This window comes from Tetrahymena thermophila, assembly GCF_000189635.1.
Source record: "Tetrahymena thermophila SB210 genomic scaffold scf_8254446, whole genome shotgun sequence".
NCBI lineage: Eukaryota > Ciliophora > Oligohymenophorea > Hymenostomatida > Tetrahymenidae > Tetrahymena > Tetrahymena thermophila.
The window spans coordinates 1-518,583 of record NW_002476226.1 but is presented as its reverse complement, the minus strand read 5'-3'; the positions used below and the strand labels follow the sequence as shown (position 1 = coordinate 518,583).

At 22.9% G+C, this 518,583-nt stretch overlaps 162 protein-coding genes across 162 annotated transcripts; 85 read left to right on the top strand and 77 right to left on the bottom strand. All coding sequences in view use genetic code 6, as the record gives it.

Annotated features, from left to right (window-relative positions):
- Window positions 1-1,075: 1,075 nt before the first annotated feature.
- Window positions 1,076-1,792, top strand: TTHERM_000494900 (peptidyl-prolyl cis-trans isomerase, cyclophilin-type protein; the record flags this gene model as incomplete). Its single annotated transcript, XM_012799630.1, has 1 exon — window positions 1,076-1,792. A coding segment is annotated over one exon (717 nt), but the record flags the coding sequence as incomplete, so codon positions are not given.
- A 922-nt stretch (window positions 1,793-2,714) lies between these two features.
- Window positions 2,715-3,748, top strand: TTHERM_00494900 (transmembrane protein, putative; the record flags this gene model as incomplete). Its single annotated transcript, XM_001023273.3, has 6 exons — window positions 2,715-2,716; window positions 2,775-2,821; window positions 2,884-3,037; window positions 3,207-3,331; window positions 3,392-3,609; window positions 3,689-3,748. Coding segments are annotated over 6 exons (606 nt in total).
- Window positions 3,749-5,657: 1,909 nt separating this feature from the next.
- Window positions 5,658-5,933, bottom strand: TTHERM_00494890 (hypothetical protein; the record flags this gene model as incomplete). The annotated part of the gene is made up of 1 exon (XM_001023272.2): window positions 5,658-5,933. The coding sequence occupies one exon, from the start codon at window positions 5,931-5,933 to the stop codon at window positions 5,658-5,660; it is 276 nt and encodes a 91-aa protein (XP_001023272.2).
- A 1,424-nt stretch (window positions 5,934-7,357) lies between these two features.
- TTHERM_00494880 (hypothetical protein) lies at window positions 7,358-10,594 on the top strand (the record flags this gene model as incomplete). The annotated part of the gene is made up of 1 exon (XM_001023271.3): window positions 7,358-10,594. One exon carries the CDS (start codon window positions 7,358-7,360, stop codon window positions 10,592-10,594), a length of 3,237 nt encoding a protein of 1,078 aa, XP_001023271.2.
- Window positions 10,595-11,539: 945 nt separating this feature from the next.
- Window positions 11,540-13,637, top strand: TTHERM_00494870 (glycosyl hydrolase family 20 beta-N-acetylhexosaminidase family protein; the record flags this gene model as incomplete). The annotated part of the gene is made up of 3 exons (XM_001023270.1): window positions 11,540-12,286; window positions 12,406-12,578; window positions 12,917-13,637. 3 exons carry the CDS (start codon window positions 11,540-11,542, stop codon window positions 13,635-13,637), a joined length of 1,641 nt encoding a protein of 546 aa, XP_001023270.1.
- A 1,251-nt stretch (window positions 13,638-14,888) lies between these two features.
- Window positions 14,889-16,892, bottom strand: TTHERM_00494860 (hypothetical protein; the record flags this gene model as incomplete). Its single annotated transcript, XM_001023269.3, has 1 exon — window positions 14,889-16,892. The coding sequence occupies one exon, from the start codon at window positions 16,890-16,892 to the stop codon at window positions 14,889-14,891; it is 2,004 nt and encodes a 667-aa protein (XP_001023269.3).
- Window positions 16,893-17,295: 403 nt separating this feature from the next.
- Window positions 17,296-17,568, top strand: TTHERM_00494850 (hypothetical protein; the record flags this gene model as incomplete). Its single annotated transcript, XM_001023268.1, has 1 exon — window positions 17,296-17,568. One exon carries the CDS (start codon window positions 17,296-17,298, stop codon window positions 17,566-17,568), a length of 273 nt encoding a protein of 90 aa, XP_001023268.1.
- Window positions 17,569-18,279: 711 nt separating this feature from the next.
- TTHERM_00494849 (hypothetical protein) lies at window positions 18,280-19,248 on the bottom strand (the record flags this gene model as incomplete). The annotated part of the gene is made up of 1 exon (XM_001470935.2): window positions 18,280-19,248. The coding sequence occupies one exon, from the start codon at window positions 19,246-19,248 to the stop codon at window positions 18,280-18,282; it is 969 nt and encodes a 322-aa protein (XP_001470985.2).
- A 439-nt stretch (window positions 19,249-19,687) lies between these two features.
- TTHERM_00494848 (divergent CRAL/TRIO domain protein) lies at window positions 19,688-21,618 on the bottom strand (the record flags this gene model as incomplete). The annotated part of the gene is made up of 6 exons (XM_001470934.2): window positions 19,688-19,813; window positions 19,859-19,988; window positions 20,050-20,399; window positions 20,449-20,662; window positions 20,998-21,236; window positions 21,295-21,618. The coding sequence occupies 6 exons, from the start codon at window positions 21,616-21,618 to the stop codon at window positions 19,688-19,690; spliced, it is 1,383 nt and encodes a 460-aa protein (XP_001470984.2).
- Window positions 21,619-22,488: 870 nt separating this feature from the next.
- TTHERM_000494847 (transmembrane protein, putative) lies at window positions 22,489-23,310 on the top strand (the record flags this gene model as incomplete). Its single annotated transcript, XM_012799629.1, has 2 exons — window positions 22,489-23,181; window positions 23,257-23,310. The coding sequence occupies 2 exons, from the start codon at window positions 22,489-22,491 to the stop codon at window positions 23,308-23,310; spliced, it is 747 nt and encodes a 248-aa protein (XP_012655083.1).
- Window positions 23,311-27,027: 3,717 nt separating this feature from the next.
- On the bottom strand, window positions 27,028-28,843 carry TTHERM_00494830 (hypothetical protein; the record flags this gene model as incomplete). The annotated part of the gene is made up of 4 exons (XM_001023266.3): window positions 28,495-28,843; window positions 28,235-28,351; window positions 27,362-28,017; window positions 27,028-27,306 (listed from the first exon to the last, which is right to left on the bottom strand). The coding sequence occupies exons 1-4, from the start codon at window positions 28,649-28,651 to the stop codon at window positions 27,028-27,030; spliced, it is 1,209 nt and encodes a 402-aa protein (XP_001023266.1). The 5' UTR covers window positions 28,652-28,843.
- A 2,463-nt stretch (window positions 28,844-31,306) lies between these two features.
- On the top strand, window positions 31,307-34,819 carry TTHERM_00494820 (RhoGEF domain protein; the record flags this gene model as incomplete). Its single annotated transcript, XM_001023265.2, has 3 exons — window positions 31,307-32,181; window positions 32,236-32,818; window positions 32,951-34,819. The coding sequence occupies 3 exons, from the start codon at window positions 31,307-31,309 to the stop codon at window positions 34,817-34,819; spliced, it is 3,327 nt and encodes a 1,108-aa protein (XP_001023265.2).
- Window positions 34,820-35,430: 611 nt separating this feature from the next.
- Window positions 35,431-36,093, bottom strand: TTHERM_00494810 (breast carcinoma amplified sequence protein; the record flags this gene model as incomplete). The annotated part of the gene is made up of 1 exon (XM_001023264.3): window positions 35,431-36,093. The coding sequence occupies one exon, from the start codon at window positions 36,091-36,093 to the stop codon at window positions 35,431-35,433; it is 663 nt and encodes a 220-aa protein (XP_001023264.1).
- A 1,118-nt stretch (window positions 36,094-37,211) lies between these two features.
- TTHERM_00494800 (hypothetical protein) lies at window positions 37,212-39,933 on the top strand (the record flags this gene model as incomplete). Its single annotated transcript, XM_001023263.3, has 7 exons — window positions 37,212-37,533; window positions 37,618-38,237; window positions 38,306-38,452; window positions 38,505-38,707; window positions 38,766-39,072; window positions 39,127-39,500; window positions 39,555-39,933. 7 exons carry the CDS (start codon window positions 37,212-37,214, stop codon window positions 39,931-39,933), a joined length of 2,352 nt encoding a protein of 783 aa, XP_001023263.2.
- Window positions 39,934-40,398: 465 nt separating this feature from the next.
- Window positions 40,399-41,265, bottom strand: TTHERM_00494790 (DnaJ domain protein; the record flags this gene model as incomplete). Its single annotated transcript, XM_001023262.3, has 1 exon — window positions 40,399-41,265. One exon carries the CDS (start codon window positions 41,263-41,265, stop codon window positions 40,399-40,401), a length of 867 nt encoding a protein of 288 aa, XP_001023262.1.
- Window positions 41,266-41,629: 364 nt separating this feature from the next.
- TTHERM_00494780 (hypothetical protein) lies at window positions 41,630-42,922 on the bottom strand (the record flags this gene model as incomplete). Its single annotated transcript, XM_001023261.2, has 6 exons — window positions 41,630-41,723; window positions 41,784-42,049; window positions 42,106-42,171; window positions 42,232-42,309; window positions 42,361-42,430; window positions 42,486-42,922. 6 exons carry the CDS (start codon window positions 42,920-42,922, stop codon window positions 41,630-41,632), a joined length of 1,011 nt encoding a protein of 336 aa, XP_001023261.2.
- Window positions 42,923-42,962: 40 nt separating this feature from the next.
- TTHERM_000494779 (hypothetical protein) lies at window positions 42,963-43,289 on the bottom strand (the record flags this gene model as incomplete). The annotated part of the gene is made up of 1 exon (XM_012799628.1): window positions 42,963-43,289. One exon carries the CDS (start codon window positions 43,287-43,289, stop codon window positions 42,963-42,965), a length of 327 nt encoding a protein of 108 aa, XP_012655082.1.
- A 2,102-nt stretch (window positions 43,290-45,391) lies between these two features.
- Window positions 45,392-45,775, bottom strand: TTHERM_00494759 (hypothetical protein; the record flags this gene model as incomplete). Its single annotated transcript, XM_001470933.1, has 1 exon — window positions 45,392-45,775. The coding sequence occupies one exon, from the start codon at window positions 45,773-45,775 to the stop codon at window positions 45,392-45,394; it is 384 nt and encodes a 127-aa protein (XP_001470983.1).
- A 580-nt stretch (window positions 45,776-46,355) lies between these two features.
- Window positions 46,356-48,691, top strand: TTHERM_00494750 (hypothetical protein; the record flags this gene model as incomplete). Its single annotated transcript, XM_001023259.3, has 5 exons — window positions 46,356-46,559; window positions 46,679-47,362; window positions 47,587-47,888; window positions 47,943-48,412; window positions 48,465-48,691. 5 exons carry the CDS (start codon window positions 46,356-46,358, stop codon window positions 48,689-48,691), a joined length of 1,887 nt encoding a protein of 628 aa, XP_001023259.3.
- A 1,431-nt stretch (window positions 48,692-50,122) lies between these two features.
- On the top strand, window positions 50,123-50,623 carry TTHERM_000494749 (hypothetical protein; the record flags this gene model as incomplete). Its single annotated transcript, XM_012799627.1, has 2 exons — window positions 50,123-50,478; window positions 50,608-50,623. 2 exons carry the CDS (start codon window positions 50,123-50,125, stop codon window positions 50,621-50,623), a joined length of 372 nt encoding a protein of 123 aa, XP_012655081.1.
- A 1,001-nt stretch (window positions 50,624-51,624) lies between these two features.
- Window positions 51,625-52,038, bottom strand: TTHERM_000494748 (hypothetical protein; the record flags this gene model as incomplete). The annotated part of the gene is made up of 1 exon (XM_012799626.1): window positions 51,625-52,038. One exon carries the CDS (start codon window positions 52,036-52,038, stop codon window positions 51,625-51,627), a length of 414 nt encoding a protein of 137 aa, XP_012655080.1.
- Window positions 52,039-52,809: 771 nt separating this feature from the next.
- On the bottom strand, window positions 52,810-53,762 carry TTHERM_00494740 (hypothetical protein; the record flags this gene model as incomplete). Its single annotated transcript, XM_001023258.3, has 2 exons — window positions 52,810-53,214; window positions 53,601-53,762. The coding sequence occupies 2 exons, from the start codon at window positions 53,760-53,762 to the stop codon at window positions 52,810-52,812; spliced, it is 567 nt and encodes a 188-aa protein (XP_001023258.3).
- An 8,430-nt stretch (window positions 53,763-62,192) lies between these two features.
- On the bottom strand, window positions 62,193-63,234 carry TTHERM_00494730 (hypothetical protein; the record flags this gene model as incomplete). The annotated part of the gene is made up of 5 exons (XM_001023257.2): window positions 62,193-62,300; window positions 62,360-62,580; window positions 62,681-62,842; window positions 62,933-63,090; window positions 63,155-63,234. 5 exons carry the CDS (start codon window positions 63,232-63,234, stop codon window positions 62,193-62,195), a joined length of 729 nt encoding a protein of 242 aa, XP_001023257.2.
- A 973-nt stretch (window positions 63,235-64,207) lies between these two features.
- Window positions 64,208-66,080, top strand: TTHERM_00494720 (carrier protein; the record flags this gene model as incomplete). The annotated part of the gene is made up of 3 exons (XM_001023256.3): window positions 64,208-64,655; window positions 64,875-65,093; window positions 65,824-66,080. The coding sequence occupies 3 exons, from the start codon at window positions 64,208-64,210 to the stop codon at window positions 66,078-66,080; spliced, it is 924 nt and encodes a 307-aa protein (XP_001023256.2).
- An 862-nt stretch (window positions 66,081-66,942) lies between these two features.
- TTHERM_00494700 (transmembrane protein, putative) lies at window positions 66,943-68,385 on the top strand (the record flags this gene model as incomplete). The annotated part of the gene is made up of 1 exon (XM_001023254.3): window positions 66,943-68,385. Exon 1 carries the CDS (start codon window positions 66,991-66,993, stop codon window positions 68,383-68,385), a length of 1,395 nt encoding a protein of 464 aa, XP_001023254.1. The 5' UTR covers window positions 66,943-66,990.
- Window positions 68,386-69,118: 733 nt separating this feature from the next.
- On the top strand, window positions 69,119-72,230 carry TTHERM_00494690 (tetratricopeptide repeat protein; the record flags this gene model as incomplete). The annotated part of the gene is made up of 5 exons (XM_001023253.1): window positions 69,119-69,416; window positions 69,475-69,809; window positions 69,862-70,083; window positions 70,139-71,348; window positions 71,401-72,230. The coding sequence occupies 5 exons, from the start codon at window positions 69,119-69,121 to the stop codon at window positions 72,228-72,230; spliced, it is 2,895 nt and encodes a 964-aa protein (XP_001023253.1).
- An 894-nt stretch (window positions 72,231-73,124) lies between these two features.
- On the bottom strand, window positions 73,125-73,795 carry TTHERM_000494689 (hypothetical protein; the record flags this gene model as incomplete). Its single annotated transcript, XM_012799625.1, has 2 exons — window positions 73,566-73,795; window positions 73,125-73,479 (listed from the first exon to the last, which is right to left on the bottom strand). The coding sequence occupies exons 1-2, from the start codon at window positions 73,781-73,783 to the stop codon at window positions 73,125-73,127; spliced, it is 573 nt and encodes a 190-aa protein (XP_012655079.1). The 5' UTR covers window positions 73,784-73,795.
- A 2,092-nt stretch (window positions 73,796-75,887) lies between these two features.
- TTHERM_00494670 (hypothetical protein) lies at window positions 75,888-77,200 on the bottom strand (the record flags this gene model as incomplete). Its single annotated transcript, XM_001023251.4, has 2 exons — window positions 76,580-77,200; window positions 75,888-76,406 (listed from the first exon to the last, which is right to left on the bottom strand). Exons 1-2 carry the CDS (start codon window positions 77,132-77,134, stop codon window positions 75,888-75,890), a joined length of 1,074 nt encoding a protein of 357 aa, XP_001023251.3. The 5' UTR covers window positions 77,135-77,200.
- A 299-nt stretch (window positions 77,201-77,499) lies between these two features.
- On the top strand, window positions 77,500-79,113 carry TTHERM_00494660 (methylene-tetrahydrofolate dehydrogenase/cyclohydrolase NADP-binding domain protein; the record flags this gene model as incomplete). The annotated part of the gene is made up of 5 exons (XM_001023250.2): window positions 77,500-77,659; window positions 77,786-77,997; window positions 78,065-78,382; window positions 78,567-78,716; window positions 78,796-79,113. 5 exons carry the CDS (start codon window positions 77,500-77,502, stop codon window positions 79,111-79,113), a joined length of 1,158 nt encoding a protein of 385 aa, XP_001023250.2.
- Window positions 79,114-79,653: 540 nt separating this feature from the next.
- Window positions 79,654-81,774, top strand: TTHERM_000494659 (hypothetical protein; the record flags this gene model as incomplete). Its single annotated transcript, XM_012799624.1, has 10 exons — window positions 79,654-79,761; window positions 79,825-79,889; window positions 79,989-80,090; window positions 80,231-80,314; window positions 80,581-80,670; window positions 80,907-80,996; window positions 81,142-81,225; window positions 81,276-81,371; window positions 81,495-81,557; window positions 81,678-81,774. The coding sequence occupies 10 exons, from the start codon at window positions 79,654-79,656 to the stop codon at window positions 81,772-81,774; spliced, it is 879 nt and encodes a 292-aa protein (XP_012655078.1).
- An 867-nt stretch (window positions 81,775-82,641) lies between these two features.
- TTHERM_00494650 (cyclic nucleotide-binding domain protein) lies at window positions 82,642-87,516 on the bottom strand (the record flags this gene model as incomplete). Its single annotated transcript, XM_001023249.2, has 11 exons — window positions 82,642-82,773; window positions 82,818-82,892; window positions 82,951-83,082; window positions 83,128-83,480; window positions 83,532-83,760; window positions 83,895-84,017; window positions 84,077-84,492; window positions 84,544-84,830; window positions 84,885-85,015; window positions 85,071-85,422; window positions 85,484-87,516. 11 exons carry the CDS (start codon window positions 87,514-87,516, stop codon window positions 82,642-82,644), a joined length of 4,263 nt encoding a protein of 1,420 aa, XP_001023249.2.
- A 1,964-nt stretch (window positions 87,517-89,480) lies between these two features.
- On the top strand, window positions 89,481-91,130 carry TTHERM_00494630 (leishmanolysin family protein; the record flags this gene model as incomplete). The annotated part of the gene is made up of 1 exon (XM_001023247.3): window positions 89,481-91,130. One exon carries the CDS (start codon window positions 89,481-89,483, stop codon window positions 91,128-91,130), a length of 1,650 nt encoding a protein of 549 aa, XP_001023247.1.
- A 539-nt stretch (window positions 91,131-91,669) lies between these two features.
- TTHERM_00494620 (S54 family peptidase) lies at window positions 91,670-92,754 on the top strand (the record flags this gene model as incomplete). The annotated part of the gene is made up of 3 exons (XM_001023246.3): window positions 91,670-92,456; window positions 92,508-92,565; window positions 92,625-92,754. The coding sequence occupies 3 exons, from the start codon at window positions 91,670-91,672 to the stop codon at window positions 92,752-92,754; spliced, it is 975 nt and encodes a 324-aa protein (XP_001023246.2).
- A 1,111-nt stretch (window positions 92,755-93,865) lies between these two features.
- On the bottom strand, window positions 93,866-98,684 carry TTHERM_00494610 (cation channel family protein; the record flags this gene model as incomplete). Its single annotated transcript, XM_001023245.2, has 4 exons — window positions 93,866-96,402; window positions 96,639-97,129; window positions 97,317-97,614; window positions 97,808-98,684. The coding sequence occupies 4 exons, from the start codon at window positions 98,682-98,684 to the stop codon at window positions 93,866-93,868; spliced, it is 4,203 nt and encodes a 1,400-aa protein (XP_001023245.2).
- A 1,662-nt stretch (window positions 98,685-100,346) lies between these two features.
- TTHERM_00494600 (hypothetical protein) lies at window positions 100,347-103,181 on the top strand (the record flags this gene model as incomplete). Its single annotated transcript, XM_001023244.2, has 7 exons — window positions 100,347-101,628; window positions 101,679-101,858; window positions 101,910-102,043; window positions 102,090-102,477; window positions 102,535-102,630; window positions 102,686-102,801; window positions 102,864-103,181. The coding sequence occupies 7 exons, from the start codon at window positions 100,347-100,349 to the stop codon at window positions 103,179-103,181; spliced, it is 2,514 nt and encodes an 837-aa protein (XP_001023244.2).
- Window positions 103,182-103,353: 172 nt separating this feature from the next.
- TTHERM_00494590 (hypothetical protein) lies at window positions 103,354-104,080 on the bottom strand (the record flags this gene model as incomplete). Its single annotated transcript, XM_001023243.3, has 2 exons — window positions 103,354-103,667; window positions 103,726-104,080. The coding sequence occupies 2 exons, from the start codon at window positions 104,078-104,080 to the stop codon at window positions 103,354-103,356; spliced, it is 669 nt and encodes a 222-aa protein (XP_001023243.2).
- A 604-nt stretch (window positions 104,081-104,684) lies between these two features.
- Window positions 104,685-105,859, top strand: TTHERM_00494580 (RNA recognition motif protein; the record flags this gene model as incomplete). The annotated part of the gene is made up of 4 exons (XM_001023242.3): window positions 104,685-104,927; window positions 105,032-105,218; window positions 105,340-105,653; window positions 105,806-105,859. The coding sequence occupies 4 exons, from the start codon at window positions 104,685-104,687 to the stop codon at window positions 105,857-105,859; spliced, it is 798 nt and encodes a 265-aa protein (XP_001023242.2).
- Window positions 105,860-106,884: 1,025 nt separating this feature from the next.
- On the bottom strand, window positions 106,885-109,000 carry TTHERM_00494570 (WD domain, G-beta repeat protein; the record flags this gene model as incomplete). The annotated part of the gene is made up of 4 exons (XM_001023241.1): window positions 106,885-107,175; window positions 107,278-107,793; window positions 107,859-108,080; window positions 108,200-109,000. 4 exons carry the CDS (start codon window positions 108,998-109,000, stop codon window positions 106,885-106,887), a joined length of 1,830 nt encoding a protein of 609 aa, XP_001023241.1.
- Window positions 109,001-109,867: 867 nt separating this feature from the next.
- Window positions 109,868-111,907, bottom strand: TTHERM_00494560 (hypothetical protein; the record flags this gene model as incomplete). The annotated part of the gene is made up of 1 exon (XM_001023240.2): window positions 109,868-111,907. The coding sequence occupies exon 1, from the start codon at window positions 111,866-111,868 to the stop codon at window positions 109,868-109,870; it is 2,001 nt and encodes a 666-aa protein (XP_001023240.1). The 5' UTR covers window positions 111,869-111,907.
- A 516-nt stretch (window positions 111,908-112,423) lies between these two features.
- On the top strand, window positions 112,424-113,532 carry TTHERM_00494550 (hypothetical protein; the record flags this gene model as incomplete). The annotated part of the gene is made up of 3 exons (XM_001023239.4): window positions 112,424-113,080; window positions 113,160-113,264; window positions 113,332-113,532. The coding sequence occupies exons 1-3, from the start codon at window positions 112,535-112,537 to the stop codon at window positions 113,530-113,532; spliced, it is 852 nt and encodes a 283-aa protein (XP_001023239.4). The 5' UTR covers window positions 112,424-112,534.
- Window positions 113,533-114,218: 686 nt separating this feature from the next.
- TTHERM_00494540 (transmembrane protein, putative) lies at window positions 114,219-115,580 on the top strand (the record flags this gene model as incomplete). The annotated part of the gene is made up of 4 exons (XM_001023238.1): window positions 114,219-114,243; window positions 115,046-115,166; window positions 115,351-115,423; window positions 115,533-115,580. 4 exons carry the CDS (start codon window positions 114,219-114,221, stop codon window positions 115,578-115,580), a joined length of 267 nt encoding a protein of 88 aa, XP_001023238.1.
- Window positions 115,581-116,131: 551 nt separating this feature from the next.
- TTHERM_00494530 (papain family cysteine protease) lies at window positions 116,132-117,301 on the top strand (the record flags this gene model as incomplete). The annotated part of the gene is made up of 1 exon (XM_001023237.4): window positions 116,132-117,301. One exon carries the CDS (start codon window positions 116,132-116,134, stop codon window positions 117,299-117,301), a length of 1,170 nt encoding a protein of 389 aa, XP_001023237.4.
- A 1,031-nt stretch (window positions 117,302-118,332) lies between these two features.
- TTHERM_00494520 (transmembrane protein) lies at window positions 118,333-119,221 on the top strand (the record flags this gene model as incomplete). The annotated part of the gene is made up of 2 exons (XM_001023236.3): window positions 118,333-118,853; window positions 118,957-119,221. 2 exons carry the CDS (start codon window positions 118,333-118,335, stop codon window positions 119,219-119,221), a joined length of 786 nt encoding a protein of 261 aa, XP_001023236.1.
- Window positions 119,222-119,683: 462 nt separating this feature from the next.
- Window positions 119,684-121,148, top strand: TTHERM_00494510 (transmembrane protein, putative). Its single transcript, XM_001023235.3, has 6 exons — window positions 119,684-120,218; window positions 120,271-120,356; window positions 120,412-120,464; window positions 120,530-120,817; window positions 120,876-120,956; window positions 121,006-121,148. The coding sequence occupies exons 1-6, from the start codon at window positions 119,732-119,734 to the stop codon at window positions 121,022-121,024; spliced, it is 1,014 nt and encodes a 337-aa protein (XP_001023235.2). The 5' UTR covers window positions 119,684-119,731; the 3' UTR covers window positions 121,025-121,148.
- Window positions 121,134-122,522, bottom strand: TTHERM_00494500 (hypothetical protein; the record flags this gene model as incomplete). Its single annotated transcript, XM_001023234.3, has 5 exons — window positions 121,134-121,476; window positions 121,534-121,901; window positions 121,956-122,222; window positions 122,291-122,358; window positions 122,474-122,522. 5 exons carry the CDS (start codon window positions 122,520-122,522, stop codon window positions 121,134-121,136), a joined length of 1,095 nt encoding a protein of 364 aa, XP_001023234.2.
- Window positions 122,523-123,185: 663 nt separating this feature from the next.
- Window positions 123,186-124,886, bottom strand: TTHERM_00494490 (NLI interacting factor-like phosphatase; the record flags this gene model as incomplete). The annotated part of the gene is made up of 8 exons (XM_001023233.2): window positions 123,186-123,388; window positions 123,450-123,705; window positions 123,763-123,867; window positions 123,927-124,049; window positions 124,115-124,179; window positions 124,263-124,385; window positions 124,537-124,653; window positions 124,826-124,886. The coding sequence occupies 8 exons, from the start codon at window positions 124,884-124,886 to the stop codon at window positions 123,186-123,188; spliced, it is 1,053 nt and encodes a 350-aa protein (XP_001023233.2).
- A 632-nt stretch (window positions 124,887-125,518) lies between these two features.
- On the bottom strand, window positions 125,519-129,991 carry TTHERM_00494480 (hypothetical protein; the record flags this gene model as incomplete). The annotated part of the gene is made up of 1 exon (XM_001023232.2): window positions 125,519-129,991. One exon carries the CDS (start codon window positions 129,989-129,991, stop codon window positions 125,519-125,521), a length of 4,473 nt encoding a protein of 1,490 aa, XP_001023232.2.
- A 2,866-nt stretch (window positions 129,992-132,857) lies between these two features.
- Window positions 132,858-135,592, top strand: TTHERM_00494410 (hypothetical protein; the record flags this gene model as incomplete). Its single annotated transcript, XM_001023231.2, has 6 exons — window positions 132,858-133,176; window positions 133,236-133,523; window positions 133,624-133,722; window positions 133,789-134,439; window positions 134,506-135,385; window positions 135,442-135,592. The coding sequence occupies 6 exons, from the start codon at window positions 132,858-132,860 to the stop codon at window positions 135,590-135,592; spliced, it is 2,388 nt and encodes a 795-aa protein (XP_001023231.2).
- A 444-nt stretch (window positions 135,593-136,036) lies between these two features.
- Window positions 136,037-144,381, bottom strand: TTHERM_00494390 (hypothetical protein; the record flags this gene model as incomplete). The annotated part of the gene is made up of 15 exons (XM_001023229.2): window positions 136,037-136,715; window positions 136,771-137,202; window positions 137,262-137,395; window positions 137,666-137,708; window positions 137,762-138,057; window positions 138,110-138,126; window positions 138,187-139,209; window positions 139,259-139,713; window positions 139,772-140,106; window positions 140,162-140,459; window positions 140,546-140,764; window positions 140,823-141,308; window positions 141,423-141,640; window positions 141,719-141,779; window positions 141,884-144,381. The coding sequence occupies 15 exons, from the start codon at window positions 144,379-144,381 to the stop codon at window positions 136,037-136,039; spliced, it is 7,194 nt and encodes a 2,397-aa protein (XP_001023229.2).
- A 1,612-nt stretch (window positions 144,382-145,993) lies between these two features.
- Window positions 145,994-150,779, top strand: TTHERM_00494380 (kinesin motor catalytic domain protein; the record flags this gene model as incomplete). Its single annotated transcript, XM_001023228.2, has 6 exons — window positions 145,994-146,140; window positions 146,307-146,950; window positions 147,331-147,908; window positions 147,958-148,478; window positions 148,528-150,518; window positions 150,575-150,779. 6 exons carry the CDS (start codon window positions 145,994-145,996, stop codon window positions 150,777-150,779), a joined length of 4,086 nt encoding a protein of 1,361 aa, XP_001023228.2.
- Window positions 150,780-151,633: 854 nt separating this feature from the next.
- TTHERM_00494370 (hypothetical protein) lies at window positions 151,634-152,065 on the bottom strand (the record flags this gene model as incomplete). Its single annotated transcript, XM_001023227.3, has 1 exon — window positions 151,634-152,065. The coding sequence occupies one exon, from the start codon at window positions 152,063-152,065 to the stop codon at window positions 151,634-151,636; it is 432 nt and encodes a 143-aa protein (XP_001023227.1).
- A 326-nt stretch (window positions 152,066-152,391) lies between these two features.
- TTHERM_00494360 (UDP-glucose/GDP-mannose dehydrogenase) lies at window positions 152,392-154,239 on the bottom strand (the record flags this gene model as incomplete). Its single annotated transcript, XM_001023226.3, has 8 exons — window positions 152,392-152,722; window positions 152,783-152,880; window positions 152,936-153,052; window positions 153,106-153,163; window positions 153,210-153,538; window positions 153,666-153,941; window positions 153,995-154,090; window positions 154,147-154,239. The coding sequence occupies 8 exons, from the start codon at window positions 154,237-154,239 to the stop codon at window positions 152,392-152,394; spliced, it is 1,398 nt and encodes a 465-aa protein (XP_001023226.3).
- Window positions 154,240-155,030: 791 nt separating this feature from the next.
- TTHERM_000494359 (UDP-glucose/GDP-mannose dehydrogenase family, NAD-binding domain protein) lies at window positions 155,031-156,454 on the bottom strand (the record flags this gene model as incomplete). Its single annotated transcript, XM_012799623.1, has 3 exons — window positions 155,031-155,552; window positions 155,608-155,665; window positions 155,724-156,454. The coding sequence occupies 3 exons, from the start codon at window positions 156,452-156,454 to the stop codon at window positions 155,031-155,033; spliced, it is 1,311 nt and encodes a 436-aa protein (XP_012655077.1).
- Window positions 156,455-157,189: 735 nt separating this feature from the next.
- On the bottom strand, window positions 157,190-159,947 carry TTHERM_000494358 (UDP-glucose/GDP-mannose dehydrogenase family, NAD-binding domain protein; the record flags this gene model as incomplete). Its single annotated transcript, XM_012799622.1, has 6 exons — window positions 157,190-157,467; window positions 157,526-157,792; window positions 157,864-158,140; window positions 158,275-158,789; window positions 159,131-159,252; window positions 159,385-159,947. 6 exons carry the CDS (start codon window positions 159,945-159,947, stop codon window positions 157,190-157,192), a joined length of 2,022 nt encoding a protein of 673 aa, XP_012655076.1.
- A 1,318-nt stretch (window positions 159,948-161,265) lies between these two features.
- Window positions 161,266-164,092, top strand: TTHERM_00494350 (Serine/Threonine kinase domain protein; the record flags this gene model as incomplete). Its single annotated transcript, XM_001023225.2, has 5 exons — window positions 161,266-162,521; window positions 162,576-162,642; window positions 162,699-163,075; window positions 163,130-163,235; window positions 163,301-164,092. The coding sequence occupies 5 exons, from the start codon at window positions 161,266-161,268 to the stop codon at window positions 164,090-164,092; spliced, it is 2,598 nt and encodes an 865-aa protein (XP_001023225.2).
- Window positions 164,093-164,925: 833 nt separating this feature from the next.
- TTHERM_00494340 (IQ calmodulin-binding motif protein) lies at window positions 164,926-166,785 on the bottom strand. Its single transcript, XM_001023224.2, has 2 exons — window positions 166,075-166,785; window positions 164,926-165,988 (listed from the first exon to the last, which is right to left on the bottom strand). The coding sequence occupies exons 1-2, from the start codon at window positions 166,597-166,599 to the stop codon at window positions 165,413-165,415; spliced, it is 1,101 nt and encodes a 366-aa protein (XP_001023224.1). The 5' UTR covers window positions 166,600-166,785; the 3' UTR covers window positions 164,926-165,412.
- Window positions 166,786-169,787: 3,002 nt separating this feature from the next.
- TTHERM_00494300 (hypothetical protein) lies at window positions 169,788-172,534 on the bottom strand (the record flags this gene model as incomplete). The annotated part of the gene is made up of 7 exons (XM_001023223.2): window positions 169,788-169,865; window positions 169,925-170,154; window positions 170,224-170,511; window positions 170,572-170,659; window positions 170,727-170,959; window positions 171,018-171,252; window positions 171,386-172,534. 7 exons carry the CDS (start codon window positions 172,532-172,534, stop codon window positions 169,788-169,790), a joined length of 2,301 nt encoding a protein of 766 aa, XP_001023223.2.
- A 901-nt stretch (window positions 172,535-173,435) lies between these two features.
- Window positions 173,436-177,017, top strand: TTHERM_00494290 (cold-shock DNA-binding domain protein; the record flags this gene model as incomplete). The annotated part of the gene is made up of 6 exons (XM_001023222.1): window positions 173,436-173,501; window positions 173,634-173,747; window positions 173,995-174,084; window positions 174,764-174,976; window positions 175,143-175,211; window positions 175,392-177,017. 6 exons carry the CDS (start codon window positions 173,436-173,438, stop codon window positions 177,015-177,017), a joined length of 2,178 nt encoding a protein of 725 aa, XP_001023222.1.
- A 1,247-nt stretch (window positions 177,018-178,264) lies between these two features.
- Window positions 178,265-180,204, bottom strand: TTHERM_00494280 (hypothetical protein; the record flags this gene model as incomplete). The annotated part of the gene is made up of 11 exons (XM_001023221.3): window positions 178,265-178,339; window positions 178,398-178,478; window positions 178,552-178,656; window positions 178,710-178,891; window positions 178,942-179,102; window positions 179,159-179,476; window positions 179,567-179,655; window positions 179,754-179,831; window positions 179,894-179,962; window positions 180,019-180,084; window positions 180,160-180,204. 11 exons carry the CDS (start codon window positions 180,202-180,204, stop codon window positions 178,265-178,267), a joined length of 1,269 nt encoding a protein of 422 aa, XP_001023221.2.
- A 748-nt stretch (window positions 180,205-180,952) lies between these two features.
- TTHERM_00494270 (Erv1/Alr family protein) lies at window positions 180,953-182,797 on the top strand (the record flags this gene model as incomplete). The annotated part of the gene is made up of 4 exons (XM_001023220.2): window positions 180,953-181,150; window positions 181,195-181,443; window positions 181,714-181,962; window positions 182,012-182,797. The coding sequence occupies 4 exons, from the start codon at window positions 180,953-180,955 to the stop codon at window positions 182,795-182,797; spliced, it is 1,482 nt and encodes a 493-aa protein (XP_001023220.2).
- Window positions 182,798-183,441: 644 nt separating this feature from the next.
- On the top strand, window positions 183,442-184,323 carry TTHERM_000494269 (Erv1/Alr family protein; the record flags this gene model as incomplete). Its single annotated transcript, XM_012799621.1, has 3 exons — window positions 183,442-183,748; window positions 183,814-183,946; window positions 184,083-184,323. 3 exons carry the CDS (start codon window positions 183,442-183,444, stop codon window positions 184,321-184,323), a joined length of 681 nt encoding a protein of 226 aa, XP_012655075.1.
- A 155-nt stretch (window positions 184,324-184,478) lies between these two features.
- On the bottom strand, window positions 184,479-185,839 carry TTHERM_00494260 (Ras family protein; the record flags this gene model as incomplete). Its single annotated transcript, XM_001023219.2, has 5 exons — window positions 184,479-184,925; window positions 185,002-185,101; window positions 185,212-185,358; window positions 185,419-185,501; window positions 185,567-185,839. The coding sequence occupies 5 exons, from the start codon at window positions 185,837-185,839 to the stop codon at window positions 184,479-184,481; spliced, it is 1,050 nt and encodes a 349-aa protein (XP_001023219.2).
- Window positions 185,840-186,683: 844 nt separating this feature from the next.
- TTHERM_00494250 (DHHC zinc finger protein) lies at window positions 186,684-189,534 on the top strand (the record flags this gene model as incomplete). The annotated part of the gene is made up of 12 exons (XM_001023218.3): window positions 186,684-186,852; window positions 187,036-187,196; window positions 187,282-187,339; window positions 187,499-187,548; window positions 187,798-187,880; window positions 188,036-188,261; window positions 188,322-188,460; window positions 188,518-188,699; window positions 188,757-188,934; window positions 189,001-189,133; window positions 189,197-189,290; window positions 189,340-189,534. 12 exons carry the CDS (start codon window positions 186,684-186,686, stop codon window positions 189,532-189,534), a joined length of 1,668 nt encoding a protein of 555 aa, XP_001023218.2.
- Window positions 189,535-190,540: 1,006 nt separating this feature from the next.
- On the top strand, window positions 190,541-193,546 carry TTHERM_00494240 (hypothetical protein; the record flags this gene model as incomplete). The annotated part of the gene is made up of 14 exons (XM_001023217.2): window positions 190,541-190,576; window positions 190,634-190,773; window positions 190,845-191,009; window positions 191,062-191,149; window positions 191,213-191,308; window positions 191,372-191,455; window positions 191,518-191,726; window positions 191,793-191,922; window positions 191,974-192,167; window positions 192,233-192,630; window positions 192,706-192,835; window positions 192,903-193,110; window positions 193,163-193,403; window positions 193,470-193,546. The coding sequence occupies 14 exons, from the start codon at window positions 190,541-190,543 to the stop codon at window positions 193,544-193,546; spliced, it is 2,196 nt and encodes a 731-aa protein (XP_001023217.2).
- A 387-nt stretch (window positions 193,547-193,933) lies between these two features.
- On the top strand, window positions 193,934-194,854 carry TTHERM_00494230 (SNARE associated protein; the record flags this gene model as incomplete). The annotated part of the gene is made up of 1 exon (XM_001023216.1): window positions 193,934-194,854. One exon carries the CDS (start codon window positions 193,934-193,936, stop codon window positions 194,852-194,854), a length of 921 nt encoding a protein of 306 aa, XP_001023216.1.
- A 380-nt stretch (window positions 194,855-195,234) lies between these two features.
- On the bottom strand, window positions 195,235-196,024 carry TTHERM_00494220 (hypothetical protein; the record flags this gene model as incomplete). The annotated part of the gene is made up of 2 exons (XM_001023215.3): window positions 195,235-195,445; window positions 195,531-196,024. 2 exons carry the CDS (start codon window positions 196,022-196,024, stop codon window positions 195,235-195,237), a joined length of 705 nt encoding a protein of 234 aa, XP_001023215.2.
- Window positions 196,025-196,520: 496 nt separating this feature from the next.
- Window positions 196,521-197,108, top strand: TTHERM_00494210 (hypothetical protein; the record flags this gene model as incomplete). The annotated part of the gene is made up of 4 exons (XM_001023214.3): window positions 196,521-196,616; window positions 196,670-196,745; window positions 196,810-196,887; window positions 196,945-197,108. The coding sequence occupies 4 exons, from the start codon at window positions 196,521-196,523 to the stop codon at window positions 197,106-197,108; spliced, it is 414 nt and encodes a 137-aa protein (XP_001023214.2).
- A 985-nt stretch (window positions 197,109-198,093) lies between these two features.
- Window positions 198,094-200,271, bottom strand: TTHERM_00494200 (alpha/beta fold hydrolase; the record flags this gene model as incomplete). Its single annotated transcript, XM_001023213.2, has 12 exons — window positions 198,094-198,122; window positions 198,247-198,540; window positions 198,603-198,695; window positions 198,754-198,860; window positions 198,921-199,069; window positions 199,129-199,237; window positions 199,300-199,521; window positions 199,584-199,685; window positions 199,773-199,888; window positions 199,968-200,036; window positions 200,099-200,177; window positions 200,231-200,271. 12 exons carry the CDS (start codon window positions 200,269-200,271, stop codon window positions 198,094-198,096), a joined length of 1,410 nt encoding a protein of 469 aa, XP_001023213.2.
- Window positions 200,272-201,153: 882 nt separating this feature from the next.
- Window positions 201,154-206,918, top strand: TTHERM_00494190 (hypothetical protein; the record flags this gene model as incomplete). Its single annotated transcript, XM_001023212.2, has 16 exons — window positions 201,154-201,303; window positions 201,352-201,438; window positions 201,502-201,678; window positions 201,738-201,824; window positions 201,922-202,360; window positions 202,422-202,625; window positions 202,685-203,289; window positions 203,340-203,589; window positions 203,648-203,977; window positions 204,030-204,875; window positions 204,934-205,275; window positions 205,339-205,874; window positions 205,925-206,041; window positions 206,097-206,558; window positions 206,614-206,730; window positions 206,787-206,918. The coding sequence occupies 16 exons, from the start codon at window positions 201,154-201,156 to the stop codon at window positions 206,916-206,918; spliced, it is 4,881 nt and encodes a 1,626-aa protein (XP_001023212.2).
- Window positions 206,919-207,461: 543 nt separating this feature from the next.
- TTHERM_00494180 (Sec23/Sec24 trunk domain protein) lies at window positions 207,462-209,864 on the bottom strand (the record flags this gene model as incomplete). Its single annotated transcript, XM_001023211.3, has 3 exons — window positions 209,532-209,864; window positions 207,827-209,473; window positions 207,462-207,767 (listed from the first exon to the last, which is right to left on the bottom strand). The coding sequence occupies exons 1-3, from the start codon at window positions 209,778-209,780 to the stop codon at window positions 207,462-207,464; spliced, it is 2,202 nt and encodes a 733-aa protein (XP_001023211.1). The 5' UTR covers window positions 209,781-209,864.
- Window positions 209,865-210,428: 564 nt separating this feature from the next.
- Window positions 210,429-211,370, top strand: TTHERM_00494170 (hypothetical protein; the record flags this gene model as incomplete). Its single annotated transcript, XM_001023210.1, has 1 exon — window positions 210,429-211,370. The coding sequence occupies one exon, from the start codon at window positions 210,429-210,431 to the stop codon at window positions 211,368-211,370; it is 942 nt and encodes a 313-aa protein (XP_001023210.1).
- A 452-nt stretch (window positions 211,371-211,822) lies between these two features.
- TTHERM_00494160 (3',5'-cyclic-nucleotide phosphodiesterase) lies at window positions 211,823-216,923 on the bottom strand. Its single transcript, XM_001023209.2, has 14 exons — window positions 216,271-216,923; window positions 215,980-216,077; window positions 215,673-215,928; window positions 215,378-215,601; window positions 215,223-215,312; window positions 215,051-215,164; window positions 214,953-214,986; window positions 214,764-214,901; window positions 214,539-214,702; window positions 214,093-214,477; window positions 213,877-214,028; window positions 213,388-213,767; window positions 212,855-213,324; window positions 211,823-212,799 (listed from the first exon to the last, which is right to left on the bottom strand). Exons 1-14 carry the CDS (start codon window positions 216,802-216,804, stop codon window positions 212,200-212,202), a joined length of 3,639 nt encoding a protein of 1,212 aa, XP_001023209.2. The 5' UTR covers window positions 216,805-216,923; the 3' UTR covers window positions 211,823-212,199.
- Window positions 216,924-217,851: 928 nt separating this feature from the next.
- On the bottom strand, window positions 217,852-219,123 carry TTHERM_00494140 (60S ribosomal protein L18; the record flags this gene model as incomplete). The annotated part of the gene is made up of 4 exons (XM_001023207.2): window positions 217,852-217,918; window positions 217,990-218,366; window positions 218,961-219,053; window positions 219,121-219,123. The coding sequence occupies 4 exons, from the start codon at window positions 219,121-219,123 to the stop codon at window positions 217,852-217,854; spliced, it is 540 nt and encodes a 179-aa protein (XP_001023207.2).
- A 534-nt stretch (window positions 219,124-219,657) lies between these two features.
- On the top strand, window positions 219,658-221,875 carry TTHERM_00494130 (translation factor GUF1; the record flags this gene model as incomplete). Its single annotated transcript, XM_001023206.2, has 5 exons — window positions 219,658-219,841; window positions 220,022-220,198; window positions 220,271-220,689; window positions 220,740-221,171; window positions 221,228-221,875. 5 exons carry the CDS (start codon window positions 219,658-219,660, stop codon window positions 221,873-221,875), a joined length of 1,860 nt encoding a protein of 619 aa, XP_001023206.2.
- Window positions 221,876-222,400: 525 nt separating this feature from the next.
- TTHERM_00494120 (hypothetical protein) lies at window positions 222,401-222,817 on the bottom strand (the record flags this gene model as incomplete). The annotated part of the gene is made up of 1 exon (XM_001023205.1): window positions 222,401-222,817. One exon carries the CDS (start codon window positions 222,815-222,817, stop codon window positions 222,401-222,403), a length of 417 nt encoding a protein of 138 aa, XP_001023205.1.
- An 876-nt stretch (window positions 222,818-223,693) lies between these two features.
- On the top strand, window positions 223,694-225,716 carry TTHERM_00494110 (NLI interacting factor-like phosphatase; the record flags this gene model as incomplete). Its single annotated transcript, XM_001023204.2, has 7 exons — window positions 223,694-223,716; window positions 223,775-223,891; window positions 223,941-224,027; window positions 224,106-224,286; window positions 224,392-224,514; window positions 224,577-224,726; window positions 224,784-225,716. The coding sequence occupies 7 exons, from the start codon at window positions 223,694-223,696 to the stop codon at window positions 225,714-225,716; spliced, it is 1,614 nt and encodes a 537-aa protein (XP_001023204.2).
- Window positions 225,717-227,093: 1,377 nt separating this feature from the next.
- On the bottom strand, window positions 227,094-227,540 carry TTHERM_000494109 (Tim10/DDP family zinc finger protein; the record flags this gene model as incomplete). The annotated part of the gene is made up of 1 exon (XM_012799620.1): window positions 227,094-227,540. The coding sequence occupies exon 1, from the start codon at window positions 227,457-227,459 to the stop codon at window positions 227,094-227,096; it is 366 nt and encodes a 121-aa protein (XP_012655074.1). The 5' UTR covers window positions 227,460-227,540.
- Window positions 227,541-227,589: 49 nt separating this feature from the next.
- Window positions 227,590-229,732, top strand: TTHERM_00494100 (queuine tRNA-ribosyltransferase). The gene is made up of 7 exons (XM_001023203.2): window positions 227,590-227,813; window positions 227,924-227,982; window positions 228,052-228,131; window positions 228,209-228,677; window positions 228,913-229,237; window positions 229,302-229,459; window positions 229,516-229,732. Exons 1-7 carry the CDS (start codon window positions 227,595-227,597, stop codon window positions 229,619-229,621), a joined length of 1,416 nt encoding a protein of 471 aa, XP_001023203.2. The 5' UTR covers window positions 227,590-227,594; the 3' UTR covers window positions 229,622-229,732.
- Window positions 229,733-230,299: 567 nt separating this feature from the next.
- TTHERM_00494090 (hypothetical protein) lies at window positions 230,300-232,555 on the bottom strand (the record flags this gene model as incomplete). The annotated part of the gene is made up of 1 exon (XM_001023202.1): window positions 230,300-232,555. The coding sequence occupies one exon, from the start codon at window positions 232,553-232,555 to the stop codon at window positions 230,300-230,302; it is 2,256 nt and encodes a 751-aa protein (XP_001023202.1).
- An 884-nt stretch (window positions 232,556-233,439) lies between these two features.
- Window positions 233,440-235,383, top strand: TTHERM_00494080 (hypothetical protein; the record flags this gene model as incomplete). Its single annotated transcript, XM_001023201.2, has 6 exons — window positions 233,440-233,567; window positions 233,663-233,821; window positions 233,936-234,169; window positions 234,304-234,747; window positions 234,843-234,935; window positions 234,999-235,383. The coding sequence occupies 6 exons, from the start codon at window positions 233,440-233,442 to the stop codon at window positions 235,381-235,383; spliced, it is 1,443 nt and encodes a 480-aa protein (XP_001023201.2).
- Window positions 235,384-236,587: 1,204 nt separating this feature from the next.
- Window positions 236,588-238,570, top strand: TTHERM_00494070 (ZZ-type zinc finger protein; the record flags this gene model as incomplete). The annotated part of the gene is made up of 1 exon (XM_001023200.3): window positions 236,588-238,570. The coding sequence occupies one exon, from the start codon at window positions 236,588-236,590 to the stop codon at window positions 238,568-238,570; it is 1,983 nt and encodes a 660-aa protein (XP_001023200.2).
- An 851-nt stretch (window positions 238,571-239,421) lies between these two features.
- Window positions 239,422-240,141, top strand: TTHERM_00494060 (transmembrane protein, putative; the record flags this gene model as incomplete). The annotated part of the gene is made up of 1 exon (XM_001023199.3): window positions 239,422-240,141. The coding sequence occupies one exon, from the start codon at window positions 239,422-239,424 to the stop codon at window positions 240,139-240,141; it is 720 nt and encodes a 239-aa protein (XP_001023199.1).
- Window positions 240,142-240,513: 372 nt separating this feature from the next.
- On the bottom strand, window positions 240,514-244,277 carry TTHERM_00494050 (hypothetical protein; the record flags this gene model as incomplete). Its single annotated transcript, XM_001023198.2, has 3 exons — window positions 243,679-244,277; window positions 243,110-243,617; window positions 240,514-243,057 (listed from the first exon to the last, which is right to left on the bottom strand). The coding sequence occupies exons 1-3, from the start codon at window positions 244,212-244,214 to the stop codon at window positions 240,514-240,516; spliced, it is 3,588 nt and encodes a 1,195-aa protein (XP_001023198.2). The 5' UTR covers window positions 244,215-244,277.
- Window positions 244,278-245,347: 1,070 nt separating this feature from the next.
- TTHERM_00494040 (hypothetical protein) lies at window positions 245,348-246,113 on the top strand. Its single transcript, XM_001023197.2, has 2 exons — window positions 245,348-245,625; window positions 245,721-246,113. Exons 1-2 carry the CDS (start codon window positions 245,374-245,376, stop codon window positions 245,871-245,873), a joined length of 405 nt encoding a protein of 134 aa, XP_001023197.2. The 5' UTR covers window positions 245,348-245,373; the 3' UTR covers window positions 245,874-246,113.
- A 216-nt stretch (window positions 246,114-246,329) lies between these two features.
- TTHERM_00494030 (autophagy protein Apg5) lies at window positions 246,330-247,289 on the top strand (the record flags this gene model as incomplete). Its single annotated transcript, XM_001023196.1, has 1 exon — window positions 246,330-247,289. The coding sequence occupies one exon, from the start codon at window positions 246,330-246,332 to the stop codon at window positions 247,287-247,289; it is 960 nt and encodes a 319-aa protein (XP_001023196.1).
- A 1,380-nt stretch (window positions 247,290-248,669) lies between these two features.
- Window positions 248,670-251,886, top strand: TTHERM_00494020 (hypothetical protein; the record flags this gene model as incomplete). The annotated part of the gene is made up of 4 exons (XM_001023195.2): window positions 248,670-248,943; window positions 249,055-249,976; window positions 250,032-250,610; window positions 250,668-251,886. The coding sequence occupies 4 exons, from the start codon at window positions 248,670-248,672 to the stop codon at window positions 251,884-251,886; spliced, it is 2,994 nt and encodes a 997-aa protein (XP_001023195.2).
- Window positions 251,887-253,612: 1,726 nt separating this feature from the next.
- On the bottom strand, window positions 253,613-255,343 carry TTHERM_00494010 (hypothetical protein; the record flags this gene model as incomplete). The annotated part of the gene is made up of 5 exons (XM_001023194.3): window positions 253,613-254,104; window positions 254,152-254,211; window positions 254,267-254,731; window positions 254,838-255,084; window positions 255,177-255,343. 5 exons carry the CDS (start codon window positions 255,341-255,343, stop codon window positions 253,613-253,615), a joined length of 1,431 nt encoding a protein of 476 aa, XP_001023194.2.
- A 419-nt stretch (window positions 255,344-255,762) lies between these two features.
- Window positions 255,763-256,650, bottom strand: TTHERM_00493011 (transmembrane protein, putative; the record flags this gene model as incomplete). The annotated part of the gene is made up of 3 exons (XM_001470932.1): window positions 255,763-255,840; window positions 255,934-255,954; window positions 256,258-256,650. 3 exons carry the CDS (start codon window positions 256,648-256,650, stop codon window positions 255,763-255,765), a joined length of 492 nt encoding a protein of 163 aa, XP_001470982.1.
- Window positions 256,651-258,236: 1,586 nt separating this feature from the next.
- Window positions 258,237-259,667, top strand: TTHERM_00493000 (hypothetical protein; the record flags this gene model as incomplete). Its single annotated transcript, XM_001023192.1, has 3 exons — window positions 258,237-258,690; window positions 258,743-259,407; window positions 259,458-259,667. 3 exons carry the CDS (start codon window positions 258,237-258,239, stop codon window positions 259,665-259,667), a joined length of 1,329 nt encoding a protein of 442 aa, XP_001023192.1.
- Window positions 259,668-259,777: 110 nt separating this feature from the next.
- On the top strand, window positions 259,778-260,773 carry TTHERM_000492999 (ubiquitin carboxyl-terminal hydrolase; the record flags this gene model as incomplete). The annotated part of the gene is made up of 3 exons (XM_012799619.1): window positions 259,778-259,801; window positions 260,013-260,045; window positions 260,099-260,773. The coding sequence occupies 3 exons, from the start codon at window positions 259,778-259,780 to the stop codon at window positions 260,771-260,773; spliced, it is 732 nt and encodes a 243-aa protein (XP_012655073.1).
- A 279-nt stretch (window positions 260,774-261,052) lies between these two features.
- TTHERM_00492990 (ubiquitin carboxyl-terminal hydrolase) lies at window positions 261,053-264,345 on the top strand (the record flags this gene model as incomplete). The annotated part of the gene is made up of 4 exons (XM_001023191.3): window positions 261,053-261,580; window positions 261,641-262,159; window positions 262,216-262,599; window positions 262,660-264,345. The coding sequence occupies 4 exons, from the start codon at window positions 261,053-261,055 to the stop codon at window positions 264,343-264,345; spliced, it is 3,117 nt and encodes a 1,038-aa protein (XP_001023191.3).
- Window positions 264,346-265,099: 754 nt separating this feature from the next.
- TTHERM_000492989 (ubiquitin carboxyl-terminal hydrolase) lies at window positions 265,100-267,629 on the top strand (the record flags this gene model as incomplete). The annotated part of the gene is made up of 6 exons (XM_012799618.1): window positions 265,100-265,476; window positions 265,537-265,664; window positions 265,725-265,979; window positions 266,046-266,361; window positions 266,425-266,810; window positions 266,863-267,629. The coding sequence occupies exons 1-6, from the start codon at window positions 265,343-265,345 to the stop codon at window positions 267,627-267,629; spliced, it is 1,986 nt and encodes a 661-aa protein (XP_012655072.1). The 5' UTR covers window positions 265,100-265,342.
- A 647-nt stretch (window positions 267,630-268,276) lies between these two features.
- Window positions 268,277-272,131, top strand: TTHERM_00492980 (hypothetical protein; the record flags this gene model as incomplete). Its single annotated transcript, XM_001023190.2, has 3 exons — window positions 268,277-270,845; window positions 270,934-271,621; window positions 271,678-272,131. 3 exons carry the CDS (start codon window positions 268,277-268,279, stop codon window positions 272,129-272,131), a joined length of 3,711 nt encoding a protein of 1,236 aa, XP_001023190.2.
- Window positions 272,132-272,427: 296 nt separating this feature from the next.
- TTHERM_00492970 (importin subunit alpha, putative) lies at window positions 272,428-274,219 on the top strand (the record flags this gene model as incomplete). Its single annotated transcript, XM_001023189.2, has 5 exons — window positions 272,428-272,625; window positions 272,681-273,037; window positions 273,101-273,304; window positions 273,358-273,819; window positions 273,872-274,219. 5 exons carry the CDS (start codon window positions 272,428-272,430, stop codon window positions 274,217-274,219), a joined length of 1,569 nt encoding a protein of 522 aa, XP_001023189.2.
- Window positions 274,220-274,693: 474 nt separating this feature from the next.
- On the bottom strand, window positions 274,694-276,025 carry TTHERM_00492960 (hypothetical protein; the record flags this gene model as incomplete). Its single annotated transcript, XM_001023188.2, has 3 exons — window positions 275,246-276,025; window positions 275,071-275,196; window positions 274,694-275,011 (listed from the first exon to the last, which is right to left on the bottom strand). Exons 1-3 carry the CDS (start codon window positions 275,960-275,962, stop codon window positions 274,694-274,696), a joined length of 1,161 nt encoding a protein of 386 aa, XP_001023188.2. The 5' UTR covers window positions 275,963-276,025.
- A 1,899-nt stretch (window positions 276,026-277,924) lies between these two features.
- TTHERM_00492950 (transmembrane protein, putative) lies at window positions 277,925-279,532 on the top strand (the record flags this gene model as incomplete). The annotated part of the gene is made up of 1 exon (XM_001023187.2): window positions 277,925-279,532. One exon carries the CDS (start codon window positions 277,925-277,927, stop codon window positions 279,530-279,532), a length of 1,608 nt encoding a protein of 535 aa, XP_001023187.2.
- A 2,034-nt stretch (window positions 279,533-281,566) lies between these two features.
- On the top strand, window positions 281,567-282,533 carry TTHERM_00492940 (steroid 5-alpha reductase, carboxy-terminal domain protein; the record flags this gene model as incomplete). The annotated part of the gene is made up of 2 exons (XM_001023186.3): window positions 281,567-281,880; window positions 281,942-282,533. 2 exons carry the CDS (start codon window positions 281,567-281,569, stop codon window positions 282,531-282,533), a joined length of 906 nt encoding a protein of 301 aa, XP_001023186.1.
- A 493-nt stretch (window positions 282,534-283,026) lies between these two features.
- TTHERM_00492930 (hypothetical protein) lies at window positions 283,027-286,938 on the bottom strand (the record flags this gene model as incomplete). Its single annotated transcript, XM_001023185.2, has 1 exon — window positions 283,027-286,938. The coding sequence occupies exon 1, from the start codon at window positions 286,867-286,869 to the stop codon at window positions 283,027-283,029; it is 3,843 nt and encodes a 1,280-aa protein (XP_001023185.2). The 5' UTR covers window positions 286,870-286,938.
- Window positions 286,939-287,284: 346 nt separating this feature from the next.
- Window positions 287,285-289,649, bottom strand: TTHERM_00492920 (ankyrin domain protein; the record flags this gene model as incomplete). The annotated part of the gene is made up of 7 exons (XM_001023184.3): window positions 287,285-287,367; window positions 287,476-287,536; window positions 287,588-287,698; window positions 287,753-287,908; window positions 287,961-288,104; window positions 288,155-288,593; window positions 288,673-289,649. The coding sequence occupies 7 exons, from the start codon at window positions 289,647-289,649 to the stop codon at window positions 287,285-287,287; spliced, it is 1,971 nt and encodes a 656-aa protein (XP_001023184.2).
- Window positions 289,650-290,081: 432 nt separating this feature from the next.
- TTHERM_00492910 (hypothetical protein) lies at window positions 290,082-290,627 on the bottom strand (the record flags this gene model as incomplete). Its single annotated transcript, XM_001023183.1, has 1 exon — window positions 290,082-290,627. One exon carries the CDS (start codon window positions 290,625-290,627, stop codon window positions 290,082-290,084), a length of 546 nt encoding a protein of 181 aa, XP_001023183.1.
- Window positions 290,628-291,017: 390 nt separating this feature from the next.
- On the bottom strand, window positions 291,018-296,090 carry TTHERM_00492900 (transmembrane protein, putative; the record flags this gene model as incomplete). The annotated part of the gene is made up of 17 exons (XM_001023182.2): window positions 291,018-291,120; window positions 291,195-291,287; window positions 291,334-291,720; window positions 291,777-292,286; window positions 292,355-292,444; window positions 292,496-292,651; window positions 292,709-292,891; window positions 292,956-293,129; window positions 293,192-293,284; window positions 293,343-293,438; window positions 293,501-293,581; window positions 293,634-293,720; window positions 293,767-294,030; window positions 294,108-294,194; window positions 294,283-294,375; window positions 294,428-295,468; window positions 295,708-296,090. The coding sequence occupies 17 exons, from the start codon at window positions 296,088-296,090 to the stop codon at window positions 291,018-291,020; spliced, it is 3,921 nt and encodes a 1,306-aa protein (XP_001023182.2).
- Window positions 296,091-297,210: 1,120 nt separating this feature from the next.
- TTHERM_00492870 (transmembrane protein, putative) lies at window positions 297,211-297,582 on the bottom strand (the record flags this gene model as incomplete). Its single annotated transcript, XM_001023179.2, has 1 exon — window positions 297,211-297,582. The coding sequence occupies one exon, from the start codon at window positions 297,580-297,582 to the stop codon at window positions 297,211-297,213; it is 372 nt and encodes a 123-aa protein (XP_001023179.2).
- An 806-nt stretch (window positions 297,583-298,388) lies between these two features.
- On the top strand, window positions 298,389-301,034 carry TTHERM_00492860 (hypothetical protein; the record flags this gene model as incomplete). The annotated part of the gene is made up of 8 exons (XM_001023178.3): window positions 298,389-298,636; window positions 298,740-298,818; window positions 298,886-298,963; window positions 299,321-299,389; window positions 299,446-299,691; window positions 299,805-300,124; window positions 300,184-300,900; window positions 300,971-301,034. The coding sequence occupies 8 exons, from the start codon at window positions 298,389-298,391 to the stop codon at window positions 301,032-301,034; spliced, it is 1,821 nt and encodes a 606-aa protein (XP_001023178.3).
- Window positions 301,035-302,083: 1,049 nt separating this feature from the next.
- Window positions 302,084-306,699, bottom strand: TTHERM_00492850 (isoleucyl-tRNA synthetase protein). The gene is made up of 9 exons (XM_001023177.3): window positions 306,525-306,699; window positions 306,246-306,427; window positions 305,886-306,020; window positions 305,496-305,584; window positions 304,418-305,303; window positions 303,771-304,352; window positions 303,493-303,711; window positions 302,993-303,439; window positions 302,084-302,936 (listed from the first exon to the last, which is right to left on the bottom strand). Exons 1-9 carry the CDS (start codon window positions 306,610-306,612, stop codon window positions 302,259-302,261), a joined length of 3,306 nt encoding a protein of 1,101 aa, XP_001023177.2. The 5' UTR covers window positions 306,613-306,699; the 3' UTR covers window positions 302,084-302,258.
- Window positions 306,700-307,831: 1,132 nt separating this feature from the next.
- TTHERM_00492840 (EF hand protein) lies at window positions 307,832-310,118 on the bottom strand (the record flags this gene model as incomplete). The annotated part of the gene is made up of 9 exons (XM_001023176.2): window positions 307,832-308,062; window positions 308,112-308,198; window positions 308,260-308,382; window positions 308,453-308,740; window positions 308,791-309,100; window positions 309,152-309,393; window positions 309,498-309,587; window positions 309,661-309,841; window positions 309,997-310,118. 9 exons carry the CDS (start codon window positions 310,116-310,118, stop codon window positions 307,832-307,834), a joined length of 1,674 nt encoding a protein of 557 aa, XP_001023176.2.
- Window positions 310,119-310,723: 605 nt separating this feature from the next.
- Window positions 310,724-327,209, top strand: TTHERM_00492830 (dynein heavy chain 7, axonemal protein; the record flags this gene model as incomplete). The annotated part of the gene is made up of 37 exons (XM_001023175.3): window positions 310,724-310,804; window positions 310,901-310,993; window positions 311,062-311,175; window positions 311,241-311,381; window positions 311,486-311,605; window positions 311,657-312,023; window positions 312,126-312,864; window positions 312,936-313,479; window positions 313,535-314,015; window positions 314,067-314,524; window positions 314,580-314,670; window positions 314,726-315,282; window positions 315,333-316,070; window positions 316,134-316,332; window positions 316,389-317,150; window positions 317,224-317,653; window positions 317,710-318,226; window positions 318,297-318,388; window positions 318,451-319,023; window positions 319,078-319,570; window positions 319,621-320,011; window positions 320,081-320,397; window positions 320,459-320,934; window positions 320,990-321,569; window positions 321,622-322,062; window positions 322,118-322,273; window positions 322,333-322,911; window positions 322,974-323,458; window positions 323,524-323,650; window positions 323,705-324,373; window positions 324,492-325,077; window positions 325,129-325,353; window positions 325,406-326,156; window positions 326,208-326,749; window positions 326,807-326,880; window positions 326,943-327,068; window positions 327,123-327,209. The coding sequence occupies 37 exons, from the start codon at window positions 310,724-310,726 to the stop codon at window positions 327,207-327,209; spliced, it is 14,202 nt and encodes a 4,733-aa protein (XP_001023175.2).
- An 843-nt stretch (window positions 327,210-328,052) lies between these two features.
- On the bottom strand, window positions 328,053-332,243 carry TTHERM_00492820 (cyclic nucleotide-binding domain protein; the record flags this gene model as incomplete). Its single annotated transcript, XM_001023174.2, has 5 exons — window positions 328,053-328,733; window positions 328,793-329,058; window positions 329,192-329,587; window positions 329,656-331,948; window positions 332,040-332,243. The coding sequence occupies 5 exons, from the start codon at window positions 332,241-332,243 to the stop codon at window positions 328,053-328,055; spliced, it is 3,840 nt and encodes a 1,279-aa protein (XP_001023174.2).
- Window positions 332,244-333,080: 837 nt separating this feature from the next.
- Window positions 333,081-335,413, top strand: TTHERM_00492810 (hypothetical protein; the record flags this gene model as incomplete). Its single annotated transcript, XM_001023173.1, has 5 exons — window positions 333,081-333,380; window positions 333,461-334,356; window positions 334,561-334,929; window positions 334,994-335,092; window positions 335,341-335,413. The coding sequence occupies 5 exons, from the start codon at window positions 333,081-333,083 to the stop codon at window positions 335,411-335,413; spliced, it is 1,737 nt and encodes a 578-aa protein (XP_001023173.1).
- A 1,371-nt stretch (window positions 335,414-336,784) lies between these two features.
- Window positions 336,785-339,898, top strand: TTHERM_00492800 (hypothetical protein; the record flags this gene model as incomplete). The annotated part of the gene is made up of 2 exons (XM_001023172.1): window positions 336,785-337,494; window positions 337,882-339,898. 2 exons carry the CDS (start codon window positions 336,785-336,787, stop codon window positions 339,896-339,898), a joined length of 2,727 nt encoding a protein of 908 aa, XP_001023172.1.
- A 1,015-nt stretch (window positions 339,899-340,913) lies between these two features.
- On the bottom strand, window positions 340,914-341,231 carry TTHERM_000492799 (hypothetical protein; the record flags this gene model as incomplete). Its single annotated transcript, XM_012799617.1, has 1 exon — window positions 340,914-341,231. One exon carries the CDS (start codon window positions 341,229-341,231, stop codon window positions 340,914-340,916), a length of 318 nt encoding a protein of 105 aa, XP_012655071.1.
- Window positions 341,232-343,221: 1,990 nt separating this feature from the next.
- Window positions 343,222-343,782, bottom strand: TTHERM_00492789 (hypoxanthine guanine phosphoribosyltransferase; the record flags this gene model as incomplete). The annotated part of the gene is made up of 1 exon (XM_001470931.2): window positions 343,222-343,782. The coding sequence occupies one exon, from the start codon at window positions 343,780-343,782 to the stop codon at window positions 343,222-343,224; it is 561 nt and encodes a 186-aa protein (XP_001470981.1).
- Window positions 343,783-344,990: 1,208 nt separating this feature from the next.
- On the bottom strand, window positions 344,991-345,608 carry TTHERM_00492780 (hypoxanthine guanine phosphoribosyltransferase; the record flags this gene model as incomplete). Its single annotated transcript, XM_001023170.3, has 1 exon — window positions 344,991-345,608. One exon carries the CDS (start codon window positions 345,606-345,608, stop codon window positions 344,991-344,993), a length of 618 nt encoding a protein of 205 aa, XP_001023170.1.
- A 1,128-nt stretch (window positions 345,609-346,736) lies between these two features.
- On the top strand, window positions 346,737-347,123 carry TTHERM_00492770 (hypothetical protein; the record flags this gene model as incomplete). Its single annotated transcript, XM_001023169.3, has 1 exon — window positions 346,737-347,123. The coding sequence occupies one exon, from the start codon at window positions 346,737-346,739 to the stop codon at window positions 347,121-347,123; it is 387 nt and encodes a 128-aa protein (XP_001023169.1).
- A 1,138-nt stretch (window positions 347,124-348,261) lies between these two features.
- On the bottom strand, window positions 348,262-349,791 carry TTHERM_00492760 (hypothetical protein; the record flags this gene model as incomplete). The annotated part of the gene is made up of 2 exons (XM_001023168.3): window positions 348,262-348,885; window positions 349,405-349,791. 2 exons carry the CDS (start codon window positions 349,789-349,791, stop codon window positions 348,262-348,264), a joined length of 1,011 nt encoding a protein of 336 aa, XP_001023168.2.
- A 622-nt stretch (window positions 349,792-350,413) lies between these two features.
- Window positions 350,414-354,155, bottom strand: TTHERM_00492740 (hypothetical protein; the record flags this gene model as incomplete). Its single annotated transcript, XM_001023166.3, has 8 exons — window positions 354,038-354,155; window positions 353,924-353,980; window positions 353,607-353,849; window positions 353,347-353,555; window positions 353,140-353,203; window positions 353,022-353,080; window positions 350,572-352,968; window positions 350,414-350,461 (listed from the first exon to the last, which is right to left on the bottom strand). Exons 1-8 carry the CDS (start codon window positions 354,063-354,065, stop codon window positions 350,414-350,416), a joined length of 3,105 nt encoding a protein of 1,034 aa, XP_001023166.3. The 5' UTR covers window positions 354,066-354,155.
- Window positions 354,156-355,758: 1,603 nt separating this feature from the next.
- On the top strand, window positions 355,759-356,751 carry TTHERM_00492730 (ribulose-phosphate 3-epimerase; the record flags this gene model as incomplete). Its single annotated transcript, XM_001023165.2, has 5 exons — window positions 355,759-355,884; window positions 355,940-355,944; window positions 356,053-356,219; window positions 356,278-356,421; window positions 356,480-356,751. 5 exons carry the CDS (start codon window positions 355,759-355,761, stop codon window positions 356,749-356,751), a joined length of 714 nt encoding a protein of 237 aa, XP_001023165.2.
- Window positions 356,752-357,165: 414 nt separating this feature from the next.
- TTHERM_00492720 (peptidyl-prolyl cis-trans isomerase, cyclophilin-type protein) lies at window positions 357,166-359,129 on the top strand (the record flags this gene model as incomplete). The annotated part of the gene is made up of 5 exons (XM_001023164.2): window positions 357,166-357,468; window positions 357,532-358,160; window positions 358,217-358,528; window positions 358,590-358,686; window positions 358,737-359,129. The coding sequence occupies 5 exons, from the start codon at window positions 357,166-357,168 to the stop codon at window positions 359,127-359,129; spliced, it is 1,734 nt and encodes a 577-aa protein (XP_001023164.2).
- Window positions 359,130-359,500: 371 nt separating this feature from the next.
- Window positions 359,501-360,361, top strand: TTHERM_000492719 (hypothetical protein; the record flags this gene model as incomplete). Its single annotated transcript, XM_012799616.1, has 1 exon — window positions 359,501-360,361. The coding sequence occupies one exon, from the start codon at window positions 359,501-359,503 to the stop codon at window positions 360,359-360,361; it is 861 nt and encodes a 286-aa protein (XP_012655070.1).
- A 911-nt stretch (window positions 360,362-361,272) lies between these two features.
- TTHERM_00492710 (hypothetical protein) lies at window positions 361,273-364,181 on the top strand (the record flags this gene model as incomplete). Its single annotated transcript, XM_001023163.3, has 5 exons — window positions 361,273-361,672; window positions 361,773-362,070; window positions 362,377-362,989; window positions 363,049-363,246; window positions 363,309-364,181. The coding sequence occupies exons 1-5, from the start codon at window positions 361,360-361,362 to the stop codon at window positions 364,179-364,181; spliced, it is 2,295 nt and encodes a 764-aa protein (XP_001023163.2). The 5' UTR covers window positions 361,273-361,359.
- Window positions 364,182-364,970: 789 nt separating this feature from the next.
- Window positions 364,971-367,367, bottom strand: TTHERM_00492700 (MORN motif protein; the record flags this gene model as incomplete). The annotated part of the gene is made up of 2 exons (XM_001023162.2): window positions 364,971-367,153; window positions 367,247-367,367. The coding sequence occupies 2 exons, from the start codon at window positions 367,365-367,367 to the stop codon at window positions 364,971-364,973; spliced, it is 2,304 nt and encodes a 767-aa protein (XP_001023162.2).
- A 1,239-nt stretch (window positions 367,368-368,606) lies between these two features.
- TTHERM_00492690 (transmembrane protein, putative) lies at window positions 368,607-370,663 on the top strand (the record flags this gene model as incomplete). The annotated part of the gene is made up of 6 exons (XM_001023161.3): window positions 368,607-368,805; window positions 368,864-369,241; window positions 369,314-369,472; window positions 369,536-369,817; window positions 369,880-370,209; window positions 370,266-370,663. 6 exons carry the CDS (start codon window positions 368,607-368,609, stop codon window positions 370,661-370,663), a joined length of 1,746 nt encoding a protein of 581 aa, XP_001023161.2.
- A 597-nt stretch (window positions 370,664-371,260) lies between these two features.
- TTHERM_00492680 (hypothetical protein) lies at window positions 371,261-373,147 on the top strand (the record flags this gene model as incomplete). Its single annotated transcript, XM_001023160.3, has 5 exons — window positions 371,261-371,420; window positions 371,561-371,766; window positions 371,886-372,169; window positions 372,319-372,498; window positions 372,568-373,147. The coding sequence occupies 5 exons, from the start codon at window positions 371,261-371,263 to the stop codon at window positions 373,145-373,147; spliced, it is 1,410 nt and encodes a 469-aa protein (XP_001023160.1).
- Window positions 373,148-374,596: 1,449 nt separating this feature from the next.
- Window positions 374,597-376,392, top strand: TTHERM_00492670 (transmembrane protein, putative; the record flags this gene model as incomplete). Its single annotated transcript, XM_001023159.2, has 2 exons — window positions 374,597-375,457; window positions 375,628-376,392. 2 exons carry the CDS (start codon window positions 374,597-374,599, stop codon window positions 376,390-376,392), a joined length of 1,626 nt encoding a protein of 541 aa, XP_001023159.2.
- Window positions 376,393-380,552: 4,160 nt separating this feature from the next.
- On the top strand, window positions 380,553-381,053 carry TTHERM_00492660 (hypothetical protein; the record flags this gene model as incomplete). Its single annotated transcript, XM_001023158.3, has 1 exon — window positions 380,553-381,053. One exon carries the CDS (start codon window positions 380,553-380,555, stop codon window positions 381,051-381,053), a length of 501 nt encoding a protein of 166 aa, XP_001023158.1.
- A 1,366-nt stretch (window positions 381,054-382,419) lies between these two features.
- On the top strand, window positions 382,420-383,928 carry TTHERM_00492650 (hypothetical protein). Its single transcript, XM_001023157.3, has one exon. It carries the CDS (start codon window positions 382,469-382,471, stop codon window positions 383,705-383,707), a length of 1,239 nt encoding a protein of 412 aa, XP_001023157.2. The 5' UTR covers window positions 382,420-382,468; the 3' UTR covers window positions 383,708-383,928.
- Window positions 383,929-384,545: 617 nt separating this feature from the next.
- Window positions 384,546-385,082, bottom strand: TTHERM_00492640 (hypothetical protein; the record flags this gene model as incomplete). Its single annotated transcript, XM_001023156.1, has 1 exon — window positions 384,546-385,082. The coding sequence occupies one exon, from the start codon at window positions 385,080-385,082 to the stop codon at window positions 384,546-384,548; it is 537 nt and encodes a 178-aa protein (XP_001023156.1).
- A 2,109-nt stretch (window positions 385,083-387,191) lies between these two features.
- Window positions 387,192-388,643, top strand: TTHERM_00492630 (hypothetical protein; the record flags this gene model as incomplete). The annotated part of the gene is made up of 1 exon (XM_001023155.1): window positions 387,192-388,643. One exon carries the CDS (start codon window positions 387,192-387,194, stop codon window positions 388,641-388,643), a length of 1,452 nt encoding a protein of 483 aa, XP_001023155.1.
- A 1,640-nt stretch (window positions 388,644-390,283) lies between these two features.
- On the bottom strand, window positions 390,284-392,819 carry TTHERM_00492620 (transmembrane protein, putative; the record flags this gene model as incomplete). The annotated part of the gene is made up of 5 exons (XM_001023154.2): window positions 390,284-390,897; window positions 390,953-391,452; window positions 391,500-391,679; window positions 391,908-392,652; window positions 392,786-392,819. The coding sequence occupies 5 exons, from the start codon at window positions 392,817-392,819 to the stop codon at window positions 390,284-390,286; spliced, it is 2,073 nt and encodes a 690-aa protein (XP_001023154.2).
- A 1,086-nt stretch (window positions 392,820-393,905) lies between these two features.
- Window positions 393,906-395,440, bottom strand: TTHERM_00492610 (hypothetical protein; the record flags this gene model as incomplete). Its single annotated transcript, XM_001023153.2, has 2 exons — window positions 395,254-395,440; window positions 393,906-395,203 (listed from the first exon to the last, which is right to left on the bottom strand). Exons 1-2 carry the CDS (start codon window positions 395,378-395,380, stop codon window positions 393,906-393,908), a joined length of 1,425 nt encoding a protein of 474 aa, XP_001023153.2. The 5' UTR covers window positions 395,381-395,440.
- A 343-nt stretch (window positions 395,441-395,783) lies between these two features.
- TTHERM_00492600 (transmembrane protein, putative) lies at window positions 395,784-398,284 on the bottom strand (the record flags this gene model as incomplete). Its single annotated transcript, XM_001023152.1, has 5 exons — window positions 395,784-396,403; window positions 396,455-396,954; window positions 397,010-397,189; window positions 397,294-398,116; window positions 398,161-398,284. 5 exons carry the CDS (start codon window positions 398,282-398,284, stop codon window positions 395,784-395,786), a joined length of 2,247 nt encoding a protein of 748 aa, XP_001023152.1.
- A 631-nt stretch (window positions 398,285-398,915) lies between these two features.
- On the bottom strand, window positions 398,916-401,595 carry TTHERM_00492590 (transmembrane protein, putative; the record flags this gene model as incomplete). The annotated part of the gene is made up of 5 exons (XM_001023151.2): window positions 398,916-399,571; window positions 399,733-400,244; window positions 400,298-400,477; window positions 400,536-401,370; window positions 401,562-401,595. 5 exons carry the CDS (start codon window positions 401,593-401,595, stop codon window positions 398,916-398,918), a joined length of 2,217 nt encoding a protein of 738 aa, XP_001023151.2.
- Window positions 401,596-402,389: 794 nt separating this feature from the next.
- Window positions 402,390-403,663, bottom strand: TTHERM_000492589 (hypothetical protein; the record flags this gene model as incomplete). Its single annotated transcript, XM_012799615.1, has 2 exons — window positions 402,390-403,005; window positions 403,197-403,663. 2 exons carry the CDS (start codon window positions 403,661-403,663, stop codon window positions 402,390-402,392), a joined length of 1,083 nt encoding a protein of 360 aa, XP_012655069.1.
- A 1,348-nt stretch (window positions 403,664-405,011) lies between these two features.
- On the top strand, window positions 405,012-406,056 carry TTHERM_00492570 (hypothetical protein; the record flags this gene model as incomplete). Its single annotated transcript, XM_001023149.2, has 2 exons — window positions 405,012-405,540; window positions 405,599-406,056. The coding sequence occupies 2 exons, from the start codon at window positions 405,012-405,014 to the stop codon at window positions 406,054-406,056; spliced, it is 987 nt and encodes a 328-aa protein (XP_001023149.2).
- A 471-nt stretch (window positions 406,057-406,527) lies between these two features.
- On the top strand, window positions 406,528-408,955 carry TTHERM_00492560 (hypothetical protein; the record flags this gene model as incomplete). The annotated part of the gene is made up of 12 exons (XM_001023148.2): window positions 406,528-406,698; window positions 406,766-406,844; window positions 406,909-406,979; window positions 407,036-407,077; window positions 407,157-407,284; window positions 407,334-407,824; window positions 407,895-408,190; window positions 408,249-408,332; window positions 408,384-408,470; window positions 408,521-408,634; window positions 408,686-408,768; window positions 408,835-408,955. The coding sequence occupies 12 exons, from the start codon at window positions 406,528-406,530 to the stop codon at window positions 408,953-408,955; spliced, it is 1,767 nt and encodes a 588-aa protein (XP_001023148.2).
- A 505-nt stretch (window positions 408,956-409,460) lies between these two features.
- On the top strand, window positions 409,461-410,837 carry TTHERM_00492550 (hypothetical protein; the record flags this gene model as incomplete). The annotated part of the gene is made up of 1 exon (XM_001023147.2): window positions 409,461-410,837. The coding sequence occupies exon 1, from the start codon at window positions 409,566-409,568 to the stop codon at window positions 410,835-410,837; it is 1,272 nt and encodes a 423-aa protein (XP_001023147.2). The 5' UTR covers window positions 409,461-409,565.
- Window positions 410,838-413,750: 2,913 nt separating this feature from the next.
- TTHERM_00492540 (hypothetical protein) lies at window positions 413,751-414,588 on the bottom strand. Its single transcript, XM_001023146.2, has one exon. It carries the CDS (start codon window positions 414,499-414,501, stop codon window positions 414,109-414,111), a length of 393 nt encoding a protein of 130 aa, XP_001023146.2. The 5' UTR covers window positions 414,502-414,588; the 3' UTR covers window positions 413,751-414,108.
- A 1,199-nt stretch (window positions 414,589-415,787) lies between these two features.
- On the top strand, window positions 415,788-418,743 carry TTHERM_00492530 (WD domain, G-beta repeat protein; the record flags this gene model as incomplete). The annotated part of the gene is made up of 4 exons (XM_001023145.3): window positions 415,788-416,588; window positions 417,145-417,442; window positions 417,631-418,224; window positions 418,430-418,743. 4 exons carry the CDS (start codon window positions 415,788-415,790, stop codon window positions 418,741-418,743), a joined length of 2,007 nt encoding a protein of 668 aa, XP_001023145.1.
- Window positions 418,744-419,039: 296 nt separating this feature from the next.
- TTHERM_00492520 (transmembrane amino acid transporter protein) lies at window positions 419,040-421,392 on the bottom strand (the record flags this gene model as incomplete). Its single annotated transcript, XM_001023144.2, has 3 exons — window positions 419,040-419,125; window positions 420,375-420,761; window positions 420,963-421,392. The coding sequence occupies 3 exons, from the start codon at window positions 421,390-421,392 to the stop codon at window positions 419,040-419,042; spliced, it is 903 nt and encodes a 300-aa protein (XP_001023144.2).
- A 489-nt stretch (window positions 421,393-421,881) lies between these two features.
- On the bottom strand, window positions 421,882-422,738 carry TTHERM_00492510 (hypothetical protein; the record flags this gene model as incomplete). The annotated part of the gene is made up of 3 exons (XM_001023143.1): window positions 421,882-422,112; window positions 422,383-422,456; window positions 422,600-422,738. 3 exons carry the CDS (start codon window positions 422,736-422,738, stop codon window positions 421,882-421,884), a joined length of 444 nt encoding a protein of 147 aa, XP_001023143.1.
- An 831-nt stretch (window positions 422,739-423,569) lies between these two features.
- TTHERM_00492500 (serine carboxypeptidase family protein) lies at window positions 423,570-425,059 on the bottom strand (the record flags this gene model as incomplete). The annotated part of the gene is made up of 2 exons (XM_001023142.2): window positions 424,753-425,059; window positions 423,570-424,690 (listed from the first exon to the last, which is right to left on the bottom strand). Exons 1-2 carry the CDS (start codon window positions 424,991-424,993, stop codon window positions 423,570-423,572), a joined length of 1,362 nt encoding a protein of 453 aa, XP_001023142.1. The 5' UTR covers window positions 424,994-425,059.
- A 1,200-nt stretch (window positions 425,060-426,259) lies between these two features.
- TTHERM_00492490 (WD domain, G-beta repeat protein) lies at window positions 426,260-427,262 on the bottom strand (the record flags this gene model as incomplete). The annotated part of the gene is made up of 2 exons (XM_001023141.2): window positions 426,260-426,465; window positions 426,518-427,262. 2 exons carry the CDS (start codon window positions 427,260-427,262, stop codon window positions 426,260-426,262), a joined length of 951 nt encoding a protein of 316 aa, XP_001023141.2.
- A 1,132-nt stretch (window positions 427,263-428,394) lies between these two features.
- On the bottom strand, window positions 428,395-435,256 carry TTHERM_00492480 (latrophilin/CL-like GPS domain protein; the record flags this gene model as incomplete). The annotated part of the gene is made up of 6 exons (XM_001023140.2): window positions 428,395-430,930; window positions 430,986-431,112; window positions 431,230-433,364; window positions 433,424-434,081; window positions 434,404-434,639; window positions 434,859-435,256. 6 exons carry the CDS (start codon window positions 435,254-435,256, stop codon window positions 428,395-428,397), a joined length of 6,090 nt encoding a protein of 2,029 aa, XP_001023140.2.
- A 3,784-nt stretch (window positions 435,257-439,040) lies between these two features.
- Window positions 439,041-440,384, bottom strand: TTHERM_00492470 (hypothetical protein; the record flags this gene model as incomplete). Its single annotated transcript, XM_001023139.3, has 1 exon — window positions 439,041-440,384. One exon carries the CDS (start codon window positions 440,382-440,384, stop codon window positions 439,041-439,043), a length of 1,344 nt encoding a protein of 447 aa, XP_001023139.1.
- A 3,636-nt stretch (window positions 440,385-444,020) lies between these two features.
- On the top strand, window positions 444,021-446,811 carry TTHERM_00492460 (Ku70/Ku80 beta-barrel domain protein; the record flags this gene model as incomplete). Its single annotated transcript, XM_001023138.3, has 3 exons — window positions 444,021-444,479; window positions 444,876-446,600; window positions 446,722-446,811. 3 exons carry the CDS (start codon window positions 444,021-444,023, stop codon window positions 446,809-446,811), a joined length of 2,274 nt encoding a protein of 757 aa, XP_001023138.1.
- Window positions 446,812-448,234: 1,423 nt separating this feature from the next.
- On the bottom strand, window positions 448,235-449,365 carry TTHERM_00492450 (hypothetical protein; the record flags this gene model as incomplete). The annotated part of the gene is made up of 1 exon (XM_001023137.3): window positions 448,235-449,365. One exon carries the CDS (start codon window positions 449,363-449,365, stop codon window positions 448,235-448,237), a length of 1,131 nt encoding a protein of 376 aa, XP_001023137.2.
- Window positions 449,366-450,014: 649 nt separating this feature from the next.
- Window positions 450,015-451,478, bottom strand: TTHERM_00492440 (peptidase C65 otubain protein; the record flags this gene model as incomplete). Its single annotated transcript, XM_001023136.3, has 4 exons — window positions 450,015-450,194; window positions 450,420-450,597; window positions 450,812-451,074; window positions 451,251-451,478. 4 exons carry the CDS (start codon window positions 451,476-451,478, stop codon window positions 450,015-450,017), a joined length of 849 nt encoding a protein of 282 aa, XP_001023136.2.
- A 495-nt stretch (window positions 451,479-451,973) lies between these two features.
- TTHERM_00492430 (biogenesis AIM24 protein) lies at window positions 451,974-453,191 on the top strand (the record flags this gene model as incomplete). Its single annotated transcript, XM_001023135.2, has 5 exons — window positions 451,974-452,179; window positions 452,300-452,400; window positions 452,466-452,577; window positions 452,784-452,878; window positions 452,935-453,191. 5 exons carry the CDS (start codon window positions 451,974-451,976, stop codon window positions 453,189-453,191), a joined length of 771 nt encoding a protein of 256 aa, XP_001023135.2.
- Window positions 453,192-454,306: 1,115 nt separating this feature from the next.
- Window positions 454,307-467,902, top strand: TTHERM_00492410 (transmembrane protein, putative; the record flags this gene model as incomplete). The annotated part of the gene is made up of 29 exons (XM_001023133.3): window positions 454,307-454,802; window positions 454,850-454,978; window positions 455,037-455,238; window positions 455,362-455,468; window positions 455,527-455,657; window positions 455,708-455,930; window positions 455,988-456,068; window positions 456,497-456,866; window positions 456,924-457,187; window positions 457,238-457,731; window positions 458,057-458,185; window positions 458,238-458,572; window positions 458,626-458,794; window positions 458,894-459,260; window positions 459,333-460,060; window positions 460,107-460,297; window positions 460,488-461,504; window positions 461,576-463,351; window positions 463,408-464,023; window positions 464,095-464,185; window positions 464,246-464,780; window positions 464,843-465,323; window positions 465,378-465,779; window positions 466,264-466,479; window positions 466,735-466,861; window positions 466,926-467,139; window positions 467,192-467,377; window positions 467,439-467,588; window positions 467,657-467,902. The coding sequence occupies 29 exons, from the start codon at window positions 454,307-454,309 to the stop codon at window positions 467,900-467,902; spliced, it is 10,473 nt and encodes a 3,490-aa protein (XP_001023133.3).
- Window positions 467,903-468,465: 563 nt separating this feature from the next.
- Window positions 468,466-472,622, top strand: TTHERM_00492409 (hypothetical protein; the record flags this gene model as incomplete). The annotated part of the gene is made up of 4 exons (XM_001470930.2): window positions 468,466-468,531; window positions 468,727-468,791; window positions 468,982-469,198; window positions 469,485-472,622. 4 exons carry the CDS (start codon window positions 468,466-468,468, stop codon window positions 472,620-472,622), a joined length of 3,486 nt encoding a protein of 1,161 aa, XP_001470980.2.
- A 955-nt stretch (window positions 472,623-473,577) lies between these two features.
- Window positions 473,578-474,660, top strand: TTHERM_000492408 (QXW lectin repeat protein; the record flags this gene model as incomplete). The annotated part of the gene is made up of 1 exon (XM_012799614.1): window positions 473,578-474,660. The coding sequence occupies one exon, from the start codon at window positions 473,578-473,580 to the stop codon at window positions 474,658-474,660; it is 1,083 nt and encodes a 360-aa protein (XP_012655068.1).
- A 410-nt stretch (window positions 474,661-475,070) lies between these two features.
- On the top strand, window positions 475,071-476,776 carry TTHERM_00492400 (rab-GTPase-TBC domain protein; the record flags this gene model as incomplete). The annotated part of the gene is made up of 6 exons (XM_001023132.3): window positions 475,071-475,144; window positions 475,419-475,458; window positions 475,590-476,106; window positions 476,168-476,247; window positions 476,304-476,387; window positions 476,447-476,776. The coding sequence occupies 6 exons, from the start codon at window positions 475,071-475,073 to the stop codon at window positions 476,774-476,776; spliced, it is 1,125 nt and encodes a 374-aa protein (XP_001023132.3).
- Window positions 476,777-477,290: 514 nt separating this feature from the next.
- On the bottom strand, window positions 477,291-477,981 carry TTHERM_00492390 (hypothetical protein; the record flags this gene model as incomplete). The annotated part of the gene is made up of 3 exons (XM_001023131.3): window positions 477,291-477,506; window positions 477,587-477,807; window positions 477,912-477,981. 3 exons carry the CDS (start codon window positions 477,979-477,981, stop codon window positions 477,291-477,293), a joined length of 507 nt encoding a protein of 168 aa, XP_001023131.2.
- A 628-nt stretch (window positions 477,982-478,609) lies between these two features.
- Window positions 478,610-481,744, top strand: TTHERM_00492380 (kinase domain protein; the record flags this gene model as incomplete). Its single annotated transcript, XM_001023130.2, has 9 exons — window positions 478,610-478,930; window positions 479,011-479,100; window positions 479,157-479,582; window positions 479,696-479,904; window positions 479,983-480,228; window positions 480,300-480,742; window positions 480,804-480,981; window positions 481,037-481,184; window positions 481,367-481,744. 9 exons carry the CDS (start codon window positions 478,610-478,612, stop codon window positions 481,742-481,744), a joined length of 2,439 nt encoding a protein of 812 aa, XP_001023130.2.
- Window positions 481,745-482,339: 595 nt separating this feature from the next.
- Window positions 482,340-488,137, top strand: TTHERM_00492370 (kinase domain protein; the record flags this gene model as incomplete). Its single annotated transcript, XM_001023129.2, has 4 exons — window positions 482,340-482,519; window positions 482,575-482,610; window positions 482,750-487,616; window positions 487,773-488,137. 4 exons carry the CDS (start codon window positions 482,340-482,342, stop codon window positions 488,135-488,137), a joined length of 5,448 nt encoding a protein of 1,815 aa, XP_001023129.2.
- Window positions 488,138-489,189: 1,052 nt separating this feature from the next.
- On the top strand, window positions 489,190-491,372 carry TTHERM_000492363 (kinase domain protein; the record flags this gene model as incomplete). The annotated part of the gene is made up of 10 exons (XM_012799613.1): window positions 489,190-489,247; window positions 489,310-489,371; window positions 489,461-489,634; window positions 489,688-489,911; window positions 489,977-490,124; window positions 490,180-490,293; window positions 490,355-490,597; window positions 490,657-491,019; window positions 491,092-491,235; window positions 491,295-491,372. 10 exons carry the CDS (start codon window positions 489,190-489,192, stop codon window positions 491,370-491,372), a joined length of 1,608 nt encoding a protein of 535 aa, XP_012655067.1.
- Window positions 491,373-492,002: 630 nt separating this feature from the next.
- TTHERM_000492361 (cyclin-dependent kinase-like Serine/Threonine kinase family protein) lies at window positions 492,003-494,837 on the top strand (the record flags this gene model as incomplete). The annotated part of the gene is made up of 7 exons (XM_012799612.1): window positions 492,003-492,240; window positions 492,311-492,432; window positions 492,507-492,570; window positions 492,667-492,800; window positions 492,940-493,130; window positions 493,228-493,358; window positions 493,432-494,837. Exons 1-7 carry the CDS (start codon window positions 492,093-492,095, stop codon window positions 494,835-494,837), a joined length of 2,196 nt encoding a protein of 731 aa, XP_012655066.1. The 5' UTR covers window positions 492,003-492,092.
- Window positions 494,838-496,016: 1,179 nt separating this feature from the next.
- Window positions 496,017-497,595, bottom strand: TTHERM_00492360 (hypothetical protein; the record flags this gene model as incomplete). Its single annotated transcript, XM_001023128.2, has 4 exons — window positions 496,017-496,390; window positions 496,448-496,936; window positions 496,994-497,257; window positions 497,334-497,595. The coding sequence occupies 4 exons, from the start codon at window positions 497,593-497,595 to the stop codon at window positions 496,017-496,019; spliced, it is 1,389 nt and encodes a 462-aa protein (XP_001023128.2).
- A 2,807-nt stretch (window positions 497,596-500,402) lies between these two features.
- TTHERM_000492343 (transmembrane protein, putative) lies at window positions 500,403-501,789 on the top strand (the record flags this gene model as incomplete). The annotated part of the gene is made up of 3 exons (XM_012799611.1): window positions 500,403-500,424; window positions 500,469-501,622; window positions 501,709-501,789. The coding sequence occupies 3 exons, from the start codon at window positions 500,403-500,405 to the stop codon at window positions 501,787-501,789; spliced, it is 1,257 nt and encodes a 418-aa protein (XP_012655065.1).
- Window positions 501,790-503,474: 1,685 nt separating this feature from the next.
- Window positions 503,475-505,865, bottom strand: TTHERM_00492340 (hypothetical protein). The gene is made up of 6 exons (XM_001023126.2): window positions 505,485-505,865; window positions 505,306-505,393; window positions 505,167-505,250; window positions 505,019-505,096; window positions 504,141-504,958; window positions 503,475-504,088 (listed from the first exon to the last, which is right to left on the bottom strand). Exons 1-6 carry the CDS (start codon window positions 505,667-505,669, stop codon window positions 504,043-504,045), a joined length of 1,299 nt encoding a protein of 432 aa, XP_001023126.2. The 5' UTR covers window positions 505,670-505,865; the 3' UTR covers window positions 503,475-504,042.
- A 906-nt stretch (window positions 505,866-506,771) lies between these two features.
- On the bottom strand, window positions 506,772-509,664 carry TTHERM_00492320 (hypothetical protein; the record flags this gene model as incomplete). The annotated part of the gene is made up of 8 exons (XM_001023124.2): window positions 506,772-507,151; window positions 507,208-507,743; window positions 507,801-508,015; window positions 508,098-508,360; window positions 508,511-508,580; window positions 508,789-508,920; window positions 508,994-509,173; window positions 509,323-509,664. 8 exons carry the CDS (start codon window positions 509,662-509,664, stop codon window positions 506,772-506,774), a joined length of 2,118 nt encoding a protein of 705 aa, XP_001023124.2.
- Window positions 509,665-511,616: 1,952 nt separating this feature from the next.
- TTHERM_00492310 (CHORD protein) lies at window positions 511,617-514,948 on the top strand (the record flags this gene model as incomplete). Its single annotated transcript, XM_001023123.2, has 5 exons — window positions 511,617-513,067; window positions 513,124-513,368; window positions 513,428-513,513; window positions 514,081-514,683; window positions 514,871-514,948. The coding sequence occupies 5 exons, from the start codon at window positions 511,617-511,619 to the stop codon at window positions 514,946-514,948; spliced, it is 2,463 nt and encodes an 820-aa protein (XP_001023123.2).
- A 1,724-nt stretch (window positions 514,949-516,672) lies between these two features.
- TTHERM_00492300 (hypothetical protein) lies at window positions 516,673-517,369 on the top strand (the record flags this gene model as incomplete). The annotated part of the gene is made up of 3 exons (XM_001023122.2): window positions 516,673-516,930; window positions 516,988-517,035; window positions 517,223-517,369. The coding sequence occupies 3 exons, from the start codon at window positions 516,673-516,675 to the stop codon at window positions 517,367-517,369; spliced, it is 453 nt and encodes a 150-aa protein (XP_001023122.2).
- Window positions 517,370-518,583: the final 1,214 nt, after the last annotated feature.

Sequence of the window (518,583 nt, the reverse complement as noted above, 5' to 3'; positions counted from 1 at the left end):
ACCCCAACCCCAACCCCAACCCCAACCCCAACCCCAACCCCAACCCCAACCCCAACCCCAACCCCAACCCCAACCCCAACCCCAACCCCAACCCCAACCCCAACCCCAACCCCAACCCCAACCCCAACCCCAACCCCAACCCCAACCCCAACCCCAACCCCAACCCCAACCCCAACCCCAACCCCAACCCCAACCCCAACCCCGAGTTTCATTAAGCAAAATAAATGTTTATTACATTTAAATTATAATTTTTTTATTAATGTCAAATATTGGCTTATGAAAGTTTATAGCTTTCTCACTTTAATTTTGAAATTAAAAATTTTCAGAATACCATTACAATCATATTCTTATTAAAGAAAACAAAAGATGGTAAAGAGTTATTGCAAAAAACTTTCAATAAACTAAAAACAAATATTTATGCAAATTATTTTTACACATTTAAGCCAAAATATATTTTATTTTTTGTATTTCCAATATCAAATTGATATATTTAGAATTTTATTTCATAAATATTATTGAATATATGTTGGTATTATGAAAATTTAATAAATTTTTTAATTAAAATTAATAATAAAATTTATATTTTAGAATATAAAAAAAGAAGAATTAATTTATTGCAAGATTAAGAGTCAAATTTTTTATTTCAAAAATGATTCAAGTCATTTAAAAGCTATCAATATTTAAAATAAATTTATACCAAAAATATAATGACATAATCAATAAATTATATTAACCATTTTTTATTGAATTTTAAATATTATTGTGAGAAAAAAAAAATTTTTACCAATTTAGATAATATTATTAGATATCTTATTTAATGAAGGTATTCCCTTTAAAATATTTATTTCTGATTATTTTAATAGAGATACATAATTTTTCCTACCAAATACTATTTTAATCGATTTAATTAATTTAAATACAATTAACTTTTAAAAAAACTCTTTTATATTAAATAGTAAAACTATTTTTTTTATAAGTAAAATACAGCTTATTTTAATTGATTAATTTTGTTATAATTGTTTAAAAATTGATTATTTATTTATTTAACTAGCAAAAATCTACTAGACTCTTACTTTTAAGATTCTAATTTTCGAATTCATTTAAATAATAAGATATGTTTTAAAATTTAATTAATAAAATAAAAAATTTGATGATGTAGAAAATTATATTTTTGTTAGCAATAATTTTAAATCTATTTGAGGATATAAATGGATTACCGTATAATTTTACACACAGAGCTAATTTAACTGTTTATGTTGACGGGCAAAATAGAGGAGATTTAGCTATTGGATTATATGGGCATGAAGCACCAAAAGCAGTTATGAATTTTTTATCATAATGTGAATCTAGAAAGGAGCATAAAAACTTAGAGAATATTTTTAAATTGAATTTAACTGATATTGAGAATAAATTTTCATTTACAAACAAACCAATATATAAAATTTATGATACTCATATGTAGTTTGGAGATTATTTCTCAGAAAGGAATAACTGGAGAGGAAATATTACAATATTTGGAGGGTCTTATTATAGCGAAATAAATGATTATGAAACTGAAATTGGTGCTCTTGCTTAAGAGAGACTTGAAGAAAATGGGCACGTTGGTAGTGAATATACAATATTTTTAAAGAAAGCTTCTTTTGATGGAAGGCAATCACTATGGCATGTCTTTGGAGTTGTTTATTAGAATTTAGATCTTCTAAAATATTTATTTTACACTGCAAGTGAAAACGATGGAACTCCTTAAAGAAATATTAAGATTATGAATTGCAAAATAACTTAATACAAATGAAATTTTCAATTAATAATTTTGACTAAAAATAGTTAAAATATTTGTTTAAAAAAGAAATGATCTTATCATCAAACTAAATATGGAAAGCAAATTAAAAAGTTAAACCTAAAAGTTACTTTCGTAATTATGAGGAGTAGAATGATTTAAATTTTTAATAATGTACTGTAAGTTATTTATAGATTTTTTTATTAACTAAGTCAATAAAATAACAAATACTATCTACTTTATGTAGCATAATTAATTTATGTTTAAATTTTTTGCAAATAACCTCTATGTTATGTTTGAAGAGCATTTTATATTTTTAATACATCATTTATAATTAAAAAATTATAAATAGCATCACTTATAGTTAAAATTGAACAACTATCTCTTTTTTAATTTTGGAATGATAAAATTCTTTTATTCTTCAAAGCAAAATATGAAGAAGAATAAAGCAAAGGTTCCAAATATATCAATATAGTAGAGGGTTGCAATTTGCTTAAATATAAATTAAACAGGATACATATATCTTACAAGTTATGATAACATTTGTGAAAATGTAATGATTTTTTTTATGTTTAAGTTATTTACTCAGGTTTTTGTTAGATTAAGTCATTCCATTTAAATTATTAAACTAAATGACAGACTTTGGATAAATCATAGGCAAGTTTTGGAAATAGTTTTGTAGATTTCAGTTTAAGAAAGTTAGAAGAATATCTAATAGAAATTTTTATTCTTTTGGGTATACTGAAAATAATGTTTTGAATTAATTTCATCATTTATAAAAAAATTATATCCAAACAATAATTTAGTTGACTAACATAGATAGATTTAATTCAAGCGTAATTAAATTTCAATTAATTATTATCAATATTATCATCAAAATTTGTAAAAATTTACAAAGTTTATCTGCGAAGAAAATACTGTAGAAAAGCATTTGATAATGTATTTTGTTTCCTGATATCACAAATTAATAACTCAGTATTTTAAAATTATAAAATAGGGGAGGAAAAATTATTAGCGAAGAGCTATAGTAGTAAATTATTAATGGTAATTCGTTTTATCTCTACAGATCAATATTAAACAGCAAATATTTTTAATATCTATCATAGGTGGTTTTTTAGAATGCAAAGACTTTCATGAAGGAACCTGCCTCTAAGAAGCATTACTTAGATTTGTAACTGTCATCAAGAATTCATATAAATATTATATTCCTATTCATTTGATTCCTTTGCTCATATTTAAACGCAAGAAATTAATCAAGGAGTAATTCATTCTTCATTTGCTTATCATTAAATCATCTGTTTAACATCTAGCATTCTTTTTAAAGAGAAAAAAACACTTTTAAAATAGAAAATTTAAATTATTTTAAAAATAAAAAAATTGGTACAACCAATAAATTAATTTATTAATTTGTTTTCTATTAATATATTAGACCTATTGCCACTATTAGACATGCTTTGTATAACTATATAAAATCTTTATGTTTTATGGGAAGTTATGTAGCTGTGTTAAAATACTTCTTATGCAAGACTAAAAACTGGAGAAGACGTATTGATGGTAAACAATTTTTTTTTTATAATTTATACAAAAATTAAACATGCTTTTATATAAACAAAGGATGGAACCCTGCTATTTCAGCATTTATAGCTGGTTTCTCAGTAACATTGGAACCTGAAAACAGAAGATCTGAAATTGCCCTTTTCATTATGCCTCGTTTCTTCGAAACTCTTTGGAACTGGTTAAAGAGAAGAAGATTAGTTGCCCCTATCCCTGGTGGTGAACTTTTAGTATTTGCCTTTGCTATGGGAATTATTAATTATTTCTATCAAATGGAGGTAGTTATTTTTTTAGCATTTTTTTGTTATTATTTTTAAAATTTTTATTTACTTAAGTCATTTTTAAAATTACAAATAGGAAAACGCTATTAAGCCTACTTATTTAGCCTTATTCAAAAGATTCTGGGGAGTTAATTGATAAAACATATTTATATAAAATATTAGAACAATATTTATTAATAATTTTAGGAATTGTATAAATACTTATAAAATCTTCATTTGTAAACTTAATTAATACTTTCTCTTTAATGTTTTAATCTATTTTAAATTTATTTTTATTTTATAAAATCAATCAAATATCTAAAAAGCTTACAAAAAATTAATTTTTAACGAAAATCAAATCACTCTATTCTTCAAAAAAAACTAAAAATATACTTTTAAAGAAAATAAACAACTAATGATCTAAGTTAAACATATTTATATAAATATATATATTTGTTATGATACTTCAGCTCAAATTATCAAATACTCTGGAAAAAAAATTATTAAAAATCTAATTAAAAACTAATTAATTTACAAATAAAAATTAAATTTGGATTATATTAAATATAAAATAATCAATTTGATAAAACCAAATTAATAGCATGGTATATTTTTTTAAAACTTTAATTGAATTTAATAAAACCTTATAATTAAACTAAATATTAATTTAATTTCTATTGTTAAACTATTTTATTTATGTTAGCTATTTATGTATAATTTAACTAAACTTACTGAATTTGTAGTATTAATTTTATAACTTCTAAAATATTACATTTTTAGTTAATATAAAAGACATAAATTTCTTGCACTCATCCCTCCTTTACTGGTCATTTATAAACTAGAAAGATAAATGAAAGGTAATATATATAATTCCTCAGTAAAATACTCTTCATTTAAAAATGAGGAATTAGGATAAAAAGATATATTTATTACCTTTATTTACACAATTCAATATAATAATATTAAAATGTTTTTATTTTTAAATTAACAAAATTAAAAAGAAATGAAATTTTATAAAATTTTATTTATCATTTAAAAATTAAAATTTTTATTGATATGCATGAAATTAATACCTTTAAAACAAAAAATAGTAATAACTTAAAGCTATCTCCAACATTCATTAGTATATTTTTTTGAATTTCAAATTATTTTTTATTATTAATTTAATTTATTTATTATTAGCTTTTTGATATTTTTCTTCTTTTTTCTTTATTTATTTTCTTTCTGATCTTAATTTTTTCTATTCTGCTCTTCTTTATTTTACTTTTATGATTTTATAGGAATTTTAATTCTATTAATATGTTTAAATATTTTATTTTTAAAATTAATTTTTATTAAGCTCAACGATTTATCATCAATTTTTTAGATTTTTAAATTATATTAATTGTATTAGGAAGAAAAGGAATTAATTTAGTTTTTTTAATTTTATTGATAATGGCAATTCACCGATATATTTTTTATATCATTTTTAAGTGAAAATGGCTTGTCATAATTGAATTTTATAAATGTTTGAGTTTTATTTTTTTTAAAAAACTGTCCTGGATGAAGTGTGTGCATTTTTATTAAAAGTGAATATAAAAACTTTGATTTCTCCAACATTATAAAATTCAATTACGCAGCAGTTCTTTCTTTTTTATTTTTTGTTTTTTGTATTTTTAATAACTTTTAATTTTTTATACAAATTTATTAAATATGTTTTTTGTTTTATATCAACCTAATAATAAAAATTCATAAAGAAATTAACTTTATTGTATATCATATTATCATATTTTATGATAAATCTAACAAATAAAAGCAAGAATATTAAAAATTATTTTCTTTATTATATATAGTATATCAATAAAAATAATGTGAATTATCTATCTTTTTGAATTAAGAATATAAAATTAAATATTAATAAAAGAATTTTTTAGATAAGAAAATTAATTTTCAAAGATCCAAAGTAATTCAAAAAAAGAGGAAAAAATTATTTGAAATTTAAATAATTAATTAAAAAGAAAAATAAAAATAAAAAACAAAATAATTCAAAAAATTGAGATCAGACAAAGCTCTGTTAGGGAGGTGGTTCAAGTTTAGTTTTTGAGGTTAAAATCATAATGGATATCAAAGTTTTTCAACCAGCTAGCTGCAATTTTAATGTGATAAGATAGTATTTTGCATTAAAAAAGCAGCTAAAGAAGATAACCATTATGTAATTGAGATATTTTGATTAGAAAATGGCCAATTTTATTACAGGTGTTTTTGTTGGCAATTTCAAACATTTCTAGTTTTAAAATATTCTCATCGGAAATTCGATTGACCCACCGCATTTAAATAATGTCAAGCCTTAAAATTTAGCACATCTGATTCTCAAACAAATTTTCTTTCTAATAATTTATAAAAAGTATTTTTTAAAACAACAGCTGAAAAATATGGAGACTTTGAGACTTAAAAAAGAAAGAAAGAAAAAAAATATAAAATAAATAATAAAAAATAAAAATAACAACAATAAATAAATAAAGCAGTTTAAGAAAACTCAAACAAAAGCAAGATTAAATCTTTAACACATAAAAGATTAAAACTTAACTAAGCAAAGAGAAAACTTAAACTGAAATAAGAAAAAAACTAAATAAACAAATACCTAAAATAAGCAAGAAAAAAACTTAAAATCAAGCAAAAATAAAACTTAATCACATATAAGAATAAACCTAAAGCACATCAAAGAAAAAAACTTAAGCAAAAAATAAAATAAATCCTAATTAAAAATAAAATTATAATTATAAACAATATTATAAAAATAATTTCTTATAAAAAATTTGAAAAGCATACATTTATTTTTATTAAATTTTTTTTCATGAAAAATAATTTTTAGATAAGTTTATATTATATATTTTGTTTGTAAATATAAATTCTAAAAATTTTAGTTAAATTATATTTAGGTTATTTAGATATATTTTTTTAACAATTTAATAATAAAAATTTTAGAAAAATAATATTTTTTAGTATTTGCATAACACACTTTAATTTACTTTAAAAATGTGAATTTATATTTAATGAAATTTTTCGAATAATGAGTGACTGGTTGACTATAAAACAATTATTTGCAAACTAAAAGAGAGGAAAAAGTTAAGATTTCATTAAAGTATGATGAAAAAAAATAAAAAACAAACAAAGAAACAAAAAAAAAATAAATAAATAAAATTCTTAGCTTGAGATTCGATTAAAAGATTAAAAGAATAGTATATGAAGAAAAAGCATCTAGAAAAGTTTTTACTTATATTATTAATTTTAAATAATATGAGAGGAAAGAAATAAATTGCGATGAATTTTTGTATTTTGGAATCAAATAATCTTGAAGAGGAGGATGAAGAGAAGAGGGAAACAGAAAATATTTAAAGAGGTAATTATAAGTGGAAATGAATCGAGTGTTTTATAAAATTTGTATTGAGAAGTTTATTATATTAAAATAAGAAAGAAAAGAAAAGAGTCTTAATAAAATAATAGAAGAAAATAAAGAGAAGGTATTGAAAAATATACAAAAACATTGCAAAAAACTAATAGGAAACATTTAATTTACATTAGCAAGGCTTTAAGGCTAGTTTCATATATTTTAAGTCCTTTTTAGGGAAAGGAGAATAGTAGTTATTCAGAAAATTATTCTGACTCAAACATAAACACATAGTTATTGTGAAAACTCTAGGAGATTGTTTACGAATCTTTTTGAAAAATTTAAATTAACAAAGTAAAGAACGTAGATCTCCTTGCAAATTTAAAGATAAAGGATTTAATGAGCAACAAACAAGATAAAGGATTGAAAAAACCCAACCAGTAAATAGGAAATACTTAGAGTAACGGAACTGGTCCCTCTAGTAACTAAGGCAGATCAGAGTACAATAGCTAGCCTTATTCCAGTTATAAAGGTAGAGGAAATAACCCAACTAGTTATCTAAAGAAGGAAGAAGGAAGAAATAATGAAGAAGGATAGGGAATTCTAAGGAATATTGGAGGACCTCGCTCAGGAGGAGCTTTCAAAGATGACTTGAGCAATACCACAAGAAAGAAGGGACTTGGAAAGAACAAATTCATTTAAATTTACAACGATTATAGCCTCAGTCGTAGAAATGGATTTGAATTAAATTAGGATTGGCTTAAAGGCTTGCACACTCAATTCCCTTAGATATTTGTCCGTGAGCATTTGGCACCTATTTTTACTGATAAGTCTTACTGTGATAGCTTTAATGTTGCAGAGGCATTCGAAAAGGTTGTTAAAAAGCCAACTGATGCCTTGTAAACCTTTGCTTAACCTGCTGTAGAGCAACCTACTGTCTAAAATGAATAAAAGAATTAAAGCGATTCAGAAGAAGAACCTAATTGGGAAGTAGACGAATAACAGTTTAATTTCGAATTTAAATCATTTGATAAGGAAAAGTATGCACAAGAAATGAAAGATAAAAACAACAAAAGAAACAAAGATTAAGACAGCAACAATTCAAAGTAATTCCAAAGACAGTAATAACAATAGAAATAAAAATAACCTGAATAGGTTACAAATGGATTAGATTTATTTTTGTAATAATAACAACAATAACAATAATAGCAATAATAGAGCACAGAAAATTAAGGAGATGCTTTAAGTTTATTTATAGCTTCAATTTAAAGCAATAATAATAGCAATAATAATGACATGTTATCTGGTCTATTAAGTGGCTCTAATTAGCAAAATGACTAAGCATAAAAACAAGAAGCTGACTATGATTTAGAATACGAAGATATAGATATGAAACTAGAGAGATTAGCCAAAGAAAATGAGAAGAAGAAAGAGTTCGAAAGACAGCTCATCAAATTCGAAGAAGAGCAAAAAAACCAATAAGAAGAATTGTAAAATGGTGATGATGAAGATGAAGATGACGATGATAAAAATTTGGAGGCCTTTGGCGAAACCTCTGTATAACCTAAAGACAATACTACTTAAGCCCGTTAAATAAATAATAAAACTGTTATTGCTAATGCTTTTGAAGATGCAGATGATGATGAAGATGACCTCGAAGATGATGAAGATGAGGATAATGATGAAACTTTTAATACAAAGTAAGACGAGCCTTACTATCCTGATAACAGCAAGCAAATTCAACAAAAATAGGTAGAACAAAGCTAATAAGAAATAAGCAGCATCGGACCCAAGGCTACCTTCCTTCAAACCTTAAGAGATAATAACTAAAAAGCAGAAGAATTTAATAACAATTAGAAGTATGATATGGATTCAAATCATAATTAGAATGGTAACCAAAAACCCATTACATCAATTGGAGGGTTTGGAGGCTTTGATAATCAATTCTTAAATATGGATTATGAAGATGAAAACTTTACTAATATATTTGGTAAAATGCCAAAGTAAGATGTAAATAGTTACTTATACAAGAATTCAGATGATGAACAAGAATAAAATGAGCAAGAGGAAGAAGATGATGACAATTTCTAAGATAAAAATAAAGAAGAATCCGACGAAGAAAAGAGCCAACTTGAAAAGTTAATAGTTAATTAAGCAGATCCTGAAGACATAAAATAAAAGGTTTATGAAGCACTCTTTTAAGGAACTACAGACTAAGAACGCAGAGAATAAGAAGAAAAAAGAAAAGAAAAAGAGAGAAAAGAAATTGAAAAGATAGCTGAATTAATGTCTTACCAAGAAGAAGAAAAAGGAAATTACTTCTAAGCTTGTGCTTATCTATTACAAGTAAACCCCTAAGAACCTATTTGGGTTTATAAGGACATGAAAGGTGAAAAATAAGGTCCTTATAACTCGATATAGATGGACAGTTGGAAAGAACATTTTGCAGCTACAGAAGTAGCTCACAGTAGAAGTTTGTACTGGATTAAATACAAAGATTTAACACTCTACACTAAAATATATGTAAATCATGTAAAAGATTTGATTTAACAAGAACAAAGCAAAAATGAGTGGTAGTAAATGTATTTGTTGTAATAGCAACAATAACAATAACAAAACTAGCTTTTACAAGGGTAATAAGTAAACTAATAAGTTAGAATAGACCCAAAAGTATAGTAGCAACTCTTGGCTCTTTAAATGTAGTACGCATAACAAGGATAAGGAGGACAGAATGTTGCTAATACTTAGTAATAATAGCAATAATTGATGCAAAACATGTAAAATTTGCTTAAGAATCCTTAGATTGCTTCTTTTTACAGAAGCTAATAAATGATGCAACATCAACAACAATAGCAACAGTAATAATAATAACAATTCTAACAGTAGCAGTAATAATAGATAATTTAATAATAATAGCAGCAATAGCAATAGCAGAGTTTTAATTAAATAAATTTACTAATGCAATAACTACAATACTAGCAATAATAGTAAGGCAAATAAGGAAATTTAAATAATTAGTAATACCAGTAGTATAATCCTAATGACTCACATGCTAATAAATATATTTTATAATAGTTATAAAGATAGCAATAACAACAATAATTATAGCAATAGTAATTCTTACAAATTGAATAACTATCTTAATACCACTTAGGCAAAAAGCAAAACAAATAATAACTTAGTTAAGGTAATATGAATAACAATAATAGAAATTCTAATTAGTATGCTCAAGACGGTGTTTAAGGAATGGTTAACAATAATTAGTAAAATCATAGAAAAAATAATTCAACAAACGTGGGTCAGAATTATAAGGCTGGAGGTGCTCACGTTTACTAAAATTAAAATAATGGCTACAACGGTATGGCATAAAATAACAATAACTACAGAAATGACTACCAAAGAAATTAAAACTAAGGAGGATACAACAACCCAGATTATAATAATAATAGAACAAACCAAGCTAACAATCCTCAAAATAATAATAACTAAATGTACAACCATAGAAACTAATAAGGAAAGCACAACCCTAGCAACAGCATGAGTAACAACAGTAACGATAACTACATTAAAAATAACTAAAATAACAGAGGAGGCAAACCTTATTTAAATGACTAAGATTTCCCTAGTCTCTCTTGAAAATGATCCAAACCAGAATTTTCACTAAAAATAAATACAATAATTAAAATTTACTTGATAAAATTAAGCGAAAATATATTTATTGATTTGAATTATTACTTTAAACAAACTAACAAAAATCTTCTTCAATCCTTCTTCCATTCATTCATTAATTCATTCATTCATATATAAATCAAAAAAATACATTTTACGCTCAAAAATTTTATTGTATTTCAGTCAGTAAATTAATAAATTAATTAATTCACTCATTTATCCATTCTTTCAGAAAAAAAAAAGAAAAAAGAAAAAGAAAAGAAAAAAAACTATCATTAACTATATATCTATCTACCTATCTATATTTGAATCTATTACAATCTAAAGAAACGTTTCTATTACAAACTGATTTAATAATCATCAATTTGTTTATTTTTTTATATTTTTATTTAAAACTATCTATCTATCTATCTACCTACAAATCTACAAACCTACTCACAAATTTGAAACAAAAATTATTATTTTAATTAATTTTTTATTATTTTTCCCAAAGAAGCAAAATATTAATTTCAAATAAGCAATTTAATTTTCAATTATGAAGTAATTTTTTCTGATAAATTTATTTTAGATTTATTTTTATTTTTAAAAATTATTTAAAAATTGATTTGTTTTTGGAATAACAACTTTAAAATTTCTAAGATTGATTAAAGTATAAAAATAAATAAGGTTGGTTACAAATGATAAATTAATTAAATCATGAATAAATATTAACTTATATTACTTCTTTTACATTTGATAAATACTACTTGTGAAAAAATCTTATGAATAATTAATATTTAGCCATTTACTAATAAAAAAAACAATTATTTAATCAAAAAATTTTGTTAGTGATAGAAACTATAAATTGTTTGATTTTGTTTGGATTAAACAATTAATTTATAATAAAAAAATTAGTATTAAAAAAAGTATTTGATGTCTCGTAACACAGCAATTGTTTTAGTTTTAGCACTTGTGCTTGTTGCATAAGTTGAAGCTATTAAATTATGGCCTCTCCCTAAATAAATAATAAATGGTACTGATACATTACCTTTTTCAGTATGCGATTTCAACGCAGCTCTTACTTAAAATAATTTAACATCTGCTATGCGTACCAAGATATAATTCTATGCTCAAAAAATTTTCTAGACCAAAGACTCAGTCTAATGTAATCTTCGCGCTTCAGATTTCAGTTTTACTATTAAAGTAAATAACACTGATATTAAATTCGGAGAGTTTGGAACAGATGATGAAAGCTATAATTTAGAAGCCTCAGTCAATAAAACTATTTCTATTAGTGCTAACACCTATTTTGGATTCTTACGCGCTCTTGAAACCTTGTCTTAATTATTGAGATAAAACTCTGATGAAGTATCTTTATCTCATCTCCCTATTTAAATTTAAGATGCCCCTTCATATGGATACAGAGGTGTTATGATTGATTCTGCCAGAAATTACTTAAAAAAATCTTCTATTTTGAGAACTATAGATGCCATGATGTACAATAAAATGAACGTGCTCCACTGGCATATTACTGACGATGAGTCTTTCCCTATCGAACTTGAATCAATTCCCGAAATGTCAAACTTTGGATCATATGGCGCTAGATACAGATATTCTAAGTCTGATGTTCAAGAAATTATTGATTATGCTGCCTAAAGTGGTGTAAGAGTTATTCCTGAAGTAATTATTTTTTAATTTACATTCCAAATCAAGAAATAGAATTAAATTGCTTGGATTCTAAATCTAATTTGAATAAGTATGAATATAAAAAACTAATTTTTAATTGAAATCCTAAATAGGTTGACTCTCCTGGTCATGTCAGATCATGGGGTAGATCAGAAAAATACTCTAACATTACTATTGCTTGCCCAGGTGGTGAACATTATAATAACTAACTTGACCCAACCTTGGACTTGACTTATGAAGCTAATGATCTCATTTTCAAGGATATCTAAGAACTCTTCCAAGATTAGTAAGCTAAATCATATTTATTTTATTTATATATTTATTAATGAATAAATTTACAAGTATCGTAAAAAAATCATCTAAAAAAAATCAATTTTAGTCCTTTTTTAATATTTGGGAGAGTAAATTTTAATTAATTAATTCGCATTAGGCTTATCTATTTCATGAAAACTAATTGCTAGATAATACTTGTTAAATTTACACTTTTAATGCTCGAGATCAGATCATTAAAATTTTACAAAATATTAAGTTGTAAACTAAAAATGGATTCTATTAAAAATAAATATAATTAATTTATGTCTTTTATCTGCTTGATTATTGATCTTTTTTAATTTTCATATTTAGATATATTCATATGGGTGGAGATGAAGTTTTTGGATCATGTTGGGATTAAAGACCTTCAATTAAATAGTTCATGTCTTAGAATAATATTTCAGATTATAATCAACTTTAAGTCTACTACAGAAATAGATAAAAATAATCAATCTAGGCTAATAGAACTAAAATTTACTGGGCTAACGAAGTTTAACATATCCCTCCCGCTCCTGAAGATATCATTTAATTCTGGGGTTAATCCTACACTTACAATGTTATTCAAAATTTACCTAACAAAGTTATTTTGAGTCCTGAAGATTTCTTATACATAAACTCTGGCATTAACTTTATTTGGGGTAACTTCTTCGGAAATTTCACTACTTGGTTAAACATTTACCAAGTCAACATTTCTCCTGTTGAAATTGATCGTTCAAGAATTCTCGGTGCTGAAACCACTTTATGGGGTGAAGTTAACACTGATTCTACCTTAGATGTTTACCTTTGGGTTAGATCTAGTGCCCTTGCTGAAAGACTTTGGACTGGTAATCACAGTACCCCAAGTGATAGCAGTATCGACATGAGTGACTTAGCAAGAAGATTAAGTTTTATGGAAGACTTGATGATAGAAAGAGGTATCAATGCTGCCCCTGTAACCAACAAGTTCTGCAAGGAAAATATTGGAATATGCTTTGATTGGAGAAAAGCAAATGTTTATCAATCCACAACTTCAACACAAACAAATACTCAATGAAACTCTTTAAAAAATATCTTTATATGAAAAGTTGCTTATGGCACAAAACTTATTGAAAATATATTAAAAATATGGTAAAAAATTTATTACTATTATATAATCTAGTAAAATAAATAAATAGCTTAAATATTAACAAAATGTTAACTATCAAATATTTTTTATTTTAAATTCTTAATGAAAAATGTTATTTATTTTACGAAGCTTAATTTAAAATGTTAATATAATCAAATAAGACTTTTTTTAGAATGTTCATGGTTTGAATAAATTATTTAAATCTTTAAATGAAAACACAATTGGTGCAACATATTTAAGGTTTATCAGCAGGCAAATTTTCATTTGTTTGTTTATTCTATTTTTTGTAAAAATAAATCAATGTATAGATACAATACTTATTTATTTATTATTAAATTAAATTTAAAAAATAATAATCAAAGCTTTTTCTAAGCAAACTTGCAATATATCTATCAAGTTAAATAAATAAAGCAACATAACTAAAAATAAAATGAATTTTTGGTAATTTATATTAGTACAATTAAGGAAAGGATTCTTGTTTGGATTACAATTTGAATACTTTTAATACGTAAGATAAATTGGGTGGCTAGCCAGTAGATTGATTGGTTGGGATGTTAAATTTAGATTATTGGGACTCACATCATTAACTTTTGTCCTTTGAGGCTATATAGTATAAAGCTAGGAAAAGCTTAAGGAAGACTTATATTTGATTCTGAAACTTAAAAAATAATTTTTTTCATAAATAATTGTAAACTTTGTGTAATCTTTGTTATATGTTTGTACGAATAAAATATTTTGAATTACTTTAGTTTTATTTGCAGTTTATAAAAAATTTATTTTGAATAGCTAAAAAAAATTAATTCAATTCTATATATCATATGGAATATTCCTAAAATTTATGAAATAGCTTTTAAAATATGAAGTAAGAAATAAAATTATTTTGCTCAAAAGAGTAAAATATAATTACAATAATATATTTATTTGAATGGATATTAATTATGAAGTAAAATATATTTTTATTAGAATAATTAATTGAATAAATAATTGCAAAAAGGTAAAATGTAGTTCAATATTGATTGATTGATGCATTTACTTATTTAGTTTATTGGATAGTAACAAAATAAATTTATATAAATATTTTGATAAGTTAGTATTAATTTTTCAAACAAAATATATTTTTTTATTATAAATTAATTAAGTATTTTCTTTTTGTTCTCATACTTTTTTTGTTTTTTTGTTTCATAATTTTGTAGATTGCAAATAATTTGCAAAATGCTAAAATATGAATCCAATTTGTTATGAATATTGCTTCTATATATTTTCATTACTAAGTATAGCCTAAAGAAGAGGAATTAATTGAGGATGCTATTAGGCAAGCAAATTGCTTTATGGAAGCTAAATAAATAAATTTGAAAATATGTAGCATAGATCCACAAATAGCTATTCTTGTCCATTTTAAAATATTGAAATCAAAATATTTATTAGTGCAGGCAATTAAGCAACGTAAAGAGGAAATAGAACAACTAGATTAGAAATAAATACAAAAGTTTCTCTTTATATCTCAATTATATTTGTTTAGATACATTTATTGAGTGCAAGGAAAAGCACATTCTTTTAATTAGGATTATATTAAACACATTTACTAATTACAATATCAAGATTTACTTAATTATTTACTTGTATAACACTTTCAGTAACCAAGGTTGTAATGAATTCAGTTCTTTCTTATGGTAACATTGCCAAAGCATTAGAAAGTAAAGTTAGGCAAGCAATTGTATTTCCATTGTGGGTAGATATCAATAATACTGTTAATAAACGGATTATAACATTTTCATCAAAATAAAGCATATGAAATTAGCTATCACCATCTTAAGATAGAGTTATGAGATACCAAAGAAGCTCTTAAACAACCCTTGGATGAGACTTAAATCTATTCAAAAGAAAAGCAATATTTTTTGAAATATTTTCATTTTGATAGTAAAACTTCTATGTTTTATAAAAGATATTCAAAAGCCACATTGTTTCGGCAACTAATTGGCTGTTTGGGAGATATAATATAGTGTTCTGAATATTAGTCAGGAGCTAGTTTTATTAATACATTAAAATTCTTTAGCAAAACTCGTAAGACTCCAAAGAAATATTTCCAATGATTAATATAACTTTTGTAAGAAGGATACTAGCTTGCTATTGATCTACCATACGAACACAGTGATTAACAAAATTTAAGAGGACTTCTGCATTATTTTCGTAAATTAATAGTATCTCATTACGCATCTCTTCAGTAGAAGAATAATTTGAAAGAGTCCATATGCATTCATACACTACATCCATACTGAATTTCTCTTTATTTTAAACAATATAAATCATCCCTTAGAAAACTTAAATCATCTTTTCAATGTCGTTATTAAAGAGTTCTGCTTCTTTTATTTTTTTCTTTTATATTTCATTTTATTAATTTTGCTAAATGTTCTAAATTTCATCTCCATACTCCATAATATTAATATTTGATGAGCACATTTGATTATTGCTGTAGTCGCTATTATTCATTCCATTATTTATGCTCGCCAAATTTTTACGAAGCAAATTTAATTCTTATTTAAGCAATCTTGACTCTTTATAAGATAATTTAATCTCCCCTTTGTAGACAATCTGTATCAACTATATAATATCTTAAGGAGAGCATGTTGTTTTATTTTGGTTAAATATCATCCCGCCTTCACCCTCTTCAAATTTACCAGAATTATGATTTGAGTTATTGTTTATAATTACATCACTTATCATTCCATTTTAAGTCATTACAAAGTTAAAATCATTAGCGAGTGATTAGCTTGGGTCTTCTGGATTGCTTGCGGAGTACCCACTATTTGCAACATTAGATATATCATCCAATGAAATTAATTGTTATTCAGCAATTTACTAATTATTTTATGAAAATACCATTTATGAATTAACTTATTGTTATGATTATTCCATTCCTTGATAAGTAGAATGATCTTCCTCGTAGGCCTTTTTCCTCAAGTTTTATATTAGTGCTTTGCGCTTTGATTTTTATTGCTCTTACATACGTTTTTTTTTAAGCTCAGAGACACACATTGCTTCTTCTGATTACATATACTCCTCTTGTCCTTTACCTTTACTTGAAATAATATAGCTCTCTGTCATAGTAGTGAGAAAAAGGTTCTAGTTATTATTTTAATTTGCATTTAAATTCCATTAAATGTTATTGTTTGTAAAGATATTCATTCTAATTGATTGGTCTTCAGCTAATTATTAGTGTAAAATTAATTGCACTCTATTGAATATTTTTAATATTTTGAATTAATATAAAAAAGCAAATTACCTCTTCAAAGATATAAATATTAAAAAAGCAAAATTTTAACCAATTCGCGGTTAATAGGTTTTTAGAATACCTACAAAAAATACTAGCTATTTATCTATTTAATGAAAGCATTCGTTCACCTTATCAAATATTATATTATTTCTTTCGTATCCTGTTTTTTTATTTCATCTGTCAAAGTGCATAATTAAACTTTCAAAAATCAAGCGAAAGTTAAATATAAAAATAGAATAAATATTACTCGATCAGGAAAACTTTGGTAGCCTAGATATTAGCTGATAAGCATGTCATTATTAAAGTATTTTCAAAATGAAATTATTTGAAATTTTTAATCTTTACGAACAATAAATAAATAAATCCTTAAAAAAGAAAATTTAAATTTCAGAAGAAGAAAAAAATAATACTGGAAAAAATAAAATAAAAAAAATAGTTTATTCAAATAAAATGGTGCAACAAACAGAAAAAGCAAAAAGTCTTTGTGAATACAATACAATACAATCACAATAAATATAATTTTTAGATATTTATAATCCTTATAGGATAGACTTTAACTAAATTAGGATGAAGAAGATGAATGAATGAAAGAATGAGAGTGGTCTGCTTTTAGAATTTTATTTTACATTAAATTTAGCAAAAGCAGAAGAAATATTTGAAATATTTGTACAATAAATATTGATAATAGTTACTCACTCAATAAAAAATTTATTGAATAGATTCTCTAAAAATGTTAATAATAAATGAAGATAAACAGATCCGTTTTTCTACACTTATTTAATATTTTTAGGTCAGCAAATTTAAATTAACATTATCAATATCTTTAGCATTTAATAAATGCCACTTAAAGTTAAACTTTAATACTTAATTTTTTACTTTTTTGGAATATGGTTTCACACTTTAAATTCTTCATTTAATAATATGTGGGACACACAGTCCTTTATATATTTATTAATATAATTTAATATTTTTTAGAGGGAAAGGCATTCCTCAACTCCTAGATTGATTGATTAATAGACAGATAAATGATTAGAAGATCGGAATTATTAGAGGAGATTAATTGAAATTATTATGTATTTTATTATATTCCTTTTATTTAATTTTTAATGACAAATCAAGCCATTTATAAAAGTTAGTGATGTTGATTAAAGTACTTATTTACTAGATCATTTGTTGCCATTAAATTATTTATTTATTTATTATAATTTTGCTTATTGTTGTTCTATTATATATATGTAGAGATGATATAATTATTTCTAAAAGAGAGTAAAAAAAAAAGAAGCAAAGTTTTATTGATTATCATTCAGTTTTTTAGACGTATATATCTTAAGGTTTGCTATCTTCTTCATCAGAAGATTCTTCAGCACCCTCTTCTTCTTCTTCATCATCGTCATCATCTTAATTAGCTTCATTTTCTGATTCTGAGTCATAAAGACACTCATATCTGTGCTATTGACAATAAGAATAAATCTTTTCAGCGAGCTTTTCATCAAAGTCTTCAACAATAATATCTTTAATTTCTTCTTTTACTATCACAGGGAAAATTAAAACATCGTTGTTCTTTTCGTATTCCTTCAATAATTTTTCCAATTCATCAAAAGTATATGCTTTATTCTTCATACTTTCTTCATCATCTGTAAAATCAAACTTTGAAACAAAAATGCTAATTCTTTTGAAGTCAGTTTTTTCTTCATCAATCTAAGTATAATGTGTCTTCTTTGATGAAACTTAGCTTTTAGAAGATTTAGAAATTTTGCTTGAAATAGTATCTAAAATTTAATCACTTCCTTTTTTGCTACTGTAGATCATAATGAGTACGTAATCATACTTTTTGTAAAATTCTTGAAGCAACTTAATCATGTTTTGCTACTGAATAAGTTTGAAAAAGTCTTTTGCCTTACTTTAATCTAATTGTGGAATAACGTTGCCATTTGAGTTGAAGAGAACAATTTAATTATTGTTTTCTTCATCAATATGCCACCATTCGTTTTGTAAGTTGTAATTGTAGAATTACACAAGTTCTTTTTCTACTTAATTATCTTCGTTATCTTAATTTGCATCTTTTTCTTCATCTTCATCATCTTCCTAATCTTAATGAATATAGAAACCAGTTTTTAAGTCATTCTCGTAAAATTCCTAAAATTCCTTCTCATACTCTTCCTTCTGACTATCGTTAATCTCTTTGAATCTGTTTAAAGGATTTTCTAATCCTAATTACACATCAATTGCATAATTGAGATTAGTCTTTGACAAAAATTTTTTTGACATCAGCTTAACTAATTATTTTTATTTTCCTTTGTTGATTTATTTAGATTTTATTTTTGATTAAATTTTTATAATAATAATTTTTCCTCTTCCTCTAAGATTTTTCTATCACTAATAAAATGTGTTTTTAATGATGAGAAGAGATGTATTTTCACCAAAATAAAATTAGTGTACATTTATTTTTATTTCCTGATGTGGGTAAGCCAGCTAAACACTATTTTTATTGATTCCACATTAAAAATAAATACAAAGAGTTTAATTTAATAAAAGTGACTTTAAAAATTATTCTAAATTGAGTTTTTGGAACAAGTTTTACACATACTTAATATATAAAAAAGAAAAGTATTTTATTTCTGTATCAATTTTATAATGATTTGTCTATGAATAAATAAAATTAATGCACATTTAATTTATTCTTTTTTATCAATTAAATAAAAATATTTCAATTTGATTACAAGCTACATATCTTTTTAGATAAATACTTTTAATTTTTATCTATTTCCTTTTGTATCTAGACACAGTGTTAGCAAGATCCACCTAAAAACAAAGGAATGTTTTCTATTTTAATCTTAAAAAATTACAATCATTAATGAAGACTTATTACTAATTTTACCTTTCCATTTACAGATTTTAAAAATTAATTACTTAAAATCTCAACTTTGAGTCTTGTTTTTTCATTCAAAATATATTTGACACCTTTCCAAAGAAAAGAAAACAAAGAGCTTGTATTAACAATGTACATTCTTTATATTTATTTTTTTAAAATATATCTTATTTTTTTACTGGTTTAATATATTAATTTACTTATATAGTATTTCTGGATAGTTATTTTTTGTGATATTCGATGTCATATTCAAAAAACTTTTAAGATCATTCAAGCTTAAATTGTGATCTTTCATATCAAGTATTATGATATATTAGTAAATTGGCTTTTAAAACATTTTACTACAAGCAGGAAATACTTCATTTACTAGATACTCAAAATTTTAAATAAAGTATTTTTTCAACCTTTCTTCATTCGTTATTTTCATCAACTCTTTTAATTTTAACTTTCCTAAATTTTCAATCCAAATTGGTCTTCCTTCATTATCATACCCATGGAATCCGTGAGGGTAAACATTCTAAACTTAATCGTACTCCTAAAACTAAAATTCCTAATAAATAAATTTAATTAGTAAAATAAAATACTTTATTTTTAATTACGTTAATATTTTCAACTTAATTATCTATTCTCCATTATAAAAAATCTATAAACATCTAGCAACCATCCTTTATCGATCCATCTCTTGCATTCAAAAATTTTAAAATAGTAAAATTATCAAATTTTTTGAATATTTTCTGTTATAAAGTGTTTGTTTCTATTTTTTAAGCAATAATACTTTTTAATTCCATAACTTTTTTCTTTTAGGTTTCATTTCTATTTTTTAGATAAAAAAACTTTAAAATTATTTTTTTTGATTAATGTTTTTTCAAATTTATTTTTATCACTCCAAAATAAAAATAAAATCAACTTTTAAAAAAAATATATTAAATTTTCAACAAATTATTTAAAAGTAACCCAGCTTTTAGATAAATATTTATTATTTTTTAAATCACAATAAAACATTATCATAGCATAGCTATTAATTAAATCCTAAATCTATTAAATTATTGGTAAATTATGATTAATTATTATTTGTCATAGTTTAATAAAATTCAACTTAATTTAATTTCCATAAACTTTATGTGTAAAAAAAAGATAAGATAATTTACATATTGTAAAACTCTAAAGAATTGTCTTGAAATTCTAATTTATTATTATTGGTTGTACTAAATTTTTGTAAAACACTAAATTTTGATTCAGTAGATTTGTTGCTTGTACCATACACTTCTTATTCAAATCCTTATAGCTCTGAAGCAAGGTCTTCTGATTTTTTGGCTTCAGTTTATTTTTTATGGTAATTAGAAACATGTACAATACCTGTTTATTACTCTTTCTCATCGTTTTCTGCCTATTATTTTAAGGGTGTTGAATATTTTGTATAAATTTTTTATAATAGTTAGCAGAACCTCACAATTATTTAGATTATCAAACTCAGCCTTATGTTGTTCTTTATGTATAACTCTGCTGCCATATCTTAATTGAGAAAATTAGTTCATAGAAAAATTATTCTTACTTTCTTAATCAATTTTTAGCATTTTAATATTTGCAAATGCTGGATCTTCTATCTAATTTAATGATATCTAAGGTGATAAATCAGGAGAGTTTATAGGAGTAAGGCCAGGTAGAATTTTTTCCTTTAGATATTTATAATTATAGTGTTAGTTTGATGGCGCATTAATTGAATATTAATTTTTAGGAATATCAATTTGACAAAGCTAATTTGTTTTCATACTCTGTTTATAATAAAATGGAAAATAAGTTTTTCAAAATTTTTAAAAATAAAGTAGGCCTTGCTTAATTTTTTTTTTTTTTTTTTGAGTGGTTTTGGATTATTAAAATTTAATAAATAAACAAAAGAGTACTATTTAAGATTTCTATAAATAGAGATATTAATTTTTTAATTTAAAAGGTAAATTTATTAAAATATGGAATTTTAAACATATATTTCAACATTGAAATAACTAACTCATATTTAAAAAAATATATTTTGAATAAAAATCAAAAAAAAAAAAAATATTATTTTATGAAAATTTAAATTATTATTTTAATAAAACTAATCCAACAAACAAACAAACAAACAAACAAACAAACAAACAATAAACATTAAAAGTACTTTTAAAGTAAATTTAATTAACAGAATGGATTTAATTACTCTATAATATATAGCATTAAACATTTAAAAAGTATTTAGGAAGGATAATTTTTACTTATTATTTATAAAATGGATAAAAATTAATAAAATTTTTTATTTTACATAAAATATTAGCTTATTTATTATTAGTAATTTCAAAATGTTAAATTGTTTGTTGCTGAAATAAAATAAAAATTGAAGATTGAAAATATTTGGATATGTTTTTATAAGAATAAAATTATATTCATTTCATTCTAATTACTGAAATTCTTTCTTATTTTTCAATTATTAACTACATTTATTTTTGCAGATGTGCCACTTTTTCCTTTTAATTTATTTTAATCTTGAGTTAGCTGAGTGTTTTTTAATTTATTTGAATTTTCATCATTGCTAGATGAGTTTAAAATTGCTGCAGGATTACTGCCATTGCTATTACCACTGTTGGGATAAGCATTTTTAATCTTTGTATATGTTATTCCAGTATTTGGGTTTCCTATAATTATTTACTCCTTACCTATATTTCCTTGATAAAAATCATAAGTTCCTTTTTAATTATTGTTACTATTATTTATTTAGTTATTATTGTTATTATTTAATAGATTAATCTGATTCTTTGTTAAACTATTGGATCTCTTAGATTTTACAGAAGGAGCTCCTTAGCTAGGTACTCTTTTTTAGTTTTGGTCATTAGATTGTATTATAGGTGATTCATTTGTAAAATCTTAATATTAACTAGATATATTTGAAAGAGTATTTCTTCCAGTTGAGAGGAATTTATAATTCTCTTGTTAATTTGCTTAATTCTAAGGTTGTTAAAATTTAATCATTTATTGTTATTAAAGCTTATCTAAATTATGAAAATTTTGCTAATAGTAGGTATATCTTCCAAAATTAGTAGGTATCGAATCCATCCCTTACTTGTTAGTATATAAAGCTGCATTATTTACATCTAAGCTTGAATGTTGAGCATTTTAAGCTGCTGTTGTAGATGAAGGATGATTTGAATTGTTTATATTAAATTCTTACTATGTTCTATTTAAATAATTTACTCCTTTTGTGCCACTCAAGCTGCTTGTTGCTGTCATGGGTGTTGAGTGGAGAGTTTATGAAGGAGCGAAATCATCTTAGAGTTACATAGACAAGCTTTTGTTGTTAGATTTTGGTAATTATTATTAATTTTGAGAAGATCCTCTCTTCTTATTGCTACTATAAAAAACATAATTTTACTTACTATTAGGAGTCATTTATTACTAGTTTTTACCTGCACTATTTGAAGATATTCCAGAATTGACAATATTATTATTTCCTGCAGATATATTAGCTTGCCCTTATGAAGATTTTATTTAGTTTCTATCAGCATCATATGATTTTATTTTCTTTTCTAAAATCAACTAGTTATGACGAAGCTCTAGAATTTCTTGGATTAATTCATTTTTAGTTTAATTATGATAGCTATTGTTATTCTAAACATCATTATTGTTGTTTTTACCTCTTTATGATTGTTGTGTTTGTGTTTTATTTACATTTCTTTGAAGACTGCTTATGCTCATATCAGCTTATTAAGTATCTAAATTTTCTTCGTGGACCAGCTCCTATATGTCCTATATATCTTAATCGTCTGTGTATTAGTTATTGTCCGTTTTTTTCTTTTTAGGATATCTCGGAGGAATGCTGCCACCAATAGCATGCTTTTATTATTTCTATGCATCACTTTCTTAATTTTATAATTATAAATTTTATTAGACTTAATCGTTTTCACTAAGATCTTGATTATATTCTTTCTCTTCATCGTTTGCTGTATTTCTTCTTGTCAAATTTTTACGATTTTCTTTAGATGAAGAATTGTTTCTAGTTACCTTAATTCCTTTTTATGATGTAAATTATTCAAGCTACTCTCTAAGTTCTTAGTTTTCAGCTGTTAAATCAGATAATTCTCTTTCACAAGATTGTGCCTTTTATTTATAATCATCAGTTTATTAGCGAAGTTCTTTGTTACTTTCGAGGAGCTGTCTGACAAGAGTTATTGATTCAATTAGTCTGTCACTAAAGTTATCATAATCCATCTATGTGTAGTAAAGCTTGTTTTCATTGTTAGCTTAAGTTTATTACTAGCTAGTATTATATTATTGATTTTTAATAGCATTTGAATTTGTTGGAGTGTCTACAGAGTGTCTCACAAACCCAATACCTGTTTATTACTTTTAATATTATGTATTTGTAAAGGGTATGCTCTATCTGATAGATTCGTAATTGTGAGCTTAATTAAAAGCTGTCGAAGCATCGCTAGGATCTTATTCATTTTGCTTTTATCCATTTTAGGAGAATTTCATCATCATTTATTATTCAAATTGCTTTTATTGCTGAATTTAAGCTTGTTGCTATAGCTTAAATTATTCTTACTATTATTAAAAATGAATTTATTCTTTCATAAATTATTCTGATAACCCACCACCAACTTAAAATGAAGTTGCTGTTTGATTGAAATCTTTTACTTCTGAGTCTATTTTAGGTTAATTAGCACTTCCTGGTTTTTCTTCAAGCTATTTGAGTAATTCTGCATTCCTTTATTTTAGTATAGCATTATTCTTCTCAGACTTTTCTAGAGCTGCTGTTAAAAATGCAATGTGAGAGTTTGCTTTCTCTAACTCAGACCTTAAATTAATATTTTATTTGTTAACTTCAGCTAAGATCAACTTGTTTGGATCTTCATTTTTAACAGGTTAGTTTTTGATGTAAGTTGCTTTCGAAGCATAAAATAAAGTCGAAATATTTTCATCTGAAAAAGCATCATTAGGTACTATGCAAGCCATCATCAAACAATAGCAATTACCACCTATACTTTATTTGAGTAAACTAGTCAATTTGCTATCACGATATGGAATATGTTGGATTTTTGTATTTTAGTCTAATTGCTAAGTCTGCTGTAGCTATGTGCTTAATGTTTAGCCCTATGCAGTCTACCCTATAGGTTATGTGGAATTAAATGCATTATTGTTATTTGTGTTTTAATTTATCTCTGATAAAGCTGTTATAACTTAACGAAGTGTAAAGAGAGACTTATTTATATCAATTGATTCCTTAGCCATTTTTCCTTCAGTTCCAGTTAAAGAAATACGCTCACTACCTGCTAAATCAACCAACTGTAATTTTGATGTTGTTTCATGAGCTCCTTACTAGGAGTATGTTTACACAGTAATTGTAAAAATAGTATGAGAACGAGAAGAAGTCATATTTAGCTTATGTTGTGCTGTTATACGATTTTTAACTCCTTGCAAAAAATAATGTTAAGCTTCTTTAGGATTTTTAATATCAAACACAAATAAATTCTCTACTTAAAATTGTTCTCTAGCATTCCATCTTAGTTTTAATCCTTAAGGAGCAATACCTGCTGCTGCAGCAGCAGCTACTCCTTATTAATTAGCATTTACTGTATTGTTGACATCACTATTTTTTGCAAATTAAGAATGATGACTCAACAAATCGTAAATTTTTTCGTTGTAAATCTAAAGAAAGCTACAAGTAACATTATAATCCTTATTTGTTTATGATTTAAGTTTAGGTATCATAGTAAATAGATCCTCAAAGGCTCTAGCAACAATACCTTTCATCTCGTCAGATACATAATTTCCGCTTTCGTGCTTACCTTCCATTGTGTAAGTTTTACCAGATCCTGTTTATCCATATGCAAATATAGTTGAATGAAAACCATCTAAAACTCTAGCCACCATTTCAGTGACCTTACACTCTTCATAGACTTAATTCTAGGTAGTTTGTTAATCAAAGATGTGATCAAATTCAAAAACTCTATTATTGTTGCTGTGGTTATCGAAAACGCTAATCTTTCCCTAAGATTTATCTACTTTTATCTTTGAATTTTAATAACCTTTCCCAATTTCTGTATCAAGGAATGGACGCAAGCGTATTCCAACCTGAATTCTTGTATTCATAAACTATTTACTCTTTGCTTGAATAACCTTTAATTTATATTTGAATCTTCTTGTAAACAAATTTATACTTAATTTAAACTATAATATATATATTTATGTATATATATTTATTTATCTAATCTATAAAGCTTTTAGGTAGGTACTCTTTAATTTAAGTTGAAGTTATTCTTCTTTAATTTATTGATTTGGTTTAATAATTTTATAATGATTAGCCTTAATCATTCAATCTAACTCTTAAATTTATAAATTAAATATTTGAGTTGATTCTCTAGCATTTCCAATCAATCAATCATAAAGTATTAAATATTTTTTCAGAAAGATATATTGTAATGCATGCAAATATATTTCAGACCAATCTTAATTTTTTTTTTTTCTGAGTTTTTATCCAATTATTTCATTAAATCTGTTGAAATATTATAAACTGCTTTAATTAATTATCAATAAAACATTAATTAAATTAAAGATATAGGCTTACCATTAATTTTATTAAATGCAAACTACCAATTTTTAACGTTAAATTTTATTTTGTAAATAATCTATCTAAAATAAAATTTACAAGTTTTAAAATATTATATTAAAGAAGGTTAATAATAAAACTACTAATTTTTAAAACAAATCAAACAATATTTATTTTTTCTATTAATCCTTATCATTCGAATAAATTTTAAATAATTGTTTTATTGTAAAAGTTATTTATTGGCTTGAAATTAATTAATTTATTAAATGAATTATTTTGATTGTATTTTAATAAATACAGACTAGACTCTAAAAAAAATCGAGTTTTCTAAAATAGCAAAATATATTAATGAAATTAAACTAAATTAAATTTTTTTTCAATTTTAGACTTGAAAAATAAAAAAGAGAAGTGTCTGATTGTAATTTACATTAAAGCTTATTTAAAAAAATAGAAAGCAATTATAATTTATTTTAAAATAAATTAACAAAGTTAGAGTAAAAGGTAGAATTAATATACAAAAATAGACAAACAGAATACTTAATTGTAATTTGGTAGTTTTATTTCTTGATAAAAAAATATATTAAAGATATTTATTTTGGATGAATCATTTTTTCATAGGCTTATATATATTAGTTTAGCTAACATTATACTATGGCCCAGGAGTTTATGCACATGATTCTATACGATGCTTTTCATCAACGAAATTTGTCCTAATTGTATTACCAAATGAGGCTTTTGGTGATTATTTTCTTGTTAGTTTATCTGCCTTTTCAACACGATAATCAGAGGGTCCTGGAGATTAGCTTAATTCTTTATCAAGGAGTTTTCTTGGGGCTCTTGAGAAACTTGTTGAAAGTGGGTTTTTTTATTCTGGGAATTCAGACTAATTAAAATAACAAGGTTTAGTTTAAAAAATAATAATTTAATATTTATCTTACGAATGGAGGAGGCATTCCTAGCTTTGATTAGGATAGAGACTTTACGCTTGAAATAGAGAGATTTGTGCTATTAAGCTTTTTCTCAGCAGCTTTCTTTATATCTATAATTGAAGTGTTTGTTTTATTTTAAAAGGTAGAATTATTCATAGAGTTCATTCTTTTAGCATATTAGCTATCATTTACATTTCCAGTTTAAGATAACTTTAAATTTTCTTAGGAACGACTTGAATTTCTTTTTTTCATATTTGTTCTGACCCAATTTTCATTATGATTTTGTTGGGAATAACTTGTATTCATAGAATATGAACTATTGTTAATTAACTAGCTTTTGGCTAATCCAACTTTGTTAAGTATCTTTGAGTCATTATTAAGTGTATTGCTATTATTATTATTATTGCCGCTAGAAACTGCATGTTGCTATTCATATGACTGAGCAGTTTAATATATTTGGTGTTATTCATTTTCATTAGCAACACTTTCAACTGTTTAGTATTATTGTTGTTGTTAATGCTATTAATCTTCTGCTATGCTATATTGATGCTAAGCAGATGTTTAAGGGCGTCCTCTATCTTAAAATTCATCATCTTAGTAAACTTATTACTTTCCTTCATTAGGCTTACTGAAGGTAGCTGTGATATTATCCCATACTTCATTAACTATTTTTAAATATAATAATTAATAAATTATTGGAAGTGGATTATAAATAATTGAAATACTCTAAAAAAAGGTTTGCAAATATTAGTGATAAAAAAATAAACCAATAGTTAAACATAAAAATAAACAGTTTATCTAAAAGGTTTAGTTGTAATTTTTGCTTGAACTGAACTAAAATCAGGCTAATATAAATATTGCCATAAAAATAAAAATGCTTACTTAATATAGAGTTGATTGCTTCAAAATTAGCTTTAAAAAGCTAAGTATTTTGCTTAAATTGCTCATCCAAATCAAGGTACTTATTAGCTGGCTTACTACTCATAATCCTTTAAAGCTCTTTTAATAATTTATTTAAATAATATTTTAGAACTATTCATTATCATGAACTAGCTTTCATTAATAATATTTTGTTTTTTTTTGCTTTTAAAAACGAACTGGCTAATTAATTCATAAAATCGTTCAAATTGTTGATAGATTACCTGTGATTGTGAACTTTTGCTCTTCATAGAAAATCTCTTCAAAGATTTTAGAGAGACGTTCTATATATTTCTTTTCTTCTAATTTTTGGAGGACACTAACAATATCCTGTAAGCGGCCTGCTTTTTTTTTAATAGTTTTGAATAATTTAGTTGCCATTTCACTGATTTTATTATTGACTTGCTAAGCAATTTTTTCTTAATTTATTAATAATTTACAAAATTTTTTTAACTTTTAATATTATTTGTGAAAAGTTGTTTAATGTTAATTTATAAAACTCTTAATATTCTTTTAATTTTTTATTTTTATTTATTGCTTGCTTTACTTTTTATTAAATTTGCTGAATAAAATTTCAAACAATCCAGAAATCATTATTTGACCAATTATTTGATAGTAATAATAAAGCTAAACAAAAAGATAGATAGATACATAATCTATTATCTAAAAAAGATTTTTTATTGTATAAATTTGTGGTTTCCAACAATCAATATATACAAGCTAATAATTAAAAGAAAAATTATTTCTTCTAAAAAATTAGCAAAATTACAAAAAATGAATGCTATTGTTTCAAATTATATCTCATCTTATTATAATTTTTATATTAAAAAATATATTTATAGAATAATAAATATTTTGATTAATAAATTTATTAATCAGTAAAAACTAGTAAATCTTACAGTTTGAAAAAATTTTTATATAATTTAGTTGAGCTATTTTTATTAAAAGCTAAAAAAAAATAAATACTAATAATTCAAGAACTCAACTTATTACCAAAGGATAATTAGAAATAACATAAGCATATAGAAAAAAAGTTACTCAAAAGAAAGATTTAATAATTTAGAAATCATAAAATACTTTACTTTTAATTTTAGGATATGATAGAAATGTATATTTATTCCTACTTTTAACTGTAACTCTAACCAAAACATACTTGCATTAAAAAAAAGATCAAATATATTTAATTATTAAATATTTATTTTTTTTATATACTTTAATTATTAGCATCTTTAAAATATATCTTTTCATAAGTTATTTTAAAATAAATTTTATTTTATTAAAAATTTCAATTAAAATTAATAAATAAACTTATCTTTTAAAAAATAAGAATTGCCATTTATATTTTTATTATTTAATTTAAGGAATATGTATTTAATACTAATAGATATTTTATTATTGAAAAGCTATGATGAGTATAATTAAGTTAAAATAAACTTAGAAATTAATTAATCTAAAGGAAAATGAATGAATTATCTAAGTAAATATGGTTTAATACTTAAAAATTTTTAATTATTTATTAAAAAAGTTTAATTTAAATTAATTTAAAAATTATTAAATTTATAATTGAGAATATTTTTTTTAGTAATTTTAGAATATCCTTAAGATTAAAAAATTAAATAGGTTAGATAAAAGTGCCTAATAAACATTATAGAGCTTAAGAGTTCGATAATTATCAAATGCTTATGTGAATAGAAATTATTTCATATTTTAAGGATATTTGTAAGATTTCTATTAATTTCTAGCTTAGTTTGTACTTATTTTAAGATTATTTATTTTATCTTTCAATCTTAATGTTTTGATATCACAATCTAAAATATAAATATTCAAAATTATTTTTAAAATATCTTTCGTTTAATTAATTTAAAAAATTTTTTATTTAGAGATTAAAAGCTTCTATGTGAGATTTTGAGATATAGATGACATATTTACAGTTCTTAAGATTAATTTTTATTATGAAATAAAACTAAATTAATCTCCATTATTAGATACTTACCTTAAAATTATTTATTCTTGATATTAAATTAGCTTATTTTTCATAATTTTTTTGATGAAAAGAGGATTAATCAAAATTAAGACGGAAAGTGAAATATAAACTAGGAGAAATAAATTTACACTTCTATTAATAATTTTAAAGCTTTATAGATTCATAATTATTATATGGTAATCAGATTAAAAGTTTTATCTTATCTAATATTTTAAGGATACATGATATAATTCAATTAATTTCTAGCATTATTTGTACTAATTATAAGATCCATTATAAAATCATTCAATTTCATTATTTTAGCATCAAAATCAATAATATAAATATTTAGAATTATTTTATAGTATCTTTCGACTAGCTAAAATTTTTCATTATTAAACTTAGAAATTAGTAATTTAAATTTTATATTTTAAAAATATTATTGATATATTAAGATTATTTTTTATTATCAAAGAAATCTAATTTAATATTTAAAATTAAATACTTACCTTAAAATTTTATTATTCCTAATATTACATAAGCATATTTTTTATACTATTTTGAGGATAAGAATATTTAAAAAAGACAAAGTTGAAAATGGATAACAAATTATTAAAATAATCAAGCTTTAGCTTAAAATTAGATTAATATTCATATGTTTATATTACATTTATTTTGAAGTAAAAAATAAAAATATGAAATTGAGTTTATTTGCTTTAATTTTTGATCATAGTAATAAGTCAAAGATAAAATTTTTATTGAACTAATTTGTTATAATAATTACAAGAAAAGTAATTTTTGTCCATAGAAAAAGCTGTTTAAAATAGCTCTTACTCCTTCGAATTATTTTTTTAAACATTTGATGCAAATATCTAATTATCAATAGCTTTCATGATAAGTCATTTCTGATTTTTTTTGATAAGAAAAAATTTTTGGTCAAGATAGAAAAAAATTGAAATCTAATAGAGATAAAAAGATTAATTGAATTGACAAACAAATAATATCACAAAATCCAATTTGTTAAATTTGTTTTATAAAAGTTAATTTTAGAATAATCGATTGGTTTTAGTTTAATGGAAGATAATCCAAACAACTAAGGAAGTGACATATAATAAGTTGTTGATTCTTTTTCAGAAAAACCCGAGGGTGAAGAAAAAGAAGTTGTTAACATAGCTGATGCAAGAGAGAAGGCATTTGCTAAAATTGCAAAAGTTTTCATAATAAAGCATTACAAAAATAAATATCAAAAAAATCTTAAAAAAGCTAAAACAAGAATCAATATCATAAAAGAATTAGTAGCCACTGAAAAAACTTATACATCGAAATTATAGATCATTTAAAATACTCTTAAGAGTTAAATGATGAATATTTTAAATAATGAACAAGATATTTAAAAAATATTTAGTAATATTTAACAAATTTTAGAGCTTAACTAAGATTTTTTAGAATATATTAAAGTAAGATCGGATACTGTTTATAGCTTTTACACATTTAACAATAAAAAATATCCAGTTACTTTATATAATCAGGAAGTATTTGATAAATATATATAAGTAACGATTCCTTATTTCAAAATCTATGTAGATTACATGTAAAATTTTGAAGTTTCTATGTAATATTTGGAGAAACTTAAGGAAGGAAGAAAAGATATCAGAGATTATTTAAAGTAATTTGAAAGCGAAAATGATAATATAAGCAGTTTACTGATCCTGCCTGTATAAAGAATACCTAGATACGAGCTTTTATTCAAGACTTTATTGGAAAAAACACCAACAGATCATAAGGATTATATTTGGACTTAAAAATGCTTGCAATAATTCACTTAGGTTAACTAATAAATCAACTCATAAATTCAAAAGTATTTGGATAATCAGAAAATTTGCGAATTATCTCAAACTTTTAGAAATTTTTAGCTAAACATTATAGAGAATAAGAGAGAATTTAAATTGTAAATATTTATAATAATAAACAAAATTTAAATCTATTTTAAATAAAAAATTAGTGAAGAAAGATTATATTTGATCAAAGATGGAGAAAAAAGTTGTGTTGTTTCTTTCCTTAACGATTTAATATTGGTTTAAGAAGGAATCGATGAAGAGTCTACTAAACCATTAACATGGCTTTACCTAAATCACACTAGTAAAGTTAAACCCGTGGAAGATATGAAGTATTTCACTCATCTTTTTAAAATAAGTGGAACAAACAATACCTTAACATTTATGGCTGAAGATGAAAAGAAAAAGTAAACCCTGATTAGCTAGATAGATAAAATTATAAATAATCTACGTAAAGATAAAATGGATAATGACTTAGATAACATCGAAGTAAATATCTTAGGAACTGAAGAGTGGAACACAACTAAAATACAAAAATTTACAGTTTATGTGGCTGAAATAAAAATATTAAACATCACACTAAAAATATGGGTTAGATACAGATAACTTTCTAATTTAGAAAAAAAGATAAAGAATCATATAAAAGACATCTAAATTGATCATTTCAGCACAAGACTGACGTGGTTAAATAGTCATAGAACAAAAATAATTGAAGAAAGAAAGGTACACTTCGAGAGTTTTCTAAAGAAGGTGGATAGATTTCTTTGCTTTTTAGTTTTTTTTAGAATTAAATATTTTTTTGAATACATTTTTTATATTATTTTATTATTTATTTTGGTATATTTGCTGCTTTATCTAATTAAAAATAAAAATAATTTGTAGATTCTTACCATGAAAAAAATTAAAGAGTCATCTATAATGCCTGAAATACTGAATGATTTAGGTCTGCCTAGTGATTTTTATGACCTTCCTTACAAAACTAACATAGAAGAGGGAGACAAAAACATGTAAAAATTGCTTGACTTTGACTCTAATTCTGACTCTGATGAATAAAAAGAAAATGAAAATATGGAGGATAATGGCAAACTTTAAGAAGATGAAGAGATAAACAATTAAGAAGAATAAAAATTAGATCCAAACTAATAAAGTTCAGAAAAGAGAATAAGCACTTTAGGTTAAGAATTTTAAACTAGGCAAAAGTCAAAAAGTAATAGCTTAGCAGCTATTGGAACACTTTCGTCATCAGAAATGCTTAAACTTTTTAGGAAAAGCAAGAATTAAAGAGCCTCTATTATTACTTACTATAACTCTGAATCTCTGAGCTAAAATGAAAGATGTTTAATTGATGTTGAATTTTTAGATGGCTCCAAGTAAGAAGTGGAAATCAATTCTCAAAGTCGCTGCTTTTAGATTTGTGCTAGCATTGCAAAAAGAATCAAATTAAAATCCTATCTTGATTACAGAATATTTCTAAAAGATTCAAAAGGAAATTTTAGAGTTTTAGATGATGATGAATTATTATTTAAAATGCTATTTCCCCACTAAAATAGCTTAGAAAACAATGCAGTACTTGTTACTAATGGAAATAGAGCTAGTAGATAAGATATTATATTAGCAAATAACCAATAATTACTTTAAAGCTTATAAGCAAGTGGTTAGAATTAAATTTAAGATAATACACAAGAAAGTTAAAATGATGATACACCAAACCCTGAAGCTAATGATTCCTAAGCAGAAGGGAATACTCCTCTTTGGAAATATACATCAGAGATTTGTAAAAATGAAAATTTCATCATGAGAACTTTCAAGAGATTTGTTTCTAACTTTAGCGAGAGATATACAATTGTCTTTAAAAAATATTTGTGGCTCTCGCCTTAATAAGAAGAATATGATATTAGAAACGATCCTGTCAGGTTGAATTTAATTTGCTTTTAGATTTTTGAAAACATTCAACAGCAAAGATATAAACTCTCCTTCAAGAATTATGTTCTCTTTTCAGCTCTCTATATCTTAATAAAATACCCATAATAAGCAGAAAAAATTTTTAAAAACAAAGAAAGTTGCATTTCAGGAAACAGCTAGGAATTTCCTATAAATACCCTGAAAGAAATACTTCCTGATATCATTTTCAATTCAAAAGAAGAAACTTTTTGGATAATAGGAATATCTTAAACCCTTCTATAGATTAATGATGAAATTGATAAAATAAAAGAGAAAAATCAATCAATTTTAAATAAAGTCGACCTATTGAAAAGCAAACTACTAACATAAAGTAATCAAAAATCTCCAAAAATAGAAAGTTAGCCTAATCCTGAGTCTAATATAGTTGACATATCTAAATATACTTCCAGATAAATATTGGAATCAAAGTTAAAGCTAACATAGTTAGTAGTTATAAATGCAATTAAATAAAATAAGTTATTTGGAGTAACTCAATTTTATGTTAATACTTACAAGGATACACTTAGAGATAATTAGCATCTTAAAGAAAATGTATGGCTTGGAATTAAACATAATATGATTTATGTATTAGGGCCTGAATTTAAAGAGTAAATATTTTAATTTAAATATGAAGAACTAAAGGCAACAAAAGTATTTCCTAAGCTCATTCACTTAATATTTGAATCGCCTAGCAGAGAATATAAATTTAACACAACACAGAGCTTCGAAATAAAGCAATTAATTACAGAATATTAATAAATTAATTAGCTTTCTTTAAAGTAAGAAACTAATAAAAAGTAAGAATAATGAATCTATTATAACAAATCATAAAAAATAAACAGAACTAAAATTTTATAACTATTAAATTTAATTATAAAAATAATAAATAAATAAATATATAAATAAATAAATACATTTAATTTATATTTATAGATATTAAAGTAAAACAAAAATGATGTATTTTTTCATAAAAATATTTTGAAGTTTTTCTAAGTGCTTTCTAATCCATAGTATTTTTACACAACTCTTAAATTGTTTGTAACTTAGTAAATATTTAGTTTTTCAATCTACTTTAAACAAATTTGTTTTTGATAATACTGCTATAATTCATATCTATTCATCTCTAAAATATTTTTTAGCTTTCTTTTCAAAATTATAAATTTGATTTTTAAATAGTTTATTGAAAATAAAAAATGACTGATTATATAAATTAATTAAGAATACGATAAGTGTGTTTGTTTTTTAAATTAATTAATTTATTTATTTAATTGTTTAAATTATATAAAAATTATTTTTTTCGAACATTTTTAATTTCCAATCATAAATAAAATATACAAATGAGCAAACCATAATTTTAAAAGTATTTAAAAATGAACTTTAATAACTTTACAGTTAATCCTTTACTTAAAATATTCGGGTTATCAATTTAATTTAAGCTATTTTTTACGTAAAGTGAGAACTTCATGCTCAATTTTTTGGCATTCTATTTCAAGTTCTTCATTTCTTCTTAACAAATTTCCAATTTTATATTGATAGTTGCTTAATTTATCATTTGTATTACTTTAATCAAATTTTCTTTTTGAATTAACTTCTTCAATTTAGGCTTTTAACTTTTCGTTCATGCTACTTAATTCATTTTTAAAATTTTTTTAATATTCTATAAATATTTTGTGAGCTTCAGGACCATATTTAAGCATTAATTCTAAGTTAACTTATTTAATATTATTATATTAATTAATTTTGCTAGCAATATCATTGAATTCTTTTAACTAACTAGCTTCTGCAATATCTAAATCGAGGTTAGGAAGTTAAAGTAGTTAAGGTTCTTCTAAAAGCTACATATTTTTAACTCTTTAAAGTTCTTCTTAAATTAATGGTGAATCATATAAATGAGTTTTTGGCATTGGTAAATCTTATAAATAATCTTATTTTTCCATCAAAGCCATTTCTTATTTGATAAGTCTTTGAACTTTGATCTTAATATTATCATCTGCTTCTGCATCTACATAGGGAAGGCTTGTAACTAATTTTGCTAAACTATTTTTATAAACTAACGGTATATCCGATGAAGTGAGACTAAGCATTTTTAAAAATTCAATTTTTATTAACTTTTCTTTTTACAGAGATCTTTCTTAATAATTAATTAGACAATATTTTATTAATATTTATAAAATCTTCGTTTATTATAAAAAAGTTATTGTATTATTAATTAAATGAATTAAACAAACTTCATACAAAATATTATATTAACTAAAAATAATATTACAAAAAAATAAAGGAAAAATATTTTAAATAAACTTTATTTTCAATATTAAATATGCTTAAACTTATGATATATTTATTCATAACTATTTATGTTGAAATTTTGATTATAATTTATTTATACTTTATTATGTTTATTTACTATTTTTAAATCTTCAAAATAAAATTATTAGTAAACCTATTTTATATTTACTTTAAAGATTAAAACTATTCTTTAATAGATATTTATTGAAAATAAAATTTTTATAATTTACTAAAAATTCTAAACAAATTAAATTTAGTTTATAAATATATATATATTTTTCAACATTTATTCTAGTTTATTATGTTGATTGACATCTCGATTTAAAAACTCTATAGTATTCATTTATAATTTTTAAATCATTGAGTTTAAATTCTAAATGCTTCTTTTAAAGATACTCATAAGAAATAAAATTACTGGAAATATCTAAAAATAATTTATATAAAAAAAATATTTTAAATTTTTCTGCATTTTTTACTGTTCTTTATGCTTGTTTGCACCTCAATTTAAATAAATTTATTCTCTATAATAGTTATTAATATTTTATTAAATATTTGCAATAAAATTGCATGTAGATATAGTTTTATTTAGTTATATGTGGCCCTTCAAATTTAATAAATTCTGTTTAAGTAAGCTCAATGAAATAACCCAGGGAAGGAGTTAGATTTGACTGCCATGAAGAGCATTTTAACTTTTGAATTTCATGAAAAATATTTTTAAATAAAATATTTATTTATAAAAATAAAATTGTAAAGTAAAAAAATAATTTAATATTTTTAAAGTTTTGAAAAATATTTTTAATTATTTCTTAATTTTTTTTTGGCTAAATAGTGAAGCAAAAATATTATATCCATCAATATATTTTGTCTGATAAATTAATTAATTCAACTTAATTACAAAAAAAGTAAAAAAAACATTATGAAAACTTTTGACTCGAAAGAGGATTCGTTTTCCAATATTACGTTTAACTCTTCTCAAATAAATGTTAAAAATAAAAGAAGCTAGTCAAATTTGAGCAAATTATAAAATATTTCTCATAATAAAATAGATTAATAAAATCAAAATATTGATTTAGAGCTAAACCATGTAAATAATTTAGATATTTGGAAAATAAATACACAAAAAAAGCTAAGAGAAAACAATTATATAGAGAGAAAAAAATTAGTTTATCCATCAACTTTGATAGAAAAAACAGATCCGTTGATAAAAATAGACATTATCAACAATATTATGTAAAATGGTTATAAATTTGTTATAATTTTTGCTTTAATAATTCTTATTTTTATTAAAATTGTTTACTTATTTTTTTTTTGTAAACAATTAGATGGCAATAGGAGCTAAATATTCAATACCAGTGCTATAAATTTCAAAGTAGAAGATAAGAGTACTACAAGTCAATCAAAAATTTAATCTATGTAATCACTTGGTGGATCTTCTCCGAATGTTAGTAGGAGGAGCAGTCTGCTTAACAGATCAAACCAAATGTTATTCTCCTAAGCTCAGTCTATATAAAACTACTAGTTTTTTAAAAATGATAAAAACAAAGTGGTTATTGGTTAAATAGTGCTTAATAAATTTTAAAAAATCTATAATTAAGAAAAGTAGCTTGACTAAAATAGATTGATCTAAGAATAGCCTAGAATTGATAATACTTTAAAGAATTTTAAAAATCTTTAAATGACAATTACAAGCAGTGCTTTGAACATAAATGATATTAAAAAGAAAGTTATATCTGTTGAAAAAGAGCCCAAAAAAATATTTGATTTCTCAGAAGAGATGAAAAGAATTGAAACTGAAAAATTAGATTATGTTAATTGTGAGAGAAAGATTTTATAAAAAATGTATCAGCTGTAGTATAATACAAAAGTTATCAAAAAATCAAAGAAATAAGTAAGGGATTATATATATGATCTACAGCACAAGTTATCAATTTTCAATGTTAAGGTAAAAATAATTTAAAATAAAATCAATATAAATATTTAAAACCTAATTTGAATTGATAAAATCAATAGATAATTCTTTCTAAATACGAAAGGCTTGAGAGAAACCTAGTCGTTGGATATTTTTAGGAAAGAAAAAAAGGCGATGCAAGCAAATTTAATTTACATCAAATAAAAGATAAGCTAAAATTTGATGATGTTTTCATTGGTTATGTGGAGGTAATTTAAAAATTAAATTTTTTAAACAATATTGACTAATAAACATTCTTAGAAATTAAAAGATATGAAACAAAAGGAAGTGGATGAGTACAATGACACAATTTAATAGCTTTAAAATATTTTGTTAGTCCTCTAATAATAATACGAGTATTTAAAAAACAAATCATAAGAAATTAAAGAAAATTATGTGAAATGCAAAACTTAATTGAGAGATATGTTTATTGATTTATGCACAGTTCACCTTAAAACTTTTTTGTAAATAATGAATATTTTTGAGTTGTAATACAAAATAAATAAATTTATTTTTATCAAGAACAACTTAGAACTTGAGCTATATTGTGAGAGGATTTATAACAATAGATGAGCCAGTACCTACTTAGAAATTCCCTAAATGTTTAGATGATATATCTATAGATTATATTATTGAGACTGGGAAGATATTATTTGAAATTTAATAGATAGAAGAAAAAAAACCCTCAATTTTTACTAAGTATAATCAAGAAAGTGAAAATGTCAATTAAGTTTTAAGAGAATTAGCAGAATAGATATGCAGTATACCCCTGCTCAATGAAAAGATAGTATCCATGCAACAAATACCTCTATTCTAAGGCGAATCAGAAGTAATATTTCTCTTGTAAAATTATATTTAATAACATATACCATCTTTATCAAAGAGTAACTTAAATGGAAAAATATCGTTTCAGATACCTGACATTGATGAAGAAATATCAAATGAAGGATTAGGTGGAAATTTAAGTGAAATTAGCTCAAACAAGCAAAGTATTACTTACAATCATTATTATTAGATTAGAAAACCAACTCTTTTACAAAAAACTTTCATGTCTTAATCTAATAATATGCTTGGAACTGATAAACTTTTCTTTCAAGAAGAAATCTTAGACAAAAAATAAGACTTTTTTGCAATAGATAAGAAAATTAAAGAATTTAAATCTCAGTTAACAGTTCTTAAAAGATAAGAAATAAATCGCTTAATAGAACTGATTAACACAAAATAAATAAAAGAAGAGGTTTTTTAAGACATAATAAAGTAACTAAATTATTTATTTAAGTATTTTTATTAAAAAATTAATTATTTAATTAGAATACTATTTGGGCAAAATGATAACGATCGAGTTTTGAAAGAATTCCTTGCAAAAAAGCAAAGAAACGAATATATCTAGCAAGAAAAATAGATGTAAAATCCATTTTACTAAATGTAATAAAAGTAGCTACGTAATAAATAAAAATCATAAGAACGAATTTAGGATATTCAACCTCAATTAAGCAAAATATAAAATTAAAATACGGCTAATAAATTTGATTCTAATTACTTCCATAGGTCATAATCTATTCCTAATCTAAAAGAATCAGTTACTATCACTAATTCTTACAAATAAAAAATGGAAAACACTTTAATACACCATAATAAAGTTAAGTTTAATATTTCAACATATAACTTCTTAGATTAGATAAACAGATGATGATGATGATGATAATAAGGCTATACTAATTAATACCTTTTGATTGTTAATTTAATTAATATATACCAAAAACATTTTTTTTATTTTGCATCAGTTAAAGTAGATATCAAATATGTAAATTAATTTGCTAATATCTTCAAATTTTTATGGATAATTTTTTCTAAAAAATATTTTCTTTTGATTTTTTCGATTTTTAATAAAAAAATAAGCATACCCATTAACAGTAACGATTTTTAACAGCTTTAATTAATATATTATTTTTTTTAACAAAGCTATACTAATCTAATAGAAGGTTTAGTTAAATATGTTTTATATTTCTTATAGTCTTGTTGATGAATTCTATATTTATATACAATTATTCCTATACATAGTTTTAACGCAAGTTATTTGTGACAATAATTTATTTATTTTATTTATATAAAAATCTTCTATTAAATTTATTACATAGTTGTGCTTTTATCTTCTTCACCTCCAATTCTTTTTATAATCTTCATTTATTCCTATAGGTTTTCCTGATGTAGGATCTATTTTAGCAGCTGAAGCAGGTCTTTCTTCCATCTTAGTAGGAGGAGGTTTAATACTTTTATCACTTTTTTTAGATCCAATTACTGCTTTTTTGGAAGAAAAGTTTCTCCAATTGGATACTCTTGTTTCTCTAGTAGCTTCCCATTCTTCTTCATTTAAAACTCTATATTGCTCCATCATTTTTTTAGCTTCTATTTCCTCTTATTTTGCTATGATTTACGAAGCTTACAATTTTGCATGGTGAATTTTTCTCTCTTCTATTTCATCAAATATTTTTTTCAAGTTTTCTCTATACATTCCTTCAAAAGTATCTTCTGGTAATTCAGATAATCCACTTTTAAGACGCTTTTTATTTTCTTTTTCTCTTTCAAAAACAGTTCTTTCTTTGGCTTCCTTCATAATACGAGTATAAATTTTTCTCTTTTCAGGATCACAAAGAGTTTTATAAGCTTTATCTACAATAAAGAATGCATCTTTTGCTCTTGGATCTGAACATCTATCAGGATGCAATTTTACTGCAAATTATCTATGTTAATTTTTTATTTCTTCATCAGTGGCCTCCATATCTAACATTAAAACATCGAAAGGGTTTTAAAAGCGCTCATTAAGAAGTCTATCTAGCTATTCATTAACTTCAATTTTCTTTTTTTTAATATTTTTTGTTAAAACTTTTTGCATTTCCATTTTAAATGAATTCAATGCGCTTTCAGTTGTCTATTTAGACGAATCAGTAGCTGGAGTACTAATACCACTGCTACTAGCAGGAGTCGCAGGAGATTGAGCTTAAGTGCTAGGAGTTGTAGACATATGATTATAATACTTTAAGAGATTTAATTTTTAATAGACCTAATATCCTAAGTAATATAAATAACTTTATTAATCAATTTAAGTAATAAATAAATAATATTTCTTGAATCAATAGCATTAAATAAATAGATAATTTCAGAAAGAATAATCGCTAAAAAATTAATAATAGAAACAGTGTCTATCTAAAATTATATAAACTTAGGAAGTAATTGCATTAAAGTAGAAAATAAATACAACCAAAATAGATTTAAGAAAATTAAAATAATTTCATTTTAAAGAAAAACAATAGATAATTATTATTTTAATTTTTATTTTCAATTTTATAATCATATTAAGCTTTCATGTCATCTATCTAAATTTATTATCATTTAAATTTGCTTTTAACTAAAGTCTAAGCTTATTTTAAAATATTTTTAAATTATTTATTGAAAGTTGCTATCTATGAATTGATTTGATTCCTATAAATATAAAAGTAAGTATTAAAAAAAATTTTTTTTAATTTCATAAATATTAACTACCATTTTTGAATTTCTAAATATTTATCATCATCTATGATTCTAATTGTTTCATTTCCAAGCTGTTATTTATCATTTGCAAATTCATTTTTATCGAATAGCAAATTTTAATCATTTTAAACCACAATTTACTTGGAATCTGGTTGAATTGAAATATCATGTTATGTTTCATCATTTTCTTTAAAATAAATATGATCACCAAAATCAAGGATTTACTTATAAAATTCATTATTTATCAGCTTTTATCTATGTAAATCTTCTTCTATATGCTTACAATAATGGTATTAAATTTAAAAAAGTTAATAAGTTATTTAATATTATTTACTTAATAATAGTCCTCAAATTTAATTTTACAGATACAACAGTACTGAGACTTGGGAACCTAACTTTTCTATTAATTCAAAGTAAAATGTTAAAATTTAAATTAAGTTAACATCAATCATATAATTACAATAGTTTGATCTTAAGCTTGATTCAAAATTTATTCATATTCTTTTTTTCTGCTGATTTCATATATTTGATATAATTTCTTTATTTTACTTAAAATCAGCACGTTTTAAAAGATTTAAAAATTATTTACTTATTGTCCCTCTTTAATAAAAGTTGGATTATAGGGTTTTTAATCATTTAGTAAGATTAGTCTAGAGTCACTGATTAAAAAATAAAATTATTAAATTGTACTTTAATTCAAAATTTTAAAGCTACATTTATATTTAGATTTCTTTTGATTTTACCTGATTTGGAATTTTACATTTTTTTTTCATCCTAAACTCGTTCATTTTTTTTAGAAATTTAATATCTTCAAATTTATAAAATTTATTAAATTTACTTTTTATTGTAAAGATTTTATTGTAATTTGATGTTGAATTTATTTAACTAAATAATAGTAGAGAAAGGAAAAAAAAAAAAAAACGACAACTGCAGGATTCGAACCTGCGCGGGTAAACCCAAAAGATTTCTAGTCTTCCTCCTTAACCACTCGGACAAATTGTCTTATTGATAAATATAAATCCTTTTGGAATACTTTTTTTGAAAAATTCATTGAGAAATTAAATATTAGAAAAATATAGTTAAGACAATAATATATTTGCAATTTTGAAATAACATAATTAATAATGCTAAACATAAAAGTAAATTACCATATGATTACAAACAACAAAAGCAGTGAAGAAGTTATCGCTCTCATTGAGGGAGAAGAGACAAAGCTCCTTGCTTTCTATAAGTATGAATTTACTCAAGATATTATATAAAAAATGAAATCTGCAGCCTTAAACAATAGATAAATTGTATGGTCACTTAGTGAATGCTAAAATTTTAGCAAAAAAAATATTTATGAAATATTTGCTTAGCTTTCGAAAAATTTGAGGCTAGAAAAATTTCACTTTAATTTTTTATCTAATAATGATTTAGAGAGCAAAGATTATTCAGAGCTGTATTCTTAACTGCATAATAGTCCGAATCTTAAGTCACTGAACTGTCCTCACTATGGAATTATGTTGCAGAGTACATTAGATCTATTTCACAAGAACTAAAACATAAATCGCTTACAAGTCTCCATTTTAGATATGGTATACTATAAAGTCATACTTAGCTTCATGAGCTAAATTAGAAAGAATTTTGATGTGCTAAAGTTCAAATAAATATTATTGAACACAAACCTTATCAACTAATTTCAAAACCTTTTTAAAGCAATTAATAGCCTATCATTTAACACATTAAAGATAAAAAACCTGAAGTTTTCTTAGAAATTAAATGAAAATTTGATATAAAAACTATTTTTTTAGAGTAATATACGTAAATTAAAAATAAACTTATTGCAAATAGATAGCTTAGATTCTGCCAAATTATTAGTTTAAAGCATTAGTAAAAATTATAGTTTAAGTAAAATTACTATCAAAAATATTTATATTTAAAGTAAGGAAAATACCTTTTCATTTGATGAAATTTTACTTCACGATTAAGTATAGAAATTCAAAGTACGTTTTGATAGAGTCATTAATCCTTATTTTTTTTAAAATTTGATTTCACCAAATAGCTAATTAACTACTTTATCAATTAATTCCTTTCCTTTAACTAATGAAATTACTAACACCATAACATAAATACCTACCATTCAAAAAATTAGTGTTTGTCTAAACGAAGTTGATTAACTTAGTTATTTCATCAAAAATATTTAAAAAAATTTATAAAAGCTTCAATTTAATTTCACAAGCAATTTTTAAAAATAATTGTTGTAAAATAATAATACTTCAAATTTCTAAAGATTAGAAATTCAAGCTGAGGTCTGTAAGCTTTTCTTTGCAGCTAGCTTTTTGGAAGATCAATAGCAAATAAAACTAGCAAAATCATTCTTAGTATTAATTTAAAATAGTAAAAGTACATTTTTTAGCTTAAATTTTAAGGAAAATGCAAACATCATCTTCCAAAAATATATAGATTTTGAGAGTATTTAGTAACCAACAATAATAAATTTAAAATTCAAAAGTACTTACTAATCATAAATCGAATTAGAAAAGAAAAAGGCATTAGCAAATAAAGCAGCTTTTGATAAATTAATTTAAAAATACCTAGATTATTTTCCTAATCACATTTATTAAGATTTGTACTATTGAGTAAGATTTAATGTTATTTAATATGCTTTATTTTTAAATATTAGTATTTTATTCAAATTAGAAATTTAAAATTCTCCATTTAATTTTCGAAATAGTTGCTTATTTCTTAATTATGAATATTCAAAAATGCTGATTACTATAAATTATACTTAGAACAATTATTGATATATACTCAAAAAATGCTTTTAACATAATTAATTATAAGTATGAAACTAAAGGGTTAATATAGTATAATATATTATTAGTATAATTTTAGTATAAACTCTATTTAAATTAAGTATTAAAGAAAAAATTATTAGAAAGTCTTTTAAGTTAAAAGTGAAAAATATTTAATTTTATAACTATTTGTAAATTTAATTTTTTTCAGAATTTTAATCTAAATTATTTATTTTATTTTAGTAAAATTCTTATTATTTATTAATAATCGGTTAATTTTTATGAAATATTATTTTTTTATTATTTCAAAATAGTAAAAAATATATGAATTAATAAATACTCTACTTCTTTAATTAAGAAACCAGGATATTAATTGTTAAAATTTTAATTTTATCAACCATACAAACCAAAATAGCAATATCTTTATGAAAGGAGATGATCTTAATTATTAAGGAAATACATTGTTTAATGTTTTATTTATGTTTAAAATTGTTCATTTTTAATAATTTTATATTTTAGTATTTTATTCGTATTATTAGATATTTTGAGTGATTTTTAACAAATAAATAATACTAATTTAAATAATACTTAAGTAAAATTTTATATAATTTTAAAGACATTTTAAAATATGTAAATTTATTTAAATAAAAATTTATAACAATAATATTAGTTTTTTTCAATGATTTTTAAGAAAAATATGAAAATGAAAGTAGAATAAGATATTAATAATAATTAATTTTTGTGGCTATTTTTTTAAAAACAAAAAGTATAAAATTATTTACATTGATTTAAAATTATATTGATTAATTAAGATATATATTTGATTAGATATTAAGTTAGTTTTCAGATAAATTTGTAAAATATATTTTTTAAGAATGAAGGGCTGTTGATTATTTATTATTAGTTTTTGTTCAAAGATTATTAGTTTTAAGATTTTATTTTGAAGGTATCTTATGATTTTTAAATTGGCTTTAAGGTAATAGGAAATGCATTAATAATAAGATTAAGCTGATCAATAGAATCATAAATCAAACTAATGTACTAATATTCATTCTCTATTACTTTATTATTTTCTTACTTAATCTAAATCTAATGGAGTTCATTTGTTTTTAATATTTATTTATGGATTAGCTCAAACAAACATCCAAGTGATTTAGGAATCTAGGCTATTTAGTAAAGATTATTATTGTACGATATGTTGATTTTTTTAACGTTGATGCTGCTCATGATTTTGTCCTTTTAAAAGTGTTTAAATATTTAATTGAATACTTTTTGTTAAAGATTTAATTTAATTATATTTCTAAGACAAAGCTGCCTATCTTATATCCTAATTAAGATTTTAAAATATTAACCTATCAGAATAAATAGAATATAATTTGAATTGTCTATAACAAGATATCACGATTAATTTCTATGAGGCTTGATTCAAATAATAGTGATTTTTATTATATTTAATTAAATTCTTTTAACTTAGCATTTGATCAGAAATTAAGTCTATTTAATATGATTGAACAGACAATCCAAATAAATTAATTGGTTAAAAAAATTTATTATTTTTAATTTCTATTATAAAATCAAATTTGTAAATAAAATCTTCTTAATAGTTCGCAATCTAACTATATTTATTTATGATTGTTTTTTTTCAATACTACTAAAGTTATTCTTTAGAATTTTCTTAACATATCTTATTGACTCAAGAAAAAATAATTAATTCATAAAATATATCAAAAATTTATTGGGATATAAATAATTACATAAAATAAGGATAAAAAGTAGATTAAGTTTAGAATAAGATATAATCCAACAAATGCTAAAATATTTTAACTTATTTAACAAAAACATAACATCTGTGTAGCTGTTAAACTAAAAGTTTGCATTCACTTTTTGTTCAACTCAACAACCTTAGTAAGAAGAAACTTAGAATTAGTAAAAATAATAGCAATAGTAAAGAAAAGGATAAAATAAAAACCAAGGTAAATAGCATGGTGGTTCACAAAAAAATTCCATTTAGGTAATTTAAATAGCAATTAAATACTATATTACTTGAATATTCTTTTAAATAAATGGAGTTTTAAGCAAGTTACTTACTTACTTATTAATTGTTATTAATTATTTTCAATTTTAAATTAGCAAAAGGACCTCGATTAGTTCTTAAATACTTTATTATAAGATGCTGATGCCAGAAAAATCTCAGCTAGCCGTTATGATATTGACCTTTACCGCAGAGAAAGCATAAAGAATAGATTCAACATTATGAGTTTTGCTCTTGCTAAATGCTACATTTAGCATATGAAATTTTTCAACGAGTTTTTCTCCGAAAAAGATTTCGAAAATCTAATTATTAAATATGAAGTGAAAAATTTAGACTAGTTTGTATTTAACTTCTCATTAGCTACTGCTCTTACATTAAATGTTAACAACAAGTAAATTTAAAAGAAATATAAGTATTTGTATAGCTAATACTTGAAGTTTTATTAGAGCATAGATTAAAACGAATCAACTAGTTCATCTACTGCTATACAAAAATTAATGTTTGTATTGAATATTATTAATTTTGGCAATAACTAGAAATAATATTTGGACTATGTTAAGGAATTTATTCCAACATATTTTTAATAAGTGTTAGAATCTGTTTAGTTCTACTCTAAAGATTCTTATGACATAAATGATATATTGTTTGCTTCTAAATATTACAACTTTACATAGACTTTCAATAAGTAGGATGCTTTTGATAAATATTGTAAAGTTTTATCCTAAGTTAAGTTAGACTAAAACTAAACTATTTCAAAGTATGATGCTTTGAATTTGATATAGGTAAATTATTTTTTTATACATTTAATTGATATAGAAAAGTTAATATTTGATACTTATTTTATTTATTGTACATGATATTCTCATTAAAACTAATTTTGGAGATTTAATGTATAATTTTTTACTAATAAAAATAAATTTGAAAAGGAATTTGCAAAATTGTAAAAACTCCTTTTTTTTTAATATTTTAAAGTATATCTAAATAAATATTAAATTTATAAAAATAGGCAGCTTCACATGCAACATTTTAGCAAAAGAACTTTATAATTTAAAATCAATAAGTTTTAGATGAAATTGTAAAGATGTGCTTAGATGCTTTAGAAGGTGACCTTTAAAAAGAACTTAATTTAGAATTTGTATACTTTTACATAATGAGCAGTGAAACTTTCATCAAAAACAAAGAGGAAAATATGAAGTACTGCAAGCTTCTTGAAAAAAATTTAGAACGTGAGCATTCTAACTAAATAAAAACAAACATTTTATACTCTCTTGGTAAGAGTTCGATTGTAACCCCTAAGATAAAAGAATAGTAAAATTTTATAATTTTATATTAATTAAATTTTATCTTCTTTATTATTAAAAGCATTTAGTCTAGCATCAATAATATACAGACTGAAAAGATTCATTAATTTGACAAGTATGTTTCTTGCTTACTCTTATGTGCTGCAAATTTAGGCATCATTACTAAGGATAACATTAGCAAATATTTGATAGAGAGTATCTTCTCTAGTGACATAAAATTCCGTTATAAGTATATTGATTACCTAGCAATTGTGTTTTATAGAATTTAGTACTTTGAAAAAGATGTTTGGGAATAAATCTTTTAAAGAATAGACCATAATTAAGAATCCTTTTACTTAAATCTAATTAGATGCTCTTATAAGGCCTATTAGAATTTAATGAGCTAAGAAACATTAGCTCTCTTTGAACAAAACTTAGGAAAGCAATCTAAAAGCTTTACATTAAAAGAAAACCCCATACAAATTTAGGAAGAAATTTAACTTAAGAATTATTTAGAGTAAAAAAATATCAGCCACAAATAATCTCAATTCGGTAATTTATGATTAAAAATAAAAAATATATTTAACAGTTATTTTAAAAATAGTTGACGGATTTTACACCAATTTTATACTCAATGAGAAAGATGTTGTTTTCATCTTAAAATACAATAGCTATTTAGTAGAAGAAAATTCTACTGAAGTTAAATTCAATCTAAGTACCTAATCTAAGATTGATTACTTCTAAAAGTTAGGATACAATCTAATAATTTTGAATTCTTCTGAAGGTGATGTTTGCCAGCTATTTGAGCAAGCTTATAAGCCATCAAATTGATTTTATTTTATTTTTTAAAATGGAAATTTAAATACTCTAATTAGATTTAGTTTATTTATTTGATTGCATAATATATTTATCGCTTTTACAGTTTTTACAATTATCAACAATTAAATATCTTATAATCTTTGCTAAATATCTATTTAAATAAATTAATTTTAAAAAAACTAATCTTTATTTATTCAAATAAATATTGTTTTACAAAATTCTAATTACATAATATCATTTTTAATAAGTATTGACAACATAAATTTAGTATTTAAAATTATGTTTGAAAAAATAAAAAATAAACTAAAAATAAAATTTTAAAAAATAATATAGCAAGAAAAGTTCATTTAACTTAATGATTATTGCTTGAATATTTTATGATAAAATAATTTACATAATTTTTAAGAAATGTTTAAAAATGATTTTTGTTTTAGCACTTAATAAATTTATTATAGAAAAAAATTTTTTAAGAATAAAGTTTTTAATTTTTTTAATTTATTTGGCATCTTATTTATTTTTAAAACTTATATTATAGTAATTAAAATATTAAAACATAAATGATTATAAAATATTTTGTTTGTTTGTATTTAAAAGCTTAAAATCATACTTAACTCTTCTATTAATATTAAATAAATTTTTTTAAAAAAATTTATGAAAATAGATGCATCATCAAAATTAAATAAATTGTAACCTAAAAAAAATGAATTGAGGTTATAATCACTTATATTGCGAGTTTAATTGAAACATATAGTAATAGCTAATTAAATGATATTGCATTAATAGCCTGTGATTAGGTGTTGATGTTTTCATAAATGATATTTGAAGTTAAGCTATTCAATTTAGGTAAAATTTACCTCACGTTTTTAATTTATTATAATCTTTTTTAATTATGTTTGAAATCCATATTCAATTAATAAGAAAGTAAATGAACTCTAAATTCGCCTGTAACAAATTTGTGGAAAATTAATTGATGATCGAAATGACAAAAACAAACGAAACTATTAATTTACTTTGATGTTATTTCTTACAAGTGTAATTTTTTTTTTCTTTAAGTCAAATATTTGTTTACTGTTTAATTTCTTAAGATATTTTTTGATTGTTTCCTTCTTATTTTAGGATATCTAACATATTGGAATATCTTTGTACTTTGGGTAATACTTAAAAAAGCTTTTCATTTCTAAGCAATTTAAAATTTAACAATATGTTGAAAAGTTATAATTATATTTTTTAGTAAAGGTTTTTTAATAATATAATAAAACTGCATAAATTAAGGTAAAGAAGGTATTGATAAAGACAATATCAGAGAAGAAAAAGGAAATTATATTTTTTTCTTATAGTTAATGTATATTTATTAGAAACTTTTTATGGAAAAACCTCTTCAATTTAGAAAATTTTCATAAGAAAGATTAATATTAAATCTATTTAAAAAATTTAGATCTGATAATGTGCAATTAAAAATTATTGGATTCTAAAAAAAGAATAAAAGTAACAATTATTCTCAAATTGATATTTCAGAAAAAGAGATAGAAGGTTACAGAGTAAACCTTTATTTAATGTTGTAACTTAAAAAACTTTTAAGGTGTATTTATAAATAAATAATCATAGAAAGTAAAAAAGTCTTTTAATGAAAACAAGTAATCAATCATTTTAGAATAATTGCCTAATAATTACTTAATACCAAAATTTTTTATTACTTATTTGATTTTTTCCCATCATATTTTGGATTTAATTTATCATCAAAATCTCTTTGAAGATATTTTTGAAACAATAAAAGAAACTTAAATATCTTTTAAGTATAGGTAATAAATTGTTTGAAAATTTATAAATTTGAAATACCAATATCTATCTTATAGACGAATTATTTATTTCCACTGATTTCCTCCTCTTCTTTCTTAAAGAAGTAACACATCGAATTTAAAAAATAAAAGGTTTTAAAGCTATTGAATAATTTCTCATGCTTTTCTTAGATTGTTTGGAAGGCAAAATGGCAATGAAAGCACTAGTGAAATAGAAAAAATTTAAGGCAAATAAGCAAACATAGTCAAAATGACAACATTAGAAAAAAATTAAGTAATTGGTATGAGATTTTAACGGGAGAAAAGTTAGATCTATAATCTGTCCTTCCAATTAAAAATATAATTTATTGTATTATTGATTGATTCAGCACATTATGTGTTAATTAATAATCCCTATATTATGCAGGTTAGTGGAAATAAAGGATTTGAATCTTTCTAAATCAATCACTCAAAAATTAATTTTCAAAAATAACTATTAAGTATTTCCAATATTTTCTTCTATTTTATTAACTTCAAAATTTTAAAATCCCAACTTACTCAAATTAGAAATCAAAGTGTGTCATTTACCTACGTTCCATATTTTATGCAAGTTGTTTTCAGAATTTAATATATTTTATGGATAATCAGCACTTTAATAATTGGATGATAGGGAAAACCTTTAAAACTTTAGCAAAAATTTTAATTTGGCTGTTAGCCATAAAGTATTTTAATATGAAAAAGATGAAAACTAAAACCAAATACTTTTATCTAGATCCAAAATATTATTTATCTTAGGTTTTAAATTTTATTTAAATTGTATCTTGTTTGCGTAAACAACTAATAAGTATATTAAATTTTGTAATAGGAGTAGAAAAATATCTAAACTCACTCGAATTGAATCTTTATTTGAGAGGGAAATCTTTTTTTAAAGCAGTTTTGATGTATTTTTTTTTACACTTATTTAGATATTTAATGAAGAAATACTCAAAAATCTTTTAAATTTTTGTTTACCCTAAAACATAAAAAGTTTCTATTTTATAATTTAAATAAACTATTATTATGCATTTAAATTAAAATATATCGTTATTTTTAAATATAATATTCTTTTTTGCCAGTAGAATAACATGTTTAGAATAATTTATACTATCTATTAAAAGTCTAATTAATCATTCAAATAAGCTGGAGAGAGATAGAAGGAATTAGATGTTATACTTAACAAATATTAATTACTCTTTTAAACATTGTATCAGTCTAGTACTAATTTTTCTAAGGTTCTAATATGATATAGTGCGAAATTATAATTTCGCTTTATAAAAAATCTAAATTTTCTTAAAAATTAAGACACAATAAAAAGGGGATGATTTTAAAATTTTATCTGTTTAAATAAATATTTGTTAAAATTATCCTAATTATTTTAGCATCATGTTTAGTGTGATTTGAATCACACGTTTTCATCTAATACTGGAGATATACTGATTTTTAACAAACAGCTTGTTCGATTTCAAACAAATATTTTAAAATATTAGAAAGTTAGCAATAAATCTATTTATACTTTATTTTTTATTCATCATGCATAAATTTCATTTATTTAGATAGCAATTAATTAATTGAATGAAAATATTATATTACAATTGTTAATTATATGCAGAAAGCATGTTAAAATAAAAGATTTGATTTAATTTGATTTGATTTGATTGTAGAAACAATGAGAAATTGATACTGTATACAAAGAGAAGAAGAAGACAATAAAGATGTAGATATTTATAATTATATAAGAATTATTTTTGTTTTTTTATGTGTTTTTATCAAGGCAAATAATAAATGATTTAAAAGGAGGTTATTATATAAATTAATTGTTTTTATTATTTTTTATCCTTGTAAATTGTTATGAATTAAGAGAGTAAGTTCTGTATTTTAAAGCTGCTTTTTGAAGCCTTAAAGTCCATTATCCTACTCTCAATGAGGAAGGAATGAATGGTCAAAACGGAAGATCTCTTCAACTAATATCGTTCATCTACATTTTATTCATTATGCTTTAGAAACTGTTACATTTCTAAAGTTAGTTTGTACTTAAGTAAAGACAGTGACTTAATTGCAGTGTTGAGTATTTAAAAGCAAATTTAATCATAATACTTATTATTCTAAATGAGTTAAGAACGAATTAGAGGAAAGAAGATTATAGGTTTTGACTGTGTGTGTTTTATATTATGTTTAGAGGAATTTTTTATTATATAATTAAGAAATTTTATTGTTTGTTATGTTATATTTTTATGTATTTGTTGAATTGAAAAGTCGGAAATATAATCTAATTAATTAGCTGTTTTATTCTATAATTTCTAGAAGTTATCAACTTTCTCATAAGCTCATAGCGCTGTAATTGCTTTCGCTTGACAAATCGAAGAGAGCTTGTAATTATTAAACTTCAATTTGAGATTGAGGACAAATGCTTTGTAATTAGTAAGTGGATTAATCGAATTCACTTTCTTCTTATTACATTTCACTTTCAGTTTTCTTGGTAACTGCAACTACTTAGAAGCTGGAAGCCAAAGAGATGTTGCATGTAGTGCGACCACCTTATGAAATGACAATTTCCATTTAGTTAGAATTAGATCCATTTACTACTGGTAAGGGTCTGACTCCACATCTGGTGTTTTCACTAAGACGGGCAGCATTTTAGTTACCGATTTTCTTGGCCTTCTTTCTGTATAAGTGTAAAATAGTCTTGGCAGATGAGTAATTAATATTCAATTCTTAGGCAGCCTATTTATTTTAAAAGATATATTTAGATATTGAAAAGACAAATTTTTTGATTTAAGAGGTGTTTGTTAGTTTTTTTAGTGCTTTTTTTGAAAGTAAATATTCAAAAGATTGGTTTTTTGTTTGTTTGTTTGTTTTTTTTCTTAGCTTTTGATAATTAATTTTTTTACTTTTTATTTAAAGCTTACAACTTCATTAAATTTTGCTTATCTTCGCGTTATACGATATTTAATAAATTATCAAGTGAAGAATTAAAGGGATTTTTAAGCTGAATATTTTCTAAAAAAAGCAAAAAAATTAATTTTAACAAGAAACTCTTGCAAAGATTTTAACTAACAAAAGTATAAAGCTGAAATGAGCTTTTAATAAGGAAAGAAAGAAATAATTACGATTTTAATTTTTTTGTTTTCAAAGAAGATCTTTTCAAGGAGTTAGTTACGCTTGAAGGTAGAGATTCTCTTGTATCTTCTCTTAGCGTCAAGGGTATCAAGGCAGTCAGAATCGTTTCTGTCAAGATAACCAAATCTTTCCATGTCAGGGATGAGTCTCATTTTTAGTGAAGGGAGGTTAGTATTAGGTTTTTTTTGATTTTTGTATGTAGTATTAAGGTAAAGACCTTTTTTTGTGGGGATTGATTTTTATTTATTTTTTTTTGTTAATTAATTTTTATATTTATGTTGAAGATAAAGTTTGGTAATTTATAGGAAAGATAAAGTGAGGAATCTTGATTATATATTTTGAGTGTTAATTCAATATAATTTGATTGATCTAATATTAATAAAACATTAAAGTGACCAAAAACCAAACAATCTAAAAAAGAGGATTTAATTAAGAAAGCTACAAAAAAGTGTTGGCAAATAAAGTAGCATACAGCCAAATTTTCAATAATTTATAAATTATCCCCAATTAATTTTGGATGTCGTAAGTCTTATCAAAAGTCATTCTTGATGATGTATAAGTAAACTTCATAAGATGAAATGACGTATAATTCATTCTAAAATGTATTTAGCACATTAACAATTCAAAAAATAGTAAAATTTATAAAAGACTTCTTTAAATTGTATTATTAATATTCAAAGTAAGCCTAGATTTGTAATTTGATTCTGGTGTATTCAAATAATGCTTATTGGTATAACTATAATAACCACAAAAAAATTGTAAAGCACGAATTAATTAAGATCATGCTTTTTGTATATAAATACAAGCAAAACAAATGAACCAATTTTTGATTTCATCATTACTAAACAACTAAATCTCTCTCTGTTCTAGCAAACATATTTTTGTATTAGCCTAATTTTGATTAAAGCAAATATCATATTTTTGAGTACCTAAGGAATAAAAATTTAACAGAAAAGGTCTGCAAAATAAATCCAGTGCGACTTACGGCTGAATTTAGCCACATTAACTTATTAAACAAAAAATTGACTAAACAACATGAGAATAAACATGAATCGAAAGATAATGTGAAAATTTTTGGCGAAAATCACTATAGGGTATTTAAATTATCAATCTACTTATAGGCAGTTTTGCAATTAGTTGGGAATGGTTCAGTCAGTTTCTATTGAAATATGATATATGATAAATACTAATCATAACAGAAAAAAAAGAATCCTTTTTATTATGTACCATCAGAATAGCAATTAATCTCTGGATTTAAAAATAATCCTAGGGGTTCTTTTGCAGATTTTGATTAATAAATAGATTTTATTAAGTAGTCTTAATATCTCAGTTGATTAATTAATTAATTAATTAATCAATCAATCAATCGCTGTTTGGTTGTTTAAGAAGAAATTTAGTTTCAAACTAAAATAAATAAATAAATAAATAAATATACAAATACTTTTAAAGACTAACCATGCCTATTTATAATAATTATAATTTCATTAGCACATTTTATTTATTTTTGTGGGGGACCAATTCATCAACTAATCTTTCTATTTTCAATTTCGTCTAATAAATTACCATTTAAAATTATTTATTAAATGTTAATTGATATGTGTGAGTGAGTGAATGAATGAAGTATTTTCTATTTAGCAAATTTAATATTGAAACACAAAATTTGCTAAAAAGCCAAATTAATTCTATCTCCATGTTTTTGCAGTTTTGTCTTATTAGTAATTTAATAATGGGAAACCTCTTAGATTTTAATTTTTTATTTACTAAGCAAAGATCTTTATATTTTTTACTTTTCTCACCAGATGCATGATTATAATAATTACAATTTCTTGTTTATTTGGATGAATCTGCTTAATAGTCATCCAAATTAATTATAATAATCCTTATTTGGGAAAAAATATTCTGTGGTATTATAAATCTTTTATTGTAAGAAACTAGGAGATCGAAATTACATCATCATGAAATTTATTTAATCTTGTCTATTATCCGACTTGTTTCATGAGCGCAATCAACTTTCTGTAAATTAATATTTTTGTTTAAAGACTATCATCCATTTTATATTAATCACTTAAGTGATTTGTGTCTATATCTTTCTAAAGGGGGTTTAATAAAAATATTTTTTATATCAAACTAAATGGCTCTCAATTAAGCTCTTTTATTATTTTTTTGAGATTCTTTCTTTCGAACACACTACTTGAAACAAAAAATCAACCGTTATTTATTCAATCAGCGATAGATTGATTGTTTAATAAAAGTTTTCATTCATTTTTGTATCTAAAGAAATAAATAATTCAAATATGTTCAAATTTAAAACTAAAAGAATGAATTAAGATATTTTATCAAAAGAATATGATTTGTATTGGAATATATAAATAATTTTTCTTGCAAATGTTTTAACATATCTCCTCAAATGAAATTTGTTCATTTTGATTTAAACAAATTAAGAAAAAGAGAGCCAATATAAATAAAGAAAAGAATTTGTTTTTTTCTGATTTACTGATTTGTTTGTACTTGAAGATATACTTACTAAATAAGATTTAATACTTTGATATAACCAATACAATCTCGGACGTTTCTAGAACCATTCTTCTAGATTTTATCCAAAAGTACAGTAATTTATCATTTTAACTATACTTTTAATGAAAGTTAAATTATTGTATAAATTGTGGTAATAAAATTCGTACATTTTTCTATAAAATGAAAGCGTGAAATTAACTTTTAAGCGGTAAGTGTTTCTCCTCACTAGTACAAACTTCGTAATTGAAAAACTAAAAAGATATAATAACTTTATACAGTTTAGTTTTAAATCATATTTTACAAATACCTAAATATTATTGGATTAATTTCAAACATGGCAAAAGGAAAGTGTGCTAATTTTAAGTAAAATAAAGCATTCTTGAGGTTGATGTATTTATATAGATGAGGTATTTGGAATAATAATTGTTACTAAAAGATGAAATAATATTCGGTGAAATTTTTTCGCTGAATACATACTATAAAAAATTAACTAACATTTTGCTGCATGTTAGTTATATAAATTTGTGTAAGGAATTTTTTCCTAAATTTTAAAGTTGGCTAGGATGCTTTATTAGCAAAATAATAAATATGATAAAATGTACTTCTCCTGCTTTCGAATCACACATATAATATTAATTTTAACTTTTTTGTAAATTTGAAGCTAATTGCTAAGCAGTAGACTCTGATTGCTGGCAACGGCTGTATTAAATTTAGTTAGTTCAAAATTATTTGAGTTTTTTGTGTTTCTTAAAGGTTTTTCCCTTAAAATCGGACCAGTACAAAATTTATAATGTTTTTTATAAAATTATTTATAAATAGATAATTTTAGTTTTTACAAACGTCTTTATCTCTTCAAGGTTCTATACGTTGTTGCTTAGTACAAGTATAGCAATCAAAAGAAGGCGTTTATATGAATATTATTGAAACTTATTTACAAGAAACTTGTTTTTCCAATGTATAAAGTTATGACAGGCGTTAAAAGATAATTAAATAGTAAAATTATATATTTTTTTTTCGAAAAAACTATAAATTTAGTTAATTTTATCAATAATTTAATAAAGAAGTTAATACGCAAACTAATTTAATAGTTATTAACAAATTAGAGATCACTTGTGTAAAAAAAAAGTAAGATAATCAATCAATAATTAATTCTATCTATTTATTAATCTATCTATCTATCTATCTTCTATGCCTGTCATATCAAATAAATTATTTATAATAACATTTCTTAAAAGAATACATCTCTGTTTGTAAGAGAAATGCAATTAGTTTTAAAATAACAATTCATATAACTAACTCATTCTTACTTTACCAAGTCTATTTTTTATTGACGTCAATTTTCCTTTTATTTGACGACGCGCATTAATCAATATTTTTTCTAACAGTCTTAATGATTTTTTATTGGTATTTAGCTTTATGGCTAATAAATAATTCATATAATTTTTATGCTTTAATTTAAAAAAAGACTTTTCTCTAATCAAACAAATAATTAAAAATCTTAGCTGTGCTTTCTTTCTTTTGTCAGACTTTGATTATCAATAAAAAATTTTAAAATTCTTTTTATGCGCAAAACCAATCTTTTTTAACATTTAAACATATTTTATAAGCTAAATTTTCAACCACACAAATTTAGTGTACATTTACAGTTTTATCAAATTTATTGTTATATGTAAGATAAATTAACTAGCAAGGATTTCTAATTTGGGTAAAAACATGTAAGCATTTGGAGAAGAGAAAGGTTTGTTGTAAAGGAACATGAAATACCAAAAAATAGAGGATATTAAGCTCAGTTTGCTATAACAAATGTTGCTTTACTAATAGATGTATAATAAAAACTAATTACTTCAAAAGAAAGATATTAATTAGTACATTTAAAATATGTAAAGTAAAATATTCAATTAGTCTTTGAAAAAAAATTAATCTTCTTACGCCTTTATTGTTAAATTTTGTTAGATTTGATAATTTAATTAAAAAATCTGCTTGTATCGCAAATTTTTTCCCTCTGTTTTTATTATTTTTAATTATAATAAAAACATGAATTCACCATGAATACAATGTAAAATTTATCAATTAGATTAAATATATTTTCAGTTTGAATCCGCTTCTCGAAACAACCACAAAGTTAATTATTTGATAAAATCTTCATAATTCACAAAGTTATAAACCTATTATGTAAATAAAAAGCTGAAGAAAATAAATATTCTTAATGGTTTCTTTGGTGGGGGTTTGAATTAAAAACTATTCAAATTATTATAAACCATTTCAAAATATTAACAGAATACGATTCTTTTACATCTGGGCATTGCAATTTAAATAGTTCTGGCTATTTTGACATTTTTGCCATTTGTTAGTGTCTAAACTGTCACTTTTCATTCAAAAATTTTTATAAGAGTTTCTTTTAATCAGTACCTAGTACAATAATATGAGCTTTAATTTTTCTTTTTGAGAATAATAGAGAGGTAGAACAGCATTTTAGTTGATACAAAACAACGTTTCTTTATTAAATACACATTCATTACTAATGTTTATAAATATATTAACTATCAAATCAAAAGTTTCTTTAGAAATATTTCGCCTGGTATTACTAAATTCTTAATGGATGCATTTTATTGCCATCAACATATCTTAAGTCTAAAAGGCAAAGATGTGTCTAATGACTTTCACATCAAATATTAAAATATAAAATAGTTATAAAAATAGATTATAATATAAAAAATTAAGTCAAGGTGGGTTAATTCTTTTTTGTTGATATTACGGATGCAGCGTGCCAAGAATAATTATAAGAAATTTATAATGTAGGGTTAATTTCTGCACATAATTTATGAAAGAAAGTATTTGATTTGTTTTATTTATTAATACAAGAATTAATAAAAACCATCATAGAAAATTAAAATATTAATTATTTAATTAATTAATTGAATAAATAAATAAATTAGTGAAGTGGGGTAGGTATAGAGGTAGGTATTTTTCTTTATTTAATCTCAAAAGTTATTTATGACTAAAAAATATTGAATTAATCTCTAATCAACATCATTAATTTTTGTTGACTAAAGCCACCTCTCTCAAAGTAAATTAAAATACAATATTTTGGAATTAGATGATTTGTAATATCAAAGAATTGTAAGGGCTATCGGAATTGGACTGCAAAAAATATAATTACAAAAATTGAATAACATCAAAAATATCTTCTTACAAATCTTTCTATTAAAACAAATCTATAACAACAACTCCCCTTTATCCACTTTAGCAAAAAGTGAGCGCTTAATTTAACTAGAGCAGTGAAATATTTTTTTCAGTAACAAAATAAAATTTAAGTTTAAAATAAAACTTTCTCAAAAAGCAAACTAGTTTACATATTATTTATGTAATGTAATAAATTAGTTAATTATTTTCTGCTCAACTACATACATAGCTCTTGTAAAAAAAATACTTGTAACAATTAATTAATAATTAATTAATTTGCACATTTTATTAAAAATTAACTGTGCAACCTAAAATATTTATTTATAATAAATTTAATAAACACCAAAAGTTAATGAAATTCAATAAATTTTTAAAAAATGTTTATCTTTTTCAACCTACATATTAAATGTATATTATTTCATGGAAAGCCTAATCAACAATATAATATCCTTTCATAGTTAGTACTTTCCTAAATTGATATTATTGTTTTTAGTTTAAAAAGAGATTTAAAAAGCAACTATACATGTATGTGTTTTTGAAATAAAAAGTATAATTACAAATTATCTAATTGCATTAAATTAAAATTATCTATTTACTATTAACGATAGAAAAATTTACAATCTCTATTTAATGGCAAACAAATTTTAATTATAAATTTTATAGAGCAGCTTAAGTAAATAAAGACTTATGATGTAAGAAAAAATTTTATTAGAAATTACACTTTTACAGTTGATATATACAAAAAATAAATTTAGTATATAAAATTAAAATACTGAAGGAATAAAAATACTTGATTTCTTAGTTATAGTTGGAATCACTCTCAAAAAAATTTGTCTGTAAGGATTTTTATTTGATTAAATAGATATTTTATTCACTTTGATTAATTGGTTGGCTGATTAATTAAAATAGAAAGTAAGACGTAAAACAAAAGTACTGAAATACATGTATGATTACATATTATTACTTTTTTAATTCTGAAAATACTAAAATCTAACTTTTTGTTATAGACTCACTTTCTAAAAAAAGTTACTTAAAAAATAAATCTTACTACCTAAATGCTTAATAACTCTTGCTCTTTTTGATTTACATTTTTTTATTAAAAAAATGCTAAAGCAAATTAAAATGAAATAATATTTTCTGAAAGTAAAAAATCATTTAATGCTGCTTATGGTTTCTATAATTTGAAGTAAAAAAAGCACAGGTTTTGTTTTGTGCCTTTTTTTACTTATTTCATTTTGAGTTGTTGATAACTTATATAAAAGATCATATTTTCACCAATTTTAAAACAAAATCTAAAATTGCTTTTATGACATTCTTATTGCTTACCTCATTTGAATTCTTAATTACTTTGCATACATAGTCAATAAAGAGTGTTAATAGACTCGTATAAAGAAGCTTTATTACTAACTATATGGTTTACATATATAATCAAAACAATTTAATTTATGAGAAAAAATTTTTTTCACTTGTAATTAAATTTTTTAGCAACTCTTGATAATTTTTTTAATACATTCTGTTCAATTGATTTAGAAGAAAATATTACTGTGTTCATATTACATAAAATGAAAAATAAAATATATTGATAGATAGACAAAGGTTTCGTATTTTAGATTTCTCAAAATATAGCTTTTACACTAATTAAAAATTCTCTTTACTTAAATGATATAGCTTTATGACTTAAAAATACATAAAATATTTAGATCATAAATAAATAATTATATGTAAACAAAAAATATTATCTCATTAATATTTGATTAAAACTATTAAACTTATTAAAATGATTAGGCTCAAAAAAATTTTTATAAATGATTAGTCATTCAAACAGTGTAAATGTAACAAATAATTTTTTTAATTTGATTTTCCCCTCTCCACAAATTCAAATATCCAATTAAAAATAATGAGAAAATCAAATTAGAAGTGAAATTTTGATTGAATAAAAACATTCATTACATTTAATTTTTTTTGTTCAAAATTTATTTATTGTTGGTTGATTATAAACAGTGTAAATAAATGTTTTGAAGCAAAAACTTATTTAGAAATATTATATAACCTAAAATTTACTTACAAAACTTTTGTTATATTAAAAATGAGTATTTTAACTAAAGTGTTGTTAGCCTAATAAAACTAGTTAGATCTAGAAAATAAGTCAATAAATACTTTTTATCTATTCTTGGCAATGAAAATGGTAAGAGTGAATTGATTTTAGTTATTCTTAATTTATAGTACTATTTATTTATATATAAAAGTAATTGTTCCACAAATATTTTTGGGAAACAGATTTTAATAAATAAAAAAAAAATGATAGGCTTATATTATAAATTAATAGTTTTTATTTAGTTTTGTTTTTAATTAAAACTAATTTATCAAAAATAAAAATTTATTTTTATATTTTATCTCTGACAAATTATATAACCAATCAGAAATAAAGCAATTAATACCATTCTTATTGTTCGCTTACTTTAATTTTTCTGATAGATTAGTTTATTATAGACAGAAGGCAGATTTACACTAAATTTATATTAATTTAGCCTCTTGAAAAAAAAACAAAATTATATTTTTTGTATTAATTAAGTAGTTTTTTTTAAAATAATAACTTAAAGTTCTTTTCTCTTAAAAATTAAAATCAATTTAATAAAATTAAATTTTTATTTATATTTTTTAAGTAAAACATAGAATTAAAAATAAATAAATAAATAAATAAATAGAAGTAGATCTTTATATTATACTAATAAGGAAATCTTTTATACAAATCTTTTTTATTTTAATAAATATAATAGAATTAAATTTATTACAAACATTATTTAATTTTAAAATTAAATAGAAACATCATGTATCTATCTATTTGTCTATCTTGATTTGCTGAATTCAGCTTTATTTATTTTCTTTCAAAATCTATCTTCCATCTTCTAGTCCCATTTTACAAAATCTTTGTATCTTACATTGAAGTTAGATTGGCTAAGATTAGTAGTTGTTTATCTTCTCTCTGATACTTCCTAAATTAAGCAAAAAATATATATTTATATTCATTTTGTAATAAAATTGTTAAGCATACTGATATTAGAGAAACCTTTGATTTTATTTCTTCACCACCCGATTCAAACATTTAACAAAAGTCTTAAAAGTTTAGATCTTCGCAGTTTGCCAAACTCTTTTCAATCAGTTCTTCTATATCAATAGTCAATTCGAACTCGTTTTTGATCACATCGATTAACTTTTCCTTTTTAATAACTCCTGTTTTATCTGGGTTTCCACCCATAGCAACAAATGCGTCAACTTTTTTTCAATAAATTTTATAAAGCAAATTAATAAATAAACCAAATTCATTAATAAGTCAAGATTGCTTTTATATATTAAAATAGAAGTAATTAATTACTGTATTCTAAATCTTCTTATTCTTGCTCATCTTTTTCTTGTTTTTAGATTGTTAGAAAGATTTAGCAAAGCTGAGGAAAAGTGACTCTTTTCCATTTATTTTTATCACACTCTGCTCCAACTCTCTTTTTGATTTCTTTAGAATTAAATTTAAAGTCGAAGTCTTTATTTTATTTTATAAAAAAATTGTTATAAAATGCTAAACATAATCAAAGCAAAATAAAAAAGCGTAAAAAAAATGGTGTTTAGTTACTTGAAAATATGTCATCTATCTCATAATATTAAATTGCCCCTATATTTTTATCATCAAATTTCAGAAATTAAACTCTTAAAATTTCTATTTCATTCTTTTCTATTTTCATTTCTTTAAGAACGTTTATTACTTCTGGATCTGTCATAACTCCTGAATTCCTATTACAAAAAAACAAAATATTACCTTGCTTATCAATCTACTTTATTAGATATAAAATATTACCTTTTCTTAATTGAAACTACTGCAATACTTTATTTAGGTTGGTTATTTGATGGTGTAGTTACAGAAGTATTTTAAGGCATTGCTTACTGAAAAATTGTTTTTGTGTCAAAGTGAAAAAAAGCTAATTTATGACTCTTTACTTTTAATTATTTTTTTAGATAATTTATTATTCCTACAATTAATTAAGTAGAAGGAGAAGTAATAAAAATTAAAAATAAGGCCTTCCAAGCCAAATAAAAAATTTAAAATAAGTGATGTTGTTTTTCATTTATATTTTGAATAATAAAATTAAAATAGAAAAAAATGAGTTATTTTATTTATTTATTTATTATAATTTATTGTTGGTTTTGTGAGGTTTAAAAGACTTTTATTAATTTTAATTATTAATTGATTAAAAGAAATTTATTTGCTTCTGTTTCATGTTTAGGTTTCACATTTTCTAAATTAAAATAATTTAATTATAAAAAAATAGTTTAGAAAAATATCTAATTAATCAAAGAATTTAATAAAGTTTATTTTTTATTAATAATTTTATATTGACATCAACCAAAATTAAAAGTGTGAAGAATTTGAGTATTAAAATTTGATATTTGTAATTTGAAATTATAAAATGGAATTAAATGACTAATTATATGCAAGATATTTAGAATTTTCTTCAATTATTTTATTACAATACAATTCAGGTAAATTCTCCTAAGATAAAATTTACTCTATCACTTAAACTTTTAAAAATTATACATAATCTCACTTAGTAGACTGTTTTTTCAGCGCACATTTAATTATTACTTAGTCTTAACTCTCACAAAATAGTATATATTAATATATTATTAATAAAGCATATTGTTTATACGTTATATAGGGAATCAATACTGATTCATAACATAATATTAAAAAATCTAGAATTAAGGATCAAGTAATTTTAATGTTTCCTTTAAGAATATCTTTAGAGATTATTAGCAAGGCATAACATATTAAAGTTAAGTTATTTATTATTTTAAGAGACCAGCTCTTCACACAAAAGTATAGCAAAAAACATTATATAAACACAAAATTATGTCTTCCACACAAGTTTAGTAGAAAATCCCAACAATTTAAGATTATATACAAGCTTCTCCTTTACCTCTTCTAGGATTTCTAGGAGGTTTAGCAGCTTCAACTGCCGAAACTCTTACTTTTGCATTTGATAACATCAAGACACGTATGCAAATGAATGGAAAATAAGGAATGCCAACTTATACTGGATTTGGAGATTGCATCAAAAAGACTTTGAATACTTCAGGCTTTAGAGGATTCTATAAAGGTCTTTCAGCAGCACTCTTTAGACAAATCACTTATTCTAGCGTTAGAATGTGGGTTTACGAAAACATCAAAAGAGCTTACTTCTAATCTGACCCCTCATTCTTAACTAAATTAGCTGCTGGTGGCTTTGCTGGAGCTGTTGGATGCCTCGTTGGTACACCAGGGGATGTATTCAAAATCCGTCTTATCAATGATATGCAAGGTACTAATTTTCGAAATCTAATTAATTCTTTCGATTTCTTTATTTTGAAGTCCTTCTTTTTCACTATTTTTTTGATAACTCCTACAAGGGACTATCTATTTATATATCTTTAAATGTATGCTTGAAGTAAAAAGCATCAAAATATATTTTTACAAGTTTCCTATTTTTAAAACATTTTAAATTTGTATACTAATACAAAAATCAAACTAAAAATAAAAGGTTTAAAGTATAAAGGACTGATAGATTGCGCATAAAAAACTTTCTAAGCTGATGGCTATATGGGATTTTTAAAAGGGCTCAATGTTAACATCGCCAGAGCAATAGTAGTTAACGCTGCTGAATTAGCAAGTTACGATTAAGCTAAAGGATTTTTAGTTAATCAATGCTAATTAAGAAGCGATTCTCTCTGGACCCACTTCTTAGGTTCAACAGCTGCTGGTAATGAATTATATAATTATTTTATTTTTTGCCATACTTAAAAAAATATGCAAAATATTTTTAAACACGCTAAACATAATATCAAAAAAAATTGCACAAATACATTCCCATTTTGGAAGCTTTATAAACCATATTGCAAACTAAAAACTGCTTTTAGGAAAAAAATAAAAGAAGAGGGATATTGTTCGCTTAGTGATTCGCTAGTTTTTTTTATTTTTCTAAAGAAGATTCATATGAATATGTATTTTCTACTTTATCGATATTAAAAATTTAGTGTTTCACTACTATTAATATATCGCGCATTATCCCTAATAATTGTTTGCTTTTTTGAGAGAATCGACGTAACAATTAACTTTTTTAAAAGTTAAGGAGCTGATTATAAAATTAATAAAATCTTCACAAATTTTGTTGGATTAAGTTGAAAGATGTTTCTCTAATTTTATTTGGAAACCTAACCCCTTTATTCAAGGCAAAATTTTGTAATTCAATATTTATGTAAAGGTGACGAAGTAATTATTTTCAGCAATTATCAGATATAAGATTCGGAAATTTGATTAATTGTTTTAAATATTTTGATAAATTTTTTATTCTAATTTGTGAAGAATATGTAAAGATAAAAAATCTTTTATATTTCTATGCCTTCATCATTCTTAAATATTTATCATCATCTAAATCATCAAGAATTACACCTTATATTAAATCATTATTTGAAAATTAAATCTAAATTTAGGTTTTATGGGCGCAGTATGTAGTAGTCCGGTTGATGTCATTAAAACTAGATTTATGAATCAAGTCTCAACTGAAGGAGCGTTAGCATATAAATCTGCAACAGAATGCGGTTTAAAAGTATTAAAGACAGAAGGATTTGGAGCCTTCTATAAAGGATTCTTAAGTTATTTCTTAAGAATTGGACCCTGGAATGTATTTTTCTTTATGGCATACGAGTAATATAAAGCTTTCGCGCTTCCAAGACTTGTTAAATTTTGAATTTATAATTGATATTTATAAACAATTATGTTGTACACATTTTATTCTTTTATAAGTTTAGCTTACTTAAAGATCAATATCATAATTTATAATAAACGTTTCTTATTACCACCTTTGTCACATAAAAAGTGTAAATTCTTGTGTATTATTAATTCTATTAAATTATATTCGGGTTTATTTAGAAATATTCTTGAGTAAAATATTTATTACCTTTGAAATTCTATTTTTATATTGTTTTTACTATATAATAAAACAAACAAATTGTAATCTATTTATTTGTCTATACTCATTTAAAAATGCAATTCAAGCATATAATTTGAATTTTATTCATTTTTTAAGTTAAATTTTGTAAATAATAAAATTATTTTGAATTATTTAATTTGGTAGATTAGCATCATTTTGTTAAAAAATGCTAAAAATAACAAATAAATAATTATAGCAAATTTTTATGTTTTGATTTTTAAAGCAGAACGAAAATTAATTATTATGCAAATCATTCAATTTTATAAATATAAACAGAAAAAAGTTTAAATTATTTTAATTTAGTTTACTTTTTCAGAAGATAAAAAATATATTAAGATTAAAATACAATTTAAATTATAAAAATAGTCAATTTAAATATTTTGCTTTCTTAACAAATATACAATTGCAAAATAACATACAAACAAATTCAGTAAAAGATGTTTTAGATAATTTGCTTATTAAATTGCTTGTTTTTCTTAATTTTTTATAATTTTTTTTTAAACAATTTGATAAGTAAAAAAAATTAAAATTAAAAAACTACTTCTTCACTATTCGTTTTTCATTTAATTAAACATAGATTTGTTTCTCTTCATTAATTATTTTACTATTTTTCTTTTAACATCAAACTTTTCGCAAAAAAACAAAGTAAAAACACTTATCAAGTATAATGCAAAAAAAAATCTTTTTTAGTTTAATATTGTGTTTACTCTTAAATTCTTTGATAGCCATCAAAGTAAACTAATCTTAGTCTTAAATATCTGGTTAACAAGAAGACGAACAAGAATGGAATACTACCCAAGATTAAAGTTACAATAACAACGAAGTTGTGTAGGATAAAAATTAAGAGGATAATAATAATTACTAAAACTCAAATGATCAAAGAGGAAATTAACAAAACTCAAGCTAAAGTAGTTAAAAATAAAATGATTTTGACAACAGTATTTAGGATAGTGAAAATAAATAGGGTAATTAAGAATAAAATATGAGTACATCTTAAGAAGTTAATAGCAATACAGATAATTAAAATAATAATCAATCATAGTCTTAATAAGCAGGAGCTTCTAATTTAAGCAATTAACAAGACTATGATAATTATAGTAACTAAGGATATGAAGATACAAATGAAAATGAGCAATAATAGAACACATTAAATAATTAATAAGAAAATTAAAATTATAATTCTGATAGCTATAGCAATGAAAATTAATCACAAAACTAAAATCAATAAGCATAAAGCAATTAATAAAATTAATCTAATTAGAATTCAGCAAATGATATAGCTTAATATGCTCAAGACTAGTATCAGTAGAATTAAAATTAATCTACAAATTAGTAATAATAATAAGCAAATACTTAATAGTAAAAGTAGGTATAAGATAATTAATTAAACTAATATAAAAACACAGTAGCAAAATAAATTGATTCACAACAAGATTTAGATAGTTTAGATATTCTTCAAGCCTATTTAAATAAATTTGATGGATCTAAGGTTCCTTCTGCTATTTAAGATGTAGAGACAATTTTTGAGCTACCTCTGACAGATTCGGTATTAGATAATGATGAAACAGACTTAGAAGTTGAAGAAGTTTTTGGTAATGAAATTTTAAAAGCTGTAGAATTATCTGAAGAAGACCAAGAGTTAGAACATTAACTTGAGCTGGTAGAAGAAGATGCTTTGAAATATGAAGACCCTGAAAATGAATTACCTACTTAATAATCTGCTAATGTTAATAACCAACAAAATATCAGTTCAGTCGATAAAGTTAACCAAACCCAAAATAATTAAAACTAATAAGGATAAAATATATAAAACTCTTAAAACAACTCTAAATTTATGTAGAAACATTTCGAAGTAAGTTAACATACTGCTCAATAAGAAGCTATTGTAATAGTTTTGATATTTACTGTTTTGATTGCAATTATTGTGATTATTTCCATTAATTACTAAAAAATTAGCTAATGGAAAAATTATTTAATGTGGAAAAAAATCCCACTCTAAAGCAACTAAAATTAAGATCTCGAAAATGATGATGATAACGAAAATTAATAACTTTTAATATGATTTTTTATAGAATATTTCTAACGTTTTGAATTATTTTTAAATATATTTTGTAATTTTATTTCAAATTTTAATTTTGCAATTCTTGAGTTTTTTTTGCTTTAAAATACTTTATTATTATTGATATTTCATCATAAATTTTTTACTTTTATAGGTAAAAAATATTTCCTCATAACCAATATTATAGATTGATAAATTAATAAATTAGATAATTTATTTTATTAAATAAATATAATTAAAGTTTAAACAAATCGAATAGATATTTTAAAAATGAATCACTTTTTTAAACAAGAAAATAATATATGAACTTAACTTAAGCTCATTTAATTTAAAATTATTAAAATTTACTTTATTATATTATATCAAAACTTAGTAAAATTATAAATTTAAAATATTTAAATTTTGTCTATGAAAATAATAAAATTTATTCTTAATTTTTCACTAGGCTTTTTTAAATTTCATTTAAATAAAAAAATTTAATAAATATTGTATTCAGCTAAATTAAACAGAAAATGGCTGATGAATTGGTACACTTATTATCAATATTATAATTTTTTATTATTTGTACTTGAAATTAAGTTGCATTTAATCAGCATAGTTGTCAGACTATTTATTTTTAAATTATTTCAATTTTTTTGGATATTATGCAATTAAATTATATAAAAATTTTTAAATATTTGTTAAATTTTTAATCAAAAATTGAAAAATTAAATCAAAAAAATTTAGTTTTACTAAAATGAATATTTAAGATTAAGACGATTTAGACGCATGGCTTGTTGAAGTAGAATTAGCTAGCTAAAAAATTAAAGACTTAGCTTAAGGAAAGGTCAAAGTAGAAGATTTTGACCGTAAAGAGAAAGAAAGATTAAGGAAAAAAGAAGAAGAAAAGCGTAAGAAAGAATAGGAAGAGGAGAGATTAAGAATGGAAGAATACGAAAGAAAGAAATAAGGACGCAAAGGAAAAGGAGTTGAAAATAATTATTTGAGTTTTTGCAAATTTTGTTTTTGGGAGTATGAACTTCCCACACCTTAATGTAAAAATATATAAATATATTTTAGTTTCTTGTTGTTTTAAAAATAATTTTAATTTAGGTATAAGATGTAACAAGGACACAATTACTTATGATTAAAGAATGGAAGAATTAAAAGGTAAAGTTGATGATTATAAGAAGCACAAGGTAAAAAGAGATGAAAGAAAAAAGAAGTGGGAACTTTGGAAAAAGACATAGTCAATGCTTTGGAAAAAGACAAGCACAAATTACTCTAAATGGGATTATTATACATCAGAATCTGACTCTGAGCCTGAAAATTCTGAACCTGTTGTACCTAAAGATGATCCAAATTTTAAGGCCTTAGAGATGGATATTGAATAAAGAAAGAAAAAAAGAGCAAATGATAGAATTATTGCAGAGGGATATAAATAAAAGGTAATCATAAGAGTTTGTTTTAGAAATAATTTAACTTATTGTTATTAATAAGGGTAACGATGCTATGGCCAAAGAAGATTATAAGTAAGCAGTTGAAATGTACTCTTTAGGCTTAGATAGCATGAAAGATATAAAAGCTCTTTGGACTAATAGAGCTTTAGCATATATTAAGCTAAAAAAATACTCTAAAGCTATTGAAGATTGCACTCGTATTTTAGATTACTGCGAATGCTTCGAAGAAGGGTACACCAAATCAAGAGATAGTGCATTTAAAGTAATTCAATTTTTATCAACCTATTTTATATTGTTATATTTTAATTATCAAATAGGCTTTCTTAAGAAGAAGCTATGCAAGAAAAGAAAAAAAGGATTACAAATAAGCTTTAGATGATATTTTAGAAGCTCTAAAATTATACCCAAACGATAAGGCTGCACTTGATTTAAAGACTGAATTAGAGTTTATCTAAAAGCATAAAGAGTAAGCCTCAAAACTGTTACCAAAGCATGAATTTGAAGTCCTCAACCCTTAGTCAGAGAATCAATAAAAGAATCAAGCTGAAGTACAAAATGCTGAAAATAAAAAATAGGAAAATGAAGATGAAGATGAAGAAGACTAAGATCTAGAAGAAAGAAAGGTAGAAAACAGAACAGATTAAAAATAAGCAAAAGTACCTTTATCAGAAAAATAAACAAATTAGCATGAATTAAATGAAGTTGTTAAAGATTAAAAGGAAAGCGTAGAACTCTAATAAAAGCCAGTAGATGAACAAGATAAAACTTTAGATTAAAAAGCAAAATTATAAGAGTAAAATATAGACTAAACTCAATAAAATGGATGTTAGAGTGAGCAAAAGTAAGTAAAAACTGAATCTTAGCCTGAACAAAATAACAATAAAGAGAATATCTAAACTGAAAATTAAAATAAAGATGAAGGAGATATAAAAAAACGAGCATAGAAAGTTGATAGAAATAGAAATTATAAAAAATGTGTTGACTATTTTATGGCGAAAGATGCTTCTGAAATTGACGATGATGATTTAAAAGAAATTGTTGAACATATTGCACGTAATAATGAAGCAAAAATATACTTTTTCGAGAAAAAAGCTACAGCTAGAATTGAAAATTTACTTAAGCTAAAAAAACAGTGCTATCTCTTAGCTAACACATTAATAGATGATAACATTTTATATCAGACCTAATTTTTAAAAAATGAATGCCATTTGTTGATATAGTCTCGTGTTTAGGAATTATTGAGTGAAAACTAAAATTAGGCTTCTGGTAATTATAGCGAAATCGAAGATGCATTTGAAGTACTTAATACACTGTCTACTCTAGAGCAAACTAGGAATAAGCTATCATCTGACAAAAAGACAATTGAATTCGTCAAAAATATGTGGGAACCTTTAGTTAAAATTTATCAAAAGGAACCTTATATCACCTCAAATTACTTAATCTTTGTATCTAATATGTGCTATGGCTAGACAACTGTTAAAAAAAATTTAATCACAGACTTAAACAAGATTTTAAATGACTTGAATAGTAATCAAAATTTTTATACCATTTTTTAATTAAAATATTTTATAAATAAAAGATATTATGTAGAATGAAAAAAAGAAGTTTAGTTTTGAGTCTTTAAGAGAAAACTGTTACAATTTAATAGCAAATTTGTTGACTGAAGAATCTGTCAGATTATTATTTAGCTAAGATAAGTACACTCAAGTGCTTGAGACAGTCATTATGAGAATAACTTATTATGATTTAGCTTAAAACCCAAAATATCTTAAGTCTGCAGAAGCTGCCTTGGCTCTTTTAGTTAACATCAGCTTTTAAGCTACTCCTTAAATGCAAGTGATTCTTAAGAGACTCTGTACTGATTTAATAATTATAGGTAGGTTTTTCAAGCTTAATTGGAGAAACTAGCAATATTTTGAAGTTTACAATAGATCTCTGCAAATATTGGCAAAGCTCGATTACACAGACAGTAAACTAGCTGAAAGACTATTTGAACTATAGGATATGTTTGAAAATGAAAAGTTTGCAGGTCATCTCATCCGTTTGTATGCTAATATTACAACAAACCCCTCTCAAGTGGCTATTTTGAAGGACAGCAAAAAAGTTGATTTTAAAAATTTAAGTAAAATCCTCAAAAAATACATGAACCAAGATGAGGAGACAAAGTTTTGCAACTCTTGCAATTTGGCTTCATATATAAATGAATTCGTTCCAGATTTATTAATTGAATATAAGGAAACAATTCCTCGCCTAATAACAGTTTGCAAAGAAAAGACAGGAAATCTAAGAAAAAATGCCGCTATTTTCTTAGCAAAGTTAGCTAAAAATTAATAAAATTTAGAAGTTATTCGCTCCTTACATGGTATTGAAATTTTGCATTCTATTACTTCATTAGTCGTTTAAAAATGAATAAGTGTAAACAAATATGACCATATAATTAATTAAAATATTCAATGAAAATAATATCTATTTGTTAAAAAATTAAATGTTTATATGTTTGTGTTTGCTTGCTTAACTCACTTAACTTTAATATTACTAAGATTTATATTTATAAAAAATTATAACACTTAACATTCAAATAAATGTAATTTTACATTTTAAGATTTTTTTTATGCAAAAATAAAATATGTGCACACCTTTTAAAATGAAGTTAAGCCTTAAGATCATAAATATTATTCTACGTGATTATTACTCAAGTGAAAAAGAAAGGGTAGGGAGTATATAAAGAAGGAGTAAAGCATATTTTTAATTTACTTAAGACTTTGTATTTTTAATAATACTTACATCAATCCATACTATTTAGTTTTTCTATTTGCAGGATACTTACATTAATTAATCTGTGGATATGATGATTTCAAATCCTAACTTTGATTTTTAAAGTTTGTTTAATTTTATTTTGACTTAAAAAAATAAAATATAAATTGGTTTATGTGTATTCAAAATTGCGTTTGAATAGAAGGTTTCATACTAAAAAATTAATTTATTTTGAATTTTTTTATTAATAATTTTTTCTATATAAACATATAAAGTGAAATAAATAAATAAGTAAATAAATAAATACATAATATAAAAATAGAATAAAATAAATTCAACTAGCTTTATTCATTTAGTAAAAAATTAAGTTTTATTAACTATTTTATAGTTTTTTTAAAAAGTTAAATTTATTTTACAAATTATCATTAGAGTTAGTTATATGTAGAAATTGCTTATCAAATATTTTTATTATTTAGTTATTTATTTATTTATAATAAAGTTAATTATAATTTAAAGTAAAATATATCTCATATTAATTGCTTAAGGAGTTCAGTTATTTTTTAAGCTTTATTGATAGTTTTTACTTTATTAGCTATTGTTTGGTATAGTTTCTTATTAATTACAATTTGATAGGACTTTTAGATAGTTGATATATAGTTTGAGTTAATAAATAAATTACATTTTTTCCTTTTCAAATTGTTTATTTACATGTTGGACAACACTAGTTTATTTCTAACCAATAACCTATACAAGCTTTATGGAAAATGTGTCCTCCATTACAAGGTAGTTCTGCTAAATCTTCGTCTATTTAGTAGTCTGAATAGCAAATAATACACTAACCTTCACATTTTCCTAGCTAACTTTCATTCTTATATTTGAAAAACTTACAATTTCTTATATTACGCTATTATTTTTATAAATTAATTTGTTAAAAAATAGTCATGAATACTTTTTATCAAAACAAAATTTAAAAATATTTTAAAATTATACTAAATTTTATGCATCGTATTTTTTCTTCCAGGTAATACAAGCCCTTACTACATAAGCGAGAGAGTATAGTACCAAAATTATAAGATATTAAGCCAAATTTACAAGTAAAGCTGTTTAAAGAATTTAAAATGTTTGCAATTGGCCATCTAATTAATTATATTTTAAAAAAGCATTGTTATTTAAAAGTTTAATTTTTAGCTATTAATAATGAAAGGCATCAAAATAAATAAATCATTACTATCTTAGATTTAGTTGCAATCACCTTTTATTGAATCTTGATTAACAGAGTAATAAATAGAGGAGAATATTATCACAAAAAACTGCCCACTTATATTATAATAGATAATATTGTAAAATGGATGTTTTCAAGAAAAAATATTTTATAAATTACAATTTGAGGAAAAACTGAGGTACAATTATCGATGGATACTTAACATGAAGCGCTCTTAAAATATTGTTACAACTTTGTAGATCAGATACCTTTAATCTCATATCACTGAGTTACTTTTTTGACAGATTTTAATATTCTTTTTTGTGTAGAGTCAAAACACCAAAAAAATCAAGGAAACACACAAAGAAACTTAAAATACAAAGAGGAATTAAAGTTCCTTAAATAAACTTTTTGCCATCTTAGCAAAATGAAGAATCAAGCTAAGATGTCAATCCCGTTATAGATAGAATTAGGATGAAGAGATTTATACAGCCTGTAATTCCCATGCTAACCATTAATGCTTTTAAAATTTTTAGCATGTGTCTTAACTAAAAGTAACCTAACCCAAAGTCATTAATGTGCAGGTTATGAACTAAGCCAATATTATTATTGTCTTGTTATACATTGTTTTAAATCATTCCTAAGGGATGTATCGCATGAAGTTACTAATTTTGAGCTTATTGTATATTTTATCTATGAGAAAGAATTTAATTTTACTATACAGCAGGCTAATTTGGCATTTATACTACTGCGTTCATTTAGTAGACTATTTATCTAGGAATTGTGCTATTACTTTGATTTTAGTTGCTATCACTGCTATTTGAAAGAATATTTTAATTAGGAGCTAAACATGGACCAATGTTATTATTTAGGCTTATTATTTTACTGTTACATGGTTCTCTTTCTTGATCAACAAGATTTTCATTTCTGTTGTTTTAGCTTCCTTGTTAAAAAAAAGTCAGAACTCTAGATATCTCTTATTTTCTTAGCTTTTGAGAGTGACTTAAGCTTTAGTATTCCTAAGCGATATCCATGTTATTAGTACTCTCTGATCCATCTGCTTAACTTTTTGACTCTCCTTCCTTTTATTCAACTTGCGCAACCTTGAATAAGTTTATAATCTAAGGTTAATCTGATAAATTTTTTTTAAGACTGCTACTTTCACTATAATTTTTATGCTAAGTAGGAGATGTAGGTAAATTGCAGTCACAATCTCCCTAAATAATTTGCATACTTACTGAACCTTTCTTGCATTCATTATACAATGATTATACATTTGGGTTTTTGTTGGTATACATTACAGATTTACTTGTAGAGAATATTGGTATTTAGTTTGCATTTTGTCCTGAAGAATTTTCTTCTTCCATTACTTTCCTGTCCGAAACAGATTCAGATATCTATTCTTCTAATTACTATTAACTAACTTTTAGCATCTTAAATAAATAACTCAACGTAGTATATTCCTAAATGCAGATCTAAATCAATAGAGTTATTGCTGATTAACAAATGTTCTATATATGCACACAAAGATCGTTGTTGGCTATTTAGCTAAAGTAATATATATGTGTGTTAAACTTAAACTTGTTTACTTTATAAAATTCAATTATTTGTTTATATAGAAGTTTATATATTTTAGATTTAAATTTTTCTCTTAATTTTTAAATAGATATAGAAATCATTGTATTTGATGTATGTATGGATCAATTATCTAACTAAATAATTGGTTTATATATTATATTATAAAACCTTAAGAAAAGAATTTAATAAAATTGCAAAAAATTTGATTTGAAGAAAAAAAAAAATCACACTAATTAAATTACTCATTAATTATCAATGTATTTTTGATATTTTTAATTAAAGTAGAAAAGGATTTTTTAGATTGGAAAAAAAAAAAGAAAGAAATCGTTTATAAAACTAGATTGATTAATTGATTGAAATTATTACATTTGAAATTTACATCTTGATTTTGAATTAAGGTAATAATACTTTTTATATTATGTAATTAGTAATTTTATTTACTTTTCAGTTAAATTTCGGAAGTTAATTTATGTTAATTTTTTTGTTGAAACAAACAAACAAACAACTTCCTTCATTTTCTCTATCCTTTTTTATCAATCTTATAAGTTTTCTTATTTTATTTATTCTCCTTAGTTCTCTACTTTAATTTACAATGAATTGATTTAATTTTAATTTGGGTATTCTTATTTGCAAAGAACTTGATAATAATCTTCATTTTCTTTGAGGATATACTCAAATTATACTTACTTATTAGATCCTAACAGAAAAAATGAGTTTTATTTCATTTCTTCTAACTCTTATTTTTTAAATGAGAGTTAATCATAAAAGAAGCCAAAATGCACCTTAAAATAAAATTGCCTACCACATTTTCCAAACAATCTGTTGAATATCATCTCAAGTATAAATACTAGTCTAAGTAGTTTTTTATACATAGTCATCAATACTTTCATATAGATCATCGATTTATGGCAGTAAAGTTTCAAATCTAATGTTAAAATTTTATTGCCTTGAGGTATTAAATTTAAGCTTCCATTAAAGTCAGGATCAAAATAATTGATAATTCCTTTTTTGTGGCTATATTCTGTTTCAAATGATTTTTAGTATTTTTTATGCTTTTTTATATAAAATAAATAATTATTTAAATTAAGTTTGTTCATGCTAATTTTTAAATTAATTAAATAACTTAAGTTATTTATTTCTCTATTTTTCATAAATTTTAAGTCAAGTATTTGATTACACTTCTTGAATTTAATTTATAAAAAAATAAATAAAACCATTGTTTTACTTTTTTCAATTAATGATCAAATATTTGCTTTCCATATAACTTTAGAAGTGGAGTATTCATTGAGCGTTCTAATAAATATTTATATATTTCTTATCCACTAGTAAGTCCTTTAGAAAAGAACACTTTCTTTAATTATGAAGAAATTAATTAAACACTCTCTGATAGATACAACTTTCTTTTTTATGGAAATTGATCTGAAATTGGTAATAAAGAGAAGAATTCGGATTTAAATAATTTGTCAAGGTATTTCATTAAAGCAGAATAAGTTTAAAGAAAGTTCTCTCTTCTGATATAAATTTTTTATCTTTCTAGAGTAATTTAACTAATATATTCAATTTTTTCGTTTTCATTTCTTTATTTGCTGAATCTACTTTTAAATTGTTATTAATTGCTAAACAAAGAACTATCATCATTTTCCTCTTCTATTTCTGAAGGCTGTTTTTCTTATTCTTGAGCTTGCTATAGAAAAAATTGCGAAATTTCATAATCTTCTTTATTTTAAATTCTATCTTACAAATTTTCATATTAATTTTAGTACTCTACTTCCATCTGCATAAAAAAATTTACAATTTTTTTTGTTGCAAAATTTTTTAATATTTTTTAATAATAAAAATATTTATTCTAATTATTATTTCTAATTTCATTTAAATGCTTTTAGCCTATATTTAATTTATTTAGTGGAAAATATTAGCAGACTATATTTATATTTCTTCTATAATATAAACAAATTTTTATATAATTTTAAGACATTTTTATTTATTTTTTAACTCAAGCATTTTGAAGTAAAAAAATAATTTTATAAAAAATTACTAAATTAATTAGAATGGGTTTGTTATTTGTTTATAAACAATTTAATATTTTTAAGATAAATCTTTGATTAAAAAAAGAGTAATATCATTTAGTTTGTTTTAAGATTTTATATGTTTATGAAATTCACTGTAAAGACTACACAACATTTTTTAAATGTGATAAAGCGTTCTTTCTCAGTATAAGCTGAATAACCTATTTTAGTTAATGGAAATAAAATATCAAAAGATGTGCTTTAAAAAGTGAAGGAAAGGATACTAAGTATTCGTGAAAGTAGACTTTGTTATTTTTATTCTAGATTATTGTTTAATTTTTGATGCATGGAATTTCTTAAATGATGTATTAGCTATAATATTTTTCTATTGGTTTTTAGCATTAAATATATTAATAACTAAAAAGGAGTAAATATTAGAGAACCTAAGCTAGCTATAATATTAGTTGGTAATGCAGCTGATTCAATATCTTACGTTTCAGTCAAATAAAGAGCTTGCAAGCGTGTAGGAGTTCAATCTGAGTTGATTCATTTACCTGAAACAACAACTTAAAAAGAAGTTATTTAAATAGTTGAAGACTTGAATAAAAGAGAAGACGTTGATTCAATATTAACATAAGTAAATTTACTTTTTTTGCTTATTGCTGTAAAATCAATGATTGTTATTATTCATTACAATAAAATAGTTACCGTTTCCAGCACAAATTTCAAAGACTATTGTAATCAATTAAATTGAACCAAGTAAAGATGTGGATGGTTTGTAAAGATGTTTCCTCACTTAATAGTTAATTTGGGATGATCATAATAATAGAGCTCTCCCATGCACTCCATAATCTTGCTTGCACATTCTTGATACTCATAAGATCGATGTAAAAGGTAAATAAGTTGTTATGCTTGGTAAAGGCTTGCTAGTAGGATCTCCTTTAGGCGCAATTTTGCTTGGTAGAGGAGCTATAGTTAGTATGTGTGATAAGAAAAGTGATTTGAGTATTGCTTTAAAAGATGTAAGAAAAAAAATTTTTATTTTGATAGAATTTTCGATTTGTTCTAAAATATAAGTAGTTAAGCAAAATCTGTGTGCGTATCTATCTATATATGAATGCTCTGAACTAATTCAAATGATTTATATTACTAATTTAAGTCTAATATTTTAAATTAAAATATTTATTTATTGATTTTTATTATAAGGCTGATATTTTAGTATCTGCTACTGGTGTTAGAAAATTAGTTAAAGGGGAGCAACTTAAAAAAGGAGTTATTGTTATTGATGTTGGATGCAGTAGACCTCTTCCACACGAAGATTAGTCATCTATTGTTGGAGATGTTGAATTCGAATCAGTAATGTTAACTTAGATTAAAAATCATTATATTTAATTCTTTTAGTAAAATTTTGAATGTTTTTAATTAATATGAAAAGGTAATATTAAAGGCAAGTTTATTAACACCAGTACCTGGAGGAGTTGGGCCTGTTACAGTCAGTATGTTGATTCAAAATGTTGTAAAATAATGGGAGAGAAATAATAGTGTACTAATTTCTTAAGTTAAATTTGAAGATGTTAATCAATAGGATAGGGAAAGTCTAGATTCAATGGAAAAAGAATAATAAGTAGATAGCCATTAAAAATAAATAAATGACATAAATGAGGGTATTTATAAAGAAGAAATTGCTGATCAATAGCAAGAAAAATTAAAAAAGATAATTTAAAACCCTAAAAAGGATATTCTAATTTAATGATTTGAATAAAAATAGTACTAAGTAATAAATATAACTTTTATTCTAATAGAAAATGTTATACATATTTAAATTTTATTTTATCCCTTAAATAATAAATTTATTATTTCCAAAAATAACTATGTATTTTATTTTATAATCAATAAAAAATTATTATCTAACATTAATTTTGTTAAAAAAAATATGTAATTTTTACATCTGAAATTCTTTAAAAATTATTTTTATTATAAATTTAAATTAATATTTTTTAATTTTTTAATCAAATAAATTTTTTAAACAAACAATTATTAATATAATTTAAAATTAAAAATTAATTTAAAGAATTTATTTTTAAATTAAAATTAATTATTTTAGATTTCCTAATTATTTTTTATGATCAAAATAATGAATACCACTAATTCTGATTAATTAAGGTGTAAAATTATAGTTTTTAGAATAATCTAAACTTAAGGTATTTCATTTTAAAATTTTTGCTATTTTTTATTTTTTAGGAAATAATAAAAGTGAATTTACAGTATTTGCCAATTTTTTACTATTTTTCAAATGAATTTTAAATAAATTAAAAATTTTTCTGAAAAAATAGTAAGTATGGGTAATCAATAACAAAAATAAATTCAAAAAAAAAAACAAACTTTTAGAAATCCAAAGGAGGTAATCTATTATTAATCTTTCCAAATTTATAATTTTACATTTTAAAATACAATTTTTTAATAGCTTTTAAAATCTAGTCAATAAACGCTCTCTAACATTTGCATTAACCTTAATAAAATAAAATTCAAGTAAAATTTATAATACTTTTTACAAATATAAATATTATCAAACAAATATTTCTAACAGTAAATTTATGATTTTCTTAAAAAAATATTGTTTAAATATAGTTGGGTGAAGTTTAGATTTGAAGAAAAAAGCTTTTAAGAGTTACATTTCGACTTATCTAATTGTATTAATCTCTAAATTTTAGAGCTGAACTTCTTTTCATTGTACTGATTAACTTATTTTTGCTAATTTTATCAGATTGATACTTAAATTAATTTAACAAATAAATAAAATAAAAGATTTTCAATTTATGTTATTTAATCATATATTTAGCTTTAAATTTAATAAACAAACATAAAAATAGTCAATTTTAGAGAGATCCTGTAAAAATTCTATCCTCTACTTTAAAAACATGTTGTAATCTGTCAGCTTTAATAATAAATTTAAGGTAAATTTATTTAATTATTTCCTTATTTCGAATTTCTAAAACTTTCTTAAATAATTAGGAAAACTGTTATTATTTAAATATTAAAAAATTTTACTTTTTCATCATTATAAATCAATAAAGGATAAAATAATTTATAGTTTATAGAACTGATTTATTAGGTTTAACTAAAAAATAAACTGGTATATGCAGTGTTTTATTTTTTCTATAAAATAAGTTATTTAAATTATTGAGCTTATAGAATAAATTACAAATTTTAATTATAAAAGATAAAATTATGTTAGCAATTAAGGGATAAAAGAGCTTAATTCAGCATTAGTTGATTTTACTGTTCTTTAGACTTTGATACTTGATTTAAGGTAAATTTTATGTTTCCGAGATTTAAAATATTTATTTAAAAAGAAATAAAATTGATAAATTTAAATAGACAGAAAGATAACATTTACCCTTAAATTTTATTTACAATTACTAAATAACTTTCATAAAGCTTTTTTAAAATATAATACTTTTTCTATAATCCATCCATAATTTTGTAAATTGATGATAAAGAAGATTATAAAAAATACATATCTAATAATATCAAATAATTTAAAAGTAATAATTATATTTCTGACTAAGACTTCATAGAATTAAGCTCTGCCATACATAGCTGTTCAAATCTTTAAAATTTAATTCTTGATCTTAGGTAATAATACTAAGACTATTTAAAATAATTCTTTATTACTTACTTATTTATTTAGAAATTAAATATTCAAATTTAAATAAATCTTCAAATATGTTTAATTTTTATTATTTCTACTTTTCAAATAAAATTTAAAATTTATTAAAAGCGGAAATTATATTGTTAATATAGAACAAAGCATTTCATGTATAGCTAAGTGTTCGAATCTTATAAATTTGAAACTCAACTTCAGGTTTTAAATTTTACTTAATAAAACAAATCAATTGATATTTTATATTATAGTTATAATAAGGAAACAAATCTCATGTAATTAATAAATCTAGGGTCTCATTTTGTAAAAAATTCAAGTGACCTTCAAACTTTGAACCTAAAATACGAGTAAACAAAAATTAATACAAGTTTATTTACTAATATATTATCTTAAAATTTAATTAAATAAAAATCTATCATACTTACTTACTTACTTTATAAAAATCATTAAATTTTTATTTATATTATTAGGACTGTTAGCTCATTCCATCTTAATTTCCTTGATCATTTTCCCTTTTAATATACCTAGTCTGAGTAAATTTATTTTAATTTAATTTAATTTATCATTTTTATCATTTTGAAGTTTAGTTTTTCTTAATTGTTAAAATATTTTCTCTATTTTTTTTTGATTTTATAAATTAATTCAATTTAAAGAAATTCATATGGGCTCACTGAAAAATTTACACCTAGTTTTAAAAAAATAAAAAAGTTAATATAGTTAAAAGTAGTGATTAAAGTGTATCCAGATTGATTATCCTAAAAGAAAATCAATAAAGTTGATAAATAAATATTTTATTATCTAATGTAATAAAAAATTTAAATAATTTATATTCTTAATTTATTAAAAAAATATTTAATTAATAGCTTTTTTTCTATAAAAAAATGATTTTTGCTGTTAATTAATTGTTCATATTTTTATGTTTAATAAAAGCAAGATATTTATATAGTAATTTTGAAAATGTCTACTTTTTTAGAGTTTTTAACATTCCTTATTAATCATGTATGTTCAATCTCTCTATCCCTACCATATTTCACATAATATAATGGTGAAAACCAAAATTTTTTAAAAAACTTGTAATTTTTGATGAAAATCAATTTAAACTTTTTTCCAAAAAATCAAGTAAATTAACTAAATTAAATTAATAATTTACATTAAAATATAACAAAATTAATATAAAATTAAACTAGTTTTTGTATAAATAGATTATTTATATCAACAGTTTTATTGATCTCACTCACTTAAATTTTATTAATAAAAAGGATAGATTAAATTTTAAAGCATGATCTAGATAGTTTTTTTCAATTTTTAGTAAAAAATTGATATTTTTCTACGTAAAAGCTCAACTAAGAAAAAATATTTTACACTAAAGTTTTAGATATTCTAACATTAATTTTGTATAAAAAAAAGAAAATAGAAGATACTAAAAATCATGCTTTATTTGATTATTTAAATTCTTGCAATTAAAAATTGATTAATGCATAATTGAATAGATTAAATTGAAAATACTTATTTAGATTTATTATTAAATTTATTTTTTTTACAAAATAAAGTTCTGATTACTCTTTGTAAAAGTAGTTTTATTTATAACTATTTTTTTAAATTTTAATGATACAGTCGTCATTTATATTTTTTATGTTCTTTATATATTTTAACTTTCATGTTGTCCCATCTGTCAATCCATTCTCTAGTCTCTCTGTTAAATTAGTGATCAAAGTCTTTCATAGAAATTAAACCATCTATAAGTACCCTCTAAAAAAAAAATTGAGTAACATAGAAACATATTAGTAAATTACTTTTAAATTAGGAGCTATTAAATGCAAAAATTTTTTATCAATCATTCCTATTTCATTGTGATTACTTTCAGAAATCTAATTTTAAGTTAAAAATATTAAAATAAATTAATTATTATTTTTATTTATTTTTTACAATAGTTAATCTCGATTTTTCATTCGGATCATAATCTATTTACTCCAAGATTTACTAATCAACTTTACATTATTCCGAAATTAGAGATCTCAACATGAAGAAATCTCCTTCTTAGAGAGTGCCTATTTGATGCTGAATAAAATTAATTAATATAAATAATTTACTTTGAATAATTACAAAATAGCAATATGCTAATTCTTCACCATTTTCATACACTTTTTTGTATTGCCTAATATCTTTTTCGCTATATTGCTCTCTTATTGCCTATTATATTTCTTAATATTTTTATTATTATTCTTCATTACAAAAAAGGTTATTTCTTTTAAAAGTTGATCTTTCTTTAGGTAATTCTTATTAAGCTTCTCCCTCTAAACCTTTATAAAAATCTAATTCTAAGCTATCATTCAAGCTTTTATTATCAGTATCCTCCTATTATTAGTGAATCTCATCTTTTTAATTTATATAATTATCTTAAATCACTTCAGCAAAATCATGTTCATAAGATTTCCTCATTATTTAAATATGATTCCCTGTTTATTTTTAATGTAATTTAAAATTATTTTGTAGATAATTTTTTTTACAATTTTGTTGACTAAAGTCTAATCTTTTTTCATTATTTTTATTTTAATTAGCATTTGATGACTCTTTACTTCTTATAATAATCTCTTCTTTTACTATCTCAAATTTTCCTTTTTTAATGATGTAGAAATACTAAGGTTATTAGCCTTCTCTTACAACAATGTCTCCCAGGTTTGTTTTTTTTATTTCAATATAATTTGCTAACGTTATTAGTTGAGTATAGTCTAAATCCTTTTAAGATAAAATTCAATTTGTTCAATTATTAAATCTTCTAGTAAACAAATAAAAAATTTGTTCTATTTAAAGATAAAAATTGAGCAGAAAATATTTTTAAATATTATTATAAATAAATAAGCTAAGGTTACAGATAGAAAAGGGATATTTTTGAGTAAATTAAGCTTTTCTTCCATCTCGGAAAGTATTAAATTTAGCAAAATATTAGTAAAATCTTCTCTTGATATTTGTAATAAGTAGCATTTTTCAGCAGCCTGTTATTATTTTCAAAAAAACTTTTACGATATAAATAAAAAATTAAGTTTAAACTTACTTCGATAGTTGCACTCCTTCTGTTGTCTATTTTAGAAGCCTTTTAAAAAACGTTAAGCAGGTTTTATTTATTTTCAGCACTGTTTTACATTCTTTTTTAAACTAGATTTTAAAATTTTTTAATAATATCTTTTTAATGAGGAGTAAATTTAGTTTATGCGCTTGTTTGGAGCTACTTTTAATTAAATTCATATTAAGTGTTTTTATCTTAATTTTATTGATTCATTTTTATATAATCTCTCATCTCTCGGAGTGTTAATATTTAATTTGTTTCAATTATGTCTTTGCTTTACTTTATTTTTAGATTTATAAGAGCTAAGTCTCCAAACGAATATCCATCATATATGGTAGTAATAATAGGATCCTTTAATTATATATCAATATCTTCTTATCTTTTGATTCTCACATGAATACTCCCTATTTAAGTACATTTATGTATTTTAATCATCAAATTAAATAAAAATTTACCTTTAAGTATTATATACATATTGTCTGCTAAATCTCCTTGATGAAAAATGATGTCGTTTTTCTCAAACGTTTTCAACTTAGCGATATTAATAATTTAATTATTAACTTCAACAGAAAACTTTTTAAAAAATTAAAGTTTTGAAACAATCGTTAAAATTTTATTATAATTTTTTTAAAGTGAGTCAAGTTAAAATTATTAAATTAAGGTATCTAATTCTTCTATGTTTAATTTGTTGTCACAAACAGTAAACTGATTTAATCTATTTTACTCTCTTTCTTTATTATAACTAAAAAAGAAAATTTAATTATTTATTAAGTTAAATGGAAATAAAAATCTTTACACATTATTTTATTTCTCAATTAATACCATGTGTCTAGCAAATTTTCTAGTTAGATTTTTGTTACATATTTTCAAGAAATTATTAATTTCTTAAATTTTTGCAAACAATCCATTCTCTTCTCTGCAAATATTCTAGATTAAAACAAATTATTAAAAGATGCTTTGAATTAAAATATATATTAATTACTGTCTGATAAATAGTATAATTTTTCTCCTCATCATTATTAATATTATTCATACTGTCATATATTTGATAATTTGTTTTTTAAAGTAAAATTCCCCAGTCTTCATAAAATTTGTCTTCATCATTCCCATAATTCATTTTTAATATATCTAAATCTTATTTTAGGGGTTCAAAATATTTTTTTCTCTACTGTGCAAAATACAATATTTCTTTTTGGTTTAACTTATTTTTTGTTTACTTAAATTAAATGTATTATTGTTAATCTTTTAAATTTTTTTTCATTTAAATCTAATTTAAAAAACTCATTCTAACTGCTTCTGCGTGGTCTACTTTATTTTTTGGGTTTTATTACTTCCTAGATTAAAAATTTAAGATTTTATTTTGTTTTTTTATAATATTTAAAAAAATGAATATACTTGTTTTTTTATGTTGACTTTTCTTTTTCTTAAATGCTTTGCATGAAGTTATTATTATCTATATCAATTTTTGAGGTGCTTCTTAGTAATATGCTTGTAGGTCTTGATGATTCTTATGGTGATTTACAACCATTTTTTAACTCTGGTTAATTTTGTGATGAAAAGGACTGATTTAATGAGACTGGATCTGCATTATTTAGCTTTTTTATATTGTTTTATTTGTTTTACATTTAAGAGCTTTAAAATAAAAATTAATTAATATCCTTTTATAATTTTTCATTTTTGAAGCTTTGTTGTTTTTTATTGAAAATAATTTTATTTTAGTAAATTTTTGTTATTTCTTCTTAAATATTTTTTTATGGCTAGCTTTTAAAATATTCTTCTTGAAAAGAAATTCTTTTTCTGTTAACTAAACTATTAATACTACTAGATTGTGGTCTAATGTTGCTTTTAAAAGATATCTTTAGTCTTGGTGAAGATTCAGGAGATAATTAAGGTGTTAAATATTATTTTTTAGGCATATCAAATTTAGTTTAACCTGATAATCTCATATGTTCATCGATATTATCAATTTAATCATTTTGTTAATCCTTGTTATCATATATATAATTAAAGTTAGGAGAGCCTGCTGAAGTAGATATTAAGGTATTTTCTTGGCTCTTAAACTACAGTGTTAAATCATTTTGCTAATCAAGTAGATTATCATTTTTTAATTATACTTTACTTATTTAATTCTTTGCTTCATTTATCAACTAAGATAGGTTTAGATTTAATTTTTTAGAATTCTATGGAGAAAATACTTGTGAAATGTTTTAGTTAGAGACAAAAGAAATGCTCTTGCTTTTAGCTGAAGCAGTTCTATTGTAAATATTTTAGGAATTAGAATTCATACTTTTTAGATTTGAAGGTGATTATTGATAGTGATTTATATGGTCAATAGTTGATTTTGATTACCTCCATATTTTATATGTGTCGTCTTTGTAAGGATAATTCACTTCAATAAAATCTAAATTGGTTTATTCTACTACTTAATCGTATGATTATTTTTAATTCTATTTTTTATCGATTTAAAGTTACGATTAGTTACTCTCTTCTATCATTTATTGTTTATGCTCATTAGCTTCTTGAATAATTTATTTATCATTACCCTAACACTTTTCAATTTTTTTTTAGCTCTTTTATATGCTTATTTTGGCACTCTAAGCCCTTTAAAAACCATTTTTAATATTATTGAATTGATAAAATGAGTCGTTAAGGCTCTAATCATTAATTGCACTCTATTATTTTATTTTTTAAAATTTTTTGTCCAGCATTTCCTTGTAGTCTTTGACATCATGCTACATTATAAAGTTATTTCTCTTTAAAATTAAACTCTAAATTCTTTGCAAATTGTAGATTCTTGCCCCGTTTTCAATATTTTAACCACTTTTATTTGTCAGATTTTATTTCGATAAAGTAACTAAATTTTTGATAAATTTTCTACCATTATGTATCTAACCTTATTTACTTAGAGTTTATTTTTTAGATATGGACTCAGAAAAGTATTATTAAAAGCTCACACTTTTCGATTTATCCATTTAAGCTGAATTTACAGGACTACATAAGACTAATATGGATTTGCTACTAACAGGTAAAGATGGATTTTTATAATTTTGAGTTTCGTTATTTTATTTTTCATTAATACTTTAAGTTGCAGCAATTGTTTCACCATTCATTAAAGTTGAATCTGCTCTCAAGTCAAGAGTTTACATTTTTTTTTTGATTTATCTTTTGGTTTAGTGATTCTTATTTTTCATTTGGTTTTGAGTATTAAAGTCTATTAAAAATTATTATTTATTTTACTTTTCTCTATCATTATGAGAAAGGCTTTTCGATTGCTGCCTATTTATTAGATTAAGATTGGTATTTAGCTATTATTTTGAGTGAGTACTATATTTTGGAGAGATAAATCCATTGCTATAGCAAGTATTTCTGTAATATTATCTTTATTATTGTGTATCTTTTTCATCTTTAAAACTTAAAAGAGATAACATTTTATTTTAATATTCAAAAATGTATTTTTACAAAAATTGAAAACAAAAATAGTAAAATTAATCCTATTTCACTTATTTATGTATAGAAAAAATTCAGTAGAAGTTTTAATTAGGGTTTTGAGTTATTTTTTATAATTTATTTTTTTTAAGTAAATTAAAAATTTTTTAAATAATTTAAAATTAATATTACGGATAATAATTTTTATTTTCAGCCAAATATTGTTCATTTTATTAAAGATTATTAATTCATTTTTTTAAATTTCTAATTAATATTGATATTGATTTTTTATTCTAAATAACATGTAGTGAATTAGTATCACTCTTGTTTTATTTTTAGAAAATTATTTGAATTTTATAATTGTTTTATGTGAATAAAAATTTATTCTTTTTAAGAAAAATGGTTTTTTAAGATAATTTTTTTAAAGATAATATTTTATGATTTAATTTAAAAAAAAAGTAGCAAATTTGTATTGATAATAATTTTTTAATTATTTATTATATCACATTGCTAATATTAATATAGTAGATAATATTTGTTTATATTTAATACGATTTATGTTGCTAATTAATTTATTATAATTTTTTCAAATTTAAATAAATATGATTATTTTAAAATTAAATGTACTAAAATTGTGATCAATCATCTCAAAATTTTAAGAAATTTAAAGATATTATCAATAAAAATATTTTTTTTCACTTAAATAATTTTAATAATTTAAATAAGTGATTTTAACTAATTTGTTTTATAGCAATTAATATTATTAATAATAATTGTTAGAATATTACACTGTCTAGATATAATTAAAATAAAGAGTATTTAAATAAAATGATGCAGCTTATGCATTTAAATATCTTATTTGATTTAAATATTTATAAAATATAAATAAAAAAAATTATTAATTCTAATATAAATAAATATTTTTCTCCATTCAAAAATACTTTTTATTTTATATTCAATAAATCAGTAAAATTAGAAATATTTCTCCATTTTATTCATTATTAATGAACTATTAGAATTTTTTATGATCTGTTGGTTACTTTTATATTTTGGTTTGTTATTTAATATAAATAAATTTTTTAAAATTTATTATAACATTGATTATTTTGTTTATTTTTATTTTGAAATAAATTGATATCTTATTTATCTTATTAAACCTAAAGACATAAATAAATTATCCATAAAATATGGGCAATAAATAAGTTTCTATTATCAATTAAATATTTTATAAACTATATTTTTTGATAAATTAAAATTATAATTATTACTTCTAAACACCTAATTTTCTAAAAACAAAGAAATAATAAAAGAATTAAACTCTACTAGTTTATTTACCTATTTTTATTAAACTGTCTAACCATACCATTTGAAATTTACTTTGTAATTGTTTTAGTTAAATTTATGTATAAACTTTTAGTTTATTTTAGAAAAAAAAATATCTGAGTTAATTTGGATAAAAACGGATTGAAAAACGGTAATGTTAAAAAATTATTTAAAATATCTTCTTAATTGATTAAACAAGTGTTTATCTTTACAATTTAATAATCAATCTGATGTCATTTTATTTAAGTTTTATTTCTTATTATTTTAGTAAATAAATTCTAACAATATTAAAAGTAGAAGAAATGGAAAAGATATTTTTTCAAAAATTGTTTAGATACTATGTAATAAATTATTTTTCTTAGTTCTACTTAATGCCTCAAATCATAGTGTAAAAGAATGAATTTTAAGAATCATGAACTTTTTGATAAATCTTTGTTTTTATGTTAATATGTCTAAAAGTTTTAGCAACAAAAAGGGTCTACCGAATACTATTAATACTGTCTAAGTTTATTTTCAATGAATAACTCTCTTTGTTTATCATTTAAACTTTTTTTAAATATTATTTAAATGCAATAAAGTTTCAAAGTTTGTTTATATTATTTAATTATTTATTAAACCAAATCTTTTTGATTTTAAATAGAATATGAGAAAAGAAAACATCAAAAGAATATCTTCCATAGCTGGTCTTCTTATTTTGTTTGTAGTTATAATTGCTATTTATAATGAGAACGCTGAAGATGAGCTTACTAGAGGTGTGAACTTCTTTAAAAAGCACTCCTTCTCTTTCAACGACTCTTCCATTCACAAGCATATCCATAAGTATGATCACGAATGTGGTCATAATAAGATTATTGAGCAAGAAAAGCTTCTAGACTAACCAAAGTAGGCTTTTGATGAAAGTCTTTTTGAAGTTGATGACATTAGCAAGGTCCTTCCTATTGAAAAAGACTTCAAAAATATTAGAATTAGTATGGATTACAGTAACGTAGCTTCTTAACCAGCTAGCGTTTAGACCTTCCTCAAAACTCAAGTTGTTCCTCCTATTATGAACCATTTGTAAGAAATGATAAAGGTCCAAAGATTAACAGCTCCTATTAAAGTTGATCCTTATTACAAGTTAAAGAACTGTGGCTAAGCTAACATTAAGATTCCTGCAGAGCATATTAGCGTTGGTGTATCTAACACAGATCTTATATTTTATGTCTAAGCATATAGAGATTCAAGCAATTTACTTGCTTATGCAAGTTATTGTCCTCAATCTGAGCCTTATGGATTAGCCAGTGGAAGACCTACAGTTGCCTACATGAATATCAATTTGAATCAACTTGATAAAGATTTAGCCTCAAAAGATCCTATGTCTTTAGCAAAATGGATTTTCATTCTTACTCATGAAGTTGTACATTCTTTAGTTTTTTCACCTAACTATTTTGATAAGTTCTTAGGTGAAAAAAATCCAGTTAAAACTTTCGATGGTAAATCTTATGTTGTAGCTCCATCTATAGTTAAGCTAGCCCAAGATCATTTTGGATGCCCCACTCTTAATAAGGTTCCTCTTGAAGATGAAGGTGGTCCTGCTACTTTTGGTACTCATTGGGAAAGAAAAGCTTTTGGTAATGAACTTATGACTGGTTCTTAATTATACGATAGTGTCTTTTCCAAATTTACTGCTGCTATGTTTACTGCATCTGGTTGGTATTAAGTTGTTGATTACATGACAGCAACTTTGACATGGGGTGTTGGCGAAAAATGTGAGTTTGTTGAATATAGCTGTCCTAAATCTTCAAAGGAATTCTGTTCTGTAAAAGGAAGTGCATGTAGTTATGACTATGTAAGCCCTGGTACATGCAGTGACAGTGATTTTTTAGCAGATAAATGTACTTATTGGTAGGGATACTCAAATTAACATTGTAATTTCCCTGACGAAAACACAAAAAAAGTTTACTAAACATCAGGTGGTGCATGGGGTGCAAAATCCAGATGTTTTAACACTAATGTAGCAGATTCAGCACGTTGGGTAGGTGTAAAATCTCTTTGCTTTGAATCTTATTGCGACTATAGTGGATCTACTACTAAAGTTGTTTTTAAAGTCTTCAATAAGGAATATACTTGCACTGCAACTACCAAATAGGTAACTATTCCAGGCAAAGGTGTTGTTGATTGCCCAGATGTTCTTAGATTCTGTTTTTCTCCTTCAGCTTGTCCTTACTCTTGCTCTGGTAAAGGTGTTTGTAGACTCGGAAAGTGCAGTTGCTATAAGGGTTTTAAAGGAGAAGATTGTAGCCAGCTTGCATGAGCAAACATTAATTATTTTAATTATTATACTTTTATGTAAAATTGTATATAATTTTATATATCTACATGTATAATCAATCAACCAATCTTTTTTCAAAATTTAATAAAATCAATTAAAACAAAAAAAAAAATAATAATATAAAAAATAATAATTGTCTTCAATAGACAGAAATGATTAAAACTCGACTGACTGACAGACAATATTATTCATTATATTTATTTATAAACTGTATCTAAAAATAGTGATGTCACAAATCAACTGCTTGCTTTTTGTAGTTTTAATAGAAATTTTTAATTAAAAACTAACAAACAGACAAACAATCAAACAAGTTAATAAATAAAAAAATTAGTTAACTAAATACTGTTCTATTTAAATTATTAATTATTTATTTTAAATAAAATAGGTAGGTAAGCTTGTAGGTAGGATTTTTAATTAAATAAAAACAGTATTGAACAGTCTTCTCTAGCTAAATACTAAATAATTAACTAATTTAATATATATCAGAAAATTATTTAAAAAAGGAAAAGCTAATTTTCAGTATGTCAAACGTTCGCAATTTTAGAGATATTGAAACTAATAGTAATTCATCTAACAATGAAAGCCGAGGATCATTTGGAATGGGAGGATATAATGAAAACGGCAAATATAATCCATGGATGAAGCAGTAGCCACCTTAATAATAAAGAGCAGGATATTCTTAATTAGATGTAGCAAATTAATAATCTTCTTCCTCCAGCCTTCTAGGTGGTATGAATTTAACATGGAAGTGCTTTTCAGCTATAAATTTATTGCTTGTATGGGTTGTCTTTTTAGTTTTAAAAGCTATCGCATTTTTTACTGAAAACTCTTTCATTTGTTTACTATTCAACTCAGGTGCTTAATATCAACCATCGATAACATATAACTATGAATTTCACCGCTACTTTGTTCCAATCTATCTTCATGGTGGATTTCCACACATTATTTCAAATACATTTGGGTTATTTTTTTACGCCTTTACCCTTGAAAAATAGTTTGGATTCAAGAAATTTGTTCTTCTATACATTTTAAGTGGTTTAGGAGGTAATTTATTCTCTGGATATAACTAACCTGAATAAATGTCAGTAGGAGCCTCTTCATCTCTATTCGGTTTGTTCCCCTTAATGATTTTATTCCTAATAGAAAATCAAGACATGAATAAAAATCAAAAGTTATTCTATGTTGTTTATATTTTAATTATGATATTTGCAAATTTCTTTGGGTCATCTTCCTCTCCAGATCAGGGATAGAAAAAAGATAACTAAGACGAAAGCGATGTACGTATAATTGATACAGCAGCTCACTTAGGTAATAAATTTATTTTTATTGATATGTCTAATTTATTTTTCAACATAATAGGAGGATTTTTAACAGGATTATGTATAACAATAATATATTCTTAAATATAGCATCCAAAGTAATCTCATTTATACTTTTAAAAAAGATAAAAAATCAATTAATTATGTATTTAAATAGATCTAAATATTTCAAGATTGGAGCATTTGCATTACTTGTACTAGGATTAGGATTTTTATTAATTTATAATTAAATGAATTACAGCATAACAAAGCCTACTAGTATGGAACGTTACTGTGCATGGAAATGAGTGCTTAATATATTAAACTTAAGTTAAATCATTCACATTTATTAATCATTAAAAGCATTTTCTAACATTAATAAAATTAAAGTTATAAACTTCATAGTATTTATTAATATCTTTTATATGTTATTTATGAATGCAAAGCAAAATTTAAGTAAGTTTTAAAAATTAATTTTATGAGAGTTAAATTTTATATAAAAATAATCTAGAAAAACATAAAATTTAAGTTAAAAATTTTCATCTTTTTTATTGAACGAATTTTCTTAAAAAGTTTTTACTAATATTTAAAATAAATATTCAATAAATTTTAGTTTAGAATTGAAGCTGCTTAAAAATATAAAAAATTTTTATATTAATTTTAAAAATAAAATTATAACTAAAATCATTAAAACAAATAAAATAATCAAAATATTTATATTTTATTTAAAATTTGGAAATCAATAAATAAATAATACCATTTTTATTTGTTTAATTAAAAAAAATCTATTTATTTTTATTCGTTTGAAGATAAATTAATATCTGAAATACTAAAACAAAATAATAAATAAAATATTTACGTTTATTAAATTTGGAAATTTTTTACATGAGAAATTAAAAGATAGATAAATATATTTCAAATAATGTTAATTATTTTAGTTTTTACTAATATTTAAAATATTCAATAAATTTTAATTTAGAATTAAAACTGCTTATAAATATTATTAATAAAGTTATAATTTGAGTCATTAAAACAAATAAAATAATAAAATACTTATATTTTATTAAAAATTATGGAAATCAATAGATAGATAATACCATTTTTATTTATTTAATTTAAAAAATTCTTTTTATTTTTATTTGTTTGAAGATAAATTAATATCTGAAATACTAAAACAAAATAAATAAATAAATAAAATATTTATGTTTGTTAACTTTGGAAATTTTTTACATAAAATAAAAAGATAAATACATTTAAAATAATGTTAATTTTTTTACTTTTTAAAGCTTAATTACTTTAAACATTTTTTACTTAAGAACTTTTCTAAATAAATATTAATATTTTGTAATGAGAAACTATTTTATTTCTTAAATTAAATTCTCAGTAGAAATTTAGTAATATTTTTAGGTGCTATTTCATTCATTTAGTTTCAACATTTTCCTAATCTTATTTTGATGAGTAATTAGTTTACTATGCTAATTAAAAACTAGATTGTTAATGTGAGTTATTTCTCTTATGCAATATGGTATTTCTTATCCTGATTGAATCTTGATTTAAAAGAAGACTACCATTTTTCTTAGTTCCAGGAGTACCAGTTTTTATTAAGTTTGATTATTTTTTAAGAATCATATTTTGTAATTAGCATATTTAAATAACTTTATTGACTGATTTTTTGAATGCGCTTATATTTCTTCCATTCCTTTTTGTTTGTTTCTATAGAATGTTTTCAATTTTTTCAATAACTTTAGTATAATTACCTGAAGGATAATAAATATTATACTCTTTCATTTTATCAAACCCTAAAAGTACCATGAACTCAGTTTTTTATAATTAAGCTAATGCTTAACTTATTTGAATTGCTTGCATATTCTAATTATTGTTTAGGGAATGAGAGTAAATATACTGTTAATGCTATAGCATTTGATGTTAATTTCCTCCATTTTAATTTAGTTGAGTATTGCTTTAAGGTATTTATTGAATTGAAACTTAACGTGAGCTCGTAGAATTCCTTCTTGCTTGATTTTATACTCCATCTTATTCAAAACTATTTACATAATTTATGCTTGTAATTTTTTTTTCTGAATTTTTGATAATAGCTAATTTTCGATCAAGCCCTGCTTGATCATCTGATAATTATTGCTGTTAGTCATTTGATGAAAGAATTTTATGAAAAGACTTCTTTTTTTATTGGCTAATCACATTATTAATTAACTCTGCACTACATAGCTGTGCATCTTCAGAATTTCTATTTTCAGATTCTTCAATCGTCTTCCTTCTATTTCCAATATCAATGTAACAAAATTTAGAAGAATGTTATCTTGGAGATGCAGTAATTTGTAAGGGGAAAAAGTTATTTTAATTACTATTACTACTATGTTAATTTGATTGTAAATTTATTTGGTTTTATTTTAATAAAATATTTAAATCAATATTTCTTTTTTTAAGCTAAGGAGATTTTGCAATTACTATTGCTTTCTTTTTTATAGCACTAAAATTTATATTTGGGGTAGTCTAAATATTTAATAGACCATTATTTGCTTAGCATGAATCTGTAAGTTATTAATTATCTACAGAATTTTCAAGAATTTACTAGCCTGTCTAAGACTAAATAATTGGTGTAATAATTTACTGGTTTAGTATTTGAGATTATAAATTAACATTTTGTTATGCTTATAATGATTGCTGTTACTACATTATATTATCATGAACTGAGATCAAGCTATTCAAATTTGAATTATTTTTTTGTATTAAAGTTGGTTCGAAATTGCTATTAATTTCTCCTCCAAAGCCAGCAGCAACAAGTGAGGAGTCATGATTAGTATATCCTCTATTCATCTGAAAAACATTTGCATGTTAAATTTTATGAATAGGAGAGTTTAATTCTTGCTGTATTATAACACTATTTTGCTTTAAATAATCTTATTCACTATCATTAACATTATTTAAATATTATTCCTCTTAAATATAAGTGAGATTAGTTCTATTTGTTTAATTTTCATAATACATATATTACTCATAAAATTCCTATTCGCCAAAATTAACTAACTCGAGTCTTTCGATGAGTTCTTCTTCATTTTGGTAAGGGTTTCTTTCAATCAAGTATTATACAGCTCTCTCTTTTGTTTAACGAAGCTAGGATAATACTTTGTGAGAAAATTCCCTTCTTTCCTGCGGTTTACGAATTGATTCTACAGAAACTCTATATAAAATTAGAGTTTTTTCCCTGTAAGGAATATACTTAACATAAGGACAACAATCAAACGAGTGAGTGTATTTATCGCAAAAATTGCATTTTGTATTTATATTCCTTTAGCTTTTGTAAATGACTATATTATCTTTGATAAGTTAATACTTTTCTTAGTCCTAAGGAAAATTTTTTATTTCTTAATTAAAATCCTCTTTGTTAATGTAATAAAGCATACAAGATCCTACACTTCTGTATCCAGTTAAGCTAGGCAAATCTCCCATAAAAGATATTTGATCAAATATTGAATTAACTTTAATATTTTTAAGAATTGTGTAAGGCTGAAAATCATCTTTTTTAATATTAATATATGAGACAATTTAACCACTGGCTAAAAAATATAATTTGTCATTAATTTAGTTTTCATCTATCAAAATTTCTTCTGGTTTAGAGCGTTTTGTTTTTATATGATTTGCTATATTTTTGAGGAAACTTGGTGAAAAATTGTTTACTAAGATTGGAATTTTCAAGATTAGACGGTTGCGGATATCATTTAACACTTCTTTTTTAAGATTGTTGGATAAGCTTTCTATCATTTTATCACATTCTTCTCCATCATTTTCTTCATTACTTTGATGCCAATACTCAAAATATTTTCTTACTTGAATTTATAGGCTATTACATACTCCCCTATGTCTCAAATGGCGTGTAAGCATATTCATTCTTTATTTGAGTTAATTTGATGTCTTTGTTAAAGCTTAAATTAATAGACCTTTTTAATATTCAAAATAAATAATTTGAATGGTATTTATTTAAATATCAATTTTTAGAATAAGTAACCATAAATAACAGTTACTATAGATACTCTAATTCTATGAAAGTTAGCTAAGGTATTTCTTGAAAAATAAATTTTTAACACTGAAAAATAAACAAAATTAAAAAAAAATTTTTTAAATATTCATAAAAGAAAAATAGCGTTATATTTAGTGAATAATAAATTTATTTTACCTATCTAATTTAAAGAATAAGCAAAAACACCACAACTCATTAGTGTAACAAATATGACATAAATTCTCTCATAAATAGTTATTGGTGTAACGTCACCATATCCAATAGTTATCATAGTGATAACAGCCCAATATAGAGAAGTAACATATTATTCATACCACTACCTATCTTAAAGATTAGCTGCCTATATCCATGTCTTAGACGCCACATCATTCTACATTTCCATAGATCCTACAAAAAAAAACATGCAACCTGCAAAATGTGCCACAAATACAATTGTGAATATTAACTTAAATAAATTATAAAGAGCTGTCTGCTTAGGAGTAAAATTAACAAGTTATTCAAAATAATTAGCAAGTTTGAACATTTTATTTGTACGTAAGATAAGGACAGAATTCAAGAGAATAAGATTTAATCTCAAACTTATTATAAAAGGGACAACTACAAGCAAATCCCCAAGAAATTTTGTTTTTAAATAGTTTTTTATAATTCTAATTTATTAAAAAAAAAGAGTATAAATAAATACCTTATTATTAATTACTCCAGTAATACTTTATAGAAATAAATTTGATCTACAAAGAAATAGTAAAAAAAGAAGAAAAATAAAAATCAAATCTTAAGCAGTTCTTGTTTGAATTGAATAAAAATAAATAATTAATTAAAGTTGCCAATGCTTACTTGACTCTATTATATATAATTTAGCCTTTGCTAAAATAGGCAGTGTTAAAATTCAATATAATATCTGCTAAGAATGTCCATCCAGGTAAATCGTTAAGGAATATCTATACCCATGATGTTAGCTAAAAGCCTCCTAAACTTTATTCTTCCCATGTAATTTTGATTGGTATATAAAATATATTCAAACTGAGCAAAAATAATATGTACGAGTCCCAGATCTTTTTAGTTAAAGAATCTGGTAAAATAATTAAGTTATTCCAGTCTATTGCATTTAGTATCGTGTTGTAAAGATAATAAACTATATTTTATAAAATTCTTATTAGTAATAAATTAGAAGAATTACAAGTAAAAGCTATTTTATTTTTCTTAAAGAGTCACCTTTAATAATTAAAGATATTTAAATATTATTGGTAATATCCAAATTAAACTTCTTTGTTATTTAGGTCTTTAAGAAAAATTAAATGATATAATGTTATTTTGAAAATGATTACATATTTTCCAGTTATATAGTGATTTTTACATTCGAATAAAAATACTTCTTGCTCGTGATGGCTAGTTTCCAATAAAATATTTGTTGTCAAAATAAAACCTATAATTAGATGATTGGTCACCAATTATTTAAAACTATGTTTCTTTTAATCTTTTAAACTTGTATTATTAGCCGTATTTTCTAATCGAATCAAGGAAACTAGCAACAATTACAACCAAATTTAAAGCTTACAGCATAGAATTTATTTTAAAGAGCTTAATATCTGACCTGCTTTGAACAAATTTTTCATAATAGCTATTTTTGACAATGGCCTTTTATTCTGCTTTTATTGCTAGCTGCTTTTCATCTTCTGATAATCCTCTGAATCTATCGTCTAAGTCGTTAATATCACTTTTTTAGCAGTAAAAAATACTTGTTTCAGTAAAAAAATAGAGTGGAAAAATATTTAGTTATTTATTGTTTGTTACTTATAAAATAAATTGAATAAGAAGACAAAACAATAATAATTGATGTAAATTAAGTTTTAATGTATTAATAATCTATAGTTATGCAAAAGCAAGTTAATAAATTAGTAAGTAAGTAAAAAAATTAATAAATTAATTGATTTATAGCTACTTATGTAAGTCAATTTTAGAAGTAGAATTTAAACCTATGTGGATCTAACTGCTATAATTTTTTAAGTAAGCTCTTTTTTTAGGAAGAGAGTTTATTGTTAATTAACTTTCTTGTTTTTTGATATTCTTTGCAATTTCTTATTACTCTGTCTTTTGCTCTTCTATAATTATACTTGGATCGCTTTAAATTTATCTTAAGCTTAACGCCACTTATTCTTTCTAGAGAATTTAGTTGCAACAAGCTTTCCTTTTATTATCTCCCATTCTCATAATTTCAGAAGGATCATCTTTAAATTGGCTGAGCTCATTATTATTTAATATATTAATTTCACTTATATTTCCTTCTTTTATATAATTATAGATACTCATTTGCTTTATCTTGTAAAGTATTAATTGAATATATTATATCTATAAGAAAATTATTAGTTATTTGATTAAAAAGTTATTGTGTAAAAAAAAATCTGTTTTGTTGTAAAATTTTTTTGATATTTCTAACTCTTTAACTTACAAGGTGCATTCATAATTAAAAACTAACATTTATCAAAATTTTATTCATTTATCATTGTATTTTTTACATTTATTTTTGGATTTATTATCAAGCAAAACTATTGTAAAAAAAAAAAATCAGAATACGTTGAAATAACACACATATATTTAAACAAACTAAAAAACAAAAATTTCAAGCAAATACTAATTAAAAAAATCCATAAGATTACATTTTTCAACAAACATTAGTTTCAACCATAAAATAAAATATAAAAATGCCGCAATACATAAAATGAAATATAAAATTAATTGATAATTTGTTTGTTATTTAATGATATTATTTTTTTTAACATTTTTTAATTATTGAGAAATACTCAAATTCATATTTTTCTAGTAAATTGTCATATAATATTTTTATCAGATTAAATACTATAACAAGAAAATTAAATTTATAAATAAAAATATTAGAAGTTTCAATACGAAAAATGAAATAGAAGTATTTATTTAAATTTATTTGAGTATCAAATGAAATTATTTTTTTTTTAATTTTGAAAAAATTAAAATGAATCTATTTACATATTTTTAAGTAAATAAGAATAATATTTATCTATCTATCAAATTACATTCTTTAGTAAGCATCAATTTAATTCATAAATAAAAATATTAGAAATTTCATTATATGAAAAATGAAATACAAGTACTTATTAATAATAAAGTTGAGTATCCAATGAAATTATTTTTTTTAAATATTTAAATGTAATAAAATTCACGTTTTTCAAGTAAATTTAAAAAATTACTTTTTTAAAAGACAGACACCAGCATTAAAATTAAAAAAATAGATTAAAACATCAATCGATGTATATTTGAAAATTAGAAAATAATTTATCTGAAACTTGTCTGTCTTTTTTGATGATTTAATCTTTGAATGAATTTTTCCATTTTTAAAAAATATCATGCGAAATTAATTTATTTTAAAAAATATTATTTTAGTTATTTTATAAAATAATTTAAATTGTAAAAAATTTATTTTATTTTGACAGGGATTTTTTAAAAAAATTATTTATTTATATTTTATTTCTACTATCTGTTAATCAAGTATGAAAAAAATACTATTAATATAATCAATTTATATATTTTAGGAAATCATATAGATATATGTTGACATTTAAAACATTCTTTCTTATTTGGTTTGAATAATTTAAAAATTATTAATAATTTAATATTGTTTATTTGTAGAAATAAATAGTAGATATTTTCTTATCTTAATTATTAGATTTTGGAAAATAAGTTAAAAATAGTTATAATTTGTTTCATATATCTCAAGATAAGTTCAATAACCTCATATTTAGCTAAAAAGAACCTTTTTTAAGAGCATTCCATTTTAAATTTTTTGGTAGAATTAAAAAGAGAATTAATTGTTGGTAGAATATATATTTATAAATGTTGAGAAACTAAGACAATAAAACCTCTTAGAATTTTAAGCAGGTGCCTTACAATTAGCTTTTTAATATGAATCCTGATAATAAAGATAAAAACTATCCAATAAAATCTGCAACATTTTTTAAAAATATGTTCGTAAAACAAAATCAAGGAATTGAGCATATTTATAAAAGTGAAAAGTAAGATGAAATGTAAAAAAATGATAAATTTTCTATGAGTCAAGATCAAAACTTTTAACATAACAAAGTAAGTAAAATAAATACAAATGAATAAACTAATTATTTATCGCAATTCCATACAAGTCATTCTAGCTTAGCGCTACTTGCAAGGACCAAAGAAGATATATAGACAATTTATCAGGGTTTTAAACAAAAAACTCAAACATCGAGTGATGAAAATAGATTCTTTTTTCCATCTCGAAATAAGATGTTTAATGAAACTAAGAGTATCATAGAAAGGGGAAAAGAAAAACAAGATATTAATAGCGGATTTTAAATAAGTAGTAATAACTAATCTAAAGATTAAAATGTTAATGTAAATTAACAAAATTCAACTTTAAAAAAAAGTTCTATTCTCATCAGAACTTAATAACAAAATAATAGAAGTTAAAACTTGAGATAAGTAAAGTAAGATAACTCAGAAGATAAAGAAACAGAATTGAAAACTGAAATTAGTAATCAAAAGATAGATACTTATCAAATTAAATAAAAATTTAAGGAAGCAAGAGAGAAGAAAATATATTCTAAATCCTAAAATAAGTTAAATCCTGTGAATGAATTTAACTAAATAACAACTCCTTATGATAGCTTTTTTATTACACCTTAAAGTAATAAATTAATTGAATTGAAAAATTACAAAACAAACTAATCTTTTGCAAAAAACCACTCATTCAAAGACACTGTTTAGTCGTAAAGCACTTCTATATCTCAAAAAAGATCTTTCAATTTTAGTCACTTTGAAAGGTTTCCAAAACTAGATTAAAATATTTTCGATAGCGAGATTCCAAGCATATTAGAAAATGATAAACACATCAATCATTCTAGAAGTTCAAGTTAAATCAGAAAGAATACTCGTATATAGAGATAAATAGAAGATCCTTCCTTTTTATTTCCTTTAAAAGAGCATTCTAATAACAATAGCTTTTAAAAAATATTTAAGGGATTAAAGCCAATAAAATAAGTAAATAAGTAACTAGATAATGAAAATAGTTTAATAGAACATGACTTTGTTTTATCTATGAACAATGAATTATCACCCAAAGAAAATAATACCTCGTTCAATAGTATATTTTTGAATATTATTTGAGTTATATTTATCTTTATTAAAACTAAGATTAAGAAAATGGAAAGTCTATCACAGATCAAGCAAATGACTTTATCTAAAAATTCAAGAAACTAAATCCATTACTAACTATTCAAGAAGAGAAACTTAAAAAATTGCAAATTCTTAAGCAAAAAGAAATACAGTTATAGTAATTTATCCAAAAAAGAAACTTTGTAGAGGCAATCAATAGTAAAAATAACTACTAATAAAAATATATTTTTAAATTCATTCTTTTTAAAGTAATGAAAGAGTTTTTAGTTTAAGCATCATAAGAGAAGAATTTGGAGAATTTTGTTGATACGATAGCCTATTTAGGATAGCTTAATTACTTTAATCATGATTTAGACAATGCATTATATTCTTTCATTCAACTTGTAATCATAATTAAATTTTAATAATGTAATTTCATTCCTTATTTAGAAAAATTTAAGTGAAATTGTGGGAAGCCCATAGATAAAAATGAGATCTTTGATACTATTAGGATAACTTTTTTAAGACGAACAAGATTACAATTAAGCACTTTAGTTGTATAGAAGAGCTATTCATTACTGTTGGTATCTGAACGATTAAGATACTGAAATAGATTTATATGACAAATTAGGCTTTATTTACTTTATGAAAGGTGATATATAAAAGGCCAAGTATTTTCATGAAAGGTCTATATCCCATCAATTAGAGAATCCTAAATCAGAAAATATGCAACAAAGCATTTACACGGTTTCCTAATTATTTTCTAAAAATTAAAATTTTATACCAAATTTAAACCAAATGGTCCTTGCTAAATTAGGGTTATTAACTGATTAATAAGGTAAATTTATATTTAAAATATTTTATTTAAATCAAATTTTTTTTGTAAATTATTTAGATTAATTGAGATTTTCAACTAAGTTATCTGCACACCATCAAATAGTAATACTTAAAGAAGATAAAGAAATAAATTCAGCAAATCATGACCCTAGCTGTAAATATATTTTTAAAAATGCTAAATTTGTTTATACTTTTTAAACTTTCAATAGAAATTAATCCTGATGATAAATTAAAGTAAAAAGTAATACCAGAGGGTATGGAAAATGTGAAAGAATACTAAATTATTTAAAAGATTCTTGACCAAAAGAATTCATTTCAACCAATTGTAAATTTATTTATTTTTTTGGTAGTAAAACAAACAAACAAATATATTTTATATCAATTAAGGTATTAAAAAATATACAATATAAGGATCCTCACTCTTAAAAAATAGTTGACAAGTCTTTGTTGAAATTAACTATAGAAGAAAAAGTGCAAAAAGTTAAAATGGACATATATGATGATAAAAGATTGTAAAAAAAATTGAAAGAAGCATAAGTATCTGCGATGATAAATAGATAGACTTGCAATTAAAAATTCTTTTTTAATCACTGTACTCCAAATAGAAATCTTCTAGGATTTAAATACACATTTAAACCTAATTCTCTAAAATTTAAGAAGTATTTTTAAAAAATGGAAAATATGATAATTAATTAAGTTTATTGATTAATTCTTAGTTATTTAATTCAAATTTATGCAGAGATTTAAAATATTTTAATTTGTAAACTCTTCACATATTTTACATGTTTGTATAAATTTAAATAAATAAGTTATCACTAAAAAGGTTTATTTATTTTTTAATTAGCTAGTACAAGACAAAATATTTAAATAATTTATTTCATATTTGTTGAAATTATTGCTAGATATAATCTTAATATTTTTTAATTGCCTATTCATAATTACCATTTTCATCAATATATTTTTTTGAGGTAGGATAATCGCAACCAGTTTCTTTTGAAAATTTAACTATATCATTAACACTTTAGTTATTAAAATTATTAAAATAAGACGATGAAAGTGGTATATTTTATCTTTCCTCTTTAAAGTTCGAATACAAATTTGGTAAGTTATTTTCATTTGGATTAGACTTAATTTTAAGCAAATAAGGCTAATTAGCTTAATCTTTCTAATTTTAAAATTCCACATTCTCACCTTTTTATGTTAAAAAATATGATTACTAAAGTATCAAAAATTTATTAGTTGTTATTACTTGGTAAATTCTAAAGCGTTTAAGCTAAAATAATTTTTTCATCATAAGTCTTTTTCCTTTATTCCTATTTTTTAGCTATTTATTGTTCAATAGTAAGGTCAGTATCAGGAAATTTATTCACTTAATAGCTTAAAAGACATAAATTATAATCAATTTCAAACTTTGGGCGATTGTAGATAACTTTTACTTTATTGAGAATATTATCTCTAGATTACTCTTTCTACTATAAAAGAACAGACTTCTAATAGAAATTACTTTAATCTTAGACTTAAAACTATCTTAATTGATCTAAAGATGTCTCTGAAATAAGCTTATTCTATAAAAATCCTTGAATTCTAAAATTTTTTTGATTCATTCAGTATAATTAATTTAATTATTTAAGAAGTATTACTATTTTTATTTTTTAAGATAAAAAGTGATTTTTTTAATTGCATATTTTATCAAATATCATTTGAAGATATATGATAGAAGACTTTTCAAATAGAAAGATGACAAACCTATGATTTTTGATAAAAAATCAAATTCAAACATACATATTTAAAGCTCCTATATCAAAAATGATTAGGATGAGTACAATAACTTTATTAATAATAAACATGTCTATTTCTATTTTAAAAATAAAAAAATTATGTTCTATTAACAACAAAAAAAAAAATAAAATTAATTAATTAATTAGATTGATAAGATATTATAAAATAGTTTTTGATATATTTGATATATTCTAAAAGCAATACAAAATTTATTTATTTACTTATTATTTTTGATAGCTATATTTAAATTTCTAAATATCTAATCTTATTCAAAAAAAATATATATATGTAATATTGTCTAAGAACTATACTAAAGATTTTCAGAAAATAATTAAACTTATAAGCCAAGAAAATAATTAGAATAAATTATTTATTCATTCATAGTGAAATCTGATTCATAAAAAACTATATTTAGGCATATTTACTTTAATGAGTGGAAGAAGATAAAGTGATCATCATAGCCACAGTAGTTCACACCATAACAATCGCGAAAATAGCAGCCACGATAGCTCAAGAGATCGTAAATTTAAAAATACAGAAGATCAATGCAGTTTACAAATAGAAAATATCGCTGATCCCGAAACATACAAAGACTTTGAAAGATAAGTAAAATAGTATGGCATGACTACAAAGTTTTGGATTAACAAACGTAGTAGGACCTGTGTTGTTACTGTAAATATTTTTAGAATTAAATTTTTATAAACCTGCTTACAAATGCTTAGATAAAAATAAATGTGTAGAAAATATTTAAATAAAACAATTTAAAAATTAAAAAGTATTGTCAATAAGAAGATGCCATCTAGGCTTTTTCAAAGCTATCTAAAATTTACTGGCCTGATTAAGGAGGAGAAAAATTGAAAGTAAAACTCTTATAAAATATAGAGGTTTCAGAAATTATAACTAAGATTTAAGTCTCTTAGAATATAACAAGACCAGAACAAGAGGCTTTTAAGGATAAGAGTAGTAATATATTTTTTTCAATCAAAAAGTTAATCTTTATTAAATCGAATAATAATATTTAAAAATGAATGAGCAAAAAATTAGAAAGTGAACTTTATAAAAACATTAATTTGTAATAAAAAAGGTAGAAGAGAGGACTATGATAGGAAAGATAAAAAAAAATATAGTAGTGATAGGGATTCTAGAGAGCGTAGTAGAGATAATAAAGATCGCGAAAGAGATTAAAGAGATAAAAGAGATAGAGAAAGAGACAGAAGCGAGAAAGATAGAGAAAGAGATGAAAGATACGATGATAAGTATAGAAAAAGAAGCCCTAACAAATATTAAGATGATCGTTATGAATAAAAAGACAGATTTTAATATCAAAGAATCAGTTCTAATTTCTTAAAAACAAATTACTAGCCTTCAGTATATTATACAGTCTAATCTAAAGAAACAGTAAATAATTTGATTGAATTATATGTATTCATAACATAACATAAGGATATTTAGTTACCTAGCTAACTAGAAAAAATTTTAATTAGAAGTCTTTTGATGAAAGAAATATAAAGTAGTAAGTAATATTGTTAAAATTATTTTTATAAATAAAGGTTTAAAAGAGATAAGATATGATTGGAAAATTATATGAATCTAATAAAAAATGATTAACAAGAAACTAATCAATCTACTTAACTAAAATATTTATTTTGCAACACCTAGCCAGCCTAAATAAAATATTATTTTGAATCACTCCTTGGATTTTTCTAGCATTATTAAATACTCTATCTAAATGTTAAACAAAAAGTTAGTATTAAGTGTATTGTGTTAAGGTTAATGGTCTTTCTAACTAACTGATATTAACCCTAATATTTCTTAGTGAAATTTCGTAGAATATCTATCTATCTATCATTTCTTTAATTAATCTGTCTGTCCATCTTATAATATAATTTCAACATTTTACTGAATAAGTTTTCATTTCGTTAGTTTTACTTCACGCTATTAAGATAACCTATCATTAACAATTCAACTCTTCTTAAGTTTAAAAGTTTTATATAAATTTATGATATTTCCTGAGTTAATTAATCTAATTAAGTTTAAGTTTATGAAACATTTTTTCGTTAAGCTATCTAATTGGCCAATTAGTTTCTAAAAAAAAAGCCTATAGAAAATAGATTCCTACCTCTCTTAAATAAAATCGCTTTATCTCTCACCATTTACATATAACTAACAACTTAAATATATTAGAAATTCAAAAAAAATCAATTATTGCAAATTCAATTTTCTAATTAACCAAAAATATTTAATATATTATTTGAAATTTTGGGCTTTTTATTTTTATATTAATAAACACAGATTTCAAGCTAAAAAATAAATTAATTAAAATGATTGTCAACGAAATAAATAAAATAAATTATAGCTATTAAAACCAGCAAATCAATGAACGAATAAATAAGTAGCTTATTGAGTAATAAATATGGCTAACTATATTATAGTTTTTATTATTTAGATATAAACCTATTTCAGATCAAATATGATACTTATTATATCTAGCTTAATTAGTAATTTAGTAGAAACAAAAATATTCATTTATTAATTTTTTTATTTTATTTATAAACTTTTAATTATATCATTCATTATGTTCCTATTTTTATCATGTTTATTATTTATTATCATCACTATATATGCTGCTTCAATCCCAATATTTAATGAGACCATCCCATCCACATGTAGCTACTTTAGATGTTTCTATAGGATGCCATCTTATATCAATACAGACTTAGTCATGAGCCTATATTACTTTATAATTCTTTCCACTTTTCCAATCCCAGAAATATGCCCTACCTTCAGCATCTCCAGAACATAGGAATTACCCATCTGGAGAGAAATCTAAACCAATTGCATAACCAGAAGAAACGTGTTCTTTAAATAATTTTTTCTTGTTAAGTCTAAAGTTACCTCCTTTAGTATCATAAATTTAAATCTATTTGATAAAAACATTTAAAATTAGAACCTTGCTATAATTATAGTCAATTTAGTAAATTGTTCATTCAGATAAACTAAAAGATAAATAAATTAAAATTACTTTATTATCTGAGCATTGGCCTGCAAAGAACTTTTCTGTAGGATGAATGTTTGTGTTTGCAACAGCTGTCATATCTGGTTCTGCAATATGCTTTTCGACGACACCTATACCAAAGCCCCACAAGAATATTTTTTTATCATCAGAAGTAGAAACAAATTTTCTACCATAGTCAACAAAAGTAACTGTGTTAACTGCACCTAAATGCTCATCATAAACTTATGTTCTTGCTCCAGATCTAACATCGTATTGTAACACTTTTTTATTGGAAGAAGCAAGAATAAATGAGCTTTATTTACCCTCGTCTGGGTTAAATCTTGCCTGGTATGGGTACTTCTTAATATTGAAAGTTCTTACAATTTTACCAGTCTCAGTATCCCAATATAATACATTTTTATCATAAGAACAAGAGAGGAAATGTCTTCCATCATTAGTAAACTCAATATCTCTAACAGCTTATTTATGTCCCATATATGTTCTTACACATTTCTTATTACCCATTACATCCCATAATTTTACCTATAGAAAAAATATAAGTTTTAATAATCGAAATAAAATGCTTTTGCTAATAAATAATTAATTACTGTGGTATCAAGAGATGCTGATAACAAATAATGACCAAATTTAGGGAAAAATCTAATAGCTTAAACTCCCTTTTCATGACCTGACCAGCAGTGAACTTACTTTTTAGGTATGTAGCATACATGCTCTCTAGGTTTTAAATCAATAGGAGGTTATATGTAGCTTCTACCTTTATAATCAAAGTAAGGTACAGCATCGTGAAAAATAGACGTTGTTACTTCGCTCTAATTTTATAGATATAAATTGTTTTATTAACAATGAATAAATTTGTATGTATATGAGAGAATGTATGTTGCATACTTAATATTCTTTAAATAACCTAAAAAATAAATTATATATTTACTTTTTCTTTTTATTTTTTAGCTTCTTCAGGTTAACCTTCACCTTCTAATTATTTTTATTCTTACTCTTCGTTTCCTTCTTTATCTTTAGCTTTTTTTCCTTCATTTTCTTAATCTTCATCATCATCTATTTCAAAGCCCTTTTCTTTTAGTTTTTACTTTCTTTTCTTTTCTTTTTTAATCTTAGCTTCTTCCTATTCTTCAATTTTCTTTTTTTCTAGTTCTAATTTCTCTTCTTGAGTTAATTCTTTTGGTTTTATATTTTCTCCTTGATAATTTGCCCAAGGACCGGCATAAGTACCATCAGTAACAGCACCTGTTTTTTCTCTCAAGGCTTTTAATTACTTTTGTTTTTATTTTTCTTCATTACTTTGTGAGATAAATGCTCCCTATGTATCAAGCATATTAGGATCGACATTTCCTCCATAATGAATAACTTAAGCAAGCTCTGGGAATTTAGCATCATTTACAACTATTCTATTTTCATCTAACTAAGGATCATATGCATAGCCTCTATTCTTGAAATTATAAAATTGCTAGTCAAAACTAAAACTATGCATATTGTAGCTCTCTACTTTGCCAGTTAAATGATTGTTTTTTTTATTTTATTCACTATTTCCGCTATTGTAAATCTAATTTAACTACCTTAATCTATTCTCTTCCCTTTCTTACTCCAACTTTGAAGTATTTACATCAGGTTTAACATTTACTGCAATAGCAAAACTTTTGCTATTTGCGCTTTCTTCTACTCTTTTCTTTTAAAATTCTGGTTCTGGATCGCTATCACTATAATCGACAATCATGGGTTGAAAAAATATCTTTTTTATTTTATTAACAAATATATGATAAATAATTAATTAATTAATTATTAGTAAATTTTTTTTTGATTTATGATCATCAAAAGTTATTATATATTTAATACGCGTCTAAAATATATTTGGTAACTAAACTATCTATATATTAGGGAATATAGATATTTTTTAAAGCTAAATTTTACAATTATTACCAGCAGATATACTCAATTAAATTTGCACTGAAATGAATTTAATTTCAATAAAAATTTTATTTAACTAAAATAGAGTCGTTTATTTTTAAAAATATCCTCATTTGTTTATTCATAAATTACAATAAAATAATTAATTATTAAAATCATAATAATAACTATTTTTTTTAGTAAATAGTCAATTAATTTATTTATTTGTTTGCCTTCAATGCAAAGTATTTATAAGAAACAGTGAAGAATCTTAAAGATGCAATCACTGTTAAAAGTGAAAAGTTAAGATAGAAAAATATTTTTTGATATTCTCTTATGTCAAATTAAAACATTTTGAATAATTTATCATATAAAATTTATATTTACTCTAAAATATGGTTCTTATAAAATTTAATGATTGTAAATATGTCATTAAATCTATTAAAAAATGTTAAATCATCTTTAATGCAAAATAATTAAAATTAAATAGAAAAATTATTTAAAGATAGATAGATAATGCTATGAAAAAAAAGTATAAACCTTGAATTAAAAGTGAAATTAAAAATTTTTATTATTTATTCTGTAAAATATATAAATTGAAATTAAATACTAATTTTATTGTTATTTTTTAATTTACTAATTGCGTTTTTTACTAAAGAATACTTATAAATAAATACTTAAATTCATATTGAAATTATCATAAATTAAAATCTTCATCTATTATTTAATCATCTTCAATTTACTAGCTTTAATTTTAATAACGATTTTGAGATTTAGTTACATTTTATGTCTTCTATTAATCTTTGTCATAAAAGTTATAAGAATCTAAAGGTTTTTATTATTGTTATTTTTTATTTTACGAACTTTTATCTTCTTAAATGCATTCATCTTCTTCTATTTCATATTCTTAATGGTAGTCTTCTTCATTATAGCTTTGCTTCTAGGGAGTATAGCTTTAAGGTATATCTTCGTTTTCTACAACTTAAGCACTATTTCTTTTTTAATAGATTGTTTTTTCATCCTATATTATTGGTTTTTTTTGATTTTGTTTTATATTTATTTTTTCAGGCTCATCATCATATCTATCATCGTCATCATTATTATTAGCTGCTGTTGTAGAAATTCTTCTTTTGTCTTTATAAACTTTTTAATTAGATCCCAAATCTATTTTTTCACTTGAGCATCTTAGTTTATTTATTGGTATTTTATGTTGCTTACTAGAATTTGATTGTTGTAGTGTTGTATTTTTACTCTGATTTGCTTTGCTTTTGTTTTAAATTGAAGCTAAACTTAAGTTGTTTTAGTCCTTTATATTTTTTTGATTTTATTATATTGTATTCTGAAGTTTTACATTTTTATTTTGGTTAGTGTTTAATATTTTACCAATTTTTACAGAATTAGTATTATCTGTTTAAGATTTTTTAGGCTCAATGTCTTATAATGTATTTATTGAAGTATTATTTTTTGAAGAAGTATTTTCACTTCTGATTTTTTAAAAATTCATATTCTCTGAAGATTCATTTGTTTATATTACTTTAGAAGTATTTCCATCTTAATTCTTTACACTGACTACTTTTGACTAATCCATAGAACGAGAAGATTTTTACTGATCTGATTTAGTATAGCATTCTTATAGGATGTTGTTAAGTAGCTTTTTCTCTTTAGATTTTCCTTTTTAAGATGTATTGCTTTTTAAATTTTCAATTTAATTAATCATATTGTGATTTTCATATTGATACATGGCAGAATTTTACTCACTATATTCGTACTTTTAACTTGAATTGCTAGTATTCTTCCTATTTATTTAATTTGAACTAACATTACTATAATTGTGACTTCCATTATTTATTTCAGTATTGCCCTTGACTTGATAATTATATTTATTCCCACTTCCTGAATTCAAACTTATATTATTTGAATTAATTCCATGTGTTATACTATTTTTATGTGTTCCTTTTGATACAAGCTTACTGCTTTATGAGCGCTAGGATATATCATTTTCACTTACTAGTATATTCTTTTATTCTTACAAAGGTGGTAACTTTAATTCACCACTATGGGCTCCTGGGCTATTGTTTTAATCTCTTTCTTAACTAGGCAAGTTATTGCTACGTATATAACGACTATTTTCATTATGTTCTGTTGAAATATTATTTTCGTTAGAACTGATATTCATTTTAGATGGTTCAGCTTAGTAATTACTATATTTCTACATTAATTTACGCTGCTTGAGATATTCTGATATAGCTCTTTGTCTTTATTCTTTACTCAACTATTCATTTTTTTAAATACGCTCAATTAATCTTCTAACTATCTAAGTATTCTCTTCTTTCAACTTTTCTTCTTAAATTTTACGTTGTATTTCACTTACATCTGCTTTTTTCTATATAAATTTAAACATAGAATCCTCAACTTAATCACTATTAACAAACCTTTTTAGCTTTCCATTGTTGATATTAACTAATCTTCCAAGCAAAGCTTCATTTTCTTTATTTATCACGTTTAATTTATCAATTTATTATTTTAGAAATCTCATTTACTGTTTAGACTTCAAGTCTAAGGAACTCGAAGTGTTGCTGGAAAGAGTTTTAGATCTTTTAGTTTTTATTTCTTGTAGCCTTTTAACATGATTCTTATATTCATAATTTTGTTAATGCTAGTTAACTATACTTTTTTAAATGTACCTTGGAGCATTCATCTAGTTTTAAATGAAAGTTATTTTTTATAATTTTTTTTTTTGATAAAATAATAATAACAACTACTAATAGATGATTAATAATTCACTAATATTTTTTAACCTGAAGATATTCTTATAATTTAAATTTATAGGTTAATTGTAATATTCAATAGCTTATTTCAAAAGTTAATATAATATTTTTGCCATTAAAAATAAACCTCATTAGTATTTCGCTTAAATTTAATCAACAAAACTTATTTGATAGATGAAATTAATCATTATTTTGGTTATACATATAAATTAATAAATAACTCTCTTGAAATATTAAAAATTGATTACATTGGTAAAATGTTTATTGGTGTAAAAGACTTCTTCTATTTGATAAATATTTCAAAAGTAGCAATTCATCATTTAAAAATTTTGCTAAATTATTATTCTAATATTAAAAAATTTAAGAAAAAAAAATAAATGAGCATCTATCATATTTAAAATTCATTCAAATTAGAAATTTTTACTGTAATTAACAGAAAAAAAATTTAAGGCAATTTAATAATAAAAAAATAATTAGCTATCTGAAATCCCTTGTAATCTAATTATTTCAATATCAAAAATTCAATTATTTGTGAATATTAAAAATATAAATTTTGTTATTTTTGGTAATCTTAATCAAATATAAATATTCCACAAATGTCATTTAATCCTCACGAAATTCTTTTTAGATTAAGGAGCTAATAGCAAAACACAAATTCAAATACATCAAATTCATAGGAGCCACGCTAAGCTACAAATAATCAATCAAATAGAGCTAATTTTGGCAATACTTTCACAAATCAAGGAAATAATAACTAAAAATCTGATATAAACAACTTTGAATCAAGAGATAATTATGGGTAATAACAATAATTCTAATAATAACCATTCAATTAAGCCACATATAATAATTATTAGTTGAATAACCTATAGAGTTAGAAAAATTAATTCATTAGTATTGCTAATAATTTAAATAATAACCAAAAAAATAATTTTAAAGGAAGTGTTCCAAACTCAAATTCAGTAGACATGAAATAAAAATCACAAAATCAACATAGTACTTAATAAGGTATACTATTTAACACTAATATGTAAAATAATGAAGAAAATGTGTAAACATAAGGTGAAAGTAAAGCTGTAGATAGTAATGGTAATCCTCTAGTAGATTACCTATTAACTAAGGTTAATCTTTTAGAAAAAAATGTAATTTAATTTTTTATTGAAAAAGCTATAAATAACAATCAAAGTTATTAGATATCTGAAAGTATTTTAATTTGAATAGGTTATAGAGCTTTAATCAAAAAATAGCTAGGCTAAATAATAAGCATCATCCCCATAAAGAAGGGTAAAAACAGAAGTAATATATGATGAAGTTGCAGAAGTTATTGTAATTAAAAAAATATTTTATAATCAATTGCAAAATAATATTATTTTAATGCTTAAATATAAATTAGAGCAGAGAGCCAGTTGATAAAATCTTATAAAAAAAGGAAAAAAACTTTGTTCCTTTTGCTTCTAAAAATTCAAAACGCTTCAGCCAGCCTAAAGTAGCAGGTAAGCTTAACTTAGAGTAACTATAAAAAATTATGAATGAATATCCTTAGCTTTAGAAGCCAATTATCAACATAAAACTCACAGAAGAAGATTTAAATTGAAACCTTAATTCTTATTTGAAAAATATTTAATTAATTTTTAACTTTGTAAATATCTTTATAAATTTTATGTTAAAATGTTTTTTACTTTAATCACAAAAGTTTAAAATAAATTTAAATTTAAAACAAATTACTATTTATTCAAAAAAAAAAAAAAAAAAAAAATATTCATTCAGAAATTGAGAAGTGCTTTATAAAAAATTTTATTTATTTTTAAAAATTTGTGGTTGGAAATAAAAAATAATTAGCTTAATTATCAATTTTTAATTTTATCTGTGTATGTATGTATTAATTAATTATTTCATTTTTGTGTTTTTATTTTATTATTAATTTTTATTTATCGCTTTTGTTTTTTCTTCTTTGCTTGTTTGATTATTTAGTTCTTTTTTATTTTTTATTTTCTTATTATCTTTTTTAATTTTCTTTTTTTTCTTTTTTAATTATCTTTTTTATTGCCTGCTGCGAGAATCGATTGCGAGTCTTGAATATTTCTTCTTCTTTTTCCTATAAAAAAATACTAATTATATATCAAAAAAAAAAATGCAATAATCTCAATCAGAGAGATACAGAGTTGGATAAAAGAATAAAGTTTTTGATAATTCCATACAGACAATTAAGTGAACTTATCTTTCTTAATTTCTGATTTTAAATCTTATTCTAATAATTAAGAATTTTTATTTATAAAAACTATGGAGGTATATGTTTAGATAGAAGGTATTAAATCAGTATAGACTATATCCTATTCTTAGCATCCTGCTGGGGATGCTTGGCCTAAATCAAAATGATTTTTTTATTTAAGAATAGTTGAAAAATATAATCTAAGTACTAATTCGCTATCTAAATATCTTAGTGTTATTTAAAAACTTGATTATTTTTTTTCTTCTTGATTATTAGATCAGATTATTTTTAAATTTTTTATATTTTTATTTTAATAAATTAATTACATTTTTTTCCTTTGTAAAAGATAAATTAAACAACAATTGATCCTTAAAACAAAAAGTAAAATAAATACAATTAATTAAGAAAATATCTTCTAAATATAAATAATTTGGAATTATTTACAAGGAATTTTTAATATACATTGTCAAAAAAAATTAATGTTTTTAAAAAGATTTTTATATTTATAATTTTTAAATAAATTTCTTATTTTAATATCAAATTAGCTTAAATAGTTGATTTTTTACTAAAATAAAATTATATTTTATTTGATAAATTAAAATTGAAAAATTAATACAAATAAATATATTAAAATAATTTAATCTAAAATATTTCTTGCTTAAAATTAATAATAAAAATTAATTATTTTATTATCTCTTTTTTTATTAAAACAATAAATTTATTTATTTAAAATATAATTTTTTATAACTCTTTAAATGCTTTGATTTTTATTTACATTCATTTAATTAAATTACTTTTTTGAATTTTGAATTTGATTTGAAAAATTCAGATATAAATTTGTTTTTTCAATTCAATCTTTCATATAATTTTTAATTTTTCTAAACTTTTTTAAAGTTAGAAAAATTCCGAAGAAAACTATATTCTTCGTAATAATAACCAAATGCTTTAAACAACAACAAAACTACTACTACAACAACATCTAATGCTACTATTTGCTATAAAATCATCTAATCGCCAAGGTAAGAAGGTGAGCTTATTCATTTATTTATTTAAAATTTAATTTTATCATTGATTTATTAATTGTGATCAACTTTGATTGCAAATGCTCCACATCGAATATTCTAGCCACTTGATGAGAATTTCAATAATTATAAATCTCAAATATCAAGTAAGTTTTTAAAATGCTAGCCAAAATTTATGCAGGAAGGTCTTATGTATCGGACTAAGGGTACTCTGTGCCTCTTCTTGCATAAAATTATTATTAATCGGACTATACGTATACAATAACCTCCTTAATTGGAAAATTCTCTTTTAGTCACTGAAATATATAAAAAGTATTTTTTGAAATTAGATTTTTGAACAGATGCTTGAGCTGTCCTTCTTAGATGCGATGTGATCCTGTGCTATTTTTAAAATTTTTAAAAAATTTTTGAGATCTTTGGAAAAATAAAAAAGAAAAAAGAAAAAAGAAAAAAATAAATAAATTTTAAGAATAAAAAAATAAATAAACAAAAAGATTAAAAAGATACTAAAAATATTAAAATCAAGTAAGAAATTAAAAAAATTCAAATTTGAAATAAGAAATATAAAAACCAAATAAAAGTATTAAAACCAACTTAAAAAGCTAAATAACAAAACAAAGTAATATATATGAAGCACTTGCTTTACTTTACTTTAATATAAAATAAATAGCTATTTTAAAACTCACCATTGCATTTTTTTAATTTAAAATATTTTATATAGATGAATTTTTTTATGGATTTATTTTAAAATTGAAATGAGATAAATTATTTTTTTTTTAAATTAGAATTAAATAAATTTGGCCTTTTCCAAAAAAATGAAATAAAATTTATTTATTATTGGACAAAATAAATAAAATTATCTAATTGTAGTTTAATTGTTGTTTTGATAGACTAAATATTTCTTTAAACTAAAAAAATAGTGTAAGTATAGTCTTAAATTACTAATAGAAGCCTTATAATGAATGAGTTTATATTATTCAATTGAAATTTAGTTTCTAATATAGATATTTTATATTTTTTTGATTTGGTTTGATTTGGTTAATCTAATTAGATTGTGTTTTTGTTTATAAAATAAATACTTTCATAACTAAAATTGTTATTAAGAGATTAAAAGTTTTAACAAAAATAATTAAAAAAGCTCTAATATGAACAAAATTATTGCACTTTTTGCTTTGGTTTTCTGCACTGTGATATCAATTAATATGATATATCACACTAACACAAATAAGTTCTTACTTGAATTGGAGGATAATGAAGTTGATTTCTAGTAGGAATGGGAAAAATACTAAAAGACTTATAAAATACACTTTGATGATTCTGGAGAAGAAGAAGAAAAGCGCAGATTCTAAATTTTTACAAAGAATCTTGTCTATATCTTAAGCAGACCTGGCTTAAGCATTACTTAATATACTCACCTTACTAAAGAAGAATTTGCTTAAATGAGCTTTGGTGTTGTAGAGTAAGAACCAGATAACTTTTAATTATTATAATAGGTTAATGAACCTGTAAATTCGATTGATTGGATTTCAAAGAATGCTGTTTCAAATGTTAAAACTCAAGGCATGTGCTAGAGCAGTTGGGCCTTTGCAGCTGTAGCTGGTGTTGAAAGTGCTCTCTTTTTGAAAAACGGAAAGATTCCTGATGTTTCTGAATAAAATTTACTTGATTGTGATTAATCAAATTAAGACTGCAATGGAGGTGACAGAGAAAAGGCAATATAGTATATTTTAAATTAAGGCTTAACCTCTTAACTTACTAATCCTTATAGAGCTTACAAATAAAAAAAATGTAAATTTTAAGTAAAGTAACCTTATTCGATCTCTAGATATATGCAAATAAATAATTGCAAAGATCTTTTATCAGCCCTTGAAAATGGACCTGTAATAATTGCAATAGATGGAACTGATTTGCAATTCTACGAAGGAGGAATTCTTAATACAAATTATTCTTCTAGAAGTGTTGGTGGTCTGCTTGTAGAATACAACTATGAATAAGGATACTACAAAATAAAAACTTCACTTGGAAGTAACTTTGGAGAATAAGGGTATGTAAGACTTTCTGGTTAAGTAAAAGACGGGATGATTCAAAATACAGCTGGAATTTGTGACAAAGCCTTCTAAGTATTTGCCTGATTCAATAGCGAAAATGTTATATATACATCATGAAGCAAATGATAATAAAATCTCTAAAATATTACAAGACAAAAATTAAATAAATGATTGAATATATAATTTAAAAAAAAAAATAAATAAATAAATTACTATATCTCTATTAAAAGAAATAGCTTATGTTTCCATATGGTTTCTTAATAAATTTAATAAACAAAATAAAATAAAAAATTAATTAATTAATTAATTAATAGTAAAAAAGATGAAGTGTTGTTTTTTAAAATACCTAAATTTCGTTTATAGAAAACAATCTTTGATTTTTGAATTACATGAACTTAATTTATTAATTTTCTCATCAAAATAAATAAAATTGAAGACTTACTAACTTACTTACATACTTACTAAATAACTTTTTATTGATTGATTGATTGACTGATTTGATTTGAGGCAAAATAAATTTAGTAGATTTTTATATTAAAAAATAAATTAAAGTAGTTCATAAATAAATTCAATCATTGTTTGATTCCCATAATGAATGAATATTTTAAAGATAATATTTTATCAAGAAGAACAGAGATAATTAATTGATCTAAAGTAAATTGATAATTAATTTAAGATATATGTGATTAATTTTACTTTTAGAAATAAATATTTTTTAATTAATTAATTATGCAAATTAGATAAATGCCTTGATGAAATTAAGCATTAATTTTAGTTAGTTAGTGATAAATTAAATTATTTTATTATAAACTTTAAATTTTCTAAAAATTATTTGAGTTAACTTTCATGAATAGAATTTAATAGAATAATAGTAAACAAAATTAAATTTGATAATTTTTTTGATATGAGATAATATTATGATGATACAATATCATTAGTACCATAAAGTTTAAGTTTTTAGGAGTTATGGTTTGAAATAAGAATAATAACTACCTTTTCTCAAAAAGGCTAGATAAATCATTAGCCTTTATTAATATAGATTATAAAGTAAGAGCAATAATTACTAAATTTATAAATTAAATTCACTAATTAAAAATTGAAAGAAAATAGTTAACATGGGTTAAGATAATATTCAAGATACTGAAGTACAGAAACAAGAAAAGCCTTACGCTTATGAGAAATACTTAAGGTTATCTTAACTATTAAAAAAGCTAAATATTTAGGATTCATGCAGAACTTTAGACTGTGCTCATTAAGATGGGTGCTTATACAATATTTTTAATTAATTATTTAAAGGTTTAGCATTAGGTTACGCTGCTAAGACAACTTTAAATATTGTTAGTACAATACTTTAGTACAAAAAAGTAATAAAAAACCCATTAATGTTCATTAAAGCACTATTTAATGGAGAATCTTTACGCTTTGCTTTATTTCCAGCCGTTTATAATGTTGTGATGTAGACTTCTTTATGTCTTATGAGAAGAAAGGGAGTTAATAAACATATTTAAGGATTTGTAAGTGGGTTTTTAGGAGGTTATTTAGCTTTAGCCACTAGACAAAAATAAAATAGAAATATTTGGGGAGTTATGTTACTTGCAAGAGCTGTTGATTGTATTTATAAATCTATGTGTAATAGGTAAATATAATTTATAAAAAATGGATTATTTTATTTTACATTTAAACACCATACAGTCAATCTATATCAAAAATAATTCTAATTCTTTTATTAATTATAAAAGAAATATAATCAAAAAAAGAGGTACAGACTATACTTTGATGTTTTCCTCAATGTATCTAGTCTTTTCAATTTGTTATGCCTAAGAGCCAGAATGTCTTCCAGCTAGTTTTAACAAATTTTTGAGAGCTTTCTCTAACGAACATGACGCTGATTTGAAGTTTAGAGGTTGTTGGATAGCTAAATCAAATTTAGAATTGATTAAAAAAGGAATACCTCCACATAATGTTGAAAAAGGCCTCCTTTTAGATTTTAATAGAAAAAGATGAAAGCAAGCAAAAATAAGAATTTTACTTATAATAAATAAAAATATTAAACAAACTAACTAATTAAAAAGCAAATAATTTTATTGGGAATAATTTATATCAATCAATCAACTCTATACTAAAATACTTTGGAAAAAATTATAAAAATAAATTTAACCTTATTTTATCTATTTATTTAGTAGCAACAACATGAAAAAATTAACAATTAACATATTACAAATTATCTTTTTAATTTTATTAAAATTATAGAAGAAAAAAATAAATTTTTAAATTTAAATAAAAATATTTTTTCTATTTATTTTGTTTTTTTAAATTTTGAAAATATTTCAACAACTAAATTCTTAAAAGACAGCAAAATTGGTTTATTAAAATTTGAAACACTTTTTAAAAATTAAAAATTTTTAAGAGACACACTTATTTAATATGGAATATTAAATTTTATTTTCATTTATAAAAAAAATATAATAATTTATTTTAATAATTAAATTTAAAGTTAAAAAACACAAATCATCAATGAAAACACCCAAAAAATTGAAGAATAAATATATCACCAAATTTAAAAAGACTTTTAAAGATCTCCATAAAATAAAAAGATTTTTGTTCAGGTTTTTAGGGTGTCTTTTATTACCTTTGCTTTTTATTTCAATTCTAATCACTGACTATTTAAATATTTACCTCTTGGAATCTGAAAGATAATGGTAATCATATGAAATATAAGCCAAGAATTTTACAGATTCAGTCAATGATTAGTTAAATTTGAATCATATCATAAATGAGAAGCAAAATTAATTTATTTTAGAAAATAATTTAAATTAAGAAAAAGGATTACAATTAAATTATATGTATTATTATTAAATTTTAAACGATTAACTTTAAAATTGCTAAAGCCAAAAAGAAGAGTTGATTTATGCATTATAAGATTATTTTTATGATAAAAATTCGGATCTTCAAAAAGGATATACTTTTGAAGTAGATTAAAAACTCAGAAATATAGCTTCATGTAAGTTTAAAATTAAAAAATGAGTTTAGTTATTTTTTTTTACTAAAATTAGATTCTAAAATAAGAAAGCAACATCAATACACAACCTTTGTTTATGGAGTTTAAACAAAGAAGTTTTAATCTGTTTTTCTTTTCAATGTAAGCAAAAAAATAAAAATATAATGATATTATAATAATTTCTCTTTATTAAAAGGAGTAAGAAGAGTTTTATAAAAACATAGATTTCATTTTATCAGATTAGGATTGGTAAAATTTAATTATTATTTTATTTATCAGTTTAAAAATTTGGTTTAATACATTAATTAATATAGGAAAAGATAATATATAAAACTGAATGGGAATAAAGTATAGATTCATATTGATTTTTAAGAAGATTATGTGATCAGAGCTATTGGTATTTAAAACCTAATTAGTGACTATTCAGATGGTTGTGAAATAAATAAGCTCAAAATAATATCAGTAGCTAAAAATATAAATAAAATTGTGAATGCTAATGAGGATGAGCTGAGAGATTTAAGTGAGGTTTATTCACTTTCTGATAGACATTATTATAAAGTAGACGAATAGGTGATTGAGACCTACTATTTCTAAATTGATGAGTAATTTTATTTTTGTTTCCTAATCTTTAATTTTAAATTATTTTATTAATTTTTAAAGATTTTTACTGGACCAGCTTTCAAGTGGTCTAAAATTAGAGCTCGAAAACTCAGGAAACAGTTAATATACTTGTATTTTTAAGTAATTTAATTTAAATTATATACATATGCTTTAACTCATTTTAAAAAAGGATAAAGATTTTAGTATGAAAGACAATCAAAAAAAAATTAGTTAATTAATTAATTTATACAAAAATGAATTATATTATTTTAGTATTGAAACTTTATGTAAATTAGTTTATTTTGTTTTAACATTTTATCAATTCTATCCGCCTTATTCTTCGTTATCTTCATTATCTTCATCATCACTATAGTTTACTATTCCTCCAAGTTTATTTATTTACTTTTCTGTTTAACTCTTTTATGGAGGATTTTCTTAGGGAGGCTAAATATTATATCCTTAAAATTCACTTTGTTGCTATTAATTTTTACCTGCTCTTGACCAAGATATACTTAATTGTATACCTTTTACATTAAAATTTCCATATAAGTCTTTTATAGCTTCTTCTGCTGCCTTTCTTGCTATGAAGTTTACAAAAGCACAACTTTTTTAAGAAATAATCTTAATGCTTTATATTGGTCCGTATTTGACAAATATCTAACTATTTTATTTATAAAAAAACTTAAAAATTTATTTTTATTTATTTTAAAAATCTTACTGGAAATCTTATTCTGTGAAATCTGGTGTGATATTTCCTATATATAAAGAAGTTATTGTTGGATCAGCAGGAGGTTTTATATCGTTTTCTTTGTGATTCTAAATTTTATTCATGACTTTTTAAGCAAGAGGGTCATTTTTACCATGGAATCTATCTTTGAGATTTTATTTATTTAAGGGATCATCTTCATCTTAATTTTCTCTTTTTTCGTGGCTGTAAGGACATAAATCACCTCTAGTACAATTTCCCTTAACCCAAAAACTGCAAATTCTAGCTTTATTTCTTTCATAATATGGCTTCAATCTTGCAACTTTTTCAAGAATGGTATTTCCTACAGTTTAATCATATGGTAGAGAAAGCTAGTCCAACTTTACAGTAAAATAAAGAATTAATTGAGTCGTTAAAAAAATAAATTGCGTTACATTATTATTTGCTAAATGAGTGAAATAATCTTTATTTGATTATTGTGTTGGCATATGTACTGCTTATTCTGCTAAAAATTTATCACGAACTTCTACTGGAAGACCATATTGTAAATCAAAAATGCAAGTTTGACAAACGTTTTTAAGTTTTGCACAAGTTTAACATATTTCTGTTTTTTTAAATCTTCCCTTAGTACCTGCTTTCCATCTAAAAACTGTGAAAGGTCTAGTACATATTTTACATTCTTGACCATGCTTTTCCTTCATCTATTTAAGTAATTAAAAATATGGTTATTAGCCGATCTATAAATAAGTATTAAAATATTTCTTCATACCATTCTAACGTAAGGATTATCTCCTAAGCAGGTTTCACATAATATGGGAAACTCAGCATCTTCCCAACCTAATTTTATTTTTAAATGCTGAAATAAATATCATTAATTAATATTGATCAATTAAGTAGTTAATAAGGATTCTATTAAATATGAGCAAACAAATCAAAAAGAATTTGTTAATACCTTGTTTGTTAATTGCTGTACGAATCTAAAGACCTCTTTCAGTAGCCATTTTATTTGTGCTAATAACAAATTCTAATAAATGGATATTTGGTTTAACTATTTTATTAAATCTATATTATTTTATAATATTGGTAATTCTGTTCACAAATTTTCCAAAATAATTACAAAAATTATTATATTTAATTAAGCATCACTAATATATGCAAGATATAAATAACTAAAACTATATAGGCATAATTCTATTGAATTAATTAATTTGCATATTTATTTTGAAATTTTATCTTGTAGTAATTAATGTCTAGAAGCATTGTTATAAAGTTATTAGTTGTAATACAACTTTAGTGTATATCAAGAAGGAAAAATGAGAAAAAATAATTGAAAAAAAAGAGAAAATAATTACATTGAGACAGAAATGACATGTAATTAAATAATTTGCAATTTATTTGAATACTTCTTAATATCATAATTAAAATTATTGTTAATTTATATATATAATTTTAAAAGTTTTTAGATAGATATGTGCTATAGAACTATTTTGATTTAAGAAATAAATGCTTCCTAAATAGTTAAATAGTTAGTTATTTAGTTGTTTGGTTAACCTACTATTTTAAAGCTCGTCAACTCAAATCTTTAATTATGTTAAATAAATGTATTTTTTGTGTATTTTTATACATTTTCACACATTCATTCATTAGCTGAGTTAAAAAAGATTTCAATAGTTATCTTTCTTAGCGTATTAAGGATATGCTTATTAATTACTACCACCTAAAATAAATCCACCGAAACCTTTTTATTAACGTTGCTTCAAAGCATCAACCTTAGTTTACATTTCTGCAACAAATGCTTTTCCAGGGTTATGGTGACCATATTTGCTTAATTCTTGTCTAACATCCTTAATGTTAGGATTTGCTAAGCCTATAATTTAAATATTATTTTTTATTATTAGTTTTATTGAATTTTAAATATTTTTTTATACGCAATAGTAAAGGAAGAGTTTCTTTCAAAAGCTAGTCATCTTAGTTACCAGTGTACTTATCTAAAATAATAGCATTATCAATATGCTTTTTATAGTAATCTTCGTTCCAATCAACAACAACAATTCTTTTTAAATCTCTATTTAAGTAACTCAAATCTTTATAGTACTTTCCTTCAAAAACCATAGCTTCTTTACCAAATCCATTAAAAAATATTCTTTAATTTGGGTCTAAGTGTTATCTGACTTCATCAACAAACTTTAAATTTAATTTAAATATTGTGAATACATAATTTTGTAGTGAATTTATCCTTACAAATGAATCTTCGTCAGCAAGAATAACGATCTCATAATGTTCAGAAAGTCTGTTAAGAAATTCATTCAATCCAGGTCTCTTCTTAATTTGAGTACCTTTGCCAAACTATTTATTTTGCAAATAAAGATTAAATCATTCATTTATTTCTCATATTGAATCTTTACTTTGAATTCAGTATGGACAATAGTTCCTGTAAGATTAAGAACTAAAGTTTTAGGGGCAGGTCCAAAACCATAAACTAAATGCTAATCAACTAAAAGATTTTATGCTGGAGGTTTTGTGAAGAACTATTTATATAAAATTAACCGCATTATTTTTAAAAAGCTAATAAATTTTTTATAAAAAGATATACATCAATCACATCTTAAACTTTCTTTTGTACTTTTGTTGATAAAGCAAAAACAGGTGCTACATAACCTAAGTATTATATAATAAAATAATTAAAAAAGCTTAATTTATTTTTACTAAATCGTTTCACAAATAAAATAATTTTTATTTACCTGTTTCCTTCTCTGGATTTTAAGAAGTGGAAGCCAAGTAATAATTATATGAAAATAAACCAACAAAAGTCCACCAGCCTAATCTGAATACCTATCTAGCAAAACTAGTAGTCTTTTATGTTGCTAAATATTAAATATTAAATAAATTACTGCATTTATTTGAATTACAAGAAAATTTGAAATCAAATGTATCTTTAAATCAAATAAGAAAAACTTGTTTTTCTTTGTCTTCTAAATAATCATTAATGCTTGTTATTATTAATGTAAATATTACTTGTTTCTTGGTACTCGCTTTCACCTTCAGTTTATCTACCTCCATTTGTATTTTATTCACCTTCAGTATTTTATTGATTGTTGTTCTAAGATGAAAAAGCTCTGATATTCTTCATATCTTTTTATTTATTAATAAATATAACTTAATTAGGAAACTCAAGTCATAAATGTATAAATTCCAGAAATAAAGCTTTTGGATTAGTTTTCATAATTTTGAATTTGATCTGATTGAGTTTCAATGAGATCGATCGATCAACTGTATATTATATCTAAAAATAAGAAAAAAGTACATAAATTTTTATGAGCGTTCAAGTGATATCTTAAAACAGTTTAATTGATTTTGCTTAACATTTTATGCTACTATTAAATGGAACCTTTATTTTTAAGAATGATGTTATTCTACTTTTTTGGGTCTATTGTACTTACTTACAAAGTTTAAAACAATAATAATTTTTAATTTATTTAATTATTTATTTTAACTAAAAAATTTGTTTATATTTGCACTTTCTCTCTTTTTAATGCAATATTAAATAGACTACCTATCTATCTTAATATCTTTTTAGTTGTTAATAGTTTTTTTCTTAATTTTAAAATAGAGCTTTCTTCTTAATTAATCAATCAATCTATAAATCAATCATTTCTTATTTTCTTTAACATTCTATTTGTTTCTATTTTTTAATTAAAAATTTATAGAAAAAAAATATCTTAACAAAAATTTTATCTCCTAGAATACTTTCTATCTATTCATTTAACTAGTAATAAGATTTAATAGAAGATACAAAAAAAAAAAAAAATCTAAAATACATAAATATTTTTGATAGAATTTTCTCTGGTTAAAGCACACAGTTTAATTATTTAATTAAATTTAAAATTTTCAAAAAATTAAATACATAATTAATTAGCTAATTTCATTAAAAATATAATAAATTTAAATTAAATTAATATTAAATTTTAATTTTATTTGTAGAGTTGTTATAATTCTATCAATGTATAGAATACTTTATTATATCTTCCTCTAAATTAACTGAAGCATATTCCTTGATATGATCGTAAATGGTGAGAGATACACTTAAATCATCGTTTTAATCAATTACTTTCAATAGTATTGTAGATGCTTCTTTTAATTAGTTCAATTCCTCTTTTAAGAATTTTACTTTTTTGATTTGATTAAAATCAAACTAAACGCTTTTGAATTCGTCTTAGCCTTTAATTAAAAGCTCTTCAAAATTATCTTAATAATTACTTTCGTTTGGTTGATCTTATATATTTTATAATTTTGTGTCTTCAACTTTTGTTTTTGCAGTATTTGATTGGGTATTTTGCAAACTTTTAGATTTGTAGTTAAAAATTTATTATTCTGAGTCTTAGTAAGATTCTTCTTTTAAAACAGCTAAGTGTAAGTCAAGTTTATTATTTTTCCATAATTAGTAAATGTATAAGCTAAAAGATGATATAATTTAATAGTATTTATCTTTGATAAACTCAACCAAAATTTCATTAGAAAATAAAAGTGAGTGCACTTATGTAATCATTTATATTAAAAATTGCACAACAAGTTCTCCTAGTGATTTATTTGTATTATGTGTTTAGTGGAAAGAATACATATTACTTCCTATCTCAGTGAGAACATTTAACAGATGAGGAATTCTTTCGTTAAGAATTTTGATATCTTGTTATTGAAGTAAATTGTTATTTTACAGAGGTAAACTAATAGGATGATTAATTACATTTTTTAAAGCTTTTAGAGCATAAAATTGAGATTTTTAATTATTAATTGATTAAAGGACTACTTCTAAAGATTATATTAGACTAGAAATAGATTTAGATGAGAAAAAAAAGTGCAACTTATTTATTTTATTTGTTTCTGTTAGAATACAATTTATATTAGAAAAAATATTTTGTATAGCAACGCAAGCATTCCATACTACTTTAGAGCTTTTGTGAGATAGGTTTTCTGTTATTAACTTGCAAAGTACTTGATCTTCCTTGGAAGGTTCGCAAATTGATAAATATAAGTTTTTATTCATTTTCATTAAAAAAATACCCAAAGCTCTTAAGCCATGTGGTGACACCTTATCTTTTGGTGATGAAGAGATATCTTACAAAGCTACAAACAAATTTTATAAAGATTATTATGAAAGTATTGAAAAATCCTTTACATAATAGCACCAACTAGCCAAAGACTAAGAAAGTTTTGCATAAACTGAAAGATTTGCTTAAGTTTTTTTTTAGCCAATAAGCTACTTTTCTCTGAGTAGAATATCTAAAATCTATTTACAATTAGATTAATCTTAGTTAAAAATTGTCCTAGAAATCAAACTTCCCAGTGCCTTTAAAACGTAGAAACGAATTGAGGAAGTTATATTAAGATTGTAAATTTGATTCTTAAAGAAAGTATAAAAATCTTAATTTTATAGCCACAGCTCATTTTTAATATGGACAGACATATTTAATGAATTTACCATTAATGGCAGTTCACCGTCATCTTTAATCTTACCTTGCTCTTATTCTATGCTTTATTGCATTAGCTGTTTTACCTTATTTATCAAGTAAAAAGAAAATATTTTATCAAATTCCTCGGATTTTTTAACAAGATCAACATTTTATTCAAAAGATTATGTTAAATTTTTATCAATTTAGCTTTTGTTTTCTTGGTTTTCATCTTCTTCTTGAATATTTTCTTAGGCATCGTCTTAGTTATTTTCTAATTGAGTCTAGTCTAGAGCTTTTAAGGAAGAAATTTATTTATTAATTACTTATTTAGCTATTTAAACAGCACAATTATTTTTCTCTGCTATCATAATAACTAAATCGTATAGAAGAAATAATCTTTTTTTATCAGTAGCTAGCTTATTTCTGTGTTCTTCAAATGTTTTAATTTTCTCAGAAATCTTCTCCCATAATGGAAATGAGCTTTGTTATGTTTAAGATTACTATTAAACATATAATAATGTGCAATCAAAGTAATTTATTTATAAATTGGTTAATAGAGAAATTGATTCTAATGAAATCATCTCTCTTAAAGCATCTTCTTTCTAAAGTAGAGAAATATCATGCATGCACTATGATAGTTCGCTATTTAATTCTGACTAGCTATTTTTAATGAGGATATCTTCTATACATAAATCGAAGAGATTAATCTGTGAACCATTTTTCTGCTTCATACTCTAATTGCTCTCATCAGAAATAGCTTGAAGATATCTATTTGCAAAAAGGTCAAATCTAATATTACACTTAGCAATACAGTTCAATATTTACAGTGCATTATATTTTAAATGTAGAGCTTCAAGAGATGCATCTTAAGTTTTTACATGCCTTAAAACCTTCAAAACAAACTATCTGAGTATCAAATCTATGCCTTCTTTAAAAGGCATTTTCTCAAATTAAACTGTACTATTGAATAAACTTATGTAAACTTTTAAAATCTAATTGCACAGAGATAAAACTTCTTCATCACTATCATTCACAAATAAATCTTCAGCTTAGGGGTTTTCTTTTAAATCCTTTGAAAGTTGAAGTAAATTATCTGCCTGCTGATTAAGAATTTAATTGTTATTTTAATCATACTGTTAAATATGTTTAGTACAGAGAGTTTAAAGCATGTGAATTAGAGTGAAATGAATATTTTTGTAACTTTGATATATTAAATATGACTGTGGTTTGAAAGATGAAGTTGATTTTTCAAACTTTTAAATTTCTAAACCAGATACAAGCTATTTAGAAGGTAAGTTTTCTATTAAATTCTATATGGTTTATAAAGCATTACTCTTGATTTTATTATTTTCTTCGAAAATAAGACAACTTAGTAAACTTGCTTCCATATAATTTGGGTATAAAAGTGAGTAATCACGCATATTATTATTATTATTATTATTATTACTACTACAATCATTTATTATTTTAGCATGATCGTCTTTTTTGTTTTCTTCTACAGGAATAATATTTTGTTCATTTTGTTATTTTTATGAGTTTAGCTTCTGTTCTAAAGAAGAATGAGTTTTTAAAGAATGAATAAAATCTTTGGTCATGTTATTACTTTTAATTAAAGTTTACCATTAATTCTTAACTATTGCAGGAAATAAACGAATTATAGTTGAAAGAAGAGTGCATGTTTAGTTCCTTACTTTACCTTCGATAACTTCAATTTTTGTTTTGTCATTATTTCCTAAATATTCGTCATTTTCTGACCATTCGCTTTAACTACTTGCTGAAAAGCTATTATTCATTGACAAATTATTCCTACTTCCATTTGTATAATCGGTTAATTAAGAACTAGTACTTAGCCTATTACTAAAAATTCGGTTCTAATTTTACCCAAATATAACTTAGTGAAATGTTGGATTACCTAAAAAAACATATTTAAATATCCTTAGGAATACTTTTTCAGTCAACTTTTAATTATTAGCGTCTGAAAGAAATACTTTGTTTTCTTTTAATTCAGCCAGAACTATATGTCCAGTCCTTAACAATGTAACAAGGAACCTTAAGAAAGAGTAATAGTTACTTCTAGATGAAGAATCATTTACACTACTACCACTAGAAGCAGCTGCAGATAAAGGTAAAGATTAAGAATTTGATGTACTTTACTAATTATTTGTTAAATTAAAGAAGTGCATTATTAACTCTTATATTCTTTTAAAGATTAGTTGGAATTCAGTTTAAAATTTGGATGATATTTAGGGAATACAAAAGCTCTATATATTAAGAAGCACAAGACGCTGCACATGATTACTAATAGTATCTTCTTCTTCTGATTTTTGAGGAATTTGAAGCATCTTAGTAAATAAATCAATAATCTGATTCAATTACTTTTCCATTCCCGCATAATAATCATACTAATAAAGTAAAGTTATTTTGAGCAAATCTTAAATATTTGACAAGCTTCTCCTTTAAAGTGCCTTAGAAAAGTGAGGTAATATATTTGCAATCAAAGCTTAGCTACTTGTACTATTCTTGACTTTTAAGAGATCTTTCCAATTACTATTACTTCTAACAATGGTTTTTTAAAGAGAAGATAAACTAAAATCTTCTTCCAATACTAATTTATACACTCTTTCGAATAACCTAACTACCTATAAATCTCCTATGCTTTAAGCTTCATTCAATTTTTAAAGCAACTTATTAAAAAAATCTTTTTCTCCTTTGTATTCAAATAGTACAAAATCTTCCTATTCTACCTTATTTGCTTTTGAATTATAGAATTTACCTCCAGAACCAAGCACATTTTAAGAATTTATTTAAGTTTTTTAACCTTTTGGAGATTATAAAGGACTCATTTGAGTTTCATCTTTGAACTAATTTGTATTCTATGGATTTTATTGAGATTGTTGCTACATTTTAGAATTTCTAAATCGCGGTGACTATTAATGAAATTATATACCCTCTTACTAAGGCTTGTCTTCATCTCTAAAACTTTTAGGATTAACTAAAAACTATTTAGGCTTTTTATTGTCCATTTTAATATATAAATAAATATGCTTGTGTTTTAACTATGATGTTTTATAAATTTTAACTTGATGATTCCTACTTTTTTGATATAGTGTTAGAAGTTTGTAGATTGATAATAATAAATATAAAAATAAATAGATATTAAAGCTTTTAAAATTTTAAAAAAATAAATACACATCAATTAATTAGTTATTGATTATCAATAGTAAACTTTAAAAATATTATTCAATGCTAAAAAATAAATAAAGCTATTCCTAAACTATAAATAATATATTTTAAAACTACTACAGCATACAAAAATATTTATTTCTATGTCTTATAAAATCTGATAAACTCAATTATATCTATTTGTTTATTTTTTAAATTTTCTATATAAATAAAAACTACATATCCTATAAAATCTGATCCTTATTTTTCTATAAAATTTAAAAATAATTTATGTATTTACATATCTACAATAAATAAATACAATTTGTTAAAGCACAAATTTTTAAATAATAAAATTAATTAGTTAATTTTAATCAATATTTTTTAAATTAGTCAATATATTTAAGTAAATTTAATTTTTAATTTTTAAAATTATAACGAGAATTTAAAATTTATTTAAAAAAATTATCTTTATTCATTTATTCAATATCTTAAATGATTTTAATAAAGTTTATGTAAGTTAGAAGAGAATATTTTGTTCTCATTCATAGTTTTTACACAAAATAAAAAAGTACGACACCTGTGAGAATTGAACTCACGCTCCCAGAGGGAAACGGCTTAGCAGGCCGCCGCCTTAACCACTCGGCCAAAGTGTCTTTCATATTGTTTTAACTTCTAAAAAAAAAGACTTTTAATTTTAATTCTTAAAATAGAATAAATTAAAAATAAAATCTGCTAAAAGAAATAACATAATAAATTAATCATTAAATTATTAAGTTATTGTGATTATTAGTATTTGATGTTTAAATTTAATTAACATATCATACTTATTTTGTAATAAATAACTTTTAATATTGAACAAATAAATTAAAATCATATATTAAGTTTTTTAAATAAAAAAGATTCGACACCTGTGAGAATTGAACTCACGCTCCCAGAGGGAAACGGCTTAGCAGGCCGCCGCCTTAACCACTCGGCCAAAGTGTCTTTCATATTGTTTTAACTTCTAAATAAAAAGACTTTTAATTCTAAATTTTATAATAAATTAAAAATAAAATTAAAAAATTTCATAAAAATATATCATTAATATATAAAGATTTTGTGATTATAATTGTTGATTTTTAATTTAATTAAGATACCATAATTATTTTATATCACATATTTATGGTTGGGCAGGTCGCCACCTTAACCACTAATCCAAAATATCTTTCACATTGCCTTAACTTGTAAAAAAAAGGCTTTTAATTTTAATTCTTAAAACAGTATCTATTTTAAATAGTTTATTTAAGTTAATTTAATTTGAGATATTAAGCATTATTCACTTCAAATACTTTATTATTTTTTAATAAAATACTTCTGTTTATAAAAATTATTTAAATTAAAAAAGTACGACACCTGTGAGAATTGAACTCACGCTCCCAGAGGGAAACGGCTTAGCAGGCCGCCGCCTTAACCACTCGGCCAAAGTGTCTTTCATATAGTTTCAATTTCTAAAAAAATGACTTTTAATTTTAATTCTTCAATATAATTAATTTTAAAAATAAAATTTGCTAAAATGAAATATTATAATGGTATATAATTTATTTATTAAAAATTAATGCTTATAATTATTTTATGTTAATTGTATATTAGATATTATACTTATTTATTTCAAATAACATTATGAGGAAAATATAGTTCTCATAAAAAATATATTGATTTAAAAAGTTTCGACACCTGTGAGAATTGAACTCACGCTCCCAGAGGGAAACGGCTTAGCAGGCCGCCGCCTTAACCACTCGGCCAAAGTGTCTTTCATATAATTTCAAATAAAAGAAAAAAAGCATTTAATATAAATTTATATAAACTCACTCAGATTATCAAATGAAATCTATAAAATATTTTAAAATATTTAAAATAATTTAATTTTAATTTTCCTTTCTAAAAACAATAAATTATTTATTCTTCACTTAAAATAAAGCCTTATAGGTATAAAATTAAAAAGATTCGACACCTGTGAGAATTGAACTCACGCTCCCAGAGGGAAACGGCTTAGCAGGCCGCCGCCTTAACCACTCGGCCAAAGTGTCTTTCATATTATAAAAAGATTTTTTTGAAAAAAATTAAACTTAAATTAATTTCTGTAAGTCTATTTTTTAATTTAATCGAAATAGATTAAATTACAGTTTTTTTTAAGCTAAATGTCAAAATTAAAGGCTTGAGCACCTTTTCCAACTGTAAATCTTTAAAAACAAAAAGATTCGACACCTGTGAGAATTGAACTCACGCTCCCAGAGGGAAACGGCTTAGCAGGCCGCCGCCTTAACCACTCGGCCAAAGTGTCTTACTTATTAATAAGCTTCAAATAAAATTTTATTTGAATTGAAAATTAGATTTTATAAAACTAATTCCATTATATAAAATAAATGAAGTTATAAAAAAATAAGTAAATTAATTACAAAGGCATCATATAAAATTTAATAAGTATAAAATTTACCTACTTATTAAATTTTATAGATTTACTGAAAACAAATTAAATATGATTGATTAGTAAATGAAATTTATTTGTTTTTGATTGATTTAATAATGAATTTACTTGATAAATATAAAGTTTGATAATTAATCTATCATTTAATCATATTATTTTTTGATCAAAATTTTATTAAATCAAAAAGCATATTTATTAGTAGAAATTAGGACAATCAATCAATACTATAAAGAATAATTTAAAATTCAATTTATACTAAAATGAAAAGAAGCTCCCTGCTATAATTTGAAACTAGTGAAAAGTAGTTAAGATTATCATCGGCTAACATTCCACAAACCCTGAATGAAATAGGAAAGACTATTTTAAATTTTGATATAACAGATAATGTAAATAGGATTCAAAAAAGGAGAGTAGAGTAAAGGAGAGAAGATTAAACAAAATATTAAAAAGAATAAGAAGATATCTTAAAAAAAAAGCTTATAAAATAAAATGATGCACAAATTATTATAGAAAATATGAAAAAAAATGAAGAAATTAAGGAAGATTTTAAAGTGGATGTTTCTTCTCTCTATTCTTCGAGTAAATTTAATTTTAACTTCTACTAATGAAAAATATCAACTTAAATACATTAAAAATAGTGAAAGAACAATTCCCTTTGTTTAATTAGAATAACGATTAAAATCAATGGTAAAGCATTGCTAAAACTATAATATCTCCATAATCTGCATAAGTAAGTCCAGATAATTCACTATTTATTGAACTGAATAGTAAGCGAAGAAGTCTTTTTAGCAACTATAATGCAAACATTCTTGAAAAATCATTTGATTCAACCAATAATATTGCTTCTGTGAAATAAAGGGTCTCTTTTTTAGAAAATGTTAAAACAAAAGAAAAAGAAAATAAACCATCATTTGAGTTTGATTAAAGTATATTTTATTATACATACAAATAATTTATTTACCATTAAAATAACAACTAAAAAGTTAATTTCGTAGTTTTAATTATATTAATATAATTAATTTATAGAATAGTGGTTTTTCTCTCATGTGATATCTTCTAACTATATAGAAAGCGCTCTAAAGAATAAAACATAGAATTAAATTAAATTTCGAAGAATAAAATTAGGTATTTTTTCTATTATTTTAATTTTTACTGATGTAAGTAATATCTATTTTATTCAACTAAATTCAGGATCGCTAGAAAAAGAAGTTAAATTTGATATTATTGAAAATCAACAAGATAATCGTTAACTAATTTAAAGGAACAGATTTGTACCAAAAATATTTTTAGATAAATAGATAATATTATTTGAGAATAGCTAGTAAAAGATACCCTCTTATCACCCTCAAATATAGAAAAATAAAAAAGCTTTTAATTTAAATATATTAAATACTAAGGTTCCAACATCAAGACGTTAATCACTTATATTTTATTCTTCTAAAGATATTTAAAACCAAGCTTAAATTGAGAAATAATATAAAAAATTAATTCAGTTTAGATCTGAGAATACTTTAGAGTATTAAAGAGCTTAAAATACTCTGCTGTTTGATTTAATCTTTGATAATATATAGGCAAATAATGTTAAAAAGTCTAAACATGGTAAAAGTTAGCAAAGAACCCCAAAAGTAAATTAAGCAAAATAATCAGATGACAATGACTTCAAAACAATCTTGAAAAATGTAACTAGGGATAATATAAGAAGAAAAAGCTGTCATTGCTCCGAATGCGGGGATATTACATAAAAATAAAAGTTAAGTTAAATGGTTTTACTAGATAAAGAAAAAAAATCACCAGTAAAAATACATTCTCAATAAAGATAAAATAAAAAAAATTATACAGCAAGTAGATATTTTTAACCAACAAATTTAATGATTATATTTATTTAAAATCAAATTTTTTTAAAAAAAGATTGTGATTCACCAAACAATTACATAAGGCTAGCAAATTAGAACAAAAATTTTAGTATGCTGAGTCATTTCTAGCCAGAAAAAATAAGCTCACAATAACAAACTTAATTAAGCATAAATTCAAAGCAGTCAAATGAAACACCTAAATAAGAAGCAATGAATAATTAAGATGAATTTTCTTGTATGATCTAATCTTAAAATAAAGCATTAAAGAGATAAAATTCATTAGGCTTAGTTAAGGTACAAAATTTAGATTAAAGCAGATACAGAACTGACACTTAAGATACGGATAGATATTAAGAAGAAATGTCGGAATCTCAATAGTTAAAATTTCGAGCCAATAAGTAATTTAATTTATGTATAACTTAAGAAATTTATTAAATAATCATGAAATAAAATAGATCATTTTTTATAAAGATTGAAGCACTAAAAAAATCTTAACAAGCATTAAGAGATAGAGTTAAAGAAAATAATTAAATACTCAAAAGCTATTCGCCTAGTAAGCTGAAATTAAAGTTAATTCTTAAAAATGAAGATAAAAATTGTGTTTTAGCAAAGTTTCTAAATGAAAGATAGAAATCCTCTCGTCGGATTGAAGAGTACTCTCGTAGATAAGTTGTAAGCTAATAAGGATAGAGAAATATATATAATCAACCTCAGTTTTCAAATAATTCAGAAAAGCAAGAATATCTTAAATAAGCAAATAAGATATTTTTTAAAAATACAAAAAAAAATTTATTTTTGAAGTAATTAGATGAAAAAAGCGATAATATTAATAAAATTTTAGGATCTTAAAATATTCAAACTTGCAGAGTTTCTACAGCAGACCCATATACTTTACGCAAAAACTACAAAAAAAATGATTTTATTGAAAATTTCTTGTAAATTTATTTAAGATATGTAAAATTAGCCATAGCTATTATTTTTTATTAAATAGAACTAATAGAGAGTCAGTTACCAGGAAATCTTCTGATTTCAATAGTAAAGCATACTCTTCTTAATCCACATTTAATTCTACAAAGGGCTTCTCAAGAGAAAAAAAGTATCTTTATGCTAATTAAGATGAAATTAATTCTTAGCATAGTTGATTTTAAATATGATTAAAAAATACCAAAACAAATAAAATCATACTTACTTACTTACTTTACTGTTAATATATATTCAGTTTTTAATCAATTTCAATAAAAATATGTAATTAATTAGGTAAATTTTAATAAATTTATTTTATATTTCAATTTATATTTAAGCTTTTGTGTTTGTGGTAAAATCTTACTAATTTTTAATTAAGAAATTATGCAAAAATTGAACGTTGTTGCTAAAAATACTAAATCAAGTAGCCAGGATTAGCAATATTTTAAAATATAATATTTGTTTAAGTAAGAAAATATAATATTTTTTTAATTTAATAAAATACTGATCAAACAAACACATATAAATGTTAACTATTTATAATAACATTATTAGAAAAGAATGTTTTTTGTTTAAAATTTAAAAAAAACTTTTAGCAGATCTAATTAATAGCTTTAAATATTTCAATTATAACACTCATTAAACTAATCTACCAACTGTGGAGTATATAATTTGATTAGTCTTTTTAAAATATCTTTTTATATTGATTTTTCAGACAAAATGATATTTATATAGCCAATTTCTTTTTCTATGTTTTTTATTTCTTTATAAATTGTTATGGAATCTCTTGTTCCTAATTTTGAAATGATAAACTTAAAACTTTTATCTCTTGTATAATATAATGCACTTAAGTATAGCCTTTTTTTCATGTCTATCCACTATTTAATTTTTATGATAGGATGAATAAATATGCTTTCTAATGCCATATTATTTTTAATAGTTTTTCTCATATCAGTAGCTAAACTATTCCTTGCTTATGAAAACATTCCTGAGGTATTAGAATTTTCGTCATCGATTAGATCTACAAAGTTACCAGTTTAGAATTTTTAAAATATGAAATAGCTTATCATCCGTATATCTGAGTAATTTAGTTATGCATTTTAATAGCTGCTTTGGTCATAGAAATAACCCTCTCCGATAAAAATATTAAGTATTTCACGGAAATTTAATTCAAGTATTTAATCTATTTGCATGTTAATACTTCTTAAAGATATAAAAAAATTAAGTTAGGCAGTATCTCTATAATTTATAACATCACTGTTCTTTGTCATAATGAAATCTTTTTTTCTGCTAACTAGGTTTCTAAATTAATTAAAATAATAAATAAATATCAGTTAAAAAAATTGAAACAACTTACACATTTTTTTAAATTAAATTTTTATTCTTTTAAGCTTCTGATTTTTGCAAAAAATCTTTAAAGTTTATTTCGATGTCTAAATTAAATACTTTTTAATTGTTTAGTCTAAGTAAATTTGAAAAAAACACTTCTTTCAAATTTAAAGTATAGAACCATAATGTGCATTATTCTCTCTGGATAGCAAAGAAATTTTATGAAAATGCAGATGTCCATAAATAAAATTCTATAAATCTATTGATATTTGTATATGTTGCATTAAATTTAAAGTCTTAAAATAAGTTATCTTGCTATTCTGTGATTTATTTTAAATATTCCAGTTGCTGGTCATAATCTAATTTATTGCTGATAGAACTTTTTCTACTTTTTGATGTTTTTTTTAATTTCTAAATGTAATTTTTAACCACTTTCTAAAACTTTTTATGAGATTTACTCCTATTTTTAAATTTATAATAATAATAATATTTTTAACTTTTTAAAAAGAAAATACTTACAAACAATAATTTTATTTTGGTTGTTCTCTTTCTTTTACTATCTATAACTTTTAGAATTTACTAGGAAATACAATTGAGGAGGTGTTATTTTCAACTCTATTAAAGAAATGAATATAATTATCAAAAGGTTAAATCTATTTGTTGTTTAAGTAAAAAATCATCTTTGGAGTAAAAAGCAGAGGAATTTCACTCTTCTTCGATTTAAATGACTAACTCAGCTACTAGAAAGAGAATTTATTCTAAAAATTTCTTTGAGAGTGATTGGAATAAAAGTTAACAATCCATAACTTAAACAAAACATCTCTTGTTACAGTAATAATCCAAAATTAATTTTATATTTTTATTATATGCCTCAATATAATCCTTTTAGAATTAACTGATTTCTCAAGTAAATACTTTTATACCCGAGAAAAATCTCTCTAAAAAGCATATCTTTCAAAGAAATTCCTAAATTAAATTAATTATTATTATATATAAAACGATAAAAATAATATTTTTACTTAAAGAAAGTAAGCTTTTCTAATTTTATATCAATGTTTTGATTTTATTCGTTTTTATAAGTATTGCTGCTATTTCTGAAAAACTATTTAGAGTCTTATCCAAATAAAGCAGCCCTTTTTTTTATTGATTAATGATGCAAATACCTAATTATAACTTGTTAGCCTAATGGTGTTGAAATAACCTCTAATTTCTATAGGATTGTTTGAACCATTATTTTTTAATACTTTATACTAAAGTCTTGCATTAAATAATGAAGAACTTCTTAATTAATTAACATTAAATCCTAATATCCAAACTAAAAAATATTTTAATTATAATTAAATTAATTTTTTTGAAAATAATCTTACAATTATTTTGCATAGAACTGTTTTAGATAAATATGGACTTATTTATAGCTTTATGAAAAACTATTAATTCTTATTACTGTTTTTTTCTTCGATTGGCATAAATATATGTAAATCAATGATACTTCTACCAAATCCCTTTACATTCATTGCAAAACAATTATTGATATGAATAAATTTTGAAAATAGTAGTTTACTGCTTACTAATATACTCATTTTAATTGTATGAATAAGATCTAATTGTAAAGCACATTCTTTGGTCATATTTATTTATAATAGGTTATTGTTTTTAATGTGTTTTTGAAAAAATTATTTCGGCTATAAGTTCTTGTATTTTTTTTTCATTTTTTATGTAGCAAATTCAAGGAAATATTTTTTCAATATTTTGTTTTCTGTGTTAAAAAGCTATGATAATAATTTTAAAAAATTTATATGAGAACCTATATCGATTTCAAGATGTACTGGAGTATTTTTTCTAGCTTCCAGTTATTAAAAAACTACTTTGTTATCGGGAAGTAGAGAAAGACAAAACAATTGATCAATAGATCTCAATTAGTAAAAATAAAATAGCTTTTTAAAATCATCTTTTAGAATTGTTTATTACCTTGAAGCTTAACTAAAGTTTGATTATTTTTTTATTTCTTTAAAATTACTGTACCTATCTGTGTTTTAAATTTTTTATTAATCTTAATTTATGGAATTTTTTTTTAATTTAGAAATGAATTAAGATGGTCTTTATTGCTTTTCATTGAGATATGAGCTAAAATCAATACTAAGCGCTCTTTAAAGATTAAGCTAGTAAGAAATTTATTTGCTATTTCTAATTTATGGGCTAAACTTTGATCTAGGAGTATTTTACTCTGAAGGGCAAAAAGAAATATTATTCATATCGAAAGAACTGTTCAGGGAACTACTGAAACTACTATTCTTTCTATCTTCTAATATTGAAAACTTTTATGTAGGACTGCAAACAACAGATCTTTTGGTATTTATAATGCTTTAACTACTATCCAAAACTTATTTAACTATATCCACAAGAGGTGAATCTGGTTTTATTGACATCTTTACACTATTATTGTACTTAGTTATTATACTTGCCTGCTCTATATAAATTAAAAGTTTTTATTTAAAGTTTGTATATCAAAAATGTACCTTCTTCTATTTAAGTTTCACTAGGTGAGTTCTTATTTGATTTTTTCCCTAAAATCTAGAGCAGTTGAGCTTTTTTTTCATCTTTATTTGCTATTTTTTGCTTGATCAGTTATGCTAAACTATAAAATTGTTATTATTCATTGGTAGTTTTTGACATTTATGTTATGCAAATATCCTTATCTTCATTTATATCTTCTTTGTACTAAGATATTTTTGTTAATTAATTTTTTTCTTGGCATAGTAAAGTATCTTCTATTTCATAAATCTATTTATAACTTATCTGAACATTGAATATCTACTCTATAGAATTCACCATGTAGATTGTCTCCCACATCAAAGAGTTGAGGAGCAATTTTTCCTTAAGCTATGTATTTCTTTAAATAAAAGATCTCTTTTCAATAATCTACATAATTAGCCTTAGAAATCTTTTACTGAAATAACCATTTATAATCCACCTTTATATTTTTAATACAATTAAAAAAATAAATATATTTACATTATCTTAAAAATTACTTTTTGACTTCTTATAAAATATAACGTGGATGAACTCCTTCTTCTGTGAACGTTTAAATAGGTAAATTAATTGTATTGATAGATTATAAGCGCTTCATATTTTTAGCACTTATCAAAAAAGTTATATCATTAATATTTAATTTATCAAAGCTTTCAATTTAGTGAACTTAGGTTCCAATACTTATTTAACAGTTTATTTAGTAAAAATTTTTATGCTATTTAGCAATAAAACATGACACATGATGAAGATTTTTTCTCATGCTTTCAATTTTTTTTAGAAAGCTTTAGTGATATTGCTGTTTAATAAAGATTCTCTCTTATTCTAATCTAAGAAACTTATTTTTTAAATATTTTTTTTAATTGACAATTTATTTGAATGTTAAAATTTACTTTTTCATGATTGACCAAGACAACACTTGGTTTTTTACGCGTTGAATTTTGAGCACTTTTAAGGTAAGTAATTGATGCCTACCTTCTCAATTAAAACGAATTTCTTGCCAGTTACTTAAATCCAAAACGACTTAGGTAGCTATTAAAGCTATCTTACTGTGAAAAATCAATTGATTTACCTGTTGGCTTTGCTGTCTAATAACAAAAATAGTTGATAAAAATCTCAAATGTAAATTTAAAAAGCCCTATGTAATATTAATCTGTCTCAGTTACACTTTCTGCTATTTTTTCATTTACACTATTTTTTTTGTTAAAAATTAAATCGAAAAATAAACTTTATTAAAAAAATTAATTTTGATTAATATTATAAAATAAAAATTTTACCAAAATAAAAAAGATTTATTAACCAGATTATTGTTGGTTGGATGCTATTGAGTTAAATCATACTATCTTTGCACAACACTAAATGATAGTTTTAAGTTTAATTAGTTTAAGTATAGAATAAATATTCTCAAAGCATATGACCATATAGTAGATGTTTTTTCACCTCCACTTTAGCCCAAATATTCTCTCGACTCATAGAAATTCGTTGGTATAAAAAATCTTTAGTATAGTTGTATAAAAGGTTAATAAGATATTATTTTAGAATAAAAATAATAACCTCCATTTTTATGATTTTATTTCAATACCTTCTCTTGGCTTTTATTAAAACTTCACTATCCAGCTATTCTAACGATAGTAGAATTTAAAAGGAGGATAAATTTTTATCAATTTGAAGTTATGAGAAGGGTAATTATACCCTGATATTTTATAGAATAACTTATTGATAAATTTTTTCAGGTTAGTCAATATTTGAAATACATTTGTTTTTAACTTTTATTATTAGTTTAAATCTTATTTAATTTGCTAATTTGATATTAAAGATTCTCTTCTAGCTTTTATACTGTGATTTGATAGGTTTTATTTTGATTAAATTTAATTATCAATTTTACTTTGTTGTCTCTAACTTTTCTCTAATTTATTTTATTATTTCTATTAATTATCTTCATCTTCGAAATACATCATGATGTTATCTTTTAAACTCTAGCGCTTTTACTAAACTACTTAGATATTATTTCTATACTACCTTAATAGTTTCTTAATAAACCTAAATATTTTTTCAAAAGTTTCTTAATTGAAAATTATTGTTCATGTTACACTAAAACTAACTACCAAAATTTTTGTAATATATAAAACTAATAAACTATAATTAAATAATTACAAAGATACTAAACTTATAGAATAGAACAGCTTCAGCATTTTACTATCATTATTTTATTTCATCAACCCAAATCTTCTTTTTTAAGTATCTTTTTATATTACCTGTAAATTTTATACCGGATTTGTGTCATCATCGTCATCGTCATCTTAACTAGATGAACTTTCATCACTATTACTCATACTCGAAGAATCACTGAAATTAATTTCTTCTTCTTATGTCTAATAAATATTAAATTAGAAAATAAGATAAATTTTAGATTTAAACCATGATTAACTTATAAAGAATCAAAATATTACTGGCGATTATTCTACAGTTTCTTAATCCTTACAATAAAATAGCTAATTTGTCAAACCTTATCTATACCGATTTTACTTATAAAATAAGGATATCTGCTAATTTTTAGAAAGTTGCTATCTAATTTATAAAAAAAATCAATATGAAATTCAAACTCAGATTCTTACTTTCTTAAAAAAAGCTTAATTTTAGGATGAGAACAACTTAAGTCTTTTTCATTTTTATAGGAATCTCCTTCTAATTTTATTTTTTTTATGTTAGGAATGTTGCCAAAATTTAATTCTAAATTTTATTTCTATTCTTTTAGTTTTTCTAACTGCTCTTAGAATAGCTTAAATGTCTTTTCTTCGTGAGTTAAAGTTTCTATTTCAATAATATTTTTCAGTTTTTTTATCTTTTAGGTAATTAATGCATTTTTAATTCTATTTTTAATATTTAGCAACTTTTGTCTTTTTTCTTAAATTATTTTTTAAATATCTTGCTCTTTCTTTAAATCTTGCTGCTAGTGAAGGTATTTTACTAAATTCTAAGTTTTTGTTCTATCTCTCATTGTAATTTCTTATCCATAAGTACTATCAAATAACGGTATGTTAATATTTTATGATTAAGACTTCGGTCTTATATGAGAACCAGGTTAGCTTAGGTTATTTTTTAAATAAATATTCATAAGATTTGGTTTATCACTTAGAGGAATTTTTTGAATTTATTTTGATTAGTATGAATTAGTAAGGTAGTGGCAAACAATATTTGTCTAATCTTAAAGAGCAGCTACAGATAATGCTTTACTTCTTTGACTAGTATATAAAGAGCTACTTTATTCTGATTAAATCAGGCTTTTTTTTGGTGTTGATCCTACTGTATTTAGCTTTTATATAATTTATTAATCATTTAAAGTATCTGTAAAATTTTATTAATTTTTGCTTCTTTAAAAAACAGAGGTTTTAGGAGAAACTACTTTAAAATCAATTTTTTTCTATTAGTTATTTAACTAAAATGATTTGTTTCTTACTAATTTTCTGTTTAAAATTGTTGGGTAATTTGACATGGATTAATTAAAGTGTTAACTACTATTATCAATTAAAGAGTTGTTCATTGGAGTATTGATTGATGAAATATTAAGCAAAATTTAGCTTGTATTGTAAAATTTTAATTATGATTACTCTTTTTTTTCTTACTCTGAAGTTTAATTAATATTTTAATTTTAAGAAATGTAATTTTAATTTAAATTTATTTAAGACTATGATCTTTTAAATAAAGAAGAAGATGATTAATATTAATTATGAGAAGAGGAAAGAACTGAATTTTTAGAGATATTTTCATCCTCTATTATTGTGTCAACTTAATCTGTTATGTTAGTTTGATATATATCATTACTTTCTGAAGTACTATTTATGTATTCCATTTCAATTAAACTAGCTTTGATCTAAGATATAGCAACTCCCACTTCTAAAACAGGATTCTTTGGTTTACTCTCTTAGTTTTTAAACAAATCATATCTCTTCTATACGTTTTTTTGATGAAAGGACTAGTATGGAGATATATCATGCTAAGTTTTTGTTTTTATTCTATTTTAAAAATCTAAAGATGCTTATTTTTTTCTAACACACACATTATTGCCTTAAACATCAATTTTAATATTCGAACTATTCATATTATTTTTATGCATTGAAATATTGTTGCTTTTGATGTTAGATAATTTATTCTACAATTTGTTTTAATCAATCTTAATATTACTTTGAGGAAGCATTCTTTTTTCATTAGATAAATCCTAAATTCTATTAAGAATTAATCTTTTAGATTTCTCAAATATGCAATCTTACTTTTATTCTTATTCTTATTACTGCTATAGATTAATTTTGTTAAAATTTTGGATGCTTTAAAACCAATTATAAAGAGGATTTTTGTTTTTTGGTTTAAAAAAAGCAAATTAATTTTATTTTGGAATTTAACTTGGTAGTTTGCATTCTTACCATTCTACTTTTGAATTCTTATCTATTGACTCTTCAAATTCTGAATCATTTTACAAACTAATTGATTCTTTTTCTGATACTATTTAGCCTTTGAGTAACTTCAGAGTTTATTCTTTTAATTCCTAGTTTTTAGTTTATAGTATAGCTTCTTTCTTTGCTTTCATATCAATCTATGATTGATCAGATATTTTGGTATCTTATTATTCTATGTCAAAATCTTAAATGATTATTGATTCTACAAAATTAAATTGGTCATCTATTATATTTATAGGTTTTTCATTATTTGGCTCAGCTTAAATTACTTTTCTTTGTTTATTTTATGATTCATTTTAATCTTTCTTATTCATTTTTATTTATTATAAAACATCAGCTATTGAATTTTTTCTAGATTTATGAGGAGTTGCTGCAGGATTATTTAGCCTCTAAATATTTTAATATTAATTTTCTTATGTAAAAAAGCGAATATTTTATCTATTTTCTTCGCTTTTAAAAATACTATTACGATTTGTAATATTTATAATAGATTTTTAGTTACTATTAACTTAAATTTAACTTGATTTTTCGTCATAAATTTTTTAATAAATAAGTTGAGATATCCTCTTTTAGATTAAGCTATTAATTTTATTATTTTCTGCCTATGGGTTTTTAATTGTAGCTAAGCATTTTTCTCTCCACGAATTAAATTTATTGCACATAGTTTATATATCTTTTACTAACTATGTTCTCTAACAATACATTCCTAGAATCTTGTTATTTATTTAGCTGATAAATGTGTCTATTTTTGCTGAGCAAATCAAAAACATTGCTCTATCATAAAAAAATTTAATTGTTTGATAACTTATGAATAGATAAGTTTTTACAAAATCTTCATCCTAGTATGAATTGATAATTTTATGATATCTAAATAGCAAGCAGATTTAAATGTACTAATCTAATTGTTTTAAATCAGCAATATTGTCTTTTAATTCATACAATTCTTAAGGTAATTTTGGTAACTTAGTAATATCATATAATGTTAGTCCATATAAAAATAGAACTTCACAAATTTAAAGAATATTATTTAGTTGAAATTCATCTAATTTTATGCCTGTTTAACTACAAACAAAGTGTTGGAACTTATCAATCTATATTTATTTTATCTTTTAAATATATTTTTATATAAGTTAAACTACTTTCCTAATATTCTCGTGCTTTAAGCAGTCCTTTAAAATTTAAATGTCTAAAATACATTCTAAAGTAGAACTAATTTTTTTGCTAAGTGCTGATTTACCTAAGTAATGCTTAAGCTCCTCTAATTATTACAATTATGATGCCTTTTTTCTTTTTTACATAAGTATAGATATATATATATAATTCTTGCATATTTTTTCTGCGATTATCCCATCTTTTTATTGCTATTAATTTAAAAATGTATTAACTTAAATTCTATATGTATTACAAAATAATAAATTCTACTTAATTTAGAAATAGCTTTTAATAGTAAATGTAAGCATTTTCGATATCTTATTAGCATTAAATCTCTTAAATCGAAGGAGATAAATCAAGATATTTTTTTGCTTCTAAGTGATTAAATATTAAAAGCTTTTTAGCAATCTACTTATCCATTATTTCAAATTAATTAATTAGAATTTTTTTTAATTAATTTATAACAAATTTTTGTTTAATTAATAGCTATATTGAATCTTTTTTAAAAGTAGCAGCAGTTAACTATCTACTTAAACTATAATTTAACAATAGTGCAGATAAATGAAATAAATATAAAAAAATTTTGAAACTCTTTTTCTAATTAAATCTTTTAAAATTTATAAACAAAATTATTTTAAAATTTTTTTCAATTTTTAAAACTTAAAATTAAGGAAAGCAATTTAATTCAAATCAAAAATAAAAAATTTATAAAAAAGTTTTTAGTATTAAAGAATGATATTAGAAATTTTAATCATATTTTTTCGATAAAATTTAACAATCAATCTTTTTAATTAAAACATTTAATTTAATAAAAATTTTGTAAAAAATATTTTTTTCATCAAACTTATTTTTAGCATAGTTAAATATTCAAAATTATTTAATTGTATTTTTTGAAAAATTAAGTTTGCAAAGCTATAAAATAAATTAAATTAAATGCATTAGAATAATTAGCTCATATTTTCTAACATGATTGATTCCTTTCTTTTTTTTTCAATTTTATTAGGATTAATAGATATTCAAAACTCTATCAAATATTCATTTAAACAAAAAAAGAAAAATTTTTATTTGCTTTTTTGAATATAATTACTAAGAAATAAATAATCAAGAGCACTGAAAAATTAAATGAGTACTCTAAATAAAAATAACAACTAGGATGACTAAACTAAAGCAAATTTTTAAGTATGTGTAAGAATAAGACCTTTGAATTCAAAGGAAGAAAACCAAACTACTAGAAAGTACCATAGTATAGTGAAAGCCCAGGATGACATGGTAATTTTATTTTCTTTAGAAAAATGCACATTAATCAGAAAACAAATATAAGCAAGCAAGCACATTATTAATGATTAATTTTCTTAAGAAATAAAAAATATTTTATATTTTAATTAGAATTCAAAAAAAATTATATCTTTTTAAGGAATTTTATATGCTATAATAGGTTTTTGTGTACGATCCTAATGAAAATAGTATAAAAGATATATTATAATACAACTAATCAAGTTTTATTCCAAGTAATAATCCCAGTTTAGTTGGAGGATAATAAGGTTCAAATAATGTTTTAGGAATTAATAATAACGTAAATAACATAACTAAAAAACCAGAAAAAGAGTTCATCTTCGATAAAGTTTTTGATGAAAATGCTTCCACGGAATAAGTTTTTCAAGAAGCAATTTACCCTACAGTAGATCACATAACGAGCGGCTATAATTCTACTGTTTTTGCGTATGGAATGACTGGAGCAGGAAAATCCTATACAATATTTGGAAATTTGTACAGTCAAACTAATTAATAAGATGGTTTAGCTTTAATGATAATACAGTCACTGCACAAGTAAGCAAAAGAAACGACATCTTAAATTAAGTTTAAATTCAGTTACTTAGAAATTTACAATGAAAATATACGTGATCTAATGGTTCCAAAAAGTGAAAACCTTATGGTGATAGAAGATCCTGAAAAGGGAGTATTTGTCCCAGATTTGACAGAATATCCCTTAGAAGATCCTCAAGATATTAATAATTTTATTATATAAGGAAACACTAGAAGGATTATGGCTTCAACAGCAGCAAACTAGTTTTCTTCGAGGTAAATAAGATTGAAATTATATTAGAATAATCTATCTCAAATATTTGAAATAAATTCTATTTCCAATATAAAAAAAATACAAAAAAAAGAAAATGTTCTTTAAAATTATTTCCAAGAACTTAAAATAAAAAGCATTAATTATAAAATTAAAATTATAAACTCGAAAATTTTATTTTTCTTAACATTTATTAATATTTTTTATCAAAGATCTGTTAAATTGTTAATTGGGAATAATTTAATTAATTAATTAATTTACAAAATATAATAATTAATTAAAAGACCTTTTGAATTTGAAATTTTTGACTGTTTTTTTTCAAATATTATTGAGATTGATTGTCATGCAAGTGTTTTTTTATTAAACTGCTATTTTTTAAAATAAGATCACATGCTATTATTCAAATTATTTGTGAGTAAGTCAATCATGGATAAAATAAGAAAACCTAGTCGAAATTATGCATAGTAGATTTAGCAGGAAGCGAAAGAGCTGCCTCAACTGAGAATAGAGGAATGAGATTAACAGAAGGTGCAAATATTAACAGAAGTTTACTCGCACTTGGAAATTGTATTAATTTACTATCTGACTCAAATAAGAAAGGTTCATTTGTACCTTATCGTGATTCAAAACTAACAAGATTACTTAAGGAATCTCTTGGAGGTAATACAAAGAGCATTATGGTAGCTTGTATATCTCCAAGTAGTCTTTGTTATGAAGAAACAATCAATACACTTAAATATGCAGTAAGAGCTAGAAAAATCAAAAAAAGTGTTACAAAAAATGAATAAGAAATGACAGAGCATGTTTCTTAATATAAAAGTATTGTAAATGGCCTTCGTTAAGAAATTATTAACTTAAAAACACAATTAGATATGAAAAATAAAGAAAATATTCTTTTGAAGAACAAGTAAAGATTAATACACTAATATAATTCTAATAACTCTGTTGAGGGTCTTGATGAAAGTAAATAAAATTAATTATAATTTAATAGTTAAAATTTTTAATTAATAAGATAACTTTGTGGATGAGATTGGTTAAAAGCTATTTGAGAATCTTGAAGAGCATTGGGAAATTAAAAACACTATAGAAGAAATCATTAATCTCAATAGAATAAGCGAAAATTACATAGTTGAATAGGAAAAGATGCTTGAGTTGCACCTTGATTAAATAGATGATTTAGAAGTCAACGAAATAAAAAGCGATATTCATAAGAGAAAAGAAGTCATATAAAGCAATTAAGAAATACTAGCAGAAATGAATTTAAAACTTGCTAAAAACATCGAACAAAAGAAAGAGCTGTAAGTTAGTATTAAAAATTTAGGAAATCAATACTAAGGAACATAGACTTTCAATTCTAGCATGGCAATCGGTGGTATTTTTGGAGGTGATATGGAGTCAGATTTGAAAGACTTTGATGCAAACATGAAAGACATATAAATTTTAGAAATGTAAAAAAAGATGCAGTAGATGTAAGAATAACTTAACTAGAAAGATAAATTGCTGTAACAAAAGTAAAAGCTCATTATGGATTTGGTAAATTATATTTTTAGTTTTAGAAAATACTAACTTTTATTAAAATTAGAAAACAGGAAAAGAAAATCAGTAAAGTTCTTCTTCATCTTCACTTTCCTAATTATCAGGATAATAGTCTTTACTACAAAAGAAGGGAAGCTAAATCTATGGTGCTAATAATTCTAACAATATACCTCCTTCCCCATCTGTGAATTCTTAAACGGGATCTACCTCCTCAAATCCTAGAAAATTTTATATGAAAATACCAAAGGAAATGATAAGCGATAGATCTATTACAAATAAAGAAATAAACACTCCACTTTCTTTAGTTGTGAATGGAAACCAAATTTAGGATGCAAATAAATTCTAACAAAATAATTCTGGCGTTTTTCCAAATAGCTCAAATATATCAAGCTAAGCTAGCAACAATAATAATAAATAAATAAAAAGATAAACCTCAATAAATATTAACTAGAATGCTAATTAAAATGATGAAAATTCTTATCTAGCAACTACAAAAAGAACCAATAGAGAATCAAATAATAAGATGCAATATTCTCAGCTTTAACAAAATAATTAGCAAGGAGCTAATAAAGAGAAAGATTTGGCCACTAAAAGACCATCAACAAGTAAGCATATTAACTTCCCTACCAAACAAGTGTCTAAGGACTCATAAAGTACTCTTTAGTAGTTGTAGATTTAAATTAATGGATTTAAGCCTATTGCAAAACAAACTTCAAATTAAAAAAATAAAAACAATGGATCAAATGTTCTTGCAAATAATAATGCTATCTTGAATGGAATCTAAAATAGCTCTGGGAAAAAAATGGAAATATCAATATCAGAGCTTAAATAGTATGCTTAAAAGTTAAAAAATGTTGACTTTTCTAATATCACAAAGAATTCAAGTGAATACTAAGAAGCTACTAAGTAAAAACCCTAATTAAACGATAATATAGAGAATTATTAGATAGTTGAATCAAGAAGCTAAGCAGATTTATTGTAACAATTAAATTTTACAAATATTCTATAAGAAAATTAAGATGAATAAAATGATAAAAAGATGTCTAAAAATGCATCAACAACATCTTTTACTCAAGCTAAAAAAGACACATCTTCAAAAGCTAATTCACCAAAACAAAAGCACAGGGTTCCAGAAGATTCTTTTAATGTAGAATTTTTAGTAAATCAAATGAATAAAAAAGCAGAATTGATGATCGCTGCATAGCAAATGAAAACATTAGATTCTATAATCTAATAAGAATTAACTAAACAAGAATCTACTAATAACTTAATTAATTTTTCAACTAGTTAAAACACTGTTGACAATACAACTGCTTAAAATTAAGAGAAGCATACTCTTAATGAGCAATAATAAAAAGGAATTGTTAAAAGCAAGGCTAACCGTAGTATGTCTTGCTTTAAAATGGGTGGCTAAGATCTTGAACTCAATTCTTATGCATTCGCTAGAAAGAAAGTGAGAGAACTAAAAGATAGACTAGCAAAAATGGCAGAAAATATAGACAAATATTCTAAAGAAGAAGTATAAGGTTTATTGAAAGAATACAAAATGCAAAATAATTATCAGTTAAAGAATCCAGAAGATGAGCAAAAAATTAAAATTTTAGAAAATCACATTGGGTTAACTAGTTAAAAATAATAAAAGTAAGAAAATAATGAAAACTTGCAACCATAAATTGTAAATAAAAAGCCAGGTACCTATTCATCTCATCAATCATCTTCTGCTACTTCTTCTTATGTCTAATAGCAATAGATGAAAATGTTAAAAAAAGAATAAAACCAAAACAACGCTTGCTTAAAAGGTTTAAGCACAAATAATATTAATAATGCTAATCAATTACCACCAACTCCAACAAGTAATAATTAAAATTTATAAAATGCTAGCTCAAATACATCATCTAGTAATATTGCTAAAAGTAAGAAGGTTCTCCCAAGAGGACTGCTTTCATAGCTCAATTCAAACTATGCAGAAACAGTAACCTATTCAAAAAAAATATCTGCAAACTAATCATCTTTCCATTAACCTTCAAGTAGAAACACGTAAAAATATTAATTTTTTTTTTATTGAATTGTATTAACATCTATTTTTCTAATAGAATTAGAGATAAATCACCTATATCAACTAAAAATAGAGACAATTCTAGAAAAAGATTGTAGGACAGCTTTGGTTAGGCACAACAATAAGTTTAGATGAATTCTAATATAGGTATCCCTCCAAAATCAAAGTAAGCTCTAGGACTAAGAGATCAACATTAAAATTTCTAATCACTTTAAAACTAAGAAAACTAAGCTTAAATTTGAACTGTAAGTAAATGCACTCATTGCTTTACTTTTATATGTTATTCAAGATAAATTATTCATTTTATGAATCAGATTCTGTTCTAAAATAAAAACTAAAAAATCCATTTATATAAATGAGTTTGAACTTACTAAAAGTTAATCATTATTATACCTTTATATTCTAATTTAATCTACCTGTAAATAAATATGATTTTTGATGTGTATTAATTAATAATTGCTTCTTTGCATTAAATCTCACTAAATTAAATAAAAAAATAGTTTAATTTTTTATTAATATTATTTTATTTACAAAAAAAAATTCTTTAATTAATATTAAACTAACAAAAACACAAACCAAAAAAGAATTTTTTTGATTAAAATGAATAATAAAATTTATAAATAATTAATTTAAAATAAAGAATTAAATACCTTAAAATGATTTATAACATAAATTAATAACTTTTTTAAACTAATTTTCAAAAAATTGAGTAAAATAATTTATCTCAAAAATAATAGCTCTACTTAATAGAAACAATAATTTATTACAATCTATTCAAATAAGTCAATAAAAACAAAACAAAACAAATAAAACAAACGAAATGAGCAATTAATTAATCTTAAAACTTTGATTTTATTATTTATTTATTCTACATTTATACTTTAAGGATTGACAAGAGAATTATAGTGTGCTAGCTTTTCTAAAAAAGAAGATCGATCGATCAATACTTTGATTAATTAATCATATTTTATGTTTGTTTCTAATCATTTAAATATTAATTAAAATATATTTTTTTCACTTTTTTTAACATTCCTGATTCTTTTTTTTAATATAAATATTATTTCCTTAAACTATCATACTTTTTAACATATCACTTTCATTGTTAGTTCTTAAGATTTTCTTCTTCTTTGACTAATTAAGCTCCTTCAACAGACTTTAAATCTATTACGAGACCAGGATTTGAAGGGTTAATTTAGTTGTTGACCTTTAGGATACGTTGTAAAATATCGGTATGATGAGCGATGGCACCAGTATCTATCTTTTCAATTAATTTTTAATCCTTATCGTAAATTGCAACTAAGGGAGTCTATTAATCAGCAACTATCTTTCTTTGGAATTCTAAATGATCATTGTAGAATTTAATTGAGGGTGCATAATTATTAACAAAAGCCATAGTAGTTATATATAATTTGCTTTGATTTTTATGAGTAACTTCAATTTTTCCTATATTAGGGAATAAGATTCTCTTCATTAAAGTTTTAGGAAGCTTATTGAAGGGAATTTCTGCTAACTTTTAGATGTTATTCATTTTAACTAGCTTTTATGTTCTTTTAAAGTATCCAAATAATTAAAACTAATATACCTTCTTTAATAGATAATATATCTAAATTTAATATATAATTTTTAATTACTTATTTCTAAAAATTTCCTTTTTTTTCCTTTTTAAATTCGCCCCAAATTAAATCCCTTTAAATTTTTATTGAAAATCTAAAATAGTCAGAATTTGTTTGTTTAATAAAGAAAGTAGTTAGTTATTAGTTGCTTATATCTATAAAGTAATAAATATTATATATATATACATTTTATATAAATAGTTTTTTTAAATTATTTTATTTGTGTTATTTTTTTTTTGCTTCATCCTAATTTAACGTAAGCATATCCAATTTATTCTATCTCTTCTCTATTTAAAAGATTTCTTCCATCAAAAATAAATGAAGGTCTTTTCATTTTTTTAAACATCCTCTCGTATTTACACTATTTAAAATCGTCCCATTCAGTCAAAATAACTATTGCATGAGAGTTTATAGAAGCAGATTCTCCATCATCAAAAAACTTTATCTTAGCATCATAGCAATCTTTCCATATTTCTTATCTTTGCATTTCTTTTTTCATGCTCTCAAATTTAGCTAATGGATCATATATATGCAGTACAGCACCTTCTTTTAGCAATTCTGAAGCAACAGTGCTATATACAAACAAAAAATTATAGTTTGAAATAATTAAATTATTAAAATAAATAAGATACATAGAAGCACTGTCTCTACAATCGTTAGTATTTTTTTTATAAGAAACCCCAAATATTGTAATGATCTTATCATCAAGATTATTGTACATTTTTTCTATCTACAAAATAAATTTTTATTTCATTAGAATTTAACTATTTCATATAAGATTTTACTATTAATTTTGAAAATCTAGACTTTTGATATTCGTTCATTTTAACTACTTATTTCCAATAATCTGCCACCTCTGTTAGCCCTCTACTTTCACAGATGTATGCTAGTCCAAGAACATCCTAAAATTTTATAAAAAAAGCTTATTACAGTTATAATATATATTTATTTATACTTTTTTAAAGCATGAACCTCCAAAACCTACTGAACAATTTAAGAATTTACTTCCTATTCTTTTATAAGAGTGTTTTAAATTTTTAAGGTACTTTAACATTTTACCTTGAATCTGAAGCAATGCATTTCTTAACTTCTTCAATATTAGCACCAGTGGCCTCACACAAAGCTGTAATACTGTTGATAGAAGATACTCTCTGAGCCAAAAATGAATTTGAAACTAGCTTTGAAAGTTCACTTGAGACTAAATTTGTAAGAATTATTTTATCTTTATTTACCCATTTTTCATAGAGTTCTTTCAGCATATTTGTACTATTCTATTCTTCTGGAGAATTACCTCCACCTATAATTACTCTTTCAGGATTCAGTAAATCATTAATTGCACTACGTGTATTTTTAAATAAAATTCCATAAATATATTATTTATAAATTTTCTTTTAAATAAAATATTAATTTTTAGAAATATAAAAAATCATTTTAAATTTTAAAATAATTATCTTCTGAAAGAAATTCTGGATTTGAAAGAACAACAAATTTGTCTTTATTCTAAGGATTATTGACTTAGTTTTCTTAGAGAATCTCATATATGTGCTTTGAAGTCAACACAGGTACAGTGCTTTTTTCTACTAATGTAACAATTCTATTTAATTTTTTCAAGTCAAAATATTCAGCAATTGACCTTGTGCAAGCTTCTATGTACTTTATATCAAAACAATAAGATTCTTTTTTTGATAGTGATTATTTTATTGGGGTGTTAACAGCTAAAAAAATGATATCAACTTCATCTAAAGCTTCATTGATATCACTGGTAAATGACAAATTCTTATTTCTCGTTTCCTTTAGTAATTAAAAATATTTTTATAAGAAAAATTATTAAAAAATTTAGTTACTTCCAATAGAAGAGATAATCCACTTTCAAACACAGGTAGAGTTTCGCTTTGCTACCATTTTTCAATTTATTGCTTATCGATATCATAAATAGTAAACTAAGAAATATAAAAAAGTTATTTATAGTATATATTTTAAAGCATTTAATTTCTACTTATATCTATGGGTGTTTACTGGCAAAGACCGCCATAGTTGGGCCTCCAACATATCCAGCCCCAAAACATGATATCTTTTTAATATTGTTCATAAATTTTCAAAATATAATTTAGAATTTAAGTTATTTATTAAACAATATATTATTTGAATTCCAGGTTTTAAAAATGCGCTAATAATAATTTAATTTTGCGGATAACTTTGATTCAGGATTTGAAAATTTAAAAATGTAAGTAAAATTTAAAAGACATCAATGCTTTGCATAAAAAACTAAGTAATTTTTTTTTAATGAAATTTCTTAACAAACTTTTTATCACAAAAAGTAAAATATTTTTTTATCAAATAATTTCAAAAAATAATAAAATATTTAATTAAATAAAAATGTTACTAAGTATTCTTTCTAATAAAATTTTATATTATTTAAATCTGTTAAATCAAAAAAAATTATATTTAATTTTTTTAATACTGAATTTTTAGAAAAGTTAATATCATTTTTTGAAATTTGTTTGGCTTAAAAATAAATATTTTAATTAAATTATTAAATTCAAATTCAAATTTTATGCTAAAAAAGTCCTTATCTATTTATTTAAATTAAACTTTCAAAACAAATTTTATTTAGATTTGAAATATTATTTTAAATTTTGAAAATCTATTAATTTTATTAGATTTGAGTATTAAAAATTATTTATAATTATAATAAAATTTTGATGAATAACACAAATTCTTTTACAAATTCAAATATATTCAAATAAGAAATAAAACAATATAGTATTTCAGTTTATTAATATAAATTATTATTAAAAAAGCTAAGTAATAAAGAGCTTTCTTAGATTTTGAATTTTTTATTTCAATAATCAATTTGTATTTAAATTTAAAATCATTTTTTCAAAAAAAATTTATTACTCTCTCTGGTTCATTTTAGGTCAACATATTAACTATTTAATGGGCAGCATATTATCCATAAATTTCTTATATATTTTTAGATTCTAGCAAATAGAGTATTATTGCTCTCATTCCAATCATATAATTAATAGTAAAGTAGATTTTTGATGGGTCCTAAGAATCTTCTGGCTCTCTGTACACTTTTTCAAATTCTACATAATATTTTCCATCTGGAGAAAAACATTTTTCTGTTAGATTTAGTTCGCTAGAAATTGTTTTCACAAACGACACTGAATTATCTACTAAATTTATCACAGAAAACAACTCTTCTTTTTAAGTTTGAATAGAAACCAGAGCAATTTAAAGATCTTAATTTAAATAATAAACATCATTCAGGATGCATCCTAATTAATCCATATTTTCAGAAGGATTGAATACATTTAAATCTATTTATCTCAGCCTTTTATTTCCAGCCCAATCTACTACCAAAACTGCAGGCTGTTTTTTGTTTACCCAAAAAGATACCTATATAAATCATATTATAAATTTTTAATATTTTAAATTAATAAATATATTATACTTCTCTTTCATTCAACGGGTAAGCCGCAACTATATCGCAAGTAATTTTCTGATCTAATCTTTATTTAAAAAAAGTATTTTGTTATGTATTTAAAAATAAAATGTAATTTATCTCACTTCACAACGCTAAACCCTTTATCTCCTTAGAAAACATTGCATATGAACATTTCTAATAAATCTTCAGATTAGTGAGCACCCCATAACATTACAGTATCAATTTAGTTAAGAGGAGTAATAAAAAGTGACTTTTATTTTTCATCAGGAATTATGATTTGATTCAGATGACTAGGCTACTAGAAGTTGAATGTTGTTAATACATATTCGTTTACTGAGCAAATAATGTTCTTTTATTCTAATACTATGACCATTTTACTTTCTTACAAAATATGTATAGTCAATCCACTTGTGATTAAATCATCAATTTTTCTTGCTTTCCTTTCAGCTAATTACCAATTAATTTCAGATGGAACTTTAGGATGATTTGTCGAAACTACTTTTCCTGAATATACATCTAGAAGTTGTAAAATATACTTCTCAGTATTAAGAAATAGAACTGTTTTATCATCATAGTGCTTGAAGTGAGTCATTTTAGGGGGTATTTAAAAGCTGTTTAAAGTTTTCATAGTATTTATATCTAGGAAAATGCATTTCCCATTAATAAAGTAAATAAATATTTTGCTGTTTTTAAAAGCTACGATATGTGAAACTTCACCTGTGAAATCAATGGGAAGAGACACAAGCTTTTCAGTAATTCTATTATGCTTTATATTCTAATGTACGCTATCGTTCATCTCACTACTTTCGTTAATTATACCTTCAAAGGATCCTAAGTTTTAAATTTGCTCCATAATCTTCACCTTTATAATATTTTTTGATTTTTTTTAAATTTATAGAATTAAAGAATTCAAAGATTTATTAAAATGACATAAATTAGATTTTAATATTCTAGATAAACAGCTTAAAAAATTTTTTTTTAAAAATGCTAAACTAGTAAAAATTGCAGTTAAATATCAGAACGCTAAAATATTAAAAAATCGATACCAAGCTAAAAATATTTTAAATATTAAGAATTGCGACAAGTCTAATAATATTTATAATTTAAAATATTTCCAAATATTTATTTACATAAATTTTTTATTTATTAACTAATCCTTTTTAACTTAAAATTCATAAAAAGTATAAAAAAATTTTAAAATATTGTAAAATCAAAGTATTACTTGATGGATTAATCTTAAAAAATAATATACATTGAACATACAATTTAATTAAAATTTATAAAAGTAATTTAATTTTAGAAATATTCGATTAATTTATTTAAATTAAAATTAACTGTTTTTGAAAAAAATAAAATATACTGTTGAAAATAAATTTATTTACTTATTGTGAGATTTATTTATTCAAAAATAAATGCATTATTTAAAAATATTTCAATGTGAATTAATCATAACTAGCTTGCTTTAATGCTTTATTATTTATAATATTAAATTGGTGAAAAAATATATATTTACATATAAAATTATTAACAGTCTAATTAGGGAAAATTAATATTGAATAGTTTCAGTATTTTTAAAATTCGACTTATGTCATTTATTTAAGAGCTGTTTATATTTTTCTTACAGCTTATTTAAATCTAAATAATAAATATCGTTGAATGACATATTGTGTCTGTCACCACCAAAAAGCAAGATTTTATCTTACCCAAAATCAATGACTCTATGACCATCTCTAGCACAAGGCTTTTTTCCTTAGCGTACATTATTTGAATCATTCAGTGGCTCAAGGAATCTGCTAACAGTAACTCTACCGAAATCTGTAAGTTTTCCTTGCCTTATTTTTAAGTGAGGCATAGGATTACCTATTACTATAATAATATTTTTTTGTTAAGAGGTAAGTAAGTTAGATTTAGTTAAATTATTTACCAAAGAGAGAATTTTTCATAGCTTCAGATGTTGGTGATAAATCTTTAAATTTGTCTTCTTCTTAACCATTAACTTCAAAAATCTGAAGCATATGTGCTTTTTGTTGTTGGAATTCTTTACGTTTTTTTTCTAACAGTTTTGTCGGACTTCCCAAACCAGGGGATGCTGAATTTTTGGATTCATCATCATTAAACATATCTTTATCAACTTACGAGAAAGTACCTGATCTTTGATATGATTTTCTTTACTATGGACTTGCATTTGATCCTTAAAATAATTTAATAAATAATGTTTAATAATAAAATTCAACAAAAATTGTGTCAATAAATAAAATTTACCTCTTTTTGGAGATTAAATAAAAGAAGTCTACCCTTTCTTCTTTGATCTAGATCTAAATTGGTTTGGCTCACCAGAATTTCTTTTCTAGCTATCTGGAGATAAAGATGATTAGTTTACTATTTCTCTTCTCCTTGCTGAATCTTAGTCAACTATTGTCCATATCTAAGACTATGTATCGAATATGCAAAGATCATCTAATTCCCATGTAATATCATGAATACCTCCAAGTAAAACAATTTAATCTTAAGTGCTAAATAATTAATGACCACTTCTTATCTAATAAAATCAAATTAAAAATTACTATAATGTTTTGTTTTAAGTAAAACTTTTATATTTTATTTTTATATTAATAATTAAATTTATAATTAAAATATATTTAGGGAAAATTTCTTTTTTTATGAAATTAATACCTTAGGAATAGTGGAATTTTTTGGTTATATTAATTAAAACATACAGGTTTATATGTTAAATACCCATAAATCATTAAGTCTAGTAAATCCATCGCAACCGCCAAATGCATAGATTAGCTACGGTTAACTCTTAATATAAGTAATAGAAGACTCTAGTCTTCCTTTTGGTATAGTTGAGGACTTTTTTTCATCAAGAGCTGCATTGGGTTGATGCTTAAACTTATTAGTCCAACACATAGTGTCGAAATTAAATTCATAAACAGAGTTTGATAATTAACCATAATCACTAAAATAACCGAACATCGTGTACATTTTATTGCCTATCAAAACACTGCTGTGAGAGTCTACACTAGGTGGGCATTAATCTGACTTTCCTAAATTAACTACAAGAGACCAGGTTTCAGTTTTAAAGTCAAAACTCCACATTTCATTACTACTCAATGAAGCTCCATGCTATCCGCCAAATAGATACATTTTATCCTTAAAAACTTAAGAGGTGTGTCTACTTTTAAGTCCTTTAAAAAATTAAAAAAAATAATGACAAATGCTAATTGAAAAAATATTTAATTTATAGATCGTTTCAAAAAGTGTAGACAATCCTTACAATTAATTAATAAGTAAAATAATGTAAGCATGAATTGTTTTTATATGTTTAAATTCAATAAGCAGCTAATCCTTTAAGTGAATATATCTCAACAAATTAATTTAATAAAAAATTGAATGTTAATGATTTCATTTGTTTTAAAGTAATAAAAGGAGGGTAAAAAAAATACAATTTAGACTTAATCAATCATAATTTTATTAAAAAGAGATTAAGTATAAGATATGCAAATTTAAAAACGAATGAAGGAAGTACCTGGATTTACTTTTCCTTTAACTTTAACTTTCTCCCATATATACTACTCAGAAGAAAGGTTTATTCTCCAAAAATCTCCAAGAGGACCTGCAGTCAATTCATATCCTCCATAAACATATAAGCTAGTTAATTAATAATAAATTGGAGTTATTTTTATTAGATAGAAAGTTATTATTAATATTAACGAGTAATAAATAAGTTTAACCTACAGTAACTCTAGTAAATTAAAAAATGATAAAGTTAAGATTAATTACTATCCGTTATGAGAACATATAGAGGATCTAGAACGGGACTATATATTACTTCCAATTATTTTGCATTCTGCCCATTTTGGGTCTTTTTATTCTACCACACTTGAATTTTTCAAATCAAATTTTCTATCTATTTAAATGAATAATCCTTTGTTATCGTGAGCATTACCACCATTCGTTTCATGATGACTACCATTTTCATATATAGCAGTTTTCATTAAGCGTAATCTCTTCATTGTTTAACCTTTTTAATGATTCTATGGAGAAGTATTTTAGCTTGCACTATAACTTTAAAAACCTCCATTTGATTATTCTTAACTTGTCCTTCTTGAAATTGTTCCCTTTGTAGAAGATTAATAATTTAATGAATTTTATTCAGTGCTGCTCAGATGCTTTGAATGGTTTCCGTAATTTTTACTAGCTAAATTGTTACGCTAATTCGAAAACTGTGACATAGCTGATTCTGAAATGTACACCTCCTTTTTTTCTTTTTTTTAGTTTGAACTGTTTAATCGAACCCTATTTTTACTTGAGGCTGAATCTAACTAATGATCTTATCCTTGCATACTTGCTTTTTACTAATTATAAATATTAACTCTTAATAACAATATAATTTTTGTGTTGGAAGTAATTCAAATAATATTTATTAAGCGATGAATCTAATGACAAGCAGCTGATTAATTTACTATTTTTCGCTTTTTTAACTTAAAATTTATTGTATATTTTACAGGTATAGTTCCTAATATTCATTTCTTTTGATTTTTATGTAATTACTACAAATTTAAGCTTTTAACATTCTTATTATTTTTTGTCCACTCATTTTTACATGTTTGAAATATTTATTACTGATATTTAAATACTAACTTGTTCATTAAATAAGTAAATCTTACTTTAAAATAATAAAAATACTAAACAAAGCATTATATTAATTGTTATCAAAACAAAACAAGTAAATAAACATATTTCTTAATTATAAATTTTATAAAAAATCATATTTTTAAAACAAAATTAGTTTAAAAATATCATTCAAAATAAAAAAAGTAAAAGGATAATTTTAAGCTTAATTAATTTAAGATTTTATGTTTTAAAATATTTTTTTATTTAAATTTGTATTTTATAAAAATATTTCAGATTTTATTTGCTTACAAATATTCAAGATTATGTCAATTAATTAGTTTTTTTGAATTAATTATAAAGACAATTGATAAGAGATTTTAGTGGATTTATAAATCAAAATAAAACAATTTTTAAAAGAACAAAAAAATCCAAAATAAAATATTTATTAATTAGATATTTTGATATAAATAACTTAAATAGTTATTTTCATCTAAAATAATCTTTTTTAATTTTATTTTATAAAAATATTGAAAATTTTTAAGTTTTATCTTTGAATATTTAAAATAAATTTAAATAGTTTAATTATTTTTTATAATATTAAAACTTGAAAAGATTGATAATTTTTATTCTTTAAAAATGATAATTTTTGCTTAAAGCTGATAAAAATGAAAATTAAAGATGATTGTTTGGTTTTTTTAAAGAAATAAAATATTTTTTTTTGTTAAATAAAACAAAGAATTTGAAAATTTTAATTTTTTCTTTCATAATAATTTATTTTTTACTATATTATTTTAAATAATTTTTAAATCTACAATAAAATATATTTAATAATAATTTATTTACGCGGTTTTGTATTGCGCGCAATCTGATATCGTTAAAACTGAAACCCGCACAAAATTTTAAAGAAATTAAAAAAAACACTTTTTTATGGAAAAAGATTTGAATCATTTTTAGAAAGAAATATTTGATATTTATTTAAAAAAATAGACTCTTACTAATTAAAAGGAATAAAATAAAGAAAAATATTAAGAATCATTCTTTTGAATAATGCAAATAGATCAAAGAAAGAAATTGGAGCTTCTTGATTATAGAATGCGCCATCCTTCGACTTCACCTATAAAAACAATAAATAATTTTGCAAATATAAAATAAAAGCTGAATGGTATTGATATTTATAAGAACAATAATGAGCAATTAAAAGATCTTCATGATAATGAAGAGGATGATGATGATAAAAGTGAATAAGATGATTACTTAAACTTTGATGATAATTAAAATAATCAAGGAAGTCTAGATTTTATGAATAAAAACCTTTCTGGATTTAATAATGGAGGTAATTTTTTGTACTGTACTCCACCTGTTAAGATCAATAACAATTATGGCAATAATCCAAGTATTTTAAATAACCCGCATCTAATAAAGAGTTTTAATGAAGAAAATAACGATTTAGATTAATAAAACTCTTCAGAAAACAATTCAGATGAAGAAGAGAGAGAGATTGAAGAGGATGAAAATGTTTCCAGCAATAATGAAGAACTCGAAGAAGATGATAGCAATCAAGATCAGCAAGAAAGTTTAGAAAAAGATGCTTCTTCTTAGCAATCAATTAAAAATGAAAAATAAAATAAAAGTTAGGTGTCATAAATTGAAAAATCTTAAAAATAACAACCCCCTTAAAAAGCTGAAAATTTTGAGCCAACAATAAAAAAAGTAAGAGTTTTAAATTCTTAAAAAATTCTTTTTTAAGAGAACACATTCCCCAATGAAAATGAAAAGCCAATAAATTAGTAAAGCGGATAAAGTGGTGAATAAGTAAAGAAAACTGAAGATATTAAAAATATAGTAAATTAAATTGGGCTCATTTAAGTCAAAAATGCTGCTAAAAATAATAATAAAACTTAAAAAAAAATATCAAAAATTACGGATTACTTAAATCAGGATTAAGTTAATAAAAATGCAAATAATAACAATATGTTTTCTAAAAGTACTGGAAACTCCAATAACACAGAAACCGAGTAAATTTAATTGCTTAATCGTGAACTAAAAGAAAAAGAATAATAGCTAAATTAAAAGTAGAAGTAGATTGAAAACTTAGAAAATTTAGTAGGAAAATTAAAACAAAGTTTATAAAATGCAAAGTCAACTAATACAAGTGGATAAAATTCTTTAAATCCAACAATCTTTGATCACTCCAAAATAAAGAGAATTGTTTAAAAAATGTTTACTGAAAACTCATTTTTAAATAGAAAACTAATAAAAATGTAACTTTAGCAATCCAAGCAAAGATTAGGTGAATATGTTGTGTAATAAAATTTGTTTATTTTTATTTTATTAATTAAATATTTTTTTTTAAAAAGAGACCTATAAAATTTTAAAGAGCAATGGATTGATGGATTTGAAGTTTAGGAACTTTATAGTTAATTGGTAAATTATATTTTAATTTTAAATGACTCTTTTTAAATTGTTTTCTTTAAAAAAAGGATTAAGTTTAGAAAAAAATTAAATATTATTAAAATGTACTTTAAAACTTGAAAACTATGAAACCAAAGAAAAAAACTTAAACAAATGGAAAATAATAAAAGCAACTGACCCTATTAGGCTCATTAAATGATCCATCTACCTAAGCTAATTCTAACTAAGATAGTAATTCAAAACTCACTTTTGAAGACGAAGACGAATTTGACACTTCCATATACCCTAATTAAGCAGTTGCACATGAAGAACAAAAGCGCTTTACTGCTTTCCAAATAACTCTTCTCTAAAAATAGGAAGAAGTTATTGTGAATAATCTAAACTAAAAGAAAAAGGAAGTAAAGGAAATAATTAAAAAGTACTAATTATAGTTTTTGGAAGAAAAGTAAAATTTTTTATTGTAATTTAACTTAAAAATAATAAAAACTATTAAATTTAGTTCTAGATATGGAGGAATTTAAGTTGAAAACCCATGGCCTATTTTGGGAGAAAGATATTAACTGCTCTCACTTCTTGGAAAAGGTGGTTTTAGTGAAGTATACAAAGTAAACAAATTTAAATAATCCTAAGTGAAAAATAATAATTAAATTTTTTATTTTTATCTATAAAGGCTATTGATTTAGAAGAATTCCGTGAAGTAGCTATAAAAATACACTATATTGATAAATCTTGGAGCAATAGAGTTAAACAAAATTATTTGAAGCATGCTTTTAGAGAGCATGGAATATAAAAAGAATTAAACCATCCAAATATAGTAAAATTGTATGACTACATAGAAATTGATAGCACTTCATTTGCCTCAGTTTTGTAATTCTGCGAAGGACCAGATTTATCTTAACATTTAAAAATACACTCCACAATTATAGAATAAGATGCAAAGTATATTGTAAAAAAAATACTTGAGTGTCTTGAATACCTTAGCTCGTTTTAGAGTAAAGTAATTCACTATGACCTCAAGCCTTAGAATATAATTTTCCATAAAGGATAAATAAAAATTACTGATTTTGGTCTTTCTAAAATTATAGAAGATAATGCTACTCGTCTTGAACTTACTAGTTAAGGTGTCGGAACCTATTGGTATTTGCCACCTGAATGCTTTGAAAATTTCGGCTGTGAAGAAAATGAGAAAGCTCCAACAATCTCAAACAAAGTTGATATTTGGAGTGTAGGAGTAATTTTTTACGAGATGCTGTTTGGATAAAAACCTTTCGGTAATAAAATGACTCAGGAATAAATTTTGAGATAAAACACAATCTTAAATAGCAAAGAAGTCAAGTTCCCTAAAAAGCCTTTGATTTCTAAGGAAGCATAATCATTTATAATTGGTTGTTTGAAGCATAATTAAGAAGAAAGATTTGATGTGAAATAAGCTCTCAATCATCCTTACTTTAAAAAAGCATGAAAAAAAGTATCAAAATTTGAAAATTTAAGCTATTTAAACAATCCATGTGAATTAATTAATTAAAAAAATAAAAAAACTAATGCAAAGCATAAATGAAAACAGAATAAATTAAGATTGGATGCAAGTGTATCTATCTATTAATCAATCATACCAATCCTATCTTGTCATAAATTAACTAACAAAAAAAACCAAATAATTAAACAAATATACTAAAAATATAATACAAAAATTGATTATTTAATTTAGATTTAATGAAATAACTAACTATATTTAATTTTATATTCTCTATGATATTAATTTATATTAATTTACTATTTCTCTTACTTAAATAAACCTATTTATATTAATATATTTACTTAATGATAATACAAAATTAAAAGAATAAAATCCCAATATCATTTTTTAATATACGTGTTCCTTTTAAATTGTTTATTTATTTATTTTAGACATTTATCTTGAAAAACAAAATTAATATAAAATTTTGGGTAATTGTTTAATTTTTACTAAGCAGATAACTTATTCAAAAGATTTTTGAATGAATTATTAAAATCAAGAGTATTAAATTTAAACTTCTTTTTTTAAGTAAATGTAATATGTTTACTTTATATTAATTATTTGTTTAAATTATCAATATATTAAATGATATTTGATAATTTTACATGCAAGTTACTTTTAAAAAAATAATATTTTTTATAAATAGATATAAACTTCACACAAATTATCACAAAATAACAAAAAATGAGTAAACAAACAAAACTTAAATTTAAATAAAATCAATCAAATGCCTAAATAATATTAGAAGCAATTGTAATATTGAAAATAAAGTGTAACTAACTGACACCAATTTTAAAAAAATAATATTTCCTTATAAAAGAAAGTAACTAACCATATAAAAATACTTTACAAAATAATAAATAAAATAAATGAGTAGTTTAAGCAAATATAAAATTATTTAATAAATAAGTTATTTTAACATATAATTAGGAGGGAGATTAAGCTCATTTTAAAATTATTAAATTATTTTAATTATTTAAATTAAAGAATTATTTAGTATTTATTTATTTATTTATTATTATTTTTTCTTAATTATTTAAATATAAGTGTTTGTTTTATTTTTAATTTTGAGATTAATTTTTTAGTAACTTTTTCACTGTTTTTTAGTCATTAATTATATATTTATTTTAATTAATATGATATCTTTTTTATCATAGATATTTATCTATCACCAGCTAATAATTTATTAATCGATTTTTAAATTTCTATTGTCTTTTTTTTCAATTCCATTTATGTTTTATAATTATTTCAAAAGACATTCAATCTTCATTTTTATTCAACATAATTTTTATTATTTTGGGATACAGCTGAATTGACAACTGAGGATCTATTGCTAACATCTCCTACTCGTTTACCATTTTCCCATATTCCTTCTTTAACATGTCCACTGCTCATATGGAATTACCCTTTTCCATGCTATTTATCTGCCTTCCATTCACCGACATATTTTCTGCCATCATTGAATGATAGGACTCCAAATCCTTATTTTTAGTCTTTATAAAACTCACCAGAATACTTTCTACCATCAGGCCATTCAAAAACTCCCTTTCCATGTCTTTTATTTTCAAGCCATTCTCCCTCATACTATTTACCATCGTTCCATCTATATTTTCCATTACCTTCAATATTATTTGATTTAAAATCTCCTTCATAAGAAGATCCATCAGCCCATGTAAATCTTCCTGTGCCATTCTTTTTACCTTCTTTATATTTACCTTCATAAACTGATCCATCGGGCCATCTTTCAATACCATCACCTTCTTGCAAATCATTTATCCAAGTTCCTTCGTAAGTTGCTCCATCTAAATGAGTGTAAACACCATATCCGTGCGCTTTATCATCCTTTTCATTTAAATTAGAAAAGATTAAAATCCCTTAATTAAATTTTATTCAAATTCTATATTTTAAATAATTCTATCGAAAGTTACCTTCCAATCTCCCTCATAAATCTCTCCATTAGCATGAACCAATCTTCCTCTTCCATTAGCTTTATTATTTTTGAAGTATCCTTCAAATTTTGATCCATCTTGCCATGTCATTATTCCTTTTCCATATCTCACATCACCTATCCACTCACCAAAATAAATAGCACCGTTTTCTAATTCTGTAGAACCTCTAAATTCTTTTAAGTGACTATTAGGATCATCTTAATCATCAAATCCGTAAAAAAAAGGAGCAATATTTCTAGAATTAAAATTTAGTATAGTTGAGCTATATGTTGTAAGTTATTCGTTAACCTTTTCATTATATTTTCTCTTTTTTATTTAATTAACCCTCCTTCTAGCTAAAAATCCTCTAATAAAGGCCTAAATTAAAACTATTTCCTTGCTCATTTGTTATATTATCAAAAAGTGCTTATCTTTCAATTCTATTTAATATGCTTTATTCGACCCTATAATAGATTCGAATTCTGTGGTATTGCTTTCCCTCAAGCAACTACAATTATTTCCCATGATGGATGAGATATAAAGCTCAACAATAATTTCAAATATTTTAGTCTAATGATGTAATCTATACAAAATATTTTCTTTAATGTTTTCAAAGCTTTAATTACTTTTAATTGAGTCGTTGAAACTTTATTATTAAAAACAAACTTAATTTCTAAATTTCTAATATTTGTATGAACTTTAAAATTTTGCAGATAATTATTGATTGATTGTTAGCTAACATTTGCTAGTCAGTCTATCTATTAAATTGCAATCTTTCTTTTATAAAAGCAATTCCATTCTAGTACTATGAAATCAAACCATTTATCTTAAATTTATTTTACATTTAAACCTCTTTTTCAAAAACATAACAAAACGCAATCAACAATATTTAAGATAGAAAATACATTTTTTAATGAATAATTTTTGAATTAAACTAATTTTTTTTAATAAAATATTTTTTAAGTTTACTTAAAAATAATTATTTTACAAATATTAAATAAATACTAATAAAAAATACTTTCTAAATTTTCATTTAACTAATATTAGAGTGCAAATACAACATAAAGGTTTCTATGAAAAGACACTTTGGCCGAGTGGTTAAGGCGGCGGCCTGCTAAGCCGTTTCCCTCTGGGAGCGTGAGTTCAATTCTCACAGGTGTCGAATCTTTTTTTTTTTTATTAAAAAATATATTTAGTAAATTTTTTGATTTAATTGAACTAAGTGTGGAGAATATAAATTTCATGAAAGACACTTTGGCCGAGTGGTTAAGGCGGCGGCCTGCTAAGCCGTTTCCCTCTGGGAGCGTGAGTTCAATTCTCACAGGTGTCGAATCTTTTTATTTTTGATTAATTCTTAATAAAATACAAAATCTTTTGTTAATTAAAAAATATGAAAATTCGTTTTAGAAAATAGTAAGAAGCTAAATAGTATTAATGAAAACAACTTATTTAATATAATTAATACCTAATCCAAATTTAATTTAAAATCAAATACAATTTATTTCTTTCCAAATTGATATTTCGAAAATATTAAGTCTTTTTAATCTATTTCACTCATTTTAATAAAATAAAAGTTTAAAACCTAAATCTATACAAATTACAAAATAAATTATAAAGTTTTAAATAAAAAATTCAAGATAAACTGTAAATAGTATGTACCATCACAAATTAATGAATGAAGATCAATTTGTTGTATTCGCTCAAAAATAGAGTTAAAATTTCTATTAATAGTTTAATATTTCTACAAATTTATTTTTAAGATGTTAATAAAATTTTGATTACCTAAAGAAGATATGTTTTTCTTTAGTAAAAAAGAATTAAAATACTTAAAATAATTTATTCTTTGAAATTTTTAAAAGATATTCATGAAATGTTTTCAAAAATATTCAAGAAATGTTTTGATTGGTTATTGATTAGTTAATAACTAAAACAATCATATTTATATTCAATACATATCTAAGAAATCAGCTATTTTAAAATTTTTAAAAATTCCATCTTTAAATAGAACAACTATTAAGAATTCTTTTCAATAGATAAATTTATCAAAATAATAAACTTTATTCCATAAATTTTAATCTACGTTAAATTAAAAATTAAATCAATTTATGAAAGTTTTTATTAAAAATTATCATAATTTAAAGTCTTCAAATATTGAGAAGTGATATATTTTAATAATTATTCTCTAAAGTAAATATTTTGATTAAATTAAAAACCTAATTAATAATATTAATATAAAATATATTTATACCTAAAATAAAATGTTTGTTTGAACAAAATCCACCATAAAACGAATTTAATTTATATTTAGAAACAAATAAATCAACTTTAGCTTTGCTATCTCACTTATTTAATCGTTTTTAAATAAATTTTTTTTAATAATATTTTCAAAAATGATGTTAATTTGATATAAAAATAATGAAATGTATTATTTAATTTTAAATACTTAAACTCATTTCATTATAAAATTTTAAAACAAAAAATAAAAGTTATCATAAATGTAATACTATTTTTTAAAGAAAAAAAATATTTATAAATTAAATTAAATACAATATAATTTGTATATCTAAGCAATCTCAATTTGAAAATTAATCTATAAAATAAATAATTGATTGAGTAATAAATAATTTGGTTTTAGAAATTTAAGGATATTAATTTCAAACTAAAATAGATTTTTTATATCTAGAATTAATAAATTTATTTTATTTAACAATTCATTTAAAATTTGAAAATTTAATTTATTGCCTAATCTAAGGATAACTAATTTCACAAAAATTTCTTTTAGATAGTTTATTTGATTGTTTGTAAAAATTTAAATTATTTTAAACTTCTTTAGGTTTTTCAATTCATATTTTACTTAAATTATTATGTATTTATTGGGATCTTATGATGACTGATAAAAACGTGAATGGAAAATTATGAACTTAAACGGTTAAATCTATCAGATTTTATATTTAAAATATAAAATCTTACATATTGGATTCGTTTTGTAAATAACATAATCTAAACAAAAAAATATGCAATAACACTCCAAGAAAGCAACTATTACAGTAAATCCTTTAAAAGGTTATATTTGAATAAAAGAAATAAGTATGAGTATTTGCGTTTAGTGGAGAATTGTATTCATATCTTAAAATTCATTTGATGTATTTTTTATTTCTACTAAATAACAAATCTCAACAAATTTACGAAAGTTAAGCAAAAATTTCTATTTAAAAAGTGTCATTTACGAATATCAATAGTAGTAGTACGGCCTTGTGGCGCAATGGTAGCGCAGTGGATTTCGGCTCCAAAGGTTTAGGGTTCGAGTCCCTACGGGGTCGTAATTTTTTGAAAAATAAAAGATTGATTAACCAAATTCTAAAAATTAAAACAGAAAGAAATTAAAATTAAAAAAAATGCATAAATATTCTGTTAAGTAATAATGTTTTTTTTATGTTTAGAATACATTATAAATTATATACATATATATATTTGCAGTTAATTAATGTAATTAAGAATTCAACATAGGCATTTTATCTTTTATTTTTGCTTGAGAAATTAATAAATTAATAATATAATATTTGGAAGGAAATCTAATTAGAATTTTAATTTATGAGAAAAGTTGATTTATTTTTATATTTATGAGTGAATGATTAATGATTAAGGAATGAGTTAGTGATTAAATTATTTAGTTAGTAAGAGAGTGGATTAATGAATGAATTAGATGATTATTTTCAGCTGTTTTAAAGAGTATCATGGTGTTAAATTTTTGAGAGGATCTATCTAATTTTGATATCATTTGAATTTTCTTACTATTTTAATATAATAAATAATTATTTCAACAAAATTTGACAAAAATAAAAATCTTTACTTCGTAATTGTTTATTGACCCGAAGTTCTCATTTTAAGGAGTGTAAGAAATATTTTTTGTATCATTGCTTTAGTAAGTATTTAAATGAATTCCTACTTGATTTAAGATAAGAGAATCCTATTTCAGCACTTCGATGTTTTCATGCAAGTTTTTAGCTCTTTTTAAAATGTTGTGGTATGGATTTGACTTTAGCGATTTATTTTCATTTCCTCTTTTTGTAGAGTTAATTCCTATAATTTTTTTTTAAAAATAAAAATAAAAATGTCTTTTGAATATTATTATTTGTTAATTGAGCTTACCTGAAGCATTACTTGAAGATCTAGGTCTGTAGACGTGGTAATTTTAAGAAGTATTTCCATCGAAATTCCCATTTTAATGATTATCTAAAATGAAATCTGTCTCATTATTGCTGCTAACTCCACTTCTACTGTTGGCTCTGGAATTTTTACAGCTTAATTTATCCCTAATACCTATCCTCTATCTTGATATTTCATTCTGTAATAAAATGTCTTTTAAAACAGCTTCTATTTCATTATTTTATTTTTTAAGCTCTTTATTTTTGCTTACTAAACTTTTAACTATTTTCTCTATATTTTTCAAAAATAATAATTAATTCCACCCACCATATTTATCATTAAATTGTTTACTATATTTAGTTTTATCAGTTGATTTTATGTTTTCTTTATCTGCATAAGCATTTTCTTTTGTTTAGTCGCAATCAGAATTACCTAAATCCTATTTTATATTTATTTATTTTAATCAAAAATAATGAGAAGAGATAAAAATAATAATAAGAACCTACCTAGTTTTTGCTTAGTTAGGATTTTAATTGACGAAAAGCTTTCCATATATTTTCATTATCTTATTATAGTTTTTAGTTAATTTAAGCTTAAACAATTTAATTTTTTTGCATTTCACTTATCATAACCTTCAGCTCAGTAATTTCTTTCAAACAGTCACAGTTTTTCTATAATTTTTTATCACTAACTAAATTATTTTAAGTGTGTTTATTGCTCAAATCTGTACTATTATTTTCTAATAAAAATAAAAAATTTAACAAATATTTCTTTGAAAGCTATTTTAGAATATTTACATATTAATTAGTCATGGCTAGTATTTAATTCTAATTTAGAGCCTTCTATTTTCCAGTCAAGTAGGTCTTTAAATTAAGTTTGATAATTATTTTCATTATTAAAAATAAGCTGGTGACTGCTAGTACTAGGAAGAGATTGCTTTTGTTTTTAATTATTTTGGAATGTTTGTGAAACTCCGTTAGAATTAGAAGTTTCTTGTGGAATAATGCTTTGATCACAATTTTGAGAGATATCCTAATAAATTAAATATAAATTAATTTATAAAATCAATAAAAATTAATAATTTGGCAAGTAAATTTTTTAATCAAATTTAACAGAAAAATATTTGTTTGTTTATTTATTAAAATCGAGTTTTAATTTAATTTACATATTCTTCTTGTTTCTTTGTAAATAGAGAAAATGGTTTTGATTTATTGTTCATACTATTACTATTCAAGTCATTTAAGCATTTAGTTGAAATGTGGTAATTATCAACGTTTCTGAGGTGCTACTATCCTTCTTAATCAAGCTCTTTTGTAGTACTTAGATTATCTGATTAAGTGGGTAACTTGTTCTCAACATTGTAGAACTACTACTAATGATCAGTAGGTAGCTTTATTTCTGATCGCATAGTTCCCTAACGAGATTGTGCGATTGGATCTGTATTCTCTTAATTCCTAAAGAGTAAACTTTAGTGATTAGGCTGTAAAGTATACTCAAAACTATAGAGATCTTTTGATATACATTTTTAAGGAACTGAACAATAGTTGTTTTTGTTCACATAATTGTTATTCAATTTTGGTGTGATGGAAGAATTTTATAAATAATTTCTATTGCCTACCATTATTGTGGTATCCTTTAATACGTTTGAGTCTTTTGTTTTGATTGTATTCTAAAGCTATAAAACATTTTTTTCGCATTAAACAGCATTTGATAATTTTTTTGCAGAGTTATTGCTACTGTTATTGTTAATATTATTATGGGTATGAAAGAGCATTTAGTTACTTTAATTCCCAAAAGGATTTTATGCTGAAGTGTATATTGAGCTTGAATCATTAATAGTAGAACAGGCGAGAGTACTAATAGGTTAATTAATCTAGCTGCTTATATTATTTTAGTAATACTAGTTGCTTAAATTATTTTAGTAATTCTTAGCTGAATTTATACTCATATTATTGTGGTTATTGTTATTGTTACCTGTAGAGGATTGAACATTATTACTAGTGTTATTGTTAGTCAAGCTTGAGTTTCTCTCTTTTGATTTTGAAAATTACTTCTTTATCACTTTTTACTAGGGAGTGTCTTAACTGTTGCAATTATTGATTCTCTTAACTTATGGATTTCCAGTTAATTAACTATTCTACTAATGATAACTCAACGATCCTGCACTTCCTTGATTGCTTTGCATACCACTTGAGTATTATCTATGAAAAAAGTTTTCTCTTTAATTATCTAATGGATTTGATTCCTCAGTAACTTTTTGGATGGTTTCAAAAGTTTAAGGAGCATCCATAACTTTCCCTGCGCTCTAAATCATTTTTATAAATATATTTTAATTATTTTTTTTGTTTTGTTTGTAGTTTAATTTAGTTTGCAGTAATTATTGTGAAGGGTTTTTTAATTATATTGTTTTTTTTCTTCTTTTCTTTCTTGATTTGTTTTCTATTAGTTTTCATAAAATCCCAAACAGATAGTTTCTGTTGAGTTAGTTTTTTCTTATAATACAAATATGTTTAATAAATGTTTAATAATATGCATTAATCTTACATGAAATACTTTTTATTCAAACTAGAAATTTTTTAAATATAACCAGGTTAAACTTTGTAAGTTAAATAAAACCTAATAAATAAATATCTTAACTCTGAAAATAAAAATAAAAATGTATTATTAAAATCTATTGTAAATTATAATTTAATTTTTACGATTAAGCCATATATATTTATGAGGATTATTAATTTTAATATATATTAATTCAAATAATATTTTTCCTTTTCAAAATAAATTTCATATATTTTGATTTTTTTCTATTCCGTAAAATCGATTTTGACAAAATTAAAATCAGATTAAATAAATTTAAAAATTATGAAAAATCTATTTTGACATAGTTAAAATAATTTTAGATTTAAAAATATGAACACTAAGATAGATATACTGATCATATGTTTATCTGAATTTAGTTGAATATTAGGTAAAATGAAATTTGAAAACAAACATAAAAAGTTATTGAAATGAATTTTTGTGAATGAATGAATGCTTAAATTATTAATGCAAAAAAAGGAATAGATAAGGAAAAAAAGAAAAAAGATTTCTATTTAATATTAAAAATTAAGAAATATTAAAACTAAAATTGTGATTAATTAATATATAAATAAACAAATAAAGCACTAGCAAGTAAGTGAAGTACGCAACCAAGCATCTAAAGGATATTAATTTAGATTATGACAAATTCAAAAATAGAATAAGTTTTAATAGATAACAATTTCGAGATATGCAAAACACCAGAGGTATGTATTTATTATAACATGAATTAAATTATGCTCTTTTTTGTGCATCTTAGTGACAATTCAGCAATTATTTACAAAGTTCTGAATTTAAAAAATGCATCTAATTGTAATTTGTATTACTATATAATTAAGGGATAAAATAACTTGATGAAGTCAGTTTCTCTAGCACTTTTCAATACTATTGACCACTATGAAAAAATATAGCAGTATTGTAAAAAATATATCAAGCACTTGATAGAATAAAAGGTAAATTCCACATTTTAAATTCAAACATAGGCCTCTTTTATACAGAATTCAAAGAGATATCTATTTAAAATTTGATCTCATTTAAAATTATTAACAGGATAATAAAAATAAAGATAAAGCAATTTAAATTTGAAATAAAATAATATCAATATATCATTAGGGCCTATTTTAGTTTTGATTTTAAAATGAGATAGAATTATTTCTTAAATATTATTTAATTAAAGCTAAATTTATTTTATATCAACAGTTGCTCTCTAAGAAGCTTGAGGGATTTATTTAAAACGAAAGATGGGTAGCAGACTACTTCACAAATCCAACTTTAAAATGCTTTGAAAGAGTAAATATAACAAATATTTAGTTTAAAAATTAAGGATTTTTTTGGATTGCATTATAAAAACAATCAATTAATGAGAAAAATGAAAGATACTCTGAGTTGAAATTATATAGAATAAACAAATACTATAATTGATTGTTTCGAATAAAAATATTTGTGGACAAAAATTTTAATCCTCAATATTTCTAAAGAATTTTAACAAGAAAAAAATACCAAAATTTAACAACATACTAAATTTATGAAATATTTGTTTTCTATTAATGAAAAATAAACTCTTTTAGGAGATTGTGAAATAAATAAACAAATTATGGATTAGATTCTATTATTAATTGACAGAATTTGTTTTTAAATTATTCACTTTTCTATTTTACCAGTGAGCATAAATAAATTATTAAAGGAATATCCTGAAAAAAAATAAAATCGTCAATTAAAGTTTTTCAAGTTTTAACCAAAAAATTCTATTTTTATTTTGTTTTGTTTTTGCACTATAACCAGCATACACATTTTTTTTTGAAATTTTCATTTAATTAATTACATAAATTTAAGTATTTTTGAATTTTAGCTTTATTTTGATATTTTGCAAACATCTCCAAAATTTTTGAACATTGAAATAAAGATACTTTTCAATACAATAATAAATAAATAAATAAATAAACTAAATATCCTTTTTTAAAAAATATAGCTTAACCTTGAATTGTTGTCTCTTATCTTTAAGACTAAGATTACTATTTTTACAATCAGCTAGGAGCACTAATTCTTGAAATCGACAATCTACAACAATGGCTTTGATCATGGTATCATAAACCTCTATTAGCCTGACTAAAAGCATTATGACGTTTTTAGACATAAAAATTCCCCTATATTACCAATGTTAGACTAAGCTCTAATTTCAGATGTAAATAGAATTTCATTAATAAATTATCAACGTGTCTAAAAAAATTTTTAAATATTTGTGTAAAAATTAAATTTTGAGTTTTGAGTTTTGGAGGGGGTCTCCTTAAGCAACAAAATTATCAAGATTATTTTTTATTTATTTAGCTAAATATAATTTAAATAAATAGATTTTAGGGGATTTAAAGGACTAACCTAATGGTGCTACTCTAAAAGATGATTAACATGCCAATCATTATGTAAAAATAATTTAATTCTATACTAATTATTTAATCGTTAGTTAATAATATTTACTTACTTATTTACATATGGATATATAAGTTATCAAAAAATTTTATTTTAATTTAATAAATTAATTATTTTTGTTATTATTTGATATTGTTTCATGATCTTCATAGAAACTTTCATATCTTTAACAGTAAATATATGGAGTCACTGAATCACCACAGATTCCAGGATAGAAAAGACACTCCTTCCATAGAAAGCACAAGAAGTCTCTTTCTGATACATTTAATCCATTCTAAATTAGGGTGCCTAACGATTTCCTCGATTTGTTTAAAGGATCAAACGATTTCTCTAACAATAGTTAATTTTTGAGCTTAATTAATCACCACTAAAGTAACTCATCAAGCACAGGAATTAATAGTGATTTATCTAATCATCACCATGATCCTACATAAAACATTGAAAGTACTTCACGCAGATTAAAATATTAAAACTATATCGATGAGACAGAAGAGACACTTAATGTAGCTATCAATAACACCTAGCTATCCAAATTTAATCCCAAAGCAAATGAGAACAGCTCATCTCCTAACTCATACAATCTATCACATCAATTAAACCCAGAATAGCCTACATAATTTACTAATAATGCTAACTCAAATCAACTTTTGAATCCCGAAAAATCAAATGAGGAAAATCAGCAAACACTTAATTTAAATAATTAAATGAATGGATTTTAACAAAGCTATCTATAAAATAACATACCTTAAACATAATAACTAAATAGTTTATCTAACACCAATGCTAAATAAGATACATTAAATACTTAAAATTTAGCTTAAAGCAATAACTAATCCAACCTAAACACAAGTGGTTAGTAACAAAATAATTTAGCTCAAAATAACTTAAGTAGCAATACAACTTCCTTATAAACAAAAATAGCTGTAAATTAAGGAGAAAGCTTAGCTATTAGCTCACAAAGCAGTAATGAAAGCCTTAATTCCAATCAAGTAAACAATTAGGGTATGTAAGATAGTCAAATATCTTAACAATAACAAATTTAAGCTTCTTAAACTTCAAACTAGCAACAAGCTTCAATTTAACAAAGTTCAAATACTCCCAATCTACTCTCAACTCCATCAATAGATTTTATTTAATTTACTCACCCCATACCAAATATGGTTCCTATCCCTACTGTTTCAACTCCAAATCTGCTCACCCCTCCTTTCATGCCTCCCCCAGCTACTATTAACTTATTAAATCCCTCATTTGACTAACTCCAAAAACTACCTGCTAACTAGCTCACAAAATCAATGAGTTATTCTATAACTTCTACTACACCTTAGTTGCAATAGCAAAATACTCAGCAGCAATAATAATAGATTCAATAAAATACCTCATAATCATAATAGTAGTAGCAATAGCAAGCTTAAGGTTCTCAAATAAGTGCTAATGCAATTCATGAAAATTTAAGAAGGTATATGGGAAGTTTGAAGTTTTTCGATGAAAATAAGAATTATGGATTTATTGTTATGGATGACGACAACAGAGATATTTTTGTGCACTACGATGATCTTTAGAAGGCAGGTATTACAAAAGAGTTCTTAAAGAGTTCAAAACAAGGAAATGTAATTCGCTTTTCCTTTTCGTGCATGCAGTACATAGGAAAATACAAATAGTCTAAAAAGGCTGTTGAACTTCAGGTTATGCCTTACAATCCAGCTTTAAGCGCTTTAAGAAGATAATAATTCAGCTATATTTCAGCCAATCCCTAGAACACATCAAATAATAACTAATCTAATAACAATAGCAACCTTTGAACACCCCATCCAAATTTTAAACAATACCAGCAACTCAATAATTAATTGAAAATGAAGGTATTGTAAATTTTGATTTAATAAACATCAAATAAATAAAACCACTTATATAAACAAACAAACATTTATATATAATTATCCAAAAAACATCAAATATCAAATCAAATACAATGTCTCATTATATATTAATAAATACAAAACACTAAACTAGTCAAAAGTTAGCTGCTTCTCATTGATAATTGTTATTATTTCTTTCAAAATTAATGAAGGAAAATAAAAAATACATTAACAGCACATTTAAAGCAACAAAAAACCAAACAACAACAACAACTTAAAAATATCTCAAACTGCTTTTTCAATAATAATAATAATTTTTTGAAAAGTTTTTAAAATGTACATTAATAATTTTAGCAAAAACAAGTGTAATTATTATGAGATAGTTAAATGATAAAGTCAAACACTACTACTTTAGTTATTATGAAAGAATAAGATGTATAACAAAATAAATAAATAAACAAACAAACTTCTAAGTGAATATATAAGATAAAATTATTTAAAATACTGACAAACTATTATATAGAAAAAGATTTTATATCAGTTAACTGCAAAAGTAGAAACTATCAATCAAACTAATATAAATTTGTATAATAACTATATTATTTACTTTTTATATAAATTAACTCTATCTAGACTAACGCTTCATTCTTATATAAATCTATAGTCATCTTCCTTTTATTCATTAATACACCAACAAACTAACTAACTAATTCCAAACATTTGATCAGATCATAATTGATAATAATAATAATAATAATAATAATAATCATAATAATCAACCAACAGTTTATTATCCCCCTATTAATTGTATTTACTTTATGTTTTATTATCTCTTTTTTTCAAGATAATTAATTCTGTCTAAACATAAAAAATCATTTTTAAGTTTTGAAATAAGTTTTTTTAAATTCAATTTAAATAAAATTTAAACTTAAAAAAAATAATTTATTTTTGTCTCTAATTTACTTGTTGAGAAAATGCAAAGCTAGCAAAATCAACATGCAATTTTTTATAGCTTTAATTATAAATAAATAAATATTAAATAGAATAAAAATACTGAAAGAACATATTTTTTGAATAATTATAAATCCATTTTAAACATTTTTCTGCAATAAAAACTATAAATACAACAAATTATATGAATATTAAAATTCTTAAAATATAATTTTTTTATTATAAACAAATAAATTGATTTATCACTCTATGTGATCCATTTCTTATATAGCCTAAAGGAATGAACTGCATGATACTTTATTATCTGTACTATTTTCCTATATTATTATTTAATACATTTTAATGTTAAATCAATTAATAGAGATAAATTTTTACTATTTCTTGAGCACGTTTAAAGATACCTTCAAACTTACCAATTTTATATTTGTAACCAATTTTTTCAAAAATATCTTTAATCTTATAAAAATTATATAATAAATTTAAATTTTGATTAATTTCTTTATTTTTTTAAATAAGAAAAATAAAATACTTCATATTTATGTCTTTTTATTTTAAAATCATCTTATTCAACACCCATGTAATCGTACTTTTTAGGGAATAAAAGATTTACAGCAGGCTTTTCATCACCATAATTCTATTAATAATAATATATTTTAGCAAATGGTTAGTTAATTAGTTAATTATTACATTAGGATCAGCTATTGATTTCATTAATGGCTTTTAAATATCGTTTCTGATTGTAGGTACACCAAACACTCTATTTTCATCTCCATCTTTAGTAATATTTCTAAATCCAAATCTATTGGTTTTACCTAAATCTTTATCTGTTTAAACTTCTTTCAAAGTTGCTTCACCAGAAATGCACTTACCTTTTTATATTATACTTTGAAATTCAATTTTATAAATTAAATTAGTCAACCTGCATTCCACTCATCTGGACCTCCTAAACGAGCACCAAAAACCATGTCTGGATTGTTTTTGGCATTAGTTTAACCTAAGTTCTTAGGTAAACCTAAATGATCCTCCTTAAAGTTTCTAAAGTCTTCTTATTTCTTTTAGACAATAGTAGTTTTAGGGAATCTTTATTAAAAAAAGAATTATTCTATCTATATATACTCTTATGTTAACAAAATTACTAATCTTATAAAGCTTCTTAGTTAAGACAATAGACAACTTCATTTGAAGCTATCTTATCAGTCTTACCAAAACGATGCTATTAAGGATCAACTTTCCAATTATAATTTCTATTTTTTTGCTCTCCTGCCTCATAATTACCATGTGAACGTACATATTAATCATGAGCAGCCTAATCATTAACTGCAGGCTTTTAAGGGAACATAACTTCTTTTGCAGTATTCTCGCTATTTATAGTAGCTACACCAAATTTAAAATTATCTTAATGAACTTCCTATGGGAATTCATAGTTTCTTTCCATCCTTTTGCCTAAAGGTTCTCTAAAATATTTGAAAAAGGAATGAGTGAACAAATAAATTAGCAAATGAAACATAAATTTATCTAAATTTAAATAATTTAATGCTTTTTACACTTATCTTGAATGATATTTTGCTTCTTTGATTTCGTTTATCATTTGCTTAATACCATCTGTCTTACCACTATCCATGACTTATTAAACCTATTTAAAAATTAAAGCATAAATTACATTAAATTCAAATTGCAAAAGCAATAATTTTTCTCAAGAGAGTTTATCTTGCTTTAGTCAACAAAATTTACATGGTCTGATCCTTCTATTTTTTTTCCATAAACAAATGTCTCTGGTGGTTTTTAATCATCGTAAATGCCATAATGCAACTTTTGATATTATTTGAGTAACACTAAATTAAATTTTTAAGATCAATTTAAATAGTATATACTATTGTTGATCCAGGTTGGTTTTTGTAAGATTTTCTGTACTTTTTAATATGTTCCGGAGTACCAGGATTCTTTTTTTAAATGAGTAAATGTAAATAATACAGATAAAATGATCTTTTTAATTTACTAAATTCTCTTTAGGTTTAATGCAATTCATTGCAGATTCATCAGGTAATTTAGTGCTAGCACCAGCCTATTTTTAGATTTAAAAATATATGTAATCAACTACTAAGCTTATTATTTATAACTATTTTAAGTATTTTATTACAGTCTTAAATCCTGGAAATAAATCTTTTGTTCTATTTGCGGCCATTTTAATGTTTATCTTATATTTGATTATTTTATGTAGTGGTGATTATTTGTATGAAGTTTAATTTATGAATCTATTAAATTTAAAGATAATAAAATTCTTTTTGACTTTATATTTGTTAACTTATCAATTAATTAATTAATTATCAGCAAGCAAATTGACTTTAAAAAATTGAATTTTCATCAAGTAGTTTCAAATAATTTAGATAAGTATCTATCTTCTGAATTTAATGATTACTAATAATCGATTATAGCTGATTAAATTCCAAGTCAGTTAATAAGAAAAACCTATTCCTATCTTTGTTTGTATGGAGATCAATCAGAGCTGCTTATAAAAATTAAATATTTTCGATTGTTTAATCATGCTTTAATCTCCAAAATTATATTTTTGAATTGCTCATTTTCAAAGCTAACTAAATAAAAACATAATTTTTATTTTAATTTTAATAAATTTTTTTAAACTATTTTATTTCAAAAAAAATTATTTTTGGTAATTAAATAGTAACAATAATTCATAATTCATATTGATTAATAATACACCTTAAAAAAGTAAGACACATTACATGGAATTCAAAAATATATAATTTTATTAGTCTTTAATAAATAAAAATAACTAACTAACTAACATATTATATGTGCGTTAATAATTATTAAATTATTTATTAAAGTTATTTACAAAGAAACATAGAATATATATTTTTTTTTTAAACTATAAATTTTATTTAACTTAATTTGTAAAGAAAGTTAATTAAATGAACAGTGAAGATCTTTAATTAATAAGGGGAGTAGGATTTTTAAAGGAATTAAGTATATTCGCTTAATTAGAAGAAAAAATCTTAAAAACAATATGGCCATTATGTTCATTTTTAAAATGTGAAAGAGGATAAAATGTTTATCAAGAAGGCTAGATAGCTACTCACATTTACCTAATAAAGGAGGGTGAAGTTTCCGTAAGCATTTTTTATCTATTTAATATTATAAAAAACGCTTAAAGATATCTAGGCTTTTAGAGAATGATACCAAAAATACAGAAAAAACTTAAAATTTACCAGAGAGAATTATTAGAAAAAATTTGATTTGGTAGAGCGAGCTAGCTTAAAAGAAAAAAGAGAAGGTAGTCATAGCAAAATTAGGAGAAAATTAATACTTTGGAGAGTTAGAATTGCTTACAAGTAACATAAATATGAGATATACACGGGCTACTTGTGAAAGCTAAACAATATTGTATTCTATTTCTAAAAAGGTTATAACAAAAATAAATAGTTCTACTTTGAAAAAAAATAAATTTTTTTTTAGTAATTAATAGCTATTCTTGCCTAGATTGGTTTATAATCACAAATTTCTGAGATTTTTCAATTAAGAACAACCATTTACGATGAATAAACTCAAAAAATAATAGATGGAAGGAACAAAAGAAGAAAAATTTAAAAATGTGATGAAAAAATTGAGGTTTGACAATAACTTTTATTTTAATTTAGCTATGTTAATTATCAAATAATTTGTTAATAAATAGTTAGATGTAAAAAACAAAGAAGGGATAAAAATTAATTTTAACAAACTGAGAATGTTCTCATAGAAATGCTAGTTCATTAAAGAGCATATGGAAAAATTGTAAAGCAAAACAAAAGCTCAGTAAGAGCATTAATCTTAGCAAAACCTTAATACCTAAGTAATTTGGCAAGAAGATAAGGATAATAAGGAACCTGAAACATTTATAAGCAGTAAACATGTTAGTTAGATGATAAAATTCTTTAAAGGATATGTAATTTTTTATTATATTAAATAAAATTGATTGATTTATTTTAATCAAGAATTTTGGAGGAGTTTAAAATTTAGAGTAGTAATTCATTTTAGATATTTTAAATAAAACGAAAAATCATCACTTAGTAAGACTGCAATAGCTATGGAAAGTTTTAAAAGAAGGAAAACCAAGTTTAAGATAATCTATGGGATTAGAAGATAATATCACAACTTCTACTCATGATAATACTCACACTTTTTCTGATTAAAACGACTTAGACGAAAAACGAAAAAATTTGCTTTCCTTTATGAAAAAGAGAAATATTTTATCAAAATAATTTACAATAAACAGTTAAGATAATAAATCAGTAAGCGCATATTCATAATAATTTAGAAACACTAGTTAAACTTGTGATAAGAATACACAGTTTGATGAAGTAATAAGCGATGATAACTTTTATGAAAAAGAAAGATATAATTCTATATTCTAAAATACTTAATCTTCATAAACACAATTTTAAAGTAGAAGAGGTTCTTCTAATGTTTATTTAGAGAATTAAAAATATTTTGTTTCTTACTACAACTATGGAATTATGAATTAAAATAAAACAAATTTCTAAAATAATAAAAATATTACACAATCATCGATTAGCCATTCTAAATCATAGGATTTATATTTGAATAATACCAATTTGTTCACATCTCTAAACACAAGCAATAATAATAATATTTCTTTACCTTGGCTGCAACAGAAATATTCTAAACCCCATTTCGTAAAGATCTATCAAAAATCTAATGAATTAAAAGAATTTAACAAAAATATATTTATAAAACCTAAGCTTTAAATATATTCATGAATTAATAATATAAATAAATAAATTAATAATTCATCATAAAAATAAATTAATTATAATATTTATAAACTAATACTTATTTATTTTAATTAAAGAATATCTGTGGATTCATTTTCTTAACTCCCAATTATAAATTTAATCATTCAACAATTCAGATAAATAATTAATTTCAGAATTTTAAAAATATTTTAAAGTAAGAAGAAGGTTAACTAACATTTTATGTTTCTTTTAAAATTAAAAAATTTTTATCATAAGTTTATTTTATGTGTAAATAAATATAAACCAAGTTAAAAAACCTCCCTTGACACATAGGATATTTCATAATAATGATAAATTATCATTTTATTGAAAAAAAAAATATTTTATTAATTTATGTTTTTGTTTTTATTTTTTTTTATAAAATTATTCAATTTATTTTTTTTTCTTTAAATCAAAAAAGTTTTAATAAGCCTTTTTAAAATAAATATTTTCAATTTCAATAATTAATTTATAATCATCAAATATATTGATTGTATAAAGATATTTATTTCATTTTTAAATACAAAAATTATCATTTATTTTAAATTAATTGACTTAAATTCATTGGATAAGTAATTTTAATTGTACTAAGAATCTTGAATTTTAACAAAATTCTTAAAAATAAATAGATGGCTAGTGATAAACAATATATAGTTATAGGAGCTATAGCGGGATTTTTGTTGTGTTTATTTACTATGTAGACAATTCATAATTTTAATATGAATTCTGAAAAAGTAAAAAAAGTAGATCCTAAAGCATTAGCTTTTTAGAAATATTTTTCAGCTGTGATACCAGATGAGTGGGGTGGCGGTAAAGTAGACCCATATACTTATAATATAAATGATCCTGATCTAACTGAAGAAGAAATCGCAAAAAAGAAATAAGAAGAAGATTAGGAAACAAAAAACAAGGGAGTGAAGAAAATAAATGAATATGGTAAAGTTAATTAAATATTTGAAACATAAAAATAAATGCAAGTATTTAACTACCCATAAAATCAGAAAAGCATTACAATATTACAAGAACTGAATTAGGAAACTGTGGATGGATGGTCTTACATATGATTTCTGCTACTTATCCTCTAGAAGTTAATGAAGAATTTGTTGAAAAGACCAATCTATTCTTAAATTTATTGTAAATAAATATATTAAAATTTCAACAAGAATACAAGAGCTATCATAGCTTTTGGATCGATCATTAATATATAAACAAAAAACTTTTTTTAATCTATAAAATAATTTTTATTAAATTTTTTATTAATTTATTTAAGTGGTTAGTTCTATCCTTGTAAAGAATGTTCAGGACATTTCTTAAAAATGACAAGTAAATAATAATTTACTGGACGTACTAGATAAGATTTTATGGAGTACTTATGCGATTTACATAATTAAGTAAACTTAAGACTGGGGAAAAAAATATATGATTGCAAAACATATCCTATGGAAAAATGGGGAGGAAATTGTGGATGCTAATCTGGATCTGGTCCAGTAAATGAAGAAGGAAAATAGTGAAATATTTTTAAACCCAAATAATAAAGTTATATTTAAAAATATTTAAAGTTTTTTGTTAACTATTTATATATACAGTTTTGCATGCATATAAATATATATGATAAAATATTTAATATAAGTTAAGTAATTTTGTTACAAATAAAGAATTATAAGAATCAACAACATGATGATTTTTCATTATTTTTTTCCTTTTGATTATTATTTTATACATAGATTGTATTAGGGTTTTAAGATTTGGTATTATATTTTTCACTCTAATTTTATAAATTAATTTATTTTTAATTTTCTAAATCATCTTAGTTGCTTTAACCATTATTCTAATCTTAATTTCTACTTTAGCCAATATTTAGTTCTTTCTAATTATTAGCTTATATATTAGAGGAATTTTAACTTTAATTTTTATTTCTCTCAGATAAATTATTTTCAGATTCTGAATATAAAGATGCATAATTTTTACTTTGATTTTTAGAGTTAATGCTTGATTCAGTCATTTAATTACTTACTTTATTTAAAGTAAATACATTTAAGTTTTGAAATTGTTCATATGTAACAGTTGTAGCAATAAATTCTAAAAAAACTCCTTTAAATATATCATCAAATAGCTTTTTTTTAAGTAAATAATAAACAAATATCATTAAAAGATTTTTTGATTCAGAATAATTAATTTAACTGATTTACTTTTTGGATATTTATGTTATTATATGCACTTGTTTCAATATAATATTGTTTCTCAATAGTATTCATTTTTTCAAATAGTTTGTTTCTTCTATACTCAAAACTATTTTATGTAATATTTAAATATGTGAAAGAACTTGTAAATGAATAAATTGGATATATTTAATTAATGTAAGGTTAATTAAATAAGTTTTGAAAAATCTTAAATTTTACTCATTTAATTAGTCTTCACTTAATAGATCTTGCTTTGCTCCTACAAAATAAGTTAAAGGAGTAATTTAGTGATTATTGTCAGGTGCATAACTAAACTTATACCATTTTTTCACTTAATTTAGGCACTCAACTTCATTTTTGTAAAAACTATTTAATATTTATCATTAATAAAATATCAGATAAAAATTCAAAAGCTTTATATCTTACTATCTCAAATCAAAAACGATAATGATTGCAAGAGCATTTCTGTATAAATGTCTTGACAATGATTTCTAACTTTCTTTTCCAACCTAATCAGTCAGTAGTAAAACAAACATAATTACTAATAATTATAAATATATTCATATTAAATTACAGTATCAAAACATGATATCTATAGCGGTTTGTTTTTGATATCTTTTAAAGTTTATGAAATAAATGATTAATCGGCAATTCTTGTAATTTTTTTCTCTTAGCTTGAAATATCAATGTCTGGTTTACTATATTTCTGCAACAAAGATGTTTTGCCTGATCCTATTTTTTATTGATAATAGATATACTTAACTCGATTAGACGCAAAGATAATTTTACCTTCTTATCCTATAATAGCTACTTTGTTTAATTTATTATTGGAAGCTACGGTAATCATAACTAATAATTTTTATCTTCTATTATTATTGCTTTATTTATTTATTTATTTGGCTGAATTTGAAATATTTATTATATGTAATTATCAAATAATTTAATTACCTATTTATCAATATTAATCTTAAATTTTTTATAATTTTCATTTTTTTTTATAAGAGAATCTATTTAATTTTTATAAAATTTTTAATTAAATTACTGAATAAAATATTTTTAAAAGTAATTAATTATGTTTAGAAAGTAGATAGATAAAAAAAATGAAAAAAAAAATAATTTTTAAAAAATATAAGGTCATTTCATGAATTAGGAATTGAACTGAAATGAGTGGATGTATTTGAATAAATTTATGGTATGGTATTTATTTGATTTTATAAAATATGTAATTTTATTAGTGAGTGATATTTATTTTTTATAAAAGAAATCTGGCTTTACTAAAAAGAATATAAAGTAATTAATTTCGTAATCAATCAATAATTTGAGAGGGTGACAGAAATAAATGAATTTATATCTAAATAAAGTATGTAAAATAAATGAAAATTAATCTGTCAGTCAAATTGATATATTCTAGTTTTTAATGGGATATACATTAAACCAATTTAGTTGTTTCTTCAACCTTTCTATCTTTATTAAAGATTTTTGATTAATTTTTTATCACTTATTCATTCATAGAAAAGACCTTAACTAAATCAATTGAGATTGTTTGCTTGTTTTTTTGTTTGTTTGTTTGTTTGTTTGTGAAAAATTTATTAATTAATTATTTTTGTCATAGCTTTTTGAAGAGGAATAAGAATCCAACTAATACATTAAATCAAGTATTAAAAAGAAAGAGTAACAAAAATAACTTTTGAATGCAGTTAAGGTCAGAAAGTTATGAAGACTCTGAGTCTTTTGACCAAATATAATATGAGCTTTTTAATGCCGTTGCAAATAATGAACTAAGAAGATTAAAATAAATATTTAAAGACTTCACATGTTTGAATTTAATCGAGATTGCTAACAATCAGAAAATGGAAAATTGTACCTATTAACATATAATTATTCTTAAATACATATCAAAAATAAATTTGGGAACAACAAAATTCAAAAAATATATACCAAGCGCATTACAATTTTAGTTTGTGTTTTCATATAGAATAAAATAGTTACTATACATATAATTTAAGCTATTTTAACTTCATAATTTTATTTTAATACTAATAGTATTGCATGTAGCTTGCTAACATTCCAGCATGACTGTAATTGAAATGATTGTAGAATATTTTGAAAAATCTCCTCACAGCTAAATGTTAAAACACTTTATTAACATGAGAAATTATGAAGGATATACTTGCATTCATTTAGCATCATATACTGGAAAATTAGTAAAAATTAGTCAATTTTATAGTTTTTTATAGATTTATTAGAAGTATTTTGTAATCTCATATATTCAAAAATATTAAATCATAGCAAGCTGTTGAATATTTACATGGAAAAGGAGCAAACTTGCACCTATCAAATGTTGCTGGTAATTATTCACTTATTAGATTTTAAAGTTATATCAAACGTCTATCAAGTTATCATAATGAGCTAAAATAATCAAATGATAAATATAATAAACTTTAGATTAGAATAAAATTATTAAAAATCTATTCTCAAATCTTTATTTGATTAAATTAAATTTTAGGCTTGACTGCGATGCATACAGCTGCGTAAGGAGACTCTATTAATGTTATGGTAAAATTAATTAAATTAATTTTGAACTCTCTAAAATAAAATCATATAGAATTAAAATAACTTAAATGATAGAGTTATGTAAACAAATTCATTAATTTGCCTAACTAGAAAAGATATTTATTAACCAATATTAAATTATGCAATATTAATGAATAAGAAGTGAATGAAAAACAATCTTTTATCTATCTACATTAATTATCTACCATGAACAATAATAAATATCTAATAATATCTTTTTTATTATAAAAGTGCTATCTAAAAATTAATGGTTTGTCCATTGACGAAAAAGATTAAAATGGGAGAACACCCATTCACTGGGCTGCATTTTAAAGGTAATTAAATATAAAAAAAAAATAAATTTAAAATTATTAGATTATTTGTATTAAGCAATAAACAAGTTTTAATTTTTTAGTTAAAAATACATCTTTTCAAAAACTAAAAATATTATTTTATTGACTGAATTTAATTCTTTAAATAATTAAAAAAGCGCCACTAATGCTGTTTCTTTTCTTCTTGCATGGGGAGCTGAATTTAACATTTAAGATTATGATAACATGATGACGCCTCTTCACTATGCAGTCATAGATGGGTGTATTCAAATTGTAAGAAAGCTTTTACATGCAGGTGCTGACAAAAACATCAAAGATTTTGAAAATTTAACTGCATACGATCATGCTATCTAAAAGAAAAGAGAAATAATAGGATAAATTTTGGTAATTATTTTTTTTTTACAATAACTTATTGTTAAATTTTAATGTATATAAATCACTCAGAGCTCAAAACCTGGCTTAGCAGAAACTTGCAATCTACAAATCCCTTTCGAAAAACTAAGAAGAAAGAAAAGATTACTTGTCTTATTTTTATCTCTTTACATCTCTACATTTGTTGGGTCTCTCTTATTTGTGATTCCTTGTAAAAATAAAACATATTTCATTCATATAATCTAAACAAAAATATTTATAAAAAAAGATGTGGCTAGCGTTGAGCTATTTTGTGCATTTATTACTATTTCAGTAATAACAATTTTGTTATTCTTTGGGGCTTGGTTAGGAAATCCAGGTTATTTAGAGCATAAAGGCAAATGTGATGAACATTTATTTTCTCTTCTTAAATAAGTTTCAGATCCATCACAAATATGTGCTAAATGTTAAGTAAATATTTAAAAAGTCAATATTTAACATCATTAAAAAAAAAAAAAATTAAAATAGATCATTTAACCTAAGAGATCGAAACATTGTGATATCTGCAACAAGTGTGTTAAAGTCTACGATCATCATTGTCCTTGGATTAATAACTGCGTTGGATCAAATAACTATAAATATTTCTACCTATTTGTCTTATCGATATTTATCTAACTCATTTTCTAATTAATTTTCCATGGAATTTGTAATAATTTTCAGATATCTTTTCTCAACTTAAAAAATTAAATCTTCTCATATTTTATTTAAATAGATTTCTCCTCAACTGAGCCTGTTGAATAGTATTTCTTAACAATTATCGAAGATAGATAAGCTTTGGAGATTTTGCACTTGATAACTTCAATTTATTGCACTGCTATGTGCTCAATCTTCTTAATCTGTGTTGGGTAAAAAAATTTAACTAATTTAACATTTAAAATAAATTTATTTGTATTTTAAATTTTAAAAAGAATTTTATTGTGTGTACAAACATCAAATTTACTATCTGGAATAACAACAAGTGAGAAATACGGATATAAGCCTAAGAAAACCTATCAAAAACAAGTAAAAATTATTTTTTTAAAATATATTTTACTTATTTTAAAATAAAAAGATTGAAATAAATTCTGAGGAAGAAAGATTCTATGCAAATAGTTCAAGTATAACTGACTCAATATCTACTACAGTAGATCATGAATAGTCCTTACTCTAAGGTTACTCAGATAACCAAAAAGAAGGAGTGTTTACAAATATGGTTGATATGTGCTTTAGAAATAATAAAAATCCTTCTTACGATCTTCAAATCTGAGAAATCTCATAATTATCTATCTATCTATCTATCTATCTATCTATCTATCAAATTTATTAATGTATTGAGAAAGCTAAATATAAAAAAATAAAAATATATTAAATAATTCTATAAAATATATGGCTAACAAATAAATCAATGCTAATGTAGTAAGATACTAAATGAGTGAATTTCATTCCATATCAATTTGAGTGGGATTTAATACGAAGTATGAATATAATACTTCATAGATAGGATTTTGTTTATTTTACTAGAAAGCTGGTTGCTTTAAAAATGGAAACTAACTAACTAACTAACTTAATTCACTCTATTAATAAAAAAGAAAAATAATCAATGACTATAGTAAGAAAGCTTGCTTATTTTACTTAGTATCTTAAGCATGATTGTTTGGTTAGTGTTAATTTGTACTCTTATACAATTATTAAAAATAAAATTTTATTAAAAAAATATCTTCATATTGTTACTTCTTTTATTCTCACAATTAAGTTAATTTATATCATTTAGCCAATCTTAATTTCCTTAAATTTGTTGTTAAAGCTTTTAAATTTTCTTTATTTACATAAAACAATTAAATATGCTTAAAAAATTTTTTAAATCTTTTTATTTACTTTTTGAGTAATTTTAATTTCAAATCACAATTTAAAATAATTCCTACTTTTCATAAATCCCTACTTATCAAAAAATCAAATATTCTTTAATTGATACTAATAATATTCATTTAGTGTAATTGATCTAATATTTTATCTATAACAAACACTCTGTTTCTCCTTCAGGTATTTAATTAACTTTTAATAAAAACATTGAAGTTTAATTTCTCTTTAATTTTTCAAATATTGTAGCACTAAAAGATAGTTTAAAAATTTATAATAAATAGTAAAATTAAGAATATTTTTAAATCATGTTAATTACTTAAGGCTTTTAAAATAAATTTCATAGGCATAGATAAAAATAGTATTTGAAATATTTAGTATTAGATTGAAGTTTCTTATTTAGGATATTGTTAATTATGAATTCCTTTGGAACACAATTTAATTAGTAAAATGTAATATTTTATTGCACGATAATTCGATAAATATATGCAATTTGTTTTAATTTAAAGAAAGGGTCAATGCAGAGGCCATTTAGCGCTGTTTACCCGCAAGGCATATAAAGCAATATAGAAAATGTTGATGTACAAACAAGAAATCCAATAAATAGCTAATATTTTAATAGCTAAGGAGATACTTTATAGAGACATTAGTATAAATAAATATTTTATTTTAGCTAAAAAATGAGAGTAATAATTCTGAAATTAAATCAAAATATAATAGGTCAGCTCACACTCTTAATAAAAATAGATCTTTAAGGCCTTCAAGTAGTACTACAAATAAATTTATGCAAATGCCTTCATCACCTTAAGAAATGCAAAAACCTATGTTCAATGGTTCTTAATCAGTTAAAAATTTTCATTAGCCATAAATAGCTGATGCATTTGAGTATATTTTTGAATGATATAGATAAAAGTGATTGAAAATTTTATTATTAAAGTCCGAATATAGCTGGTGTACCTTTATTAAGACCACCTTCAGCAGAAGACCTTAAAATAGTAGCTCCAAAAAATATAAAAAAAGATAAAGTAACTGCTAAAATTTAGATTTACAGTAACAATTGTGTTAATATATAATATACTAATAAATAGGAAAAATTATGGGAAGAAAACATGTAAATTAAATATATGTGGAGTTAAGTATAAAAAGAGAATATTGAACTTAAAACAAAGAACATGACATTAATGGTAAAAATATATAATTTAATCATTTTAAGAGAGTAATAAACTTGTTGTTTTATGTATAATTAGAGAGAAAATTAAAAGCTTTATAAGCTTTTGGGAGATGTAGAAACATATTTAGATTAAAAAAATGGTAAAAGTGGTACAAGAGAGGTAATATTATTATTTGCTTTATTATGCATTGTATTTTTTATTCAAAATGATTTAATTTTTAGAACTTGCTAATCGTCAATCTTAAGAAATAAGTTCAAGACTTAAAACTTCAACTAAACTAGGCAAATACAGAAATTTAGAAATTTAAAAGAGATTATAAGCTAAATAATTTAAAAGAATTACAAATTGAACTTGATTAAACAAAATAGGAATGCATTAGACTAAAGACATTATTTGATTAATCTATTAGGGACTATGCAGAACTATTATCGTAAATATTATACATACTTTTTGCATATAATTTTAGTTTCAACTAAATTAATTTGTTAATTTAAAGGTTTAAAGATTTAACAGATGCTGATAAATATATGTAAATGCAATTCTCTATGGTGAACAAAATAAAATAAGAAAACGAGGAGTAGAAAAGAAACTTTGAGGACCAAGAAAGAACTTTGCTCGACAAGGAAGTAATATATTAAAAAATATGTATAAATTTATTTTAAAATTTTAATAATTAGGCCAAAAGAGTTGAAGTTACTAAAGAACTTTAAGAAGCCAATAAAAAATTAGCAACCAAAGAAGAAAAGCTCTAATAATTAACTGAAAAAGTAAAATGGTAAGATGCAGAAATAAAGAGGTTGGCAGATATAAACACTAAATTAGAAAAGGAAGCTTAAAAAATTAATGAAGAAGATAAAAAGCTAAAGCAGGCGTATTTATTTACATTACATTTCATTATTTTGATTAAAATAAGTTAATTTTTACTTTTAATATTAGAATTGATAAAATAAAAATGCTTGATAATAAATTATCTGAAAAAGAAGATGAGCTAAAAAAATAGCAAAAAAGTGCTGTAAAAGCTATAAAGGATGCAACAGAAAAATTAGCTGCAGAGAGCAAAGAAAAATAAAAACTTTAAGAATAATATAATAAGTTAAAAGAAGAATTAGATGCAAATAAAATAAAAATGAATGCACAGCTCGAAGAAAGAAATAGAATCAACCTGTAGCATCAAAGAGAATTAAATCAAAGCAATGGTGATATAATGAGTATTCCTTATGCTTATCAAAACCAAGCAAATGAAATAAAAGACATAAATAAAAAAGTAGATCAAAGCAAACCTTAACATACAAAAAGATTACCAACTGTTAAATTTGAAGAGGTAGAAAAAATAGGTATTTAAATAATCATTTTCAAAAAATTGCTGTTAAAAAATGTTGTTGTTGTTTTTTTTATAAAATATAAAACAGGTAAAGAATTAAATTTAAGGTGTTCTCTAAAGTATAGAAACTTAGATGAAGTCATCAAAGAATTTTTATCTAAATTAGAAACTTAATCGAATTATATAACTATATCAGAAACAGTTGTTAAGCTTCAGCAGTAATTTATAATTTTATCTTTTGGAATAATTTTCATGTTTAATTTTTTATCTTTTAATTAATTCAAGGAGCCCTTTTAATATTTAAAAAACAGAAATTGCTTTGCTAGTAGCAAGGTATTTAATAGAGAATAATAATTAAAATGATTATGTTGACTTTCATTAGGATTAAAGTACCAATATTTAAGTTTTCAGAAGCACTCTTAGAAATTTGATAAAGGAACTAAGATACTTTGAAAAGGAAGAGAAGGAAAAATTGGATGATGAAGTTACAAAGGTAAATATTGCTTTTTACTTCAATTTGGCATTTAATTTTAATGAATATTTAGATTATAAACTAGTTTTACTAGACCATCAAGCAAGGTTTAGAGTAAGAACCTCATGTCAAAGATAAAGAAAGATTTACAATTGAATAGTTTGAAAAAGTTAACTAACAGTTACTAGATCCTCCTATGACTAAAGATTAAAAAGATTATTTCTTCTTGAAACTCTTTGAAAAGGCCTAGACTGTAGAATCATTCAAGATATCTGATATTTATGAGTCATTTAGAAAGATAGATTTAAATAAAAGTAAATATTATTTAAAAATAATTAATCAATAAATAAAAAATTAATTAATTAATATTTTTTTTATAGACACAATTCAAAAAATCAGTAAATACAAAGCACAGAGTAAAAATAACAAACCGATGGACAACTTTTAAATGAGTTGAACAAAAAAAGCTTAATGAAAATTTAAATACATAATTAAATGTTAATAAAATAAGTTTAGTGTAAAAATGTATTATAGTGTATATATAATTGTATGCAATCAACTATGATATGCTAAAATAAAGTTTTAATTAGCTTAATTAATAATTCTTAGGATATTAAACAAAAGAAAAAATTGTAAAAATAAATACAAAAGTAAGTAATGTAAGATTTAATTTTTAACATTTGTAATATTGGTTTATTTTGAAATTTTATTTTTCAGTATTTGGAATTTGTTAAATTATTCATCAAACGCGAATAAGATTTAATCAAATTAGATTTTTCCAATCAGATTGATTAAAATTGTAAATAAATAGTAGGCATTAGTAAGATATTGATAGAGTGATAGAATGGAAACTGATAATCTACTTCAAAAGGAATAAGATTCGATATAATAAAGAAATTATTCTGATTTAAATAGAGACTCAAGTACATAGTTAGAACATTAAAATATACCTGACAACCATTCTGATACATCTACTGCAAGAAGAGCTAGAGATGAATCTCTACATAAAAGAATATTGATAATAGCAGCAGTAATTTATATGATGATGTTTTTGGCTTTACTGATTGTTTTTGCTGCTGTTGAGCCTTTTAGAGTTTGGTATATAGATTTGATTTATCAATTAAAGGAAAATAACATATAGGCTTATGTTACTGTATTTTTCGTAGGATTAATTTGTCTCATTGTAGGTATACCTATATTTATAATCGAAACTATGATTGGCTATATTGTAAAGCCTTTAATTTACGGAATTTTACTAATAGTAGCATTCAAAATGACAGGATTATCTATCACATTTTTATTGGGGAGATATATTTTCAGAGATAAGTTAAGAGCTTTAATATAAGATAATGAATATCTAGAAGCTTTTTCAGATCATGCGTCTGAGCATCCTTTCAAGATTGCCTTCTTTTTAAGAGTAATAACGATTTTCCCTCCAATATTATAAGATTATGGAATGGGAATAATGAAAATTACTTATAAATAATTCTTTTTACCTGTGTTATTGAGTATAATTATTTTTGCTATTTTCTATGCATATATCGGCAAATCGATCAAAAACATTTATGACAACTATAACTCACCAAAGAAAGGAGAAGAAGCATACAAAGATCTTGCTATTAACCTACTTTTTATACTATTTACTATTATCGTTATTAGTTATTTTGTAAAATAAGTTTAAAAACGACTAGAAGCTGCAAAAGAAGAAACTATAAGCTAGGTATCTAGAGAGGAAGATCAACACAGAGAAAGAGAAATCTTTTGAATTTAATTTTATAGTCAATTATTTAAAATAATTTTTATTATATAAAATATTTATTTGTAATTCTTATTAAATCTTTTAAAGATTTACAACGACGTCAGAAATTATTTTTAGATTTAAAACTAATTTCTATTCAATTTGAAGGAATCAATAATATTTTTTCTTCTTTTATTTGATCAAAAAAATAAAATAAATTTAATTTATTAAATAATTTAAATATTTTATTTTTTATTATTTCTGATGAAATAATTTTAATTTATCAAAGAATAAAAATTAGAATAATAAAAATAAACAATTAATTTTTGCTTTTGATTTTTTTCAATTTATAATTTTTGAAATTATTTTACTAAAAAAAAACTTGACAATCAATAATTTTATGCATTTCACAATTATTTTATTAACAAAGCTAACTCTATCCATCTACGATTTAAAATAGTTTCATAAATTGATTTTGAATAATTTTATTAATTAATTCTTTCAAATTGGCTTCTAGATTCAGATCTAACTGTCCCATCAAACTGATAATATCTACCTGAATACTTCCAGCAGCAGTAACTTAAACTAAGGTCTTTAATAAGAAACCTATTTTCTCCACTTTAATTATAAATATATGTAGATTAATAAATAGATTTTTTTATTTTTCAAAATATTTTTATTAAAAAACAAACAAATTCGTTACCAAGATAAGCATGATTTATTATTTAGAATATCATTTATATCAAAAACACCATATCCTAAGGCTATATTTTTATCTTTACTAAAATCTAAACACCCTTATTTAGAACAAAATCCTGTAATCACTAGACCACTTAATTTTTAAGGTTATGCTGGATTATATTTATGAAGTTCTCCAACTCCAAATAATTAAAAATCTTGAGTATAAACTGAAGGAGAAATAACTTAGTTAGTCATACTTTTTACATCGCATAGAATAGCTTCATTATTTCGTATTCTATGCTAATATAAAGTAGACTAGGGCTTAAGTGGCTCTTTTTACCCTGATTTATAAAAGCTCATTACTGTTATTAATGGATCTAAGCTAAGATTTTCGCAAATCTATATTTGTAATTCTTTGATGAAAGAATGAACAGTAAGTCCTTTTAGTATAACAGTTTTTTACAATTTAGGTATTTTAACAACTACATCAGTATTCCAATCATAAACTTTTTTCATTTTGAAAATATTTTTAGTAAATGCTCAGTATTAAATGAGTAATTTTAATTCTATTTCAATTTTTTGCTCTTTTATTTGCTAGCTTTGAAAAAATTCTTTTGAATTTCAAAAAATATAATATTAAATTGTAGTTAAAAAAAATAGAGCTTCTATACATTGTTTTTAAAAATGTAATTTACTGAATAAAAATTTAAAGAAATTAAATACTTAAAATGATATTTTCTTTAGTAAGCAAAAAAAAAATAAATCAATTACAAAATTTGCAAAAAAGTTTTATGCTAGAATATTTTCGATTTAAATCTTATAAAAAAGAAATTTAGAAAAAAATTTAATAGAATTTGCATATCTTTATTATATTAATTACAAAATAAATAGCAAACTAACTAGCCAGCTAGATGATATATTTTTAATAATTAATTTTGTTTTAAAGACTAACTAAATCAGATATAAAATATAAGTAGAAAAAAAAGAAATAGCTAAGATTTAATAATAATAAATGACCAAACTAGAATAAGAAAAATATCTAATTGATTAAAATGTAGTAAAGCAATAAGAGGAAATATCAATATAAATTTATAATTTGCAAAGCAAGGTTTTGAATATTTATTTCTTAATACTATTTTAATTTATTATGAAATTAAAAAGAGCGCTGCTTTGGGATAGCAAAGAGAGTCAAACAAGCAAACACAATCTTTGTTTACTACAAATAAGTTGAAAGATGGTAAATAAATCATTTTATTAGTTTGATAATATAAAGATAAATAGCTAAATTTTATTTAATATAGAAAAAAAAATATTCTACTTAGCATCTAATAATTTTATAAAAATGAAAAAAGAAGAAGCTTTTAAAATTTTAGAAAAAGGTAAAATTATTAAAGTTACTTCAAATTTAATGATAAAAAAATAATTTTATTAAATAGATTAATCTAAAATATTGCATGAGAAGAAAAAGATTGATTAATAAATAAAAGATCTTCTATAAAAGTTGTCTAAAATGAAACCTTATATTGAGTTATTAGATTTTGAAATCTAGGAAATGTTAATAGAATATGTAAAAGACAATGAAGATATGGATGAGGATTGAATTTCTAAGTTCAAATTATAAAATTGGTCTTCTTAAAAAATATTTTTTTTTTAAATGATGTTATTTTCTCATAAAAATTTATCTTCAAATATCAATAATAAATTAAAACTCAAATTAATTTAAACTCTTTTAATTTATAAACAAATTTAGTTAATTAATTTATTAATTTATTTAAAGTTTAATTTATAAATTAACACAAATTTAGTTAATTAATTTATTTATTTAAAATTTAATTTAAAAAAAATTATTATATTTTATTAATTACAATTGATAAAAGCATTATAAAAAACAATTCATAAATATTATTTTTTATTAATTGAAATAAAAAGAAATAATAATTTTTGATTTTTATAAATAAATAAATAACAATGAACAATATTTCAGTTTTGTTGGTTATTTTTAATTATTAACATAGTTAATTAACGAATTAAAACATTTAAAATTTTTATTGAGAGTTTATTAATTGGAATTAATTAGTTTTAAAACTATATTTAAATGCAATTTATTAACAAAAATAATTAATTACAAATAAAGAATTAATTTAGTAGTATTCTTATTTTTTTCAAAAAGGTTCATTCATATAATTAATACTTTTACTATAAAAATTGTTAAAATCAACTTCCTAAAATTTTAGTTTTTTTGAATTTTTTGAATAGGTTGAATAATAGTCGAGCGAGTTTTAAGATAGATAGATAGATAATTATTTAAATTTTTATATTTTGTTAAGTGTTTGTTGTTGGTTATTTTATATACATTTGAGTTTATTTAGTATGTTCTATAATATTTTTAGTATTAATTGTAAACCTTTTTAATTAATTAAAAAATATAATTTTTTTAAATAGATAGATAAATAAATAAATAAACTCATTTACTTTCTTTGATTTTAATTAATTATGTTAGGTATAATTTCAATATGCTACTTTGTTGTACATGAATTTGCAAAGGTCTTGGCTTACAGGAATATTTTTTCCTTCTTCATCAGGAATCAGCTCTTCTTCAACTTATCTATTTTATCTTTACGATTATGAAAATTAAGAAAATGAAGTCTAGTTTGGAGGGAAAAAAGTTGGAGTCTTTTGTATAATATCATTAATCTATTAAATTTATATCTCTTTCGAACTCTAAAATTTTATCAAACCTATATCTTCTGGCAAAGGGCTAGACTCTCTGGAAGTAAGGCCTTCATCACTCTAGTATTTATCTCCTTATATGATTATTATCTTTTCTGACCGAGTCATATTTTTTCTTTGCTATTTTTTTCTATGGTTTACTTCGTAAAGTTCACAGTCTTTGCTACTATCAATGCAATCTCTTTCAAATTGATCTTTGCTCTCTTCATCATTGTATTTTTCATCTTTTTAAATTTCTTGGCTGTTATCTAAGTCTTCATTTGAAGATATTTCCACAAAGTTTTTTAACAAAATAGTTTCTCCTAATTAAATCACATTTTTAAATAAATTTCTTCTTTTTAAATTTATTAAAAGAGTTAATTACTTCTTTTTTTACTCTTTGTTGTTTACTTTCTTTCTCTAAACTCTCTTTGCTAAAATTAACTATCTTCATCTTCACTAAGTTAATTTAAACTTTCTTTTTTTAATTTAAAATAATTAATTTATAAACTCAAGTAAAAATTTAAATGAACTACCATCTTATTTTATAAATAAAAGACTTCTTTTAGTTTTTCTCTATGCATAATTTCTTATCTAACTATCTGCATCATCTTCTTATTCAATAAATTGCAAACTTGGTTTACTAATTTAGCATATTTGTTTAATTTCTATTTCAACAAAAGAAGAAAAATTAATTAATTACCTTATTTATTCAATTGAAACGTTGGTTTTATTTTAATTTTTTTAAAAATTTTCTTTAAAAAATTGAATAATTTCTTCATATAATTGATTATTTCTCATATCATTATGATCTCCACTTACGTTAAAATACTTTTTTCTTCCTTTATAAACCTTTTTATTGTTAAACAAATTTGAAATATAATATGAATCCAAAAAGAGTTAATGTTTACTTATACTATATCATCAGAATGCTACTTATTTATAATTTTATCATTTACAGCATGAATAAAAATAGCACTAATACGTGATTTTTGTGCAGAAAGAATTGGTTGCACAGATCTAATTAGTAAAAATAATCATCATTCAATCAATTTTTTATTGTTATAAAAATATTTATTTACTCAATTGATAAATTTGCTTCTTCTTATACATATTTAGATACTTTTTCATATAAAATATCTCCAAATATATTTGTTATAATTTTAAATTTATCCATAAAGTCCTGAATCAGAGATTTTAATGAACGAAAAGGGGAATCTAAGCAAAGAGAGCTAATATCTTGATCTAATTCAGTATACAATAAAGCAGATGCAGCTCCCATAGATCTTCCCCACAGTCCAATTCTATTTAACATATGTCATATAAAATTGAATTTTATTTTTAATAAAATATTTAAAAATATTACTATCCAATATAATTGAATGTTCTTATATGATTTACTACTACCTGAATATCGAATTTCTCATAGTGACCTAAACTAACGTATTTGCCTTCAGAGTTACCACAACTTTTTTTTGCAATAATTATTTATACTTAAAAATATAAAGCACTTTTTTAAAATATGAGTAAGAAAGTAATTTGTGTAGTTATTTACCCTGAAAAATCAAATGACACAGCTATAAATCCACTTTGTAGTATAAAATCTAAGCATTCAAATATTGAGCATCTATTTCCTGAATTTCCATGACAAAAAACAATGCAATCATATTCCTTATTCATAATAAATTTAAAATAATTCAGTAATAATCTATTTAAATGAGTTTAGCCATATAAGTAAGAAGTTAGTTACTTTATTTTCTTATCTTGGTGATGGCTCAAAGATACTGCATTTTATAGTTAGCCCTCTCTCATTTTTTAACTTTAATAGATTTTATAAAATATTTTTTGTAAAAGCTGAATTGTTATGATGGAATAGTTTACATTGAAATCATTCCTAATAAACTCACTATTTCCGATTGTAAACTCTTTATCTCCTAAATCTTTATCTTAATAAGTTGATCTAAATATTTAAATAATTATGATTAACTTCATTTATTCTGTATTTAATCCTACCTTTGCGGCCTAATTAAATAGTTGGCCAACTTTCTAATCATATTAAATATGCTATTTGGATACTTTTTAGCTATTCGAAAAAGCAATTAACGCTAATTCTAATACTAATAACTAATTAATTAATTGATTGCTTAATAAAAAAATTATGATATTATTTTGTGATAAAATTAATCTCTTAGAATCAATAAATAAATAGTTATTTCATCAAAATATTAAAAAAAACATATTTTAGGTAATAGTGATTTTTAAAATTTTTGCAGTAATTTATTAAATCATTATCTAATTTATATTTTATGGTAATTATTAGTTTGACTCATATAAAAATTACCTATTTATATACATATATTTACTGAGCAAAATCTACATGAAAATATTTAAAGATAAATAAATAATCAAAAGCAAAAATAAAATTAAAAAGAACTTTTCTAAATGCTTTTTTATGTCAAAAAATGTTTTAAATTTATTGAAAATTAAAAATGCAAAACAATTATTTTTAAAAAAGTTGAGAATTTGATTTAAAATGTTCAAATTAATGAATTTTATATTAAATCTAATTATATATTGAAATATTAATATAAAGACTACTTAACTAATTTCAGCTAATAATTAGTAGACTCAAAATTATTTTAAAATTTTCACTGAATGAATTGATAGTGGTTTATAATCAATGCACAAAAATATTTACAATTATGAAATTTTAACTTTTCCTATACAAAATAAATGTTTGGATATTGTTTGTGCTCAAAAAATTTAATTAATGTAAAATTGAAAAACTTAATTATAAACTGTTTAATATTTAACGAATTAAATCAAAATACAGAGAGTTAAATAAATAAATAATAGAATATTTTTTAATTTTAATATCACTGTTATATAAATAAATATAAACACTTCCTTTCGCGTGTGATCATAAAAATTATTAAATGAACAACAGAAATAGTTTTTATTCTAACCATTCTTTAAAACTTAGACCTCAACAATTACATCGTTTGAAAGAATTGTTATTCCCTAAAAAAATTAATGAAAATGTTCCTTTGTAAATAAATTAAAATGAAATGAGAATAGAAATTAAAGTAAATATTTTATATTTTCCATAAATATTTAAATTAATTCTAATTTAGTTGCTAAGTAAAGAATTGGCAAAGATATTAGAATCTAGTTAAGAAATTATTGAAGAAGAATTGAAGTAAATCGTGGTTAGAAAAAGTGTAAGATTATTTAATTATGCTACAAAATTTTGTTTTGAATAACAAATAATTCTATCCAAAAAGATAACTTTTGAGGAGTTCAAAAACTTTTAAGAAGAATTTATAGCTCAATTGTATAATAACCCAAGCCATCCACTAGATATGCAAGTATCTCAATTGAATGAAATAAGAAAAGATTTTGAAGAAGCTGCTTTAAGAGCAAAAGATAAAAATTCTTCAAATGAAGGAATTCCTATTGATGTAATACCTAAATTATATATAATTTTACCTGTTTTGAAATATTAAAATATTTAAATAAGGGATTTAGTCAGATTTTAGCTAGAAAAATGAATTTAGATCCAAGCAGAATTCAAAAATTTTTATAGAAGTCAGCTTTCTTTAACTAGGTAAACAAATTATATATCATATAAATATATACAATATTTAGTAGATATTTCTTTGTTTCAAAATGTTTACACTAAAATCTATTAAACAAATAAACAGATTACATGGAACGAGTTTTAATCAATGTTGGATAAAGAAAGTAGAATCAGAGAGGAGCTCTTAGATTGGTTTATGCATAAAGAATCTCCTGATAGTTTACATGACTAAAACGAGTACAGTTTAGTAGAAAAGAATGAATACGATTTAAAACCTAAAGAAAGAACTTCAGAAAGAATATTTTTAATTGAATATTTTGTTGAAATGAAAGTTGATAAAAGAAATTACTTTTTAGTCATATTTGATGAGTGTACAATAGCAATTTACAATGGAGATAATTTTTAGAGTGCCTTAGAATTTGTTATTCCGTAGGCAACTTTAAAGGAAATTGATAAATAAATGTAGGAAGATGTTAAAGATTATGAGAAATAGCAAAAAGAATTCAACTATAAAATGAAAGGCCAAAGCAATTTTAACAATAGGAATTTGTAGACTGATAATTGTAATTTTTTAATTTAAACTTTTATATATAAGATGTTTATTTTTTCCTTTTAAATAAAAAGAAGCAACAAGATTAACAGGTAGGGATCATCACAGTAATTTCAACAACTCTTACTATAATATACCAGTAAGCTAAGCTAAAAGCACAAAATATTAACATTCAGATTTTATGTAAACTTAAGATGATCACAAAGTAATAAAAACAAATCATTCTGAAAGTTCAAATTAAAATTATAGGTTGAACTCTTAAAAAGCCTAAAAAAGAGGTATTTAGTTTTTTTGATACTTTTGTTTTTTAAATATCTATTGTTTATAATCCAATAAGCCTCTTCATCGAATAGAAATAACAAATAAATCATATCTAAAATGTATGCTCATAATAATATTAATTCAACAGTAATTTAAGAAGATTCAAGATCAAATTTAAATTGGTCTTTTTTAGACAAACAAAATTGCACAAATAAAAATACGAGTTTAAATGAGTCGATTTACTTGACTACGAACAAAAAGTAATAGATAAAATAAAATAATAAATTAAGAAATGCAACTAGCTTTCAAATTACTAAGTAAGATAGAAGCAAGTCTATGAATTAATCAATTTTTACTATGAACTCTTCCTTGATTGGGAATAAATATGAAGGAGAAAAAAGGAACTTTTAAAATTAAAGTAGCTTTATGTATGACTCTAGGAACGATTAGTCATATATGTATTCCACCAATTATAATTCACTACTTAAAGGAGAATTTAAAAGAACCTCAAGTGGAATCTAGCAATAGCATAGAAGAATTAATTAATCATCTAACAATAGAATACATGACAGTACCCTTAGTATACATTCTACATCAAACAATCCAAAAGCTAAAATATTCAAAGACTCAAATATTTTGCAAGGTGGATACTTGCAAAGTACTTCTAATGATAAATATAAGGTAAACTATATATTTAAATATCTTTATTTTGAGCGATAAATATTTAAAAGAGAGAAGATAGGAGAGAAGGATCAATCAATAAGAATAACTTATTCCTTGATGAAAACCTTTACTAAATGGAAGAAGACCCAGATTTTCATTTGATAATTAAGATCTATCTGACTTCTGACATAAAAGATGAAGATGATAAAAAAAGACCTTTAAGCATAGAATAATTTTATGAAGTATATAAAAAAGATCCATATAAATACCAATACATTAATGGTTAAATTCTAACTCCGAAATCAGAAATTAACTCAAGTAACACCTTAACAATTAATTTTAATGAAAAAGAATTTATTTGTTTACGTTTATTTAGAAACTATGTCAAAAGAATAAGAAGAATACATTAGTAAAGACAATGAAACAAAAGAAATTATCAGAAAATTATGGAAAAAATTTCACTAATTACCTAGAGAATTTTCATTGGGATATGCTAAAGCTGTGAATGAAATTATTTAAGAAAAAAATGTTAAATATATTAATTTGGAAAATTTAAAAATGTTCTTCAAGAAAACCTTTTAAGTCAATACTTCTGTTCCTAGCTCTAATAAAAATTAATATGCTTATTTAAGTAAAACTCCTTTAAATTAAAAGAAAAGGGTTAATTCTAACTGGAGATCAGAATAAGGAAGAAAATATTTGCAAGGTATATATTTTAGCTTTAATATAATGCTTATTAACAATTTAAATTTAAATAGATATTAAAGACATAGATTCACATATCAATATCAATCCCTGGGACAGTGAGTACAGGAAGAAACCTGAGCATTAGATGCCAGTTTTTCTAAAAGAAATTTAATAATAAGTAGACTAAAAAATAGTAGAGAAGTAAATTGAAAAAATGAAAAATGGAAACAAAAGATAAAACTATCAAACTGAATATTAAGATGAGGTTGGAAACTAAGAATATAATTAAGAAGGTAACGTTTCAAGTGAACAGACAATGAAAAACAGAAGCAACAGGTTGAAAACATTTTCAATCGAGTTTCTTTCTGATTTAAGCCTTTTAGCTATGGGCACAATTAATAGACAGCTACAAATGTACTTTGCTTACCATGAAAAGAATGTTATCTAAATGAAAAAAGTCTTTTCACATTAGTTCAAGGATTGTATAATATGTATTTAGTTTAGATTAAATGTTGTCACTAAAAGATGGAATGTTGCTTTACTCTTTGAAAACAATATCTTCGAAGTTTATGAGTTCTCATTCAATGTGAGAGAATAAAAAATTACTCCGTTTTAAAAGTATTTTTACAAGCATGAGTTTAAAATAGAAATAAACAAAATGTCTATGTTTAGCGAATTTGGATTTGTATTGACATCATATAACGGAGAATTTTTTATCTTCTCTGATCACTTGACAACTAAAAACTCTTCAGATGAAGTGAAAAGTTTACCTTAATATTACATTGATTAAGAAAATAAATTATAAGAGAATGGTATAGCGTTGAGTATTACTGCTATGGCATGCTGTGAGCCTTATTAAGTTATAATATTTGGAACATCTAAGGGAAAAATAGCTTTTTATGAAATTAAGACAAGAGGTAAAGCATGAATAAATAATAAAAGATTAAAAATGTTTTTTATTAATTAATTAATTAGAATTTTTGGGTATTAACCAAGCAGGTGATGATATTATACTGAATTTACACGTTTATAAACCATAAAATTAAGTTATTTCAATATGTAAGAGTACTCATATAACTGTATGGGATGTAGCTAAAAGAACTTAAATATAAAATTTAAGAGGTATTGATGATAGATTAGATATAGGAAATGCTAAAATTACAGCTTCTCATTTCACATATGAGTATAATTAGCTATTCGTAATGGCTGATACACTAAAAGTTTGGGAAATGTAAGTTAATAAAAATATTTTATTTAAAGAGAGAAAGATGCAGCAACTATACGAATGGAGAAAGAAAGATATTGAAAAGCAAGATAGTAATTATTTAATTATGCAAATAATTTATTTTTTATTATTTTAACTACTCTGTAAATAAATAGATTATTTAAAGCTTGAAGGAGGGAAAGCTAGTCAAGTATAAACACCAGAAAAGAAAAAGCTACTTGTTTTAAAAAAAACATCTTCCATTAAGAAGCAATTCGATTTTAAAAATTAACCTCTTTACATACAAAAAGATGTAGTTTTAATCAAATAATCAATCATAACAAAAGGAGTATTAATTACCTGGGATTCAGATAATGAAATTAAAATTATGTGCACTAAAAAATACAAACTTAAATATTCTTTTATGCTATCAGCACCTGAAGATGACAAGATTATGTATCTTGATATCTTAGATGATAAAATTTTGGCAATGTGTACTGAAAAAGGTGATATTTACATTAAAAACTTATACACAGAAGATCTTTGCTAGAAAATCAGCGAATACGAAGGATATCCCTTGAAATTAAACATGTTAATTTTCCTCCCATAAGATTGTTAAATGTTTTTAGCAACTTCTTCATTAGAGGGGAAGGTCATGTTTTTTAATTCATACTTAAAAAAGAAGACATCAACAAAATATATTACAATAAATGTAAGTACTTTGACTTATTTTAAATAATTTAAATAAAATTATAAAAAAAGGCACACAATAAAGATGTAATTACAATGGTGACAAACAATAACACTACTATGGTAAGTGCAGGTGTTGATAATATGATTAATATTTATTCTTTAAGGTCTTGCAGCAGTATATAAAAAGTAAATTAATAAAAAAATGTTTACTCTTTATTAAATATGTTAATATATTTTTCAGGTAGATTTCACTGCATTAGCAAGTTAACAATATATTTATTAGCTTTGCATGTCTAAAGAAAAGAATAAGGAAAGAGAAAAAAATTTAGTATTAGTTATTCTAGAAAGAGGATAAGTATATGAATTAAATTGTAATGATTTTACGGCTGTTTCAACTTTAAAAACCTCTGTTGGAATGCAACCAAGATGCGAATTAGATAGTTAAAATAGACAATTAATAGTTGTAGACGATGATTTAAACTTAAAAATCTACGAAAAGCAAACAATTGAATAACTTTTATCAAAACATTTATCAATTAACTTTAGTTAGAGTCCTACTAGATTTACTCCTGGGGATTATCATAATATTCCAGCTCTATTTAATAAAAATAATAAAAATTACAGTAAACCATTTTTATAAGAGAATGAAAAATGGAATAATTAACCATCACTCGTATACAGCCTGAAATCATTTCCATTATTTGTAAATAATTTTAATATCAAAATCAAAAATAAATATTCATCAATATACTAAATAGGCTAAATGTAAAGATCCAGAGCTATAATGTATTAAAATACTTTTTGATGAAAGTTCTTAGTAGTATTTCATATTCTTAAATTAAATAGCTGCTATTTTAATCAGTGCTATAAATAAAGTAACTGTTTTTTTCTTTTAATTTTTATTAATTTCAAAAACACTTTAATTAATTAGGATTACAAGCTAAGATACTATTTCTACTCCTCTGGAGAACTAAGCGAGTACTAAAGAATTACTAAAAATGAGGAGTCCAATTAAAATATAGATTCCTAATCAAATAGTAACTATTCTATGAATCTCATTTGAGTTTCAAAATTACGTTTATATTGATTAATATTGTAAATAATTATCCAAAAAATTTTAAATAAAATGTATATATTTTTGTTTCTTTGTTTCTTTGTTTTTTTCTTTTGAGTTTTATATGATATGAATATTTATTTACTATTACCACATAGTTATTTATTTTTTTTATAAATCCAATCATTCAAAAAATAAATTTTATAATCAGAGGGAGGTGTATTTGTAATAATTGGTATCAAAAATGAATGAAAATTATTATTTTAACTTATTTTTAAATAGGATTAAAAATTTGCTACAAAATTTGAGATTAGTTAAGATTTGTATTTGCCATAAATATAGAAAAAGAAAAATAATAATAAATATTTAAATTCTGAAAAAGGATTTCAAATTATTTAATGCCATTTGACATTTATTTATAATATTATTAATATTCAAGAAAAAGAACGAACATATTTATATTTAAAAATATTTATTGATTGATACTTATAATTTTCCTTTCACATAAATTTGAAATAAGTAAAATTCTACTAATGAGCACTTATATTTTATTCAAAATTTATTATTTTTTTGTTAGTACATATATGCTTCTAACTCATCTTCTTCAGCTGAGAATTCCTCATCTCCGCTGAACATGTCTTCTTCATTAATTTGTTATTTCTGACTTTCCTTTAACTAAATTGGTTTTTCTTCTTATTTATTTTAATTTTCATCTTCTAAGAAAATTTTTTCTTATTAATTATTTTATCCATTTTCAGGATTACTAAAAGAAGCAGTTTAAAATAGTTAATCAGATTTCTAATCACTTACTGATAATCCCTCATGACTATTAAGAATTTACTAGCTTTAAGGTTAAACCTATTTATTTAAATTAATATATTGATATGATTATTTGTAAAAAGGAATAAATAAATTACCTATTAAACACATGTATTCATTTTAGGTATCGAAAAATTATTTTAACTTAATTTTTGATATGTTTATTATTTTTTACGAGCTACATTTTTTAATTGAGCATTCTAATTAGTAAACATCTACTAATTATCATAACTAACTTGTTCGTTTGTTGTCACATAATCTGCCCATTATCTATTAAAATGTCTTGCTTATTAGTAGTTGTTATTTTGAATCAATTAAGCTGTGTGAGTGGCTACTCTTGTATTAATTACTTAGTAATTAAGATTCTTTTCAGCTACTTTTTTGTCAAAAGTAATTTCTTAGTTTTTTGTTAGAACTCTAATCATTTTATGTCCCTGCAAGTTATAGTACAATGTTTAGCACTAAAATGGTAATTCTTTTATGTTTTCTGTGTTATCCTCTAATTTTTGTTAAATTACTTCTTCGTCAGTTTTATTAGTATATTCAAAGGTAGCCAAAGTTTTTTTAGTTGCATTTCCTACAAATTTTACACATTTAGATCCGTTTTCAGTAACTTTATCTACATCTGGATCAGTATTTCTGAATTTCATGAGATTATTTAAGTAAATAGTCATTTCTGCTTTAAGGGCGACAACTTCATCTTACAAAATATTAGCGAAATCTTTATGCAAATTGTCAGGATCGACACGCATGACATTACCTCCTGTTTTATCAGCAATACTTCCTAAAATATCTAACTTGCAACCTTCTCCTTTGATAGAAATTATGTTAAAGATAGAATCATTTTAAGACGCCTTGAGCTTGACATCTTCATAAAATTCTATGTAATTAGTCTAATCTTCAAATGATCCTACTCCCACATTAGCTAAACCATCAGTGCAGACAATGATTTATGAGCCTTTCTTTTATTGAGAAAGAACACCTAAAGCAGCTACAATAGCAGGACCTAGTGCAGTTTATCCTTTTTCTTTAATAGAATCAAAAATTTCAATCAAACGATTTTTTGATTGCTTAACTGGTAGATTAAACAACCTTTAGCTATTTTCTGCAGCAACTTAGTAGATTTCTTCTGTTCTATACAACTTATCACCTGTTATTACAACAGGTTCTGCAAATCCACTTCCATAAATGGTAACTTCATTGTTGAAAATAATTAATCCTATTTTTTTATTTGGCTGATTTTCTGCTAAATCTTCCATCTGCTACTAAATGGCAGCTAATACGCACTACTTACGACTAACGAAATTTTACTATTATTGCATTTGAGTGTATTGATAGATATCCTCTTCATCCATAAATTATTTCAGCATTTCAAACTCTTCTGAGCTAACCATTGTGGAATGTTTAAATGTGTTTGTATCTTTATTTTTAATAGGTGCAGTAACTGACATACTTCCACTAACATCAATTACAAAGACTATTGTATTCTCTTCTTCAAAGTTTTGAGCATTTTCTTATACATTCCTCATATTTACACTCTGAACCATGTAGATAACATCTTCTTGCTATGGTAATTCTTCTCGTTCTATATTAATCACATTCTTTGTTTTACAGAATTCACAATTCCAAATCATATTTCCATTTTCTTCCAATTCTTCCTTTATTTGTTGTTATTCCTACTTATTATCTTTGTTTTCTTCTTCTTCTATCTCTACTTTTTCACCCTCTTCTTTTTTTTTATTTTCCTAGGTTATTTTAGATTAATATAAAATATAGGAAAGAAATTGATTTAAACATTAATACCTCGAGTTTGGAGATCTTACTCAAAACAGCTTTGCATCCCTTGCAAAAAATAGGATCTCCCATTTGCAGATTTTATTCTGATTATTTGATGGAATCAAATGAAATAGTAACTATATTTGTATCCAAATTATCATCTTATGGTTAAAAAAATAAATTTTAACCGACATTCAACTAAACTCTTTCACTATTAGGTTGATGATTTTATTTCATCTTTGGCTTTAACCAGCATTATTTAGAACCAAATTACATTTTTACTTTTTTATAACTTAGAATCTATTTTTTTTCTATATTTTTTTCTTTTAGCTATTAATTTATATTAAATATTAATTATTTTTTATAAATAATATTAAAATATTGTCTGATCTAAAAAGCAATTAATTATTTCTGATGTAGTCGCAAAATTGACAGATTTTATTGGTTTTTGTCTAGATCAAAGATATAGTTGAATATAGAAGAATGCAAACAGACAAGTATCTTAATTTTGAATTAAAAATAAAAGTTTTTAGTTAGTGCTTAACTTTCATTTTTAATTAAAGGAGAAACCACTTTATTTTATTTGAATTATTAATAAAAATATTTTAAAAGAGTTAAAAAAATTTAATGAGTTAGAATATCACAAAAAGTAACTTTAAAAAAAATAAATTTGGCATTGCATAATCTCAAGATAAATACTTACTATCAACTAAATGCATAAATAAAATTAGCAATCAAATTAAACGAATATTTATTTATATTAAATAATAAAGCTAAATACGTTTACCATTAAATTAAACAAATAAAAAATTGTAAAATAAGTTTTAGTGATAAATTATTTTTTAAATTTATAAATTAGTAATCAATTAAGAGGTTTAAAAAAGAGATAAGAATTTTTAAATTACAGATATGATATAAAATTAAATGAGAAACTAATTAGTTGATATTTTAAAATCTGATCTACCTAATTATAGTGTATACTAAAGAAATTTGATTGGTATCCCAGATCCATATTCCTATAATCTTGAAAGTGGTATGTCCAACCATATAATTATCAATTAATAGGATTTTAACATAAATGAGGACTATAGATAATTCACAAAGAAAGTTTCACAAAATTAAAATTACACGCCAGTAATCGAATAAGAAAACAGACCAATTACTTACATTCAGTAAGATATTCCTAATTTTGATATAGAATACAAAGGTACGAGGAGCTTATTTAGCAATAAGTACAAAAAGTATCAAGATCCTATGTAAAAGGAACTTGATTTATTAAAGTAAAGCGATGTATAAATACTAAGATAATAAGTCACTTAAAGCTAACATAATTTAGGAACAGCGTTATCTTTTTCTACAGACAGACCCTTTAGCTCAAGTTTATAGTAATCAAGATAATTAAGTGAGTAGAGAACTCTCCTCCCTTCCTATCTAAATTCAAAATAAATATCTGTAAGAAATAATTATAATTAAAGTACTGACTTTAAAAGCTCTTATGAAGGTTATAGCAATAAATAAAATAGATAGCTAAATAATGATAGATTAGAAAAATAATATAAATATACAAATCAAAATGATAATTAGGTATATAAATCAATGGTATTTGAAAGTAGATATAATGTTTAACCAAATTATTCTCGCTTTTTACTAGAAAGTGGAGAAAGGAAGGTGTTTACTTCTGAAAAGAAATCACCATACACATCATAATTAATGTTTAATTAATATAGCTAGTAAGAAAATATAAATGAAGCCACAAATGTAAAAAATCCTTTAAACTTATAAACTCCATATTTTTAAAAGTTAAATACCACATAAATTACTGACAAACCATAAATCTTTACAAAATAAGTAAACACTTTTTATTGAATTAAATACGTTAGAGAAAGTCAAATGCTTAACATTTGAAAAATTGTTGATTACCTTAGTGTATAATGAGACAAATTAAACTAAAAATTACTATATTGATGAATTAATTAATATAAAATTGAAATATATTACAAATCTATTAACTCTTTAAATGTGTATAACCCAACCTTTATTTTTATTAATCACAAAAAAAAGTATTTTTATATAGCAAATGCTTAAATTATTTGATATTTATTTGATTATTATTTTGTAATTAAAAAAATTTTGTTAGAGTGAGTATTAATTTTTATTATTTTTGTAAAGTAAGAATTTTAAAAATGATCTATTTAATTTTTCTTGACTTAAAAAAATAAAATATATAATTCAAATTTTTTACCTTAAAATTTTTTTGACCAGTCTTTCTATTTAAAAATTTGAAAAATTATTTATAAGTAAAGAAGCAAGCAAAAAAATAAAAAATATAGGCTTTTTACAAATCTCATTTATTTAAATACTTTTTAATATTAAATTTATTTCAACCAACACAAATGTAAATTAATTTCATTCAATAAGAAAAAGGAAAAAATTAAAGATAAATATTGACTAACTAAATAATATTGTGTGTTTATTACATTTACATTTTTCTGAATTTATATATATTTAATACTTAGTTAGTAAATTACTAAGTTTGTCAGTATGACAGTTAATCATAGAGATAGACAGTCAACCAACCAAGCAACGAACCAACCAACCAACTAAACTTTCTCTGTTTTAAGTAGCTTAATGTTATTATTTTAATTGAAATAATTGAGTTTTATTATTCACATCGTAGACATGTATACGATATTTTTCACTTTTCTTCGCTATTTTCATTATTTTTTTATATTTAGTTTTAGTTAATTTATTCATTTTATGTTTAGGCTTGTTCTCCATTTTACTACTACACCTAATCTTCACTACTTTATAACTAATTTTATTCCTATTCACTTTATGTTTGAACTTTCTCTTCAGTAATTTATTTAAATAAAGATTTCTTTTCTATTTTAGATAAATTGCTTAAAATTGGACTATTCACTAGTGGTGAAGATTCCAAACTTTTATGCTATTCTCCGTTTTAAGATAAATTATTTGGTGATTACTTTTCATCTTTCTTGTCTTCATTGTTTTTATTTGTATTATTATTAGTGGATACTTTATCAATGCTATTTAATTTTTAAGATGGCTCTTAATTACTGCATTCTTTGTTGATTTGATCCCACTATTTGATATTATTTGACAAATTATTTGTTGATATTTGTAAGTCATCTCCTAAAAATTTATTAAGTAACTCCCAAAGAGGTTTAACAATAGCATTTATAAAACCGATTTCACTTTTTGCCAATATATCTCTTTTATCAAGATCTTTTAAATATGGAGTTTGTGGGATATTCTTTTCTGCTTCTTCTTTATACTATTTTTAATTTAAATAAAATGTTAAATCCAAATAAAACTTGTTAAACTCTTACTTAAGCTTGAAATTCTTGATTGACAAGTAGACTCCATTTTTTACTCAGCTCGAACTCCTATGCATTGCCATGGAAATCAGCTGCGTGGATCATCATATTTGTGATTAAATTTAAATCATTATCTGAATATGTAGTAACACTTTGACATTCTTACTCGTTTATTTGAAAATCATTTTTTAACTTCAACCCTTTGTTGCCAAACCTCAGCTCAAAGTCCTTTAATAGATCAAAATGCTACTTTATATCTGTAGCTAATATATTACTTATAACTATTTTTCTTATTTGCTAAACCTATTCTAAAGGTAGCTAAGTTAGAATATTTGCTTCCTTTTTCCTCAAAATTTTAAATGTAACAGCAATATGGTGTTATTCTAATACACTTTTATCATGGTAGCGAATAGCTAGCTTTGACATACTATTTACTTCAAAAAGATTCGTTCTTGCTGTATGAGAAACATCATGACATAGACCTTTTATTCAAAAGTACAAATATTCAATAAAAAGTGGAAAACTTTAAAAATAAAAAAAATTACCTGAAAAAATTAAGGCAAATTCATTAATTTCTTTTATGATTGTTTGTGCTACTGTCTAACAACAAAGCATGTAACATCCATGCATAACAGTGATACCATGATCAAAATTATGGAAAGGATTTCCTCTCTTATTATATCTTAATCTTATCTCTTAAATGAATTCACAAAATTAACTTATAGGAATTTTGTATTTTTCAAAATAGTTTCTTTTTTAGAAAATAGACCAAATTATCCTAACTTTTTCTTTCTAGTCTGCTTTAAATATGTCAAACTTGAATTGGTCAAGTAAAGTATCTTCTTGCTCTTTTTTAGTTAGATCTTGTGGTTAGGGCTTGCTTATATTTTAACTTGTTAGAAGCACATCAGAAATTCTATTTATGCTTTTTTTATTTGGAGAGTATAAAGTAAAATAATTAAACACTTATAAATAAATAAATAAATAAATAAATAAATAAATAAATAAATAAATAAATAAATAAATATATATACGTAGTTTGAGGATTAAATAAACGTGGCTAATTAGATCTATTTTAATTGCCATCTTGTTTTTGATTTTCATCTTCTTATATTTTTTGTAAATCTCTGTCTGGTAAATACTCTCTGACCCAAGAGTTTTTAACATCAGGATCTTTTAGTACCATCTTTTTTCAAAAATTTATTTTATGTAAATTTATATTAGCTTAAATGATTAATTAAAATGTTTACATCTTTAGACATTGCTGTTTTTGATGTCCTTGTAATAAATGAAAGCTTATGCATAGCCCTTTTAATTTTACTAACTTAAGGTAAATGTTTCTCCTTTAAATTTTGTGATGGCTATTATATCGATATTGTATTTAAAGTATGAAAATCTTCCTACTTTAAAAATATCTTGAAACCTCTTTTACCATCATTTTTACTTGAAGGATTTATTATAATTTCAACATGAGGATCTCCCTCACTTCTGATACTAAATTTTTCAGGATCATTACGTATTTCCTAAATGAGTGTTTTTACATGTTAGTTGTTTTAAAAAATATCTAAATAATTAAAATAAAAGGACGGGTCAACACTGTCACTGCTTTCAGATATTTTTATTTTTAGCTTTTCACTTTTTTATAGCAAATATGATTAAATGAATATCTCTATTTTATACGAAAATGATTATTTACATAGTTGCAGGGTTTAAAGTTTAGGATATGAATATTAAATCTCCTTTATTATTAAAATCCATAAGCACTATCTCTCCATTCCTCAGAAAGTACATGTAATTAGTGAATTTGCTTAGCAGAGTTTTTATTTTCTAGTGATGGTCACTATATATAGCTGTCATTACCTATATTTTGATATGTTCAGTATAATTTAATATAAAATTAAAATTAAATATATTTATGAACCTTTTCAAATATTTGGAGTTATAATAGTTTGCTATAATGAGCTTTAGTAAGATAGCATTTAAGTGTAATTTTAGCTATAGGTATAGATATTTCATACTTACAAGAATCTTCTTACTGAACTTAGTTATTCTAATTAACCTATTTTAAAAAACTATTAAATTTCTTTATAAAAGTTTGAATGATTCTTACCTATTGCAGTTGTTCCCATCCAAAAATAATTTACCTAATTTTTAATTTGAAAATATAATAAGAGCATTTACATACATGAATATATAATTTAAATATACGCTGGTATGTCAAAATATTTTTGAAAGCAAATTCTAATATCTTCAATGAGTATGAGTTCTGATTTTTTAATATATTCTTCAATCAACTTAACGAGTTTGTGCAAATATTTTTTTCTTTTAATAAGAATTGAAATTTAAGGGTTAATTTTTAACCTTTGTCAATTAATGTTACTGCAAATAATCTTTATCTCTAACAAAGATGCAAAGTAGAGAGATGATCTAATCTTTAAATAAATTATTAAAACTATTATCAAAGTTATTCCTATTTTATAAATACAATTAAAATTTTTTATTTCTAAAATCATTTAATAAACTATAAATAAGTACTCCAAAATCGAGAAAAAAGAATCGCCTTTCTAGTGGGGATTAACGTGGAAAACTAAAATGTAAGCATCATCATCCTACGATTTTAATATCATAAGAGATTCCTTATTTTTTTCGAAGCAAAACAAATTTTCTAAATCTTTTTTCTGTGCATCATTTAACAAAAAAACCTTATTTGGCACATATTAATTAAATTATTTTTTAAGCTCCTCTTCATCTTTTGTGTCCTGTAATATTAATAATATGTTGAAAGCATCAATTATAAATATTTCATGAAATTAAAAATAGGAGAATTTACGCCTGTAAATTAGATAATATTCTTTGATTAAAATGTGTTTATCATGTTATTATGAATTTTTGCCACCTCAAACTCACAAATTCCAAATAAATTTTTTAGAATTTCTTTAGTGTACCTTACAATTTAATACATTTCACAATTTATTATAGAGGCTTTTAGAAGTGACTTTTAGGAAGCAAATATTTTTTCTTTAATTATATTTTTTTTTTGAGTAAGAAGTTGAGTTATTTCTTATTCTGCCTGATTATAATCGCTCCTAATTTTTGTAAATAACTATTAAATTTTTATTATAAATTGTGGTATCTACTTTTCTGGGCTAAGAAGATGTATGAGTAGATCTTCACATAAGAAATCAAAGTCTTCACTATATTTTTGATTCGATTGCTTCTCGCTAATACTAGAGTTCTTTAATTTAATAAAACCAAAATAATTTATTTGAGTTAAAATTATTTGTTATTATTATTTAAAGATAAAATAAGAAAAATGGGCATAATAAACCAAAATATAATTCAAACAAAGATGCCCAGTAAATTTTTTCTTCTAAAATAATATGTTTTTAACATTTTTTAAAGCTAAAAATTATAGATTACATACATACCTTTTATTTTAAATCAAGAATAGATTTTAAATATTGCAATGCTTATTGCTTTTGCAAACTAAGAGTAGAAATAAACTTTTAACTATCAGAATTTTCGCTTTTATTTGAAAAAAAATGGCCAAAGCTTATATGATTAGATTTCTTTTCAGCCAAATTAGAAATGTTATTATTTTACTACTAACTTGTTCCATTTACTTCTTCTCCTTTTTTTAGAGGTACCTAAATATTAGTTTTTGATGGGCTTTCTTATGATTTTTCATTTTCTTCAGAGCTATTTAAATCATTTTATTTTTGGTTTTATTGAATAGACCGCGTATCCTGCTCTTTCAAAAAATCCAAAATCTTATTTTCGAATACTTCTATTTCTTGTTGCTGCTATTAATTTTCATTGAAAAAATCTTAAAGAATTCCTAAAATTTTGTCATTTCCACGCGTTGCTCCATCTGTAATAAAGTCCACTTCACTAAATGAAAGTAGCCTCTTTGCTTGCATATTTTTTAGAACTACAGACAAGCAATTTATTTAATCTGTCATATTATATAGGTTCTATTTAAGTTTTAAAAATGTATTCTATCTATCTTGCTTACTTTATTTATTATCTTATTTATTAAAGAACTATACTTTATTTTTACGTTTTAAATGTAAAAATTAAGAAATTTTATAAATCAATTAATGCTATACGAGTTACCTTATTTTTAATAATTTATTTAAAAGATGACTCATTCAGAATCACCAAATATAATAATACCGTTGATTTTTATTGTTTTATTTATCATTTTTTAATAATCAAAATCGCTTATAATAAATAATTGAATATGCTTAATTCAATACAAAATAAATGTTTTTATTTGAATCATAAAAAAATTATGATAATAAAAAGAGTTAAATAAATTATAAATAGCAATATTAAATTTTTATGATTATTTTATATAAAATTTATTTTAAAATTTAAATTCTTTGAATAACAAATAATTTTGATTACTAAATAATATTTTATAATTTTTGATTAAATATCAAATAATTCATAAAAAAATAAAATTAATATATTATAAATATTTACTAAAATTTAAAGAAATATAAAATGGGTGAAGTAAAGTTTAATTAATTTAATAATTTTTATCTTAGAAGTTAAATACAAATGTCCTTTCATCACCTCTTCTTTTCGTATCCTTTAAAAGTTAAAAATAGATAATTTAAGGTAGATTTTTCAGATTTAAGTTTCAGAAACTAATTAATTAATTTCCTAAAATATGAAGTTTTTTTCTTATCAAAATTTATATTCATAACATTTATTACATTCATAAAACAATTTGCACTTTACAGTTTTTTTTTACAAATGAAATAAATAAATTTTAAAAGTTTTTATTATATTTTATAAATGGAGCTTAAAATTATTCTTATTGATTGATACAGTTAAATCTTTAAATAAAAATTTTAGATGCTTTATTTTATACTATATACATAAATAATATAATATAGTTGATTTAAAAATATTATTTAATTTGATTTTTAATATTTTTTTAATTTATATTTTATTATTTTTTATTTTATATTTTTATTAGTTTTTGTTATTTATGTTTTTCATTTAAGACCGCAAGCTCTTTCGAATTTTCTACCTTCAGATCTAACATAAGGAGCTGAATGAGAACTTTTATAATATTTTAAATAATTTAAAATCAATAAATTTTAATAATAAGTAGTAATATGTAAATATATTACCCCTTTTGACCTGGAGCCTTTCCAAAATGTCTGTAAGCTTCTCTTTCCTTAGGACCTCTCAAAAGATGGCAGTTAGTACCAGTGGGTGCTTTAAGGGCAAGTTGGTCGAAGGTGAGAACATTTCCACCAGCAGCAAGAATTCTCTTTCTGGCAGTTTCAGTAAACTTAAAAGCACATACAGTCATTTTAGGAACTTCTAAGAGTCTTTCGTCATTAGTAACAGTAGCAGTAGAAACAATAATTTTATTTAAATCAGAAGCATTTCTAACAATTCTGCTCAAAGAAAGAGGGAATCTGTTTAATTTGGAGGTACTTAATCTCTTTAAAATAGTTTTGTTGAATTTAGAATCAGTTCTTCTTGATAAGAATTTGTAAAGCTTTAAAGAGTTATTTATAAACAAATATATTTATTATTATTTTATAAATACAAAAATCTTTAATTTAATTTAAAATAATATTTAAAATAAAATAATTGATTGATTGATTGATCAAAAAATCACAATATTTTTATATTCTGGGTAATCAACCAATTAATTAATTAATTAATTTATTAATTTATTAATTAATTTAGCAAGTAGATAATTAAAAATTGCTATTTTATTTTGTTATTTCTACTATTTGGTTTATGGTTTTCTACTAGATAATATATTAGTGTATTTTATAAAACTTTAATCATATTAGATAAAATGCTTTATGATTGATCTTTTATAATCGAAAATAACATTTTGTTTTTTTAAAACTTCAAAAATTTAGTTCTATTTTATATATTTGTTAACTTTTTTCATTAATATTTCATACAAAAGGTAAAGATAAGCCTACTACAGCTATTTAAAAATTTTTTTTGAAAATAATATCATAAACGCCATGTTTAAATATAGTCCTAAAATAATTGATACTTAAAATAATTTATGCTTAAGAATGAAGGCGATAGTTATTTATTTAACTTATAAAGAAAGATTATAAAAAATTACTTTAATTAAAAGCTTGTGATAGACATTGGTTGTTTTAGATTGTCTAACTACGGATCTTCTAACTATTCTGCCTTGCTTATATAAATCAATAGCCTAAGAAATTAAAAAAAAATAATTTTAAATTTCATTTGAATATGATTAGGTCTTTAAAAATATATACCATTTTCCTTTTGCTTGTATTCTTATTAAGTAATAAATCTTTAAAGTTTTTAATAAGTTTCTTATTTCAATTCTTAAGATTTGTAAATATAGTTTTATCTCTCAAACTTTTTTAATTTCTTTATCTAACTAAATACAAAAATAAATAAATAAACAAATACATTTGTTTGGCTCAAATACATACTGTTATTAATTCTTTTTAAATTAATATTTAAAAGTTGTCATGAGAGATATATATATATATATATAGTTTTTCAAAATTTTAATATTACTGATATACTAAATAATAATTTTATTTTTGTTTGTGAAAAAATTTTGCTTAAATAATTTTATTCCATACTTTGTGTTAATAAAACACGCTTATTACTTTTTTTGGTAAAAATAAAGAATGGCATTAATTAATTAATTATTTTAATTAAAAACTTAAGAAATATCTTCTTTTTATTTCAAATATTTTATACCAATCAGTAATATATAATTATTATAAAAGGTAGACATACGAATAATATTAGCACTTTTAGGTAGCTATAGCTGAAATATGTTAAAAAAGATTTTCAAATAAACAATTTAAATAAATTAGATTCCTAAATATTTCTTAGCTTCGCCAAAACCAAATTTTCCTATTGATAAAATTAGAAATTTCAACATTATTGCACATATTGATCATGGAAAATCCACTTTGGCTGATAGAATATTAGAAATGACTGGAACAATTGTAAAAGGTATATTTTGTTTATCATTAGACTAAAAAATAAACATGAATAAGTTTTAAATAAATCTTTAGCGGAAATTTTACATACTTGCTAAAAATGGATTTAGTGGAGAAAAGCAATATTTTTATTTGATTAATTGAAGAAATAGTAGAGATTGTACATAATATTAATGTGTTAAAAAATATTTAGGAGAGTAATACTTAGATAAGCTTTAGGTTGAGAAAGAGAGGGGTATTACAGTTAAGGCTCAAACAGCTGCAATGACTTATGAATATAAAGGCGAAAAGTATTTGTTAAATTTAATTGATACTCCTGGTCATGTTGACTTTCATTACGAAGTCTCTAGAAGTATGAGATCTTGTAGTGGTAATTCAAAGAATTTTCTTTTTGAAATGTTAAAAAATTTAAATAAAATAACTGATTTCATTTGAAAACTAGGATCTTTGCTACTTGTAGATGCATGTTAGGGTATTTAGGCTTAGACATTAAGCAACTATGAAAAAGCTAAAGATAACGGACTAAAAATTATTCCTGTTATTAATAAAATTGATATGCCAGCTGCTCATCCTGAAGAAGTCGCTGAAAATATGCAGTTATAATTTGATGTAGAAAAAGAAGATATTCATTTTATTAGTGCAAAGACTGGTGTTGGAGTAGATGGAGTTCTTAGGGCTGTAGTTGAAAAGCTTGATCCACCCAAAGCTGATATTAACAAGCCCTTCAAGGGATTCTTAATTGATAGTTGGTTCATCAAAGACTAAGGTGTTGTAATGCTTGTTTAAGTGAAAGATGGGTGTATAGCTAAAGGAGAATAAATCATGTCTTGTGCTTTTAAAAAAAGATATGATATTTTTGAAGTAATTTTAATACATATTTATTTATCAAAAACTAATAAAAATTTCTATAGGTAGGTATTTTAAATCCTGAAATGACACCATAAAACTCTTTAACTGCAGGACAAGTCGGCTATATTTTTACCAATATGAAAGCTGTTTCTGATGCAAGAGTTGGTGATACTTTCCATAAACCAGATGAAGAGGTAGAACCTGAATAAGGGTTCTAAGAAGCAAGACCTATGGTTTTTGCAGGTCTTTATCCAGATGATCCAGAGGATTATATGCAGTTGGAAAAGAGTATTTACAAGCTTGCTTTAACTGATCCAGCTGTTCATATTTATAAAGAAAGCAGTGCAGCGCTAGGTAACGGTTTCCGTTGTGGGTTTTTGGGGCTATTACATATGGATGTATTCAAATAAAGACTTGATGATGAATATAATTTAGACTGTTTTTTAACTACTCCCTCTGTACCTTATAGGGCAAAGCTCAGAAATTCATAAAAAGTATTACAAGCTGCTATTAATAATTTTCATTAATGTTAACATAAATAAATAATTAGATATTAGAAGTAGAAAATGCATTAATGGCTCCTGATGATGGACTTGTAGAACATTACGAAGAACCTTTGGCAGAAGCTACAATTTTATGTCCAAAAGAGTATGTATCTGCTGTGATGAATTTAGCAGATGAAAGAAGAGGAGAATAAAAAGAAATCAACATAGTAGATGAAAAAAGATTTAAATTGAAATATACTTTCCCACTAAGTGAGATTATTACTGACTTTTTTGATAAATTAAAATCGGCAACTTAAGGGTATGCATCTCTAGACTATTATCATTCTGGTTTTAGAGAGGCTAAGATTAAAAAATTAGTAATTCTATTAATGGGAGAACCTGTAGATTCTCTTTCATTTATGGTTCATGAGAGAAGAGCTCATGATTTTGGTAAGAACATTTGCAAAAAGTTAAAAGAAAAATTACCTGGATAACAATTTACTGTAGCTATTTAAGCAAAACTAGGATCAAAAATTATAGCAAGAGAGGAAATTCCTGCTTTAAGAAAAAATGTAACAGCTAAGTGCTATGGCGGTGATTATTCAAGAAAAAAGAAGCTTTTAGAAAGATAAAAAGAAGGTAAAAAAAATATGCGTTCTATCGGTAGAGTTTAAATCGGAAAAGACACATTTGTAGATATTTTAAAAAATTGAGTTTTTATTGTTTAATATAAAAAAAATATATATATAATTAAATACATACATAAATAATACGTCTACTTTTAACACATCTAAAATTAAAGTAATTAATTAGTTTATTATTTCTTTGTTAGTTATTTAGTAAAATATTTATTTAGTCAGTTGGTTATCGTAAAACATTTTTTTAATTGCATATTTTGTATTTCATATTAGTATTTCTAAAAAAGAAAAAAATATATTTTATATGTAAAGTAATTAAAAATTGTTAAGCAAATATCAGTAAATTATATAGAGATAAGAAGATATTTAGCAATTAATTTTTTTTGATCAAAGACATATCTTTATTTAGAAAGATTAATAAATAAAAATTTGAAATTATTAAAATCACTTTTATTAATCTTGAAATAGGCTGATATAAAAATTGAAATATATAAATATTTAATACATTTTTGATACTTATTATTTGTAAAGTATTGATATATATTGTTGTTAAGATATTGAAAGATATTTTTGCTAAAACATTTTTGGCTAATACATTTTTCACATTTTATTTAGTGACTTTTGGTTTACGAAATGAGATACTGTTTTTTTGCTGCTTAAGAATAGTTTTGAAGTAACAAATACATTTGCAAACATCATCTAGACAGTAGGTAATTTATTCATCTTACCTAGCTTACACTATTCTGAAGAGCAAACGTGACACTATTTCCCTTTTTTTTGAAGCAAAGTATGAAATGTTTATTTATGGAAATCCTCTAGCTTTTTGTATAGCATTTTTTTGTTAAGAATTTTAGCTTTTTGGCGATTTTGCTCATTTGTGAATTATGCTGTCAAATTTGACATCAAAGAAAATTCACTTTGGTAATCAGATAAATCATATTGACTCTTTGTTTCTTACTATTCTTGTTTTGGCTGGCTTTCACAAAACTTTTGAATGTTTTCTTTTGTTAGCGACATAATTCTAATATTTTAAATAGGCTTTTCTGATGCTTAAATTACTTTCTCGAATTGCTTAAAAATTTTTTTTTGATGAATTTGTATTATTATTAATATTAATTAATAATCTCTTAATTTTTCAAATCTATTAAACTCTTCAATACTATATATCAATATTCACTATTCTTTTAATTTATATTAATTACAACTTATAATTCTTATAATACCTTTAATTTTAATATAGAAAAATAATGTTGTCTTTGAGAGATGCTGATAAAAGCTCCACTGTAAGCTCAAGTTTAAAAATAAAAGTATTTTCATTTATGCATTCTTAAAATGATTAGATAAAAATGCTGGAATAAATAATTGATAATATTAGAATAGTTGAGAGTTTAAACAATTTTTATATAGAAAATTTGAGTAAATTAAATTTTGTATTTTCTAATTTTAACAATTCTTTTTTTATAATATTTGCTTTTTCATTCATTAAATTTTGATGCTGAAAATCAAAAAAGTAGAAAAATTGCATAGATAATGAAGAAAAAAAACAAATAAAAACTTAAAAAATGCAGATTATTAGTTATAAATGTGTTAATGAAGCTATTTTGTTGTAAGTAATAATCAGTGGATTCAAAATAATTTACAGTAAAAATTAATATCCTAAAGATTAAATATCCATATTATATTAGATAGATAGCATAAATAATTGTTATAAAGCTATTATGAATTACCGTTAGTAATCTTTTTATGTAAATTAATATGTGATTATTTTTCAATCAATTTTAATTATAAATTTTTCAAAAAGTACTTGATTTTCATTTTGCTTGATCTAATAAGAAAACCAATTACAAAAATTAAAGAAAATATTGATTGTATAGAGGTAAAAAAGAGTATAAAATGCAAGTGTACTAAGGAAGCGGGTAATAATTAATCCATATGAAACAGCCAATTTAGATATGAATTTTTTTAAAATTTAAGCTACAATTTAGAGACTTGTGTTAATGGTAAACTTAATCAGAATACATCAATGCACTTATCTACTAAAACTAAAGAAACCCTACCTTGCGAATATGATTTATAATTAAAAAACGAGGAGTAATTTAAGAGTAAAATTCAAAGTAAAAACTTAATTTTTTGTATATAGCAAAGATTTAAAAGAAATAGACTAACAACCAATGAGTTTATACGCTAAGTTATGCTAGTGCTTAAATATTTTTCAATCTTAAAAGAAGTAATTAAAATTGAGATATCCTCAATTCAGCTTTTTTGCTAGTTTATTCTGCTATTAAAATCAATTTTTTTATAATAGGAATATAGATAACTATATAATCTAAGAATTTGTTGAAGAAGGCATTGTTGATAGATAGCCAGTTAAAATACCTCCTCAAGAGTATGATTTAGTTGGGAAAAAAACATTAGTTTTAGACTTAGATGAAACTTTAATCACATCTAGTGTATTAGAATTTAAATCTGCAGACTTAAAAATAAAAGTAGCATTAAAATACTTAGCATTCTTAAAAATTATTTTACTTCCATCATTAATTTAATTGAAATTAATATTTTTTACATGAATGTTGTTTGGCTAAAATTTTTAGGTAAATCTTCCTAATGGAAGAGGAAAGAATGTTTGGGTAAAATTTCGTCCTGGAGTATAGAATTTCTTAAATGAGATGAATGAATTATATGAATTGATAATATTCACTTCAAGTATTAAGGAAGTAATATTTGTTTTTATTGCAAGTAAATATAATTGATTAAATTTTCTATATTATTAAAATAGTATGCTAATGCTGTGATAGATTTTTTAGATTGTGAAAGTCTTGTTAATGTAAGAATATTTAGAGAGAATTGCTCAATAGATAGCAATGGAAATCTATATAAAGACCTTTGCAAACTGAATAGAAATATAGGAGAAATAATAATCATAGATGTAAATTTAATTAATTAAAACCTAACTATAACTAATTAATTATAAATAAAATATTAGAATTAAGCTAGCTAATTTAAAAAAAATCCTGAGAATGGAATCCAAATCAAAGATTTTAAGATAGATAATAATAGCGATCAAGAATTGTTAAATCTGATTCCGTTTTTAAAATTTATGAGTAGTGTTAAAGATGTAAGAAATATTTAAGCATATATGAATGACTATTACAGTGGAAATGTAATAAATTATATTGATATTAATGGCATGTAATGCTAATTCTAAAGAGGTATTGCTGTTGAGGAAAGCAGACTTCAAACAGAAAAAACTGAAAGTAAAATTGATCCTATTGATTTAAAATTCAATGAAAACGAGTCCAGTAACTTGGGAGATACTATTAAACTGGATAGCAAAGAATACAAAAAGCAAGATAGTAATTCAATGATTAACCACTTTGAAGATGATATTGATGCTGCTATTAAAATTTAATAAAGTATGAACAAACATAATAATAAACTCTCTAATGATGAAGTAGCTAAACCCATCAAAAAATCTCCAGAAAAAAATTAACATAAAGAAAAGGAATCGCAATCAGAAAAGAAGCACATCTTTAAGAATATTCATAAAGTTGCTGCAAAAACAGTTTTTGATTTTACTTAGTTTAAATAGTCACTATTTAATAAATTAGGATCAATAAATGACCCAGAAAAAGAAAACATATAAGCAAATGTTAATCTACAAAATGTATTGTAGAGTCCTGTATACTCAAATCTCTAAGATGTAAGTTCTGAGTAATCTGCTCATTGCATCAGCAAAGAAGAAATAGAACATAATTAAAATAGCACAATTGACAACTCTGAACAATTCATCAAACGCCCTAAAAGAAAAATAATTCAACCCCATAAGAGAAGATGTGCATCTTAAGCTATTAAATTTATCGAGGTCAATATGAAGGAAGAAAACTTTAATTCACCAAATACTGCAAAAGAAGTTTGATAATCCATCCTTTTCTTTAAAAAAGAAGTACTTAAATATAATTTTGAATTTATAATTAAATGTTTATGCACTGCTCACTATAATAAGAGGCAACTATTTGAATCAAATGACTAACCCACATTTTGTGGAATTTAACTTACAAATAAATATACTTACTTCCTTACAATAATCACACACTAAACGAATAATTAATACAATCCCTTGTTTACTTTTTCCTAAATCAAAGATAAATTGTAAATACTAAAAATATATAATGTTTATATATATTGCATATTTTATGCTTCAAAATATCTAATTTTTATCCTTAAAAAATAATTTACCAAACAATAACAAATATATATTAAGAAGTAGCTCTTTTTTAAATTAATTGTAATTTTATATAAGCTTATTAAAGGTTAATTATCTGATTAAACTAAATTAAAAAATATATTCAAAGATTTTAAACAAAATAAATTATTAATATCCTAAATACTTCTCTTTAATTAACTAAATTAATTTAAAATATAATTTTTGAAACATTTTTGTAGTTTTTAAACTAAATTTAAGAATGTATTTAATTGTAAAAAAAAATTATTATCATTTTTATCAATTAAAATTTATACTTTGAATTTATGGGATGATGATGATGATCTATCTATTAAGAATCAAAAATCATGTTTGTTGTTTTTAAATTCCAGAAATGAATCAAAAGTTTTATCATTCAATCTTTTACAAATTTAAAGTAACTTGTTTAATATAAAAAATTATTTTAAGATTTAATTATTTTTTTAAAAATGATCCAATACTTATCACAAATTTTTGATTTATATATCGAGTTTTTATTATATTTTACTTAATTAATGTTAATAAAAAATAAACTAATTTAATATTATTAGTCAGTTATTAGTCTTAAATAAAGCTTTTTTGACTAATTGAGTAAAACATTTATCAGATAAAATCAATCAGTTAAAAAGTTTATTTATCTGAACAAAATTTATTGTTTTTTAAAAATAAGAATATTAAATGATATCACAAACATCTTTATAAAAATATTTATTTTAATTAAAATAATTATAACTTTAAGCAACAGATTATACAAAATTTAAAAACTCAATAAAATATAATTTTTTAAAATCATAAAATTTTAATTTATTTTACTAAATTTTAGATTTTACTTATTATCCTAAAACAATATGAAAAGCAAATACTTTATAATGAACATAATTTCAAGCATTAAAGATCAAACATCAAATTCATAATTGTGTAATTTACTTTTAATTTATTTATATAATTTGGTATGCGCATAATTATATAACTTTCATTTACATTTTTAATTTTCTTGAACAATAATTCTACTTTTACTAATAAAATAAATCGTTTTATAAGATCTTCATTAATTCACTAATTTTAATTTTCTTATTTGTACATTTCTTATATTCTTTTTGATTAATATCTCTCAAACTTTTTAATTATTAAATGGATTCCTTTTATTTAAGACTCTATACACTATCTAATGCATTATTATTCTTATTTGGGATAATCATTTAAATGAACATTTATACATTATTTGAAACATTATTTAGAAATATCTTTAATAGCATATGCCATGCAAACTATTTTGTCATGATCAAACTAGCTATTTACACTTTCAAATTCACCAAATGTATCTTTTTTCAAATAAAACATTTCCTTATATGTATTTAAGCTAATAGTGTCATCATAAAATTATTCAATTTTTTCTTTCCATTCTTTCTCAGTAGACATTTTATATTTCTTTTGTTTGTTAACTTTCTCTAGTATTCTTTAGTTTTCTTTAAGTTTAAATGGATATGATTTAGATATGTTTTAAGTGTCAATATATTTGTATTAAATTATCAGATCAAATGCATCAATAAATTAATGCAAAGTTATGCAAAATCTAAAAAAAAATTAATTAAACACTCCAAGAAGGATAATAATATTAAAAGGCTTATCATTAAAAATTAGCTAAATAAATAAAAACTTATTAATTTATTTTGTATATAGTTAGATTATATGGATAATCAAGACTCTAAAGTCGAATAATTAGGTTAATCTGAGAATTTTGGAGAAAATCCAGTTAAAAAATTAAAGACTGAAGTAATCATTTAAAATATTTTAGCAACATTAAAAGCATAAAATAGTTTTTAGTCTTTAACTTTATAGCTTATCTTTAGAACATCTAACATTATTTATAATTAATAATTTAGTCTCTTAGCATGAACAAGGCTTTAAAATTCGTAGTTCACAAAACATGTAACAAAGCAAGGTAAATAAATATTAAAAGATGTCTACAAGTTATAACAAATAAATTAAATGAAATTTTCTATAAAATTAGGGCATCTACCCTTACATTACCTCACGGTGAAGTTTTAACTCCTGTTTATATGCCAGTAGGAACAAAGGGTACTATAAAGGGTAAATATATATAAATTCTTTAATTTTTTTGATGAAAATGAAGGAAAATAATTATATTTTTTGGATTAATTTAAAAGGATTAACATCCTAAGAAATGGAAAATCTTGGTTGCAGATTACTTCTAGGTAACACATACCATCTTGCTTACTAGCCTGGTGGAGATTATTTAGAAAAAGTTGGTGGTTTGCATAAGTTTATGAATTGGAAATATAATATTTTGACAGATTCTGGTGGTTTTTAAATGGTTTCACTTTCTAAATTATGTGAAATTTCTGAAGAAGGTGTAAAGTTTGAATCACCAGTTGATGGATCTGAAATGTTTTTAAGACCTGAAGATTCTGTTCATAATTAGAATTAAATTGGAGCTGATATAATGATGGCTCTTGATGATGTAGTATAAACAACAACTGTAGGAGAAAGAATGAAAATTGCATGTGAAAGAACAGTCAGATGGATTGATAGAAATATTTAAGCTCATGAAAGAAAAGAAGTTTAAAATCTTTACCCTATCGTATAAGGCGGTTTAGATTTTGGCTTGAGAAAATAGTAATTAATTTCTTAAATATTTCAGTTTAGCTTATCTTTTTAAGTAGATGCTTTTATCTCTAAAATAAAGAATTTACTTTTTAATTACATTCTTATTCTTTTGTCCAATTATTGTCAAATATTAAGTTTGTTATTAAGTTAAATATGCCTAATTATTCGGTATTGTCAACTAAAAAATATTTGAATTCAAAGATTATAAAATTATTTCGTTTTTTAATAAATATTTTATATAAAGCTGTTTAGATGAATTAATTAAAAGAGATGCTCCAGGATACGCTATAGGTGGTTTAGCAGGAGGAGAAGACAAATAAGATTTTTGGAAGATAGTCAATTTTTGTACAGATCACTTACCATAAGATAAGCCAAGATATCTTATGGGAGTTGGATATCCTGATGATTTGATTGTTTGCTCATGTTTAGGTGTTGATTAGTTTGACTGTGTTTTCTCTACAAGAACTGCAAGATTTGGAACTGCTTTTACTAAGTATGGATTTATGAGATTAAAAAATGCTGATAAAGAATTCGACCTTAAGCCTATTGAAGAAGGCTGTGAATGTCCAGTAAAATATTATTTTATTTATTTATTTACTTACATTTGCTAATTTTGATGAAAACATAAAATAGACTTGCCAAAGATATTCAAGATCATTCCTTCACAATACTATAGCCAAGGAAGAAACTGCTTGTCATTTGATTTCATAGCACAATTTATATTTCTTACTAAATTTGATGAAATAATTTAGACAATCAATTTTAGATGGTAGAATGGAAGAATTTGTTAAGTAAATATTTAAAAAATTTAATTATTCTCTAATTTTTCCTAATTTGTTATTAAAAGTGAGTTCTTTAAAAACTATTTCAGCCATGAAAAGTAAATTCCATAGTGGATACAAGATGCTATGGTTGCTGCTAAGATAAACTTAAATATAAAATTTGATGAGTGATATAATTTATTAGTTGATGTATTATTATTTTTTTGTGATCTTTTAATGTAAATAGTAAATTAATTTAACGAAAATTAAATCTATCAATTATAATATTTTATTGTATGAACAAATGTTAAAACTAATGAACAAACTTTAAAATAAAATATAGCTTTTCAAACCTTATTTCAGAGTTAAAAAAGTTATTTGACGAATAAAAAATAACAAACTGTACCTTTATAGCAAATCATAATATCTCTGTATTAAAATTTTGCTTTTTAATTAAATAAAAATTAATCTTTTGTACAATTTTTAATTAAATTTATAGAAATAGTCTAATTACAATATCATATGGCTTATCATTTTTATTTCTTACTTTATTTGATTTTATCTTACATTGAATTTGTAATCTTAAAAGAACTGTTCTAAAAAATATAGATAATCATTACTTATATTTATAGGAATAATAGATACACATTTGAATAAAAAATGTAAACTAAATACAAAGAGAGAGATGATCAACAAATAATAACGTGTTAAAATTAATTTTAAAATTGATAAAAGTTTTAAAGTTAAAAATCTTTTTTTACTTTTTAATGATTGAAAATTTATTATAAGCTTACACTTAAACTAATAAAAATAACACTAAATAACATCTTAATTAAATTTTAAGCTTATTCACATTAATTTATTTTATTTTCACAAATCTTATTTCTTTTTTCCTTTTGATTTGCGCTTCTTTGATGATGATCTTTCTGATTTCAATTCTGCTTCAATCTTTTCTTTTTTTAATCTCTCTTCTTCAAGAATTTCTCTTGCTATTTCATCTTCTAAATCATTATTTGATTGCTATTATCTTTCGTATTCTTCTCTTTGTTTCTTTATTTTATCATGTTAAACTTAACAGTCATGGTCTGTGAGCTTCAACTCTTAAGGAAGAGTTTGGATACGGGTCTTACCTTGAATACCTCTAAGAGTAAAGTTCTCAAGATTCTCTACATCAAATCTACCAATCAGAGCAGAGAAATGCTTTTGAGAACCATTGTAAAGAATATAATTAGGTAAATTATCTTCATATATTTCCAAGGCAGCCAAAATTTCTGAATGGCATACTGCATCAATCCAGCCAAAAGTAACAGGTCTGTCTCCTATTTTATCTTTTACCTAATCATAAATCTATAATTATTATTGTAACTTTGTCTTAGATTTTTAATCATCATCGTCTTCGTTGCTAAACTTTCTCAATTCAGGCTCACCGTTCAAAAGAGCAATAAAGCAGATACGTGACTTTTTCATACAAACATTTTCTAAATCTTATTAAGTGACAATTTCAGTGATTTTTTTCTTTGTCTTTGTCTCTCCAGGTTTTGTAATGAAAATGTTTAAGAATTAGCTATAATCCTTGTAAGTCAATTTGCCAGTATATTATGTACCTTGGACTTACTCAGGCTTGATAGGAGTATCTTTCTCTTCTTCTGGAACATTACGGAAAACAACTGAAACAGCTGGTACTTTGTGGATACCAGTTTATTATAATAACTATTAAGGGGCATTTCTGTAATTGAGGAAACGGAATTTCTTTTTATATTCAGTGCCTTTACTTGCTAATCTGAAACCAAGAGGAATACGAGGCTTAGCATGGAAGAGAATTTAAACTATTTTACCTTCTTAGAGTGCTGAACTCATTAGCATTTAGAAAGTTTTATCATCTGAAACACCAGTAGATTCATCATCAGTTATTTCATCTATTTCTTCTATGATTGTTTTAGAGCTGATATTATGGCCATACACGTATTTACTATTTGCCTTCTTTTCTACTTAGAAAGGATAAACTTTAATACTAGGGAAGCTCTTGATACCCAAAGTACTTTCTGCAAATGCAACCTTTTCAGGAGTATCTGCTAAGAATTCAAAGTACTTAGAAGCTTCTGCTAACTTCTCCTTAAGGGGAAGAAATTCTGCATGCTACTTCTCCTTTTCTGTATAAACGTGTAGTACAACAATTCCTTCAATTTAAAGAAGAGTTTTATCATATTTATTTTGTTTTAATTCTTCAACTGAATTATCCTTAATTTCTTTTGTTTCTTCATCTTCATCATTAAAAGCACTTTAGAATTATTGCTTTGAAGAATCTCCTGCTTCATGTCTACCTTCTATATCAAAATCTACTACTACTTTCTCTTTCAATGCGTATTTATCAAGGAAACTTTGAATTTTGCTAATTTTAAACTAATCCTAATATGCAACTCCTTATACCTGTCCATCATCATTGATAAATGCAACCAATAGTGTTGGGAAGTTACTTATGTTAAATTACTTTATAATATCTGTCTAGCTTTAATTTATTTCTACAAATTTTAAGCGATAACGATAAATTGCAGAAAGAGCTTTGAAAAGAGCTGGGGTTTCTTCTTTATTAGTAAAGAGGAATACTTTTTTATGCTCAACTTGACTAAGAATATTTTTTGAAAGTTAAGAAAGAGAGGGTCTTCTAATAACATAGCTTGGCATGTGAGGAATAGCAAATGTGGAGATAGACTTTGCATCGATACTACCACCATATTTCAAAACTTTAACTTCATTTGGTTTTTTAGTAATGGGATTGGTCTTTGAAGATGGAGGAGCAAATATTTCAACAACTGGTAAATCTCTAACAGTGTTTTCATGCCCACAATATTTTATTTCTTCTTCAGAGAAAAATTCACAATCAACTTAATAAATGCTAAAAAATCCTTCATATTATTAAGCTAGATCATAAATTGGTTTTTCAATAGTGGGTGTTTAGGTGCTGTCTTCATGCCAGTAAATTACCACAGACAAGCGATCAACACCTCCATTACGTACTTGTTCAATCTATTCTAATGTTGTAATAGGTTTTACAAGATTATCGTTTTCAAAGAGGCAAAAAGCCGTAGAAATCAATAGCCCTAAAATAATAAGAGTTTGCTTGTTCATTCCTAATTTATTATTTCAAGCAATAATTTTTTAATTTATTTTAAGATATCTTTTTATTTAATATGATGTTACAATAAATTTTTGATTTGAATGTTAAGAAATTTATAGAGAAAGTTTATAACTCATTAATTAAAAGAAAATTCTTCTTCTCTCCATGTTTTAATTTATTAATAATTAATATTTAAATAAAATCCACCAAATATACACATTTGGTGTATTATTAACAATTTGAAATCTAATTAATTTCTTTCTTCTACTATCCAGTTGTAAGTTCTAATAATTAATTAATTAATTCATTCATCATTTATACCTATTTTTTGATTCATAACTGAACACTTTAATATAAAAATATTTATTAATTGTTTTATTCACTCATAAAAATCATTTTTTATTAAATTAAATAAAATCTTGTGATACTTTTTTATCATTTTTTAAATAAATCGTCTTATTAATTAAAAATTTAGTTCAATAAACTAATGAATGAATTTATTGTATTCAAATGTATTTCTTCTACTTTTGGTAATATTATTTATTTTTTAAGACAAATATTTAATAATTAATATTTATTATATGTTCATTAATGCTTTGGCCAGGATAAATATGAATTTTTATCATTGAGATATATTTTGAATAAATTTAATTATTATCTACTTTCTTTCAGAAATAAAACTCTATTTAAATATTGAATTATTAAAAATATTTATTTATTTTCTAAATATTTGATGCTTTGATAATCAGATTAGTGGTCCATATTATATATAACATTATTGTATATTATTCTAATATTTATTAAATGAAAACTATTTATATACTTTTATAGAATCAGAATTTAGATTGGAAATATAATCAATCACAAAGTATATTTATTTAGTGTTATTTTTTAAATGTTTCTAGGATTATTGTAAAACAAGCAGATTCCATGGAATACTATCAATGTTTAAATAGATAAAATTAAATATAAAGGTGACCCTAGCTACTGCGAACAGAGAGAAATAGAATTAAATACATTTAAGTATGTGATTTCTCTTAAATTATTCAAATAAGGATGAATATTATCCTAATTAACAATAAAAATAATCTACTAATAAATTTCCATTGTTATATCAGCGAAAAAATTAGCCGTGGACTTCTTGCAAGCAATTTAGATGAGCTAAAATAACTTAAAATTAGAATTAAAGATCCTTCAGGAGATTAATTAAATATCCTCATGGATACAATCACTAAGATTTCATGTTAGCCTGAAGAATTAGAACTTAGTTTAGCATTGTAATTATTTAATTTAAACAACTCAAAGTTAAAAAATAAATAAGTTTAAAAATGAAGATTTTTTAGAAAATATATTAATCTCCTTCTTTTTTAATGAAATTTATATAAAATAAGCGATTATAATGAAAAACTGCCTGACTATAAAAGGATGGACTATAACTCAGACCAATATGTTGATTCTATTCTATAATCAATCCACTATATGGGTCATAAATTAAAGTATTTAGAAGTAGATTTGTCAAGTTGGTCTCTAGCTATGGATGGAATTAATGACAAAAAGGTAGAAAAAATTTGCTAAATATTCAACTTTTTGCCTAATCTAACCTCCCTACGGTTATCATTATTTCAGTAAGTAATTGAAAATTAAATGAAAAAGAATATATACTTGATTTTAATAATTAAATAAAATTATAAGTATTTATTAATTATATGATAGATATATTTATTAATAATATACTAATCAAATAATTTAAATAAAAAAGATGGGGATTACACAATGCTGATGTTTCGGGAAAAAGTGTGATTAACATATGTGAAGGTATAAAAAAAATTAAATTAACAACACTCCATTTGGATTTGGGAAGATGGGGTTGCACTAGACATGACACCCTAAACATACTTGAAGACAGCCATGTTACTATAATTAGCTAATTTCTATCTTCATAAAATTAGTTGCTGCACCTTAATTTAAATTTAAGAAGCTGGGGTTACTCTAACAATAGAATCACCATAGATTCTTTTAAATCTTTAGGAGAAGGTCTCATTCAGCTAAGCAACTTAAAAACTTTGGCAGTTAACTTTTTCATGTGGGGCTATAATAACTAAAGTATTCAAACAGATAGTGCAATAATGTTTTTTGAGATTTTTAACTACCATAAATATTAAGCTTTTCAGAATTTAACTAGCATTAAATTTATTTTTAAAGGGTAAAAAATTATTTTCACTTTTTTTAGCATTTGAAAATATCATTTGAAATTAAAAAGAATGCAATTTATTAAGCATCTGTATTTTTAATAAATAGATTTTAGTATTGTTTGTACTCATCGATTAATATATTTTTTCAAAACTTAACGACTTTACCTAACTTACTTAGGCTCTCATTAAACATCTTAGGGTAAAATTAAAATATATTTAGGCTTTATTAAAATATTAATTATTAATTATTACAATAAAAAAGCTGGTAAGAAGTACAGGTTTAGATATCAGATGAGTATATGTAAAACCATGGAATTAGTAAGATATTTTCAAAAATACAAGGCCCTGTTCTGATAGATTGTCCTTACTTAATTGAATTTGAAGAAGTTACCCACTCTTCATATAATAAAAATATAAAATAATATTATCCTGTAAGAAAGAAATTATAACACAGAAAAAATATTATGAAATTAATTCAACTGATGAAACATCAAAAAATAAAAAAGTAAGCTCTTTCTAGCAATTATATATCCCTAAAACCAGAATCTATGAAAGAGTTACATTAAGAAAACGAAATTAATTCAAGCCTCACTTAAATTTTTAGAAAAGAAGTTGTGTTTGAATTATTAGAAGAGTATTTAATTTGAAATAAATTATACATAATAAGATTATCTATATTCTTTTTAGAACAGTATCTGCTCTTCTTTTTTTACTTAATTAAGACAAAATTCTTATTAAAAGTAAAAGTCTGAGCTTAAATTTTGATAGTCATCTTCGATAAAAACACTTATTACCTAAAGAAATAAAATACTTGTAAAAAAAAAAAAAACAGTTTTAAAATAATTAAAATTTCAATTAGAATATTGATTGTATCATCACAACAATATTTTTATTTTATTAAAGTTAAATTAACTAATACATTTATTTATGAGTCAATCATAAAATTTAAGTATATAATTTATGTTTGTATGAATAAATTAAGCGTAAAATAAATTATCATTAATTATGGAGTAGAAAATTTATTACTTAATCTTTAGAGAGATAACTTACTTCAATATTATCAAATATGGATTAATATTTTTAGATTGATAATAATTTTAATATAAATCATCAAAAAAAAGTTATTTTTGTAAAAATTTTATTTATTTTTTACATTTTAAACAACTGAAAATTATTTTATAATCGAATGGAAACTTTAACTCATCTTAAAAAAATTTAATTTTTGCAAAAATGGATAAAATTGTTTTCAAAGTTTTTATATCAAAGGAGCAGAACTGACACATTATTTTGATATTTATAAATCGAATATTGTAATAGAAACTATAAAAAGATGACCTATTTATATTTAGATGATGACAATAAAACCTATTTTAGCAGAAAAATAATGAATGAATTATAGAGTCTTCTTGGTAGAATCTAATTATTTATCTATATGAATTTCATAGCATCTCTTTCAAATAATAATAAATTTAAAATTCTGGGGAAGAAAAATGAAAATGCTTTTATTTTTCTGCTGAATAGAAAAAGAGCAGACCTTAGACACTTTCTTTTATAGCTTGGTTGTTTATTTTGAAACATGATAAGAGATAATGTTTCTTTATTTTTTTTGTATTATTTGATAATTTGATTGAATTTGCATGGGGAGAGATCAGAATGCTTAGAGATTATGAATTTTTGTTTTGATTAGCCACCAACTCTAACTCTGATCAATCGATACGTAATTACTATAAAAATCAATATAATTTTTTATAAAATAAGAAAAAAATTAAAAGAAAAATCAAAAAAAGTAAAAGTGTTTGAATATAGAAAAAAATATTCTTAGATAATAAATATCATTTTAAAAAACTGAGAATGTTCGTAAAAGTAACATTTAAGCAAAATTCTGTTCTTTTTAAGAACGACCTTGAAGATTTGGAAAGCCTTTTAAAAGCTTTCAAATAATTAGCCAAAGTTGATGCTGATCTTTCTATCACTTTTATCTTCAGTGATTAATCTAATGGCTAAAAGTCTATTATCCTTACCAATGAAGACCTTCAAATTGTGAGAGAGGCCGTAAAATCTGAAAACAGATCTATAATTAACTTCGAGGCTGTTGAAACTAGCGATGAATTAACTTAGATTTAAAACGAAGATAATGCCGCAAGTGACAGCGAAACTGAAATCGTTCATAATGATGATTCTGATGAATTCTAATTGGTTTAATAATCTTAAAAAGTTGAAGAAATTCCTGCAGAAGTTAATAAAGAAGAAATTCCTGACTGCAAGTAAGCAAAGAAAAAGAAACAAATTGAAAAAATCAAAAAAATTGTTTAGAAGGAAATTAAGAAGCAGATTCCTTCAATTACTGAATAAATTAGAAGCTAAATTCTAAAGGAAATAAATCAAAAACCCTCTGCTCCTTCTACTGCTTCTACTGAATAGTCTTCCTCTTCTCAAGTTAAGCATGAAGGTTTTATTTGTGATGGATGTGAAGCTAATCCTATAATCGGTGTTAGATACAAATGTGTTAAATGCCCAGATTATGACATTTGCGAGAAATGCGAAGCTAATGGTGTTCACAGTCACCACGCTTTCTTGAAAATAAGAAAACCAGACATGGCTCCTCAAATGCTAGTCTGTGTTGAAGCAGATAGCGATGCTTAAGAGTTGATTTCTTAACTTCCTCAAGAATAACGTCATAGAGTTATTGATGTTGATTTCAATTAACTATTTGGCACATTCAATAGCAACACCAAAACTACTGAAAAGAAGGAAAAGAAGGATAAGAAAGAAAAGAAGGAAAAGAAAGAAAAGAAGGAAAAGAAAGAAGAAAAAGATGGAGAGAAAAAGGAAAAGAAGGACAAAAAGGAAAAGAAAGAAAAGAAGGAAAAGGCTCCTAAGAGTATCCTCAAGCCCTAATAAAGAGTTTCTGAAATTGTCGCTTCCGTCGTTGGTGGCTCTCCTTCTGATTATGAAGACATATGTGAAGTATTAAAGGAATTTACTGTCGATGAAATTATTGAAGCTGTTCTTGCAAATGCTGAATCTATGAGATAATCCTCAAACTCTACCCCCTCTTCTGAAGTTTAAGTTTAGGAAGTCAAAGAAGTTAAGGTTGTTTAAGAAGTTGAAGTTAAGGAAACCCCTAAGCCTTAAGTCACTTTTAGCATTCCTGAAGAAGTATCTAAGAAGGATGATAAAGACTCTTAAATCGAGCTAAATGCCAAATTGATTGCTTCAGTTGTCGATGGAAACGAGTAATCTTTCACTCATTACATCACCCTTATCTAGTAGAATCCCAATAAATCTATTGAAGAGTTGATTGATCTTGTTTTCGAAAATAAGATTCAATAAGTCGAAGTACCTAAAAAGCAAGAATGTCCTATCTTCTATAAGCCCAAGGAAGTAGAAGAAAAGCCAGTCTCTGAATCCTATCCTCCCATCTTGTAGAAGAAAGCTGAATAAGTTGCTGAAATTATGGGTGGAAAATTCTAAGATTATATCAACATTATCCTTAACATGCCTTCTAAATACACTGTTCAAACTATAATTGAAAATCTTATCAATGAATAACCTATTAAAGAAAATGTTAACGTTGAAGAAAAGTCTCAAGAAAAAGCTGATTCTATGGACAAGCTCTTTGAAGTTAAGGAGGAACCTAAAAAAATCTTGAAAAAGAGATTCTCTGAAAATATCAAGAAGAAAGCCCATTAAATTGCTGAAGTTTTAGGAGAATCTCCTGAATTATACTATGGTATTTGTGATGCATACTGCCTTAGCAATTTCAATGAAATCATCGAAATAATTATCGATGAACCTGAATTGATCAACAAATATAGTAGCTACAAAAACTGAAGTATTCATTCAGTAATCGAGATTGAATGATATAAATTGACAAAAATTTATTGATTTCAGCTCATAAACTTGGTTATAGAATAATATTTGTTTATCAAAAAATTACAAGAAAGAAAGAAAGTGAAAATCTTATCAACAATAATTCGAAAATAAATAAATAAATAAATATTATTACTATTAATCTTTAGTTTCTATTTCTATATCTACCTACAAAATCAAATACATACAACATTTATAACTAAATATATAAAGAAAAATGAATATCATAATCATATATGCATACATGCATTTATAAAGTTTATCTTTTATTGTTGCCTACTTTTATATCTACACAAATATTATAATATGTATGACAATTATGATTAAATTTTACAGAAGGATCAAAAACTATAGATCCTCATTTCTATCTCTTTCACTCAAAATCAAATTTTTTATTTATTAATTTCTTTTTAAATTTTCTAAATTTGGAATAATTTTAATTTTAATGTAAATTTAAGTTTTACGCAAACACAGCAAAAAGTTAATCATATTTTAAAATCAATAAAAAACTCCACGTGACAATATTAAGAACATCAATCTAAGCTTTAGGATTGATGCTAATTTTAAAGCCATGCTCTTTTTAAACTAATAAAATATATTTAAATCTATCTTTTTCTTTAATATGTAATAAAAGTGGAGATTTAGTTTTAAATGATTTTTTAAACAATCAAATGTTCTAGAATAGACAGATAAATAACAAAATTATTACAGAAAAAACTTCTATTTATAAATTTAACAGATAAATATCACTTCTTTTAAAATTATTTATTATTAATTGAAATAAAAAAGATAAGCTATTTGATATATTTGATATGAGTGAAGTAAAAAAGGAAGAAAACGATATTTCTAACAACTCCTCTGATAAAAAGGAGTAAGAGTTGCCTAACAAAGAGGAAGTTAGTAACTAACAAAATTAATAGGAAGTTAAGTAAAAGAAGAGAAGGCCTGGTGATCAATTTTTGTTTAATAGAGTTGATGTTGAGAATATTGATGTCAAAACAATGACAGAAGAATAAAAAGCTGATTTAAAGGCAAAATTAGAAGAAGAATGCCTAAAAGTTTGCAATGGTTATGCATAAGAATTAGCTTTTGCTCACTAATGGGATAGCTTCGATAACATAAAAATGGCAAATGATAGAGACTTGGATGATTTGTATGATGAAAATAATTAGAAATTAAAAACAAAATTAAAAATAATAGCTGGTTGGATTTTTGGTTTTGCTATTTCTTACATTACTAATATCTCTTGGCTTTTCTTAGTTTTTTGGGTAGGTTCTATACTTCCTCATGTATGGGATCTTATAATCAACAAAGAGCAATATGATAGTTATATTGTACCAAATATAGATGCATACTTTTCTTAGTCATATGTTTCTTTTGGATTTAAAAGAACTTAAAAGGGAAGAGGCAGAGTCAAAGAGCAGGATAAAAGCTTACATCCTAAAGCGCTAGAATTATATGATTACTATAAAGAAACTCTTCTTCTTATTAGATCTTTAAGACCAAGCAAAGATGAGAAAAAAAAGAAATGATTATTTTTAAAAATATCAATTTAAATAAAAATTGTGTATTTATTTATATGATGATTTCAAATAAAGTTTTATATTAATAAACAAAAATGTAATAAAAATGTCAATTAATTTAATTTACGATATAAAAATATATTAAAATAAACATAAAATAATTATTTCAATAAATAACCAGCAGTAATTTTAACAAAACAATTATTTTATGCTTTACATTTTTATAGAAATTTTGAAATAATAAAAAGCAATGAAATTTCTTTAATTACATTTTCTTAAATAAAAAAAAGAGCATTATGAAACTAAAGAGGATAATGTATTCATTAATTATTCTTTAGACGAATAAATATAATTTAGTTTAATATCAATAAAAGAGTTTATTCAATATAATTTAGTTAATTCATTACATCTTTATAATATTTACTAATCTATTAGATCTTGATTGTTTGGAATTGTTTTTTAATATAACTGATTCTAATTTCTTTCAAACATAGGATTAAGATTGTAAGAAGGAACTTGTTATTAATATTTTTATTAGAAATTAGTACCATTATATTGACTGCTAGGTTGTGGGAAAAGAGGCTGATTTTATCTTGAAGAAAAGTTGAATTATTCTTAATTTTAGGATGAGGGAGAATATATCAGATTTTATGTTTATTAGCTGCTGTTGGGAATAGCCTATTAGTTGAATAAAAGATTTTATGATTGTAATTTTTATGGTGGAGATAAAAATAAAGGATTATTATTATTGCTGATGCTAGCTGTTGAAACCTAATTTTTTCTTGGAGAAAAAGGAGGAGAAGTTAACATGTTTGTAGGCTATGGTATTTTTTTAACAGTTTAGTTATAATTTGGGTGCTGTGGGTCAAAATTTACTCCATATCTCTCAAAAAGCTTTGCTTTTTACTCATATTTTTCTGTCATAGCTTTTAATTGTTATTCGAGAATTTAGTTTCTTGCTTATTATTAGTGTATCTAAGTTTCTAAATCGATAACATGCTAGGAAGCTTAGTAGTGAATGTTTTAATTAAAAGCTATTTCAGTTTTTTACAGCTAAAGATCTTACTATTTAATTTTAAATTGTAAATCCTAATTATCTATTTCGAGCTTATTAATTTCTTTTTGAAGAGAAGCTATAGTTTCAATATATTTTGCATCATTACTTTTTAGCAAGGCTATTTATTGTTACAAATTTCTCATTTGTTCTACTTCAAGTTGGAGATCTGTAACTTGTGTTTGATACTAAGATTTTTCATGGTTTATTTTAAGGATAACTTACCTATCAACCAAATCCAATTCCTTTCTTAAGTCAGATATTTATTATTCTTTTTCCTCAATTTCCTACTGAAGAGCATTTATGCGTTTATAAGAGTTTTTTAAAGATTTTTCTAATTCTTAAATATCTTTGCTTAACTATAAAATTTCATCTTCATATTACTTGTTTAAAGAGACCATACTTTCATGTTTCATTTTTAGCATTTCTACTTCTAAACGACTCTCTTCTTTTTCTTTCTCACTTTATATTGCTCTCATTACACTTTAGCTTTCTTCCAGTTCTTTTATACGCTAATTTTACTTTTCATTCTCTTCTGTAAGCTTTTCTACTTACAATTTTTCTTACCTAAGCTATTCTAAAAGCTATTTCATTTCATTTCTTGTACTATCTAGCTTTTGTAGTAGCTCTTCATTTTATTTTTCAACAACTTCAGTAACAAGAGCTTTTTCATCACTTATTCTCTTTTCATAACTAACTTACTTAAATTGTTCTATAACCTTTCGCTTTTCTTCTCTTATATGATTCTCAGTTTACTTTGCTTCTTAAATGATACTTTCTTACTTTATAACGGTCTCTTAAAGCTTTTCCCTATCTATTTCTATATCTCTATATGCTTATTATAATTACATAAACTCAAGATTCTTTTCATCAATTTATTTTTCTAAAATCATGATTGTCTACTAAAGCTGATCTTTTTGTTGAGTCAGCATCTCTATCTCTATGCATTACCTATCATATTCTTTCATAACTTCTGACCCTTAATCAAGCTGTTCTGAAAGATAAACCATTTCTTCTCTTAGTAATTTCATTTCATTCTCTTTTTATTCCATTTGTCTTTCAGCCAACTTAACTTTCATATCGCTTACCTTTATCATCTCTCTAAGCTAATTCTCTTTTTCTTATGAAATGATCTTTGTTTATTCTTAAATTTTTCCTAACTACTCAGTAAGCTTCTATTCTTTTAATTTATGAGTCTCAATTTGCTCTTTTTGCTGCTTAATAGTATCTTCCCTTTCATCTAATTTTCTTTGTAACTAATTAACCTTCACAAATTCATCTTCATATTTTAATTTTGTGCTACCATGTTTTTTTTTGAACTCTTCAAGTTCAGATCTGACTATTTTTAAATTTTATTCTAAATCTTCATTAATGCTTTCTAACTTTTAACATTTCTTTGTTAGTTATAAAATTTCTCCTTCTGTTTGAGATTTAATTTCATCTATAATCATTTAACTCTCTTCAATTTCTTTTTAAGATTACTTTTAAGCCCTTGCATACTTTTCTTATAGTTTATCATGATCATTCTAAATATTTTACAGCTATTCTTCTAACGTTTGTATATCTTTTGTAAGAGAATACTCATTATTCTTCAAATCCTTATTTTTTTATTATTCCTAAATAACTTTTTCTTTTTAGTCCTAGAGATCTTCTTTCAATTACTCAATATCTCGTTTCAACTCTCTAATTTATTACTCTTTTTCAGATTTTTATTGTTCTAATTAAAATGCTTTTTATTGACTATCAACTTTAATTTCAGATTCTTTGATGATCTACTCTTTCATCTATTTTTCTTCTAACATTTTTAGTTCACATTAATTTTTAAGTTCCTATACATTTGATGTTAGATCTCTAATCTAAAATTCTTTCTCCTATTTTAATTAAAATCAATGAACAGAGTAATACATTAATTTTAAAAATTACTTGAATTTATTTTTAAGCTTGAGCTAGCTGCATCTAAATATCTTAAGTATTCTATTAGCTTATATCAAGTTCCTTTTACAACTAATAAATTTTTAAAGAATTCTTTTCAAGAATAATATTTTTTTGATTTTCTGAGTAATATTATTATTTTATAGTATTATTTTCGATAGTTAATTCTTAATTGAGTTTTTTTAATTTTTCTAAATTCTACTATAAAGATGTATATTCCAATTCAAGCTATTTTAAGCTTTATTAAGATTACTTTGCTTGTATTAGCTGCATTTCATAAACCTTTTTATTTTTAAGTTCCAAGTCAAGCAAATCATTTACTCTCTTATATTAATTTTTAAGATCTTAAACATAATTCTCATCAGTGTTAGAATGATACTAAATTTTTATCATTTCATCACGCAACTAAATATTTTTTTCTTCCAACTTCTCATTCATTCTCTCAAAAGCTAGTAATTTTTCTTCCAATACTTAAATATGTGCTCTATCAACTTCCTTTCTAAAATTAATGTGTCATATTTAAATATTAAGTAATTAATTTTATGATTATAAAATATTACTGTTTGATTAATAGCTCTAAGTCTTGCTTAGCCATGTTAAACTACTCAATTAAGTTAGCGTTTTCTTTAACGAGCTAATTCACTTTATTTTCAAATTCAATTTATTTTTACTTCTCTAAAGAAAGAGAAACTTCAGTGAGATCTTATTATTAATGTTGCTGATATTACTTTATTTATAACTCCATGGCATACAATTAGTTTTTTAAATCATTATTTTCTTAAACAAGCTGAGTTCTTTCAACAGTTTCGCTAACTGATAAATCAATTTACATTTTTTCTTACTGCAGTTACTTCATTCTGCTTTCCATTTATCTTATTTTCTCAAGTTTTTCTTCTTTCTCTTAATTATTTAAAATTGAAGGAGTTGAATATTTCAATTCTTAACTCATATTAAACAAGCTGCTTCCCGCTTAGTAGCTGGATAAATCTTTTGATTCATTGTTAAAAGTGAAAGTATATTGTCTTTTCTAAGCAGAATTATGCAAATTTTAAGAGTTTTCATCTCCAAATTCTTCATTTTCCTCAATAGTATACATAAATCCTAAATTCTAAATTATATCTTTTTGTTAATAACCAGTTAAATATTATTCTTAGTGTAAGATTTACTAAATTTTCTTAATAAGAAATTCAAATATAATAAATAATATTTAAAATATTAAGAATAACTGAAAATAAAATAAATTGAATAATAAAATAATAAATCGAATATGGAAAAAAACAATTATAAAAAGATATTATTGATTCAAAATTTAAAAAAGCTAGAATATATTTATTTAAAAATCAAATGATAAAATGTATATAATATGTTGGAAAATCAAAAGGCTAAAATAATATTAAATAAAGATAAAAAAATCATTTTAAAGATGCATTTAATTGAATTAAAAATATAGTAATATATCTATTAATATAGCATATCATATTTTATAATAAAAAAATTAAAATAACAATGATTGATATTAATAAAATAACAAAAGAATAATTAACTGAAATAAGATTTAATAATAAATGTTGATAATAAATTAAATATTTAACATAATTTAAATAATTTATTCATTTGTAAAAATAAAAGCTGTAAGTAATAAAAAGTTTTAATCTCCATCAAATTTTTTTTAACATGGATGTAAAATTAATTATGATTATTTTTTTTTATGATTAATGACTTGTTTAATGTAATGATAAAGAAAATGTTTTATAAGTACTGAATTAAAAAGAAGATGATAATAATTAAATGTTGATAATTAAAATAATGTGATATATAAAATAATTTGAAATAAATTAAACTAATATACTCAGCTATTATAGTAGCCTTGAAAAAGGCAGTATCCTAGGGTACTATATATTATGTTATTATCAAATAAAAATGTTGTTTTTAATAGGTTGATACAGGCAACGAATCTATACTTTATATATAATAATTTATAAAAATAAGTTCGGTATCTAAAAATAAGCAGTTTAATACAATAAGCAACGATCATTTATTCATTCATTTACAATTTTAATGATATTTATTTAATTTCAAATAATCTATAAATACTATTTTGTTAACTAAAATATATCTACTTAGTTTTAGCATCAAATTTTTTAAATATTTATTTAAAATTATTTTAAAATTCTATTTATTAAATTGTTTTTAGAAAAATAATTTCAAATCTTTGTATAAATCATTGATTTTTATGTGTTGAATCATTTTTTTAAATGAAAACGATTAAATTATAAATATTACTAAGTTAAAAACGATATAAATTCCAATTATTAATAATTTAGATTTTATCACGATTTTACAAAAGACATTTGATTACTCGTAAAACAAAAATAAAAATGGCTGACAAATAAAAAAAACCCGTAAATAAAAAGGAAGGAGAAGAAGGAGCAGAAGGAGAAGTAGATGAAGAGGAGCAAAAAGGATGCTGTGCTGTTTTTTGTGAATATATAGCTGCTTGTTGTGCAGTAATTAGAAATTTTATTTTTAATTTATATTTATTGATATTAAAGTAGAACATACAATACTTTTTTACCATAAAACTAAATTAAAATAATAAAAGGCTACATATAAAGTAATAGTTTTTGTTTGCAGAGCTGTGCGTGATTGCTTAGCATTTATTTGGTATCCTTGCAAAGAAAGATGTTGCAACTGTATAGATGATTGTGATAAAAAAATGAATCCTTGGAAGGATCCTAGCTATTCTCACGTATGAACAAGAATTGAAAAAACTAACAAATATATGAATGAATTATAGATAGATAGACAAATTAAATTTTCAAACATTCAAGTATTTAGCTAGATTAAAATGATATTTTTATTTCGAATTATGATAAATCATCTAATTAAATTGTATAATACACTTCTTATATTAAAAATTAATCTATTTATTTATATTAAATATGTAATTTCATTCTCTCTAAAATTTTACTTTTAAGCCTTACTAATTGAAAAAATATATTTTAAAACCTTTTTTTTTAAATATTTACCTATTTTAAAATTTAATTAATGATTTTTGTTAAGTGTTAATAATAACATCATCAAAAATAGCAAAATAAATATACTATTCTTAACCTTCCTGATCTTTTATTTAGGATTAGTATTAAATCATTTAATTAATATTTTGTAAATTTTATAAAATTTTAGTAAAAATTATAAATAAAGAAAAGAAATGGCAGAGGAACAAAAATAAACAGATTTTGAAAGAGATTAAAAAGAAATTAGGTCTTTAATATGGCAAAATAAAATCCCTGTTAAAATTAAATTAGACCCAGAACAAAATAGCAATAATGAGGAACCATTTCCTCTTTATATGTTCTTTTAAAGAGTTCACCTACCAGTATTTTATTATGAATAAATTCATGAGTACTTTGAAAAATTTGCTCCTGTTCCAAGAAATTAGGATGATATATGGTTAGAATGGAATAATAAACCAATTGCTTGGAATTTACCCTTTGGAGTGACTTTTGATTTAAATTATTAGGACCCATCTATGAAAGGAGAATTAGGTGATGATGATAGTTTTGATTTAGGAATTTAAGAAATTCCTCCACCATTTATTCCTTAAAATATAATCTTGCATTATGGTCCTTGCACTATTTCTAATGACTATACTCCTATTCCAAGCATCCCTGGCAAAACCGTATTAGATATAGCAAAAAAAAGTTTTAGGTTTGCCCTTAAAGAATCACTTCATATTAGATTTGATAGCGATACTATTCTTATGTAAATGGAAGCAGAAAAATAAAACGAATTATGGGAATCTTATAAAAACCTCAACCAAAACACCTTTTTTAGCATTTTAGATTAGATATTTTAGTTGAAAAATCATTTGTAAAATAACAAAGCAATTAAATTGCCTGTAAGAGTGTATATAGAAGGTTATATAGGTCGTATATAACTCTCTCATCAAATAGATTCTGAAAATGATACTTTAGGCGATTTTCTAACAAAATATTTCCCTAAAATTTTAAAATAAACAGATACTGCCTTTGAAATAATTAATGATAATTACAAAAACTTCAAAGTAATATGCAATGGAATTGTTTGTAACTTAAACATGCCTTTACTTTACTTTTACAAATATTTCTCTCATTATGATGGCTTCACTTATCTATGTATATAAAAATGAAAAAAATAAGAATGTACAATTAATTAAACACTTTATTTTCAAAGCAAAATCTAAATTAAAATAAAATAAATAAATAATTAGTAAATTAATTCTTCTGTATTATGAAAACTATTATAGTTCTATAATAAATATAATTATTATTCTCATATCCATCCTTCCTAATGTATATGTGCTTGACTCATTCATTCAATAAAATTTATTTAAAAATTTTAATATTTATTTGCATTTAAATAAATTTAATTTGCTTTTTTTTATGTTCATAAAAGCAATTTTTTAGATTTTATGAATATTTTCAGGAAAAAAAAATGACTGATAAATTTAGTTAAAATGTTAACTTTGAAAAAACATCTTAATAATCTGAATATTTTTATATTATATAGAGTTATTTAAAGAAAATTTTTGCTTAAATGTAAATTTATTAAATACATTTATAAAATGTTAATTACAGAAAAAAAATACAAGTAAAAACAAAAAAGCTAATACCGTTATAATATGTAGGAAATTTATTTTGTGGTTCCTAAATTTGTATAGAATGCTTAATATTTTGCTATTTTAGATTATTTTTAATATAATTAAATTTTAGATTCTAACTATCATTATTTTAATTATGAATTATTAAAATAATAATAAACTTAAAAATAAGAGAGATAATGGTAACATATAAGTGAAGGTCATAGAATTTACAATCAGAGTATTTTAGGGCTAATGAGTTTAAGGAACTCAACAAAGTATAAAATTTAGTATAGGGTAAGCATTAGTTAATTGATAGTATGATGAAATTATTGGATTAAAGTAGTAAAATGAATATAATGAGATTTTAAAACAAATTAATACTAATTTTATATCTAATAATTATTTCTATGTTAATCTTTTTATATATTAAATGATGGTTATTTCTAAATAAAGTTAGAAACTTAGTAAAAAATTATTTTTTTATTTTTCTTAACTTATAAAATTATTTGTATATTTATTCATTCTAAAAATTCATATTTTAATAATATATTTTATTGATAAAAATAAATTAAAAAAAATAGATATTAATTACAAAAAGAGAGTTAATATAAACCTACAAAATAAATAATGTACTAGAAATGTTTTAATCAAAATTTTTAGATGTTATAGTAAATAAGATTCATCATTTCTGAAAAAATTTTGATAAATATTAAATTGATGGTATTCGTATTAGATTAGATATTGATAATTATTAATTTTCAATTAAAAATTTGATTAATGATAATCCATTTACTCGTTGTTTTTAGTCACTAATAATTATTTAAAGAATATTAATTAATTACTTTGATTTCTTAATCGCAATTTTCTAAAATAAAAAGGCTCAAAGGATTATTTTTATAGTAGAAAATTATAAATTTGTATTGAAATATGTCTAGTGATTAAGTAGATAGTAGCTTAAAATAAGAAGAATCTTAACAAATTTAAGATAATTAACATAATACAATTATCAGCAAAGATATAAAATCCGATGATGATCAAAAAAAAATAATAGATCTATAAAATTAATAAAATCATGAAGATCAGCAATAGCTTAGTAATTTAGAATCAGAACTAAAGTAAAATAGTGAAATATAATAGTTTGACTTAAATTCTTTACAAACTCAACAAAAATAATAAAATAATAATTCGCCTGAATTCTGTGGTAAAAATATTTTTTTGAAATATAAATTTGTTGGTCAAAGATTCAACTTATTTTTGTAAAATCATAATTTTATATCATTAATCAAATTTTATTTTTAACATTATGAAATAGCTGAAAAATTAGAAGAGTCAATCAAAAAAGAATTAACTTTTAACAATCTTTCTATTTTAAATAGCCCATCAGTTTAAAATAGAAGTTAGGATGCGCAAAACTGCCATATTTCAGTATTTAGTGAGTAAGTGAAAGAGATTAATTAATGTTCAGAAAATTTTGAAGAAAATAGCGGCATAGCTGTCAATATAAATAGCAATCATACTTAAAACGATGAATAGTTGAGTACTGAAAAGGAAGATAGAAAATTTATACCAAGTTAAAATGATGCTTAATAATAAAACTAAGTTCTAAATCAAAATAGTGCAAAAGTTGAAGTTAGTCATGAATAAAATAAAATTCTAGATCTAAAAGTTGATTTATAAATGAGTAATAATTAGAATTAAAGTAATTTAAGCCCATAAATAAGTAAAAATTAGATTTAAGATACTTATGTTGATAAAAATAGCTAAGAAGATAATATAAAAACAAATAATGTATTTGCAAAGTAAATGAATGAAGAGGAGAAAAATTAGAAGTAAATTTAAAATGAAGATCACCATACCTTAGATTAAGAATCAAACCAGTCTTATTCTACAGTGATTACTGATAAAAAATAAAATAATATGATCAATATTAATAACACCAACTTAATTACTAATAAAGGCAATTAATATTAAATACATACTCAAGAAAAGAATCAAAGAAAATTTACTGATGATATTCTTGACGATAATTCAAGCTTTTATAATTAAAATGTTCATGGGCTAATTATACCTGATGACATTAGTTTTATAAAACCAGAGTAAGATACTATTTCACCAGGTAATCAAACTGTAGTTATTGCTGAAGGAGCTATGAATTAAACTTAATCTATTTAATTTTAAGCTATTATTGAAGAATAATCTAGCCAAAGTCAATAAATTCCTGCACAGAGATAATCGTAAATATGATTTTTACATAATTATTTGAATAATTTAAATCATAATTTTTATTAGTAAAATGGACACAAAAAATTTTCAAAGTGCTATATTTGAGAGATAGAGTAAGCTAAGTGCTTCTTTTTAGCTCGGAGCTGATCGTTTGTGCTAAACTGAAATAAATGAACTTCCATCTTAAGTTACTATTTAAATTAATTAAAATTAAGATGATGTCAATAATTTTGATACAAGAAGGACAAGATACAGATACATTAAATGCTGGGAAGACAACAGAGTTTAAATTGTTGGAATATATTAAGATATAGTTAATAATCTCTCTGGTCAAGCTCTAGAGATTGCAACAAGCTCAAGCAAAAGTAACTATATAGTTATTAAGTACTTCAAAGATAAAGTAGCACAGCTTTTATAATTTAGTTCTATGAAATTCAGCCCTATTTTAGGAAATGGATGTAACTAGTTTGACTAGTTAAATATGATTATTTATGAGTTAGACGATTTAAATAAAAGAAAAATGATAAACTCTAAAAAATTTGCTGAGTTTGTAGAATAATCAATAATTAAAGAAATATTAAATGCAAGCTCTTTAAAATATGAGTCAAGACTTAATCGCTACAAAGAACTGGCAAAATCTTATAAGTAAAAATGTTATAAATTAAAAAAAATTAATTATACTTATTTTATTTATTTTAATAGTAAAAATATTTAGCATATAGGAAGAAGCGCTGCAGAATAATACTAAGATTATTCTAATATATTTTCTGATCTTGCAGCCAAAGATATGAAGACAAAAAATAAAAAAAAGCTGGTTAAAGACTTTTAAAAAAAGGACTTGTGTTATAATGAATGGATTTTTTTAAGTAAAGTATTCAAGCATTATGATTGCTTAAAAAATTTTGGGATAGAAACAATTAAATTTGTTAAGGAGCTTAAGGAACTAGAACTATAGAGGGTTGAAGGTATTAAAAAGAGTTTAGAACTCTATGTTAACAGATATGAAGAAGTATTTGGAAAGATTCCTCAAGCAGGATTAAATTTGATAAAGTTCGACATTGATTAAAAATCTTAGTCAAAGCACTCTTCGATTGTAATACTTAAATCCAGGTCTTTAAAAAAATCATAGGATTGTAACTTAATGCAATAGATTTAAATTGGTAGAGAAGTAGATTCAAATGAATCTTCCCCAAATAAATAAAAGCTTAATACATCAAATCATTCATCAGAAAATGAAGCTAAAGATGCAATAGAAATGTAAAATTTTACTATTTAAGATATCTCGCTAAATTAAAGTGGGGGTAAAAGAAAATCTGGTAGCCCTGAAAGATATATTAATGGACTTAGTCCTTGCTAATCTTAAACACTAGATTCAAACATACTGAGTAGAGAAGATTAAAATAAAAATTAAAAACCTTTGATCAAATAAATTGAAGAATGTGATGTAAACAATGAAGTAAATCCATATTTTACCTTAAAAAGTTACTTGCCATCAGAAGAATAGAATTATTTAAGAAAATTGCAAGAAATAAATGATGAAGAAGAAGTCGAGTTTGATCATTTATTTAGATTTATTGAGAAATTCTAGCTAAAAGAAATAAAATAATCTTAGTTAGTAAGAAAAGAATATAAAGCACAGTATGTATAGCAAGGATCAAATAAAAAAGAAATTAAGAAGGATGTTTTAATAATCGTTACATTTGATTACAACTTAATAATAGTTGAAAGTCTTGCCTCTAACTTTTTCAAAAAACCAATCTTTTTTATAAGAGGAAGCCGCTCTAGATATAATAATATTAATAATAAAATTTAAGTTATAGAACTAAACAACATTCTTTTCAGAACAAAAAATTACTATACATTTATATTTGACTATTAACAAGATTGTCAAAATTTTATAGAAACAATGAAAGCTAAATGATTTGTGATAATAAATTCTAATTTATTGAAAATATTTCTAAACAATTATAAATTAATTATATAAATAAAATACATTTAAAGTAATATTTATTTTATATTTTCATTTTTGTATTTCTTAAAATTTTAAATCATTAAAAAAACAGAAAATAGTCTTTAACTTTTTTATTTTCAAATTTACTTTAAAACAAAGAAAAAAAATTCATTTTTTAGATAGATAGATTGATATATTTGGTTTAATAAAATAGAATTGAAAAATAATTAAAACTAAATAGGAAGATCTTGAAGCAAAACTATTGCATAATTATATTAGAAAATAATCATAATGGATAAATTATAAAGAAGAAATCAAATATTAATTGATAGTATGTTTATTAAAGAAAAAAATTCTTGCTGAAATAATTTACATAAAGATATAAATTTATCAAATAAATATTATATTTGTATATTAAATATATAAGATGACCATAAAAAATATTTAAAAAGAAAAAAAAATGTATTAAATATTAAAATACAAACAAAAAACATAAAAAAATACACTTTCACTTTTTTTCTCAGAATTTTTTTTTTGGTAAAATAAAATTCTTTTGATGGAATTATTCGAAATGATTTATCTTATCTTTTGCATGCAAGTAAATTGCAAACAGTCTCTCTAAATTCTATTTATACATGCAATTTATTATGTTATTTAGTTAAATAAATTCAAGTTTACTGGAATCGGCTAATTATTAATTGTATAAAAATATTGTTTTAATTATTTCTGAGATTTAATGAATAAATTACAATCTAATTATTTTATTTATTGATAAATATCGCATATGATTCATAATCTACTTACTTCATCCTATATATTTTATTAGTTTTGAACAAATTTTTTAAATTACAATTTATTTTACTCCCTATTATTAACAATTATAGCTTTAAGATACTTTTAACCATTTTAAATTTGTATTTACTTCTTCTTCATGGTATGCCTATTTTAAATCAACATAAAATATACGTTAGCAAGTAAGCATAAAATTTAAATAGTAAATGAATTACTCTCTTTTTAAATATTTTTATTGGCTTTAAGCTGAATAAAATTATTTATTTACCGTCTTTTATAAAGTATTGATTTTTTTAATTTAAATAATTAACCCATTAAATCTTACTAACTATATTTTTTTTATAATTATTTAATTTTTATTCAATATTTAATTAACTTACGAACTATATTTTAGTAATATTCAAGTTTAGAAATATTCCTTTCAATTAATAAATCTTACAAGCTTTTTTTAAAAAATGATTAAAAACAATACATTTAATAAAATTAATTTACTGTCTATTTTTTTTATAATATGTTTCTAAAAGATAACAACTTCATAATTATATCTTACACTCTTTTATTAAAATTAAATAATAATTATTATTACTATTATTAAATTTAAAACTTACGAACTATTATCAATTAATTATCCATAAAAACCATTTGATTATTATCATATGCTTTAAAAATAGCTAAATCTTACCCTCTAAATAATAATTATGATAAAATTTTCGTTAAATAGATTAAACATTTTAATTTAAACTCACGCTCTAATAAGTTTATCAAAAAAATTTTTTGATATTGAATCAGTAAAATCTTATTTACCACCTATTTAAAAAAATAAACTTAATAAAAATTTAATTTGAATTAATTTACAATCTGTAATTATTTCAATGTTTTCATCATAAATATAAAATTGATTCCTTCAATATTCATTTTACCGCCTTTTTTAAAGATTTATTAAGAAATTAAATATTTTAATTCTAAATTAATTTACCGACTATTTATTTATTTATTTATTTTTAAAGGCATTTAAAAATATTTATTTAAATATGATAATTTCTTACTATCTATATTTTTTATTAGTTATTTATTTTACTTTTTAATATCCTAGAATATTAAATCTATCTTTTAATTTACATTTGTCTCTTTAGATTACTTTTTATATATAAAATATTGTAAAACTATTAATTACTAATAAAAATATTTACAATTTGTTCCTGTTATAAAAAAGATTTAGATTTTTATTCCCATTCAGTTTATAATTTTAAATTGTTACAAAAGTCTCCCACTATTTAAGGTAATAGATATATATCTATCTTTAGATTATTTAACTTTTTGAATAGATTACTTAGAAATGGATATCATGTTCTTTTAAAATTTTGTTGCATTCTGTGAGACATTTTTATTTCTCGTCCTTTAAGTTTTTGTATTTAATATAATTTCCCACTTTTAAATATTTACTTTAATGTGATCTTCAACAGTTCCAGCAGAAGATAAGTAAACAAAATCTTAAGATCTTAACTAAATTTATAATTTTTTTATTAATAATCATAAATTTGAGTGAGAATAATTTTACAAAATTATTGGTATAATTTGTTAGCTAATTCAATGTGTTTTCAATTGATTCTATTGCCTAATTAAACTTTTGTTAAAATTTTTAATTATTTTCATTTTAACTTTCAATATTTTCTCTTGATTCATTTGATCCCTTATCTTCATTTTTGGACTCACTGATAGTATTCATCTATCCCAATTTTTTTTATGAATTCTGCCCTATGTTTTTGTGTAAATCTATTTCCTCCAAGGGTTTAATGAAGTTTTCTTGAATAAAAGCCTCATTTTTCCATTAAAGTGACCACTAACGATTGGATCCTGTACCTTTTTAATAATGAAACATTTTATTTAAAAAATCTAATGTCTTATTAATGCTGCTGTAGTGATTGCTTGGCTTATATATTTTGAGTAACTCCTCATAAACAAGGTCATATTCTCTAAAGACTTAACCCAATACAACTTTTTTATACTCAAGTACATTTTTGATCTATATAATAATAAAAGATATTGGCACTTATTTTAAATATTTACTGACTTTTATTAACAAGAAATAAATAATATTAAAAATGAAAGCATTTAATTTATTAATTTACTGATCCTATTGCTTAAATTAGATTATCGATTTATTTTATTTTTTCATCAATAACATCATAAAGTTTGTTTTTTTCTCGTTGCTTTTTAGCTATGTTTTTTTTTTATCTAGTTATTTTGACTATTTCTTGCATAAATAAGTCAACATCTTAGATTTAATAAGTCATTATTGGATCTACTAAATGATTTTGTTTATGGCAGAAAGGACAAACTAACTTGAAATAATAAGGACATTTAGGCGAGATACATCTAAAATATAATATTATTAAAATAGATTATAGCTAAGATAAATAACTAATGCTTTAATGTTTAAGTTTAAAATAAAAATAACTTCTTTTTACACATGATTCAACTATTTATTCATAGGACAATTTTCACATAATTCATAGTACTGACGAATATTTCTATCAAAATACTACTAGTCATCCTCAACAGCTGCTGTGCTTTTTTTTAATTAACTATTTTATAAGTTGTTTGTCTATTAATTCATGCTAGTAGATGACCTCATTCCTATCTATTTGCTTGATAATTTTTTTGATTGTATTAGATCTTATTAATCAGGTAGGTAGGTATGTATTTATTTATTTTAAAGATTTTTAATATATTTGAAATGAATGAGTAAAGTAACTTGATAAAAATATAATTAATAAATTCAAAATTTAGAAAAATTAAATAAGCACAGTAAATAAATACATAGAAGATAAACCAAATAAAAGTTATTTTCAAGCAAGATTTTATTATGATATGTTTATTGATAGATGCTTGTTATAAATACGAATTTTAATTTTATAAAATATTTTGCTTTTACACAATATAAAATCACAATTATTTTTAAATCCAATATATAGCTTTCAAATTTCATATTTTTTATTATATAATTTTTAAATTTTGATAAATCAGTAATCCTTAAACTATTTTTTTTTCCCTTCAACAATAGTCATAAGTGCAAGGTGTGCATTCTGTAGGAACCCAATTAATCAAACATTATCTAGGGCAATAATAGATCTATTAAATAAAAAATATCAATTAAAAAAAAAAATTATTTAAAATAATTGAATCGAAATTTTGATTCAAAATTCATGAATGATAATTCTTTACTTAGCAAACTTGCAGGTAGTACTATTTTTAAAAAAAAAATAAATAAAATTAAAAATTTTAGCCAACTAACTAACAATCTTTTACAATTAAAATGCTAAATAATAATTTAATTTTATAAATATTCTAGTCGCTTTCTTTTATAAATAAATATTTAAATACTTTTATAATTATTATACTTCATTAAAATTTTTCTGCTAATATTTATATCAGCAGCTATTAAAAATTTATAGAAATAATTATTGAAAATGTAAATATTTATCTCAAAAGAAATTAAACAGAATATTAAAAGATTGTTAGCTTATTTTAAAACAAAAAAAATAATACATCAATCCAAGGTTTGCACTAGTTTCTCAATGAAGCAGTGCAATCACCTCCACTAGATACTGATAAAAGATTCTTTAAGGTCTAAAGATTATTAATTAAAGTACTAGGTAAGCATTCATTATCAAAGCACTTTTTAAATTTAAGTAAATCAGCGTTTTAAATCTTATTTGAAGAGCATTCTATGATGCATTGCAATCCACTACAATTTTAAACGCAATCTGTTTCAATTGTTTTAATTTCTTGTATATACTTAAATACTTAAGAGCTGATTAAGCTCGAGCATTAATTAGCTTCACAAACATTTGATTCATTAATAATTGTTTATTACCCGAATCCCAAAGTAAATATGGTAAAAACAGTCAACAAGACAAATTAATAATTATACTTCATCATTTAATTAATCTTCTTTCGCTTTTTCTTCTTTTTCTTTTATTTCTTTTATATTTATTAACAGAAGTAATAGTTGCCAATTAAAAAAAAACACACAATTTAATTAATTATTCATTTAAGTATTAGATAGAGTACACAAATTTAAGTGATGTATTTTTATCTAAAGCAATTAGTTATTTCCTGATCATTCATTCAAAAAACTTAATAAACACCATATGTTCATTTATACCCTCAACTAGGTATTGAATTGAAGGAAAAAATAGATTCTTTTTTATCTAAATATTTAGAGAAACCTACTATCAATTACATTTATAATTTAATTAAAGCTATTTTAAAAATATAAGCTGTTTTTTAATTATTTTATATCAAATTAATAATAGGTATTATTTAATAATAATACTAACACTAATCATCAATTTATATGGAATTTAATTAATAAAAGAATAAAACAGTAATATTACATAATGTTTACTTGTTTAAAAACTAAGTATTTACTATTACTTAAATACATTAAACAGTATTTACAATAAATTAATTCCTTTTCTTTCCTTCCATACATATTTCATGAATTATTAGCCATAAATTTTTACATAAAATTATTTATGAATTTTAATAATTCAGTTTAGGCTGATATAATTTTAAATAATAAATATTCTAAGTTAAATTTTTTAATTTTTAAAATACAATATCAAAATATATAAATATATATTTATATATAGCAGTAGCTTTATATTTTTCATTTGTTTTATAAATAAGCTAGATTTTAGAATAAAAATGAAAATGCAGTTTCCTATTATAGAACACTTTAAATAAAAAATCTACTTAGCTTATTATAAAAAAAACTAAATAAGATAAAATTAAATTTAGTTATTTCAAACTATAATTTTTATTTTTGTTAAAGTTTTTATTAATTCTATCTAATTTGATGCTATTTTTGCAAAATATAAATATTTTAAAATTAAATAATTGAATTTGATAAAATTACTTATATAAATAAAAATAAATAATTTAATTTTGCTGAATTAAATTTAGACAAAATAATCAAAATATTTAAAAAAAATAATTTAAAAATAATTTTTATTTTTTACTAAATTTTGACTGAATTTATAGATAAATTATATTTTATTTATAATAAATTTTATATTTTTTATTATTATATTTAAATAAAAAATAAAATACTTATAAAAAAACTATCGTTAAATAATCTTATTTTTATTATAAAAATTCAAAATGGATTGTTGTATTTGTATTTATTAAATATTTTTAAATCCTTTATATAAATAAAATAAAATTTAATTTAATAACACTTATAAAAAAATTTGAAAATTTTTTTAATAAACTAATCAGTTTTGAATAAAAAAAATCAATCATATAAAGAAATATTTATTTATATCTGAAAAATAAATATAATTCTAATTATATATTTTAAAATTTACACTATGTGGCTTACAATTTAAATTAATTGTGTTTATTAAATTCAAAATTTTAAAAAAAAATATCAATTAATTACAATAATATTTTTATTTATTCATACAAAGAATTTAAAATTACACTGGAATATTTTTGAAGTTTATTATTGTATTGAGATTATGTAAGATAACTTGTTTTCATTGAAGATAATTATTCACAGAGTGTGCTTAACAAAATTTGCATTTAAAGATGAGAAAGGCATTATAAAATAGCCTGGATTTTAAATTAAATTTGTTGATTTTCCATACATGATCATCATGTCTAGAAAGAGTATGCATTTGAGTGAATTTACAGATAAATAAAATCTAATAAACAACTAATAGGAGGAAGTTAAAGCATTTGGTAAGGGAAAATCTATACTTTTAAATGCGAAATATAAAGATATGGTAGAATATTTAGATAAATATGCCCTAGTGGTATAATTTAAGGAATTCTAAAAGTATAATTAATTCACTATTGGGAAATGCTTGTTAAATTTAGATATGTTCATTTAAGGAATTAAGTATGCAATTACAGATGATATCGAGAGATTTAAAAGAAATACATTTAAGTTGACAGATAATCAGAATAATTGTAATAATATTTTGTTTATTTACAAATATTTATTTAAAAACACTAAAAAAAGCTGTTGGCTGGTTTGATATGAGTATTTCAATTTTATAAAGACCCTTTAGTTCAATAACTAAGTAAATAACTAAGAAATTAAATTCATTGCAGTCTTAAGAGGAAAATGATGAAAATATTAGTAAACTGAATCAATAAAATTCCAATAGCTAATAACAATAGAATTAAAAAATACTAGTAGTTGAGAATTTTAATGAAAATCAAATCGAAGTACAAAAGGGTTAAAAAAAAGAAGACACTAAAGAAGAAGATAAAGAAGCTTACAAAGTAACTGTTATGAAAGCAAGTACTAGTAAAGAAGAAGAAGAAAGTTTATTAGATAGTGGATTCAAAATAAGTGAATTTTAGGGTCCTTAGAGTATAAGAAGAAAGTCTAATTCTTAAATTTCAGTTGATTACTAGCAAAAAAATGTTAAAAAAACAGGTTAACTTCAAGTGATTTAAAGCCCTTCATAAAAAGAAATGTTAACTTTTGGATAAGATAAATTCAATTAAAAAAGTCCATAAAATAATTTTTAAAACAGCTTGGATGAATACTATTAAGATGATTTTGAATTATCTAATGTATAAACCAGTATTTAATAGCAATCTACCTCTTAATAATAAGAAATAGCTAGTAGAATTCCAAATTTAAAGCTTTAATAATCAAGTTACACTGAAGAAAATGTAAATTTTTACAAAAAAATATTAATATTTAAAGCCTTTTATATAAAAAGTATGATGAAGATTTTGAAAGCATGAGTATTTCTTAGAGTCATTAGCTCAGTAAAAAATAAAGCTAAAATACAGATAGAAGGAAACTTAATTAAAGTGAATTAGGTACTTCCAAACATTAGGATGATGCCATAAGTGAAGTATATACAGAAGATTTCGAAAGTATGAGTTTTAGCTAATCTCTTACAAAGCCTAAAAATAATTTTCGTTGATAAATAGAATAGCAACAAAATAAATAACTTAAAATATATATTAATAAATGTTAATTATAATTACCTGATGTATGTTTTGTATCAAAGATTTTGAATATAAAACATTAAAAATGAGGTTTATGGTCAATCTTACCGTAATTAATTATTTCTTCATAATCTTAATATAATTAGCTGGTAAATGGATAAATAGATAAATAAATATAAAGATATGTTCCTTAAAGTATTAGATACTGTATTTTTAGCTAATATGTTATGATTTCAACTATATTTACTTTATATAATTGATGGATGGCTCTAAGCTATTATAATTTATTCTATTAATTAATTATATGTGTTTATGATTAGACAGTTAACTGCAATAATATTAATATTAAAATTGTAATTATTTCAAATTTTATAGTTAAAAAAAATAATATTACAAAATGAATTAGAGTGATTCCAAACATTATAGAAATTCAGTTATTAGCTCTCAACTTATGAGAAAATCTTATTTGTAGACTACACCACTTGCATCATCAAGAAGATAAGAGGATGCTTTGTCTGTTATATCTGGCTAAAGCTCGTAAAGGATGAGATCTACAGGAAATTAAAAATTTTTAAATACAAATGTTTCAGTGCGTAGATCTTAATTATTTGATGCATCAAAGTATGTTTGCGAAGAATTAGATGCTGAACAAATTATATAACTAAGAGAGGTTTTTAATAGGTGGGATTAAGATTAAAGTGGTACACTAGCCCCTAATGAATTAAAGCTAGCACTAATGCAATATGAAAAAAATATTTCATAAACATAAATAAATTAATTGTTAGGTGTAGTCGATATTGAAGAAAAGGGTGAAATTGACTTTGAAAATTTTATAAGCATCTATAAAAGAGAAGTTATTTTAAAATTCATTAACATTATGTATAGTTAATATGACATTAAAAAGTAAGGATACATAACAGTTTAAGATTTAACATAATTTACTGAAAGAAAGCTTAAAAAGAAAGAAAACGAAGAAACTTTAATTAAAATAATTTAAACTGTTGGAAATGGTTAACAAATAACAAAGAGCTAATTTACAGCTGTAATGCTAAATCATTTTAAAATGTTAAGAAACTCTTGATTGATTGAGTTCTTTACAATTTGCAAATTAATTAAAATAACTTAACTTAAAATATAAAAATAAATATATAAATGTTTAATCTATATTTGATATTTATTTATTCATTCATTAATTGATTGATTGATAAATTATTTTTTTGTTTGTTTAAAAAAAATTTGTTCAAAACCTCTTTATTTTCTGATAGATTTTGTATAATAAATATTATAGGAAGAAGATTTGTATTGTTTTTGAGATTTATTTCAATAATTAAATAAGGGTTGTTTGAAAACAATAAAATTCATGGGGAGAAAAAACCAAAAACAAAATAAAAGTAAAACTAAGTAGAAGAATTAGGATGATAAACCTAAAAATAAAGGCTTCAATTCAGAAGTTTTAGTTCAGTAGGCGTATGAAGGATTTTAACTACTAGAAGCAAGTGATATTTATCTAGAAGAAATAAGTGAAAAGGTGGTATATGTTATTGATATGGGTTGGTTTCAAGATTGGATAGAATATGTTGGCATGCCAGCTTTATATGAAAATGAAGATCCAAGAAGTTAGCCATACTTTGGTAAAAGTAGACCAAGAGATTAGAATGGAGCGTTGTGTAAGGACAAAGCTTAGAATTTTCATAAATATCCTAGCACTATGAAAGAAAGTGTTTATTATGGCAAAGTGCTAGTAAGTAATTTTAATGAAGATTAAACGAGGATAGTAGATGAGGAAATGTGGAAATGGTTCAAAACGCAGTATCCAGATCTAGTTGAAATTCCTAGAGCTTAGCTTGTTGTAGATACATACCTAGAATATGCAATTGAACTTATTAATGTACAAAAATTTAATATTTAAACTTTATAAAATTAAAAATTTAATGATTTTATTTAAAAGGTATGGTTTGGTATACTAGACCAATCAACTGTTATCAATTTTAAAGAGCTAAATAAAAAAGAGAACCATGACCACTATGACTTTTATAGATTACAATTTGCTAAATGCTTAAATTTTGAGCTCTTTGTAGATTTAATGATCAGGTTTTATTTACATAAAAAGTTTGGAAATGAAGATAATAGAGATAAGCTCAAGTTTAGAATTTGGAAGCTTGACCAGACTCTACATATTTAAACTACAATAAATATCTTAAATAGTGAATTGAAAGAAGAAACTTTTCGCGTAAAGGGATAAGTCTTTACAGAGAGTTTGTCCAAAAATTGCAAAGCTAAGCAATTTACTAAATCTCATTACAAATATTTGATAGAAGTAGTAGATAAAGATAAAGATTGGATTTTGAAATAACATCCTATTAAAGCTATAGGCGGTCTCTGTTCCAAACTTGAAGGTAAGCTCAGAGGTATATGTGAGTGGTGTTAAGATGATAAGCATCTTGTAGTTTAGTGTCTTTGTAAAGAAGTAATTTTAAATATTTTATATTTTATATTTTTAAAATCCTATATCAAACAAATTAGAATTACTATTGTTCAGATGAATGCATGTATAAAGATAAAAAATTCCACTCTCACATTTGTGAATTAGCTTTTGATAGTGACAGCGATGAGGAATTAGATAAAAATGAAGTCAAGACAAACTATGAGACAGGTCTTGTTAACTTAGGAAATACATGCTATATGAATTCAGGTCTCTAATGTATATTTGCTACCAAAAATATATGTGAATTTTTTATGAAAAACCAGTACAAAGAGTTTTTAAAGAAGGATGATGATAATCTTGATAATATAAGCTAAAAATTAATTAGCAAGTTTGCTAAGTTAATTAAAGAAGTTAAATCTAAAAAAAGGGAGAGTATTGAACCATGGGCTTTTAAAATTCTTTTTGGAAGCTATTATTACATAGTAATGATCATTTTTTTTTTTTAATTTATTAATTAATTCTCTTCTAAAATCAAATTATAGTTTAAAGGCTTCAGCTAGCATGATTCCTAAGAGTTTATACAAAACTTATTAGAAAATTTTAATGAATTACTTGTTCCTGCAATTTAAGATGAAGAAGAAGAAGAAGAAGATGATGAAGATGATGGTGAAAAAATCGAAAATTTTTTAAGTGAAAATAAATTCTAAAAACGATTCTAAAAAAATCCTAATCTATCAGAAGAAGAAAATTAGGCTCTTACTTTGATAAAAAATCTACTATCTTCATCATATTCCAAGATATTTTCAGAGTCCTTCTTAGGTTTGTTGAAATCTAAGCTTAGTTGTACTAAATGTGGAAAGTCTTCTTCTAGCTTTGATTTATTTTCGTCTCTTGCTATTCCTATTGCAGATAAGAAAAAAGAAGTAACAGCAAATGTTTTTTATATTCCTTATAATATTCAAGAAGAAATAAAACAAGTTAAGTTCAGTCTACCTACAGAATCTAAAATAACTGTTCAAGAATTTTTAGAAAAAGTAGCTGGATTGCTTGAAACGCCTAATTAAAACATTAATAGACTAATGTTTGCAATAATTTCCAATGAAAATGTAAAATAAGAATTTTTCATTAAAAATTGCACAAAGAAAGCAATTGAAATGATAAAAGAATGCAATCAAACAAATAAATTCGTAGCAGTCTACTAGCTGCCTAATGAATATGACTTTTATGATATTGATACCAATAGAATTATAAGTATCAATTTTAAGAAAATCGTAGCCTAATAAGATGGGAAGCATTAAAATTTAGTAGTGATAAATATACCAAGAATTATTGTTATTGATACGTAGGAAATAGTTGCAGATATTTACTTAAAAATTTCAGATATGTTATCACCTATTTTACCAGATGCTTCTAAATTCGTTAATGATTTAATAGAAACCCTTGAAGATGAAAGTAACGAATAAACTCTAAAGAAATTAAATGATAAATTGTAGTTCCAAATACTAATCAACAGCTAAATGCAGCGTAGAAAGAAATAACATGACATTTGCATTTTTTGCTAGAGCACAACTTGTAAATCATGTCCTCTTCCTTTTTTAATTGACAAGCAATTTATTTAATTCACATAAAATTACAATAAAGGAGATTTGTCTTTTTCTGTTTTATTTTAGACTGAGGAAATAGCTAAATAAGTTCCTCAATTCTAGTTTAATTCAGGAGAATAGAACAAATCTGATGCTAATAATCCCACTCTTATTGAATGTCTATAGCTTTATTTAGAAAAAGAAATTCTAGATGAAGACAATAAGTGGGATTGTGACATTTGCAATTAAAAATAAATAGCTTCTAAAGAAGTTACTATTTACTATGGACCACGCTATTTAGTATTCTAAATTAAAAGATTTAAAGATAACTCAAAGGGAGAAAAAGTTAAAAATTGTGTATAAGTTAATTACAGTGAATTTGAAGATTTTACAGATTACATTTATAAAATCAACCCAACAGTTAATACCTAGCAAAAGGCTGAAAATAACTCACGCCTTGTTTATAGATTGTATGGTGTTGTAATTCACATTGGTTAAATAGATTAAGGGCATTACACATCATATACATTCCAAAACAATAGATGGACACATTATAATGATGATTTAATAAAAACTGTGAAAGCTGAAGAAGTAATTAACAATAGAAACGCTTATTTGCTTTTTTATGAGCTAGTGGATTAATGATAAATTAAACTAATACATGCATGTTAATTAAGATAACAAAAAATATTTATACTTTCATTAATTAAAAAATTTATTAATAAAATAAACTAATGGAAAAATATTGATTCATTAATTCATTGATTTATTTATTTATTTTAAATTGCTATTATTTATACTCACTCATTCGTTTTAGAATCTTTGTATGTTTTTTTTTTAAAGTTTCAAATAATAATTATTTAATTTAAAAACTTTCCTCTTTCCTCTTTTCAATTTAAGATTTTTTTTTGAAAATCCTCTAAAATTTAAAAAAAATTATTTAAAAAATAATTATTTAGCACAATTAATGTTATATTTTAAATAGAGAAAAATAATTTAAATATTTAAATCTATATTTAACATTTTGTTTCAAATCAATATTTTTTTAAATTGATATAATAATTTTATTTATATCAGAATTGCTACTTTTTTAAACTTCAATTTGTTTATTAAAAAATAGATAAATACTTTTAACAAATTATAAAATTAAAATCATAATGTAATTTTTTTGTATTTTATTATCAAGATTGTTTATGGGATAGGAATAATTCAGTTTTTAAATTTAATGATTTTGTTTCGTAAAACAATTATAGGTAACAATAACTTGAGAGATGGTAATTGAAGTAGATTTTTATTTGGAATATTAAAAATTAATTATGTTATAAATTAATTGAAATATTTAAAGCTTAGTGAGTTAATTATAAATATTTAAGTAAATATAAGTCCAGCCAGAGATACAAAGATTATCGGATAGAGAGGTTTTAAAATTACAAATTTAAATTAGCAGAAATAAATTTTGTATTTATAATCAAGCTTAGCTTTTGAGTTGATATCATTTATTTATTTATTTTTATTAAAAAGATAGAAAAATAATTTGATTAATCATAGAATTATTCATTAAAATTTCAAGTTAAAAGTTGTTATCAATAAATTTCAATCATAAAAATATTTAGCGTTAATTTGGGCAAGTAATTTTTAAAAGATGGATAATGAGCTATTTTTAGATAATTTTGATATGAGTCCTATCTGCGCAATAGGTACTCCTTAGTCAAAATCTGAAACACCTGTTCATAATTATAGATATCCTGTTAAAATAAACTTGTAATACAACCCAATGTAGATTAAATTTGACTTATTTTGCATTTTGAGTTAAAAATCATAAATTTAAAAATAAAGTGAATTACCCGTAAGGAGAGCAAATAACGACTATGGTTTTGAAAATGACGAAGTTTTAAGCTAACCAAAATATAAAGTTATAAAATTCAATTCAAGCAGAGATATTCAGCAAGGAAGCATCAGAGACTGTAAAAATTAAAAAGAAATATTTACTGATTTTTTAATCGATATTATCTAAAAAAAAAAAGTTTCTGAAAATTTTGTTTCAAAAACTATTCCAGTGGAGAAAACTTTTGTAAGGATTAACTATTTAAAGAACAAGGAGAAAGAAGTTAAGACTGTTGAAGATATTGTAGGATGCTCAACGATTTCTACAGTTAACTAATCTTGTAATGAAAAAAGCTAAGTAGTCAATCCATAAAAAAAATAGAAAGAGAAAATTAAAAAAGCAAATCTTTCTAAATCAATATCTAAAACAACAATAACTGATACTTCAAAAAATTGTATGTTACTTAATTTTTTTTTTGATTACCTAAAATTTTAATTAAACCTTTTTAAAAATTTTAAAGAAGCTTAGAGCTACAAAAAAAGATCTTCCATTTCTAATTCTTCTAAATGTGCCCTACCATCTGCAAGATCGATGAGTAAGAAAGGAGGTAACACTCCTAGTAAAAATAATTCGATGAGTGAAAGAAAATCAAATAAAAAAAATTATTAAACAATTATTAGAACAAAATCACCTTCCCATAAATTAGTAAATAACAGTTCATCAAGTTGCTGCAGTTGTTGTAAAAGTCATGCATCTCCTCTTTCATCTTCAGAAAAAAATATGGTTTTACCTTCTGAAGGTGGGTAATCTTCAGTATATCACTCCATATCGCAAAGGTAAATAAATCATTTAAAAAGTGATAAAACAATACTTAGTGGTTTTACTTTAAATATTAATAGAGCTCAGTCTGTTAACAGCAAAAAAAGTAATTAAAGATCAAGTTTTAACATCCATTTTGATCTAAGTTCTGAGTGGAATCATAAAAGCAGTATTCTCAGTTAAAGTGGATAAAATAGAACAAGTGAGTACCTTTAAAAAAAATTCTAATAGATATTTGAAAGGAAGCAAGAAAAGATTTAAATTAAACAAATTTAACATGCTGACAAAGCCATGAGAAACGAGCTTTATGGAATGTTTTCTCGTTAATCTAGAGATATGAGATAAAAAAAGCTTTAGGAGTTATCTATGTTTGAGTAGATGTAAAAATAGCTAATATAAACTGTTGATCCTGAAAAAATCTAGAAAGTCCAGGAAATAGTTAGATAATCTATTGAGAAATATTCACGTAATTAATTGTACATTTTGTATTTTATTCTATATTAAAAATACAATTTCAGTATAAAAATAGACTGAAAAGGAAGAATAAGAATAAAAAGAGAACTAAAAAAAAGAATTGATTAAGAAAATAAAGGAGTATGATTAAAAGGTCAAACAAAATAATTATTTAGTTTCAGAAAGAAAATCTAAAAGTAGAGAAAATAGCCAAAAGAAAGACATTTAATATAAGCCATGGGGTATTGACTAACGTAAATTTGACAGTAAGCCAGCTGAAGTAAATAAAGTAAAAATAGTCAAGAAAGACTAAATTGATCTAAAAGTCTTGTTTAGTAAGAATGAAACAGTTAATTAACTGCTAAAGTAAATAAAGAATGAATAAAAAAAGAAATAATCTGAAGATCAATAAGTTTAACCTAAAAAAAATTAGCATTCACAATCTTCAAATGATATTAGATAAGAAAAAAAAATAGATGCAAATGAGTTTAACAAAAAAATGGAAGAAAGGCTGCAAAAGATTATTGAAGAGAAAAAAAATAAAGCAAACGAGCTTAAAGTGAAAAAGCAAGATTTAAATCATAAACTAAGCAAAATAGAATAAGTAAGAAAAGAAAGTATCTCTAAATGCAGGAAAGTACCATTTAAGCCAACCTAAGAATAAATAGAAAAAGCATTCAATAATATACAAGAAGAAAATTAATAGAATTTATCAAATCAATAAAACCAAGAAATCTAAAAAAACTAAAACATTCAAGTTAAAATAAATAATGAGCCAAATACAAAAAGCAAAAGTAAAAACAAAAAGTCTAAAATTTACGCATAAGTTTGATTAAGCAGTGTGTATTTGTGTATAAAATTTTTGATAAAAATTAATATAAAGTTTATTTAGTTAATTAAAATATATTATTTATTATTTGTTTGTATATAAAAAGGAGTTCAAAAAAAACAAAAATTAAACAATAAAATTAATTTTTTTTAATTCTTGCTTATTTTAATGTAGAAAATCGTTTTAAGAAATTGTAGTTTCTATATTTTTTAATTAAATTAAACTCATGTTGTCATTACATATTTTATTATTAAAATATAAAACATTTTAAACTGTATATACTAATTAACTAAGGAAGAGAGATTTTAATTTTAAAAACTGAAAATTTAGCTTTTTTTCCCCAAAAATCATCTTTAATCTTTGAGTATCTACATTATATGTTTTTTAAACTTGGTTTAATGTTCTAAATTATTTACAATTAAATAAAAGATGTTTATTATAATTAAAAAATACTTAAATTTATTATCTTTTTTTCAAATTGAAATATATTTAAAAGGAAATATCTAACTCTAATTATTTTTAATGTGATATTTAAGATTTGTTATTTGCTAATTTGTGTTTTATAAAAGATATTTTAAATTATAAAAACAAATAAATCAATAGTATTGAAAATATCTTCTACAATAAATATTACAATTTATTTTTTGAAAATGTTTGTTTATTCTTTTTTAATTTATTTATTTATTTTTGAGTTGATTAAATAATTTAATAAAAAATAATTTTTAAATGATTAAAATTATTATAATTTAATAGCATTGCCAAATATATTTAATATCAATAAAATAAATAAAAATTTAATGCAAATAAAACAAATCATTAAATTAGTATCTTTTTCAAATAAAATTGTTAATTATGATTTTTATAATCTGATCAAAATCTAAATTGATCAATCAATCAAGCTATCTATCTATCTTTCTGTCAATAAAAACTAGAAAAATAAGTTTTGTTAGAAATTAGAAAAAAGAAATTTTTTTATTAATTATTAATTAGGTATTAAGACATAATTATATCTGAACTCAATTATCTTTATTAAAATAAAGTACTTGATATAACAAATGGGCAATTAATTACAAACTAAAAAGTAAAAAGATGCAGGATTCTTCTTTATTGAGAGTTAGAATTAATCCTATTATCTGCATATCAGTAAAATCTTGTTTAAATAGGATTATAAATTAGAATTGAATTGCTTATCCTAATTGTAGCTCTAATATAATAATAAAAGCTTGGAAATAATTAAATTAGAATCTACTGAACAATTTTATGTGATTCAATTACCTCAAGAGGAGGATGACCTTTCTTTATGTGTCTAAGGGTTATAGTAAATTCTATAAAATCAAAAGTAGTATTTATTATAATCAGATATTAGGATTTTACCACTATTTAAGCAGAAATATATTATTCTAGAGAAATTAGATTCTACTATTGAAGAATATTTTATTTCTAAACATTTTGCTTAGACATAAATATAAGGCTAGATATCTAACAAAAATTTAGTAGAATTCTTATTAGACCAAACAATAGCAGAAAGGTATACCCTTTACGTGAACCCTGAAAACGTTAGAGATCTAGCAGAAAATATTCAATAGGATCAAACTCAAATCAAAAGAATACACTTTAAAAATGTTCGTAGTCACAAGTATGTGAAAAAAATTAGTGAGAAATTGAATGATATTTATTTAGAAAATCCAGCTCTTAAATCTCATATAGGAAGCATAATTTTTGATAATTCAGATACTTTTGATCCTAAAAACAATAATTATATCACGCAATTTAATTAAACTTTATAAAACTTTTAACACACTTAAGAATTCATTTTAAGAAATATGGATTATGGATCGAGGAATAAATTTTTGAAAAATCACTTCCTTCCATCATTAAAGATTTTAAAGGATATAAAAACACTTGATTTAAGTGGAAATAATATTGATGAGTTTTTCCTTTAGTAACCCTAATATTCAGCAAATTAAGAGGATTAAATTAATTAAGAAGAATATTTCTAAACTGAAGATGAAGAAAAAGAAAAAAATGAAATTGGGGATATTCATTCATAAGAAGGATAGGAAGCTTAGTAAAATATCTTTATTTTTGAAAATTTAAAGAATTTATGTTTGAATTCGAATAACTTTTTAACTTCTTAAAGCATTGAGACTGTATTTTACTCTAAAGCATTATCTAATTTAGAATATCTTTATTTAATTAATAATAAAATTGGCCAAATATAAATTAACGACCATAGATTTGCACTTAAAAAACTCACTTATTTGAACTTAACAGCTAACAAAATCAACAACTCATCTGCACTTGCAATTTTCACATCTAAGAGTTTGTGCTGCATAAAAAAACTCATACTTAGATCAAATGATATTTAAAAAATAGTTGAAAATCCTGAATAGTGCTGTTTGAATAACCTTGAATATTTAGATTTAACAAAAAATAAAATCGAATCTGATTAAGTTTACTTAATATTTTCTACACCTGCTTTTTCTAATTTAAAAGAGCTAATTTTGTGCATGAATAGTAAAATAACAGAATTCCCTAACGTAACAAGAGACAATTTTACTTTGTAATCGCTTTAACATCTAAAACTCTCTAAAAATTAAATATCAACAAAAGGCTATTTGCAATTTTTAGAATACCTACCAGCTTCTTTAGAGAGCTTAAATCTTAACTCTAACAAAATATCTTTGAAAACAGAGGACTCTCTATAAATAGATAAAATTTTTGCTGAAAGGAGCAATTAATAGCTAAATTTAAAGATTCTTTAAATGAATAATAATTTGATTATAGATATATCTCATATTTTAACATATTTTAAAAATTTAATTGTGCTTGATTTATCTCACAATCTCATTAGCAAATTAAGTTCTTTTAAACTAGATTTTATCTTCAAAATTGATCTCAGTTACAATTAGCTTATCTCTACTGAAGAGTTGTTTTAGCAATTACATACTTCTGTATTTTTAAACTACCTGAACCTCTCAAACAATTAAATTATTTCTGTTTTAAAACATACCTATGGTCCTATTAGCATCAAGCGTTTAGATTTATCCTTTAACCAAATTTCAGATATGTCTTCTTAAATTCTATTCTCTTGCTCAAATTTGGCAAATCTAGTCTAACTAAATATGTCATTTAACTATATATCTTTCCCTATAATTCTAAATAACCTGAATAAGCTGGAGTGTTTGTATCTAGCATCAAATTAAATTAACTAATAAGGTTTTTATTTACTTTTGAGAAAATTATTTTTTTTAATTTTTAGAGGAAAAATAGAAAATTTTAAATCCTTTTTGTATTTTAAAATTAGGTTTAGATAGTTTGCTAAATTAAAAATTCGATTCCCTAAAAGAGCTGGATTTATATTCGAATAAGATTCAAGGTATTAAATTTAATTAAAACCTGGAATTAAATATTTCTTAGCTGAAAAAAGTCATCTTATCCAAGAACTTACTTGATTCTTTTGATATTTTCAAAAGCTTGTTTATATTTAGATATGTTGAAAATCTTAGCTTAGATGGTAACTTGCTTGCTCTTCCTGATGAAACTTAAGAGAAATTGCCAGAGTTTATTGAATAAAATAAAAATCTTACAATAAGCATTTAAAATTTTTCTTACAAAGATGGATTAATTGACTCAACAATAGCTGAGAGTATTTTGAGATTGTTAAATAAAACTAAAAGTATAAATTTAAGTAAAAATTAGATTTAAATCATTCAAAAATTAGATAATAAAATGCTAGAGAAATTAGAATTAAGTGAAAACTGCCTCAAATCTGATTCATCTCATAATATCTTTGCTTCAAATATTCCTAATTTAAAATTCCTTAATATTTCAAAAAATTAAATTAATAGCTTATTTGATCCTGAAAATATCATAGACTTCAATCTCTAGAAATTAGAAGAATTGGATTGCTCTACAAACAGCATTTGTGCTAAAAGCTGCTAAACAATATTAATGAGTTCTTAGTTTGAAAACTTATAAAAATTAAATTTTAGGTATGTTGATATTTTTTTATTTAATTATATTTTTTATTAAAACAAATTAAAAAAAGAAATAATAAAGTTTTTCTACCAGTGCCTTAGATGTAAACAGAAATAAAGTGTCCAAAATTATTTTAAATAATTCTTTAAAACAATGGTATAGAGACTCATGCTGCAGATTTTCTATTTTCTTCAATTTCTTCTTCTCTTAAATTTTTAGATTTGTCATATAACAAGTTGAATGAACATATACAACTTAAAGAAATTGGTTTATCGAACTTAGAAAGCTTAGACCTAAGCGGAAACAATCTTGGAGATTAAGGATGTGCTAAATTTTTATAGTGTATAGAATTAAGATAGCTTTTCAATTTAAATTTAAGTATGAACAAAATGAGAGTTGTCCCAAACTAATTCCTTTTGCCTTCACTTTGGTATTTAAACATAAGTGGGAATTCTTCAATAGGGATTTATACAAAAATAGAAGAGTATTAGAGTTAAAATTATTTCGTCAAAGTCATTTTATGAGCTAATAAATTATTTTAAAAGCTAAGATTTAAATGAGATATTGTTTTAAATCATTCATTTACTATTTTTTTACTATTAATTTAATTTATTTTATATTTGTTTATTTGTTTTTTTTAATTCAATTAATAAGTCTTAGTTAATACCAAACAAGTAATTTAATAATTATTAAATTTAATTTAGCGGTTAATTTGAGTATAATCTATCTTTTTGTTATAATTTAATAAATTAAATCGCGCAAAAAATTAAAATATTACAAAAAAAAAAATATTTATTAAAAAGCTACTTATTTAAAAAAAATGAATTCTGATTAAAATTTGCTATAAAATGAGCAATTTAGTTAAGTCTTTCAATTTAAGAAAGAAAAATTTAGAGTAGAGATAAGGAAGAAAAATTTAGCTTAGGAGCTCCATCAAAGAAGAATGAAAATAGGAAGTATTGAATAAGTAAAAACTTAGAAAGCTGATAAAAAGTAATATTTTTCTGGATATGAAAATGTAAAAATTGATCAAATCATATAAAATTTATTTTAATAATGATTCTAATAAATAGAAATATGAAGAGGAAATATAATTGGCATACTTGGATTTAGCTGACTATTTGGAAAAATTAGACTTTGATGGAATTTATGATGTCTTAATTGCTTTTTATTAATTTATTTAAGATGATTAAGAAATGATAAGTCTCAAAGCTCCAAAAATTGTTTAGAGCGGAGTTTTATAGATATTTTCATATTTGATAAGTGATTAATTTGATTAAATGCAAAATATTGTAAATGTTATTATGGAAATATTTTGCAATCTAACAACAGGATCTGCCTCTTAAAATCTTACTATATATAATATCGCTTTAAAAGATAGACTACTAAAATTCTTAGACTTCAACCTTAATCCAAATATAATTGATAGCGTACTTTTTATAATTATTGTATTAGCTCAATTAAATAAATTAATTATTAATAACAAATATTAGGTTTTACATATTATATCACACTTCTGCTATGATGTCACTCCCATAAAAGAGGATTTAATGAGATAAGGACTAATCTAAAAAGTAGTTGAATTATACAAAAAAAAGAGACTAGGATTATATACTAAATAAAATAAAGAATTTTATAGCACTTATACTTGGTGTTTGAGCTCTATAGCTTCAGATGAAAATCTTGAATTAAAAGAGGTAAATGTTTTTTTTATCATAAATTTATGAAAAATTTTTTAAACAATAATTAGGTTTTAGAATTAAACTTAGTAGCAAATGAACTCTTTCTTGAAATAAAAGATCAGAGCTCTGCTAAAAATTTACTTTGGTATTACTACCGAATCACTCATAATGCAGGAGATAAACTATCAATTATATTAGCAAGCGATGAGAAAGGATTAGTACTTCAAAAAATGATAGATTGTCTAAGTCTTTAAAAAGAATAGATTTTAGTATCTCTTTTAGCATTCTAGCCTCTTTCTAATTTCTTGTAAGCAAACGATGAATAGCTAATTATATAGCTCCTAAATAAAAAATTATTAGATGGATTAAATTATTTAATCTAAACTTGCTCAAAATAAACTAAAACTATAGAAACCATTTTTTGGTCTATTTCTAACATTGTTTTGTTAAGCAATGAAGTACTAAAGTATATAATATCTCATCCTATATTTGAAAATATTATTAAAGCAGCATAAATTTACTCTGATAAAGTAAGATAAATTACAAATTTATATACTTAATGATATTTATTTTAATATTTAGATTTAAAGTGAGGCAATAACCTGTCTTTGCCATGTATAATAACTATGCTCTTACTAACAGATTAATTTATTTTATCACCTCAAAGTCTATGACATCTTAATAAATGAGCTACAAGAAAGTAAAGACGAAGATATTTTACTAAAAATAATAGATGGTTTATATTGTGCTGTTTAAAAAGCTGGTCAAGAGAGTGATTCAGAATAATTGAAATTTCTTTCCAAGCTAGAATAGCTCAATTTATCTGTAAAACTTGATAATTTATAGAATTATCCTAGCTAAATTGTATTTGAAAAGGCTATTGATTTTATTGAAACCTTTTATCCAAAATCTAATCTTGACTAATAATGAACAAACATTTAATCACTTTCACAAATACTTTTAATCGAAACAAAAATAATTAAACTATTAAAAAACTCAATCAAAATATCCATTCTTTGGTTTAATCTATTTAGAATACAAAAGAATGAAGTAAACAATTAATTAAATAAAATTTAAAATGATTGATCAATAATTTTTAATGTAATCAATTAATCTTAAACTAGAAAATAAATATATCTTAGATATTTCAATTTTATAAACAAATTTATTTTAAATTTCTCATGTAAATAAATTTAAATTTAGATATAATGTATTAATTAAATGTTAACATTATATAAAATATCATTTTATTTTTTTATTCTATCAACTAGACTAAAAATTTCAATATATAAATTTTAAATCTAATATAAATAAATAAATTATTAGTTTTTTTTTTATTTTGCTAAAAAGCATTTCTTTAAACTTTTGAATACACACTAAACAACTATTTTAAAAAAAAAAATTTCAATTTGTTTAGCTATTTTGCTAAGGATTATTATTTAAATCTTAACTTTGATTTTAGTTATCTTCGTTGCTTAATTATTTTAGTTTAGCTACTGTAAATTTATCGATTTCTAGCTCTATTGACTCGAGCCTCTAAATCATCATAATCAGGAATGTCTTAGTCTTGCTACTTTCATTCTGTAATTTTTAAATATCTTTTACATACTTTTCTTTATCTGATAGTTTCTTCTTGATGAAGATTTTATTAGAAGAATTGACACTATCATAAATATTTGAAGAGCGTTTACTGATTTCTTTAATCCTATCAAAAATGCTTTTCTTTTTATTCAAAAAAAGGTTATTTTGAAAACACTAAGCTATATATTTATTTATATTACTTATTTTAGCATGTATTTTGCAACATTTTCATCATATTTTTTTTTAACTTATTCCATGGTTTATTCTAAGTGAGAAGAGTCTATTTTGAAATTTATAATCTCAGGATCTTCTAATAAAGGTTTTTTCTTTTATTTACGGCAATTTAAAAAATGGAAAAATTAAAAATTATTTTACTATTTTTATGCTTTGCAACTCTTATATCATATGATCTGTTTCTTCTTCTTTCTTTTCAGCATCTGCCCTGACAACTGTAAGGATATTTTACTTAGTCTAATTAGAAGATTCTTAAAATTAATTTTATTGTGAGATCTAATCATTTTATGGAGTCTCTTAGTTTATTTAATTCTTTTTAGGTGATGAAAGATTGATTTCTTATATGTTTTGATTATTTTATAATTAATTAGTTTCTAAATTGTTTTAGTTGTCTTCTGCACTTTACTATTTTTATTCTTCGATTTGTTAATCTGCTTGATTATCAATTTCTATTCCATTTTAAGCTAATATATTTTTAATATTTAACCCTGATTCTACTTCATCATCATCTTCATGATCTACTTATTGATTTTACTAGCTTGAAGCATTCTGATTTTAACTATTGCTAGCTTATTATTTAAGTTCTAATTTTTACTAATCTAATTGTTACTAATTTTGCTTTTCTTTATTTAGATTACTTTCTTCTTTTTGCTGATTATTATTGTCATTATTATTTACATCAATATTATCTATTTATTCTTCTTAGCTTTTTTAACTGTTTTTGTCTTTAGAGCTATCTTCATCTTCATTTTCACTGTTATCTTCATCGCTATTATCATTATTCAAATTCTTTTTAATACGATTGAGTAGATCTTGAGCATCCTCCTCCTCACTATCGCTATTACTTCTTGATGACATTTTTGAAATGGAAAAAGTTTAATAAAATTAATTAAAAATATAATTATTGCAAAAATTAGTATCTTAAAACACAAAAAAAGTAAGAAAAATAAATTCCTATCAAATATAATATCTTATTCTTTAAAATAAATAAAATTGTAGTTAAAAATTAAAATATATCTAAAGTATTCAATAATTGAGCTTAAAATATTGTCTAATTAAGCTAACAATTTTTGAAGATTTTAAAAATAAATAAAAAAAATAAGTTTTTATGAAATATTTTTAATTAAAAATGTAATGTATGTATGTATTTATTTATTTATTTTATGCCTTTTGCAATCTAGTTCTATTTCTTATTTATAATTTTACTATTTTATTTAATTAATTAAATGTGATATTGTACTGAATTTTGTTTGTTTATTTTATAAGCCTACTAGTTGATATTTCAGTTCATTAAGGTTCAAGTAAAGCGCTGGATAGGTATTTGGCTCAAGTTAAATATTTATCAATCAAATCCTTAAATATCGAATTTTATAATTTAAATATATTTATTATGATAACTTAAATATTCTTGTTTGGTCAAGTTATATGAAAATCTATTACAATTATATTAAAGAAATTATGAAAGAAATAGTTAGTTTTTAAAAATATTTTCAAAAAATACTTGATACAGTAATGTTTAGTTTCTAAAATTCTTTTATTTAAATAAACTGACTGAATTATTTTTGAAAGAATTTTTTAATTTCGCTTTAAAAAGCTTAATTTTACTTTTTAATAATTTTTACTTATAATAGAAAGTTTAATTATTTTGAATCATATGCGCTTGCATAAATTACACTATTCTATGTTAATATTTTAAATACTATATCTTAAGATTGCTTTAAATACATTTCTTGCTTAAAAAAAGAATCATCCTCAAGTCTTTCACCTTTAATTATTGTATAAATCAAGGTATTAATTTATGCCACTCCATGTTTTTTAATAATTTATTAAAAAGATAATTGTAAAATTAATATTTATTGATATGCATTTTGAAATAAATTGGATTTTATTTTTGATAAACATATCTTTAAATCATATTCAAAATTGAGGGTAAACTAATTGATTAATAAGGCTTCAATTTTTTACAAACATGAATTGAGGAAAATTTTTCTATAAAATTATAAAATTTGTGAAAAGTATTTATTCATTTTGTAGAAGAAAATCTAATCTTAAAAATGTAGTAAATTAAAGCTATCACAAAAATTTATTCGATTATTAGACATGTATATAGAATAGTTAAAATAGTATGATTATTGTGCAAGATGAATGTAAAAGAATCAGTATACTTGAGTGAGAAATTACCATTTTCTATTATTTTATTTAATATATATTTATCAGGTTATATAAATTTTCTTTATAATTAGTTTATTTGTTCTAAAATAGAATAAGCTGAATCAAAATTAATTAAAGAGCGCCCAGATTTTTAAAAAACTTACACTTTAAAATTAATGTGTAATTTTTTCTTCTAATAAAAATATAAATTGGGAAAATTTATCTCCAAGTAGTTGCCTAAATTAAGAAATATATCAAGCATATTTTTATATAATTTTTAATTCAAAAATTTGTGCGAGTAAGAAATTTTTTTAATTAAAAAAGAAAATATTAAATTAAAATTGATTAGATTTCTCCAAGTAATTGAGTGTAAAAATCCGAACGACATTTTGGATTGCAGCCAGCTGAGAAATTTAGCAATCTACTTTAAAATATTTATAGCTTGAAGTCAATAAGATAAAAGGGATTTAGCACACACACAGCAAATAATTAATTAATTAATTAATAAGAATAATATAAAAAATAAAGAAAACAATACAAAAATTAGAATCTTATTATATAGTTTTTTGATTCAGAAAAGTAACCTAAAAATAGCTAAAAAGTATATTAATAAAAAATAAAGCCTCTCTAAAATATTGCCTAATTGGTAAGGAGAGGAGGGATAAAGATATGCAAATAAGTGTAAAGCCCCCTCTGGAATATCTTCAAGAGCCTGATAGCTAAGCTTAATAACAGAAATAATAAAGCATTTTTAATAGTTTGATTGGTAAAAGCACAAACAAAAAAAATAGGGTGCTAATTTTCTTATGTGTATAGATAATTTGTTTCATACTAACAGCATTGATTTTAGCTTTTTTGTATATATTTCTTAGCAAGAATTTTATAATTGGATTTTATTATCTACCTTTAGTAATAATTTACTGCATTCCCCTTCTATTTATCTATGTCTGCTCAAGTGAAATCAACTTGGTTTTTGTAATTTAGGTAATCTCAATATGCTCTCTTTTTATCTATATGACGGTATTTATTTTGATATATGTTGGAGTATTTTAGACAATATTTAATTACAGATTTGATAGATTTTAATAAAATTGCACAATAGAAGGTGTTAAAACTATAAATTTGCATTCAAATGAAAAATATAGCATTATTTATGTTAAATTTTAAGACGCAACTGGTTCTGTATAATATGGGTAAGCATGTGCTAGCAATAACATTTACAGTTCTCTATTTGACACTAATATCTAACCTTATCGTTTTGTTCCCTATAATGATACTTACTATCCTTTAAATTATGATTAATAAGCTCAAAGATATACATTTTCATAAGCCAAAATTCCGAGTTGGTTTTGCATGCAAGATGCATAATTATAGAGTATTTTAAAGTCAAATGATAATGATTAGTTTGTATTTCCTGTATGTAGGGTTAACTTATATAAATAATAAGTGAGTTACACATACTAAAAAGGAGTTTCAGATATACAAAAAGATGATAATTTTTTTATTGTTTCTCTTTCATAGTAAGACCCTTATTTTAATTAAGCTCTCTTTGTGATTTTAATTATTTTAGCATATCAACCTTTGACTCTTTATTCTCCACAATTTATTGCTTTGTATATAATTATTAAAGTTAGTTAAATGTAAATATTCAGAAACAGATAAAATAAATAAAAATAATTTTAGAACTCTACCAATAGGGTTTCAATTATAAATTTATAAAAAGTAAAGGCTTAAAGTGATAAAATTTCAGAAAAAATATAAGAAAATGATTGCGATTCAGAGAAATACAGTAACTATGATCAATAAAAATAAGCAAACATGAACACAAAGTCTAAACTAAACACATAAACACAAACAACAGCTTAGTAGGTTATAATAAATAATAACCTCACTAATAATGAAAATATTAATCTTATATTCAACAACAATAAAATCGATAACCACTTTTACTTTAATTAAAATAAAAAATCTAGTCCTAATCAATAATCACCAATCGTCCAAAAGTTTTTCAAAAGATATTCTGTTAGTTTGAAAGACGAAAAATCTAAAAGAAATTAGCAAAAGAACTTCTCATCATGCGATATTTCTAATTAATCAATTTCTATTAATTATTACCATGAAAATACTTTGTTTCACCTAGAATAATATGATTAACTAGATATACCAAATCCACTTTTAGATTTAGACTCATAAAGTTCTGAAAACACAGAAAAATAAAAGTAATAAGATCAGCAGAATAATAATTTAAAAGAAGTCGATGTGCAAAATTAAATCTGAAATCAATTAACTAAAATAATGTAAATAACAATAGTAATATGTAAAATAACAAATTAACAAACAACCAATATCTATTTCAATTTTAATCAAATTTATTTAATTTTACCAATTAATTAATTAATTTATAAAATAACTCTATTTAGCTTAAAAGTCTTGGATATAATTTCCTGTGCAATGTTTTCTGTTTTAAATCATTTATTTTATATGCTTTTATATAAAATAATTTAAAAATTAATACAATTAAATTCATTTTAATTTAAATTTATTTTTAATAGCTCTAAATATTTCTTTGATTATTAAGAAAAAAATGCTTGAGTTTTAAATTTATTTTTGATCTAATTTAATTTTACTATGAAAATTTCATCCATTTTCATTAAAAATTAAAAAATATTTTAAATATATTTTTTTGTTTTATCAAAGCAAAATTAAAATTTTCATAATATTTTATGTTTGATTTTTAAAAAAGTGATTAAATTATTTTTATTTTTCATAATTAATTATAATTTATCCATCAAACAGTATAATTTTAATTAACCTAAAAATAAATTTTATACTTCTAGCTGTAATATTGAAAAATATAATAATCTAAATAATATCTTGAATAAATTAGAAAAAATTAAACAAATTTATTCAATTAATAGCCTTTTACTATTTTTTTTCAATTTTAATTGATTAATGATTATAATTAAATTATTTTTTTCAAAGCTATTTTTAATTTAGAAAACAACAATAGAAAATTCCAATTAATTGCTGTAATTGATTTGAAAAATATATTTTTTATTTTTTATCAAATTGAAAAGTATAAATAAGATAATCGATTATATCTTACATAAATTAAAAAAAATTAAACAAATTTATTTAATTAAAAGTTTTTTACTAACTCTTCTCAATATAAATTTAAATTATAGTTAAATTATTTTTTTCAAAACTATTTTTAATTTAGAAAACAATAGAAAATTCCAATTAATTGTTGTAATAGATTTGAAAAATACATTTATTTTTGATTTTTTTTTTAAATTAAAAAGTATAAGATAATCAAAATTATATTTTGCATAAATTAGAAAAAGTTAAATAAATTTGTTTAATTAAAAGTTTTTACTAAATTTTTTCAAAATAAATGTAGATTATTGTTAAATTAGTTTTTTCAAAGCTATATTTATTCAATTTAGAAAAAAATAGAAATTTCCAAGTAATTGTTGTAATAGATTTGAAAAATACATTTTTTATTTTTTTTATTAAACATATCATGATTTAAAATTTATTCAAATTTTAACAAACTTTTAGCTCTTTCATGATTGTGATGAACATAATTAGGCATGAGATATATTGCTTTGCAAACAAGCAGTATCCATATATTTATTTATTCTTCATATTAGTAAAAAAAAAAAAATATGGCTTGATGCAATATTGTTGAATAATTTTTTAACTTATTTTACAAATGTATTTTTATATATTAGGCATGTCATACTTTAAATTCATTTATTATGAAGAAAAAATATGTGATATTGCTTATTTTTATGTTAAAAAATGATGGAAAAACACTGAATTTATAAAAAAATACAAGCAAAACTCTTTTAGTTTGAAAAAATTTTATATTTAAAATAATTTTTGAGGTATTTAATAAATTTATTGAGTTATTTGATTAAGTATTGTTGTCTTTTTTTTAGTATTTTAGAATTCAGTAAAAAGAAATTTAGAAGTTTAGAAAATGAGTTGGATTCTTTCATTTTACACAAACTTTTTTAATTTATTTACTATTTCAAAGGAGTAAGCTATATCAAAAACTATTGGTATATTTTATTTTATTATTAATTACTAAGCACATTAAAAATAAGCAAATCACTTAAAATATAATTTACTCTTCACTTCAGAAATAATGGATTTGCAATGATAAATAAATTTTCAAATTAATAAAATCGGCGTCACATACAAACAATTTATATCATAAATAAAAAACAAGCACTTGAAAAATCAACTCTTTATCCTTAATGATAATTAATTTAAAATTAAAAAATCTTTAAAAATTTGTAAAAAATGCAAGATATAAAACAAAGAAAGAATTAGGTAGAAGAACCTTCCGAAAAAACAAAGTAATAAAAAGGTGATGCTACTCCTACTGGGTAGACAAAGAGTGTTTATACTTCCACTTATCCTTCTGACCACCCTTTACATAGGTTCAAAAATTATTTAAGTGTAGATCTGATAGGCGGACCTAAGTTACTTCAAATGAATTGGATTATCAATTTAACAAAAGGATTAACTCCATTGTTTGTTGTATTTCTTATGTATTATTACCAAAACTTTTCTCTTGGAGCTTACTGCTACATGATTCTTCATGGATCTTATGGGTATTTTACAGCTAATTTTAATTTTTATGAATAATTAATATTTTCCAAATTATATGAATAGAATTTTATGGTTAGTTAAGGATTATATGTTCCCTGATAAATCTTTCTAAGTTAAGTAAACTATTTTCTCTAGTGTTGTACTCCTAATAGTTTTATTTGGTTACTGGTCTATTGGATGGTAGATTCTCAGTGGAAAAGGAATCAATGAACCTTCTAATTCTAGAATTACTGCTTGCACAATGCTTTATATCTTTGGTGTTTCAATGATGCTTGTTTCTGATGCACAAAAATTCTATACACTTAAATACAAGTAAGGCTTAATTAATGAAGGTATTTTTGCTCGTAACAGAAACCCTAACTATTTGGGAGAAATGTGCGTCTATGGATCTTTCGCTTTCTTAACTGGTGTTTGGGAATCTTGGATTCCTTTAGCTTTTATGTGGAGCACTATTTTCTTTATGAATATGTATTTAAAGGATATCTCTTTAAGCAGAAAGTAAGGTGGACCAGAATATATTAAGAACAGCTACTTTTTCCTTTTTAAAGTATTTGATTCTGATTTGCATAATATCATCTTTTATGCTGCCTTCCTAATATTCGGATACATCGATTATTCAGTTGGAGGAGCTATTACATTGCTTAAAAACCATTGATAAAAATTATATTTGTATGCAATAAATCCCTTTACATTTCTTTTTGTAAATGTTAATTATTTTTTAATCTAAAAATTTTTAGATACTCTTCAATTTTATTTAATTCTAGTTTCAATTTTGAGCACAAAAATATCTTAACTAAATTTTACTTACTAATTTTATTTATAAATAATTAATATTTTTATAATTCTGAATAAATAATTCTAAATATTTTTTAATTAAATCATTTAAATTTCAACATAAATCTTAATAAATTTAAATAAATTAATATTTTTAAAGTTAATTATCACATACATTGCACAAAAATTGATTAAAAATTTTTAAATTTATCTCTAATAATTTTTATTTAATTAACTAAATTTAATTTTATAAAATCAATTAAGGTTTATTATTATAAAATCATTTTAGTAAACTCAATAATAGCAAAAGAAGTATATTTAACTTGAATAGAGAAATATGTATTCTTGCTATGATAAAAATAGTATGTATGAATTCAATTATTTTTTAAGCAGTTTATCAAATTATCTTTAAAAAATAAACTATTATGCTTGTCTTGGTCAAAAATATTTTCTTGTTCAATTTCACATTTCTTGCTCTTTACTTTGTTCTTGGTTTTTATTTTTTATTTTTACGATTTTGTATTTCTTTCTATATTGCTAGCTGGTCTTGTCTTTATTTTTTTTGTAGATTTGGAAGAACGAGGAAGCTTGGTTTTGTTTTCATCTATTATTTAATCAATATTATACTCAAAAGAATCTTCATTTTAATTTTAAAAATTTTATGATTTATATGAATTTAATGTTTTTAAATTCTCTCCTTCGTTTGTTATTAAGCTTTTTTCTGTTTTCAATTAACTGCTTTCTTAATACTTTTATGTTTATTAAGATAAATTTTTATGCTTAATCTACCTAAAAGAAGCTATATTTTATTTAATCAGGTCTTAAATAGAGTTTTAATGATTTAAATTTATATGCTTAATTTTAAAATTATTCATATTGTAATTAGACATTATAACTGAAGAAGTTGGAGAGGATTAATCATCAAATGAATTGTCATTACTCTGCTTATTACTGAAACTACTTCTTATTTACTTAGTCTAAGCTAAATTTTAAGTAGATCCAGTAATCTAAAATAGTTTGGGATTACTCTTTTTTTACAGTATTGCGTTTGGTGCATTTATTTAAGATGATTCATTTTACATTTGTTAATTTGGTTAAGCTTAGTTTACTTTTTTTTAGCACTTAAATGAAGATTTTTATTTTTAAAACACAAGGGTTTTTTCTGAAATTTAATAGATAGAAGAAACTTTTGAATTTTCTTTGAAAGATTTCATTTTTTTTATCTTTTAAGAACCACTTGGAGGAAGTGTAGGAGGAGAAAATAAAATACTAGATATTTTGTTGGTGATAGGAAGAGTTTCTGAGTAAATTTTTTATGAATTTAATGAAGAAGTAGTAGAATCTTAATTTGTGAGTTTCGTAGTTTAAGTAGTATAAAGTTAATTTTATTTATATGTTTAATCTGACTGTAAGGTACTAATTGTAGTTTGAGATTACTATATATTTTTATTAATTGGACTTGATATTGCTAATGGCTATTTATATTTATCTTTATCTTCACAGTTATACCTGTTGTTAATTAATATAGAGGGAGAACTTTCTTTATGTTTAGAAGATAATTAATTATTGTTTCTTATTATAAGATTTCTTTACTATTAAATTTAATTAATTCCTTTTACAGATAAGCATTCCATAGAATTAGAATGTACAATCTTCTTTTATTAATTGTCTAGGCAAGAGAAACTTGTATGCTCTGAGTTGTATGCTTGTCTATCTAAGGGTTACTATTTTTAATCAAGATATTTTGAGTCCTTTGAAGCAAACTAGATAAATTGTTAATTTACCCATTTGCTTTTGATATTTTTAATAAACTATTATTAGTAAATGCTTAATTGCAAAGCTTATTTGTTAAAAAAATTATCCTAAAAATTTTCAAGTTATTAAGTAGAATCTACAATTAGATAATTACAAGTTTATTGTTAAAATTATATTACTCTTTAATTGTTAATTTATAAATCATTTTATTCTTATATATTTCCAAAGCTTTTTTTTGGCCCGCTCGAAATGCTAACTTGTTAATTTTTATGATAATCCACTATTTTTTGTTTGTATTATTTAGTTATTTTTTATTAATAAATTTTTGTTTGGTTGCAGTATTGCAAAACTGTGTTTTTTATTTAATTATTTTATTTAAGCATAACCTGAAAAAGTTTATCAATATTTTATTTAGTGTCATTAACTTCTATTGATGAGTATATGAGTTCATTTTGCATAGTCAAATGGTAAAATGACTCTTCAACTTCTCTTTCACACAATTGATTTTACTGTTCTGCTTTTTTCATCTTAAATTTCTTAAATTTTACCCTTTAAGTAATGTCTGAGATAGCATATTCACTAATCATTTTCTTAAAAAGCTTCTTTTACTTTTCATTTTTCAAAATCGCTAATTTTATACTTAAAGTTGAGGCAGGTCCTAGAGAAGAAACAACTTAATTTATATTAGATGTGAGTGAGTTATTATAATAATTATTATAACTTAAATTATTGAGTTAGTTATTAGGCTATAACAAACTTAACTAATTCTAAATTTATTAATAAATACTTGAATTATTTATATTTATTATATTATTAACATTAATTTTATTTAGACCTTGTGAATTAAAATTATTTATTTTTGCTTTTAAATTCTAAGAAGTCTAAAGTTAATTTTATAGCTATTATCCCAAAATATTTTTTGGAACTGGTACTATTTACATCGTAGATTAATTAATAATTTTTATTGTATTTGTCGTAGATGTTTGAGAGTTGTCACACATATTAGCTTGATTTAATTTTATGCTTTTTGCTTCTGAAGGGCTCTTCGCACTTGATATTTATTATTTTATTCGAAGATTTTTAGACTGATTTTTAAAGGTCTTTGCTGAGTTGCTATTTTCTATAATATTTAAGTTTTGCTCATTACTAAATGATCTTTGTATTTTGTTTGGTGATTAGCTTTTAAATATTAACTCATCTTACTCTTCATCATTTAAATTAAAAATTGTATCGCTTTCTTCTCTAATCAATACATCAGCATCTAAATCTAAGATATTACAATCTGATGATTACTCTTAATAAAAGCAGTTATTTTAACTTGCCTTTTATTTATAGTTAATGCAAGTCTATGCACTTTTTAGTTGCATTCTGTTTTCACTATTACAATTATTAAGACCCATCACAGAGTTATAAATTTAATTTATATTTTAATTATTCTCTCCTATTCCATTTATTTACTTGTAATTTGACATAGCTTAGCTTAAGTTTTTTTAAAGCTGTTGCATTTTTTATTATTGATGCTATTTAGATGCTGCTTACTAAAGTGCCTATCTTTGCTTAATTGCATCCTTGTACACATCTTCATGTCTCTTGACGATAAAATCAAATCTTTCTTACTCAGCAAATATTCTTGCTCTTGAAAAATTGCAAATATAAATAATTATAGAAGTTAACCTAAATTAATTTTTATAAATGAATTTATGTATTTCTTCTTTAAATTTATTTGTTTATTTTAAAAGATCGTTTGCTTCATAATCTGATCCTTAATCTAGTAATTCGTTGTAGCTTATTTAATTTGCTTAAAGGATAGAGTTTATCAAATTAAAAACTACAATCTTCAAGTTTAGTTAGTCAGCTTTTATATTAAAATATTTTTTAATTGTGCTCTCTTCCTACATTACTCTTTATTTTTCTTCCTTTATGCTTAAAACATATGTGTCATACCCGTTTAAGTAGTATGCCTGAAATTCCTTTTCCTTGAAATTTTCAAATTTTCTATACTCTTTTCTTAGATTACGAAGTAATTTAATTTACTTTTCTCTTTCCAAATATGTTTTTAATAGATAATTTATGTCATTGCACTCAATATTTTTTACCTAATTTACAATTTACTGCTATTGTTATTACTAATTATTAATAGCTGAATTTGAAGAGTTCATCCCTATGAGTTAAACATTCTATGGAGAGTTTTAGCTGATTTACTTTTCCTACAAAATTAAACAAGGCTAAGAAGCGTTAGATTGAGAATTAGAAATAATATTTAACTATTTAATATTCCCTAATAAAGGCTGCTAAGTCTGATTATTTTATTATTAATTATTATTCTTTTATTGAACAAGAAGTTATATGTAATTGCTCACATTATATTGCAGCAATTGAGGTTCTCCTAACTACCCAGGATGGTAAACCCTATTAGTAATATTCCCACTTTAATAGTTACTCATTTAGCGAGGAGATTTCATCACTAAACTAATGGTTTTGTTTTAGAAATATTGCTTTTAAAAATATACGAATGCAAATTAAATAACAATTTATATTATTTTTTAACTACTTTATTACCAATTAAAAATTTAAATTAATTTTTTGTAAAACAATTCCATAAAGATTTAAAACTCTACACATAAATAGTCTGCTTTTTCTTTAATAATATAGCATATATATCTAAAAAGTCAGTGTATTTAATTATTCTATAAATAAAATAAATATTTTTGCTGAATAAATGATCAATCAATCAATTTTATTGTGTTGTTTGATTGGTAGATTTATATTAATAAGATAAGTATTTATTAAAATACTTAACATATAATAGTTATATTAATTATAGAATATACAAAACAAAATTTTATTTAAACGAGGTTTTTTTAAAATTATAAGATTTCATTCAATTTGAAGATCAGTTTATTTAAGATTGAGAATTTTATCGTTTAGCTAGTTTGAACTATGATGTGAAAAAACAGAAACTTTTTTTAACAAATGTGTGTGTAAATTAAAAATATTTTTTATTATAAATAATAAATTGTTAGTTAGATAATTGAATGAATAATTGATTGATTATGTATTTATTTTACCATTTCTGATCCAAAAATCTTTTCTTTTTTTAAGTGGTAACAAGCTCATCATTGTATGAAGCTTTTTAAAATTAAACATTTTATTTTTTCTTTAGTAAGTATAAAAAATTACTTATTCTGCTTTTCTTAATAGAGCCTTAATAACTTCATTTTCAGTAAAGTGTGAGGGTTTATGTTTAGCTAAAGACTTTACATAAGGATTGGCTCCTCTAGCAAGAAGCATCTTCAATATAATTTTATGAATCAAATATTTTATTATAAAAAATTTAATTTTTACTCTACAAGAATTCATATCTCCTCCTATTACACAGTGAAATAAAGGAGTTCTCCCTCCCATATCTTATGCTTCTAAATCCGCCCCATGTTCACATATTAAAGCCATCACGTCAAAAAAATTTCTTCTTGCTGCCCAATGCAGAGGAGTTTATCTTGTCTTTCAAAAGAAAAATTTCAAATAAAATTTCTCATTAATAAAAATTATTTACTGAATCAAAATCATAAACATGATATTTACAGATTTTTAGCATTTTTTACACTTTTTCCAAATCATTTGTTTTCACTGCTTTAAAGAAATCCCTTGAGCCTTCTCTTTCAAATGGAGAGTTAGGAAATACATTATTTATAAATATCTTTTTAATAGAATTTAAGTTTAAATATTATATTAACAGCAAATAAATACTTCATCATAATCTAGCTTAAGTCTTTTTAGCTTCAAAATTATAGTCCATATTGTTTATCTAAAAAGCTGCTTTAATAAATAACTATTGTCTTGTTTAATAATTAAATTTTTTAGCTCAATTAAAGAATCACCAGAGCCTGTTAGATCCTCTTAGAATTTAACCTATTTTTATTCTCCATTTTATTAATCTTGTTTTCCAACTTTTACTTTTTTAATTATATTCAAAGTCTATAAATTTTCTCTAAATGCTTATCTAAATTCAAGTAATTGTTGATTAACCTTCTTAAAATCTTCACATTAATCCTAAAGCTTTTCTTCTTTTTAATTCATATCAATTTAAACCTGTACAAATTAGCTTTGGGCATTTCGATATAATGCTCCTATTTGATTCTTTCTTTAAAAGTTTTTGGAAAAGGTGTCTTGATCTCCAAGTTCAAACCTTATTTAAAAAAAATTAATTAATTCACCCTGTTCCAAATGGTCATATCGTTTATATAATATTTAATATTTTAACATACCTGTAATTTTATAAATAAGAAAGCTATGGTGCTTCTAATTTTATGGTATTTTAATTGTTATATTTTTAATTTTATGGTAATAGCAGAGGATCAAAATTAGCTAAAGAAGGCAGGGTACCTTTAGGTTGATTTTTTGAGAAATTCTTATCAATAAAATTATTTAAAGAAGGTGATTTATTTGTATCAAAAGTTCCCTACTACTTCATCCTTTATATCCTTTCCTATTCCCTTAACTTAATGGGCCTGCTTCGAAGTTCTTCAACAAACTTCATTTACAACTTTTCAATATCTTCAAAATCTTCTGCTTGCTTTCCTTTAAAAATTCTATCGATTTTAGCTGATATAATTTTAGAATTTCCATATAAAACTTTAACACATCCTACAAAATCATCTAAATTATCAAAAAAATCAGTTTTAAAATTAGTACCCAAAAACTCACGTATTTTTTATCTAATAGATGTATCTGAATTATTATCTAAAGCATTACTCATTAGATGAGGAATATTTTCTTATTTAGCATCAGATAGCTTAAAATAATTCATTAATTGCTATTAAGATTATACTCTATAAACTTTTTCTAATTCCCTTTTTTTATTTTTAATAGTTTAGTTTAAAAAGTATTCATCTCTCTCATATTTTTATTCCAGTCTTTCAAGTTTTTTACTCTTTTAGGTTACTTTATCTGCAAACGAAATTTCTTAATTATTACTCTAGTTTGTATGTTTTAAAGACGATACATGGTCACCAAAATTCTTTATATAAATATTTCCATCAGATTTATTGAATCCATGAGCACTTTTATTCAAATTTGGTTGATCTTTTTACTGAGATGATTTATTTGTCTATCCATTAGAATTTACAAATGTAGAATTTTTGATAGAATTATTAATTGCACCTTTTTTTTTTTGGGAAAGTAGCTCATCTATAACTATCATCTTTTCTCTATCTAATTACATTTAAAACTTATTTCTTTTCATTGTTTTTAATGTTTATAATAGCGCAATAATTCTAAAATAATTTCCAAGGTTTGGTTTAGTTTAGTTCTAATTTTTATGCAAGTGAAGTTATAACACAAAAATTTTTTAATCAATTAATTAAATATATGTCGAAATTAATATTTTAATGCAATGTAATAATTAATTAATAATAAATTATTCTATTTGATGGTTATTCTTAAAATTTAATTTACAAAATTTTAATAAATAAAAAATATTTTATTTTACATGATAAAATAAATTAATTATTTGCAAATAAATATATTATTTTAGATTACTTTTTAACTTTGTAGATTATTTTTTTAAAATATTCGAGCAAATAGATGATAAAAATAATAATATTCCTTAAAAAAAGATATATTAACATACAAATAAGTGCTAATAAAAGTTATACTCAATTGTTATATATTAAAATCAAAACATTATTCCATATTTATTATAATCTAATTATTGAATTACTATGGGAGTATAATTTGGTTAGACTTCACTTGGATTAAAGTAGATATCTAAGTTAAATTCTTTAAAGCAAGAAATCAGTGTTGGCCCATATAAAAAATTTTATTAGGCTTCATGATTATGGTAAATAATATTAGCTACTAGTGTCAAAGTAAATGTAAATAATTCGCTTTAAAGCTTTTCTGTGATATATCTATAATTTATTTATTCTTCTCTTAAGTTTTTTAACTATTCTTTAAATCTTTAAAATAATGATCTGCTCTTTTCGTCAAATGGCTAATTTTGGCATCCTTCTAAGAGTTATATAAATAAATCGAGCATTCTTTTATTCTTTGTTACCTAAAATGACTTGAAAGACTTTAGAAGTAAAGAGGTAATTACAACAAATCTAGGAAATAGCTTTTCATCAAGCTTATGATTTGTTAAAGATATTGCAATATTTAAATCTGAACTAAAGTCATTTGATTCCATAACAAGTTCAGTTGTCTAAAACATATTATTCATATCTATTTAAAAAAAATATTTTTTATCCTAAAATTCGTCTTTTTTTCTATTTAGTCTACTTTTTGTGCAGAAGATTTTTATTTTTGTTGCTTTTAACTTGCTTTTCTATTTTTTTTTGAAAAGTATCTTGCCTAAAAAATTTTATATTGATTTATCCTTTTACAAAAAATATTATTTAATAATTAATTAATTATCTTTGATTATGATTATTGATTCTGCTTTCTAGCAGTTTGCCAAATATTTATTAGAATATTTAACAAATATAGTAATGAAAAATAAGTATTAGTATGTGAAGAACAATAAATTGAAATAAATATTCACTTATTAACTAATATAAAAGATTATTTTAGAATAATTTTTGTTTTTATTTTATTTATTTCATTTCACCACTCACTCGTATTCAAAGTTAGCTCCTAACTTTAATTTTAATTATTAGAAGTAACCATATCTATTTTTTTATTCTTAGTTTTCTAAGTTAATTATGTCATTATTTCTATTTTATTTTAAAAATCAATTTATTGTCAAGAAAGAAATGTAAAAATTATTTTAATTAATTTAATTAATTACCCCATCAATAATACAATATCTATATCTTCTTCTATGAGAGCATAAGCCATCTCAACCAAGCCTAAACCTCCCATATACTCAATACTATTATTTCTGTAAAATAATTTAAGCTAATAATATCTTAAATAAGCTTATTTACCTAATATTGAGATAAAATCTTTCTAATTTAGGAATAATATTTTAGTCTTCTTCGACACTATCTATATTATCAGATTAGTTTAATTGATCCTTATCCTTTTCTTTATCTAATTTTAGCTGATTTTCATTTTTCTTTTTATGCTTGTTTCCTAATTCTATAATCATTTTACCTATATATTCAGCTCCTTCATATTTAATAATGTTAGATGATAAATCCAATTCAACATCTTTCAATGAAGAGTTGCTGCTAATATTTTCAAATAAAAACTTAATTCCCTAATCAGTGATAACATTCATAGAAAGATTTAATGAAATAAATTTAAGGCACTCTAGACTCTCTATCATTGCTTGTAGCATCTTCATATCTAAATTAATAATACCATTTGACCTTTTATCATAAAAATTAGTGAAATTATTTTATGATTTTAATTTTAAAAAATTTACTTTAAATTCAGTTTTAAATGTGTCATCTTATTTTTATCCAAATTCTATATCTTAGCAAATAAATCTTCAAAAGATGCCAGTTTTCTATTGGTAGTTTATGGTGCACGTATATTTTGCTCCATAATTTCTGAAAGATATTTAAATATTTGTTATTTTGTTATTTTTTCATAATCCTCTACCTATCCTTCTTTATTTATTTTTAGAGAAACAAATTTTTTTAAGGTAAGCTCTTCTGCTATTTCTAATTGATCTACATACTTTTTTAACTCAGTTTACTTTTTGTTCATTTATCCTATCTTTCTAAAGATTACTTTCAAAGGTTTTTCTTCTTCTCTCATTAGAGATTCAAGTTACATTCTCTACTCACCTATAGCATATTTACGATTTCTCCTGATGTTAGTATTTTGCTTTTTCACCTAATTCAAGTATATATCTAATTATTGTAGATTTTACAATTTCTTGATACTCATAGAAAGCTATTAAATACCAGCTTTTTTTAAGTAGTTTTCCCTTTTAATTTATATTTAAAAGTGATTTCAAACAAAATATATTTTATGTTAAATAAAAAATTTATTTACGAAAGGTTTAAATACAACTAATTTAAGTTGACTAGATTACCCAAGGATTTATTAATAAAGGAAGCACCTGATTGATCAATGTTATTATTGCTAATTCAAACATATTTTTAATTTTTATCTAAAAATAATTTTATTATTTACCATAAATCTAGGTGCAAGAATTTTAAATTAACTAAGTTATCCAAGCATTTAGCTAAATTATAGCTTCCTTTCTCGTTTACTAATTATTTTTCACTAGTACCAAATGCTTTATTCATATCAACAACCAATTATTAAACTGGATCTAATACATTTTCTCTTTTTTAAAAAGATTAGTAAAATTAATTTAAAAAATAAATTCTTGAAAAACTTTACTTTAAAATTAGTGTTAAATATTCAATATTAGTAAAGGCTTGAAGTGTATTAAATAATTTATTTGCAGTCTTGTTGCTCATTTCCATATTCTACAAATCGAAATACAACGTTTTTAACTTTGTCAGCTTTGATAGACTCTCACAAATGGCCTCTAAACTTCTGCCTGTCAAAAATTTATTTTATCTATTAATTTAATTATTGATTCAAAATGTAATTTTAGTTGAATTTTTATAAAATTATTTTGTACTTCAAGGTTAAGCTGAACGAATTCAGTTTTGTTAGCTTTGAAAGCTTATTCGCCAAAGCCAAACATCCTAAATCTCCCAACATATTATTACTAAAATCAAGTTTTAAAGTTTAGCACTAGTTCGAGATAGATTCTGCAATTAAAAGGAGTCCATGATTCGTAATTATGCTATCTCTAAAATGTTAATCAAATATTAATGTTATAGATTTATTTATGATTAAAATATATTTTTTTACGGGATAGTGATATCATAGTCAGCATGCCTTGTATGGTTTGAAAGCATTTTGCTTAACCCTTTAGATCCTTATATAGATAAAGGTTGAGAGTAACTATTATTTTGTGAAATAATACATTCAAATATTATTGAAAAAAAAAATAAAAATCTACTTTTTGTTTCCTTCTAATAAGAGCTACAATTCAAACTAACTTTACTTTTGGTCTTGATACTTTAAGTATTTTCCATTTTTAAAAAAACTGAATCGTCTAATCATTCATATATATATTAAATATCATTAATATAATTATTAAGAAGTAAAATTTGTTACTTGGTAATAATAAATCCCATTTAAAACTTATAGTTAGGCATTTCTTCTTACAATTTTAAGTACACTCCATGATCTTCAAAGCTTTTAATAATAAAAAATATTTATTTTTCACACATTTTTGAATCTGAAATACTTGAGTAAGACTTCTAAATATCCAATATGTATGTCTGAAAATATTTTTACAAGCATTTTCTATTCCTCTGCATTTACTATGTGATTACTTTAAAAAAAAAAAATTATTAATGATTATGAGGTAAGAAATTTACGGGACTATTATGTAGAGTTATTTAATTTTATTATCGCTTAAAGGAATTTTAGAATCCAAATATGGGGCTGCTTATTAAGGTAAAGGAGAATCTTTAGATTCTAAAGGAGGTGCAGGTAAAATAGTTTTAGATTAAATCCTTAAACTTTTATCCATATTTAATATATCATCAAATTCATAATAAAATCTTCGATAAAACATTTAAAGTTCTGCCAAAAAGTTAACTTCTGAGTTAGTATTATCATACAAAATGACCATCTATTCACTTAAATTTTTTAAAAACGTTATTTATAATTAAGTAAATCCATTTCACTAGATTTTATAAAATATTAAAAATCTTACGATTAAAAGTAAAATTTTTGGTAAGTCAAATTATTATCAAATTTTGTTTTAATAGTGTTCAAATCTTCTTCATTTAAATCGTTTCCACTTTATTTCAAATATAAAATATTTTATATTTAAACACTTAGTCCAAACTTTTTTATTTTCACAATTAAAAAACATTTTAGAATTTTACTCAAAAAATAATGTGATTTCTTTGCATTTTGACAAGCTTTAAATTAAGAATGAGATAATTTCAGATGCTTTTTTGCTACCTAGTTTGTTATTTCTAAAAAAAAATATATTTTATATCTATCCTTTCTTTGAGTGAATAATTATACTCTAAATTAACTAACACTTTTTATAGTTAGAAGAACTTTGTAATAGTAGAATTCATACCCTTATACAATAATTCTGTCTACTTCACTTCTCCGTTTATGTAAATAGACATCTCTTTTACCTACTAAGCAGCACTTTATGAAATATCAATCATTCTTTTTAGTGTGCTGAGCTGATTTATTTCTATAAAAGAGGGCATAGGATAGTTTTTGTTCACTTATATTTCATCCTCACCCATTTCTTCGTTAAAGTATCTCACATTTTCTAAAAATTTAATCATACGGTCATTTAAAAGTAGAAACTTTATGAATATAAATCCAACAACAAACAGACGAACAAGCAAAATTATAAAATAAAGGATTGTGAACCAATAAAGAACCCAATTATTTTGTAAAATATTGTTGCAAAGCTGTATAGCAAATATGGGAAAAGATTTGAAAGCCATCTCCATAATCTCTCCAACTTCAAAAAGCATTTAGAAATTAGATTCTTCAACAATAGCAATAATGCTAAACTTACAATTAGCTTCGATTGCAATTTAGGTTTTTAAATTCTTTCTAAAGTTAATATTGTATTAAGGTGGCTAGACACTACCTGGTCTTTTTCCTCTGAATAGTTAATTAAAACTATTTACTTCATCTTAATTTGTATTATTCCCTTAAACTTAACTGTTCACAGAAAAAAATTGCCTCAAATTTTCTTTTGTCATTTCACTTGGTAAAGGAGTATCTTATGCATTATTAACTTGACTATGAGCATTTAAAATACTTTGCCTACCTTAAATCATTTTATTTAGTTTAATAGCCTTATTAGCCATTGAATTAAAATTTATAGTTTATTTGCTTTGTACATCTCTTTTAATAATTGCAGATTAATTAATTTTATCTTATTTATGTTAAGTGGATGATTTAATACCGTTTTGATTGTTAGTATCTTGTTTATTTTAAAGTTCATTTGTTCTAAACGTTGCAAAACTTTTTTCTTCATCATTCATCATATATCTCTTTTACTACTTATCAAGTTCTAACAAATTTACTAATTATCTAATTTAAATATTTAAATATAAAATAACTTTCTTATATTCTATTTAAGTTAAATATTAAAAATATTATTTTGAATATTTGATATTTCGTTTACATAACTAAATAAATTGTTATATTTATAAATCCAAAACAAAATTTTTCGGCAAATAGTTTATTATTAACTTCTTAAAAAATGTGTTTAATGTTAAATTAATTAGGTAAATTTAACTTTAAGTTAAATTGTCAAATTATGTATTTACTCTGTGAATATAGCGTGGTGGTTTTTGTAAATCTACATGTATATATAAAAAGGGAGTAGGTTGAATATTTGACATAATGCAAAAACAAATGCCATCTATATGTTTCTTTTTTTATTTCTTCCAAAGAAATCTTTGTAGCTTTAGTATTCCAGATTGTGATATTTCAAGTCTAAAAATCCTAAAATACCAACCCAAGCAATGAAATTCAAAAATGGATAAAATATCATGAACATAATTAATATTCCTCTAATAGCTTCTATTTAAAAACTAGAAAGTATTGCATAAATATAATCTAGTGTTGTTTATGTAAAACTAAGTCCTAATCTTATGAAAATTCTTTTGTGAGTATAGACCTTGCGGATATCGTTAGAATAAAAATTCATTTCTAGATTAGACTGAAACTCTTACTTCGAATTATTCAACAAACAGCTGAGCTTTTTAGTTTAAATTTCTAGTTTATTTTCAGATATTTATGCTTAAATCAATAATCTTATTTGTATTTTCTATTAAATAACTATAAACGATTAATACTGATTATTTTATTATTAAAGTATGTATATTTGGGTATAATCTCTTTTTTTTCTTACTTAAAAATTTAAAATTAACTAATAAACATATAAATGTTCATCTACTCTTTATAGAATTATTATATTTCAAAGGATATTAAGTATTTTTACACATATGTACTGTAACATACTTGAGTATGATACTTTTATTAATTAGGATTAATTTGACAAACACCATCAACCACAATTATCAATAAAAATAGTTGTGATAAAATCTTTAATTGATAAGTATTAAAATAGCATAATAAAGAAAAAAACTAAATTTTGTTTGCTTTTTGATTTGAGAAAAATAAATAGTTAAGTAGTTAGTGTAGTACTTTTTTTTGAAAAAATGCTTATGGGTTGGTTATATTTAGTATTTATATTTAAAAAGAAGAATTTTAAGTTCTATAAAATTATTAAAGCAAAAGATTTTTCATGTTAAAGACTAGAATTAGAAAGCAGTATTTAATTTAAAAATAAATTAATATTATCATTTTAAAAATGTGATTGATTGATAATTCATATTGTAATTTAAAAATATAAAATTTTCATTTATTTGTCTTAAAATATGTTAATTTCTTTACTGGATATATTAATTAAATTCTATTTGTTTTTGTTTTTCAAAATTTATCTTACTTTGTTTATGTTTCATTAAAACTAATAAAATTATCTAAATTATTACTCAAATATTTTATTATAAAATATTTAACTCATCTCCGAAATTTAAAAAAATAATATAAATTGATTTTTTAATTTATGTGTAAGGAAAATAATTTGTTCATAAACCTTTATTTTTGCCAATTTTGCAAATTATGATTATGTTTATTCATCAGATTAATCTAAAAAGATAAATAGAATTCGCTGTTTTAAATTCTCAAAACACCACATAAGCATATGAAGCATAACATTACAAAAAATATTTTAATTGATCAAAAGTAATTTCATATTAAAACTTTCAAATATTAATAATGACTAGTAATAATGTAAATAGTAATGCAAATGAGGTAGAAATTATTGCTGAGTGCTCTGCAGCGCCGCAACTTACATAACATGTTTGCAGGTTTTTGAAGAGTTAATTAGGTGAATTTTAGTTGCATTTTGTCCAGCATTCTCCAAAAGGATCACTACTTTTTAATCCTGAGCAAACAGTATTTTATTTCAAACAGTTTAAATAAGCTTTAAAAGGAACCATGCAACCAGTTGTATCAATTGCGCATTATTCTTCCTAATTAGAACATTGTGTTGCTTTGCAATAGGTATAAGCAGTAAGAGATCTACCTTAACATACTACTAAAATTAAAGCTATTATAATTACAATATTTTTCATAACAAAAACTGTTAGTTGCCTTTTAAATTAGAAAATTCAGCTATTTTTTTAATATCCAAAATGATCTTTGATTATAAAATATACTCTTTTATTGATAAAAATTTACTTATTATTAATAAATCATATAATAAAAATCACAAAAAAAAAAATAATTCAGACCATTGAAAGAGATTAGCTAACAATATTTACCTACCTGATTTTAATAAAATAAAATAAATTATATTTATTAGCTGTTATCTTTGAATCATATTTTTTTAGAAAACATTTTTAATTCTTTTTAATTTTTTAATTTGAGCATTAATTTTAATTTCTTTTCAAAGAAAAAAATATTTTAAAAATTGTTAAATTGATTATTATTTACTTTTAGATAAATACCTAAATATAGTAATTTTTATATAGTTATTTATATTAACAAAGATATTAGTTGAATATTTATATATCTTCTTTTTATCATTATTAAACATATTTAAATGATCAATCTTCTATATTTAATGATATTGATTTTTTTTTTTGTTGTTCAAATGGTATCATGCCTATTTAAAATATGTTTGTTAAAATAATAGTTATATCTGAAAAAAAAAAATTCAAACAATGATCTGATAAAATTTGTAATAATGTTTGATTTATGCGCTAAAATTTCAAGTAGAGTATAAGCAAAAAGAAATTAAAAATCAATAAGAAAATTTCATGAAAATATATAGTAAACTAATCTAAATAACTCTTTTTTGATCTAAAAAATCATTTAATTATATAAATACTGAGAGTTTAAAGAAGACGATAATTAGAAGCAATATAAAACAACAATAATGCAATAAGATGGAGATTATCAGATGGAATTGCAGTCATCCTCTTCTAGAAGGAGGTAAAGAAGTTTGAACTCTTCCAAATCTAAGAGAAGAGATTTAAAGAGATCTAAAAGTTGTAAAAATTTTGATCAAATTTGTAAACACACCTTCACATTTAGATAATTGTCTGAGGAAATAAATGGGCTACTACCATTAGAAGTTACTATTAAAATGTGTCCCTAAAAATAAAAGATATATGATGGATCAACGTAAAGAAAAAATAACTAAATATATATAATAAAAATAACATTTGTCTATCAAAAGTCTTTAGAAATTTATGCCATTTATTTTTAAATTTTATAATTATTTTAGAGAAAAGCTTAACACTTTTCCTGTGATAATAATTGATGAAAAACCTCATATGCCTCTCTTTGTAAATGAGTGTGAAATAGTAATACTAAAATATGAAGCTATAGCAGAAAACACATTCATTATATTTTAATTTTATGATTAAATAGAAAGCCTATATGGAGCATGAAGAAGAGTTGTTACAAAACTACGAAGAAAAGAGAAGAATATAAATTAAGCCTTCATTTGTAAGTGAATTATGGATCTCTAAATTCTTTTCTTTCAATTTTTCTAATTTACAAAAGCAAAACCCTTTGGAGATAAATTCAATTGAAATGGAAAACAATAATTTGAATTTTTTTAAGTTCGATTTTCAAAAGAATTAAATTGCTCTGAGCATAAAGTTCAAGTTTAATGCAAGTGCTAAATGCATTTAAAAAAGAGTTTATAAATAAGTTTAGTAGCTCAGCTATTTAAAAGCATATTTATATAATTATATTTTAAATTTTTAGGCAAAATTTGCTTCAATTTAATAAAATTATTTTAGCTTGAAATTTGGTTTAGCATTTTATGAGATTTTGAAAATAATTCTTTGATATTTACAGGGAGATCATGCACCTAAAGAATAATTTTGTAGTGTCTGTATGGTTAAATATGAAAATTCTTATTTGGAGGTAAAATTAACTTAAAATTTAAGTAATTTAGTTAGACACACTTTTAATTAAAATAGCATATCCAATCTGTATAACACAAAAGCAAATATAGACAAAATCAGTATGCCAAAATTATTTGTGATTTAGAATTAGAATGGAAAAAGTAAAAGCAAGATTTAGATCATTCTTCAAATGCTAAGAACAATCAAATGGAAGATTTTGAAAACCTCAAAACTTTAGTTGATTCTGAGTAGAGCAACTAGATCAAGAATGCAAAACTTTTTAATGAGCCCTAAAAAAATTTATTTGAAGATTAGGAAAAGGTATAAGATTAATTTCAAGAGAAAATTCTGATTACTGTTAAATCTGTAATCATTTTATTTAATGTTACTATATTAATATTTTAACATTTTTAATAAAATATGAAAATTCTTAGAATATTGGAGAAAACAACTAAAATATTTGGAATTTACAATAAGTCAATTTAATCTAATCAAACAATAAGCTATAGAAATGCAATACAGATTAAAGCAATAAAAAGATTTTTAATGATCAATCATTTAACACTAATAAACGAATGGCAGGCAGTCTTTCCTATGCTAAATTTTAAAACCCAGTAAATTCTGCATTTAGAAAATACAATTTATCTACCTAGCCAGATGAGCAATTTATTGATGAAAGTTAATAGCTTAGACAATAATAGTTCACATACCAAAGCATAAAGAATATATGTAAAACACTTAAATTTGAAGAAAAGTAATTTTATAATTTCTATTTAAAGCGATTGTAAGTATATTTATTTATTTATAAAAAAGAAATATGTAAAGTGAAAAATTTGAAGATGGATCGATGGCTAAAGATAATTGCAAATAGATAAAATAAACAAATAAGCAATAAAAAGAAGAATAATAGAAAAAAGGATTTTAAGTTAACAAAAGTTTCTTCAAGGAACATCTGCTATATAATCACTTAAAATAAAAATAAATTGCATTAGAATTACAACAAAAACAAGAAGACATGAAAGAAAATAATTTAAACTTTTGTTCAAATTAAGAAAGTATTCTTAAACTTGGCTATGAAAACTAAGTTAGTTCAGATATGGATTCGAACAGAAGTGCTAAAAATATTGAAACTAAAGGTTAAAGCAGCTCTGCTTAAAAATTTGTATAAAGAAATAACTAACATCAAAAAGACTCATAGCTTTTATAAATATCAAGAGCATCTTCTTCAAGTTGCTCTAGAAAAAATTAATCTCACTCAAAAAGTTGTAATGGGGGTTATAAGTTTAGTTTTGATGAAATTTAATCTTTTTAAGCCAAAGAAGCAGAAGGCTAAATATCATAATAAGAATCGAAATTACCAGATACAAAATAGAAAGAACATAACTATCAGCCAATATCCAAAAATAAAAAAAGAAGTTTTTAAGAATATAATTATTAAAGAGGCATGTAAATGAGTTGTGAAGAAGAAATAAGCATAAATAAAAAATTTAAAATATTTGGGATAGGCACAACTGAAATAAAATCCATTTGGTAAGAAAAAAATATATTTATTCACTTTTAAATATCAATAAAAATAAATTATTAAAATATGATAATACAGGTAACAATTCAAGGATATATTTGCATTACAGTTTACAGGAGTCAAAACAAAACAAAATAATTGATTTCAAAGCATATTTTTTAAATATGATATTCATAAAAAACATTTGTAGTATAAATTTAAATTAATTAATTAATTATCACTGATAATAAATATTATTGTTTATTCTAAGTAAACCAATAATCACATAGATTAGGAGATGATATTTATGAAGAAAATTATTGTTGTTCTCATAAATTAAAAATCACATGCTAAAAACATAAATTTATGAAGAAAAATTAAAAAACAATAAAAAATCAAGGATATTAATGAATAAGTAGTCTACTAAATAAAATTTCACTATCAAATAACCACTTAATAAATATATATATAAATAAATAACCAAACATTCAAATAAATTAACTAACTAACTAACCAACAACAAACAGGCAATTTAGTATAAAGAGAAATTTTCCAAGCAAGCCCTAGAAAATAAGAAATTTCAACACTTTACTAACCAAAAAAATCATTTATATATTTAATATAATATTTTATTTATTACTTTATATAATAATAATACTCTGTATCAAATTACTTGTAAATCAAAATTGTATGCAATTAACCGATAATATAATATAATATAATATAATATAATATAATATAATCAGTTTTCTGCTTAATTCTATCAATATAAGAACTCTATTAAAACAAAATTTGCTTATTAGTTAATAAGTCATTTTAATATGATTTTATACATAAATAATTGGTTGCAAAGTTAATATTGAAATTATTTCAAAGTAGTAAGTTTATCTATATATAGCTTAGTATTTTTTAATTATTAATATATCCTATGCTAACTAAAACTAAAATATTTGGTTTTATGACTTTCTCTTAGCTATAGATAAATAATTAAGAAACTAAGTAAATGACAAATTGATATTTATAAAAAGAAAAATAAATTAGCAAATATAGTTTTAGCAAGCAATATTTATTTTGGTTTTGTTTTTTATAATAAAAATACATTTAATAATTTAAATTTCATTCAATATCAATTTGTTAAAATTTAAACTTACATAATTTAAATTAATAATTTTTTATTTAAAATAAATAATTAATCATGAAAAATTTGTAAATGTTATTTATTTAAAATTTAAAAAATTGAAGTAAATCTACAAAATAGAAATGTAGACTAACAAACAGACAGAAAAATAGGTAGAAAGAAAGATAGTTTTTAATTATAAATTAAATGTTTAGTAATCATATTAAATAAAAAAAAAATCATAGTATTGTTTATTAAATAGAATATCTTTCAAGCATAAGCGATTTCGATAGTAACGGATTCTTCATCAACCTAGAAAGTAAGTAAAGAGTTTTCAACAATCTTAAGAGCAGCATTCTTTTCAGATAAAGGAACGAGGGGTTTCTTTAAGACCTTTTGGACAGCTTCTAAATCGGATTAAATAGCAGCATTTAACTTGGGTGCTTTGGTAACATCATAATAAATAACGATGTTATCGTCAACCTTTAAGCCGGTTTTCTTCTTGGTCTTTTAAACGTTGCTGGTAAATTCTCTAACAAGACCTTTGCTCTTTAACTTTTCATCTTGAGCGAGGTTCAAAAGTAAAATAACTTCACCTTCACCACCAAGTTCTAAGTCACCACTAGAGTATTCTTTCTTGTAATTTTGAGTAATGGTGAAGTCTTCCAAAAGTAATTTCTTGCCAACTAAATCAATAGATCCAGTAGTCTTCAAGGTTTCAATATCCTTGGCAGACAAGTTACCGGCAGCAGCCTTAAGATCCTTATTGTATTCCTTACCAAGTTTTTGTCCAAGGAGTTTGTGATTAGGAATGGCCTTTAAGTCAACATAATTAGCAGTGTTAATTTCGTGGAGGATAGAAGGAGTGTTGATTTCATCTTCAATATATTGAATGTAATCCTTTAAGGAATCGTGGAATTCTTAGTCTTAATTGATGACAGTCAAAGACTTTGATTTTAAAAATTAATTACCATTAATAATAATAATAAATTGTTGAATATTACCATGATAGGTTGCTTAAGAGAGACCTTTCTCTTTTCTCTTAAAGTACGAGCAAAGTTGATGATGTTTTACATTCTTTCAAAGTTTCTTTCGATCTTTTCATCGAGAAGTTCTTGCTTAGGAGTAGGGATTCTCAAGAAGTGGATAGATTCTTCTAAGTAAGAAGAACCCTTAGGAATGACCTTTCTTAAGTTTTGATAGAAACTTTCAGTGATGAAAGGAACTAAAGGTGACATTAAAATAGTGGAGTTTAAGATAACGTTGAATAAGACGTTGAGGGAAGTTTCTTATTCTTCAAGACCGTAATCACCTTTTAGTCTGTTTCTGTTTAATCTAATATACCAGTTGGTTAAGTTTTCTAAGAAGTGGATTAAACGAGGAACGACATTGTACAAGTGATACTTTTCCATTTCAATTCTGACATAGTTGATCAAGTTTTGGCAGGAGATCTATTTGTAAAAGTTGTTTTAAAATTAAAAAATAGCTATTTTAATATTCTTACAATAATCCATCTATCAGTAGGATTAGTTAATTTAGTAGTATCAACAGAGAGTTGTTCGTTGAACATGTAGTCTTTTCCAGTAGCGAGTTCCCATCTAGTGATACTTTAGATTAAGAATTTGTAAGCATTGTACCAGGGTAAGAAGATATCTTTCTTAACAGCAAAAACACCTTCGGACTTGAAACTCATTTCTTCAGCTCTGACTAAAGGAGAGTTGATCTTTAGGATAAGGAATTAAAATGATTAATTTGGTTTTATTAAAAGAAGAAAATAAATACCATATATAAACGGATAGCATCAACGGAGTACTTGGAGGCAATGAGCAAGGGATCATCGTAGTTCTTCTTTGACTTAGACATCTTCTTTCCGTCAGCAGCAAGAACGATACCGTTAACAATAAGGTTTTTGTAGGGGTTGGAATTTCTTAAGGCAGTAGAAATAACGTTAAGAGTATAGAACCAACCTCTAGTTTGATCAATACCTTCACCGATGAAATCAGCAGGGAATCTCTTAGAGAACTCTTCTTCGTTCATAGAGAAGGGATAGTGTTATTGACCATAAGGCATAGAACCAGATTCGAACCAGCAATCAAAGACTTCATCAATACGTCTTAAGACCCCCTTACCCTTTTAGGATGGGATGGTAAGGTGATCAATAAAATCTTTGTGTAAATCAGTGATTTCAGTTGCACCAGTTAATTTCTTGAGTTCTTCAACTGATCCAATGCAAACAACTTCTTCAAAATCTTCAGAAACCCAAATAGGGATAGGGTTACCCCAGAATCTAGATCTAGAGAAACACCAATCAGAGACATTCTACAACCAGTTGTTGAAACGTCCTTCTTAAGCAAATTTAGGAACCTAATTAATATATTTGGAATAATTTAAGTAAAATAATATTTTTAAATGTCAATCTAAATAATTACCCAATAAGCCTTCTTGTTGTTAGCTAAAAGGTCATCCTTAAGGGCAGTAACCTTAATGAACCAGCAGTGAACAGCCTTGTAAATCAAGGGGGTATCAGATCTCCAGCAGAAGGGATAGTTGTGCTTGAATGAAGAATCAACGAGCAACAAACCTCTTTCCTTCAAGTTCTTTCTAATTAACTTATCAGCTTCCTTGATGTAAACACCAGCAAAATCAGAAACGACATTAGTGAAATGACCGTTTTCATCAACAGGTACGGGTGGATCATCGGGCTTGATGATGTTATTTGCAACTGAGACTTTGTAATCGTCATCACCAAAACCAGGGGCGCAGTGGACGATACCAGTACCAGCATCAGCAGTAACGAAGTCACCAGCGAGAATTCTGAAGCAGCCATCTTGCTTTCTAGAGAGGAAATAGGGGAAAAGAGGTTCATATTCTCTGCCTACGAGTTCAGAACCTTTGAATTTTTCTAAGATCTTGTATCCATCCTTATCCTTTTTGTATAATTCAGGGAGACGGCATTCTGCAAGAATGTAGTGTTCTTAGGTCTTAGCATCTAAAACCTTAACGTAATCGAAGTCCTTGTTGATAACCAAAGCCAAGTTAGAAGGAAGTGTCCAAGGAGTGGTTGTCCAAGCAATGAACTTGGTCTTAGGATCTTCGGCAGTCTTAAAAGCGATGAAGAGAGAAGGATCATCAACTTCCTTGTAGTTTTGTTGAGTTTCGAAGTTAGATAAGACAGTTGCACAACCATTGGAGTAGGGCATAACCTTGCAACCTCTATAAACTAATCCCTTATCGAACATTTGCTTGAAAACCCACCAAACGGATTCCATAAACTTCAAATCAAGAGTTTTGTAATCATTGTCAAAGTCAACCCAACTATAATATAATTAATTAATAAATATTGAATTAAATTTATATTTTCTATAATTAATTATGTTTTTAAAATTTTAATTTTTCTTTGCTTATTTAAAAAGCTAATTCGTTAGTTATTTTCCTTTCTTATTTATTGAATTAGAATTAATAATTTATTTTAATTAAAGAAGATATTTAAATAGGAAGTTTCATTACCGACCAAATCTGTTCACGATTGATCTCCATTCTTAAGCGTATCTCATGACGATGCTACGGCATTCAGCATTGTACTTGTCGACACCCATCTAATATAAAAATAAATAATTTTTTAGATTAAATGTATTTCTATTTAAGATTTATTAGAGTAAGAAAATTATATTTTGTTTAAAAAAAAGAATGAAAATTTTTTTTTTAATTGAAGTTGCGCCAATTTTTTCTAAGATTTATACTTTATTTATTATTCTGTATCTATTTATTAATTAAACTTTCAAAAGCTTAATTTAATTGAATATTTTCATCTTTGCAAAATATGGTATTCGAAATATATCTAATGCCAAATTAGGGTTCGAATTAACTAAAAATGCTAATTTTTATCTTAAATATTACCTTTAAGACTTCTTGTCTATTGGTGATACCGAGCTTCTTATCGATTTCATATTCAACTGGAAGACCGTGACAATCCCAACCGAATCTTCTTTCAACATATTTGCCATTTTGAGAAGCGTATCTGCAAACGACATCCTATAAGCATTTAAAAATATATTAATATTATTTATTTAAGTAATTCAGAAACAGTTTAAGTTTAAAAAATGAAAAAAAAAATGTGTTGACTCCAATAAAATAATTATTTTAGTCAATTTGTTTTTTTTTTTTCGTACACAGGATTTTATTTCAGAAAAATAAACATGGCAAGAGCAAAAAACTAAATAGAATTTTCTGAAATAAATAAAAATTTTTATAAAATACCTTGATTGTACCAGCAAGAAGGTTACCATAGTGAGGTAAACCGGTAGCGAATGGTGGGCCATCGTAGAAAGTGAAAGGAGGGCAATCCTTAGTTTTTTCTAATTGTTGCTTAAAAGCATTAATTTCATCCCAAAACTTGAGGATGTTCTCTTCTTCCTTAGGGAAATCAGGAATTTCCTAAACTATATGAGTATTAAAAGAAAATATTAATTTCTAGGACATTTATAGATTTTGTTTTTCATAGAAAAAGGCATATTTATTAGTAGAAGTAATTATTACGATCTTTGAAGGTGGTCTTTGAAGCCATTAATAATCTGCTTAGATAATTTACTTTTTTTTATATTAATAATTTTTTGAAAAGAATCATAAATTTAATTATAAGATATTGTTAGTTTCTCCTTTTCTGGGCTATCTTTTCAAATATTCTTCTTTTTCGAAATAGATAATTTATTTAATTAAATAATAAAAAATATCCTTTTGCAATACTAAAAAACCAAAAATCATTAATAATTAATAGTAAAAAATCTCCCACTCAGCATTTACAAAATAATAAGGTTTATATTCATTTTCCTTTTGTTTTACATTAATTTCTCATTACTCTCTTTTTTATTTTTTTGGCTGTTTCTGAATTTATCTCTTGCATTCAACATTAATTTATTTAAAAAAACATCTCTAAATGTGCATAAGCTGAGACAGTAGCATTTTTGAGTTTAATCCTAGAAGTAATCATAAAAATTTTAAGAAAATAAAGGAAAATCCAAAAAAAGGATAAAATAACCTTATCATTTATCTTTTGGTTACAAGGGTAGAGTAATCGAACTAAAAACAGTTTTATAAAAGAAAATATAAAAATCTTATTAATTCTATTATTTAGTGTGTCTAATAAGCTAAATAAAATATTTGAGTGGTTTTTTAGTTAATGGTTAATTATAACAATTTGAATTGAAAACGTACTATTAACAAGTAAATTTCGCAAAATTATTATCTTACATCATCGCTAGTGATTGCTTATCTGATTTAAGAATTAAAAATTGTTATTATCAAAAATTTTCATCAAAAAATATATAATTATCTATTTATATAGAGATTCAAATTTTATTAAAATGTTTTAAAAATCTCCTTTAATAAAAGAAAGTAATTCCTACTTAATTTTAGCTTTATAAATAATCTAAAAAATAGCTGGGATAATACTTTAAATTTATTTTATTTACTTTGATTATGCATTTTAAATAGGTCAGAATTAATCAAAAATATTTAGAAATAATTCTTTTGAAAAATAAATAAGAAATAGATTTATTAACTATAATTTTAATGAACAATTGTAAATAAATAAATAAATTTAATTGTTATTATCTATTGGAAACTTAATCATAAAAATATAAAATATCAAATTCTTTTATTATAATGACTGATTATACTAAAATTTATATTAATTTTCAAATATAAATTTAAAATAGACTGCTTTACATAGTTCATCATATGATAAGAGTTTAATTTAATTTAAGCTTTGATATTATGATTTATTTTCTAAATCCACATAATATGAAAACAAAAATTATTCAAAACACAATTAGAAATTTAAGCTATCAAATGACCGATAATCTTTCTATAGCTTGATGACATCTTAAGTGTTTTAGTATATCGTAGAAACTTTTTACAAATACTTCTTTTTCTACATATCCTTCTGTATTACCAAATTATTCAATATATTGCTGAATTTCTTCTTCACTACACTTGAAATTACACTTTCTCATCATCCTTTTAAGACCTTTAAGATCAAGTTTTCCTTAGTTTTCTTTTGTGAATTGGTCGTATAACTTTTTTGATTAATTTATTAAAGCGTCTGTATTCTATGAAATAATTTACCTTTTCTTATTCTTATCTTAGCTCTGCCTAACTCCATCCTTCCATTAATTAGTCTGCTCTAATAAATCCTTCTTCTATAAAACGGGCCTGACATTTATTAAGTTAAAATTATTTTTAGTCCTGAAATAATGTATGTGATTTATTTTACTTTCTTTTTAATTAAATTAGGAGTAAAGAATTTCTTGATAATAGAAGCTAAAATTCTAGATTCTGTGAGATATGAAATCATGTTATTTTCGTCCTTATTAATGAAGCTCTTGATGATATAGGTCTTTATAAGTTTGAAAAATAAGATTTGCATTCAATAGCTATAATAAAAATAAATATTTTTTTGTATTTACTTGTGTTTTAGTTAAAATAATTTCTGTTGTTTTTTTTAGTTCATTCATTAGATCGTCAAGATGGATGAGTCCTTTATTTTCCTTATCATAAGGTATGCATAGCTATCTGATAAATATTTCTAACTTATTCAATTAGCTTTCCATCAAACCATTTTTAAGTATTTAAATTCTAAAGTTTAGAAGGATGTCATACAACTTTTCATAGGGAATTTCATTATCAGGGTAATCACGAGCTATTTATTTCAGCAACTCAATTTTTTCAGATGGATTAAAGAATTTTTCGCCAAACTATTGAAAATTAAACAGTCAATAATGTAGAAATGCCTTTTATAATTTACGTCACTGAATAGCTTTTCTAAATTTTCTAAACTAATCCAATGGAGTTCATCTTCTTCATCTAATTCCTTGCATTTTTTAATTAATTCGTGCACTATTGTATGCATTTCATCATTCTATAAAATTAAAATTGATTGCAAAAGGTACTCTTCTTCTCTTTCTCTTAAATATTTGCTAGCCTAATTTTTCATAAATATTCCGTGAATAATTTCAGCACCTAAAGGAATGAATTCTCTATATTCAATAATTCCATTTTTATTGGAATCAGCCATTGTCATTAATTCATCCCACTAATCTTTTTCAAGCTCCAATCTATTTTTTTTAAAAATACTTAGGTTCATAACAATAATACAATTTTAATACCCCATGAGCTTAAAGACCTCAATACACTCATTAAATGAAACTACTCCTAAATCATCTCTATCTACACTTCTAAAAACTTAAAAGAGGGATCTTTTAAGTACTTCAATTTATTCATCTTCATTTACAAATTCTTCATTAGTATCTAACTCATCTGGCTACTCTAACAAATCTTTTGATAATTTTTTTTACTCTACTACTTCTTCTTTGTAATTCCATTCTTCAAATATTTTATCAAGCTTTTCCTGTATAGTTAAAACAATATATTTAAAATCTATTAAACCTAGTCCACCTAAAATTAATAGGCCCAGAATAAAATATAAAACTATTTTTATCTTAATTTAATTACATGCTTTATTCTTGTAGATTCAAATTCTGTTCCTAAAAAGAGAATCTTGCTAGTCCTTGCCTTTTTATCTAATATTTTTTCAAGCCATTTCTATTAGTTTTTATTTAATTTTATATTTATTTTCAGACTCCATAATTTTATTTAGCTAGATTAATTTTATTACTTCCATTTGACTTATACGGATTGTACGATCAGGAGTATGTATTAATGAATCATTTTCAAATCTGAAAGTTATTTTAATGCCTTTAGGTGAGCTTTCATCCTCATTAAGATAAAAATAGACTTTAACAGTAGCAGTTGGAATGGGTTTATTAACTTGTGGCAAGCTAAATTCTGTCATAAACCTAATTAATTATATAAAATGTATTATTCAATTGAATTATTATCAATTATAGCTATAAATGTTAATGACAGCGCTGTATAATTACATCTTTGAGCAACTTATTTTGATTTGCTTAAATAATTTTAATTGTGATGTAAAAATATTTTAAAGAAATACACATATCCATGCTTGTTATGTTCCTAATATGTTGTTTGAAAGAGATATTTTTATGTCCAAGTATGAACAAACTCATTAATTAAATGAACTCCTTCTATTTCTATGGATGGCTTGCTGCTCATTAGTAAAGCTATTATATTAGTTTATCTCTTAATTTATGATTAATATCTATATATGAAGCAAATAAATATTGATTTATAAATAAAGTAAAATTATAATTAATTTTTAATCAATAGTGCTGTTATAAAAAAACTGGAAACAAGCAAGCAAATAATGAAAAATAAGTAAAGAAAGGATATAGTTTTTCATTATTATTTAATTAACTTGAAACTTACTAATTTTATATAATATTAAAATCTCTCTCCATATTCATTATTTCTTTAGATTTGTTTATTTATTTATTAGCTTTTATAAATCTTTATTTTTTATTTAAAATATTTTATTATTTTTTAAAACAGTTGCTTTTTTAAGATCTAAATTATTAGGTTTTTATTAAATTCACTGACATTTTTAAAATTTAAAAAGTGACACGGAGTCTTTACTTGAAAATCTCTATTCCAAAAAGTTATTTTTTTAAATTCTTCAGTCAAAAATTTGCATAAATTTCATAATAAGATATAAAGACAGATATTTATAAACTATTTCTAAGTTACAAACCTTAATTAATTAATTAAGAAGAAGATTATAAAATATATAAAGTAAAGGTAGTAATTTTTAAAATAGCATCATGCAGCCATCTACTTCTGTGACGGAAATTCCTTAAGCTAGTGTCAACAATAAAAATAATAGGGTCTTAAGAAATGTTTCTGTATGATGTGTTTTTTGATGAAAATTAAAATTAACATTTTTAATCATTTAAATGAGTTAGCATATTGATATTAACATTTATAAATAAATTATAAAGGCAAAAGTAAATCGTCATATTGAAGCTATTGAGAAGTATAAAAATTATCAAGCAAATAAATAAAATGATGAAAAACTAAATGATATGATGCATGTAATAATTATAATATAATTCATCAATAATCTGACACAGTTAAAACTATTTTCATATTATATTTTAAGGGGTAAACTCATTAAGAGTATGTTTCTAGGCCTGGAGAGTTTATAGTAGTGGCTACAGGTAAAAAATAAGATAAGAGCAAAATTTTAGATATTCCGCTATTCGCTTTGTTAGATGTAAATGATCATTTGCAAATTCAATATAAAACTGATGAATAATTGTTTTAATAACTTTAATTTAGGGAACTAAAACATTTAGCGAACTCTAGGCCTAATCAGCAAAGAACAATAATGGAAGCGCTAATCATTAGAAATAAATGTCAGCTACTATTAGTCAGTCTAGTAAAAACTTAAGATCACCTTCTGCCAATTTATTTTTTAGTGTAAAAATGTTTGTTTTCAGTTTCGAGAAATTTATTATATTAGACAATAGAAAGAAAAAGTTACTGAATGTAATAAAAAAAGCATATTAATTTTAAAAATAAAGCAAAGACCGTAAACTGGAAAAGCATAAAACTTATTAGGCTAATATGATTCTGCTTAATAGCTAAAAGAGGAAGATAATTTTATATAAATTGATGAAGCTGAAGATTCATTTGATCAAAATGTAAAATACATATAATGTAAGCAAAAATTAATTTTTTGTGTTTATTTTTAGGATAATTAGTAAGAAAAGAGAATGCCAAATAGAGCTAAGTCAAGTGGAAAAATACTGATAGATAAAGAATCAAAACCATAATTAACTAAAGATCTAAGAACCATAGTTAACAAATAATATACTCAACTTTTATCACCTAGTAGCAAAATAATTTAAAATGCAGTTGATTAAAATGTATAAAGAGAGGGAACTCCAGAAAAAAAATTAGTTGAAATGCTTAGTAGAGTTATCAGTGCATAAATTTAGCCATTGAGAACTATGTCAACTACCTAAGTTACACAATTACCTTCAGTAAGACCAGTCACTGCTAAATATATTATGAACTCTTTGAAAGTAGAGAATGCAGAAAGAGTAACTACCTCAAAAAGTAATTAATTTTTTGATTATTTTCTCATTCATTTTAAAAATATGGATATTATAAGGACATTAAAAAATGAATAAAATTAATCTAATTTAAAAAAAATATTAGCAATCCAAGATGCAATAATTAAAGATAAAAAAAACCTAGAAAAAGTAACCAAAAAGAAAAGTAGTTATTAATCTACTATACCTGAGTATAAAAAAAGAGTAAAGCATATTACTGGTTACAATACAGTAAAGTTGGAGCAAGAGGATTATGAAAAAAAATGGAATTATAAGCCATCTGAAGAGAAGAAAATTAGTACGGTACAATAAAGATTAAATTCTGCTATCGATATCAGCAAATAAAGTCCTTACTTAACTGGCAATGAAAATGCAGAAAAAATAATTATGAAAGACATGAATATTCAATAACCAAAAATAGAAGAAGTCGTAGATATTAAGCAAGGAAATTTTCTTCCACTTGAATATTACAATCTAGATGACGATGACCTGAATCCCAAGCAAGCCCTAGAAAAATACAAAGATCAATAAACAGGATAAATTTGGGGCTATTCTAAATTTTTTGATAACCATGGTAACTTTGAATGGAGGGAGTGCAAAATTCTAGGATATAATGTTGAAAAGGATAGATTTGAAATAATTTGGTCTGCCAACGGAAAACATAAATATGTTTCTAGAGTAAATCTTCGTTTTTCTAATGAGAAAGAAGAAGATTTCTAAAGAAAATTATAGGCAGCTGAGTACTACAGAGAAATGAGTGAAATATTTCTAAAATATAATTATATGATTGATTCAATGGTGACAATCACTTCTATTTTACCTTAGGAATGTCTTGAGCGTATTTAGTAATAAATTAATTAATTTTACTTCGAAATGAATATTTATCATTTATTCATACATAATTATTAAAAATAAGGATTCTTTCAGCTAATTTTACTTTTAAATTGTATCCTTTACGTGATCCTATAGCATACTGTTAGCTTGAACCTTCTATTAAGTATAATGCTAAAAGATAACTTATCCCTAAGATTTTAATCACTGGTGGAAAAACATACGATGAGGTTTTTAAGTAAAAAAAATATAATAAACAGTTACTTTAGTAATTAATTGAAGAAATCAAAAAAGAATTTGTTAGGTCAAATCATAAGGTAGAGTTTGATAGTTCTCTTCCTTACCACGAAGAGCGTTAAAAATTGTTCAAAAATATGCTACCTGATTATTTATTTATTCCATTAATTGATACACCACGTATAGAAACTACTAAAAGAGGATGCCTTGACGTTGGTTATGATCTAGAATAAATCATACCCAAAAATCAGTAATTCTAAAGAATGTTACCAGAAGATATTATTGATAGTTCTACAAGAAATTCTTAGAAATAAAGCATATATAATTCTTAAGTTATTTAAAATTAGCCGTACGAAGCAACTAAATATCATTAATAGTATTTTATAAAAAAAGTATTTTTTATTATTAATTTAAATTTCTCAAAAATAATAATTTTTTTTTCAATAGTTTAAAAAAATGAGCTCTACTATACACGTTGCTAATACTGATAGATATAATATTTTATATGAGCTTAATAAAACATTAATGCTATTTGTTTAACAGTTAATGGTAGAAACAAACTTCAAATCTCCATTATATTTAAAAGACTTCGTAAAGATGTTTACCAACAGATACTAAGATATAATAAGAGAACTAAGGTCAAAGATTTATGATACTAACTTTGAAATTATGGATATTGTTGAATTTGAAGCGAATCAAATCAAGTAAAAAGTTGAGGAAGCATAAAGAACAGCAGTTACTGAAGAATAAAAAAAGAAAGTATAAGAGGTTTTTGAGCTATCTGATGATGTTATTCGTTCTTTAAAAAACTTTTAAGATGTGATTAATATGCTTTATGAAAGAGCTGCTCGTTAAATGTATGAAGATTCTCTAACTAGCTACATTTCGCATTTTAAAAATGCAGTTGATGAATTTAAAAAAATCAATAGTAATAATTTATTTTATTAATTCTTTTTAATTAAATTTTACTTTTTTAAAGATATACCTTTGGACTAAGTGCTTACTGGAGCCAACGTAAACTAGTAGTAGTTATTAAATTATATGCAATAAATTAGATTTTACTAATTTGATCCTAACAGACTTAATTGCAGAGTTAAACTTGACAAAGATAACAACAAAGCTGAGCTAACTCCTTCGTTAGATGAGTGGTACTAATAGCTTTCAGTTATAAATTAAAATATATTAATAGAATTAGAGACCGTAATATGTTTGAGAACTTAAAAGATTGGAAGCTCAAGAAAAAACAACAAGCTTAAAATATTTGAGGATGAAAATGATCCTCTTTTAGTTGAAAATAAAATTGCACTTCAGTCATAAATTGATTAATTTTTTGTATTGCTTAAATTATTTGCTGATAAAACCAAAGAATTTGAATTTGTTGTTGAGCTCTCATAATAATCTTTACAAAAAGAAATAGATAAGAAGAAGAATGTTAAAGTAAATTATAAAAATTATAATATTAAAATTAATTAATATTATTTAATTTAAAAAGACTTTTAAAACATATGAAAAATGGATCAAAAAAATCAAGTAAGCAAAAGATGATATTTAAAATTGGCTTTTCTAAGACAAATTGTGGATTGGTAAATATTATTTTAAAATAGTTTAAATATTTTGATAAATCTAAATTATAAAAAGGAATGTTTTAGATTGATGTTTAAGAATTTAAAATACACTGTGATAATCGTATATAGAAAGGAGCTGCTTCAATTTATTCGATGCTTGTTTAGAAAATAAATGTTGAAAATGAAAAAGTTGAATAAGAAATAGTTGCATTAAAAAATAGATTAAAAATTTAGCCTAAAAATATTGAATAACTTCATGAGTTGAGAATATTTTGCAATAAAGATCTTATTGAAGAACTTGGAAAAGTTTAGCAAAAAATATTAGAAATTTTGCAACAGCTTGACCTCCACGAATAAATGCACTTTTAGATTGATTATGAAAATTACCAGAAAGCTCTTAAGATGTATACACTACCTCACTCAGTTAGAAAAAGAAAGGATAAAACATTAAGGAAGTTAGAAGGATGGGAAAAAGAATTTTGGGAAGATTTAGTTTTGGATCAATAAAATATTGCTATTGAAATTAAGAGTATAAGCATCGATTTGGAAATAATGATGAAAGAGAATGATGTTGAAAAAACTGATGAAGTTAGTTACAAATTTGCTGATCTTGGTGACCGCATTAACGCAGTAAATATTATCTATTTTAATGCAAAATAGTAAATCAATTTTTTAAAAAGGCTCTGCAACAAAGTGATATCATTAATAAAAGAGAAACTATTCTAAAACTCAAGCTAACTGATTATTCAGATGTTGAAAAAATATTTAAATAGTTCTAACCTTATAATAGAGTTTGGCAACTAAGTAAAGATTTCTCCTTCAAGGTCTAAAATACCATGCAAGGTCTATTGAACTAAGTAGATAAAGATGAAATTACAAGTTTCATTTTAGATGGATGGAATGAATTGAATAAAATGGAAAAAGGTGTCTTTAAAACTATTGCTGATATTAAACTTACTACTTAAAAGGTAAAGCAAAAGTATGAATCTTTTAAGCCATACTTACCCATCATAAACGACTTAAGAAGCACATCTCTTATGAAGAGACATTGGTAAAAGATCAATGAGCTTATAAGAGATTATAATTAAACATGCTAAGAAGAAGATAAAAAGATTAGAGTTAAGTTTGAAGATGATTCAAATTATTCACTCGAATAGCTTTTATAAAACAATATTTTGCTTATTAAGGATGAGATAAGAGACATATCTGAAATTGCTTCCAAAGAAAAAGGTTTCGAAAAGATTTTATACAAGATGAAACAAGAATGGAAGCCCATCAAATTGGAATTTGCTCCTTTCAAAGACTCTGGTACAGTTATCCTTAAAGGAGTTGAACCAATTATGGATAAGCTTGACGAAGATATAGCCAAAATTCTAAGTATTGCATCATCTCCTTATATCAAATTTTTAGAAAACGATGTAATTAATATTTATTTTTAAATAAATTAAAATGATTAAACTTTTTATGATTGATTCACTCAGGTTTTGAACTGGAGAAATACTCTGTTTAGATTATAAGAGACTATTGAAGCTTGGTGCAAGGTTTAAAAGATGTGGACTTATCTTTAACCTATATTCTATTCAGAAGATATTATTGCTGCTATGCAAAAAGAAGGTATGAAGTATTCATATGTTGACAAGAATTGGAGAGCAATAATGCAAACTTCTCAAATATAACCTAGTAAATATTTTTACTTATTAAAAAAATATTCTAAGTTATTAATAATATTTAAATAGCTGTCATGGATGCATGCTTCACAAGCAGGCTAAAAGAAACATTTTTAAATATGATTGATCAATTAGAGTAAGTAATAAAAGGACTAAATGAATTTTTAAATAAAAAGAGAGCAGCTTTCCCTCGTTTTTATTTCTTATCAAATGATGAGCTTCTTTCTATACTTGCTTAAACAAGAGAGCCTCGTGCTGTCTAGCGCCATATGCCTAAGTGCTTCGAAGGTATTGAAAATTTAACTTTCTAAGATAATGCTATGATTACTCACATGAATTCACTGGAAGGAGAAACCATTAGATTCAATAAAGACATAAATCCTTTAGACTAAGATTAAAATCCTAGAGGAGTTGAAGAATGGCTTTTTGAAATAGAAAAAAGTATGAAAACAACATTGTAAGAGATGTTTATTCAAACTCTTCAAGATTTTGCTTAAAAACCTCGTAAACGCTGGTTATTTGACTGGCCTTCACAATTGATAGTAACAGCAGATTAAGCTTTATGGACTTAAAGTGTAACTGAAGCTATTATGTAAATGCCTGTTGATGCAAACTCCTTAAATACCTACTATAATAAATTAAATGGACTTTTATTAGAAATTGTCGAATTAGTAAGAGGTGATATTTCAAAAATACATAGAATAACTCTCGGAGTTTTAGTTGTTATAGAAGTACATGCTAAAGATGTAGTTAAGCAAATGATAGATTAGGCCGTAAAAGATCCTAATGAATTTGAATGGCTTGCACAAATGAGATACTATTTAGAGAAAGGTATTGATTGATTGATTGATTGATTGATTAAATTAAAATTTTATATAAAATTTAAATTTATAAATTTAAAAAGACAACCTTGAGGTAAAAATGGTAAATACGACTAGAAAATATGGTTATGAGTATCTTGGTAATTAAGGAAGATTAGTTATAACTCCTTTAACAGACAGGTGTTACAGAACACTTATGTCTGCTTTATAATAAAATCTTGGTGGAGCTCCAGAAGGTCCTGCAGGTACAGGTAAGACAGAAACTACTAAGGATTTAGCTAAAGCTATAGCAAAGCATTGTGTTGTATTTAACTGTTCAGATGCTCTTGATTACACTGCCATGGGTAAATTCTTCAAAGGACTTTGCAGTTGTGGATCTTGGGCTTGTTTTGATGAGTTTAATCGTATAGAACTTGAAGTACTATCAGTCATTGCCTAATAAATATTGACTATATAAACAGCTATTTTTAAATAAAGCACCTCAAAATATGCTTAAACATCATTTTAATTCGAGTAATTTGCAAATTTTTTTAATGATTTATATAAAACGTACATTTATTATAAAATAGAGGAGTTATGATTCCATTGGATATAAGTTGCGCTGTCTTTATTACTATGAACCCAGGTTATTAAGGACGTAGTGAACTCCCAGATAATCTTAAAGCCTTATTTAGACCAGTAGCTATGATGATTCCAAATTATGCTATGATCACTGAAATATCTCTCTATTCATATGGTTTTGTAAATGCCAGAGATTTATCTATAAAAATTACTTCCTCTTTGAAGCTTGCAAGTGAATAACTATCTACTTAAAGTCACTATGATTTTGGTATGAGAGCTGTTAAAGCTATTATTCTTGCTGCAGGAGCTTTGAAAAGATCATTCCCTGAAAAAGATGAAAGTTTGTTGATCTTGAGAGCTATTAGTGATTGTAACTTACCTAAGTTCACATCTAAAGATGTTCCACTTTTTAATGCAATTATTTCAGATCTTTTCCCTGATGTAAAACCAGATGAAGCAGATTATGGTGAACTCGATGAAGCTATCAAAGAAATAGTTAAGGAAAAACATCTCCTTCTTAAGGATGTAAATTCATCATATATTTTTAATAGAATATGCTTTAATAATATTTATTAAATTTAAAATTAATTATTAGAGATTCCATAGAAAAATAATAGAGTTATATGAAACTATTTAAGTTAGACATGGTTTGATGGTTGTAGGTAGTACTAACTCAGGAAAAAGCACGTAATAATACTATTTTCATTTTTTCATTTTAAAAATTATTATATCTGTTAATTATAAAATAGAATTCTAAATACTCTTGCATCTTCATTAGAAAGGAAAAGCTTGAAAATTTCATATTAGAAATGGAAAGAAGAAAATGAATCAGAAGGTAGAGTAAGCTTAGATTAAATAGATGAAGAAAAAGAAGAGTAAGCTGATGAAGTTAATACTTCAATTGCTAATGCAAACTCTCCTAAAAATGTTTTAAATACATCAGCTTCCCATCAATCTCAGAATAGAAATTCATAATTCCATCGCTAATCTTTCACACAATAAGGAAGAAATTCAATAATTTTAGAAAGAAAAGATTCAAGAAGACATTCTTTACTGCAAACTTAAGTCACTATTCCAAGCAGTCCTTTTATTTAAATGAAAGATAAATTAGAGCATCAAAAAGTTAGAATACATCCTATAAATCCTAAATCTGTTACAAGCAGACTGCTTTATGGTGATGTTGAAGAGGCTTCAGGAGAATGGCACAATGGTATTACAGCTATCATCTTTAGAGAATGCCAAGAGGAAAAGAATTAAAATCTTTAATGGGTTTTATTTGATGGACCTGTCGATGCATTATGGATTGAAAATATGAACACTGTGTAATTAAAAAATTTATTTTTATTTTATAAATTAAGTTTTTTTATAATTAAAAGCTTGGATGATAATAAAAAGCTTTGTTTATCAAATGGTGAAACTATCAAATTAACAGAATAAATGAGTATTATTTTTGAGGTAGAAGATTTGCTTGAAGCTTCACCTGCTACAGTCTCCAGATGTGGTATGGTCTATTTGGAATCAAAAGATTTAGGCTGGGAACCTCTGTTTGACCCATGGTTCTGTAACCTTTCTGATTTCTTAAAAACATATGAGCATTTAGATATATTCTAAGGGTTGATGAAGTTAATTCTTAAACCTATATTGGAATTTGTTTTATATTCAGGATAATGTAAGCTAGTAATGAGTTGCAGTGATTAGTGGCTTGCTACTAATTGTCTTAAACTTTTCGAAAGCTATTTGTATAAAAATAAAACAAAGTAACAAATATTGTAAGATTTAGAGCTAGAAAAAGAAAGAGAGGAAGCTAGAATAGCAGCTGCTAAACTTGAAGGAAAGGACATTTCTAATGATTTGAAAAAGAAAAAGAATGTAAAATTACAAAATTTTGAAAGGCTGTTTTTTTTAATTTTTTTTTTTAGATTTAGTTAAATGATAAGGATAGGGCAGAAATATTGGGTTCATTTATTATGGCTGTTGTATGGAGCTGTGGTTGTGTAGTAGAAAATTAAAATGACAGAGATAAATTTAGCAAAAAGATGTTTGAATTAATAGGAAAAGTGAAAGAATCTGCAGATTTGAAGTCTATTTCTAGCAGTGGTTTCCCTCCTTAAGAAAATAATATTTTTGAAATTAGCTATGATTATGAAAAAAAGAATTGGAATATGTGGAAGGGAAACGTCGAATACAGAATTCCTAGAGAAACTGAATTTCATGATATATTTATCCCTACTTCAGATAGTATAAGACACCATTACATTTTAAATGTATTGACTATTCATTCTTTCCCTACTCTTTTCCTTGGTAAGACAGGTAAATAAATAAATAAATAATTTTGAAAAAACTTTTTAATTTATGCCAAATATTTTGTTTGATAAACAGGAACTGGTAAAACGTCTATCATGAAAAAATTCCTCTTGAATGATTTAGGTGATAATTACATTACAACAATAACAGCATTCAGTGCTAATACTAATTGTAATTAAGTCTAAGATATCCTTGAAAGTAAATTAGAGAAATAGAAAAGAAGAAAAGGTGTTTATGGACCTCTCATTGGAAGAACAAATATTATTTTTATTGATGATTTAAATATGCCAAATAAGGAAAGATATGGTGCTTAACCTCCTTTAGAATTAGTAAGATAGTGGTTCGGATTTGGAGGATGGTATGATAGAAAAACACTAGAATTTAATAAAATTGTATATTTATTTTCATTTGAAAAATAATCATTTTATTTAAAATTTTTATTTTATCTTACAGGTTGACATACACTTTACTGCTGCTATGGGTGTAGGAAGACCAGCTTTGTCATAGAGATTGCTCAGAAATTTCAATCTAGTTTATTTAAATGAGATGGAAGAAATTACTCTCAGCTATATGGTTGAGAAAATACTTGATTGGGGTTTTGAAAGCTATATTGATAAAGTTAAATTTATGATTAAAAACTTTAAAAATACTATCATTTAAGTTCATAAGCAAATATCTTCAACATTTTTGCCATTACCTAAAAAATCTCATTACATTTTTAATTTGAGAGACTTAATGAAAGTAGTTTAGGGTTTGCTCAGTGTGCCCTCTACCCAATATGAGGCTACATTTGATAATAAAATAAAACTTCTACGTTTATGGGCTCACGAAAGTTATTGCGTTTATAGTGATAGATTAGTAGATGATGTTGATAAGGGAATATTCCAAAAAATGTTGGATACTGTAGCAGTTGAAAACTTTTCTGTTAAGTAAAATAATTTTCAAGTTTTATTATAGCTTATTTTTGAATTTTTTCATTAAAAGCATCTAAGATATCTTGTATCCAGAAGTTATTTTGTCATAACCAGTAATAGAATTTGATGAGGCTGGTAATCCTAAAGAGTTAGGTCCTGAAAGGAGAAGCTTCCCAGTTTTTTGTAATTTCTTAGATAATAATATTTATCACGAAGTAGAGCAAAAGGAAAAAGTTAGAAAAGCTGCACTTAATTACATAGATGATTATAATGAGTAAATGAAGAAAAAAATAAATATTATCTTATTCGATGATGCCATAGGAATGCTCTGTAAAATAAGCAGAATTATTTCTAATCCTTTTAGTCATGGTTTATTGATTGGATTAGGAGGAGCTGGAAGTCATACATTAACTCGTCTTGCAACTTACATCCAAGCATATAACATATACGAAGTTGAAGTAGATAAGGACTTTGGCAAGGATAATTGGTTAGAATTTATTAGAGATATGCTTAAAGAAATAGTTATAAAGGATCATAATGGTGTGTTCTTAATTTCAGATTCACAAATTATAGATGAAAGATTCTTAGAAGATATAAATAACTTATTAAACATTGGTGAAATTCCTAATTTGTATCCTCCAGAAGACAAAGTAATTGCTTTGAAATATTTATTTGATTAAAATCAATCTTTATTTAAAATAGGAAAATTTATTAAGCGAATTAAAAGATGCTACCGAAAAAAATAAATTAAGTTTGAATACACTCCAACTGTGGGAATATTTTGTCAATAAATGCAAACAAAATCTTCACATTGTACTTTGCCTTTCACCAATTGGTGAAAAATTGAGATAAAGACTAAGAAATTTCCCTTCTCTTGTTTCTTGTACTTCGCCAATTTGGGTTTAACCATGGTCCAGAAGTGCTCTTTAAGAAGTGGCTATGAATACAATTTTGAAAGATGCTGAAGAATTGCACTTAGAATCTAAAACAACTGAAAGTATATCAGAAATATGTCTTTCATTCCATCAATCAGTTACAAAAATGTCTCAAATATATCTTTAAGAGACTGGTAAACACTATTATGTTACTCCTATCTCTTATATGAAGCTTTTGAGTAATTTCAAGAATGTCTATTAAAAAAAAGTAAAGAAAATTAAATTAATTAATATTGATTGTAAGTTGTTTAAATTTTTAATAGCTTGATGAACTTATTTAGCAGAGAGAAATTTACACAAATGGTGTTCAAAAACTAAATGAGTGCTCTTTAGAAGTTAATAATATGAAGGCTTAACTTGAAAAAATTTAACCTATATTAGAGAAGCAGACACAAGAAACTGAAGAAATTATGAAATAGGTATATTTTGCTCAATCTTATTCATTGATTAAATTAATTATTTATGAATAAAAAAATAGGTTGAATAAGAAACAATAGAAGCAGATAAATAAAGAGAAATTGTGCAACTTGATGAAATACAAACTGCTGAAAAGGCTGATATAGCTAAAAATATTAAAGATTAGTGTAATTAAAAGTTATCAGGTGCTGAACCTATGTTATTAGAAGCTATTGCAGCTCTTAAAACTCTCAAGACTAACGATTTTATTGAAATGAAATCTTTCTAGAAACCACCTGTTTTAATTAAAATGACTATGGATGCTGTATGTATACTAACCAACTAAAAAGGTAAAAAGAGCTAAGACAAACCTGGAGAAATAGATTATTGGGATGATGCCAGAAAACTTTTATCTATTCCAAATGATTTCTTGAAAAGATTAGAAAAGTTTGATAAAGATAATATTCCTGACTAGATTATTGCAAAATTAGAAGTTTTCTTAAAAAAGAACCCAAATTTCAAACCTAATTTAATTGCTAAAGCTTCCTAAGCAGCTGAAGGTCTTTGTAAATGGGTAAGAGCTATTTTCGAATATCACTTTGTCTACAAATCGATTCTTCCTCTCAGATAGAACTTAGCAGAAGCTTAGAAAAAATTAGATGTATAAAAAAATAAAAGTTGTTGTTGAATATTAATTTATTTTTGTTACTTTTTAAAATAAAGGAAGCCAATAGTGAATTACAAAAGAAGAGAGAAATTTTGACTGCTGTTGAAGCAAAATGTTAAGCTTTGAAGGATAAGTTTAATGCTGCAAATATGTAGAAGCAAAAACTTATTGCAGAGAAAAACGATTGTGAACTAAAGCTAAAGCGTGCTTTACATCTAACAGAAGGCTTGGCAGGAGAAAAAATTCGTTGGTCAGAAAGCTCTGTGTAATTAGGAGAGTAAATAGAGAATTTATTAGGAGATATTTTATTAGCTGTAGGCAGCATCAGTTATTTAGGTGCTTTCACTGGAGCTTATAGAAAAAGAATTATTTTTGAAAAGTGGATTCCTGCAGTACGTGAATAAAATATTGTTTGCAGTTCGAATTTCTCACTTGTTGAAAGGATGGGAGACCCTCTAGTGATTTAAGATTGGATTATACATGGATTACCTCTTGATGATGTATCTAAGGAAAATGCTATCACTATGTACAACACTGAGAAGTAATATTATCAAGATTATTTAAATGAAAAATTAAATTTTTTTTCTTAATTTATTAAAATTCTAGCTGGCCACTTATAATTGATCCTTAAAGCTAAGCAACAAGATTTATAAAAAGAATTGAAACCAAAACCGATGAAAAGAATTTCGTTTCTCTCAAACCTGGAAAATACATGGAAAAAACTATCGAATAAGTAAATTAAAATACCAAGGAATTAAAATAAAAAAATTTTTTTTTTTGTTTGTAGGCAATCATTCATGGAAAAGCTTTAATGGTATTGGGTGTTGGTGAGACTTTAGATCCTATTTTTGATTCTCTTTTAATAAAAAGTAATATTACAGTATAGGCAGGTAAAAAAATCATTTAAATTGGTGCTTAGCCTATAGAATATAACCCTAATTTCCGTCTTTATTTGATATGCACTCTACCTAATCCTCATTATACACCTGAAACACTAACTAAGGTAACTTTACTCAATTTCACTATCACTCCTGAAGCTATGAGTGATTAAATGCTCTCTATATTAGCACGCGAAGAAGATCCTAATCTAGAAGAAGAAAAGATCCGTTTAATGGAAGAGTCAGCAGAAAATAAAGTGAAATCTGCAGAAATAGAAAAGAATATTTTGAAAATATTAAAAGAAACTCCAGGTAATAAAATGTTAGAGTCTGAAGAACTTATTGAACAACTTAAAATTTCTAAAAAGACTTCAGAGGAAATCTAACAAAGAGTACTTGAATCTAAAAGTACTGAACAACGTATTGTTACAATGAGGTAGTAATATTCAATAGTTGCTTCTATGGCATCTGCTATTTACTTCTCTATATTGCAACTTAGCAATTTAGATCCTATGTATCAATTTTCACTTGAATTCTTTGTAAGAGTGTATAAAAAATCTATTAAACTTGCTGAAAAGGTAAATTTTTTATAAATAAAACTAATTTTTTGGAAAAATATTGTTGAAGTTTCTTATGAATTTTTTTTAATTTAGCTTTTTAAAAAATTTTAAAATAAATTTTTTTTTAACTTAAAAGCCAACACCTAAAAAAATTGAAGTTAGAGTAAAGAACCTAATTGACAGTCTTAAAAAATGTATTTATTTTGAAATGCAAAGATCTATTTTTGTCAAGCACAAACTTCTCTTTTCTTTGATGCTAACATTAACATGTAATTAAGTATATAATCCTTACGATGCAGATGAAATGAAATTACTACTGAGTGGATTATCTAGCAAGATTATCCATATATCTCAATATCCTAACCCAAAACCTGAGTACTTTTCTGAAAAGATGTGGGAATCAATACTTCATTTGAATAATGTTAAAAATCACTCTAATGTTGCTACAGAGATTATGCATAATGTTGATAGCTACATCAATTACATAGATAACATGGGTACCATTAATATTTCAGATGCTCCACAATATGTTAGATAGCTTTCTAACTTCTCTCGCTTAGTGCTAACTAGAGTATTAAGGCCAGACTTATTTGTTGAATAAATTAGAACTTTTATTTCTTTAGAAATGGGTTCTCATTATGTCAGCAATTTGATAATAACTTTAAATGACTGTTTTGTTGAATCTGCTGCCCATATTCCTTTAATTTTTATTCTTTCACCAGGTATTTATTAATATTTAAGCTTTAAAATATAATTCATCTTAAATCAAATAGGTGATGATCCTTAAGAAGATTTAAAAAAATTCGCATAAGAAAAAACAAAATATATAACCTTTGTCTCTCTTGGTAAAGGTTAAGGAGACTTTGCAGAAACAAATATCAGAGAGGCTATGCATGCAGGATAGTGGTGCTTACTTTAAAATTGCCATTTAGCAGTTAGTTGGCTCCCACGTTTGGAAGAAATTGTTGAAGAAATATCATTAAATTCAAATAAAAAAGGTAAAATTTTTAATTAAGAGATCATTTTATTAAGGAGATTAATTTTTTTTAGATAAAGATAGAACTTTGAGTCCAGATTTTAGACTATGGCTAACCTCCATGTCTTCAGATTAATTCCCTAGAAATTTATTGTAGGAAGGTATAAAAATGACTAAAGATCCACCAAAGGGAGTTAAAGCTAATGTGTAATAGTTATACTCAAATTAAAACTCAACAAAAGAAGAAGTAAAATATTTCTCAGAATGTGAAAAGATGGATGAATGGCGTAAATTATTTATGAGTTTAACATTCTTCCATTCAATCATAAGAGAAAGAAGAAGATACGGTCCTATTGGTTGGAATATTTACTATGATTTTAATGCATCTGATTTCCGTATTTCAATGAGGCAGCTAAAATCCATGCTAAATGATTATGAAGATATACCCTTTAAGGCCTTAATATATTTGACAGGCGAATGCTATTATGGAGGTAAAGTAACTGATGATTGGGATAGAAGAGTACTAAGCTCAATGCTTAACGATTTCTACAATCAATCTGTTCTCGATGAAGACTACAGATTTAGTTCTGTAGAGTCATATTATATCCCATTATAAATGTCAGAAATAGAAACTTTAGACAACGCAATAGAGTTTATTAATAATTTACCAGATATAAATGATCCTGAGCTTTTTGGATTGCATCAAAATGCTGCTATAACTTCTGCTAAATTCGAAGGAACTTTCATTCTAAATAGTCTTATTTCTGTTTAATCATCTGCTAGCAAGGCATAAGGTGATGATATCAACAAGCAAATCCTAGAAAGGTACTTAAAAATATTTATATCGTTTAATGTTTAATTTTTTTTCTATTAAAGAGCTAACGAGCTACTTGACACACTTCCAACTAACTTTAACATTAACCTAGTTAGTGAAAAATTTAAAATAAATTATCTTGAATCAATGAACACAGTACTAATTCAAGAAGTCCTACGTTATAATAATCTTTTAAATATTATTCGTGAAAGCTTAAAAGACTTAATACTAGCACTTTAAGGTTTTAAAGTAATGACAAATGTATTAGATAATGTATCAGAGAGTTTACTAAACAACCTTATCCCTTAGAGTTGGGCCTAAAAAAGTTATCCCTCATTAAAGCCTTTAATGAGCTATCATAAAGACTTAATAAAGAGAGTCGAAATGTTCTAAGATTGGATAAGAAATGGAACACCTAAAATATTCTGGCTGAGTGGATTCTTCTTCACATAAAGTTTCTTCACTGGTATTAGACAAAACTATGCTCGTTAAAAAACTATACCTATAGATATAATTGATTTTGATTTTGAAATTATTGATACCAAAGAAGGATCATAAGTTGTTCCTGATAGAGGTGTATATTGCTAAGGATTATATTTGGAAGGTAATTTCTTATTAAATATCAGCTTTTATAATTAAACTATTTGTACAATTATCATAGGTGCCAGATGGAATTATGAAAAACATCATTTAGATGAGTAAGAACCCAAAATTATATACTATGACATGCCTATTGTAAGATATTTTCAAAATTACATTTTTAAAGATTATTTTTTAATATTTTTAATAAAATATAGATTTGGTTTATTCCTACAGTAGAAAAGAAACCAGAATCAATGCATTTTATGAATTTCAAATGTCCCTTATACAAAACTTCAGAAAGAAAAGGAACATTATCCACAACAGGCCACTCTACTAACTTTGTAATATTTAACTTTTAAAATAAATTTTTTATTAAATTAAATAATATAATTTAGGTTATTGCTATTGATATGCCGACTCTTAAATAAGAATCTCATTGGGTAAAGAGAGGTGTTGCACTTCTTTCTTAGCTTAATGATTGAAAAAAAAATAAAAACCAATTTTGGATAAATAAATTTTTGAATTGTAATATTTAGTAATAAATTAAAAAATTAAATAAATAATAAAAATTAATTAACTAAATAAATAAATAGAATCTAATAAATACAATTTATGTTTATTTATTTAATTTGTCATTTTCAATAAATTATATAAAAATATCAATTATTTTTTATTTATTAAAATTAATAAATACAATCAATCAAGGTTGTTAAAAATACCTAATGACTAAACTGTAAAAAATAATAGAATATTGAATATATTTCCTTTAATTTTCATAAAAATCTAATCTTTCTATTCCTATTTGTAAAACATACAAAAAAAAAGATTATAATATTTTAAACATAATTTTTCTCAGCTAATTGAATGAATAGATACAATTTAAAAATCAAATAATTAATAAAATCATATCTAAACAAATTATTTTTATTCATTTAATTTTTTTTTGAATAATTAGATAAAAAAACAAAATATCAAAATTAAAATAAAATTAAAAAAATAAAAAAATAAATATGATAATAAATTTAAAAACTCTTATCTGTATAGCTAGAAATCAAAAATTAATTTGCACAAACATTTTTAACTATCTGTAATAAAAATAAAATAATTTATCTAACAAAATATATTTATTACTCTAATTTATCTTTCTTTTTTAAATAAATTATTCTATCTATTTATAAAAATTAATAATACAAATATATTGATAAAAGTTTTAAACAAAATTTTAACTTTAAATTGTTTATACTTTGGATTTTATTGTAATTTGTTAATGTATTTATTATTTCTGATACTCAAATATAACTAAATAATAAATGTAGTCAGAATATTCAGTTAAAAAATAACTCTTCATTATCAATGTAGCTTATAAAATTATTGTTATTAATTTAATCAATTAATTTACGATGTACTTTTTCTTAATGCTCTCTTTGAGCTTATTAATAATTTTGTATGGATTATCCATAATTTGGTACTGAATAGAACGATAATTGCTTTTAAAATTAAGACCCAATTACCTGGTTTTAAATTGAGCTAAGCTAGTTAGGAAAGTCAAAATTTTAGCTACTTAATGACCCTTACTTAAAAATTATTTCATTTTTGCTATTTAGCTTTATGCTTTTATTAAAACTCTCAATAATACTTTTAGCATTACTATCTGGGAAATATGCTGCAAAATTAAATACTTTTTCGCTTAAATCATCTCTAGATAAAAAGTAAGGAATTTCATCTTTTTCCTTTGAAGATTTATGAGAAATGGATGATAGAGTTACTGGCTAGTGGAAATGAGATCTGCTATATCTTGATCCTCCTTGGTTTGTTAAAGAGTCAGCTTTTTAGATACTAACTGATTTTCCTTTACTTGCTCTATGCTTAGGGCTATTCTTTTCTTCTTTAGGATTAGTTTTTGACTTAAGCAGAATTTTATTATTAATTGATGAAGAAGAAAAGACTATTTCATTATTCATGTTCGAATTCAGTCCTGATTCTATGTCTTCTTCTACACTTGCTACCTACAAATTTATTTATTTATTCAATTTAAAAAAATCATAATTCGTTTTCAATAATTTACCAATGATCCATTTTTAACATTTTATTTTGAACTTGTTCTTCTATCAGGTGTCATAGGTAAATTAGATACATGTATTTAAGAAGGAGGTCTTTTACTAAGATTATTTTAAAGGTTATTTTCTTTTTCTTACTCTGAGAATTCTAAAGAAAGTAGGATACTATCATAGTATATCTTTTTATCAAACTCTTCTTCATCAAATTACAAATCTGAACTATAATCTTCAGATAGAATACCCTGGATAAGTGTATCTTCTAAGATACCACTAACTAAATCATTATAATTTGACAAATTAAACAACTTAAAAAATATATAAATAAAAAATATGTTTAAAATCGCAAATTAATATACTAATTAATTACAAAAATAAGTGTATTTTCTTATGTTAAAATAATTTTTTACCTGCTCTCTGAATTTTTTTTAAACAAGTGACTGCTTTTATGCTGTTTTTTTTCTTTCTTTCAAAAGACTATCTCACTTGATCTTTAGAATCTAAGTAATATGCTTTGACATAAGATACTAAATCCATTCTATAATGAGCAAAAGGACAAACAGATGCTAGATGTGTATGCTAATCGCAAATATAGCATTTTAAATTTATGAAGGAATAGTTTTGATTGTTCATAATTTAATCTCTCATCATGCAAAAAGCTTAGTAATCAAGTATATGATGCTATATCAAATTTATCAAAGTCTTTCTTTATATTTTAATTACTGTTAAATAGCCAATAGACTTTACACTAGCTTTCCTAGGTTATCCTGTTAGGAAACTTATCTCTCCAAAATAATCTAGCTTTTCTATTATTTAAAAGATGAAAAATTTTTTTGAGTATATAAAAATATGAGAGAGATTTTATATAAATTACTTAAAGTTTTAAAAGTATGGAAAGCTTTTGAGTCTAATTTCTGTTGATAGAAGACTTTTGCTTCGCCTTCAATAATAAAGTATAGAGAGCTATCATCTATTTAACCTTCCGTTATGATTTATTCATCTGGTAGATAGGTTATTTCTTCAATTTAAGAATATATTTTATTCTTCAATGATGTTTAAAATTATGAGAGAAATGGGATTTAATCAAAAAGTAGTTCTTCGAAGTACTCCTCAATTTAATTTTTGAAAGAGCGTGGAAGAATTTTCAGAGCTTCTGTATGCGAGTTAAAATTACTATATTTATTAGGATTATCAGGCAAATTAGATATATAAAGGATACTTTGATCAAGTATGCTGTCTTCAAGATTAATTTTTTTTGAGTATTCAATAAGATCTATCTATGTTTGTCTTTTTTTTCTATTAAACTCACAGATAGTCTTTGATAATGTGAAGAAAGACTAAAACATGTGTATATAAAATACTCCTATAAATATATGTTGTAAAGAGATCAAAAAAGTTTATTCAAAATGCTTATCATCGGATTCAAGAGTTGTATAGATACTGAAGGTGTTCTCAATTACCTTGTTCAAAAAAAACAAAAATTATTGATTATAATCATCATTTGGGATATTTGCAGTAATTAATATTTGAAATTCTTGCATGTTAGCAACCTAAAAGTAATAGCTTGCCAATGCGCACCAGAGATTTGTAAACGTTAAGATGAGGAGAGTTGCCGTTGTTAATATACGAAACATCTCGTATTAATAGTAATATTATCTTTTGAAAAAATGGGAATGAAGAGCAGAAAGACTGCTTAATATTCTTAAAAGCTTGAATAGCATAAGACTTCTAATGATGTTTAGTAATGCAGAATTTATCGAAAAATCAACAATCGACCATATAATTTCAAGTAAAACGACTAAAAAGCATAATAAATCAAATAATAAGATTAAATACTAAGAGTGTTAAGTAAAATTTTTTTTTGAGATTTCGCTTGAACTATAAATTATTTTCATAGCTTATGAATCATATTGGGCAAAAACAAATGTGAAAAAAACTTCAAGTTGACCAAAAATGAGACAAGTAATATCAATATAAGTTGAACTCATAGCATTTCCTTCAAGGGTTTTAAATATTTTTAGCAAGAAATATTAAATTATTAAAATATTACACAGAAGACTCACGATTTAAAAAATAAAGTTAACTAACCCTAATGCTGAAATAGCTTTTTTTTTTTTTAAATAATCAACAAGACAAAAATAATTTAAGCTAATTATCATTATTGAAACTCTAAAAATATTTTACAAAACATTTTTACCCTTTTAAACTGTCTTTTCTTTAAGAGATGAAAGATCGTTAATCATCTCCTTTGATTAAGCATATATTTCATCAAACTCTATATTCTAATTTTACTTTTATTCTGTATTTATTTGAGAGTGATTTATTACCGAAAATTAACCATTATTTAATTTATTGCTTTATATCGTGTTTTTGTTATTAATCATACTTGAAACTATTCTTTGTTGTATTTCTTACTACTGCTGAATCATCAACTTTTTACTCTAAATCGAGTTTAATTTTTTAATCTATGAAACAGCTTACTCTTTTTACTATTAAATTTGTAGAATTTAAGCCATTTTTTATACATTTAGTGTGCTATTTGTGTTAGAAACAGGCTTTAAATTACTGAGACTTGTATTTAAAACATTATTGTTTGGTAAATCTCTAGCACTTATCATGTTATTTACAAAGCTACTTTCTTATTTAAAATTTATTCCATTTGTAGTTATGTTGTTTGTTTGCAGATTGCTTAAGTTTTACAAGTTAATTATTTAATTATTATTATTATTTTAGCTAACTGCCATTCCATTAGAATTTATATTGTTAATACTGCTGTTATTACTATTGAGAAGGATGCTTTCTCTTTTTTATTATTTTTTTTCATTAAATGATTGCTAACTTTATTGAAAATTGGCTTTTCCTTAATTAACGCTTGCTAATTAAGACTAAATAAATTCACTACTTTAAGAATTAGATTCATTTTTAGGATTGTTGGAATTTAGAAAATTCAAATTCTAATTACTTAGAATAGAAAGCACTTCGCTTGGTTATTTACGAATTGAATTACGTTTTTAAGTAATTTAGCCTTACCCATTAAAAAAGCTATTTTCTTATCCAGATCCTCTTTTATTCTTTATCTTTGTGGTACTGAATACTGCAGAATCAATAACAGGAATATATTCTTCGCTTTGATTCTTTTTCATTTAATTGCTCAATTAATTGTGTTCCTTTATATTTATTTTTTATAAGTGATCACTTACATGATCTTTATTACAGCCATTAAAAAAATACAATGATTATTTTATTAAAGAAAATTACTTCTGCATTAAAGAATTTTTACTGAAGATTGTAAATATTAAGAGATTGCAGCTACTAAATGTTACTTTAGTTATCTGAGTGGATCGCATCACCGTTACTTAGAGAACTGAGATCTTACTGAATGCCTTAGCTATTAAAGACTTCTTCATTACCTTTAGACTTACGGAGATGCATTTGACTGCCTTAGAAAGATTTATCTTCCATATTTAAATTTCTCTATGAGTATTTTTTTAACAAAAAAAATAATATAATGAAATATTTACAAACAGCTTTTATTTAACTATTATAGTTAGTATTAATCGATATTTTTTAATTAATTATGCTTTTTACTTTAATCAATTAAGATAACAAAAAACCAATCAATTAATCAAATCAATCAGGCGATATGTCCAATATATGAATTATATTATTTTTTTAGTTTATACAATTTATGTAAGTAAATAAAAAGTCTTTCCACTTAATTAATTTTTGATATGAAAGTTAATTAAAAATTTACACAAATATATAAGATATAGATTATGCTAGTGAGGAATAATAAGGTCATTTTGTCTTAATTTTTGTTTTATTGAATTTAATTTGTTGAGATTATTAATTATTTAGCTCTGAGCCTTTTCTGAATTCATTGTTATTTCTTATAGAATTTGTTAAAATTAAATTTTTATCAGTTGATGCTTTATAGATACTAATAATTCAAATATATAAAAAGTTATTATTTTTTAATATAAAAGAATGTTTTGTTTTAATTTTAAACATTTCTTAAGTTTAAATAAAGCTACTATCTTTATTTTGTTTACAATTGAATTGTATTTTTGCATTATATTATTGTATTAAATCAATTTTAATTTTAGATTTGATTGGTTAATAATCGTTCTTGATATTAATATAATATTTAATTGAAAAATTTTAATCAAGTACAAATACTTAATACATTGAATTATTATTAGTAATCTAAATAAAGTCATATAATTTGGTTAATAAGATATTTCTAACCAAATTTTTTTCGCTTAATCTGATTTAATTGTATTAAGTTATTTTAATTGTATGAAATTTAATTCTCTATAGGCTACTCCAAGGAGAAAAAGATAACAGTGTGATGCTTTAATTCCAATTCCTAAAACATTTGCTGTTAATTAGTTGCTAATAAATAATACATTTTAAGACTTTAAACCAAATAAGTCAAAATGTTATAATTCTTAACTCAGGAGTACTATGTATGCTGAAAATTCAGTATTTTCTTCTACAAGCAGTTATTCCTAATCATAATATGAGCCTAAATAAGAACCATTTTATATAGACACAATTTAAAAAGTCAAAAAAGCTCTAAGCCATAAGCAAAATCTAGTATTCAAATATATTCCTTATTCTTATACTGCTGTTTGAAATTTATAATCAATACTTCATTAAAAATAATTATCTTTTAGGAAGATGAATTAAAATCAGAATTAAGTCCATTGAGATAAGCAGAATCGAATGAATCTAAGCTATATAATATAAACATCAACGAAAATGTAAATTTAGCTAAAAGAAAAAAGCTTATGAAAATATCTACTGGTAATGAAGATGCTTTAGCTTTTTTTTAGCCAAATAAGACAATGAGCTTAACATCTAGGTAAAAAAATAAAAATTTTTAAAAACCTTTTGAAGAGCCTTAAACCTCAAGATACAGAAACACAACTGTTTTTTCTTAAATTGACTAACATAATGCAGGTTCTCTTACAAACAGAAAAAAAAGTGATAGTTTTTCTAAGCATATTGACAGCTTTTCAATATTAGAGAAATAAATGAATATACAACAAAATAATAGTTTTAATTAAAATAAGCTTAATAATGAATAATAAAATACACAAATAAATTACAATGCTGACAACTAAATCAAGCAAAATATTAGTGAATAACTAAATTCATATAGAAACACATTAGCTCTAGCTGATAAACAAGATCATCGATAATATTACGAGCCTGAAATATCGAATCCTTAAACAGTAAAGAGAGCTAATAAATCATCTTCAGGTAAAAGAGAGAAATATCATTCCAACACTTTTTTTAGACTTGAAGAAGAAAAAGCTCTATAATTTGAAAACTCATAAGATATAATAGATATGGCTGAAGTAGCAATGAAAAATTTGAGTCATTAATAAGTATTATAAAAGAGAAAAAAATTGTATGAGCCAGATATTCTAGATGATGATGAAAATAATAAACAAATCAAATGTAATTTCATACAAAAAACAAATTTAATTCATCAGCTAGAAGAACCAGAATTGAATCACCATATTAAAGAAAGAATAGATGCTTTATAAAATATTGAAAACTACAGGTAAACATAATATTATATGTATCTAAAGTAAAGATTCATATGCTAAGATACCACAACTTTTTATCCATTATTATATGCTAAGATTTTTCAAAATCTTAAATAAGAGCATTAAATTATTAGTGTCAATATATGAATTTTTACGGTATACCAAAAATTTTGAAAAATTCATTAATGAATAACATAACTAAAAATTTTTCAAAATAGATATTAAAAGAAGTATGGACTTGTAGAAATACTAAAAGAAGCTGATTAAATAAAAAATGAGAGAATAGTAACAAAATAAAAAATATATATGTCAAATTATCCCTCTTAGGGTCTTCAAGAAGCACCTTTTAGAAAAAATTCTTACATCAAGCACAGCAGAGAATTATCTGAATTTCACATTGACAATGTTCATAATAGGCTCTATGAAAAAAATTAACAGTTAAATGGAAATTAAAATTCAAGTAAAAATAAGGAATAAACTGAGAATATCTGTAACAAAAAAATATCAAATAGCTTTGATACAAATAATAATTCGGTAGGAGATGTAAAATAGAATTAGCACACAAGAGAAATCAAAGACTACTAAAAGTAAAAATTCATTCTTCCAATAGTTTAAAGGAAGTGTTTATATTTAATTCCGATATATCAAAAGAATTCTTAGAGATATGAAGAAACAGGGAGAATACTATACAAAAGTATCAGAATTACTGAATACAATTTACTTTTCTACTCCAGAAGATTCTTTCAAAGAGTAAATTAAAAAATCTATTTCAATTTGTTAAATATTTTTTTTTTCAAGCCTTTTTAATGCAATTTTTATTTACAGATAATTTCTGTATAAGCTGGCTGTGTAAATTAATAAAAACTCAATTTCTAACAAAATCTGCTCTTAATAATCCAAAATTTTTAAGGAATCCATTTTTTGAAAAGTTTTAAAATTATTATAAATTTATAATAAATCACTTATATTTCAAAATAATTATATTAATATTAATATAGAGAAGAACTAAAGCTATTTAGAAGACATTAATAAGCTATTTTCGAAGAAATTTAATCAAAGAAAAAAAAGTGAATAATAAAATTTTTCAAAATGTATCTATTGAGATTTGAAAAAATTAGACCACTTTGCATTTGGTGTTTAATATAATTAAAATGAATAGTTTTACATTAAAAATAGTTGATGGTGGTTCTGTCTAATTATTTATTTACTAATAGCAAATGTAATTAATTAGAAAGATTTGTCGATTTTACATATTATATAAACTCAAATTAATCTCTTAATTGAATTGATTTTTTTAAAGGAAAATATTAAGAAAGAGTAATTGTAATCTCATATTGTAAAATAAATAATAATCAAAAAAATCCCTAACATACTCATTAATTTTAACATTAAAAGAAAAATCCTTTGTAAAAGATTTAGAATATAAATATTTCTTTTCGAATAACATCTGAATTTATTTTCGATTATGTTCTTTAAGTCATTAAATTTAATTTAAAAAATGGTAAATAATTTCGTGTTGAAAGAGAAAACAAATAGAAAAACTAAAGATAATTAATATAACTAAAAAATATAAATTTGATAGATTTTTTGTATTTCCTTAATTTATCAATAATTTATTTAATGATTAAAAAATATGCTTTTTCTATTTCGCCTAAGACATTTAATGCATATTATTGTCTATCATTACATTAACACTCTCTAAAATAACCATAATTACAAGCATGATCAATCTTAATCATATTAGCAACTTACTGATTAAAAAATTATTTTGTAAAAGCTTTTATTTGGAAAATAAACTCACAACTAAATAAAATACTAGATAGATTTGTATCTATTTTTGAGAAAAAATTATTTTAATAAAATGGTTCTGCGATAATTTTGAACAAATTATATTTCATAAAAGTGTATTTTAGAAAAAATTTTATATTTACTTTAAAAAATTAATATGTTGTGAAAGGTGTTTCGAGTTCTAATTTAACATCTTTATTAATTCTGATATGGCAATTTATTTATATTTTGTAATCGTAGCAAGTAAGATTATGAATTATAAACAAATGAATTTATTGTTTACTTTGAATGAATTAATCTAATTTCTTAAAGAAGGTTTTATTTAAGGGAGAATTAAAAACAACTATTAAAATTAGTAATGAATTTAAGTAAAAAAAACAAATTAATAATTACTATAACTTTTCTTATTAAAAATAAATTTCAATCCAAATAAATAAAGCCTAATTTTGATATATTATTAGCAAAGAATAAAAAATTTAGAGAATCTAATTATCGATTATCTATCTATCAGTCTATCTTTTTTCATCATTCCTGTTTCTCATAATTATTATAATAATTTCATTAATAATAATTAACATAATAATACAGCAAACATATTTATTTACCAGTGCAAAATTCCTTAAAATAAGAGAATAATAAATAATCATAATAAAAATGTCTTTAAGGGAGCTTGATAACTTAAGGGTTTACCTCATTTCTAAAGATTAATATAAAAAAACTGGCAGATACAAAGAAAATATTAAGTAAGGAAATTCTGAAATCATTCCTGTTGTTTTAGAAACTATTGAAAGTATCATTACTAATAAAAAAGAAGAACCTATGACTCGCCTTAATGCGCTACGTCTACTAAAAGAATGCGTTGATTTAGATAATGAATTATTCAATCATAATGTTGAAAATGGTGTATTAAATACAATTTACTAATTTGCTATTTAGCTTGATCGCAAAACTCTTTTGAAAGCTAATCCGACTGTACATGAAGAAAAGATCAGTATGAGCTTCTACATCCTTTGTTTGGAATGCATCAAGATGTGGGCTCATTGGTATCCTGAGCATAAAGGTGCTTCATCTTAATTTAAAAAATTATACATAAGTTTAAAAGATAACGGATTTAAATTTCCTGCTAACTTCAATTTTTTTAAGGATGCAGACTTGTATAAATTTAATCCTCAAAGAAAAGCTGAATACTTGCTCACAAACACATTAAAGCAAGTAGAATTCTTAAAGAATATATAAGATAATGAAAGCTATGACTAAATAATACTCACCCTCAGAGATTTTGATTATTTTTTAAGACACTCTAATGAAATAATTCATAATTAACATCAAGACATACCATAAAATACTCAACGAGATTTACATATGTAATATTTTTACTATTTTATTTACAAATAAGAACAATATAAATTTTATTTAGATACTTTCACTGTAAAGCACGAATAAAATTTAATTTAATTTCATTTTAACAGCTCTTTGGTACTATTCCTAAAAATAAAAACTTTTAAATACTATTGATTAATTTTTTTTAATATTAATCAATCTATTACAATTTACAAAAGAAACAACCATATTATGTAAACAGACACAAAATTGTTATAAAAATACTCCTAAATCATAAATTTGCAAATTATTTTAAAGATATTTTCTTATAAAATTTTTTTAAGTGTTTTAATAAGATTGAATTATTAAAATATAATTTTTAATTATTTATTGAATATCGTATTAACATTATTTCTTTTGATAATAATTAGGGTATAACCTCTCGTTGCGAGCTTACATCCGATATTAAATGAATTTAAAATTGGAAATATCACCTTCATTTAATTGAGAAAATAAATATAAAATGTAATTAATAATTATGAAACCTCCACACATCAAAGATCTTCTGAGCCATTTATTTCTCATAAACATATTTCTCCTAACAGTAGTGAGGATTTTGATTTGAAATGTGAAAATATTATGCTGAGCTCTATAAATAATATGCAAATGTCTCAATCACTACTTGATGATAAGTAAATACACTCTATCTTAAGATAGAATTAAAATAATAATAATAATATTAATTATGCTGGAAGTTAAATGTAAAACACAAATTCTGTAGTAAGCTTTGATACAAATGATATAGATTTTAATAAAAATACTTCTATCCTAGATCAAAAGTCTAGCTTTGCTTAGAAATCTAGTTAATAATAGCTATTTTAAAGAGTAGCCGCCAACCCATCTAAGTAAATTGCTTAAAATAAAGATTTCAACTTTACAGAGTAAGGTTAAATTGAGAGCTTAGAAGAACGTGTAGCTTAGTTAGAGAAATCTAAAGAAATTTTAGAATAGAAGTAAATTTAATAAATTAGTGCTATTGAAGCATTGATTACAGAAAATAAAAAACTCTAAACTCTTGTTGATTAAAAGTAAGATGAAATTGATTTATTAGAGAGTAAAAAAACTTATTTCTCATACTCAACAGATTATCAAAACCTTCTCTGCACTCACTAAAAGCTTGAGTAGGACTATAACGAGCTTCTGCATAAATCAAAAAATTTTGAATCAGAAAAAGATTTAATTGTTCAAGAAAATGAGCACTTGAAATAATAGCAAGTCTCATTAAAAGAAATGGTTGAAAACTAAAAAGAAACAATTAAATAACTCTAAATTAGAGTAAATGATCTATAAAATAATATTAATGTACTTGAAAACGAAAGAGAAAGCTTCAAAAAAGATTTAGACAGAAAATATTAAATAAATCAATTAATAAATATATAATAAAAAAATGATTATCAAGTAAGCTAAAATTTAGATATATCAAATAATTATGCTTCTTTACCTGCCCCTAATACTCTACATAAATTTAATTAAAAAGATTTTATGAGAGGAATTTCAGTACCTAAAAATCTAAATTTGTTTTCCTTTTTAAATGACGACTGCGAAATTAATTCTTATACTTTCAAATTAGGCTGCCTTCATTCTTCTGTAAATATTTATGAAAACGATTTAATCAAAGTCTTGGTATGCAAAATTGATTAATAAGAGTTAAATTAAAATATTATTTAAAATCCTAATGGAGCTCCAGTCACAGCTCACATGGGCCTTAATATTTCAATATTAAATAAATCAAATATCAATTTAAAGCATTTTGAAATATCATATCGCTCAAACAATTCTTTAAAAATAACTTCTGACACTGCTAACTCATCCTAAGCAGCATATGTATTAAATAGCTAAAATATATTCTAGCAAAAAATTTACATAGAAGTTAATACTATTCCATTCTAAGTACCAAACATGATTATCAAACTATAATCTAATTATATATCTTAAAATTTGACAATTCCTCTTCCTATAACTATTAATTCTATGGTACAATCTTAAGCTATTTCATAAAACTCATTAAACGATACAATTGGTAATTGGAATAGTTCCCCTAATGACTCTATTTATAAATCTGTCGTATTTACAGTTAGTAAATAGCTAGTTGATAAAAAGTACTCATTACATCAGTTCTTCCCAACTTTTACCCATGTACAAAGTGCTTCAATTAACTTCTATGAATTAATCGGAATTGTAAAAATACCTCTAGTAAATAATATTAAAGCAGCTTTAAAAGTAACTTTAGTTAATGATAGATTCATTTGCTTTTAAATAAAACCCTTAACTCAAGAAATGAGATCACTTTCAGGATCAGAAAACTAAGCTTATCCTATGCTAAAAAATATTTAGTCAAATACTTTATAATTTATTATACAAACTTACTAAGAACTATTTTCAGATTGAAAAATAAATTACTAGTTTTACTAAAAAATTTATATTTTATAAATCCTCAAAAAAAACTTACTTTAACCTTTATTACCTAACTCAATATGATTTAATTCTAACATTTTAAATTTAATATTAAATAAGCTTATAAAAAAAATGTGCTTTTTATTTATTTTTAACTTCATAAATTGTATACTTTCTAAAAGTTTTTAATTTTTGTATATGTACTGTAAAGGCTCATTGGTTAAGACTATTTTCATTAGATCTAATTTCTTTCTTTTTTTATTTTTAATTCAAAATCTGAGTACTACCTTGGCATTTGGCTAGGCGCTCTTATCGAGGTATTACGGTATTCAAAATAGATTTTAATTTGTATAATTTTGAATTAAGATACTTATTTGAAAAACTATCTTCTAAATTATTATGCAATTTTAATAGTTTTTATTATTATAAAAGGTAAGTATGTATGTATGTATGTATGTATGTATACAATAATTAATTTCAATTTTTTTACAAAAAAATAAAGAAAAAATAAATATTTTAGATAGTATTTTATAGCAGCTGAAATTACAACTTACAAATTATAATTTTAAAATTTAAAGTAAAGCTCCTATAGTTTTAGATTTAATTACATTTATTACTTATTATAATATTACATTTTATTTATTTATTTAGAATATTTCTTTTCTTTATCTAATTTAGCTTCAAAAATTTCCTACTATGTGCTTACATCTTTTTAGAACTTTTTAGTTTAAATTATCATTTTCAGTTAGTAAATCAAAAGACCTATTCATATCTACTCCAATGCCTGGATAACGTACAAACTATGGTTATGTAGGACTTTATTACATTTAAGGCATTGACTTAATAATGGGTGGTGAGCAGCTTCTGCCAGATCTTGCAGATCCTATTATATCATTAGATTATCTTTAAATATTATATGAAATTTTATTGATGCTGCTTTCTAATTCTCTACCTTTGAAAGAAGCTAATCTAGTTTGAAGCTATTTTTAAAGTAAAGAGTTTTCTTAAGTCAAATTAGAAACCATTAGTTAGAGTTTATTTATTGTTATTTCCCTATCTCTTAGGATTTATTCTTTGTTGGATATAATAAATGAGTGTTCAGAGAGCAGCTGCTTAATTGCCTAATCATGCTTTTTTTATTCAGTACTAAGTGCCAGTTCTGTTACAGAAGTTCTAGAAGTGATAGCATATTTTTCTTTATTTAATTTATCAATATTATTTTTGAGGGATTAAATTTCATTTTGATAGTTAATAATTGCTTCTTAATATCTTTTAATTTATTCTTCATATTGTTGTTTTACTTGTGAGAATTCTAGTTTAGTTTCATTAATTTATTTTTCATAGCATTGTCTATGAGAAACAAAAGCTTCTCGATCTTATTTTAAATAAATTTTCTCATTTTCAGCCGATTTTATAGCTGTTTACATTTATTTATAACTGGTTTATTATTCTTGAATTTAAGTTTAAAACTATCTAATTTAATCTTCTTGAATATTTATGATTTTTTCTTTTTCAGTAGTTAAAGAAACTTAATGGTCATATTTTGTTTACAATTTTTTAAATTCTTTTTGTGTGCTTTCTAAAGACGATATTAATTCTATCAACTTGTCTTCTAATTGTTGTTAGCTTTTAGAATTTATTCTTTCTGTTTCTACTAAACTTCTTTCTGTTTCAAATTTAATATTAGCAATTTCTTCTTACTTTTTCAAATAATCCTAATTTAATTTTTCATATTTTAAAGCAAAATTATCATTTTACTATTTCAAAGCAACTTCTTTTTCATTACATAGGATAGTCAATTTCTTTAAGTCATTTTCTAAATCATGTTAAATAGTTTCTTTCTATGTAATCTTCGAATTGAGAGAGCTATTTTGAGATTTCAACTCTATTATTTATTATTACAAATCTTATAAATCTTTTTTATATGTTAATTCAGTTTATTGTGATAAACTATCAAGATTTTTATATTTTTCAACCATTTCTTTATAATTTTTTGTTTATTCTTTTAATTCTTCAATGTTTTATGTTTAAACTATTAGAGCATTTTCCTTTTCTTTAATAATTTTTTGTAGAGAATTTATATTTTATTTATTTGCCTTCATTGAGTTATCAGTATCTATTTCTTTTTATTCAATTTCATATTGGTAATCTTCAATTTATTTTGTAAGTGCGTTAATTTACTCCTTCTGCTAAGATAGTTACCTCTCATATTCTTTTCTATACAACATTTCTTTTTTTTCAAATATTTGTTTAGCTTCTTCAATAAAAAGCTCTTTCTACTATTTATAATAGTTACATTCATCAGAAATCTAAACGATTTTCTAATGATATTATTGTATATCTTATTTCATTTTCTATCTTTCTTATTTAAACTTTTCAATTTCTTCTAATCTTTAAAGTAGCAATTCATTTAATTCTTCATTAACTTCTGTAATCTACTACATTTTTAATTCTAATTATTTGTATTATTCTTCAATTATATATTATTGGTAATTTTCCTTTTCATCCTATTGCATCATAGATGATTCGCTAAAAGGCTAAGGTGAAGACTATCTAATAATGCCCTTCAGCTACTTCTACTATGAAGCAGGAGATTGTATTCTACTGTTAATCCTAGAAGGACTTTAACTGCTTTTAATACCTCCAACTAACATATTATTATCTACTTTCCTAACTTTTAGAACCTAATTATTATATTTTTTTATAGTTTGCTCATAAGGCGAATCCCTTAAAGAATCTTGATCCATGAATAAAGCTATTTAAATCAACTCGTTTTTAATTTCAAATGTAATAAAAAAATTAATTAAATAATAAGTTTGTTTTAAATATCTCTACATTTAATTTATTAAATCAACGCATATGCAAATTAAAAAAATAGATTGTTAAAATTTTCAAATTCCTAAAACATAAAAATTCATAAATAAATTAAATATTTAAATAGATTTAAAATAAAATAATTATTTAACATTCAAAAGAATTAAAATTTAACAAAAATTATTTTTAATTGCTTTTATATATCCAAAAGTAATTAATCAACAAATTAATTAATAGGGTATAAATAAAGCTTTAAACAAATTTTTGGAAAAATATTTTTTATACATAAGCATGAGAGTTAGTTAATTGAGGATGATAGATATCATCAAAGAATAGAATAAAAAACAATAAAAAATGAATATAAAGTCTACTTAAAATAAAAATATTTAATTATTAGTTTTTAAATGATTATTTAGTTTGTTTGTAAGAATTTTTAAATGATTCCGAATAGAAGTAAGTAATCATTTTTTTTGATTAGCTAATTGATTATAGAAGATTTGATTTCATTTTTACTCTTTCTTTAAGATCCAAACATCAGGAATGTTTCTTCCCCATTCGTCAAAGTCAAGTCCGTAACCAACAATAAATTCGGGGTCAATAGTCATACCAATATAATCGACTTTCAATTCTACCTTGAGATTGGCAGGCTTGAAGAACATTGTGCAAAGCTTGACACTAGCAGGATTCTTTTCCTTAAGGAAATTAATTAATCCTTACATAGTAATACCACTATCAACAATATCTTCAATAATAACTACGTGTCTGTCCTTAATATCTTATTTTAAACCTATTAATTACTTAATATTTCCAGAGGATTCAGTGCCTTCATAGCTAGAAACCTTGCAGAATTCAATTTCACATTCTAAGAATTCCAAGTTACGAATTAAGTCACTGCAGAAAATGAAAGCTCCGTTTAAGATACCAATAAAGATAGGGTTCTTATCTTTATATTCTTAAGAAATTTCTTAAGCAACTCTCTTGACTTCATGGGCAATTTTTTCTCTAGCGAGATAAGGGACAAAAGTCAATCCTTTATGGCTGATTTCTTTTTCTTAAATATTCATTCTGTTAAAATAAAAAGAGGCCTAAGTATTATTTTATCTACTTAATTTTTATGTTTTTATAAATTTTTAGAAACAAAAATAATATAAGTTTTTGCTAGTCCAGTTTTTGGGTTTAATTTAAAGTGACCAAAAAAGATATTTTTCATACATCAGAAATTTTCTTTTAAAATCTATAATTAAACGTACACATTTATTGAGTATATTTGGGAAACTCGTACTGAGGAGGGGGATTAGCAATTAGGGATATTAAAAACTAAGATAAAAAAGGTATTCATGCATTAAATTTTATTTAAATTATCCCTTCTCTTCTACTAAATCCTTAGACAATATACTCTGTCATTTAATTTAGATTTAGCTTAACTTTTCTAATAATAAATCAGGTTAGAGAAATCTTCATTAGCTTAAGGTAAAAGCTGCACTTGATTGAATATCAAACATATCATTTAGATATTTGTACATTTTCTTTTTTCATTTTAATAAGCTCTTGAAAAACATGTTATATTTATTACTACTAACTATTACATTTATTTAAATTTCTTTAATAAATTAGTAGACTCAAAGAGTGTATCAATCTAATAATGCGTAAGATGCAAAAATAATTGTAATTAATTTAAGTATATAATTATAAATCTAAATATTAAAAAAAAAAAGTAATTAGATAAAAGTTAAGCTTCAAGGCAGCCTTAATTTCTAAAAAAAAATATGAATATAATGCATCGTATAAAACAGATTTTAATTAATTGAATTTGAGATAATCTTTTTTTTGGGGGAAACAAATATTAAATCCAAAAAATACACCAAAAAAAAAAAAGATATCATTAGAACAAGTATGCAACGAAAATACATATAAATAAACATAGACGTATTTTATTAGCAATCTATTTAGATCTAGTATATTCTATCCTTCTATAAGATACATTCATTTGATATGAATTAAGCATACATTCTATGATGAAAAAAAACTAGACTTAAAAATAATAAATAATATTGATTGTTTGATTGAATGATTGATAATTTGATTAATTATTATGGTAAAAATAAGAAAAATAATACGATAATAAAGATATAAATTCATATAATATAGAATTGACAGTTGATTAATTGATTATTAATTAAGATTTGCTTAAATTTTTATCACTTTTTTATTTTTAGATTTAGGTAATTTAAGATGAAGTAAAATTTATTGATATTGTGATTAAAATAATATTTCAAAATTGAGTGCAAACATTGCATTGATCGCTCTTTACTATATCTGGTTATGGAGTATAGTGGCTTTTTAAAACCCAGATATCTCTCATGTTTCTAGCCCATTCATCAATATCAAGTCCGTATCCAAGAATGAATTTAGGTTCAATTGTAAATCCAATGAATTCAGGGTTAAGTTTAACTTTCAAATTGGCAGGCTTATAGAACAAAGTACAGATTTTAATGCTTTCTGGTTCAAACTTTTAAACAGATTGTACAAGAGAGCTCATGGTAAGACCAGTGTCAATAATATCTTCTACAAAAACTACATGTCTTCCTTTAAGGTTATTTTTTAAGCCAATTAACTCAGTTATTTTTTCTGTGCTTTTAGTTCCAACATAACTAGCAACTCTGCAAAATTCAATATTGCATTCAAAGAATTCTAGGTTTCTGACTAAGTCACTGCAAAAAACAAAAGCACCGTTCAAAATACCAATGAACAAAGGGTTCTTATCTTTGTATTCAGCAGAGATTTCTTTAGCAAGTCTCTTAATTTATTCTTAGATTTTTTCTTCAGAGATCCAAGGGACAAATGTAAGGTCCTTAATTGTAACTTCTTTCTTACCGATATAAGTAGTCATTTTTGAGTTTTTGTACTAAGTATTATCTAATTTAAAAACAAAAGTAGTTTTTATCAAGTTTTAAATTTTAAGTATTTTTTGATAAAGAAAAATAAAATAAAAAAATTTTCAGAAGAAATCTAGGTAGTATTTATAGCATATTTTTTCATTCAAAAACAAAGGAGGGGGATTATTTCTAATAATTAGTGCGAATAGGGGGATCTTGTATTAAGTAAATTAAACAAATGTAAAGTGACTTACCTTTCAGTATTAAATCAAATGACTGAGACCCCTTTTTTGTTTTTTCTTTTTCCAAACTTAACTTCTAAGAGCGTATCTTTTTTTTTTATACGTAACTTACTTATTTTACTATAATAAGCTCATATTTTAGAGTTGTTTGTATCGTTTTTTTTGCATGTTATCTTTTTCGAGTTTCAATTATCTAGTAAACAAACTGTAAATTTAGTATGTAGTTGATTATATTCTGATTAAAGTAAAATTTCAGGATAGTAAATTACAATTTTTCAAAAAATTTTAAAGTATAGAGAATTCTTAGTAATTATTTTGACCCTCAATAAACTAATTTTTAATTAAATAATGATAAACTTTGACATGACGCTGTATCATGAATAAAAAATCTCCAAAATTAAGTATTATTTGAAAATTCTTACTAATTAGTTATAGTTAAAATAATATGCACATCATTTTATCATATCAGGCATTTTCATAAAACAATTTCATTTTAATGTAAAATATATTTGTAGAGCTGTAAAGTGAAATTTATAGATAAAAATAAATTAATCAGTGAATCTACGAAGCAAGAACTAATATTTGCTATTTAAAGTTCAATACTATATATACATTTTTGAAGTTTTTAATAGTTTGAAACTATTATTTTTAAATTTTATGAAAGTAAAAGTTTGTAAAATTAAGTGAAATTCAAATTTGATTAGGAAACAAAATGTTTTAATTTTTTTGAGTTAGTAATTAAGCTATTTAGAGATAAAATATTGATAGGATTTAGCTTTTATTCAAGAAATTTCTACAAAGGAATTTGTATCCATTTTAAACAAAAAAGTATTTATTCTTACAAAGAATTCTACAAAATTAGTTTTAATAAAAAAGGTAGAATAAGTAGAAAATATAAAAATGAGCGGTAATAATCCTTAAAATATGAGTCAAGAAGAAAAAGATAAAAGAAATAAAATATTTCAAAAGGTAGCATAAATGAATATGTAGTTTGAAAATTTAGAAGCATAAGTTAAATCAGTTATCCACTAAAATCTAATGAAACGTAAGGAAGATTGTTACAACAAATATAAAAAATCTTCAGACGATTTTGCAACCTGTGCTCACAGCTTAATTGAAGAAACCCGTAAAATCTCACAAGAAATGAAATTCAGAATTAATTTCTTTGAATATAAGATGGAAGAATGCTTAAAGAAAAATCACGATGCAAATATATTGCTTCAATGTACTGAAAATTAGGAAAAACTTTACCACAAAATATTTTCACATATTCATAAATTGGAATGAAAAAAATAACAAATAAGCTATAAAAATAGAATATAAAATGAATATAAACAAATCGTTTTATTTATTTATTAAAAATGGCATTCAGATAAATTCTTTTTTAGTTGATTAATTTTCATATTTGTAAAAATCAAACTATATTTTTATTTGACATTTTGAAGCTAATTGATAATGTTTATAACATTAACAAATTTATTCTTTCAATAAATATCCTTAATATATATATTAAATATGACAAAAATAATAAATATATTCATCCATCCTATATTTAAATTAAAGATATTAATAATATATAATTAAATCAAATAAATTTCTATACATTTTTATGATAATATAGTTTAAATATTTAAAAAAGTTAAAATATAATTTTTTTATTTTAAAATTATTTATTTAACAAATATTTTTGATAAATATAAAAAAATATTTGATAAGCTTATTAAGATTTTTTTAAGTTAGATTATGCTTAAAATTATGTAAAATAATAAATTGAATAAAAAAATCTCAAAATATTCAATTAGAATTTAGCTTTTTCTTAAAAAGTTAAAATCCATATAGTAAATAAATAAAATACTCTGTAGCTTAATCTCAATTTTGTATTCTTAAAATAAAATTATAAATTAAAAATAATAAATTATATTTTTTTAGCTTTTAAAAGCTATATTTTTATTGACTTTAAAATTATTTAGTTAAATTACAATAAAAGATTTGAAAAAAATATTTACAGTCAAATAAGGTGTTATTTAATATAAGATTATTTTTAAATGAAATAAACAGGTTATTTTTAAAATTTAGGGCACTAATATACATACATTAGTGGTAATTAATGAGAATTTACAGTATAGAATAAAATCTTAAATAATTTTAAAAAATAAATAAAAGAATAGAATTCATATGTTTTATTTTTATATTCAACTTACCAATAAATTAAAAAAAAAGATTTTAGAAATAAGAAATAAATGTAGAATTTGAGTATGAAAATAATAAAAATATCTACTTCTTAAACAAAATACTTTCTAAAAAATTAAGAAATTAGTTTTTTTATAAAGTATAATAAAATAAATTATGAAAAATATATTTTAGTTAGAGTTTATAAGCGAAAGAGTGAGCAAATAATATGAAAATTAGTATCTAACTAAATAGCTCAGGCCTAAGAAGATTTTATTATAGTGTTTCCATTTTTATCTTATTCTAAGTAAATATGGGTAGCTTAGTTCTAGAATTTAGAAGCAGGAAGACCATTTATTTTTTTAGGAGGTTACTTGTTTGATGGAGATTTACCAAATTTATCTTCATAATCTTTCGGCAAGTGGTTTTTGCAGAAATCAAGCTACTCAAGTGCTTCTTAATTTCTTTGTTTTGTTGTTTTTAATTTTTTAATTTATTCCATTTCCACCTGCTCTAATTTTTTGAGAAGGCCTTCTTTTTACTCAATCTATTTCTTTTCAGTATCAAATACGCTCATTTATTCATTTTAAACGGACTCTAATTTCTTGATCAAAAACTCTTATTACTTTCTTTTAGCTTACTTTTCTTATTATCTAACTTGTTAAACTTTCCATCTCAAATTTTCCATATAAACTTAATCTTCCTTAGCTTTTTATGCAAAATCCTTTGCTAATAAGCTCTTAAAGTATTAAGCATCATCTTTGTGTTTATCTTGAACAAACTTCTTAGAAATTTAACACTTAATCATTTCTAATTATCCTACAGGATGAGTAAATGGAATTTCTTCAACTTCAATTTTTTTTCTTTTGGCTTCTTGTTTCTTTTTTTTTTTCATAAAATAAATATAAATTTTGCATAAAAGAGGTAAAATATTTCTTTAATAAAATTTTTATTTCTTAAAAAGTTTAATTTGTTTTGGTTATTTTATATTTTTAGTCAGTTGAACATGAATTTATATTTCAAAGATACTCAATAAACTAATAATATTTTTTTTAAAGATGATTAAAATGTATTAAAAAAGTATTTTTAATGTAAACACTTTGTCTTCTCATCAAATTTTAAGTGCGATGTTTTAGTTATTTTTCGCAAATTCAATTTTTCTTTAAATTATTATTAATATTATTTGTATGTGAAAAACGCTTATATTGGTGGAATGTATGATATAAACTAAGACAATAATATCAAAAGTTATATTTTTTGTATCAATGTATTTATTCCTCTTCCTTCTAAATGGAGAATGTCCAAGCTAAAAAATGAAAAGAAATTTTATACAATCCTGTCTTATTGTGTTAAAGCTCTAAACCAATAATTTAAAATACTTTAATAAAGTCAAAAATACCTTTAATTGTTCACGCCTTTTTATTTCATAAATTTGATTAGCTCTTTCCTTAATATCATCTGCTTTCTTTTAGAGCATATTGTCTTCAACAGAGAGCTTGTTAATACGATTTGTAATAACATTTAACTTAATTTATGCAACCTTATGATTCTGCTTAGCTTAATATAAAGATCCCATGCTCTAGCTGTGGGAATTTTAAGATTTTGCTGTGCTCATAGTACTTCCATTCTTATTATATGGATTTGCATTAATTAGTTTTCTGTTTAATGAAGTACCCATCTTTGATTTTTGTGTCTAGCTGACCTATGAAGTGTTACTTTATTCTAGCTAGCTTTTTTGCATGGTTTCTTAAGCTTAGCCTTCAGTTTTAGGGTTTTCTTCGCTCATTTTTAATTTTTTTACTTTATCTTTTATATTTTTATTGTTCAAATAGTGAGCCAATCAATATTAATTTTCGGCAGCAATATTATCAATCTTTTTATATTAATTTTTTAATACACTAACTAAAATCTTAAAAAATAAAATTTGATTACCTTTTCTTTTTATTACTCTAGATTATGAGTTTTTTTAGCTGTGAAACTTTATTACTATAGTTCAGTTTTATTGAAGTAATCTATTTTAGTTAATTGTTTTAAACAAATTAATTTTTTAAGCTGCCAAAATCTAAATAGAAATAAGTAAATATATAAAATGGGTACAGGATTGATTTGATTCATTAAAAAGAGTAACATTTAAGCAATTAAATTTACTGATTTAATAATTTTTTTAGTAGGAAATATTTGATCTGATTGAGAAAGTCTTCAATAAATAAATAGAATTATTTAATCAGCAATTTGCATAGAATATTAATTTCTTAAAATAATTTGAATAGAGTTTATTAAATAAATAAAAATATCATATCCAAAGCAAAATATAAAAAATTTAACTAGAATATAAAATAATTTCAATAAAATATGCAAATAAATTATTTGATAATATTAATTAAGTATTCTTTATTTCATTTATTCAATCAATCAGAGAGTACGTTAAAAATATTATGACTTTATATTTGCTATTTCTTTATTAAAAAAATACTCATAAATAAATAATTAATTAATTAAAAGAGAATAAATTAAAATTAATAATATAAAAAATAAAGAGTAAAAAGAAATAATATAAAAAATTTACAGGTTGCTATTTTTTGCCAGCATAAGATCCTGCTTGTTGCTTGGTGTTGCTATTTTCATCTTGATAGTTTCTTTTGTTATTTTAGTTGTTAGATTAATCTTGATTTTAATAATTTGTATTTTTTTGATTGTTCTAATTGGAATAGTGCTAATTGTTGTTTTCATTATAGTTATTTTGTCTATAATTATTATTACCCTTTCTTTGATTTCCTTAAGTTTGTTGATTGTTATTATCTTAATTTTTATTATCATAATGTTTTCTCTAACCATCATTATTACCTTAATTTTATTATCCTTATGTGTTCTTGGAGTAGTAATTATTATTTTTGTTACCTTCGGTGTTATTATTACTGTTATTATGATCATTTTGATACCTTTTTCTTTCATAATTATCATCCTATCTATTGTTATCTTTTTTATAATATGTGTTATTGTTTCTGTAATTATTTGAGTTTCTTTTCTCTCTATTATTTTGGTTTTCTTTGCTATTTTAACGAGATTAAGCACTTTCTTAGCTATCAGTTTCGTAATCACTCACATTATCCTCAAATTTTTTCTAGTGTCTTTTTTAAAAGTTCTACCTATTATTATTGTTGTTGTAGTTATTATTATTATTATTGTTCTAATCATAACCTTATTATCTATTGTTATAATTATTTTTTTGGTAAACCCTTCTTTAATTGCCTTGTTAGTTATCTTTTTATTCATGATTTTATGAATCTTAATTATCATTATGATTACTTTATTCATTAACTTGCTGGCCTTCATGCTTTCTTTCATATTTATATTGCTTTTACTGATTTCCATCTTTTCTATAGTAATTATTATTGTTATTATTTTGATTTTTATAGGGTTTTCTATTATTATCATAAGATTTTTTGCTATTAATTTTATTAATATTTTCATTGTTTAAGTCTTCAAGTTCATTTTCATTATATAATTATGGGTCTTTCTTTTAATTCTCATCATAAATCTCTACACTCTCCTAAGATTTATATTCATTCTTAGATAATTACTTTGTTTAAACTTCGGAATCATAAATTTAATTAATTTATTCTTGAGCTTCTTTTTTAGCTAACTACTTTTCTACATAAACTACATTTTGTACATTTTTTTTTCTATCTCTTTCATCTTTATTATATTTTTTATCCTAATATTTTTTATAATTATTGCCTTCTTTATTTTAAGAATTCTCTTCTTAATCTTTAGATTCCTTATTTACTTTATTTAATTATGGCTTTTATTATTCTTAAACTTGTGAATTCTCACTCTTAGTTACTTTCACTACTTGTTACACAGAACTTGCTTATTCTACTCTTTAATCACCCTTTTATTCTTCTTTTTTAGTTGAATTTTAAGTCTTTTATTAACCCTAGCTTTAGTTTTATGTTTATTGCTAATTATTAGGCTTTTAGTTTTATACTACTTTTTCTGTTGCTTATTGAACTTGATTTTGATTTGGTTTATTTGCAACTGTAGTTTGTACGTGAGCTTTCTATGATTAAGAATTATTATCAGTAGCTGCTGTATTTGTTTTTGATTCTTTTTCTTAATGTGGTACTTTTTATCCATTTTCCTAGATATTAGCTACTTTCTATTCCTTCTCTAAAGCAGTGGTTTTCTATTGTTCTTAAGCTTAAGAAACAGGTTTTTATACTTTTTCATGAGCTTTTAAATCCTACTTAATTTCAGCTTTTTATTCAGTTTGATGCTTATGTTCATTTTGATTCTTTAATTCAACCTGAGGAGTATGCTTTTACACACTTTGATGTTGCTATTGCTTTTATTCAATTTATGGTTGAGGCTTCTACTCATTTTATATGTTTTCCTTTTTTTTTTAATCAGGTAGTGGTTAGTGTTAATTGTTCTATTTTTTTTCTTGTTATTGATCTTATTTTTTTTCAACTTTAGTTTATTATTAGGGCTTTTCTTATTATTGCTAAGTTTAAGGAGACTAATGCTATTGTTAAGTTTATTCTTATTATTTAGGTTTATTATTTTCGTTTTAAGCAGTTTCATTAGCAGGCTAGCTATTTGTTGCACTTTATGATGGTTAAGCTGGTTTATTATTCATATTTCTTGTAATAACAATTCCATCATCGTAGTTAATAGTTTTAAAGAATGGTTTATCGTCACCTTACTTATTCTTATTGACAAATCCTTTAGGTCTATACTCTTCTTAGTTATTTTTTGTGTTTGTATAACCTTTATTTCCATACTTATCTTATTATTTGAATTTTTTATTGTTTTAATCATCTTCCTCGAATTATCTCTTGCTACTTACAACATAGTTAAATTCTTGATCATTATCTGCTTTTGTTTAATTCTCATTCTAATTTTAAACTTATTAGCCATGTTGCTTAACTTCACTTGTTGTTGATTCTTTTTGAGGCTAACGCTAAATTAATAATTTTCTTTAAATTTATTCAAATTTTAAAAGATAGATTTTACATTTTATTTTACAAAATCTGATTGTCTATCCTAATTATAATTCTAGCCATATTGTCTATCTATAAAATTTATAAACAAACACTTACTTATTTGATATTTTACTATAAAGAACAATTACCATATTTTTTTTTTTAAGTACCAGGAGCTGATTCTGCCCATATTCTTATGTAGAATGGTAAATCCTAATTTTAAATAATTTTAAAAAGTAAGTTTGATTATAAATTGTAAATTAAGAGGGAAAATTAGTTTATAATTTAAAAACAGCACACACAGGAGACACAATAATATTTAATTGCTTATAAAATTATTTATTTTTTTGTATTACTTTCATTTGAATAATTTTGAGTGCATCGTTACGGTCAAATTTTATTTTAAAGCATCCACTGAATTTACTGTCTGCAATCATATCTTTAATATCTAAACCTTTAAAGACTTTTCTAACAAGATCTTCATCTACTTATTGGTCTCTTTTTGCAATTTTAAAAGTGATGAGATCTGACTCATATTCCTCTATTTAGCTAACCATATCTTCATCTAAATAATAAATAATATGTAATCTATCCAATTATATACATTAAAATTTACATTATTAATTAAATTCATCCTTTAGATTGCTATTCTCTTAATAAGGTCTTCTCTGGCCATAGTTATCTCTCTTATTTTTATAATTTTAATGGTGATCATAGTTTTTATTATTGTAATTTCCACTCTATTGTCTATTTTATCCATACTATTAGTTATTCTAATAATGCTAGGCTTCCTTTGTTGCTTACTTTTCAGCTTAATAAGACTAACTATTCTACTTACTTCCACTGCTTTCAGCTTTTGCTAATTAAATTTAACATAATTTTTAAACTTTAACATATTATTTATAAAAATTAATTTCTTAATAATTTAATTACAAACAGTTTCTTCGTGTCTGTCTTCATCTTCTGAGTCATTTCCAATATCTGCCCAGTCTTGTATATTTAAAACATATTTTATTTTCTAATAATTTATTATACTTTATTAATTACTTCTTTTCTTAATCTCTGCTCCGCTCATCTATACTTTTGTTTTTTAATCTTCTCCTTTTTGCAATATATCTTTTTTAATGTGAATTAATTTTTTTTAAATTTTTTGATTTTTTTTTTCTGCTAATAATTAATTTCCACTAGTTCATTTTTCAAGTAAAAAGACTTCTAATATCTTTTTTTACGAGTATCATTATGATAACAAGAGAATAGAGTGGGAGCGAGTGGAAGAGCTTATCCAAAATCTCAAAACTTATAAAAAGACTTAAAATAACAAGTAATTTTTAAATTAAAAAAATTTATGGTTTTAAATTGAATTATTTCAAAATAATAAAAATATTTTTTTTTCTTTAGTTTTTCCTTATTATTTTGGATTTTAATTTTGTTATTAATTTAATTTGAAAAAGTAAATTTAATTTACCATCTTTTTATGTTCCTTTTATATTATAAATAAAAAGAGGTATAAAATATTTATTTACTCTTAAACTGGTTAAATTAAAATATTTTATTAAAAAAATATTTTAATTCTTCTTTTATTTAAGATTTCCTTTTTTTTTTATCAATTAATTTAATTTTTATATATCTTATTAAATACTTATTGATAAAATTAATTACTTATATAGATTGAGTTAAAGTGGAAACTCCATTAAAAGTTAATGGTTTAAAAATGAATATTAGATGAGGGAAATTTAGTATAAATAATATTAAGTCTTTTGAGATAATTTTTATCACTAAAATTTATGAGTTTTAAATAAACATATTGATGATTTAAATTAAAAAAAGATTTTAGAATATATGATAAATTATTTATTTATTTTTAATTAATTAAGAATTAATCTAATAAACAAATTTTTAAATATTTTTTTTTTGCAAACATCAAGAAAGGAAGTTGATATTTATTTATATTATAAATTAAATTTTTAATACCAATAGTTTGTAATATTTTATTAAATAGACTAAGCTGAAACTGATAAATTAATTAAATTTTAAAATTTTACAGTTTTATATTTTTAACTTTAAAAAATTTAACAAATGAAAAGATTTCAAATATTAAACCAAAAAAATATTCATATTATAAATAATTTATTTTAAATATAATTGGTTAATTTGAAATAATTTGAAGACAAGAATTTCAAATTAAAAATTAATAATAAACTTGATAAAAATAGATTTTATTCATAATATAAATACTTTTTTTCTAAAATTTTGAATGAAAAACATTCTTTAAAAAAAAAATAGTTTAACCTTTACATCGTTTAAATTTTTCTGTGATCATATTATTTTTCAATTTAAATTGCCGCATAAATTAAACTTCAGCTTAACTTAATTCGGCTTAACCTATATTTACACCATTATATTAATTTTATTATTTTTCTGACTTTTTAGAAAAACTAGATTAATTTATCAAATGGGTTGTTTAAAATATTTTAATTTTAAACTAAAAATAAGTTAATTTAAGTTGTTTCTTGAAGAGTGAGTATTCATATCTATCTTTACGAATTAATGTGACGAGTTCTATTTTAATTATTATTGGTTTACTCGTAAATTTATTAAATTTTGAATCCTTAAAACTAAAATTGTTCTAGATATAGTTTATGTTCCCTTTACTTAATACCATTAACAGAAAAATATATTTTTGATGATGATATTAATAAAAATAATAAATAAAAACCAAAATTAATTTGATAAATCCAAGTTTCATAAAGAATATCTACTTTAACAAAATGTCTGAAAAACAATTATAGGCTATTATAGCTCCTTCAATTTTATCAGCTGATCTTTCAAGCCTTGCTGATGAATGTTAAAAGCTTAATGACTAAGGCGCAGATTGGTTACATATTGATGTCATGGTACTTAAAATTACTTGTGCTTTCATAATTTTTTAATAATTTATTTAATTAATAGGATGGGTAAATAGTTTTATAGTTTTCATAATAGAATTCTAGCAAGAAATGAATGAACAAATAGATTGAATAATTCAATAAATTTATATTAAATACAATTATTTTTTAAATTAGCCACTTTGTCCCAAACTTCACTTTTGGTTAAACTGTTGTTAAGTGCCTCAGAAAGAAAGTCAAAGGATTTTTTGATTGCCATTTAATGATTTCTGAACCCTAAAAATGGGTTAAAGATTTCCATAATGCAGGAGCAGATCAATATACATTCCATTACGAAGCTGTTGGTATAGCATTAAATATAATTCAAGGCTAATTGGTCAATAATAATAATTTTTTAAATAGAAAATCAAGAGTAGCTCTGCAAAGAAATCAAGGAAACTGGAATGAGGGTAGGAATTGCTATTAAACCAAAAACTTAAATCGAAGATAAACTTTTACAACTTATTGATAGTAATTTAGTTGACATGGTTTTAATTATGACAGTAGGTAATATCACTAAAAAAATAAAATTCATATCTTTTAAACAATATTTAATTTTTTTTAGAACCTGGTTTTGGTGGATAAAAGTTTATGTAAGACATGATGTAAAAAGTTGAGCTTTTAAGAAGAAAATATCCTAAGCTAGATATTTAGGTTGATGGAGGTATAGTATGTGAAAACATCGATATAGTTGCTAAAGCTGGAGCAAATGTTATTGTCTCAGGTTCAGGTATAGTAAATCATGCTGATCCTAAAAAAGCTATGGCTTTTATGAAAGAAAGAGTTTAGTTTTTTATTTCTGACAATGAAAATCAAATTTAATAGTAAAAGGATTGATTGATTCTAAAGTACTTACTTCTTGTTATATATTCAGTAGTTTAGTAGAAATAGTGAAAAGCTTTTATATGATTGATTATGTTTGTTTGTATCACAGAAGATTAAAAATTAAACTTTTTCTAAATTAAATAATAAGATTTTTCTTTTCACAAACTAAAATATTTTTTAGATAAATAATTCATTTTATTTTAAAATTATTAAAAAACTGTATGTTTATTTGTTAAATCATAATATGAATTTATTTTGTGAGACGCTAAGGATGTTATATAATATGTTACTTACTCAATTATAATTGCATAGAATCAAATCAGTTTATAAGATATTATATAAGCACATAAATTTTTATATTTTAATTAGTTTAAATTATTAGAATTAGTAAAAAAATAACACTTAAATAGCTTTAAAAGTTTTAAGATGTCAAGCGTTTACTCTCTAGAACCACCAACTAGTGGCAAAGTTATAATTAGAACTTCAATGGGAGACATTGATGTAGAGTTATGGACTCTTGAGGCTCCAAAAGCTTGTAGAAATTTTATTTAATTGTGCCTTGAAGGATATTATGATGATACAATATTTCATAGATTGATTCCAAAGTTTATGATTTAAGGTGGAGATCCCACAGGCACGGGAAAGGGAGGAGAAAGTATTTATGGAGAGCCATTTAAAGATGAATTTCATTAAAGATTAAAATTTTCACATAGAGGTATTGTAGCTATGGTAATTATAAGTTAATAGATAATTTTTAGCTATGTGAATAATGATTTTAATTGATATAATTAGGCAAATGAAAGCAAACCTAACACTAACACTAGTTAATTTTTTATAACATTTGATGAGTGTACTTGGCTTGATAAGAAGCATACTATATTTGGAAAAGTAACTGGTGATTCTGTGTATAATTTGCTTTAACTTCAATAGGTAGAAACAGATTAAAATGATAGACCATTGAATCCTCCAAGAATTATCAAAACAAATGTAGTATAAAATCCGTTTGATGATATTGTTCTAAGAAGCGATTAAGCCATAAAATTTTCAAAATTGAACCAAAACAAAGATTAAAAGTATAGCAGTGGATCTGAATCAGAAGAAGATGAAGAAGAACAAAGGTTTAAAATAGAAAATGAGAAAAGAAAGAAAGAAATGCTTATATAAAAGCAAAAAGAGGAGGAATAAAAGAAAAAGAACTTTTAAAATAAAAACTTACTTTCTTTTGCTGATGATGATGAAGAGGAAGAAGATGGCATAGAAGAAAATGGTGATGATGATGAAAAAGAAGAAGGAAACAATAAAAACAGTAATAAAGATGATTTCAAGAAACCATAAGACAAATGTTAAATAATGAATATTCATGATATAAGTGAGGAAGATAAATTTAGCAAAGAAACAGCAGTAGATATAGAAAATTTACAGTATTCAAATATAAAATAAATTTATTGTAGAATAAAATTTATGATTTATTAAAAAGAAAAAAGAAGTAATAAATAGAAGAGGAAGAAAATAAAAAAAAGAGATTGTAAGACAGAGTAAAATCAGCAAAATAAGATGGAGTGAAAGAAGAGATAAATAAAAAGTTATTTAAAGAAAATGAAGTCATTGAAGTAAAAGGGAAATTAGCAGAAGAAAATAAAGATTTGCTCAATTACAAGAAAAGAATTAATAAATAAACAGGTAAAGTTGAATTATATTGGGATAATGAAGGAGAATAATCAAAATCAGAGAGTGATCAAGAATCTTATTCCTCAACAGACTCAGAAGATTATCAAAATGAAGAAGAAAAGTAAAATAAAATTCAATATCATTTTAATGAGGGATTAATTAATAAAACAAATAAAATTAAGGAAAATTAGACAAAAACAAAAGGAGGAGTATGAAAATTTAAGAATATCTTTCTTGTAATAAAAACGAGATGGTTAAGGAACAGCTTCAGAATCAGCAGTAAATATTGAAGTTAAAAATATAGATTTAATGATTACTAAAAAAAACAGAGGAAAAATAAATCAGAGAACAATAAACTACTTACTAATGTAGAAAAAAGGAGGTAAAAGTATTTGGAAAAAGAATAGTTAGAAAGGCGTTAAGGAGGTTACATGAAGAAGTTAGCTGAATTTTAGTAAAAAATGAAGGTTGTTTCAAATCCAAATAGCTGGGTAAAGCATGAACTTAGATTCTAAGCAACTGGTGACAGAGCCTTTTAGATTTTTGATGCTAAAGAAAAAATTAAAGAATACAATGTTAATGAGGACTTGGAAAAGAAAGGATATGTAAATAAAAGCTTGGATAATCTTAAAAGAAATATAGAGAAACGCTAAGAAGAGAGCCAAAAAAGAGTAGGAGAAAAGTTGACTGTAGAAGAGTTAATGAAGTTAGCAGATGAATGAATGAATAATTAATTAATGAAAGAAATAAATAAATATATCTAATAAGCTAATGATTGATCTAAATTCGCTTATTATAATTTTTTTGTTTTATTTAAAATGCTAATATTTTTAAATATAAAAATTGCCTAATGTGAATGAATATAATGAATGTTTAAATGTTCAAATAATTGTAGTATTTGTAAATAATACAATCAAGCAAACATTCAAACACCTTTTATTTGTTTAAAAAAACATAAAAATATACTTTTGCTTTTATTTTATCTTTTAATATTGAAAAAACCTTTTTTTTTAATAATAAGAATCAAAGTTTTTGATAGATATTCTAATTGATAATTGTAATTAAAATCAAAGCAAAGCAAAAATAATAAAAAATGAAACCCAAGATAAAAATAGATTTCTTTAAATAAAATATTGAAGTCAAATCTCTTAACATTCAGATGATTGGCAAATAAGGAGTGAACTACTTCACTTTTATTAAAAAAGAAAATGAGGGTTTACTAGAATCTTAACATTTTATTGTAGTAGACGAAGTAAAAAATAGCAAAAATTAAAGAATTCCTAATTGCAAAGCTTTTATCATTAGTAAAAAAAAAGAAAATTTAAGAATTTAACTATATGACAATGTTGATGAAAAGATAGATGAAGTTTCGATAGATAATCAAAAAGAGCCCTATTTTGCAATTATTTAAAAAAGAGATGTAGAAAATTGGAAACATTTAAAGGATTATTAAGTTTCTACTTTGCCATAAGAAAAGTTAGAATAGTTTACTTTTTCGCTTTTATACTATGTGTATTAGGATTTAAATCAATTTAAAATATAAAAAATTAAAAAATGTAAATTCTCAATAAATGACAATATTTATTTTTAAGAAAGAAATAATAAACTAGAGTTTAAAATTTTCTTTACAGAGCTTTATCTTAAAAAATAACTTTAAAAAGATGAATCTGATATTTAATCAAAGTAATTATCAAAGTATGATATATTTTGCAATATAATATGTTAGTTATTTAGTAAAAATAACAATGAATTCGATGAACCAGATAAGCTTGATACCAAATAAATAGATTATTATGAAAGAATAAATAAATTCTTTAAACTTTGCAAAAGCCATTAAGGTAGTGCTAATAAAAGTGGTTTATAGTATTAAATAGATTCTGAATTACATTCATATCTTTGCGAAAACCTATTTAAAAATAACTCAATCAAAAATATGATCTAATAATTAAACTGAAATTACATATTTCAAATAGCTATAAGTATATAATCTTATAAAATAGTTTCTTAGTATATTGAATTTTTCTTATTTTATAATATTTTCATTTTCTATAAATTGTTTCTTAAACTACTTAAAAAAAATATCATTTTATTTATTTGTTTATTTTTTTTTTAATGAAAGCTCTATATTTTAATAATAATAAATTGTTATATTTTTTAAATTTTGAGTTTAAAATTTATTTATTTTTTTCTAAATAAATATTTTATGTTAATTTTTTGATATAAAAAAAATATTTATATTAATTTTAACATGGAATGTTCGTTCTATTAAAATTTTTCTTATTAATAAATTAATTTTCCCAATTTAGAAATTTAATAATATTTTACAAGAGAATAATTTTTAAAATGCTATCCTATATTAAATGGAACAATAAATTAATTATTTATCAATAATATAATAATAAAAAAGTAGAGAACTAGAATAATTCTACAACATGTGTTCAGATATTTGTAACATATAATTTTTACAAATAAATTTATATTTTGTGAAAGAAATTTTTGAAAATCAAATATAATTAGAAATGTAAATTTATTTTTTAAATATTTTCATTTTCAAGTTTATTAAAAAATGTAATTAATAAAATTAGAAAATATTTATTTTCACACTATTTATATGCTATAATGACAATTTAATTACTTCTGAATATTTAAAGTAGAAAAAATAATTTTATTTTGAACATGTAAGAACATTTTTTTATAAAAATATCTAATTAAATTTAAAAAGAAAGATGAAAGAAATAAAGAAACATAGAAAGAAAGAATGGATCAAGATTAATTGGCCATGAAAAAAACAGTTAAATGAAATTTAAATACAGTATCTATACTAAATATATTATCTATTTTTGATAGCTTGAATAGAATTTGCAAAAAAAACAAAAAATAATTATATTTAATCAAATTTTAGATAGAATAAGTCAATAATATAAATATAACTAGCATTTGTAGACTGTGAAAATGCAATTACCAGATGAACCTCTAATGATTAGAGGTAAAGGCTAGTAAGTAAAAGGAGTTGGATAATTGCTTGAAGAAAGATTATAGAGGTGTGATTTGGAGCTTAATAGAGTTTTAAGGTTAGATGAATAAATCAATGTTTTTGATGTTGATATCAGAAATTTAAAATCCATATTTCTTGAAAAAAATGTACATTTCAAAGCTCTAGTTGATGAAGTAAAAACATGGAATAGTGATCTTATTGAGTTTAAAAATGGGAAAAAAACAATCTTCAGAGTTGGATTTAAATTTAACTTAATGAAGTATCTCGCACGTATTTTTTAACTTATTTTTCATTATATTTCTTTCAATACTATACTATGTAGACAAGAAAAAGCTATTTTCTAATGGTTTTTTTTTTTTTACTATTATAGAAAATTTAAGAGAAATTGTAAATACGAAGGATCGGCAAGTATAATTATTCTATTTGATGTAGCTCAAGAACTGGTATGACAGATAAAATGACATTTATTTATCTTTGAGACCTTAGACTTAAGGGGGAAGAGTTTCCACTGCTTCTAGACCTGGTACATCAAATCAGAATAATTATAATGTGTTTTCAAGCATGACGTTAAAAGATACAAATTAAAATTTTTTTCCTTCAAGCAATTTAGATGATTACTTCAATAATTATAGATCAAAACATTCACATTTAGATCCTCCTGAGGACAGGTAAAGTTTAAATTTGAATATTAATTTTTATAACTTACAATATCTACAGTTTTCAAGTTTATAATAAATATATGGTAAGTGGTTTTTAATAATATATATAAAGCATAGCAGTTTTAACTGTTTATTAATCTAAAGCTGAAAAGTTATTTTAATTAAATTAAGCAATCATAAAATGTTTAAAAATTTACTTTAATTTGTTTGGCTAAATGTAGCATGGCAAAAATAATTTTAAGAAAAAAAATAATTTATTTAAATATTGTTAAAATAGCTGCTTAAGTTACAATCAAAATTATTTTTAATTAAAAGAATTAAAGAGTTTACTAAAAAAGAGTTAGCTGAAATGCATCTATCTACAAATTAATCTAGACCTGCAACTGTAATGCTTAACTAGGCTAGACCTTTTACACAAGGTAGTCGTCCTTCAACTAATTACCAATCCCTACGTATGTTAAGTAATGTGGATTTGATTTCAAGAGGTGCAAGTAGAGGTGGATTGGCTTCAGCACAAACAAATTATTAAGAAGGGGAGAGATTAAGATCCCCAGGAGTTATTAACACTACTCCTTGGAATTACTCTGGAAGCTTTGCATTTTTCTAAAGTACAAATATATCTCAAAAATAATCACCTACTCCTCAAATATAAAACTAGTTTAATTATAATAAAATTTCAAAGAAAGATTCTAAAGAATCTGAAAATAAGCAAGATGAAAATTAAGAAAATGATGTGGAATAGGAGGATTAAGAAAATACACCTTAACATGAGCAATAAATGCGTAAGACACATTAAGGTCCTGGAATTTTGTAACCTAGCAGAAAAGCTTTTAATCAGGATAAAAACACTGAAATGAGTTATGCACCTCATGTTAGGCCTTCAGGAGACATAAAATCAACTTATCTTAACTATAATCCATCCAATGAGGTTATTATAATCTATATTATAATAATTGTATTTAGTTTATTTAATTAATTATTTTAAAGATAGGGGAAATAAGACTCGAGAACATATGGTACATTAATAGAAACAAGGCCGTTTAGGAAAAAAGAGAGCAAGAAGAATTAGAAAATCATATTTAGAATTGGGCTTAGAATAAAGGAATTATGGATTAAGAAATAGATAAAAAGAATGAAATTACAGCTCATGGATCTAAATTCGAAGATATGGGAGTTAAAACTCAGGTAAGAAACTAACAGATTATTTATATTTTTGTCTTCTTCAATATTTTTTCATAAAAATCTAGGCAAAATGTGTTAAAAAAGTGTTATCTGAAAAGAACTTTTAGTAAAAGTAAATGACTTCAGAAGAAGTCGAAGATTAAAGTTTATTTAATAATTATATAAATATTTTGAAGCTTTCAAAGGAATAAAAGTAAAGCATGGCTAATCCCTCTGCTAATGATGAGTCGATTTATGAAATTGCATCTAAAATAGACCAGTCAATTAGGACGCCTAGGTCATAAAGGTCATAGAGTAGAGCTGTTAGTGATTTTTAAGATTAAATAGCCTCTGAGTAGAATTTATTAGATTAATCTATGTCTTAAAAGTAACAAAAAAAAAGACAATTAGTAAAGAAAAATTCAGAAATTCCTTAAGAAAATAAACCATAGCTTGAGGAAAGACCAAAAACAATGTATGTAAATCTTAGGGAATAAGTAAAATAAAGCTAACCAGAAATAAATCCTGTATTAGGTATTGAATTTTAAATGAAAAAGAATAAGCTTGCTCAACTGAGATAAACTAAAGGTAAAATAATTGGATAATCATAAGCTAAAGTTGGAGAAGAAGCTGATGAGGAGGAAATAAATAGAAGAAAATAATAAAGTTTGTAAATTTATCATAGAGACTCCAAATAATTAAACTTCAGACCATTCTCGAATATGTATAAGAAAATAACAAGCAATACTTTAAAATCAGAGTAATTAAGTGAAATTGACAAGGTAAGAAAGGGTTTTGCAAATAAAGGAATAAGATGCTCTCTTAAAACTATTTCTTAATCTCTTTCTAGACCCTAGGGATTACCTATAACTGAGCTTTAACTCCCATCTCCAGGTTCTATGCTATTTGTAAATCCTTTTGATTAATTTAGTAAAAAGAAATCAAAAAAGAAAAAATGAACTAAAAATATTTATTGCATTTTATTTAAATTTTATACATAAATTATTTTTCAAATAAATAAATCTATGTTTATAAATAAATTTATACTATTTCATATTTATATTTGAGATTAATATTCTCAAACTCAGTGTTAAAAAATAATCAAATTCTGCATTTAATTTATTGAGATCAGCTAAATTTTTTTAAATTGATACTGTTTTTTATAAAAAATGTATTATAAAAATATTTTGATGATCAAACCATATTGTAATTTTTTATCAAAAAGTAATTATTATTTATTTATTTAACTTTTCATCTTTAAAAAGTTAGTTTTAAATTTAAAATTTATTATCTTTTAAATTAATATTGAGTGTGATTCTGAAAGTTTGTTTCAAGACAATAATAAATACAGATAAATCAGTTATTTTAATTATAAAGGTAATGATATTTTAAATAAGATTGAAATAATTAATTAATTTAAACCTATAGAAAACAAAATATGGAGCAGTTATTTTGAAAAAAATTAGTAGAATTAATAATTCATTAATATTACTTGTCTATTGTTGTATTTATTGTATTTGTGTGTGTTTATTGTTTGTCAAAAAGTAATAGATTTATTTATTTATTATATTTATTATTATTTATTTATTTAGTGGTTAAGAATATTTAGGTGTTTTGAATAAAGAAATAATTTGTAAATTTTGTTTTTTTTATTTTAATTAAAGTTTCAAATAAATTTGCAATTTAATTTATTTTTGTTAGTAATTTTTAGTTCATGCTTTTTATCATATATTTACTATTTTATAAAATCAAGAAGAGGCAATTTAATTGATTTTTAATAAGTTGTTTTCTTTCCACTCTGCTTGCACTCCCACAAACAATATTCCTTTGCCATCCATTTTATTATTTTTCCAATTTCCTTTATAAATCTCGAAGCAGTATGGGTTATTTGAATTTTTGTTTGATGAATAAATGCAATTTGTATATTCTCCAAATCCATTTGCATTATCATTTATCAGATAACCTTCATATATTCTTCCATCTTTCCACATAAATTTTCCTCTTCCTGATCTTTTTCCTTTTTCATAGTTTCCTTCATACACATCTCCATTCGCCCAAGAATATTTGCCTTTGCCATGCTAAAGCCCATATTCGAAGTTTCCTTCGTAGATATTTCCTGAAGAATAAATAATTCTCCCTGGCCCAAATGGCTTATTATTATCAAAATATCCTTAAAAGGTATTTTAGTCTCTTGTGACTAAGATTCCTCTTCCTTATTTTGTGTTTGATTTTTTGTGCATATAGCCAAAATAAATAGTTTCCAAAATAGGATCTTCTACAATTTTAAATATGTAGTCAGAAGATTAATCAATAATATTCTTAACTAAATCATTATTTTATATTAACTAGTTGAATTAATCTTATTTTAGTTATGCTAAAACTTCCAGAGCTCTAGGTACTTCGCTTTCAGATTAAGAAAATTCATAAATTTCATCAAATATTTTTTTAATTGCAAATTCATTTAATTTTGGTTTTTTTTCATTGATTTGCTGTGAATTATATGAAATGTTAAAGTTCCAAATTGCATCTTCAAGAGAGAGCTTTAATACATTTTCTATTTTTAAAAAATTATTTTGAGTAATATCGTTTATATTTTCCCAAGCACTAAAAACTTTATCATAGTTAGACATTTACTTTAGACTTTTAGCTGATTCATTTTTATCCCCTGTTTAATTAGAATCTTGCCTGTCTAAGCTTTTCTCAGAAATTGTATTATTTTAAACAAAAGCTGTATAGATTTGCACCTAACTAATAGCATAAACCAAAGATTCACAATTTTTTTCAAATATTTGAATAGCCGATTTAAATTTAGACTTCATATTTTCTAAATACAATTACAGATTTTCTTATTTTAGAGCAGATACGTTTTCTCTTTTCATTTTTTTTTCTTCTTTTTATTCTTAATGATAGAATTATTTCATTTATTCTAAAAAATCATCAGCTTGATTTGTAATAATATTTGATTCACTTAATTACTTTTTGTCTTCGACATCAGACTCTACATCACTAACATCATGTAGGATATCGTTTACAATTGATTTTTTTTTACTTTAATTGCTGTTTTATCCAGCTATATTACTACCAATATTATTTGCTTTACGAAATTGTTGTAGCGAAATCAAGCTAGGCTATTTCAGTTACTCTTGAAAAAATTGCTATTACTATTATTATAAAATCAATAATTTCTATTGATGTTATTAGTTTTGTTGTTCATATCCAAGAGTAAATGGTGAAGTATTATTTTAAGTTGTAAAGAAAGTATTTAATCCATTATTGCTATTTTGTGAGCTTTACATTTAGTTTTATTTAGAATTAGAGAAATTGTGGCTACCTTCCAATTAATTACCACTATTTTTCATCATTTCTTATTGTAATTGAATTTAATCTAAGCCTATAGTCGATTAAGGATTTCGATTCATTAAAAAAGTTTAATTGGGTTCTATTATCATATTTTAGTTCTGTTGCTAGTTTAACATATTTTTAAACTAAGTTGAGAACATTCCTTTAGCCTAGCTAATTTCATTCTCATTTTTATCAATGCTCATTCCATTAAAATTTAGTTATTAATTATTTGTATTGTTATTATTAGGTTTGTTGGTAAAATTACTTTGATTTATGCCTATTTATTTTCCTTACTGTTATCCATTCTGCAAATTTCCTCCTAAGCCGCTTAATCCATTTTCCATAAACTAATAACCGAAATTGCTAAATCCATTATTTTATTAATTTATATTTCCTATTAAATTTCCATACTGATTTCCATTTAAATTAAGTAATTGCTATTACTTGCTTCCACTACCTGGTTAACTAGAATTGTTATTTTAGTTTTATCCAATCCCTAAATTTTAAGAATTCAATATAGTTGTATTCATGCTGCCATACATTCCATTTGCCCCTGCTTGTACAGACTATCCATTAATACCGCTAGCTCCTTTTAAATTTAAAGTGATTTTATGTTACAGATTTTTCATCTAATTGATTCTTAAATAATAAAACAAAATTAATTGCTTTAAACTAAATATACCTAATTATTGTAGAATCCCATTATCTATTTAAGGATCAATGTTGATTTTAGAGTTTTTGAAAATCTAATTTTATTGTATATTCTATGGGAATAGCTTTTAGGATTAGTTCGTATCCATCATATATATTATCCCAAATATAAATATTATTGAATATTTTCAACTTTGATTTTTCTAATTTTATTATAAAGTTTGATAACCCTATTGCGATTTTGATTTCTTGTGCTTGCTTCTAAACAAATAAACAAACAAATCTATTAATACTTTTACTTTTGAATTATTATTATTTACACAAAAACCACTTCTATTATTAATTTCTTTTAATTTCAGAATTGCTTTTTTTCCACTAATAATTATTAAATATTCAATAACCTATATTTATTTAAATTATGATTATAAATTTTTCTGCATATATTTCTCATAAAAGCTTATATAATCTCATAATATATGCATAATATCTATTCTTTATGTTAATCGTTGATATCAATATGGTAAAAATCATTAAAAAGATTACTTTACTAAAATAAGTTACAAGTAAATCTATCTGTCGATTAATCTTCTAAATAATAAACTTAAAGCAAAATACTTTTTTTAATAGATATAATATAGTCAAAACCACTAAAAAGTATCTAAAAAAAATAAATATTAACTATTAAAATTATTATTATTTAGATAGATTATATTAAATTTAAACATTTTTAAATTAAATTGTTCTGTCCTTAAGCTAGACAGATTATTTTTTTTTTAATCTTACAAAAAAGGATTTTTTTATTTTGAAGTACTTATTTGTATGGTAGTAGCTCTATACGATTTAGGGAAATAAATAACACAAAACATTAGATTTTATAATCGAAATTAATTAAATTTTGAAATAAAAAACTAATTGAGAAAAGGCATAACTTTTTTAATGTTTGCTTTGAACGATTAAATATATTATGATTAAAAATGAATAGTAAATTCTGTTATAAATTTAAACTGATCAAAGCTTTAAATAATGTTTAATTAATTTAACTTCAAATTGAAAATATATCAATTATAGACACTCCAAATTTAAGAAATTCAAAGTAAATTTATAGTTAATTACTTGATTGCTAGGATATATATCTATATATTTTATGAAAATAAAATAAGATACTCTATCTAACTATCTTGTGTTAGCAAAATTAATTTAACTAAAAGAAAGAGCCAATTCAAGCTAAATCATCTAAACTTTGAAAAAAAATTAATTAACAAATAAAGAAAATTTTTTATTTTTGTGGATTTTGTTCCAAAAAGTAGAAGCAGGATAAAAGTGTTAAAAGATTAAGTTCAAATTTTAGTAAAACAACTTAAGCTAGTGGATTTAGATATAATAGTTAAAATATGGATTAAAATTATAACAATATACTTAAATAAAAGAAACAATACACTATTTTGGTTTTGTCTATAATATTTTTATTTGTGATCATCCTTGCTTTTGGAGATTTAAAAGGATTATTTGGAAAAAGAGCAATTATAGCTTTAATCATTCTTTTCACTTCCTCATTATATTTTATATGGAAGGATGAGTTGAAAGCAAAAGGTAAAAGATCCTTTAATATGAATAGAAATGATAAATTAAAATATTTTTATTTAAATAGGCTTTTAATTTGGATTTAGAAGATCCAAAGGAATTAACTCTCAGCCAAAATTCCCTTTTCGCCAACAAAATAGTAGTGGAATCAAATAAAATAGCAAATTATCAACACCTTAGCATACTTACCAGAAAGATCAAAGTTTAAATAGTGGATCTCAACAAAAAAATATTGTTGTTGAAAAGAATCAAGGATTAAATAACTCTTTCTTACAATCATAAAATAGATTATCAGGATAGCAAGAAAATTAAATCTACATGAGATATCCATCTGATAGCTTCTCTTAAAGAAATTTTGAGTCAAGGCATGATAGCTTATACAACTAAAATTAACATGGAAATAAAAAGGAAATATAATCTAGAAAAATTACTGAAGTTAGAAAGTGTAAATCATTCAATATTTATCAAATCAGCTTATCAATATAAGTAAAAAAAATTTTATTTTTAAAAATATTAGGGGGAAATAAAGGATAGAATGATTAAAATGGCTTATTAGGTGTTGCATCATAGAAAAAGCAGATTTCTCAAACATTTTAAATTAATGAAAGTGTAAATAACGAGGAAAATAAATATTAAAAGAGGAAATCAGAAAGACTGAACTAATCAGATAAAACAAGTATTTGTTTATTCATTTTGGATTGAACATATTTAAAATTTAAAAATATTAAATTATAAAAAGGATCAGATAGAGAAGCTCTCTTTGAATTGACTTTAAAGAAGCAAAATGAATTTTAAACCAATGAGCAATTTATGAATGCAATTTAAAAATCAAAAATATATTGCTTCCATATAATAAAAGAAAGAGTTTCAACTTAGCTTAAAAACATTCTAGAGATAAATAAGCTACTTTTTGAATAATTTAATTTAATTCTAATGGAGGCAGAACTAGCCTAAAATACAATTTAAGAGCTTGAAAATAGATTCGACCTAATCAACTCTGATAAAAGAAGGGTAACAATAGGTAAATTAATATAACTAAAAGCTACATTTAATTTCCTAATTATGCGATTATGAAATATATAGATGATTTATACAGCTTTAAAAATACCTTCTAAAGATAGAAGCATTCTATTTGGCATCTTCCATACGATCATCAAATAAATTTAGAGCTCATTAATCAGCTTATTGAAATGATTGAAAGTAGAGAAGAATTAGATACTGTTTTAGAAGTTAGAGGATATGATTTCTTTGAAATTAGAACTCATGTTTTAACAAGATTGTTTTACATGTATAATACACAAGATTGTGATGATGATTAAAAAAAGCAAATCCAAGACAAATACCCTGCTGATATAGAAATAGTAGCCCACTGCTTATTCTTGAATATAAATGAGATATGCTCATAATAAAAAGGTATTCTAATTATTTATTAGGTTCAGTTATTTTTAAAATGCAAAAAATATATTTAGACTTGTCACCTTGCAAGATAGATAAATTCGACATTTAGAGCGAAAACTAGATTATTCCCGTACATGGAGTATAAATTGAAAGATTTTTCTTCTTAGTATGTAACAAAATTAATTTTGAACCATACTACATTCTTCAAGTAGGAAGTGATGTATTTTACACTGCACAGGTTAATATTCATATTAAACAGAATTTCCATGAAATTTATTATTTATTAAATACTTAATAGGGCCCTCTAAGTTTCTTCTGTGCTTTAGTATTTTATTTTATGTATTTGAAAAACAACGTTTTTCACACTCTTTCTCAATCAGAGTGCAAAGAAATATTAGAATCTCCAGCTAAGTATATTCTAAACTACGAAAACGAATACCGCAAAGGACTTGACCGTTACTATATTTGAATAAGGATTTTATAGAAATATGCTTTAAAGAATTCTTTAGCATATCTAAAAAATATAAATGAATGAATAAATAAATAAATAAATCTCTTTTTAAATCTTTAATCTAATTTTTTTGTATATTTCGTCTTTAATTTTAAAAATTTGGTTTTATAAAAATTTTTATTTTTAATGGATATCTTTTTACGTAATATTTAAAAATCAGAGACAACAAACACATACATACATACAAACTCATTCATTCAATCATACAAATCGTTAGATTGATGCTAATTGAAAATTCAGTTTACAAAATCACAAATCTTAAAAAAAAAAAATTAATTTTGAAACAAACAAATACTAAAAAAACTAACTAATTAGTGAATATGAAAATGCCACAATAAAATTTATTCACATATAAATAAATAAGATATTTTGGTTTATTTGTTATTTATTTCTTTTTATCCATGCAAATATGAAAGCAAGTCAAATAAAATGCTTGCTTGTTTTGATAATGCTATTAATTTTTCAATTATTTTTATTTAAAAGTTCAAGTTTTAAAAAATCAAAGTAATTAAAATCAAACAAACAATTAAAGAGAGATTTATAATTAAAAAAGCAATGTATAGTTAACCGTATACAGGTAGCTAAGTATAAAATAGTTAATTATTTTAAAATAATAATCCATATCCATCTTCACAGTTTGGATAATATAAGTATTCTGCTCCTTATGCTGGAAATGGAATGTCATATGGACAGTAATCAAGAGTCAATATGCAATGTAATTTATCTTTTATTAATATCATCTATTTTTTAGAATTAAAAAAATACTTTTGATTTATTTGCTCATTCTCTCTTTGCAAATTAAATCAATATTTCTAAATATAAATTTTAATATTTACACATTTTTTTTGATAATAGAGGATGGATTAGGAAGTGATTATGCATATAAATTTGAGCCTTAAGTTAGATCTAATTTAATGATGGGAGCTGAGATTTCTGAAATTGAAATGATATTAGAAGGTGAAAGAAGAAAGTTTAAAGAAATTCGTGAAAAGCTTGAAGAAGACTTAAATAACGAAAGAAAGATTAGAGTAGAATTCGAAAATAAACTAATGAGATTAAAGGTGATTAATTTAGTTGAAGATAAATTTTGGGCAGTTATGATTAATTTATAATGGTCCAGTTAATTTATTTTAAATTTTATAAATATCAGACAAAACTTAAATATTTTTTAATATATTAGGATGAATCAATGAAAAGAGAAATGTTTGTTAGTGAATTAGAGTATAAGGTGAATACCATCGCATAAGAAAATGAATCTATAATTAACGAAAACCGTACACTTAAAGACGAATTGTAGCGTATGCAAGAGTTATACAATCATAAAATAAGAGAATAAGAAGAAAATATCTAGTACTTATAAAGAAATGAAGTTTCAATGGAAGAGAAATTTAAAATTGAAGTTGACCGTATTAGAAAGGAAGGTGAGAGCACTATCGAAAACCTTTGTCGTTAATGGGAATTTAGGTAAATAATTAAAACTTTTTTGATTAAAGCCATCATGCAAGAGTTATTTCAACATTTTTAATTCATTTTTTACTTGCTTGCATGATCTTTATTTAAATGAAAATATTATGAAAAATATTAATCAAAATTAATATTTTAAATTAATAAAGATATAAAAGCTTAGAAGAGAAATGCAAAAATTTACTTTAGCTTAAGAGTGACATGGAAAATGAAATTAGCAATTTGAACAAAGCTATTATGAAGATAAAAATAGATGCTGATGAAGAATTACGTCAAAGATGTGTTAGAATCCAAGAAGAAGAGTACAGAAAGTATTAAGCTAATCTAAGGTAAATTTGATATTATTTTTGAAATACAAAGTTAAAATATTGAATTTTTTTTATCTATTCTGTAATTAGAACTATTGATCAAAAATTGAGAACATCTGAAGAGTAAAAAGAATAATTTGCAAGAAAAGTACATTAATTAGCATAGGAATGCCAAGAAAAAGATAGAGTACTTAATGATAAATTCATGGAACACTAAAAGGAACTAAATGATAGAATGGTTGAAATTAATGATTTAAAGAATATAATTAGCAAATTAGAAATCGACAGAGATAAAATATTTAAAGAATTGCAATCTAAGGAATCTCACTTAAATATTATTCAAGCAGAATACCTAGAATTCTAAAACCAAGCCGACATTGTCAAAAAGAATTAGGATTCATAGATAGAGGGAATGATAGCAGATCACACTAGAGAGCGTAGAAGATTGGAGGATCTAAGAGACTAACAGGCTGTAAAAATATAATAATTAGAATCTGTTATCAGATAAATGGAAAGCGAAATAGACAGATGTAGATAAGAATATCAAAATTTAACTCAAATGCTTCAAAGTAATATAAATCGTACTATTTCTCAAACCGTCACAGAAAATCATGCCTTCAAAATTCCTAATGCTTAAGTAGGTCCCAAGTATGATTACAAATATAAATGAAATCTCATAACATATAGTACTAAATAAAATGCTTTCTGTACTCTTCTATTAAAAAGTAAATTAGAATAATAGATAAATTTATTAAAAGGTATAAAGATAAATAATTAGAGTACAGTTTGTTTATGTTTTTTCTTAATGTAAATTTTAAATAATCTACTAAAAAAATTTAATATGTTATCAATCAAATTCTTGTTACTTTCTTGAATGCTAATTATTTTAATCAAATATGCTAATTTATTAAAAAGTAAATTATAATTCATTATACATTGTTGGATTAATAGGTAGGTATAAATATAATTAATTAGATATTCAATTTATCCTTTTTTTTAATGTAATTTTTAAATAGTTTTCTAAAAATAGCTAAGCTTCATATTTCTTTCTTGAATGCAAATTATTTTAATCAAATATGCCAATTTATTAAAAAGTAAATTATAATTCATAATATATAGTTGGATTAACAGGTATGTATAAATATAATTAATTAGATATTCAATTTATCCTTTTTTTAATGTAATTTTTATATAGTTTTCTAAAAAATGCTAAGCTTATTAATTAAAATTCATATTTCTTTCTTGAATGCAAAAGATTTAAATCAACTATGCTAATTTATTAAAAAGAAAATTAAATTATAAATAATATTGATGAATAGGTGACTAGATAATTAATTAGGCGTATATTTATGTTTTTTCTTTCACGTTAATTTAAATAATCTTAATCAATCAAATTCTTATTTCTTTCTTTCTTTCTTTCTTTCTTTGTTGTTTGTAAATTATTTTGATCAAAACAATTTAATTTTTATTGAAAATTTATTTAGTCTTAATATAAAAAATAGGCTATTTTTAAATTTTTTAGCTTTTAAGTAAAAATCTAAAGATATCAGAATTCATTTTAATAATGTTACAAGACAGTAAAAAATAAGAGAAATTGCTAAAATTAAGCAGATGGCGGTGGAATGTAGATAGAAATTTTAAATTAAATAAGTTATACTGTAAATATATTTTAAAAAGTATTTATTTTACTCCATATAACATTTATTAAATAAATCCTACGAGTCTTGTACGACTCTTAGATATTTTTATTTTTTGTTTAAAATTAATGAATTTTTGTTGTTATATTTTCTAATCATATTTTTTTTGCTATAGGAGTCTTTAACTTAGTGAAAACATCGTTTGTTTGTTTGTTTGATAATTATATTTAGTTTTAAAAAAAAATTATTCGATTTACTGTATATCACACATTTTATTAAATTTTGATATTATTATTTTAAATCACTAAAATTTTAACATAAATCATAAAAATCAAAACTTCGCTATATGATAATTTTTGATAGAGATTTTTGATATTTAAATTAAAGATAATCATAAAATCAAAAAAGAAAACACCATAAAGTAAAAGAAACTGATATTGGATTGATTCACTAGGTTTTCTTATTTTTAGTTTAGGAATATTATGAGAGATATCAAAGAAATATCTTTTTTATTTCTATTATTAAATTTAGTAGACCATTTGAGTGCGCTAACTCTTTAGATCAACAATATCTTTAGCAAAAATTACATCTATTGCTAATAGAAAAGTTGCAGCTACATATAAAGTAGCTTACAAGATTAACCAACAACACTCCTCAACTATAATAATGATATTTTAAAATATAATGAATGTTAAGCAAATCAACCATCTTGCTACTTAGAATTTTATTTACCATTTAATTTAGTAAACAAGCAGGATTGTGACTCATTCTGTTACAATAATTAATCATTTTTAACCAATGAATTTTAGTAGAATAAGCAATGCAATGATCTATGCTTTTTAAGGTCTTATTAAGACACAATATAAACATAAGAGATGTAGATTTTGAATTAATTTGGAGACTGCTTAGACAAACAAAATGCATTTTAGAATTTTGACTTATCTAATGACCAGGTCATTTTAGATATAAATTAATACTAAAGTTGTATTGGATAAACTGAATAATGCTAGTAGTATTTATAAAACTAAAATTTAAGCTCTTTTGCTAGTTGCTTTAGCTACTGTTCTTCTAGAGATTTTATAACTTAAATATTTCAATCTCATCTTAATTCTACCTAAAGTTGCTTAAATTAGATTCTTGGTATTACAGATTCTTCCTCTTCCTAAACAATTAATTGGGACTAATTTGGACTGATTGTTGGAGTGTTATGTGGTGCGCTAATTTTATTAATTGCATTTTATAAATTCTACTTGAGAAAGAAACACATACAAAAAAAGAAAGAAATTGAAGAAAAAAATAATGAGGCGTAAAAAGTTACAAATAATAACTTGAAATATCAGAACGTAAAAATAAATAAATAAATACTCTTCCAACTTTTCTTAGTTTTTTAAGTTATTTCTTTGAAATAACAATAATGAGTTTTTTTGTTGATTAATGAATTAAAAAATTAAATTACCTTATAATTTTAGTTTTTACTAGCTTCAAATTAAATTTATACATATTTTTTAATTAGGAAGATATGGAAGCAGCTAACAATGAAAATTAAAAATCTCCTGAAAATTTAAACAGCTAAGAAGGCTAATTAAAATTAAATATGATAAATATTGACTGGACTCATTCTTAAAGTCCTAAAAAACTTTTTTCCTTAAACTAGAACATGCAAATTGATTGCTCACCTACTAAATTTAGCAACTCAAGAGAGGACACCTAAAATAATCTTATGAAATCTCAATTTATGAGAAGTAAGATCGATACCATTTTCGAAGAGATAGAGAAAGAAAGAGATGTTAAAAAATAAAAAAGGTAACAAAAATAAGAAGAAAGTGAATAAGAATTAAGCAAAATATAACAGAGACAAGCAAACTAATTTTCAATTAATTAAACTGATTATTGTTAAATGCTAGATTAATTAAGAAAGAATTTTTAAGAAGTAAATGAAAATATCAAAGAGTAGCCTATCTTAGTATAAAATAATCCAGCTCTTTAATCATAAAATATTAATAAATCCAATTAGAAAGGCAAAGACATTGTATGTTAAATTCCTAGTCAAGTATAGTAAAATGAAGATGAAAAAGAATTTGATAACAAAAACACTAGCTAAGAACTGGATAATAATTTTGCTAAAAATTTACAGTAATTTCTATAATCAGTTGGGCTCTAAGTAGTTCAAGAACAACTTTCTAATAAAAGCAGCTAGTAAATATCTGGAGGAAATAAGTCTTCAACTATGTAAGAAAAAAGAGTTTAAAATTTAAATTAAAAAATAGAAATATAATGAAATTAAATCTTTTACAAAAATTATATTAAAACAAACTAAATAACTAACCTAATTATCTTACTATATAAATATATAACTAACTCTTCTTAGTTTCATCGTTTCTTTGATGAAATAGAATATGAAAGAATGAATTTATACAATATATTCTTTTTATTATATAATCTTAACTCTAATTAATTAAAATGAAAGAATTTTAAAAGCTTTCTTACAAATTGAATTTAATTTATATATCAATATATATCTCTCTATATTAACATAATTCATAAACAATATTTCCTCTCTAAAAATTCAAATTTTTTTATTTATTTTAAGATTATTTAATTTTTGTATTAATAGGTTTTTAATAAACAAATAAATAAATTGGTCAATTTTGCATATTAATTTCTATTACTTTTTTTAGTCTATTTTTATTTATTTTTTGAAAGGCTGATCAATTTAAATTCATGATATATTATTTTTGAATGTTTTGCCTGGAAGGAGTGCTTATTTTAAAAAGCAATTACTGTAACATATCATAGTATTCTAAAAAAAGTGCAGAAGTAATAAGTTAATATTTATTTGCAAATGAGCACCAATGATTAAATTAATAAATTTAACTAAAATACTTGGAAGCCACAAATTTAGTTTTTCAATTACAATTTATATAATTACTATTTTTCTAGCCAATAAATATTTTCAAATAAACACAAGGGCAAAAGATCCATTTGAAAAAATATTCATTCAAAATTAATAGTATTATTATTAATATAAAAAGCAAATAAGAAATTTATTATTATGAGTAGGTACTACAATCAAAAACTAATTTTACCTAGTGGATCTTATCAATCCCAAGATGATTTCATCATAGCGAAGTTGGAAGAAATTTTTGATTCAAGCAGCTATAGTTGCTTTTACAAAAGCAGAATTTCGCAGATGGCTTTGTTAGCTTAAAATAACTAGAGATAAATGAGATTAGATAACAGAAATCATGATCTTCAAGAAATTTACTTGAGAGATAGTCCTAAATCAAAACTATAAATGTGCCTATCTTTTGAAAAATATAGGAATCTAACCATAAAATATTTCAAGGTGTTCGCGCCATCTAGATCTAACTTATATTCTTTCGATATATTTTTAGAATTAAAAGACTTAAGGGAAAATATACTTAACCAATTAGAATAGTTGAAGGAATGTTTATTCAAATTAGTAGAGTTTTAAAAAAATTGCAGTTTTATGCCATTAAGAAAAATATATTTATAGACTTCAACTCTAATAAGTCTTGAGAGTATTGAACAATTAAATAACACAACATTAAATTAAGTTACTAGTGAATATTCTTCATGTCGATAATAAATTTAAGATAAGTTATTTCCTTTATTTTAAGAAATAAATCCTTTGAATTTCAAGCATCAATTTTGTTTTTAACTATTTATAGATGAATAAAAAATGTCTGAAATTAATAAATTTAACAATATATCTACTTCTAAAATTGTATTCTTTATCATAAGTCTAGACTAACTTTTAAAATATAGTTACTAAAATGATTTAATAACTATTTACCCATAATAGTTTTTTGAGCTTAGTTTCTATTAACAAAATGAGGTCATTATTAAGGAATCTTTGAACAGCTTTCAAAAACAAATATCTTAAATATGCACTTATTAGAAATATTGCAGTTAATACTAGCAATATTGTCCTGTTAGAATTTACTACGATTTATTTTCAGAATGAGAAGATAATACCCTGATTTTATTTAAAAATATTATTTAAATTATAAAAATTGTAAATAAGAGAGTAAAATAAATATAAATTTAAAATTCATAATTAATTAGTTAATAAAAAATTGTAAATAGATAGTACATATATATATATTAAATGTCCTTACAAAATATATATTTCAAAACATATTAAAATCATATTATTTTTTAGTTTTTAATAATAAGAAGATCTAAAAATTATAGAACATCTCTTAAATTGAACAAAATTTATTGAATTAAACTTGTTAAAAATATATGATGACACAGTGTAAATTTGCTTCAAAAATAGAAACCAGTTGAGTTGATCTATTTTTTGTATCAATAAATGAAAAAAGAATATAAAATGACAATGGAATAGATAGTAAGTAGCAAAAAATTTTATTTTTTATTTTTGATAATAATAATAAGCTATTTAATTGAGAGACAAATTTATATTCAAAAATAAATATTAAACAAATAATTTATTAAGTAAGGGGTAGCATATCTACTATTTATTAAATTTACTTATTCTAATAAAAAGCCTGTATTTAACTTTTCTATTATCTAGATAAGTAAACAAAAAGCTAGGTGTTTAAAATATTCTTTACTGGTAAAATTTCATTGTAAAATATATCTAATTTATTTTATGATTTTAAATAAGCAAAAATTTATAAAAATAATAGATAAGCGAATCGAATTTTGTTGGTTTACTAAAAAATATGCAAAAACATTTTCTGATCAATTCTGAAAATTTATAAGCAAATAATTTTACAAAGTGAAAACAGGGGGGGAAAATTGAAAATTTAAGATGATTTCATTTAGTAATTATGTCTTACATAAAGTATATTGAGAACTTTATAAAATTTTCAAATACTTTAAAAATTAATTAAATTTTATGGTTTTCTCATTTTTTTTTGCAAATTTGATTGGATTTGAGTAAAGGGTTGATCATGAAAGGATTCATTTGGGGTTGCGCATAATTATGTTTGTGGTGAAATAAATTATTGCAAACCAATTTCTTATTGTATGTTAATGAACCAATATTCCAATTAATGATATTTAATTTAATCTTTTCCCTCTTGTTCTTTTTTAAGAGTATGATGATCACTTATCTTCAATCTGTATGATGATATAAATTAAATAGATTAATACATAAATAAAATTTATGATTGCGATCATTCATGTATATAATAATATTCTTAAGTCCTTCCTCTTGACAGTCAGGCATTATCTTTTATAAAATGGTATAAAATATTATAATAGACAATTTTTACTTAAAAACTTACACTGAAGCAATAAAAAAGTTATAAAGAAAATAAATAAATATTCTTCTAGCCAAAATTTATATAATTTTTGTTAAATTTGCTATTACTTTGTATTTAAAATGAAATAGCCAAAGTGTGTAAATCCTATATTATTCAAAGCTTATAACTACGTTTTGTTTTAAAAATCAAACAAATTAATTAATCAATAGAACACAAAGCTAGAATGAAATATTTGCTTGAATTCGAACATAAAAAAAAGGTTAGTTCGATAATTATAATATGGGGTTATTGTTCATATTTAAAACTAATTTGAAATTTTACATTCATTTTTAGGTTCATATAACAAATAAAAAGCCCTTAAATGTTAAGCAATTAATAATTTTTTTAAATTACAATCAGTAAAACAATCCTGATATATATATATTATCATTTTAATTTTGTGCTCTAGCTGTTGTAATGTAAACTAAATTGCTTTTATGAATTTCATTTAAAAAAGCTTATTTATGATAAATAAGATATTAAATTAATTATTATATACACTCAATGCGGCTATTTATAGTTTTGAATAACTATTGCCAAATATATTTTATCATCTTATTTATACCTCATTCACTAACTCTATTTATCATTTAAGCGTTTTTAATTTACTCTTACACTTCTCTTTGAAATAAGTCTAATAAGTTAGAAGTAAAGCGAAAATATTTGCTAAAAATTGATTATTAATAGTGCAACAACAAATGAAAGCCAGCCTTTTTACAAAATACTAAAAATATGCAATATCTTCTTTTTACATTACGAAAAAATATTAATATATTTGTTTTGATTATATATTATGTAAGATTGAGTTATTATCAAAGAATATACAAGCAGACAAAAGACTGAGAGAAAGTTTGATTGCATTCACATAAAATAATGAAATTATGCACAAAACTTTTTTTCCCACTTAATAACAAATATCAAATAAATTGAATTAGAGTGAATGAAATTAAGCAAATAAATGAATCAATTAGTTATTAATTAATTAACTAATTTATTAATTAATTAATGTTTAATAAATTAAAAATATCAAATATTAATAAAAAAGTAATTAAAAAATTTAATAAACTTTTACTAACAAAAGATAAATATAAAATATATTTAATACTGAACAATTATTATATACTCTTCATTATTATTTGAAATGGGATGCAATTCTTCTACCGCTATCGTTGATTTCGAGAATGTTAGCACTCAAGGTCAAGCTATTGAATATGTCAAGTAAAAGCTTGAGAAATGCGAGGAAATGCTTATTAATGTATAAAAGGTCAGAAAGACTCTCTACTAAACTGTTTAAATGGATTCGTGTTAACATTTTTTAGGCAATTTGTACGAAGATATATATGATGTCCACAAGGAGATATCAATGATGTATCCTGATGAGACACCTGAAAAGATATAAGTTACAAAAACAGTAAAGGAATACATAAAGTAGTTAAAGGAAATGAAATTAGATTTTTTCGATAGCCTTTAAGACTCTAAATCGATTGCTAATTCAGATAAAATGCAAAATAATTAAGACATATTGCTTGAATTGCACTGGAAGCAATAAACCCTTTTTAATTACTTCTTAAACAATAAAAAACATAACACAAGTCCTATGCAAAGATCTTTATCATCTACATCTACAGCTCTTTCAGCTTGAAAGCTTTCAAATCAACACTATAATTTTTATTTAATGTTGCTCCTGCTAGATAAAATATCTAACATATCTAATTATCTATTACTAATTATTAAATGATCTCTTTACAATAAAATCTGAAATAATTAGATTTCGATTCGCAATTTTCCTTCAAAATATTTTTAAAATTTACTAAAATATAATAACCGTTCCCCATTTATACAAACATCCCAAATCAAGTGATTAACTGATAAAAAACAATCTAAATTAATCATAATCCCTTCATCTAACCATCCATTACTTATTTGAAAATAGCTAGAGAGATACATTTGATGCTTTTAACTTAGTTAAAAAGCCTTCAATATTATTGCTAGCATTATTAAATAAATACTAAATTTTTCCATCTTTTTAAATGTTTAAAATTAATTTATGAAAACGTTTTTGTAATTATGTTTTTATTTATTGTATAAATTATTTATAACTTACCAAACACCATAAATAAATTCAATAACAATATTACTTAATTTTGACTTCAGATTATCAAAAGACTATTTACTTTTAAAAACTTCTTCTTTCTAAAACTAGAATTCTTTTTGTAAATTTTATCTAAAAAATAGTAACATTAAAATGATTTGAGAAAAAGATTTTATATTAGATTGAAAAATAATTTCTAAATATTTTGTTTTATAAGGAAGATTTGATATTATTTAATGGAAAAATTTTTTTGTATTATAATGCAGAAAAAGAGATAATTAAAAAGTTTTTAATTTGTTTGAATTCAAATAGCTTTTTTCCTTTAAATAAAAAGAATTAGAATTTATTAAAATTGTAAGTATAAACGATGATTAGTTACTTAGTTTGCAAGCAGCTATTGTATATATAGGTAAGATAATAATCGAATAGGTTGCAGTCAATGTATTATAGTAATTAATTAAAGTTTCATGTAAAATTATAACTATGTATTTAGGTTTTTGAAAATACTTTTTAATATAGAAAATATAAAAACTTGCTAATTGATGCAGAATAACTTCAGTAACTGAATTCGATTCTACCAAAAAAATAAGTAATTTTTATAATATTAATTATAAAAACTACAAAATAGTTGGACAAAATTTTGATTTTTGCTTTTTTGTAAATTAAATTTCATTTAAAATAATGAAAATAATTTTAGTGCATTCATTTATTTTTTATATGCAAAATGAAACAAAATTATAAATAAAAATACAAAGATTTTTTTTATACTTTGTTTATAATAATCTGAAAAATAAGAAGCCTTTTTGTTTATTTATAAAATAAATAGCTTGTTTATTTAATTCTCAAAAATTTGATGATGATTGTTCCAAAAAATCTGCTTGGCTTAGTTGCATTATTATAATTAATATCAATTTTTTATAAGTATCAAGTAAATATATAGCATTTAAAAAAATTTGATTGTTTTTATGTATGTAGAAATCACACTTTCAAAATTGTTTATTAGTTGTAAAAATAAATTACGCATTTCATTTTCAAATATTGACATTTTTAGTTAAACTTAAAAGTGGGATATGTACTGCAATGAAATTGAAGAGAGAAAAGAAATTTGCAGCAGACATAAAAGGATTTGTATGTTTAAGATAAAAAAGAACTTAAGTTTTGATTCCGATAATGTTTAAAAATTGATGAACTCAATTGAATCATAAGATGAAGAATATCAATACGTTTGTATTAAATGCTACATGATAATGAATAAAACATAAACAAGCAGTCAAAAAAACTTGAAGACTGATGTATTATAAAGAAGCGAGATTCATTTTCCTATTTTCTTAAAAGTTTAGAATATTTTACTGCTCAAAAATGATCTTTTAGCAGTTTAGTTCTAACAAAAAATTGAAATTATCGACCTAAATTTGTAAAAGAAAATAGTGAGCTATGATAATACACTAACCCACCCATGTGTATTTTAAAATATCCTCAAACTAGCAAGCTTACATAGAAACCAATTCTTGATATGCCTGATTAAATCAAATAAAAGTTTTATATATAATTGGAAAACAAATAAAATTGTAAGAGTGATTTAGAAGTAAATCGTTCACTTTAAACACTTGAAAGACCATACCTATATTATTGTTAATACAATACAATCAGGATTTGATGTCATAAATCTATACAATCTCTCAAATAATAAATTTCTAACACAATTTTCCAAAAAAGCAATTGGAATTAACACAATTGATTCCACCAAAAATGGTTAATACATTGCTTGTGGAGGTGATGAAATGGAAATTTTTGTATTTATGAATACTGGTTAATTAATATATAAAATTGGTACTGATAATTGGATAACCTAGTTATTTTTCCAGCCACAGTCACTAAATATACTCTTTTAAACTTATGACTAAGCTATTTATTATTACGATAAAGAGAAGTAGAAGACAAACAAGTATAAAAACCTTGAATTTCTAGATCTTTTTTAAATCGATAGCGTCCATAAGCAATTTTTCTGTAAATATCTCAACAAAAAGCACTAAAAAAAATCTTATGTAATTTACGATTTTGTAAATAATAAAGTAACTCCATTTAATCTTGACTAGTTCAACAAGCTACCAACCTAATTCACTGGTATTATTTCTCTTAAAGAATAAAAAATGGCCTTTTTAGGCCAGAGAAATATTGTTTTTGTTAGGGAAATGATTAAATGAATTTAAAAAATAACTTTTTGTTGTCTATCAATACTTCTATAATAAAATTATACTAATTAATAAAACTAACCAAAAATATATTAAAAGACTAAATTGACCTTGCCTAATATATAATAAAAATATTTTATAAGAAATAGTATTTCGTTTAACTTCAAATTATTATTATTTTTAAAATATTTTTATATTATTTATCACAAATTACTTCAACAAAATTTTTATTTAAAAAAAATAATAACTTTATATTAAATTACGTCAAAAATATTGAATTCAATATCTAATTAGTAAAATAATCTATCTGTTTATTAACTTAATTTTTAATAGAATTAACATTTTTTTAAAAAATTTAACAAATAAATTACCTTCTTAAAAAAGATGTGAAAAAAATTAAAAATAAAGTACTTATCAAAAAAATAATTTAAACTTCTTGGTATTAGATTATGAGAAAAAATACAATCGATAATGAAGCTCATTAATAAATATTAAATTAAGTTAAATTAAAAAAAATAGCAAAATATAAAAATGAAATATTTTTTTGTTGAATTTTGCAATCACCCTATAAAAAAATAATGGTTTTGATGAATTTTAATTTGCATATGAGTAAATAATACAATTTAATTTTATTTATTATTTTTGTTAACTTTTTTCTATTTCTTCAAAATAATTCAAACACAATTTTATTTTGAATTTTTAAAATATTAAAATAATTTATGTTTGTTTACTTATTTATTTCTAAAATAATTTCTTAAAAAATAAATATTCAATTTTAAAAGATAGTCAAGAAAAAACAATTAACAAATAAATTTTAATTTTGAACATTAATTTATTAATTTAAGTGATATCAGATATTTTTTTATAATCTTTTATCTATTTCTGATATTGTGTCAAATATATCTTTCGTTTTTTATTCATTGAAATGCCACTTTTGAATATTCTGTTGTACATAGCTTAGACAACTTCCTTAATTATATTCTTAGCTCATCGCAGTCCAATCGCAGACCATTTCTACTATATCAAGCCAGCTCATATCATTACTTTTCTGATGGCATTCAGGATGGTGAAGATTTGATTTTAGATGATGATCTACTGATAATTATACTAGATCTTATGCACCTTCAGGATAATCAAAGTTTATTCCTTGCTTTTTGCAGTAGTGCCACCAAGTGAGCCAAATATAACCTTATCTTTCAGGTTCAGCTAGTTTGCTTTGATCATGTATTTCTCCTCTTTTTATTAAACTTTAAATGTCCAAGTTTTAGTATCCTTCCATTAAAATCATGTTATTTTTAACTCTATTAATATGCTCAGCTGTTCTTATGTTAAAGTAATTAACCATTTCTTCAGTTATTTAAGCATCTAGCTAATTTTAATTACTCATTTTCACTTTATTTGCTCAGTAGTTTATGAATGAAATTTACTTTTTTGTATTCTACTTAAATTATTGTTAAATTTTTAATTAGTTAATGATTTCTTTTTTGTTTGTAGAAACTTTTTATATAATAGAAGCAAATTTGTTTAAAATTTTATCTATTTCTATAATCAAAAATAATTAAAAAATAACAATGACTGAAATACCAATTTATTAATTTAAAATAAACATACAAATCTATTATAAAGTGTGTTTTTTTTGTTATGCTATAATGATTTCATAAAAAATAAATTCAAATTAAATAATTCAAAAACTATTTTCAGAAAATGCACTAAAAAAAAATTAAATTTATTTATTTTAGATATCTGTTTAAAAACAAAAACTTTATCAGTTTAAATATTTATAAAATTAAATATGATTAGTATTAATAATTAATTAGCTTGAAGTTTTTTAATTTATCGATTACCCATATATTCATATTAAAAAAATAATAGAAATTCATTTTTATTTCATTTTATTTACAGCTTCTTTAATTTATGTATTCCAATTTTTTTTATTAAAAGCTTCTTTAAAGTTTAAATATTATTGCTTTTTTTACAGCATTAAAAATTAAATTAATTTAAATGTTTTAATTATTTTGTTTTACTTAAAAATTTTTTTCTTTTATCCTAAAAATTTAATATAATAAAATACAATATTGAATACTAACAAAACATTTTAATCTAACTTATTCATCTTATGATATTTTATTGTTATTTTTTCTCAAAAATAAATTTTTTTTAAATAAATGAATAAATTAAATATTCACTCCTTTTAAAATTAGGATTTTTATTTAAAATTAAGATAAAACAATATTTGGCTAAAATTATTATTTAAAATATATTATATTTATCATAAAATATAATAGAATTAAAATTATTAATTTTTGAATTTTCTTGGGTAAGAAATATCTAATTTTAATTAATCAGATATTTTATGGTATTATATTAGATTAAAATATATTTTACCTAATTAAAATAGTTAATAATTTTTTAGACTTTTAAAAATAAATAAAAGAATAAATAATTAATAATTTGAAGTTTTTATTTTTTCAATTTCGAAATAATAGGAAAATATTTTGTAGATTTAAAAATAAGAGGTTAATAGGAATATAGAAAAATAGGTTGAATAAATAAAAAAGTATAAATTGTAATCTCATATCTAAAAATTAATAAAAGTAGACAAATAGCTATTTAATAAACTATTTCTTCTAGAAAACACGGAATTACATTATTAATATTAATTACCTTAAATTTAATTTATTTCAATTTTGATTAATTGATAAATCCTTAAAAATTTACAAAACAATGTGTAAGTATTCTAGCTTTTAGTGAAAAAAATTGTAATTTAAGTTTAAAGAGTTTGATTACATAGTTAAATCATTCATCAAACCATAAATTTATTAAAAACAAAAGTAAAGATTAATAAACACCAGAATAGTTTTAAAATTTTTATCAGAATTAAAAAAATAATCTAAATAAAAATATTATAAATTTCAGAAATAATAAGATTCATTTTTCTACTAACTAGAAATAACAATTTACTTTCTAAAATTACAATTTAATATTTAAATTTTTATTTATTCCTTACAAATTAAGCAATGATTAAAATTCATTTGCCTTCATTATACAATTTTCTTAATTGATAAGCTTGAATCTCTTTATTTACTAGGAATAAACGTTTGTTACTAATTGTATTCTTTCATTAAAATGAGTTATATAATATTGATTTCTTTATATAAAATAATTACTTACTTATTAAGTATGGATTCTTTTTGAAAATTATTCAATATGAATCAAATAAAATTATTGGAATATGCATTTTTAATGTAATTTTTTCATTAAAAGTTTGCTCGTTTTAATATTTTATTAAATATTAAATTTTAAAATGTATTTTTAGTAGCATATTTTGTTAAAAAATATATATCTTAAATTTGTTTGAAGGTTTTTTGGCGTTAAAAGTTTCAAACAGATAATCGGTATAAATTAAGAAATTCAAAACTATTCGAAATCAATTATAATAAAATAATCAATACAAATAATATATAAGCAAAATAATTCTATTATATCTACTAAAAAAATGGACATCGAAAGTGTTGACACTGACTATTTATTGGAAAGCTCCTCTGAAAGTGAAAATATGTTTTCATCATCTTCTTTTTAAACTTTAGAGAAGTTTTACTTAAATGAAGCACAAAATGGTTCAACCTACTAATATAATCAAGCTTTGAACAATTCAAAACCTCATTTTTATCATGAAACATAGCTTTATACAAAATATATGAATTAAAACAAAAGAGAATTCTCACATTTACAAAACGAAGATGTTTTTTAACTTTCAGATTCAGAATCATTTTCAGATAAAATTAACATTTTAACTAATTTAACTGATTTAAATAAAAGCCAAATACCTTAAATAAATGCATAGATGCCAACTTCATCTCCAGAATAAAGATAAAGAAATTTTTAATCATTAAAAATTGTAAAATCTAAAATAACTATTGCTGTTGATATAAATAAAGACGAGAATCAAAATTTTTAAAAAAACAACTCTTCCAAGCTTTTCAGTCCTTTATCAGAATTATATAATATATTTGCTCAAAATGTTGTTATTAACAACGAATAAAATAGTCACTTTAACCACTTTTCTTATCTTAATTCTCACAAGATTCCAACTAAAGTACAGTTGTTGAACAGCTTAGGAACTCTTGAAGTATTTTTAAACTCTAAAGAAAATGTAGATGTAAATTAATCTTTAGTAATATAAAAATTAAGTCCATTTCATATTTAAGAATCTTCTTAATTCTCTTAAGCAATTTAAAAATACTCAAGTCATCTTAAACTTTTCCAAGAAAAATAAGATTTGTTAAAATATAACTAAATCACAAATAGTTTTTCAAAGAAGTTAGAGACTAAGTTTAATGAATTCGAAATTATATAATAATAAAAGCTTAAAGAAATTTCAAAAACTAATTGCTTTTATAGTTATAGTCTTTTTCAATTTAATGTAAAAAAATTTGAAATTGAATAAACTAAAATCGGATACTCTGAATCATTACTAGCTCTACTTGGATTAGACTATTAATAAGCAAAATAATACATTCTAAGAAAGGGTATTTTTGAATATACAAATTAATTTAATATATAAGAATAATACTTCAAATATATTTCTAAATTATTTGGTGAAGATGTGAAAAATTCTTTTAAAGTTGCCCTTTAAACTTTTGATGGCTTTGAACTTAATACAGTAAACATCTAGCATGCAATTGTTGACATAGATTCAGAAAATCCTTTCCTAGGTTATAATCAAGTACTGTTTGTTAATACATATTAAATTAGTGAAAACTTAATATAAAATTTAATATCCCTAAGATAAAAACACAAAGAACAAGTAAATTAAAGATTAATAGAATTAGAAGAAGACTTGTATTATTCTATGGAATCAAATATATTTTTACAAAAATATTACAAAAATTAAACAGAAAATTATTTAATGTATAGTAAAAGAGCTAAGTATAGAAACATAAATTGACCATTTTATTTTTATATTGTTTAAAGAAAATTTAAAAAATTTCAGATAAAGTTATTCGAATTAAATTTTGATCTTAACTTATTTTATATTTGGAAAAATATTGTTAAAATTAATGAAGATAAAATAAATTTTATTATTTTATATCAAAATATTTATTTTTAATCAAATATTTACATAAAACTTAAGAAATATTTTTATTTTTACCCATTTTTTATTTTAAATTTCTAAATTTAACTTTTAGACTTATATTTGAAAGTCTTAAAATAAACAATTTAAAAATGAATCTGCTTGGAGTATAAAATCAGATACGATTTATCAGAAATAGATTTTAAAGTGATTAACCACTAATACAAAAAGATAAGAAAAGAGTAAAATAATATTATTTAAAATTTAATTCCCTTATTTTAAAAGAGATGTTGATTTTAAAGATATTTTGAATTAAAAAGCTTAGATTATTAAATTTTGTGGTACTTGTATTTATTTAATCGCAAAAAATAAATTAACTAATATAGAGAAAAAGTGAGAGTTAAATGATTAAATTTTATTTGATTCAATATTTTTTGTATCCTTAAACTGAAATATACTTTTTTATTTACTTATTGAAGAATTTTATATCATATTGATTTATTATTTTTGATTAAATTCTAGAATTTAGAAATAATTTTATTAAGTTTTACCTAAATAAAGCTATCTTTAATGTATGTGATTAGAATAATATTTAAACTCATAATTTTTTTTCTTCTAAATATTGTAAATTGAATTTGTTCATTACATTTAACTTTATTTTAACTGTCCTAATTCTTCATTGTAATCTCAAATTTGTGCCGCATTTTTGTAATTATTAGAAAGTAAGGTTTATTTGCAGCCTGAAATTGTAAATTCTTCATAATCAAAAATTTAATAAAATAAAAAATAAAATTTCTTTCAAAATCAATTCAAGTCTTTTAAAATCTCCAACTATCTTTGAAAATTATAAATTCAAGATGTAGTAAATTTTATTTAATGAAAATAATAAAAATATATCCAATATTGCAAAATATTTTTCTTAAAGTATAACTGATCTATAAATATACATAGCTTTAATTAAGCTTCTGCATTTATAAATATTAATCAAATTAAAAATGATAAATTTAATTTCAATTTATGCAATAATACCCTCAATTCTAAAATTTGATTTGTTAATACTAACAAAAATATTCATTCAAGAAATGTTCTATTTTATTAAATGTAAAAAAGAATTTCTTAGAATAAATAAAATATTCTATATTCTGATATCAATAAAAGCGTTTATATAAATAAAATAAATGTAATTGTTCCCTAATATAAATTATAGATAAAATGTAAGTATTTTAACGAAATGATCTTTTAATCTACAAAAAATAAACAAAATTGATTTAATCCATTTAATTTTAAATGGAAACATAATTTTATTAACAAGATTTTGATAATATAAATAAATATTTAAATACCATATTATCAATTTTAATTTTACTTTGATTTTATATTTTATAGTAATTCAAAAAAAAAATTTTATTAATAAAAGTAATATCTATTAACGCATTTTAATTTTATAATTTTATGATATTTTATTTTAATTTTAATAATGCAATATGTTTTTTTAGAGTAATATTTTATATTTATCATTGCTTTTATCTGATATAATATTATATTAGACCTACTGCTGAAGTACCTAAGGCAACTAAAATGTTTTAGATTAGTACAGTTGTAATTTTAATACCAAAAAATAAGAACGGTTAAGTGATAGAATCCTATTTAACTTCTTTATAGCAATCATTAAAACATTCTTTTATTTCATTTAAATATTATAAAACCCTTTCATCTTATTTTTCATCTAAATCACTTGTCAACTAGAATTTCTGCTTAATGGCAGAAATAATTTTTTATCGCACCATATTTGAAGATTTAGAACCTATGTGAAAATAGAATTTGCGTAACCTTATAATATCATCAAAAGCAATTTGATAGTCAAAAATTATATTTTTATTAATTTCAAAGTTTGTATTTATAATAGCTCCTTAAATTAACAAGTAAAATAGTAAAAAGAAAATAACTAGAGACTCAAACCCGCAGGCAACTCCGATATTGTTTGGAAGCGAATAGACATCAAATAGCCAAAGTATAAGAGTAGCTAAACTAAATACAGCTACAAACACATATACACTGATAAATGCTTCTAGTCTAAGATAATATGCTTTTCCGTAATCCAAAAGCAATCTTCTTAATGTCGACAATGCTTTTAATTATTGGATAAAAATTGTATAAAAAAATCAATAAAATTCAATTTTTACCTTTGATAGAATATGGATCTGTAAAGTTTATTGTAGGTAAAAGTTTTTAAACTCCAACATTAAGTTTCTTAGGAGAAAGAAGAAGTATACATTATTTTTACAAATAGTTTTTCAGTTTTAAATCTTTAACAAAAAAAATTAAAAACACTAGAGAGCTAAAATATCCAAATGAAGTGTTATAAACTATCCCAACCATTTAAACAATTTCAATAGTGCTAAAATTAGTGTAATGTGACTCTTTGTCTATATATCTAAATATAAGCAATAGGACACCTCTAAAAATTCCAAGCACTATTGCAATTATAGTAAGAATACTATTTGGGTTGTCTTTTGTGAAGTTTTTTATTAGAAAATATACTATACCATACCCATAAGTATAGTTATCTTAAGGATATATACAAGGAGTAATGAACATGTTATCATATTTATGCCATTTTTAAAGTGCTAATATCCCATCTTCAAATTGCTTTACAGATTCCTAACTTGGATTTACTATAAAACTTTTAAAATATAAAATTAAAGGTATGTTTTTTTGCAATTAAAATACTTCATGTAAAACAAAGAAGAGTCAAATTCATTTCTCTAAAAAGCATTGTAAGATTCTCTATAAACTGTTATATCACTTTAGAATACCCATCTAGAAAAATAATAATCTTGTAGAGTTAATTCTCCTTATAATTCATAATTTCTATATAATTCTATTTTATCAGGGTGAAGGGTGGCATATCTTATTTTAAAAAAAAAAATTTAATTTAAAAAATAAAATTATATAATAATTTAATTTGTACTAAAAATATGATATCAAATGTTATATAAATAGTTTATTCATTAATATTGAATTATACAATTCAAGTACTTTTAATTAAATTCAAAAAATTTCTAAAATAAAATATGAAGTTTATTTTCTTTGATAAACCCTAAAAATGAAATTAAACTATTAGTAAAAATAATTTACTTGCAAGATATTATGTAAGCTCTGAGAAATAGTACAATCTCCATATAAACAATTTCTACAGTAAAAATTTGAGTACTATTAGAGGAAAAGTAAAGGATTAAGTTCAAAGAATTTGAAAAATAGAGCAAAGACTGCATATAAAAATAGCTATTATTGCCCCAAAAACTCAAATTTTTCATTAATTTTTCTTTTTTATAAAATATCAAGTAAGTAAAAGGACCAGTCAAAAAGTAAAAAAAAAAGTGATAGAGGAGAAATTCAAAGAAAGCTTTAAAATTCCATTCCACTTAATGATCTCTTATCTTATGAAACTGCTCAGGATTTATATATCTACTTTTTTTACAGATAGTTTACTTATTCTCTTCGAAAAAGTACTCATCATCTAAGATTGTTGAAGATTTTCTAAATTAATTTTGATTTTTTTAAGATTTTAATGACTCATCAATCTTTCTTGAAAATGCAGTTTATTCGTTTCTTTATTGGAAGTCATCTTCTTTATTTAAATTTATTATTTCCAAGCTGTTAATTGGTGAATAAGTTTATTATTAAATTTTATTCTCTATATTTTAATAATTTTATATTTCATTGAGTTTATTTAAAACTTAACAAGTTAGTCTTTCCTATTTCAATTGGCTTTAATCTTCTAACTAAAGATTACTAAAACTTTATATTATATGTTGGTTTACATGATTTAACACATTGTTTTCTTAATTTTCTATAGTTTCTGGATAGATACTTCCTTTACCTATTAATCCAAAAAAAAGTTAAAATTACTTTGTTTTTTCTATTAAAAAAGATTTATTTAATCAGATTCAATAAAATCTAACAACTTATTATTAGTAAACTTAAATTTTTTATATGATAAATTATTTTTGTACTTTAAGGTTTGTTTTTTGCTTAATTTTAAAACATTTTCTTTAAGGTTCTTCTATATTTCTAATTAAACAATTTTTTATCTAATTATGAATTTTTATTTTAAAAATTTTTTTATAAATTATTCACCCAAAATTTTTATAAAACTTCAGTCAAAATTTTTTACTATAATTAAAATAGAAGAAAAATTTATTCCAGAACAAACAATAAAATTAGTAATTACAACTATCGGATAGTGAAAATTCGAATTAATGACACAAACATATGTAAAAAATATCATATATTAAAGTAGTTTAATAATCTTCAATGTATAAAAATAAAATTTATTTTTTTTGCTTTACAAATGTTAATATAAAATCATTAATGAATTTATTTATGTTAAAAAATTAAAAATATTTTTTAAAATAAGTTATCGAAAAAATATAACATCATTTGTAAAAAATCCAAATTTGTATTTTATATAATTTATTATTTTGATTAAAAACAAATTTTATTTTAATTTACTGATGATATTTGATATTCTTTAATCAATTGTAAATCCAAAGATATTTATTATCTATTATTGTTTTATATTTTTTATAATTTTTCAAGCAAAACATAAAAAAATAATTAATATAATTTACTTATGCAATTTTTTGAAATAATTAATTTTACTTTATTTCAATTTTGTTATAATTTTAATTTTAAAAATTGTAAAATTAGTGAGTAAATTTTTTAGAGTTTTTAACCAAAATATTGATGGTATTTAATATAAAGTATTATTTATTTTAGGATATAAATTTATTTTCTTATAGTAAAACAAAATATAAAAAACAGTTTAAATAGCTTTAAATAGGAGATACAATTTTTAGTTTTAATTTTACTAAATTATATATGACTTGAAAGCAAAATAATTCTAAACTTATTTATTTTTTTTAAAGATTTTTAACTTATGTGTAGCTGATTTTCAATACTCTGCAAGATTCATTTTTTTTTTAATTTTATATCTTTTAAAATTATAAATAAGTAAAACATAAAAATAAATATGCATTTCTTGAAATAAAAATTTTATTAACTACAAATCTAATTATTAAAAAATAAATATCTAGTTTTAAAATTTTTTGATAGTTAAGCTGTTTATAAAAATCACTTATTCTAAGTTTAGGATGCTTCTGCTATTGTTTATAAAGATTAATCTCCATTTATATTACTGTTTTAGCTTTGAGTTATGCATATATCTTTAGCAGCTAACTATTATATTTTCTTTTTTTACTTACTTTTAGGACTGTTTAATTACTTTTTCTTATTTGGACTAAATTGCTCTAAGATGCATGAAACTTTTCTTTTGTAAATTTTTTCGATTGAGGATATTTTTGTGTCATTTTATTTTTTACTAGAACTTGATCTGATAATTTTAATTTTATATTTGTTTGGCCTTTGGTGTTAATCGTCATAGAAATTTATTTAGTTGTTATTTTGGTTTGCATCTTAATTTTTATACCTATCTAAATTATCTTAATATTATATGGATTGGTTCAAAACTATATAGCTGTTTTTATAGGGTTTATATTATGTAGAATAAAGCGTTTGGTCTAACATTTTTCTATTTTTTATTATCTATGAATAGTCAGTGTTCAAGCTTTTTTCCTCACTTTACATATTTTAGCTACTAGATCTAAAGCTATTTATTTAAACTCCATTTCTGTATGAATTCTATGTATAGAAACTGATGTTATCTTAAAGAGTATTATAATTTATTTTATTTGGATTTACAGGCCCAGATTAAAGCTATCTAGATGGAGAAACTTTTTATGAAGATGATCTTGGGCGTTATAAATGCTAATTAATAAATTTATAGTTTGAATTTACACTACTTGGATTGCTACCATTTATATCTATTGATTATCTAAATGAATTACTAAGTTATTGGAAATAAGTAGATCCGTTATTATTTTGTTAATTTACACTCTCTTTTAAAGGCATTAATTTTCTGTGTTTATTCTATCTTTCAAATTATTTGGCCTCTAATATTGGAAACAAAGTATTTTTTACCATATTTTTTTATTTTTTATCTGAATAAGGACTTGATTAAAGCATATTTAATGCTTAGATATGACTTTCTTTTTCTGTATCACTTAAATTTGTATTCAATTTTTTATTTATATGCTATTCTGAGGATCTTTTAGTTTATTTCTTTTCTTCATTAGCTATATTTTCATTGTTTTTACTAAAACTTATATTTTCTTATATTTTTTTGGCTTCCTCATTAGTATTTTACTCATTTTCTTTTGGTTAAGGAGATTATGAATATGCTCTTATTATTTTATCTTCCTGTTCATCTGGCTTGTATTTTTTTAGAGATACATCTTAAGATTTTATATGCTAATTATTGCTGTTATCTTATCCTTTTTATTCATCTTTTTAATCTGAACATTTTCTGATTTCTATTAAAAATGATAATCTACAATTTAAATTATATGACTTTAAGAAATACCTGAATTATTCTTTTTCTTATTTTTTTTCTTCTTGGGCTACTAATTTGTAGTATTCATGCCTTTTGGTAGCAGATTCTTTGATAAAATCTACTTAATTTAATCTTGTGAAACATAATTTATAAACATATTTTCCTATATTTTTATTTGTTAGTAGATATCTAACGTTCTAATTTATGATTGTTTGAAATTATTTATTATTTTATTGAATGGATATAGTAAGCGATTCTTAATTAATTTATCTTTTTTATTATAAACAAGAAAAAATAAACTTGTTAAAATTTATAATAGGTAGATTTATGCATTTTTAATAGTTTTTTTAACTTAATATCAGACAGAACACATAATCATTTTATATAAACTTTAATGTAAATTTTATTTATAAATAATTAATAAATACAATACATTTTTTGTTAAATTTAATAATAAATTAATTAATAAATATTTTTTAGAGTGAGTTAATTAGTTAGTATTTGCTTATAGTTTTTATTAATTTATTATTTATTAGAATTTTTTTAAATAATTTAGTTAATCATTTTTTGTTTCTACTATTTATGTAGTATTATGCAACACCAACAGCAGACGTACCTAATGCAATTAGTACATTTTATACTAAAACTGTTGTTATTTATATACCAAAGAATACAAATGGCTAAGTTATTGAGTCTTAGTTAACTTCTTTATAGCAGTCATTAAAAGATTCTTTAATTTCATTTAAATAATCTTAAATTTTTTCGTCTTACTCTTTGTCGGTGTATTCTTTTATTTTGAATTTTTTTTGAACTGAAGAAATAATTTTTTATCTGACCATGTTTGAGGATTACTAACTATTGTGAAAGTAGAATTTACGTAGTCTAATCACATCATCATATGCCATTTAATAATCAAAAATTATATTTTTATTCATGTCAAAATTAGTATTTATCACAGCTCCTTATATAAGTAAATAAAATAAAAAGAACAATATCATAAAAGCTTCAAAACCGCAAGCTACTCCTATATTAGTAGGTAAAACATATACATCAAAGAGCCATAACATTAGAGTTGCTAAACTAAATACTGCAACAAACACGTAGATAGATATAAAAGCTTCAAGTCTTAAATAATAAGCTTTGCCATAATCTAAAAATAGTCTCCTCAATGTTGACCAAGCTTTTAAGTATAAAAAACAATTAAAACATTAAAATAAATATTTAAATTTACTTTTTATTGAGTAAGGATCAGTAAAATTTATTGTTGGGAGCAATTTCTTAACTCCCAAACTGAGCTTTTTGGGAGAAATGAGCTATATACATTATTTTTGTAAGTAATTTTTTAATTTTAAATCTTTAGTAAAGAATATAAGAAAAACAAATGAACTAAAATATCCAAAAGAAGTATTGTAAACTATTCCAACCATCTAGATGATTTCAATAGTAGAAAAGTTGGTATAGCTAATTTCTTTGTCTAAATATCTATATATTAAAAGCAAAAACCCTCTAAAGAGTGCTAGAATTATAGCCATAGCCAAAAGTGGAGCATTTGGATTATCTTTAGTAAAGTTCTTAATTAAATAATGAACTACTCCATACCCATATACATAGTTTTCAGAAGGAAATATACAAGGAGTAATATACTCATGATCATGCTTGTGCCACTTTTTAAGAGATTGAATTCCATCATCAAACTAGTGAATACATTCCTAACTAGGGTTAACAATGAAGCTTTTTTATAGAATCAATTTTAAATCAAATATTTTTTAATTAAAAAGTTTCTTACTTCAAATAAAACATCGAGGAATCAAATTCTCCTCTCTAAAAAGCATTATAAGACTCTCTGTAAACAGTGATATCACTCTAAAAAACCCATCTAGCAAAATAATAATCTTAAAGCGTTAATTCTCCTTCTAGCTCATAATTTTTATATAACTATAGTTTGTCTGGATGGAGAGTTGCATATCTATTTTAAAAATTAAGATAAAATAAAATCCTTCAATAAAAAATGAAAAAGATTTGATAATTGAAAACTGCTTTAATGTTAAATAAGATTGATTGATTGATTACTTGCAAGAAATGATGTAAGCTCTTAAAAATAAAACAACTTCCATATAGACTATCTCAACAGTAAATATATTGGTATTATCAGAAGTAAAATAAAGTATCAGATTGAAGGCATTTAAAAAATAAAGTACAGATTGAATATAGAACTAAAATTTATTTCCCCAAAAACTCAAGTTTCTCATAAGTTTTTCTTTTCTGAAGAATAAAATTATTGTGAATGGTCCAGTTATGTAGTAAAAAAGAAAGTGATAAATAAGAAATTCAAAGAAAACTTTTAAATTCCAATCAACTTGATGGTCTCTAAGCTTATGAAATAGTTCAGGATTAAGATATCTACTTTTTTTTACAGAAGTTTATTCTCTTTCATCAAAAAAGTACTCATCGTCAAATAATGTAGAAGATTTTTAAAGCTATCTAGTACCATTTGTTGATTTGTATGTATCATCGATGTTTTTGGGGGTAATTATATGTTAATTTTGCTACATAGCCTTAACTTCATTTGAAATATCATATATTAGATCTTAAAAAGTAAGACTATTTTATTTTTACAACTAGCCTGATTGCTAAGCTTACTAGAATTATTAGTTATTACTTTATTTCACTACATTATTATTTTCAATAAATCTATCACTGATTGGCTAAGGATCCTATATATCTATATTAACAAATTTTCCTTAAGCATTGCTATCCTTAAGATTTATACTTTAAAGCTGGCTTCTGTATTAATTCGATTGCTTAGCCATTTCAAATTATTGTAGTTTTGCGCTATTAGCTGTTACATCTGATTTATTTTTGACTGCAGATTTTCCTAATTAGAACTAAATTTCTATTTAAAAAGTTTAAAATCATATTAAATCTAAAATAAATTACAATAATGTTTTAAATTATTGGTAATATTGTCTTCTTGTATTTCTAATGAAACAGAATCATAATTTTTAGAGTTTGATTGGCTCTCTAAATCAAGAGAAGCAATTTTGTTTTCTTTCTCTTTCATTATCTATTTTCCAATCTTTTTATGATTAAATAATTAATTAGAATAATATTTACTATAATTAACTGTTTAGAAGTATCAATACTATTAATTCGTAAATTTATTTACTAACTTACAGTAGACTATACTTTAATTCTTCTCGATAGTTCTCTCTTGCAATTATATCTAATCTACATCAATAAAAAACATATTTTAACAGCATTATTACATATAAACGTTATTAGATATTTAAAATCAAAAGAACCCACAAATTTAAAGATTTGTTAGCCATTCTTTCGAAAAATTTCTTTTATATTTTGATACATAAATAAGATTTTAATAATAAAAAAGAATAAAAAAATCATAATAAATAAGTTCTTTTATCACACTTGTGTAAGCTACATAAAAATTTTTTATAATCTAAATTTTAATTGAGATAATACCTTTTTCAATTTTACAATAATAAAATAAATTATACTACTCATAAAAATCTATCTATTCTTTCTTTCTCATAGCAAATTATTTAAAAAAGCTTACAATATACAATAAAATATAATATAAATGCAAAAATAAATATCTGAGTAAAAAACTAATTATTTTATCATTTTTAAATATTCAACTAACATATTCATTAAATTTTTAAAGATGAATTCTATCAAATAGGGTTGCTATTATTATTAGTTTTATTAACTCCATATTTTTACTAATATCCCTTAATAATCTATTGGAATAGTGTTCCTGCTATAGTACCTAGAGCTACCATAATACTCTAGAATTGGGCAAATGTAATTTATATAGTAAAAAGAGTGAATGGTTAGTTTATAATATCTTAATCAAGTTCGTTTTCACACTCTTCTATTGAAGATTGTATTTTTTCTAAATATTTGTCTACTTACTCAGATTTTTCATGTTGGTTGTATTTTTAAAATGTTTAATTAAGCTTTTCTACTGATTTTCTTCTTAGGAGATTATGAATGTCTTTTGGTTCTTGCAAGAAGTAAACATCTTTAAATAGTTTTAAATCTGCAAGAATCACCTTATAGTCAATAAGAGTATTTTTAAATTCACTGAAAGTTTAATTAATAATTGCACCTTGATAAAACATATAGAGAGAGGATGATAATATCACAAAGACCTCAAAAACGCAAACCAATACAACACTACCTTCAAAATTAGTAATATTATAAATCTACAATACCATTAGTACTAATCCAACTGCTCCAACAATAATGTATACTGTTAAAAAAGCCTACACTCTTATAAAGAAAGATTTTCCATAATCAAGAATTACCCTTCTCAAAATAGACCATCCTTTTTAATTAATTTAAATTGAAATAAGAATAATTAAAGCTTAATAATCAACCAAAAAAACTTATAAATTTAAATTAATATTTTTTATTTAAATTATGAGCTTTGAGATATTGATTTAAAATTTTTAAATGATTAATCATGAATTTTGTTTATGGAATTACCTTTAAGAGCATAGGGATTTGTAAAATCTATAGTTGGTAATTCCTTATTTTCTAAAGCATTAGACTTACGAAATTGTAAGGTGAATTTAATTTATTCAAGAAGGAAGTATTTCATTCCTAAGTCACGTATAAAATAAGCTAAGAAAACCAGTGATGAAAAGTATCCTAAGGTAGTAACAATAATTACTGCTACTATTTGTACTATTTCATCTGATGTGAATTAATATTTTTCATCTGCAAAATATCTATATGCTAAAGTAGAAAAACCTCTAATTAAAGATAAAACTAGGCAAATATAAACTTATATTATGCTTTTATTTTAGTTTTTATATTATTTTATAAGATAATATATTATACCATATCCAAAAAATAATTAGTTTTTAGTCTCTAGATTAATTTTATTTATAGTGGAAGGTGGGTTAAATTCGTCTTCGTACTTGTGAAAAGTTTTCAATTCATCTACATATTTAAGTATTAATTGAGTTTTTTCTTCACTGGGGCTAACAAAGAAGCTTTAAAAAAAATAATAAATAATCAATCTAAATTATTTCTTTTGAAAAAATACCTTAAATAAAACATTTAGACGTCATATTCTCCCCTCTGCAATGAATTATAAGTTTCTCTATATATAATAGAAGGTGATTATTTAACCCAATCAGAAAAATAATAATCTCTAGACGTTAGTTCTGAATTAAGTGTGAAATTTTTATAGAGCTCTATTTTTTCTAAAGGAAGTGAAGCATACCTGTTTTTTTTAAAAATAAATTTTAGATTATTTCATTTTAATTATTTATTTAAATTACTTGCAAGAAATAACAAATATTCTTAGAAAGATTGTAATTTGCATATATATTATCTCTACTTTATAAATATTATGGCAATTCCATACAAAGTATGAGATGAGAGTTGCCATATTTAATGCATATATCACAAATTGAGTAATAAACCACTTATTAGCTCCAAAAAAAGATAAATTTCTCATTAAATTAATCTTTTTAAATAGGATTAAGCTTATTAAAGGTCCAAATAAGTAGTAAAATAGAATATGATAAATTAAAAACTCAATAAAAATAGAATTATTCCATTATATTTAGTGGTCCTTTAACTTGTAAAAGAGATCAGGATTTAATAGTCTCTATCTTTTTTACGATTTCTTTTAGCTGTCTTCGCTGAAATATTCATCTTCAAATACATTTTCACCACTTATCCTAGAAAAAAGTGTTGAATTTCTTTAATTTTAATTACTTCTTTATTTTTTCATTTCAAAGTTATTTTCTTAATCATAAATATAAGCCTAATTTGAATTGTTTATCACATCTTTTCTAAGTATTATTTGCTAAAGATTTTCATTTTGAATTCCATTTACTTAGCTATTGTATTTTATTACTCTGTCACTTGTATATATCTATTTTAGTTCAATGTTTTAAATTTCAGATTAACTAGATGCTTAGCTTAATTGTTCAGAATTTTTATTAGAATCCACATTCGAATTTTTTTTTTAGCCTTGTAATATCTGTTATTCTTTTTCACTACAATTCAACTAAATAATATTTAAGCTTCCAGTTATGATCTAAGTTTATGGAGTCAGAGTCAGATTGTTAATATTATCTTTCTTATCTGGATGGATAGCACCTTTACCTAATTTTATATTAAATAGAAATTCATTTGTAGAACTTTTATTTGTATATCACATAAAGTTGAGTTAAAATTATAAAATAGAAAATAAAGTTATGTTATAGTTCAAATATAATTAAAAGAATATTACAAATATAATCTAAACTTTAGTTGGTATTTTAAACTTATTCAATATTCATTAATTAACTAAATACTTGCTTTTTTTTTTAGAGGTTCTTGCTAAAACATTTATTATAATATTTGAAAAAGACCAGTTTGTTTGAAAATCCAGTTTTAATTATTGTTATTTCTTTTTTGAAGCTAAGTGTAATAAAAAGCTGAAATAATTAAAAAAAATTAGAAACTATTAGTTTTTACAAATAGATTTCAAATGTTTTTTGTAAAATTACCTGATTTCTAAACAAAGTTTTTATAATATTATAAGATATTAATAATCCAATACGCTTACATCTCAAATATAATTAAAAAAATTTGATTCTAGTTTTAGTACAGTAATTATATTAATTACGGATTATAAATTACCCAAAATTAATTTTCAGTCCTATCTTCTTTAAAATAGTTAAAATATTATATTAAAAATATCATTAAATAGGTTTATTTCTTTAACTAACAAATAAAATAAATTTTTTGCTATTAACTTCTTTGATATTATTAAAGAAAAATGTAAAGTATGCTTTTGACCTCTAAATTAATTAATTTACTGTAAAGTTAATTTATGGCCTGAAGTTTGAGGTAATTAGATAAATAATAAATAAATTAAATTTTTTTTGAAAAAGAAGCTTTCAAGCATATATCCATATACAAAACAAATATTATTTTACACCAAAGCAACTCTACTGATAAATATTTGATTTTAAATATTATAATTCGCTTATTGAAAATGCTTTTACTTTTAAATTTTAATTTATATATACAAAATTAATTATTAAAAAAATTATGGGTGACACATTATTGATAATAAGTAATTTCAAAGAATTAATTAATCTATTTTATCAAAAAAGCTAACCACTTTAACATATCTTTCATTAAAAAAGCATTAAATAATTTAAGCTCTTTCTTCTTTGCCATTAATCTTACTTTGGTATAATATCTTACTTTTTATTATAAATGTACTTTTAATAATATTTAAGAATTGTTTTTTCTTTTAGATTTATAGCAGAAGATAATTCTAAAGGAGTTTGAATGCTCAATTCTTTTATTGTTGTTAATAAACAAAATACAAGTACCATACTACTTGATATTTTATTTCTTTCAAAAGATATCTTAAAAGGATTAGTTTTCTTTATATTTTATTCTAAAATACTAAATACTTAAAATTCTTCTGGCTCTAAAAAGTCCTTTAAATTTACATCTTTGTAGCTACTAAATTATTTAGAATTAAACTTTTTCATCTCATTTAAATTTTGATTTACTTATTAGTTAAAATAAAAAAAGATCTTTTTTTGTAAATATTCAAAGCAAATCTTATCCCATTCAACAGATTTTACAAAATCATTTTATGGTTTACTAGTTAATATGTTTTCATTTTTTTCAATACTGAATTTAATCTATTATATTTTTTATTACTCTTTCAGTATTTTATCAAGAGAAACATTTGTTGTTTCAGCTATTTACTAAAGATTAGCCTCTGTGCCCACACTTTAAATAATAAAAAATATTCAATTTAGATTTCAAAATGATTTTAAATCAAAAAAATTTTTAAAATTGTTTATTTATTAATACTAAATTAATAATTTTCTATTTTTTAATTTAAGCATAATATTTATAAATAATTTTTTAAAAGGTTTCAAAATATGAATTTAAGCAACAACCAAACAAAATTATTTTACTATTTCATAATTATGAAGCAAAAACTGCTGGCTGCTTTTGTTTTTACAGATTTACATGTGCACTTTTTATCAAGGTTAACAATTTCAATAAAGTTTTAGACGATTTCAAACTCTATTTTTTTATCTCCAATAAAATCACACCATTTTCTTATCAACTTTTTGCATGCGTTTATTTCATTTCTAATCTTATCCCATTTATCTACAATTTACTCTTTATAATCAACTGTATTTAGATTTAATTGTTCCTAACCAAATGCATATCTTCTGCTATTAATTTACTGTGCCATAGATTTAGTATTTTCTTCTTTGTCCTATACAGTTTCATCAGAATATGTAATCACAGTTAAGTTATCTATATATCCGCAACTATTATTAAAGCATTTAAATAATTAACTTTTCAAATCAAACTTCATAGTATAGCTGTGGCACTTTTAGCATACAGATGAAGGCTTACTAGCAAGATCCATTTTATTTTAAATATATTTAGTATTATTTTATTAACAATTAATTATTTATTAAATTCTCTCTATCAGAATTAATTTTTGATAGAATTTTAAATGATTTAGCTAAGCTAAATCCCAAAAAGATTCTCAATTTTTGATCAGATTTTAAAGCATAATTATAAAATTTAAACTAATGCAATTTTATTTCAATTTTGAAAATATTTGTTTATTTTCTTCAAAATATTTTGTTTAAATATTTTTTTTCTAATACTTTTTCACTAATCAGCTTATTCTTTAAAAAATTTAAATAAAAATATTAAAAAAGTATTAATAAAATAAACTTAAATTTATAATAATTGTTTGCTTAAAACAGTTAAAATGTAAAATGAAAATGAGTAATAAAGAATAAAAATAATTTTATTTTTTGAACAATAAATAACCTAAGTGTTTTAAAATTCTAAAATATATAGGTATTTATTTATCTAATTTATGTATTTTTATGCACTTTATATGATTTTATAAAGTTAAAAATAATTAATTTTAAATTAAAATTAATTAGACATTTAGTATTTCTTATGATTTACATTTTTTAGAGCTATTTTAAAAAAAATAAAAATAGAATAAAAATTATATTTTAGCTAAAAAAGGTAGCATAAATACTCATTAATTATTTTAATAAATACATTATTCCTTCTCCATTTTACTTAAGCTTATTATAGTATTAATTAAGAATTTTTTTAATTTTGAGAGTGAGTTGATTTAGAGTATTTTTGAATGAATTCACAGTTTTATAAAAGTGTAGGATTAATGAAATATTGATCGTTCATTTTCATTCACAAATGTAAAACATAAACAGTTTTATTACAATTATAATTTTTTTTATAATTTTTTATTATTTCTTCAGAAATAAATTTCATCAAACTCTTCTAATTCTTGCCATTCATCTTGACTATTTGTTTCTATCTTCGCTTAAGTCTTTTATTAATTCATTAGGATTAATGAAATATTTATTTATTTACACTGATATTTTTAATGATAATATATGTTGAACTATTTTTATTACTAAAATTATAAACTTTTTAAATTATGTATTTTACCAATTAAGAAATATGATTGAATTATAAAATATATTATTTTATTATTTTTAAACTTTCAATATTTAAGGATTAGCTAACTTTCAGCTATTTTTTATTATTTGTTTTTGATTTCAAATGATGGAATGCAAAAAATATTTTTCATATATTTATGATTATATTTTATTTATTTATTTTTGTCAGTAAGAGCATAACACAAAAACAGTTAAAAAAATAATTTGGGGTATTGCTATTCTGATCAAATTAAAAATACAAAGTAAATAAAAATTTCTTATATTATGAAGTCTTTTTTACTAGGACAAAATTTAAAAGCAAATACTGAATAAAGCGAAAAGAATCTATTTTAAAGCTATTAAGATTGTAATGAGTTAAGTGTAATAAATTAATAAGAAAAACTTATAAGGTCTCCATACAAGCAAAATCTTAAGAAATAATTGTATCTATTGGGTAAAAAAAGTGAAAGTCCAGACAAAATGCAAATAAACAACAAACTAGAATCATTATAAAGCTAATCGATAAAATTAGATAATTATCCAGAGAGATGCTATATAAATAGAATTGTTGAATATAAAATTCCTAATTAGTTGAGAGAATCCTAAGCAAACTAGTTGTTATCTTCAAAAAAAAAGTTATATGATAGAATAAATCATGATGAGGAAGAGTGTGATTCTCTGATAATAAGGTAAAAATCTTATTTAAGACTTACTCCTGATTACATTTTCAACAAAAAAATTCAAAACATTATTGATTAATAAGATGAGCAAGCTTATAAACTACCTTCAATACACTAAAATTCAAGAATTTAAAGTTAATTTAATTTTTTTTTAAATAAAAGATTTTAAATTTATTAAAAATATTAAATAAGATAATAAAGGTGAAAATTCAATAAAATTTCAGAGATATGATACATAAAATTCAAGTAACGAATACAGTGCTACTAAAAAGTTACCTCAAAAAAATTCTAACATAAATGAAAGAATTATTTAGTAAATAAATTTAAAATATGCTTAAAGGTATACAACTTTAAATCCCTCTCTTAAAGAAAATTCAAATAATAGATACTCAGATTATACTTCATTTAGTAAGTAAAATAAAAGGAGTTAATCAAAGCTAAATTAAAGCTATAGCTTTGTTTCTAATCATTAAATTGAAAATAATATCCGTTAAAAAGTATCAAAATATTCATTACATAATTAATCTTACGATTTTTAGAGCAGCAAGTAGAAGAATTCACCCACAATGAAAAATTACTTAAATGTGGGTTTAAATTCTTTGATAGATAATGATTCTACTATACTTGAGTTAATCAAATTAAGAAAATGAGTTCATATAAAATCTAAACTAGCTTAAAAAATAAATGTTTTAAATATAAAGGAGTTAAAAATCTTTAAGGTATTTTAAAGCTTACTAAATGATGTCAATAAAATCAGTAATATATGAGATATAATATTATTATTAAAATTAAATTATAAATTATTGTTAAAAACAAAATTCTTCTAAAGATAAATGAGGATATGATTTAAATTATTAAGAAGGTTTTTTAATTAAATTAAATTAATTATTTTGTATAAAATTATTATAAGTTGAGTGTTTATAGTATTATTTTGATTATTTTATATCTTTATTTTGATTGAAATCTTTCTTTTAAAGTCTTTTGATAAATCAAAATATTTTATGTGATAAATGTTTAATTTTTCAATATGAACTTATACACTTTTGTTTGCTAACAAAAATGGCAGCAACTGTTTGAATTATTATTGTGAAATCTATAAAACTTAAAATTTTACAAGAGCCATGTATTGGCTATTAATAATTTGTAAATAGAGCAAATAGGTGCTGAATGAATTTGATTAATCTACAGTTTTAATTTGTTATAATATTCAATAAACTATCAAAACAATTAGATATATTCAAAAAAATAATTCTTTTAAAGGAAGAAAAATTATTTAATAAATGAATAATTAAGTAAATTGAATTGAGTTATTTAATTCATAATAATTAAGATGATGACATGTTTATTTAATATTAGTAGAGAACTCATACGAGTGGCTCTTAAAGGAGTGAAGCTAGCGATAAAAAAATATAATTGCCAAAAATCAAAAAGACAATAGGTTTAAATATTTATTTATTATTGAATTAGAGCAATAAATTTAAACACTACTAAACTAATTTTAGGTGAAAAACAAATTATGTAAATTGATGGTTAACTGGAAGATAATCCATTTTATGTGCCAGAAGATTATGAAGTGATATTTATTTTATTCCATTTGCTAATATCATAATTTAATTTTAATTTTAATAGATTCTTAAAATGAAAGAAGAAGAAAAGTTAAATAGATTAAAGGTAATATTATAAATAAAATCAAGATGATTATATTTTTATAGTTGGGTTAAGGTAATTTTTTTGTTTTAAAAAACTTAAGGAAAGAGCATAAAATCAAAAACTTAAAATATGGGAAAAAGGAATTAAAAGCAAAGGAAAATACACAGTAAGTTCTATAAACGAATAATATAAGATAGATGAAGAAGCAGAGGATGAATATGCGAAATTGTAAAAAATTAAATATGTTTATTTTTACTTGAGTATTTTATTAAATAAGGAATATTGTTGATGCTGCTAAGAATGCTATGAAAAATAGAGTAAGACAAAAAGAACCCATGCACCAGTTTATTGATAAAAAGAGAGAAATGCTTTTATTTTAAATGTTAATAGACCACAAAAAGAACTAAATTAATGAGTTCGAAGAATTAACTCGTCTTCATAAAAAGGGTTTAGAAAAATCTGAATAAATGCTTGAAGAAGATATTGAGGCATTCAATAAATTTTTAGAAGAAAATAAAAATAATTCAAGATAAGCCATCAAGGCTGCTGAAGATGAAACTAAGAAGAAACAAGAGAAATAGTTTGAAATAAAGTAACTCAATGAATTGCGTTCAGATTTGCAAACAAAGATATCTCAAAAAGCTGAAAACTTAGATGAATTTTGGGGATATAAAAAGTTCTTAGATAAAATAACTCCAAAAGAATTTATTGAAGTGTTAGAAAGAAAGAGAAAGAATAAAAAGGACAACACTAAGAAAAAAACATAAGGTAACATATATTTATTTAGCATTAGAAAATATTTGTTTTATTTCTAATATATTTTATAAAAAAATTATAGATTCAACAAGCTATAAAAAATTAGTTGATACTTATAATATCACCATTCATTAGGATATCTTGGAAATATTAGATGATAGTGATGAAGAATTCGAACCTTATTTTAAAAAACCAGAATAGTTGGAATAAATATTTATTGACTTACAAGAAAAAAATTTATCTCTGATCCAAAACACTTAGGAAAGAGAATAATAAGCTGAAGAAATCAAACACATATTTTTATAAAAATAAAAAATGCTCAACGAAGAAAAGCAAAATATAATCAAAGCTAAAAATGACTTACTTAAAAACTTAGATGTAATTAAATATTATTTAAAAATATTAAAAAATAATATCTTAAAAATTTATTAAAAAGAATGTAAATGAACAAATCAAACATTTAAAGTAAGTAAAAAATGATAATCAAACACCTTCACAATTACTCTAAATAAACTAGGAAGTAAGAACTATCATAATTATAAATAAATAAATATTTTATTATATTTTATAGATATTGAAAATTTATAAAAATGATCCTATCTCATAAGAAAAAGGAGTAGATATTAGAAAGGATATAATGGGAATAGAAATTATTAAGGTAAAATTTATAGCTTAATTATAGTTTTATTAAAAAATTAATATGTTTAGGAAATGGAACTTAAGTTAGAAAGCTTGTTAGATTAATTAAAGTAAGAAAGAGCTAAAAACGAATAAAGGCTATAAAATGCAGAGAAATAATCAACATAGGAAAGAAGAGACGAAGTAATTAAAACATTTATTTTTAAGTATAATTCAAAAAACAAAATTATTTAGATTAAAAAAAGTAAACAAGAATAAGAAAATAAAAATATGCAGCTAAGATAACAAGTTTTAGCCTAACCTAAAAAAGAGAAAAGGTAAGATTGTTTACAAAACATCTATTTAATATAATAATTGGCTTTTATTAATTTAAATAAAAAAAGATATGGAAGACCTATTATGGAGAGGATGCTCCCTTAAAAAAAAATTATAGAAGAAAAACAAGAAGAAGAGGAATCAGAATAAGAAAGAGATTACAGAAAATACTTGCCAGATAACTACTGAAAATTTAAATTTAATAATAATAATTGTCAGAAAATGTTTGTTTTGACTTTAAAATACTAAATAGACTTTTAGTTAACTTAACAATAACTCAGCTAATTTTTTAATATTTACAATAGAATTAAAAAAATTATTGAATAAAATAAACAAATAAATAGCTTTTTTTAAGAATTAGCTCTTTTCTTTAACATTATTTTTATTATTTTAAAGAAAAAGTATTTTAAACTAAAAACAGTTTGTAAAAAGCATGGAAATTCTAATTTGAAGTTCATGTTAATTTTCAATATTTTAAATTAAAAATGTTTTTAATAATCTTTCTTTCTATGTTAAAATTATTAAAAAAACTTGGTTTAAAGTTTTGCTAAAATAATTAAACTAATTTAAATTGTGTACACAACTAAAAACTTATAGATTTCTTTTTTGATATAGATTAATAACTAAATTATAAATTCCTATTCAAATTAATAACTCAGTAGTTATAAATAATTCAATTCAATTCAATGAGTTTATAGATTATCTTTCATCCCAAGAAAGGAAAGTAATCAAAAATATTTATTATAAAAAAATTTCGTTTTTTTTTAAATAACTAAAATATAAAACTGAATTGATAAAAATGATTAGTAAGATAGTTTTAACAGAAAAGGGACTCAAACTTTCGAGCGAGCTTTTAACTGTTAACCCTGATGATCCTCCTCCTTTTTTAGAGGAAGGAAAACCAATTTAAAAATAAATAAGTACACCAAAAATAGCTAATCTTTTCGAAAAAAGTAATGGATTTCTAGATAGATTAACTCTTAAATCAGCATAATCGAATCGATAGATTAGCGGAAATAAACCATTCTTTTTACCTAATTATGATTATTAAGAAGTTTTTAACGCTCAACCTTCATCAAAATAGTCTAAGTATCCTGGAATATATCCACCTAAAACATCTGAAGGAAAGAATAGGATTAAATTAAATTAAAATGCAGAAAATTTAACAAGCTCAAACTCGCTAAAAGTAGGAATAAATTAGTTGAGAGATTAATAATTTATGCAGACTGGAATTATGACAGGATCTCATCCTCTAATACTTGATTATGAAACACTTACCAAATAGTAATAAGAATATACATAGAGTAGAAAATAGAGCTAGTAATAAATGTTTTTTTAAAGGTAATCGTAATAAGGATTAGATGATGGAACATTTCATCCTTTTGATAGCTAGTAAGGAACAAGCAAAAGAATGTTACCAGGTATTTTACAAAGTAAATCTAATCAGTTTCTAGGCTCGAATTAATAAGCTGGTATTTCTGAGGAAAGTCCTAGTAAAAAAGATGGATTTTAAAAATTTTAATTTAATAATAAAATAGACGACTTTATGAAAAGTAATATGGGTACTACAACTAATAATAAATTTTAAATTTAAACGCTTTAACATGGTAGATAAATGCCTGTAAATAGACAATAGCATGAGAAAAGCATCAAAGAAAGAATGGATTTAAAAAAATAAACATATCTACATCATAGGGAATTACAGGATAAAAAATTAAAAGAAATTGCTTAGAAGAGATCTGATTTATCTAAAGACCCTGTGCATATTGCTGCTAAATATTTATAAGAATTAAAAAAAGAAGATTAAACAGTTGAAAATTTACTTTTTGATGTTAATTATTTTAAATCTCGATATAGAAATAGACTGCACGAATACCACTAATAAAAGTACTAAAAAAAATGGAATAAATATTATTTTCCTTCTGAAAGCAAAAGAAGTCCTTCTCCAAAAGACTAAATCATTAACGACTAGCTTGAAGAAGATCTTTTTAACATAGATTAATCTTCTTATAAACCCTCTATTAAAAGTTATCAAAAGCAAAATAGCATTCATTCTCATAATGTTCAGTGAGTAAGATATTTTTATTAATAAGCTTCAGAGCTTATCTAACACATCAATAAAATAAATTCATATATTTTAAAATATTTATTAACGTAATTATTTATTTCTTAACTCAAAAAATATATTTTTATACATTATTTATTGCTTATTTCATTGCTTTGAATTGAAAAAATCTGATCGAGTTTATTTTATTTTGATTTTTAATCACACTTAAAAATATAATTTTAAAGATTTTTTAATAAAGAATAAAATTTAATAGAATTTTTAAACAGATTTTATAATTTAATAAATTAAATTCATTGCTAAATTATTATTTTTCTTTCATATTTTAGATAATATTTTGAATATATTTACTATTTATTAAATCTAGAATTTCTTAGTTTATTTCTCAAGTAAATTAATATTTTTTATTAGTGATTTCAAAGCAAGCATATCTGTTTAAATTAAAAATTTTAACTTTATAAATTAATTTGCATGATTAAATTATTTCAAGTTAATTCAAAAACAAAATTTTATGTATTAAATATATTTTAATAATGTGGAAATATTTTAAAAATAAACTAATATTTTCTTCATTTTAAAAATGCCAAAGTAATTTAAATATAAAATTAAAATCTTTGCCATATTTATTTGCTTTTGAAAATTGTGAATGTTTCCAAAATAAAATATCTCATATAATTGTAAATAATAAGAAAATATTTGATATTTGAAAGTTTAGTTTTGTTAAATGAGTCTAAGTATTTATAATTAATTTTGAAAACTAAAATTAACAATAAATAAGTTATGCATGCTTGAGAGTGAGAATGATCATACAATAATATCTATTTAGTTTCATTAGTAAAATATAAATTAATCCATAATCTTTGTGAAAAATTATTAAGAAAATAAATTTGGTAAAACAGAGAAGTATTAAACTGGAATTCAAAATAATTAATTATTTTTGATAAAGTCAATATTCAAGATATTGATAAACTGATAAAAAAAGATAGTATGTTGAGAGAAGTTGTGATAGCCAAAAATATAATGATATTTTTAGAATGTTTGAATAAAAATAAAAAATTAAGTTTTTATTTGAGAAAAAAATTATATAGATAATATTATATAAAACAAACATAAAATATAATTTTACCTTAACTTTATCTTTTTTAGTAACAATTTATAAATTATTAATGCCAAAAATGTAATATCGTCTAAATTGGTATGCAAATTATATAAATAGTTTTGACAACTAAAATTTTGTTTACCATATAAAGTATGATTAAGATATTTAGTTATATATTGAATAGTGAAATAATATCTACCAAGGTTTTGGAATATTTTACTTTAGAAGATGGTAATAATTCTTTTTATTTTAAATGCAGCTTTTATTTTGATAATTTAAAAATAAAGATATTAGATTAGAAACCACTCATTTTTAAATTATGTTATATACTGCTCCAGTAAAAGGATTTTGTATTTAAAAAATGATTGGCTTATAAGATTGAAATTTAATTGCAATTATTTTGAATGTATACCATGAATTTTAATTTCTTAGATTAGAAAGGAAAAGAATTTCTTAAAAATAATGTAAAGAGAAGTATTAAAATAAGTGATTATTTTAATACAGAAAATTAATTTTTTATAAAAATTATATACTACATACCCAACAGTATATTAATTGATTTTAGATAGCTTAAATAAAAAAAAATCAATAACATTAGGTCAGATGAAATTTTTGAGAGAGTAATATACTATGAGTAACTAAATAACTTAATTATTTACAAAGAAAATTGATAAAAGGAAAATTTGTAATTAATTTTATTTAAAAAATGAGTTGCTGTAAACAATTTAGTTGAATTTTTTATTTGTGATTAATGATTGACACAATTTTTATTACGAAAATAACTCAAAACTTGTAGTTAGTTACATCATTTAATTATTTCAAATGATAATAATAAGCAAATTTAAATTTCTTTATTTTTACCTGATTATCAGTATATAATTGATATGTTGACTCATAAATATTTTATCTTTAAAAAGAAAGCATAACTATTGAAGATTTTACATATTCCTTAATTTAATAATAGTGTGACAATAAACTAAGTTAATTTTTTTGTTAAAACAAATTATAAAAAATTCAGATTACACCTTTTAATTTTTAAAATTTGATTGACTAATTCTAAATTAGCTTTCTCAATTTCCTTTTATGGACTACTTTTAGAAAGCCAAATTAAAAGTTTTGATTATAAAAATATGTAATCTATGAGCTGTTTTATTACGTAGGAAATAAATAATAATAATTTAACATTTATGATATTACACTTAGGACAGGCTGGCTAATTTTATTCATTTTTAGCAAACACCTGATTTTTTTTCAAATTTATCTTCTTATTTATTTTCAAATCGTTTTTTTTGGATAATTTTAAAATGCTTGAATTAGGTTAGTTTATCCCAATATGGTGTAAAAGAAAGAAGTTAGTTTTAATTAATTTTTATTGGTTTTAACTATTTCAAATTGAAAAAACTCTTTTTTCTATAGAGAGAAAAATCAAAATAGAAAATATTAATTATGCTAACAATGATATCTTTTATCATAAAAAAGTTTTCCGATAAAGTATTAATTTGAAGGAGAGCGATTATTTCATAAATATTAGTTTACAGCTGTTAAAAAACTGATATTTTGATTATGATAAAAACATTGATCCAAAGTGCATTAAAGTATTTATTAAAATTTGATTTTTTAAATGTAAGTCTTGCCAGAAAGAATTTGATAATAATTAGTATATCTTTAGATATTCGAATGAAAACTTTTTTATTTGGATTTTACATTTCAATTTAATGAGGTTCTAACGCAAATTTTTTTTACATTTGCAAATTAAAAAAGGACAGAAAAATTTTACTTTTTAGAATTGTAAGAAAAAATTAAAAAAGAATAAGATTTGCTAGCATTTTAGTAGAATCGGTAATGAATAATAAAACATATAGCCTTTACATAAAGCAAATGAAATACATTAAAATAAATATTTATTTGTTAATATTGTTATATTAAGTTAGGTTGATTGTTATAGTTAGTTCTTTAATTTTTGTTAGTTAAATTTTAACTTTGTTTAGTGTTATTTAAATACATTTTTTATGTGTAAATCTATTATTTTTATTTAGTAATGTAAGAGTTGTTTGGTAATAATTATGTTCTTTTTTATATATTTTTAAAATTGTTTGTAAATTAATTTAAGTGGTATTGGTTAATATTTTTTTTGCATATGTTTTTTTTTATAAAACCTATATTCAGATTAGGTGAGAATCAAATATTTAATACATTTGAGATCAAAACTAATTAGTTGCAAATTTTTTCTTGTAATTTCATTTCAAACTCCCCATTTTTCATTTTTTGAAAAACTGCTTGGAGATTTATTATTATTTGAGCAGCTTGCTCTTTTAATTAGTAAAGTTTTTATATGTTCTAGGAAACTCCTTCACTCAGTTCCTCTGAAAGCTATACGGATACGTTATCATTTATATATTGCTAAGCCTCACTAATAGTCTTTAAATCATCGTCTATTGAGAGATTATTTTGATTAAATAGGTGAGGAATCTCAGCCATATCATACATGCCAAAACGAACTTCCTAGACTTGCTCTAAGAGTTAATCCAATTGTACGGACATTTTTAAAGCTTGATTTCTGTATTGACTCATTTAAATTTATTATTGATTTATTTAGGATTTCAGTGTTTTTTTTTATATAATTTAATTAGTGTTTATTTTTTTTGAATTAATGTTTATAAATTATACTGAGCATCCCTTTTTAGCATATTAATAAACAACTAAAATAATAAAATTATCAAAGAAATTCAAAAAAAAAGAAGAAGATTTGCATGATTTATTAAATTAATATCAAATGTAGTCTAATGCTAAAATGCATGCAAATTTAATACAGTAAAATACTCTTTCTTAATTAAGATTTAAAGGAATTACTTTATTTCTAGCAATAATCGATTGTACTAAACAACAGAATGTAAAATATAATTAATTTTGACAAAAACTAAATGTTAAATATCTTGAATGCTTGAATTAAATATTACTTTTAGAAATTAAATTCCTATCTAATTTAGCAAATACTTACATATGCACATGTTACAACCCTCTACAATATTAAAATTTTCTATAAATGTAAATTTTAAATGATTTCTGTTTTTTTTTCTTAATATAACTGTATCAATACCTTTTTTCGCTCATTAAGAAAGTAATAGCTACATGATACTTTGTAATTTATAGTAGAAATCAAACCATCTACCAATATTTACTTACCCCTTAAATCAAAAATTTGTAAATTGTAAGCTCAGTTAATATTTTTAATAAATTAAAAAGCACTTGACCTACTTTGAAATTTAATTAAATAAGCAATCCTTCCCAAAATTGAAAAAAATTTTAATATACTTAGTATATCAAAATTTATAAAATAAAGACTAAATTTACTGACATTAACGCAATCAGAAAATTGTAAATAACGTTTTAACGAACAAGAAAAGGAAATAAATATTAAAAAAAATTAATTGTAGAATATGTAGCTAGTATTTAATATTCTTACACAAAGTAAGCAAAATGATTTATGTAAAAAATTAATTTAATATAAAAACAAAAAACAAATGATTTTAAAACAACGCCTCTCTCTTTAATGTCTATAGTATTTGATATATTTAGTTATTAATACTGAATTTATAAAACTATTTCTATCTTAGAAACCTTGACTTTTAAATAATTAATTTTAATTATATTCAAAAATGTCTATCTAAATATTTAATATTTTTGAATCTAATCTTTTATATAATTTAGCATGTAAACAATTTAATCTTCATTATAAAAAACAATTAATAAGTGCTATTTATTTGTTAATTTCTCTCTTCAAAAGCCTATTAATATTTGATCTCTACTGATTTACCATATCTTATACAAGATAAAATTAAATAAATCATTTTAAAAAAATGTCAGATTACGAAAATTATTTAAAGTCTCAGAAAGAAAAAATAAAGGAAATAGGAATTGAGGCTTTTTAGAGAGTAGATAAGTCAGCAACATAGATTCAAAAAGTTATCTAATAATCGAAAAATCCAATTTAATAAAATGCAATTGGGCCAGCTAGACCTCCAGTTGGTGCGGAATACAGTGAGTCATCATCATCAGAGGATGAAGATGATGATGTCCTTAAAAACGACCCAATTTTTAAATAAGCTATGATGTAGAAATCTCTGAAGTAATAATAAGTAGGAGGAAATACCAATTAAAGATAATAGATTAGTAATGGCAAGAGTGATAAGGAAGAAGAAATAAAATCTAAAAGCTAGAATAGCGATAGTGATGATGATGATAGTGATAATGAAGAAATAAATTAAAGAGATATGATTTCAAAATCCCAACAAATGCATAAAGATATCACTAATTTGTAGGATTTATTTCCAATTTCACTAGAAGCTACTCTAAAAGGTCACTAAAAAAAAGTAACCACTTTAACTATAGATTAATCTGGATCAAGGCTCGCTTCAGGTGCTAATGATTACTTTTTAAGATTGTGGGATTTTAATGGAATGAATTAAGACATGAATTCATTTAGAGTTTTAGAACCCTTAGAGGGTCATCCAATTAAGGCATTAAGCTTTAATTCAAATTCATAGAACTTATTAGTAGTAGGAGGAGGTCCTTAGATTTGCTTAGTAAGTAGAGATGGTCGCAAAGGAAATGTTTCAATAAAAGGAGATATGTACATAACTGACATGGCTAAGACTAAGGTAAATTAATATCGAGGGAATACTCCCAGGAAATTATCATAATAGATTAATTTAAAGGAAGAGTTCAGTGAAAATCATTTATAAAAATACACTTTTAAAAAGAATGAATGATTAAATTCTAAGAAAATCTATATCAAAACTAGATATATTTACATTAATTTACTCAAGAAAAAATGTTGTATTTAAACAAGACTTACTTATTCAAAATAATTTACTAAGCAAAATAGATTTTTTTTTAATATTAAAAATTCTTTAGAACATAAATTAGATAGGCTTCTTTATTTACATAATGTAAACAATACTATATTATGAATTTGTTAGAACATTTTCTACAAATTCAATGTTTAAAATACTTTAGTTATACTAACTTAGAATACTTTATGAGATTTACACTAACTCTGAAAACCCAAAATAGATTAAAAAAATCTTTTTTTTTCCAAATTCATTCTATTAAAAATAAGACTATAAATAATCTTTAAGAAAACTCGAAAATATAATAATTTAATAGAACTAAATACTGTAAAAGTGAATTATAATTATTATTAATAAATTATAGGGACATGTATCTAGTGTAAACTCTGGTGTATTTCATCCATTAGAATTTAATATTTTTGCTACTGGATCTCTTGATGCAACCGTAAGAATATGGGATTCAGAAAAAAAACTGCATGGTATAGAACAGTAGATGACTCATGTAAATATCATAAAATGTACTGACTAAAAAGGAACAAAAACTGAGGTTGATAAGATTTAGTATAGCAAAGATGGAAAAATTATTATGATAGGTACTTAAGATGGGTCTCTGTAAGGTTACTCTACCTAGATTTGCCATAGACCAGCGTTTTGTATGAGAGGTAAATAAAATCTCATATTTCTTTCTAATATCTAAACTAATTTAAACTAATCTATTGATTATAATTTTTATAAAATTTAATAATCATACTATAAAATTCAATTGTAGAATATTTTCATTTTTAAGTTGCCCAAACTATTTTAGCTCTCTTCCTGATATTTTTATTTAATTCTTTTATTTTTAATAAAGGCGCTCATGCAGCAAAAAATGAATATGGTGGTATCCACTTTTTTAAAGACAACTTTAAACTTGTAACCAGAAATTGTGATGGAACTTTAAAGCTATGGGATTTAAGAAATTTCAAAAAACCTATCAACTATGTAGATAATTTACCAAGTTATAGTCCTGGACCAAGTGTCTGCTTATCACCTGATGAGAAATACATCCTAACAGGGAGCTCTACTTCAAATCACATTAAAGAGAGAGACTCATTTTTATATTTATATGATTCAACAACACTTGACGAAGTAGCTAAAATAAAAGTGGGAGAGGATTCTATCACTGATATGATATGGCATCCTTAATTAAATTAAATAATTTTTGGAGTTGGTGAAAACATACAAATTTACTTTGATTAATAAAAAAGTAAGAAAGGAGCTCTTAATTGCATCAGTAAAAAGTCTAGATAAGTTTCGATAGAAGATTTACATAATAATAAACCAGTAATAAGTCCTCATGCTCTACCCCTATTTAAAGAATCATATTCTTATAATCCTTAAAAATAATTAAAAAAAATACGCACAAACCCTATTGTTTCTCACAAACCAGAGTAACCCTAATTAGGTAAATATTTTCAAATCATTTTGCAATTTTCACCCTATATTAATTAAATGGTGTCAATATTTAAATTAATTAAGAATACATGAGCTACAATTTTATTAATGATATAATTGCAGTTATTTACAATTCAAGCGCTCTTCGTCTATTATTATTTTATATTTCAAATTTATTAAATCAAAATTCATTAACCTTTTTTAACTTAATTCAGGTCATAGTAAGGGTGGTTAAATTAATAATTAATCAACTATTACTTAGTTCCTTATGAATACTTTAAATAGCGCTCCAAGCAATAGAGAAGATGCATAATAGGCCTTGCTAAAGATGCAAGAATAAGCTGATAAAAATCCTATGTTTATAACAAATGCCTATAAAGAAACGTAACCAGAAGCTGTGCTTGATGTTGAAGATAGAGTCAAAGAACTCGAAGAATAAAAATTCTTGCAAAAGATTAAAGAAATATGCCCTTCTTGCGGTCTTAAAATTTGCACATGCAAAAATAGATACAAATTTGAATACAAGTGATAAATGTCAAAAATTTTAATCCTAAAAAATCAATCATTCATTTTAACAATTTTAATTAGAGAGTAAACTAAAAAATTAATGTTTGTTTGTTTATTTGTTAGCTTATCTGGAACAATTTAAGATCTAATTATCTATTAATCTTTTTTTTTTTTCATTAACTTAACAATCTTGTTAAATAAACATATTCTTTTTAATGCCAAAAATTATGAAGTTTTTTTGAAAATACATCCATTAATACTAGAAAATGAAGAATCTCACTTAGTTAATGAAAACTGCTATTATATTTTTTAAATCTGTCATAATAAATCAGATAGATCAGAATCCCATCCGCCTTACTGATCAATAAGCATATTTTATAAAATTAAAGGAGACCAGTGTAAATCTTGTGTTTTGATAAATTTTGTTTATTGTTAAATTTGAGAATTAATCAGTAAAAATAAGAGTAACAAACACAATTCTTGATTTAAAATTAATTTTCTTTATCAGAAAATGATTCTTATTTTCTAAAATAGCATTGATTCGATAAAAGTATTGAAATTTTTTTTACTTGATTGATACTTTAGCATAGTATTTTGAGCTCAATTTATTTACTCAAAGGTATATAAAAATTTGGAAAATATTGGCTAATTAAAAAAAATAATAAATCTTTTTTTGAAAATTTAATCCAGTAAATTAATTATTAAAAAATGTTTGATTATATTTGTGATTGTTCTTTCGCTTGTTTCATTTTAATTATACAAATTTTACCAAATTGTTAAGCTGAAAAATACATTTTTTGACATTTTAATTAAAATACTAATTTTTACATGTTTATAAAAAGATTACCCAATTTTATTATCTAATTTAAAAAGAAATATTACTTTTAATTCATGATAATTTTATCTTTTTATATAAATATTTTTTACTTGAAAATATTTAAGAGTTTTCAAGAAGTAAGTATATGATTTAATCAATCAATCAGTCATATATTTTTATGTAAATATTTATAATTAATTGCTTCTATTTTTAAATTAATTAGTTCTATATTTATATAAATATATATATATATATATATATATAATTTATACAAACATACATCAAATAGAAAATTATAATTACATTTATTTGTATAGTAAACATGAATAATTTATATTTTACCTTAAATTTTTTATAATTTATAAAAATACTTAGAACATGAATTTGAAATATGTAAACAAACCTTTCAATATCTCAAAGTAATTTGATAATTGAACCGTATGTTACAAAAACAAAAAGAAAGACTCCAGAAATTGCCATTGAAATGTGATATACTTTTGTATAGAATGATTTATTATTGCCTTAACAGTTTTACTAATTAAAAAAATATTCATAATATAGTACAGAAGGGATGACAAATTATATTGCTAAGCCAGAAATTCCACCTATAAAACTAAGAAAATAAGAAAACTATGGTATAAATAAAGCAATTAAGGTCATAATTATTAAAAGAACTATTCTGTATATATAGTGAGAGGATATTTATTTAAATTTAGTGTTCTAACTTGATTCTTATTCTAACTCCTCTAACTATTACTATGAAATATTTTTTTCCATACAGAGACATACGTATTTTAAAATAATTTCATAACAAGGAAAAAGGCACAAAGGTATACATAAAAGTTTTCCTAATGCATAGCCTACTTTGCAGAATAATGATACCCATCCATCATATGGTATGTTCATCAAAACAATTTAATTAAGCTTTGGTCCATAAGCTAATACTCCAACTACCCCAAAAACTATGTAAGTAATAGCACATATTAACATTGTATAAGATAGGATTTTGTTAAAATCATTTCTTTTTTTCATTGAATTTTTAATATGAAATACAAGTCCCACTCCTTCAAAAGCATAAGTAGCGACACCTATTAAATTACCAGATTCTCCAAAAGAATACCATTTATCATAATATATAGTTGAGGCTGGATTTTTAAGAATAAAAAAAGCATCATAAAACATCAAAATAGCACAAAAGAAAAAACTGAGTAAGCAGTATAACCCTAAATTAGAAAAATAATGAATATTATCAATAAATTAAAATGGAATGAGTATCAGAAGAGTAATAAGCACGCTTAAAAATTAATGAATTTCAAACCCACTATAACTTGCAACCTCATTTAAAAACTAACTGAAAAATATTATATAGCTTATGCAAGCACCAACTTAGTACAGAACCAGACAAAATTCTCCAAATAGCATACTTTTTTATCCAAGAATATCAAAAATTAATTCTTAGTAGTTAATATTTTCTGCCTTTTAAACTTATAATAAGTCATTATTAGATTTTATTTTGATTCTCTCTAATCTATGGTCAACTATTTCTAATAAACATGATATTTATTTGAATGAGAAGTAACCAAGACCAATTATTATAATTGTTCCAAGAACGTATCCACTTTAGTACATAGCAAATGGAATAGCAAGCACTCCTGTTCCTATCATACTACTCATGAAATTTAAAAATGCTTCCCAATTATTTGATTTTTTATGTGAATCAAACTGTTCTACCTATTAAATTTCAAGTTAAGATGAATATTGATTTAAAGTTATTTTTGTTTGATCAATTTTCATCTTCCAATCAGCTGAATCTTACTATTAGTTTTTCATAAATTTATGTTGACTTTATTCCATATTTTATATGATTCAATTTATTTTTATTTATTTGTTTGTTTATTTTCAGTTGATTGCGGATTTCTAAATTTAATTAAAATTATCCTAAAAAAACACTTAAAACTTGGAATTTTTTTGAATATTTTCCTTTATATTTTATAAAAAAAAATAGCAAAAACCAACAAAAAAAATATTTAATATCAAATTTTATCAATAGACAAATGAATGTTTAAAAAAACGATTTATCGAATTTTGAAATAAAATATGGAATTCTATATTTCTACTTAATGCAATACTTTTTTTAGTTATTTTTAAGTATTATTTATTAATGATTAAACACAAAATTCCCCTTATTTAAACTGAGAATTATATTTAATAAATTTATAAGAATAAAATGACAATTTTATTGTTTCCTCTTATAGTTTTAAAATATAAGTTGATCATACTTAGAATACTAACTAATAAACAAATTTATGTAACATGTTTTAAATAACTAATTTATTTATTATATCACTCAGCTTCATTTTTTTCAGATTCTTAACCTGACTTTTAAACATGCTTTTTGTAAGCACTGAGATCGCTAGCATTATAAGTTAATCCATTATCGAGAACAACACTAGTATTATTAATGTCATATCTCCATACTCCTCTTTTATTACCGTTTCTAATTCTAACAGGAGTATTGCTTTGTTGAATTCCTTTCCAATATAATATGCCATAAGCGTTACCGTGTCTTGTGCCCTTTAATGATTTAATTAAAAATTTTATACAATCAAAGGAAAGAGAGAGAAATAAATTTTTTATGATTTATAAAATAAATTTTTTCATATTTTGCTTCTATTTTAAAAAACTTTCTAAAATTATTAATAAATCTATTTATATGAATTAGCATTCAATTTTATATCCTTTATTAGGAATTCTAAGAATTTATTTATTTATTTTCATAGTAATAGAAATATATTTCATTTAAGCTTAAGTGATACTTCCTATCATTTAAAAAAAATAATTTACCTTTAAATCAATATCTTATAAAACATAGAAACTATTTGAGGGCCATGTTTTTCTCCAGAATTTGAAGCCAATACCTATTTAAAAAATTGTTTTAAATTAACCAATTAATTTAACTTTATTTTATTTAATCGTAATTAAGCTTCTTTTAAAAAGAGACATTTATTTTTATATAAAATGGATGATATATGATTTATTAATTTGATTATTTAATTTATACCTGTTCCAGGATATTAAGAGGCTAACTCATAAATATTTTTATAAGGAATTTTTTTATGCTTTATGATATCAGTTAATCCAAAAGTTTTAACTGTGTTACTAATTAAAGAGGCAGCTGCTTTTTCAATCTTTTATGCCATTTCTAAACCTAATAAATAATTAATTATTCTTCTCCTTATTTGTTTGATACTACTAAGTTTTTCGTTGATTAAAATTTATATCTTTAAAAGCACTTTAAATCAAATTATTTGGGGTAAATTAATTGTTAGTAAGATTTTTCTTTAAATTTCTAATATTTTCTAAAACATAACTAAATTTATAATAGATATACTTTTTAATTACTTTTTAAATTGATTTTTTTTGTTAAAGCCATTATTTTTTTAAATTAAAATATTTATTTTGTTTTTTAAAAGTAAATTATAATTTAAAAAATTACGTCTTATTAAAGTTGATTTTTCTTTATTATAATACTCAAATGAGATTTTATATAGACTCTTAAAAAGTTTACTTTTAAAAATTCAATTTATAAAGAGTTTTAAAGTTGCAGTAAATTTAAGTTTATTATTTTTAATAGGTTAAATTGCTTTTATAATATTATCGATTTTTAATATTTTTGTAGTTTAACAAGAATATTTATAAACTGTTTACATTTATTTTTATTTTTCAAAATTTAGAATAAACTAATTATTTTGAATAAAAATCCAAAAATAGGGTGAAAAATTTGGATGAACAGTAAAACATATTCAAAAAAATAAAAATAATAAATTCATATTAACAAAATGTTACAAAAAATATATTTTATATTTTAAGTGATTAAAAATAGTTTACTAAAAAACCTTTTTATTGTAAGTATTTAATTATAAATTTTTTATATTATAGAATTGGATAACTTTAATACAATTAAATCATACAATAAATAATTTACTAATTAAGTTTAATATTTTTTTATTTAAGGATTCTAAATTAATTATTCAATCTTATCTGAGTTAAGTTTATTAGCTAAGAGTTTTTTCGATGAAGTTGTCAAGGATGATATTCATGCTCTCAGGTTAGTCATAAGGAACCAAATGACCAGCATCTAAAATAGTGGCAAAATGTAAGTTTAAGTAGCTTTTATATGTAGCGACTGTTTGATTGTTATTTGTGATATTTACCATAGGTAATTTAGAAAATACTTATTAACCTTCCCAAGAGAAACCATTGATGAAAGTGGTTACACCAGGTGTGTTAATTAAGATATCGTTATCACCATTGTAAATAATTACTGGTAAGTTATTAGCAAGTATATATTAGAGAGCAGGGATACCATTAGGAGTAAAACAGTCTAAAGATAAAGAATTAGAAATTTTAAAACTAGTACTATCATATTTAAAACTTGTATCAAAGCCAAATTGTTTAATATAATTTTCGCAGTGATCTCCTACAAAATCATCAGGGTAAGGACCAATTTTATAATTATAGACGTTTTATAATTTGTTGATAGAGTTTTACATGAAAAAGCTGATAGCTTCGTCGTATGTGTTAGAAGCTTTTTAATAGTCATTAGCCTTGAAATAGGTATGCATCTTATTTAAAATAGATTAAAGACGTATTTTAGTTTTATCAGAAATAAGACCATTTTGTACTCCGTAATCTCCTAGTTAATAAAGTTAATGTTAGGGGTCAATTAAAGGATCACCGATAGAGACACCTTTAAGGGGGATTACTAATTAACCAGAAGCAGCAGCAATTTAATTTTATCTTATAATTTCAGCAGCAATATTAGGAATATATTTTCCTCCATAGCTTTCACCTGTAATGAATAAGGGAGATTAGTGAAGTATGGGATTGTTATAACAACCAGAACCTGTGTAGAAAGATAAAAGAGCTCTATAGAACTATTAACCAACAATAGTTTCGTTGTGAGGTAGATTAGAATCTTTTTCAGAACGAGAAAAACCAACAGCAATAGGTTAATCAATATATAAGACATTGTACTTATTAGTCCAAGCGTCTGGGTTAGTTCTGATAACTTAAGTACCATTCTCACTCAAGACTCTATAAGGACCATTTTCAAAATAAGCACCCTCCATACTGCTTGATCCAGGACCACCTAATATTTTATAAATTAAATTTAAGTAAGAAAAAGAAACACATATATATATGAAGTATTACCATTAAGCCATATAAGTGTAGGAGCTTATGCAATTTCTTCAATAGTAGTTGCATTTATCTTAGAGTAAAATACAAATCCTAAGCCAGTGATGGGATCATCGAATCCAGGATTCAAGTAACCTGTTAAGAAAGTATTGTTTGGAGCATATTAGTCAACTGCTTTATTGCAAGTAGCATTTCTAGAATAAACAGAACTTGCGAATAGTAAAAATACTATAGCAAAAGTAATTTATGATTTCATTTAATTGTAATAAAATAAGTTTGTTTTTTATTTCTTTTTTATTATTTTTCTTTTAGTTTATTTTTGGGGATATAAGCTTAAGTAATTAAAGATAGTTCTCTGTAAATTCATTATAAAACTCTCGGTATCAAACCAATCAAAATTTATCACAGAAAAAAATCTTTTACAAATTATTTATGAAATTTATAAAAGAATTTTTGGTGCAAGAGTGATTTTAAAATCTTTCACATTTCTTGATTTTCTTGTAAAAAAGAAATATTCACACACTAATTTCTGTTTGCACTTCAAATAAGAAAAAATAGAGAACTTCTAAAGAAATTTAATTTTCAAAGAATATTTCTAGACTTTTTTATAAATAATGAATAAAAGATAAGTTGCTTACCATATAAAAACTAACAAAAGTACCAATAAAATAAATCAAGATGTAATTAATAAAATACAAATCTTTATTTTTGGTAGAGAGTTTGATTCAAATATTTATTATTTTAATCAATAATATTATGATTAAATTATCCTAAATTTTTTATACTATTAAATTAATAATTTTATTTATTGTATAAATACATAATTTATTAAATAACATTTAGGAGTTAATATTATAATTTTAATTTTATAATTAAGAAATTATTTTTTTTAATAAATCTTTTAAAAATTAAAATTTTTTTTATTATCTAAAACTTTTATTCTCATAAAATTTTATTAAAAAGTTAAATATAAATAATTATCTCATACTTAAAATAATTAAATAAAAACTACTATTGAATTTTATATTACCATTTTTACCTAACACTGAATAAGACACTAAAAAATGGTATATTTTATATATATAAATAAATTTTGTGAATATTTGATTTTGATTTGTTCATTTTATCAATTATTTCTCTCAAAATATTCGAGATGCAATACTAAAACCACTCACAAACAGGCTTAATATAATATTTTATTAAAAAACAAGATTAAGTAATACTTAATTATAGATAGAAAAAATACAATTCAATTATTTATTTTAAAAGAAATTAAAAAAAATGATATGAAATTTTCTTTAGTTATTTTTTTTTTTAAATGTTTAAACAATATTTATTATTTTAATTTATTGCACAAAAAGTTTAAATTCAAATGTTTAATATTTTTTTTATAAAATTGATTTAATTTTTTGAATATCAATTAATTAATTTATTTGTTTGTTTTTAGTTTATTAACCATTTAATCATTATTTTATTTTTTTTCAAAAACTCTCCAATCAATCAGTTTTTTACTTTTTAATTTTCATTTTTAAATTTGAGATGGATTTGTTAATGATTCGTTTTTATTCCAAATCAAAATTTGTTTGTCAGCTCCTGCAGTTATTAAATAATCTTTAATAATATTAATAGCATAGACTGCATATCTATGCCCAAAGTATCTAACTTATTTTTCAAAGACAATTAAATCCCATTTAATAATGCATCCATCGTAACCTGTAGAATAAAGCTCTATTGGGGTAAAAATTAATATTTTATAAAATAAAAAAACATATTAAATTACCGTTTTCTAAAAGTTTCAGATTGATCACAGTTTACCTATGAGCGTAAAATTCTTTGATAACTTAAAATTAATTTTTTTCATATCTATAAATGTAAATTAAGCCTTCAGTTGTTCCAACTATCAGAGTTTTAGGATCTATTTAAGTCATGCAAGAGCAAATATATTATAGTTTTATTTAGATTCTACTTTACTTTAATTATATTTGCTACTCCTCGCTGAAGCTACATTCCTTCTCTATTAAGTATATATTAATCTCTTTATCTCTTGTTGCTACAAATAGTTAGTAATTCGAATAATAAATGCTTGAAATAGAGTTTTCTTCTTAAATTTGTAGATTGCAAGTAGAAGTAAAAATGTTATATAAGAACACTTTACCTGAGCTTGTTCCAAAAGCTATTAGGTTTAAATCAGAAATATTAATAGCACAATATATTTCCTTTTCACAAACTTAAATTCTCTTAAGACAAATACCTTTATTTAAACTCCATATGCAAACAACACCTCGAGGGTGAACTGAAAGAATTAATTTAGTATTTCCAATTCTAAGAGCATTTATAACAAAATCATTATTTATCCTTAAATTTTTTATAGTTTTTGAAATATTATTAATATTCCAGAGTTTAATGCTTCCATCGTGAGAGCAAGTCAAGAAGTAGCCCTGTTCCATTTTAACTACTGACCTAATCACATCCTTATGCTCATGAATAGAATAGATTGGTGCACATTACGAAGGAGTATTTGACATGAATAATAATTAATTAAATACAAATAATTAATTTTTTATGAATTCAGCAAATAAAAACCACTGATATATCTTTTTTTCTGAATATTATATCATCAGCAAGCAGTAGATTTTTTAATAATTAGGTTAATTATGACGGTATTTAGTAAATCACTAAATTTTTAAATAAATATTTTCTTTCGCTTAATAGCTTAATAGGAAGATGACTTAATTTTCTTAATTCTATCAAATAAAAAATTATTTTTAAGCTTTGGTATATTAAATATTTTATTAAGTAAAAATAGTTAAATTTAAGATAAAATATTAACTTTTATATTATTCAAAATGGCATCAATAGTAATAAATATAATAAGCTAAAAATCAATAAATTAATACAGTGTTTACAATATATTTCATTTAAGTAAAACCAAATCAGTTTAGGATTTATAAAATAAATAGAACTGTATACTTTTGAAGTTTGCTTTTATGAAAATTTAGTTACAGATAGATATTTTATGTTAAATTAAGAATTATTTACAAAAATAAATATTTGCAGTTATTTTTCCAATGGGAATATATTGTAATATTTAAATATATTTTATATTTTTGTAAACTCCTTATTATAGTTTGACAACAAATTACCCAATTATATACGGTAAATTTTTTTAATAAATATTGATTGCTTAATGTTGTTAAATGCCTATATTTAACAAATTAACACGTTCGTTATACTACTATTCTCTTAAATACATTTAAAATTAATTTTGAATGATTAAATGAATTTTAGAAATATTTTTTATAGGAATATACTAAATTATTATTTAATTATAAGTCAAAAGAATTAAGCTTAAAATTATTGAGAGATTTATAAAATAATAAATAAGTTATTTTAAAGTAAATTAAAATAAAATTAATATTCGTTTATAGTTAGTCATATAAATATTTTTTATATCACTCAAACTAATTTTTATATTTAATGGTTTTTTTAATTAAAAATTAATAAATACTTTAAATATAAGACTGAAAAAGTAATAATTAATTATTTAAATTTAGTTAATACATCAATTAAATATAAATTTTTTGAATTAATAATAATGTAATTAAATAATAATGAAAAGGTTAATTAACATAGAATAAATAACAAAATATTTTTTAGTCAAGAGTCAAGTCTTTTTGTTTTGATTATTAAAAAGATGAAGGTAAGTTTAAACCTGCATACTAATTTCATTAGGATATATTCTAAAATGATATTAAAGATACAGCATATGCTAAAGGTGACGATCCATTCAAAAAAGTATTTACGCGATTTATTTTTATGTTTATAAAAAATCATGGCTGAGGAGAAAAATAAAAATCCAAAAGAAATCAAGAAGTTAGCAAAATTCAGGATAAAATTTATTTTTTTTGATTTATTATTGCAAAATATAAAATTTATAAAAAGGCGCTTGATGTGTATTAGAGAAATCAAAGCCCAGTTAATTATCTCGAAAGTAATCCATAAAATGCATGATTATTCAGCTATGTATTAGGCTTAATTGGTTGTTTATTAGATTAAGTTAAAATTTTAAAAGTAGAAGGAAGAACTAAAAATAAATAGACCCAACAAAGTTACACAGTATAAAACTCTTTAAGAGCTACTGCAGCTTTTGAAATTGTATTTCCAACAAAAAATGGTTAAGTAAGGTTTTATGTCATATTATTGGCTAGTTTGTAGTTTAATATTTTATTCATTAAATGGAGGCGGATTATCAATGAGCAGAGGACTAAAACGAGGATTTGATGGAGAACTAGAATTAATTTCGCTCTAATTTTAATGCTTTAAAATAGGCTCACCTGAATTAGTATTAGATTTTGTTTCTAAATCTTAAATTCTCATTTAATTTTAACCTAAATTTTATTGGGAGAGCCTTTATACATTTGATTATATTAACTGCGAGGGAGTGTTTTAATTTGTGATAACCTTACCCTTTAAAGAGTTTTAGTTGAGAGACTCGCTAGCAGTTGCACTTTCCTCAATAATTGTAGGAATATTTTACCTGATTCTTCTGTTATTATAAATATAATCCATATTTTTATCGTCATATTAATGATTAAAAGTATGTTCGTTTTTAATGATAAGCTAATTTTGTGGTCTTTAGTATTCAATTGGATAATTTAATTCTTTTAGAAAATTAGAAGATTAAATTGTTTAGTATTATTTATGCTAGGGCTAGGTTGCTTTAGTAAAATTTTGATTTTGTATAATTTATCCTTAATTTTCATTTTACTTGTTTTCAGGAGAAGACGGAATTCCATTCAAGTATTCTATTTTACTTATTAATTTAATGTTATTTTGTTATTTTTATGGTTATTATGAAATAGAGATAGTGTTGTTATCTTAAGACTAAATATCTTAGATGTTAATTGTTTGAAATTAATCTATTGCTTTGTTGTTTGTCTAATATGCTTCAAGGACAACATTATTGTTTTATGGATATTCTTCTTATTATATTAGAGTTTTAGAGTTAAGAGGAACAATTTATGAAAGTTTATTTGTAAAAAATTTATTGCTTTTTTAAATTGCATTATTTTATTTATCTGAAAGCTCTGCATTAGAACGAGCGTTAGTATCTTCATTAGTTAAGTCATCTTCTAGAGCATCAGAGCTAAATATAAAATCTGGAATAATTCCTTAAACTATTTAACTCTTATCTAATTTTTTTTATTCAGGTTACCCGAGATTAAGATCACTTGCATAGCTATTAGAGAATAATGATATTATATAAAAAATAAGCGATGCTCCGAACAGAACGCACAAATAAATTAGAACATACATTTTATATGAAGTGTCAAATTTAAAAGGATTTTGTGGTTTAGGATTAATATCTGGTTCAGTTTAATTTAATTATTAGTTGTTAATTAATGTAAACTCAGTAAGGTGTTATGTTGAGCATTAAATTGATTGTAGTACATTATTTTAATAAAATTTTTTTAAAACCTGAACTCCAGTTGTTAACCAATCTTATTCCTTCTCATCCCAATAAGCACATGTAAGGTTAGTTGTGTTAGATATATACAAGCTAGGAATTGCATATGTCATATTGAATATTACTGGTGATGCAGTAAGAATAGATTTAACATCTACTTCATTTCCACTAGCTAAGTCTTTGACGGTTATAACAACTGGATTGGAAATTAAATTTTTTTTATATTTACATCCGTTAGTGCAGTTTTGCTGAGAAGAGGAAGCCAAATCCATAGGCTTCATTAAAATTTCGAGATATTAATTACTTTTAACCATATTTTTAGGAATAGAAAATTAGATGGAATTTTGAATACTTAAATTATAATTTTCATTCAGTTTTTTAAAGGCATTATTGTGAATAACAATGCCCTTGTAATTAGACCTATCAATTACTATGGTTGGATTAGAAGATGAATTTACTTAATTCATCATTTATAAATTCAAAGCTTAAACCTACTAAACAACTTACTCAAAATACTGCTTGCTCTAGAAATCTGATAGTTCTTCTACTCTAACAATATCAATTAAGTTATCTAAAATATACTAGATTCTTTAACTGTAGCTAGATACTTAAAATTTCATAAGAGTGTTAGTTTTAAAAATGTTCATTAAACTTTAAAATGAACTATTTTTAATTAGATCTCTTTGATCTGTCCAAAGTTGCAACAAAGTTATAATCTAGTTAATACTTTGAATAATAAAGTAAATATTTTATTAATCTTAGAAAATTTATTTTTAATTACTTAAGACCTTATTTGTTGTCTCCCTATTAATCTAGATTTTGAATGCTATCACTTATTATATTAATATACTGCTTTACAGTTTTCTTTGCTTATTTCCAACTATCATCTGTCCAGTTACATTACTCACCTGATTTATATATAAAGAAATGATCAGTATTAAATAAGTAAAATATATACAATTATTTTGAACAGGATTTCAATATTAATATTTGGTTTTAAAAATATAGTTTTAATAATTTCTTACCTTTATATCCTTAATTACAGATACACATAGAATACCAATTACTGTTATTTATTGGTTTACATTTTCCATGTCCACTGCAATTTATTTAGCTATCGCATTAAATAGGAAGATAATATTGCTAATCTAATTTAGACTACTTACTAAAGGTTAAGTTAGTTTAGATTTCTTGATTAGAAGGTAAATCTCCTCTATAAAAGTAAACCTGATCAGCTATGTTTTTAATTTATGTAAGATTCGGCTTATTTTATTCATCAGTTATTTTTTGATTAAAAATTTGATTCATAATTTATGGTTAAGGTTTTCTTGTTGTTGATGGTTGTACGTAACTATAGTTTAAAGGGATAATGACTGTCTAAACAAGTTAGTTGAGCTAAGGATTAACTGGAGTTACTACTAATTAGAGGTTAAACTAATTGTAATTTTAATTTTCTATATTGACATTGAATTGATAATTAAACTTCTAAAATCCAGATGATGTTATTTTATATTTTTCAGGATAAGTTTGTAGATTAATGTTATCTATGTTATAGATGTAATCAGGAATATTTAAATTTTAAGTGTTTTTAGCTAAAATGTTAATTGAGTATTCAAATAGATTGTATTTGCTAAATACTTTTAATGGTGCAAATGACCACTGATCAACACTAATATTATAACTGGTAGATGTTTTATCATTTGATTGAGTAACTTATACATTTCCTGTAGGTAATTATAAAGAATTAATACCAAAATTTGAATCAAGAGAAAATATTTGTGCCACTATATCGGTTATTGAAAAACTGAATTTACAATTCAGCTGATATTATGCGAATTTATTTAGTACTACTAAATTTCCTTTTGGATCTAATAAGGTAAAAGTGTGTAGCACATTATTGCCAATGCTAATATTAGGAAGAGAAGGAGTAATTTAAAAAGTGATTCCATTTAGAGGTTATAAGTTAATCGAACATGTTATAGATGCTAGTTATAGTTTATAAGCAGCGTTAAGAGATGCAGTAACAGTAAAAGAACTACTTCCATTTGGTACATTAAAGGATTAACTTTATTCGACTATTTTACTGTTAAAATCAACTTATATTTTTATTTCAGGTTTTTCAAAGCAGTAAACGCCATCCTAACTTTTGAGTTAATTACTATTGCAGTAAGGAATGCATTTATACTCCTATGGACCTGTGTAGAGCATTACAGAACTGCTTGGACAAGAAGTGCATCCGTTATTGTTGTTTACTAGTTGACACATTATACATGCATTGTTCTTAAAAACACCTCCTAAATCAGCAAAATATCCTTTTATCTAAGAGCATTTGCTATTACCAGGTTATATCTACATACATTATGCATTTGCATATTTAAATTTAGGACCTTTATTTTAATTTGGAGGATTATCGGAAGAATCAGGTAAAGTGTATGACAAAGGGTCCTAATAACTGAATGTTATATACATTTCAAAACCAGGTTAGCAAGAAAGGCAAGTTGGATTATCTTTTCCATTATAAAAGCATTAATTGCAACCTGTTGGGCAAAACTAACAATAATTGTTTGGCACATTATCTAAATTTAAACTAATTCCTTCATTTACAATCTTTTAAATATTTAGGTATTAACTTGGGCTACATGACTATAAGGTATTGCAATCAGATAAAATTTTTTATGCCATATTCTAAAGACAGTTCATTTAGCAATTAGGTTCTTTTGTCCAATCAAGAAATGGTAATTTTTAATCACATTATTTTTAACAAAGTACATTTTACTATTACTTTTTTAGAGGAGCAGGACAATTTTCATAGCACTTACCCATCCAATCTTACTATAAATCTGGAAGAGAGATCTAAGAGCCATTTCCATTTTAAGTTTCTATCTAAATTTTATTTGATGTTTGGCATTAACCACATATAGTAGTTTTTCCCTTAATTAGAAATTATGCACGTTTACAAGTTTTAGAAGGCAAGCATGTATTTCCTATTCTAAAAGTATTTTGAGGACAGTTTTTCATCCATAACCCATCAAAACTCACATAATTGTTGACAGGACTATTTGAAATATCTTCATTTTAACAACTGTTATTAATGAGAATGAATTCTTAAGAGCACTAACTGCATTAATTTGATGAATTACATTTTAAACATCCTCTCGCACTATTTAATAATAAACATAATTTTTCTTTAAACATTTTAATTTTACAATAAATAATTACCAAGGTAAGCATTTGTTGATTTATCCTATTTTTTGTTAAAATGTTCCTAAAGGACAATCCTTGACACAAGTTCCATCGTCTACCAAAAAATAATTTTAGGAACACTGTTAGCAAAACTACTAATCAAATATGCATTTTTAACAATTTTAAATTGAACAATTATTGACACAATTTGTTGTAATAACTTAATTTGTCACTACTGATGAATTATAAAAAAATAACTTTTTTACTCTACTATTATCATCATCTTTTGCAGAATCATAGCTTTAATATTAATTTTATGAGGAGCACCTTAGCTGGCACTTACCATTTACTATTTAATAGTTAATTGAGTCGAAACATTGCAAGCATTTATCTCCAAATTAGTTGCATTCCAAACAATTGCTTTCGCATGCTACGCATGTATTTGTTAATTTGTTAGTATATTAACCAGTTGGACAATATACGTAATTTGTTTCTTAAATTAAGGTACATATATAATTCAAAACATTAAGTTACAGAAAATATCCTGAAACACAGCTTGTACATTGCAAGTTATTAGAGGAGTCTAAGTTGCAAGAGTTGCAAAAATTTGGGCACGGTTAGCATAAACCACTGCTATCAATATAATTGTTTGCTTCACATATATAGCACTACCCATTTGCGTTGCATTATATACCTTTAAATTAAAAAAAAAATATTTTGAATTAAATAATGTATTTATAAAAATAAAAAATGAAATTAAAAATTGCTGTGAATAATTCAACCTAAAAATGAATATTTAGAAGTAGTCTCAAACCTAAAAAAAATAAAAAATTAATTTCTTTGTATATAAACATGAATTTATTAATCGTGAATTTTTTTATTTCTTTGATTTGAGATTAAAATTCACCTGAATTACTTCTCACGAATATCCAATAAATATAAGTTAATCAATTTAGACTTTTTTTTCTTTCTTCTAAACTTTGAATTCTCTATTGATGTTTAAATTAATATATTACAATTAGCAGGGCAGCGTGTACAAATCATATTATTAGCATATTAACCAAATTAGCACAACGTATCTACAGGTACACACGATTTACCGTCATCTGATTTTGTAAATCCCTTTATGCAGCTTCCTACTTATGTACTACTTGAACATGAAGCAGCAAATTGTATAGTACATTTAGAGCAAACATTATTGTTATTTATATAACCATTCATGCATTGTTGACAATTTCCTTGCTAGTCGCAGCTTTAGAATAAAAAAAATATTCAGATAAATAAAACTCATTACTCAATCACAAAAATATTTTTATTTAAGTATTGCTAATAAAAAAAATATGAATAAAAGCTTATTCATATATTTAAGTTATTTTTAAAAACCTTCAATAGGATTTTGCTAAGTAATAAACCTTAGTAAAATCTTTCATATTTATTTGTGTGTGTTGTAAATATATAAATAAAAGAATACCTTTTGCAATTAGGATCTTAACAACGAAGGCAAGTCTAAAGATATGGACTAATAGGAGAAGGTATTGCAAAATACCCTTAATTACATTCTGTGCAGTAGTTGTATGATCCAGAAATACAATATTTACAGGAAGCATGGCAATAACTACATACATTTTGAAACTAATTAGCTAAATATTATCCAGGTTGAGTGCATGTGCTTAATTAGCATTTATTACTTATCAATTGATAACCTACTTCACATTAAATGCAAATCAAACTAGTTTAATCATATGTGCAAGCCATGCAGTTAGGATCACCACAATTAAAGCTATAAATTACAGATGAAGACAAGACATCATTTAGATTTATAATTAAAGCGCATATTAAGTAAGATATATTAAAAATAAGTTTCTTCATTTTGATTGTAATGAATTGAATTTATTTTATTATTGAACAGAGATTATTCGAAGAGAAGCTTAGATATGTTATTGCTCAAGAAAAATAGTTCCCTCTTAATAAAAGTAGAATATTTCCTTATTTTATTTTAAATTGATTGTGATAGGACTTCTTATATCTTTAGAAAATATGCTTTTCTTTCTCTTTTCTTTTTATAAATTAAATTGCTGACAAACAAATGATAAAAGAAAAAATAATTAATTGATTAATCTAAAATTCATGTTAATTCTTCAGAGTTTTCGAATTAAATCAAATAAATAAATACATGCAAAAAAGTATCAAAAATTAATTAATTTTTCATAAATGAGGCTCATATTTATTAATATTCCAGCTAATAAAAATTCAGGATTGTATTTCACTAAAAAGTATTCATATTTGAATAATCTAAAACTATCAGTCAGCAACACAAATTAATCAAAATCCTATAAATTAATAAAATTATAAACTCAATTAAATTAAATTTTGAAGTTCATATTTTCTTACTTGTTTCATTGCTTTAATAATTGTCTTAGGTCAAAAAAATATTTTTTTCAATTTCTAACAAATATATTATTAATATTTCTATTTTAATTTTTTCTCATTGAAATAAATGAGCTTTCATTTCAATTTTGTACATTTTAAATATTTAAAGCTTAAATTATTGAATGGTTTTGTTTCATAAATAAAAAATATTTCATCAGATAAATTTTAAAATTTGCTTTTTTTAAATAAAATTAAAATTAATCCAAATAATTTTGAAAATTAATAAAATAAATTTAATAATTTTTGTTAAAATTAACTTTAATTATGTAATTTTGAATAATTAATTATCTATTCTTTGTTTTATTAAAATCGATCAAAAAATTACATGAAAAATTAATTTTCAAAAGTTTAAAATTTAAAAAGGTATTAAAATTTAAATAAAAGTTTAAGAAGATTTTTTTAGATTTAATCAACTTTTTTTATTGACCTTATTTTCATTAAAAATTTATGATTTGAAAAGATTACATCTATATATACAAACATATAAATTAGCATTAGATATTCATTATTTTTATTTATAATATGCTTAATTTTTTACAAATTCTTTATCTTTAAAGATATAAAAGTAAAAGATTAATGTATTGTTATTTAAATTCTTTTGAAATTATTAGAAATGTATTTAAATATTTTATTTTTAATTATTAGTCATTTAGTATAATAATTAATTTTGTCGCCTTTATCTCATTTCTAAGAAACACATAATTACATAATTTAATATTATTCTAAATTATAAGGTAAGTATCTGATAAGTATGATACTTTATTTGATATACTTAAATTACAAAATTTTATTAATCTGACAGATTAATTAACTTTGATAATAAATAAATATTTACATTAATACCAAAAATAAATATTTTTAATGATTAAATATCTTGTTGCTTATTAATTTTAAATTTATATTTCTATAGAGTTATTATTTAAATAAATTTTTATTAGCTAATGGTTTTATTTATGGTCCCTCATACTATCATAAATGGTATTGCTTATTTAATTTGTATAGATAAAATTTATTTAAAATTTTAGTAATAAATAAGAATTAATAAAATCTGCTCTATGAATAATAACCTTTAAAATGATAGAATAAGTTAATATTTTTATTTTTATTTTATCACACTACTATTTTAAATTAGATAGTTATTTATTCATATATTCAATATTTTTGCATTTACACAATCATTTCTATTATTAGATTTTACTTAAAAGTTATTTGTTTATTAGCATCTTTTTTGGTTATTTTTTAATATTTAAAATTTTATTTTTCAAAAAATATAAAAATTTTTTAATGTAAAAATATAAGTGAATACTACATTAAAAAAACTATAATGGTTAATTTTATTCTGATTGATAAAAATAAAAGCAAGCTACTTTAAAATTTAGAAGTTGAATTTAAATAATTTGAGAGCTTTTTATATTTATCAAAATAATTTAACAAGCAATTTGCTTTTCTTTTTCAAATTTAATTAGATTTGATTGCATAATTAACTTCATTAAATAGGATTTTTCTATCTTATCAATAATTATCTTACAAAGATTTAAGATTTACAGTTTTTGTGCTGTAAAAAAAACACTATGATTTAATTGATATTCAGAAATCAATATTTTTTTGTCTAGAAAAAATTTAATAATTTGATTAAATCTATTTGCTATAAAATATAAATTAAATTTAGACTTTTTTGTTTTTAAAATATATTTTTCAGAAAATTTATTTTGATTGATAGATATATTTAAATTATTTAATCCAAATAAAAAATGAATAATTGTTGGTTTATACGTCTAACTAACATGTTAAGCTAATGTAATTTTAAATAAATAAAAATAATATTAATTTTTTATTTTATTTTCATTGTAACCAAAACTCACAAGGTTTTTTCAAATTTTAAATTTGGAAATGTAAAAAATATTAAATGCAAAGTATTAGCTTCTGTTTTTCAAAAATAAATTTCTTACATTGATAAATTTACTAAAAATACTTTTTTTTTGATGAAATAATCAAAAAAATAATTTTTTATAAATATCAAGTATAAAAGCAATCTTAATTTTGTAAATTGTTAAAACATTAAACAATTAACAACATTAACATTGCCTTCCTTCTATTCTTTGATACAGATATTTAATCTCTTCAAAATTAATAAATTGCTTAATTATTATTTTTTTTGAAAAATTTCTGTCAATCAATTTGAAAATAAGCTACTTTTTTAAGAAATAAGAAAAAGAAATAGTATTTATTAAAACAAGTATTTAATGATTAGTTTATGTTTTTTAATCTCATTTTTCTTACTTTTAAAAAAATCCAAGTAAAATGAACAATAAACAAGAGTAATACACATGTATTTTTCTCTTATTATTATATAGACTTATTATAATCTGAAATTTAAAAGGTTTATTATTTGTAGATGAAACCATCTAATTTAAAAAAATCATATCAAATAATCATATTTAATAAATGTCATTCATAGTACAAATTTGAAGAGATATATAATTTTATATATGCTTTTATCATAAAAATAAATTCTATAGAAAGAATAATCTACTTTAGGATGGTAGTATCTAAACAACATTTGCTGTAAAAAAAAAAGATACAATGTAATATAATTAAATTTTTTTGAATAAATAAAAAATTTATCAAAATTTAGAATCTTATTTCAAAGAAATATAAGGAGTAAGCTCACCCTACTCGTATTTTTTATTTTTAATTACTGTTCATAAATTAAAATGGATTCTTGATGATAAAATACTTGTGGGTAATTTCTTATTATTATCTTAAAACTATCCTAACGCAAATAAATGAAATATATTGGAATGTAAGCCAAAATATTCACATATTTTTATTTAGGAAATAATTAAAAAAAAAATAGATTAAATTTGGAGCAAATTTTAATATGAAAAGATATATGGGAAATTTTAATAAAGATTTTTTAAATTAAAAACAAATATATATAATAATACAAATGATTACGAATTAAATAATTGTATCTTTTGTTTATTTTTAGTAGTTTATTTTATTATAGTAAGTAAGTAAGTACGGGTTTACTTAATAGTAAGAAAATGTTGTTAAATATTTTTTTTATTTTATATTTTAGTAAGTTCAGGCTACACATTTTGTAATTTGAGATGTTATTATTAGTTTAGATAAATTATGTACAGAAATGGTTAAGAATTTTTGTTCATTTTTTCGCTTACAATCAATCAATCAATCAATACTGCTTCAGTCTATTACCACTTCACTCAAAACTTTTTCGTAATGGGGTGATATCAGGGGTATTTAATTTTGTAGATCTTTAGCTTTCTGCTAAATTTTGTTCTTCTTGTTGCTCATCAAATTTAATAGATATTTTTGCAATTATTTTGCAAGGGTATTTTTATAGAAGTTCGATAGACTCTTTCATTTGCTAATCTTAATATTCATTTTCGTTTTGTAGAGGTAATAATCTGAATTTCTTATGATTCACATGAATTGGTACTTTTAGGCAAACAATGTCAGTAAAATCATAATCTTCAGGAACAACCTAGAGCTCAAACGTGTTTTTGAACACATTACTTTTGTATGAGTTTTAGGATGAGTAAGGGAGAGTCACCTTTTCAGGTTGATTTTTGTAGACATTTTTAGAATATAAGATATTTGTTTCGTTTAGGTATGTCTTATTATTTATATTAATCACTTACTTATTCACCAATCTTGTTTTGTATTGTATCTTGCTTGCTTAGCTTTCTTAGCTAATTTTACTATCATCATTAATTATAAATGAGAAAGCCTCACCTGGATAAATGTTTATGGTGTTAATATCCAAACAAAAAAAGTTTATGGTTTTTTTTTGGACAGCTTTAGAATTAGCTTCACATTCTTTGTATTTATTTTCACGGGTTCCTTTACAGCATAGAATGCTACCAAGTTTACGGAAGAAGCTTTTTTGTATCTTAGGAATATGTTATGTAATGGTTACTGGAAGACTTTTTTTATTGCTAATATTGCTAATTATTTGTATAGGAATAGATGCAGATGATAATAAAACTTATCCCTCATACTCAATTTAGTCAGAACTGCGAATGAAATTGGTTCCATTTTGAGATGATACTTCTTATATCTTATTAATCATTTTTGCTTAGCTTTATTGTTATTAATCAACAAATTGAACTATTTAGCAGGATATTTAGTATTCAACTTTAACACTGAGTTCATTGTCTAATCTGAAGCATTCACTAGAATCAAAAATATCGGAAATCTCGATATTTAATGGAATTTTATAAATATTAGGAGCCATTTAAGACTTTATTTGATAGACTTCACTACGGACGCTCATTATTATTTCTTCAAATATTATTTGACTACCTTTGTAAATATTTTCTTTGCTTTCAATTACCAAAACAACAGAGCATTAAGTATTAATTGTTTATTTTGCATCAAATAAAATTTCTCCTGTCAAAGTATCATTAATTTTTACTTAAGTATGGTTAAGAGTCAAAAAAAGCTAGCTGTTCTTTGAGTTTGGTAAATCAGATTATAAAGCAGGTGCAGCAGCTATAACAGCAGCAGCAGCACTAGAGTGTTGCAATTGAGTTTTAGACATTTTGCAAATATGAATTAACAATCAAAATTAGTATTCAGTTGTAGTAGTTAGTGTATTTTAGTAATTTAAAAAGAATTTTTTTTTTAATAAATATTAAGTTTTTAATTTTTTTTTAATTTAGTTATTATATTTGAATAAAAAATCTTAATATATAAAGGACAGTCAGAAGAAATAAATGATGTAAATAAATATCTTGCTTTTGTTAGTGAAGATAAGTACTAATTTTAAGATTTCACCAAATTAAATTTTGTTATGTTCCTTGCATTTAAACATATAACATTAATAGTCTAGAGAATTTAGTGGTTGAATTTAATTAAGTTAGTGTGGGGAAAACTTTGTTAATTTATGATAATAATGTGTGTAAATACAAGCAATCATAATGCATATTCCTCTATTTCTGATTATATTCAATAAGATTACTTCATTTTTTAAGCCATAAAAATTAGATGTATCTGTTTACAAATTTTACTTAATTTCCACTAATTTGAAATACATCACTTCTAATTATTATCATATTTCATACAATCATAATCTTTTTAAATTCAAAAACAATTTTTAACAATTATAATAAAATATATGTGGTATATTCAGTCAAGCACTACTTATTTAATTAAAAATTAGTTTTTAAAAAGTTACTCTCGTCTTATCCTCATCTATTCTAAATAAAAATAGTAACAAGATTTTTGTCAATGCTCCTTTCTTTTTATTTAAATACTTAAAATAATAAATGATTCATCTTAATTGCATAAGTGCATGATAAATCATTCAATTTATTTCAAATGCTATTTCTGATCAATTTCTAATCTTTTTGTATCTTTAATGGATTTATTTCTAATTATCATATGGAGAATAATAATTTAAGATCTTAGCCAGCCTGCCTATCCAATTAATTTATTTTGCATATTTAAGAATCAATTAAAAACAATTAGATTGTTTTCTTTTTCCAATATGGAGATATACTTTAATATATTCAGCATCAGCATCTAACGCTAAAATAAATTTATCTAGCTAAAAAAAATTTATAATTTTAATAAGATAAAAACAAACAAAAATTATTGTAAATCAACATTGAAAAATCTATCAAAAAATTTAAAATTTATTAATTTTCGAAAATTGACTTGATAGAATACGATTAAGATTATAAAGCATTACCTACTTTTATTATTATTAATTAATTGCAAGTAAAAAAGATCTTTCTTGTTCTGTTTTATCATATCACCTTCTTTTAAAAATATTATGCCAGTAACTTGGGCTTTTTAGCTGTGGTGTTTTATAAATGAGGTACTAAATATATTTAACTAAAAGTATGACCAAACTAATTAATACTATCAAGATGCAAATATTATTAAATAATATCTATATTTGAAATTGTTATAGCTTGAATAAAGTTTATAATCTTAATAAATAAAATATTAAAAACATGAAAAATAAAAAACTATTTACTCAATTTATCAATATTAAATGCCTGATAACTTTTTTAAACACCTTTTAATAACTAAATTATTATAATAAACATAATTCTAAGCTATTAAGCATAATTATTTAATCTATGTAATAAACCCTTAGGATATTACTTGTAATAATTAAATAGCAATAGTGCTATAAAATATTTGATATTCATTTATGAAGCTTTAAAAATACTTAATATACTTGAAAGCATTTCTTAAAGAACCTAGAACAATAGTTTAATTAGCAACTTAGTACATTTTAAATAAATATTTTGAATCTTAAAATAAATAATTCAAACTAAAAATAGAAATCTTAAAGTATTTTTAATGGTTAAGCAAAATAAATTAAAATACTATACTTTCTTTTTAAAAAATTTCAAAAAAGAAAATTTATTTGCGGAGTCAGTGATATTTTGAGTCTATTTATAAAACAAAACTTGAATTAGATAATTTATGCTAAATCAATCATCATAGCTTCTTTTTTTAAAATTAAGATAATTTATTATAAAAGTGTAATCACTAATAATTTTTTAATTGAAATTTTATTCCATTAAAAAATCAAGAAAAGTTAACAATATTTTACATCAGCAAATTGTTACCAAAATTCTGTAAATTTTTTCAATCATTAGTTTATTTTTTCTCATAAATACTTTTTGTTATTGCCAACCCTATTATCAGGGCCTCATGTTATAAATATTAATTAATTGATCAACTTTTTTATTTATTTGCAAACAAGACTTACTGTATATACTTTACTAGATTATGAAAAGAACTCTAAATGACATGTCATAGCCTCAAATTTTTATTACTTTGAAGTCTAAAATTCATTAGCTTTCTTTTTCACTAAATTTTAATTTAAAAAAAGTTGTAAGTTAAAAAAATGATCAATAAAATCAAAGGTAAATCAAAATAAACGTATTTAAAAATATTTGATTATTATTCTTAAATGAAAATGTAAATCATGGTAATTATAAAGATCTATGATCTATTTATTAGTGTGGATTACATATCATCAATTTAAATAAAATCACATATTTTATAATCTCATTCTATTTATTTAAAATAATGACAAACAAAAAAAAATTTTGATATAATAAATTTTTAAGTCAAAAGTCTTTAAAATATTATAAAAACTTAAGATATAACTAATAACTATTATAAAGATCTATTTAATATAATGCTCTTATATAAAATATTCAATAATTTGATAATTTTATTTCAAAAAATTAAATATTTAAAATATAATATCAACAAATTATCAAAAATATATTTTATATACTTCTAAACACTTTAATGAAAATATTAAAATAAGTATAATACAAAGAAACTCATAAAATAATAAATAAATTGATTAATTATTTAAAACCTTAAAAAAAAAAATCATTTTAAAATATACAAACAAAATATTAAATTATTGTATTTCAAATAAAATATAATAATTTATATATTTATGAAATCCCATTTTAAAGATGTTCTAAATATAAAAATAACGAAAATTATTAAAAAATTATAAAATTTTTTGCAATATAAAATCATAATCAAGTAAATATTATTTATTTATTAAATAGCCAATATTTAAACTATTTTTAGAAAATTAATTTTTATATTTATTAAATAAAAACTATTTAAGGAAATTAATTATTTCATTTATTATAATAATTAATATAAAATTATAATTAAAAAATTATTTTATTTAAAATTAAATAAAAATGAAGAAAAATTAAATTAAGAAAAATGTTTGTATTGATTGAATGAAATATTATTCGTTAAACATAAAAATAAGAAAAGAGAATAAATCATTTATTTAATTTTTATGAAATTACATGCTAGCAGCTTTAAAATGTTGAATTAGATTGATAATAAAATAAGAAATACATGAAATATACAATATGTTAAACATTAGTAAATCTGATTTATATGTCAATAATTTGCATACCAAAATACAATAATTTGAATATGGAATAGTATCAAAAAATTTGAGAATAAAATACGATGGATTTAAGATATTTGGCGCGGATATTATATTTTTTATGGTACAATAATTCAAATAGATTTGAATAAAATAAAAGATTATAAAGATCAAGAATTTTTGATAAATAAATTAATATACAAAATAAATAAATAATCAATAAATAATATAGGATTGAAAAATACAAAAGAATTTATTTATTCAAATTAGCATTATCAAATGGCAGGAAAAGAAGCTACTATTATCCTATTAGATATGGGTAGTTCTATGCAATAGTATTTAGGTGATAGAGGAACTAATGGTTAAAAAAGAATCGAAATAGCCGTTAATTGCATAAAACTCTTATTATAACAAAAAATGTTTAATACAAAGACTCATGAAGTTGGACTTATTTTATTTGGTCTTAAAGATGAAGGTGACGATAAAATTATGTATATCAGAGGTATAGGAAAGCCTGATATTGACTTTTTAAAGAATGTTCAAGATTTGAAAGATTATTAATCTGATGAATGCGAAGGAGGAGATATTTTTGAAGCTATTGAGCAAACAATAGATGTTATTCATGATTACGTTAAAGAAAAAAAATATGAAAAGAAAATTCAATTGATGACAGCAGGATTTGGAAAAACCAGCTACAAGGAAAAATAAATAATGGATTTAATTGAAAAGGCCAGAAAGGTATTTTATTTCATTCATGTTTTGCAAAAAAAAATATTTTTGCTATCACAATCGCATATTGAAGAGCATCTATCTATTTAACTATCATAATTTGAATTTTTTCCCCTTCATTAGAAGCTCTATCCAAACCTCCCCCTTTAGAATTAACTATAATTTTACTCTGATCTTTTTTTTTTTCAAAATTAATAAATTAGCATTTTAAAAGTTTTAAAGTATATTAAACACATTTTTTTTAATTTTTCTAGGAGGGCAAGATTTATTTTTAATTAAGTGTATTAATTGTTTCAAAATATCATTTTTTCATATCAAAAAATTTCAAAAAATAATTATTTATTTTTCATTTATTTAATAATAGAAATATTCAAAAATTTAATATATTTTTAAATATTTAAACAGGTTCAAACTAAAATTAATGTTATTGGTTTTGACTTCTTAAAGAAATATAATCCTGAAGAAAGCAATACTGATGTGTTGAAAAAAGACGATGCTGCATAAAATACCAGATAAAATTTAAATTAAAAGCTATTCTCAGTTGTTAAAGATGAATTAGGTGAACAAATTCAACTTTTCCCTTCAGATGTTGCTATTAAAATTTATGAGCAGTTTAGAACTCGTCAAGTTAATCTTAGATCAAAGTTTAATGGTGATTTGTAGCTTGCTCCTAATCTCAATATAGCAGTGCAAATGTTCACAAAAACTTCAGAGGAAAAACTCCCTGGCTTAAAAATGTATTCATTAGCTGTTGACTTTAATCCTCATTGTGAAAGCGGATAAATCGAGCGTGATGTAATAATGGCACTTTAAGAAGATCCAAACTTGAATCCTATTGATAAATCTAACATAACTAAGGCATATCATTATGGAAAATAACTCATTCCTGTTACTTAAGCTTTGGAGGCTTAAATGAATTATACTTCAAATCGTGAATTGAAGGTTTTAGGTTTTGTAGATTCCAAAAAAGTTCCAAGATAGTCCTTTATGGCTGGTGTAGATATTATTATTGCTAATAAAAATGATTCTGTTGCTAAAAAAGGTATTGCTGCTCTTTGTCATAGTATGATCTAAACCAATAAATATGCTATAGCCCGTTATGTATGGCGTAATAATGGTGCTCCCAAGCTTTGCGTTTTGACTCCATAAATTGGTAAAGACTATGAATGCCTTTACATGTGCTAAATTCCTACTTCTGAAAGTGTCCGCGATTTTTAGTTTAATTCTCTCAAAGAAAGCACAAAAGAATAACAAGATTTAATGGGATCTCTTATAGACAAAATGGATTTAATGAATCTTGAAGATGGCGAAGAAGCATTATAGATGAAATACACTTTTAATCCTACCCGTTAATACTTTTATTAAACTGTTTTCCATCGAGTATTTAATCCTCCCGATGCTGATACTAAAATTCCTCCACTTGATCCTAATATCAGAGACTATATAACTCCTGAAAAGAAGGTTTACCCCAAAGCTGCAGAAGAGTTAAAGAAAATAAAAGAGTCTTTCTAACTTTAAGAGCAAGAAATTAAAGACGAAATTTCAAAGAAAATTTTTTGGTAATAACTCTTTAATCCTAACTATCAAGTACCTGCTGCAAATATTAATGCTCCTCAAGTCTAAATTAAGATGGAAAACGGCTAGATGGAGTCAGAAGATGTAGAACAGTAAGCTTAAATTCTTGTAGATGTAAAAGAAGAATTAGAAAATATTCCTATCTCAAAGAAATTTGCTTTCGACGATTATAACAAAGACGATGTAGTACGCAAGGTTTCATCAGTATCGCCTGTTGATGATTTCTTCAAGATGATGACAAACAAGCGCGAAGATCTCGTTTCTGATGCTATATCACAAATATAAGGTATGATATCTCAGTTAATAGAAACAAGTATCCGTGGCTCTTATTATGAAAAAGCTCTTGAATGTATCAAAGCATTTAGAAAAGGTTGTACTTCAGAATACGAACAGTTAGAAGCACCCAAATTTAATAATTTCCTTAATACTTTCAAAGACAAGTTGTTAAAGTCAGATTAAAAAGGATTTTGGAAAATGCTCATATAATAAGGTATAACTCTAATTACAGATAAAGAAAGCACAAAATCTAATTTTACCACTAAAGAAGCTCTCTAGGTAAACAATATTTTAATTACTTTTAACCAGTTTTGGAATTCGCTCAATATTAATCACACATTTAATTATAAAGTTAAATTGTAAATTTGCTTATTTTTTAATTATTATTTAATATTAAAAGTTTTTGCACTAAGAAGAAGATGTCATTTAAAATATACCTGAAGTAAGAAAATAAATCGAAGATTATGATATCATGGACGAACTAGAATGAAATGACAATCAATTATTTATTATCTCAAATCTTTTTGAATTCTCTAAAAAAACATAGTTTTTTCTTGAATTAAAATTTTTAAAGAATTTGATAATTAATTAAATTTAGTAATTAAAAAGCTGATTACTAAATTTATAAAATCCCCCTCCTTCCAAAAATAATTGTTTAAGAATGTGTGGGAAAAAAAAAAATACATTTCTCAAATAAAATTATCATAATGAAGTTATTATATATAGTTTGTAGTACTACTGTAAATAATATTACATTGTTATATTAAATATATTAATTATACTTTATTTTTTTATTTGATAACTTAAACTTAACTAATTAATTTTGAATTTTCTTAATTTATCATCAAATAATCCAAGAGTACATTTCAACTGTAACCTAATTGTCAGATTTATTATGATGTTTTTTCTATTGTATTTTTAGTTTTTAATCTCATTTTACAAAATTATTTTTTTCAACAAGAAATTATCTGATTGAAGAACTGATAAAATTGAAATATTTTAACTTTAAGATATTTATTTTATGATAAATTTTTAGTGATAATAATGTAAAATTTAAAGAATAAAATAAGATCTGTAAGGAATTTTGCCTATTTGTTTCCGAAATATTTCTTTTTTTCTATTTATTTGTTCTAAGAATATAAATAGAAATTTTTGAACATAAAAGAATACAAAAATACTAATAGTTTTGTTATTAAATTGTAAGAAATAAAAATTCCATTAAAAAGTGCTAACGTATAAGTTAAAACGAATGCAACAAATTATTTAATTATAAAGTAGAGATAACAAATTATAATGTTTATTGTTTAAAAAATGAATTTTAAAATAATTTTGTATTATTTTTTGAATTTGATCGACAAATAAATATCATGGTCTAATTATTATGATTATTGATTTCTTTTTTATAAATATAATTCTGCACGATAAAAACAAAAACATCTAATTATGATAAATATGTGTGTGGATGGATAGACGTAGTGGAATTATTAGAAATTTAATTAATAGAAAGAAAATTAATCTATTTCAATAAATGTACTTAATCTGCATTTATTTAAAATGAGCTTATTTAGAAAATTTTTGATTTTAGATGCAAATTACTCAAAATAGTTCTAACAATTTCTTTCTTTTCTTTATTAAGCTTCTTAACAAAAACTCTAATTTTTAATAGGAATTTTTTATTTTTTTCTTGTAGATCAATTTTTGTTTTATTCTTGCTTATCTTTTTTAGAAGCTTTTTTTGAATATTATTATTATTATTATTATTATTATTATTATTATTTATAGGTTTGTTGTATGATATGTATGTATGATAAATGTTATAGATAAGTAAGCGAGTGAGTTATTGAGTTTGTTGATATAGGATAATTATACTTATTAATAAGAATACTTAATGAATGTATAATTCACATCCTTAATCATGGAGAAGAAGATGAGCAAGTAGATGAGGAATTTTTAGATAGCTCATCAAATTTATCTGGATAGAAACGCTATATAAATATTTCGGAATGCATATCATACTCAAAATTCTCTATTGCGTTATCTATTGTACAATGCACTCTTCTAGTTTCTTTGATGTATTAAATAATATTTGGATTGATAGAAAATCTCATAATCTCTACTATGTCTCCGTCGTAATATTTTCCTGGCAAAATTTCAACTTAGTTAAGCAAGTAGCAAGTATATTTACCTTTCACTGGTACATTAAAACCATCAAAAGTCACAAAAGTTGATTCAAAAGTATCACGCTTTTCAAAAAGTGCAAGACTGAAATCCAAGAAACCTCTCGCATCTAAGTAAGTAGGGAAACCCTTCTTCTTCATATAGAGATTTGTCAGATTTTAATCATTATCACCACCAAATAATTCAGAAAGATTAGGATTGTGGCCAACATAAAGCAATTTATGAGAAAGAGAATTTAAATCGAATTTCTTATAGTGGAAATAAAAATATTCTTCACGTGATGCAGTATGCAGCATTTACTCGAATAGCTTTTATGACTCAAGATGTGCTTAATATATCTAGGCTTAAATGTGATTATAATCTCTATAATACTCTGAAATTTCTTTGCGTAGCTGCTATCTTTATTTAATTACATTTATAAACTAATTTAAAGCATCGTGAGTTCTTTTTGCGAATGAACTTTATAATTTTATGAGCATTTCGCAAGGACTTTCAACATCTTCTTAATGAGGATGAGAACTATCCAACAAGCCTATGCAAGCATCTTTAGATTTTTAGACTTAAGTAATTGGGCGAAATTGCATCAAGGGACAACAATTTGCATCTACTAAATTTATAATTGAACCCTTTTCATAAAGGTATTAGTTGATAATAATATCATCAGGAAGCAAGAAGCTGACTCTGTTTGGCAGATCGTAGCCTCTAGGATTCAAGTTTACCACAAAGTTGTATTTGACGTGCTTTTAATCTTCATCAGAAGTGCTATCACATGTAGTAATTGTAGAATTGCTACCTGAGGTGTGTACAATCTTTTTTTATTTACGAGGAGCTTTGGTTTTGACTATAATTTTTCTTTCTATCTCCATTTTTTCGTAATAATGTCTTATTGTTAAACTTTGGTTAGTATATGTAGATATGATGATAATTTGTGGATAATATAATTGAATGATTAGATTTTTAATTTATCTTGTTTATTTTTTCTTAAAAAATTATAGATATTTTTTTACAAAAATTGATTATCTAAAAATTAATTAATGAATGAATTATAAATAGTTCATGTTATTATCTAATTGTTTGTTTGATTAACCTTTTCTTTAATCAATCGCCTTAAAATTTATTATTGTGACAATAATAAATACTACCTACAATTTTTTCAAACTCAAAGAACGACTAGCAACAAAAATTCTTTAATCTATTAATTCGAAATCAATATAAGAAATAAACCTTTCGACTAAGCATCAAAAAATTAGTTAAAACTCATTACTAATTTTACTGATAAACAAAGTCTGTGTTAATTTCACGTAATTTTTATTAAAAATTTATTCTTTTAGTAAATTTAATTTTACTATTCATGATAAAAAGCAAACACATACTCACACACTACAAATAAATTTAAAGAAACAAGCAAAAACAAACGAGCCAATGAAGTAACAAATAAATCAATCAATAATATAATAAAAGCTAAAATTTACTGAATTCATAACTAATTCATTATTAATCAATTTTATACAGATTTCACTTTCTATATACAATATCATAATGACCAGGGCGATATAGGAGAGTCACAAATACTTTGCTTTCATCTGTTCCTTCAGGAAGGATGATGATATCTGGGTTTACTTTGTTAATATTAGAGTCTAAGTATATAATCTTAATAGGTACATTCAGATAACTTATCAATGCCATTATTGGTATCTATTAGTTTTTAAAAATTACCAATTAAATTATTTTTATTCTTTTATAAAATATCAATTATTCAAGTCAAAAAATATTTTTTATTTTTCTACATAAACTATTTTTTCACATATAATTTAAATTAAACCTTAAAATCAAAATAAATTCCATTTTCACCTATTTCGTTCTTTTAAAGTTCTTTTTAAGAAAGACCTGTTTTAAAAATAAAAAACAAATAAATTTTACCTGATCAGCTTCTTTGTCAATTGGATCAACTTCACAAGCACAGAACTTTTCAATTGTCATACCATTATCAATGTAGTTCTCAAAAAGAGCAGCATTCATTTTTAAATATCCAGAGGTCATAAATCTAAGATACATAACAAGTGAATCAGAAATGTATTTCTCAATGAAGATTGACATTCTATTTTTAAAATTAATCAAAAATTAACTATAAAGCATAGCAAATCATGTATCTTAGAGAAATTAAAATGTTCAATTAAATTTTGATTTCAATTTTTTTTTTGTTGCTTAAAAATATATTATATATGTTAGTTGTCTATTTATTTTTTAAGCAAAACCATCTTTTATTTAAGTTAGATAATTTATTTTTTTTTAAAAAAGAATATAATTTATACAGTTCATTATGACTAAATTCAGGTTTTGTTAGTAATTCTAATTTTTCTATCATAGGATCATAAAAATCGTCTAAAACCATTTCTTCATATCCGACCTTTTTTAAGTCTTCTTTAGACTACTTAATAATTTCTATTATTTTGTTTTATAAGTCAGTATCTTTAAAGCTAACAATGTGCTCAAAAATCTAAAATAGGTAGGAACGGTAAAAGCAGCTTCCATCTCTTCTTACTCTCCTAACTTGAGGGTATGTATCTTTTAATATCTAAAAGAAATTTTAATAAATTGTTTTAATTTATTTGAATTTATATTTTGTAATTCAATTTTTAAAATGTGCTCATTTAGATTATAGCTCTAGCTTATTTGAGAGCTTCAGATGCTATATAAAGAAGCATTAAAAGAATAAGGCTTTTAGAATAAATTCAAAAAGCAAAATTTTACGAATATTTTTTATAAGAAAGCCATGTTATTCTCAAATTCTTTTTCAAGAACATCTAAAGACTAAAGATCGCCAATCAAAGGTGAGTCTCCTTCAGCTTCTTTTTTAATAAATTCTAATTACTGTTTATACAGCTCTTAATCAATAACAATATCTTCATGATGTTAATTAGCTGAAGAATTATCACCGCTATTATGCTATTAACTTTATTAGTTTTACTATGAATCCATAGGCTTAAAATTTAAGTTTATTTTGCTTAAAGAATTTTATAAAGATTTATGATTTTATGAACCTATTCTGATCTAATGAATAATATTAATAAATAATTTCTAAGTTGCTCTTTACTTAAATAATTCAATTCTATAGAACTTTATTTGTATTTAATAAATGATATGCGTTTCTAAATAACTCAATATTCTTATTTATTATCATATTGACCAATTATTTATTTATTTTAATATTTAATATATTTTAAAAATTATAAAGAGTTTTAAATAGCATTATTAATTTCCCCTAATTTTATAAGATTAAAATGGGTTATTCTATTTTATTTTTTTTATTAGTATTTATTAATTATAATAAATAATTAAAAATATTAAAGATAGATATTAATTTGTTAAAAACATATCAAAATTTTTTGATACATTTATTAATTAAAATTTACGCGTGTCATAATATTACATTTTTTTTAAGTAAGTATTAGATTGTTTACAAAAAATAGATAAATGGAAGCACTGATAAAAAATATATAAAGCGCTTAGGTTAGTTATTAAATACTAGGAGATGATTCATAGATTTTGTAGATTATTCTTGGCTAAAATTGTTAAATAATCTGCCAAACTGATTCTATTCTAACTATGAGCTCTGAAATAAAGATGGATAAATATAGATAAATTAAAAACAAAAACAATGGAATTTTTTCCAGATTTTGGTAAATTATTACAATTAAAAAACAAATATAGATATATAAAATAATTTCTGATCACATTATTAAAATTAAAGAAAGAAATGCAATTATTATTAAGAAATTTTGAAAACTTTAAATATCTAGGAATTATCTAACAGAATTGTGCGAATTGAGCTAAAATGCATATTATAAACTTAGTAACCCAACAAATTAAATTCTACATTTAGAGCTATAAAAAAGGTTAGGTAAATAAAACAAATATTTTATTTAGGTTTGCAATTTTTTATTAGCAACATTATAAAATTATTAGGGAAAGTTCTGGTTTTAAATGGTTAGTTATTTAGCAACTTGATTGTAAAAAAGAGATCGCTTTTGGCAATATCTAGTTTTGATGATATTGATTTAAAATGTCTTGAGTTTGAGTATTATAATTTAATTATTTTAAACTTATAAATTCCCTCATTATTTTTTAAATTAAAAAAATTTTTCAGAATTATGAAGAAAATATTTAATAGGGGTTAGTAGCGTTCAATTAACAATATTATTTTTTTTTAATTTGAAAATAAAGAGGAATCATTTTAAAATATTTTTGAATAATATTTAATTATTAATTAATTAACTCTAAAAGTATAAAAACAATAAAAAATAATGGAAATTATATATCAAAGCAGCAATGGCTATAAATTAAAAATCCTGATCTATACTTTTTTGTTTAATCAAACAGTAAAATTCTAAATATTAATAAAGGTTTGCTCTTATATTTATTTATATTCTAAAAGGAGCAATTTTAGAAAAGGAGTTAGGTGAAGATGAAAAAATAATTATCAAATAAATTTGTCTTATTGCTTTTTCGTATACATGTAAATTTAGCTACGTATAGAAGGATAAATCTGGATACTTTGGAAATCTACCATCTGATCAAATAATTCAAATATCAGGTCCAGGCATAGTATTTGTTTCAAATGATTAAATATCTCATAGATTTCCTCATTATAATCATAATACAATTTACCCAAATTTGAACGATATTGATTGAATGATGTAAAACATAAAGAGCCTAAAATTAATATTTATAAAAAAACTTCTCAATTTAAAAAAATGGATGCATGTATAAAGACTTAAATAATATGATTAATAATTATATAGTATTTATCCATATAAATAAATCTAGCTTTGTTTATGAAATTTTAGTTAGATTTATTTCTATTGTTTCAGAGTAGCTTTTTTACAATTAAAGAATAAATATAAAATATATTCTCTAAAAAAAATAAATTTCTTTAAAATAACATTCAATTACGATATTAAAATTGTTAACTTAAAAAATTAAAGATATCATTCTTACTGATATTATTAATTTTATCATTAAATAACTAAGAAATAAATTAATTATTTAGATTAATTTATGGTTTAGTAAATAAATAAAAAGTTTAAACTTCAAATTTTTAATCAAAAACTTTTTATTAGAACGAAAATATAAAAAATAAAAAATTCAATTTGAAAAAATGAAGAAATTAGAGATACGTAATTATCTAGGATATGTAATTAATTATTTATTTGTAAATCTATCCAAGAGGTATATATTACCTAAAAAGATTTATGTATATTTTAGATAAAAATTAAATTAAATTAGGTAATAAATATTAAAAAGGATTAAATTTTAGAATCTAAATAAAAAGGAACTAAAAAATTATATTGTGAGAATAAAAATTTATCACCTAATTTTATGTGTGAAAAGAAAGAAAATATATTTTTAGATTTTATTATGGCTAAATATCAAAACTTTCTAATATCTGTAAAGTAAAAATGCAAAATAAATTAAGTATCTTTTATAATAATTTATTTTATTTTATATGAGAAAATAAATAAGAGAAATATAAAAATATCTATTTATTTATTTACTCATTTATTCATTTATAATGCCTCTTCTAAAATCTGTTTAACAATTTGATTTAGAAAAATTAAGAATCTTTTTATGGATTTTTATCAATCCAAATTATTTAGAATTTAATAATTTTTTAGTTGGTTGAGAGGAATTTTGATTATATAAATTTTAGATTAATTAAAAAGACTTAATAACTTTAAAATTTCATTAAAATGAGAATTTAGCTAAATTATTAAGTTTTCTTACTTTTCCATACTAGCTTTAGCAAGATGAAATAAATCATTTGCACCGCAATTCTAGCATTTACTTGCTTCTAATTAATTGAAGCCTAATGTCCATAGGCAAATCCTGCCCCTAACGATGATTCTTGCTGTTTAAATAATAATCCTTAAAAGTTGGATTCAATTTACATTTCAAAACTTGCTGACGGAAGTTGTAGTTAGAGTGATTCAGGTCCAAATATAATCAGATGCTATACTTAAACTTACTGCTTATTGAGTTCAACAAATAATAAGTGTATAAACTTGATGACTAGTACTTAATATACGGGTTTTAATACAGATGATAGTACATGCATTGATAACAGCATAAAAAAAGATTAAAGTAAAATCTAATGTAGCTATAAAAACAATCCAAATTCGCCAACATGCTTACTAGTAGATGCTAGTTAAGGATCATGTTATTTTCTAGATATTAAAAGTTCTGCTAACTAATACAGGCTGAATAATGGATTTTGTGGAGGAAATACTTCTTCACCCGATATAGGTAAATATCAAAAACTTTATTATCTATAAATTATTTATTAAATAAAGCTTTGTGTTCTCCTGGGTATGTATGCTTAGATAGTACGGATAGTATGAATAAAAAATGCTTAGAATTTTAGAAAGTGAGATGGTCCTCATCACCATATATCAATAGCATTATGGGAACTTCTAGTGTAGGTATATAACTTCTTTTTTAATATCAACTTATTTATATGTCATTTATATATTTTAAAAGATGGCACATGTATAATTTCAGCTTCGGCACAAAATCCTTCATAAACAACACTAGCAATTGTATGCGCATATGATTTTTGTTTGACTCCTTAGGGGTAGTGCGTTTAATTGAATACAATTAGATATATAGGAAGGGAATAAAATACAAGTAATTGCATAGAAATTGGGACTAATGGTAAGACTGCAGATTCTTGTTCAAAGGGGTACTTAGACATTTATTTCATTTATATAATATTTTTAAAAGAACTATTTTATTTAAATTAATTTTTCTTATACTTGTAATTTATTTATTTTGAATTATACCAAATAATTTATCTTATTTACAGCTATTGCCTATTTTAATCAAATTGTTATCAAATTACAATTACAAACCAGCTAAATTTAAAATTGGATCCTACCTCCTCAAATCCAAATGAAGATGTCTTAGTAATTGGTAAAATTATCTTTTAATTATAAAAATGAAGTTTAAAATAATTCAAAAAAAAAAATAGGCTCTGGATTATAAGGCGATGATTTTAATAGATGTATATTTTAGAAAATTGACCTTAATAAACTATCAAACCCATAGAATAATATCTAAACTCCTGGTTACTTCGGTGCCATATATCCAGATATTTATGCTGTAATCTTTTTTTAAATAATTTTCACTATTAATTGCATATAATATTTTAGGAGCAATGCGATTACAATAATTATTGTTTGTAGTGTGATTTGTTTCCTGTCAAATGCAAATGTAAACTTATTGGAGATAACATGTGTAAGGATGCAAATAACTAATGTACAAGTAATGATAATAGCTCTTGTGTTTCTTGTAGATATGATTAATGCATATAAAATACTGGTAAATGTTAAACATTAAATAGTTCTCCCACTCCATATTGTTAAGCAAACTAAAGTATGATTGATTAAGAAAGTATTTTAAATATAAAATTAATTACTTTTAAACAAATAGGTAAGTGTAATTCTGTATAGGATCCTACTTGCATTTCCTGCCCGGCTGGATACTGCTTTGATAGTACATAAACATCAGCAAGTAAAATTAATTGACATTTAATATTTTACAAAAATATTGAATATATGAAAAACTTTGAGCAATCTATGTTTAAATCTTAAAATCAAATAAAACTTTTAATAGCAAAATTCAATCTTCTTTTAATTTATTTTTAGTGATACATGATCTATCAAGTTTCCCTAATAAAAAGTTTTTATATATCTAATCGCTCTAAAAAATAATAATTTTAATCAAATAAAAAATATTTACCAAATAACCTATAAAAGGGTTTTCATAATCAAAATTTTTATTTTCAAGAAAAAAAATTTTTATTTTTATTTTGATAAAATAATTATTTAAACTTAAAAAATAAAATTTGGTTGAAGTCTCATATATAAAATATTAATTAATAGCTTGTTTTTTAATCTATAAATAAATAAAATTTTTATTTATTTTTAAAAAAAAATTAGAATGTATAGAAATGAGTAGTGTACAAATTCAAAATAACTAATGTCTTATTAATAGATACGGATTTGTTGCTTGCCAATATTTAGATATGAATGCAAGAAAATAACAATAACCTGAATAGAATTTGTTTTGTGCTGACAATAATAATGCTTGTTAGTTAATCTATACTGATAGTGATCCGAAAAAACCAAATAGTTCGTGTTTAAGATGTCCTGATTCCTATAAAAATCCTGGTAATAAAATTTGCTATAAAGATAATACAAGTAGCACTTCAACAGGAGGGTCAACAGGTAATATTTTTGGGCTTAATTTAAAAGAAGAAATAAAATACTATGACATTAATTCAAATTACCTTTACACCAGCAATAAAAAGTAAATTAAAAATTTTGTATTTAACTTAGTAAAATATTTAAACTTTTTTTTTGTTAGTAATAATTGCTTTTATGAAGATGCTCATGGAACTTGTTTATAGTGCATATAGAATTATTTTTTGAGATAAATTAATGGACAAATAAAATGCATTTAATGCCCTACTACTACTACTATTGGCACTGACATGATTTAACAAGACGTTATCAACTATTACGATAAAATTTATTTAAGCGATTATTAGTCTCTATTTTAATATTAAAAACCTACCACCACTTCTTCTTCAGTTTAGTGTTATGATTGCATTATGAATATATAAGAATGGTAAATTCACTTTTTAAAAAAATAACCTTCAAATTTTTTTGATAATATAGGGCACCTTCTTAACATTCTTAATATTTGAATTGCTAACAATTCATTTTTTCTTATCAACAATTGGCTCAAACAACTATTGCTATGAGCTATCTTAAAAGTTTTAATATAGATTCTACACAATAACTACAGGTTTTTTAACCAGATAGTTCACAATAAATAAAAATAAAAAATTGTAAAACTATAAAAGTAAAAAGTGATGGAACTCCTATTTGCTAGGTATGTGATAATACATTTACTTTTGATTATAAAAATGAATAATGTTTTCAATGCAATCCAAATTGCTTGAACTGTTATTATGGTGGATTATATGAGGGATAAATGGTAAATTGGTCATCTCCTCCAGATAATTTAAAAAATATTGATTTTAAGAGCTTGAGTGGTAACTAGTATTAACTATTATGTAGTGCTTGCTTAAAATCTGTGGGATATACACTTATGAAAGACTTTACTGATTGCGAATAATGCGCTACTAAATGTGACTATTGTTACTGGGGTAAAATTATTTTAATTATATTTTTGAGTTTATCAAACAAAATTAAATTAGTTTGTGTATTAATTTTAAAATTTAAATATCCATTAAAATAATATTATATACTGAAATCATGCTACATTCTTACAAGTAAAACTTTTTAAAATAATTGCAATTAAAATTATCTAAAAAGTTTGATTTCAGTATCTTTTTATAATTATCTAAGCTGAAAAAAGCTACTTTTTACAGTACCTTTAGATCAAATACTAACTAAATATATTATAAATCTTTAAAAATAAATAAAAGACTAAGTGAATTTTGCTTTTAAAATAAAATTATAAACAAATAGGAAATACTTCTTTCAACTTAACTAGTAAGAATACCATTTATTCTGCCGACTATCTCAAAGATTTAGATCTTAAAAAAAAATGTGTATAGTGCTCACCTGGATTTGTATTTGATAAAACCTTCTCTCAAAGTTGATTGTATTTTTAAATGTGTTAAAGTAATTAAATTTTAAATAAAAATAGGTTAAAGTTCAATTGAAGGTTAAGCTTGCGTTGCTTAACTTTATAATTGTCAACAGTCTGCATTTTTAAATAAAACAGGTTTTCCTTTAACGATTAATCCATGGTTTAATGAAACCTAAGTAGATTAATCAAAAGGCTTGTAATGTCTTCTATGTTAATATAAGTCAGGGTCTTAAATTTAATTATAAAATAATTAATGCTAACCATTATCTTCTAGTTCTACACCTTTATCTTGCTAAGTCCTCAATAGTAACAACTAATGTTAATTGTGCAATACCTAGAGTTATTTAAAGTTATCAAATAATCAATGTACTGATGGTTAATGCAGTACCTTAGTAAATACTCTTTACATGAAAATATTCTTATATAAATTTTAACATTAAATTAGGTTTATGATTGTTAGAGGTGCTATTAGTATTAGGATAGTAGTACGAGTGCGTCAGGTTCAAGTAATCCTGTTGATATATATTAATGTTTAGAATGTTCAACTCCTGGTAAGGTTCCCTCTATAAATGGTTGCGTAGATTGTCCTATTGGATGTAGTAGCTGCTATGAAGGTAAAATTATCACTTTTATTTGATATTAAAAGAGAGAAAATTAAAATTTAAGGGGAAAAAAATTTAAATTCTTATATTTTATAATATTTAAAAAATAAGGTAATTCTTAGTTAAATTTTACTGCATAATTGCTCTATATTAGACCCTAATTGACTCTTTAGTAGAGATTATTTTACTAATCACAATTTGATACTAAATTTATATGCACTTCATGTCAAAATGGTTATGTATTGGATGTGGTTGAACAAACTTGTGTTTACAAAGATTGTGGGCCAAATTGTGCTAAATGTGATTATACAGGCCCTATACCACAGTGCTAAGTTTGCAATATCACAAATTTGATTTAGCCTATCTAAAATTTAATAGGAAATATAGGCTAATTCTATTTTCAATCATCTAATTTTGATTATAGTCTTTTTGCCTCATTTACAAGCGATAAAACTGATTGCTAATTATGCCCTATATGGTAATTAATTAATTATCTACTTTAAAAAACTAAATTTTTAATATTATTATTTTTTTTGTTTACAATAAAAAGGTGTACAAGTTGTGATCCAATTACTATAGGTAGCGATCCTTTTAATTTATATAACTCTTAATGTCATGGTTGCAAATCTGATGATAAAGTTCTTTAATCAGTCAAATTAGTTGATCCCACCAAAGAGAGTGTTACAATGACTTTTGATAGAAGTAGAGGAAGATGCTATTTTTGCAAAAATATTTAAACTACTAATAATCCTAGTAATGGATGCCATTATTATTAAGATATAAAAATTGATTTATTTTGTGGTTCAATATCAGAACCTATATAACAAGGTACATCATATAATTTAGCTAGGGGAAATGAAATCAATTGGGATAGTGTTATCCTTGGTATGAGTGATTTAAATTCTGCTTATGTTTAATACAATGAGCTTTCAGTAAGAGAAATAATTGTAACATTTAATATTCTTGCAAAAGATCCAGCTTCACTTAATATTTGCACATTAAACTCTAAAATAACAATATCATCATAAATAGCAAATGAAATCAAGTCATTATAAGTATATAAGCTTATTATTTAAGGAGACCTTACAAATAATCCACCTCCAAATTAAATATTACTTAAATTGAATGGTTTACTTATTTTTGAAGGATTCTAATAGATTTAAATGTAAAATTTCAATGTATAAGCTACAAATGAAGACTCTGTAAAGTAGTATGGGTTATCATTTTCATCTACTAATATATCTATGGCTTTATTTTAAAATATGTCATTTACAAGAAGTAAATAAATATTTTACATAAACAAATATTTTAAAAATTTTTAAAGCTAAACTAGGTACAATAAGCAGTGCCTTAAATATCATATTTAATAATTTATATTAAAAATTGAATTTTACCAATGTCGATTTTGATTACATTTACATGGTAAAACAGAATTTGATTTAAACTACATACGACATTTAATAAACCATAAATGGAGCAATTAACATTCAGTTAAATAAGGTGACATTCAATAATGTAAAAAAATTTATTATTATCAACTCAACATTTTAATAGGGTATTTTTATTTATTGAATAAATAAATAAATAATAAATAGAATTATTTAATATATATTCATTTTAATTTATTAAAAAAAAATAAAATTTATTTCCTACCTTACTATTTTGTTAATTAGTTAATTTTTAACTATAAAAACTTAAAAAATAGGCTTATTTAGATTCATGTAACTTCCTTTCAATTTAAGTTGCTTAGACTAACATAAATATGATTGATGTAAATTTAATAAGTTCTGAACTACATAATGGCGCTTAATTACTTTAATATAATATGGCATCTTCCACTTCTACTGTAGGTATTATTATGTAAAATTTTATTATGCAAAATGTTACCATAACGAGTAGTTCTTATATTTTCTAAATGAGTTAACTTTCTTCTTGGTATGCTAATAAAATAAAAATTACGGGTTCAACATTTTAGGACACTAGTTATAATGCAGCTGTTTTTGTAGCAAATGGTGCAAATATCAATAACTTATAAATTAGCAATACTGTTTTTACAAACTATTGTTTCTTAATGACTCCATCAGTTATTTCAAGTAACAACCTTTACAATTCTGCAAACTTATTTATGATATACAATGTGATCTTTAACTAAAATAAAATCAATGTTCCTGGAACAATATTAATTAATCTACAAGGCTATTCAGTTAGTTAATATAACATTGAATTAAAATCCTTCAATATAGCAAGTAACACATTCAGCTTAGAACCAGATGGTTAGAATTTGATTTCAATAAATACTTTTAATACTGTAGAATTAAATCATATTTTTGTTCAAGACTATTAAAATACTGATTCTTTAATTGTTAACTCTGTTCAGCAAACAACATTTAATGACATTAACTGTTTTGGTACAACATATGATAAATATGTAAATTCATGCATATAATTAACAGATTTCCACAGTACAGCAATTTTTAAAAGTATTACTTTGTCTAATTTTAAGTCTTAATCCTCATAGATTAGCATTTAAATGCAGATTGATGTTTCTTCTGCTTAAAATACAGGTGTTTAGTTTAATAATATTACTATGTCAAAAGTCTTTTTATACTAAGATTTAGCTTTTGAAAATTTAGCTGGCTTGTATTACTACAGCACATCTTCAGTCTCAATTTATATGAGTTAAATAAATATTACCAACAATACTTTAGATGCTCAAGGAAAGGTAATTAATTTATTTATTAAATATATTTAAAATTTATAAGGATTTTATTAAAATTAATTTACTTTTTAAAGAAAATATACGGCGAGTCTTCTAGTGGAATTTTCATAGATTCATTCCTTTCATCTGTCACATTAGCTAACAGTACCTTCTCTTAAAATACAGCTTTGCAAAGCAAGAATAGTTTGTCTATTTTGTCAATGAATGTCTCTGTATACAATGTTATTTTCTCAGACGGAAATAAGTATATATCTGACAATGATATCCTCAATGAAATTTAGGGAGGATTATTTTATGTAAAATCAAGCTATTTGATAGTTAAGGAGTGTACTTTTTAAAATAGCAAAGCTCAATCTGGTGCTCTTTACTGGTAAGCCCTAGGTAACGCTACAGCAGGTATATTAGATAGCATATTCTAAAATAATACTGCAAGTTTCAGCAGTCTCAAGAGCTAGGGAGGTGCTTTTTACATTGAAACACAGTTTACAGATTAAATAACTTTAGATATAAAAAATAATTAATTCATTAATAATTATGCTATTTATGATGGTGCAGCTATTTTTATATAGAACTTTAAAAAGAAGGCCTATATAAAAATGGTATTTAACACATTTATTGATAATTTCTCTTCAAATGGTGCCTGTTTAGATGCATTGCTACATGAAAATAGTATGAGTGAAATAGATATTTCTATGAATCATTTTTCATTTTAACCTTAAAACAGTATTACAATTTCATATATAAACAGCCAACTTGAAGCTAGTGACAGACTTTAGAATGGATTTATTGCGCTTCAAGGTTTTAACAGAACTCGTTTAGAGTAAAATGAATTTTACATAGATGTTTTCCCAAGAGATTATGATTTTGTTCTTAGCTCTTAGGATATTTAGTAAGTAGTTTTCTAATCGTGGATTCTTTTGATGAAATCATAGTATCTATTAGATTTAGCAAGTAAATTCACTTCCTCCACTATAGGTTAGCCTCTCATAGTAACTTAACAGCTTACGTAGATTTAGCTGATAAATACAGTTATCCAAAATTTAAATTCTTTTTATGATAAATTTGCTTTAATTTCTTAAGGGAAATAATTGATGACTTCATCAAGCCTTATTCGTATATCAGCCCTTGGTGCGGAATTCATCGGATTACAATCTTAAAATTTAGTTTGCACTCAATGCAATCTAGGTAACATTTATGTTGAAAGTTCTATCCTCAACATAAGATCCTCACTATTCTAGCAAAGCTAAGCAAATTAAGGTGCAGGCTTGTATTTAGCAAAAATACTTGGAAGTACAAATTATTAAAGCATTTCTTAAAATATTAAATCATCAAATTTCTATGATGTTTCAAGACTACTTAAAACTGGTAACGATAAAAATTCTAAAAGACAGCTAGATTCACCACCAATAGATCCAAATACAGGTTAAAGAAAAATAGAATAGTGCTAATTCCTATATAACAAAGCGACCAATGGAGGTGCAATTTTTATAGATACAGCATAAATAGATATTATCAATACTGAATTCCTTCAAAATTCAGCATCTAAATTTGGAGGAGCTATTTACTATAACTTGTAGCCAAACTAACCTGTTAATCAAAACTAATTCTTGGTTTATTCATCTTAATTTGTTCGAAATTCAGCTAATGTTGGTGGAGCTATCTACTCTAATGGAAATATTATAAAGACAGATGATAAAACCCCTGAAAATTAAAATACTTATATCTAGAACATTGGTAAACAATTCGGTTCAGACAAAATTTAAAATCCTACAGGATTTTAGATTCTGAGCAATAACACTATTCACAAAGGAAACTTTACTTTGAAGCTTCATAATAGTGGTCCAATTTAAGTAAAAAAATAATTTTATTATTATTAAATTTAAAAAATTAAATTATATATTAATAGGATGAGATTCTTGTGTAATTTATAAATGAAGCAGGTGAAGTATACAGCTAAGTAGATCCTACTAGCTAAATATAGTTAAATTTATAGCTGATTTAGTCTTAGCAATAGCAAAGTATGGGTATAGTTAATCCAAACTCGCTTTAATTTACAAATAATTTCTTTAACTTGACTTCAGCTGTTTCGGTCATAGGTAAGTTTGAATAGAACTTGCAAATATAATTGAGTTCTCCTTACATTCTGATTCCATCTTATGACAAAACAACTGGAAATGTCACTGAATATTCTTCGTCTTACATATTTTATTTGAATGTGAATATTCGTTCTTGCTTGGCTGGAGAAGAATAATAAGTTATTGAAGAGAAATTTGACACTTGTGTGCCTTGTATAAGTCCAACTTATAACCTACAACCAAATGATTAATGTAAAAAATGTCCTTTAGCAGATGCAGTATGCGAAGGAAAAACAATATTGTTGCCACCAGGATATTGGAGATTTAATTCATCTTCAGATGAAATTTTGGAATGTATAAATCTGGTAGAAAACTGTGTAGGCGATATAAATAGGACAGATCCTTCTGGAATTGTAAGATCTTACTAAAATCAGTATTGCTTCGAAGGTATTTTAATTATATTAAATAAAGAATTATTTATTTCTGAATGCTAAATTATTAATATTTAAAAACTTAAGGGCATGTCGGATTAAGATGTGAGGACTGTGATATATTAGGAAAAGAATGGAATAAGAGTTATTCTAAGGCTGGTAAATTTAAATGTTCCGAGTAAATAAATTAACATAAATTAATATAACTTCAATTAATTATTTTTTTTCTGTAATAAAGTTGTACTCAAGTAAGCGGAAACATCTTAAAATTGATAGCTATACAATTTGGGACAATCATTTTAACTGGCTTTTTTGTGAAATCAACAATAGATTTGATTTAAAAGAAGATTTTGCAAAAGATTATTCCTACAAGCAGAAAACAATAGTAGTAGGGAGAATCAGGTATTTACATCAAGATTTTCATGAATTATATCTAAATTATCTAGACCTTATTTACTTTCAACTTGAAAATTCCTGACGCTTTCTCTTCTATTTTTCAATATTCTGCTAGTCCTGTAGAAAACTCAATGATGGCTCAGGACTGCTTCTTAGTTTAAATTATTGGTACATTCATGAATAAAGAAAATATGCTTTATTTCCGTATCATAATAGGATAGATGTAAGTCATTTTAACATTCTTCCTTTTTTATATTTGTTTCTTAGCTCTTGCGCAAATTATGAGATGGAAAACAAGTAGCGCTGTCATTTTCTGTGCTCTTAATTATATTTTTATTTCGAATCAACCTGGTATATTCAATATGATAGTAGGATCTGTAATTTACATTTATTTTAAATGAAATAAATAAATAATTTAATTTACCCCAAATATAAATAGTTTTCTTGCACTAGCACTTAAACTGCTTCGTTTGTCAAAGATTATGTATAGTATCAATGTGATTCTACCCACAGTTTATGGAAATATTCTCTTATGCTTCCTCTAATTTTACTATGGGCTCTCTTTATTCCTGCTGGTTAATACTATGTTCTTCGTAGAGCATCTAAAACACCTAAAGACGGTTTATTCTAAAGAAGATATAATAACAACGAAAATCAACCTCTAATTAAACCTGATAAACCTATTGTAGATAGATCTTCAGTCATTTAAAAAGAGACTATGCTTGATAGCTCTAAAATTAGATATGCATTAGGATTTATTTATCTAGAGTATCGTAAAGATACATATTACTGGGAAATGATTAAGATATTTGAAAAAATGTTAATTATTTTTGTTCTAAACATGTACGATTCAGAGATTAAGTTAAAGGGTATTCTTTGTTTCATAATTATCTTTGGCTATGGATTAATCTCCTTAAAATGTAATACAATTTTGAATATAATCAAATTTTAATTTTTGTATTATTAATTTACAGACAGACCATATTAAAGAGAATAGCTTAATTCAGTTGATTTTTGGAGTTCAAATATCTGTGCTCTCTCACTTGTCTTAGGTGTTATGCTTAGCTCTGCTGACTCAAATTAAATCATCTAATATTTAGGTTATGGATTTATTATATTAATCAACTTGATTTTCGTATTGTGGATAGTGAAAATTATTCTTTCTGCTTACTTAGAAGAATTTGATGAAATAGTTAACAAAGCTAAAATATTCTTATGTAAGATGTATCCTAGTTTAAAACCTATTTTAAAGCCTAAGGAATTCGATCCTAAAAAAATTAAACTGATCTGGGATAGCTTAAAGCATGCTATTAATGAGTATTCAAGAGCTAAAAAGATTTAAGTTTAATAACTCAACCTAAAGACTTCTCCTAACTGTAATATAAATAATAATTATATTATTATTAACAATATACCTCTATAAGTTTTTTAAGCTAAGCCTAAAATACTTTGTTAAATTAAAATAATTTTTTAAATTGTAATTTTTTTAAACTAATTTTTTACATTTTTATTTAATTTTTGATCAATAATCCATCAACTCTTGTTCACTAAATAAGTAAGTTAAGTAACGACAGCCACCTTAACTTTTCTCTTTACTTTAAAATTTTTTAAGTTATTGATAAAAGTGAAAAAAATTTTTATGTTTTTAATAATTTATTAAGTATTTTAAAAGTATATCTTTTATTTTTGATCATGCTTTTTCAATGGATAGATATCTATCATAAATTAAAAAAAAAAAGAAATATTTAAATTATTTTTTATTTTATTTCCTTTTGCCTTGAACAGTTTAATTTGAAATATTATCCTTTATTAATAGTTTTTTTTTTAATAACTTTTTTTAAATTAATATAATTTTTTTAGTTTAAGATGAATTAGAAACTCCTAATTAGTTGATGATGAATGTTGTTATTAACAGAGTTCCAGATGATTTTAGAAGAATTGTTAGTGCTTAACCAATTTACCCTGCCTAGTAAGTATTCAGAACTGAAAACCATAATCCTCTTGAAGAAGAAGAAGAAATAAAAGATCAATATGAGGGTCTCCCCCAAAATAACAGTCCTGATTAATCAAATTTAGGTAGAAAATAGAAATTTATTTATACTTTTATTCTCAATTAAATAATTTTATTATTTAATCTCTTAAATAATATACTTATTTTTTTTTACATTAATATCTTTTATCTTCGAATAAAATTTTATTTAGAGAAATTTTGTAAGCAAATTTTCTTTTTAAGAAGATTTTATTTAGATTTTATTAAAAACGAATTTATTTATTTTATATCTCAATATATATACAAAAAAATATATGTATCTTTAATTTGAAATAAATTAGATGGAATGAATGAAAGAAGAAACAAATAAAAAACGATAACAAGATTATCAGAATTATATGTTAATAGCTCAAAAATGATACACACAGCACAAAATTATGAAGATATGTATTACTAAGAACTAAAAGCGTACACATTTAATTTTTAGTTAGAGTTAGAATTTTTTAAATAAACAAATTTTAACTTATTATAGGGCTTTTAAAGATGTTGAATTTAAGAATTGGCTTAGAATCAAGGATAGAGAAATCAGAATTGATTATGATCAATAGAGTGACTTTTAAAATATTGAAGCTCTTAAAAATAATATAAAGAAAAAGAAGAAAAAGTTGACTGAATAATTGAAAAATTATATCCATTAATATTCTAACAAAGAAGATATTGTTGATTATTTCAAAAGCTTACAAAAAGTAAAATTCTTTCTTTTTTTTTACTAAATTTTTATTGAAAAAATAAATAAAGGACATTGATGATAAAAGCAAATTTATTGTTAATCCTTCAATGCTAAAGGATGTCGATGCCTATTTTACATATTATGGAAAAATGATCGAATTACAAGTGAAAATGATAAATTTAGAAGATATTACAAAAAATCTATATATACTTGAACACTAAAACAATAGAAGTGATATTTTCGAATTCTTCAAAGTAAAACAATAAATTTAAAATAAATAGAAAATAAAATAAAATTAATAAATTTTATCAATAGGAACTCATTAAGGAAAAGGTAAAGTTCGAAAAGGCAGAGCAAGATAGAAACGATTTTGAATTGTATATGGAATTATATGAAAGATATTTAGAACTTAAATCTAAAGCTGAAAATATTCTAAGTAGGAAAGGAAATGATAAATTTACTAACGTAAAACAAAAAAAATTTATTTTTTTATTTATTTAAGTACTTTAATTTAAATATGAATATAAAAAAAGGAATTAACAAAGACTAAAAATACCTTTTTATCAAAGTATTCAAATACATACAATAGAGAGTCAGCTAAAAAAGAAAAGGAATCTTACAGAAAATAATTGGAAAAGTAAAAGCAAGAGATGTAATCATACTTAGAAAGTAGTCCTCTTCATAGTAGACCACCAAGCGATGGTAGCGGATTTGGCAGCAATGGAAGCTTATAGTCTCCATTATCAGGCGAAATCAATGTAGAATTGCAAAAATTCTGATATTGCATTTATTCATTTATTTTGGCAATAATTTAATACTTTGTGCTTTATGTGATAACTAACTAAAACATTTATTAAAAAACATTAGTTTTTCTTTATTATAAATTAATTATTTTTATTTTATGTTTTTATGGAATTAGAATTTAATTTTTTAGAGATTTATATTTTAATTAAATATTCATTCAATAATTATAATTGGATTTTTAAAAGCATTATTTTAGATTTATTTTCGAGAAAATTATTAAAAAAAAATAAAAGATTTATTTTCACATAAGTTATCAAAATTCAAATTTAATTTTTTTATAAATCAAATCTGAAAAGATTTACGATTAAAAAAGCAACACAACAACTATATTATTTATATCAAATATTAATAATAATAACAAGAGCCTTAATTTATAGATAGTTCCTTGGCAGATATTAATTATTAATTAATAAAGAATACAAATCAAATTAGATACGCAAAACTTAATTTAAAAAAAGAAAACACTGCTGTAATTCTACTTTCAAATATAAAAATTTCAAATCACTGAAATAATAGATTTTATTAAAATATATATTAAATGATATTATCCAAAGATTAAATTGTATTCTGCAGGATAAAAGCTAAGTGCTATTGGCCAGCCTAGGTAAATTATTTTTAGATAATTATTTCTTTTGAAGAGAGATGGATATGTTCTAAAAAATAAAATAAAATCTTAATCAAATGATTATTTTATTTATTAGAATTAAGAAGATATTTAATTTCATAGCTTTAGATATGCTATGTTTAGATCTTCTTGATGGCTAGTAGTTTTCATAATTTCTAAATTTTATTTTAATAGATCAAGTAAACAAAAAGAGGAGGTGGATTTGATGTTTAATTTATTAACAAAGATGACTAAGAAATGTAATTAAATCAATATTAAATATTTCTAATTCTAATGAATTTCAATAGCATTTTAATAAAAAGAATTGTCTTGATATGTATTAAGCATTCTTATTATTAATTAGTTCTTATTATATTTTAATCTTATACTCTACTACAAAAATGTCTTTAATTACATCTTTAACATAATTTTAAATATTTATTATTATAGATAGAATAAAAATGAGAGTGATATCATACTTTTTGATGAAGGACTTGACAAATTTAAAGGATCCAAACAGCAGGGGTTTGAAGATGCTTTAGAAAAAGCAAGATAAATTATAGAGGAGCAATCTAATTAAAAAAAAGCTTAAAAAAAATTGTAGAACTCAACCACATAAAATATACAGGCTAAATAGGGATTAAGTTCCACATCCAACAATAACAATGTAGAATATACTTTTCTAAAAAATCATTTTAAATTAATAGCTTAGGAATTTTGAATGAAAATTTATTGGAAATAATAGAATTTATTTCATTTTTTCTATCAAAAATTATCTAATAAAAAATAATTTAGGATAGCGGGTGTGTCTGGATATTTTAAATTTTAAATTTATTAAATTTAAAAAACAAAAATTAAGTTTTTGATCAATAAATTTAACGAATAAAAGCTATTAATTTCGTTTATTAGAAAGATATCAATAATCACACTTTGTTATTTTTATTAAAAAATAGAAAGGGATAAGTTCTAATCTAACTAAAAGAAGACATAATTAGATATCATCCAATAATTCAATAGAATCTTTGCAATCTCTAGAAGAATCATCTTAGGGCTAAGAAGCATAACCTTCAAAAAAGCTCCAGGTATCAAATACAGATAAAGGCAAGGTTTTAACTAAAAAAAGTACATAACCTGCTCAATCAATTTAGAATGAAAACGGTAAAGAAAAAAGCACAAATTAAAAAAATTTGTATATGAGCACAAAGGAGAGAAATAATAAGGCTACTGTCTCATAGGTTTAGTCAAGTAAAGTTTCTTCAAAAAAATCAGTAAAAATTGATGAAAAGCAAGAAAAAAAGCAATAGCAAATTGAGTAAATTAATAAATAAGAGGGAAAAAGAACCCCAACAAGGTCTTAATCAAAAAATATGAATAAAAATGACTCCAGTTAAGTAAATTAATCACTGTTACAAGAAACTTCTAAACCTTCCACTCCTCTAAAAGGAAATAAAAATTTATAGGAATCGTCTAAAGAAAATTTAAAAAATTAACAAAAAGTAACCCCAAAAAAAGTGAATTTGGTTGCATCATAAATTAATGACAACAAAAAGATTACGAGAAAGCAAGAGAAGTAATCACTAAAATCAGATGAAAATGAAAAGAGAAGCTTAAAGACTTCTAAAGGAAATAAAAATTCTAACAATGGTAATGATGAATAAGAAAAAGATTCTAAATAGAAAAAAAGGGAAATTTCTGAGTCTTCCTAAGTAAATTTGGAGGGAAAAAAAAAAATTTAGAAAAAATCAAATTAGAAAATTGCTCCAACTTCCAGTTCGACCTCTTCTTCTTTGAAGACTAGAGTTTAATAGAAAAAAAATGATAAAAAAGACAGCGAAAATACTAAGCACAACAAATCAGGATTAAATAATCTAGAAAATACTGTTAAGTAAGAAGAAGCTTCTCCCAGCAAAAAAGGCACTAGCAAGAGCAAAGGATAGAGGAAAAGTGCCTCAAAAAAGAAAGAAAAAAATGGTAACAATGAGCATTTAGATGATGCTAAATCTTCACTAAATATGTTTTTCCACAATGAAAAAAATAAAGGTTTCTATGGAGAAGAATTTACTAATTATGATCACACTGAAAACTTTGTTAACAATAATAATAATACAAACATAAGCCAACATTTTTAAGAAAGTCCTGAATTCGGATAGAAAAATTTTGGGGAATCTAATAACAATATTTTGAATTTAAATGAGGAGTTATCAAAAGGAATTTTTTAGAATATATCAAATAATACATTATTAACTAATTTATTAGCTCCCAGTTCCAGTTAATCAATTTATTCTAATGCATTTTAAGGAATGAGCACTAATAATTTATTCTTAGCTAATGAAAATAATAGTGATAACAATACTTAAATATTCTCATTAAACAACAGCCCATTTGGTAACAAAGATAAAAAGTATTTTGATGATCAAGATGAATTAAATCTAGCTATTCATCCTGATGAAAATAAATCTATTCTTTCTTTGAATTAACAGTAATAAATTCTATTGAATGCTCTTAAATCTGGAGGTGTTACCTAGTAATAATTTGACTTTTATTCGTAAAAATTGTAAAACAATAATTAAAACGCAATTTAATTATTTGATGGTAACAATTAAGGAAAGCAACTAAATACAAACCAGAATAACATTAAATTTAATAATATTTTTGCTTCAAATTAAACAGCAGTTTCCGAAAATTAGAATGGTATAGACGTTTTGGGTAACATTACAAATCAAATAAAAAATTTATAAAATTAGTAAACTAATAATAAAAATTCTATTTTCGGCTCTCAGCAATCAGTAGGTAACTCATTGATAAATTAAACTAAGAATGAATTAAATGGTTTGCCTACTAGCCTATAGAATAATATGGGAATGAGTAGCAGTATTGCAAACTAAAGTAGCATACTTTCCTTTGGAGTTCCTTCTTGTTAAGATTAAATGTTGCCTTAAGGGTCAATAAACTCTCAAATATACACTTTAAAATCATAAGGAGATTTCCTATCTCAAAGTGATGTTCTTTCATTCTCTTAGGGGAATCAGCTTTAAAATAGCTCAAGTTTATTTGCTAGTGGAATATAAACTTCAGTATAAGCTCCTCCTTCTTTTGGAAATTAGAATAGCTAGTAATAAAATAACCATTCTGTTATTATTCCATCTCCTTTATTTGTTACTAAATAAAACTCAGGACAAAGTAATCTACAAATATCGAACAATAGTTCTTTTAAGCTATCACCATAATCTAACAAGTAATAGAAGTGTGAAGTTTATAACTAAATGAAGAACAAAATACTTCCTATGCTTGAAATGAAAATCAAAAATAAGGTATACTATGAAAATGAAAAAGATATGTGGCTTTGTGAAATAGTTGATTGTGTTCATAAGTTAAAAGCTATACCAATCGAACAGATTTATTAGGGTGAGTATTCTATGATTCTTGAACAGATATACGATGCACTTCTTACTATCTAAGAAACAACTAAAAGAAACTTTTAGTATGTCCTAGGAATGATACAACGTACCATGACAACTCTTGATAAAAAGATTATCAAATATCTGCATGACTATTCTCGTGTTCGTGGTGAAAAATATAATATTACAAGAGAGGAAGAAATTCAAAAGAAATTCTCTCAAGGAGCTGAACAAGCTATTAAAATAGAAGACAACAACGAATCTTTCGAAATAAGCTCATAATCATCTGCTCAGTATTAATCCAGATATAATAAATCATAAAATGGCTACCAAAATTAATAAATAAAAATAGATCCTTCCTTAAAGCAAACTGCAATGAGTCCTCCCTCAAAGTAAAACTATGCTGATAAAGAGAATGAATCAACAGCTAAAAAAGACCATAATAAAAATAAAAATGAGTTTTTTTATAATAATAACCATAACAATTCTACTAATACGACTATTAATAGCTTAACAAGTACAAGTATGAACCAAAGTATGAATAATGATATTTTCAATTTAAGTATAAGCGAGACATTAAGAGAAATAAATAATCAAAACGAATTTTAAACAAGAAACAATTAAATATTAGAATCAGAAATTCAATCAGAGTAATCTTTGCAAAAGGCAGTCAAAGAAGAAGTGATAGCTTGAAGCCATAATGATTGAATGATTACTGCCACAAAAAAATAAATTGGCATTAAGAGAATATTCAATATTCGGTCGGGTTGCTTTCAAAATAGTTTTAATCATTATATAAAAAAATATATTAATAAAAAATTTTATTTTTAATTAAGGTTTTTCATTTTGTTTCAAATCTTTTTTTCTAATTTTATATTTGTAGTTCATTTCCTAACTAACGTTTATTATAAATTTTTAACCTCTTCATTCATAAGCACTTTCATTTTTTAAACTCTTTCATAAGTAGTAGTAGTAATAAAATTCATAAGTAAATGTATTTATTTTTTATTTGGTAATTTAAATTTTAGATTTAATTCTTTAATTAATTAATTTATATTATGATTTTCTTTTTAAAATCTTTTAAAATTATATATTTTAAGTTATTGATTTTATCTATAATTATTTACAAGTATACCATAAGCATTTAAAAGTATTCAGACTTGTACCCTATAGGGTTATTTTGATTAAGAGAGAGTATCTCTCCTTAATTTAAAATTTATATTCAGTTTAAATCTAAATATTTTTAAATATTTATGGTATATATTTTTTATTTCATCCTAATTAGGTCAGAAATATTTCTTTATTTTTGTTATATTTAGGTTTTAATTTAATAATTAAATAAATTTATTAAATTAAATGATTTTCAAATAAATACCTCTAATAATTTCTTTTTAAATGAATATTTTATATTTATTTTATTATCTCCAAAATATTTTTAAGTATTTTAATAAGGATAATTTCTTAATCTACCTTCAAAATTGTTAAATTTAACAAATATCTTCGAGATCATTTAGTTTTATTTAGGGTAGTAATTTATTAATTAAGAATTAATATTAATTACCAATTTAAATAAAAATTTTTGTACAATAATTACGCAGTAATAAAAAGATAAAAGCAGATTTAAGTTTATTAGCAAATATAAATAAAAATGCAGGGTTCCTTAGCATAAAAAAAACTTCTTATTACTTCTAAGAACTACAATTAGGCTATTTAAATCAAAGATGCTTCAGTCATCATCAATTCAGAAGCATAAATGAGTTAAATTACTGAAAACGAAGAACAATTATTTATTTTATACTAAGTAGAAGATGACATGGATATGACAAAAATTTATTATTATATTTTAAACATAAGAAGCGAATTGTTATTAACAGTCAAAGACAATAAAGTTGTCTAAACATCTTATTCGAATTCAAATGAATAAAAATTTTAATTCATAGAGCTGCCTAATGGTTGCTACATAATTTAACAAAAGGGATCTGACAAAGTTCTTGAAGTTATTCAATCCTAATAGTCTGATGGTATGAGTTTAACAGCAAATCATTTCTCGTATGGATATGGTAATTAATTGTTTACACTTAAGGAGAGCTTTAGAATGTTTGATATGAATCAAGATAGATTCTTAGTCAATGACATTTGCTAATAGGCAAAATACTAGTTGGTACCAAACATTCCAATTAACATTAAATGTGCCCACAGCAATCTTTATTTTGATGTCTTTGAGCACTCTAAAATAAAAAATGGACCTATAGTTTAATGGAGCTAAAACAATAAAAACAACTAAAAATTCGTTTTAGAAAAAATAGAAATAGAACAAACAATAGAAAAATTAATTTAATCAAATACTTAAGGTAAATAACTTAACCATAACTCCTTCAAATAAAGTAATACTTTGCTTTAGACAAAAAATTCTCTAGTTGTTAATGAGCCTAATTACCTTGAAGGTGTTTACTATGTAAGATGTGTAGAAAGCAATTTATATCTAACAATTTAAGATGAGCGTTTAAGCGATGGTGGTAAACTAGTTCAAGATGAGTTAAAACCATTTAGTAAAAATCACCATTAAAGATTTTTATTTCAAATTCTAATAAATGGTAATTTCCATATTAAGCCATATCATTCTAAAAAGTATTTAGACATTGAAGGAGAATCTTATAATTGTGGAGCTAGTGTGATTTAATTCCATAAAAACTGCTAATTTAACTAGCAATTTAGTGTTATTTACTTATGATTTATAGAATTATATTTAAAACATAGAATTCAATTTAAAAAATAATTTAAATGTGCCAAAAAAGTTGACTTTATTTAAAGTTTTATATGTTTTAAATGAATTAATTTTTATTTTAAATAAATAAAATAATTAAATAGAAAGTTATTTGTTATTTGTTAAGCAGCTTTGAGTTTTAAGAAAGTAGAATTATAGTAATAATTAACAAACTAAATTAATTCTTTTTAATTTATTAATTAATTGTTAGTAATTCAAAAATTAATCTTTTCATCCTAAAATTAAAGAGAAGACTATTTCCTGATAATAAATTATTTATTTATTACTTAAATTTTAGTGAAAAAAGCTAGCAAGCAAGCATTGGCTGATTTAGCAATTAAATTTCAAATTAATAAATAAAGTTTTTGGATAAATAAATGAATAAAGGAAAAATAGAAACAGGTTTGGGACGTAAAAAAGATTCAGATGACTTGATAGGTGATGATGAATAGTAATTCAAATTATTATTAAATGAAATTTTAACATATAACTTTTAAAACAAACAAACAAACTAATATGAAGAGTGAGTTCATAAATTTAATTACCCAAATCATCAATAACTCCACATTTTAAGTAGATTATTTAATAATTGATTTAATATTTTTAATTTAAATCACTATATTTTGATGTATAAATAGGGACACTTGAATCCTAGTTAGTTCGGATAAAAAATCAAACTACTCAAGCCCTATTAAAGAGCATTAAGATATTTAAAGTTAATATAGCTCACCATCAATAAATTAATCTAGTTAATCAGAAAAAAAGGTAAATTTAGTAATTGAAAGTTTAACAATTTAGTATTGTAGATGATAAAAATAATTGTAAAATGATAGAAATTAATAAAATGTATTAAATTTGATTGATGATGATAGAAATTGTTATTTTAAAATATTTAGAATAAATCGCTATCGATAAAAAGTGATGGTAAAATTGAAAGATAATAAGTTTCTTTCATAGATAAAGTGAAAAATTCTATAAATAACTGGAACTTTAATATATTTAATAACTCGAATAGAACTAAATGTAAATGTGATTCAAACTTACAAGATAATACCTCTACATGCAGTAGAGCATTAAAATGGCTATTTACGTTATACAAAGATGATGAGCTTGTAAAATTAAAGTAAGATTATGAAAAACTCAAAGAAAATGCCAAAGACTTTGCGGAAGAGAAGTAAAAAATATAAATAGAAAAAGATATTACTCGCACATTTGGTAATGCTGATTATTTAGATAAGGATGTACTCCGAAGGGTTTTAACTGTATGGAGTGTCTTTGACCCAAGTGTTGGGTATGTATAAGGAATGAATTTTGTAGTTGCAACACTTCTCTATCATGCAGAGGAATATGTTGCCTTTTACCTTTTAGAGATGCTTACTGGAAGATTTGAAATAAGAGATATATACTAAAATGGTAATTTGAAGCAATTATAAAAAGGTTTTATTTCTTATAAATTTGTTATTTATTCAAAAAGGTTTACCAGGACTTGTAAAGCATTGCAAAATGATTGACAAACTAATGGAAGCATTTTTACCTGACTTATATCAATGGTTTGTAATTAAGCTAATTAATATTTTTATGAAAAGCAGTAATATTTAACTTATAAATAGTTAGAATAAGACATTCAAACATAATTTTTTTGCTCTTAATGGATATTTTCGATATTTGGAGTTATGATTCCTTTAAAGTACTCAGTAATATGTTCTAATTTTATTTATATACATACTTATTTTATTTTACCAATAATTTAAAGGGAATATTTTATGATAACTTATTCTAATAAAAATGGGTTTACTTCTATAAAATAGTCTTGTAGATTTTAGAGTATTACAAAGATGAACTCCTAGAAATGGAAAATGTGGAAATATTATAATTTTTTAGCACTAAAAATTTAAAATTCTTTGATGAAGATGAAATAGATTAATAAAACATAAAATGGGAAGATCTTCTAAATGATGCTGCATTAATAATAATAGATATAGATTAAATAAATAACATATTAGATAAATTCGATTCTGAATCTAAAGAATTTTAGCTAAATGAAGAAGTTGCTGATAACTAAATAACTGAGTTTTAAGGGTGATATCTCAATTCGTTTTATTGAACGAAAAATTCAAAATGACTGCTTAAGTAAAAATAAATAAATAAATAAAATAGAAGAAATTTAAATAAAATAATAATAATTCTTAATTAAAATCTGCTAAAAAATATTCTTTTTTTATACAAAACAAACCTAATTTATATTGAAAATAATAAACAATATAGATTAAGGAATAAGTAAAATAATTATAACTTAAAGAAGTTATGATGAAAATTTGCTTTGCAATAATACAAACAAAGAAGCTAAATGTAAAAGCATTTACTTAAAGGGTATTTATTTAAAATGTGAAGTAAATAAAAAAATAAATAAAATAATAAATAGTAAATTTTTAAAATAAAGAATTTTCATAAATGTAAAATCTTTGTTAACGACTCTAAATAATTGTATTATATTTATAAAATAGACAATTATCAAATATGAATTTTAAACATTTCTTTTTATAAAAATTAACAAAATTTATAGTAATTTAAATCATTTCAATAAAACCCCTATCAAATCATTGGTTAAAATTTATTATGTTATAAAATTCAATTGGAGTAATTTCATTTCTGCTATCTTTCTTCATTATATCGAAGCTTTCCTATATTTATTTCTCAACATCACTTCTTTAACTTGGTTCCATATTTTTATATTCTGGTGATTCTCTGTATAATTTCATAAAATCTTCACAAGAAAATGAGCCTTTCTTTTCAGTATCAAATATCTTAAAATACTATTTTAAAAAGTTATAAATTATGCTAAAAGCATTAATAATTAATAAAAAAATTCATTCTAATTTTATAATTTTTTTACTGAAGCCATCTTTTCAGTTTATAAGTTTTAGAAGCTTATTTCTGGTTTCAACAGTATGTCTATGAATGTTTTTTCATTAATTGGTGTATTAGAGTTTAATTTATCTTTCACGTAATCAAAAAATTCAGGTTCATTTTTTTAAAGATCCAAATAAAGCATTAATGCCATCAATGTAGATTTTTCAATTTCATCATTATTACCGCTTCCTTATGGTTTTTCAGCTAACATTAATATTATTTATTTATTAATTATAATTTTCGAAATAACTAAAGTAGAATGAATATTTTAAACAAAATAAAGTGGAAATTAAAAACATTTTTTTTACATTTCAAGAGTTAAAAGAGCTTTTTAAGGTCATCTCTCAAAGATTCCTCTTCTTTATCTACTTTATTCATATTTGAAGTTTTCCTTAACTAAAATATAATTTTGCTTTAAATAAACACTAAAACAAATTATTTAATAATTCAAAAATTTATTTTTGATTTTTATAATTAAAAAATCTCTTCAACTATCATTGATATCAAGCAAACTAATCCAACCAAAACTAATAAAAGATTTCTTCCTATTTGCTTTTGCAAAAAGCTTGAAAAAAAAATTAAAGGCCATAAAAACTTTGTTAGAATCTACTTTTTATTCAATGATTATGAAATTTAGCTATTTTTCTATAAAATGATAAATCATGATTAAAAATAAAGTTGTTTAAATATGCATTTTTTATTCTATAAAACAAATAGAAATGTTTAGTGTTTATTGTTAATAATAAAAAATAGATTTATTTGAATATATAAAGAACCAATTTGATTGTTTAAATATAAGTACAAATATATCCTAAATGGTTAATTTGAAGTGCTTAAATATTTTGTAAAACAAATTTTAGCATATCTCAAAACGAACTATTTATTTAGATTTATAGTAACATTAAATTTTATTCACTAAATATTATTCACAAGTAAAATTGTCAATCTCAAAAAATTAATTATTAATTATTTTTAAAAATCAAAATTTTGACTTAACTTGAATATCATGAACAAGTAGGAGAAAAAAAAAACATTAGTTATGATCCAGAAAAATATCAGTAGTGGATCTTTTAGTTAAATAAATGAATTGAAGGTATCAGGAAATCACTTAGAAACCTACTCATAGCAGCAGTTCAATTTTATTCCAGAGCATAAAACACTCCCAAGAATTTAAAAAGATTTTTTTGATGATGAAGAAAGAAATGGTGTGTCAAAAAAGAAAGCCTTTTTAGATGCAAACAATTAACTAAAATACACACTAGAACTAGAAAAAAGGTATAATCCACATTTAATCCCTCCTGATTGGAAAACAGCAGAGAGACATGGAGTAAATCGAATTTAAACGTTTAAATTTTATATGATAAGCTAAAAAATGTATTAACCATCATAAAATAATTAATAATACAGAAAGCTAAAAGAGTTGGCAAAAATAAAATGCCATCAAGTACTTAGTAGGAAGAAATCTTTGAAGTATGTCCTTGTTGCGATTACCAAATCGTAAATAGTTAGCTTAAAAGATTATTAGTTTATTAAGCATATATTTTACTATAAAGGACAAAAATATTATTAGTCTTAGAGAATAAGTAGATACTCTTTCCTTTTTAGGTTCAGGCTACCCTCTTTTTTTCCATTATATGAAGTATTGTATAATAATTTTAGGATTGATAATACTGACGTCAGGAGAATATAACATACTCTCAAATTACTACGGTCACACTTGCTTGTCTAATAAAGATATAAAAAAACTTGAAGCAAAAGGAGTACATGTATCTAGTAAAGAATGTGTAGTAGATATTATATCTATCTTTACAATAGCAAATAAGAAACAGAAAGTAGACTATGCTGATATTTAGGATATACTGAATTTTACAACAATTTTGGTTTTGATGATATTGCTATTTTTCTTTAGAAAAGAACAAAAAGAGATAGATTCTTAATGTGATATGGCTGAACTTACTCCTGCCGATTATACTATTTTAGTAAATAATAATTTAATTAATTTACTTTCATTCAGTAAAAAAAAAAATTTAGTTTCCTTAATAAATAATTAAAAATTTATTGATTAATTAATTCATGCTTTTTTTTGGTAAAGGTAAGAAATTTACCTGTAGATACTACGAAAAAAGATATTAGAGACTTTTTTGAAAAAGGAAAAGATTTATTTGGCTAAAACCTAATAGTGACAGAAGTTAATTTTGCATTTGATTTATAAGAAAGAGTTGCTAAACAGTAAAACTTGAAATAATTAATTGAAGAAAAAAAGAAATGCCTTTCTAAAATGAAATACGATGATGATTTTAAGTAAACCAAAATTTATTTTCTTAATTTGAAAGTAACCATAAAGTATTAAATATTCTTTTAAATCAATCAAATAAATAGAGTTGAAGCTGAAAAATGGGATAAAGCTCTCGAAAAGGAATAAATAAATTTTGAGCTGATAAACTTAAAAATAGAGAATGACCCAACAAAATTTACTGGTTATGCTTTTGTTTCTTTTCAAACAGAAGATTAGAAGTAATGTGTTTTACAGTAGGCCTCAATACCTTTTTGGCTAGAAATTGTGAACGCCATTTTCTTTTAAACTAATGAATTCAAGAGTCTTAAATTTAAAGATGGTTTTATTGAGTAAATTACTGTTTTTATGATTTTTACTATAAGTACATTGCAGTATTTTTAAAATTTATTCTATTATATAGAGTTAGAGAAGCTCCTGAGCCTCTAGATATTATATGGGAGAATTTAAGTCTTAACGAAAGAGTCAAAACTCTTAGAAGACTTCTTAGTTTTTTTATAACTGTGATTTTATTTGTTGTTTGCACTGTTCTAGTCTATGTGCTTATAAAGTTTTAAGCAGATAGTTTAAAGTAATTTCATTAATTGCACAAGGATGTAACAGACGAAAAGAGCAAAGATTTTAATTTAAAATTACTCTTTTAAGAATAACTTCCGAGCGCAATAGTATCTTTTTGTATGGTTTGCATAAACTCAGTAATTATTGAAATTCTCTTCAGATAAATTGTTAAAATCGAATGCTATAACACATATACCCTTTATAATATTAACCTAGCACAAAAGCTATCATTAGCTTTATTCATCAACACTGCATTGATAACTTGCATAATGAGTGTATATTACACAAGTAAGCTAAAAACTATTAAAAAGTCATTAATTTTTAATTATTTTTAAATTTAATAATTTAGGAAATGTTTTTGGTAAAGGTGGTCTCATATACACAATATTTTACTTCTTTGTAGTAAATGCTGGCTCCTCTTTTATGTCTCTTCTTTTTGACCCAATGTTTTATTTGAAGAAAATATTAGTTTGGTGGTTTAAAAGGTAAGGGGCTTAATGCACTTTAACTTAAGAAGAGGCAAATAAGTAAATAATTAATTATTAAACTAATTAATCACATTTAACCATTTTTCAAATTAAGACTTTGTGAATTTCCCTTGCATGAAATTGAAATTGGTTATGTTGATGTAATGAAAACAATGTATATCACCATTTTCTACTCCTCCGTGGTTCCAGTGGGATTAATAATTTCCATGATAGGTTTTTGCTTTTACTATTGGGCTTAAAAGGTATTTAAGCATTCATTCATTTATTTTTAATATTTTTTTACTTAAGCTTTACTTGCCTAAAATTTTAATATATAGATATTGAAATTATTTATTTATTTAATATTTATTTTTTAAATTAATAATTGATTTAAAATTTATTTTTTATATTAAATATTTACTTTTAATTCTCATATAAAAAATAGTGGGTTATTTTAAAGGAAAGAACAGTAGATAAATAAATTAGTATGAAACTTTCAATTGAGATGACAGAATATTTGGAATTTATAATTCTTATTTATGCCTCATCTAACTTGCTGTTCAAATATTAAACTGTTGGTTAGATATCTTATTTATAAATTATAGGATTGATATTGGGTTTTTGTTATTCTATTCTTCCTATTTAACTTATTGTTGAAAAGGTATTCTTTTTTGGGAATGAAAATGAATAAGTAAATTACGATGTTGCTTATCCATTTTTTGTTACCACTTACTCTATGTCTAATCCAATTACTACTGAAAAGGCAAAGAAAAAACATTATTAGAAAGTTAAATAGTAATATTAAGAAAGAGTGGATGTATGAATTTTATAAAGATTTTAGTTAATATAAATTATATGTATGTAATATATAAAAATTGTTCTATATTTTCTTATTCTAATTGAACAAACCAAAAAATTATTTTATTTTTTTAACTGAAAGTTAAATTTCTTTTTATTTCGAGGAATAATTTTATTTTATTCATTTTGACACACACTATGTTTTATAAATTTTTATTTGCAACTAAATTAGTTAGTTATATTGTTAAATATTGTAAATGAAATAATTAAAAAAAAAAATATTAAGAGTTCTAAAATTTATTTTTGAAGAGTGGCTTTTATTGATTACAAATGAGAGTTATGAGCCATTAGTTATTTTCAATTAGATTTTTTAATAAAAAAATCTATATTTTCTATTTATTTATTACATAAACATTTTTGTGTTAAACTAATAAATAAATTAGCTGAAAAAATAAATTCGCGATATTATAAATTGATAATTTATATTTTATATTTATTGATTATTGTTTGTAGTATCTTAATCAAAGAAAAAGTTTTGCTAGCTAAATCACAAAGCACACTCACACGAATATATAAATAAATAAAAAGTACATTAAGAAAAAAGTAATAAAAATAAAGCTATGAATCTCTAAGCATAGTAAAAAACAAGAAAATAGTCGAAAGGCTAAATTTTAGAGATATTTGAGTAAATAAAGCCTACTCATTATATTTAAGACACTGCAAATGGTGTTTCAACCAAATCATTTACAAAGTAAATAAGATACCAAAGTCAGAATCCTAAAATGAGCAATTAAAAAGAAGTAAAATTAATTATTCATATGCTTTATATAAAATAAATTTATTTTTTTAAAAAAGCTTACTGACTTTCAAAGGACAGAGCTAGAAAAGCAAGTAATTTTCCAACTTTTTAAAGGCATTTTATTTCCTTTTAAATTTTATGTTTATGCCTAATAATTCAAATAAGCTCGAAAGCATTTAATAAACATGTAAAAAAATGTAATTAAGTTAACTTGTTTTTATATATTATTAGAAAAGGAATCAAGAGTATCTCTTTCATATTGGAAATCATGCAAGAACTGTCAGTGATATTTTGAAGTTTAGATATGATTAATATAAACAAACTTTAGGGTAACAAGAGTAGTAGTCAGAAGAGTAATAAAGAATGTAGTATTAAAATCAATAATCTATATGGTAAAACTCTACAACTATGATATAATAATACTAATAATACCACTAAGCATAAGAATCAAATATCAAGAGATCTAATACACTCAGCAATTTATAGAGTTAAAAATCAGGAGTTAAAATTTGTAATTCTGCTAGCAAATAAAGCGAAAAAAATTAAAATACATAAAAGCTTTTATATAAGCCAGCTCAAATACAGTCTTAAAAAGCTATCTCTTCTATTTTAGGAAGCGCTGAATCAAATATTTCACCAATAAAAAAATCTTATAATGAAGATTTGGCAACTGCAGGAGACACAAGAGATAACTTTGCATCTTTAAGTGGAGGATCTTTAAAATCAAACCCTAATAATTTTTCTTTCTAAGATAGAAAATATGTTAGTGAAAAAGACTATTTATCCATTTAAAGGAACCTTTTTGATTCTATAGACACACAAAAGAATAGTTCTATTTAAAATTAACAATGTTCTTCAATTGTTCAATCAAAAAAAGAATCAGACGAAATAGATTTCAATAAATAATCTAAATTAGAAAAGTAAAATAATCAAACTTTTAACAAAGAAGATAGATTATTATAATCTCCAGCATCTTTACATTTAAATTAGAAATCATAATCATAAGATTACTTGGCATAAAAAAATCCTACATAATAACAATAAATGAGCCCACATCTTATTTAACCTAGCCATTTGCTCTTCGTCGACAGTCAATAAAATTAAAATTAGATAAATTATCCAAACCAATTTATATCAAGCATTTCATAAACCTCTGGTTAATAAAATTAAACATAGGAATAATTCAAAATTGATTAATTCAAAAACAATCAAATAAATAATAATTAAAAGTTTTTGAACTAAATAAATTATTCTTAATATAATTCAATTCCTTCGCTAGATATAAGCTAAGCTTAAAATAAGGAAGGTATCATAAATACAGATATTAAGCCTATTCAAAAATATTAAGAAAATCTGTAGTCAACCTCAACAATAGAAACTAATTAATTAGCTTAAGCAAATAAAATTACTGAATCAAAATTTACAAATTTTGCTAAAAGTAATGATTAGTCATAAATGCAATCAGCCTCTGATATATATTCATTTAATTAGCCATATAGTACTAGCTAGATAAGTTCCCAAATTCTCTCTACTGAAAGGTAATTCAAAATAAAGCTGACTAAAATTACAAAGGATTCTTAGATTTCGGAAGAATATCAGATAAATAAATCTCCTTCATCTTTTACTTAATTAGAAAATAAGTAAGACCTTTTAATCAAATTCGCTGAAGCAAGAAAATAAGAGCATTTAAATAATTTATATGATGATGCTTAATCAGATTTTTCTAAAACTCCTTAGACAAACAAATCTGAGGTAATTAAAAGGTTTAAAGCTTCTCAAATTTTTGATTAAAATTAATCATAAGCAAATAGTAAGCCAAGTTAGAATAAGTCTTCATAAATATATTACAATAATAATAGCTAGTATGATTTTGCAAATAGTGTCAAAGAAATAAATAATGAACACAAGTACACAAATTTAATGTCATCCGCTTAACAATAAAACTTATCACACTAAATACCCACCTTAAGTGGAATGGGAAGAATTAACAATTTTATTAGAAAATCTTAAGAAGGAAACAAATAAAGCAACTATTTTACTCAAATTTCAGATTCATAAATTTAGAATGCCGGAAATGTTACAAAGTAATCAGCATCTTTTAATCCAAACTATCACTTACTAGAAAGCTATACTAATAGTTTAGTTAAACAAAATAATAATGAAACTTTAAACCCTCTTAATACTTAAAATTAAATAAAGAATCTGATCGATTATAATAGCCCCAAATAGAATATTTAAAATATCTAAGCATCTGGACTTTATAATCAGAGTTCATTCTAATAAGAAACAAAATCTAGTCTTAGTATGATAAAAAATATTTTTGAGAGCACCCTAAACAACTAAGAAAATCCATCAAATTAGAATTTAATTTCTTCATCTCCCAAGAATTTAGAATTAAATATTATTCTGAGTAAGTATTAATCCAACAAAGAAAAATAAAATTTAAGATAAAGTTCATAATTCTAGTAATAAACACCTTCTATATAGTTGGAAACAAAGAACTCTTTCGCCAAAAGCATTGACTAACACTTTTCATAACAGAATACACGTTTATCAAATACATTAGCTGAATTAAACTAAAGTAGTTAGGTGAAAAATAGCCTCACAGTTCTTGAAAACTAAAAAATTTAGCAAATTATGGATGATATTTAAGCCAAAATATCTTTAAAAAAATCATAATCTTTAGAATAATCTGGTATCGCTATGTAATCATCTTCAAATAAATTTTCATAATACTTCGAAAAGAAAACTTCAAACTCATAAGTTATTGATAACGGCATGAATGAGTAAAATGGTTTAATAGTTAGTTTTGCAAATAATTCTCTAGTAGGTTAATCTACAATTGAATCCTCAAAAAATATTGCAAATTAAATGAATTACTATATAAATTCAGCAAGTTAAATTGTGATTGATGAAGCATACAATAAATAAAAAATAGAAAAAAATCCTGTATCTGCTTAGTTTATTTTGTAAGATAATCAAACTGCGACATCGTAAACTGACTCAAAAAAAGATATAGAAAATCCAACTTCATAAAACAATTATAATTTAACTTTAGAAGGTGAATAAAATTAAAGCGATAACCCTCCATCTGAAAGAAAAAAAATGCATGCAGACTTCTCTTCAGATAAATCCTAAAAAGGTGAGCAAGATAAAACTTTCGACTCAGAAAATAGAGATGAAATGAGTATAAAATAAACAACTTAGTTCGAAAAGAAGGCAGAAACTTTATCAAATACTTACGATATGTCTTAGTTGTTATGCTAAACTCCTTTATAATAGCATGGATAGCATATTAGATTAATGAGTGGAGGCAACATGGAACATCTTACATTAAATAACTCAATATAATCTACTTTCCCATTTGAATAAATTCAAAGTAATCAAACAACAAGTTATAATAATTACAGTAATTTTACAACTTCAAACAACTTACAAAGTGCTAACAATCACTAATCTAAAAATTAAGAAGTTGGTTTAAATTTATAAAATTCTTTTGATAATGGTGAGCAGAATATTTAAATTTAAGTAAAAAGCTCTTAAATTACCAGACAATCTCAAGAAAAAAGAGAATAATAAAATCCAGAATTAGAATTAGAGAAGAAGAGTTCTAAAGAGATTGGAAGATCATAAGATTCAAATTTGAACACACCTCAAAAGTGTTCAGAAAATCTATAATAATTATTGAATGATAATTAATAATCTAAATATAATACTCCTTAAACTATTGTATCAGCTTAACCTAATGAGTTAGAAAACCAAAATATTTATGAAGACCAAGAGGTCTAATATGTTTAAACTGCTACTCATAATCAAGAAAGAGAATTGTAAGAATATGATAAGTAGAACTTCACTAATCCAGAGTTATTAAATTAAAGCAAATAATTATAAGAATCATAAAATAGAGATCTATAAGTTTAAGCTGCTCATCATAACAAAGAAAAAGAGTTGTAAGAATATAATAATTAAAACATTGCTAATATAGAGTAGCTTAATAAAAGCAAATAATTATAAGAATCATAAAAAGGTGATTAAAATTAATAAGAAAATAGCATGCTTTAGGGATAAATAGGCGAAAATGAAAATGAGAAATAAAAAAATATTTAAAAGAACATTAATCATGTTAGATTTAATAACCTTGTAAAGTAGATGTAAGAAAATTCACCATGCCATAACTTAGGATATTATCATTATGAAACAATAAATATTGATGGAAAAATCTTAAAAGATGTTTATTAGCAAACAGATAACATAGAAAAGAAAGAGATATCTGTGTAAACAATCGAATAGTCTAAAAGAAATTCTATTTTTGATGAATGCACAAAACTATTTTCTCCTAAAATGAAATTTATTGAACCCGAGTTTAAAGATAATGAATGCATGATGCTTAATATGTCAAATAATTCTTCTTAATATGATCATAAAGATTCAATAAAAGAATAGCATGAAGGTGGTTTTAATTATGATTAAAACTAGTAAAAAAATTTAAGAAAATCAGATTTCTTCAAATAGTAACCTAATTAGTAATAGCAACAATAAACTTCTTCAAACGGAAATCACGAAACAGGTATAATTAATTCTTCATTGTATAACTCACAAAAGTTGGCTAGCGATAATGAAGAAGTCATTAAAAGGTAATATTAAATTTATGATAAGATATTTGATGCTGGAGAACTCCCTGTTGTAGACTGCACAGAGTAAGATAACATTTTTAAAGAGTGGTATTAGTCTGATCAAAGTAATTTTAAAAACAGAAGATACTCTAACTAAATTAGTGACTCTGAGAAAAAAAATATACAACAATAAATAGATAACATAGTTAATAAGAGAGCTTATAAAAATTAATAAGCCTTGATGAACCAACAAAAAAATTCTCAGAGCAATTAACCTTAAATTGGTAAAAATAAGAGCAAATAGTAAACAAAAGTCCCCAATAAATAAAATCAAAAGTCTATAAAATTCAACAATAAAATAGAGACAAGAAACATACCAAAAAATTCTAAACAGAAAAACTCAGCTATTCCAGGAAATAACACAGAAAGAGTTTTTGAGAGATTATACCCAAAGCAAGTAAAATAGTAACAAGAATAAATTTTTGGTAAATTTTTTAATTAATTTCTTTGAGGTTTTGTATTTAAAAAAACATTTTTCTTCAACTATCATGTAAAAAAACTCATAATTTAACAAAATTTTTAAAATTAATATGTTGACTTGCTTTTTAAAAATATTTATCGATTATTAAATTTAAAAATAGAAATAAAGAAAGATACCTCAAAGAGTAAAAGTAAAGGAAGAGCAACTTCATAATTTAAAACTCAAGAAGAAATGGATTTCATAAAAATTAATAAGTAAAAAGTACCATATATGATGAGAAAAAAAGTGGAGGACAAGTTCTAACTATTTAAAAAGGCAGTAGAAGTTAATTTAGAAAACATGATTTAAGATTAGAAATCTCATTAGATAAAGAGTATAGTTTTAGATGATGAAATCAAAGACTAAGACAATCTATAAGAGATATATTAAAGAAGTCTTTCCAACAGAACTTAAAAAAATTTAGTTTCTTACGACTCTTAAACTATGACCAATCTAGCAAGGTATAATCCTTCATATAATCCATGAAGTTTAAATTATCTTAGTAAAATAATTATATTATTTATATAAATTTGTACCAAAGTAATCAAATAAATTGTCTATTTATTTTATAAATCGATGATTATTTATTTATGTATTTTTTGTTTGTTTAATCTAATTATTTTATGTATAAAAATTGCTTTAAACACCTATCATTAATTTTTATTAAATTTCATCAATCTTTTTTAATTTTAAATTATATTAAATGACCTCAAAAAAATTTAGCAAATAATTTAAATAGAAAATGTTGTTGTTGAATAATTTAAAATTTCTAAATTTAGCCTATGAAATATATTAAACTTAAAAATCTATTTAATGATTAAATAAATTATTTTTAAAATACTAAACTTTCCTTAGAAAATCATTATCTATTTTTATCTCTGCTTCATCAAAATATACAGAATATAATCTAAATAAAATTATGCTTTTTAATAGTAGAATTTAATAAAGCTTCATATTATTATTTAATGATTTTATGAATTTTATTAAATATTTTAATTAGTAGAATAAATTTACTTTAAATTATTTTTTTAACAATTACTGATAAGTTACTATACCTTTATAATTTGTTTATGTATTCAATATTTAATTAGAATAATTAAACAACTTTGTTTTAATAAGTAAAATTTAATAATTTCATCAAACAATATGAATTGCATACATAAAATTATACTTTTAAATATATGAACTTTTCTTTGATTATGCTTAAAATAATTTATATCTTAGGAAATTTATGAAATATAAAGAAAATTTTATTTGAATAAATTAAAACATTATAAAAGTTACATTTAATTAATTTAGATTAAATCTAGAAAGAAATTTTAATAAATATAAATTAAAGTTATTTAAAATACTATTTAATTGTATATTTTTGTTAAATAATATTTAATTTTATGAATCATTGAATGAATAATTATTATATTTACTGAAATTTTGATTAGGGCTATTAAAAATTAAATTGGGTGTTTATAAGTTTTTAAAAAATTTAAATTTAATTGACGAGAAAAAAAAAGATATTAAAAATAATAAATTACTTTAGAATGGACATCCAAAAAGATACATCAAGAGTTTATAAGAATAACTTAAGCAGTTATAAATGTAACTTATTTTAGGTGTGAGAAGGTCAAAGGAAATAAAGCATTTTATTATTATACCAATAGAAAATCCAGAGTCAGGAGCCAAATTTTTAATTAAAAGAAACCTAAAGGAATTAGTTTAGAAGGTATATTAAACAGAATTAGAAATAGCTTCTTTTAGATTAAGCATTATCTGCCAGAACTTTATATTAAAATAGTTTAAATATATTATTAGGTTTTAAAAGATGCAAATGAGTTCACTCATACTAACTACATCAAATTAAAAGCTTTGTGCTCCCTTCAAAATATTATAGTTTTAGCAGAACATCATATTTAGGAGTATCTTAAAGATATCATGAAAGTTTTAGTTAAATTTTTGGATTATGATGATCCTGAAATTCCAAATACAGTAATTAAAGATTGAAATGCATACATATAATAAGGATAATTTTGTTTTTAAAGTGCAAAAGGATTAGCGAATTGCTTGGCATTTATGTTTCTTCAGAAGTTTATATTCCTCTAGCAATTAGTCTAATCCATGATGAAGAACATAAAACAGCCCCTAAAAGTTTAACTAAGCTTTTAACAATATTTAGCATAATGATAAGAGGTGAAACTCCAAAGACCATCGAAGGTTATTTGGATACCATTATGAAAACAGTTACAAGCGTTGAAAAGACTTTTGAGTAATTTATTTATTTATTATATGCTGAGTTTGTTTTTTAAGTAATAAAATATTTATGTAAATTAGAGAAAGTGAAGAAGTTCTCTCTGGTTTATATTATATTGCAAAAGAATTAATAAATATATCAGGAGAAAATATTAGTATTTATTGCCGTCCTATTTTTTCTTTATTACTTACTGTTTAAGCAACAAATACAGCAGGAAAAGATAATTAAGTAAATATAAATTATGAGAGTTTATTTAATATTAATATATATTTATTTATTATAGAATGAAATATAAAAGACCATGCTAACTTTAGCAACTTACTGTGGTTACTCAAGTATAGCAGAGCTTCATGCTAACGAAGTATCCATGCTCTTAAATGAATTCACTACAAATAAAGTATTTTCACAAAATTAGCTTGATTTAGTTTTTTTAAAAATATTTCAATATAAATAAAAAGTCTTATAAAACTTGGCAAAAATATTCAAAAGATAGACTTAAATTTGAAATTATTGTTAGAAATTGTGGAGAAGGTCTTTCTAAATTCATAGATATCATTCTTGAAATCCTTTAGAGTTGTGTAGAATTAAATTAAGATATCGAAGTAAGGATGGATGCATTGGTTTTGGTAGAATTTATAATTTGCTTACAATTTAAGGATGTTTAAGAAAAATTGAAAGAAAATGCCTAACTTATTTTGACTGTAAACTAGATTTTTTTTTTTTTAGATCACTTTTAAATGTTATTTAATTTAATTTATAGAAAATTTTGATCCCATCAATTGTTTGGAAGATTGGAAAACCATAAATTAAAATCAGAAAGGCTGGTATCATTAATATTTATAAATTAATTGAGAATGGATTGGTCACTGGTGATGTTTTAATGAAGTGCTTTAAAGAGTTAATGCCTCCTATTAAATCATGTTTATCAGATGATTGGGCTCCTGATCTTCGTTTGGCTGCTTGCAAATTGGCAGAAAAACTCTTTTTAGAAGTAAGAGATCACCTAGAACACATTCACATATCTGAAAACTATTAACTTCTTTTAGAAAGACTAGATGACTCATAAGATGTTATCAGAGTTGAAATATTCAAAACTTTCACTGTTATTTTCGGAGCTCCTGCTGTAAATAAAATTTTATATAATGAATGATTGATTGCTATATTTGATTAAATTAAAATTTAATTATTATTAAAGCTTAAAGAAAGTCCATCAATATTTGAATACATGGTCAAAGCTATTTTCATACATTTAGACGATTAGAATGAAGATGTACAAATGGGAGCATACAACACATTAAAATTCGCTGCAAGAATTAATCCTGCTAAAATCAAAGAAGAAGTAAAATTCCATTTATTAAAAAAATAATATAAAAAATATCTTTTAAAAACAATAAATAGGCAGAACTTGCATTAAAAAAAATGAAATATCCTAGAAAATGTTAAGAGATAATACAATACGCATAAGAATTAATATGATTTTGCTAAGTAAGATATTTGTTTAGTTAGTTAGACGCAAATTAAAAATTAGAGAAATATCGGATTCAAGCTTATATTTTAACTTTAATAAGTTATATTTAAATTAAATTTTAATAAAATGTAACTGGCAATAAATTAAATATTTGTTTATAGCAAAATTTTTATAAATTTAAATTTGATAACGGCAAATCATTTTTTATATAAATTTTGTTTCTGTTTCATTTATTTTAACTAACGAAGAATAAAAATTATAGTTAGTTTATCATACAAAAATTATTCTAAATCCATTACTTTTATCTTTCAAATAAAATATTTTATCAAGTTCAGCAAGTAAAATATACTTGACCTAGGTTCATAATGAAAATTAGTATTTTTTTAACTTTAAAATTAACAAGTGTTATTTTTAAAATTTTGCTAGAGTGAGAAAATACTAATAAAACAATATTTATTTATTTATCTTTTATATTTATTGGATATCCTTGAATCAAAAACAAATGAATAAATAAATAAATTATGTCTTTTTTAAACTTTTTGAAAAATCAAACTTTAATAGAATAGTGTGTAAAAATAGAAAAGAATAGCTTAATTTTCTGATAATTATTAATTTTACTTACTTTTATATTAATTATCTAAAATAAATTATTATTCACAAATTTTAACTAATTTCATTAAGCGAAAAATATTCATTCATCTAGCATACAAACAAACATAAATAAATAAATGGATTTATAGCAATAATAATAGCAATAGTCTTTATAGCCATAACAGCAATTGGCTGCTTAAAACTAATTAAAGCCAAAACAGGGTCATTTTTATTAAAAAGGCAAACCTTTTGTCAAAAAAGGAAGATAATTATCTGATATTTCAGGTAGGTTTTTATACAAAATTTTGTTCTTAGATTAGCAAGATAATCCTAAATGTTTAAATTTTAATTTTAGGGACATATTTAGTTGTTTATGATCACTATTAGATCGTTAAAAGAATAGGAGATGGAGCCTATGGTGTAGTATTTAAAGCAATTGATAAGTCTAAGAATAATGAAATCGTAGCTATTAAGAAAGTAAGTTATTAGTTATTTTGCGTCTAATTTTTGTTAATAGCTGCTGACTAAATGAATTATTCTAAATTTTAAAGGTTTCTGATGCATTTTTAGACCCAAGAGATGCCAAAAGAATTTTAAGAGAAATAAAGTTATTAAGTAATAAGATTTATCTTTCAGATGTTCAAAAATTGATTTATTACAAAGCATTATTTGTGCTTCTAGATTTAAATTTTTTTTTTTTTTGTAATTTAGAATTTTGTAATCATCCTAACATCATCAAGCTAAAGGATATCATTAAGCCAGAAATGCCAACAGGTTACAAGGATATTTATCTAGTTTTAGAATATATGGAAATTGATTTAGATAAAACTATAAACTCAGAGCAAGTAATTTAAATTATAAAATATTTAAATTGATTGATTGATTGAGTCAGTAGTCAGATTTTATGTTTGTTTTTAAAGAAATTTATACATCATTTAAAAAAGAATTAAAAGTAGAATAGATTTTTATTTTATTTTAAAATAGGCCTTATCGCCAAAAATAATAAAGAACTTGATGTGGCAATTATTGAATGGTATATTTTACATGCATTCAGCTGATATTATTCACAGAGACATCAAGCCTAGCAATATTCTTTTAAATAAAAACTGTACATTAAAACTAGCGGATATGAATCTTGCACGTAAATTTGATGTGGAGCAAAGCAGTATAACTGAGTAACAAATTTCTTTAAATTTATACTTCACGACGTCATTTTGAAATTAAAAATTAATTTTTTTAATTTTATTTTATATAATATGTGTTTTTTATTAGGTATGTTGTAACAAGACCGTACAGAGCACCTGAAATTTTGCTTTCTACAGAAAATTATTCAAAACCTATAGATATTTGGTCAGCAGGGTGCATATTTGCCGAAATGATGGGAAGAAAAACAATTTTCAAAGGTATTTATTTATTTAATGAATATATCTTTCTTTCATTCAATAAGATATAATTAAATTTTTATCAAATTTTTAGGAAACTCATATGTGAATTAGTTAGATAGAATTATTGCTATTATGGGCAAACCAGATTTTGATAAATTGTCGTATAAAGTTGATGAAAATTTAAAAGAATATATTAAGTAATTATAGGAAAAGCAACCAGAAAATTTTTATGAAATTTATAAATCTCATGACCCACTTGCCATAGATTTATTATATAAAATGCTAGCTTTTGATCCGAAAGAGAGATGGACTGTCGAATAGTGCTTGTATCATGAATACTTTAAAGATTTTGATAAATCTTAAATAAAAGCTTGTAATCATAAATTTGATTGGACATTTGATGAAATTTAAGAAAGAAACGATTTAATTTAAAGAGCTATTTACAATGAAAGTTGTTAATTCCATTAAGATGAACCTGATGCTACAATAGAAGAAGTAGAGCAACATTATAAATAGCAATAGCAAATTATTTAGCAAAAAATAGCATAATAGCATGCCGCAAATGCAAATTCTTAGTAGTTTTTAAAAACAAACTAATAATTTTAAATGAATTTAGAAAAACTAGCAGCTTCCTAGCCACTAATTAATCCTATTAATTTTAATCCTAATATGTAAGTTCCCTTTTTTCCTATGGGAAGATAGCCACAAGTACCACCTGAAGCTATTTTATTGTAAATGCAAAACATGTAAAAAAATCCGATGTTATAAAAATAATTTTAAATGATGTAAGGATAGTAATAAACGCAAATGCCTCTTTAAAAAGATTTTAGAAATCCTTTTAACTCACATCCCCTAGCAAATTTATCTTAAGATAAAATGAAAGCAGATAGTTTACCAATTAATCCCATACAAGCTTCTGCAGTCCAATAAAATCCTCTTTTTGTTCCAGGTTTACATAATTTTCCACCTGGATTTCATCCAATTAAAATTGGTATGCAAGAATAATTTAAAAAACCTAATATCAATAATAATACAAATGGAAATACTAATTAACAAAAACCAAATTAAAATGACTAATCTCCTCCAAAAACTGATTCTGAAAGCAAAGCATCAGATACTAATAAAAATAACCATAATGGATAAAATAATGGAGATGAGAATGGTAAATAAGAAAAAAATGATAAAAAATTTAATAAAGATAATGATTAGGATTAAGAAAAATAGAATAATAATAATGGCGAAAAAGATAGAAAAAATAGTAATAATGGTTTAAATTAAATGAGCAATTAGACTACAGAAGAAAAAGAGAATCCTGAATCTAAAAGTAAAATGCAAAATAAAGAAAGTGAGATGAACAGATCTTAAGATTTTTTAAAAGGCAGTATTCTCAGTAATTCAGAAGAGATTGAAGAGTTGCCTAACATCCCTGAAATGAGGTATAAAACATTAACATTTGGACCTGAATAATTTAACAATAATCAAAAATCAGCAGAGTGAAGCTTTTAAAGCAAAAAATTAACAAAAATATAATTTAATTGGATTAGAAAGCAAAAAGAACTCTAATGTTAATTGACTGATTGGTTTTGATATGAAACATTACTTTCTTTAGTTCTATTAGTTAGTTAAAGTCTATCTTTCTATTACCATTTTATAATAATGTAATGAGCAATAGATTGATTTAAGAAAACTAAATTAAATATTTAAATATTTATCTATTTATTTCCTTACTTACTATTTTCAATTTAAAAAGAGTATTTAATAATTTAATTTTAAGTACTTAAAACAATTAAATAAATTCCTTCATTATAAATTTATTATATATTTATACTTTAGTCATATTTAATATTAAAAATAAATATTTATCTATTTAGCTCATTATAATTATAAATTTATTTTCTTCCATTCATTGAGTTATTTATTCCCAACACACTTTTATTAATATATAAAAGAAAGATATTTTTAAATTAATATAATTATATTTTATTTTGTTAATATCTTCAAGTTATTATCTTATATTTTTTAGTTTAACATTTGATATTAATAAATAAAAAATAAATGGGTTTAAGGAATATGAGCTTTAAAATAATATAATTTAATAATAATAGAATTATTTCTTTATTAGTTAATTTATCTTTGAATTCACTCTCTAATTTTTTTCCTTTTAATATATTAAAAAGTTCTTAATTCTTTCAAATAAAGTAAAAAAACTCATTATTGAATCAATAGGTAAATATAAAGATGTAAAATAAATTGCTTTAAATCATTATTTAGCATGATTTATATCTATACCAAATTGATATCAACTTCAATTTTGTCTTTTAAGTTAAGTTAAAATTTATAAATAATTAAAAAAATTAAGTTAAACTTCTATATTACTTGATTATAAAAATAATAAATATATGATTTATAGAAAGATTATTAGCAGGTTGGGTTTATTAATGATTTAAATTCAATATTAATAAAAACTTTTAACGAATAGCAAAACAAAAATTAATCTTTTATTTTAATTTTAATATTTTAAATTATTTAAATGAGATAAACTTTTAACTATAAATACATCTGTCTGTTTATTGATTTATTATTAATTTTTTATAATTTAAGTTTAAAACATCTAATATAAAATTTAGTTGACCATTTAAATTAAAATTATTTTAGTATTTTTGTAAATTATGAAACTCATATTTAATTGTTAGATTCTTTATTTATATTTTGCTGAGATTGTTGTTAATTTATTTGTTGTTATTATTAAGTCAAAAATGCTGGTTAGAAAAAGCTAGCTTACTTTTCAGTTCTTTTTGAGTTAATTTCTTGCTTTTAATTAGTTTTATCCAACTATTACAAATATTCCTCATTGCTTATCCTTAACTAATGAGTTAAAATATTATATGAACCAAGGTTTCTGTAAAGATTTTATCTCTTTAGGCTTAAATTTTTTTTGTAGCTGTTGTTTTTCATTTAAATTTCCTCTTATTTTTAGGTGTATTTAAGTTTCAGTGATGGATTGTGCTGTTGAACTATACCTTAAGCTATTCTACCAAACACAAGACTCCCTTTTTATATATATAATATTACAAAATCTCAAAATTAATTTTGAAAGAATTATTTACCTTGCTAAAAAGAGGGTTCTGATTTTAATTTGTTTTAAATGTTTTGAGGTATATTTATATTCTTATCTTGAGATCTTATTCTGTGATAATATTCTTTGTCATTATATTTGGATATTGTTAATAGATCGTCAGCAGTCCTACCAAGAGAAATAGTATTTGAAACTTAATAGCAAAATGGGGAGTTGTTTTAATTTAATATCATGCATTTTGCAAGCTAGGCTAACTCAGATTTCTTTTGAAAGTTAGGAGGGTGGTTTCTTCCATACTCTTAGATTGCTATTTACTAATCAATAAGTAACTTTTATTGGTGCTCTTACTACTTAAAGAATAGATCAAACTCACTCTAATCTAAAGCATAACTATTGTAAGGAATTATTTCGTTTTTCGAAGTGTTAGTTTCAACATTTTTACTTGAAGACTTGGTTGATCTTCTTTCCTACTTTTAATTCTCTTTTGCAATTATAGAGTCATCTAGAATTCTATTTGTGTCTATTTATTATTCAAATAAACAAATATGCATTTAAATAAAATATGTGAATTTATTACTCTTTAAACTGAGCTTTTAGTAAATAGGCACCTATTATGAAACCAAGTCCTACTATTGAGGATTCAAATCTGGAACAAGATGGAAAGGGTTTATGCTTGCTCTTGGTAAATTTTAAATTGTATCAAAATACTCCTGTTTAGACATCTAAAATTTATAATTGTTTCTCCCTTCTTAAGCTTAGTTTTTAGGTATAAATACTTGTTTATTTTGCATTTTGCCTTGATATGTCATATTATCATACTCTCCTTCTTTAAGCTTAAATACTTAAAAAATAAGAATTATATCATTCAAAATGCTACATTTTCAAATATTTGTCATTTTATTTGTTATAAAATATACTATTTATGTTTGGATCTTTGATAGATTGATGCAAATTTGAGAGTTCTTGCTTCTTTTTTTCAGATAATTTTAGCATTACTTGAGAATCTTTTAACAATACTGAGTGATTTGATTAAGATATTGTTGGATTAGGCGGATATTTAAATGATTTATCCCTGTTTTAAGATTATATCGATATTAAACTATCATGAGTAACGCTGTTGTTGAATAGAATTGAGGATTGGGATTAAACTAAGGTTTTTTAAGTTAAGGATCTATTCATATTTAATTTATAATTCGCAATTCAGTTTTGTTATTTATGTGCAGACTAATATTTTAGTTCACTTAATTTATTAATTAATTAATCAATAATTCTTATATTTAATAGTTAGAATTTAGGAAAAGGATACCAAAAACATTTGCATAAATTATGTAAAAAAAGCATTACTATTCAATTATTAATATTAACAAATATAGGTTCAAAAAATTAGTTAATATTGACAGCTTTCTAGAGTTTTATTTTTGAGGAAATATGAATAAAAATCAGTAAAAATATTTACAACAATCAACCATCATAATAATTAATTAAAGACATATCACAGAGAATAAATCAAGTCTTAAAATATCTTATTTATTTTAAAATATTTGATAAATGAAAAATTATTTTGTTTTAAATAACTTTGATTTATTTTATATTTTCATTTTAAAAGTATTTCATGATGGAAGTTAGCAAAAAATGACAATCATTTACAGATAAAAATTTATTTAAATATTTATTAATCTAACTCAAAAAAAAAATAAAATCACTATATAAGAAATTAATAACTGAAAATATTTTATTTGAAATATTACAAAAATCAGAAAAATTTCTTATTGAAATTAAAGAAAAGCAAGAACATATATATTTATTTATGGATTGAAACATAATAATTTATCTTGACTGAAAGTTATTGCTTTACATTTATGTTATTTTATTAAAAAGAGATATATCCTTACAAGTAATAAATTAACAATTTATGCAAATAAATTTTGCGTGCCAAGAATAATTATCAAGTATAGATAATGCATAAAAGTAGCAAATAAAATGAAGTAAATCTATTAAAATTTAATTTCTACAATAAGCTTTACAATAGTCATTGGGAGTATATCATTTCCAACTTTTTTTGTCAACAATGGGATATTTTAATCTTTAATACTCCTTGTAATTTCAGCTGTAATAACTGATAATGCATCTTAAATTTACATTAGTAAACTCAGCTAAAATTTTAAGACTATTGAAGATGTAGTTAAACATTTTTTAGGATCTAAATGGAAAACATGCTTTTAAATAGTTAAAATTGTATATTTACTTTAGTTATCATTAATATACATATTGTACATAAATGAATTCTTTCGGAGTATAATAAATTAGTTTCTTGATCAACAACATTAACTAGATATGAAATTAATAGCACTTATAATATCTCCTTTTTTATTTACTTTGTACTTAATCAAAAAAGTAGAAATCTACATGAAGGCATCTTTCATTAATTTATTGATATTACTACTAATATTTGTTCTTTACATTTATCTATCTATTTCTTCAATTAACGAAAGCTAAATTACTGATCTTATGTTTTAGTTTGATTTGAGTTAAATCCCTAGCCTATTGTCTTAAAATAACCTTTCTTTTCAGTTTTAGATCTATTTACCTGACCTACTAGTATTTTCTAATACTTCAATAAAAAATAAAGAAATTTCAAGGATTACAATCATAATTTCTTTTTTTTACTTCTTTTTTTGTGGTCTTTTCGGTTCTTTAGCATTAACCAGTTAAGGAATAAAAAAAGGAATAAGTGGTTTATTTATTAATTTGTATGATAATTAACCAATCACTCTAGTTATGAAGTTTTTAATGATATATCATGTATTAATAAATATGGGTTACAAATTTATAGTATTGAAAAGAACGTTATACTAACTCATTTTTTTAAAAAATAATATGGAATCTAACAAAAAGAAAAGGCTTTAATTATGCTTATAGTTATTTCTAAGCTTGCTATTGATATTATTAAGTATTTCTACTACCAGCTAATAAAACTCATTTATTATGATAACTGGCTCAATAACTGCATTTTTTATATTATATTTGGTACCTTATAACTTAAAATATCGCTCTTCTTATTTAAAATTAAAATATTTTGAGCCTAAAAATTCAAAATCAAAATAATTAGAAATGATCATGTAATATAACTAACAATAAGTCTTAATGAAAGAAAATTCGAATTGCTAAAAATTTTTAGTTTGCTTATCAATTAACAATTCTATTTCAAATATAAAAAATATGGAATGTATAAATTATAGTCAAACTAACCTTGGTTACTATTTAAAAAAGAGATAAACCATAAAGAAAAATGTATCTCTTATAGAAAAATATAAAGATGAAACTATGATTTATATAGGCTACATTATGTTGTCTTATGGTCTCTATTTTATAGTAATTAAAAATGCATTTTGAATCTTCCTCTTAAAAATATTTGATGAATCAAGAAAGAATTCAAGAGTAATTAAGTAAGAAAAAATATAACTCGTTATCAAAATAAAATTTTTTTAACAAATTAAAAAATAAATTACAAATAATTCCTTTAAAAAAATTTCATTTATATTTGTAATTTAATTCAACAATATAAAAAATACACAAAATTAATATTCTAATGAAGCTTCGCTTTGCTCTTTTTGAAAAGAGAGGTAGATTTAGAGAGATGTATATCCTTGATAAAATTTTGTAGATGAAACTATGATTTAAGTAAACAGATTTTGTTGTTGTATGATGCCTACTTTGTAGTTAAAATTATTTTGATAATAAAATTAGAATTCAATCATAATTTTAAAAATTAATTTTGTAAAATAAAATAATGGCTATTTTTAAAAAAATTTATTTCAAATAATTCCTGAGCAAATATGTCATTTAATTGAGTTTATATTAAAAATAATGTTTTTATAGATTCTTTCTGTTTGTGCTTAACTTTACTACTTACTCATCAAATACAATCTTCTAGTATTTATTTACATATTAACTTTGTTACAATTTTACTTTTAATATCATAAAATATGCTTACTGAAATATAGATTAGTTTATGAAAGAGATATATAAAACTTGAATATTATACAAGTAAGCAGTAAAAATTTCAAAATTTAGTTTAATATAATTAAAAAAAAAAGTAAGCAAAAAAATATCGCAACTCATTCTTAATAATTTATAAGAAATGAAATGGTTACCAGAAAATTGTTTAGAAAGTATCAGCTTAACAATAGTACTTGATCCTATAATATTTCCTTCATACTTCTACATGAATGGTATTATAGTTTCTTGTATAATATACATTATTTCTGGATTTATAGTTCTACACTCCTCCAAAATATATACTACAATAATGGAAATGAAAGCAAAAAAAATTGATTAAATAATCTAATTTTTTCTAGGGTAAAGATGGAGGTTAACATATTTAATTGCCTCTTTAGTTTATATTATGCAGCTAATGTAAATGTACACACTTTATATAAATAAATTCACAAAAGACATTATGGTTTCTTTTTTTCCACTAGACTCCTTGTCTTAATATATAGAAGTATTGGTTATACCTATAACATCTCCTATGATAATTAGTTCTCTAATATGCAATTCAACCTCTCCTTTAAAACTTGGATTGAAATTAAATGTAGTTTTCTTAGTCTCAATAGTCTTGATTTACATATACATATTTATATCTTCTTTTGAGCAAATAAAAAGCAACTTTGATTCATCAATATTAACTACTTTTAATTTAGAAAATCTACCTTACTTTATTTCCTAAAATAATTACTCATTTCACTTCTAATTGTATTTATAAGAGCTGGTAGTATTTAATTAGAATAATAAAATTGTAAATAAAAAAATTTAATAAATTGTAATATATTTTGCTTTGTCTGTAGGATTATTCTTTGGAGTGATTGGTAGCTTGATTGTAAATGATTAGGAAAAGCAAGGAATGGTAAACAAAGAAAACTCAAATTAATTGTATCAGTTACTTATATTTTAGTATTTAACTTAGTTTCCAGTCATAGTTATAGTGATGAAGATATTTATTATATTTAATATGCTTTTTAATATCGGCTTTAAATTCGTGATATTTAGATAAAATCTTACCAAATTTTTAGTAGAAAAGAAAATTAAAAACTTTAATGAAAATTACTTCAATAAAATGATAAAAGTATAAATAATTATATTTATACTAGTCCTAAATTTATCTACAGAAAACTAACAAACTTCATTATTCATAATATCTGGTTCTGTCACCTGCTTCTTTATACTTTATCACATCCCATATCTTTTAGAAAAAGCAAGAAGAAATTACATAATAAGTAAAAAATTTAATAGCTTTTGTCTAAGCAAAACTTAATCAAAAAATATTTCATAAAAATAAATTTACTTAAATTTTAGAAGTCTGTAAGTTAATGAACTTAATTCAATAGTTGCTTTAAATGAGAGTTTCTGTGGTAGAGATGATTAGTTTGAAATATATACTAAGCAAAACATAAATTTGAATTCTCATAATATTACAGATATTATTGTTGATTTACAAGTAAAGTCCTCATTAGTTTAGTTTGCAGAAACAATTAAATATCAAATTGGTCTCATTATTTTTATACACGGTTTTTATTTTTTGATATTAGGAGCTTTATATATAAATTGATTAGAATAAAATGTATTTTTCATAAACTTACTTTAAATGAAAGAATATAAAATAAAAAAATTAGATTCATATTAGACTACTTAAATTAATATTTAAATAAAATACATACATTTTCTACTTGTTAATCCAACATATAAAGTAGTTTTATCTTGTTTAAATATACTTTAAAATAATTATGATTTAAAATAGGTTTTTTAAATTTATTTTTTTTTACATTTCATTAAATTTTTTGAATTTTGAGTTTTTATTTTGATATTGATTGGGATTTCTATGCAAAATAAATAATAATATTTATCTTGAAATTATGATTCAAAAGAAATGTATTCAGTAAATCCTTTATAAATTATTTTATTCTCTTCAAATTCTTAAAGAAATTATTGCTGAAATACTCCCTAGAATTTAATTATTGATAATAAATAATAAACAATTTTAATAAATGTAATCATTTTTAATGAATGAAATTCTTTTATTAATTTAAAAAATATATCTACTATCTAAATAACTTATGCTTATTTTTAAAAATATTTTCATTTATTTAGTTGACACTTTAATGCAAAGAATCTTCTTTTATTATACTTTTTTTACAGCAAAAGTTTAGATATCAAAAATTAAAACAGGCTAAATAAAAAGTAGCAACTATTAGAAATATGTCAAACCCTTAAAAGTAAGAGCTAAACACAAATCCTATCGATTAGAGTTTATAATAAGTTTTTTCATAAAATGACGATGATGATATTAAAAAAGCTATAGAAAAGCAAAAATAACCTAGATGTTTTACTAAATCAATGAAGGATTAATGTTGGAATAATGTAGATAGATAATATTTATTGTTTATGCTCTACTTTATAAATTAACTTCTTTTAAAATAATTCTTTTAGGCTACTATATTTATTGGAAGACACCCTGATAGATGGAGATTAGATGCAGTTGGCAATCCCGTTTTAAGAGTAATAATTAGTATTAAGAATAGGAATATATTGATTAAATTTCTTTTTTTGTCAATTAAAATTCTAAAAGGGATTAACTTCTTGTTTAGGACCTCTTTGCCATGAATATGACCATATTGTACCTTTTTCTAAAGGAGGAAAAACTGAGATTAGTAATTGTCAAATTTTGTAGACTATGGTAAACAGATATAAATCAAATAAGACTAACTAGAGTCACAAAGAACTTATTGCAGTTTCTTCTACTAATAAGTTTACAAGTAATTTTTTTAATATGATCAAAATTTGGATTTTTCTTAATTTAATCTAATAAAGACTAAGAATTTGATAGTATTGAGAGGGCAATTTACGGAGATATATTAAAAGTTGATGCTGAATAGCAAGTTAAAGAAGCGTCTAAATAATCCCTTAGAATATTATATGCATAAAAGGAGATCGATCAAGTGCTATAATAGGAGTAAAGAATGACATATTTTGAGTAAAATTTAAAAAGAAATGAAGAAAATAGCAGAAGCACAGCATGACATTTACAAATAGTTAATAAAATATATACGATTAATTGATTGATTGATTTATTGATGGTGCATATTATGTATTCATCATACAAATTAAAATAAGATTATAAATAAAATTTCAAAATAATAAATATTTTTATAGTTATTTATTTTTACATTTAATAATTTAGTCAAATTTATTTTATATAATTTATTTATTTAGTTTGTTTTTTATTGGTTGGTTGATATTTTTTAGCTAAACTATTAGTTTTTTTTCTAATCTATTTATTTATTTTATTTGGTTGGAAAATTTTTAATCTTTTTATCAAAATTAATTATTTATTTATTTGCTTGTTTAATAGAAATTGATAAAGTTAGTGAGTTAGTTACTCAAGTTTACTTATTTTTTTTAATAAAGTATTTTAATATTATTTATTAACAGTTCAAGATTTCCAAGAATATTAATAACGGTTCAGTAATTTAGTAAATTCAGTAAGTAAGTATAGGCAAGCAAATAATCTCAACAAGATTTTTTATTTTATGATTGAATTATTTTTCGATATTTTTGTTTATATCAAACTCAATCTTTTTTTATTATCGAAAAAAATACTTTTTTTACTTTATCCCTGTTTTTAATAAAAATTTTTATAAAGTTTTGATTATTTAAAAATAATTTACCATAAAGAAGTTGAAGAAGTGCCATTTGCTGATGGTGCTAATTATTTAATTTTATTTTAAATCAAAGGCTCTTTTTAGCTGGTGCAAGTAGTAGATTTATTTTGAATTTATAGCTGAAAACTATCACTTTGGCTGTTGTGAAGTTTAAGCTGCTTATTAAGTATGTATTCAGTTTAGTGTATTTAATTATTAGGAGTGATATTATCTTCAATAATGTCGTAACTTTTAATTTTATTTCGGCTTTCAAATATTTTTGAATTATCAAATTGTGGTGAATTTCCTGTAACTTGAGAGTATGTTCTTTTTTTGCTCTTTCTTCTTGTTTCATAAATAAATGAAGAATAATTTGATTATTTTTATGTTTTGAGCATGTCTCCTAATGAGTTAGGAATCATATTATTAATAAAATCGATTGCTTTGTAAACAAAGGAACCTCCTAACTTTCTTTCTGAGCCATCATCTGAAGTATTTTAATTAAATGCATCACAATCACTCTAAATCTTTGATAAATTTTCGCTTTTTAAATGGTCATATTAGCTTGGTATTTATGCAGCACAGGAATCTCCTAAATTCCAATCTGAAAACTGTAAGTTATTTTCTTAATTTTCTTCAGAATTAGTTGTATTATTAATATTGCTGTTTAAAACTTAAGAATATAATCCTGACGAATCATTTTTGCTTTCCTTTGAAGAGTTATCAGAAAATGACATATTTTAGTTCTCCTAAAGATCTTTCTTAAACTACTTTTCTAAGGAAATAATTTATTGGTAGTATTTATTGTTGTAGTAGTTATATTTATGTTCTTCAGACTCAATGTGCTTTTTATAATTATTTAATTTAAAAATATATAATTTGTATTCAAAAATTATAATCTTTACTTCAAAATATCCCTCTTCTGAAAAATCTCTCTGGCAGATATGACATCTTGTTCTTTTTTTTAAAGGTTAAGGTGCCTTCTATGGTGTTTGTTAATATTTAAAATAATTTAAATATAAATATACTTTTATAATTAAAATTTATTATTACTAAAGGTTTCTACTTATCCTTAGATTTATTTTTTTTCTTTATAAACTCTGTTAGCATCTAACTACTTCTTGTCAGGTTTATTTACTAATAATTAATTCAAAATGTTATAATTCAAGCATAATTATTCATATAATTGTACTTAATCAAAGTCAGATTAAAAACACGGAAGATATGGTTGACCATGTGGTGTAAATTTAGGTAATGTGCAATAGTTTCTCATTAAATTTCTATATTTTTATTTTATATCATTTTGTTATATATCATTATTATGTTATCATAAATATTTGATTTTGCAAATTATAACTAAAATTATTTTACTCATCAGATTAAGAATCAAAGCAGAATGTGTGCTCTTATCCAGAGCTCATTTATCGATTAAAAAATCCCGTTGATAAGTGCTTTATTTTTATTTTATGAGAGCAAGGTTCTTTTGAACAGCATTATTAGCATTGTGAGTTTTCACTTCCTGTTTAGGAATCAATACTCACTATAGATATTTTCATTTTATTTATTTAAACAATTCTATAATAGAAGAAGTAGTATTTAACAATGTATATCTAGAGTAACTTTATGCTAAGTAGATAAGTTTATGATAAAGCGGTAATTAGTTAGTACCTTATTCTAATTAGTTTTGTTACTTTGAACAAATAAATAAATAATATCAATTATTATTTTTTCTAATTAATAATAATATACCGCTAATTTTGCAGTAAAATCAAATAAGATTAAAAAATATAGCGATTTAATTCCTATCCAAAATACCAGTTTATTCTGAGAGGATTCAAAAAATTAGTATTGGTAGAAAAATTTATCAATTTTTAATACTAATGCCTAAATTTATCAAGCAAAATGACAAATGAATTAAAGAATGAATGAATGAATTAATTTATTAAAAACAAATCTTTGAATGTATTATTTATTAATTATGTTTGTTTACTTTTTAATAATCAAATCAGTAAAATTGCTAAACTTAATAAGATAAAATGAGAGTAAAAGCTAATTTATTGTTTCTAATTTTTAACCTTTGAAAAGGATGAAAAATCTAATCTAAATTTCTAATTAAGCCTAAAAATATTTTAAAATAATGCAAAGTAAATAGTTTTTGAAGAGCGGCTTTCCCTTATTTTGATGTATGCCATACAGAATGTTCTTCATAAAAATAAATATATTAAATTAAATTTTAAATTTATTATTTTTAAGTAAATTAAAAAAATCTAAAATTTTTATAAAGCGATTAAACTAAATTTAATATTCCCTAACAATAAAAGAACAGTTTTTGAACATATAAATTTATTAATGAATACTAAATTGATTATTAACTTAGATTCTAAATTATTTATTTTGTAAAAAAATGAGCTAAAAATATTAAATTCTAAATAAATTAAATTTAGAGATACTTCTAGCTATTTCGAATATTAAAATTAATTCACACATAAAGCTAGTAATGTAATTTAGTTAAAGATAAAACAATTAACTAATTTATTAACTAACTCATAGGTCTAAATTATATTATTTGTTATAAAAATTTAAACTTTTTAGTAAGAATTAATCAATCATGTTTGTTTTCTTCTTACTTGTTTGTTTTTAAATCAATCTAAATTTATTTCAAAAATTGACATCCCCTTCAGAAATAAATGACGCGTTTGCATCAATTACAATTTGAGATTTTTTACCGATATTACTTTTAAAGAACTTCTAATTATTAACTCCACTTATCATAGACATATCTACAGAAAAAAGTCTATTTGGGTCATTATTTCTTCTTCTCTCTTCTTCCATCTTTTTTTCTTCTTACTCTTTTAGCTTTTTAGTGTTTGGATCTTCCTAAAATATGTAGTCTAGTGGGTCACTTAAGCTTCTCTTTGCCCTTGTTAAGTTATGAGCTCCGACTTTATAGGTTTAACCTCCTTGAAGTTTATCTTTAACATATTTAGTTATTCCTATTTGTTTTTGATTCTATTTGATGTTGCTGTTTTCGTAAAAATCTTTTATTTAAAAATATAGCTTTAAAATTATTTTGATTTAAATATTCTTTATTTACCTTTAGCTAAGTTAAGAAGATAATTTTTGCACTACTTAAGATTCATCTAATCATTGTTATCATCATCAAGGTCGTTTTTAGACTCATTATCATACAAGTCTTGCAAAATATTGTTGTTATTGTTATTAATATTATTGCACGATACCAAATTATTACTGTTACTAATATTATTATTGTTATAAGTAAATGGACGAGCTGTTGATGGATAAGCATAACCCAAATCATAATCAGGTTACTGCATATTATTTGAAATATTATTGTTATTATTTGAGTTTTAATCTTAGGCACTTGGATTTTTTTAAGTTTGCATAAAGAGTAATACTCTCTGCTGTTATTACTAGGCGTATGAGGGGGAAACCAGAGGCTATAAATAATTATTTGATTGAGATAAAACATCTCTTCTATCTGATTTTTCTCCTGGTCTTGCAGTTATTTCTTCATGTTCAAGTGCTTCTGTAATTATATTTCTTGGAGAGCTTACAATTGGAAGGCAATTCATAGGCATACTTGGAGAGTGGCCATGTCTATTGATTTATCTATTAAAATTTTATGTATAAAAATAGTCAAATCATTTGTTTTATTGTTTTTCTTACTATTGAGGAGGCTGAGTAAGGGGTTTATCTAAAGATGCAGAAGAGTTATTTTTTCTCCTATTTCTAATAAGGTCCATGTATTTTTAATAATACTGCTTATAATAATCTATTTCCTACTTCAATTTATCCACTTTATCCAAATAAGGTTTTTGACTTTCAATCAGAGTCTAATTTGTCTCGCATGCTTAAGCATTAAATTATTGCAATTGATCAATCTTTTTAATAATATGAAGATAAATATATAATTTAGTAAAAAAATTAATAAATAAAATTTAGATTTAAAAATTGCTTGCTTACTTGCTTTAGAAGAATTTAGTTATTTTACAATTCGCGATGAAATAGTATTTTAAAATTTCTGACTGTCATTTAGAGTTTTTGTATGTCATCGATAAGTTGAGCTTTAGATTTGATGTTGGGATTTTAGTAGAAGTTTTTATTGTACATGTTTTGATTATGCTATTCATTCCATTCTTCTTTTTCTTCATAAAACTCTTTGATGAATTCCTTATTAATAAGCAAATCTTCGTCTCCATGTTCAAGCTTATCGTTATGTATAAACTCTAAATTTATAAATAATTTAATATTTTGAGTGATAGAAAAGAGAATAGATAAATAATTTGATCTAAAATCTTGTAGCTTATTTTATAATTTCAAAAAATATTTGTAAAATGCATTGATTTAATTTTTTTATTTGTTTTGAATATATATACCTTTCATTTTGTGAAAATTAATTTGGTTCTTAAGAGCAACTTTGATTTTTATCACATCTCTTTTAATAACCTATTGTTAATAAAAAATTTTAATGCGTTAGAGAAAAATTTTTATGCACGAATTTATCAAAAATAAAAAAAAAAAAAACACTCAAAGTAAAAGATTGCGTAAAGTTTTTTTAATTTATTGGGATCTTGATTGTATAATTTAAAGTCAATTTGTTTGTACTATTGCTTCTAGTAAAAATATTGAATTGTAATTTAAAATTTTATTTTACTCTATTAAATTGTTTTAGCTTTTCATTCCTTTCTTTTAGTTTTTAGTTATCAAAACTCAGCTTTTTGATCAGAAGCTTATGATTTTCAATTTCATTATGCAATTTTATTGATTACTCATTAGGTGTTATTATCTATTTATAAAATTAAGAATTGGTTAGTGTATGTTGATTGTGTTTCTTCTTATTATATGCAAATACTTCTTACTTCTCTTATCTTTATTGCTACGTCTCTTTCTTATTGAGGCTTCATCTTTTCTAACTCTTGTATAGCATACTCCTTATCATGAATTATTCTCCTTAACTCTAAAATCTTTTCTTCTAATTCCTAAATAACATCTTTTTAAAACGATACGGCCTCTTCATTGACTTATTCTTAGATTAATACCTATTTATGTTTTTAAATGAATGCTAATTAATATAGTCATCAAGCAAAATACAGAAATCGAGGATATTTTTTTATTTAAAATGAATCAGTTCAAATAAGTCTGATTTTAAATTTTAAAATAATTTTTGAGTTATGTATTGCTTTATTACTTTTGACTAAGCTTAATTCCTTTCTCTTGTAACACGCTGCAGAGACTAAAATAATTATTTATTTTCTTAATATAGTTTGTCAAATAGCTTATTGGTGTTTTCTTAATCTACAGTATTACTTTATCCAAGTGTTGTGGAATTAGAGTTATTTATTGAGTATTATTTACGCTATTGCTCATAAGCCAATTTCAAAGCTTCTTTGTTTAACTTGAGAGCCTATTCTAAATCTTTAATATCTTCTTATAGTTAAGCATTTTCAGCCTGAAGAAATTAAATCTTTGAATTTTGCCTATTAGTAACAAACTCATTTACTTCAGTTCCTAAAATATTTTGCATCATCATTTTATAATTTAACTTTTAATTTAAGTATTTTCAATATTTGTAGAGTTGTTCAACAAATGGACCTTTCTAAGCCTATATATTATGTATTTATTTTGTTCAATATGACTATGTAATTTATTTATCTGAGAGAATTGATTATTTTTCAGTATCTTTATTATAATTGAAAATATATTACTTTTATTTATTTTTTTTTTGATCATCTAATTAATATAAGACTACTTTTTTAATTTAATAAGACCATCCTGAAAGCATTCATTTAATATTTTTTAATTTCTCTAACCTTTAATAAAAAAATATTATTTTTAATTCAAACTTAATCAAAATTTATAGTTATTTTTTATTTCCTCAAAAAACTGATTCTCCTTTTATCATATTCAAAACCCTATTTTATTTTATATATTTCCTTCATTCATGAAAAAGAAATGACCAAAAGTTATAATTTAATTTTTTCAAAGCCATTTGGTAGATTATATTTTTTAGATTAAAAAATTTACCTTTTATGATAATATTAAAAGAATAATTACCACTTATTATTAGAAAAACATACAATCTAATAATGTAAACATTTATTAAATAATTTAGTATGAAATGATACAAATAATTTAATCGTTTGTGGTTCATATACTTCTTATATTTCACAAATTTAATATTTTTTTATATTAAAATTGAATAATTATGTTTAAGATTAAAATTTAATCAAATAAATTTGGTATATAATTTATAATTTATTTTTGAGTTTTATGAATTAAAAAAAATACTTATTTAATTGTTTTTTATATCAAAATATATTTTTACAAATCTGAAATACAATCAAAAATGTCTAACTTCATAACAAATAAATTATTTCTATTTAACTTTATTTTCATTAGATATTATTTTGAAATATCATATTAGAATGATAAATTTATATCTAAGTAAAGTATATTTTATTAAAAAGGAAAAAATTATTATTTTCTTATGATATTTTCTTTAATAATTTATAAAATAATTTTAAAAAAAGAATTGTTATTATATTTTTTTATTGATTTTGAATGAGTATATTTATCTTGTCAAATCTAAATTTAAAGTAATTAAAAATTTTAATTTGATAAAGCAATAAATGAATAATAATGTTATTATATTAATTCACTTCTAGATAAAAATTCCTATTAAATTAAATGTTATTATTTTATTAAAAAATCTTGGATTTGGTATTAAAAAAATTTGAATAAATCAATCAAGGTTTAACATATTTGATTTTAAAATTATTGTTATTAATTTTAGATAAAAATAGTTAATTATCAAACACCAGAAATCACTTTAATATTATAACTTTTAGTTTGATAAATTAATTATAATTTTTAGAATTGAATAAAGCTCTAAAAATAATTTCATTTTAATTCAATGCTTTCTTATAAAAAATTGTTATAATTAGTGAATTTAATTGCAAATTTACTTATTTTATAAATAAAAAATAATTTTTTTTAAATGAAATAAATATTTTGAAGAAAAAAAATAGAATTTAAACTAAAAACAAAATTATTTTTAATATTATTTTATTTACTTAACAATTAAAAAACTAAACATTTTTAAATGGAGAAAAAAAATATCTTTTATAAGGCTTTTTACTGTAAAATAAATTATCATATCTAAATATATACTTACATTAATTAATTACGAAAAGAATAAAAACAGTAAAAATAAGTTTTTTGTAATTAATTGTATAATTTTTAACTTATTTTTAAATTAACCAACCAATTAATAGATATTATTTACTTACTTAATTATTTATATAAAATAGCACTTTTACTTGATTACTTCAAATAAAAGATTAGATAAAAATTTAAACTATTAATAAATAAATGATTATTTTTAAAAGACTAGATTTATTTTACTCACCTTTTTAGTTTCATTTTAACTAATAAACTAAAGGATAGCGCACTGTTTTAGGAGCATTCTTATCCTTATCTGTAATGTCGATTTCTTTATCATACTTTGTTTACATGATTTTACAATACACTAATAATTAAATTGATGCTAACATTTCATCTCAGAGTTTTTATGCAGAGGAAGGAACTTTTGTTGATCTTAAATAAGATTTGATTGGCTTTTAATATTAATACTCTTTTAATAAATATCTAGATTAATTAGAATTATCCACTAACAAGACATATCTAGTGATAACTCCTTACTTTTATTACAATAACTAATCATCATACCAATTTATAAAGTTAAGTTATAAAGAATGTTAGGACCCTCAGCTTGAAGGTTATAAATGTTTAGATTTCTCTAAAATTTAGAATTACACATTGAATATAAATGCTAAAAAAAGTATTGGATCATATATTTTAATTTACATTCATAAGTGTTATGATGTGGATTATATAAAACCATTTATTCCTGATAATTGTGCTAGTTAGGCAGAAGTAGAAAAATTAATTAGTAACCCAAATGGAATTTTTAATTTCAAACTTTATACGTCTTAATTTAACACAACATCAAAGAAGTTATAAGTTAACTATAAAAATAGCTATTCTTATATATAAACCGATTAACATCAATTGATCAATTATAAGGTTTAATAATTAACTACTACTGTGAAAGATGGTATTATTTTTCAAAACAAGTAAGACTTTTTCTCTCCAATTCAATACAACGTTAATTAATAAAGTTTTAATTGGTAAACATTTTTTAAAATATCAAATGAAACTTCGATGATGAAAATTACCTTTTAAATGGATGAATTTGTTCAATATGTTAAAATACAGTATCAGACATTTCCTGAAATACTAGCATAAGTCAATAGTATATTTTCACTATTAATGCTAGCTGGTATTATTGCTAGAAAATTTGCTTCTGGTATTATTTTTAACGAATTTTATAATTTGTTGATTTAAAACATGTATTTTTCTTCCAAAATAAAAATGAATCAGCTTCTAAAGCAAAGTAACTCAAGATAATATTAAAGCAAATACTTCTAAAAAAAATTAAAATAAACCAAGTTTAAATAAAGTCCTTTTAATAGTTAAGCAAACTATTAATAAGATGAAGTTAAGTTAGATATTAGTTAACTTAATTTAACAAATAACTAGATTGAACAAAATTAATCTAAAAAGGTAAGTTAAATTAAGGATTTATCATAAATTAATTTTTAAAAGAATAAAAATTAAGAAATTTAGTATTAGGATTGTTAAGTTACTCTTAATAATTCTTCACAGATTTAAATTCCAAAAATTTATCAAAAAAAAACTTCTAAAAATGAAGAAGAAGTGAATAATTCTTTGTAAGAAAGTTATCTTTAAAGTTAAGCTGTAAACAAAAGAGATTAGTAGTCAATATCAATAAATAACCAAAATCAAAGTAACTAAAATAATCTTATTCCAGATTAGGTTTAGGGTTAGAATACTGATTTAAAGTTTAAAAAGTAACTCAATTTAAATTATTTAATTTTACATAACAATTATTAATAATTTTTTCAAGGTTATAGAAGAAAGGTTTAGAAGATAGATCTATTTAATTTGATAGAAAAATTAAAAATTTTATAGAAAAAGAAGTACATAAAAGTCTTGACATTTTATAGTTGTACAAAGATTTAATCTTTTTGAAAAAAGCTGTAATGATTCTTTTAAGAAAAGATTAACTTGCAGCAATAGAATTTATTGGAGTATGTCCGTAGACAATTAATAAACAAGTTGATATCAATTAAGATAATTATGATGAAAAAAGTATTTTTATTTAACTTAAAAAAATTTGCATTTTAATTTTTATCAATAAATTAATAAAGCAAATATGAATTATTTTGAGAAACAGTTTGCAATATCAATATCAAATCAGCTAACTATAGAGTATGCATAAAAATTTTTGGATAGAGTAAATCTCAATCATTCAAGAAAATTTAATGAAATAGATAAAAGAATTTTATCTTGCTTAAATTGAATCCTTTTCTGTCTTTCTTTCATCTCGATTAATTTTTTAATAGAAAATAAAAATAAATTAATATTTTTCCTTATTTGTTTCATTTTTTTTATCAAATAAAAAATAAAATAAATATTTTTTAATTTTTAAGAACCATTTTCATATTTATTTGTTTGTTTTTTTTAATCAAAATAGCCACCCTTAATACTATTTCTGTTTTTATTTATAAATTAGTAAATCAATTAATTTATCTGACTTTTCTAAACAAATTAATAAATTATTCTTTAATACATTTTATACACTTGTTAAAAAAGTATAAAATACATTTAATGCTAAGTTAAAAAAACATATTGGCTTATCAATTTTTTTTTAACTATTTATAAATCAAAAAAGATCTAGAATCATTAAAATGATAGCAATAGAAAGATAGAAAATTTCGATTAATATTTCTTTATATAAATATCTGAGATTAAATTAATTAATTTAATTAAAAAATTTAAATCTAAACTAAAAAACATAAAGATATATTTATTTATTTTCAATCAATATTTTAGAAAGAATAGTAAATTAGATAAAAAAGAAATGGCTGAATAACTTAAGAAGTGTAAGAGAGGAGGATGCAATAAATAATTTAAAGAGAGTGAAAATACAGGAAATTCTTGTAAATTCCACCCTGGCAAACCACTTTTCCATGATACTAAAAAGGGATGGACTTGTTGCAATAAAATTGTTTATGATTGGGATGAGTTTGCAAAAATAGAACCTTGTGCTGAGGGCATGCACAGCGATTTAGATCCTATGTAATCTGCTTAAGGTTAGGATGGGTTCTTTAAATCAGAAACTGTTAATAATGCATAAAAAGCAATTGATAAATCTGAAAATAAGCCTGTAATCAAAAAAATTTCAGATTACAATTAGTAAGATGACAAAAAAGAAGCCAAGCAATAATAAGCTGAAAATGGAACAGAAAAGAAAGTATTTGTTACACCATCTGGCAACTTAAAGTGCACTAACAAAGGATGTTAAAAAGAATATAAAGAAGAAGATAACAAAGATGATTCTTGCAAATATCATGCTGGTGCACCTGTTTTTCACGATTTAAAAAAGTTCTGGAGCTGTTGTCATGTATTATTTACAATTTTTACTTATATTTTTCATTCAAAGCAACATTTAAATGAACTAAAAATTAATAAAATAGAGAAAAATTAAAATTTAAAATAATTTCAAGTAAAATCAGTTTAAACAAAATTATAAACTGGCAAAAAGAAAGATATTATTATAAGCATATTTTAATTTTTATTATTATTAATAGACTGTTACATACGATTGGGACGACTTCATGAAGTTACCTACTTGCACAGTTGGTAGACATTAACCCAAATTTGTTTGAATTATAAACTGTAATTTATTATAAAGAATATGTAAAAACATAAGCCATAAATAAATATATTTCATTTGTATAAAACTTAGTTCTTAAATTATTTCAAATCAATAATAAAATGATAACTCAAAATCAGATAAAGAATTTATAAAATAAAAATAAATCGTTTAAACTAGAATTTGAATATTAAAAGCAAATTATAAAAGCGATATTTAGAAATATTTTTGTGTTAAGCAGATTTTTAGTAAATCTAATAAATAACAAATGAAGGAGGACTCTATTAATATATTAAGTTGCCAAAAGTAAAAAATTAAAAAAATACTGCTTTTAGCATACAAGCTAATTATTTTGAATTTTAGAAAGAATAAAATTTCAGTGTTTAGATAGATATAAAAAAGTAAAAAAATATATTTTAAATATTGATCAAAACTGATGAATTTTTAGTTGAAAATATCTTTCCTTATTCTTTTATTAAAATATACTTCTTTTTTATTTATTTATTTATTCTAGAAACTAATTAATTCAGTTTAATTTTATAATTCTAAAACTTATTAAAATATTTATAAAATATAATAAAGTACCAAATAAATGTTTTAAGACTCTAAACATAATTGAAATATTAGAAAGTAATTCAAGTATAATAGAGAAAGCACTTTATATATTTAAAAAAGAAAAATGTATTTTAAAAAAATGAAAATACAATAAACTAAATATTTATTTTATAAATTTATCATTTAACAGATAATAAATATAAACTAAATTAAATCCTTATTTTTAATATGAAATTAATAAAATTTATTATAATTAATTGGTTATTTTTAAAAGATTCTTTTTAATTTTTTTGTTTATTCTTATGGAAAGCTAATATAAAGATTATCACATTAAGTTTACAACTATATCATTTGAAATAAAAAATTATGTTTATTTTAATTTAGATTTTTAATAAATTGATCAAATAATTTAATTTTTTATGGTCAAAACTTTTGAGCTTTTATTTTGAAATATTCTTTCAATTTATAATACAATTTAAATAATTTCTAATAAAATATTTATCTTATTTAGCCTTTTTCTAAACTTTTAAATTAATTCACTCACCAAGTTTAATGAAATACACCATTATCTAAAAAAAATTTTTTTTTTTTTGCTTATTAATTTATTTGCATAATTAAATTATTGATTAGTTAGTTTCAAGATCAAATATTTTAAGGAAAGTATATAAATTTATTTTATGAGAATAAAAAAATAGATGATCAAATTTTAATAAGAATTTTTATTGAATAGAATTTAATTTAAAATAGATATTTGGTAAAATTTAAGAGAGAGTTTTACATAATTTAATATTTATCATACAAATTTATAAATACTAAAAATCAACCATCTTTTATTCTAATTTATAGAAGAAGCCTAAATACAATAAATTTGATATAAATTTAGAAAAGTTTTATTATAGAGTTGTTGTTGTTGTTGTTGTTGTAGTTGTATGTATGTATTTGTTTGGTTATGTATTTAATTATTTGATAAGCAATAGATAGATAGATAAAGAGCAGTAAATAATAATTTGCTTGTTTTTAGTATTGATATTTCTTTGACTTATTAATAATATTTAATTCAATTATAAAATAGTATCAAAGAAAGAAATATTAATTCCTATTAAAATTGATAGCAAAAATTAAGGAAAAAGAAACAAACAAATAATCAAACCTTCTTTTAAACTCAAAGCTTGTAATTAAATTATGAAATAGCATTAAGGAATTTTTATTGGATAAGACTTATCTCAAGCTTACGATAACTTAACTAAAGACACGATAAGCATGGATGACATACTTCAATGTGAGTATGAAAGTATGCTGGATAATCGAGATGAGTTTTTAACTTAGCATGAAAATTTAACTCCTTAAAAGAGTATCACAGAAATCATGTAGAAGAAAAATAAAGTGGAAAAGAAAATTGTAGTAAAGAGATACTTGTCATGCAAATGGAAGATCTAAGAGGTAAATTTTATTAGTAAAAGGAGAAGAGATTTGTTTAATAAAATATGTATATTAAAGGATTTTGAAGTGGAAGAGATAGGGAACAATAGATTTCAGATGAAAAAAGTAATTTGCTTTTAAGTTTTCTTATCCTTTTTTAGCTTTTTTTTGTATTTTTCTTCTTCCTTTCTTGTATGCTCTCTCTCTCTCTTTATTTGTGGGTTAGAGTTATTGAATATATTAATAAGACTGCTCATCTATTTTTAATATATAAATGGAAAGATATTTATAAATTTTATAATAATCAATATAGAAAATATCGAAAAAATAATATATCCTCCCATGTAGACCTCCCATAAAAAACTCAGATTTCATTTTTCAAGGTGAATATATGAGGCATATTCAAGTATTTGATATGAAAAAAAGTAAAAAGTCTAAGTCTCGCTAACAGCAAATATGAGTTTGTTTTTGCTTTGATTTTAATAAATACAAAATAACAAATATTAAACAAAATAGAGCTGTATATTATGCCTAACCAATTAAATGCCATTTATTAAGCAAAATTATAGTGTTTAAATACAATCATATAGTTACAAAAATGTTTGAGGTTAGCTAGATTTTGTCTAGAGTACTTAATCTCACTTTCCAGATAAGTCTACTTTAATAATAATTTCATTATATTACAAACAAACAAATAATTATAATTTAAATTTTAATCTGAATAAACTCGATAAAATGGAAGCAAAAACTTCCACTTCTAATCCTTGATTTTAATTATACTATATTATAAATATGAATTGAAAAATCTAATGTATGCTTTAACTTATATAGATATATAAATATTATTTCTTGTAATTCTTATAAACGATTGTTTTATATATCTAAATTATTATTACTTAATATTAATCATAATGTTTGATTTCTGATGCAAACCTTAACAAAAATCCAACAAATATTTTATTTAAAAACAAATGTATTTGTTCACTTCATATATATGAAAAAATAATAGAATTTCAATACTAAATTAAATACCAAGATAAAATTCTTAAATTAATTTTTTTTTTATCAGTTATAAAAATAGTGTTTCATGTAAATAAAATTAAAATATTTTTAAAATATAAATTTAATCCAATATTACTAACTAAATAGATAAAAATAGTTAATTATAAATATATTAATAAGCACTTTAAGTAAAAGAATATTTTTCTTTTATTTTATTTAAATTAATTTAAAAATAAATTCAAAAATTATATAATGGCTTTAAATTTTGATAATAAATAAGAAAGAATATTTAAAATTATAATTTTAATAAAATGAGAACAAACAAATTAAATATTGTAATTTCTAATTTGGGGTTGGGGTTGGGGTTGGGGTTGGGGTTGGGGTTGGGGTTGGGGTTGGGGTTGGGGTTGGGGTTGGGGTTGGGGTTGGGGTTGGGGTTGGGGTTGGGGTTGGGGTTGGGGTTGGGGTTGGGGTTGGGGTTGGGGTTGGGGTTGGGGTTGGGGTTGGGGTTGGGGTTGGGGTTGGGGTTGGGGTTGGGGTTGGGGTTGGGGTTGGGGTTGGGGTTGGGGTTGGGGTTGGGGTTGGGGTTGGGGTTGGGGTTGGGGTTGGGGTTGGGGTTGGGGTTGGGGTTGGGGTTGGGGTTGGGGTTGGGGTTGGGGTTGGGGTTGGGGT